General features: G+C 49.5%; 11 protein-coding genes, 6 long non-coding RNA genes, 8 other non-coding genes and 3 pseudogenes across 48 annotated transcripts; 14 read left to right on the forward strand and 14 right to left on the reverse strand.

The window, feature by feature from the left end:
- The first annotated feature begins 47,549 nt into the window (after positions 1 to 47,549).
- VSTM2B (V-set and transmembrane domain containing 2B) lies at positions 47,550 to 76,378 on the forward strand. 2 transcript variants are annotated; one of them, XM_006076457.3, is made up of 5 exons: positions 48,134 to 48,266; positions 48,806 to 48,990; positions 49,944 to 49,973; positions 50,874 to 51,315; positions 75,872 to 76,378. In XM_006076457.3, exons 1-5 carry the CDS (start codon positions 48,185 to 48,187, stop codon positions 75,958 to 75,960), a joined length of 828 nt encoding a protein of 275 aa, XP_006076519.2. In that variant the 5' UTR covers positions 48,134 to 48,184; the 3' UTR covers positions 75,961 to 76,378. The 2 variants fall into 2 exon arrangements, with proteins under 2 accessions (XP_044788277.1, XP_006076519.2); XM_044932342.1 differs by lacking the exon at positions 49,944 to 49,973 and having other exon boundaries at positions 47,550 to 48,266.
- Positions 66,898 to 160,512, reverse strand: LOC102405260. Of its 3 annotated transcripts, none has more exons than XM_044932343.2 (7): positions 160,295 to 160,509; positions 134,426 to 134,648; positions 133,433 to 133,539; positions 131,202 to 131,345; positions 75,424 to 75,576; positions 68,948 to 69,238; positions 66,898 to 68,061 (listed from the first exon to the last, which is right to left on the reverse strand). In XM_044932343.2, the coding sequence occupies exons 2-7, from the start codon at positions 134,454 to 134,456 to the stop codon at positions 68,005 to 68,007; spliced, it is 783 nt and encodes a 260-aa protein (XP_044788278.1). In that variant the 5' UTR covers positions 134,457 to 134,648; positions 160,295 to 160,509; the 3' UTR covers positions 66,898 to 68,004. The 3 variants fall into 3 exon arrangements, 2 of the variants coding, with proteins under 2 accessions (XP_044788278.1, XP_025124147.1); XR_006546471.1 differs by lacking the exon at positions 66,898 to 68,061 and adding an exon at positions 74,426 to 74,580 and having other exon boundaries at positions 69,109 to 69,238; positions 160,295 to 160,512; XM_025268362.3 differs by lacking the exon at positions 75,424 to 75,576 and having other exon boundaries at positions 160,295 to 160,505.
- LOC112580506 lies at positions 107,384 to 107,490 on the reverse strand. Its single transcript, XR_003104901.1, has one exon. It is a non-coding gene; the product is annotated as a U6 spliceosomal RNA (small nuclear RNA).
- Positions 139,867 to 140,697, forward strand: LOC123330383 (annotated as a pseudogene).
- Positions 160,513 to 166,463: 5,951 nt separating the features above from the next.
- Positions 166,464 to 242,984, forward strand: VAC14 (VAC14 component of PIKFYVE complex). Of its 2 annotated transcripts, XM_025268363.3 has the most exons (20): positions 166,464 to 166,845; positions 173,114 to 173,264; positions 173,563 to 173,730; positions 174,581 to 174,643; positions 175,114 to 175,221; positions 175,677 to 175,786; positions 176,040 to 176,146; positions 177,064 to 177,198; positions 177,557 to 177,709; positions 181,617 to 181,680; positions 188,416 to 188,560; positions 188,744 to 188,809; positions 201,038 to 201,194; positions 209,045 to 209,177; positions 233,390 to 233,564; positions 234,960 to 235,078; positions 236,269 to 236,348; positions 238,128 to 238,278; positions 238,378 to 238,466; positions 242,370 to 242,513. In XM_025268363.3, the coding sequence occupies exons 1-20, from the start codon at positions 166,742 to 166,744 to the stop codon at positions 242,378 to 242,380; spliced, it is 2,289 nt and encodes a 762-aa protein (XP_025124148.3). In that variant the 5' UTR covers positions 166,464 to 166,741; the 3' UTR covers positions 242,381 to 242,513. The 2 variants fall into 2 exon arrangements, with proteins under 2 accessions (XP_025124148.3, XP_006042036.4); XM_006041974.4 differs by lacking the exon at positions 238,378 to 238,466 and having other exon boundaries at positions 166,465 to 166,845; positions 242,370 to 242,984.
- TRNAG-GCC lies at positions 171,081 to 171,151 on the reverse strand. The gene has a single exon. It is a non-coding gene; the product is annotated as a tRNA-Gly (tRNA).
- TRNAG-GCC lies at positions 171,736 to 171,806 on the reverse strand. The gene has a single exon. It is a non-coding gene; the product is annotated as a tRNA-Gly (tRNA).
- On the forward strand, positions 178,700 to 178,770 carry TRNAG-GCC. Its single transcript has one exon. It is a non-coding gene; the product is annotated as a tRNA-Gly (tRNA).
- Positions 228,067 to 234,832, reverse strand: LOC112580182. Its single transcript, XR_003104430.3, has 3 exons — positions 234,116 to 234,832; positions 229,650 to 229,728; positions 228,067 to 228,724 (listed from the first exon to the last, which is right to left on the reverse strand). It is a non-coding gene; the product is annotated as an uncharacterized LOC112580182 (long non-coding RNA).
- Positions 242,985 to 244,034: 1,050 nt separating the features above from the next.
- Positions 244,035 to 265,479, forward strand: MTSS2 (MTSS I-BAR domain containing 2). 4 transcript variants are annotated; one of them, XM_025268364.3, is made up of 15 exons: positions 244,035 to 244,226; positions 248,608 to 248,669; positions 248,747 to 248,820; positions 249,570 to 249,654; positions 249,738 to 249,829; positions 249,911 to 249,985; positions 250,277 to 250,285; positions 251,212 to 251,369; positions 251,549 to 251,656; positions 252,556 to 252,653; positions 254,035 to 254,254; positions 261,383 to 261,457; positions 261,712 to 261,888; positions 262,061 to 262,226; positions 262,314 to 265,479. In XM_025268364.3, exons 1-15 carry the CDS (start codon positions 244,158 to 244,160, stop codon positions 263,066 to 263,068), a joined length of 2,223 nt encoding a protein of 740 aa, XP_025124149.1. In that variant the 5' UTR covers positions 244,035 to 244,157; the 3' UTR covers positions 263,069 to 265,479. The 4 variants fall into 4 exon arrangements, with proteins under 4 accessions (XP_025124149.1, XP_025124151.1, XP_025124150.1 ...); XM_025268366.3 differs by having other exon boundaries at positions 244,036 to 244,226; positions 254,131 to 254,254; XM_025268365.3 differs by lacking the exon at positions 250,277 to 250,285 and having other exon boundaries at positions 244,036 to 244,226.
- Positions 265,480 to 265,961: 482 nt separating this feature from the next.
- IL34 (interleukin 34) lies at positions 265,962 to 325,693 on the reverse strand. 6 transcript variants are annotated; one of them, XM_044932159.2, is made up of 9 exons: positions 325,504 to 325,689; positions 313,243 to 313,425; positions 277,080 to 277,276; positions 276,593 to 276,995; positions 271,083 to 271,216; positions 270,260 to 270,337; positions 269,836 to 269,997; positions 266,833 to 266,965; positions 265,962 to 266,603 (listed from the first exon to the last, which is right to left on the reverse strand). In XM_044932159.2, exons 4-9 carry the CDS (start codon positions 276,618 to 276,620, stop codon positions 266,434 to 266,436), a joined length of 705 nt encoding a protein of 234 aa, XP_044788094.1. In that variant the 5' UTR covers positions 276,621 to 276,995; positions 277,080 to 277,276; positions 313,243 to 313,425; positions 325,504 to 325,689; the 3' UTR covers positions 265,962 to 266,433. The 6 variants fall into 6 exon arrangements, with proteins under 6 accessions (XP_044788094.1, XP_006042040.1, XP_006042042.1 ...); XM_006041978.4 differs by lacking the exon at positions 277,080 to 277,276; XM_006041980.4 differs by lacking the exons at positions 277,080 to 277,276; positions 313,243 to 313,425 and having other exon boundaries at positions 269,836 to 269,994; positions 325,504 to 325,693.
- On the reverse strand, positions 286,977 to 291,032 carry LOC102411857 (annotated as a pseudogene).
- On the forward strand, positions 289,830 to 290,825 carry LOC102412182 (annotated as a pseudogene).
- On the reverse strand, positions 311,556 to 311,659 carry LOC112580528. The gene has a single exon (XR_003104922.1). It is a non-coding gene; the product is annotated as a U6 spliceosomal RNA (small nuclear RNA).
- Positions 314,516 to 315,787, forward strand: LOC123330450. The gene is made up of 2 exons (XR_006546413.1): positions 314,516 to 314,757; positions 315,574 to 315,787. It is a non-coding gene; the product is annotated as an uncharacterized LOC123330450 (long non-coding RNA).
- Positions 325,694 to 333,962: 8,269 nt separating the features above from the next.
- Positions 333,963 to 372,886, reverse strand: SF3B3 (splicing factor 3b subunit 3). Its single transcript, XM_025268369.3, has 26 exons — positions 372,736 to 372,886; positions 369,509 to 369,646; positions 368,035 to 368,361; positions 366,947 to 367,119; positions 366,224 to 366,365; positions 364,057 to 364,169; positions 362,492 to 362,629; positions 361,557 to 361,660; positions 358,771 to 358,936; positions 358,167 to 358,262; positions 355,837 to 355,909; positions 349,903 to 350,054; positions 349,448 to 349,603; positions 348,551 to 348,706; positions 347,875 to 348,018; positions 345,618 to 345,740; positions 344,736 to 344,890; positions 339,940 to 340,114; positions 339,100 to 339,305; positions 338,845 to 339,001; positions 337,691 to 337,816; positions 337,068 to 337,280; positions 336,405 to 336,503; positions 335,621 to 335,764; positions 334,938 to 335,042; positions 333,963 to 334,557 (listed from the first exon to the last, which is right to left on the reverse strand). Exons 2-26 carry the CDS (start codon positions 369,576 to 369,578, stop codon positions 334,417 to 334,419), a joined length of 3,654 nt encoding a protein of 1,217 aa, XP_025124154.1. The 5' UTR covers positions 369,579 to 369,646; positions 372,736 to 372,886; the 3' UTR covers positions 333,963 to 334,416.
- LOC112580493 lies at positions 362,876 to 362,966 on the reverse strand. Its single transcript, XR_003104891.3, has one exon. It is a non-coding gene; the product is annotated as a small nucleolar RNA SNORD111 (small nucleolar RNA).
- On the reverse strand, positions 367,669 to 367,748 carry LOC112580494. Its single transcript, XR_003104892.1, has one exon. It is a non-coding gene; the product is annotated as a small nucleolar RNA SNORD111 (small nucleolar RNA).
- Positions 372,887 to 373,089: 203 nt separating the features above from the next.
- Positions 373,090 to 398,144, forward strand: COG4 (component of oligomeric golgi complex 4). 3 transcript variants are annotated; one of them, XM_044932163.2, is made up of 20 exons: positions 373,164 to 373,288; positions 375,600 to 375,696; positions 375,805 to 375,887; positions 376,967 to 377,081; positions 378,586 to 378,760; positions 379,878 to 380,071; positions 381,674 to 381,779; positions 382,283 to 382,440; positions 383,732 to 383,790; positions 385,573 to 385,706; positions 387,509 to 387,627; positions 388,154 to 388,320; positions 389,062 to 389,227; positions 393,381 to 393,443; positions 395,208 to 395,324; positions 395,898 to 395,990; positions 396,731 to 396,814; positions 397,014 to 397,115; positions 397,351 to 397,479; positions 397,673 to 398,144. In XM_044932163.2, the coding sequence occupies exons 3-20, from the start codon at positions 375,865 to 375,867 to the stop codon at positions 397,805 to 397,807; spliced, it is 2,139 nt and encodes a 712-aa protein (XP_044788098.1). In that variant the 5' UTR covers positions 373,164 to 373,288; positions 375,600 to 375,696; positions 375,805 to 375,864; the 3' UTR covers positions 397,808 to 398,144. The 3 variants fall into 3 exon arrangements, with proteins under 3 accessions (XP_025124158.1, XP_025124159.1, XP_044788098.1); XM_025268373.3 differs by lacking the exon at positions 375,600 to 375,696 and having other exon boundaries at positions 373,090 to 373,288; XM_025268374.3 differs by lacking the exons at positions 375,600 to 375,696; positions 375,805 to 375,887 and having other exon boundaries at positions 373,149 to 373,288.
- A 252-nt stretch (positions 398,145 to 398,396) lies between these two features.
- FCSK (fucose kinase) lies at positions 398,397 to 416,459 on the reverse strand. Of its 4 annotated transcripts, none has more exons than XM_025268370.3 (24): positions 416,326 to 416,458; positions 411,473 to 411,577; positions 410,965 to 411,116; positions 410,216 to 410,266; positions 409,111 to 409,236; positions 408,720 to 408,792; positions 408,170 to 408,267; positions 407,751 to 407,831; positions 407,104 to 407,223; positions 406,757 to 406,928; positions 406,246 to 406,358; positions 405,516 to 405,617; positions 405,259 to 405,429; positions 404,725 to 404,789; positions 403,992 to 404,362; positions 403,213 to 403,423; positions 402,920 to 403,086; positions 402,604 to 402,825; positions 402,174 to 402,317; positions 401,900 to 402,019; positions 400,191 to 400,378; positions 400,015 to 400,114; positions 399,309 to 399,532; positions 398,397 to 399,136 (listed from the first exon to the last, which is right to left on the reverse strand). In XM_025268370.3, exons 2-24 carry the CDS (start codon positions 411,552 to 411,554, stop codon positions 399,050 to 399,052), a joined length of 3,240 nt encoding a protein of 1,079 aa, XP_025124155.3. In that variant the 5' UTR covers positions 411,555 to 411,577; positions 416,326 to 416,458; the 3' UTR covers positions 398,397 to 399,049. The 4 variants fall into 4 exon arrangements, with proteins under 4 accessions (XP_025124155.3, XP_044788095.2, XP_044788096.2 ...); XM_044932160.2 differs by lacking the exon at positions 416,326 to 416,458 and adding an exon at positions 413,963 to 414,015; XM_044932161.2 differs by lacking the exon at positions 409,111 to 409,236 and having other exon boundaries at positions 416,326 to 416,459.
- A 152-nt stretch (positions 416,460 to 416,611) lies between these two features.
- On the forward strand, positions 416,612 to 422,937 carry LOC123330451. Its single transcript, XR_006640246.1, has 2 exons — positions 416,612 to 416,899; positions 420,191 to 422,937. It is a non-coding gene; the product is annotated as an uncharacterized LOC123330451 (long non-coding RNA).
- A 10,569-nt stretch (positions 422,938 to 433,506) lies between these two features.
- Positions 433,507 to 480,957, forward strand: ST3GAL2 (ST3 beta-galactoside alpha-2,3-sialyltransferase 2). Of its 3 annotated transcripts, XM_025268378.3 has the most exons (8): positions 433,507 to 433,667; positions 465,746 to 466,005; positions 466,182 to 467,081; positions 469,641 to 469,834; positions 475,536 to 475,715; positions 477,264 to 477,309; positions 477,577 to 477,696; positions 478,540 to 480,957. In XM_025268378.3, exons 3-8 carry the CDS (start codon positions 466,743 to 466,745, stop codon positions 478,711 to 478,713), a joined length of 1,053 nt encoding a protein of 350 aa, XP_025124163.1. In that variant the 5' UTR covers positions 433,507 to 433,667; positions 465,746 to 466,005; positions 466,182 to 466,742; the 3' UTR covers positions 478,714 to 480,957. The 3 variants fall into 3 exon arrangements, with proteins under 3 accessions (XP_025124163.1, XP_025124161.1, XP_025124162.1); XM_025268376.3 differs by having other exon boundaries at positions 465,746 to 467,081; XM_025268377.3 differs by lacking the exon at positions 433,507 to 433,667 and adding an exon at positions 454,375 to 457,260 and having other exon boundaries at positions 465,746 to 467,081.
- Positions 453,558 to 453,630, forward strand: TRNAG-UCC. Its single transcript has one exon. It is a non-coding gene; the product is annotated as a tRNA-Gly (tRNA).
- LOC123330466 lies at positions 471,265 to 473,823 on the forward strand. Its single transcript, XR_006546440.2, has 2 exons — positions 471,265 to 473,184; positions 473,300 to 473,823. It is a non-coding gene; the product is annotated as an uncharacterized LOC123330466 (long non-coding RNA).
- Positions 480,958 to 486,118: 5,161 nt separating the features above from the next.
- On the forward strand, positions 486,119 to 490,388 carry LOC123330467. The gene is made up of 2 exons (XR_006546441.2): positions 486,119 to 488,197; positions 490,046 to 490,388. It is a non-coding gene; the product is annotated as an uncharacterized LOC123330467 (long non-coding RNA).
- Positions 490,389 to 490,400: 12 nt separating this feature from the next.
- Positions 490,401 to 508,674, reverse strand: DDX19A (DEAD-box helicase 19A). 3 transcript variants are annotated; one of them, XM_006061113.4, is made up of 12 exons: positions 508,497 to 508,674; positions 505,239 to 505,287; positions 502,327 to 502,377; positions 501,250 to 501,385; positions 498,963 to 499,055; positions 497,860 to 497,962; positions 497,366 to 497,480; positions 494,249 to 494,426; positions 493,655 to 493,892; positions 492,315 to 492,477; positions 491,681 to 491,872; positions 490,401 to 491,381 (listed from the first exon to the last, which is right to left on the reverse strand). In XM_006061113.4, exons 1-12 carry the CDS (start codon positions 508,551 to 508,553, stop codon positions 491,320 to 491,322), a joined length of 1,437 nt encoding a protein of 478 aa, XP_006061175.2. In that variant the 5' UTR covers positions 508,554 to 508,674; the 3' UTR covers positions 490,401 to 491,319. The 3 variants fall into 3 exon arrangements, with proteins under 3 accessions (XP_006061175.2, XP_006061177.2, XP_025124167.1); XM_006061115.4 differs by lacking the exons at positions 502,327 to 502,377; positions 505,239 to 505,287; positions 508,497 to 508,674 and adding an exon at positions 500,896 to 500,956; XM_025268382.3 differs by lacking the exons at positions 498,963 to 499,055; positions 501,250 to 501,385; positions 502,327 to 502,377; positions 505,239 to 505,287; positions 508,497 to 508,674 and adding an exon at positions 498,270 to 498,288.
- A 47-nt stretch (positions 508,675 to 508,721) lies between these two features.
- On the forward strand, positions 508,722 to 520,738 carry LOC123330468. Its single transcript, XR_006546442.2, has 2 exons — positions 508,722 to 508,798; positions 518,985 to 520,738. It is a non-coding gene; the product is annotated as an uncharacterized LOC123330468 (long non-coding RNA).
- Positions 515,155 to 536,697, reverse strand: LOC102413264 (ATP-dependent RNA helicase DDX19B). 3 transcript variants are annotated; one of them, XM_025268379.3, is made up of 12 exons: positions 536,611 to 536,697; positions 526,987 to 527,035; positions 526,070 to 526,123; positions 524,726 to 524,861; positions 524,357 to 524,449; positions 522,143 to 522,245; positions 521,465 to 521,579; positions 519,705 to 519,882; positions 519,113 to 519,350; positions 518,406 to 518,568; positions 517,772 to 517,963; positions 515,155 to 517,472 (listed from the first exon to the last, which is right to left on the reverse strand). In XM_025268379.3, exons 1-12 carry the CDS (start codon positions 536,680 to 536,682, stop codon positions 517,411 to 517,413), a joined length of 1,455 nt encoding a protein of 484 aa, XP_025124164.2. In that variant the 5' UTR covers positions 536,683 to 536,697; the 3' UTR covers positions 515,155 to 517,410. The 3 variants fall into 3 exon arrangements, with proteins under 3 accessions (XP_025124164.2, XP_025124165.2, XP_025124166.2); XM_025268380.3 differs by lacking the exon at positions 536,611 to 536,697 and adding an exon at positions 533,828 to 534,008; XM_025268381.3 differs by lacking the exons at positions 526,070 to 526,123; positions 526,987 to 527,035; positions 536,611 to 536,697 and adding an exon at positions 533,828 to 533,967.
- Positions 536,698 to 538,873: the final 2,176 nt, after the last annotated feature.

Consider the following 538,873-nt stretch of genomic DNA (forward strand, 5'->3'; position numbering starts at 1 on the left):
ATCAATGGAACAGAATTGAGTGCCCATAAACCATCTAGTCAAAGCTATGGTTTTTCCAGTAGTCACATATGGATGTGAGAGTTGGACTATAAAGAAAGCTGAGAGCTGAAGAATTGATGCTTTTGATCTGTGTGGTTGGGGAAGACTCTTGAGAGTCCCTTGGACTGCAAGGAGATCCAACCAGTCCATCCTAAAGGAGATCAGTCCTGAATATTCTTTGGGAGGACTGATGTTGAAGCTGAAACTCTAATACTTTGGCTATCTGATGCAAAGAACCAACTAATTGGAAAAGACCCCGATGCTGGGAGGGATTGGGGGCAGGAGGAGAAGGGCAGAGGATGAGATGGTTGGATGGCATCACCAACGCAATGAACATGAGTTTGAGCAAGCTCCAGGAGTTGGTGATGGACAGGGAGGCCTGGCGTGCTGCAGTCCATGGGGTCGCAAAGAGTCGGACACAACTGAGTGACTGAACTGAACTGAAATTCATGTTTAATATGGTCACCTAATATATGACAAGGAGACAAGAATATACAGTGGGAGAAAGAGCCTCTTCAATAAACAGTGTTGGGAAAACTGGACAGATGCATGCCAAAAAAACTCCACTGGACTACTTTCCCATACCACATGCAAAAGTAAACTCAAAATAGATTAAAGACTTAAATTTCCTAGAAGAAAACACAGGCAGTCTTAGCAATATGTTTTTAGATCTGCCTACTCAGGCAACAGAAACAAAAACAAAAATAGACAAATGGGACCACATCAAACTGAAAAGCTTTTGCACAGAGAAGGAAACTACCAACAAAGTGTATTTGCAAATGATGTATCTAAGGAGTTAATGCCTAAAATATGCAAAAAAACTCATACAACTCAACATTAAAAAAAAACACCTGGTCAGAGGACCTAAATAGACATTTTTCCAAAGAAGATATAGATAGTCAACAGATAATGAACAAATGTTCAATATCACTAATCATCAGGCAATGCAAATTAAACCACAATGAGACATCATCTCACACCTGTCAGATGGCTATCATCAAAAAGCTAACAATTAACAAGGATGGCAAGGATGTGGAGAAAAGGGACCACTCATGCGCTGTTTGTGAGCCTGTAAACTGGCGCAACCAGTATGGAAAACAGTATGGAGTTTACTTAAAAAACAAAAAATAGAACAACCACATAATTCAGCCATTTCACTACTGGATATTTACTCATAAAAAGAACACAAATTCAAAAAGATATATGCACGCTAATTTTTACTGAAGAATTATTAACAATATCCAAGATACGGAAGCATTTTAAGTGACCATTAATGATGAATGCATAAAGAAGAGATAGCAGAATAATATATACAATGGAATGCTACTCAGAATTTAAAAACTAAAATCTTTCCATTTGCAACAATATGGAAGGATCAATGGCACCCCACTCCATTACTCATGCCTGGAAAATCCCATGGACGGAGGAGCCTGGCGGGCTGCAGTCCATGGGGTCGCTAAGAGTCGGACACGACTGAGCGACTTCACTTTCACTTTTCACTTTCAGGCATTGGAGAAGGAAATGGCAACCCACTCCAGTGTTCTTGCCTGGAGAATCCCGGGGACGGGGGAGCCTGGTGGGCTGCCGTCTATGGGGTTGCACAGAGAAGGACACAACTGAAGTGACTTAGCAGCAGCAGCAGAGAGTATTAGGCCAAGTGAAGTCAGACAGGAAAAAAAAATGCCATATGATCTCACTTATATGTGGAATATAAAAAACAAAACAAATAAGCAATAAAACAAAACAGATACACACTCATAGATACAGAGAACAAATGGGTGGTTGCCAGAGAGGAGAAGTCAAGAGACAAAATCAGTGCAGGGGAATAAGTGGTGCAAACCTTCAGTTATAAAATAAATGAGCCATGAGGATGTCATACGCAGCATAAGAAATATAGTCAATATCGTAATAACTTTCTATGGGGACAGATAGTTACTAGGCTTTTTGTGAAGATGTCAAGTCACTATATAGTATACCTGAAACTAACATAATACTGTATGTCAAGCATATTTCAATTTTTTAAAAATCTGTCACTATATCTATGTTACTGTTGATAAGTATTCATAGATAAGTGTCTGGAATTATGTTTGCCTAAGGACTAGGACTTAGATTCTTTACTTTCTTCATGGTACATTCCTATCTTAAGTCTTTATATATTTATATTTATATAGGTCTAAATATATATCTATATTTGCTTCATTTTTATAAAAGTTAAGATTATTTCCCAGGTGCAAATATGCCAAAATGTTAAGTGATTAACTTACGGTGGTAAAAATACTGATGATTGTTTTATTTTGCATTTTGGAATTTTAGGCAATTCAAAATTCAAAATGTGCTTAAGAAAAAATAAGGATAATCACTTTAAAAATACAAATAAAATCTAATATATATATATATATAATTTCCAAATCAACAGAGGAAAATAATGAAAGCTTTAGTAACCAAATGTAAATCAGAAAAGGGATTTAGAGAAGCAAAGAAAACATAACAAATTAGATAGCAAAAATATGTCCCAATATATCATATCAATATTCATCATAAATATAAAGAGATTTAAATTACCAATTATAAGCCAGAGTCTAACAGATTTTAGGGGAAGGCAATGGCAACCCACTCCTGTTCTCTTGCCTGGAAAATCCCATGGACGGAGGAGCCTGGTAAGCTGCAGTCCGTGGGGTCGCAAAGAGTTGGACACGACTGAGCGACTTCACTTTCACTTTCACGCATTGGAGAAGGAAATGGCAACCCACTCCAGTGCTCTCGCCTGGAGAATCCCAGGGATGGGGGAGTCTGGTGGGCTGCCGTCTATGGGGTAGCACAGAGTCGGACACGACTGAAGCGACTTAGCAGCAACAGATTTTAATCCTCTTAATCTAGTGATACGGCTCTTACTACAAGAGACACACTAATATAAACAACTCAGAAAAGCCACAAATGTAGAAATGGAACAAAAACAAAACAAGAATACTAATTTTTGAGGCAGATAAAATGTAACAAAACAAAAAACATTCGTAGAAATAAAAAATACTATGTAATTATATAAAAGGATATAACAGGCATAAATTGTATGTGCCTGACAGCAACATAACCTCAAAGTACATAAAGCAAAACTGATAGCATAACAAAAAGAAACCGAGAAATCCACCATTAGAGCAGAACATTCTCACTCACTGTATTGGAACCTGATTCTGCAGAGAAAAATAACTTAGGATATAGAAAAATTTTACAATGCTGTAAAAGCATGATCTAATAGATGTATCTTTATATATACATATGCAGTCAACAAAAGAAAATATACTTTTCCAGAAAATGAGGAATATTTATAAGTAGTCAACCTTATTGTAGAACAAAACAGAAGTCTCGATCAATTTCAGAGATTCAAATATCAACAATACAGAACCCAATGAAATTGAATTAGAAATTGACAATTAAGACCTTTAAGACAAAAATATCAAAAACTTTAAAATGTTATTCCTAAATTAACTCATGTGTTAGTGAAAATCTCAAAACAATTAAGATACTTAGGGATAAATGAAACAAAATTCTACGTCCATAAGTTGTGAGATAAATTAAGTACAATTCTTGATAAACTCATTAACACAAAAAATAAGAGGAGATGAAAACAACTTGAGAAGAGGAATAAACTCAAAAAAAGTAAAAGGAAGAAGATTACTCTATTAAGAAAGTATCCCAGAAGAATCCAGTAAGGAAGTGGGGAAGCATGGTAAGGAAGTAGAAGAGTTGTTCTGTCTTGGAGCAAAAGAGTTGAGACTTCGCACTCCTGTACAAGCCGGCCCCGGCTAAAAGCAGCCTGAGGCTGGAAGGGATGCAAACTTCAGGCGTGTCTAGCTCTCTGTACCAGCAGGTGGCTCCAGAGCCCAACGGCAGTCCTTCGAAGGTTTCAGGTGAAACCAGTACCAGAGCACACAGAAGCTTGCAGGTGGGCATGCTCGGGTGGCAAATAGGAAATAAAGGCATTTTTAGGGGCACCAATGAAGCCTTCTACCAAATTTTATTGCTTAGGAGAAAAACAACACCAGTACTAAAAGAGACGCTCAGTACAACAAAAACCAGTTATTTTAAAAGAACGATAGATAGATGTCTAGAAAAACATATGAAAAATAACAAAATTACACTTTTTAAAAGGCAGTATTTGGACAGTCAAGATTAAATAAGCCCAGGATAGCCTATCTCTTTCACCAATTACAACCGAAATTCTGGACTAAATGCAACAACCTAAGAACTTTGAAAAATTAAAAATTTTAGAGCCACAGTAAAAAATGAGCCAATACATTGATCTAAATGAAATATACTCCCCAAAATCCAAATAATCCAGAAATAGGCAGGATACTAAGAAGAGACAAACAAAAAGTAGAGAAAATACACAGAAAACAAACAATAAAATGCTAAACCTAAATCCAAACATATCAATAATCATATTAAATGTAAATTATCTGAATATACCAAGTAAAAAGGTAGAGATCATCAGTTTGGATTTAAAGGAGGAAATGCCCAACTATACACTATGTGAACACTTAAGGGAGAAACAATAACAACTCTGCCCAATGTATTTCAGGACAAAGAAAAGGAGTTTTGTGAGGCCCACAATACCTTGACTCCAAAACTGACAAAGACATTACATGACTAACTGATAAATAAGCAAACTACAGACCAATATCTCTCATGAACATAGATATAAAAATTATCATGAAATATTAGCAAATCAATTGCAATAATATTTTGAAACAATAATACATCAGGATCATGTGAGGCTTTATCCTAGGAACTCAAAGTTAGTTCAACTTTGCAATCAATGTAAATAAATCACCATATTAACAGAGAAAAGAAGCAAAAGCATGAGATCATCTTAATAGATGCAGAAGAAGCAGCTGACAAAATTCAACCTATAATTTTTTAATAACTTTTAAAAATTGATTGAATCTCACCAAACTAGAAATTTAAGGGAGCTTCCTTAACCTGATGAAGGACATCTACAAAAAACCTACAGGTAACATCAAATTTAATGATGAAAGATGGAATGATTTCCCCCTGAGATAAGAAATAAGGCAAGAATACCTATCTTTGTCGATTTTAATCCATCAGTTAGGAAGATCCCCTGGAGAAGGAAATGGCAAACCCACTCCAGTATTCTTGCCTGGGAAATCCCATGAACAGAGGAACCTGGTGGGCTGCAGTCCATGGGCCGCAGGGTTGGACACAACTGAGCGTAGCACTTCTTATCACTGAAACTAGAAGTCCCAACTAGTGCAGTAAAGCCAAAAAAGAAAATAAAATGCATAAGTATTACAAAGAAATAAATATCCCTTTATCCACAGGCAGCATGAGGCCTATGCCGAAAACCCCAAGGAATCTATAAAAATAACTCTTACAACTAATAAATGAGTTTAGCAAGATTCCAGAAGAAAGATCAATATAAAAAATCAATTTTATTTCTATATACTAGCAATGAACATTAGAAATTCAAATTTTCTAAACAGTACCATTCACCATGTATTTAGACAACTTACTGAAAAAATGAAATTAATAAATTTAATAAAGAAAAATATAGAATAAAGAAAAAAATAGAGTTAATAAAACATGTGTCAGGCCTCTATGGTGAAAACTGTAAAACACTGCTAAAAGAAAAGAAATGAAGACCTAAATAAATGGAGTAATAAATCTGTGTTCCATGATTGGTGCCTCAGTGTTGAAATGATCTACAGACTCAATGTAGTCCCAATCAAAATCCCAACAGAAATTTTGGGGATTGACATTGACAAACATTGACAAACTCTAAAATTTATTTGGAAAGGCAAAGGAAATAGCCAAAAATTTTTGAAAAATAGCAGAAAAGTCAGAGGACTTCCATTACCTTATTTTATTTATTTATTTTTTTTTGCAGGATTATATGAATATATTTTCTTTCTTTTTTTTAATTTAATTTTATATTTTAACTTTGCAATACTGTATTGGTTTTGCCATATATCAACATGAATCCGCCACAGGTATACACATGTTCCCCATCCTGAACCCTCCTCCCTCCTCCCTCCCCATACCATCCCTCTGGGTCATCCCAGTGCACCAGCCCCAAGCATCCAGTATCGTGCACTGAACCTGGACTGGCGACTCGTTTCATATATGATATTATACATGTTTCAATGCCATCCTCCCAAATCATCCCACCCTCTCCCTCTCCCACAGAGTCCAAAAGACTGTTCTGTACATTCTATACATTACCTTATTTTAATAGAATTGACTCTTGAACAATATGGGGGTCAGGGGTGTCAACCATACCTGCCATTGAAAATACACATGTAATTTGATACCACACTGTTCCACAGTTTCTCAGTCATGGTTTCAACCAACTATAGATTATGCAGTACTGTAGTACATCTTTAGCGAAAAAATCTACATATAGGTGAACCCATGCAGTTCAAACCTGTGTTGTTCAAGGGCCAACTGTACTTGTCATAAAGCTACAGCAACCAAGACAATATGATGGTGTAAAGCTAGTGTGACAGTACACAAATTAACACACAAATTATGGAACAGAGAAGAGTCCAGAAATAGACCCAGACAAACACAGTCAACTGATTTTTTTATAAAAGTGCAATTCCAGGTTTGGGTATTTAACCAAGAATAATGAAACTTACGGGTTTCCCTTGTGACTCAGGGGTAACGAATCCACCTGCCAATGCAGGAGACACAGGTTCAATCCCTGGGTCAGGAAGATCCCCTGGAGAAAGGAACAGCAACCCACTCTGGTATTCTTGCCTGGGAAATCCCACAGAGGAGTTCATGGAGTCTCGAAAGAGTTGGACTTGACTTAGCAACTAAACAACACTGAAACTTAGGCACACATGGAATTCTGCACCTAAGTGCTCATAGTGCCTGTGTTCATACTCACCACAACCCTGGAAGCAACAAAACAACTTGGAAATGTGTAAACGAACTGTGGCATAGGAAGAAAATGGAGTATTGTTCAACAATACAAAGAAAAAAGCTATAGAGACATATAATAACGTGGATAAATTTCAGATACATTATAGTCAGTTAAAAAAAGTCAAACTCAAAAAGCTACATATCGTGTGATACAGGCATTTTAGAAAAGGCAACGCTGTAAGGATGGCTGCCAGAGGTTGCAGGTATGGAAAGTAATTGACTACAAAGCGACGGTATGAAGAAATTCTGGAAGGTGATAGAACTGCTCTGTATCTTGATTTTGAGGATGGTTACATCTGTCGAAACTTACACATCACAAAGGTTGCATTTCTCTGTAGGTAAATTGAAAATAAATAACAATTTTGAAAACAATATTGGGAATGAAGGAGAGAGAAAATTAGAAATGAAGTAAAGATGTTTTTCGATCACAAGAAAACAATATAAACAACTTTATGATAGTAAATTTGAAAATATAATAACAGAGACAACTGGTGAAAACAATTACTAATATTTATTCAAAATGGAAAACCTGAATGAACAAAAAACCATTACCTAAGTTGAATGTATTTCCAGGCAAAAATCTTCTTACTAAATGGACAGCAAGCTCAAATATTTTATAGGCAAATCTTCCCTAGATTCTAAACATACCACTCCATCTTATTAAAAACAAAAACCTATTTCAATGAACAGAACAACTAAAACTATCCAATTGATGCTATAGGACTACATTAACTTCAATACCAAAACCACATAAATATAAGGCAAGACCAATTTTATCTATGAATAGAGTTTTTTAAATTTAAGTTAAATATAGAGATCAAATCCATCATTATATAATGATCAAATATAATGTAAGATTTTCTAACATCAGGAAATTTGCCAGTGAAAGTCACCATAATATTCAAGACTAGAGGGGAGGAATAAGTATTTAATCATCTTTAAAGAAATAGAGAAAAAAGTATTTGCTGAAATGAAACATGACTTTATAATTTACAAAAATATTAGCACACCAAGTTAATTTCCTTAACAAGTAAAATTCAACCACCAAAATTTTTTGGTAAATATCATACCTCTTAATAAAACTTAAGAATTATTTATATTGAAGATAGTAAGAGGATAAGAATGACTATTTTGATTGCTGCTATTCAATATTTTTGTGGCAGTCCCACTCAATGAAAGAATAAAAGATAAATAAATCAGTGGAATAAAGATTGGAAAGTAATAGATAACTATGATTATTATTAGAAAATAAAAATTTCTACATAGAAATTTCTTCATAATACACACACATAGTAGGAATTCTGGACTCAAGAAAAGCTAAAAGGGACTTCCCCTGGTGGTCCAGTGGCTAAGAATCTGCCTTGCAACGCAGGGGATGTGGGTTCAATCCCTGGCTGAGGAACTAAGATCCTGCACACGACAGAGCAACTAAGCCCGCTCGCCAAACTAGAGAGTCCGTGAAAGGGAGAGCGAGTTGCTCAGTCGTGTCGGACTCTTTGCGACCCCATGGACTGTAGTCCATGGGATTCTCCAGGCCAGAATACTGGAGTGGGTAACCTTGCCCTTCTCCAGGAGATCTTCCCAACCCAGGGATCAAACACAAGTCTCCTGCATTGCAGGCGGATTTTTCACCAGCTGAGCCACCAGGGAAGTCCATGAGCCACAACAAAAGACCCTGTGGGCCTCAACTAAGACCTGATGTAGCCAAATCAATAAATAAGTACATACCTACATTTTAAAAAAGGAAAAGCATGCAAAAAATGATAGTTCTAGAATCTAGCAAATAACTCATTAGGGAATGTCATTTGTAAAAGTATCATTCATGGTAGCTGCAAAATCTAGCTAAAAATATTATGCAGCTGTTTAACATACTTATGTAAAATAAGTATGTTATCAGAGAAGTATGTAAAATAAGTATGCTATCGGAGAGGGCAATGGCACCCCACTCCAGTACTCTTGCCTGAGAAATCCCATGGATGGAGGAGCCTGGTAGGCTACAGTCCATTGGGTCGTGAAGAGTCAGACACGACTGAGCAACTTCACTTTCACTTTTCACTTTCCTACATTGGAGAAGGAAATGGCAACCCACTCCAGTATGTTTGCCTGGAGAATCCCAGGGACGGGAGCCTGGTGGGCCGCCGTCTATGGGGTCGCACAGAGTCGGACACGACTGACGTGACTTAGCAGCAGCATGTAAAATATTACAAAGAATATATAAATACCAAAATAATGAAAATAAATTTATGTATAATTCATGGATGAGAAGATTCATTATCACAAAGATGTCAAGTTTTCCCATATTAAACTATAAAATCAAAGCTATTTCAATTAAAAGCCAAATGCTTTTTTTATGGAACTTGGCAATCTAATACAAAAATTTAAACTGAAAGGTTAAAGAAAAGGAACGGTGACATAATTTTTAAAAGAAACTGTAAAGAGAGAGAATGTGCCAGGCAACAGATTTGTTAAAAAGGTAACCTCATTGAAACAATGTGATATTATTCAGAAAGAGACAAGTAGGCCAGTGGAACAGAAGAGAAAGACCTGAAACAGACCAAAGCTAATATAGAAACTTGATTTTTAGCAGAAGTGGAATTTACAAACTAGTGGGGAAAGGTGAACGGTTCAACAAATGGTGCTGAGGCAATGGCGTATCTATCAATATATATATACAAACATATGTGAGTCTGTATGTATATCTATATGATACACAGAAAGACACAGAGATTTTGATATATACCTCTGTGTATATATAAGAATATTTATATGGATATTCTGCATATATTTATATATACATATTTAGAAAATGCAATCCAGGAATTGTAAAATTATAAAGGTAAAAATATAAAAAGGTTTAGAGATCGATATCTTAAATACTATACCAAGAGCATATACCATCAAAAGAAAAGGATGATAAATGTGATTACTTTAAAACTTTAGATGGTGTCTGTGTGTCAAAGACACCACTAACAAATTTTTTAAATAAGTCATAATGTAAGAGTATATATTCCAACATATTCGTATCAAGAATATACAAAATACCCCCCAACATGCAAAACGCTAGGCTGGATGAATCACAAGCTGGAATCAAGATTGCTGGGATAAATATCAACAACCTCAGATATGCAGATGACACCTCTCTAACGGCAGAAAACAAAGAGGAACTAAAAAGCCTCTCGATCAGGGTGAAAAGGAGAGTGAAAAACTGGCTTAAAACTCAACATTCAAAAAATGAAGACCATGGCATCTGGTCCCATCCCTTCATGGCAAATAGAGAAAAAGAGGAAACAGTGGCAGATTATTTTTTTGGTCTCCAAAATCACTGCAGACAGTGACTGCAGCCACAAAATTAAAAGACACTTGCCCCTTGGAAAAAAAGCTATGACAAACCTAGACAGCGTATTCAAAAGTAGAAATATCACTTTGCCTACAAAGTCAAAGCTATGATTTTTCCAGTAGTCATGCACAGATGTGAGAGTTGGACCCATGAAGAAGGCCGAGCACCGAAGAATTGGTGCTTTCGAATTGTAATGTTGGAGAAGACTCTTGAGAGTCCCTTGGACAGCAAGGAAATCAAGCCAGTCAATTCTAAGAAATCACCCCTGAACATTCATTGAAAGGACTGTTGCTGAAACTGAAGCTCCAATACTTTGGCCACCTGATGTGAAGAGCTGACTCAGTGGAAAAGACCCTGATGCTGGGAAAGATTGAAGGCAGGAGGAGAAGGGGACGACAGAGGATGAGATGGCTGGATGGCATCACTGACACAGTGGACATGGGTTCGAGCAAGCTCCGGGAGATACAGAAGGACAGGGAGGCCTGGCGTGCTGCAGTTCATGCAGTCGAAGTCAGACATACTTAGCAACTAAACAGCCACAACAACTCCCACAACACAATTAGAAGCAAACAGTTTAATAGTCAGATTCATAAGAGATGAAACCCTAATGTCCCATACACATACAAAACGCAGCTTAATTTCACTCATATTCAAAAATAATTAACATTGAAACAATGAGATGCAATTATTCCACATCAGAGCATATCACCAGATTAGCTGAAACTTTAGAATCTGGCAATTCAAGAGGTGCTTGAGGTTGAGAGGAAATAGAAACATTCATTAACTAATATAACCACTTTTAGAAAAAATAGGCAAAAATCGAATGAATTTCAAAGTTCACATACCCAGTGGCTCAGGAACCCCACTTCTGGGCCTGTACTGCAGAGAAAGTGATCATGTGCCCTCAAGAATATGTGCTCACGAATGCTTCTGGCTGCAATATGAAGTCCATCGATAGGAGAATGGACAAATCATTGTGGTGAAGTCATGCAGGAGGATGCAACCGCAGCATTAAAATAAATAAGTGAACTATACATATATACTTTAACAGGGATAAACCTAAAAAACAATGTTGAGTAAGAACAAAACGAAGTATCAGGTATGTGTCATGTGACCCTGCTTCTGTTAAATGCGGATCACACACAACAATCCTTCATGGATACATACACAGGAGGAAAAAGTATAAAACCTGATAAGGAAGCATACACCCCACTTCCGAGTAGCACACGGGAGATGTATAAAAAGGGTCTCCAACTCTATCTGTAACCATTTTCCTTAAGAAAGGAAAGAGGGAAGGAGGAGAGGGAGGTGGATGATGAAAACCATGGTATTTCTCTAGTTTCCCATGTGACTTGTTTCTTTCTGTTTCTGTTCTTTTGTGAAAAAAATTAAAAAAAAAAAAAGAGATGAGGGAGAGAGGAAGGAAAATACTGGAAATTCACCAAAATGTTTACAGTAACTATCTCTTTAGACCATCGTGGGGGGTTTTAATTTTTTTCTTTACACTTTTTCATATTTTCTAAATTATCCCCAGGAAGCATGTATGACTTTTATAATCTGAACAAAACAATACATGATCTTTTAAAAGAACCTTGCTAAGCTGTCGTGATTTAAAAACCTGGATTGTGGAAGAGACACTGGTATTTTGGACATCCAGGCCGGCTCCCATAGTGCCTTGTCCAAGACAGGTTTCTGGGGGAACTGATAAGGGAACAAATGAATTAAATTCCACTATCAGTACCACCCTCTGGGCCCCAGGGGGTGAGGGTTCCAGAAGTCTCGATCCCTCTGCCAGCTTCCCGGGGGGCCAGGGGCTGCAAGAAGAGATAAAAGCCAGCTTTGTTGTTCTCTCTGAAAATCATTCTTGAAAATTGAGGTCGCCATCCCCACAGCAAGCTTATCACAGGACAAGTCCCCTTGACGACCTTGAAAACGTGGCTGTGGCCCCCTGGCTCCCAGCACATGGGCACGATTCTGTGGTCCTGTGTGCCCTGTGTGGGCACCATGCTCAGCAATTTTGTCTTCCCCCGGTGGCTTTCACATTTATTTCTCAGAATAACTCTGGGAAGTCTTGTCTCCATTTCACAGTAGAAAAATTGGGACTCAGAGAAGTTAATTAACTTGAACAGGGCCACCCAGCTAATAAATGGGGCAGAGTCAATATTCCAGGAGGCCACATAGAACTCTAACGTAGAATATCAGGCACCGGTAACAAGCAAAGAGAAGAAATGATTCTTGATTCAGGACAGAACATTCCCACACCCAGAGAGCAGCCCCAAGTGTAGCCGCTGGGTGTTAGGCCCTGGGCGCTCCCATCACCAGCTCTCCGGTTCTAAGACAAGGTGGGAGGGGCGGGCGTCTGTGTGAGTAAGAGCCCACCCACTGCTCTCGCCACCTAGGGTTAACTGCCGGGCGCTGAATGTTAATATATGAGACCTTGGAAAGGGCCAAATGAGAGGGAATGAGAAAAATCCCAGCGTGTTCTCCCATCCGTCTTTCTGATTGCTCTTAACTGTATTTTCTAAAGAGGACCTGTTGTAGCCAAGCTCCAAACTACTTTCATTTTTTTACCACGATCAGGAAAAACACACGGTACTTAGAGGCCTGCAGGGGCCCTTGTGAGATCCAGGCAGAAGACAACCCGTGAGGCAGCTGCTCCTCAAAATGGGCAGTGGCTCTGGGAAGCCACCCACCGAGCTCCCGGGAGGGCAGGAGGGGTTTGAAGCCTCTGGCCCCTCCTGACTCCCTCCCCAGGACCCGCGGGCCCGCCAACCCCAGGACTCAGCCTAGCATCCAAACCGGGTAACTTGATCTCTCCCCAGGGGGCAAGCGGCCTCTGTGTACCACCAGGCTGTCCTGCGGCTGAGATGTGCCCTGAAGCAGGTTTCACCCATCACGCGGGAGATTCTCTCAAAGCAGCAGGAGCACTCACTCACCCAAATGGGCCTGGGAGCCTCTGGGGGCAGCACACAGGCCTGAGGTTGCTCAGATGCTCTGGGCTCCGACGTCCTCAGAGAATCTGCTTTACCCCTAGGCCTGAGGCATCATCTTGACCCAAATCCAGGCTGCTACCCCCTCCCCTCCCCACACAGTCCCATGGGGATCGGGCAGGAACAAACTGGGGGATTCCAAGTGGGGGTCCCCAGGGTAAGGGGGCAGCAGCCCGGACAGCACCTGCTCCTCTAAAAGGATGACCCCACTCAGGGTGCAAGTGGAGTAGAAGCAACACCCCAGACCGTAGTGGTGGAATTCAGGCACTAACATCGGGCTAAGGAGAGAGACCATTGGAGTTTTAACACATGAGAATGAATGCCCCATAAACCAGAACTTCCAATATTTCAAGAAAAACTGGAACTCTCAATTTTTATATGATAGTATTCACATTTGTAAGAGTGGCAAGTAATTTTCAAAGCTCCACATCTCGCTGGACCAGTTAAACAGGTGTATTACAGGTTGGATTTGGCCTTTGGACTACCATCAGGTTTGTGGGCTGCAAGGGGCAGGTCCGAGTAACGTACAGCCATCACCCCAACAATGATGGCAGAAGGCAACTCTCACTTATTATGCGTCAGCTTGTGCTGGCCCGTCCCTAGGTAGGGCCACTGGAGTTTTGGTGCCTTGCACCCAGCCCATCACAGCTGTGAGTGGTGCTGGGGTGGGCAGGTCCACACGTGCAGACACCCGGCCCGCCCAGCCCTCTTGCCAGAAGGCTGTCTTCTAGAGGATGGAAGGAGGAAGCCTTCCAGTATGAAAGCTGAGTCAAGGCTAGGGGGCCAACCGTCCAGAAGTGGGGTCCCCTGGAGACAAACCCCAGCCAAAGGCTGGGTACAGGAGTCAGTGGATCAATGCCTCAACCTGTCGCCTTTGGAGTGACAATTCTGAGGGCATCCTGCATGCTAACTTGCAAGGTCCCCAGCAGGAGTGGACCCCACTGCCCGCAGCAGCAGGCAGCTGAGCAGCACACGGCTCACTCCCCTCTCCTCCCCCTTCATCTCACCCTCTCCCCACGCCCTCATCCCAAATACCCAAAGTCTTCAGTCAGTGTCTGCTTTCAGAGGAATTCAAATTAAAGCAGACGACTTGCAGATAAGGACACTGAAGCTCAGAGAAGTTAATAACTTGCCCAGGGCCACTCAGCTGAGAAAGGACAGAAGTGAGACTGAATAAGGATGGGCTGGCTCTCAAGTCCTGCCCTTAACCACTGCCCACTCCCTCCTTAGGGAAAGCCAGCCAGTCCCTTTGACCTCTATCTCTCTGTGTCCGTGGACAGCTCTCTCCTTGTGAATCTGAACCCTTGGTACACCCAGGGAAAAGTGCCAAGAATGCAGCACACCCACCAGGAAGCAAAAGGGTCTACCCTGGAACTGGGCAGAACGGGTCCACTGCATACCCCAGAGGGTCCAGTTAGAGTCCAGTGGGAGATCCCACCCCTGTGGGCTGATACCCTGGGGCCTTAGCTGCCTGCTACCTCTTAGGAAGGACCCACAGCACCCTTGCTGGTCAAGGGACCGGCAAGACCCATTTGAGCCTGAAGTATCAGAGCTGAAAGAGGCCTGGAGGGCTTAGAAGCCCCTTTACTCTCCAGATGGGAAAGCTAAAGCCCAGACAGGGGCCCCCTCTCCCCAAGACCACTGCTCCAGGTCCCTGATGAACAGAAGGCTTGCAGAGAAGAATTAGTTCTGAAGCTTTGACTCAGCACACACATGCCTTCTCCACTCCGGGAAGGGCAGGCCTCCCACAGGTCACTGGGGCGGGAGCTAGGGGGCGTGGGGTGTTCAAAGCTGGAACCCCGGGGCCTGAACCCTGGATTTGCCCGCAGCAGCCCCGGGGCCAAGCCATACCCTGAGACCTGACAGGGAACACCCAAGAAAGGCCTAAGCCCAAGCTCTGAGGACTCGGGCCACCTGGGGGCAGGGAAGGGCTGGGGGCTGCAGAGCCCAGGGCCGCCCCCCAGGGCAGGGCCCCCCAGCACCAGGGCGGGGTCTGCTTTCCCGCACCCCCGGTCAGGTCCTGGGAGAGGACAGAGACCCCGGCTCTGCACCCCGATGAGGAGTGGACCTGGCCCCACGTTCAGCCCAACGGAGCAGAAGTCCTGTCGGCCTGTCAGCCACCTTGGGGCCGGGAGTGACCCTCGGGCCCGGCGTGACCTGCGCAGCCATTTCCCGTTACAGACGCTCCTCCGGCCTCCCCTCCGCACCCAGCCCTGCAGCCGCCCCAGCCGGGGGCCCCAGCCTCTGCGCACCTTACTGGGCCCCTCCCCAACCCGGAGACTTTCAACCCCTCCTCAAGAACCCCCACCTCCTCTCAGGGCCAAGCCCTGGAGACCGCCCGTCCTGCCGAGGGTGGGCGCAGACCTGAGGCGGGAGGGGAGAGTCTCCCTCACAGAGGCCCCCCGAGAGGGACCAGCATCTCTCATTCTCTGCTTCAGGGCCTGGGGCTCTGCTAGCAATGCCCCCCAGGCCCCAGCCTGCACGATGACCTGCTATCTTCACCTCAGCAGGGAAAAGACTGAGCAGTCCAGAAGGGAGCAGGCAGAGGAGAAAACCATCACCTCACAGGAATGACTCACCTCCATCCCGGTGAGGCCCCCTGAGCGGCCAGTGCAGCTGTGTTTTCCCAGGGTTCCTGGTGAAAAACCTGGTGTCCGCCAGGGCCACCCCATAGAGCGGGACCTGGAACCCGGGCTCCTGACCCTAGACGCTCCATCCCTCCCTCCTGTGTGCCCTGCCATCATTTGATTATCCGTTCCACAAGTGCTTGCAGAGCACCCAGGCCAGAGGCCATCCGGGGCTAGCTGGTTCCAGCTGGGGCTCTGGACCACTTGCTTTTTGGGGTCTCAGTGCCCAGAAAAGTAGGTATGGCGCCTCTGGTCTGGCTCTCTCTCATCGGACAGGTCTCCCCACATGGCTCCAGCTCAGAACCAGCCCAGAACGTTCCCTCGTCCGCCTCCGGTTTGCAGAGACAAAGCCAAGGAGATCGTCAGCTCCTCCCTGTGCACATGCGAGACGCTGATTTATTTCCCAAGTGGGGAGCATCGTGGAGGTGCTGCAGGGACTCTCAGGAGGGAACGATTTCACGTCAGGGTGTTTCATTGGCTGGGCTGCAGTGCACAGATTTACTGTTCCAGGAAGAACGGGAACAAGGACTGTGATAAACTATGGGCCAGAGGTGACTGGAAGAGGTGGAGAGAGCTGGGCATCCGGAGAGATTTGTGGAAATCTCTAGAAAATAGAACAAAAGCGCCCTAGTTTAAAATATACTAAATAATTCCCACCAGCCTATTCGCTTCCCATCAACTCGCAGAAACACTCGTCCACGTCCTCCCAGAATCCAGAGAAAGACGAGCCCAGAGAGCCGGCCCTCCCGGTGGCCCCTCGGCACGGTGTTCCCGGCTGCTCCACGGCCTGGGGAAGCAACACTGATGATTATTTCACCAGAGAGCCTTTCTGTGCACCTCACACATGCCTCCCAAACACTAGTATTTATTTCCCACACGGATGCTCTGAAGAAGGCACCCTCTATCACCCTCATTCCCAGGTGAGGACACTGAGGTTGTGAGAAGTTAAGGAATTGAATGAGGTCACAGAACCAGGTTCATCTGACTGCAAACTGATCCTCTGAAGTGCCGGGCCAGGCTCCACCAGCAGTGACCCAAGCGGCCCAAGATGAGGGCCTTCCCCTGTGAGATTACTTGGGAGTCTCCCTGGCTCAGGATGGATGCCCGAGCGAGGGGTGCAGACCGCCCACAGGCCCCTCCTCCGCCCTCAGAGCCCCTCAGGGTCATGCCTACGCCTTGACAGAGTGCATGCTGCTGCGGCGGCGGCTGCTGCTAAGTCGCTTCAGTCGTGTCCAACTCTGTGCAACCCCATAGACGGCAGCCCACCAGGCTCCTCTGCCCACAGGATTCTCCAGGCAAGAACACTGGAGTGGGAGAGTGTATGCCAAGCCACCACTGCATCTAATCCTGAGGAAGGAAGAGGGTCTGTCCATCCCCATTTTTCAGATGACACGGGGGAGACCTAGGGCCTCCCAGCAGAGGGGACACCATGCCAGGCCTCTGGGTGCAGGCAGTGGAGCGGAGGTGTGGCGGAACCCGCTGAGGCCTGGCCTGCTGGGAAGCGGGTAGGCGCCCAGCACACAGGCAGAGGCGGGGCTGCCCAGGGGGAGCCTGGCAGGCGGGGGCCCCAAGCGCCCCCAGCCTCTCCTCTGGCCTCAACACCCCACACCGTAGCCTGACCAGCAACCTTCCTGGGGCCCATCAACCAACTCTGATCAACCTGGTGCTGCCAGCTCCAGCCTAGATGCCCCAGAGGAGGTGGGGCAGTGGGGAGACCTCTTCTGGACCCAGCATCCATGGAGCAATTCTCCCATGCCCGCCTTGTGACCTGGGTACTCAGAGAGGGCAATGGGGCTTGGAGAAGCAGGGTGAACAGCCCGAGCCCATGGGCCTGGGCCCTGGGAACCTGGGCTCCTGTCCCTCCTGGACTGCCAGCCAGTGGCATCCCTGTCCACTGCCACATCCTCCCCATCAGGGTGGGTGCTGCCAGATAGGAGGTCCTGCCTGGCTCCCATCTGCATGGTCGGGTTCCCAGGCACACCCCGGAAAACCTGGCCCAACCAGGCTGAGCAGGACCCTCTCAATCAGAGGCCAATGAAAAGCACCCTGTCTGGCGGAATTTGAGAAATCTCCCCAGAAAAGCCCCTACAAGCACTTACACATGCCTGAAACACACCATCTATGCATCATTTCTTTGCGTTATTCATAAGCCACCGAGCCCCCTCAAGCCGGAGGCTTCCGGCAGTTCTCTCATCCACAAGATGGAAGAGGCAGCCCCCAGAGAGGGGTGAGGGCACCACTGGGTGAGGGGAGAAGGAAGACTGCCTCCCCTCGCCCTCCTCCCTGATCCTCCTGCAGCCCTGCCAGGTCTGTGCTCATATTTTCACTCCACAAACGGCCACAATGGAGAGGCAGCTGGAGCCAGGACGCAAATCTGGGTCGTCTAACTCCTGAACTCTTCTCCCACAAAGAACTGCAAGACAGAAAGGATGAACAATACAGTAAAACTGGAAATGAGTAATAAACGTTTAATTCCTAAAACCTAATCCTCTGGAGCTTTTAAATTTTTTTTAAATTTAAGCTCTGGGATTAAATAATTTCTGCACGCTACTTGGAAAAGGACAACAAAGAGCTTGTTCACATCACCATGCTCCAAGCGATGGGATCCATGCAAAAGTAGACTCAGAGGAAAATCAATAACCTTGGCTAGTTTCATTACTAAACAAGAATAAAAGTAAATGAACTGAGCGTTCAATTCTATACACTGCAAAAAAAAAAAAAAAAAAGATAAAATGTAGCATAAGAAAGTCAAAGAAAGCAAGAAGCTTCAATAAGCAGGCTTCTGTCCTAATCTGAGAAGAGGAACATCCAGATTCCTGCTTCCTGTAAATGTGGACTATTTGCATAAAATACAACAATACGGGTGCTCAAGAGTATCTTGTAGACAACTTTGCTGATAGAACCTGTTGAAATACACATTGTCGGATACTTCCTTCGACTGAAATAGTAAATGCACGCTGCCCCTCAACGCGAGGAGCAGAGCAGACCTGGGAGTGGAGGGCACCGCCCCGCCCCCGGAGCAGCCCGGGTGCAGCCCTGTCTCTCGCTCACTCTCGGTTCCCCACACCTTAACTCCAGCTATCAGACTCACAGGTAAAACACCCTGCATGGACATTTCTGTAACAGAGTAATTGAAAGGAGAATTGGTGATGATGAAAACATTAAGGTGAAGTCGTGCTAGCAATTAATAATGACTAATTATTAAAGTTTTTATTTAAAAAAAATGTCTATGGGAAGAAAAGGCTATACTGAAAGCAGAAATTCTGAATCAGGATCTATAGGCAGTCCAAGAGAAATTTCAGAGAACACAGCTCGCTGCATGCAAGAGTTTGAGGAAGGATCTCACCAAGTTAATGCCGCCTCCCCCAAGGACAGCCCCCACGCCCAGCCCTAGCCATGTCGCCAGGAAAGCAAAGCAAGCTAGTGTCCCTTCACATGATTGAAGTCTCCTCTTGGGCTTCCAAGTTTGTGATACCGACTCTTCTTCCTGCAGCTTATAAACTGCCAAGGAGAGAGGCCAGAAATTGGGGTTCATAGGACCCTCCAGAAAGTCTACATTATGTTTAAGCCTAAAGTAAGTACACTGCTAGGCTGCTGCTCCTAGGTCGCTTCAGTCGTGTCCGACTCTGTGCAACCCCAGAGACAGCAGCCCACCAGGCTCCCCCATCCCTGGGATTCTCCAGGCAAGAACACTGGAGTGGGTTGCCATTTCCTTCTCCAATGCATGAAAGTGAAAAGTGAAAGTGAAGTCGCTCAGTCGCGTCCAACTCTCAGCGACCCCATGGACTGCAGCCTACCAGGCTTCTCTATCCATGGATTTTCCAGGCAAGAGTACTGGAGTGGGTTGCCATTGCCTTCTTCAAAAGTAAGTACACATCAGAGATTTAATTCTATAAAACTTTACCACAACTGGAAAGATTCCACACATGGCATAAGCAGGGCCAAAAACAGCTAGGAGGTGACGAGGAAGAAGGGAGGAGGAGGAGGCAGGTAAGGGACAGAGGGAGGAGGGAGAGAAGGAGGGGAACAACTTAGCTCATTACAGACAAAGGGCCGCCAGCGTTTACCTTGGACACCTCTGCCAATTAAATCTCAGGATCACTCAGCGTTCCCCTCTAGACCTTCCCGGGTCATTCTCATCTCATGAGATCTGGCCTGGGTCCATAGCAATGATTGTCTCTGTATTTGATTATAATTAATAACTATTAATATTAAAATATGAACAGCTATTTTATTTTTAACAGCTTTATTGAGGCGTAATTTACGTACCATGAAATTCATAGAGACTACTTGTAAAGAATGCATAATGTGTAATTAGCTGAGCAAAGCTATTGTGCATAACAGAACTCTATGAAGGTGTTCAGGGACCTGCAGTTCACACACACGTGGAATGGGGCCCTCCCTGAGGAGCAGCTTCTGTACACCAGACACTTTGGTGACTTCCTGAGAAAGAGCGAGGGCGTGTGGATTCCAGGAGGCAGATGCGTGTGTCCAGGAATTCCAGACATTCTAGCAGGCTGAAGAGCCCCATTTAACTGCTCAAATTATTACAGTGAAAGCTGTTGAAAGGGATTGTGGGCTATAATTAGAATAATACCCTGCAGGATTACATTCACAAATGTAATCGCACAATCATTTAGAGGTAAATGGCACCATGAGAGGGCAGAGTTTCACTGGCGTGCAGGGAGAGGAGGTGCAAGCGCCTCTCATGAGGCAGCCCCTTTCTGATGCCAACTGAGCCAAGAGGCAGTGCAAGGCGAATCTGAAGATCTTTCGCTCCCCAACCAGCTTGTTTTGGGCCTCAGGCCACCACAGACTCCTCAGCGATGGTGCTTCCAAAAGCAAGTTCATGCACTGGATGCTCAGTGAGGCCAGGCAAACCAAAACGATGGAGTTTGGAGCAGAGACAGGTTTGCAGGGTCGAGCGAGAACAGGTGGCTCATGCTCAAAAAAATCCTGAACCACTTGAAGGGTGTTAGCAGAGCATTTTTAAAGGCCCAGTGAAAGGGAGGTGTTCTAGAATACGAGATCCAGTCACGCACTATTCTCTGATTGGCTGATGGTGAGGTAATAGGGTGGGTAACATGATCAATCCCTAGCCACCCATAGGCCTGGAGGCTATGTGCCATGATCACAAGCAGTTAATTTCTTCCATTTGACGGTGGTTTTTAGCATCTGAAAAACTCAGGAACTTATACATGAGATACTATTATCTGGGTACTTCAGAGAAGAGCTACGACAGAAAATATGAGGAAGGGGTCTGACTCAGGAAGAACCCACAGGCTCCTGCTCATTTACAATGAGTTTAAATACAACCCAGGCTGGACTTTTCAACCAGTTTCCATTAAACATGCCTTGAAAGAGACAATGGGTTTAGGATTCATCAGCTGCTTCTCATTTGGCTCACAAAAACCCCATCTGTGGCATAGACGCGGTTGCAAGCACAGTGCACCTGGCCCATTGAAAAGGTGTATAGAATCTGCTGTCTCATTCTCCTGAAGCCTGGGGAATGTGGAGCCCTTCGGAGATTCTCAAACATCATCTAGCTGAAGATTCTGAATTGTTCCTATTTCATAACCGAAACCAACAGGGCGACCACACACCTGGGCTTCCAGAGAAGTCTTGACCTCATTGCGCTTCATTCTATCTGCCATGCTTTATTCATATCCATTTAGTGTGCTGTGATTTCCGTAACTCTGTAAGGTACTCCACACGTTTAAATGCACAACTAAGAAAAGTATCTTTTTTGGTCCAAGTGTCCTAAATTTTGTCCCAGAAAAAAAAAAATGTAGCTATATAAGTAGACCGAAACTTTGAAAGCCATGACAATAAATCGCATTAATTTGGACCCATTAATCTGGAGTACGTGCTAATCCCGTAGGCCTAGGAGAAAGCTTAGCTTTGAAGAAAGAGTTTGCTTTCTAAGCGAAGAAGGATGCAAACAAGCCACAGGAAGCATAGCCTACTTAGAAGCAGATGTTGTTCTTAAAGAAACAGATGCACATTAAGCTGTGCCTGCTTGTGAGTCCTAATCTCCCAGCTCACTCTTCACTGTAGACATTAACCAACTCTCCTGCTGCAGAGTTTAAAATTCCAGGTCCCTCACCCATTCCAGCAAGCAACTGCTTCCAATACAGTTAAGCAAAGAATGCGGCCCTGGAGATCCAGTGAGGTCCAGAGAGGAGAAGAAACCAGCCCAAGGTCACACATCCAGCAGTTCCACAGCTGTTAGTGCCTTAAGCTCTGCCTCACGAAGATCGGGGTTCTAATCTCAACCAGTCTCTTATTGGGTCCCTTATTGGTCTCTGTGTGCTAATGTATGGAATACAGATGAAGGCTGGAGCCTCCCCACACTCTGAGATCCAGGTAAGACTGGTCCAAACTGCAGCTCCAGACTCTGGAAAGTGCCCTCCCCGAGATCTCTGCAAATCCTCCACCACTTGCACAGCTTCTTTTCCTACTGTATCCAACTCTGTCAACTTTAATAATATAATAGATATTTTACCACCAAAAGCAAATTTATTTGGGAATAGCTAGAAGAATTACAATTTGGGATATGCAAACTATTGTAAACCATGAGCAAATCCAGAAACAAAGAAAGGGAGCTGGCTTTTATAGGGAAAAGAAGGGAGTTGGGAGGGGCTGTAGTCACCAGAGTCCCCTGAAGGAAGCTGGAGGCTTCTCACTGGTCAGGCTGCTGCAGGCTCAGATCGGCAGGACAGTCAGGGTGGAGAGAAGTTTCCTTCTTCCTGCTGGATAGTAAGGTGGCTTGCTCCTTCCTGTCAGGATGTAGGTGCCTGTCTCTTCCTGTTTGGCCATGCCTGGCTGGGAAGGAGAGCTCCCCTACAAGACTTCTTCACTCCAATTTTAGCTGAGGTTTCTTTCATTCATTCTGCAGCTCCAATGGAAAGCCCGGCCCATCTTCAACGCGCTCGCACACACTTGCGAATGTGCTAGACTTTGCTGAAGGGCGTTCTCTTGGGTTAGGTTCCCTAGTAGCACTGGGTGGGCAGCCTTCTGCACTCCCCTTGTCACTCGGTCAACTGCTGAGGGGAGCAGGGAGGTGGACTCACCTTGGGGCAATTCCCCAGAGAGGGGGCAGCAGCTAACACTCACAGCAGAGGGCGGGGTGTGAAGCAGCAAGCAGCCCAGGAACTCTGCAACCATATCTGGCAGGGCACAGCCAGCGTCCACGACACGGAGCGGGTATTAATAGAAAGGTGCTCTGAGGCTTCTGTCACAACAACACAGCCCCATGCTCAGCATCGGGCACCTGGTCCTTACAGCGACCCGGGATCACACCTCGGGGTGCCCCTCATCCACACAGCTCCTCTTCACACATTCTTGCTTCTTCACTCCCGTTTTCTGCCCATCTTACTGCTGTTTCCCCTCCCTCTCTGGAACAAACAAACAAAGAAGCTTCATTTTCGTCTTTAGAACGGCCTAATCATTCTTTGCCTGAGCTGCTGCCAACGCCCTCTGTATATGGGGACCACCAGTTTCAGCACTAAACACCCCACATCCCAGAAACCCCTCTGTCCTGGGAAAACTGGAAATTGCTCTTTCAGCGGCTGTGACTTTTCAAGGCTCCCTCCCAAACGAGCAGTAAGTCCGGTATTTGCTAACATGGCTAATCATCCTCTTTTGCATCAGGAATGTGTGGTGACTCACATCAAATGCTGCTTCAGCCTCTATTAAGAGACTCACGTGATTTAACCTGCCAGTGGAGTAATTAGATTAGTATATTTTCCAATGTTGAATGGTCCCTTGTTGCTGGAATAAGCTGTAGTTGAACACACTGTATGTTTTTATGATCTCATGCTCGATTTGATGATATCCTAATATTTTGTAGGTAACTTGTCTTTAAATGAGGTTCACCTACGGTTTTCTTTTGCTGCCTGTGTCTGATGCTGGTGGCTGGAACAGACTCGCCCTGCAAGCTGAGCTTGGGAACATTTCCACTTTTCTCACACCCATTCCCTTCCTGTTCATCCTGAGCACATGAGTGAAAAATAAAAGAGAGATATTCAAGTACATAATATAATAAATTTTCCTAAAGATGATGAACTTAATTTTTGCATCCAAAAGACATAACATGTTCAGCAAAAACTGTGTTAAAAGTGATACAATCGAGAAACAAGAAAACAATGTTTGTGTGTTCACAGAGGGGGGGAAAAGGGCATTTTCAGAAGGAAAGAGGTTCATGAAATCACACTGGGCTCAGACTTTTCCTCGGCAATTTTCAATTCAGTGGGTAAGAGAGAATGTTCACAAACTGAACTGAAAATGTGAACCTAAAAAGCTATGATCATTCAATTTGCTATTTCAACAAAACAGCAACTAACATTATGAAAGAATGAAGGAGGAATTCATAGGGCCTGGACTCCATCTTAGGCCTGTTCATGCTGATCTTGCTCGGCCACCTTTCCAATGGACTCTGAACTCTGTGTTTAGTGCCTATGAAAACAACAACAGAAGGATAAGACCCCTCCAGATACGGGAACCTTGAAGATCGTATCTAGGTTACTCATCACCTAAGAGAAAACATACACTAATCACCCCTTCCTCCAGACAGGCCATAAATTTTTCTGTATCTTTCAGAGTGTAACCTCGGGTTTATTGATTATTGGCTAATTGTTTGACTGTTTGAGCACGTAGCACGTGAATGATGGGGTTATTGGGATTGTATTTTCCTTGGTTTATGTAAGTCTCAAGGATTTTGTAGTAGTGGGTTCAGACACGTACACACGGGGTATAAAAGATTTTCACAGATGCTGGTCGGGGTCCTTGGCTAAGAGGGGACTCTGCCTTGGGCCCGCCGTGTAATAAACTGCACTCCACTATCTGCACTGTCCTGAGTGAGTTTGTTTCCCGGAACGTGTGGCTACAACAAGAACACTAAGGAACTCAGCATATATAGTACCCAGGAACATTTCTTTAAAAATCTAATTTACAGCTGTATCCAGGCAAAATATATCTAAAGAAAAAGGAAACTGGAGAAATCATTATATTAGAGGAAAAATATAGAAGGGTGGAGGGGATAACGTAGGAATCCAGAGCAAAGCTGAGGAAAGCAGTTTTAAAGGCAAACTGTGTATGTCTCAAGTTGTCCTTTAAATATAAATATCAAGAGAGGCATTTTTTTAGCATGGAGAACTCAGGCAACATAGTACCCATGACTCTTGGAGAAAAAAATCCATTTCACAATAAAATAGAGCATCAAAATGAAAAAAAAAAGGAAAAATCATTGAATAAATGACAAGCACTGACTATAATAAAACATAGAAAACAAGAAACCCTGTAGAAGAGAATGTTAAAGTTGCAAACTTGGACAAAGTAAAAGAATAACTTTGTGGATAGAAATTGGCAGAGAATCTTCAGAAGAGAATAAACCTGCTAACTCCCTCATCCTTTAGAATCCAAAGCCAGCTCAGTTGTCTAGAACTGAGATATCCTTAAAAGAAAATGACTCCCAGCTCATATTGTTTTCGTAACTTTCTTTTTTTAATCTGAGGTACTCTTTTAAGAATGATGGATTATGAGGTGAAAAAATATTGTTTCCATCTCACTTCAGGTTTTTCATTGTTCCTATTAAATTCAACCAAAATTTGACAATTTTATTTTTACATAGCATGTTGAAATAATCTTTTCATCAAACTCTCTCTATGAATCTATACATGTTCCTAGAGAGAGATCTAGAACGACCACCACCTAATTTTAACAATTATACTTCTCTCTTTTGCTTGGTTGTTTGTGATCATGCATCTTTATGAAATCAATAAAGGGAAGAAATCTAGAGAGAAAGGAGGGAGGAAGGAGAGAAGGGGGATGGCAGGAAGGGTTCAGGAACAGAAACGTGACTGAGCTGGTTGACGGCACTCGCTCCACAAGCACAGACAGAACCCCGGGGAAAGGGGGATGGGTCTCCTTCTGTGTGAGCAACTAACCGGTCAGACGACAGCAGATAAAGGGGGCACCCACATGGGGGAGCCGGGAAGGGGATTGAGCTCAGAGAGGAAGACAGAGAGACACATAAAAACAGAACAGTTGAGCCCCTGGATCAAGCCATGCCTGAGACCTAAGCTTTCTGGTTACTGAGCCAATAAGTTGCCCTCTTTGCCTAATCCAGGCATGTAATGATTTTCTACTATATACAACTGCAAGCATTCTAAGAAAGCAGCCTCCAAAAGCCCTCCGGTTGAGATTTGGGAATCCGATTATCCTACAAAAGCTTCCCTGCGAAGCTCCTGACAGTACTTCTGATTACATGTCAGTTGCCCATCCTGTTCCCAAGGCTAATTGTCAAGTAAGACAGTAGCAAGTGGCAGAGGCCACTGAGCTGACACCGTGGATCAGGATGCTGCCTGCTCCCGCGTGACCAAGACACGGCTCACCACCTCACCCAGGCTCTGCCACGGCAGGCCTTCCTCTGCTTCAGAAGAGCTTCAACACAGGACTTCAGCTGTCCCACCCACACCCAGGAAGGACGTTCTAGGGTAGGAAGCAGGAAGAATTTAGGCCAAGCATCAGTTGAAAGGTGACTCTGACACAGATCCAGGCTGACTTCCCCAAGAAAGATGGCCCTGTGGGAGTGTTGTGTGCCGTCAGTCACAAAGGGCGCTCTCGGTGAGAACAACAAGTTAGGTGAGGCTCCCCATGGCCCAGAAAATGGAGCGGGGCTGCAGGCGCGAGGTGCCAGACTGAGCTTGCTCCTGTGGTCTGCTGAGCCCGCGCTGCGACTCCTGACTCTGCGCCTGCTTTCCTTGACTTGTCATGGGGGCCTGCTCTGCTCACTCACTCAGTCACATCCGATTCTTTGCAGCCCCCCATGGACTAGAGGCTCCTCTGTCCATGGGATTCTCCAGGCAAGAATACTGGAGTGGGTTGCCATTTCCTCCTCCAGGAGATCTTCCCAAACAAGGAATCGAACCCATGTCTCTTACATCTCCTGCATTGGCAGGCAGATTCTTTACCACTGAGAGGTGAGGGAAGCCCCCGTCATAGGGGCCTACCTGGTTATGTGGCACATCCCTGAACACCTTCAGCCCAGACCCTGGCCTGGCCAGTGTTCAGAACTGAATGAGCAAATGAATGAATGAATGAAGCAGGTTCTGGGTACCTGGCACTATTCTTGTCTCTGGAGGTCCCAGAAGCTTAAGGCAGGTGGGGTCCCTGCTCCATGGCACGTACATTCTTTCAGATCACACATCTGAACAAGAGAAAGAGGAGGCCATCTGGACAGGGGCCTGGCGTGGGGGACACCAGACTGCCTTGGGCAATCTCTGCCAGTTAGAATTGCCCAATCTTCTAACTAGTGTTAAATGTCTCCTGTCTCAGCCAATTTCTTCAAGTGTCTGCACCACGCCTGGCATTTGCAGGTTTCCCTGAGCAGCAGAGCTGACGCAAGACAACACCACAAAAAGAGCTGGGGACAGGAGCCCAGGGGAAAGTAGCCCTCTTCTCTCCTGCGCTCCTACAGTGACAAATCAATCTGGTCTCCAACTGTTTGTTTCTGCAATGAGCCTTCCCACAGAGTCCTCATGTAGAAATGAGGGTCACCATCCATTTTACTGGAATCTAGAACACATTACTATGGACAGACTTGGGCGTGATACTTCAGGGGGGTTAGGATGGGGGGAGGTATCTATGCAAAGAAGCACCCCCTTCCCCAGCAACCTGCTGTGAGGCTGAGTCCAGAAGAGCAGGTCCTGAGGGACTCCTTCTGCAGGGTCGTGGGATACCCCCTCATTCTCTGTTTGCATAAGAGGGCCACTCAGGTGCTCAAGATCAAATAAGCTTGAGGAATTTCTGTGTCCATCCAGAGAAAGTGAGATAGCTGGCCGACCCTCCCCTTTAAAAAGTGAGTTGTTCATCGCAGTCATCTGAGATGTGGTGGGGGAAGGGATCCATCTCCCCAACTCACCAATGGGGAAACGGGGAAGTGCCTTCCCCAAGGTCATAGAGAGCCTCCCCTGGGGACTCCTGGCCCAGTGCTCCTCCCTGTGCTGCAACGTGGAACATGGTCATCTTTTCCTCTTCTATTGAAGTCACTAAAACAACTCAGCAATCAAAAATATCAGATGCAAGAAGAGGCAAGATGATTACATGCAAAAAAGAGCAAAATTTGGTGATTGTCCAAAATTCTCTAGTTATTTGAAAAATAGTCCCTTCTGTAAAACCTCCCCATGCCTAACATGTTACTAAACATTTTTTAAAGTCACAGATCAAATCGTTTCTGATATCTTCAGGAGCTTCATGTCAAGGCTGATGTTAATATTTCCTGAGAGATAGGCACAGTGGAACAAATGCAAAATCAATGCCATCTGTCTGCAGGAAACTACTCGAGATTCCAGACATCAGAGAAGCCTGATGCAAGCAGATTCAGGAGCAATGGCCCCATAGAGGCAGGGAAAGATGGAAAGGGAAAAGATCCATTTCTGGTCATGAGAAATCCACCCTTTATGGTTAAAAACAGAATTACTGAGATTAGGCCATTTCTGAATGATTCTTTCTTCTTTAAAATCCTCAGCCCAAACACAAGTTTATAACACAATCAATACACTTTGCAGCAGAGTGGCATGTGGTCAGACAGCAGGAGAGATTTCCTCAGTAAAGAGATGCGGAGTTCAGAAATAAGTCAACCGGTGAGGCTAATAAACGTGAATGCCCATTAGCCCAGGGAGGGGGAACTGCACACAATGGCCTCTCAGGGCACTTATAGTCCACGTCTTCTTAGAAGCTTGGCCCAGCAGGTATAAAATCAGAAGCCAGCTCTGGGACATTGGACAGAGGAGTTAGAAAGGGTCTGAGGTCTCACAGACTCACCAGAGAGCCACCTGGGCTTGGGGAGTGGGCCAGGGGGCTCCAGAAATCTAGGCTGCACAACGCACTGAGACCCCTGGGTCAGCCATCCACAGGCTCCCTGAGCACATAGCACTCCTGGGGTGGTCCTTCCAGGCAAGCGACTGTGACTCCCTGTGGATGTGACCACTCTGACTCTGGAGCCCCTGAAAACACCAAAGCCTCTTGAACGACCTCCCTTCCAACCTGGCATTGTGGCTACTCAGGTACATCTTGTCTCTCTGGTGACCCCACACCCCAGGCCTTCATGGGGACATAACATGTGATGACGGCAAGATGTGTGCGAACAGAAGAGCAAGGGGAGGATGGGAAGTCAAGGGGGTTCTGGCTCATGGGTGTCCTCGTCATGGCCATGGACTGTCTAGCAGCCATGCCCCGTGCAGCTCCAAGGCCCCAGCATCCCTGCGTGTCAGTGACATTTGCTGACCGGGCACACAGAGCATCCTCACACCTACTGACCCCTCCTCCCTCTGCCCAGATCGGGGTCTCCTCTCCCAGACAGGGCTGAGTGGGTGCCGTGGAAGGTCAGCCAACAGCTCCCCATGACATCGTTTCCTCCGACCACACGTCCTTCTGCGGCTGGAGGGGCCACACCTCGTCTCTTGGGCCCTTTTCCCACATGACTTCCCTGAGGACCACCTCGATCCTTGATCGGATTGACGCTCTCCAGCAGAGAGCTTTGGTGATAAAGGATATTCCCTGAATGGCTGAACTGGAGTGATATGCCAAGGGACAGGCTGCGCTGCTGCTGCGGCCATCAGGGCTCCGTCAGGAGGGGCCTCAGAGGCCGCACAAGTGTCTCGCTGGGGGTTAACAGGACCCAGCATGACGAATGACAGGATCCCAGCCCAAGCCAGATGCAGCAGAGCGAGGCTGTGGGCCCCACGGCAAACCCCGGGAGGGGTGGGGGTCTGGGGGGTCTCGGCGATGACCTGGGTCCTCAAGACCCTGCTCCAGCTGTCAGTCTGGCTCTTCCCAGGTGAGCTCATTCCGTCAGAGGTGCAGCTCCACGCAGCTGGCCACGGCAGCCACAACCTCAGGGCCCCCAAACCCCCAGCTTTCACCGGGATGAGGAGGGGGTGGGGCTCTTCCCTTGGCTCCAGATTGAAAACTCCCCCTGACTTGCTCTCTTGGAGCTGCACAATGGAGTGGCGGGAGAGGTTCCCCCAAAGAGGAAGGTGCCATCCAAGCCAGTGAAGGACGCCCACAGGGACCAGATTCCAGGGCACCCCAAGGAACCACCCTGGCAAGAGCGGGCCCTGCAGAGCAGTCAGACAACCCCTGCGATCCGACTCAGCTTCATCCTGGTCTGCGGGGTGACTGGCAGCAGTGGAGAAGGGCTAGCGGGGCTCCCCTCCCCAGATGTGGCCTGAACGAGGCCCTCAAAGCTTCGGGATCTGTGAAACACAAACAGCTCGCTGAGCTGAGCGTGTGTATTTGCCAGCAAGGGCCAGCTTGACGAAACATCACAGACTGGGGGGCAACAGACGTTTACTTTTTCACAACTTTGAAGGCCAGATATCCACGATCAAGCTGCAAGCAAAGTAGGTTTCATGCTGAGGCCTCTCCTGGCTTGCAGCAGCCGCCTTCTGTATGTGTGCTCAGACGGCCTTATCCCATGCTGAGGGTGAGGAGAGAGATCGCTTTTCCTCTCCTTAAAGGGACCCACCAGCCCTGTAGAATTCAGACTCCACCCTTGTGACCTCCTTTAACACATTACCCCCGAAAGACCCTATCTCCAGATACAGTATTGGGCACTGGGAACTAGAGCCTCAACATATGGGTTTGGGGGACCCAGCTGGGTCCACAGCAGCACGGTGATGCCACAGGCAGCGTGATGAGTGGGGAGAGTGGAAGACGCCCACAGGCAATGCGTCCTTTACGCCCTTCGAGTCCAGGCACTGCCCCACCCTGGCAGTGGGCGGAGGGCAGGCACACCTCCGGGCACACAGGCACACGGGTTGTCCTTCACCCTCTCCAACACTCTGCCAGGAAGCAGTGCAGAGCCAGGATTTACGCCCCAGTAACCCATGGGGTCGCGAAGAGTCAGACACGACTGAGCAACTTCACTTTCACTTTTCACTTTCATGCATTGGAGAAGGAAACGGCAACCCACTCCAGTGTTCTTGCCTGGAGAATCCCAGGGACAAGGGAGCCTGGTGGGCTGCCATCTATGGGGTCACACAGAGTCGGACACAACTGAAGTTACTTAGCAGCAATCCTGCTGGGGACTGGCAACATGGGACGAGGCAGTGAGCAGGCTGCTGTGGGTAGCCCGCTAGGAGACTGTAGATCGTCTCAGAGCTGTCCTACCCAGAGGGTGTCCATCCATCAACACCCACTCGTCACCGCTGAAGCTGCCCCTGGGGCATCAGCTCCCATGTATCTCCAGGCGCGTGCTCGAGGCTCGAGGGACAAGCAGGCCAAGTTCCCACAGCAAGAAGCTGCTGGTGAGCAGGGCAACTGAGAGTGACAAGGGCATACGGACTGGTCACTACACTCCCTAAGCAGATACCTCTATGGGGAGAGGGCAGGCACCCCACAGGGCTTAGTCTCTATGGACAAGCCCAGACCTCCTTCAAAAATGACCAAAGGCCCCACGGCGAGCTGGGCACCTCTCAGGGACTCCCATCTGCCCACTGTGACTGCGGGAAGTCACGGACCCAAGTTGGCTGTCAGAAGTGACTCTTCCCCTCCTGGGTCTGTGCACATAGCCTGACTGGAACTGAATCTACCAAGATAAATCAAGTCAGATAATTCTCTTGTCTGTATCATAATTACTTTCTCCAGAGGAACACATTATAGCAAAATGTTGGGCTTTTTTGTTTTTAAAGAAAAGCCATTTTCCTCACTAGTTTTATTCCGAATGACCTAAGTGGTGCTGGTTTTTAAATTGCAAGAGAGAAAACACACACACAAAGGAGGTGACTTCATTTTCAACAGTCATGATTGTGAATGATGCTATTAATGGCTTCCACAATGGTTCATATTCATTTACCTAAAAGCCAAACTCCAAACTTCTGTATTGAAGAATAAAAAAAAAAAAAAATGACCTGGGCCATTTAGTGACTGCCTTGTGCATTCCACTAACCCTTCTCTGGAAAGTCATTCTGTACCCATTTTTCAGAATTATAAGGTGTACTGGGGCTCTTTAGCGGGACATGGAATAGTTTGGGGGAATAGTTTAAATTTAGACCCTCTGGCTCATGGCGTGAATGGAGCATAAAGAGGGGCTTGGCTATTCCCTGCAAATGACCATCCACCGACAAGAATATGAAATGCTCCAACACAAAATAATCAAATGGACAGCAAGCAGCGACCAGCATGCTGTGGGAGCCTTTAAAAATAAGGCTCATTGTTCCCCAACTGTCTATTAATAGCTTGAAAAGACATCTGCTCCTAATTTAGTCTTCTCAAATCAAGAAATCTTCCCTTCACTTCCCTCCAGGGCCCGGATGAAATCAATCAAGCAACAAAATTTATCAAGCACCAGGCACATTCTGGCCCAGAGCTCAGAACCAAGCCTGCAACCTAACCCAAGCCACCGAAAAGCCAGGTCTGCAGGGAACATGCACCCTTTCTCCAGCCTGACATCCTTCACCCTGCACGCTCAAGCCGTGCAGAGACCACCAAGGGAGACCCCAGTGTTGGTGAGCCCCAGCCCCGTCAGTACCCAAGAGCCGTCCGCTCCATCACCAGGGCTCAGCTGTCACGCGATCCTGACTCCAAGCAAAGCTGGATTCCATCAGTAACAGACAGCTCTCTGCTTCTCAGGGCAACTCTTCTCATTCCTGAATATCTATGACTATTGAACACACCTAAAACCTTTCCCCACCCCGTGGGTATAATTCTGCTCTCAGGGGCCACAAATAGCAGGTACAGCAGGTCAGTTCATCTTCCTATGATAGTCCTTCAGCTACTTAAGTGATGTCTGCCTGGTACCTGAGTAGCAGGGGGTTGTTATGGACCCAGTGCCCAGACAGGACAACTGGGTCACAAGGCCACAGGGTGGTTCTGCTTCATTTCTGGGCAGCGCCCCGAGTGCTCATGTGTCCCCCTTGCACACCCACTCCAGTTCTAGACTCGCAGCTCACCTCCCCTGCACGCCATGCTCACGTCTACCCAGGAATGCTGCCAGCCCTTCTCTTCACACAGCGTGATTCCTCCAGTTCCCACACAGCTCATTCCCATCTTTCAGGTCCCAGGTCCATAAGCAGCCTTCTCCAAGCTCCCTGCTAAAATGCACCCCACATCGTGCCCAGATACACCCTTCTCTTTTAATTCCCTACATAGCAGTGAACACTAGCTTCTCTATTTTTCTTCCTTTTTATTCACATGTTTATTATCTATCTCCCCCTCTAAACTGTAAGACCATGGAAAAGCACAGGGTAAGAACTCAATAAACGGTTGTCATTTGAATAAAGAAAACAGCTTTCTAGGCAGAAGCAGCAGCAGCTGGAGCCAAGGCGCCCAGAGAAGCCGTAGAGTCTACTGATCCTGTGCACGAGCTTCAGAAGAGGAAAGACTCACTTTAGCGAGCTGGGTAGCCTTGGGCAAGTCACTTGGTCATCCTGAGCCTCAGCTTCTGCATCTGCAAAATGAGGACAAGAACACAGACCTCCCAATGCCACGAGTGAGGCAGTGTTTGGGGAGCATCTGGGTTCAGAACAGACCCTCTGCCTGTGGGACTATGGTGCACGCTGGGGGCCGGGTGCCCAAGGAGCCATGCCCCCTGCAGGGGGACAAGGCAGGGCTGGTGGGCAGACAGGCAGCACAGTGCAGGAGCTGCCAGCCCAAGGGGCTGAGGGCAGAAGAGCCAGACATCAGGGCCACCACTGAAGTCCCGACAGGGAGCCAGCCCCGACTCGTCAGCTGTTCCCACCCTTCTCCTCCCACCCCTCGGAAGAGCCCGCTGAGGGCATCAGGCTCAGAGAAGGTGGCTAGAGGGATCGAGTCCCCTAGCCGTCGCATCTCTGCTCACAGCCCCTGGTCGCGCAGTGGCCCGTGAGAAAGGAGCCAGGCCCAGCGTCAGCACCCCTTTCAGAAAGCTGATGGGCATCCTCCTTGGCCAGCGTCGGCTCCCACAGGCAGGCCTGCGGGGAAAGCAGAGGCCCTGGAGAAAAGGGCTCCCCGCGGGCTCCACCTCCAAGCTCCCAGCCCGAAGCCCCCTGCAGGGCCTGGGCCGGAGCCAGGGCGCTTCCGCGAGCCGCCAGCCCCCCGGGACACAGCCAGGATTGTCCAGCCCGCTGCAGGAGTCGGCCACAGCTGAGGGGACAAGGCCCAGCTGTTCCTGCAGACAAGTGGGCAGCTCTCTTCCCACATGACAAGGGAACCTGTGTCCCCGGGGGAGGAGACAAGCAGAGGGAAGGGGCCGGGGCAGAACCAGGTGGGGCCGAAACACCCCTCCCTGGAGTCCCCCATGCCCAGAGTGGAGCCAGGGAGGGGAGGGCAGCACGGCCTGAGAAACCCCCCAGCCTGCCACAAAAGGGGGACAGACGGCCTGCCAGCAGGGCCGAAAGACGGGGCTGTGAGCGTACACACACGTGAAGGCTTCTAGAGACGGGCTCATTTGTGCTGCGCCTCATTCAAGACAGCAAGCAGCTTCTATTTAATGAGTAGGTTTTAATCAAGGATAAAGACCTGGACAGACCCTGCCAGGACTCTTCCAGCAGGAACTGACAGAACACTGTGCACCAACTGGAGTGTAAAATGAGGGCAACAGCCATGGAATAGAGGAGACAGGGGTGCACCTCGTTCCAGGTGTGGCCGCACCAGAGACTCCAGCGACGCCACAGGATCAGCTGTGTGTCAGCTCTGGCTCCCCCCAAGGGAGGTGCCTCTGGCCATCTTCACAGCCTGCCATTCTGGAGACCCAGGAGCGCTGCCTTCCTGGTGACCCTGACCGGACATCCCCCCATGACACAGACATGTCATTCAGCCAGGGTCCTGTGTGTCCCCGGACCTGTTCCCAGGCTCAGGAGGCAGAGCTCTGATTGGCAAGGCCTGAGTCACATTTCTACTTCTGAAGCTGGGGAAAGAGGTCAGCTCCACTCAGCCAGTAAGGATGGGGTGTACAGGAAGGGAAAGCTGCAGACCTTTCCCTTCAAACATCAGCCATCGGCTATAAATGTGAACAGCACGCCGTATCACCCTCCCCACATGGAGGGTGGGGGTACAACCTGCAAGAATCAAGAGAATGAGGCTAACATGCAGAGGAAAAGCTCAGAGAAAACAGACCAGAGTTCTAACAAATTCATTTGAGTCCCTGGATCAAGCTCTGCCTGAAAGTCACACCAGATACATGAGCAAATAGATTTCTTGTTTGTTTGTGTTAAGTAGTGTGAATTGTTTTTCCGTCACTTGCACCCAAAATGAAAGCACATGTAAATGCCTTAATGTCTCTCCCACCTAGACGGTGAGCTCCAAGAGATCAGAAACCATATCTTTTCTATCTCTGTATACCTACCACCTAGCACAGGGTTTGACATGGAGTAGGTACTTATTGAATGAATGAGCAAATGTTACTAATGATGATGAAATTTCTCACTGTCCTCCGCAACCTCTCAGAATTTGTGGAACATGTTCATCGGCCTCCGTGCACGGGAACATACAGCACCTTCCGCTGTCCCCACAGCATCTGTCAGACTCTGGTGGGGGAGCTGGCCTGGGCCCATTCTACAGGAAGAAAGCGGGCTGAGGATTCCACCCAGCCTTCCTCAGGCACGGTCATTTGTCGGGTGCTGATTCAGCCGTCTTGGAGAAGCCCGCTCACGTCTCTAGAGAGCCACCTTTTGGACAGGTGGTGTCTGGGCCTCCTCAGAGGGTATCCCCTCTCCAGGGTCTCCCTGCAGAGCCACTGAGCATGTGGGACTCCTGCGAAGCAAGGCAGGCAAAGCCTCGGACATATTTAAGAGCGAGTTGGAAGTCGTTAGCTCCCATTTTAACAAGCCCAATTTTATAAATAAGAGTGAATTTTCCCAGGCTATTATTTCTAATTATGCATTTACATCAATTCACATTATGCAGTTGATGAAATGTTAATACCAAAGGCAATTTTCTGCTGACGGGCGGCATGGAGAAGAGCTTTCTTCACATTACGAGTCAATATTTTTGGAAATAATTACCGAGTTACTCACCAAAGTTTGCACTGACTAACACAGTTGCTGCATCTACATAGCCCCCAACTGGAGAGACTAAGAGGGAAATCCCCTGACAGGGACCGGGGGGAAGAGACCAAGGACTCGGCGAGCTGAGCCAGGGACCCGGAGCAGCTCCAAGGGCTGCCCGCTGCTGGTGACCAGGCTTCCCTTAGCTCCACTTGGAGAAGGAAACGGCAGCCCACTCCAGGACCTTTGCCTAGAAAATTCCATAGATGGAGGAGCCTGGTAGGCCACAGTCCACGGGATCGCAAAGAATTGGACACACTCCACTGATTCACTGATTCAGCTCCACCACGTACCAGGCTAAACGGCTCCAGGATGCAAACTTTTCATCTGCATCATGGGAATGATCGTAGCAACTCTCCCACAGGGTGTTAATGCATCTATGCTTTCATTCATTATTTGTCCAGGAGGAATCTATTGTAGATCTACTGGTATTGGTACTCAATAAATGGTAAGGATGCTTATGAGGAGAAGAAAGAAACACTCTGGACTTCCTAACAGAGCAGGCTGGAGGTGCCTCTCACCCTAAGTGACAATACAGGACTGGGGGAGCCCTGCAAGAAAGCCAGAGGACCAACATTCAGGACCCGGCAACTTCACACAGCTTCCTGCATAACAGAGGCAAGCGCTGGGTTCCAGGGCTCCAGGGGGCCTCGGCATGGCACAGGGGCAGCGGGCTAGCTACTGAGACAGAGACAACCACCAGGACCACCCCAGACCAAGCTTGCGGAGGGAACGCACAAGCCTCAGGCGGACATCCTCCAAGTCCTCTGTGGCATCTATACGGAAGCCCGTGCAGACAAAGGACCACTTCCATCTGAGCTAGAGAAGCAGGCCTGGGACTAAGTTGTGAGGAGTCCAACTCAGCAGCGTGAGAAAGATGACCAACGACAAGGAGACTGGGGGGGTGTGGCCAGGGTAGTGGGGGGAAGCTGAGAGAGGGCATCGCAAAAGCCAAGGGAGCAAGCGCTTCCGGGAGAGGAGCACGCCCAGCTCTGCTGACGTGTCCAGGTAAGGACTAGACAGCGCTCCCGAGGCTGGGGAAGTCGGGCGCACCGAGGTATCACTGCAGGAGTGGTGGTGGTGAAGGAACGGGGTGGAGCCGTGCTGAGAAGAGCCGCAACAGGGACACCGTGGACCGCCCCAAGGCCACCGCTTCCCAACCTCAGCACCTCCCCCGGTGATCTCTGGGCGAGAGACCCGGGAACCAAAAAGAGAAGAAGAGAGCCAGTTTCAAGGATAACATTCTCACCTCAGCTTAAAATAGACAGAAAACGCAGACGAGTCTGAAAAATCCAGCAGAGCCGTACCTCACGGAGACCTGCAGCCTCACCAGTGTCCCCGCCGCAGGTCCAGGGTGCAGCCCAGTCCTGGGTCGGCGTCTGCACAGTTGCAGAGAGCCCACCCCAGAGTGTCCTGCCTCTGGGGCCACTGGGGCTGGTGACGCCGCAAACTGGGCCTGGAGCCAGCATTAGCCGGCAGACCCTGCAGCGTGTGTTTCTGTAGTGAAATCAACATTTAAAAATTAGATTTCTCATAAAATCCTGGGTTTCCAGCTTCATCTGAGACTGAAACACCAGACCTCTCAGGGTCTGCACCGAGCTGTGCCCCCTGGGCGGGGTGTGACGGAGCTGCTCTGTCCCCTGCCCCACAGCACCTCAGAGACCAGCCCCACCCCTGTGCACGTAGGCCCAGCCCACAGGCCTGCAAGTCCACGAGAGACCTGAGACGCAGCACATGGGGAGAGGGCGCGCCGCAGAGAGAGAGCTGGGGCTCAGCACACGGGGAGAGGGTACACCTGTGCTGTGTGGGCAGGGGGCGTCTTCCAGCCGCTCCAAGCCGGTCCAAAGTCCCCTCCACTCCCCACCCCAGAGCAGCCAGGCAGAAGACAGACGGGACAGCCCAGAGGAAGGGGGAGACGGTGATGCTGGCTCAGACCCACAGTCCCAGGAGAGTGCAAGGCCGCTAAAGAGAGGGCGAGGGAAGAACCAGGGGACTGGAGAGGAGCAGGAGGAGAGAAGTTGGGGGCGGGGGTCCTGTTCACCAACCCCCGCCCACAGCGTGCCTTCCTGCCTGTGTGTGCACACACGCTCCATGTGCATACGTTCCGTGCACACACCATTTACACACACCTACGCTGTCTGCTCACACCAGCTGCCACTCATCCAAACACCGCCTGTGCGCATGCACACAGAGGTCACACTGTCTATGCACAAGCACCCCACACACAACATAAGCACACTCAGCACACGTCCACCACCCATGTCCTAAGGGTGCAGCCTGGGACTCCAGTCCCTGGAGGCAGGGCCCAAGCGAGACTTGCGAGCTGAGGGGCTTCAGGACAGGAGAGGATGTGCACAAGTGATAGGGCCGGCCCCCCGAAGGTGGGCGTGGGCGGCTTCCCCCCAGTCTGCAGGCCCGGGACTGCAGGCAGGTGTGGGGAGAGCCACAGCCCCGTCACCGCCCGGTTACCCCAGGTGCGTCCTGCCACTCTCTCTTACTATGGGGCACCCGCAGCTGTCACCGTTCACAGCAGCACCAGCCGCTCAAACTGGCCACCCTGGTCTCCGTCCCACCTCAGCTGGGCGAGCTCTGGAAGCCACAGCTGCTGCAGGAGCCCTCCACCTCAGAAAAGGCCCACCACGGCCAAAGCCGCGCTCCTGCGGAGCCAGACCTCCCCATCCCTACAAGGCGCCTGCACACTTGCCCAGAAGCCCCAGGCTGGGCTATGCACACAGTAAGCCCCCACTCAAGGCTTGCCAAGCCACCTCTCTTTAAGCACTATGGGACAAGATTAAACCCTGACAAAAGATCTCGTCCCCGCGCTCCACCCCAGAATGAGCAGGACTGGGGAGGACGAGGCCAAGGTGAGGGCCACAGGCCTGAGAGGCTCAGCATCTGGGATCTCCCCAACTCAGGCCTCTTCCCAGAGAATCTCATTTTCTCCGGTTTTTCCTTTTTTGGGAAAAAAAAAAAAAAAAATGACATTTTGAAACATTATTGTGAAAAATTAATATAGGCCTGAAGCATCAAAGACATTTTGCAAACAAAACTAAGGCATCCGTGCATGGCCACTGCCTGAGCTGAAAACCCCCGGGGGCCTTGGCCAGCCGTCGGTCCCCATGGGGAGAAGCAGCCGCACCCACCCGAAACTGCTCTCCTGGGAAAAGCATGGCCTGATTCCAGGGCCCTGGGACAGGAGAGTAATCACATGCATGCAAGGGCATGGCAGCCACTGGCTTCCAAGGCAGGGTGACCTTTTGTCAACTTCGGACAGGAACACAAATCTCCCTACCATCACGCTGGATCGGCCTTGATTGGATCAAAATCCCATCGGAAAACAGGGGGGAGGAAAGGCAATAAAACCTCCAGAATTGATATTAAACCACTGACATTTCACAAACCGAGCAGCACTGGCAGCTGCCAGTCTAACAGCAGGAGCAACTCTGAAGGGGCAAGTCAGGCATGAAGGTCACGGCAGCGCGGAGCCTCTCCCAGGCCCAGGCGTCAGCACCGAGGGGGCCGGGGCCCGGACAGTGGGGTAGAGCAAGCCCCTGGCTGGCAGGGCTGCCCCTCTGAGGCCTGCTCACGTGCCTGCCCAGTGCGCCTGAGCAGGGGACACCAGGGGACCTCAGAGCCTCCCGGACCAGACGCTCTGAGGCTCTGAAGCCAAAGGTGACACTGCACTCAGAACTTGTGCCTGGGCCCTACTGGGCCCATCGCAGGCTCACGTGGGGGTGGGCCCATCCGGTGTTAAACTGGGACCCATCGCAGGCTCACGTGGGGGTGGGCCCATCCGGTGTTAAACTGGGACCCATCGCAGGCTCACGTGGGGGTGGGCCCATCCGGTGTTAGACTGGACCCATCGCAGGCTCACGTGGGGGTGGGCCCATCTGGTGTTAGACTGGGACCCATCGCAGGCTCACGTGGGGGTGGGCCCATCCGGTGTTACACTGGGCCCATCGCAGGCTCACGTGGGGGTGGGCCCATCCGGTGTTAAACTGGGACCCATCGCAGGCTCACGTGGGGGTGGGCCCATCCGGTGTTACACTGGGCCCATCGCAGGCTCACGTGGGGGTGGGCCCATGCGGTGTTACACTGGGCCCATCGCAGGCTCACGTGGGGGTGGGCCCATCCGGTGTTAGACTGGGACCCATCGCAGGCTCACGTGGGGGTGGGCCCATCCGGCGTTAGACTGGACCCATCGCAGGCTCACGTGGGGGTGGGCCCCATGCGGTGTTAAACTGGACCCATCGCAGGCTCACGTGGGGGTGGCCCCATCCGGTGTTAAACTGGAGCCATTGCAGGCTCACGTGGGGGTGGCCCCATGCGGTGTTAGACTGGGAGAGACAAGAGGTCCTTTGAAAACAGCCTGGGACTAAAACTCTCCGGGAGCCTCCTGTGGACCACAGCACCCCCACTGTCCCCAAGGCCCCCATACAGATGCTCTGGGCAGAAAGATGTGGAAGGATGCCACAACCTTAGGGGCCTAGAAACAGAGCCCAGCTGGCACTTCCTGAGCAGCTCCTGAAACCCAGAGCCGCAGAGAACGTGGGACCATAATCATCATGAATCCCCAACCGTGACAGTTCAGAAAGCTACACAGTCCAGGAGGTGGGGACCCCAGTGCGCTCTAACCGGGGGGCTGAGGCTTGGTTTAGCACGCCAGAGAAACAGCCACAGCTCCTGGCTTTGGCCGCGCCATCGCTGCCTCCACTGCGCCCTGGGCTCTGCACTCTATGCCCACCTGAACTCACGCGATGCTGACTCTTCAGAAGGCTGGCTGGTCAAAGACACTGGAAGGGCACCAGAGATGCCTCTGGTCCCCAACAGTGTCTCCAGGGGAACCATCACACAGCACCTGCCAAGGGGGAGACTCCCATGGGTCTGGAGCAAGCACTGGAGCCACAGCCCTGACTCTCCAGCCAGCCCCTGGTCATTATTAGCCAGCTCCATGTTTTCTAATCACCATCCTCACCATTGAGGTGAAGAGCACTCATGGGGAAATAACAGAATTTTATCTCAAGCAGATTGATCCACTCAGATCCATCTGCCCGAGCCTCACAATTCTCCATAAAGTCAAAGAAATTTTTGGTTAAGTATACAGTCTGTCCTCTACTAAATTAAACTAATAAGATCCAGTGGGAAATAAAACCCCAAGTGTATTGAGAATATTAAAAAACACACAACTCTCCGTGGATCTATAAGATTTACTCTGGCAAATAATTGTGAACATAACACACACAGAGACTATAATGAAATCATTAGGGAACATAACACCACTTATCACTTCCCCCTGATAACACCATGCTTCCCGAGTGCCCAGGCTCAAGGAGAGCCAGTCCACACCCTGAGAGTTCCCATCCCACATTGGCACGTTACCAAAGTCAGCTAGGCACGCACTTTAAAATATGAACTGCTGCTGTTACTGCTACGCCCAGGTGCTGAGTGATCTGCTGTAAACACTTCGTCTTAGAATCAATCCTCCCATTCACCCTTTGCAGTCAGCAAAGCTAGTATACCCTTTTTACAGATGGGAAAGCTGAGTTCCAAGAGGTCAAGGCAAGACCAGGACCTGAACCAAAGCGCTCCTGACTCCATAGCCCTGGATGCCACCTGGCTCTGCTTTGCTTAGTTTTGCATTTGACTTGCTTTCCCATCGAGCAAAGGGTAGCCCAGGCCACTGGGCAGGATCTTGCTCTCATCTGCTCATCAGAGATGGTGTCGAGAGGCCCCCTCACCTGCCCACCAACTCTGGCCCAGGACCATATGCACCGATCTCAGTGGAAGGTGGAACAGAGATAGCAGAGAGGGCCGGAATGAGAACCCACATTGCAGCTGGGGAACCTGAGGCTCACGGTCCCTCCCAACCAAGCCCAGAGGTCCAGGGGTCCCAGCAGGTCAAGGACCCAGGAAGACAGGATGAGGCCCTTAGCTGGGGACTCAGGCGCCACGAGGTTCATCTGAAACCCGCACACTTTTGGGCCAGACGTGGTGCTGTTTGTCAGAGCCAGCCACCAAGTGCAGAGGGACAGGAGAGGCCAGGGACAGGCGAGCTCTCATCAAAAAGCCTCTCCTTGGAGCCGCGTCCAAACAAGGAGCCACCGGCGGCCTTGCACTTGCTCCCAGGCTCCAGACCCGTCTCTGAGAACTCGCTTCCCTGCCCCACCCCATCCCGTGCTGCCTTCAGGTTCGGGCCTCCTCCGTGTCCCCTCAAGCCCGGATCCTTAGCCCGTTCTCCCCTCACCTCTCCCTGCTGACTCTGTCACTCTGGACTCCCCTCTGTCCCCGGATGCAGGCCTCCCGCACCGCAAGCGTTTCTTCGCGGGGCTGGGCCCCCAGAACCTGGCCCCGCCCCTGTCAAATTCCCACTCCGCGCTCAGCTGCCTTCAGGAACCTTTCGAGGTGGGGTCCACCTCTCTGCCGGGGCTGGGCTCACTCTGGTCTGGATCTGCACCCCATGGGCTCTGAGCCCCACTCTTCTGGGCATGGAAACCCTTACTGTGGCTCCAAGGCCCCCTTGTGCCCCCGCCTGCCGCCCCCCAGGCCACTTGAGCCCCTCACTCGCAACCCCTGCCCTCTACTCTCCAGACCCCTGACCTTGACCTTGGCCTTGGCCCAGGCTGTGCCTTTGGCCCCCAGCACCCTCCCCCTCCAGACCTCTGCCTGGCTGATGCTTCATGTCTTCCCCACCACAAGGACCACCACGATGTGTGTCTGTGTGTGTGGGGTGGGGGGGGTGCATGGTACACATCGCTGACTGAGCTGATCAGGCTTAGCTTGTGTTTCCTCTTTGCGGGTGCGTCTCTGCTCCCTTCTGGGCTGAACTGCAGCTTCTCTGTAGGCAGGTGCTGTGAGCACCCCAGCGTGGTGCCCCCAGATACGCGCCGGTGAGATGCATGATGAGGTCCTCAAGACATGCTGGCTGAATGAATGTTTGAGGTGACACAGGCTCTGTCTGGAGTCTCTCTCTTTAGTCCATCTCTCCAAGCAGTCCCCAGCCTCAGGAGTCCCGTCTCTGACGAGCAGACTACTGGCCCCAGGCTCCAGGGACCCAGCATGGGGACACTGATCCAACACGGATAGACCAGACCCACGGGCCTCACAGCTTGGGGTCTCCTACTGCTGCGGGCCCAGTGCAGGCGGGCTGCAAGCCAGGCCCACTCTGCGGCGTGCACACGAGCAAGGGCCGGCTTAGCTCCCCAGGAGGCCTGTGATAGCAGAGGGCCTTCCCTTGCATCTGTGCCATTCAGGGGCTGAAGCCCCAGGGTCTTCCTCCCGGGATGCAATGCAGAGGAGGGCAACAGGAGCCGCCACCCCCATATCTCAGGCACTTGATTCCCCCATCACCCGGGACAGAGACCCCTGGGTGCAGGGAGGGCCCACCTCTGCTGCCCACACTGCCCTCCATCCGACGCAGCTGGCCGGAGCTGTGCCCTCAGGGGACATCCCCTGGGGCTGGACTTCTGGGTTATCCCCGGACACTAGTGGCAAGTCAATGACTAAACCAGCCAAAAATGAAAGTCCCCATAAATCTGATCTTTTCCTTTAAGCTGTTGGGTACACAGAGTGTGGCCAGGATTATTGATAGAAAAGTTTATGGATGGGCTGCATCTTAAAATGAAAACACATTACCCAAAATCAATGTTGCTGGATGTGGTTGGGGGAGGACAGGAAAGGTCAGTGGAGACAAGAATACCGAAACCAAAACTCCAAGAGGACATGAACATTAAAGCAAATTTTGAAAGTGAGTTCCAGGAAAAACATTTACGTAGGGCTATAATTTAAGGGTGCTTTCATGAGAGGCTGGCAGTCTTTCTAAATAGCACTTTTGAAGCATCTTTGAGAGTCCGGTGAGTTCATCCACAAAATGGTATTGACAAGTGCTGCATACCCCAACTTGCAGCCCAATCAAAACAGCACGTGCTGGCAGTGGGCATGAGTTAGAGATCTGCCGATGGGCACAAGCAGGCCCCCAGGCAGAGCCGAACCAGCGGGTCAGGCGGGTTGAGCGCCTATTGGTCACATTACAGGAACGCTCATCTCCAGATCCCTGTACACAGTGATCCTACAGGCATTTCAGAGCCTGTGGACACAGAGAGGAGGGAAGAAACCTGGAAGCCAAAAGGGCGGCTGTCACTGCCTACTGATGAGCACTAGGGACCAGCCATGCAATAGTCCTGAAACGCTCGGACAGGTCCATCTGTGGGAAAGCAGTTTCATCTCACGTGGCCAACGCTGTCCCTAAACAGGGCATCTTTGTGGAAGCCCAGGGAACACCGGCAGCTGGCAGGGCTGAGGAGCTCTGGTCCCCAGAGAGCAGTTTTCCTTTGGGGAAGCAACATACATGCTTTGTCACAGATGCCTTCTTTAGAGCTTCCAACAGAGACCGTGGCCCACCACGACTCAGTGAGAAGGGACTGGCTTCCCTGCAGGGGGCGGCCCGGCCAGGCTTCGGCCAGGACGGTGGGGGCTGCTGCCTGGCAAAGGCTAGATAGAAGAGACTGAAGGCCACAACCTGCCCACCAGGGAAGCCCCAGGAACGGAGCAACTGCGCCCTCTGGGACACTCCTGACAGGGCTCCTGGTTCCTACAGCCACAGAGCCCTAGGCATGGGTCAAACCCAGCCTGGAGGTAAAGACACAGAGAAGAAAGATGCAGCTGCGGCCTCAGTCTAGGAGACAGGAGGGAAGAGCAGACCCGCTCAGCACAGAGCTGCAAAGCAGCCTCGTCAGGCGCCACCAGTCAAGGGCGGAAGAGCCTTGCTGTCTACACCAATTCCAGGTAGGGGACCACAGTCTCATCTGGGGTGGGGCTGTTTGAGCTAAAATTAGGACCTCAGAGGAAGACAGACCTGGTTTAAGCCTTACTTGCCTGTGTGACTGTGGGCTAGTTCCTCAAACTCTCTGAGCTCCAGTACCACACTTCTAAGATGGGTAAAATCAGTCTACCACACAGGAGTAGGTACCCACCATTATAGGGGTTAAATGAGCCCTTCATTCACTCCACAAATATTTATTGAGCACCAACTATATGTCGGACCCTGTTCTAGGTGCTGGAGATACATCAATGAGTGTAGACTCTACAGATCTCTGTGCCATTATAAATAAGGATATTGGATCATGTGTTGGAAGGAAGTTGGCGCTAAAGAAAGGAGAAAAAGAAGCGCAAAGTCAGGGACTGGGAGTGCTGGAGGTAGGGATGGAGGAGTGCAGATTGCATATTAGAACTGTGACCCTAGTGGGCTTCACTGAGATGTGACTGCTTAACAAAAATCAGAAGAACCAGGTAACCGAGGAGGGAGTATTCCAGCCAGACAAAACACACGGGGCAAAGGCCCTGGGTTGGGGGCACACCCTGTGGGTGGGGGCACACCCTGGGGTGGCATTGTAGGAAGGAGGTCAGTGTGGCCAGAGGATTCTGACCAAGAAAAAGACAGGAAGCAGGAAATGAGGACCAGGGAGGTGGAGGTGGGAGGCAGATGGTTTGACCCTGCCAGTCATTGCAAGGTCACTGATGTTTGTCCTGAATGAAAAGGGAGCCGTTGCAGGGCTTTGAGCAGAGGAAGAGTAATCTGATTTCTGTTTGAGAAGGACTGCTCGGTTGTCATGTTGACAACTAATGCATGAAGAGTGCCTGGTACATGAAGAGTATGTAAAAATGTATAGCTATTATTATTAATAGTAACACTAATTTATGCTGTGGGAAAGAAATACCTTACCCCCACAAGGTGGTACAGGTAAGATTCACCAACCTTAAAGGTAAGCGAGGCATAACTTCCTCTAGCTGCAGGAATCCTCCCCGTGTGCATCCCTGATCACTGGCCCTCCGCCTCGATATGGTATCAGGACAGGAGACTGCTGCACCTCCGGGCAGGCCACTGCACAGTAGGCTAGCTCCTGCCATCATCACCCCGCTTGGAATCAGCCCCCAAATGAATTTGGTTTCCTAGAATCCCACCAGCGTCCTGAGCCTGTGCAATATAGTGCAAGTCTGCCCCCTCCCTTCAGAAGCTGAGGACAGCAATGGGCCTGGTAGGGTTTTATATTCAGTGATCCAAGGGTGGTTTCCAAAGGAAGGTGGAATTTTTAAGGGAAAGCTCCCAGGGAGTGGGGGCTTGAAAGGACAGAAAGCAGCTGACAGATGCCTCTCTGGGTCCCCTGGAGAGAAACTGTAGGAAGAAGAGGAAGGCCTTGAGACATCCCTCCCTTCCTGGCCAGAGACCTTGGCCAACAAGGGCCCAACAGATGAGCAACAGTGTCCTAGGACACAGGAATAACTCCTGGGCCACAGATGAGATGCTGAAACTCAGGCCTAGGAGGGGGTAGATGGACCTGCCCAGGGTCCCCAGCTGGCAAAGACCTAGCTTAGAAAGGGCTTGCAGCTTCCTGGACCAAAGTCAGCTGCTGGGAAGTGTTTGCCCAGTCGTATTCCGTCTCCTTGGTTCTTGGGGAACCCTCTGGTGGAGACTCCAGAGAGGCTGGGGAATAGGGACAGCAGTCACGTGAATCCACAGGGCTCCTCTCATCTCGACCTCAGGTCAAAGCTAAGAGGTTAGGGATCGGGGGGTGGAGACAGAGACGCTGAAGTCCGCTGCCTGGTTTCCCTTGATGAAGGCAAGAGATGCCGAGCGCAGGCGTGGGACTCGCCCCTACAACTGTGTCCCTCCCAACCAAAAGCGCGCCCCACGTTTCCCCTCGGGGGCCAGACTGCTCTCCCGCAGAGGGCTGAGGACGGAGGAGGCTCTGGGCGAAAGCTTTGAGAGGTCCAGGGTTTCGGGGGATGCGAAGCCAGGGATGGGCTCCGAAACCGCCCTTTGCCTCCTTGCTCTTGGGGATCCCCCCGGGCACCGGGTAAAGCGAGGGCTGCGACCCATGAAGAACAAGGGGGGACGCAAGGGCCACGATCGAGGCGCAGAAACCCCACCCGGCTCTGAGCCCTCCTGGGCCTGGAGTCGTGCCGGGCGCTCCGCAGCCACCCCGCCCCACCCCGCCTCCGCCGTCACTCACTGCCGCCGCTCCGGCTTGCTCTCGCGCTCTCGGCGCCTCGGGCACCTGCTCGCCCCGCGCCGAGCGCTCACTTCTCACTCGCACGCTGCAGACTCCGGCGTGGCCGCCCGCACCGGCCCCGGCCCCGGCCCCGCGCGGCGCTCCACCCTGCTCCCGGGCCCGAGGCGCCCACCCTCCAGCGCCCCAGCCTGCCATAGCCTGGGCCGGGGACAAAGAGCGGGGCAGCTTTTTGTCCAAACCGGGGTAAGAAGTTGAGGGCGGGGGTCTACGGAGAAGGCCTCGGACCCCGCGGGGCACAAGGATGCTAAGCGGCCGTCTCGGGCGACGGAGATGGAAAAGAAACAAGGGAGAGTTGGGGTGGGAAGACCCCCAGCCCAAGCGGGGGCGGGGCGGGGCTGCGCTCCAGCCAGAGACTGGCGGTCCCTCCAGGCGACCGGGCGGGGCGGGGGGAGCGCTCCGGAGCGGGGGAGGCGCCGGCTGTGGCAGAGAAAAGAAGGGGAGAGAAGGGAGGGAGGGGGCGGGAGGGCGCGGGTGATGCGGCGCTGGAGGCGGCCCGGCGCCCAGCCGCTGACCGCCCCCTCCCCTTCCCTTCCCCCTCCTCTCCCGCCCCTCCGGCTCCGGGGCCGCCACGCCGGACCCGCTCTCCCGGCGCTGCGCTGGGTCGGACGCCAGGTCTGCGCGCCGCGGCTGAGCGCCCACTCGCCCTGCGGAAAGAGCCGAGCAGGGACCGGCGGAGGCGGCAGCGGGAGAGCGGAGTGGCCGCCAGAGGAGGCGGCGGTCTGGAGCCGCAGCAGCAGGAGACCGGCAGGCAGAAGCTCGGGGATCCGAGGCGCGCGCTCTCCTGGCCAGGGATGGGTCCCGGCGCGGCCCGGCCCCCGACCGGCCCGCCGGGCAGAGACTGAATTGCGGGTCCCCAGAGTCCGGCGGACGACCGGACAAAAGGAAGCACGGACTGACTGACTGCCAGGAGCCTCCCGGCGGGACCTCGCTTTCCGCGCACCCGGAGCAGCGCCCCCCGCCGGAGCCGCGCCTGGCGAGCCGGCTAGGGAGCTGGACTGATTGGCGGCCGCCGGCGGCCGGGGGAGGGGGCGCCGCGCGGGGCCATGGCAGGCTCGAAGGCGTCCTAGCCCGAGTCCGACCGGATCCGAGCCCGCGCCGCCGCCACAGTCGCCTCTCCGAGCCCGGGTCCCCGTCGCCGCCGCGCCCCCTGCGGGAGATGGAACAGAGGAACCGGCTCGGCGCTCCCGGATACCTGCCGCCGCTGGTGCTGCGCGCCCTGCTGCTCTTCGTGGCCGAGGGTGAGAGCGGGAACTTTGCTGCCGCTGGGGTCTCAGGGGTCCTCGCCGGGGCCGCCAAAGCCAGCCTGTCCCGGCCGCCGCGGAGAAAGAGGCGGAGGAAGCGAAGGGGAAGGCTTCACGGTCTCCAGCGATCCTGATGTGCAGCCACTGCCCGGTGCGGTCGGGAGTGGAGAGCGGCGAAGGGTCGCGGCATCAGTGGCGCCCGCGCCCAGGTCCTTCGGAGCTGGACCCGGGCTCCAGCTGCGGCCAGGAGGCTCGTGGGGCGCCGGGAGTTGGCGCGCCCCAGCCTGGCGCTGGCAGCGAGGCCGGGCGCGGGGAAGAAGCGTGAGCCGCTCCCCGCCGCTCCGCCCGGACTGGAGGGAAGCGGCCTGCAACGGCAGCCGGTCTCTGCAGCGGCCCGGCAGCTGCTCGATCGGACTTGGCCAGTGCCTGGGGCCGCGCGAGCAGCTTGGGGGTGGGAAGCGCACGGCCCAGCGAGCCGGGGTGGCCCCGGGCCTCCGCCCCACAGCTGGTCACGCCTCTCTCTCCCCCGCCCCCAGCGACATTCACCGAAGTCCCCAAAGATGTGACCGTACGTGAGGGAGACGACATCGAAATGCCCTGCGCCTTCCGGGCCAGTGGAGCCACCTCGTACTCGCTGGAGATTCAGTGGTGGTACCTCAAGGAGCCTCCCCGAGAGCTGCTGCACGAGCTGGCGCTCAGCGTGCCCGGCGCCCGGAGCAAGGTAACTGGCCGCCCGCGGGGCGCCTGGGGTGACCGGGGTGAGGCAGGCAGGGCGCCACCCCGTGGTGCAACCCATCTCCTCCCGTCCCCGTCCTCACAGCACCTTCAACAACAGCAGTTGTTACCCCCTAGGCGTTCGCATTGCCTTCACGGAAACCTCCCCTGAACTCCACGCCTAGCCCTAGGAAGCTACCCCTCATCCAGTTTGCCCGCTCTTGCCAGCTATGGGTCCAGAGGGTAATAGGTGCCGGGTGTTGAAAGAAGACCACTTGCTGGGGCCGGGCTTTCCCTGTCCTCTGCCACCCTGAGGTCCCCAGGGCACACGGCCAAGCAGCTAAGCTCCTCCGGGCTGGGTTCCAGAGGCTGGCGGAGCACGCTGTACAGGTTACCTCCAGCCGCTGCAGGGTCAGAGGGACTTCCCCCTCTGCCCATCTGCCTCTTAAACAGTCTCTAGCTCTGTCTCTCTCTCTTTCACGCACACACACACACACCCACCTCCCCTCGCGCCGCGCGCGCACACACACACCGCACACCCACACCGCCTACCTTCGCTCTACCCAGAGTCCCACCCTTTGCTCACATCTCCCATCGGGTCCTGTCCATGCAGCTTTCCAAGGGGTTTAGGGAAACACCATAGGGAATGGGGATGCTCCTCCGGAGGGAAATAGGTCTTCCTTCCCACCCGGGAGGCGATCCAGCCTCCCTTCCTTGGCTGGCAGGGGTGCTCCGGCAGCCCCTCCTTGGCCCGGCGCCATACTAGCTCCAAGCCCTGCTTCCTTCCGGATAAAACTCCTGAAAATCTCGATGTTCTTCCTGCCCTCCGCCGTGGCTACATCCCGAGCGGTTTCCAGTCTCAGCCTGCCTGCGGAGGATCCTCTTGCAGGAGGTGCGTCTGAGTTCCCTGAGCCTGAAGGCCAACAGCCTAATGTCTCTCTCTCCCTCTTTGCATTTTAGGTAACAAATAAGGATGCGACTAAAATCAGCGTAAGTGTGGAGCCCAGCGCGGGCCGCGGGAGACCCCTTCCGGCCGCTTTGCGCCCCGCAGCCTCCTCCCTCTTAGAAAGGCTCCTTGGCGGTGCGGTATAGGGCCCAGCTCACAGCCTGGCATTGTCGGCTGCTTGGCCTGTCCGTGCGCCATCTGTCGCCGGTCGTGGATCAGGTTCTCTTTTGCGTAAACCAAGGGTCCCAGGCCTGAATCTCCTTCCTCATCTGTACGCTTGCCTGTAAAGCTCTCCTGCAGGCTCCTTGCCCTAGCTCCTTGCAAGCTCAGGGCTGTGGGCCCCACTCCCACCCCGCACGCAGCCCACGCCCTGGCGGCGCCCTCTGAGGCAGCCCTCCGCTCCGCCTGGGTTGCGGGTCCCGGTGCCAGGCGCTGTGGGCTGGCTTGGAGTTGCGGTGGAGGGGAGGAGTCTTGCCAGGGTTGGGGAGGACATGCGCCAAGCCTTCCCGGCTGGAGATGGAGGGATCACGGCCTGGGGATGACCAGGGCCTCCTGTGCTTGGTTCGGAGGTGAGGGTTCCCTGGGAGCTTGGTGAGGGCCACAAAGCGGTTGCTCCCCGGCGTCTCCAGCAGCTCGCAGGGAGCTGAGCTTTGTCCGCCGCTCCATGCTGCCGCCGAGAGGCAAGTTCCTAGGTAGCAGGGACCCAGTGGGTGTGGCAGCAGCCTCTGCTTCCTCTGCCTCCCAGCGAGGGCAGAACGCTCGCTGAGAAGGGCTGGAGCTGGGAGCAGGTATCTGTGCACTATGAGGGCAGAGCGACTCTCCCTCGGACACCACCTCGGCCCTCCAGACTGGAATGAAGGAGCATTAGTGGCAGCGGATGTGAAGGCCCAGAGGGCGAGGCGCCGGCCTGCCCGCGCCCTGACCGAAGCCCCACTCTCTTGCAGACCGTGCGCGTGCAGGGCAACGACATCTCGCACCGGCTGCGGCTGTCGGCTGTGCGGCGGCAGGACGAGGGCGTGTACGAGTGCCGCGTGTCGGACTACAGCGACGACGACACGCAGGAGCACACGGCCCAGGCGCTGCTGCGCGTGCTCGCGCGCTTCTCCCCGCCCGACGTGCAGGCCGCGGAGGCCGTGTCCCACATTCAGAGCGGCGGCCCGCGCCGCCACGGCCCCGCCAGCGCCGCCCGGGCCGACGGCGCCCAGGAGCCCGGCCGCAGCGACAAGAGCCCGCCTCCCGCGGGCCCTCCCGCCGCCCCCGCCCCAGGCGTCCCCGAGGCCGCCGCCGCCTCCGCGGCGCACAGAGCCGCGACCACCGTGGCGGCCGCCGCCTCGTCCGCGCCGCCGCCGCCTCGCGAAGCGGCCCTTCTGCGCCAGAGGCACTCAGGTAAGGGCCCCGCGGGAGGCTCTCGCCGGACGGGCCGCCCCCGCTGCGGTTGGTCGCGGGCGCCGTCCGTGGGTCATCTGGCGGGAGCGTTCCCGAAACCCCGCCTCTGCTCTCTTCCCGCCGCTTTCCCGTCCTTACTGTTGGCTGCTGGGGGTGTTCACCACCCACCTTTATGACGGTGGGCGCCGCCCAGGGTACGCGAGGCTGGAGGCGGGGAGCTCGCTCTGGAGTTTGGGGAACCGGACCTCGGGGGCTGCACCCCAACAGCGTCGGGCCTGCTTGTCTCCTGAACACCCAGGGTGGGCAGTAGCACCCAGTCTAGAGTGAGAGAAGGCAGTTACAGTTCGGGTCTTGTAAGTGTGGGTGCCACCTTGACTGGACTGAACAGACACACTTTGTTGGAGCCCTCGTGGGTGGGCCTGGCTGCATGCTCTCTGCCCTCCTTGGCAAGCTCCAGGCGGTCCTAGACACCAGTTTGGCTATAATCGCCACTCCAGGCTCCTTTAGGCCCTCATGGGGGACCGGGTGAGGATGGAGCCCTGCCATTATTACGAGGGCACCCGGAGGTTCAGGGGTGCTCTCCCAGGGAGCTGAGAGGATCAGGGGAGGGGGAAGGGGCAAGGAGAGAAGGGGAGAAGGGAGTCAGAGAGCAGAGGGCTAGGATGAGGGACTGACTGCAGGCTGGGAGCAGGAGGGCCGGCTTAGCAGTGGTGGGCTTTTACCCAGGGCAGGAGGGCCTACTGCACAGGGTGTCCCTCCTCCAAGGCACCCCTCACTCCCAGCACCTGCTCAAAGGTGGGACCTCAGAGATAGCTCAGCTCCAGGGCTCACTCCCTGTGGCTGCCTTTAAGCTTGTCACTCCCTCTCAGTCTTGTGGAGGCACAGACTCATAGAGAGCATCTCTATCAGCCTTGCAGCACTGAGAGTGCTGGGCTCCAGGACAGTCATATAAACCACCATAGGGTGGGGGAGCTGAAGCACACCGCCCTACTCTCATGGTTCTTTTTTTTTTGTTTTGAAAGCCCCGTCCCACTCTTTGCGACCCCATGGACTATACAGTCCATGGAATTCTCAGGCCAGAATACTGGAGTGGGTAGCCTTTCCCTTCTCCAGGGGATCTTCCCAACCCAGGGATCGAACCCAGGTCTCCCGCCTTGCAGGCAAGTTCTTTACCAGCTGAGCCACCAGGGAAGCCCTCTCAAGGTTCTTAAAGTGCAGACGCCCCGCCACCAGCATCCGCACTTTGTAAGGATGCAGACTCCTGGGCTCCCCACTGAATCCAAGGACACCAGCATCCTAGCCTCCCTCCCTGGCCGACCGTCTTAAGCCTTCAAACAGTTCAGACCCTGCCAGTTTGCCTTCCACATTAGTTCAGTTGTTTCTCACTAAGTCACTCTCCCTGTGGAAGCTTCTCCATGGGACTCAGGCTCTTGGCTATATCTGGAGGCTTCATCCCTCTCAGGTCCCACACAGGTACCCACAAGAGCTTCCCCCAGGCTAGGAGGGAAGGCGAGTCAGTTGGGAATTTGTGAAAGTCCTCTCCCCAAACTCGTCCACCTGTCTTGGAGCTTACCCCATTTCGGTTTAAGATAACATGAGTTGCTGTGCAGAACTCCAAAATGCCAGAGGCTTAACACAATTCGAATGTACCATTTCTGGTTTCCATCGCTGGGAGGAGGGGCTGAGGAGGAATCGCTCTGTTCCGTGCAGTCATTCAGAGATTCAGGCTGACAGAAACTCGACCATCTTTAAGAGGTGGCTTCCACGCTCACTCGTCAACATACAGCCCGCAAACAAGGGAAGAGAGAATGGAAGCAGCCTTTCTCAACCCAGTTCCCTGAGCACACCAAGCCCCGGGGCTCTAAGGCTCACAAAGCATGTGATGAATCTTTCGTATGCATTTAGAATGGGTCTTGATATCTGTCATTTTTGGAAGACTGAGAAGATAGCCACTCAGGTAATTCTGGTAGAGTTCAGTTCTCTCAGAGAAAAGCTGATGTGGAGAATGGCAATGGAAGTTTGTAAAGGCCATGCCTAGAAGTGGTCAATATTACTACCACCCTCATCCATCAGCCAGAACTCAGTCTGATTGTTCAACAGATGCAAGCAGGGTAGAAAATGTAGTCCTTGGCTTGACAGCTGTTCTCCAGTCTCATCTCTTCAGGGTGGAAGAGGAGCTTAAATCATGGGGACAAAGCCATCTCTGCCTAGCACACTGGAAAAGGGTTACTAGGGATACTGGAAAAGGGTTAACGGCCTAGATACTGCTGCTTGGTGAAGAAAACACCCTCTGCCCCATCCTTTGGGCTCTAGCAAGTAAACGTGTGTCTTGGGCTGGAACATTCCTCTGGGATGTCCCATAGACTATAAGCAGAGCAGAGGATGTGGCATGCCAGGAGCCCAGATATGAGTTGTGTTTCCTTCTTTTACTGGCTGTGTGATTTTAGGCATGTGACGTACCCTCTCTGAAAGTATTTCTTTTAGAAATACTTCAGTAATCCCTGACCTCAGAGGGAACTCAGCATGGAAACTGCTCTATAAAGTTCACTATTATCACCAAGGCCATTATATTCTCTGAGCGAAGAGGAGAGGATGAGGGAGATGAAGCGAGTGGCTGGTGGTTGGGGGCCAGGCTGAGGAAGGTCTTGAATGCTGAGTGGAGCAACAGGAGCTATTAAAGTTTTCGGTAAAGGAAGCCCTGTGTGATGAAAGGTCATTCCTGCTGGATCTCCCTCCCCCCTGGGCAGAGCTTGACCCCTCGAGCCTCATCACGACTGACCTGACTCTGCCTGGTACAGCTGTCAGAGCTCCAGTCTCTGGGCCTGACCGCAGGGAAGCTCCAGATGACGCATCGCTCCAGCAGGGACCCAGCCACGGAAGTTGGCATGGACAGTGCCTTCTTTCTGGAAGTCCTTAGGTCAGCCCCATTCTGATGGCACTTGCCAGCCCAGGCGGGGGCTCCTCTGCCCTCCCTGGGGTGAGAAGCCGTACTCCTTTCCCCCAGAAAGCAGGGCCAGCAGGGCTCACGGGGCGGCACGACCGGGATGGCGTGTGCTGGCCCTAGGGCCTCTGTCGGCCCAGAGCCACTGCTGGCCCCTGCACAGGTCAGCAACCGCGCAGACACACCGCAGAAAGAGCCCCGGGTTCCTCTCCAGCTGTGTGCAGCCCAGGAAGCTGGGCCCTCAGCTGGAGGGCCAAAGGCTTGTGTCCTCCGTTCTCTAGACGAAGCTCCAGGGAGAATCACTGTGCTGCGGGCCCCTCTGTGGCCCACTCTTAGTGTAAAGAAGTGGATCAGAGGACTTCTAATCCACACACGTACCCGACAGCTTGATGCCAAGGGGGCACGCCTACTGTCTTCAGTGTCCCAGCCTGCCTCACCTGCTGCGCCTGGGGGCTGTGGGCGGGATGAAGGCTGCAGCTGGGTTCTGAGTCACGGGCACTACTAGCCTTTCTGCAGGGCTGTGTTGTCGAGCAGCTCTCGGTTCTGCCGAGCCTCTCTGGGATGCAGCAGGCAGCCGATCACTCAGAGCCAGCGGCAGTGTGAGTCAGAGAGGGAGCTCACGGTGATGATCGCGGACTTGCTCCCCGCCCCCACCACGCTCCTCACCCAACTCTCGGTTCTTGGCAGCTTAGAGGGGGAAGGACGAGAAAGGATTGTGGCCACTTGGTTACCAGGCAGGCGTGTCTGCAGAGCGTAACAGAGAGGGTGCTGGTGGAGCAGATGGCACATTCAAGCAGATTCTTGGAGGAGAGGCAATGAGAGTATTTTTTAAAGGTGTGAACAAGGTTAGGACAGCCAAGGATGAGAACTGGCCCCCGGCTCATAGCAGTGGGAATCATTAGCACCTTTGGCCTGGAAGGGCAAAGGGAGGGGGCAACTAGCAGAATCCAGAGAGGTCAGGTGGACAGACAGACCGGAAGAGCTGAGGCCTTGGGAGAGGGACATGCTAACCCCCAGTGGCCTGGCAAGACCCCCCTCTCCTGCTGACCTCTAGTCCCCTGTCAGGGTCTCCCAGTGACCAAACTCTCCTGGGAGCTGAGAACAAGGGCACCCAGGCTTACAGGCCAGCTTCTCGGGGCTCAGAGCAGAGTGGGGAAAGGTGAAGGGTGGATCTGGAGTGACAGAGGCAACAAGCTGGCTCTCAAGGGAAGAAGATGCATTCTGCCCCAGCCCAACACCAGGACAAACCCAGAGCTGAGTTCCTAATTAAAGAGGTCCTCTAATCTCTGAGCTGAATGGATACACTGGCTATTTCAGATTGGCAACCTCAGAGATGGTCCCAGCCCAGCTCCCCAGTCACCTAAGCAGTTGCTCCTGGGAGAAAATCAGAAGCCCAGACAACACTGTGTCACTGTTTTTAAAGCAAGCCTCTTTGCTAACGCCAGGAAAGGGGTGAGGGGACTTACTCAAAGCTTTGTTTTCAGCTTTCTCACAGCCAGGCCAGAAAAGCCTTCCTGTGCCCTATACATGCCCAACATAGCCAAATACATATTTGGCACTAAAAGTTTATGTTCAAAAACTCATTCATTTCACGTCTCATTTGTCAGGAGACATTTTGATATTTGTGCCTAAAAATAACATGGGCTGGATTAGCACAACAGAGCCAGCATAGGAGATTGGGGTGCTTCATAGCCTTGTTCATAAATCTGACTCCTAATTAATTTGAAAACTGACCTATTTTTCATGGACACTTTGCTGCTGGTTGCCATTTCTAGAAGAAAAAAAGAGAGAAAACAAAACAGTATCTTCCAGACAAATCCTTCAACTGGAAGGTTGCCACAGTGAAGCCAAGTGTGGCCTCAACAGAATACAGTTTGCAACTGACTGGCTTGTATATTGGCAAGAGGTTCCCCTTTGCAGGGACCTGGGGATCAGCTCTGTGGTGTGTGAACCTCTAATTAGCCTCCAGGCTCCAGTTCAGAGAAGAGCCACCCTGGCCCCTACAGAGAGCCAGCTGGATGTGGGAAATTGATGCCTGGTACCCACCCAGAGAACTGAGTCTCAATATTTCAATTAATAATGAGAGAAAGACACAAGCAAGGTCATAGGTGTGATGGCTTTAGAGAGATTGTTACTGCTGGGAGCCATCCAGGGGAGCATCCTTGGCAGTCACCATGGCAACTGTAAACCATTACAGAAGAGGGCTGTGGACAAGGTGAAGGGAGCTCCTCTCAGCCTGGGCCCCTGGTGGACAACAAAGCCAGCAGAAATGCCAGTGTGACCAGAGAGAATCTCCGTGCAGTAGGGGGGTTGGCCGGCAAAGGCAGGCAGCAGTCACCCGGTCTCCCCTTCTCCCCAGACCCACAAGGACCTGACAACCATCACCTTAACTAAAGAGCCCGCTCTTCCCTCAAGCTCTGATGTGACACAAGGGTCGTAACTGAAGAGAAAGTAAATCTGGCAGAGGTTTTCCCAGAGAGAAGGTGAAACTCTGAGCATCCTGAAAGAGAACATGAAGGGACTTCACAAAGTAAATGGCTGAGCCTCACCGCTGGCAGGAGGCAGCCGCATCCTGCAAACGCATGTGGGTGTCCACATCACGGCCTCCCGTCCCTCACTGGCCAGTCCCATGGTTGCCTCGAGCAGGAACCAGCGAGGACAGCCAGACTTGGCTCAGGGCACCAAGGGCACCCCCCGGACTCCGGGACAAAGCTGTCTGCGTCAGCGGGAGTCCCGGGGAGCACAGCCCCGGCCCAGATGAGGCTGACAGAGGCCTGCTCTAGGCAGTGCGAGACCTCAGGCTGGAAGGAGGCGCCTGGGCTTCATCCCCCTCTTAGATCAGTCCTGGGGAAGTTCCTGGGGGGCCTCTCTTTCCCTCCCAACTCCGTGACCCATGGATTGAGAAAGTCACACCAGGTGGAAGGGCCTTTTTTATCTATCATCCAGCCATGAGTCAGCTCACAACACAACCATTCTCTCAGCACCTGGGAGACCCCAAACTAAGGAGGAAAAACCATACTGCAGATCGTCATAATGATAAAGAATACTTGCCTTTCACTGAGTACTAGTTGTGTGTCACGCTAGCATCTCACCGGTGTCCCCCGTTTCTACATGACCCCTTCTGCCCCACTCCATCAAACAGCCCCTGCCCCAGAGCCCAGATTCCTTCCTTCCCTAGCCAGGGTGGCAGCCCCACGGGAAGAGTGGAAAGCCAGGCTTTCTAAATGTCACCGGGAGCCAAACCCACCAAGGAGCTTCTCATTAAATACGCCAGGCGCACACTTTAAAAGCTCTGAATATTAAGGATCCCCCAAGCATCCATGGGAATAAATGAGGTCAAGTGCTTTTGTAATACGATATTGATTACTGCTGCCCCATGTGGACAGAGGCAAGGGCTTGGCTGTGGTCTAAACCTCTAAGCTTTACGGGTGCTGACTTGGTTTTAAGATACCTTTGCAGCACAGGAGAAAAAAAGAAAGTATCATCTTTTCTATTCCCCCATGCTTTGCAGGCATCTCTTAGAAACTCCAAAGCAGTGAGAAGCTTCCCTTTGTCTTACATAAGGGCTTCAGGAAAGTTTAAGATTACAAGCAAACAGGCCCAGCATTTGCAACTGCCGATCCCCACCTTTTTCTTATGAAGGATGACAAACCTCCTTCCCTGGGATGAGGCTTCTAGGGGAAACAGTCCGCTTGTTGGTGGCTTTGGTGTTCTCAGGAAAGTGAAGTGAAGTCGCTCAGTTGGGTCCAACTCTGCAACCCCATGGGCTGTAGCCTCCTGGGCTTCTCCATCCAAGGGATTTTCCAGGCAAGAGTACCAGAGTGGGCTGCCATTTCCTTCTCCAGGGTTCTCAGGGAAAGTGCTCTAAGTGCAGGATGGATTACCTAGTCCAGTCTTCTCTGGGCTAAGGCTTAGCTGCTGGTGAGCAGAGAGCCGTGGAAGGGGCTGCCGGGTGCCCAGCAGCAGCGGGCCCTCGCTCAGGTCTTCTCGAGCCACACGTCCACCAGCGGGCCCTCGAGAGGCAGGCCTTTTGAGTCTCGTCCCTGTGTCAGCATCCTGGGTGAGGCCATTTCTGGAAAGTACTGGTGGTCCCATTCCGTCATTACCTCTCCCCGGGCTGAAATGTCAGCACCACATTGGGCTGGCTTCTGGTCTTTGTGGTTCAAGGAGAGTGTTTTGGGGGCCCCACCATTCACTGGCTCACCCACGCCCATGCGTTCTGCTCCCTCCAGCTCAGAAGTGACCACCCCACCAGAGGGCTCCTCAGGCGTGAAGGCCAGCTGTGCACAGGGCACCTCTGGAGTGTGCCCAGCTGGACACCCAGTGCTGATAAGGGAGGAGGCCATGGTCAGCCAGGCTTCCCCGCGGCTCAGCTGGTAAAGAATCCACCTGCAGTGCAGATCCCGGTTCGATCCCTGCATCAGGAAGATCCCCTGAAGAAGGGATAGGCTACCCTTCCAGTATTCTTGGGCCTCCCTGGTGGCTCAGCTGGTAAAGAATCTGCCCACAGTGCAGGAGACCAGGGTTCGATCCCTGGGTTGGGAAGATCCCCTGGAGGAGAGCATGGCAACCCACTCCAGTTTCCTTGCCTGGAGAATCCCAGGGACAGAGGAGCCTGGCGGGCTGCAGTTCATGGTGTCGCAAAGAGTTGGACACGACTGAGTGACTAAGCATGCACACACGCTTGGTCAGTCAGGGCCTAGGCAAGCTCTCTTAAAAGAGCTGCCCACTATGGTGGAAAAGACAAAACAAACCTGAGAAAGGCTGACAACAGCTCAGGAGAACGTGTTACCACTTTTCCAACTACTTAATTCTTCCTCTGACATTTCAAACATTCCTTACTATCGGCTAAGCTGGTTCATGGGCAAGCCAGTGTTTGAATGCCAACCAGTCTTCCTATTTCTGGGCCTCACAGAGCTCCAGCCACCCAGAAGTCACAATCCATGCCTCATTCTCTCGCCCTTCATAAGGACTATGCTTCTCATTTTCCACGAGTCCAAGTGCTTGGATTCCAATCCTGACCCATCACTTCCCACCCCCCACAGGCAAGTTCTCATATCTGTTATCATCTGGGTGACACCAGGGCCCACGCAGGACCAGAGGAGATAATCCTCAGAAAGAGTGGAGCTTCGCACAGGCCGGGCACCTAGAAAACACCCATTGATGTTGGCTCTATCAGCATTGTTCATGGGAATGGCATTGACTGTCCCGGGTCATTTCTTGAACGTTTCTGGGGGCTGGACAGGGCACTCCGATCTGAGACTTTGCTCTGAGACATGTTTCCCTCTGTGCAGTGAGTGCATCATGGGGCTAAAGGTGAGGAGACAGCTGATGGCACTTCAAACAGAAAATGCCCTCAGACTGCAAATGGCTCAGCGAGGTACTATTTTCGTCCTTTCTCCTTGCCATTTGGAGGGGGAGGAAAGGAAGTAGGGATAATGCCATGTCCTCATTCTTTCCTGGCTGCAGCTATTTTGCATGAGTCAGGAGCAAGGTGAACAAGGACAGGTTCAGTATGGTTCCTCGCATCCCACCTGCTCACATCTGGGGACCTGGCCCCGAGTGATGGTCAGGCAGCTGAACAGTCTCCAGGGCCGACCTGGACTGGAGAGGGGGTGCCAGTGCCCTCCTCACTGAGACTCTCACCACACGAGATAGAGCCGCCTGTGCAGGGATGGGCGTGTTGGGTGATGGGTCAGGCCTCTGCTGCAGGTTTGGGCCTACACTGTCTCCCATGCACTCTGGCACTCTGGCTTTTGTGTTGGTACCTGCTTGGATGCATTCTCTGATGACTGCTTGGCACCCAGGGACCCATGGGGAGAGGGTGGGATGAAGAGCGGGCTATATGCAGAACCAGGAGGCCAGGACCCCTTCAGGCCCACATGAGCCTCCCTCCCACCAAGCACTACAGGCTTTCCCTGAAGGAGGTCTGCCCACCTTTACCGGATGAATACAGACAAAGATCCAGAGCCCCACCCTCTCTGCCCCCTGGCCCCTGCCCATCGGCTCTCCTTGAAGAAATCTTGGTTTTCTCTAAGCCAGGAAAGCCCAGCTGCAATGTCAGATCCTTACAGCAACTCATTACAGTTGATTCTCACACGAATGCCGCTTAGCGCAAAGGAAGGATCTTTAATAAACCCCCAGGGAGACGGAGCTGACATGGTTCCATGGCTTATTCTGAGCTGGAACTGTGGTGGGGGCTCCTAGCTAACCGTATCTGGTCTGATTGAGGGTGGCCACTGCCCCGGGCATCTGGTAGACCCAGCCCCTGCTTTAGGGAGAAGCTGATGGCCCAACAGTGGTGGCCAGAGAAGCAGGTGCTCTGAGAATGACTCAGGGCTCATAAAGGGTACGACCAGGGTGGGCTGGTAGTGGGGGATCACTCCACAGAGGGAAGGACGGTTCTCTGACCCTGCATCTCAAGGGGTCTTATCCATCCTGAGCACCCAGGAGGGCCCTGCTGCTGTTTGGGCCCCCACGTTTCCCTCCTGTCCTGGGACTGACGCCCTGGGCAGGCAGGCAGAGTTCGTTCTCATGTCTTTGTCCCCAGCACCCCACACTCACATTCCCTGGGCCTGGCACTGATTTGCTCATTCATTCATTTACTTGTACGTTCAGAAAACATCCATTGAGCATCTTATGTGCAAGATCTGTGCTAGGCACTGAGACCACATGTGAACAAGATCAACAGGATCCTAGGAATCTGAAGAGAGGGACATGGCATGACTATCGATCAGTCACACAGCAAGGAGGACTCTGCAGCCATTGCTGGCATTCTAAATGAAGGACCCATGGGCTATGGCCCAGTCAGGAAAGGGCCCCTGACGGAACAACAGTTAAGCCATAAGCTGGGTGATAATTAAGAGTGGGCTTGAGAACGAGAGCGACTAGGGCCTTCCAAGAAGAGGGGCAGCATGTGCAAAGATCCTCTGGCAAGAGGGAGCAGGCGGGTACTAAGGCCTGACAGAGAGTTACTGTGTCTAGGGCACAGAGAGCAAGAAGAGGCACAGGGGAATTAAGTGAAGAGGAGTTCAGGTCATATCCCAGGGAGGCTTTGGCTCTTGGCCATGAATGGGAACAAGTGGCTGGCAGGGCGTGATGCTTTCTGAAATAACATCCTGGCTGCAGCTGTGGAGGCTGGAGAGGTAGGAGCAGAGTGGATATGGGGAGACCACTTCAGAGCCAGTAATCCAGCCAAGAGGTGACAGGGCCAGGACTAAAGGTTTGCATGGATGAGGGACAGGACGGATGGAGAGATGAACTGGAAAACAAGTGTCTGATGAATGAGTGAGGGAAAGATGTGTGACTGGATGACAGAGGTTGGGGGGGGAGGGGTGAAAGGAAGGATGAAGGGACATGTGGCTGGCTGGAAGGAATGTGTGGGAAAAGGCTAAAACTGAGCGGCTGGATGGGAGAGGGGGACAGAAAGAAGGGTGAGTAGATACTTATCCTTGGATGAGTATCTTGTTTCATTGTGTGGATGAAACACGAATGCAAGATGGGCCCAGCAGGAAGAGTGGGGCTGGAGGAGGAGACATGCCTGGGGTCAGGATTCTCCACACCTGACCTCTGCATACCCAGGCCACATCCTCCAGGAAGGGGAGGCTGAAGGGAGAAAGGTCCCAGGTGGTGGTGTGGACCAGAGTTTCATGCCAGGTCATGCCTCTGCCTGCCGGCCCTGGGCCACAGAGAGAACAGGCAGAGCAAGGGGACACAGCCAATTCCCAGCCTGCCCCAGCTCCCTTAACCCCTCAGCCTGCAGAAGGCACCTCTGTCCCTTGCTGTGAGGGGCAGGAGCGGACACTGGGCATTCTGGAGGATGCAGCCTGGCAAAGACTTGATGATGACTGTCCATGTAAAAGTTAAATATATTTTTTCAAGCATTTAAAAAGTCAGATCTCCAGGTAGGCAGATGAGTAGCTGCATTTGCATTAAAAACTAATGTAACAAAAATACACAAGGCAATAATTCATAATGCATTCTATTCTACAGAGTCATCTTTTAATGCGTGACATATCCTGGGCAGCTCCTCTGTGCTAATTTTATTTAATGAGCACATGTTATAGAATTTTCAGAGCACTGTCCCTGGGCAATTAAAATGTGTGAACCTTTTCAGTCCAATTGTGTTCCTGAAGAAAAGTCCTCAGTGTGAAAAAGAAATGTCCAGGTGTTGCCAAGGTGGACTCTAGAGAAAGGTGCTGCTGTTGTGTTCCGCTGTGCTGGCCTTGGGGACCTACAGCCCTTCTCCCCTGGCCCTGGGCCTCCAGGCTGTCACTCCTGCTTTTTCTTGGCCATGCCCAGCTCTCAGGCCTGGACCCACACTGTGAGAAGCCCTCCTTGAGCAGGCACTGATTGAGTGCCCACTGTTTGCCTGACCTGGTTAATCTGAGCACACTCTGCACCGAGAGACATAAAGGCTATGCAGGGGACCAGTGGGAGCTAAAGGAGGCTGAAATGCCTCAAAAAGAAGCAGGGACCACCCCCTTGAAGCACTGACAGGTCTCCCCTTCCTCATCTGTGTACTGGGCACGCCAGCATTCTGGCATCTACAAGTCTGTGAGTTTTAGGTCTGGAAGGGGCCATAAAGAGTCTCTAATGAGTGGTTCCCAAACTTTGTTCCTTGGAGCCCCGGGCTTCCCAGCCCTGTCTCCAGCCACAAACAAAGCAGTTTTGCTTCTAATCTTTTTTTCTTTTTGGGGAGGTGGGGGTTGTTGGGGGTGTGGGAAGAGGAGTGACTTTTTTTTTTGGCCACAATGCTGGGCATGTGGAATCCTAGTTCTCCAGCCAGGGATCAAACCCATGTGCTCTGCATTCGAAGCGCAGGGTCTTAACCACTGGACCATCAGCGAAATTCTCCCTCTAATGGTTTTAAATATTGAGGTTCCACGCAGCAATTAGCTTGAAAAAGGAGGTCTACTGCTTTAAAAGATTTTAAAACTGACTTAGCCCATATATATATATATGGTCCGTCAGACAGAATGTGGTCCACTGGAGAAGGAAATGGCAAACCACTTCAATATTCTTTCCTTGAGAACCCCATGAACAGTCAAAAGGCAAAATGATAGGATACTGAAAGAGGAACTCCCCAGGTCGGTAGGTGCCCAATATGCTACTGGAGATCAGTGGAGAAATAACTCCAGAAAGAATGAAGGGATGGAGCCAAAGCAAAAACAATACCCAGTTTGTGGATATGACTGGTGATAAAGCAAGGTCCGATGCTGTAAAGAGCAATACTGCATAGGAAGCTGGAATGTTAGGTCCATGAATCAAGGCAAATTGGAAGTGGTCAAACAGGAGATGGCAAGAGTGAACGTCAACATTCTAGGAATCAGCGAACTAAAATGGACTGGAATGGGTGAATTTAACTCAGATGACCATTATGTCTACTACTGTGGGCAGGAATCCCTCAGAAGAAATGGAGTAGCCATCATGGTCAACAAAAGAGTCCAAAATGCAGTACTTGGATGCAATCTCAAAAACGGCAGAATGATCTCTGTTCGTTTCCAAGGCAAACCATTCAATATCACAGTAATCCAAGTCTATGCCCCAACCAGTAATGCTGAAGAAGCTGAAGTTGAACGGTTCTGTGAAGACCTACAAGACCTTTTAGAACTAACACCCAAAAAAGATGTCCTTTTCATTATAGGGGACTGGAAGGCAAAAGTAGGAAGTCAAGAAACACCTGGAGTAACAGGCAAATTTGGCCTTGGAATACGGAATGAAGCAGGGCAAAGGCTAATAGAGTTTTGCCAAGAGAACGCACTGGTCATAGCAAACACCATCTTCCAACAACACAAGAGAAGACTCTACACATGGACATCACCAGATGGTCAATACCGAAATCAGATTGATTATATTCTTTGCAGCCAAAGATGGAGAAGCTCTATACAGTCAGCAAAAACAAGACCAGGAGCTGACTGTGGCTCAGATCATGAACTCCTTATTGCCAAATTTAGACTTAAATTGAAGAAAGTAGGGAAAACCGCTAGACCATTCAGGTATGACCTAAATCATATGCCTTATGATTATACAGAGGAAGTGAGAAATAGATTTAAGGGCCTAGATCTGATAGATAGAGTGCCTGATGAACTACGGACTGAGGTTCGTGACATTGTACAGAAGACAGGAATCAAGACCACCCCCGTGGAAAAGAAATGCAAAAGGGCAAAATGGCTGTCTGGGGAGGCCTTACAAATAGCTGTGAAAAGAAGAGAAGCGAAAAGCAAAGGAGCAAAGGAAAGATATAAGCATCTGAATGCAGAGTTCCAAAGAATAGCAAGAAGAGATAAGAAAGCCTTCCTCAGCGATCAATGCAAAGAAATAGAGGAAAACAACAGAATGGGAAAGACTAGAGATCTCTTCAAGAAAATTAGAGATACCAAGCGAACATTTCATGCAAAGATGGGCTTGATAAAGGACAGAAATGGGATGGACCTAACAGAAGCAAAAGATATTAAGAAGAGGTGGCAAGAATACACAGAAGAACTGTACAAAAAAGATCTTCACAACCAAGATAATCACGATGGTGTGATCACTGACCTAGAGCCAGACATCCTGGAATGTGAAGTCAAGTGGGCCTTAGGAAGTATCACTGCAAACAAAGCTAGTGGAGGTGATGGAATTCCAGTTGAGCTATTTCAAATCCTAAAGATGATGCTGTCAAAGTGCTGCACTCAATATGCCAGCAAATTTGGAAGACTCAGCAGTGGCCACAGGACTGGAAAAGGTCAGTTTTCATTCCAATCCCAAAGAAAGGCAATGCCAAAGAATGCTCAAACTACCGCACAATTGCACTCATCTCACACACTAGTAAAATAATGCTCAAAATTCTCCAAGCCAGGCTTCAGCAATACGTGAACCATGAACTTCCAGATGTTCAAGCTGGTTTTAGAAAAGGCAGAGGAACCAGAGATCAAATTGCCAACATCTGCTGGATCATCGAAAAAGCAAGAGAGTTCCAGAAAAGCATCTATTTCTGCTTTATTGTCTATGCCAAAGCCTTTGTGTGGATCACAATAAACTGTGGAAAATTCTGAAAGAGATGGGAATACCAGACCACCTGACCTGCCTCTTGAGAAATCTGTATGCAGGTCAGGAAGCAACAGTTAGAACTGGACATGGAACAACAGACTGGTTCCAAATAGGAAAAGGAGTTCGTCAAGGCTATATATTGTCACCCTGCTTATTTAACTTATATGCAGAGTGCATCATGAGAAGTGCATCATCCCCAATCTTTCAGCTGGGCTGGAAGAAGCACAAGCTGGAATCAAGATTGCCAGGAGAAATATCAATAACCTCAGATATGCAGATGACACCACCCTTATGGCAGAAAGTGAAGAGGAACTAAAAAGCCTCTTGATGAAGGTGAAAGAGGTGAGTTAAAAAGTTGGCTTAAAGCTCAACATTCAGAAAACGAAGATCATGGCATCTGGTCCCATCACTTCATGGGAAATAGATGGGGAAACAGTGGAAACAGTGTCAGACTTTATTTTTCTGGGCTCCAAAATCACTGCAGATGGTGATTGGAGCCATGAAATTAAAAGACGCTTGCTCCTTGGAAGGAAAGTTATGACCAACCTACATAGCATATTCAAAAACAGAGACATTACTTTGCCAACAAAGGTCCGTCTAGTCAAGGCTGTGGTTTTTCCAGTGGTCGTGTATGGATATGAGAGATGGACTGTGAAGAAAGCTGAGTGCTGAAGAAGTGATGCTTTTGAACTGTGGTGTTGGAGAAGACTCTTGAGAGTCTCCTTGGACTGCAAGGAGATCCAACCAGTCCATTCTGAAGGAGATCAGCCCTGGGATTTCTTTGGAAGGACTGATGCTAAAGCTGAAACTCCAGTACTTTGGTCACCTCATGCGAAGAGTTGACTCATTGGAAAAGACTCTGATGCTGGGAGGGATTGGGGGCAGGAGGAGAAGGGGACGACAGAGGATGAGATGGCTGGATGGCATCACTGACTCGATGGACATGAGTTTGAGTGAACTTCCGGAGTTGGTGATGGACAGGGAGGCCTGGTGTGCTGCAGTTCATGGGGTCGCAAAGAGATGGACACGACTGAGCAACTGAACTGAACTGAACTGATAGATATATATATATATATATATATAGTTATTTAGTCACTAAGTGGTGTCTAGCTCTTGCAACCCCATGGACTGGGGCCCACCAGGCTCCTCTGTCCATGGGATCTCCCAGGCAAGAATACCAGAGTGCGTTGCTATTTCCTTCTCCATTTCTCCAGGGGATCTTCCCGGCCCAGTGATCAAACCCATGTCTCCTGCATCTGCTGCATAAGCAGGTGGATACTTTACCACTGAGCCACCAGGGAAGCTCATATACTCATATATGTGTGTGTGTGTATAAATTATACAAAATACTGTTGTCGTTCAGTCACTAAGTCATGTCCACCTCTTTGTGACCCTATGGACTGCAGCACACCAGGTTTCCCTGTCCTCCACTATGTCCTGGAGTTTGCTCAAGTTCATGTCTGTTGAGTCAGTGATGCTATATGTCTCATCCAAAATATGCAAATTATACAAATACACACACACACACACATATACATATACATATACATATATATATAATTTTTCCCTAGGGGAAAAATTTGAAGTGGTTTACAAAGCTGCACGTGGCATAACAGAGTGAAAATTATTTAATGACAAAACTGGGATAAAGGGAAAATGAAGGTGAAGTTAATTTGGAAAAAGATAGACAAAGAGCTGTGTGCACACAGTCTTGGGCAGGTGAAAAAGGTCAGGTAGCGTATGTAGTTGAAGACACAGCTTGTGTTTAAGTTGACAGACAGGAAGCAGCTGGCCAATGCCTTGTGCATCACGCCTGCTTAGACCACTGCGGGTCTCTAAGAACAACTTCCACTCATTCATTGAACAAACACTTTGTAAGCACTGCAGGTTTGGGCAGGGTGCGAAACGACTGTGGGTTTACCCACTGTCAGAGGAGACAGCAATCAAAACATAAGCCACCGTGGCCACTCAAACACAGTGCAGCTAAACATGACTTGCTCTGGAGCCCATGGGGCAACAGGCGCCTCCAGCCAGGCCAAGGAGGATGTGGTGTCTGAGGGACCCCGTGGAGGGAGGGGCAAGTGGTGGGTGAGAGGACATGGGGTGAGCCGTGTGGACGGATGCTGGACCAAGGGAGGTGCGGAGGGGTGTTGAGGAGGGGCCCAGGGAGGAATTAGCCAGCCTGCATGAAGCCACTGGGGGCTGGGGCTGGGGTGGGGGAAGGTGAGTACTTTGCATGTGCACAGAGCACTCTGGCCTCTGCTAGATGGTTGCCTGGCTGTTGGGTTAGTGGACGTGGACAGGCCCGTCAGGAACACTGCGCTGCCCACGTGGGCGCTGATGTGGCGAGAGGCAGGGTTCAAGGACTAGGGCAGGGCTGGGCCTGGGGCAGAGGGTCCGGGGTAAGAAGCAGGCAGATGGAAAGCTGTCTTGGAGGTCATGCTGTGGGCGTCTCTGGGCTGATCCACGGAGGGTGGGCGGGCTCCAGCAGAAGGGAACAGGAAGGTCTGTCTAATAGCAGGAGAGGGAGGGCCCCGTGGCCTCTGTGTGGCAGCCGGTCTGCCTGGAGCCTGGGGCACTGGAGGCAGCGTGGACGCAGGTGAGACAGAACTTGCCCCCAGGGTGGGGTCAGGAAGGCTGAATTCAAAAGTACTGGGCAGTGAACTATAGATAACACCGCTACTGCCTCGCAGCTGTTCACACTTGGGCGCGTTACTTCACCTCTCCATGGCCCACCTGTGTAAGAGCACCGCCGTTCCACATCCCAGAGTCTCCTGAGAGGATTAAAGGAGAGAATTCTCTTGGCACCACGAACAAAGAACCACAGGCCTATTCGCACCCCGCAGCCTCAAAGTTTAAAGAATTTGAATGGGCGAGTAGGAAATCCTCCCCTGAAGATGAGGCCCGGTACTGAGGAGCTGGGAAGCTCCACCCAGCCTGGGAAGCACCCTGATCCTGTGGTCAGGGCTGCCCTTGGCCCTGCAGACAGCAGCCACCCGACCAGAGGGAAAGGCCTGTTTACTGTTTTCATTAAGTGGCACCATTAACGGGTCCTTTGGGGCAAGATTTCATTTCAAAAGAATTAAGGAGCTGGAAAGGAGCTAGCAACAAAGTTGGCCACATTAAAAACCCATTATAAATGTTAAAATACAAAAAAAAAAAAAAGAAAAAACTCATTCCCACGCACTCTCCTTTGGAAGCAGCCTGGGGCTGGGATCAAGCTGAGGTGCCAATGCAGGGGAGCTCCTGACCTTCGACCCTGAGAGTTGGTGTGTGCGGTGGTTAGGTGTGTGGACAGAAGCCAGATGGTCTGTGTTCATGGCCCAGAGTTGCCAATTATTTTAGAGTGGTCTTGGTAGGGCTGCTAGATTTTAGCAACTTAAAATATAGGACACCAGGTTAAATTTGAATTTCAGATAAACAATCAATAGCATTTTAGTGTAAGTATGTCCCATGCAGTATTAGAGATTAACATATATTATACTTTATCTGTTATTTATCTGAAATTCAAATTTAACTGGGCATCCTGTATTTTATCTGGCAACTCTAGGCTTTGGGCAAATTACTTTACCTCTCTGGAGCTGTTTCACCATCAGTAAAATAGGGATAAAATAGTAACCCCTACAGTTAAGAGGATGCAGTTTAAAATAATGTACTTACTGTGGTCCCTGGTCCCAGCGAGGCTCTGTCTTCTTGGGCTCTGGATGTAGATGGGGCCACTTGCTGGGGGAGGAGGGGAGGTGGCCAGGCCCAACCTTCTGGCACATGGGGTCCCACCATGGCTGGAGAGGCAGGATTCATAAGGAAGCTGTTTACGGGGCTGGGGGACAAGGGGACACAGGCAAGGGCCACGAGAACATTCATGTGTGCAAAGCCCTCTGTGCCTGGGTGCTCAGAGAGGGCTTCCTGGAGGAGGCAGCACTTGTTCCAGGCCTGAGGTTCAGGTCCGACCTAGACAAAGGAATAGAAGTCAGTGGTTCTGTAGGGTGAGCCTGGAGTCCACTCGAGGTGCTGGCAGAGAACCGTGGATCGGAGTACAGGGCTGATAGCAAAAAAGCACTGGGGCTGAGGTTGCTGGGGAGAGTACGGAGCAGCCCAGCTGTGGCACTGACGTGGTGGCGCTTTCTCCTGAAGGCAGAGGGAACCCATCAAAGTTTTTGCCCCTCAAGAAGGGTGAACCAGATGCGTTAGAAGGAGGGAGGCAGGCACAGGGTGGCAGTGGAGGCAGGAAGGCGCTTTAAGAGGTCACTGCCGCACTGGGGTCCAGGGGGACAGGGGACAGGACGCCGAGAGGCATGGCTAAAACAGGCAGGGACACGCGTGTCTGTCCCCACCCTGTGGGCTTCCCTGGGGGCGCAGCTGGTGAAGAACCCGCCCGCAGTGCAGGAGACCCGGGTTCAACCCCTGGGTCAGGAAGATCCCCTGGAGGAGGGAAAGGCTACCCACTCCAGTATTCTGGCCTGGAGAACTCCATGGGCTGTATGGTCCGTGGGGTCGCAAAGAGTCGGACACGACTGAGCACCTTTCACTTCAGTACCCCATTGAGCCCGGAGCACTCCCAGCCCAGACACAGGGGCTGCCCTGCGGACGTCACCTCCCGTGGACATGGACCCCCAGCAGGAGGACAGCTTGTGCTCACACCCAGGAGCCAGCTGCCCAAGGCTGGGGCAGGGCCAGCACAGGGCCAAGGCAGCCACAGCCCGCCCTCCTCTTGCACCTCTTCAGCCCACACTTTCAGTTTCCTTTAAAGACCAAGGCCATTGGTTGCTCCTAGTTTTGCCCTAGTTACCGGCACACGTTAATTTTATGGCAGAAATTAATTCTATCCAGTCCTGTTAGTGCTCGATTATTCCTTGCTGATTCCCTTTGAATAAATATCTGTGAAGAGGGTTTAATTAAAACATCAACAAGGGGAGCAGCTCCTTGAAAGGTGGTATCTTCCCACCCAGCTGCGGCTGGGCTGCCGGGCCTAACCAGCACAGCATTCAGGGGAGGCCAGAGAGCCAGGGTAGTATGGGTGCAGGGGGCCATCAGGAAGCCAGGCATGGCAGGGCAAGGGGAGCCAGCCCCGCATGGTCACCCCAGGGTGTAGGAATGAAGGTGAGCTGACAGCCAGGCCTCCTGGATCCCGTACCAGAGCTTGCCCAGAGGTTGCAAACTCAGACCCCTACAGAGGGCCAAGCATGGGGGTGCAGATGAGCGAAGCAGGTTGAGGAGAGGGCTGACTCCAGGGCATCAAGGAGGAAACAGGCAGCCGCTAGGGCCCGGCCTGGGCTGAGCAGAGCAGTGAGCAGGAGATCCCTGCTGAGAAGACAGTGGCCAGTCATGCAGCTAGGTGGCTGGCAGGCCCAGGGCTGCTGGGTCGTGGGCCTTTCCAGTTCACATACCAATTTGTGCTTTTACGTAAAAGTCTCCCACATTTTACCTGTTGGATTATAATTTACAATTTTTAGAGCTCTGCATGCACCACGCCAGACCCTTTTGCATTCCAGACTGAATCCTCAAGTGGAAACTCAGTGCTTCTCCATTGCCCCAGGCTCTGTGACTGTGCGTGTGTCCCCCACAGATAACGGCACGGTGCCTGACCGTGGCCAAGATGACCAAGTGTTCTATTCCACAAGCCCCTGCAAATCTCCTTGTACCCTGCCCCAGGAAGCTCCTAGAGGAGGCCTTCCTCTTTGTCTGGGCTCGGCCACCACCACACTCACGGTCAGGGCCAGTGATGGGAATGAGGGTAAGAGCCAGTCTGCTCCCAGCTGCCCCAGACAGACAGGCCTCCGTCTCCACGGTAAGTGGATGTCCAAGTGCAGCCCACAAAGTCCAGCCGTGCCCAGACTCTTGCTGCTTGGGGGCTGGCCCCTTCTCTTATTCTCACATAGCAGCAAAGGGGAAAAGGAATAGAAGCGAACAGCCACACTGAAGGAAACTCATCCAGGGCACTCCACTTGGTTTTCTAACATTTTCAGCCAAAAAGCCCCTATTCAAACACATGTTATGACAGCAGAAAATGCCGAATGGATGTACGTGGGCTTGCTCTGCTTGACACAGAGGAGGGCCCTGTCCTCCGGACCTCGTCACAGTCCTGATGTTAGGATACCCACGCTCACTGGTGGAGTGGATTTGTCCATGAGGCTGGACTAGTTCTCTTCTGCCTGTGCTCAGCATGGGAATATTCTAATGCAGCACTTGAGGGGGCAAAGGCCAGGCACTGAGGGGTCACCCACAGGGTGAACCTCCAACTTTGCTTAGGTCCCAAGAGCCAGAATCAACCTGTTAGCCATTTTTGTGTGTAGAACCAGAGCACAAATGTATCTGAGTTTTACTGACTCAAACCTGAAATAAATTTTTAGTTTTTAAGCTACAGACAAAACAAAACAAAATACAGCCTCTGAGCAGCACTGGCCTCTGAGGGCACCTTTGCAAACTTCTGACCCAAGCCAGCCCCTCTGCGGCAGCCCCCAGGCCAGGAGAAGAGACTGCAGTGGGGAGGGAAGAGGCTGCAGACACCAAACGATCCCAGACGTGTGGGCGGGGCGGGTGGCGGAGGGCATGGTTGTCCTGGGCTCACAGGTCAGCTGGGGAGCAGCCTACCAGTCCTGATGCCTGCAGAGGGGGGTGGTCCCCCCAGTGCCCCCGTGCCTGTAGGAGTCCAGGCCAGAGTAGGGGTGTCCTCTGCATCCCGCTCCCAGGAACCGACTGTCAGGAACCTCCAGTGGGGGCAAAGTGAGGATCCCAGAGGGTGAGTGGAGCCCAGCCTCCTTCACTGCCATCATGAGGAGATAAACGGCCCCAGAGATTCCCTGTTGTTTTCTGATGTGGGCTTTGGAATTCTGCCATTGCTGGGTAAATAGAAAAGCAGGATTTTCCAGTGGAAGCTGCTCGAACTGGCACCTTCACTGTGCCCATGGGTCCGGGTGCACCCACAGTGTTCTTTGGGAAGTGGCTCTGGTGTGAGTCTTACCCCACTCGCCACCCAAATGATAAAAGTTAATATTCACAGAGCAGCTTTGATTTCTGTAAGAATGATTACCAAAACAGTGCTATCTGTTTAATACAAAGAGTGAATCAGCTGCTATTCCATCAGATGCTTCCCTCACCTCTCAAGCAGCCTAATTTTCCGGCTTAACCACAACATCAACTTCTGCGTGCTGCAGAGCCCTTCCTGGCCCTCCTTAGGAAAGGAGGAAATAGACTGTTAGCAACCAGTCATCGCAGCAGCCTGCATGTCCTTGGGAACATCGACCTCTCCACGGCGCATGGTACAGGAGGCCAGGATAGGAGGTCCTGCCTCGGCTGAGCCAGAGGCACTCTCCTGGTCCTTGCTCTGGAGGGTCGGGTGAGCCCTGGACAGCGCAGACAGTCCTGCCTCGCTCCAGGAAACGGTGAGGACGTGCACTAGGGCAGCAGATGCTGGAGCAGGGGCGGGTCTATCTGTTTATTCCATCTTGGAAAATGTTTCTCTCAGGAGGACAGCCCTCAAAATTGGTTCTTCTCCAACACTTTTCAGAAAAGTAATTATGTTGTCCTTTTCATTCACATTTTATTCACATGGCTCTTACTCTGTTTGAGGCACTGTTTTTTTACATGATTGTATCTATCAGTGAGCTTCTGACGCTAAATCATGGTGGCTTGGATGTTTTAGGTCATGGTTCTGTGGGTCAGTGGGTATTTCTCCTGCTGGTGTCTGTCAGCTTCTTCATGCACCTGTGGTCATCTGCCCTTTCATTTGGAGCCAGCTGGTCTAGAGGGACCTCAGCTGAGACATCTCGTGGCTCTTAACCTGCAGCAGGCCAGCCCAGTCTTCTCTCATGGCAGTGGGTTCCAAAAGCCACAGAGAAAGGCAAGCCCCGGTGCACTTTTCAAGCTGTTGCTTGCTTCACGCTTGATAATGTTCATTGGCCAAAGCAAGTCCTGTGGCCAGCCTCGTCAGTGTGCGAGGGCACCGTCACAGAAGGTGCGGGAGGAGGGGCATTTGTAGCCGTTTCTGCGACCTACCACTGTCATCTTGCTTAGTCTGGACCCAGCCTGGGGAGCCGTGCCCTGCACATACTCATTGCATGGCGCCATGCATGTGCAATCCACATTTTACAGAGTGTGCCCCAGGACCCAGAGAGGTGAAGGATGTTGCACGGGTCCCACAGCAACCTGGCCAGAAGCTGTCCTGGTTCCAGCCCACTACCCCATCCCACCTCCTCGGGTCCCATCCATGGCAATGCGGGGTCAGGGAGACGAAGACATGCCACCCAGGAGCCAAACCCAGCTCCCCCGACGCAGACATCCTCAAGCAGAGACACGGACGACCCTTGTGCCTGCCTTCCCTGGGCACTGGCCTCCGGGAGCGCCTGCTCTGCAGCCCCTGTTGCCCCCGCCTGGCCCTGTCCCGCTCCACAGCTCCTGTTGCTCCCCGCCTGGCCCTGGCCCGCTCCGCAGCCCCTGTTGCCCCCGCCTGGCCCTGGCCTCCTCTGCAGCCCTTGTTGCCTGCCATTAGCCCAGCACAGGAGCAGGGTGGTTGTTTCAGTTCAGGGTTGTTTCAAAGTCTGCAATTTTACAACTTTTAAACATGAGAAGACTGCAATAGTGGAAAAGACAAAGTCGACAGTATTCAGAGGCAAATTAACATTTCTTCCCCAGAGTTCTGCAGTGTTCACCCCGCCTGGCTTGCCATTTGCCGTGCCTCCTGGCCCAGCCTGCCTTGAGGATCTGGATGTGTCCTTCTGCACACTCACATCTGCTTTTAAGTGCCTCGCGCACTTGTTTCTGTCTTGCCTGCACGGGCCTGAGTGTCAGGGTTTGCAGGAGCAGATAGATCTGCACCAGGAGATGGGGAGGCCAGTGGGGCTGGGCTGGCCACGTGAGCCCTGTGGGCCAAGGAGCCAGTACCCTGCTGGTCACCCCTATTTCCACACCTCCAAGCCTTGGTGAGTCCACCCAGGCATCTGGGCTTCCATCAGCTTGTCTGTTACCACATCCACCCTTGTCCTTCCCAGAGACACACGGCCATGAGGAGCAGCAAAGGAAGACCCAAGCCTTTGGAGTGACCGCACCGTGGTCCTCCCTATGACAGGGGGCAAGAGGGTTTGTCAACTTGGGTGAAGCTGCAGAGGAGGGCCGGGAGTGGTGACGACGTGAAAACAGTACCGCAAGGGAAGGTCGCCCGTTAGGGCCCTCCTGTCCTTGTGCTTCTCGGCGGGGGCTCAGGGCTGGGTTCAGAAATGCTGACCTTGGATAGGACGGGCACAGCAGATGGCCTCTGCCCTCTTTTCTTTCAGATCTTCCAACACAGCCCTCGTTTCCTAAAACGAACAGATGGAATCCTGGCATCTCAAGCCAGAATGGCCCTGGATCATTTGTCCAAGCCCCTCCTCGTACAGAGGGGAGAGTGGGGCCCAGGTCACAAGAATGAGGGAAACACCTTGGACAAGAAAGACAAAAGGCTCTTCCCCCTGGAGTGGGGAAGAAGTCAGGGGCTGAAGACCGGGCTTGTCAGGGAAGCCACAAACCCGGCCAGGCTGGCGGTAGCTCCTGCAAGCAGCCGGGTGGAGGGGCCATGGCCTCTGTGCATGTCCACGGGCCGGGAAGGGCCTCCTGCACCTCCCCTCAGGGTACAGGGCTCCAGCCCAGCTGGCTAGGCGGGGAGAAGGGAGGAGAGGTTTCCATAAGGTGCAGATAGGCAGGGTGTGGCTAGAAACCGCTCCATGGACGCAGCCCGATTCTTTGCAAGTTGGTAGTGACGTCCACATGGTTTGGGCAGGACCAGGGGCATCCATGGTGCCTCTACATTGGCTCCTCTTAATATAACCTGGAGGGAGCATCCCACCCCCTGGTGAGAAGCCTGGGGTTCGTGGGTGGGCTTTTGCCAAGTTGCACAGGAGGCCTCCCAGACAGATGAAGAGCTGATGACTGACAGATGGGGAGCCGGGCAGGCAGCCCGGGTGAGGAGGTTGAAGACAGTATGTCACCGTCCCAGTAGTGGGCCAGAGCTCACATGGAAGACACAGATGGGGGTGACCTCCCATCAGGATAGTGCCAGGGTCACTCCTGGGGGGCCCTAGCCCTCTGACCACCAAACAGTGATTGCTGAGTGCCCCACTTTGACCCCAGGGGCTGGACTGACGGTTTGTGGAAAGAAGACTCACACATTCAGGATGCCTCAGGCAGGGTGTCTGTGAATGCAGAACTGTGCGGTTCAGGCAGCAGCTGGAGGGGATGGAGTTGTGTGCGATCAGGGAGTCTCTCTGGAGGAGCGGGCAGCTGGGCCTTAAGCACCAAGGGCACTTTGCACTGTAGTCCTGGGGGCAGGAGTGGAGAGGGAGCACAGTCTTCTTATTCAACTAAAATAATGCCTGGACTCAGGATGTGCTGTCTAGCACACACCCTTCAGGCAGGGGCGCCCCATGTCTGGACCACGAATGGGCTCCTGTGCAGTTGGTAAAGAGGAAGCCACCGCAGAGCAGCCGTGTCTGGCTGGGTACCAGCTGGGCACTCAGAGCAACAGCCCTCCAGGGGGGGGTCTCATCCGCCCCCCACCCCCTCACCCCACCTGCTCCCAGGAGATAACCCTGCCCATTCTCTCATCCCCTGCAGGCACCGGCCCAAACTACGCCACAGACCCGCTCCTGTCCCTGTTCCTGTTGGCCCTACATGAGTTCCTGCACCTGCTGGTGGGGCCCTGACAGACTCACCGGCCTGTGCTCCTAAGCGGCCTGCACGGCTGCCCAGTCCCTGGGTGAGGACCGCATCACCAGATGGACACAGACAGACTCAGAGACGCATGACCAAGTCCATGTGGAAAGCAAATAAACCATATTTTTGGGGGAAGTTACACAAATGTAGACAACCTAAAATAATGCACCTAGTTTCCAAATAAGATGGAGTTTGGACCGTGCAGTATGCATGGATGGGATCAATGATTTCTCTATTTTAATGTATTTTTCTTTTCAAACTTTTCTTCCAAGTCTTCATTTTGCACGAACTGTTGAGCAGTTATCTTTAGGATACTATGTAAAAATGTCAGGTCAAAGCCTTTTTGACAAAGCAAAATATTTTTAGTAGATTATTGTGTTTAGGAAATTTTTTAATTTACTTTTTTCTTTGGGGGGTTTTCTTTTTATTAAATTATTTCTTTTGAGACACTTTGATTAAAAAAGATACATCTTATCATAATTAAAATTCACTGTCAATAATATTTATTTTTAAATAAAGATTGGAAACAAGGTCAGACACTCGTTTATAAACTGTACTGTATATTGCTGAATAGCAGTTGAATAAAAAACAACTTTGAAATAACCTTTCTACAGACATGTATGAATTTAAGCCGTGGTGCCCCGAGCAGCCCAAATGCCGAGTGCTGTGCCCTCCTGGTCTCTGCTGCCAGCTGCACTGGGGGCTGGCTGCAGCCCAGGGCTCCTGGCCAAGGCCACACTGGGCAGAACAGAGCGCCTGCCCAGCCTCCGCCAGGGACAGGGAACCTTGAGGACTGCACCCCCAGTCCTGGTCCTCAAGGAAAGGAATTATTGGAAAGAGCTGTGATATAAATCAAGAGCCATTCTTTCCCTTCCGGCTTAACTACCTGTCAATGCATTTGCCCAGTTAGAGATTATGCGTCCAGACGTGATTACTGTGGCTGGAGTCACTGCTAGTTTGAGGAGAGAATTTGGGGAGAGAGTGGGGCATTCCACACTCTTTGCTCATGCATCTAGAGATTGTGTTGAGCCTCTGAAACGTGTGTGTTCAGGGCAGGTTGAACGTGAACGTCGCTCAGTCATGTCCGACTCTTTGCGACCCCATGGACTATACAGTCGTGGAATTCTCCAGGACAGAATCCTGGAGTGGGTAGCCTTTCCCTTCTGCAGGGGATCTTCCCAACCCAGGGATCAGACCCAGGTCTCCCATATTGCAGGTCGATTCTTTACCAGCTGAGCCACAAGGGAAGGAGGTTACACGTCTCAAAGAAATAGACAAGCCCTGGGGGGTGTTATTCTTCATTCCATGACAAGATCGCACTAAGTTGCCAGATCCCATGGATTCGTTTAAAATCTAGCCAGTTTTTAAACAAATGTGCTTGTCACTGGTGTTGCTCACCAGACATTATTACTTCTTCACAGGCTGGCACCCTGTGCCAGTTGGGACCGTGTCACCTGCTCTGGCCACTGAGTTGAGAACAGAGGGGTGTATATGATTTCCAGTCCCAGACACTGGATCACTAATGCAAGAAGCATTCCTTTCCCCCTAGGACAACCGGCAACTTTCAAGATAATAAAACACTCTGCCAGCCTAGGTCCCGACTTTCTACGATGGGCAGAGCCCCCTCTGCAGGCCGGCTTTGGAAATGCAGCATGATGAGGGATTGGCCTTTACCATTTCAGGCCACTGAGCTTTGGAGTTGTTAGTTATTGCAGCATAATCCAGCCTATCCCTACAAATTCAGCAAGGTACTGCCATATTTATTTGAGAGGAAAGAGAACGTAAAAGTTTTTTGGACAGTCCCACATGTGCAGAGAGGCCCAGTGTGGAGCTGACAGACTGGGATACCTGTGAGAAGATGACCTTGAGCCAGCTGTTTTTAGTGGCTGCATAAAGCTGTTTCACATTTCATTTATGTTGACCAGCACCAATCGAGTTGTAAGTTTAATCATTTTGTCTGGTGGACAGTGATTCTGTCCAGAAGGATCATCGCTGTTTATAGTTAACTCAATACTGCACTGGGCTGTCATGTTAAATACAGGCGTCTGTGCTTGAAAAGAAAAAGGGACTTCCTGGATGCTGGGCTGAATGGAAACAATGTGTCAGTGACGGGCTAATGTTGTGCCAGATCACTCCAGGGGCAGGAGCCAGGGAGCCATCTTCCATCGCCAAAACCAGACCCCTCTGCACACGTGCAGTCAGCCAGGTCCCTGCCCGGAAGCGACTGGCCCTGCGTGTGGGGTGCGTGTGGGGAAGAGGAGGCAGGTGTGTTTGGCGAACTGTTCCCATGGGCTGCCCCTTTTCAACACTGAAGCAGCGCCTTGCACCCAGAGGAACAAGCCCTCAAGTCTCTCCCTGGAGATCACGGTCTCCTGGGAAGGAAGTCATGGATGAACCTTAGCAATTTCCCTGAAGTGGGAGCTCCACTGCCTCCCCACCAAGAGAGGACAATGGAAGAATGGAGGAATCAGGGTCCTTAGGTGGCAGCAGCAAATCCTTCTGACCCTGGGACCCCCAAGGACCAGCCTCCCTGCTGGTCAGTGCTCTGAACTCACAGGAGAAAGGGAAGTCAGCCCCTGCAGACCCACTGAGCAGGCTGATGGGATCTGGGTACATGCTCTCTGGCGTCCTTTATGCCACCCTCCTAGACAAGGACCAAGAATGAGTCGTTTGCGTTGAATATTATGGGATGCATACAAACCGGGAGGGCTAAGCACCCACCAAAAAGAGAAAACATGGGACTGGACTCAACCCAAAGCACCTTTTCGTTTGGTTTTGGTCCCAGCCCCGGGCAGACAGGGGTCCAAGGACAAGACAACTTATTTCAATTTGGGAAGAACACACTGTGGGTGATTCAGGAGCTCTGGCCCCAGCCTGTGACAACCACCCGCTCTGCTTGGAGGGACTGGGGAAGGGACGGTCAACATGGCGACCAGCACCAAAATGAGGGCACGGAGGCAGAGGGGAAGAGGAGGGAGATGATGGCGGGCAACCTGCACCTTAGCCAGAGGTGGAGCGAGATGGGGAGAGTGCAGGACAGGGGGAGCCAGGTATGTGGGGAGCCGCCCCTGCACCCCAGCTGTGATAAGGGGCTGGCACCTCACGCTGCTGGTCCACCTGGGCCCTCAGGCAGCACCTCGGGGCACAGTGTGGGGGAAGGACAGGAACCCCCGCGTCTGACGGGAGGGGATGTGACCAGGGCCAGTGCACTCCCAGTTTTGTTTCCACCTCCACCGCACAGTCTCAGTTACCGCTCTGAGTCAGAAGGAGCGCTCTGTCTGATTGATTCTAGACCGGCCTCGGTGGTATACCAGATGAGCCATCTGTGCGCTGCGCTTACAGCCAAGGGGCTTCTCCCACACCCGTTTTTACCCAGTTTTGCCTTGCTTTCCCATAGAGGCCCCTCTCTCCATCAGACATCCGCAGCCATCCTGTCAGGGTTCAAAGGGCACAACCCCTTCATCCCCCGGATAACGAGTGGCAGGCGGCCCGGTGCCTCTGCCCCTGTGTGCGTGTCTGCTTAGCAGTCTGCCCTCTAACTCTCCTCCCAGGTGGGGGCGGGAAAGGACGCAGAGGGACTGGGCGCCAATTCAACCGACCTGCACAGTGACGCTGCTGGCCCGAAGAGCCCCTGCCCTCCTCAGCCCGGAGGTGACCTTACCTCCTCCTTGGGACCCCAGGAACCCTACGATGCATGGAGAACCCATGTCCTTTAGGAAGGACTCGCCCTATTTTGTGGCTGCAGACACCACATGAGCTAAAGTCTGGAAACAACACTGGCAGTGACCCCTTTAAATGACAAAGACCCATGGAGCACTAAAAATACATTTCAAGTCAAAAACACGACTTCACATCAAGCCTCATCTACCAGCAACTAAGAAAAATATAGCAAAAATCAGATTTGCTCCCTGCATCTGATTTTTTTAAGGGGGAAGTGATAAGTAATAATTTTTACTATATGATAAGTGATTCAGTAAGTGATAAGTGATAATAATAAGTGATAAGTAATACTCTTAGAAAATATAGACATATTTTAGATTTTGAAATCAGGGAGGACTTCTTAAATAAGACACCAAAAGTGGTCACTATAAAAGAAAAGATGGATGATTTTGACTGCATTATAATTAAGATCATTTATCAAAAGACACCATAAAGAAAGTGGAAAGAATCCATAAAATACAACTAACAAAGGATTAGAATCAAGTATGTATAAACAACTCCTGGAAATCAGTAGGAAAACCACAAATAATACAATGGCAAATTAGACAAGAGACATGAACCACCGTATCACGGAAGAGAAAATATGTCCAGAAAATGCATAAAAGGTATTCAGCCTCAAAGCGATAAGAGTACTATAAATCAAAGGCACAACGATTATACCCACTCAAGTGCGTGTGTGCAAGCTCAGCTGCGTCAGTCGTGTCCAAGTCTTAGCGACCCCACAGACTGTAGCCCACCAGGCTCCTCTGTCCATGGGATTTCCCAGGCAAGACTACTGGAGTGGATGGTCATTTCTTTCTCCAGGGTATCTTCCCGACCCAGAGAGGAACACTCATCTCCTGCGCTGCAGGTGGATTCCTGTACCACTGAGCCACCTAACTGCAGGAGGGTGGACTGGTCTAATGTCACTGGAAAACACTTGGCACTAATTCTTAAAATCGAACATTCACATACATGCCTTTTGACCCAGGAGTTCCACTTCATATCCCCAGGGACAATATAAATACAAGTACACGGCAACACCATTCATGTAACCTGGAAACAGGCAAGTCCCCATAGTCAAGACAACGGCTGAATCTGCTGTGGAACATGCTGCTGGCGCATTACACACGAGACAAAGTGAATGAACTACATCTCAGCATCTGTTAGTTGAAAAAAGTAAGCCCCCCAGAAGTACATATAGTATTGCTATAATACTCTTTTCATAAAGTTAAAATCCAACTAAAACCAATAGATGGATGGATGGATGGATGGATGGACTCTTAAAAACACACAAGATGAGATAAAATTCACTAAGAAGGAAAGTAAGGGAGTGATGAATATGGATTCCTTGACGGAGGGAGGCAGGAAACGGGGGTAGGGGAGAGAGGCACCCACAGGTGGATGTAGGTAATTACCACAACCAGTTTTTGAATTGAGTGGTGAAGTTGGTATTATTTTGAATGAATGAATGAATGAAGCCATACACAAATCAATGATAAGAGCCTATCATAAATAAGGACAATGATTAATCAATTCTGTGCAGATGAAATTAAAAACAAAAGAAGCAAAAAACTGTAAAATATCAGGGATTTATATTAAAACCAAAAGCAAAATAACTTTCTCTTTCCACAGCCCCAAGACAATGCATGTCTCAATTCAGTCTCCCACCCAGAGGTTGCAAACTGGCAGTCTGTGGGCCACACAAGGATGTTTGTTTGGCCTGAACAAGGATTTTTATTATTACTTCACAACATTGGGAACTCTCGTGTAAAACTCAAATTTCTGTCTTCCCCTGAAAAAAAATGTAGTATGTGGCCCTCATTCCCCAAGAGGCCCACATTCCCACGCAGTGAATGTAGGTGCCAAGCAGTTGCTGTCCCCTACAAAAGAACAGTCTCCCCACTTCCCTACAAGCTCTACCACTCCCTGTCGCCTCACCCAGCTTGCAGCGTGCAGATACACAGTCTCCGAGCGCCTGCAGGCACATGAGCGTGCACCCGGGAGGTCCTGGGTCTCCAACCCTCCTCTCCCCTCAGCAGCCTCTGACAGCTGTGGTCCCTTACAGGGCCAGAAAGCAGCCATCCAGAATGCTCCTCAGAGACACTGGAGCAAGACGAGATTCGGGGTTCACCAGAAACCCATTCCCAAAGCAAGTAATTTATGTTTTCAAATAACATGTATCCAGTTTTTTATATAAGTACACATCAAAGAAGTTAAATTGGATTGCAGATACCCTGAGTTTCTTTTTCCATGCAAATGCTATTTTTTTCTGTGCCTTTTTTTTTTTTTAGTAAATTATAGTATACAAAATTTTCCATTTTTGTTTGAAAGGTCTGCTGTGTGTCTACAACAAAATCTACCAACATACTTCACATAGCTGACTAATACGCTTTGCAGCAGCAAACAGATTCCTGCCCCTTAAACACCAAAAGGCTTGGTATTATTATTCCAGCTCCCTCCACTGACCCAGCCCCAAGCACTTCCATGGTAAAAATATGATCCCACCATCACCACTTCCCATACCTTCTCCAAACTGGCCCTAAGGAATTGGTTTTTTAAACTAAGGCAGATCACAGTCACTTTTCAGAATGTTAATTCCCATAAAACGGAATGTCAGTTTTACATGGACAGCTCTCCTTTATCAAAAAAAACTGATTCCATTTGACTGATTAATTGTCCATAGAACTGTCAAGGCTTCCAGACTAGAGGTGATGGCTGGGGAGGAGGCAGCCACACAGTGTTGTGATGTGTGGGGCACTCCTGGACTGGGGAAGCCAGGAGATTACAAATGTACAAATTATTAATTCAAATCAATACAGCAAGGGGTTCAGGCTGAGAGACATTCAATTACATTGTTCAAAGAGAAGATGCTCATCTTCAGCTAGTCCGCTCCATGCTGCAAATAATAGAACATTTTTAATTTCTGCGGCAGGGATGTTAATCTTTTGCCATGTAATCCAGTCCTTGGGGCACGCCATAAATATGTGGCACTGAGTGTGTGAGGCTCCCTGCGGAGGGCACTCAATCAAGTCAGCCCTGGCTTCCCTGCCTGTCTCTTTATGTTAATCTCTCAACACTCGGTTAGGAAATATAAGCAAATGGATGATGGATGGATGGATGGATATGGAGGCAGAGGTAAAGACAGAAATTTTCAAAAACTGTCAGACACCCAGACCCCCAACCATAAACAGTTTATGACTTCCAAATTTGGCCTGACCCAGTAGCACAAATAAATCCCAGAAGAATGATTCACATCCCCAAAAGAATCACTTTAGAATTCCTTTAAGTAGCAGGCTCCTACAGTACGTTTAACAGAGGATTTGAATTCCAGCTTCATTATACAGACAGTGAAGCAGACATGCAGAAATAAAGTTTAGAAGGTTATACACCAAGGTGTTAAAAGCTTATGTCTCCAGTGGTGGCTGGGATGGTGTTTACGTCTGGCTGTGAGGTTCAATTTTTCTGTGATGAACACTTACTAAAACATTTTTAATTAAAGAAAAGACAATTTCCCTCACACAAACACACATATACAAAGGAAGATTCAATTATAAAGGTGGACTTCCCAGTGGGGCTTCCCTGCTGGCTCAGTGGTAAAGGCATCACCTGCCAATGCAGGAGACTTGAGTCCAATCCCTGGGTTGGGAAGATCCCCTGGAGAAGGAAATGGCAACCCATTCCCATATTCTTGCCTGGGAAATCCCATGGACAGAGGAGCCTGGTGGGCTATAGTCTGTGGGGTCACAAAGAGTAGGACATGACTAAGCGACTAGCGCTTTCACTTTTCAGAGCTTTTTCATGAACAGCTATCACAGAAGTAGAGGCCTTATTACATCTCTTTTCAAGGTGTGCTGAGATACGGAAACAAGAACCAGTGAGTCTCGGGCTGTCTGAGCAAAAGGCAGCCCTGTGGGAGTCTCGGAGCCCACTCGGGGACATGGAGCCAGCTCTCAACGGACTGCGGCAGGCAGCGTGCACAGAGTTGAGTCAGCCACAGCGAGGGGCCCGCTCTGAGTGGCGCCTGGGAGACAGAGCTGCACTGCATGAATCAGAGGGCACCTGCCACAACAGAGACAGGTGTGGGGGAGGTCAACCACGTCACAAATCAAAATAACAGGGAAAACTCCAGTCCAACAAGACTGAAGAAACTTCAGCTCTTCTGCTCTCAGCCTTGCCAGAGCGGGCCACGGAGACTCGCCTGGGACAACAGAAACACGAGGCACGTGGAGATTCCACATATGAATAGGCAGACCCAAGTCCAAAGGATGCATCTGTTGACTGTGTAGAAAACTAAAATCATCAAATAAATGAAAAATCTGCCATTTCCCTCCTAAATTTCATGAGACAGGGACTAAGAAAATAATTTATCAGGCAGGAAATATTTCATCAATTGGTTTTTATTTATTAAAGAGCTGCATGGTGTTAGGCATGCTACCGTGCGCATTTTCTGCAAAATAGAAATCACAGAAGTCCATAAAACCAGGGAGAAAGTTCAGAGGTTTCTGTCCTTGTTTATTACTATAAATAAGTTCTCAATTTCCCCATTTATACTGTTGGTAAAGATTAAAAGGGAAGTTCCACTGAAAGATTATTTGTAAATGCCACTTGAAGTGATAACTTCAGCCATGCCAATTTGGGGCATCTACTACATTCCGTTCAGTTAGAACTGGACATGGAACAATGGACTCATTCAAAATTGGGAAAGGACTATGACAAGGCTATATATTGTCACCCTGCTTATTTAACTTATATGCAGAGTACATCATGTGAAATGCTGGGCTGGATGAAGCACAAGTTGGAATCAAGATTTCTGGGAGAAACATCAACAACCTCAGATATGCAGATGATGTCACTCTAAAGGCAGAAAGTGAAGAACTAAAGAGTCTCTGGATGAGGGTGAAAGAGAAGAGTGAAAAAGCTGGCTTAAAACTCAACATTCAAAAAACCAAGATCATGGCATCTGGTCCCATCACTTCATGGCAAATAGATAAGGGAAAAGTGGAAACAGTGACAGATTTTATTTTCTTGGGCTCCAAAATCACTGGGGATGGTGACTGAAGCCATGAAATTAAAAGATGCTTGCTCCTTGGAAGAAAAACTATGATAAACCTGCATAGCATATTTCAAAGCAGAGACATCACTTTGCCAACAAAGGTCTATACAGTTAAAGCTATACAGTTAAAGTCATGTATGGATGTGAGAGTTGGACCATAAAGAAGACTGAGCACCGAAGATTGGCGCTTTTGAACCGTGGTGTTAGAGAAGACTCTTGAGAGCAAGGAGACAGCAAGGAGACAAACTGTCCTTTGGACAGCAAGGAGATGAAACCAGTCAACCCCAAAGGAAATCAACCTTCAATATTCATTGGAAGGACTGATGCTGTGATGCAGAAGCTCCAATACTTTGGCCACCTGATGTGAAGAGCCGACTCAATGGAAAAGGCCCTGATGCTGGGAAGAATTGAGGGCAGGAGGAGAAGGGGGTGACAGGATGAGATGGTTGGATGGCATAATCCCAACTTGATGGACATGAGCTTGAGCAAACTCCAGAAAATGGTGACGGACAGGGAAGCCTGGCATGCTGCAGTCCATGGGGTCGCAGAGTCGGACACAAGTTCCTGCTTCTGAGTTATTTAGGCACAGGAGTTGTGAGGGGTGGAGGTGTGACTGTTGGTGTGTCCTGACCGTGGAGGTACTTTCTGGGCCACACAGAACTTTCTCTCAGCCCTCTCTGACTTCATAGTGCTACGGTGGATGCTTCCAGACAAAGACTGAGGGCCCTCCTCAAGGTGTAGCCTGTGTTCTCTGCTTTTCTACCAGGGGTTTCCTCTAAGCTGTGGAGCCTGTTCCATCAAGAGCAGACACAGCAGAAGCACACTGAGGATGGGCGGTGCCTTGGAGGATCCCATGGGCGAATGCCCCTGCTTCACGGTCCTCAGGCAGATCATTCTGGAAGGCATTCTGCTTGCTTCGCAGTGTACGGGCAAGCGACTCACTGTCAAACACATTTACTTCTGTCTTCTGTCTACCAACTGGCTTCCTTTACTCAGGGCCCTGCAGCTGGTGAACGGCGATCCATCCCAAGTAGACCTGTTATACATCAGTTGCCCAAGGAGAAGGTGTACGCCTGCTCTGGCACGCGCGCACGTGCACGGGCACACGCGCACACACACACACACACACACACACGAGTCCTATTCCAAACCAAGAGAAGGGCTCTGATTGGCCAGTCTCAGGTCAGATAACCAGCCTTAACCCTAACAAACACAACATGGAGCTGGGGTCAAGGCATCCAACAGGGCTGCAAGCCCCACTCCATCCTGCTGACGAGGGAACAGGGTGTCCCTGTGATCTGGTCAGATACTACAGTGAATCCATTATACATGGGCCATGAGCCACTGGAGACTCCTCCTAAAATGCAGGTTGGGGTACAGGTGGTCTGGTGTGAGTGTACAGTCCGTACTTTTCATAGCCAAGGAGGACACACTCATCCCTCTTCAGTCTCACTGAGGAAGTGCCCACCCTCCCCACCCCCAACAACAGAAACCTCTTTGCTAAGCAGCAAAGACAGAAAGGAAGATGATTCTTGCTGTTGAGATATGATAGGAGTGAGCTATCAATGACATTTTGAGGGGCCTTTTTTTTACACAGGGACATTTAACTCAGCCTACAAACCAAACCATTAAACTTACAGCCAAGTAATTACTTTTACCAAGTACTGATCAAAGCAGATCAACTCAGACCCTGACCCCAGCCTAGAGCTTACACCATCATGTCAAGGATCACCGATTAATTAAAGGCAGCGCTTTTACATTTTGGCGACACAGCACTTGCGGTGCGGCCGCGTCAGCTGCCTCGGTGGTCCTCCCCCCAGTCCCTGGGGTGGCCCCAGCCCCTCGTCTCCACCCACGCCAGCCCCACCCTGCCCTGTCTGTGGCCTCAGCGACGGCCAGTCCCAGGCGCTCCCACGCCAACTGCTCTTCTCAGCTGTGTTCACCCGCCCCTCACAGCTCTTCCCCTCTTAACAGCCAGTTGGGAGATGGCCAGACCACCATGGGCTGTGGAGGGTGCCCATTTAGGGCAGCAACACAACCTCAGTGGAGAGGCCATCACCTGACTGTGATGGAGCCTGTCCGTGAGGCCCCAGGGGCTGGGGAGGCCCACCCGGCGCCGGGCTCCACGGTGGGGCTGCACAAAGCGTGCGGCCTCGACGCTTACTACTCAGCATCTCAGTGTCTCTGTACCCGACCTTTTCATCCAAACACTACATACCTCTCTTCTAGGAAAAGCCACCAATGGCAAGTTTCCCAACACATGCAAAACACCCAGCATTAGGACCCAGAACAAGCCTGAAGTCTTTACAGACTTGAATCTCCTGTAGGCCTGACACCAGAGGCAGTTTTCTTCTTAGTAACCATACCCAGGAGTCACCTAGACTTCCATTAAGGAAGCGATTTCTGAGAAGGGAACCCTGTACTCCCCCAGAAAAACCCTCTTGGTCAGGACTGGTTCAATCCCAAGTGACAGAAAAACAACTCTGGGAGAGTACTCATGTGATGAGAAGCGCAGACAAGACCACTACCAGGCCCTCTTCTCCTCCAGCTCCCCGTGCTCTCTCCTTAGGGCTCACAGGTGTCGAGCTAGGCCCCTCTCCAGCCTGTACCCCACTAGTTTAGCAACCTGCGGAAAAAGACCACCTCTCTCCTTAAAACTTCAGGAAAAGACCTGGGGTTGCCTCTCACTGGTCTGGGTTGGGTTATGCACCAAACCGAGAGCCAAGCACAGTAGCCAGGGAGATGTGGCACTTTCACTGGCCAACATGAGTTACAAGCCTCTTACTGGAGCTCAGGCTGAGGGCGGGAGAAGAACGCTCCTGAAAGCAAAGCTGAGGGACTGCTCCAGAAGGCAAGTACACTACAACTTGGCTACAGCAACTAGATCTCTGGGGACAATGCGTACATTCTTATAATCACAATTATTATACACAGTGTTATATAAGCCGCTATCCAACATGCCCAAGGAGTAGCCTGTCATGGATAATCCTATACTACTACTACTAACTACTACTAACTACTACTACTACTAACTACTACTAACTACTACTACTACTAACTACTACGACGACGACGACAACGACGTCACTTCAGTCATGTCCGACTCTGTGCAACCCCACGGATGGCAGCCCAGCTCCGCCATCCCTGGGATTCTCCAGGCAAGAACACTGGAGTGGGTTGCCATTTCCTTCTCCAATGCATGAAAGTGAAGTCGCTCAGTCGTGTCTGACTCTTCACAACCCCATGGACTGCAGCCTACAAGGCTAGCTAAATGGTGGGCCCACACAGACATCATCCCCATATTACTGAACGTCTTAGTTTGAGTCACCCCAGATGCAGCTACTGGGATGAAGATGTTTGGAAGATCATGAAATATCTCTAGTGGACAGGGAAAGTGAACCAGGAAAGGCAGGTAGCCAATAAAGGGTATGGATCAGGCTAGTTACCATGATGGGGATGTGGAACTCTGCAAGACAGTGAATCACACCTGAGAGTTATCCCACCAAGGAATGAGGGAGCTGTGGTTTTTAGACAGGAAGTCCTGTTACTCTTGAGAACTCACCTGGAACTGCTGATTCCCTGGCTTTCCCGGCTTATGGTGCGTGGATGAGCGCATGCTCAGTCACTCAGTCACGTCTGACTGTTTCCAACCCAATGGACTATAGCCCATCCAGCTCCTCTGTTCTTGGAATTCTCCAGGCAAGAATACTAGAGTGGGTTGCCATTTCCTTCTGCAGGGGAATCTTCCTAACCCAGGGATCAAACCTGCGTCTTCTGCATTGGCAGGCAGATTCTTTACCACTGAGCCATGTGGGAATCCCTTGGCTTATGGTGTCCAGTGACAAAGGAGTCCTCTAAGAAAGAGATGCAGGTGCTGTCTGTTGGAAGCAGGGCTCACAAGCACAAAAGTGAGACAGGTAACAGAATATGGGCAGGGAACCAACAACGTCCACAATTTCCAAAGGCTGACTAGACATTGTCATGGAGGTCTTAAAGTCACCTGAGAATGCTTAAATTCCTCCAAGTCTATAATAGGAATATCACTTACCACTGTATCAGGCCCTTTAGAAGAACATAGTTAGTAGAGATTTTTCATAGATAGAATGTTGAGTAAAGTCACTTTATGAGGTTTAAAAGTTAGAAATTCTCAAAGAATGGTACTTTTTTCCTCTTTAATATTATTCAAAGAATTTCAAAACATTTTATAAATAACATGGTCTCTAAGCCACCCTGAGAAGGGAAATTGAATTGATTGAGGTTTTTATTTTTTTAATCAATTTCTTTTTTAAAAAAGATCCAAATTGGTTGCATAACTTTCTGGAGACAATGCAACTGATTGATTTTTGCACTTTTAGCCCAATTGTTCTGACTTTTGAATGAGATGCCACCCTATCAGATACAGGATTTAGCCTCTTGAAGACAACCATGGCCAGTCCCCAGAGCTGGGCCCCAAGGGTCTTCATCCCAAACAGATAAAACTTGGAGTTTAAAGAAGGTACACTTTGCTCCCAGAAAGTCCAAGCCAAGAGTTTCACCATGATGCATAAGAATCCTCCCAGCTGCAGGTCATTAACCCTCATGCACAGGGCACTTTACCATTTAAAAAGCATGTGACCTGTGAGATGGGAAGGACATGAATTGTGAGTTTCACTCCAGAGACTCATCCAGACAAGGGAGTTATCAGGGTTGGTAGAAGTAAAAACCAAATTCAACTTTGAAAGTGAATGTGAAAATCGTTCAGTCCATTCTGACTCTTTGTGACCTCATGGACTATACAGTCCTTGGAATTCTCTAGGCCACAATACTGGAGTAGATAGCCTTTCCCTTCTCCAGGGGATCTTCCCAACCCAGGGATCGAACCCAGGTCTCCTGCATTTCAGGCGGCTTCCTTACCAACTGAGCTAACAGGAAAGCCCAAATTCAACTCTAAATCCACCCAATCTTGGCATGAAATTCTTGCCAACTATATCACAGGGTCCCAGATGTTTAGTTTCCCAAGCATTAGTAAAATTACTAGATTGAATTATCTAAAGTTGCCATTCTTATTGATCAAATGATGAAATAACAGCAAATTTGCCATTTTTATAGTTCAGAACAGTCAAATATTAGCAATTTCACATGATTCAACTAAATACAAAACAATTTGGGTAACTTAACCATATTTAACTTATATGTAGAGTACATCATGAGAAACGCTGGGCTGGAAGAAGCACAAGCTGGAATCAAGATTGCCGGGAGAAATATCAATAACCTTAGATATGCAGATGACACCACCCTTATAGCAGAAAGTGAAGAGGAACTAAAAAGCCTCTTGATGAAGGTGAAAGAGGAGAGTGAAAAAGTTGGCTTAAAACTCAACACTCAGAAAATGAAGATCATGGCATCTGGTCCCATCACTTCATGGGAAATAGATGGGGAAACAGTGGAAACAGTGTTAGACTTTATTTTTCTGGGCTCCAAAATCACTGCAGATGGTGACTGCAGCCATGAAATTAAAAGACGCTTACTCCTTGGAAGGAAAGTTATGACCAACTTAAATAACATATTGAAAAGCAGAGACATTACTTTGCCAACAAAGGTCCGTCTAGTCAAGGTTATGGTTTTTCCAGTGGTCATGTATGGATGTGAGAGTTGGACTGTGAAGAAAGCTGAGCGCCGAAGAAGTGATGCTTTTGAACTGTGGTGTTGGAGAAGACTCTTGAGAGTCTCCTTGGACTGCAAGGAGATCCAACCAGTCCATTCTGAAGGAGATCAGCCCTGGGATTTCTTTGGAGGGAATGATGCTAAAGCTGAAACTCCAGTACTTTGGCCACCTCATGCGAAGAGTTGACTCATTGGAAAAGACTGTGATGCTGGGAGGGATTGGGGGCAGGAGGAGAAGGGGAGGACAGAGGATGAGATGGCTGGATGGCATCAACCGACTCAATGGATGTGAGTCTGAGTGAACTCCGGGAGTTGGTGATGGACAGGGAGGCCTGGCGTGCTGCGATTCATGGGGTCGCAAAGATACGACTGAGCAACTGAACTGAACTGAACTGAACTTTAGTAAGCAATAATATCGGGGAAAAAATTTAATTTTAAATAGGGAAGACTATCATAACCAATAATATAGGCAGGTTACTGTCTCACAATACAGGACATGATGCTTATGAAGCACTTGCTGTGCTGCCTGTCCTGTGCTCATCAGACCAGCTTGGGGAGCCAGGGAGCCATGTCACTCTGGAGTCTCCAGAGCTGACTTTCTCCATCTTGACAAAGAAATGCCAAGGAGTCCCATCGTGGGGCCACTGCCATGGAAACCTTGTGCCGCAGGGATGACACTCTGCTTTGACGGCCCCTCCTCCATCACACTGACTCAGCACCCCCTCACTGGCCCCAGGAGAGGCAAGAAGGTGGCAAGTACAAGGGAACTGCCATCGGGTCCCCAGGCACTGCGTAGCAACACACTGAAGGGACTGCAGAAGTGGTGAGAGGCATGCTCTGCCTGAACAAGCAGCCCTACTGCACAGTGGGGACAAGCAAAGCGGTACCACAAGGGAGCGACCGCGACACATCCCACAGCAGAGAGCTGCGGGCTGAACAGAAGCGATGACGCATAAAACCCACAACTGTTTTGAGACAAATTCCTTTTTATGTAAAAAGAAAAAAAAAAAAAGAAGAGAAAGAGAAATATGTCTGTTTATTCTTTCCAAGCACTGAGCTCAACATTTAGATGAAGCATCTTTATGAACGGGCCCCACAGATCATCATCTCTGCTGCATTAGTTCTAATTGCATTATTGCTTAATTGCAAAGCAACAGAGTGTGTAATTCGGGAGCTGCAATGCCTGGGGACGTGGGCATGATTTAACTGTTCGTGCAAAGCCCAGCCTTGGGGAAACTGTCCTGAGGACAGCAGCGAGAGGCCAGAATCTCTCTCCCGCTGTCTTATTGCACAGTTCAGCTCCCTCCATCAGGGAGGTGACAGAGAACAAAGATCCCTTGGGTCATGCCTCATGCTACCCTTGCAGCAGAACCTCATGAAGGGATGCAAAGTTTAGGAACAGAGTGTCCAATGAATACCTGCTGCTGGGCTGTGTGAGCATAGAGATGCACAGATGAATGTGGCTTAATTCCTGTCTGCAAGAGAGCCAGTCCAGGGAGCGAAGACAGACATGTCAACAGAGCCATTGGAGACAAGCTGAGGAGGTTTCTTCACAAAGAGAAGCCTTGACTTAAGTGTCCAAAAGAAAAAGCTGGATAAGTAAGGTGCTGTGAGATTGACTAAGTGCTCACTAGTTCTTGCTTCTCTTGGGTGCAATTGATCTGTTAAAAATATGCTGCTGAAGATGCTAGCAACAGGGTTGGGGGAAGCAGGGCTGAGAAGGGGAGAAGGCAAACAGAATGTGACTGATGCAGTTGCAGGTGAAAGTCCCAAGCCTGATCCATGGGAAGTATAAATTACATCTTGGAGTCTGACCTGCCTCAAGGCAAACATACTGGTCTTTTCTTCTCCCACAGCAGTCAGTCATGTACATAATATTCTCTACATTCACGGGAAGAGGCTCTGGTACCCAAGAGCAGCCCACAGAAGGTTGCAGGTTCTGTCTGTAAGCAGAAAGCAGACAGATATTCAGAGATAGATGCATGTAGTTGATGAAAATGACCCTCGAGGATTAAGGTGCCAACACTGGTTCTATAACATGAAGTGACTCAACTTTGACAATGAGATGTGGATGGAAGGAGATTTGCCAAATCCAGCCTGGTCATAAAACCCCGGGCACAATTAGCCATTTCTCTGCTCCCTGTCCAGTTTGTGCAAGTCCTCCAAATTTGTTCTTTTAAAAATTATTCTAACTATTTTAGGACTTTTGTAATCCCACACAAATTTTAAAGCTAGCATGTCAGTTTCTTCAAAAAAAGTTTCTGGAATCTTGATTGAAGTTTTGACTATGCTGAATCTATAGGACCAAGTTGGAGAGAATTAACATCTTAACAAGGGCTTCCCTGGTGGTCCAGTACTTAAGAATCTGTTTGCCAAGGCAGGGGACATGGGTTTGATCACTGCTCCAGGCAGATTCCCACATGCAACTAACGGGCCACAACTAGTGGGCCAGCCCTCTAGAGCCCTTGAGCCACAACTCCTGAGCCCACACGTGGCGACTCCTGAAGCCCGTGTGCCGAGAGCCCACGCTCTGCAGACAGAAGCCACTGCAACGAGCAGCCCCCACTCACTGCGACTGGAGAGAGCCTGCAGGCAGCAACAAAGACCCAGCACAGCCAAAAATAAATAAGTGGATACGTCTTTTTTTTTTTTTAACTTTACAATATTGTATTGGTTTTGCCATATATCAACATGAATCCGCCACAGGTATACACGTGTTCCCCATCCTGAACCCTCCTCCCTCCTCCCTCCCCATACCATCCCTCTGGGTCATCCCAGTGCACCAGCCCCAAGCATCCAGTATCGTGCATCAAACCTGGACTGGAGACTCGTTTCATATATGATATTATACATATTTCAATGCCATTCTCCCAAATCATCCCACCCTCTCCCTCTACCACAGAGTCCAAAAGACTGTTCTATACATCAGTGTCTCTTTTGCTGTCTTGTATACAAGGTTATCGTTACCATCTTTCTAAATTCCATATATATGCGTTGGTATACTGTATTGGTGTTTTTCTTTCTGGCTTACTTCACTCTGTATAATAGGCTCCAGTTTCATCCACCTCATTAAAACTGATTCAAATGTATTCTTTTTAATGGCTGAGTAATACTCCATTGTGTATATGTACCACAGCTTTCTTATCCACTCATCTGCTGATGGACATCTAGGTTGCTTCCATGTCCTGGCTATTATAAACAGTGCTGCGATGAACATTGGGTACACGTGTCTCTTTCAATTCTGGTTTCCTCTGTGTGTATGCCCAGCAGTGGGATTGCTGGGTCATAAGGCAGTTCTCGGAGAAGGCACTGGCGACCCACTGCAGTGCTCTTGCCTGGAAACTCCCATGGACGGAGGAGCCTGGTAGGCTGCGGTCCATGGGGTCGCCAAGAGTCAGACACGACTGAGCGACTTCACTTGCACTTTTCACTTTCATGCACTGGAGAAGGAAATGGCAACCCACTCCAGTGTTCTCGCCTGGAGAATCCCAGGGACAGGGGAGCCTGGTGGACTGCCATCTGTGGGGTCGCACAGAGTCAAACACGACTGACGTGACTTAGCAGCAGCAAGGCAGTTCTATTTCCAGTTTTTTAAGGAATCTCCACACTGTTCTCCATAGTGGCTGTACTCGTTTGCATTCCCACCAACAGTGTAAGAGGGTTCCCTTTTCTCCACACCCTCTCCAGCATTTATTGCTTGTAGACTTTTGGATCGCAGCCATTCTGACTGGTGTGAAATGGTACCTCATTGTGGTTTTGATCTGCATTTCTCTGATACTGAGTGATGTTGAGCGTCTTTTCATGTTTTTGTTAGCCATCTGTATGTCTTCTTTGGAGAAATGTCTATTTAGTTCTTTGGCCCATTTTTGATTGGGTCATTTATTTTTCTGGAATTGAGCTGTAGGATCTTTTAAAAAAATCTTAACAATACTGAGTCTTCTGATCCACAAACATGATATTTCTCTCTTCATTTATGTGGGTCTCTTAATTTCTCTAAGCAGTGTTTTGTAGGTTTCGGTTTACAGGATTTGTGTTTTTCCCCCAAACTTATCTCTAGATGTTTCAAAATTTTAATGTTAATGCAAATTATACTATTTTGTTTTAATTATGATTATTGCTAATATATAGAAATACATGTACTTGTTAGAAGTGGACAGAAATGAGTAGAAGTGGGTAGAAATAATAACAGACATCCTAGTCTTGTTAATGATCTTACAGGGAAAGCACTTTGTCTTTCATCATGAAGTATGATGTTAGCAGAAGGATTTTTATAGAAACCCGTTATCAGGTTGAGAAAATGACGTCTATGCCTGAAGGTTTTTTTTTTTTATCATGTTTGGATGTTTCATTTTATCAAATTATTTTTTACCTCTATGGAGATGATCATGTGACTTTCATTTTTAGTCTGTTAAAGGTCAGTCACATTGATCTATTTTCAAATGTTAAATTGTTTGGCATTCCTTAGATAAGCTCCACTTGGTCATGATGTATTCTTTATATTTTGCTAAATATAAAGGATCCAATTTGCTAAAATTTTGTTAAGAATTTTTGAATCTATGTTCATGAGAAATCATAACTTGCAGTCCCCTTTACTTGTATCATCTTTTTCTGGGTTTGAAATTAAAGAATAGAACGAATTGGGAAGTGGCCCCTCATCTTAATTTTCTACAAGAGTTTGAATAGAATTGATATTATTTCTTCCTTAAATGATTGGTATTAATAGAATACCCTACTAAAGCCATCAGGGCCTGAGGCTTATTTTGTGGGGAGGTTTTTAACTGTAAACTTAGTTTCTTTGATAGATACAAGGCCCTTCAGGTTATCTACTTTTTTTCTTGAGTAAGCTTTGGTAATTTGTACCTTTCAAGAAATGTGTCCATTCCACCTGTGTTGTGGGATACAGTCTTTTTCCACTCTGGCCACTGGGGACACAGGCCTGTATAAATTCCAAGACTGTTCTGCCTGCTTCTTCTGAGGGTTCTTCCAGCAGCCTCAAGCACCTTCCTCACATTGACACACTGCTCAAGACTTGACTAGAATCTGCAGACTTCCAGGGCCCTCTACCATGCTCCCTCCATCTCTTCTCTGGTATTCTTCTGCCTGTAAATTTTAGCTACTTTACCTCCCTGAATCTTCCACTCAGTCTTTCAATTCAGGGAAACCACTGGGCTCTGTGTGGGCCCCTCTCCCTGGAAACCTGCTCCAGGTAGGAAGCTCAGGTGTTCCGACCTCGCCTCATTGGTCTTCCTTCTCTCCTAGATCACTGCCCTGTGCTGCTTTTCATTCAATGGCTAACGGCAGTTACTACATGTATTTTGTCTGCTTTGTTTTTTTTTAAGTTGTTTGTGATAAATCCAGTCCTTTTTCTCTGTCATGGGCAGAGGCAGAAGTCCATTTTGGCCACTTTGAAATTGAGGTTTCCTGTAGAATACCCAACTGCAGATATCTATCCAACAGTTGTGAGTAACAGGAGAGATTGGGACCAAAAATAAATATTCAGGAGCAAGTGCACAGAGCTAGTAACTAAAACCAAGAGTGCCACGGGAGACAGTCTATAGTGGAGGAAGAACAGTATCTTACAGGCAAAACCCACAGAGACAGGAACAAAAAGGAGACCATGAAGCAGAGAAGTGGAAGCAGGAGAGAAGCAGAAGAAACTCATCAGAGATGAGGCCGTGGCACTCAGGGCTTGGAGAGTTCCCCATAACTGAGGGGCTCCCAGGACCCAGTGCCCCAGAGACCCATACAGAGCCACATGCACAGAGCCACGTGTGCCTTGACTATATGCTGTGCTGTGATTTTGTGTACGCTGGTTCCACCAGTTCCGATATGGCAAAGGGGTTCCCTTTATCAGAGAAGACTGAGACGGGCGTGAGCGAATGAGATGGGAGGAAGTGGTATAGCTGACAAGGGAAAGAGATTAGTAGCTAGAGGATGGCACAACCAAGGCTGGGGAGAGGCCTTGGTCATGCCATCTGTGCGTAGGAGAAAAAGGGAATCAACAGGTAGAGCCGGAGTGATGGAAGAAAAGATAATTGGTGGATGAAGATCCTAGCAGATGGGAAGGAGAGAGGGGGGAAGAACAGGTACCAAAGCAATGAAGGCTGAAGACTAGAGAGAACACAAATCTGCCAAGGACCACTCCCTATTTACCAAGAGAGACTGTGAGACACAGACAGAGCACATGCTGGACTATGACAGCCTGACTACAAACCTCAGGCTTGTTTTCACTGGCCTAAGCCTGCAATTCTGAGGCCTCTCCCCATGGCTGGTGGCAGCAAGTCCCATAAACGCATGGCGGCAGTAGGCCCAGTTTAGGGCTCCCTTGGACCACTCAAATGGTGTGACATACACAAGACACTAAAGAAATCCATCCTCCACAGCACCTGTACCTGAAGCATCAGGTTCCACGTAGGAGAAGTGGACTCACCTGATCTTTAAAAAGTAGAAGTGTATCACATTGACCAAATATGGCAATCCAAACTGGTTCAAGCCAAGACAGAATACAGAGGGCTGGATCTGGCCACAGCTGGCTCCAGAGCACGGAAGGAACAAGGCCTGGCCACTTCCTGCTGTCTCTCGGGTCTGCCTGACGCACAGGTGGCCGCATGTGATCGTGAGCTGATGGCAGCAGGTCCATCTGCTCAACAAAAGTGCCAGAGCTGAGCCCCTGGTTTGACTGGCCTGGCCTGGATCGTACGTTCACTGGGACCAATGACCAGGGCCAGAGGGCCTGGCTGGGTGAGCCCAGGGTGGACTACCTTCACTGGACGCACGTGGGCTAAGAGCAGAGAGCAGGTAAGTGACCCCTAGGAGGGAGCACAGGCTAGGAGACGTTAAACAACTAGTGTCTCCTACAGTTAGAAATCTGACGCCACTCCAAGGTGTCAGCTTGGGGGGCACTGCTCCAGGGATGGAAAGCACAGACACAAGAAGCCATGGCCTACACCTGCATCTGTGATGGAACGCAGTCCTCGCAGGATATGTGTGAGAAGCCACAACACTGGACAACGACAATGTCAGTTTGGAAACACTGTTTTGCAGAGTGTACATCATGGATGCTCAGAAAACAGCTTCTCCTCGACCTTCGAGCCCACTGCCCCTTTTATTCCCCTTCCAAAGAATCCATAATTTCATCTTGAGAATTCAATTGGAACTAATTCCTTTATTAAATAAGCTTCATTTGGGAGCTGAATGCCACAGACCTCAGGAGAAAATGCATCTTGCTTTTGCAGAGATCAACAGGGTTCAGCAGTGCCCAAGCTCCTCCTTCAGAGAGGTGAACCTCAGCTTAGAGCAAGGGCCGAGGAGGCTTCCACACTGAAGGTGACACGGAGAAGAGGTAGTAATCACATGGGAGCCAGTCCAGGAGCAAACGGCGCACATGGCCACCTGCTGCTTCCCTGCGCCCTGCCAGGAGAGCGCTGCGAAACAGAGGCATCCAGGTTCCCAAGCGGGCACCAGCAACACCTCCAAGGCAGACTCCGAGCTCCCCCCGCAGGTGGGGACCTGAGGAACCTGAGGATGAGGTTCCAAAAGTAGTCCCTGCAGAAGCTGAGTCTGATCAGACACAAAAGTAGACGGGGCGGTGGGGAGGGTGGCGTGGTGTGTGCGTGTTCAGTCCTGTCTGACTCTCTGCAACCCCATGAACTGTAGCCCACCAGGCTCCTCTGTCCATTGAATTTTTCAGGCAAAAACACTGGAGTGGGTTGCCATTTCCTTCTCCAGGGATCTTCCTTGACCCAGGGATCCAAACCAGGTCTCCTGAGTCTCTTGCATTGGCAGATGGATTCTTTACCACTAGCATCACCTGGGAATCCCCAGACAGGGATGAACCAAACACTTTAAAATGGTTCAAATGGTAAAATGTATGCTATGCATTCTTTTTGTTCGGTTGCTAACTCACGTCCAACTCTTTGCGACACCATGGACTGCAGCATGCCAGGCTTCCCTGTCCTTCACTAACTTCCTGAGTTTGCTCAAACTCATGTCCATTGAGTCAGTGATGCTATACAACCATCTCATCCTCTGTCACCCCTTTCTTCTCTTGTCCTTAATCTTTACCAGCATCAGGGTCTTTTTCAATGAATTGGCTCTTCCCATCAGGTGGCCAAAGTACTGGAGCTTCAGCTTCAGCATCACTCCTTCCAATGAATATTCAGGGTTGATTTCCTTTAGGATTGACTGGTTGGATCTCCTTGCAGTCCAAGGGACTCTCAAGAGTCTTCTCCAACAACACAGTTTGAAAGCATAAATTCTTTGGCGTTCAGCCTTCTTTATGGTCCAACTCTCACATCCATACATGACTACTGGAAAAACAATGCTGCTGCTGCTGCTGCTAAGTCGCTTCAGTCGTGTCCGACTCTGTGCGACCCCATAGACAACAGCCCACCGGGGTCCCCCGTCCCTGGGATTCTCCAGGCAAGAACACTGGAGTGGGTTGCCATTTCCTTCTCCAATGCACGAAAATGAAAAGTGAAAGTGAAGTTGTGTCCGACTCTTCGCGACCCCATGGACTGCAGCCTACCAGGCTCCTCCGTCCATGGGATTTTCCAGGCAAGAGTACTGAAGTGGGGTGCCACTGCCTGCTTTGACTATATGGACCTTTGTCAGGAAAGTGATGTTTCTGCTTTTTAATACACTGTCTAGATTTGTCATAGTTTTTCTTCCAAGGAGTTAGTGTCTTATAATTTTGTGGCTGCAGTCACCGTCTGCAGTGATTTTGGAGCCCAAGAAAATGAAACCTGACATTGTTTCTACTTTTTCCCCATCTATTTGCCATGAAGTGATGGGACTGGAATGCCATAATCTTCTCTTTTTGAATGCTGAGTTTTTTGTTTTTTGTTTTTGTTTTTGTTTTTTTTTGATGGTTTAGTATGGTTTATTAAGCTGTGCCTTAGTACAGACGCTGGGGCTTGCCCATGGTGCTCTTAATGTACAAGGCCCTGACGTTCTGCCAATTTTTCTTGAGTTTTAAGCTGCCTTTTTCACTCTCCTTTTTCATCAAGAGGCTCTTTAGTTCCTCTTCAGTTTCTGCCATTAAAGTGGTGTCATCTGCATATCTAAGGTTACTGACGTTTCTCCCAGCAATTTTGATTCCAGCTTGTGAGTCATCCAGCCCAGCATTTTGTATGATGTACTCTGCATATAAGTAAGCAGGGTGACAATACACAGCCTTGACGTACTCCTTTTTCAATTTTGAACCTGTCCACTGTTCCATGTCCTATTCTAACTGTTGCTTCTTGTACTGCACACAGGTTTCTCAGAAGCCGATAAGGTGGTCTGGTATTCTCATCTCTTTAAGAATATTCCACAGTTTGTTGTGATCCACACAGTCAAAGGCTTTAGTGCAGTCCAAGCAGCAGAAGTCGACGTTTTTTGGAATTCCCTTGCTTTTTCTATGATTCAGCATTTCTCTGGTTCCTCTGCCTTTCCTAAATCCAGCTTAAAAACATTTGGAAGTTCTCAGTTCATGTACTGCTGAAACCTAGCTTGAAGGATTTTGAGCATAATCTTACTAACATTTGAAATGAGTGCAATTGTATGGTAATTTGAACTTTCTTTGGGGTTGGAATGAAGACTCAGCAGGCCTACAGCCACTGCTGAGTTTTCCAAATTTGCTGGCATATTGACTGCAGCACTTTAACAGCATCATCTTTTAGGATCTGAAATAGCTTAGCTGGAATTCCATCTCCTCCACTAGCTAAGGCCCACTTGATTTCACACTCCAGGATTTCTGGCTCTACATGAGAGGCCACACCACTGTGGTTATCTGGGTCATTAAGAGCTTTTCTGTACAGTTCTTCTGTGTATTCTTGCCACCTCTTCTTAATCTCTTCTGCTGCTAGGATCTACTGCTAGGTCCTGGCCGTTTTTGCCCTTTATTGTGCCTATATTTGCATGAAATGCTCCTTTGGTATCTCCAATTTTCTTAAAGAAATATGTTATGCATATTTTATCATTAAAATTAAAAGAAATAAAAGAGAAAAAGCAGACAGGGAAATTGAGGGCTCTGCTCTCCAGTCCCAGTCCCTCTGCTAGCAGTCCTTCTGCTGGCCCTGTGGTAGCCAGCCTCCCAAACTGTTGCCAGGGATCTGTTTCCTGGTGTTGAGTAGTACTGGCTTGTGCGATCAGAACATTGCAGAAATGATGTCTTTGGAGGGCAGGTCATAAAGGATACTTCAGCCTCCGACTTGCAGCTCTCTTGGATCACTCACTCTGGGAGAAGTCAGCTGCCATCTTGTGAAAAGACACAAACAGCAAGTAGAAAGGCACACTTGGCAAGGAACCAGGACCCCCACCCACACCCACGAGAGCAGATCCTCCAACCCAAGCCAAGCCTTCAGATGACCAAAGCCCTGGCTGACATCTGGACTCAAAGATGAAAACCATGAGCTAGAACTCCTCAGTTAAGCCACCGCCAAATTACTGAACCATAGAAACTAAGATCATTAACGTTCTTTTAAGCCACTAATCTTAGGTACTTTGTTATCCAGTATTAAGTAATATAACTCCAGTTGCAGGCACACAAGTCTTGTCTCCTAGCTACCCATGTCACGTTTGTAGGGCTTGCTCTCCCTCAGTGCCACGACCCCAACCTGCTAGATGAATGCTTCCAGAGGGTGTGGACCCAGGGTGTCATTAATGCCCTCTGCCCCTCTATGTCCCCAATTTCCCTGCGTGCTGTAAATGCCCAATAAACAGGTACTAGATTAACTTAAATTTCTGTCTCTCTGTAGGGGAGAACCTCATGAGCACAGTGTGTCCCTCTCCTAGCAATCCCTTTCCATAACTCAAAATGAGAAATGAATCCACAAGTCAATGCAATGAACTTCAAGCAACTATGTCCAGCAGGCAACCTCCATACCCCAAGAAGTACCCCCAGTGCAGCACAGATCAGCAGCATGTGTCTACCCAACTATCCCTGCTGAGTCACAGGCTTCAAATGGTCCATCAACAAGGACGTAACCCACCACCGCCTGCCACTCCGCCGAGGGGTCAACACAAGCCCTGGGGAAAGACGTTAGCAGTTCCTCACGGGCCTCCCACATTTCTGCACACCTGGTGAGTGGAGTCACTGCCGGCCTTTGCTCTGGACTTTTTTTCAAGGATGTTCATATAGTGAACAGCCTTGGAAGACAGAGACAGACTTCCTCTCTGACTGCTTATTGTAAAATTCAGGCACCCTGATGGCTCCTCTCCTGTAACACAACCCCCTACAGGTGTCCCCTGGCCCTGTGCACCGAATCTATACAAGAAAATGCTCATTCTCTGGCCACGCGACTGTTATGAGAAGAAAGTCCTTCCACTGAGCCAGGATGCTTGCGTCTCCTGCCAGCATCAATAATGCTGCAGCAGGCTCACCAGTTAACTCGCAGTTCAGTTCAGTTCAGTCGCTCAGTCGTCTCTGACTCTCTGTAACCCCATGAATCACAGCACGCCAGGCCTCCCTGTCCATCACCAACTCCTGGAGTTCACCCAAACTCAGGTCCATCGAGCCAGTGATGCCATCCAGCCATCTCATCCTCTGTCGTCCCCTTCTCCTCCTGTCCCCAATCCCTCACAGCATCAGAGACTTTTCCAATGAGTCAACTCTTCACATGAGGTGGCCAAAGTATTAGAGTTTCAGCTTTAGCATCATTCCTTCCAAAGAACACCCAGGACTGATCTCCTTTAGAATGGACTGGTTGGATCTCCTTGCAGTCCAAGGGACTCTCAAGAGTCTTCTCCAACACCACAGTTCAAAAGCATCAATTCTTCGGTGCTCAGCTTTCTTCACAGACCAACTCTCACATCCATACATGACCACAGGAAAAACCATAGCCTTGACTAGATGGACCTTTATCAGCAAAGTAATGTCTCTGCTTTTCAATATGCTATCTAGGTTGATCATAACTTTCCTTCCAAGGAGTAAGCATCTTTTAATTTCATGGCTGCAGTCACCACCTGCAGTGATTTTGGAGCCCAAAAAAATAAAGTCTGACACTGTTTCCCCATCTATTTCCCATGAAGTGATGGGACCAGATGCCATGATCTTAGTTTTCTGAATGTTGAGCTTTAAGCCAACTTTTTTCACTCTCCTCTTTCACTTGCATCAAGAGGCTTTTTAGTTCCTCTTCACTTTCTGCCATAAGGATGGTGTCATCTGCATATCTGAGGTTATTGATATTTCTCCCAGCAATCTTGATTCCAGCTTGTGCTTCTTCCAGCCCAGCGTTTCTCATGATGTACTCTGCATATAAGTTAAATAAGCAAGGTAACAATATACAGCCTTGACATACTCCTTTTCCTATTTGGAACCAGTCTGTTGTTCCATGTCCAGTTCTAACTGTTGCTTCCTGACCTGCATATAGGTTTCTCAAGAGGCAGGTCAGGTGGTCTGGTATTCCCATCTCTTTCAGAATTTTCCACAGTTTATTGTGATCCACACAGTCAGAGGCTTTTTCATAGTCAATAAAGCAGAAATAGATGTTTTTCTGGAACTCTCTTCCTTTTCCCATGATCCAGCAGATGTTGGCAATTTGATCTCTGGTTCCTCTGCCTTTTCTAAAACCAGCTTGAACATCTGGAAGTTCACAGTTCACGTATTGCTGAAGCCTGGCTTGGAGAATTTTGAGCACTTAACTCGCAAGCAGAGTACAATCTCAGACTTGTTACAATTCCTGATAAGAGACCTGGAATTCTAGGTTTTGCTCTGCTGGTTCTTGAGCAGAAAATTACATATGTCTTCAGCCATAAAAGAGTGTCGCTAAGAGCACAGGAAGGTGTTTTGATAAAGGGTCATTGATTGATTAGGTTGTTGCTTTTTTTTTTCAAGATATACAGAAATCTCAAGAAAAAAGTTGAATTCCTTGGATCTTTTTTCTTAGCAGGATTTAGTAAGAGTCTAGAGGGCAGAGTGGGGAGGAAACCTGGTATGCCCAAGCAGAACTAGAGAAAAGTGCTCGTGACTGTGAGCCCACGGAAGTCCCCAGGACACCCACCTAGAGGGGTTAACCAAACCTGCCCCACCTCCAATGAAAAGAGCCTACTGACCAAACCACCATGTTCCTCTGCAGACACGGTAGTCTGAACCTCCTTGGGCTGCCATACAGGATACCTTAGACTGGGGGGCTTAACAGAAATCTTCTCACAGCTCTGGGGCTGGGAGTCTGGTGAGGACTCTCCTCCTGGTGTGGAGAGAGCAGCCTTGTGTGTCGTCACGTGGTGGCAAGAGAGGACGCCAGCTCTCTGCGGTCTTTCCTCGTAAGGGCACTAACCCCAGGGATTAGGGCTCTGACATAGGAATTGGGGCAAGCGGCTGGGAATTCAGTCCACAGCAGGCAACCTGAGGTCCTGGCCCCCAAGAGGTGCCAGGACACACTCACAATACTGATTCAATCTACAGCACTTATGGACCCCTCAAGCCCAGGGAACCTTGAACACCACCTGTCGCTGGGTGGGGAACAGCAACTCTATGTGCAGTAGGTGACTGGTGATTTATTTATAAAATAAATTAATAAAATTTATAAAATCTCAAGGGAGCAGGAACCTTCCTCATCCCTTCTCTCAACACCTCAGTGTATACTGATGGTCAGATTAGTCAAATCATCTGAAGACATTCCCTTTTGCTTTCATCTAAACCCAATTTCCTGACTTTTTGGTCTCGCTAAAAAAAAAAAAAAAAACACTCATTATTCTAACAATAATTTCTGCTTAAAACCCCTCTAAATAGTTTTAAAGTCAGATAAGCAGTTGCAAGGAGGACATGTGAAGACGCCCAACGCCCAAGAGTCATGACAGTGCGCCATTATAACTCAACATCCGGCAAAAGCAGGAAAGAGGCGAATGTCACGGGAAAGGAGTCTACTCAGTTAAGTGTCTGAGAAACCTCAATAAAAACCAGGGCCTAAAAAAGCTACAAGAGCAAAGGCCAGGCTGGACTAGACTCTTCCGTCAACTGGGCTGCTGTCTACGGTGCCCCTCGGTCACAGGGCAGCTCAGTCACTCCACAGCAGGGGCTCTGACCCGAGATTCCCAGATCCCAGAGCCAGGGCCTCCTCACGCACCTCCCAGCCAGCCATCCACAAATGCTGGACCTCCCCCCACACCATAACAAGCATTTCTTACCATGGTGAAAGTAACCCGGCCCACCTCCAAGACCAAAACACACACAAAGAACAACATTAAAAAGGGGAATACATCGACACTCAAACTAAAACCCTAGAAGCCTTGACACAGTTATCTTTCAAAGGAAAATTTTCTCACAATAGTGACAAAATCCAGGTTGAGAAAAGAAATGTGTGCTGGACGGGAAGACAGAAGAGGCTGGACACCATTCAAGGGTACAGCTGTCTGGGTTCCACTCGGTGCCACGCTGAACAGGTTTACCCCTTCCAATCAGCACCTGCTGCAGGTACTGATATATAGAAAAGTAACACCCTTGATCTTTAACCAAGAATATGGTCAACGAGGCATATTTTTTCTGATCAATGTTCCTGATCAATTACATAATAAAAGAGGGGAAAGAGAAAGGGGAAAGAGGAATTCACTCTTGGCATCAGAATGAATTTATGTGCCTCTCTCTCATGCAGCACTTACAAACCTCAGGACTGTTCCTGCTCAGGATTCTGCCTTAATAACAGATGACCTTAAAAGCCCAGTGAGAAATGTGTGGTCTGTGTTTCAAGGAAATCATGTGTGTCTCCAGGAGGGAGAAGAAGCCAGCACCTCCTGGAGCAAAGGCTCAGGGCAAACAGAACTCACGCCTGACGCTGCTGGGTAAGGCTGAGCGGCCCTCTGTACAGGCAGGCACTGCCGGCCCACAGCTGCCCTAACCAGAGCCTCCGATGAGGGGAGCCCGGGGAATCATAACGGAGAAAAACAACTCCTCCCCAGTTACTTTCAACTGATGGAAGTCAAGCTCTCAGGACTCGCCACGTCAGATGATATCGCAGGTCCAGATATTCACTGTGAAAACAACTTGGGAAATCAACCAAGTGTGGGGTCAGTGCCAAGTTTCCCCACTTTTTAACTCCTCTCTTTGCCCTCACCTCCCACCGCATCCTGACTCCTCAGTCAAGGCTCAGGGGCCCAGAGGAGCTCACCTTGTCACATGGCAGGGTTAGCCTCAATAGGGATGTTTGCATTTCAAAATAAAACTCTGGAGGAAGCAAAGCTTTGCCTAAACAATGCATCTCCATTGTTGGAATTCCAGGCATCCTGGTTCCCTAGGGGTGCAGAGCTTGCTTGTTATCACACTACTGGGGATGGAAGGGTGGTATTTTACGGTCCCTGGAATCACACTGCTTCAGAAGCCATGTCTTCTGCCTAAGAATGAGACGGCCCCTCTCTGTGCCTCTCAACTGCTTTCAGAGTCACTCGTGCTTCCTTTCACAAACGCTCTCTGCTCCGCTGCGTCCCAGCGCTGTGGACGCACAGACCCTGACACGCCTGTCGGCCTCACCTCCCGAGCTGTCCAGTGAGGAGGAGGAGGGAACACTGCAGTCATGCGGTTCCTAACCCAGATGTATTGAACAGAAAAAATAAAGCTTAATTGGTAGTAATTTTGCTAAGCAACTTCAGTTCCCTTTGTCTCAATTTCTACCTCTATTAATACAGAGAAAGACACTTTTCACATGAAATTCATGAGCTCATGTCTATATGTCACTGACCAACATCATATACCCTCCACAGGTATGACTATCTCTTTCCATGGTAATAAGATCACTGGCAGAAAATCATTTCACAGTAAAAGGAAGGTGGGACACCTGCCAAAACAAACCCGAGAGGAGTCTCCTCCCTCTAAGCAGCTCCGTCTGTTTCAGGCCAGTCTGCCACAAACCCTGCCAGCAGAACCGCTCCTCACTGCCTCTGCTTCCGCCTCGTCAATGCGCCGTCCCTTTCTGAGTATCATCGACAAACGCACCACGTTGCAGCCTCGTAACTTCTCTCTCCTTTTAACCTCTGTGTAAACCACTTGACAGTAACAATCCATTCTGGCAGAGAAGGTCTTGATCAAAATCGTTTGTTTACAGAGAATTAATCCCAGCTCCTGGATGTCAGTGTTGCGATTCTTTGAAGAGGCCAGTAAGCTTGAGTTTTAACAGCCTTAGAGGAAAACAACCCAAGACTCAGAGAAGAAACTGCAAGCCACAGATTCAGTCCTTGCTTTAGGCTGCCATCTAGTGACAGAAAGGGATATCTGCTGCTAACCGTGGGTAGTTTTCACTTCCAACATTCTAAGTTGACGGAGAGGGGGAGAAAACCTCTAAATAATAAATGCCAATATAACCTGTCATAGTTCAAATGGCCAAATTAATATTCAAGCTATTCTTCTTCAGGCATCAGGGTATATCATTATTTAAGAAAACAGATTTCATAGCAGACTCAACCTTTGTCAAAAATCTGGTGGCTTCCCTGGAGGCTCAGATGGTAAAGAATCCGCCTGCAATGCGGCGGATTGAACCTGGGTTCAATCCCCGGGTTGCACAGATCCCCTGGAGAAGGGAAAGGCTACCCACTCTAGTATTCTGGCCTGGAGAATTCAGATACGACTGAGTGACTAAGCACACGTATGCACACACGCATGCACACACACAAACACACACACACACACACACACACACACACACACACACGAGAATTCCATGGACTATACAGTCCATGGGGTCAAAAAGAGTTGGACACGACTGAGTGACTAAGCACACGCGCGCGCACACACACATCCAGTATCTGTACTTATGGGGTTCCCCAGGTGGCTCAGTGATTTAAAAAATAAAAAGAATCCTCCTGCCAACACAGGAGACATAGGCTCAATGCTTGGGTTGGGAAGATCCCCTGGAGAAGAAAATGGCAACCACCCCAGTATTCTTGCCTCAGAAATCCCATGGACAGAGAAGCCTGGTGGGCTACAGTCCATGAGATCGCAAATACTTGAACACAACTTAGCATTCATCACAGAGACACAGGTACAAGATATTTGCTATAACATTTTATTTATTTATTATTTATTTATTTATTTATTTATTTATTTTTAAAATATGGAACGCTTCACAAATTTGCGTGTCATCCTTGCGCAGGGGCCATGCTAATCTTCTCTGTATCGTTCCAATTTTAGTATATGTGCTGCCGAAGCGAGCACTGCTATAACATTTTAAAAGAAGATTGCAAAAACCTAGTTTTCATCAGTAGAATCAAATAAAGTAAAACTGATCCAAATAACAAGCTGCAGATCTCTTTTACCACTGGTGCAGAACATAACAGCTTTTTTCTCATGTATTTTGGCATAAGAAAAACCTTATTTCTTTCACCTTTCGGGTTCCACAGCATTTTCAACAACCTTTAGTTATAACACATCAAAGGAAAATTTTTATGTAAAATGAAGTCATGATTCTTGAGTTCAGAGACTGCTTCCTGGTTTTGTTATTGTTCAGTCGCTCAGTCGTGTCCGACTCTTTTGGAACCCATGGACTGCAGCATGTCAGGCTTCCCTGTCCTTCACTATCTCCCAGAGATAGTTTCCTGATATAAACTGGCTCAAAGCAGCTAATAATTAGATCTTTGACTATCAACCATTAATTACCTTTTTATTTTTTCTCTGATTTTCTCATTTGTGTACATCATTGTTGTTGTTGATCAGTTGCTCAGTCATGTCTGACTCTTTGCAACCACATGGACTGTAGCCTACCAGGTTCCTCTGTCCCTGGGATTTCCCAGGCAAGAACACTGGAGTGGGTTGTCATTTCCTCCTCCAGAGGATTTTCCTGACCCAGGGATTGAACCTGTGTCTCTTACATCTCCTGCACTGACACGCAGGTTCTTTACCTCCAGCGCCACCTGGGATGCAAAAGTGAGTCTAAACAAACTTCCAGACAGAGATGAGACCTCCCTTGGTAAAAAAAAAACACCCGAAGAAAATTTTACCCCCAGGGCAAGGGGAGCTGAATAGACCTGCTACCACCACAGAACTTGATGGAGGAAGCAAAGCCAGCTGGTCTCTGAGAGCTGTCCCAGGGCTGAGGCTGTGATTGCACGTAACTGATCTGCCTGTTCCCAGCGGCAGTGAACTTGAGGGGCAGGAGGATCTGTCCCGTACCCAGGAAAGGAATTCAAGGAAAGGACCTTGAATATTCACTGGGAGGACTGAGGCTGAAGCTGAAGCTCCAATACTTTGACCACCTGATGATAATAGCCAATTCACTGGAAAAGACCTTGATGTTGGGAACGATTGAGGACAGGAGGAGATGGGGGTGGCAAAGGATGAGATGGTTAGATGGCATCATCGACTCAATGGACATGAATCTGAGCAAACTCCGGGAGATGGTGAAGGACAGGGAAGCCTGGAGTGCTGCAGTCCATGGGGTTGCAAAGAGTCAGACATGACTGAGTCAATGAACAATAACAAACTGATTTCTCTGGCCATATCTTACAGTTCCATGGCAAAGTGTTTGGCTTGGAATCTGTGCTAGCTTGAGCACTTTCTTTGGCTGGGTCTTATCCTTTGGCTGGCTACTTTCCTAAGAGCAGGACGGAAGACACTTGGGTAGAATCACAAAGTCACAGGACAGGACAAGACTCACATCCTGTTTATCACTCATCTTCTGATGGCTTCCAGGTCTGAAGACCAGCTCTCTTAGTTTATCGAAACCATCAGGCTTCCTGAAAACTGCCCCCAACCCTACCCACTAACTCAGTTTCGCCTGGTGTTGATCTTCTCACAGAGAGCTAGCTCCACGATGGAGCTTTTCAAAGATACCAAACATCATGTTTCAGACGTGCTGTGCCTTATAAGAGGTCGTCAACAGGTTGACCAGGTCTTCCTTGGCTGTCCTTAGATCAAAAGTTGGGATCTCTGGCAGTCCGAGCTCCACATGTTTTTGTCCAAAGTGGATCTTCCATCTAATAAATTCCTTTTTATTCACAGCAGGTGGTCTGATTCTGCCATCTTGCTTGTCCAGCAGGATCAGACTTAGAAAGAGTCTCCAGGACCAAGGAATTGTGGAATCTATAAAATAAAGATGGAATCGGAGCACTGCAGCATTATTTACAAAAGCCAGGACATGGAAGCAACCTAGATGTCCATTGACAGATGAATGGGTAAATAAACTGTGGTACATATATATGATGGAATATCACTCAGCCATGAAAAAGGAATACATGAGTCAGTTCTGGTGACATGGATGAACCTAGAGCCTGTTATACAGAGCAAAGTAAGTCAGAAAGAAAAACAAATACCATGTATTAACACGTATATATGGGACCTAGAAAAAATGGTACTGCTGGACCTATTTGCAGGGCAGGAAGAGAGACACAGACACAGAGAACAAACCTATGGACAGGGCGGGAGAAGAAGAGGGCGGGACGAATCGAGAGAGTAGCAGGAAACATATACAGTACTATAAGTAAAACAGATGGCTGGTGGGAAGTTGCTGTCTAACACAGGGGGCTCAACCCAGTGCCCTGTGATGACCTAAAGGGGTGGGATGAGCAGGGCGGGTGGCAGGGAGGTTCAGGAGGGAGGAGACATGTGTATGCCTATGGCTGATTCATGTTGATGTACGGCAGAAACCAACACAACATTGTAAAGCAATTATCCTCCAATTTTAAAAAAATTCAATTGATTTTTAAAAAGGCAAAAAGAAGGTAATAAAATCAAGGCAAAAAAAAAAAAAAAGATGGAATCAGAGAACCCAACTATACAGCAGCATCAATTCATTTGAAGTTGACATAGTAGAAAAAGAGAAGCCGCTGCAGTGAGAAGCCCGAGCACCCCAACTAAAGAGCCTCCGCTCACTGCAACTAGAGAAAGCCCGCCCAGCAACGAAGACCCAGCACAGCCAAAAATAAATAAAGTTACAAAAAATTAAAAGCATTTAACATATTTAAACACCAACTGAGCATTTCCTCTTTTAAGAACCTATGAAGAAGAACCACTAGGTGTCAAGCTTCCGGTGCTCTTTACTGTCCTATATGATGGTGTATAGTCCGAAACTGATGACGAAACTGACAAAGCATGAGTAAATGCTTCAACCACATCCAGGTTGTGTAGTATAAACCCAACTAACGCCATGCTTTCAAAGAACACTTAAAGAGACAGAGCTCACACTATTACGTTCAGGGAAATCTGAGTCGTGTAAAAGTACTTATAAGGTCTCTCTAGTTTTTAACAAACACACCCATGGAAGGAAGTGCGTCTCTTCAACACTGGCTGTGTTTGTGTAGCACAGCTGTTTCCTTCTTTTTAAACCTTGCTTCTCAGTGTTTTTTCAATAAACATAAGATTATGCAATGATAAAAGTTAAGCCTTACAGAAAAAGGAGCCCTCTTACACTGTTGGTGGGAATGTAAGGGGTGACGCCACTGTCGAAAACAGAATGTAAGGGTCTCAAAAATCTAAGAACAGAACTACCATGTGACCCAGCAATCTCACTCCTGCACACAGATCTGAAAACTAAAACAGAAACACTAATTCCGAAGGACACGTGCCCCCCATGTTCACAGCAGCACTATTTACAGTAGCCAGGACACAAAAACAACCTAAGTGTCCAGCAGCAGAGGAATGGGTAAAGATATGGCACATGTATACAATGGAATACTACCCAACCATAAAAAGAATGAAATTTTGCCATTTGCTGCAATACAGGTGGGCTCAGAGGGCATTATGCTAAGTGAATAAGTCAGACAGAGGAAGACACCACTTACATGTGAACCAAAAAAGACAACGAACGCTAATGAATGTAACAAAAAAGCAGCAGACTCACAGATATAGAGAACAAACTAGTGGTTACCGGGGAGAGAGTTGGGAGGGACACAATAGGGGTGGGGAAGTGGGAGGCACACACCAATGGATGAAGCCCAGGCCAGGAGTCCCCAACCTCTGGGACCTAATGCCTGACAGTCTGAGGTGGAGCTGATGTAATAATAAAAATAAAAATAAAGTGCACAGTCAATGTGCTTGAATCATCCCTAAACCATCCTCCACCCCCATCCATGGAACAAAATCAGTCCCTGGTGCCAAAGGGGTTGAGAACCCCTAGAATAGGCTACAAGGGGACTTCCCTGGGGTCCAGTAGCTAAGACTCCGAGTTCCCAATGCTGGAGGGCCAGTTTCGACCCCCAGTCAGGGAACTAGATCCCACATACCACACACACACACACACACACACACACACACACAAATCTCAAGTGCCACATCTAAAAGAGCCTTCACAGCCAAATAAACAAATAAAAAAATATTTGTTTTAAAAATAAGTTATAAGAATGTATTGGGCTTCCCTGGTGGCTCAGTGGTAAAGAATCTACCTGCCAATGCAGGAGATGTAGGTTCAATCCCTGGGTCAGGAAGATCCCCTGGAGGAGGAAATGGCAACCCACTCCAATATTCTTGCCTGGAGAATCCCATGGACAGACGTATGCCGGGGTCCAGCTCCGGTGGATCCAGGGAATTCGAAGCGGGGACGGTGTCGGCGAGGATCAGGAAACAATTGCTTAATTAAACGTTAATTAAAGATATAAAGAGTGGTTAAATAGGGATAGCTCAGTGAGGAAATTCAGTGGAGAAAAGAGGCTGAATAATTCAGCCAGAAGGTGAGAGAAAGAACAACATGGGGAGACCAAGTTTCGGTGAACAAGGCCTGCACTTTATTTTCCAAAGTAGTTTTTATACCTTAAGTTATGCATAGAGGATAATGGGGGAAGAGGTAGAGTCATGCTGTAAGCCAGGCTTTCTTCCTGCAAACTTATCATATGCAAAAGTTTAGGTGATTTGCATCATCTTCTGGCCCGGAGGCCTGTTAACATTTTAAGACCCTTTCTTCAGAAAACTTATTTTTCTCTAAAGGTGATTAGTCAGGCGCCACCCTCCAAAAGCATTAGATAAAGTTGCATTCCTATAGGGCAAAGGTGTGGTGGGCTATAACAAGAAAAAGAATTAACTCAAGGGTCCAAGGTTACAAACATTAAAGCTACTACTTACACCAATTAATCAATACACTGCCAGGGACACAGCAGGTAAGGGATATGGAGACTTAGCAGCAAACATTGGCCCAACAAGTGAAAAACCCTTCACCAATATAATTTCTAATGAATCTTTTAACTGCTCAAAGGAATCTGTATTTAGACAGTCTAGAACATCTCATGCCTCTCACAGTTGGGAGGCTCTGAGCAATCACATGTGGCCGGAAAAACCTATTCAAGCAGGCTAGAGGAGTTTGGAGGTTGAAACACTATCACACCCAGGAACTTTATTAACTGGACCTGTAAGTTAACTCTTTTTTTCAGAGAGAGGTAGTGGGGGACAGCCCCCCGTAAAGTCAGAGGTGTAGGTGAGAGCACAAAGCAGAAAGTAGGCAGACTCTGGTTTTGGGGGTAGATGCTCGAGAATTTCCAGGGGGACTCCTGAGGTTCGATCCCGCCTTGGCGTATGCCCAGCCTCCCTCCTCATGACTTTGCCAGGGGGAGAGCTCCTGCTCCCGGCAGACGTAGCCTGTCAGGCTACAGTCCATGGGGTCACAAAGAGCTGGACAAGATTTAGTGACTAAACAACAAAAAACAATGTATTGTACAATGCTGGGAATATAGCCATATTTGATATTAATAATCACCATAAATGGAGCATAACCTTTAAAAATCACATAAAAAATAAAACTTTTTAAAAAGTCAAGCTTCACCAAAGCCATCACTCCCACTAAGTCTGTTCCACATCGTCTCCCTCTGAGCCTCCTCCCTGGGACTCTGACTCATTGTAAGAGCTGAGATGGAGTCCGGCAGGCCCCAGAGATTTCACACGGAGAAAACACTGTGGTATCCTGACTCCACAAGCCATGTGGCTGTCGACCACACATGGGACACTCTGAGCACCTCTGATCAGACCTTCTGGAGTATCTGTGCCTTCCTCTTTCATTTGGGAGGCCCTGGATATCCATAGGAGCAGGATTTTGGTTTCCTTTTTTTTTCTAAAGTGTAAGCAAAATTTGCTGTTTGAAATTGGCTCCTGAAGGTTGGCCTCATTTGAATTCTGTTTCTGTTACCTCCTGCATGTCACTTCTCCAGCGAAGGGGTCATTTTGCAGGGCTTCCCTAGTAGTTCAGCTGGTAAAGAATCTGCCTGCAGTGCGGGAGATCTGGGTTTGATCCCTGGGTTGGGAAGATCCCCTGGAGAAGGGAAAGGCTACCCCCTCCAGTATTCTGGCCTGGAGAATTCCATGGGCTATATCCTCCAAGGGGTTGCATACTCCATGGGGTTGCAAAGAGTCGGAAAGAGAATACGAAGTACCCATAGGTCCTGCATTTAAGAGTTGTTACTGCCCCCAATGGGCACAAAGCACAGCATTTCTTCCTGCCCTGCTCTGCATATTGGGGAAACCTGAGCCTTCCCAAAGGAGAAAAGGAAAGATATAAACATCTGAAAGCAAAGTTCCAAAGAATAGCAAGAAGAGATAAGAAAGCCTTTTTCAGCAATCAATGCAAAGAAATAGAGGAAAACAACAGACTGGGAAAGACTAGAGATCTCTTCAAGAAAATCAGAGATACCAAAGGAACATTTCATGCAAAGATGAGCTCGATAAAGGACAGAAATGGTATGGACCTAGCAGAAGCAGAAGATATTAAGAAGAGATGGCAAGAATACACAAAAGAACTGTACAAAAAAGATCTTCACGACCAAGATAATCACAATGGTGTGATCACTGACCTAGAGCCAGACATCCTGGAATGTGAAGTCAAGTGGGCCTCAGAAAGCATCACTACGAACAAAGCTAGTGGAGGTGATGGAATTCCAGTTGAGCTATTCCAAATCCTGAAAGATGATGCTGTCAAAGTGCTGCACTCAATATGCCAGCACATTTGGAAAACTCAGCAGTGGCCACAGGACTGGAAAAGGGCAGTTTTCATTCCAATCCCAAAGAAAGGCAATGCCAAAGAATGCTCAAACTACCGCACAATTGCACTCATCTCACACACTAGTAAAGTAACGCTCAAAATTCTCCAAGCCAGGCTTCATTAATATGTGAACCGTGAACTTCCAGATGTTCAAGCTGGTTTTAGAAAACGCAGAGGAACCAGAGATCAAATTGCCAACATCCGCTGGATCATGGAAAAAGCAAGAGAGTTCCAGAAAAGCATCTATTTCTGCTTTATTGACTATGCCAAAGCCTTTGACTGTGTGGATCACAATAAACTGTGGAAAATTCTGAAAGAGATGTAAATACCAGAACACCTGATCTGCCTCTTGAGAAATCTGTATGCAGGTCAGGAAGCAACAGTTAGAACTGGACATGGAACAACAGACTGGTTCCAAATAGGAAAAGGAGTTCATCAAGGCTGCATATTGTCACCCTGTTTATTTAACTTATATGCAGAGTACATCATGAGAAACGCTGGGCTGGAAGAAACACAAGCTGGAATCAAGATTGCCGGGAGAAATATCAATAACCTCAGATATGCAGGTGACACCACCCTTATGGCAGAAAGTAAAGAGGAACTAAAGAGCCTCTTGATGAAAGTGAAAGTGGAGAGTGAAAAAGTTAGCTTAAAGCTCAACATTCAGAAAACGAAGATCATGGCATCTGGTCCCACCACTTCATGGGAAATAGATGGGGAAACAGTGGAAACAGTGTCAGACTTTATTTTTTAGGGCTCCAAAATCACTACAGATGGTGACTGCTGCCATGAAATTAAAACATGCTTACTCCTTTGAAGGAAAGTTATGACCAACCTTGATAGCATATTCAAAAGCAGAGACATTACTTTGCCAACAAAGGTTCATCTAGTCAAGGCTATGGTTTTTCCTATGGTCATGTATGGATGTGAGAGTTGGTCTGTGAAGAAGGCTGAGCGCCAAAGAACTGATGCTTTTGAACTGTGGTGTTGGAGAAGACTCTTGAGAGTCCCTTGGACTGCAAGGAGATTCAACCAGTCCATTCTGAAGGAGATCAGCCCTGGGATTTCTTTGGAAGGAATGATGCTGAAGCTGAAACTCCAGTACTTTGGCCACCTCATGCGAAGAGTTGACTCATTGGAAAAGACTCTGATGCTGGGAGGGATTGGGGCCAGGAGAAGGGGACGGCAGAGGATGAGATGGCTGGATGGCATCACTGACTTGATGGACGTGAGTCTGAGTGAACTCCGGGAGTTGGTGATGGACAGGGAGGCCTGGCGTGCTGTGATTCATGGGGTCGCAAAGAGTCGGACATGACTGAGCAACTGATCTGATCTGATGTGAGCCTTCCCAAGGGCTTCCCTGATAGCTCAGCTGGTAAAGAATCCACCTGCAATGCAGGAGACCCTGTTCCAGTGATTGAAAAGTGTGGTAGAAAGTGCAGAACAGACACACAGGGCCTGAGTGTCATTCCTTCTGCCCCTTACCCTTAACCATGCCAATCCCTGCCAAAGTGTTATGCCAAGGTAGCTGTCATAGGCAGGTGAAATTTCTCTAAGAGAGGCTTGGAAGTAAGAACCCCCTGACCAAAAGAGGTGGAGAGAGTGTGAGTTTTCAAATCTCTTTCAACTCAGAGAGTCTACCATTCTCTAGGTGCAAGAGGCTTGCTTTAGGTGAAGGAGGACCGTTTGAATTTTAAGGTGGCGGTCCCAAGTATGGGGTGCAGGTGGTCAGGATATTACTGCAGCTCACAGGATGGCACCACCTTTCCAGCTCCCTCATAGAGACCACAGTTTGACCGGGAAGTCAGGCCCACTAAACCCAGGCATGAGACAGCAGCACAGGGGCTGGAGGCCTGGGGAGAATGCAGTAGACATTGGTTTTGGGGGTTTTCTCCTGCAGTGATTTTTATTTTCTGTTGGAGTATAGTTGGGTTACACAGTTGTTTGTTTTGGTGCAAGGTCATTCAGTCATACATACACGTGTGCCTGTTCCTTATCTGTTTGTATTCCCGTAGAGCTTATGAGAGGGTGTGGAGTCCGTGTCCTTATTCTACGGAGCAAGTTCCTGTTCACCTTTTGTCTATTTGTGAATTTACCTATCTAGAATTTTATATGGTAATATATGCTAATACCAGCCTCCTCAGTTACCTACCTCCTCTTCCACTCCCCTGCGTTCTTTCCCTTTGATAAAGTCTAAGTTTTCTAGGCTTCTGAATCTGCCTGGTCTACTGATTTTTTCCACCTATGCTCAGATTTCCCCCATAAGTGACAGCACACTCTTTCAGCCTTTGTCTGGCATCCTGACTTAGAGTGAGCATCGCCGGTCCCCTCTACGGTGCTGCAGTGGCCCCCCTTCGTTCTCCTGTGTGTGTCAGTCGCAGCCCATGAATGTGTGCAGAACATCTCCAGCCTCCACCCGTCCATGGCTTGAGTTTGGTTGCTTGCGTGCCCCGGCTGTTGTAAACAGCAGCACGTGCTGGATGCATGTGCGTCCTGGAGGGACGCTTTTCCTAGGGTCTAGGCCCCGGAGGTGGACTGCAGCATCCAGGCTGCTTTTTGTGTCTAAAGGAGCCTGCGTGCGCTTGCTGTAGTGGCTGTTGTCAGCTGCATTCCCCCTGCAGCCTAGGAGGGCTCCCTGTTCTCCCGGCCTTCTGTAGTACTTATTGTCTGTACACTCTCTGCTACCTGCTGCCATTGAGAGCTCCCTGTAGTTCTGGTGTGCCTTCCTTTTTGACTTGGGTGGCCCAGGATTTGCACAGGAGCAGGATTCTGGTTTCCTTTTTGTTTCAGTGTAAGAAAAGTTTACTGTTTGCATTGGCTCCTGAACTCCAGCCTTCTTTGAATCCTTCTGTTGCCTCCTGAGTGTCATCTCTCCAGGGAGAGGACCATTCAGAGCCCCGCAAGTCTGGTGAACGTGAGGTGCCCACACTCAGGTTTGGAGTTGTTGTTGCCTGAGAGGGCCACAAGGCGGCAGCACGTCTTCCTGCCCCACACCAGAGCCAGCCTAGCAGACTGTGCTCCTGGGCTGGAAAGCGCGGCGCCAGTGCCGGACGGTCCCACGGGGCCAGTGTCATCCCCTCCGCCCCTCACCCCTCACCTCCCCAGGCCTATCCCGACCCCTGCCAAGGTCATGCTGAGGCCGCTGTCCTAGGCAGCTGGAGCTTCTCTAAGGACTGAGGCTTGATGTAAGAACCCCACGACCAGGAGAGGAGGAAACAGGTCATCTTTTAAAGCTCTTCCAATCCAGGCTGTCCATTTTTTAGGCGTAAGAGGCTTGGAATGTGACTACTGTGGTCCCATCTAGAGAGGCCCAGGCAGTGTGGACTCAGTGGGGTATTGGAGAACGGGAAAAACCTGCAGGCCAAAGTCCACACTGACTGCTTTACAGCCAACAGGCATCCAGCTGGTGGGAGCTATGATGTTTGAAGAGGGGAAACTGTAGCATGCTAGTTACACCTCATGCCAGACAAACCTGGGTCTGATTTTTTCAGCTACCATCCATAAGTTGTATGACCTTGGGTGTTTCATAACCTCTCTGAGCCTCAGTTCCCCCATCTGTAAAATGGCTATTATACCACCTAGTTCCATGGCTTATTTTAAGGTTTAAATGAGATAATGCATGTAAACTGTCCATCACATTACCTAGCATGTAGGAAGTACTCAGGAGATAATTAACACTTCCTGCCTTAATGGTAGAAAAGTAACCTTAGATTTTCAACATCTCAAGTACGTATCACATCTGTACACACCGTGTGTGGTGGAAGAATGCTTCGGAGAGGGGAAAACGCAGAGAGAAAGTGCAGAAAGAAAGTTCTGTTGGGGCCAGAGTTCTGCATGAGGGAAGCGCCCTCCATAATTGGATGAGCACACTTGGCAGCTGATGAGGTTTAAGAAGGTGGGTGGAAGCAGCTGGTGTACAGTGGAGAGGGTCTGGGCGTTGTATGTGCCAAGTTTCACATCCTCTGTGACATCAAGAAAGGGCCTTGGTTTCCCTGAGCTTCTGTCTCAAATCTAAAGGATGAGATGATGACTGTGGAAGGAGGTTGTTCAGGAATACCTGCCCTCAAAGGAATAGTGGTCAGCTCCGCAGTCTGTGTGTGTCCCTGACAGCCCCCGAGCGCGTCCAGTGAGGGGCTATAGCTGTGTTGCATGGGGCGTGGCTCTTGAGAGTGGTCATGACCCAGTTCGAGGAAGCACTGTTAGTTTTTGAGGCATGGGACCTGAGCGTAGAACGGCACACGGAGGTCGCAGCGGCCACTCAGAACGCAACCCAGTGCTACCACGTCATCTATGGCAAGAGAAAGAGCCACCACCCAGACATCATTGGATCATTTTTTCAAGAGGGTAGACAGAATTGAATCCAACAAGGGAGCAGAGCCTGTGCCGTCATCAGCGCGCGTGCGTGAGCTTGCGGCTTGCCCTCAACCTCCCATCGCCGAGGGCCCTTCAGCTCTGCCGTCTCCACCTCCTCTCTCTCCTCCTCCAGTCAGTTACTCTTCGTACACATTCACTCTATGCCAGCCCTTGTATGCCAGCTATTACACTCTGTTTTTCAAAGTTCTGTACTGCAAGATTTTAAATGCTTTATTTTCTGTTTGTTTTCTATGTATTCGGTTCAATTCAGTTGCTCAGTTGTGTCTGACTCTTTGCGACCCCATGAACCAAAGCACGCCAGGCCTGCCTGTCCATCACCAACTCCCGGAGTCCACCCAAACCCATGTCCATCAAGTCGGTGATGCCATCCAGCCATCTCATCCTCTGTCATCCCCTTCTCCTCCTGCCTTTAATCTTTCCCAGCATCAGGGTCTTTTCCAATGAGTCAACTCTTCACATCAGGTGGCCAAAGTACTGGAGTTTCAGCTTTAGCATCAGTCCTTCCAATGAACACCCAGGACTGATTTCCTTTAGAATGGACTGGTTGGATCTCCTTGCAGTCCAAGGGACTCTCAAGAGTCTTATCCAGCACCACAGTTCAAAAGCATCAATTCTTTGGCACTCAGATTTCTTCATAGTCCAACTCTCACATCCATACATGACCACTGGGAAAACCATAGCCTTGACTAGACGGACCTTTGTTGACAAAGTAATGTCTCTGCTTTTTAATATGCTGTCCAGGTTGATATAAATCATGGCAATAGCTTTTTTGATCCATCTCTCAGAGTAATGGGAAAAAAAAAAAATAGGGAGGAGGGTTCAGGATGGGGAACACAGGTATACCTGTGGTGGATTCATTTCGATATTTGGCAAAACTAATAAAATATTGTAAAGTTTAAAAATAAAATAAAATTGAAAATAAAAAATAAAAAAAAATAAACAAATGTAACCCAACTAAACTCAAAAGCTTTTGCACATCAAAGGAAACAATAAACAAAATGAAAAGAAAACCCACAGATTGAGAGAAAATATTTGCAAATGATGTGACCAACAAGGGATTAGTCTCCAAAATTCACAAAGAGTTCATGTGGCTTAATATTATTAACACAAAGAACCCAATAAAAAAATGGGCCAAAGACTTAAACAGACATTTCTCCAAGACATACAAATGGCCAAGAGGCACATGAAAAGATGCTCAACATCACTAGTAGAGAAATGCAAATGAGATATTAATTCACACCAGTCATAACAGTTATCACCAAAAAATCCATAAAAAGGACTTCCCTGGTGCTGCAGTGATTAAGAATTTGCCTGCCAATGCAAGGCCCACAGGTTTGATCCGTGGTCCAGGAGGATCCAACAGGCATTGGCAACTAAGCCCGTGTACCACAATTACTGAAGCCCACGCGTCCCTGAGCCCAAGAGCTGCAGCTACTGAGGCTGGCACGCTGACAGCACATGCACTGAAGAAAAAAAAGCTACAGCTTTTTTTTGCTGGGAAGCCACACACCGCATGAAGAGTAGACCCCACTCACGGCAACCAGAGAGAGTCCACATGCAGCAGTGAAAATCCAGCATAGCCAAAGATAAAATTTAAAAATATTTAAATATATATATTTTTTAAATCCACAAACAATAAAGGCTGCAGAGAGTGTGGAGAAATGGGAACTCTCCTACACTTGTTAGTGGGAATGTAAATTAGTGCAGCCACTATGGAAAACAGTATGGAGGCTCCTTAAGAAACTGAAAACAGATACTGTACATTCCTGCAAACCCACTGCTGGGCATGTACCCAGAGAAAAACATGGTTCAAAAGGATACATGCACTGCAGTATTCATTGAAGCGCTGTTTACAAAAGCCAAGACATGCATGCAACCTAAGTGTTCAGCGAGAGAAGACAGGATAAAGATGATGTGTACATAAATACAATGGAATATTGCTCAGCCACTAAAAAGAATGAAATAATGCCATTTGCAGCAACATGGAATGCCCTAGAGATTGGCATACTGAATGAAGTAAGTCAGACAAAAAAAGAAATACTGTATTTCTCACATGTGGAATCTAAAAAAAAAAAGATAGAAATAAGCTTATTTGGAAAACAGACTCACAGATTCAGAGAAGGAACTTATGGTTGGGGGAGAGGGATAGGGAGTCTGGGAAGGCTTGTACACACTGTTTATTTAAAATGGGTAACTAACAAGGACCTACTGTATAGCACGGGGATCTCTGCTCAATATTATGTAACAACCTAAGTAGGAAAACAATTTGAAAACGAACAGATACATATATTACTGAACTACTCTGCTGTATAACTGAATCACTTCACTGTATACCTGAAACCAACACAACAATATAAACCTTCCAGTAATATCGATACAAAGAAGGACTTGTCTGGTGGTCCTCTGGTTAAAAACATGCCTGCCAATGCAGGGCAAACGAACTCGATCCCTGATTCAGGAAAATCCCACGTGCCACTGGGCAGCGAAGCCCTGTCAACAGCCTGTGCTCCACAACAAGAGATGCCACTGCAGCGAGAAGCCCCCACGCCACAACGAAGAGACGCCCCCACACCATGACTAGAGACAGCCTGTGCACAGCAACCACAGCACAGCCAAGACTAAATAAACACAATTTTTAAAAAGAGAGATTCCACTGTCCTTTAAAAAAAACCACAAAGGAAAATACAAAAAGTGGGTCCAGCGAGGAACATACTACATACTGAAAGAGGAAACATCATACACATGATAAAAATATATAAAATTTTGTCAGAACAGAGACCACACAGTCATATCGATAAACGTACACTGACAACTTTCCTATTTCTTAAAAGACACACTTTCAAATTAACTTACAGAGCAAAACTCAACTCTATAACATAATAAGTAAACTTACCTAAAAGTGATTCAAAAACTAAAAATATAAGGAACAAATGTATTTAAGGAAAATGGAAACAATAAGAAAGCAAGTGTTGTAATTCTGGTATCAGACATGATGGAACTGAGATCAAAAGCAGTACATACTAAAAAACATTTCATGATAAAAAGACGAATTCAAGATAAATGTATATTAGGAATATCTATGTACCACAGCAAGTACTATGATAAAGCAGAATTAAAGGAGACATAAAGGTTCAAAAATAAAACAAACAGAAGACATCAACATACCCAACATACCAGTGTGCAAAAAACACAAAAGGACATGGAATATAGAAACTAAACAAACCATATCAGTATCTTTAAACTCCCACAACAAATAATTTCCTTTTTAAGTACACATGAAAAATTCACAAAAATTGATCACATGATCGACTCAATGGACATGAATTTGAGCAAACGCCAGGAGATGGTGAGGGACAGGGAAGCCTGGTGTACTGCGGTCCATGGGGTCCCAAAGACTCAAACACAACTTAGAGACTGAACAACAAAAAAATTAAGCCTCAAAAAATGTTTCAATATGTTCCATAAAGTAGAAACAATATAAGCAATATTCTTTGGTCACACAATTAAGAGTAGAAATTAAAAACAAAATAAAAAGGTTCTTTCACTTGGTAATTTCAAAGCTTTCTAACAAAGTCTTTGGTAAAAGGGGAAATACAAACTAACACAATAAATTAAATAGTCAAAACTAAAGACAATACCACTCTTGTCTGGAAAATCCCATGGACGGACGAGCCTGGTGGGTTGCAGTCCATGGGGTCGCGAAGAGTCGGACACGACTGAGCGACTTCACTTTTACTTTTCACTTTCATGCATTGGAGAAGGAAATGGCAACCCACTCCAGTGTTCTTGCCTGGAGAATCCCAGGGACAGGAGAGCCTGGTGGACTGCTTTCTATGGGGTCGCACACAGTCGGACACGACTGAAGCAACTTAGCAGCAGCAGCAGCAACATAAATTGGTTCAACCACTTTAGAATAGTATTTGGCCATTTATACGAAGCTAAACACATTCCTCCTTATGACCCAGCAATTCTTCTGACAGACACATACACAGATAAACACACATATACATATATGCAAAAAGCATGAGTATATATGTCTATAAGATGACGTGTAGGGGCTTTCCTGGCAGCTCAGTGTAAAGAATCTGCCTGCCAATGCAGGGGACACTGGTTTGATCCCTGGTCTGGGAAGACTACACGTGCCATGGAGCAACTAAGCCCGTGCTTCACAACTACTAAGCCACCACTCTAGTGCCGTGAGCCACAACTACTGAAGCCCGTGTGCCCCAGAGCACGTGCTCTGTGAAAAAAGAAACCCCTGCAATAAGAAGGCCACACACTGCAACCAGAGGGTAGCCCCTGCTCACTGCAACCGAGAAAGCTGGCACACAGCAACAAAGACCCAGCACAGCCAAAAACAAAAAAATAATTTTAAAAAGACATGCACTAGAACATCCACAGCTGCTTCAAAATTAATAGCCAAACACTGGAAACAACCTCAAAGCATAGGAACAAAAGAAAAGCTAAAATACAGTATGAATTTATACACTGAAATATTGTAAAGCAATGACAAAAAAGATGGGTGTACACAACAAAGTGACATCACACAGTATTTTCAGTAAAATAAGCTAGCCACAAAGTAGCACATACTTTTAAATACAGTTCAAATTCAAGCAAAACTGGTGTTTTAAGTAAGCAACCCCATAAACTGCAGCACGCCAGGCCTCCGTGTCCATCACCAACTCCTGGAGTCCACCCAAACCCATGTCCATTGAGTCAGTGATGCCATCCAACCATCTCATCCTCTGTCATCTCCTTCTCCTCATGACCTCAATCTTTCCCAGCATCAGGGTCTTTTCCAATGAGTCAGCTCTTCACATGAGGTGGCCAAAGTACTGGAGCTTCAGCTTCAACATCAGTCCTTCCAATGAACACCCAGGGCTAAGCTCGTTTAGGATGGACTGGTTGGATCTCCTTGCAGTCCAAGGGACTCTCAAGAGTCCTCTCCAACACCACAGTTCAAAAGCATCAATTCTTCGGAGCTCAGCTTTCTTCACAGACCAACTCTCACATCCATACATGACTACTGGAAAAACCACAGCCTTGACTAGATGGACCTTTATCAGCAAAGTAATGTCTCTGCTTTTTAATATGCTGTCTAGGTTTGTCATAACTTTCCTTCCAAGGAGTAAGCATCTTTTAATTTCATGGCTGCAGTCACCATCTGCAGTGCTTTTGGAGCTCAGAAAAATGAAGTCAGCCACTGTTTCCACTGTTTTCCCATCTATTTGCCATGAAATGATGGGACCGGGTGCCATGATCTTTGTTTTCTGAATGTTGAGCTTAAAGCCAACTTTTTCACTCTCCTCTTTCACCTTCATCAAGAGGCTTTTAGTTCCTCTTCACTTTCTGCCATAAGGGTGGTGTCATCTGCATATCTGAGGTTATTGATATTTCTCCCGGCAATCGTGATCCCAGCTTATGCCTCCTCCAGCCCAGCATTTCTCATGATGTACTCTGCATATGGAATTGGTTATGAACAGGGAGGCCTGGCATGCTGCAGTTCATGGGGTCACAAAGAGTTGGACATGACTGAGCGACTGAACTGAACTGAAGTCAGAAAAAAGACATCCAAACTGGAAAGTAAATAAAACTATCTCTACTCACAGGTGATGTGATCTTTTATGTAGAAAACTCTAAACAGTCCACAAAAATATTTTTAGAACTAATAAATGAATTTAACAAAGTAGCAGGATACAAAGTCAACACTCAAAAGTCAGCTGCATTTCTATACACTACCAATGAGAAAAGGAAATAATGACAACAATTTACAACAGCATCAAAAAACAAAATACTTAGGAATTAACCAAGGAGATGAAAGACTTCTACAATAAAAGCAATACAGAGCAAAAAATTTTACTGTACACTTAAGATTAGTGCACCTGATACACATTATTGCATGTTCAACAACCAAAACGATAAGAAGAACAGTCATGAACTGACAACTCATTAAAAAAAAAAAAAGAAATCCAGATGGTCAGAAAAACATATGTTCAGCTTCATTAGATATCAAGGAAATGCCAATTAAATCACTACTACAAGCCCCACAAGATTAGGTAATACACTATCTGGTTGACTGATCAGTAAATCAGACTGACTAATATACAATCTGTTGGGAATACAAATTGGTGCAACCATTTTGAAAAAATGTGATGTAGCTTTGTGTGGGCATGCTCAGTCATGTCCGACTTTTTGCAACTCAATGGACTGTAGCCAGGACAAAGGCTAACAGAGTTTTGCCAAGAGAATGCACTGGTCATAGCAAACACCCTCTTCCAAAAACACAAGAGAAGACTCGACACATTGACATCACCAGATGGTCAATACTGAAAACACATTAATTATATTCTTTGCAGCCAAAGATGGAAAAACTCCATACAGTCAGCAAAACAAGACAGGGAGCTGACTGGCTCAGATCATGAACTCCTTACTGCAAAATTCAGACTTAAATTGAAGAAAGTAGGGAAAACCACTAGACCATCCAGGTATGACCTAAATGAAATCCCTTACGATTATACAGTGGAAGTGAGAAATAGATTCAAGGGATTAGATTTGATAGACAGAGTGCCTGAAGAACTATGGACAGAGGTCTGTGACATTATACAGGACGCAGTGATCAAGAACATCCCAAGAAAAACAAACACAAAAAGGCAAAATGGTTGTCTGAGGAGGCCTTACAAATTGCTGAAAAAAGAAGAGAAGTGAAAGGCAAAGGAGAAAAGGAAAGATATACCCATCTGAACACAGAGTTCCAAAGAATAGCAAGGAGAGATAAGAAAGCCTTCCTCAGTGATCAATGCAAAGAAATAGAAGAAAACAAGAGAATGGGAAAGACTAGAGTTCTCTTCAAGAAAATTAGAGATACCAAGGGAATATTTCATGCAAAGATGGGCTCAATAAAGGATAGAAACAGTATGGACCTAACAGAAGCAGAAGATGTTAAGAAGAGGTGGCAAGAATACACAGAAGAACTGAACAAAAAAGATCTTCAAGACCCAGATAACCATGATGGTGTGATCCCTCACCTAGAGCCAGATATCCTGGAGTCCCAAGTCATGTGGGCCTTAGGAAGTATCACTACGAACAAAGCTAGTGGAGGTGATGGAATTCCAGTTGAGCTATTCCAAATCCTAAAAGATGATGTTGTTACAGTGCTGCACTCAATATGCCAGCAAATTTGGAAAATAGCAGTGGCCACAGGACTGAAAAGGTCAGTTTTCATTCCAATCCCAAAGAAAGGCAATGCCAGAGAATGCTCAAACTACCACACAGTTGCACTCATCTCACATGCTAGCAAAGTAATGCTCAAAATTCTCCAAGCCAGGCTTCAACAATACATGAACTAAGAACTTCCAGATGTTCAAACTGGATTTAGAAAAGGCAGAAGAACCAGAGATCACATTGCCAACATCCGTTGGATCATTGAAAAAGCAAAAGAGTTCCAGAAAAACATCTATTTCTGCTTTATTGACTATACCAAAGCCTTTGACTGTGTGGATTACAACAAACTGTGGAAAATTCTTCAAGAGATGGGAATACCAGACCACCTTACCTGCCTCCTGAGAAATCTGTATGCAAGTCAGGAAGCAACAGTTAGAACTGGACATGGAACAACAGACTGGCTCCAAATTGGGACAGGAATATGTCAAGGCTGTATATTGTCACCCTGCTTATTTAACTTTTATGTAGAGTACACCATGTGAAATGCGGGGCTGGATGAAGCACAAGCTAGAATCAAGATTGCTGGGAGATATATCAATAACCTCAGATATGCAGAAGATACCACCCTTACAGCAGAAACGAAAGAGGAACTAAAGAGCCTCTTGATGCAAAGTGAAAGAGGAGTGTGAAAAAGTTGGCTTAAAACTCAATATTCAAAAAACTAAGATCATGGCATCCAGTCCCATCACTTCATGGCAAATAGATGGGGAAAGAATGGAAACAGTGACAGACTTTATTTTCTTGGGCTCCAAAATCACTGCAGATGGTGACTGTAGCCTTGAAATTAAAAGACACTTTTTGCTCCCTGGAAGAAAAGTTATGACAAACCTAGACAGCATATTAAAAAGCAGAGACATTACTTTGCTTACAAAGGGCTGTCTAGTCAAAGCTATGGTTTTTTCAGTGGTCGTGTATGGATGTGAGAGTTGGACTATAGAGAAAGCTGAGCGCCAAAGAATTGATGCTTTTCAACTGTGGTGTTGGAGAAGACTCTTGAGAGTCCCTTGGACTGCAAGGAGACCAAACCAGTCAATCCTAAAGGAAATCAGTCCTGAATATTCATTGGAAGGACTGATGCTGAAGCTGAAACTCCAATACTTTGACCACCTGATGCAAAGAACTGACTCCTTGGAAAAGACCCTGATGCTGGGAAAGACTGAAGGCAGGAGAAGGGGACGATGGAAGATAATATAGTTGGATGGCATCACCAACACGATGGACATGAGTTTGAGCAAGCTCCAGGAGTAGGTGGTAGACAGGGACGCCTGGAGTGCTGCAGTCCACGGAGTCGTAAAGAGTCGGACACGACTGAGTGACTGAACTGAACTGAACTGGACTGTAGCCTGCCAGGCTCCTGTCCATGGAATTTTCCAGGCAAGAATACTGGAGTGGGTTGGCGTTTCCTACTCTAGAGGATCTTCCAGACCTAAGGATTGAACCCGTGTCTCTCATGCCTCCTGCCTTGGCAGGCAAATTCTTTACCACTGCACCACCTAATAAACTAAAATATGTAGTTCTCTCAAAGAACAGTTTGGCTTCTTGTAATCAGGTCCTGAGTCTAACAGCCACACCCACAGTTCTTTTCTAAACATTCTTAGGTTTGCTATGGCTTTTTTCCTTACCTTTGACTTCCATCTCTCTTCCTAATTACGGTAATATTAAGTCAATCATGGATCAGAGGCAGAAACTTTTTCATAAAACATTCTGTTTAATTAAAAGAAATTGAATAGATACCATACCAAAAGTCAAACTTCACTCTGAGACATCTGATAAACTCTGAGGTTTCATGAATTGGTTGTGAAGGTCATGTTTTTTACTTGATCCTTTCTAAAAGATTGAGTTTTAACCGGGCTTTACCTCTCAAAGCCTTTACAAATTTTATTTGCTGGAAGTTAGGATTAAAAACAATTACACCTCCCAACACTATTGTCCCTTTAAATTTCCTTTCATGCCTCTTCTTTGAAAAATGACAGTCCTGTCTGAGCTCTTCTTTCTTCTTACGCCTTCTAAATGAAGCCACCAGCAACCAACACACACAATATTGAAATTCTGTTTTCCTGCCACTTGTCCTAGAGCTACAAATTTACTAAGTACTTGATCTGCATCAAACATACATGATTTTTTTTAAAAGTATGTCTCATATAGTAGTTTATGCTTTGAAAAAGTTGATCGGTCTACATTTTATTAAGTCCCACTTACTAAAATATTGGCTAGTAGTATAACAAGAATAACATCAGATGAAAGAAAACTATTCATTTCAATACACCTCCTATTTCCCAATCCAGATACTATAAGCTTAGGAAATTTAACTACAACTATGAAATATTTTAGACCTCACAATATATCCTCAAACAAAAGCAAATCATCTTACTTTTAGATCTCAAATATAACTCAATCAGATACAGCATGGCAAAACAAATCTAGAATTTTAAATGACTAGCTACACTATAGTTTTGTGTAAAATTCAGAGATAGTAGAAAGCCTTCTCAATATTTTCAGTGAGGGAACTTAGAAAACTCCCATCCCATTGAATGAAACACCACGAAACCAACTGCATGAAATTTTTCATTTGCCCTGCATGTATAATTAAACTCAATAAAATATAAAAATATAAAGAAATCTTTCCAGAGCAATAGCAGCTCACCCTCAAACAACTTGACCTACACATGATTTGTCTGGCAAAGTCAACCTATCATTCACAAATCAATCCTCCATTCTTCTCTCCCCATAATACTCCATATATACCAACAACTAGAGAGGAAAAAATTGAGTAATAAAGAATCAGAAGTTCCTACTACACATTCAGGAAATTCAAATGAAAAGCTGATAGTAGGCTTAAATATGACACTATTTATAAAATATTCAGGTGGAAAAATAAATAAGAACATATCTTTTCTATCAAGAGACATTCCAGATGACAAAAGGTTTCAGGTGGAAGAGGATATTAGACTATCATTTAAATAGTAATTCCTCATTTCATTTTCAAGGACATAAACGATAACATGTTATATGGTGATGACATTTAACCACATATTGCTTAGAGTAAAATCTGGCTCATCTAGATCCAGCACCTATAAAATATAAACTGATATGATATGCATATAGCATATTACCTTCCCTGGTCATTTAACTGAGCTCTTGTTGTCCTGTTTTACAGGAAAGAAATTTATTCCAGGTCTCACAGCACTAACTTACAAAGTTTATGTTACTGTTCACAAAAGAACAGTGAACATCACTGAATATGTCAGAGTAAAGAGCTCTGAAAAGCTTCCCTCCATAAAAGCAATGAGAACACTAGCCAAAAAAAAAAAAGTCAAAATCAACTTTTTTTCCTCAAAATGCTAGAAATTAACCAAAGACTTGCAGCAATCTTGGAAATGATTATTCGAGAAAAAAAGCCTCATCTCAGTAAGAACAATGAGTTTTGTGACCTTTTAATTTGCTCCATGCCCATCTGCCTGGACTTCCCAGGTGGCTCAGAGGTAAAGAATCCGCCTGCCAGTGCCTGGTGAACCCAATGCCGTCCATGGGTTCGCAAAAAAGTCAAACACGAGTTAGTGTCTAAACAAGAACAAATGTCCATCTGCCCATCACCCGATCCACAGGAGTCCTGAAAAACAATGGCCACAATCAAGTGTAGCAGTTCTGGGAGTTCCCAGAAAAAAGGTCATTATTGGACACAAAAGATTTCACATAAAAGGCAGTCATTATGTGAACTTACTCAGAGCTCACTAGTACAAAAAGTATTTTCCTCCAAAACTATCTATCAAAACCACAGGCAGTTGAACATAACCCTTAAAACTCAACGAAACGAAACCCAATAACAGACAGGCAAAATATCTGAACAGGTGTTTCACCAAAGAAGATATACAGATGGCAAAAAGCATATGAAAAGATGTTCAACATCTTAATGCATTAGGGAATCACAATTAGAAGTCAGTACACACCTGTAAGAATGCCAGAAATCCAAAACACTGATCATGACAAATGCAGGTGTGGACATGGAACAACAGGAACTTTCATTCATTGCTGGCAGAAATGCAAAAAGGTACAGCAACTTTGGAAGATATTTTGGCCATTTTATCTCTTTTTACAAAACTAAAATACACTTACTATAAAACCCAGCAATTGTGCTCCTTGGTATTGAATATTTACCCAAAAGAACTGAAAACACATCCAAACAAAAACCTCCAATGCATGCTTACAGCAGCTTGATTCATAAGTGCCAAAACTTAGAAGCAAGCAAGATACCCTTCAGCAGGTGGAAAGATGAATTATGGGACATGAAATACTATTGTACGGTACAATGAGATACTATTCAAGGCTAAAAGGAAATGAGCTGTCAGCTATGAAAAGGGACATTGAAACCTTAAGTGCATATTACTAAGTGAAAGAAACCAATATGAAAAGGCTACATACTAAATGCTTTCAACCATATGATATTCTGCAGGGGCAAAACTATGCAGACAATAAACAGATCAGAAGTTGTAGAGGTTGGGGGTGGGGTGGGAGGGATGAATTTGCAGAGCACAGAGGATTTGGGGCAGTGAAACTCTTTTCTATGGTACTAAAATGGTGAAGGCATGTCACTATCCTTGTCAAAACCCATGAAATGTAAAACACCAAGTGTGAACACAAACTGTAAACTACGGATTCTGGGTGATAAAGATGTATTAGTGCAGGGTCATCAATCATAACAAACGCACTCTGGGTGCAGGATGCTGACTGCGGCTGCGGCTGCGCACACGTGGGCACACGGGGCACATGGGAACTGTGCGTGTTCCACTCAGGTAATGTTACCAAACAGTTAAGGAAGAAACAGCACTAACTCTTCACAGGCTTTTTTTTTTTTTTTAAATAAAGAGAAAGAAACATTTTCCGCTTCACTGTATGACACCAACACCACCAAAATCATACAAAGCCACTACAGGGGGAAAGAAAATTAGACGTTAACATTCTTATCAGAACATTAGGACATCTGATTAGGATATCAGCAGCATAAAAATAATTATTGTAATAATAACACATCACGATGAAGAAGTTTATTCCAGCTATGCAAAGTAGGTTCCACAGGTAAAAATCAATGTAATTCTCCACCCACCAGACGGGCAACCCACAAACTGGAGCACAATGATATCACAATCCTCCCAGTGCGGTGAGGGTGCTGAGCCCCATATCAGGCTCCCCAGCCTGGAGTCCCGCAAAGGGACTAGGAATCCCCAGGGAACCTGACTTTGAAGGGCAGCAGGACTTGACTGCAGGACTTTCACAGGATTGGGGGAAAGAGTCTCCACTCCTAGAGGGCGCACACCAAATCCTGTGTGTACCAGGACCCAGGGGAAAGGAGCAGGGACCCCACAAGAGACTGAAGCAGACCTACCTGCCAGTGCTGGAGGGTCTCCTGCGCAGGCGTGAGTTGGCAGTCGCTCACTGTGGGGATGGGGGCACCAGCAGCAACAGTCCCGGGAGCTGCCCCTTGGCTCGAACCCTCCTTGTGGTCATGAGACAGGACACTATAAAACTCCTAGAGGAGAACATAGGAAGAGCTCTGATGTGAATTGCAGCAATGCCTTTTTCAATCCCTCTCCCAGAATAATGGAAATAAAAACAAAAATAGACAAATATAACCTAACTAAACTCAAAAGCTTTTGCACAGCAAAGAAAACAATAAACAAAACAAAAAAGACAACCCTCAGATTGGGAGAAAATATTTGCAAATGATGTGACTGACAAGGCGTTAGTCTCTAAAATCTATAAACAGTTCATGAAGCTTAACATCATCAAAACAAACAACCCTATCAAAAAATGGGCAGAACATTGGGGTACATGTGTCTTTTTCAGTTTTGGTTTCCTCAGGGTATATACCTAGTAGTGGGATTCCTGGGTCATATGGTAGTTTTATTCCTAGTGTTTTAAGGAATCTCCATACTGTCTTCCATAGTGACTGCGTCAATTTACATTCCCAGCAACAAAGCAAGAGGGTTCTCTTTAGTCCACACCCTCTCCAGCATTTGTTTGTAGATATTTTTGCTGACGGCCATTCTGACCAGCGTAAGGTGATATGTTGAACATCTTTTCATGTGTTTATTAGCCACCTGCATGTCTTCTTTGGAAAAGTGTCTGTTTAGGTCTTTCGCCCACATTTTGATGGTTGTTTTGTTTTTCTGGTATTGAGTTGAATGAGCTGCTTGCATACTTTAGAAATTAATCCTTTGTCAGTTGTTTCATTTGCTATGTACCCAATGTTCATTGCAGCACTATTTACAATAGTTAGGACATGGAAGCAGCCTAGATGTCCATCTACAGATGAATGGATAAAGAAGCTGTGGTACATATATACAGTGGAATATTACTCAGTCATAAAATGGAACGCGTGTGAGTCAGTTCTACTGAGGTAGATGAACACAGAGCCTATCACATGGAGTGAAGTAAGTCAGAAAGAGAAAAATATTGTATATTAATGCATATATATGGAATCTAGAAAGACAATACTGATGAACCCATTTGTGGGGCAGCAGTGGAGATGCAGACATAGAAAACAAATTGATGGTGCGGGAGGGAAGAGAGGGTGGGATGTATGGAGAGAGCAACATGCAAACATGCACTGCCCTGTGTAAAACAGACAGCCAACGGGAATTTGTTGTATGACTCAGAGAACTCAAACTGGAGCTCTGTGGCAACCTAGAGGGGTGGGATGGGAAGGGAGGTAGGAGGGAGGTTCAAAAGGGAGGGGATGTGTGTACACCGATGGCTGATTCATGTTGATGTTTGGCAGAAACCAATACAGGATCGTAAAGCAACTATCCTTCAAGTAAAAATAAATAATTTTTTTTAATTGGCAGAAGACCTAAACAGACATTTCTCCAAAGACGACATACAGATGGCCAAAGGCACATGAAAAGATGTCCAATACCACTAATTATTTGAGAAATGCAACTCAAAACTGCAATGAGGTATCACCTCACACCAGTCAAAATGGCCATCATTTAAAAAAAAAAAAATCCACAAACAATAAATGCTGGAGAGGGTGTGGAAAGAAGGGAATCCTCCTGCACTGTCAGTAGGAATGTAAACTGGTACAACCACTATGGATAACAGTATGGAGATGCCTTAAAAACTAAAAATAGAGCTACCATATCACCCTGCAGCCCCACTCCTGGGCATATATCCAGAGAAAAACATGACCCAAAAGGATAAATGCACCCCAGTGTTCACTGCAGCACTGTTTACAATAGCCAAGACATGGAAGCAACCTGAATGTCCACTGACAGAGGAAAGGACAAAGATGTAGGATACAATGGAACATTACTCAGCCATTAAAGAGAATGAATTAGGGCCATCTGCAGCAACATGGATGGGCCTAGAGATTGTCATACTGAGTGAAGTATGTCAGACAGAGAAGGAGAAGTATCATATGACATCCCTTACGTGTGGAATCTAAAAAGTGAAAACAAATGAACGTATTTACAAAACAGACTCACAGACTTAGAGAACGACCTTATGGCTGCAGGGGTGGGGGACGGGGGAAGGATGGGGGGAAGCGATAGTTAGGGAGTTTGGGATGGACATGTACACAGCTATATTTAAAACGGATAACCAACAAGGACCTACTGTATAGCAGATGGAACTCTGCTCAATGTTATGTGGCAGCCTGGAAGGGAGGGGAATCAGGGAGAACAGATACTTGTACATGTATGGCTGAGTCCCTCTCCATTCACCTGAAACAATCACAACACTGTTAACTGGCTATACTCCAATACAAAATTTCAAAATTTTAATTAAAAAAATGAGCGTAATTCTCCATATTAGTGGGATAAAGTAGAAACTCATAGGATTATTTCAACTGATATAATTTAACACCTGTTACTGATGAAAACTCTGAGCAAAATAGGGACTAAAAGAGAATTTCCTCAACTTGAAGGACAATTATGAAAAGCTGTAGATTTCATAATACTTAATGGAGACAGACTAAACATTTTATCCCCAAGATCAGGAATAAGGCCAAAATGTACTTTTACTTCTATTAAAAATCATACTGGCTGATGCAAAAAAAGATGATAGGTAGATAGGCAAAGGTATATATATTAGAAAGAAAGAAGTAAAATATCACTGATAAATTTTTGCAAATGTAAACAGTCAATTTTAGCAATTTAGTCAGAATTTTAAGTTAATATATAAAAATCACTGACATTCCTAAATACTAGTAACCAGCAAAAATTAAAAGAAAAACAAAATTTGCAGTATTATCAAGAAATATGAACTACTCTGGGACAAATTTAACAAAATTTGTGCGATATTTATACAAGGAAAACTACAAAAACACGACTGAATTTAAAGACAATGCAAAAGGAAAGAAAAGAGATATCACATGATTGAAAAAAGTTGTATTTCTTATGAGATAATTGTCAGCTTATTGGTCTAACAGATTCAATGTGATCCCAAAAAGGTTTTCAGCAAACTTCTTGTAGAAACTGACAAGTTGATTAAAAATTTATATAGGAAAGGCCCAAAAATCACAACGATGTCTTAGAGGAATATAAAAAGCTGGAAGAGTGATACTACTAGGTACTAAGTATTACATACAGACTTAAAGAATTATTATACCTAATTTCAAAGCAGTGTATGGTAACAGCATAATGGATAGACATATAAATCAGCATAAGAGTGCCAAAATAGAACAAAAAGCCAGTTGGGACCGGGGTCCGGTGCGGAGAGCCCTTCGTCCTGGGACACGGGGCGCGGCCGGAAAGGCGGCCGCCCCCTCACCCGTCACGCACTGCACGTTCGTGGGGCGCCTGGTGCTAAACCATTCGTAGAGGACCTGCTTCTGAAAAAAAAAGAAAAAAGAAAAAAAAGCCAATCTGCTTTTAAGACCATCCATTGATTGGAGGGGGTTGGGGGGGGGGGGGGCGCTGAGTACTGTTTTTTTCAACTCAGAATTACCCACCACCAGTACTTTTGAAACGGAGAAGGCGATGGCACCCCACTCCAGTATTCTTGGCTGGAAAATCCCATGGATGGAGGAGCCTGGTGGGCTCCTGGTGGACTGCAGTCCATGGGGTCTCGAAGAGTCGGACACGACTGAACAACTTCACTTTCACTTTTCACTTTCATGCATTGGAGAAGGAAATGGCAACCCACTCCAGTGTTCTTGCCTGGAGAATCCCAGGGACGGGGAAGCCTGGTGGGCTGCCATCTGTGGGGTCACGCAGAGTCGGACACGACTGAAGTGCCTTAGCAGCAGCAGCAGCAGTAATTTTTAAAAACAGTTCTACCTGTACTTTTTGGTGAGATCTTATCTCTTAATTTATTACAATAAATGTCCCCTCATATTACTGAGCATATCTATAATGTTGCTTTAAAATTCTTGTGTTCTAATTCAACTTCTCAATCATGTTGAAGTCAGATTCCATTGACTGCCTTTTCTCTTGGACAAAGATAACATTTTCTTGTTTCTTTGTATATTTCGATTATTTTTTTTTTTTACTATATTTTGGACATTATGATTCTGTGGTTTTCTGATGAATACTGATATTTTTATTGCAACAGGCAGTTAACTTGACTGAGGTAAAAACACCAAAGTGCTTTTCCTGTGTGGGCAACCGCTGAAATCTCTGTTCAGACCTTTTCGATTTATCTGGACTGCTTGAAAACTGTCTCATGCAAGCCCAGTTCACGAGTCAAGTGACGATGTGGTGAGTTTATAAACAAAATGTAGAGCTCCCCTGTGAGTCTGTCATTTCCCTACTAACTTTCCAGCTGCTGTGTGGCATGTGTGCCAAGTGGCTTCAGTCATGTCTGACTCTTTGCGACCACATGGACTGTAACCTGCCGGGCTCCTCTGTCCATGCGAATCTCCAGGCAAGAACACTGGAGTGGGTTGCCATACCCTCCTCCAGGGGATCTTCCCGACCCAGGGATCAAACTCGTGTCCCTTATGTCTCTCGCACTGGCAGGCAGGTTCTTTACCACTAGAGCCACCTGGGAAACCCTCCAGCTGCTGAGGTTACCCCAAATTCTGCCCTCTGGCTGTTCAATCTGAAAGTCTGTCAATATCCTTTTCAAGTTTTGTCTTGGCCTGCACACTGGGGTAAAAAATGTGATAAACATAGGACATTCACGCAGCGCCATTCTCCTTTTCCAAACAGATACCCATCCAGTTTCTGCCTGCTTTTGCTTGTTCCCCTTGTATTCAAGCAGTTAAACTTTCATCTTTTTGACAGATTGTAATTGTTACCACAGAAGGATTGTTCAAAAGGTGGTACTCCTTCCTTAGGAAAGGTAAAAATGGTCCTAGAAGAACTGGATATCTATAGGGTAAAAAATGAATCTTAACCCTCCACTCACACAAGAACAAACACAAAATAGATCAGAGATTTAAATGTAAAAACTGAAGCTGTATATTCCAGAAAGAAAATCTCTGTGACTCTGAGGTAGACAAGGAATGCTTAGATAGGATGCATGAGTCAAAATAAAAATGAACAAACTGAACACCAATGTTAATCTTATGACTCATGCATTTTGTGTTCAATCTAAACAATCTTTCTCTACCTCAGTCACAGAGATTTTCTTTCTGGAATATACAGTTTCAGCTTTTTCAGCTTTTACATTTAGATCTCTAATATACTTTATGTTCATTTTTGTGTGAAAGGAAAATTAAGATTCACTTTTTTTCCATATGGATATCCAATTAAAAGACACTTGCTCCTCAGAAGGAAAGCTATGACAAACCCAGACAGCGTACTAAAAAGCAGAGACATCACTTTGCCAACAAAGGTCCATATCGTCAAAGCTATGGTTTTTCTTGTAGTCAAGTATGGATGTGAGAGTTAGACCATAAAGAAGGCTGAGCACTGAAGAATTGATGCTTTCAAACTGTGGTGCTGGAGAAGACTCAGGAGAGTCCCTGGACTGCAAGGAGATCAAACCAGTCAACCCTGAAAGAAATAAACCCTGAATATTCATTAGAAGGACTGATGCTGAAGCTCCAATACTTTGGCCATGTGATTCGAAAAGCCAACTCATTGGAAAAGACTGAAAGCCAAAGAAGAGGGCAGCAGAGGATGAGATGGTTGGATAGCACTACAGACTCAATGGACATGAATCCGAGCAAACTCTGGAAAACAGTAAAGCACAGCTATGCTTGGTGTGCTGCAGTCCATGAGGTCGCAAAGAGTGAGACGTGACTTAGAAAATGAACAACAAACTGAACATCGTCAAAACTAAAAACTTCTCTAGAAAAGACATCGTTAAAAAATGAAAGTGCAGGGACCTTTCCTGGTTGGTCCAGTGGCTAAGACTCTGCGTTCCCAAGGCAGGGGGCCTGGGTTCAGTCCCTGGTCAGGGAACTAGATCGCACATGTCACAACCAAGACACGGCATGCCGCAACAAAGACCAAGGACCCTGCATGCCACAACTAAGACCCAGTGCACTCAAATAAATTAAAAAAAAAGAAAGTGCAAGTCTCAGACCAGAAGATATTCTGAACGAATGTTATTAACCAAGTACTTCTATATAGAATATAAGGAAACTTCAAATTCTCAATAAAAAGAAGACAAGCCAGTTTTTAAATTGGCAAAAGATTTAGGTAGACACATCATGAAAGAGATCCGAGTACCTAATGAACACATGAAAATGTGGTCAGTGTCACTGGATATCAGTAAAGTACAAATTAAAACCACAAAGGGATACAAACACCCACCAGAATAGCTAAAAGTTAAATGATTAACATTTCCAAGTGTTGGCAAGGATATGGAGAATTGCAACTCTTATACATTCCTGAAGGGAACCTAAAATCATACAAATACTCTGGAAAACAGTTTGACAGTTTCTTATAAAATTGAACAATTACTGTGTGATCCTGTAATTCCACTTCCAAGGTACTTAACCTAAAGATTACACACAGACATTCAAAGCAGCTTTATTCATAATGGCTTCAAACTAGAAACAACCCAAATTTCAATCAAAATATGAATGGATAAGCAAATTATATACATATAAATACATACAGATAAATAATACCATAATATTGATATACACTAAAATAGGAGTTAATGTCAAAAACATAAGAGAGAAACAAACTAGATACAAAACAGTACATTCTGTATAACTTCATTTATTTATATGACATTAGAGAAAGTCAAACATGGACATGGTTCTATGCTAGTTTAAAACTCAATCCAATTGTTGGATTGTGGCCAATTTCCTGTGCCTATTTCTTCTGGGTTACCTTGGTGGATTTCTGTTCTTTAGGGCTCTGATTGGATACCCCCTAGGAAATTTGTTTTAGATGAGTGTTCAATCCTGTTCTTTCTATCCATAATAATTCTAGATGGGATCCTCTCACCTGGCCAATTAAAAATACCTGCTCTGAGGCCGGCCATAGATTTAAGTTTTCTCTTAGGGTCATTTAAACTCAATCGGAGTGATGAGCTAAGTCTCAGTAAGAAATTAACTTCTCATCTATTAAAAGGAAAACTCCTACAATTATGGGGAGGATCTACATGGTTAACACCAGGCTATGGTCATTTAAGTTTAAAGACTCCTCCATGTTGGGAACGGTTAAATCATACTAAAAATGATCAACCTGGTAATTGAGACAAGGCTGGGTGCTTTATGAACTATGCCGGCTATTACCCTTAGAGAGAGTGATTGGTATGGAACTCAGTGGATTTGTGGCACTAATTTATGGCCTTGATATCTACAGGGATGATACGAAGGTGTTGCCTGGGATTCTCATAATTTAAGGTCATACATGTTAACAAATTACAGATAACCCCAACCAATCTACCATTGGTATGATCCCAATGGGTCAAAGATCTGTATTCTACTGGTATGACCATTTAGCAACTTGTGTGTGTGTGTGTGTGTGTGTTTGTGCATGCGCGCGCGCCTTCAATGGGGTTGGAGGATGTAATTGACTTTGACAACTTTCATAAGCTTTAAATGATAGTAACTGGGCTATTAGCCTATTGAATTCTGAGATCTGAATGATGAGAAAGGGAGTGCTACACAACTGCAAGACCCTTGACACCTTACAGCACCTCAGGGAGGTATCTGTGCTATAATTCAAACTGAATGCTGTATTTTTGTACCTGATAAATCCTTTAATGTAACACATTTGAACCACATAAAAAATCTGCTCTAAGTGACCCATTCCCTAGTCTTGACAATCTTTAAAGAAAAACTGGTGTGGGAGGCTCATGGCTAAAATATTTACTTTTAATTCCACTAATGTTATTAACTATACCATTTGTATTCTGCTTGTTCACAAGATTATTATTTCTTGTATTACCAAGTATATGACTGAGCTTTCAATGGAAATGATGACTAGACTTGAAGCAGTTGATCAAAAGTATAGTTCAATATATGATCAATGATTGTAATAGTGTAACTCTAGAAGGCAATGGCACCCCACTCCAGTACTCTTGCCTGGAAAATCCCATGGACGGAGGAGCCTGGTAGGCTGCAGTCCATGGGGTCTCGAAGAGTCGGACACGACTGAACAACTTCACTTTCACTTTTCACTTTCATGCATTGAAGAAGGAAATGGCAACCCACTCCAGTGTTCTTGCCTGGAGAATCCCAAGGATGGGCAAGCCTGGTGGGCTGCCGTCTATGGGGTCACACAGAGTCGGACACGACTGAAGTGACTTAGCAGCAGCAGCAGCAGCACAGCAAGTCAAAACAAATCTATAAAGTAAAAGCACATTAGTGGTTGCCAAGGATTAGCAGAGAGGAGATAGAAAATGACTCTAAACAGGACAAGGGAACTTATTGGGGTAAAAGGCAAGAATGGGGAAGAAGCTGTATCTGAGAAGATATTGATCAAGAATTTTACAAAACTGATGGGATATATCAAGCTATGATTCAACCCTACAAAAGGATAAACAGTATGCATTAAAAAAATATATAAGCCTAAGCATATCATTTTAAAACTACTTAAAATAAAAAAATGGATAATCTTAACAGCAATCAAAGAGGTAAGTTCCTTTTTAAGTCTGATACCTAACTTCCAAGGAAAAATTGTAGAGATCAGAAGGTAATGGAGGGCACGGTGTTACGACTGCAGCAGTATGGCTCCGGCGGCGTGGGTTGCGTTGTTTGGGACGCTGCCATTGTCCTTTCTAAATACCTGGAAACGCCCGGATTTTCCGGCGATGGGGCCCACGCGCTGAGCCGGCGGTCGGTGCTAGAGCTGGGCTCAGGCACCGGGGCTGTGGGGCTCATGGCCGCTACCCTCGGGGCAGATGTTATAGTCACCGATCTTGAGGAATTGCAAGACTTGCTGAAGATGAATATTAATATGAACAAGCATCTTGTCACTGGTTCTGTTCAAGCCAGGGGGGGAAGAATTAGAAGACTTCCCTTCTCCGCCAGACTATATACTGATGGCTGACTGCATATACTACGAAGAGTCTTTGGAGCCACTGTCGAAAACCCTAAAAGATCTCAGTGGGTCTGAGACTTGTATTATATGTTGTTATGAACAGCGAACAATGGGAAAAAATCCAGAAATCGAGAAAAAATATTTTGAGAATTAATGACCCACAGGAAGCTGCAGAAGTAGTACTTAGAATCCCATTTGTGTTTCACCCATCTTCCTCCTGTGGTCACCCAAATGCTTCTTATGGCTCCTTCAACTAGACTTTGACTTTGAAAAAATTCCTTTGGAAAAACATGATGAAGAATATCGAAGTGAAGATATTCACATTTTATACATCAGAAAGAAAAAATCGAAATTCCCATCATGAAATCTTTAGTCATCTTACCCAAGCCTCTAACAACGTGGGTAAGCTAATAACATGAATGAAGCATGTGAATACAGCATGGGAAGATTGTGTTCACAGATTTTTTCAGCATGTCTTTAGGGATCCAATCTATAGACAACCACCACCGGCTGCCTGCAATATGAAAAATGACTTGACTGACTGCCTACCTGCCAATGGGCCTGAAATCCAACTTAGTTTACTTTTAGCTCCACATCAAGTTCTGCTTAAAAGAAACATTGTGTCAGTCACTCCTCCAATAAAAATAGGTACTGAGGTTAGCCTAAAGTCTGCCAAAAATAATGAAGTAGCATGGTTGGCTTGGCGTGTTTTCAGGAAAATAGAGGTAAGTTGACCCAGTTTCTAAAGAGAGGTATCAGTTACTCTTTAATAATGTTTAAATTCAAATCAGTAAATTTTAATTTGTCATCAAGATAAGTTTAAGAGAGGGTTTTAACATTTATACAATGGGTTTTATTGTAAGTATCTTCCACTTCATTGTTTTTTCAGACAACTTTAATATTTGTGTTCTTTTACTTGGGGGAAAAAAAACCAAAAAGACTGTTTTGTGACCAAAGTTCTGTGCTTTTCCTTCACCGTACTGATTATAGTATAATTTACCCTGTGAATTACATAATAAATTATACTGTGGTTGGTTAATAAAGAAGAAAGAAGAAGTCAGAGTGCAAGGGAGGGAAAGATCCCGGTAAAAATTTTTTATTTGAGGATGGAGTGAGAATAAAAGGCCCAGCCTCAGGCTCGTGCATTTATGTGGCTTGTGTACTCTTCTTCCTGTGTAGCTTCCAGGAAAATGTGGCTAAATTCACTGGTGATCACTTATTTATATGAAACAGAAAGCTATTTAAATAACTACAAGTGTACTTCTGTATACATTTACCAAATGCTTTTTTTTCTGTGTGGTCTCTATTTTATGTTATGATAATCATCTGTTTGCAGACTGATCTGTCAGGACTTCCCAGTCACACTGGTTCCAAAGCGTAATAGTAACCAGATGGAATGCTGGTACTTAACAGGCATTGGTGCTAGGTGGCACATTTTATGTGTTAAAATAAACATTGTTTTTGAGATCCTGAAAAAAAAAAAAAAAGAAGGTAATGGAATTACATCCTCAAAGGAATGGGAACATTGAACTAACCATCCATAACTGACAAAACTACCCTTCATCAATGAAGATGAAATAGACTTTTTCAAATATATGAAAAATTGTGAGAATCTGCCCTCAACAAATTCATATTCAAATAAATACTGAAGGGCATTCTTCAGGCAGAAGGACAATGATTCCACCAACAGAAACTAGGAGACCCAGGAAGGAATGAAAAGTCACCCAAAAAAGGTAGATCTACAATAATGATAAATCTTATAGGATTTTAAATACCTAAAAAACTAAAATACAAACAGCAAAATATGAAAACATGAGATAAAATGTAAGTTAATAATAGATTTGATAAATCAAGGGTATAGAGCAGAGGGAAATTAAATTATTTAAAAAATCAATCTAAGACAGAGCAAGAAAGGAAAAAATGAGAAATAATATGATGGTAAGTATCAAGTCAATATATTTTTACAGGCTAATATATTAGTAATTATATTAAATAAAGAAGGGTCAACTGCAGGGGTCTGATTTCTAACCATTTGACTCTTAAGGACTCCAAGACCCCATTATCTTGAGGCTGTATGACTCTAACACTCAGCCTCTTGATTACTGAGAACTGTATCTCCTTACTCTCAGCATAGGATATATATTATCAATATAGGAGATACACATTGATCAGCCTACAGGCTTACTGCTCTTTTTTTTTCTCCAGCACCTAAATTGCTTCTGGACCCTGGGGACTTTTATATGCTTGTGGGAGAGGGCATATTATCAGTGAAGGTTATCTTTTCGTCCACTGTGCAAAAACAAGAAACATTACCTACCCACTGTTTTTAATTCATGTCCCACCAAGTGAGCCTAGTTTTCATTTTCATTTTATAGCATTTTCCTGCTAACTGCAGTAGGGAACTAGGTCGTGCCCAGGGAAAGTAATGAAGGTGCAGAATGTATGAGGACAGCAGTGACAAGTTATCATACAGACCCAGAGGTTTAAAACAACAGAAATTTATCCTCTTAATTCTGGACACTAGAAGTCTGAAATCAAGGTAGGAACATGGCCCTTGCTCCCTCTGAAGAGTTGAGAGAAGGCTCCCTCTTTCCCTCTTCTTAGTTTCTAGTGGTTGCCCACAATCCTTTGTGTTCTTTGGTTGCAGCTGCATAATTCCAATCCCTGCTTCCAGAATCTTGCCTCAGTGTGTATGTGCTCCCAGTGTCTCTGTATTCAAACCTCCTTCTTTCTCTTATAAAGACACCAGACACTGGGTTAGGACCCACCCTAATCCAGTATGATCCCATCTTACCTTGGATAAAATCTGCAGAAACCTTCAGCTCAGTTCAGTTGCTCAGTTGTATCCAGCTCTTTGCGACCCCATGGACTGCAGCACACCAGGCTTCCTAGGCAAGCTCCCAGAGCTTGCTCAAACTCATGTCCATTGGGCCAGTGATGCCATCCAACCATCTCATCCTCTGTCATCCCCTTCTCCTTCTGCCTTCAATCTTTCCCAGCATCGGGGTTTTTTCCAAGGAGTCAGTTCTTCGCATCAGGTGGCCAAAGTATTGGAGTTTCAGCTTCAGCATCAGTCCTGCCAATGAATATTCAGGACTGATTTTGGATGGACTGGTTGGATCTCCTTGCAGTCCAAGGGACTCTCAAGAGTCTTCTCCAGCACCGCAGTTCAAAAGCATCAATTCTTCGGCACTCAGCTTTCTTTACAGAAACCTTATTTCCAAATTAAAATCACATTCACAAATAACAAGGTTCAGACTTAAAAATATTTTGGGGTAAGAGACGGGGGTACACAATTCATCCCACAGCAGAGACTCTCTCTAAATTTAAGAAGCTGTACAAAGTTCTAATAATTCCTATCCATGTTCTTCAGGTCTGAGTTTCTGGAATTCCCTTGGGCCTCCTGTTAGCTTTGTTTATCTCTGTGGATAGTGCTTTTTAAATGACCCTAGCCCTCTGAACTTACAAAACCTATAAAGCCCTCTCTAGGGTTTCCCTGATAGCTCAGTTGGTAGAGTCTGCCTGCAACGCAGGAGACTGGGGTTCGATTCCCGGGTTGGGAAGATCCTTTGGAGAAGGAAATGGCAACCCATTCCAGTAAGCTTGCCTAGAGAATCCCATGGACAGAAGAGCCTGGCAGGGTACAGTCCATGGGGTCACAAGAGTTGGACACAACTTAGTGACTAACCCACCCAGCCTTCTGAACTTACAACTCCTATAAAGCCCTCTCTACAAAAATTTCTCTTTCCAGGTGACAAGCTTGATGGTGGAGTTAGAATCAATTCCTATCCTCCTGACAACAGGGATCAAATCTTTATTATCCAATATAAAGCAGAATAGAGTATGCTATTCAATAAATTAAATTCAGCTGTGTAGTGTTTCTCATGGGACCTCATCATTACCTTTTAACTGAGCTTTGCCATGTAAGAAAGATCTCCTTATGATTTTCCCTCACACTCCACATCCTTGCTTTCCTCCCTCTGAGACTATTTGATAGTTTTAAAAATCTCCTAGAAGGCACTTATTTAACTTCTGAGAGTAGAACCACAGCAGTAGATATAATGGTCATCTGAGTTAAATTCACCCATTCCAGTCCATTTTAGTTTGCTGATTCCTAGAATGTAGATGTTCACTCTTGCCATCCCGTTTGATCACTTCCAATTTGCCTTGATTCATGGACTTAACATTCCAGGTTCCTATGCAATATTGCTCTTTAAAGCATCAGACCTTGCTGCTATCACCAGTCACACCAGTCACATCCACAATTGGGTGTTGTTTTCGCTTTGGCTTCATCCCTTTATTCTTTATGGAGTTATTTCTCCACTGATCTCCAGTAGCATATTGGGCACCTACTGACCTGGGGAGTTCATCTTTCTGTGTCCTATCTTTTTGCCTTTTCATACTTTTCATGGGGTTCTCCGGGCAAAAATACTGAAGTGGTTTGCCATTCCCTTCTCCAGTGGACCACATTCTGTCAGACCTCTCCATCATGACCCGTCCGTCTTGGGTGGCCCTACACAGCATGGCTTAGTTTCACTGAGTTAGAAAAGGCTGTGGTCCGAGTGATCAGATTGGTTAGTTTTCTGTGACTGTGGTTTCAGTCTGTCTGCCCTCTGATGCCCTCTCTCAGCACCTACCATCTTACTGGGGTTTCTCTTAGCTTGGACGTGGGGTATCTCTTCACGGCTTCTTCAGCAAAGCGCAGCTGCCACTCCTTACCTTAGACGTGGGGTATCTCCTCTCAGCCGCTCGCCACTCCAGCACTGTGCAGCCACTGCTCACCGCTCATACTGTCCAAAATGACAGAATGATCTCTGTTCGTTTCCAAGGCAAACCATTCAATATCAACGGTAATCCAAGACTATGCCCCGACCAGGAACGCTGAAGAAGCTGAAGTTGAATGGTTCTATGAAGACCTACAAGACCCTCTAGAACTAACACCCAAAAAAGATGTCCTTTTCATCATAGGGGACTGGAATGCAAAAGTAGGAAGTCAAGAAACACCCGGAGTAACAGGCAAATTTGGCCCTGGAGTACAGAATAAAGCAGAGCAAAGGCTGATAGAGTTTTGCCAAGAGAATGCACTGTTCATAGCAGACACCTTCTTTCAACAACACAAGAGAAGACTCTACACATGGACATCACCAGATGGCCAACACCAAAATCAGATTGATTATATTCTTTGCAGCCAAAGATGGAGAAGCTCTATACAGTCAGCAAAAACAAGACCAGGAGCTGACTGTGGCTCAGACCATGAACTCCTTATTGCAAAATTCAGACTTAAATGAAGAAAGTAGGGAAAACCACTAGACCATCCAGGTATGACCAAATCAAATCCCTTACAATTATACAGTGGAAGTGAGAAATAGATTTAAGAGATTAGATCTGATAGACAGAGTGCCTGAATAACTATGGACAGAGGTTCGTGACATTATACAGGAGGCAGGGATCAAGACCATCCCCAAGAAAAAGAAATGCAAAAAAGCAAAATGGCTGTATGAGGAGGCCTTACAAATAGCTGTGAAAAGAAGAGAAGTGAAAAGAAAAGGAGAAAAGGAAAGATATACCCATTTGAATGCAGAATTCCAAAGAATAGCAAGGAGAGATAAGAAAGCCTCCCTCGGTGATCAGTGGAAAAAAATAGAGAAAAACTATAGAATGGGAAAGACTAGATACCTCTTCAAGAAAATTAGAGATACCAAGGGAACATTTCATGCAAAGATGGGCTCGATAAAGGACAGAAATGGTATGGACCTAACAGAAGCAGAAGATATTAAGAAGAGATGGCAAGAATACACAGAAGAACTGTACAAAAGAGATCTTCACAACTCAGATAATCACGATGGTGTGATCACTCACCTAGAGCCAGACATCCTGGAATGTGAAGTTAAGTGGGCCTTAGGAAGCATCACTACAAACAAAGCTAGTGGAGGTGATGGAATTCCACTTGAGCTATTTCAAATCCTGGAAGATGATGCTGTCAAAGTGCTGCACTCAATATGCCAGCAAATTTGGAAAACTCAACAGTGGCCACCAGACTGGAAAAGGTCAGTTTTCATTCCAATCCCAAAGAAAGGCAATGCCAAAGAATGTTCAAACCACCACACAATTGCACTCATCTCACATGCTAGAGAAGTAATGCTCAAAATTCTCCAAACCAGGCTTCAACAGTACGTGAACTAAGAACTTCCAGATGTTCAAGCTGGTTTTAGAAAAGGCAGAGGAACCAGAGATCAAATTGCCAACATCCTTTGGATCACTGAAAAAGCAAAAGAGTTCCAGAAAAACATCTATTTCTGCTTTACTGACTATACCAAAGCCTTTGACTGTGTGGATCACAACAAACTGGAAAATTCTTCAAGAGATGGGAATACCAGACTACCTTACCTGCCTCTTGGGAAATCTGTATGCAGGTCAGGAAACAACAGTTAGAACTGGACATGAAACAACAGACTGGTTCCAAATAGGAAAAGGAGTACATCAAGGCTGTATATTGTCACCCTGCTTATTTAACTTATATGCAGAGTACATCATGAGAAACACTAGGCTGGAGAAGCACAAGCTGGAATCAAGATTGCCGGGAGAAATATCAATAACCTCAGATATGCAGATGACACCACCCTTATGGCAGAAAGTGAAGAAGAACTAAAGAGCCTCTTGATGAAAGTGAAAAAGGAGAGTGATTCAGAAAACTGAGATCATGATATCCAGTTTCATCACTTCATGACAAATAGTTGGGGAAAAACAGTGGAAACAGTGGCTGATTTTATTTTGGGGGGCTCCAAAATCACTGCAGATGCTGACTGCAGCCATGAAATTAAAAGATGCTTACTCCTTGGAAGGAAAGTTATGACCCACCTAGACAGCATATTAAAAAGCACAGACATTACTTTGCCAACAAAGGTCCGTCTAGTCAAGGCTATGGTTTTTCCAGTAGTCATGTATGGATGTGAGTTGGACTATAAAGAAAGCTGAGCACCAAAGAATTGATGCTTTTGAATTGTGGTGTTGGAGAAGACTCTTGAGAGTCCCTTGGACTGCAAGGAGATCCAACCAGTCCATCCTAAAGGAGATCAGTCTTGAGTGCTCATTGGAAGGACTGATGCTGAAGCTGAAACTCCAATACTTTGGCCACCTGATTAGAAGAGCTGACTCTTTTGAAAAGACCTGATGCTGGGAAAGATTGAAGGCAGGAGGATAAAGGGATGACAGAGGATGAGATGGTGGGATGGCATCACCTACCCAATGGACATGAGTTTGGGTAAACTCTGGGAGTTAGTGATGGACAGGGAGGCCTAGCATGCTGCAATCCATGGGGTCACAAAGATTCAGACATGACTGAGCAACTGAACTGAACTGAAACAAATAGAATTTACTCTCATTTTAAAAAGCTTTTAAAATAATTTTATTTATTTATTATGGATTTCACTGCTGTGTGGACTTTTCTCTAGTTGCAGAGCATGGGGGCTTCTCATTGCAGTGACTTCTCCTGTTGCAGAGCAAGGGCTCTAGGGCACGTGGGCTCAGTAGTTTTGGTTCCTGTCTCTAGAGCGCTGGCTCAGCAGTGGTGGCACATGGGCTTAGCTGTTCTGAGGAATATGGGATCTTCCCGGACCAGGGATCAAACCTGTATCTCCTGCACTGACAGGTGGATTCTTTACCACTTAGCTACCAGTGAAGCCCTACTCTCATTTTTTTAATTTAATTGAAATCTTACAAATAAAGTGCCAGGCCTGGATTGATGCATTGGTGTTTTCTATCAAATATTCAACAAAAAATTAAAAAATAAAAACAATCCTATACAAAATATTTCAAGAAACAGAAGAATAAACACATCTCAGATCATTTAAAGACAGCAATGTCCTAATTCTAAAACCAGACAATCACAAGTAAGCAAAACTAAGACGATTCTCCCTTACATGTGTGTGTTATGTCACTTCAGTTGTGTCCAACTCTTTGCAACCCTATGTACTGTAGCTTGCCAGGTTCCTCTGTCCATGGGACTCCTCCAGGCAAGAATATTGGAGCGGGTTGCCATGCCCTCCCCTAGGGGATCTTTCTTTTTTCTCTCTCTCTTTATGACTAATTTCTTCCTGGTTCTTTCTTTATTTTTTTAATATAAATTTATTTAATTGGAGGTTAATTACTTTACAATATTGTATTGGTTTTGCCATACATCAACATGAATCCACCACGGGTATACACGTGTTCCCCATCCTGAACCCCTCTCCCACCTCCCTCCCCATACCATCCCTCTGGGTCGTCCCAGTGCACCAGCCCCAAGCATCCAGTATCGTGCATCGAACCTGGACTGGCGATTAGTTTCATATATGATAGTATACATGTTTCAATGCCAATCTCCCAAATCATCCCACCCTCTCCCTCTCCCACAGAGTCCAAAAGACTGTTCTATACATTTGTGTCTCTTTTGCTGTCTCGTTTACAGGGTTATCGTTACCATCTTTCTAAATTCCATATATAGGGGAGGAGCCAAGATGGCAGAGGAGTAGGACAGGGAGAACACTTTCTCCCCCACAAATTCATCAAAAGAGCATTTAAACATCAAGTAAATTCCACAAAACAACTTCTGAATGCCGGCAGAGGACATCAGGCACCCAGAAAAGCAACCCAACTCTTCGAAAGGAGGTAGGAAAAAATATAAAAGACAAAAAAAGAGACAAAAGAGGGAGGGAAACTCGCAGATTGTGAGCCCTACAGTAACTCCCCCAGCAGAGAAGCAGCGCAGACGTCTGCACACGCCATTAGCAAGCGGGGGCTGGGCAGGGAGGCGCAGCGCGGGCTGCATCACTTAGAGTAAGAATCTGGCCTGAATATCCTGAGCGCTATCTGAGCGAAATAATCTGGGCTAGCAAACCAGACTCTGGGATATCTACCACGCGAAAAGCCAGCCCTAACCTAAGACACCGCCAGGCCCGCGCTCAGAACAAAGGACTGAACAGAGATAGCCGGCTGCAGACCTTCCCCCTCCGTCGACAGGCAGCCAGAGCCGGAAGGGGGCAATCGCAGCCCCAGAGAGACATTATCTATAAAACTGTAAGCAGGCTTCTTTGCTAACTAAAACTTCTTGGGGGTCTGGACGGTCAACATCTGCCTGAGAAGGTGTGCTGGTTTTACACCCAGATAACCGAGTGGCGGGGAGGCGATAAGTCCCAGCATTGGCGCTCGCCAAACACCTCATCACCTGAGCTGCTCGGACCTGGGAAGAGCACAAAACGCAGGCCCAACCGAGTCTGCGCCTCTGAGGACTACCCGAGTGCCTGAACCTGAGCGGCTTGGACCTGGGAGGTGCATGCAGCCCAGGGCCAGCCTCGGATTGTTCCCGGCAGAACAACCTAGAACCCGAGCAGTGTGGGCAGGGAGGCTACACGCGCCGTGAGCAGGGGCAGACCCAGTGTGGCTGAGGCACTGCGAGCGCACGCCAGTGTTATTTGTTTGCAGCATCCCTCCCTCCTTCCCCACAGCGCAACTGAACAAGTGAGCCTAAAAAAAAAAAGTGTCCTCCACCGTCCCCTTTGTGTCAGGGCGGAAACCAGACACTGAAGAGACCAGCAAACAGAAGAAGCTATAACAGAGGGAAACGCCTTGGAAGCTACAGGCAATAGATTAAAACCCTGTGGTTACTACTGACTACATAAGAAGGGGCCTATAGATCTTGAGAAATATAAGTCGGACCAAGGAACTAGCCAAAAATGAACTGAACCCACAATACTCACAACAAAACCAGAGACAGTCCTAGATATATTTTTACTATTTTTACGATCATTCTTTCTTTTTTTTAATTCAAAAAAAAATTTTTTAAGTCCTCTATTGTTCCTTTAATTTTCACTTTTATAACCTATTACTTTGCAAAAAAAAAAGAAAAAAAAGACCCTATTTTTTCTTCAGCAAACTTCATATATATATATTTTATAATTTTTGACCTTTTTTTTTTTTCTTTTTTTTCTTTTCTTTAACATTGTATTTTTGAAATTCCAAACTCTACTCTAAATTCTTAATTTTAGCTTTTTGGTATATGTTATCAATTTTTGTACCTATAGTTTTTTTTTATAATTTCTGTGACTTTTTTTTTTCTCTGTTTCTTTCTCTTCTTCTTTTATATAACATTGTATATCTGAAATTCCAAACTCTACTCTAGATTTTTAATTTATGCTTTTTGGTATTTGATATCAATTTTGTACCTGTATTTTCTTTATAATTTTTGCGACATTGTTTGTTTTTGTTTGTTTGTTTTCTCTCTTTATTTTTCTTCTTCTTTTTTTTAAACATTGTATTTTTGAAATTCCAAACTCTACTCTAGATTTTTAATTTTTGCTTTTTGGTATTAGTTATCAATTTTGTACCTGTATTTTCTTTATAATTTTCGTGACCTTGTTTGTTTTTCTTTGTTCGCTTTTTCTCTCTTTCTTTTCCTTCTTCTTTTCTTTAACATCGTATTTTTTAAATTCCAAACTCTACTCTAGATTTTTAATTTTTGCTTTTATGTATTTGTTACCAATTTTGTACCTTTAAGAACCCAATCTTCAGGACCCATTTTTCACTAGGGAGCGAGATTACTGGCTTGACTGCTCTCTCCCCCTTTGGACTCTCCTTTTTCTCCACCAGGTCCCCTGTGTCTCCTCCCTAACCCCTCTCTACTTTACCCAACTCTGTGAATTTCTGTGTGTTCCAGATGGTGGAGAACACTTAGGGAACTGATTACTGGCTGGATCTGTCTCCCTCCTTTTCAATCCCCCCTTTTATCCTTCTGGCCACCTCTGTCTCCTTCCTCCTCCTTCTCGTCTCTGTATAACTCCGTGAACATCTCTGAGCGGTCCAGTTGTGGAGTGCACATAAGGAAGTGAATACTGGCTAGCCCACTCTCTCCACTATTGATTCCACCTCATCTCATTTGGGTCACCTCTAACTCCCTCCTCCCTCTTCTCTTCTCCATGTAATGCTGTGAACCTCTCTGAGTGACCCTCACAGTAGAGAAACTTGTCATCTTTAACGTAGATGTTTTATCAATGGTGCTGTATAGAAGGAGAAGTTTTGAAACTACTGTAAAAATAAGACCGATAACTGGAAGCAGGAGGCTTAAGTCCAAACCCTGACTCCAGGGAACTCCTGACTCCAAGGAACATTAATTGACAGGAGCTCATCAAATGCCTCCATACCGACACTGAAACCAAGCACCACACAAGGGCCAACAAGTTCCAGGGCAAGACATACCAAGCAAATTCTCCAGCAACAAAGGAACACAGCCCTGAGCTTCAAGATACAGGCTGCTCAAAGTCACCCCAAAACCATAGACATCTCATAACTCATTACTGGACATTTCATTGCACTCCAGAGAGAAGAAATACAGCTCCACCCACCAGAACACCAACACAAGCTTCCCTAACCAAGAAACCTTGACAAGCCACCTGTATAAACCCACACACAGTGAGGAAACGCCACAATAAAGAGAACTCCACAAACTGCCAGAATACAGAAAGGACACCCCCAACTCAGCAATTTAAACAAGATGAAGAGACAGAGGAATACCCAGCAGATAAAGGAACAGGATAAATGCCCACCAAACCAAACAAAAGAGGAAGAGATAGGGAATCTACCTGATAAAGAATTCCAAATAATGATAGTGAAATTGATCCAAAATCTTGAAATTTAAATGGAATCACAGATAAATAGCCTGGAGACAAGGATTGAGAAGATGCAAGAAAGGTTTGACAAGAACCTAGAAGAAATAAAAAAGAGTCAATATATAATGAATAATACAATTAGTGAAATTAAAAACACTCTGGAGGCAACAAATAGTAGAATAACAGAGGCAGAAGATAGGATTAGTGAATTAGAAGATAGAATGGTAGAAATAAATGAATCAGAGAGGATAAAAGAAAAACGAATTAAAAGAAATGAGGACAATCTCAGAGACCTCCAGGACAATATTAAACGCTACAATATTCGAATCATAGGGGTCCCAGAAGAAGACAAACAGAAAGACCATGAGAAAATACTTGAGTAGATAATAGTTGAAAACTTCCCTAAAATGGGGAAGGAAATAATCACCCAAGTCCAAGAAACCCAGAGAGTCCCAAACAGGATAAACCCAAGGTGAAACACCCCAAGACACATATTAATCAAATTAACAAAGATCAAACACAAAGAACAAATATTAAAAGCAGCAAAGGAAAAACAACAAATAACACACAAGGGAATACCCATAAGGATAACAGCTGATCTTTCAATAGAAACTCTTCAAGCAAGGAGGGAATGGCAAGACATACTTAAAATGATGAAAGAAAATAACCTACAGCACAGATTATTGTACCCAGCAAGGATCTCATTCAAGTATGAAGGAGAAATCAAAAGCTTTTCAGACAAGCAAAAGCTGAGAGAATTCTGCACCACCAAACCAGCTCTCCAACAAATACTAAAGGATATTCTGTACACAGGAAACACAAAAACGGTGCATAAAATCGAACCCAAAACAATAAAGTAAACGGCAACGGTATCATACTTATCAGTAATTACCTTAAACGTAAATGGGTTGAATGCCCCAACCAAAAGACAAACACTGACTGAATGGATACAAAAACAAGACCCCTACATATGTTGTCTACAAGAGACCCACCTCAAAACAAGGGACACATACAGACTGAAAGTGAAGGGCTGGAAAAAGATTTTCCATGCAAATAGGGACCAAAAGAAAGCAGGAGTAGCAATACTCATATCAGATAAAATAGACTTTAAAACAAAGGCTGTGAAAAGAGACAAAGAAGGTCACTACATAATGATCAAAGGATCAATCCAAGAAGAAGATACAAAAATTATAAATATATATGCACCCAACACGGGAGCACCACAGTATGTAAGACGAATGCTAACAAGTATGAAAGGAGAAATTAACAATAACACAATAATAGTGGGAGACTTTAATACCCCACTCACACCTATGGATAGATCAACTAAACAGAAAACTAACAAGGAAACACAAACTTTAAACGATACAATAGACCAGTTAGACCTAATTGATATCTATAGGACATTTCATCCCAAAACAATGAATTTCACCTTTTTCTCAAGCGCACATGGAACCTTCTCCAGGATAGATCACATCCTGGGCCATAAAGCTAGCCTTGGTAAATTCAAAAAAATAGAAATCATTCCAAGCATCTTTTCTGACCACAATGCAGTAAGATTAGATCTCAATTACAAGAGAAAAACTATTAAAAATTCCAACATATGGAGGCTGAACAACACGCTGCTGAATAACCAACAAATTACAGAAGAAATCAAAATTTGCATAGAAACGAATGAAAATGAAAACCCAACAACCCAAAACCTGTGGGACACGGTAAAAGCAGTCCTAAGGGGAAAGTTCATAGCAATACAGGTACACCTCAAGAAACAAGAAAAAAGTCAAATAAATAACCTAACTCTACACCTAAAGCAACTAGAAAAGGAAGAAATGAAGAACCCCAGGGTTAGTAGAAGGAAAGAAATCTTAAAAATTAGAGCAGAAATAAATGCAAAAGAAACAAAAGAGATCATAGCAAAAATCAACAAAACCAAAAGCTGGTTCTTTGAAAGGATAAATAAAATTGACAAACCATTAGCCAGACTCATCAAGAAACAAAGGGAGAAAAATCAAATCAACAAAATTAGAAAGAAAATGGAGAGATCACAACAGACAACACAGAAATATAAAGGATCATAAGAGACTACTATCAACAATTATATGCCAATAAAATGGACAATGTGGAAGAAATGGACAAATCCTTAGAAAAGTACAACTTTCCAAAACTGGACCAGGAAGAAATAGAAAATCTTAACAGACCCATCACAAGCACAGAAATTGAAACTGTAATCAAAAATCTTCCAGCAAACAAAAGCCCAGGTCCAGACGGCTTCACAGCTGAATTCTACCAAAAATTTAGAGAAGAGCTAACACCTATCCTCAAACTCTTCCAGAAAATTGCAGAGGATGGTAAACTTCCAAACTCATTCTATGAGGCCACCATCACCCTAATACCAAAACCTGACAAAGATCCCACAAAAAAAGAAAACTACAGGCCAATATCACTGATGAACATAGATGCAAAAATCCTTAACAAAATTCTAGCAATCAGAATCCAACAACACATTAAAAAGATCATACACCATGACCAAGTGGGCTTTATCCCAGGGATGCAAGGAGTCTTCAATATCCGCAAATCAATCAATGTAATACACCACATTAACAAATTGAAAAATAAAAACCATATGATTATCTCAATAGATGCAGAGAAAGCCTTTGACAAAATTCAACATCCATTTATGATAAAAACTCTCCAGAAAGCAGGAATAGAAGGAACATACCTCAACATATTAAAAGCTATATATGACAAACCCACAGCAAACATTATCCTCAATGGTGAAAAATTGAAAGCATTTCCTCTAAAGTCAGGGACAAGGGTGCCCACTTTCACCATTACTATTCAACATAGTTTTGGAAGTTTTGGCCACAGCAATCAGAGCAGAAAAAGAAATAAAAGGAATCCAAATTGGAAAAGAAGAAGTAAAACTCTCACTATTTGCAGATGACATGATCCTCTACATAGAAAACCCTAAAGACTCCACCAGAAAATTACTAGAACTAATCAATGACTATAGTAAAGTTGCAGGATATAAAATCAACACACAGAAATCCCTTGCATTCCTATACACTAATAATGAGAAAACAGAAAGAGAAATTAAGGAAACAATTCCATTCACCATTGCAACGGAAAGAATAAAATACTTAGGAATATATCTACCTAAAGAAACCAAAGGCCTATATATAGAAAACTATAAAACACTGGTGAAAGAAATCAAAGAGGACACTAATAGGTGGAGAAATATACCATGTTCATGGATTGGAAGAATCAATATAGTGAAAATGAGTATACTACCCAAAGCAATTTATAGATTCAATGCGATCCCTATCAAGCTACCAACAGTATTCTTCACAGAGCTAGAACAAATAATTTCACAATTCGTATGGAAATACAAAAAACCTCGAATAGCCAAAGCGATCTTGAGAAAGAAGAATGGAACTGGAGGAATCAACCTACCTGACTTCAGGCTCTACTACAAAGCCACAGTCATCAAGACAGTATGGTACTGGCACAAAGACAGAAATATAGATCAATGGAACAAAATAGAAAGCCCAGAGATAAATCCACGCACATATGGACACCTTATCTTTGACAAAGGAGGCAAGAATATACAATGGATTAAAGACAATCTCTTTAACAAGTGGTGCTGGGAAATCTGGTCAACCACTTGTAAAAGAATGAAACTAGAACACTTTCTAACACCATACACAAAAACAAACTCAAAATGGATTAAAGATCTCAACGTAAGACCAGAAACTATAAAACTCCTAGAGGAGAACATAGGCAAAACACTCTCTGACATACATCACAGCAGGATCCTCTATGACCCACCTCCCAGAACATTGGAAATAAAAGCAAAAATAAACAAATGGGACCTAATTAACCTTAAAAGCTTCTGCACATCAAAGGAAACTATTAGCAAGGTGAAAAGACAGCCTTCAGAATGGGAGAAAATAATAGCAAATGAAGCAACTGACAAACAACTAAACTCAAAAATATACAAGCGACTCCTACAGCTCAACTCCAGAAAAATAAAGGACCCAATCAAAAAATGGGCCAAAGAACTAAATAGACATTTCTCCAAAGAAGACATACAGATGGCTAACAAACACATGAAAAGATGCTCAACATCACTCATTATCAGAGAAATGCAAATCAAAACCACTATGAGGTACCATTTCACACCAGTCAGAATGGCTGCGATCCAAAAGTCTACAAGCAATAAATGCTGGAGAGGGTGTGGAGAAAAGGGAACCCTCTTACACTGTTGGTGGGAATGCAAACGAGTACAGCCACTATGGAGAACAGTGTGGAGATTCCTTAAAAAACTGGAAATAGAAATGCCTTATGATCCAGCAATCCCACTGCTGGGCATACACACTGAGGAAACCAGAAGGGAAAGAGACATGTGTACCCCAATGTTCATCGCAGCACTGTTTATAATAGCCAGGACATGGAAGCAACCTAGATGTCCATCAGCAGATGAGTGGATAAGAAAGCTGTGGTGCATATACACAATGGAGTATTACTCAGCCATTAAAAAGAATACATTCGAATCAGTTCTAAGGAGGTGGATGAAACTGGAGCCTATTATACAGAGTGACGTAAGCCAGAAAGAAAAACACCAATACAGTATACTAATGCATATATATGGAATTTAGAAAGATGGTAACAATAACCCTGTGTACGAGACAGCAAAAGAGACACTGATGTATAGAACAATCTTATGGACTCTGTGGGAGAGGGAGAGGGTGGGATGATTTGGGAGAATGGCATTGAAACATGTAAAATATCATGTATGAAACAAGTTGCCAGTCCAGGTTCGATGCACGATACTGGATGCTTGGGGCTAGTGCACTGGGATGACCCAGAGGGATGGTATGGGGAGGGAGGAGGGAGGAGGGTTCAGGATGGGGAACACATGCATACCTGTGGCGGATTCATTTTGATATTTGCCAAAACTAATACAATTATGTAAAGTTTAAAAATAAAATAAAATTTAAATTGCATATATATGCATTAGTATACTGTATTGGTGTCTTTTTTTCTGGCTTACTTCACTCTGTAGAATAGGCTCCAGTTTCATCCACCTCATTAGAACTGATTCAAATGTATTCTTTTTAATGGCTGAATAATATTCCATTGTGTATATGTACTACCGCTTTCTTATCCATTCATCTGCTGATGGACATCTAGGTTGCTTCCATGTCCTAGCTATTATAAACAGTGCTGCGATGAACATTGGGGTACACATGTCTCTTTCAATTCTGGTTTCCTCAGTGTGTATGCTCAGCAGTGGGAGTGCTGGGTCATAAGGCAGTTCTATTTCCAGTTTTTTAAGGAATCTCCACACTGTTCTCCATAGTAGCTGTACTAGTTTGCATTCCCACCAACTTTACTAACAGCCATTTATCACATCATGCACAGAACAAAGTTTTAGGTGAAATAAAGTTCTAATGTGAACATTGTAACAACAGTGTAAGAGGGTTCTCCAGGGGATCTTTCTGACCCAGGGATCAAAACCACATCTCTTCTGACTCCTGCATTGACTTGCAAGTTCTTTACCACTAGTGCCACCGGGGAAGCCCATCTCCCTGATGTTTCTCTAAAGGAAACAATCTTAAGGTCACATTAAAAAACATGAAAACAATCAGGATACACTCCATTCATGAATGAAAAGACTGAATATAGCAAAGATGACAACTCTTCCAAATTAATATGTTATATTCAAAGCAATTCCTATTGAAACCTCAAAAAAATTTATTATGGGATTTAATAAACTAATCACAAAAATTAGTATGAAGGATCTAAGGGCCAAGAATAAATAAGGTAAAGAACAACTTGGTACAGGGAGTAAGGGAAGCAATTAACCCACAGGATATTGTCTTATTTTAAAGCTAAAGTAATTAAAACACTGTATTATATATGCAAAGCTAGACAAAACAGAATAGAAAAGCTCAAAAACAAACATGTATATATCAAAGCTATGTGGGAATATGACATTATCCAATCAGTGAGGAAAGGATGTCCTATTTCAGGGGTTGGCAAACTTTTTCTGTTAATGGCCACACGGTAATATATTAAGCCTTGAAGCCCATATAGTCTCTGTCACAACTACTGAACTCTGATGTCGTAGCATAAGAGAAGACAGACAATAAATTTAAAAAATGGATGTGCCTGTGTTCCAACACAATTTTATTTACAAATACAGATAGTGAGAAGACTTCCCCAGTGGTCTCGTGGTTAAGAATCCACCTTTCAATGCAGGGAACACGGGTTTGATCTTTGGTTGGGGAATTAAAATCCCAAATGCCTCAGGGGCAACTCGGGACCAAAACTAGAGAAGCCCACTGGCCACAACAAAAGATCCCGCACACCACAACTAAGCCGTGAAGGAGCCAAATGAATAAATAAAATTTTTTAAAAACAACAAACAGATGGTGAGCCAGATTTGGCTCACGGGCCATGGTTTTCCAAATAGCAACAGAACAATGACAAAACTTTACTAACAGCCATTTATCACATCATGCACAGAACAAAGTTTTAGGTGAACTAAAGTTCTAATGTGAAAAAAGAATACTACATAAATTATATTCAGGGCACATTATTTTTCACAATGAAAGTTATTTTAATATAAAACATCTAAAAAATAAGGCATATAAATTGTTTAACTCAGTATTGATCAAGAATCCTCCTACTTTGTATGTTAACTCAAAAAGACAAGATACAAAATCTTATCATTTTACTTCTTATACACATGTGTGCCCATACCCTCATGTGAATGACCTTCCTATAACTTTAGAAAGCATTTCAGTGTCTTCTCTTAAATTCTTAATCCAGTGCTCATTTTAAAGCTGTGCTACTAATTTATCTGAGTAGGATCCTATGCGGAGAAGGCACTGGCACCCCACTCCAGTACTCTCGCCTGGAGAATCCCATGGATGGAGGAGCCTGGTGGGCTGCAGTCCATGGGGTCTCGAAGAGCCGGACACGACTGAGCAACTTCACTTTCACTTTTCACTTTCCTGCATTGGAGAAGGAAATGGCAACCCACTCCAGTGTTCTTGCCTGGAGAAGCCCAGGGACGGGGGAGCCTGGTGGGCTGCCGTCTATGAGGTCACACAGAGTCGGACACGACTGAAGTGACTTAGCAGTAGCAGCAGCAGGATCCTATGAGGCCTTCTCAGCACAGATTCCCCCGTGCCCATGTCCTCCAACTGCCTCTTATTTATAGCAAAGCTTTAGCCTCCAAGGACTTCCCTGAATTCCACAGAACAAAATTTAATCAGAGTTGAGAAAATACAGAAATAAAAGAAAACAATCGAGCAAGAGAAAATAATAATAGTTCAGCCATAAAACAAAGTCAAAAACCTTCCGTTTCTCCTTAAGGGTTATAGATAATATTCTGAACCATATCTTTTGAGCCACTCTGCAGACACTAAAACCCACACTAGGTGTATGAAGTTAACTGCATGCTGACCCAGAGCAGCTGGAACCAGAAGATCAAGGATACTGACTCCCAATTACCTCACCACCAACCAACTAGAAAAACGTCCATGTGCTGATCATATGCCCACCAACCCTCCCTAACAAGGGAGTCTGAGCCTTTTGAGCATCAGCTACCTTGACTGCTTGTTTGGCGCCTTCAACAAATGCTACATTTTCCTTCACCACAACCTGGTGTCAGGAGACGAGCTTTGCTGCGCACGGGGAAGGAATCCAAGTTTGGATTGGTTAACACTAATGTAACTGCTTCAGCCTCCCCATTCCCTCTTCCTTCAGAACAGTCTGATCACAGTCAAGACACACAAGGTTAACGAAGAGAAGTCTTTTCTATCAATGGTTGTTTCAATGTTTTGGATCGAGCCTCCACGTTTGACAGCCCTATTGGCTTTGTTCCGTTTCAAGGTCTGAACAGTATACCTAATGCCAATATGACATGTATGTGTCAACAGGGTACGACCAAGAACAAAACAGTCATGTATTCGATATGAATCTATCCTCATCAAGAGTCAGCAACTGGGACAAGAGCTTACATTTCTGTAGAGCTTTATATCGCGCTTCAGGTCGCTGAGGAGTCTTTCCCACCCTGTCGAAGGTAGAAAGTTTCTGGCAGCGATGGTGATGGAGAGCGGGATATAATTAGGAAAACGGTCGGGAGTGAGGGGGATGTCAAATACGCTGAGGAGGGAGGGAAGCTGAGAGGCACCGTTAGTGAAAGAAAAGGAAGGGGAGCCTCAGGAGAAGTCACCCACCGGGGCCGACAGAAGCGGGGCGCGCGCGTCGTCTCTGAGACGCGGGGAAAACCTAGACGCCGCGAGGAGGCCAACTGAGAGCGCCCGCCTCAGCGAGGGAAGCTTCCCGGCTGAAGCCCCCATCTCAGGGCGACTGCTTGGCGTCCTTCATCTCGGCCGCCCTTTTCGTCAGTTCCCCTCAAGGTCACTCACCACCCAGGCTGCCGGCGCCAGCAAGCCGCCCGGCTCCACTCCGCACCTCACACACGCTCAGCTGCACACACTCAAGCACGAGCTCCAGGGCCTTGCGGGCCAGAGTCTCCCAGAGTGCCGGACAGACGGGCCAATCGAAGCGGTGGGCGGGGCGATGGGCGGGGCGGGACCAAACCGCGAGGTTGCGACGACGTCGCGGAGGCTGGTGGGCTGCGGTGACTTACCGCCGGAAGGCGCGGCTCCAACGGAAAAGCGGTCTTGTTAGGTGGTCACGGTGGTTTGGGGCTGACTGTCTCCTCAGGGGTAACCGCGGGCCTGTACCACGCCACCAGCCTACGATTCCTTTGCCCTTTTCTTTCACCAAACGATTTTCCTGTCCAGTTATAAAGTACAAGCTGCTTTCCAATGTAAGCGTGTATTACCATCACCCCCTTGTTGTATAAAGGCTAACGGAAACTTGAGTCCATTGTATCACCCAAGGAACAGATACTAAAAGAAGAAAAATATGAAAATTTTTATTTCTAAACCTTCAATTTCTTACGTCTGAATTTTTTCTATATTGTACACATTTTGTTACTGTTTAAATATTGGATGCAATTTGAGTTATCATTAAATTCCATCTGGCTGGTTAACAAAAAAAGACCTGAATTTTTTAATTTTCTGTAACAGTCTCAAAGATTCTCTAACTTCAGTTCTTAATCTCCCGTAAATCTGAAGACAGATGATAAGATGGGCAGGTGCTTTGAATCCAAACCTACAGGAATCAAACTAATTTAGCTGAGGCTCCTTCTTTCTTTGGAGAGGGAAATGGCAACCCACTCCAGTACTATTGCCTGGAAAATCCCGTGGACGGAAGAGCCTGGTAGGCTACAGTCCATGGGGTCGCAAAGAGTCGGACACGACTGAGCGACTTCTTCTTAGAGCATCATTTGAATCTAAAATAATTAAAACCAGATGCTAAACATGGTTCAGTGTGTGCCTCATTCAGAATTGATGATGGTCTCACATAAGTTTCATTAATGAAAGAAAGTAAACATTGTTGAAATGATGGAGGAGAAACAAGGCTTTCTATAGATGAGTAGTTCTTAGACAAAACAAACAGCAAACCTTACAGCTTTGAAACACATCTTGTAACAAACCACAAAAATCATTGTTAAATTGTTGCTACCAAAATCTAAAAGAAAACTTTGGCAGAAATTACCAGCTTATCAGAAGAATTTCTTCCTCTACACATAAGGTAGAGAAGCATTTATGAAAGCATAGATCTACATGGGTTTCTGGAAAATACTTAAGTGCAAGAATACTAGAGTGGGTTGCCATGCCCTTCTCCAAGGGATCTTCCCGACCCAGGGATTGAACCCAGGTTTCCTGCATTGCAGGCAGATTCTTTACCATCTGAGCCACCTGGAAAGCCCAGGTATATAGGTGTTTAGATACCTGGCAACGCTTTTCTTAAATTCCATCCTCAAAACACATGCTAATGAACCAGCCATCTCCAGAGTCAAATGAGGAGAGATTCCCTTCCAAATTCCCTTAGCGTGTTGACAAAATTCATTTCCTTGCAGCCACTTGAAGTCCCATTTTCTTGGCAACTGACAATAGGGAACCACTTTTAGGAACTGGAGACCACTCTTCAACCTCAAGAAAAACAGTTCAGCTATAAAGCAGAGTCCTAGTTCCTCCTCAAGGGATGGACATAACAATTTGAAAGTCTTCGAGTTCTGAAGAACTAAGGCCCACACCTAGGAGGAGGATGGAATGATAATGTTGACCCTCATGACTTTAATCAACTAAAAGCTTGGACGTTGTTGATCATGGCCTGAGTTCTGTGCTGAATTCTCCACTGCTCAAACCCCTTCATGAAAATCCATGTACCTTTAGGTTAAAACTTTCCCCAACTTGCTTTTGAGGGAGAGAGAGACACTGCTCTGGCAGAGATCACATGTGTTACTCGTCACAGAAACAATAAATGCTTCCTTCTCCCCATCTTTGGCTTGGTTGTGCCTTTTGGCTCAACACCCCTCAAAAGCTGAATCTACTTTTTGGATAACAACAGACAGACTGCTTGGTTTTTAATTGTAATTTATTTATGTGTTTTAAAAATATATATATCACTATCCAAACCCACCATTATGTGCATAAACAAGGCTTAAGTAGGAATTTTAAAACTCGAGAGAAAATATTTTTTAAATACTAGTACAAGTGACGGCGCAGGAACGGCCGAGAGGAGATACCCAGCGTCCGAGGTCAGGGGCGGCGACAAGAGGAGTTACCCCGTGTCCGAGGTCAGGGAGGAGCTACCCCACGCCCCCACGCCCGAGGTCAGGGGCAGCGGCCGGGAGGAGCAACCCCATGGCCGAGGCCAGGGGCGGTGGCCGGGAGGACCAACCCCACGTCCAGGGAGCGGTGGCTGTGCGGGCGCAGGAGGGCCTAGAGGAGCTATCCCACGTTGAAGGTCAGGAAGAGCGGCGATGAGGAGATACCCCTCATCCAAGGTAAGGAGCAATGGCTGCGCTTTGCTGGAGCAGCCGTGAAGAGATACCCCACGCCCAAGGTAAGAGAAACCCAAGTAAGACTGAAACCATACTCACAGAAAACTAGTCAATCTAATCACACTAGGACCACAGCCCTGTCTAACTCAATGAAACTAAGCCGTGCCCGTGGGGCAACACAAGACAGGCAGGTCATGGTGGAGAGATCTGACAGAATGTGGTCCACTGGAGAAGGGAATGGCAAACCACTTCAGTATTCTTGCCTTGAGAACCCCATGAACAGTACAAAAAAGCAAAATGATAGGATACTGAAAGAGAAACTCCCCAGGTCAGTAGGTGCCCAACATGCTACTGGAGATCAGTGGAGAAATAACTCCAGAAAGAATGAAGGGATGGAGCTAAAGCGAAAAGAATACCCAGCTGTGGATGTGACTGGTGATAGAAGCAAGGTCCAATGCTGTAAAGAGCAATATTGCATAGGAACCTGTGTGAATCAAGGCAAATTGGAAGTGGTCAAACAAGAGATGGCAAGAGTGAATGTCGACATTCTAGGAATCAGCGAACTGAAATGGACTGCAATGGGTGAATTTAACTCAGATGACCATTATGTCTACTACTGAGGGCAGGAATCCCTCAGAAGAAATGGAGTAGCCATCATGGTCAACAAAAGAGTCCAAAATGCAGTACTTGGATGCAATCTCAAAAACAACAGGATGATCTCTGTTCGTTTCCAAGGCAAACCATTCAATATCACAGTAATCCAAGTCTATGCCCCAACCAGTAACACTGAAGAAGCTGAAGTTGAATGGTTCTATGAAGACCTACAAGACCTTTTAGAACTAACACCCAAAAAAGATGTCCTTTTCATCACAGGGGACTGGAATGCAAAAGTAGGAAGTCAAGAAACACCTGGAGTAACAGGCAAATTTGGCCTTGGAATACAGAATGAAGCAGGGCAAAGACTAATAGAGTTTTGCCAAGAAAATGCACTGGTCATAACAAACACCCTCTTCCAACAACACAAGAGAAGACTCTACACCTGGACATCACCAGATGGTCAACACCGAAATCAGATTGATTATATTCTTTGCAGCCAAAGATGGAGAAGCTCTATACAGTCAGCAAAAACAAGACCAGGAGCTGACTGTGGCTCAGACCATGAACTCCTTATTGCCAAATTCAGGCTTAAATTGAAGAAAGTAGGGAAAACCACTAAACCATTCAGGTATGACCTAAATCAAATCCCTTATGATTATACAGTGGAAGTGAGAAATAGATTTAAGGGCCTAGATCTGATAGATAGAGTCCCTGATGAACTATGGAATCAGGTTTGTGACATTGTACAGGAGACAGGGATCAAGACCATCCCCATGGAAAAGAAATGCAAAAGGGCAAAATGGCTGTCTGGGGAGGCCTTACAAATAGCTGTGAAAAGAAGAGAAGTGAAAAGCAAAGGAGAAAAGGAAAGATATAAACATCTGAATGCAGAGTTCCAAAGAATAGCAAGAAGAGATAAGAAAGCCTTCTTCAGCGATCAATGCAAAGAAATAGAGGAAAACAACAGAATGGGAAAGACTAGAGATCTCTTCAAGAAAATCAGAGATACCAAGGGAGCATTTCATGCAAAGATGGGCTTGATAAAGGACAGAAATGGTATGGACCTAGCAGAAGCAGAAGATATTAAGAAGAGATGGCAAGAATACACAGAAGAACTGTACAAAAAAGAGCTTCACAACCCAGATAATCACGATGGTGTGATCACTGACCTAGAGCCAGACATCCTGGAATGTGAAGTCAAGTGGGCCTTAGAAAGCATCCCTACGAATAAAGCTAGTGGAGGTGATAGAATTCCAGTTGAGCTATTCCAAATCCTGGAAGATGATGCTGTGAAAGTGCTGCACTCAGTATGCCAGCACATTTGGAAAACTCAGCAGTGGCCACAGGACTGGAAAAAGGTCAGTTTTCATTCCAATCCCAAAGAAAGGCAATGCCAAAGAATGCTCAAACTACCGCACAATTGCACTCATCTCACACGCTAGTAAAGTAATGCTCAAAATTCTCCAAGCCAGGCTTCATTAATATGTGAACCATGAACTTCCAGATGTTCAAGCTGGTTTTAGAAAAGGCACAGGAACCAGAGATCAAATTGCCAACATCCGTTGGATCAGGGAAAAAGCAAGAGAGTTCCAGAAAAACATCTATTTCTGCTTTATTGTCTATGCCAAAGCCTTTGACTGTGTGGATCACAATAAACTGTGGAAAATTCTGAAAGAGATGGGAATACCAGACCACCTGATCTGCCTCTTGAGAAATTTGTATGCAGGTTGGGAAGCAACAGTTAGAACTAGACATGGAACAACAGACTGGTTCCAAATAGGAAAAGGAGTACGTCAAGGCTGTATATTGTCACCCTGTTTATTTAACTTATATGCAGAGTACATCATGAGAAACGCTGGACTGGAAGAAACACAAGCTGGAATCAAGATTGCCAGGAGAAATATCAATAACCTCAGATATGCAGATGACACCACCCTTATGGCAGAAAGTGAAGAGGAACTGAAAAGCCTCTTGATGAGGGTGAACGTGGAGAGTGAGAAGGTTGGCTTAAAGCTCAACATTCAGAAAACGAAGACCATGGCATCCGGTCCCATCACTTCATGGGAAATAGATGGGGAAACAGTAGAAACAGTGTCAGACTTTATTTTTCTGGGCTCCAAAATCAGTGCAGATGGTGACTGCAGCCATGAAATTAAAAGACGCTTACTCCTTGGAAGGAAAGTTATGACCAACCTAGATAGCATATTCAAAAGCAGAGACATTACTTTGCCAACAAAGGTTCGTCTAGTCAAGGCTATGGTTTTCCCTGTAGTCATGTATGGATGTGAGAGTTGGACTGTGAAGAAGGCTGAGAGCCAAAGAATTGATGCTTTTGAACTGTGGTGTTGGAGAAGACTCTTGAGAGTCCCTTGGACTGCAGGGAGATCCAACCAGTCCATTCTGAAGGAGACCAGCCCTGGGATTTCTTTGGAAGGAATGATGCTGAAGCTGAAACTCCAGTACTTTGGCCACCTCATGCGAAGAGTTGACTCATTGGGAAAGACTCTGATGCTGGGAGGAATTGGGGGCAAGAGGAGAAGGGGAGGACAGAGGATGAGATGGCTGGATGGCATCACGGACTCGTTGGACGTGAGTCTGAGTGAACTCCGGGAGTTGGTGATGGACAGGGAGGCCTGGCATGCTGCAATTCATGGGGTCGCAAAGAGTCGGACACGACTGAGCGACTGATCTGATCTGACAAGTGACTAGGATATAGCGAAAATCAAGAGGGCGTTACTCTAATTTGTAACATTGGCATATAAGAAATTGACTAATGACTAAAGTAGTGAATGAACTAGGAGATTCAGTAGGTGTGGAATAAATTATGCCAAGCGATTCAAGAGCCCCTTCGTTTTCAGGAACGTCTGCAGAAGCCCACCAGGTGCCAAGCCTATTATGTGCAGGCAGTGGAGTACATGGTACACGTGCCGCTCTAAGCAGGCTTCAAACACGGGCCATACTGTGGGGGGCTGCAGGCCAGAGTGGGAGCGGGGAGTGCAGCCTTGCGGGGGCGTGGCCGACCCACCGGGGGTGTGGCCGGCGAGGGGCGGGCCCAGTGGCGGAAGGCGGAAGCTGCCTGAGGTCACCTGACGCGGGAAACATGGCCGCCGCCCCTGGCGCTCAGCAGGCACTGCTCCCGTGAGCTGCTGGTTGGCCCGGGGCAGGGGGACGGAGACGAGGTTCACGCCGGGGCTCCGAGGCGGCGCGCGGCCCCGCGAGACTCGGGCTGGGGCGGCGTGGCCCATGAGCCGGCGCCGGAGGCAGCGCGGAGCCGCAGACGCCCCTGGCCCCGGCGCGGCCCCGGCTGCCGCGGGCTGAGGAGCCGCGGGGCTTCGGGAGGCGAGCCTGCGCTGCTACCATGAACCCGGAGAAGGATTTCGCGCCGCTCACGCCCAACATCGTGCGCGCCCTCAACGACAAGCTTTACGAAAAGCGGAAGGTGGCTGCCCTGGAGATCGAGAAGTAAGAGCTGCGGGCCCGGGCCCGGGGAGTGGGGCCGGGGCTCCGTCCTGGCTGTTACGGGGTCCGCTCCTCCGGGAGCCGGGGCTCCGTCCTGGCTGTTGCGCTGTCCGCTCCTCCGGGCAGCTGCTCAGGCTTTTGCAGCCGGTGTTGCTGCCCCAAGCTTTAGGCCCTCAGTGCCGTGCTTAGCAGCAGGAGATGGGCAGTACTGTGTGATCTGGGCCATGTTATTTAACCTGGTATCTCAAAGGGGCTGTGGTGAGAGTGAAGCGATATTGTGTATGTACGGTGCTTAGCCCAGTGCCTGGCGCATGATGCGTCCTCAGTGTGGTTTCTGCCAAGACGAGCAAATCCGAGAGTGATCTCCGATGGGAAGGAGGTGGGAAGCGTGAGAATTTACTATGGATGTTGACCTGCCTCATTTCTTACCCACTTTCTGAGAAGTGAAAAGACGATAAGTTGACCAAATGAAGAAGTCAGGTCCAAAATCTCAAGGCTCAGAGGGCTGATTGTTTTATCTCTGTCATATCACCCTTCTCCAAAAGTGGAAGTAGGAATGATTTTTTGTTTCTGCAGTCTTAATTACATGTGGAGTAGCGCTCTCTTGTCAGTGGGGCATATGTCCCCAGACTCGCAGTGGACGCCTGAAACCCCTTGGATGGCACCAAACTCTATATATGCTATATTTTCTCCTATACATACAGATGTATGATAAAGTTTAATTTATGATTTATAATTCGGCACAGTAAGAGAATATCCTGTCAGCGTCACTACTGTTGCACTTTAGGGCTATTATTAAGTAAAATAAGGGTTATTTGAACGTAAGCACTACCATACCAGAGAGTCAATCTGATAACTCAGACAGTTACTAAGTGGGTGCGTATCATATACAGCATGAATATACAGGAGGAAGGGGTGATTCATGTCCTGGTGGGACATCACGAGATTTCATCTCAGCACTCAGAACAGCATATAGTTTAAAGCTTATGGATTGTTTATTTTTGGATTTTCCATTTGATATTTTCTGAACTGCTGTTGACCGTTGGTATCTGAAACTGTGGATATGGCATTCCACTGTATGTGTAACCATGACCTGACATTTTGCTTAGTTATTTTTATTACAAAGCAAGGCGTTTAACTGGGAACATTGAGATTTTTCTGCTGTTATTTTACACGTGTATTTTTTTTTTCCAGCCAAATCTTTGTGACAAAGTCAGGTGGGTAGGTAATTTCAGAAGAGTGGAAAGAGGCAGGCTGTGAAACAGAAAGAATGCCAGTTTAAGCATCAGGAAATAGAGGGTTTAGTTCTCCCCTGTCCAGTAAGGTAGCCACTGGCCATGGGTGACTGTTTACATTTAAATTATTGAAGATAAAATAAAAAATTTTAATATAGTTCCTCAGTCATTCTGCCTGTATCTCACGTAGCCACATGCGGCTGTCGGCTGCCATAATGGACAGCACAGATTTTCGAACAATTCCATCACTGCAGAAAGCTTTGTAAGGGCCTAGTATAGTCGGTTGTGTGATGCTCATTCTGTGACCGCTGGCAAATTCCTTAACTCAGGGTTTCTTAACCTCAGTGCTTTTGATATTTTTGAACAGGTAAGTCTTGGCTGTGGTGGACTGTCTTGTAGATGATAGGGTTTTTAGCAGCATCTCTGATCTTTACCCCCTAGACATCAGTAGCTTTCCATCACTAGTACAACCAAAAATGCCTCCAGACAGTTGCCAAATGTTCCCTGGGGATGCAGAATCACCCCAGTTGAGAACCACTGCCTTAACTGCTTTGGTTTCAGTTTCCTCCTCCACTAAAGGGTTTGGATTTTGCCAAGATGACCCTTCCGTTCAGCTCTAAGATTCAGCATGTCCAGAACCACGCTTCTCTCATCAAGCACCCCTTTCTTGAGTGCCGTCTCTCCCCACCGCTGCTTGTTGTTGCCCTAGCTCTTGCCATTGCCAGCAAATTGTACTGATGAGTATTGCTCTGATGAGTAGGAGACTCAGAACTGATGTACAGACTTGGCTCCATGTCTGTGGTTTTATTGGCTGAAGGTACAGTGACACCGGTTTTGTCTATCACCCGCTCTACCTCTCAGAAATGTTTGCTATTTTCATAGCTTGAGTCATTGGTTGAGTCCTTGAATAGAGGTGTTCATCTCAGCCTTGTTGTTGCTTCCAGCACATCCTGTGTAAGTGCTGTCACTCTGTAGGCTGTGCTGGAAGGATTTTGTCTTTAATGGGGTTTGTTTAGTGTTTGACATTGCCTTTGGCTTGTGGAGCTGGGAATGTGAAACATGTGAGAAAGAATTCATGACATTGGATGATGCGGTGGTGAGCACAGAATGCAGCGTCCAGAGGACGAGTGGTCCTTCCTGAGATGGTCAGCAGAAGCAGGGGTGGATTGGAGCTGGCGTTTGAGGCCTGGCTAGGCTGTCAAACGAGACAGGAGCTTGTCTGTGGGGTGGCCTGGACAGGAAGTGTCCGTGGAGTAGACTAGCAGACGCAGTAGGAAGCTGGGTCTGGCTGCAGGGAGGTTGCGCGTGTAGCCCAGCTACAGATTGGAGAGGTAGCCGGCCCTGTGTTGACCCCCTATGTGTCAGGTAGAGAGTGTGGGCCTGATTCGTGGGACAGGTCTTCCTGCTGTGGCCCTGGGCTGACCCCAGGGGCCCAGCCCAGTGCTCTACAGGCGGATGGATGCTGCTAAGTCGCTTCAGTTGTGTCCGACTCTCTGTGACCCCATAGACGGCAGCCCACCAGGCTCCCCCATCCCTGGGATTCTCTAGACAAGAATACTGGAGTGGGTTGCCATTTCCTTTTCCAGTGCACGAAAGTGAAAAGTCAAAGTGAAGTCGCTCAGTCATGTCTGAATCTTCGCGACCCCATGGACTGCAGCCTACCAGGCTCCTCCGTCCATGGGATTTTCCAGCCAAGAGTACTGGAGTGGGGTGCCATTGCCTTCTCCATCTTCTCAGGGTTTGCCTTCCAGAAGAAACCATTTTTGTCTTGTTTTCCTGGCTGTGGACACTATTTTCCCCTCAAGTGCAGGGGTGCAGACAGCAGAGCCTTGAAACTTGAAGGGGCCATTGTGTCTGTAGTGACCTGAGGTGCGTGAGCTACGTCCTGGTGGGATTCAGGGTGAGGGGCCTTCCAGCTGGTGTGGAGCAAACAGTGGGGTCAGGGGGTGTTGTCTGTCTGCTCCCGCTTCCGGAGGCCCCATTGCCCTTGCCAGCCTGCCCCGACATCGGCGCCTGTTCCTCATGCTCTCCCAGCGCCCCGTCTCTGCAGCCTTTCCAGTCTTCAGCACTCCCTCAGTGCAGGTCAGACCCCACCGCCCGCCGCTGCTGACCGTCCCTACCGTTTGTGGCTGCTCACAGAGCAAAGGCCACCTCCTCTGCCAAGCCCGTGAGCGGGCGCAGCCTCTCCCCCACCTCTGTCCTTTCAAGCTGCCAAACCGAGTGCCCCTGTCCTTCCTGTGAGCCTTCACTCATGAGCTTCCCTCTGTCTGAGCTTCCTCCTCGCACGAACATCTACTCATCCCTCAGAACCCATCTCAAAAGCTGCCCCTCGTGAAACCACATCAGATCCCCTCCGCACCAGAGATGCTTCACGCTCTTTCTCTCCTGGCCCGTCCTCACCAGATTTCTTTCCTCTTTTGCGTGAAAGTCCTCATGGCCTCTCGTTTCCCACCCACCGGATTCTAGCAGAAGCCCCTCAGGCAGGGAATGCGCCATCTGCTGGCTCTCCAGTGGGCTGGGGGACCCTTTCCAGTGGCTCAGGGACCATTTGTGACCTGAAACAAGGAGATGGGCCAGGAGGTGGTTCCAGGAGGGGCTGTGCTGCCGGCCGGGCTGAGTCTTCTGTGGCTGCCCTGCCAGAGCCTCATGGAGGACGTTACTCCATGTCCCAGGGCTGCGCTTGCGTGGGCTGAGCAGAAGCTTGGCCTGGTTCCCCGGGAGCCTCAGAGGCAGAGGCCACAGGCAGCCCGTCTGGGCGGGAGTGGGAGGACAGCTGCTTGCAGTGGCTTTGGTGACTCCTACCTCCTGGACTCCTCAGGAATGAGAAGACAACGAGCTAGATCTTTGTGGAATGTAGGAGACAGGTGTGGAAAATCAAGCTAGAAAAAGTCATTCTCAGGTTTTCAGAGTGTGTCACCAATGCTGTGAGTGGTGTGAAATCTCAAATCCAGTCTCTTGGGGTTTTTTTTTTTTTTAATGATTTTTTTAAAAAATGTTTGCTGCTGCATTGGCCGGGAATCGAACCCGGGCCTCCCGCGTGGCAGGCGAGAATTCTACCACTGAACCACCAATGCTCCAGCTGTCAGCAGCTGTGTGAGCATCTCCCTTTAACCCCAGGACCAGCCTCCTTGTCCACATGCTGATTTCCAGAATCCGAGGCCACACTCTGAGGCTGCCACATCAGCACCGCTGCAGAAACAGAAGCTTAGGCTCCAGAGCAGGAGGGGGTGTGTGTGTCTTTGATTTGCCTTCATCCATCAGGGCAGAAACCAGCTCATATCCTTCCTTCTCAGTAACAAGAAGCCCAATGAGACTCTGGGGGCTTCCTTTCTGAGTGTGGTCCCCACTCCCCAGTCCACATGGCGTGTAGAACTGTTTCACAGCTCACAGGCTTCATCACAGCTTCCTGCTGGAGACTGGCCGGGGCTGGGGGTGCACAGGAGTCCCCTGATGGCTGCAGGGCACGCGGGCCTTGGCCCCGCAGCCAGGAAGTGGCGCATGTGTGGAGAATCCAGCTGCTGGTCATGCTCACCGGACAGGGAGGTGCGCCTGGTTTCAGAGCAGCCTTGGCTGCAGCAGGCCGGGTGTGGTTGAGGAGCTGGCTCCTGTAGCAGGATCTCTGAGGGAGTCTGCCTGGAAGAGGCCAAAAAAGCAGCCCTGCATTGGCCGGGAATCGAACCCGGGCCTCCCGCGTGGCAGGCGAGAATTCTACCACTGAACCACCAATGCTCCACTGCTCTCTGGTTCACCTGCAGGGCCTTTCTCAAGGGACTGTTGTCTGTGGACACTCAGAGAGCTCTGACATCACTGAGACTTGTCTGGCTGGAGTCCTGTTTGGGAATCCAGCAGGTTTATTGCACTGCTTAGGAAGTATGGACACCTATGGAACTGCCTTCCTCCCGAGGCCCTTGGTTCGTCCACAGCCCTCAGGCCCCAGGGACGGGGAGGGTGGGGGCTTGGTGGAATCACACGCTATAACGGGCAAAGCAGGAGGCCCCCCACGGGCCATTCATGCAGCCTTTTCCTGGCACCCCATCTCTGCTAGTCCCTCTCACCTGATGAGGGAACAGTCTCCTCCCCTCCCATCCATCTCATGGCGTCTTAAAACACAAGCGTCTCTACCCTCCTTGTTCTCTCCCCTACTACAGGGGATCCTAATGCTTTTCTGTTTAGCTTAAAACTATCCCTCCCTGCTCCTTCCCACTGCCTCCGCCATGTTTAAGCCCCCTATTTTGGACTAAAGTGCTGGGGTGCTCTCCTTCTGTCAAATCAGCCCCCTCCCATGCGGTGCAGCCTCTCCAGGTCCAAACAGAGGCCTGCAGACGCCACCCCATCACTGTAAACCTTTCACCAGCTCCTGTCCTTTGATCTGTCTTCAGCCGCTCCTCCCACATGCTGGGCTCCTCACCCTCCTCTAAGTGCACCGTGTGTTTTCAGGGCCCCTGCCATTAGCCAGGCTCTTCCCTGTGCCTAAGGTGCCCAGCCTTCCTTTCTTCACCTGGAAAATGCCAGCTCCTGACTCTAAGGTCCGACTCATTTGGCACCGCCCTGGCCGCCCAGGGAGACTTACCTGCAGCATCTGGCTTCTGTGGTGACGCTTGTGTGCTGTGGCTACACCTACTTGTTGTGTGTGGATCCTGCCTGTTGGACGTGGGCCCGGTTCAGCCCCGTCCCTGAAAATAATGACAGAGAACCGCCTGAGTGCCTGAATGGAGGGCTGAGCAATAGGTTGAATGAAGGCGGTGGATCACTGCAGGTTTTGGTCCCCAGCACAACATTCTCTGCCTTCTCAGAATTGGGGTTGGTCACTGTTCTTTGTTCCATCCTCAATAAGGGGAAATGGAGACCAGAAAAGGGGAAGGGAAAGCCAGCCTCCCCCAGTCAGCAGCAGAACTAGGGCAGGACCCGTGACTCCGATTGCTCTTTCTGAGCAGGTCCTCTGCACCCCTCATCCCAGTGCCAGGCCCTGGGGCCAGCAGCAGGAGCAGGAGCAGCCTGATCCCATTGGCCTAAGACCCTCTCTTCTCTCTCTCCAGGCTGGTCCGAGAGTTCGTGGCCCAGAACAACACGGTGCAGATCAAGCATGTGATCCAGACCTTGTCTCAGGAGTTTGCCCTGTCTCAGCACCCCCACAGCCGGAAAGGTGGGCTCATCGGCCTGGCCGCCTGCTCCATCGCACTGGGCAAGGTACGCCTTTCTCCTGGAGGGACGCACACACCAGCCGTGGCCTTGACTCTGCCCCTGAACCCAACAGGGGTTTGCAGACCCATGTTTTCCATTGCCATTCTCTGCACACCCCAGGCCAGTAAGGCTGGCTCTGCAGCCTGCTCCCTGGTTCCTGGGCGTGGCCCCTAACCCGAGAGGCCGACTTGCAAAGAGCCTTTGAGCCCAGCCCGAAGGTCTGAGCATCTCCGAGGGAGCCGGGGGCTGGGATCCCGAGATCCGACTCTTTCTGAGTAGCACTTGTGCTCCCGCCCCATCACAGGACTCGGGGCTCTACCTGAAGGAGCTGATCGAGCCGGTGCTCACCTGCTTCAACGACGCCGACAGCAGGCTGCGCTACTACGCCTGTGAGGCCCTCTATAACATCGTCAAGGTGGCCCGAGGCGCCGTGCTGCCCCACTTCAACGTGCTCTTCGATGGGCTGAGCAAGGTGAGCCCTCCGCGCTCCGGCTGCTCTGAGCTCGCCCCCCGCCTCCCGGGCCTGACCCTCAGGGCCTTGAGTGCCGGCTGCCTCTCCCCAGAGGCAGGGGAGCAGATAAGCACGTGCTGCCAGGGATGCTCCTTGTATGTTGAATCTGATGATACATTTTTAAAATGAGCTTGTATTTATGTTTGCTCCCCCCCACATCTCTATTAATTTGATTTTACTGCATTTTACAAAAGCATCAGTCCACCACAAGTTGGGGGGAAAACAGTCATTTGAGAGCACTGACCTCCCTGGTAGAAGGCGAAGGTGGCGATTCTGTACTGCTCGTTGCACAGCTGTGTGCGACTCTCCTGCGACCCCATGGACTACAGCCTGCCAGCCTCCTCTGTCCGTCGTGCAGACTGATTTCCCCTGTGAGGCGAGCGTAGCCTGGAAACTCTGGAAAAAGCTCCGCTTAGAATGGCTCTGGGGTCCCTCTTAGCTCCTCAGTGCCTCTCAGCATCACCGAGTTTCCCTCCATGAAGTCATTTCTAGAGAATCAGCCTCGAAACTGCTCCGGCCCCTCCTCCAGGAGTGGGGAGAGGAGCCGGCGTTGTTAGGCTGGAACGCCCTGGGGAACGCCAGCGGGAAGCAGCCACGCGGCCGGCGGCAGCAGGCCCTGCAGGCTCCTAAGCAGAGCAGGGCCCCCGAGCGCGTCTCTGCGCCTGCCCCAGTTCTGCGCTGCCTCCCTGCCTCCCCTACCTTCCTTCCATCTGTGAACAGGCTCCCCCAAGGCCTTGCTATAGGGTTCCAGTGAATTCTTTGCCTTAATAAATTGACTATGATCCTTTTTCCACCTCTGTGTCTCCCATAGTTGGCTGCTGACCCAGACCCCAATGTGAAAAGCGGATCTGAGCTCCTAGACCGCCTCTTAAAGGTATTAGTGCTTGGTCCCCACTTCTAGCATTTCTTTCTTCCATCTGTCTGTGGAGCTTTGAAACTCTATCATTGGGATGTTCTTCCTAATTAAAAAAAATATTTACATACAGTAGGTGAGATAATATACAGTTCTGAGTATATAGAGTTACGTCAGCAGCAGGATCAAAATACAGAGCCGTCATCGCCCCTAGTGTTCCCACGAGCTGGCCCACCCTGCCCCCCGTGTGGGGCAGTGCATGCTCAGCTCACTGGGCATTCAGTCCAGACCGCAGAGATGTAGGAAGGGCTTTGCCTTTTCATTGCATCATTTCCCCTTGATTCCCACTTTCAGTCCATCCTTGCTTGTCCCTCGGCCTGCCTGACACAGGCCCTGTCCTCCTCCTCTGTGGCCACCTGACCCCTGAAGTCAGGCACTCGGCCAGGTCAGGCTCCTCAGCCCCCAGCAGCTCATACGCCTTTGACCCCCAGGACATCGTGACGGAGAGCAACAAGTTTGACCTGGTGGGCTTCATCCCCTTGTTGCGGGAGAGGATTTACTCCAACAACCAGTACGCCCGGCAGTTCATCATCTCCTGGGTAAGATCTGGCCCTGATGCTGTTTTTGGCTGCCTGTGAGCCTGCCCTCTGGCCCACCTGGACGTGTCCCAAGGCTGTGGAGGTGCCTCGCTGTTGCCCCTCCAGGAGCCACGATGGCACATGATCCCAAAACACGTTTCCTCAGCTCTGCCCCCAGAGCCCGTCACGTTTGCCTCTGAAGCAGATGGGGCTCCTTCCTCGTCTCCGGAAACACCCAGATTTCTCTTTGAAGTCAACCTCTCCTGCTAGTTGCCTGCCTTTCCCATGGGTTCCCTTCTCCTTAGGACATCTGAGCTGCCTGGGGGTGAGAGTGCTGCTTCCCTGCACGCTGAACAAAAGCAACTGCAGCCGGCACGCCCTCCCCTGAGGGACACCCCAGGGCGCCTCCTCCCCAGGGTCCGAGGAGGCAGGTGCTCGGGCCGTGACCTTCTCTAACAGTCTCCTTCCTGGGTCAGATCCTAGTGCTGGAGTCCGTGCCCGACATTAACCTCCTGGACTACCTGCCAGAGATCCTGGATGGGCTCTTCCAAATCCTGGGCGACAATGGCAAAGAGATCCGGAAAATGTGAGTGAGGAGGGGAGCACGGAGCTGCATACATGTCCCCCACACACACCCACAGGCTCCAGAAGGACGTGAGATTTACTCTCCTCTTGGCGTGTGAGCTTCCCGCTTTGGGACGCCAAGAGCGCCTCCTCCCCCAGCCTCTGAAGTCGTCCCTCTGACCCAGATGCCCGTGCCAAGCAGAGCAGAAACAGCATTGGGGAGGCTCCCCGGCCCGGGTGGCAGGGGTATTTCACTTCTCCTTCATTCACTGCAGGTGTGAGGTGGTCCTTGGGGAGTTCCTGAAGGAAACGAAGAAGAACCCCTCGAGTGTTAAGTTTGCTGAGATGGCCAACATCCTGGTGATCCACTGCCAGACCACAGGTGAGCACGTGGCAGCCCTGCAGACCCCCTCCTCCTCAGAAGCCCCCTCTCCCCGTCCTGGACAGAGTCCTGGTGGGAGTGGGCGGCAGTGTGACGGCAGGTCCCGGGCCCGGGGCCTTGCAGAAGAGATTCTGGTTCTGTCAGCATGGAGGCCTTTTCACTTGGGGGCCCTAGATGGGGGAAGATCTGGAGGCCTTGCTGGCAGGCTTGGCATCAGCACCGTGAATTGAAACGCTTGGAGGCTGGGGTCACGTAACTGTTTCTATTGAGTATCAAACCACCACCAAATATAACTCCTTCCCGTCGCAGTCCCTTGTGACTGACCTCAGGCTTCAGGTCAGCTGGGCAGCCCTGCTCCCCTGTGCCAGGCCAGGGCTAGCGGGGAGTCCCGTGCCGCCAGTCCTCTGGAGGGTGGGCTGAGGCCGATGGCCCGTCGTGTGACTTGTGTCTGGCTGTCTAGCCGTCACCTGTGGCCAGCGGTGACAGTCATTGCAAGCATCTCATCACCCGGTGGGCTAGCCTGGGTGCGTTCATGTGAATTCAGTGGATTCCAAGAGACAGGAGAGATGTCAGTGAGGCCGAGGCTTGAACCATCCTTTCTCCCACCTTCTGTTGGCCAATGTCGCAAGGCCAGCTCCAGACCGGGAGCTGGGGAATAAACTCCCGCTCCTGATGAGAGGAGCTGCACCCCACTGTGGGGAGTGGACACAGGAGGGCAGAGAGCCATGGCTGCTCTCATGGGCGGCCATAGGACTATCATCCGTGTCCCCCTGGTGCCCACGGGAGGAAAGGGCGAGAGCATGGGAGTCCCAGGGGGCTGGGAGCTGTGCCAGGCCTCAGCCCCGCTGCAGGGCTCCAGCACCTGTGGGCATGTCGGGAGGCACCGCCGCACTCACCCCGGAACCCCGTCCCCACAGACGACCTGATCCAGCTGACGGCCATGTGCTGGCTGCGGGAGTTCATCCAGCTGGCCGGCCGCGTGATGCTGCCCTACTCCTCAGGGATCCTGACCGCCGTCCTGCCTTGCCTGGCCTACGACGACCGCAAGAGGAGTATCCTTCAGCCCGGAGAGCAGAAACAAGGGCAGCCCTGAGGGGCGCGAGGTCACCCTGGGTGGGGAGGGGGCCCAGGACCCGCCATGCCTGCAGACAGCCCTGGAGCAGGAGGTGGAGCAGAGCGTGCCCTGGGAGAGCCCAGGTGGCCCGGGACGGGGCTGGCACCGCGTGCCCGGACCTCAGCCGCGTCCTCAGAGATCTAAGCAGCTCGCCCAGGCCCAGGCTGCCGAGTCTCTGCTCCCCTCTGAGGTGGGGGGTCCCCCAGGAAGGGAGGCGACAGGGCAGCCCCTCGGGGCAGCAGAGCGGGCTGTCAGTCCAGCCTGGCTGCAGCCGCTCCTTACATCGGTGCACTCAGACATCAAGGAAGTGGCTAATGTCTGCAACCAGAGCCTGATGAAGCTGGTCACCCCCGAGGATGACGAGCCCGATGAGCCCAGGCCAGTGGTGCAAAAGCAGGCAGGCCCCAGCCCCGAGGACTGCGCAGCAAAGCAGGAGGGGGCAGCCAGCGGTGAGTGGGCTCTGCCTCCCGCCCCCACCTCCCAGTGAGGGCCCCCGGGGCCCAGAGGTTGGAGAACTTGACATGGGGTCTCCCTCAGCCAGCCAGGGCTGTTTCCGAGTCTCAGCCCCTATCTCTGGGAACAGCCCGGCAGGTGGGAACTGCTGCCTTCCTCCAGCAGGTGGGCACAGGGTAGAGGAGTCCTACCACCAGCATCCAGCAGCTCCCAGGGGCAGGAGGTGTTTGAACCCAGCAGCTGGCCTCCAGAACCGTAGCTCTGAGCCTTTTCTGCCCCAGAGAGCATTCATTCTTTCCTTAGCCTTGTTCTGAGCTCAGCTGCAGCCCAGGTAGAGAGGTGTGGAGCCTGGCAGGAGGGCCATTGAGTCTGCAGGCTCAGCTGAGTCTCAGGGGTGGACATCCAGTGACTCAGGAACCGCCTGCCTTTCCTCTGCCACTCATTCTCAGGGATGGGGGTTCAGACCAACCCAGCTGTGGTTTATTCGGTCCTTGGAAATTCTGCTTCTCTCCTTTAATGTTAATGTCTTGTTTATCCTTCACATGAAGAAAACCGCTTTTATGCCTATTGGAGTCTAGAGTTGGACTCTCTAAATGTAGAACTCTGAGACTTTTTTCCATCTCTCCAACTCTGTCCTCACCGAGAGGTCCCTGATCAGCTCTGGGATGATGTTCTCCTTTGCAAAATCAGCCAAAGACTAAACTGATGCAGAACCTACTGAAATCTTTAAGGCTAACAGACTGAGGTCTGGAACTTGCCCCCCAGGAGCCAAAAGAGTCCCCAAAGCATTTTGTCCCTTTGGTTTCTCTTGAACCTCAGAGCAGAATGGCAGGCACGCGTGTCCTGTGGGCGTCCTTAGGGGACTGGCCTTCTAGAACGGAGCAGCACTGAGTGCTGGACCATCGCAGGTGTCAGGTTACAGCCGTGCCCACGTCACCGCGAGCCAGCGCAGCAGAACAGCTGGGGAAGAGGAGTGCTCAGCTGGAGCATTGGTGGTTCAGTGGTAGAATTCTCGCCTGCCACGCGGGAGGCCCGGGTTCGATTCCCGGCCAATGCAGCTCCCTTAACCTTTTCGACAGCTTTCCTAAGTCTTCGTCAAACAGCTCCCTGCTCAGGAGAATCTTGGTCCTAAATCAGGACACATTCAGGCAGCTTGGCTCCAGATTTTACTGCCTCGTAAACAGCACTTCAGCAGACGCAGAGCTCACTTTATAGTAGTTCCCAGAAATGGCACTGACGAATTCTGGGGCTCCACAGCCACTCCAGACCCACTCAGCTGGTCACCAACCACCGCTTTCCCAGCGTGCCAGCAGAAGGTGCCAGCAATCCCAAAGAGTCAGCACTTCTTTCCTCAGTCCCCAGCTTCAACCAGCGCTGACGCTAACGCTCACTGCCCATCTCTTCCAACCCAGCGAAGGCAGCAGCTTCCTGCCTGGTCTCTCTCACTTGGTGCCCATCCCCACCCAGCCTGCGCCCCACAGCACATCCTGGGCGAGCCCCCCAGTGAGGCCTGGCAGCCAGGTCCTCTGCACGCGAGTCCGCGCACACTCACAGACACGCACACCCTCGCTCTCACATGCACGTGCTTCTCCTTCGCCCCTCCCCACAGGGCTCCGGTCAGGGTGGCTCTTGTTCAGTTGGCTGCCCCCAGCCCCCTCTGCTTGCCCTGGCTCCCTCCCCCGACCCTTCTGCCTGAGGAATCCACAGCGCAGGGTCCTTTCTCTGATCCTGAGCTCCCAGGCACTTGGTGCATCCTCCCTGTCCCCCCATGACGTTTCCTGATTGTCTCGGGCATCACAGTCTACACTCTGCGGTCAGACCTGCCTGCCTGTGCGTCCTGCCCTGCTGACTTCATCTCTTGCCCTTGGACAAGCCACTTGGCCTTTCTGTGCTTCAGATTTCTTATTCATTGACTGGAGCAACAGTGATAGTAGGGAACCTATGGTGTGGCTATGAGTTTCGGAGATTTTTTGCATGTAGAGCTCTTAGTGCGTGGCGTGGGTCACACATTCCCAGTAACAGGTGCTTCCGTGTCAAGTTGTTTAAGGTCTGTTTATAATGAGACCCACCACTTAGCAAGAGTGGTGCCCTGACAGGGCAGGACTTTGGCTCCCTTGCCTTTTAGCATTAGCTTTTCCCAGGTGGTAATGGGCCTCTGATGGGTCCTAAATGAGGGACTGTAGTGGTTTAGGGATGAAAGTTCAAGCAGTGAGTGAGGAGCACAGCTATAAATACAATTTCCAGTGGAGGACCGGTGACCTCTGTGGGTGAGCATGAAATGGAGTCCACACATTTGCAAAGCTTTGATGGGATTGGGTGTTATCAGCACTGCCAATCTAAGTGACTCAGATCCAGGACCTGCCTGCAGAGAGCTCAGGGTTGGATCCTTAGATGAGTGATCACAGGACATTGAGCGTGGTCACAGGACTTGGGGCACCCAGCCAGGCTTCGTGGAGGGTATTTGAACTAAATCTCTTCTTTCTCATTCCCTTCAACTCTCCTTTACCACCCTCATTTTTCCCTCTGATCACAAGAGAAATGCACATTCCCTAGAGAGATTTTGGAACAACCAGACGCTCCTACTGGGAGAAGGTGAAGAGTAAACACCTTAAATACGTTCATTGTTTGGTAGATATCAGTACGTTTGGCAGCATGTACCAGAACACTTAAAAATTTATCCTCAGGAAACAGAGACATGGGTCAGGTTTTCCGTCTTAACCCCTGAACACACATTGGCTTCTTTATTGTTCTCACAAGATTCCGGGGAGGCCCTGGCCTCAGCACATTACACAGGTGAGGCAGTGGGGTGAAAGCAGGTGACCTACCCAGAAGTCACACAGTGAGGAAGCAGGGGAGTCAAACTGAGACCCCGGCCCAGGGGCTCCTGAGTCTGGAGATTGAAACAAAAGGGCAACTGAAGATGCTCAGCTTCACTGGGAACCCCAGAATCACAAAGTAAAACAGTCTCATTTTTACTCATCAATTTGGCAAATACTGTAAAGATCACTAGTATCCCACGGCTTCCAAGGTGGAGGGTGGGCTGAACAACTGCTGGCGTGTATGTGACCCTTCCTAAAGGCCAGCCTGGCGAGGTCTGGTCAAGCCGCCGGGGTCTGACCCTCCTGCTCAGCAGCCCCCTCTAACGGGGTCCTGGGGAAGTGCCCACACTTGTGCAAAAGGAAGCAGAGGCGAGGTCTCAGAGTGAAAATAGGAAACAACGGAAATTCATCTGCAGCCAGTTTTTAACATTGTATCGGTTCATCCATAAACGCCTTCCCAGCAGGCGGGAGGGAGGGAGGCCCCCAGCGCTGGAAGCCCCAGAGCTGGAAGCCCCAGAGCTGTTCCTGGCGGGCCCACCCAGACTGCCCCAGGTGTCGGCCTCACCTTCCCCCAGGCCTGTTCAGGTAATTGGACTTTTTCCTGAAGCAGCTGCACCATTTCCCATTTCTACCAGCAGTGTATAAGCTTCCAGTTTCTCCACCTCCTCACCATCACTTGCTATCAATATGCCTTTTATTTAATGGGTGTGAAATGGCATCTCATTGCAGTTTTGATTTACGTCTCCCTGGTGGCTTGTGATGTTGAGTGTTCAAGAAGTCACTTTTAACATCTGTTGCCCTTTAGCCAGCAGCCCCTTCTGAGATTTCCCAGATGCGTTTAGCACTGATAGACCCTGCTTGTGAGGTCACTGTGCCTGAGAACCTACAAGCACGCATACCATCCAGAAGCTTCAGGGAACCGCTAGGCATTGGGTCTTCAGGGCCCCAAAGCCACATTCCTCTCCAAGAGCCAGAATCAAGGTGTGGGAGACTAGAGGCTGTGTGTCCTTCTGAACAGGGGCCTAGCTCTTCTAAAGGCCCCAGTGACCTTTATTGTGATGCCTCATCCTCTCTCTCTCCCCAGGAGGGCCTGATGGTTCTTGCGACTCTAGCTTCAGTAGTGGCATCGGTGTCTTCACTCCAGCCAGGTAAGTGGTTTGTTACGGCCAGAGCTGTTTGTGGAGAGCTAGCAACCTACATCTTTTCTGGGCACGGGAGACCGCAGCAAACCCTGAGGCTGACTGTGCTCAGGGCCAGCACTTGCGGGACACAGACTGTCTGATGAGGGAGTCCAGAGGACACCAAAGAGCCCACCCCACCTGGTTCTGGGGGACATATGGCGTCTTGGGAGGACTGGAGGCTGTGAGAGATCAGTAAATACAAGGTGTAAGAGTGTAGCTCTAGGTGACTCAAGGTGAAGAATCCGCCTGCCAGTGCAGGACACCCAGCTTCAAGCCCTGGGTCAGGAAGATCCCCTGGGAAAGGACATGGCAACCCACTCCAGTATTCGTGCCTGGGAAATCCCATGGACAGAGGAGACTGGCAGGATACAGTCCATGGGGTCACAAAGAGTCAGATAGGACTTAAGAGACTAGACAACAAGAAGAGTGTAGGTCATGCATGGTGACCACAGGGGGACCTTGCAGGCGCTTTTGCCCAGCCCTGTTTGCTTGTCCAGGATAATGTGTGGCCGATGTAGCTCTCTGAGGAAGCCCATTCAAGGAGCTCAGAGCACACCTTGTGATTGACTGAGCTGGAGCGTGCACAGGCGGAGGTGCGCGAGCTGTCCTCCCAGGCTGGCTGCAGTGGCGCTGCCATCCACGCGGGGGCAGTGCAGGCCAGGCAGGGAGATGGCCGCCCTGGGCAGCCGCTCTGCGCTCTGCAGGCGGATGACGATCCCCGGGCAGCCGCTCCGCGCTCTGCACGCTCTGTGCTCTGTAGGCCAATGATGGTCCGGGGAGGGAGTGTTACCGCCCTGTCCCAGCCTGAGCCCCTGGACTGGCCCTCGGCCCCACTTTGTCTGGCACAGCTGGCTACGGGGCTGGAGTGGATGGAGGTCCTCCTGTAGGGGGTTCTTCCCTCTGAATCCAACCCTGAGCGTGGGCCCTGGGGGCACAGGTCACTCACAAGAGAAAAGGTATACTCATCCCCAGGAGACTCTTCTCCGCAGACCCTGAGGCTCTTCTCTCCGTTCACATCGTTTTCTCACTGACTCTTTCTCAGGACCTTGGGGGTGTTTTCAGAGTACTGACTGTAAATATGGACTCTTCCTAGGATCTCTCCCACATTGTTGGAGCAAGCCAACCAGCACCATTCATTTATTTGTTTTTAGTTTGTTGTCAGACATCCAGAGCCTGTGTTCAACCCTGCAGTTTCCAAGAAAAAGACGTGGTCCCCGACTTTGAGGTTTTCCAGTGTGGGGGCGGAGACGTAAGCAGGACGTTATGGGAAAGGGCGGTGACCGTTGTGCGGGGGCTCCGAGGGCATTGGGGCAGCGCTGGTGCCCTGCTGAGGCCCGCTGGAGCACCAGCTGCCAACCTCGAGCGCTCGGGGAGGCCTTCCTGGGCCCGGCCACGCCCCGCACTCCGTCGCGTTGGCGGGCTCTGCCGATGTTTACGTTTAGACCCACAAGCTCAGCAGCGGTGCTGTCTCCACATCAGGGCTGAGGAGGGATGGGAGGTCGGGGCTGCTGCAGAGACTGGGTTTAGGAGGGCCTGAGGTGGGCGCAGACCAGTCAGGGTCACTGCCACGTCCGTTTAGACAAGGTGGAGGCTCAAACTGAAGAGGCGGCAGGATATGGAGAAAGTTGATAGGCTGGAGATGTTTTGAAGGTAGAATTGGCCAACGGATGGAATGGAGTTGGGGGTGGGGAATGAGGAGAGGGGACTTCTAGATTCGGGGTTGAGCCAGCTCAGGGCATCCTGGTTTCGTTTCCCAAGCTGAGCAGGAGGAGGAACGGGTGTGAGTGGGCCCGTCGAGAGCAGAGTTCAGGGCAGCTCTGGGCATCCTGCTGGAGCGGGTCAGGAGGTTGGTGTGGATGTGGGATGCTGGAACTCAGGGGAGAGGTCTCGATGGAGATGCAGGCAGGCTTGCCCGCCCTGTGGAGGATCTGCTCTGGGAATCGGAGGGCCCTGGCAGGGAGAGCCGTGTGGTCTCAAGGCCCCTCCGGCAGTATGAGAGAGGACAGATGCAGGTGGGGGGCAAAGCTGGCGGCAGGAAGGCCTGGCGCAGCCTCATCACTAATCTATCTAGGCCATGGGGAGGGGGCGGTCCAGGAGGACCAGAGATCGGCCATGACTGACAGCCCTGTGCAGGGGGCACGGCTCCCCCTCCTCACTGGGGAGACGGCAGTTCCTTTGCCCAGAGGAGGCCCTGATTCCTGCGCTGTGGCTGGGATCCCCTGCCTGGAACCAAGCCTTGCTTTATACCCGTCGTTCAGCAGCAAATGCTGAACCAGCCTTTCAAATTAAAAAGCCAACGGAGAACACGCTATCTGGTGCTTTGTTTCCCTCAGACGGAGGTTTCCTTGTGGCAGCTGCCAATCTGAGTCACTGGCTATGCCAGAGAGGGGGGCGGCCCCAGAGCTGGGAACCTGATCCCAGCCCCTCCCGCTGGAGGCAGCAGCCGAGGACGGAGGCTGGGGTGCCTGCTGTGCCGGTTGGTGCTGCCGGAAGCTGGCCTTTCGCAGGGTCCCCGGGCAGCGTAACTCGGGCTGCAGGGCTCTGACGCACGCTCACCCCGGGCACTGCCTGCACAGGCAGGCCGCTCCCACCGCATCCAGGCCCACTGAAGGTAGTGGCCCGGGGGGGACCCCTCCCGTGACAGAGGAGCATCCCCGCCTGGCGGACATGGTCAGCGAGGTGACAGTCTGGTGAAAGCTCTGGGCTCTGTCCCTGTACACGAGACTAGATGTGGTTTTAGAGGACCAGTGTCATCGGGGGCATTCAGTATAGGTCTCCTGGTATAGCTGGCTGCTGCAGGCAAGCAGAAAGATCTAGAAATCAATGCTTCCCAACTTTTAGTACCTGCTGAAAGATGTGATAAAGATCTTTTATTAAAAAAAAAAAAAAGAACAGCTCTGAATTCAGAAACAGTTCCTTTTTTAGACTTACTTTTGTTCTAATTTGATTAGAGCTGTAACATAGGAGTGCCATAAAGGGTTAGATGTTACAGAAATAAAGTGCTGCTTCCCACGGAGAAGCGCTGGGCTTTATCAGGATGTGTTAGTAATATCAGAACCCTTATTCCTGAAGTCAGTATTTTAATAGTCACAGTAGCACCACGCATTTGGAAGTCATAGTACATGTACACGTATGATCTTCGTTATGAGATGCCTTAAGAGAAAGTATATGGTGAGAATAGGGTTTTGCAGACACCATGAAATAACTCACAAGCCCCCAGGAGTAACTAGACTCTCTAGAACTGGTACAGAAATGTGTTCTAAGCTGTGAGTGAGCTCTGTTCCGTTCTCTGGGTAGGGTGAGCCAGGGTGGAGGGTGCACACCTCTGGCTCCAGACCAGCAAGCAGCTCAGGAGCTGAGCACCGGGTGCAGCGTGCCACGCTAGGAAGAGCTCAGGTTCCAGAGCCCCAGCTTCGCACGGAGCGCACGCCAAGCCCAGACAGTGCAGCCGGCCCCTCCAGTGGGGTAGCTGAAAGCAGTCCCTCAGAGGCAGGATCGTCCACTCTCCCTGTCCCCGGCACCCTGGGCTGTTCAGCCTCCTGTGCCCTTCGCCTCCAGCCAGCCAAGGGACGTGGGAGCCCGGGAGAGCACCCCCGGCTGAGGGAGGGACGCACCAGGCCTCCTGGCCTCGGGCAGGTCCTGTAGTGTCCCATCTGTGCACCAAAGGAACTGCTTCATGTGACCGGGGGCCTATTGGCTGGTTGAAGCCAACGCCCACCTCACTGTCCATCTGGGGTGCCCCGTGTCTGGGGAGGGCCGCTGTGGGCACCCAGGGTGCTGCCCGCTCTCACGCCGGCTCCGTGACACCCTTCCTTCTGTGTCTGGCCCCAGGGCAGCGCCAGTCACAGGCTGGCCCTCAGTGTCTGTGCTCAGTAAGACACGCTTAGCTGGCCCGCAGCACCTCGGGATTGTTGTCAGTTAAGAAGCCCGGCTGCCCGAGGAACTGTCTGGCCTAGCTTCCTGGGGCCACTGGGATTTGGCCCACCGCGCCCCCGGAGATGAGCAGCAGCTTCCTCGGTGTCCCCTTCCCTGGGAAACAGTGGTGCCGGAGTGCTTGAGTGCAGCGCGTTGGGAAGCAGAGCCGTGCGGTGGGCAGGGCCACCCTGGACCCAGACGCCGCGTGCAAACTGCCGGCTCCACACTTCCCAGGCACGTGGTATGCCCGGGTTACTTAGTGCCTCCGTGCTCTGATTGCCTCGTCTCCAGACTGGGAGTCACACGGCTGTAGGCACAGGGCCCTGGGGGGACATAAGCAGGGCTGTGCGGGCACACAGCTCAGCACGGAGTCCAGCACAGGGTGCTTACCCAGAACCTGAGCACTCGTTTCCAGCGCCAGCACTGTCCTCCCTGCTCAGTGTTAGAGCCTGACCCCCAAGGTCCGTACACCCTACGGGGCCTGGCCTGCAGGTGGAGCTGGGAGCTGGGTTCAGCACTGCCTCCCACCCCCTGTGCCAGGTCCCAAGGACCCTCCAGGCCTCCCCTCGAGGGCTGTTCCAGCCAGGAAGCGGCAGTGACCTGCCGGGCTTACGGCCCTCGTGGCAGCTCCTGCTGTGGAGAGGGATTCCCAGGGGCCCTCGGCTCACAGGGTCAGGAAGGGGCTTCCGGTTATTCCCCACTGCTTTCCGAGCTCATTTCGTTAAGACCTTGGGCTCCAGGAAGGTGTCTGTAGTGTCTCCAGCTGTGGGATCCTGCCCACGCAAGGAGAGCTTACAGAGTGTGCCAGGAGGAGCCCAGGAGGAGGCTACTGCGATGGGGCAAAGCAGGACCGGAAGATCGGACAGGGAGGGGGATGTCAGTTAATTGTCAGAGAAGAAGACGAAATGCATGGGCAGCCCTGGACGGCCACTGCTGAGCCGTGCTGTCCACACTGGGCGCCTCTGCCCCTTGTGACCGCTGCGCACACCGCGGCCAGTCTGAGCCAAGGACGCTGAGGGCAGGAGACACGTGGGTTAAAAGACTCAGGACACTGCGAAGAGTGTGACACAGTCTGTTACTAACCTCTGTGTTGACTTTTATATTGATCACGTGTTGAAATGACATTTGGGGCATATTGCATGAGTGGATGCTCAGCCGCTCAGTTGCGTCCGACTCTTTGCAACCCCATAGACTGTAGCCCTCCAGGCTCCTCTGTCCATGGGATTTCCCAGGCAGGAATACTGGAATGGTTTGCCATTTTCTCCCCCGGAAGATCTTCCCGACCCAGGGATTGAACCTGCGTCTGCTGCACCTCCTGCATTGGCAGGCAGATGCTTTACCACTGCACCACCTGCGAAGCCCTTGGGGTATATTGGGTTACTTAAAATATATTGTTAAATTTAATTTCACCTGTTTCTTTATACTTTTTAATATAAAACCAAAAAACATAAAATTCCATACGTGACTTGCATTATATTTCTAATAGACAGTGAGAAAGAGAGAGAGGTGAAGAGCAGCAGGTTCCCGGGTGGCTGAGACTGTCTGGGAGCCCGCCTTTGCCACCCTGGACTTGTCTGTGCGTGAATTTCCCCATCTGTCCAGGCTGCTGAAGAACCCAGATGCTTGGCTGTCCTCGGAAGACCCCAGCACTTGCGGCCACATGGCTCTTGGGGAGCCTCAGCAGCAGCCCCTCCCCAAAGCTTGGTCTGCTGGGCGGCATCCCTCACATACCCAGCCCCCCGGCCACCAGAGGCTAGAAGTGCCCGCTCGTGCCCCCAAAACGAGCTCCATGGGGAATCATCAAACCATGTTAAATAGCACTTCCATTTAGCACTTAACAGAGCTCAGAACCCTGCCCTTTAGGAGTTCACATCAAACGAGCTTCAGAGAGGCTGCAGGCAGATTGGGAAAGCACAGGCATTGAGTTCCTGACGCAAATGAATAATTGAGCAATCTGGAAATACCACGGAAGACCGTTTTGTACAGGCAGGCGATGGTGTCCTGCGTCAGAGGGGAAGGGAGCCCCTCCCGACACCCTAAGGCCCCCTGTCCTCACCAGCCCCATCCCGGAGAGCCCCGGCCTCTGTCTGGGGGCCCCACTTGGGTCTGTTCTGGCGGCACCCAGCCTTCCTGGGGCTGCTTGACAGGACTTTTCTCTGCCTGGAGACCAGCAAGGCTTCAGGCCAGGGGAGCAGGGAGCCTGTACCCCATCCTAGAGCACAGGCATTCTGAGCAAGCTCCAATCTACAGGCTGAGCCTGTCACCTCCTTCCTGCCTCAGATGAGAAAATTAACAACTTCAGAGGTGGCTCTGAGGGCCCCTCACCCAGGCCGGCCACTGTGCCGAGGGCCCTGTGTGTGACCAGGTGAAGCGCCATGGGTCCTCGTTGGAGAAGTGGGCTTCGGGTGCCTGGGGCAGGGCCTGTGTTACTTAGGAGTGTCCCTGGGGCCTTTCCCTGGACTCTTTGGACAGGGAGGTTTTGTTTCATCGACAGGCTCTGGACGTAATGCGCTGAGGGTGCTGAACTGCCTTTCAGCCGTGAGGTCCACTGGTCCTGAGCTTCTTGACATCAGAGGTGTCCGCCCTTCTGCACCTTCTCTGGCGCAGCCCGCTGGTAGAAAGGGGGCCGCGGGTGGCTGCCCAGCGGACTGGCCCTCCTGCCGCTGCGAGGGTGTCTGCGCTCCCGCCTGGCAGAGCAGCACCCCGGCGCCCCATGTGGGGGGTGCAGGGCCAGGGCGCGGCTGGGGAGTGGGCCTCAGCCCCACTCCCTCCTGGTCTCGCCCGCAGCACGGAGAGGGCCCCGGTTACCCTCCACCTGGACGGGATCGTGCAGGTGCTGAACTGCCACCTCAGCGACACGGCCATCGGCATGATGACCAGGATCGCCGTCCTCAAGTGGCTCTACCACCTGTACATCAAGACCCCCCGCAAGGTGAGCCCTCGGGCTGGGGCAGCGCTCCGGGGTGGTCTGCATGGCCTGCCCACGCCTGGCAGGGTCCTGGTCGTTCCCGTTCTGGGGAAGCCCTGAGCGGCAGGAGCGTGGCACGGTCCTGGGGTGGGAGGCCCCTGCCGTGGGCCCGGGTGGCGCGGGCACTCACACAGCCCCTCTCCACAGATGTCGCGGCACACGGACAGCCTGTTCCCTGTGCTCCTGCAGACGCTGTCGGACGAGTCTGACGAGGTAGGTCCCCGCCTTCCTCCGGGCCCTGGCCGCCAGCCTCCCCTGCTGAGGGCACGGTGTAGCTCAGAGGGGCTATTTTGCTGCTGTTCTCTTAAGCCAGCACCCCTAAAGTGGCCCTGTTGCTCCTGTGTGGTGAGGAGCGGCTGTCAGGGAGAAAGCTGTGTCTCCTGTCCTCTGGAGAGTAAAGGCTCTTGCTCTGCAGGCCCTTCTGATGAGCGCCGGGTCTCGGTGGTGAGGAAGCCAGTCCGACAGGGAGCCCCTGGTCCCCAGGAGGCCGTGGGGAGGGGCGACAGGAAACCCTGCGTCTCAGTTTCCTTTCTCCATCCAGTGGGGTAGTGACAGCGGAGGGGTGTGAGAAATGTCTCCAAACACGCCAAGTGCTGTGCCGGGCAGCGGCCGAGCCCTCGGAGCATCATTTGTGATTCCTTTCAGCTGGACTTCTTCCTGGCCTCCAGTTTGAACTTGGACCCTGAGTCTTCGCTTTTGTTGGGGGTCACCGCAAGCTAAAGGGAGAGGCTGGCTCCCTCTCAGGCAGCGCCCCAAGTGTGGAGACCCCAGAGTCGGGTGGGCAAGGGCTGCACCCTGAGCCTCCCCGCACCATGCCAGCGGTGTCCTGCTCAGGGACCTTCTTGGTCAGACGCCCCGCCTCCTGGCCGAGGGGCGGGGCTTGCAGCCGGGCATCGCCTTCTGCCTGGGGGGCATCCCTGCCCTCCGCCCATGCCCGCTCTGGGCTTCGTGCTGGATGCTGGTGGCCCAGGCCCTGACCCGCCCCTCGCCTGCCCTCCTCTGGGCCCCGTGAGGCAGCAGGCGCTCGCATCTGCAGACCTCCCAGCGCCGAGCAGGAGGGAACGGGCTGGGGAAGAAGGGAGCGGGACCCGGCCCATTGCTTCCCGTGCAGGAGGTGCCTCGGTCTCTCCTGAGCTGGCCCCTGGCTTGTGTGGAGTCCTGGGCAGCCAGCCTGCAGCCTGACTTTGCTCCCTGACCCTGGGCCACAGAGAGATTCAGACAGGCAAGTGTCTGCCTCCAGGTCCCATCAGGTCCTCCGCATTTCCTGAAGACTCAGAGCAGATGGTCTGGGCCTCTGCTCAGGTCCCCTCCCACCTGTCCACCACACACACACACACACACACACACACACAAACCCCGCCTCCCCCCCGCCCCACTGCAATGCAAGGCCCACACGCCCACACACACACACCCCCTGCCTCCCCCCGTGCCACTGCAATGCAAGGCCCAGGTGGCCATGGCCCGGTTCTGCGTGAATTAGAACTGACTCACTGCACACTCACGGCCCTCATTTCAGTACAGAAAGGGAGAGAAGAACTTTGCTGATTGGTTCCTTCCCCAGGACGTTAGTGGAAGCAGCTGAGTTTTCAGTCCTTTAAATTGAGTTGTTTAATCCCATCCAGCCTTCTTCACCCGCGGTTGGTTTTTGTGTGCGTGTGCATTTAAAGGGAGCCGGAGGAGATACAGTCCATTAAACAGCTCTGTTCAGGTTCCGGCTGTGGAGACTTGATTTGCTGAGATGCCAGATGTTGTCGGGTTTTGGGGTGCATTTTGTGGGCCTCCGGCGGGGAGGAGGCTGCCGCTGCTCTTGGGGACAGTTGCCGGGGGCGGGGCGGGCAGGCAGCGCTGCGGTTAGCAGCAGTTCAGCGTCTGCGCCTCCCTTCACCCTCCCGGGGAGGGACTTGGGAACCCATATTGCTGCTGAGTCGTGATCCTGCCACGTCCTGGTTCTTCTCCAGAATCCTGTCCCTAAGTAGCCCCTGCTGAATCCGATGACCTTGTGGGCGTCCTGGGTACTTGGCAGTGGAAATGCGGCCATGAACAAGACAAAGTCCCTCTTCTCCTGGTGCGAGCTTCCGTTCCAGGGCATCCAGAAAGTGCCCTCTGCAAGGTTTCCCCAGTTATTTTCAGGCACGGCCCTCATCTCAGATTGGAGCTCCGGAGGTGCGAGACCCTGAAAACCCATTGAGTCAGATCGGCCCGCAGCCAGAGTGGAGTGGGGGGAGGCCCCTCGCTAATAGAACGTAACCATGGCCTACCCCACGTAGGGCCGTACACTCAGCCTAGGTGCCTCAACACCTGGGTTAGCCCTTTAATAACCGCCAGCTTGTCTGAAGTCATCCCAGTGTCAGGGAATGTCCTTAGACACCTTCCCTGTAGTGTCCAGAGAACCCTCAACAGTTCTTCTGCGGGAGAATAATGTTATTATTTCCATTTGGCAATTCAGGAAATAAGGCTGGGGAGGTGAAGTAGCTGGCACCCGACTAGGGAATGGTGGGGCCAAAACCAAGTCTGTCTGTCCCCAGAGCGCTCAGTCGCTGAGCCTCCGTGCCTGTGTTTTACCATGTGTGGCCCCCAAGCTTGTGCTTAGTCATTGTATCATCATCCCCATCATCTGGCCTTTTTCTCTTGTTCCGCATGTTCTCGAGAAGACTGTCTAGTCTGGTGTGGAGAGGGCTGTGGGGCTTTGGAAAAAGCTCTCCCTCAGCACCCTGACCCGTCGTCCACTTTTCCATTGATTTACAGCTCTGTTTATCCGGGACATCCCATCTATGGTCTATGTCGCACATGTTTTCCTCTCCCAGTGTGAAGATGATAAACCCGCATACCCGTCAGGTTTGCGGTATGGGGAGAGGCACTGGCCCCGGGGGACAGAGTGTACCAGGTGTCCATGATGCAAGAGCTAGGCGCAGGGAGAGGCCGAGCCTCAGAGCCCCAGCTCTGCCGCCACATTCCCCAGCCCCCGGGCATGTGGCCTCATGGGTGTCTCACGGGCCCTTGTTTCTCTGCCCGCCTCCCCTGCCCCTTCCAGGGACAGCTCAGCAGTCCACACCCCTCTGGGATCCTCGGTTGTCTTTGCTTCTCCTAATTCAGGATAAGTGGCTGCTCCCTCAGTACCGCCTGCTCCTCGCAGCCTTGATCTGAAAATCCCTTTTGTCAGAATTTTGCAGGTGTCTAATATTCTTGGCACTGGAGTAGAAATTCTCTCATCAGCTAGCGATCCAATGATTTGTTTTTAAGTGAAAATGCGACCCTGATCCCACAGTCTGGAAGGCGAGGCACATCCGCAGAGCTTCCTGCAGGACCCGCGGGAGGCGGGGCCGCTCTTTCCCTGCCCGAAGGTGCCAGCATCGGCCACCTCCCGAGCCCGCAGCTGCCCGGGCGGGTTCTGCCCATGAGCCCCTGGACGACAGACAGGTCCTCTCCACGTTTCCCATGGCGTGGCCAGCCCGGAGGGGCCTTGGTGGTTCCCATCCCCACCCCTGCCTCAAGCACAGCTGCCTCCCCACTGCATTTCAGATCCTCTGCGGGTCACAGCAGGTACGCGTCATCACACACATGCCCAGAGCGAACCCCGGCGTCAGCTGTGGGCTTCAGAGGAGATGTGTCTCGGTGCAGGCACACTGATTGTAACAGGCGCACTGCCGTGGTGAGGAAGACCTGTGAGGGGGAGGCTGTGTGCCTGCAGGGCCGGGAGTTGCGTGCGAAACCTCTGTTACCTTCTGCTCAGTATTGCTGCAAACCTAAAACTGCTCTAAAAATTGAAAATCTATTTTAAACAGAAATATGTAGGATAAAAAAAAAAGTCTAAAGTTTCAGAAGAGGTCTGGAAGGATGGTCAGGTGCCCCTCCTCCCCAGGGACCTGGGCCAGGAGCCTGACTGCTCCGACCTGCATGGAGGTCAGGAGGCAGGGTGTCTCCATGTGCCCCGCCGACTGCTGTTTCAGGAGGCCGAGGAAGGCTCCCCGTCTGAGCCTGACCCTTCCTAACAACCTGTCCATCACCCTCAGATTCTTTAGGGGCAAATTGTGCCCCCAGGAGGGAAGGCCTGCTGCTGGAAATGGGCCGTCCCTCCATGTCCGCCCCAGAAACAAGGGCTTCCCCTTGTTGCCTACATCTGAGAGCAGCTTAGAGAAGCGGGGGTAGCCTGACACCCCTCGTGCTGGCTTCCTTTGGAAACCTTGGGGGTGCTATGTGCTGAACCCCGTGTCTGGGAGAAGGAGAGGCGGAAACCAGTTTATGGAGTCATGGCCCTGGTCAGAGTACATCGTACCCTTTGTCTTCAGGAATCTGCCTGGTGGTCCAGGAGTAGTTTCATTATCCTCCGTTTGACATGAGAGGAAGCTCAGGCATGAGGGGGATAACTTGCCAGAAGCCAGCCTTGGAAGCTGGGTCTGTCAGATCCCAGATCATCTAAACCCCACACGAGGTCTGCCGTCACTCACCTCAGTGAGAGTGCTGCAGGGAGGGGTACTGCTCTATCCAGGCTGGATGCACTTGGCTCTGACCTGCCCCCCCGGGCTGCCCCAGGTCTGCTGAGCCTCCCGGGCCCCACCCCAAAGCAGTGAGCCGTGCCAGGGATGGCTGAGGGTGGTGTGGCAGCTGCCCAGTGGAGAGCAGGACAACCTCTGCCCCATGCTGCCCCCACTGTATGGTAAGGCTGAGGCACCTCCCCACCTCTGCTCTCCTCCCCGGAACATGCTCAGGCTCTGTTCAGTTCTGTAGCTCAGTGGTGTCCGACTCTTTGCGACCTCATGGACTGCAGCATGCTACGCTTCCCTGTCCATCACCAACTCCGGGAGCTTACTCAAACTCGTATCTGTTGAGTCAGTGATGCCATCCAACCATCTCATCTGTCATCCCCTTCTCCTCCCGCCTTCAGTCTTTCCCAGCATCAGAGTCTTTTCAAATGAGTCAGCTCTTCACATCAGGTGGCCAAAGTATTGGAGTTTCAGCTTCAACATCAGTCCTTCTGGTGAACACCCAGAACTGACCTCCTTTAGGATGGACTGGTTGGATCTCCTTGCAGTCCAAGGGACTCTCAAGAGTCTTCTTCAACACCACAGTTCAAAAGCATCAATTCTTCAGCACTCAGCTTTCTTTAAGGTCCAACTCTCACATCCATACATGACTACTGGAAAAACCATAGCCTTGGCTAGACGGACCTTTGTCGGCAAAGTAATGTCTCTGCTTTTTAATATGTTATCTGGGTTGGTCATAGCTTTTCTTCCAAGGAGTAAGCGTCTTTTAATTTCATGGCTGCAATCACCATCTGCAGTGATTTTGCTACTGCTTCAGTTGTGTCCGACTCTGTGCGACCCCATAGATGGCAGCCCACCAGGCTCCGCCATCCCTGGGATTCTCCAGGCAAGAACACTGGATGGGTTGCCATTTCGTTCTCCAATGCATGAAAGTGAAAAGTGAAAGTGAAGTCACTCAGTTGTGCTCGACCCTCAGCAACCCCATGGACTGCAGCCTTCCAGGCTCCTCCATCCATGGGATTTTCCAGTGATTTTGGAGCCCAAGAAAATAAAGTCTGTCACTGTTTCCATTGTTTCCCCATCTATTTGCCATGAAGTGATGAGACCGGATGCCATGATCTTAGTTTTCTGAATGTTGAGTTTTAAGCCAACTTTTTCACTCTCCTCTTTCACTTTGATCAAGAGGCTCTTTAGTTCCTCTTTGCTTTTTGCTATAAGGGTAGTGTCATCTGCATATATGAGGTTATTGATATTTCTTCCTGCAGTCTTGATTCCAGCTTATGCTTCATTCAGCCCGGCATTTCTCATGATGTACTGTGCATATAAGTTAAATAGGCAGGGTGACAATATACAGCCTTGACGTACTCTTTTCCCAGTTTGGAACCAGTTACATGTCACCTCCGTTTTCCTCCCTAAAACGCGGTCAGGCTGGATCGTGTTAAGTCCCTTCCAGCCCTGACTCTGTGTGGTCCTGACTCCACTGCCCAGAATACTAATGCGGCCTGCTCAAAAGTGGACAGTCTTCCGTAAGAATGGGGCTTGTTTTTCCTTCTCATATCCTTGCCTCAGTTTTTATTTTGCTCCATTTTCATTCCATCCACTCTCCAAAACAAACAAAAACAACCCCGCCACCCCGCGCTTCAATTCTGAATGTTTCTGTATGGTCAGATCACACGGTCAGGTCGGGTGCCAGCCCGGAGCACCAAAGGGCGAGACAGTGGCGGCCAAGAGCTTGGTTCCGACTGCGGAGGGCCCGCCCCACGTGGAGGGGTGAGCCGGGCTGCCGCTCGATGGCCAGGTGAGGACGTGCGGGCCCTCCCGCCACAGGCTTCAGGGCTGGTCCTCTGCTCTCTCAGGTGGACCCCACAGCTTCCTGCAGGGCTTGGGAGAGAAAATGAGGGGCAGGGACAGATGAGCAGGGAGAGGACCTGTGGCCAGCAAGGAGAGACCAGGCCTGCAGCCACATGGCCCAGCAGAGGCCCCAGCCATCAGCACCGGGGAGCCCTTGGCAGCGGACTGCTACCGTGCACGGACGGGGCCCTGCGGTCTCAGGCCCAGCATTGCGCTGGGAGGCACCTCCTTGGGGTGAGGAGGGGCCCTCAGTACCCCCCGTTGGCTCCTATCACCTGCTCTAGGAAGACAGGTTTGTGCTGGGAGGGTTTTCAGTCTTTATCTCTGTCTGAATTCCCTCCACTCTTGGGAAGGTGAGGACCCAGAGCTGCACCATAACTGGAGCTCAGGGCAGAAGGCTCCCCAGAGGGGTGGCTTATTTCCCAAAGCAGGAAAAGTAGGGCCCAGAGAGGAGTCACAAAGGGGAGGGGGTAGGAACCACCTTCCCCTGGACAGGGCTGGGGCTCCCGGGAGGAGCCGGCCACCTTCCCCAGCGCGTCTCTCCCTGACTCAAGTGATCAGGCGTCTCACCTAGAAAGGCCACGTCCAGCAGCCCTACAGAGTGCCCCAAGGGAGCCACACATGCCAGGGCCGCCGTCAATCCCCCGGAGCTCTTCAACACCCAGCTGCCTGGGCTGCAGCCTGGACCTCCGTAAACTGCTCTCTCCGGTGGGGCCTTATGGCCTGGGTTCCCCACAGGCCCCCAGTGACTGATGCTCGTCTCTGACTGAGAACCTTGGTGTGGACCCACCCCAGTTCCTGTCGGGAGCCTGGGGGCCAGGCCCCTGTCTATCAGTTCCAGCGCCCTCTCTCTCTGCCATCGCCAAGGGCCCTTTTTTTCACACGCACACCCCACCCCGCCTCACTTGGGACATCAGCAGCAGCCAAGATCTCTCCCAGGACGTGTGTCCGTTTTTCCTCCTTCGGAGATAGCCAAAGCAGAGTTGGTTGCGTTTCCCTCACGTTTTCCTGTTGGCAGTTTGCGAGACCCACCACCGGGGCAGGGAGCTGCTAAAGATGCTGCGGACAGGAGTGCGCTGGGTGCTCGCTCGGCTCCCAGCCCACAGCGGGCCTCACCGTCTCCACAGCAGCCCTTCAGGCGTGCGCTCTGCTGTGTCCACCCCTCACCAAGCAGAAACCGGCTCAGAGAAGTGAGGTAGCTAGGTTGGGATCTCGGCCTGACGCCCGTGAATCCCTGAAGGGCAGCACAGCGCCCGCCCCTCTGCCCCTCCGGGCCGGCCGGGTCCCCGTCTGTGTCACTGCAGCACCCGGCGCCCCCAGACGCGTCTCGTGATGCGTGCATAAGCAGGAGGCGGGCAGGTGGCAGCAGAGCGCGCTGGGGCCCGTTCTGCCCGCTTCCTTGCTCGTGGGGGCCTGGGCCTGCCCACTTCGACAGAGCTGAGTAGGACTCACACGGGGCTGGGGTTGAGCAGAGACCCGGTGGCGGGCGGGAGGCCACGCTGCTGTCCTGGTCGTCGCGGGCCCAGCCCTGGAGACAGCGGCCCTTCGGCCCATCGCCTGGTGACCGAGCTGTAACGGTGCCCGCGCTGCCCCAGGCTGCCCCGTGCAGAGGCCCCTCCAGTCCCTGCCCGCTCACAGGGAGAGTTCACCTCCTGCAGGGGCACCTGCCAGTCAGAGCTGCGAGTGAGAGAGGGCTTCGACAGGAAGCCCTCGGGTGGGAGGCAAGGGGGGCCTGTCTCCAAGCCGGCTCACCCCAGGAAGTTGGGGGCCTGTCTCACCCCGGGAAGTTGGGGAGCCTGTCTCCACGCCGTCTCACCCTGGGAAGTTGGGGGGCCTGTCTCCACGCCAGCTCACCCGGGCTGGCCTCGTCCCCCTCTGCCCTCCGGGGCGGCGGCTGGTCGGTTCCAGCTGCCAGAACCCGCACTTGCTGTCACCGAGGAACTTAATAAGCATCAGGTGCTGGCCTTTGGCAGTATGGCACGGAACTGGCGCCTTGGAAGGACTTCTGAGTCCACTTGAACAGAAGAAAAAGAAAAGAAAACCGCTCCTGATTCCTAAGGGCGTGCGTTCCAAGTCAGGCAACAAACCAAGACAGAATTCTTGTTCCTTTTATTCAAGTTGTTTTTTGCTTTACCGAGGCGTACAAGGGCTTAATCAGGGTAGTTTCCTCAGTGGGAAAATAGGTCTAAGGCTGAGCAGTGCCCTTGCTCCAGCCCCCAGATCTGGGAGTCTTTTTGGCAGAGCTGCTCCGGTGGTGTAGAAGGCAAGGCTGCGGGCCGCCTCCCCGGGGTGCTGGGCCTGGCCTGCGCCCGCCCCCTTAGTGGGAAGCTGTTCTGGGAACACTGCCCGCTCAGGCCGGGCCGGGGCTGATCTCTGCTTTCTCCAGCCTGGGTCTGCTGTGTCAAGGGCCGGTGGGTACCAGCTGCCGCCCCCCCAGAGCAGCACAGGGGCTCGGGCACACAGGAGCTGTGCCGGGGCCCGCGGACATCCTCCCCCCGACTCCCGGCTCCCTGGGCGCCCCTCCTGGGCTGGCGGCCCGGCCTCCTGGACTGGGTTCTCCAGATGAGTCCACCAGGCATTGGGGCACGAGAGGCCTGATCCCCTGGGCTGCAGCCCTTGTGAAGGAAGGGGACAGGCTCCTGTGCGGAAGGAGGCAGGAGGCCACAAGGCTTCCCGTGCAGGCCCGGCCTTGGGCATCCAGCCTTTGTTTGCGCTCAGCTCCGCTCCCCAAGAATAAGGGGTAATCCAACCTTCCCGGGATCTCAGCTATGGCCCTGCAGCCTCCCTGTTCTGGGCAGAGGCATCAGCTAGGCCTGGGCGGTGCCCGCAGACCTCGGCCTTGGGCTTCCAGCCTGCGTCCCCTTCCCCGCCAGCCCCGACGCAGCCCTCGGAAACTCATGCGGCTTCTTGCTGGCCAGGACTGCAGAGGGCCCATCCCAGGGAGTTCCTTCCCTGCTTGTGGGACTGGAAGGTTGAGCCTGTTGACATCTGGGGCCTGGTCAGCTGATCAGGGGCCTAGCCAGACTCTGGACTGTTCCTCAGAGACATGTGGGTAGAGAAATGGAAGGTTTTTCCAGCCATCCCTTGGCAGAAGCTCTCCAGAACCATCCATCTTCCGTTTCCTGCCCAGCTCTGCAGCCGCCGGGTGCCTCGCCTGGGACTCCGTGTCCAGAGGTCTGGGTGGGAAGAGAGGACAGGCCTGCAGGCTTAGCCTTGCCAAGCTCTGGGTCTCCCCTGGTCCCGAGGTGATGAAGGGGCAGGCAGGAGCATTTCCAGGAGACAGAAGGGCACCTCCCGCAGCAAGGGGTTTTCCAGGGCTGGTCTGTGGACACGCTGCGGGGACAGAGTGCCTGGATGCACCAGTCAATGGGGGGTGGAAACAGCTGCTGTCCAGGAGACTGTCCTTGGCCCACTGGAGGGCAGGGGCTGACAGCCTGTTGCGGCCCATCCAGACAGTGACTCCCCTCCCATGCTGAACGTGCCCTTTGCTGCTGTCCAGTCGCCTCCTAGAAGGAAGGCCTTCCTCACTTTGCTCCCCAAGCCATGGAGGGTGTGACACCCCATGCCCCTCACCCCAGCCGCCTTCCTCCTGGAACTGCTTTGTCAGATGCTTTCTTCCCCAGTTACCGCTGACCTTTTCTCTCCATCAGTGGCCAGCTCGCTCAGGGACCAGCTGATGTGCCTTCCCCCCCGCCCCCCAGCCCGTTGCCGTGGTAACCGCAGGCCCTCCTGCTCCTGCAGAATATTGCTCTCTTGTAACCTTTTTCCCTCCCTCTCCTTCCCCCCTTCTTTCTCTCACACAAAAAGAAAGCACAAGTGTTTTATATTCATTCTGCAAAAAGCTGTGTAGCGCATACTAATTGGCGTGGCTTCCTCCCGCTTTCTGTGAGCCTTTCCCATCCTCGGGGCCAGGACCGCAGGCCAGCGCCGGCATGAGCCCAGCCGGCCTGCACGCTGCCAGGGGGACTGGCTCTGCGTGTCCTGAGGCTGCGTGGGGCATTTCTCCCCTTGTGTCCAGGCCCTGAGTGTGACCGAGGCCGCTGAGACCACCATGTCCTTGCCGAGGGCCGTGAGGTCTTCAGGGACGAGGAGCGCTGACAGCCTTGCCGGCACAGAGACCAGAGCCAGGTCCAGTGGAGGGCAGCTCCTTGTGGTCCCCGCTGCTGTCCCAGGCTCCCCATTGACACACCGCCCCCCGGGGCCGCCCCCCGCTCCCCACACAGAGGCAGAGTCCTGGCCTGGGCCTGCCTCAGGATGGTGGTTACCCATACCCTTGTTCAGCGTGGACTGTGGTTTTCCCGGTCCACTGGGGGAGAGTCAGTGGCTGAACTTGATGGGCTGGACTGAGAACCCCGAAGTGGCTCCCCACCAACTTCCCACTCTCCTCGCCATTCCTTGCCCTCCGTCTTGGCAGCCCCTCTCCAGTCCTTGGCTCTGGAGGCTGAAGGAGACAGTGTTGCTGTTCTCCAGCTCCCACTTAGGGGGCTTCCACAGTGTGCGTGTACACAAGGACATGGTTTTGCTCCAAGCTGACCTGTCTGTTGTCTTCAGCCCCCAGGGGACCAGAGACAAATCTTTTGATATGTAGGCATGAGAGGGGTGGCCAGGATTGCTAAAGGAACCTGTAGACAACATTTCCGACTGTAATAGTACAAAAGAAGTGTGTGGTTTGCATTAATTTGTGGGTTGACGTTAAACTTTATATAAAACGAGAGAATGCGGAATATGAAGCACAGCTCTGCTGGCCGTGCGGCCCTGCGGGGGGAGGATGCGTGCGGAGACGAGTGACGCAGATGCTCCTGGTGCAGAGGTGAGGCTGGAGGCCTGGATGTGTGCCGCTGTCCCTGCCCTGTCCCTGTGCAGGGCCGCCAGCAGGCTTGGCCCCAAGATCCCTGCGTAGAAGTCGTGCAGGAAGCAACTCCTGAGATCGGCACAGTGCCCTGGCGAGGGCGAGTCCCCAGGGCACACAGGAGGAGCCTGAGCCCCCCAGCCCACCACAAAGCCGCGCTCAGACCGCCCCTGAGTCCGGGCGACGGTCCTTGATGACCTGCCCTGCCTCGTGTCCGCCCCCACCGCACACCCCACTCCGGGGCTGGGCTGCGGCTTGGGTTCCAGGAATGTGCCTTTGGGTCTGGTCCCGCGTCCGTGAAAAGCTTCTGCTGGTTAAGAGAATGCTCTGCGTGCCTCCCTGTACCCCCGGTTCCCTGGCAGACCTGGGCTCAGCACTTCCGAGGCCCGGCAGCCCCCCTCAGACCATGCTGCTGGCCTCAGGAGCATAGGCACTGCGGTCGCAGAGCTTGTGGGCTGCCTGTCTCCCCTGGGTCACTCTCATGGGGACAACGCCCAGGGCCCTGTGGCCTTGCCTCTCCTCCCACCAGTGCGGGCCCGGCCCCCAGCAGGCACCGCTCAGCAGAAGCTGGGGGGTGTGGGTATGGTGAGTTCACTGTTCCAGAGTCAGGCGACTGATGTCAGGGTCGAGAGTGAAGCCAGGACTGTGAGCACTGAGCTCCGCTCATGGACGAGAGCTAGTTCTGAAGTGGAGCCTCAGGCTCCTTGAGGAGGCGCCTATAGGCGAGACCAAGGACAGGCAAGGGCTCCCCTCCGGCTCAGAGCCGGAACAGCTGCCTTCTCTGGCCTCCCCCTCCTTCACGGGGCCACTCAGGGTATGGACGTCTCACGGGCCAGGCCTCTCAGGTGTGCTGGCTCCCCAAGTGTATTTCCCAATAGGGAAATAACCCACTGGAACTGGTGTGGGTCATTGTGGCCCTGGTAGGGTCAGCATCTGGCTGAGTGCTGGTTGACATCGAGGCCTGGCCAGCCCGGGGCCCCCAGTGCACAGGCTGGGCCCTGGGCCTGAGACCCTCGTCTCCTGGGGACCAGAGAGCAGTGAGCATTGGAAGAGTTGACCCCGCCTTCTCTCCCCCACTTCCTGCCGTCTGCCGTCTGCCTCTGTTCTCCTGAGTCCATATCCTTTGCAGCAGTCTGTGAGCACTCAGAGCCATAATCTGGGCGTCCCTCAGCAGCCTGGTGCCCCTGAAGGCAGCTCTCTGTCCACAGTCACGGCACAGTGTGGGGGTCCTTGTCCATCATTCTCTTCTTCTCTCCCCAGGTTATCCTAAAGGATCTGGAGGTGCTGGCAGAAATTGCTTCTTCCCCTGCAGGCCAGACGGATGACCCAGGCCCCCTCGATGGCCCTGACCTCCGGGTCAGCCACTCAGAGCTCCAGGCGCCCACCCCCGGCAGAGCCGGCCTGCTGAACACACCTGGTGAGTCTTCCCTTCCTGGATGGTTGTGGCCTCGGGGACCCTGGGCACGGCGCTGCTCAGTCTTGTCTGGGACTGGCTGCACATGGGCCACCCTCCTAAGCCCAGGAGCTCCCGGGGGTGAGGGCCAGCGATGTGCCGCTCTGCAGGCGGCAGGCAGCCTGACCCTCCCGCCTCCCACTGCAGCAGCCCCCACCCTCGCAGGAGACCCTCACAGCCCTTTCCCTCATCTCCCTGCCACTCTCGGCCCTTTGAGCCACTGGCTAAATGTGAAACCATCCAAGTCAGCGATGGTCTCTTCCCCTGGGGCGCCGTCACTGGTCAGAAGTCAGGGAGCGCAGAGCTTGGGTCTCATGGGTGGAAGACATCGTCGAGAAGCTGAAAGTAACAGGGCGGGCAGCCCAGGCCGGAGAGTGGGTAACTCAGACAGGGTGTTCCCGGGCAGTCCTCGCACGTGAAGCTGGCCGTGGCACCCCTGGAGCCCCCACCTCAGGGTCCCTCCAGCCCAGGTGGCTCTTCTCCTGGGGCCAGCGTGACTCCGGGTCCTCCCTCGCAGGCAGATGCCACTGCCTTCCAGCGACACAATCCTGGAAAATGCCCAGGGAGGCAGCTTGAAAGGAGCGTACCTAGCGAATCTTAGGTGTTTGCCTGAGGTGTCTCTGTCCCCTGAGCGGCTCTTGACATCCAGATACGAGGTCTTAGACCTCCTCTGATGGAAAAGCCAAGAGTCAGATACATCTGGGGCCTTTTCAGTGGTGGCTTCCCCGCCACAGCCCCACCACACCGTCCCCAAAGGTGTCCCAGTACTTGGCCCTGAGGGCACCTGCTCAGTGGAAGTGGGCGCCAGGGCTGCCAGCCAATCCCAGAAGGCCTGTGCGTCAAAAAGTGAATGAAAATCACTCAGTCGTGTCCCACTCTTTGTGACCCCATGGACTGACTATACAGTCCATGGAATTCTCCAGGCTAGAATACTGGAGTGGGTAGCCTTTCCCATCTCCAGGGGATCTTCCCAACCCAGGGATCGAACCCGGGTCTCCCTCATTGCAGACAGATTCTTTACCAGCTGAGCCACCAGGGAAGACATCTCCCTAGTGACACCTGAAGTCAAGCCCCAGCCAAGGGGTGTCCCATAGGGCCCAGGCTGCCACCAGTGCACGCTCCGCCTGCAGCTGCTCTCGTTTCCAGCTGCTTCTGACTGAAGGCAGGAAGGAGTCAGGGGCTCTTGCAGCAGCCCAGCGTCCTTCCCTGGTTCCGCAGGATGCAGCGGTTTCCGGGTCCACGCATCGCTTCCTCTGGACATCCTGACTGTGGATGCAAGTGCTCCCCTCTGTTCTCCATGCTAGGTCCCCATATCAGCACTTGGGCGCCAACCTGCAGTCTCTGGACAGGTGGCAGGGCTGCTAGAGGCTGGGTGGGGGGCTCACTGAGAGGCAGCGGGGCCAGCAGCTGAGAGGAGGTTTCCTGAGGGTGGGGGTGGCCCCCAGAACTCCCTGCCCAGGAAACTGAGACCGCACGTCCTCGGGGAGAGGGTGTGGTGACAGCCCCGGGCAGGGGGCACGCACCCTCTCCTCCCGGGCTGTCTGATCTGCCCCTCCTAGGGACAGAGAAGGGCACGGAGACGTAGATGACTGAAGCGCTTCCTGGCTGGTAGAGGCATGGGCCGAAAAGCAGCTGTGCACAGCCCGCCCTGGAGGGGCAGGGTGGGGGCCCCAGGCTGCAGGGCCCGGCCTGGGGAACTCCGTGAGCATGCCCTCCACTGCTTGGAGCGGGAGCTGGAGGGGCTTGGGTGGCAAAGAGCTCTGCGCCCCAGCTTCTGTTCCTGTCAAGACGCCTGGGCCGCCGGGGAGGCCGAGGTGATGAAGACTTGCCCCAGCTCCCAAGGCTGTCAGACTGGCTCACATCAGCCAGGGCCTCGCCCTGAATTCATAGAAAACAGCTAAGTGTGCCAGACGAGAAGAAATTCCATCCTGGAAAGAGCACCACGGAAGTGCCCGCAGCCAATGAGACTCCCCACTGCGGGGGTTTCACGGCACCGTGCGTGCCCTGTCAGCGGGTGGCATCCACCCAGCGTGCGGTCCATGGCTGGCAGCAGGCCTGTCAGGCAGGCCGTGGTTCTCATAGGTCAAGCTCACGGCAGTAACCAGAAGTAGGGCTATGCCCTGTTGCCGTCCGCCTCGGCCACCTTGGGGAGGGCAGGAGGTGGGCGCTGAGTATGCTGGCGTAGGACACAGGTCAGAGGGCACCCGCAGACGCGCACACATTCCGTCCTTTCTCCCACGGCATCTCTGCACGTGGGGGGTTCTTCTGTCTGCTTCCGGCTGGTCACACACAGGCTGCAAGGTGGACCGTCTTCCGGTTTGGACCTGCCTTCCCCTGGCCCACCAGGGCACGGCTCTGAGAACTTGCAGGTGCAGGGCTGCATCTCTGTAAGACAGATCACCCGCCCTGCCACCCCTACCAAGGGAATTCGGGAAACTAAGGCGGCAGGGAGCCTAGCAAAGATGAGACCAGTGGCACCAAGCCTGCACGTCAGGCCATAAACTCAGACCGTGCAGACCAAGTGTGTCGGTGGGCCGTCACCTGCCTGGACAGCTGCCGTGCTGGCCTCGGTGTCAGCACAGCGGTGCCCGGGGCTGCAGGCCGCGTTGCCCACCGGGGCCGGTGCTCTTGCCTGGCCTGGCAGGGACAGCCCTGCCCGCGGTGCAGAGCGGTGTGGGCGGAGGCGGTGGTCTCCCTTCTGCCCAACCCTCTTCACTCCTGGCCCCAGCAGAGCCTTGGGCTGGGGAGGGGGCCGCTGCTAGGGCATCCAGGAGGACCGCGAGCTGCCCGGGTGGGTGGCCCTGAGGGAAGCTGGTGGAGGGCTCCGTCTCCCTAAGTTGGGCTTCCGTGAAATGACATGAAAGCGCACTTGGGTCCCCCTGTGACTTGGCAGTGTTTGTGCCTCCTCTGCTTGCTCCACACGGCTGGAGCCCTGCCAGACTCCTAGGAGAAGGCCTGCAGGGAGGAGGGCTCCGGGTCGAGGCCCTGCTGCGGGAGGGGAGGAAGCTGGGCCCCACACAGCCGTGTGGTGACCTGCGACCAAGTCCCCTGGGATGGATGTTTGCCCCCAAACCCAGCCTTCCTGACCTTCCTTTCCGGCCTGTTCTTGGGATGAAACTGCTCAAGTCATTGCGCAAGGCTGTCTGCTCCCAGCTCCAAACACGTAGGCGAAGATGAGTGTTCTGATTCAGTTTCATTGCTTATGGCCCAGCCTGGTATGACCAAATGCAGAGATAAACTCTAAAGGAAACCCAGAAAGCCATCCCTGGCAGCTCCCGAAGACAGCGGTGACTCTGATGTGCTGAGCTCTTGTTTGGGTCTGGGCTGTGTTTTTGGCACTTTCTCCATGTCAGTTCACTGGACCCTCCCCGTGGGTCAGCCTGTCTTTTGAGGAGAGTGCTGGCCCAGGAGCCTACTTCCTTCACCTTCCTGCGGCCCCCCTCCCCCCACCAACCGGGGGTGGTCCCAGGCCCTGCTGCACCCCTTCTCTTCTCTCTTGCTCTGAAGCAGGCAGCTGGACAGCCTCCTGCAGTTGGGGGACTGCCCAGGGCAGAGGGCTCGCTGGCCTTTGCACAGAGACCAAAGCGACTGCATGTTAGATCAGTTCGCACTGCAGAGGGGGCTGGGCCCTCTGACATGGGGGCTCCCCACCCCCTGAGACCCCCGTCCCAGCCCCTTTCCTCTGAGCGCAGGCTCTCGATCCGCACCAGCCTCCCCATCCCAGCCCTGCCCTCAGGGCACGTCCATTGCGGGCTGGGCCGTGGGCTCCTGGAGCCTGTGAGGCTCCTGCCAAGACCAGCCCAGAGGTGTTGCCCTGCAGGCCCCCACCCCCAGGCGGCAGCTGGACCTTCCCTGGGCATCCGTGGGCCCTTCCCCGCCTCCCCCAGGCGGGGCAGTGACGCTCTCGCATCTGGTTTTGTCGAACTGTAGCGCATGGTGTATTGAGGCCAGAGCTATTTTTATCCTGACATGTGAGGCGCGCGCACGTCACAGCCACAGAGCTCGATCCAAAACATCCCAGGGAGGCTGTTTGTCGGCGTTCTGCAGAGTCTCCTGTCGCCACATCAGGTTTCACTTAGGAACATCTGCAGTGCCGGCTCGCTGGCTGCCCGCCCCCGGCCAGACCCTGCACACCCGGTGCTCCTGGCGGCATCTGCCTGCCCTGGGCCAGCGGTGCTCACGTGAGCCTCCTGCCCGAGCCCGCGTCTCTGCAACAGAGGCCAGGCCAGAGGTCCTCAGCCGGAGGCAGAAGGAGTCCTGCTCTCCTCGCCCCGAAGGGTGCCTCCTCCTGACACCAGGCTGCTCCCAGCCCTCCCCTCACCTCCGACCAGCACCCGCCATCCCTCCTGGTACAGGCCTCCCAGCCTGTCCTCCCTGCAGACCCTCGAGCATGTGTTGGGGGGCGGGCCCTGATCGCCCCGTCCTCGGGGCCGCAGCCCCTCGCCCTGGCCTGTCCACCCAGCAGACCCTCAAGCGCATGTGGGGGGGGCGGGCCCTGACCGCCCCGTCCTGGGGGCTGTAGCCCCTCGCCCCGGGCTCTTCTCAGCTGGTGAGAAAAGAGGCCAATCCAGTTGCGCGTGCAGACAAGCCAGAGGCGGGCGCCCCACGGGGAGGAGCAGGCTGCGGTCAGGCAGAGATGAGTTCAGCTGAGAGAGGCCTGGCACTCCCCGTGGGAGGACTCCTGGAGACTTCCTTCTCTCTCCACCCCTCTTCCCCTCCCAGGCCTGCAGCACTGCCCAGAACCCTGTCTCCAGTTCCACCTCCAGCCGGCTGGTCAGTCAGAGCAGTGGCTGGTGGGCCAGGGAGAAAGGAGGCTGGGGGGGAGCGAGGTGGCCCCCACCCCATCCTTGGTGGTCAGGAGAGGCGGCCGCCCTTGCCCAGCCAGTCCAGCCCATGTTGCCCTCCCCGGGGCTCCCCAAAGCTCCCTGCCGGCTCTTGCAGGGCCTTCTCTCCTGGGGCAGTGGCCTTGACTGGAGTCTGCTCTGGCATGTGGAGCCGGAAGGGCCACGGGCCTCGGGCAGCTCCACGGTCTCTCCCGGCAGCCTCGGAAGGCACCCAGTGCCCACTTAGGTTGCACCCAGCCTCCTGCTCTTTGAAGTAAGTGGGAAGCTTCCACGGTAACCACTGCGCTGTGAGAACAGGACCCTCTCAACGCGGCGTCTCCCACATGTGACTCTGCCCCACCCCTCCCTCCTAAGGGCCTCCTCAGCTCCAGGGTCCACCATGTGGGCCTGGAACTCCAGAGTTGACTGTGGTCCCCAGAGGCGGCCGTGGCTCAGGAGATGGGACCCATTCGCCTCAGGCAGTGCTCCTGGTTAGGGCAGGTTTGCTGGTGGTAGCACCCCCTCTTGTTTGAGTACAGACTATGTAGGAAGCCCCAGGCTTGGTACATTACATCCTCTGTCTCATTTATTGTGGGCTCTCATTGCCCCCATCTTACAGATGAGAAAACTGAGGCTTAGAGGGGTTAAGAGATCTGTCCAAAGTTGCACAACTAGTCGGGGGTTGAGTGAAGATCTGATCTCAGGTGTGGTGGACTCCCAAGCCAATCTCTAAACACCATGTTTGGGACTTCCCTCGTGGTCTGGTGGTTAAGAATCTACCATCCAATATAGGGGACAGAGGTCGGGGATTGAAGATCCCACATGCCACACGGTGCAGCCAAGAAACACCCACTGCCTCTGTAAGAACCGAGCCACCCAGGACCTCGCCCCAGCGCTTGCTCAAGTCACCCAGTCCCCAGGAGCTGGAGACTGTGGCCCCGGGTGGGGAGGATTTCTTCATGGTCAGTCGCTGTTTTGATCCCTTTGTCCTTTGGAATACTGTGGAATCTAAGCCTGCTAATGGATGGGACAGGGACGCACCTCCAGAAGGTGGGAGGGGACAGGGACATAAGGACCCGTGGTCACCCAGCACCCAGAAGGCTGCAAGGAGCTGGACCCCAAGCCACAAGTACTTCCACGGGTGGGGGTAGCCTATGCCCTCCAGCCAGGCCTCCATGGGGGCAGCAGAATTCATGTCCTCAAGTGTGGGGGCAGGGACACGGGGCTCCTCACAACTGTATCCACAGCCATCTCTTCAGAGTCAGCCCCAGCTGGGCCTGGAGTAACTCGATCTGTAAGAATGTGACACTCGATTCTGCAAACAGCCCCTCGGGGGCAGAGAGCAGACTATTTGCCATTCCAGAGACACTCAGGACGGCCCTGGGCCAGGCTCTTCTGGAAAGGGACCCAGAACAACACACTGCAGACAAGAAGTGCCGTGAGGCCTGTCCTTGAACTGGCTTCTCACGAAGGGCTCGCCCCAGGCACGATTCACAGGAGCTGTCCAGGAGGTTCCAGAGAGAGGACAGTAGTTTGAAGGTGTGGCTCCTGGTGAGGCATCCTCACAGACGAGTTCACAGCCAGGGGAAAAAAAAATCAGGAAACACCTTTTCCAGTTCCCAGCCACTTCCCTGTAAGGACCTTGCGAGGATTTAAGGAAGTCTGAGTTCAGCAAAATGATAGACCTCCTGGGAGAAGGTTTCACTGCTGCCTCCTGGCCCCTGCACCTGCTGAAGTCGGCCTGCCAGGGCTCCTCTGTAAGGCTTGCTTACGCTCTGGGCGACGGTTCCACACACTCGTGCTTTGGGTTGACGCTTCTGGGAGCTGATATCCCCTCGCACAGCCAAACTTGATTCCCAGAGACCCCACTCCCTGCCTGTTTCACTGAACGGCACCCTTTAAAAGGGTGACCTTGATAGTATATGAGTTGCATCACGATTAAATTGTTACCAGAAACAATCAGATGCCCTATTCGTGCGTCAGGCAGGTGGACTTGAGGAGTCCTGCCCTCACCACCACTGCTCTTGTGCTGAGGTCAGCACGCGCTAGAAAGCAAGGACGGGGCGACCCCAGGCGTGTGTGAACGCACAGGGTCGGTCGGCCACAGCACAGCGGCCCCACCCTAGTCCCCTCTGCGCTGGATGCCTTCCACAGGGCCGGGGGCGGGGGGTGGGGCAGGGGGTGCTGTTTCTGGCCTTCCGTGTATTTTCAGCTGGGATGCGTAAGGGAGTGGAGGAGGAAATGGCAACCCACTCCAGTACTCTTGCCTGGAGAATCCCATGGACAGAGGAGCCCGGCGGGCTACTGTCCGTGGGGTCACACAGAGTCGGACACGACTGAGCACCCGAGCACATAAGGGGGAGGCCTGGAGTGTGCTTCTGGTTGTAAAGCCACCTCGAGGTCTTCAGGGTGCTCCTCTGATAGAGCATCTTTGCCTGAAGATGAAGAATGTCTGATTTCAGAACATTGGGTGCAGATGAAAACGCCTGGTCACGTTTTGCCAGCGTGTGCCGTCTCTTATTTCTCCTTGAGCAGCAGTGGGAAAGGAGTGTGGCCTCTGCCTCTGGGGGTCTGTCGGCTTTATCAACCACTGGGGCTGTGCCTGCCTTCCCTCTTCTCTATGACTTGCCATCTGTTCTTAACCCACCAAAGCCCAGGCGTATTTTATTTATTGGGATGAGTTAAAAATGTGTTCTGTTTTTTCAGAAGCACCTGGCACCTAGCGCCTAGTCTCAAGTAGGAAGTCTTCACTAAGTGATGGAGTGTCCACTGGAGGGGTGGCCAGGGGAATGGGTGCGTTTATAGCGAGCAGGGTTGTATCAGCTTGAGCACATGTGTTTGGTCCTTGCTTTTTTGCTGCCAGCGTGGCCCTTGATGGATGGTGTTCCCTCATCTGGTTGCACAGGGACTCTCCCCACCTTTTTGGCATCGATAACTGTTTCCTTTCTGTGGACATGCAGAATAAACCCTGTTCTGTCCCTTCCTCTGTAGGTACCAAAGGCTTGGAGTGTTCTCCTTCCACCCCGACCATGAACTCCTACTTTTACAAGTTCATGATCAACCTTCTCAAGAGGTTCAGCAGTGAGCGGAAGCTCCTGGAGGTCAGAGGCGCCTTCATCATCAGGTCAGTTCTGGGAGCGTCCCTTCTCCCACAGCCTCGAGTTTCATCCTCACGTCGTGCAAGGGGTCGAGGCAGCCATGGGCTCTCTGCTCGTCCAGTGTGTGATGGTTGCAGAAAGAGGGAGAAGCCGGGAGAGGAGGCTGAGAAGAGGGGCCTGAGAGGCAGAAAGAAGCCGAGGAGAGAGGGGGACGCAGGAAGCCTTGAGGGGCAGGAGGCAGGGAGGAGCCTGCTGAGTGCTGCTGGGAGTGGGCGGGGAGTGGCAAGCAAGGAAACGGGGGAGCCCCAGGGGGAGAGTGGCCACCCTGGGGGTGGTCAAAGGATTGATTCTCAGGAGGAAACGGAAGGGCAAAGAACAGGACGGCACAGTCCCTGCCTGTTGGGAAGGACCACGCAGGGCTTCCTGGTGGTGGTGGGTGTCGCCACCCCCTGCTTTCCTGAGCTTGAGGAGGGCAGGGCTTGTCCGCTTTAGCACGCTGGCATCTGGGGCTGGTTAACTCTTAGTGGCGGGGGTGTTCTGCGCCCTCTGGGGTATTGAGCAGCACCCCCCGTCCTGACCCCCTAGGGGCTAGGAGCACCATCACCGCCCCTGTCGGGACAGTCAGAAGTGTCCCCAGACAGCGCCAAGGGCCCCTGGGGGACAGAGTGATCCCAGGTGACAGTCACGGTTACAGAGGGCAGAAGTGGATTCTGAACCTCACTGGCCAAAAGCAGAAGGTTTCCGTGTTTGTTTTTTCTCATCGAGTTGGGGACTGAAAGGAGCCCCCCCACCAGGAAAATGACAGACACTCCCCACATGACTGACAGCTAGCTTCATGTGGCATTCCAAATTGCAGAGGTGTTGGCTCTTTTGATGAGTCCTCCTTGCCTGGAAGACTTTCAGGAAACCAGTGGAGAGAGGGGCCTTTGAAAAAGGAGTTTATAGCTAGTTTCCTCTCTCGAGAGCCCCACCGCAGTGGGTTTTTCCAGCCTCCATCAGCCTGGCAGGCCCCAGTGGGGCCTGGGGAGAGGGTGCTGGGGGTCGCCGACCTCCCCAGACAGCACGGAGTGGGAGCGCGTGGGCGTGTGCAGGGGCGTTCCCTGTCCCATCAGCGCCGAGGGTTTGCAGAGCTGGTGGTCCTGCGTCCCCGTGGTCCTGTGCAGAGCCTTCAGGGTGGCGAGGCTTCGCTTACTCTGGGGGGTCTCCCAGGCGTCCCGGGCTGCTGGGAATCCTCGTTGCTGCAGGAGGGGAATGAGAGGAGGTCACGTGCCCACCTGGCTCGGTTGGAGCTGGGCTGCAGACCCCTGCACTCCTCTGACTTTGTAGCTGGCCCTCTGTCCCGTCTGTGAGAGAGGGTTGAGCCGGGTCCCTGAGGGGTCTCCCCACCCTGCACGCCAGGACCTCCCAGCACCTAGCTCCCCAGAGGGTCCTCGCCCCTCGGCCTTCTGGGGCCGAGTCCATCCAGCACAGCAGTTACTTGCTGCTCTGGGGCTCACGTCCCTCGAGGACCACACTGGGGCCTCCGTGGACACGGCGCCTGCCCCCAGGGCACAGCTCACTCCCAGCCCGCTTAGCCAGCATGCTCTCCCAGCCCCAGGTGGAGAGCTCTGCGGCAGGACGGAAGGCCCTGTCACTGGGCCGCTCACATATGTTATCCCTCCTGCCATCCCGCCCGCCCCCCGAAATAGCAGCAGTCCTTGTCATGTCCAGTCACAGCTTCCTCGGGGCCAGGCTAGCCCTGGGAGGCTGACCAGTGTGCCCTGCCCCCCACGTGGAGGAGGCCTGAAGCCATGTACCCTCTTCCTCATGGCCAGACGGGGTTGAGGTCCTTCAGCAGAGCTTCGCTGGGGCCCGCTCCTGGGAGGGTCAGCCTGCCCACCTGTCTTCCAACTCATTTCCTTACTTTCTGCTGGCGGCTTTAAAGAAGTGCACGCTAGTGATGCACGCAGACGGCTGAGGTGAAGCCACAGGTCTGATAAGAGACAGTGGATATTTCTTAACCTGCTCTTTGTCGTGTTCAGCCAACTATAAGTTGCTGCCCTCAACCCCCAACATTGAGCAAAGAAAGGAAAGAAACTCTTTTTGCAGATAAGTGGCCATTGTTCCTGCAGTGGTGCGTTTAGCTCAGGGTCCAGGGACGGCTACTGGAAGGACAGAGGCGTCCGGAGTTCTTGAGGACAGACATTTGGCTGTGGGTCTTGGCCTTGAGGAAGAGGCAAGACCCTCCACAGGCTGGGGAGCAGTTCCCCACCCGCCTGGCCTTCCTAGGCTGCCCCTCCGTGGGGGTCGGGAACGGAGCCCCTGCAGGGGTCGGACATCTGCTCCGTGTCCATGTGGCCTTGTTATCGGGTGGGCGTAACTGTGTAGAGGTATGTTGGGTTTGGGGAGGCCAGGGATTCCAAAACCTGATCTCAACGGGGCTTGCTGTGCCCCGCCCCAGGCCCTTCTTCAGGCTGCAGGGACTCAGGGTGGGCAGATGCTGAGCACAGGTGGTGTGAGCGCCAGCCCTGCCCACACCAGCCCCCGCCCCAGGGCTCCACGGTGGTCAGGCAGATGCCACAGGCACTTGGGAGCCAGTTGAAGAGGGGGCTTCTCAAGTCAAACGACCTTGGGTTCGAATCCCAGTTCCTCCAGTTTTTAGCTTGTGGACCGTCTCCAAGCCCAGTTTGCTCTGACTGTAAGACGCGGTTGTTGCGCCTGCCCTGTCGATCTGCAGAGCAAGGTGCAGCAGATGCTGTGCGTTTGGTGCCCACAGACAGCTAGGGGGCGCCGCTGTTGGCCTCAGGACGCGGCCTCGGCCTCCTCCCCCACCCCATGGTCTGTGGGGAGGGGAGACTGGGCCCGGCAGAGGGTGAGAACCAACCTTCTGTGCCGAGCGCTGGCTCCCAGGGCGCCACCAGCGGCCCTGCCCGGCCCCGAGTGGGTGTGTGTGTACATTTCCTCTGGCCCGTCCCACCCCCCCAGCCAGTGCAGACGGAACAAGCACAGGGCTTGTTTTCCCACGAACCGTCCCACTATATTCCAGAGAAGAGGAGAGGAGGGAGAAAACGCAGCCTCTTTGATAAACTGCAACATGAACTCCAGCACAGCCCAACAGCTGTGATCCTGACAAGGCTTGCTTCTGTGCGGAGCCTGCGCGGCTGAGCACGCTCACCCCCGGCCAGCTCAGCCCTCCGGCGGCCTGGGCCTAATCAGCTGTGCCTCCCCCACCCCCCTTCCTCCCTGCTGCCTTGCAAAGAGGGCTAGCCGGAGAAAGCTTTCTTTTCAGCCAGTGACTGTGCTGTGAACTCAGGGCTGCAGCCCCAGCCAGCTCCGTCCATGGTGGCTGAGGTCCCAAGCCCCGTCCCGGGAGAAAGGGAAGCCCCCAAGATGAGGCATTGGGAAGGGGCCCAAGTCTGGCGGGGGGAGCTGTCACGAGGCTTTCTTCCATGAGACCCGGACCCCGAGAAGCCCCACTGGGTACAGCTTCTGGTTCATTCTGGCCCTCCTTCGACACAGACATGCCTGGCAGCTCATCCAGTGCAGCCGAGGCCCAGTGTCCCTAATACATCCCCTGCTAATCCTGTTCCCCCTTACCGCCGCCCCCGGGCTCTGCAGAAGAGCCCCGTGTTGGGGGCGGGTGGAGTGGGAAACTGGCCACTGAGGTGGGTGGTGGGGCCGGAGCCCGGGCTAGGAAGCCACTGGAAACTGGACTGGTTTTTAATTGTGGGGCGGGAGGGGGCGCGGTGGTGCAAGAGGAGCTCTGTTTTCACGCCGTAATTGGGAAATTCCGCTGTGCTGTCCTCGTGCACTCCTCCCTGGGGACAGGCGGCCCTGTGGCCCGGGCAGCCCACAGCATGGGCCCGCCCTCCCGACCCGGCCCCCGCTCGCCGTCTGCATCCCCCGGACCTTTGGAGCTCACTCAGCATCGGTGGCACCCCGTTTCCCTGTCCCTTTCTGCATGCCACCTTACCTGCCGGGGTCATTGGTTGGCCCCCAGAGCCCATTGTGCTGGTGAGAATGAAAGATAAATCGCGGGACCTGGCCAGACCCTGTTCACAGAGCGGTGCAGAAAGCAGCTTTTCCCGCGGCCCCCAGCCTGCAGGGAAGCTGCTGGGAGGCCCAGCTCAGCTCTCCCTCGCGCCCCTTTAACGGCATTTGCTCACAGTAAAAACAAACTGCTGTGACAGACATGCGCGCCCCTGAGTTTGTCTGCAGAAGCAGGTCCCAAGTCACCTCCCTGGGCTGCAGGAGGATTGGGGTCTTCCGTCAGTTGTCCGTGTTGATGGGTCCTCTGCCGAGGGGAAGGGGACGGGACACTGAGCAGGGCTGGGGGCTTTCTCCAGGGGATCGCTCCATCCCTCTCAGGAGCAGCTCCTCTCTCTGTCAGTGTTCAGTCAGCCTGCCCAGCTGCCTGTGGGAACCTTCTGGAGCCTTCCCCCATCACTCCTCTCCAGGGGCCAGGGTGCGTCTGTGAGATGAGACGCAGGACAGCACAGGGAGTGTGTGGCAGAAGCTGCTTTGCACAGCCAGCTCCTGACTTTCATCTCCTAAGCGGAACGACGCTGAGGGCTTGTGAATGCAGGGTGGCCCAAGCCGACATGCCAGAGATTGCCTGCAAGAAAGCCCTGCCCGCAAAGGTGAAAAGACGTCCCTGGAAGGGGCAAAAATGCAGAGAGCCCAGCCCAGTCCATTTCCACTGCTCTCTCGTCCTTGGCAAAATGCCAGCATCCAGCACCTCGCAGAACCATCTGCAACCCAGGGCCTCCCCTAGGCAGTCCGCATGCTGTCCTCCATGTAGAACCCACTCTCGTGCACATTGGAGTTCCCTGCAAGAAGTGACGTCTTTTCTTCTGGAGTATGAAAACCACATGCGATGGGCCTTGCTGGGTCAGGCTGGGATTAATTAGGTGCAGGCAGGAGTGTAGGGGAGGAGAGGACATGCTGGCCAGAGACAGCCCTGTGCAGTGTGCTCTGGGAGTCTGGGGAGTTCTAGAGGGAAGTGGCCCCACATTCCGAGGGTCCTCCTGGATCCTTGAGGGGGCCGCTGATGGAAGCAGGGGATCGAAGGAGGCTTTGAACAGGGCTGCTGGGAGGTTAGAGGTAATGGGTGGACTTAGCAGAGGGAGGCCATGTGATCCATGGAGCCAGCGGTTTGCCCCACATCCAGGAGCGCCTGTGGAGGGGAAGGACTCCGGAGCCACCTCGAGCCCACCGCATGGGATGCCTTAAAAGGCCTCCAGAGACTCATCATATGGGTGGCGGCACCTGCTGGGCCGTCCCAGCCTCCAGTTAAAAGTGCTTGCTTTGTAGTCCACACACCTGAGAAGTGTCGGCTCCCTGCACTGTAGCCAAAGGCTGGGAACTAGACAGTGAATTTCCCTCTGAAGCTTGAGAGGTTGTGGAACCTGTAGTTGTCTCTGGATCTGTTTATACCTTACCTCAGGACGCCAGGAAACTAGCAAAGCTTTGACCTTGGGAAGCCAGACAGCTCGGTTAATTAGGAAGTAGCTGCCGGGGATCACAGTGGAGCAACTGAACAGAATATCAGCAGGTTTGGAATTGGCCCCCAGAGGTCACTTTCATCCTCCGCCTCCCTGGAGGAGGGCTGCACCTGCGCCAGGAGAGACGAGTGGGAGTCCTCGGGCTAAGTGTGCTCTGAAGCTCCGGGAACAGCAACTGCAGAGGCCAGTGTCCAGTGGTGCGCTGTGCCCGGCTCTTGGGAATCTCTGCCTCTGCGCCTTTTCACCTTGGCTTTCCTAGAGTAGGCTGCTCTGGGAGGCGCCTGTGTGGTCCTCCCTTCTCCCCACAAGCATATTCTTCTAGCAGGTGGCCACAGAGATCACATACACACACTCATACTCATCTTCAGTAAAACACGCTGAAGGGTTTCCATCACGTGCTGTTTGGAAAAGGTGTCAGACCAGCTGCCCCTTCCACGTGGAAGGAGAGCTCCCGTCTCTGAGCAGATGCGTCGGAAGGGCCCTGGCCTGGGGGAGTCTTGGCGCCAAATGCAGGCTCAGACGGCAGGCACCCGGCCACGTGACAGAGCACAGCACGCGGGGAGGGGGCTTTGTAAGCCCGGCTGCACGCTCATGGGGTCCGGGGCGGACAGTGGGAGTCTCCTTACAAGCGGGCAGCTTGGCTCCCAGGAGAGCATGGGCACTGGGCCTTTGCCTTCACCCTCGAGTCTCCCTGCAGCCCAGGAGCCCCTGTGCCTGCCCCTCACCCTTGTCTCAGGGCACCTCCAGGGGCGCTGTGCACCCACCGTGGAGCCCAGAGCCCAGAGCCTTAGCTGTCTTCTGGGTGCTGGAGGCTGTGCGGGAAAACCGCCCAGCGTCCAGCCTGGACTTGCTTTTCCTCAGCCTGGCTGGAAGGGGCCTCTCCAGGCATCGCTGACCCACAGGGAACACTTCTGTGGCCACCCCCTCACCACCCTCTCCCGGCTCTCAGCCTCTGCCTGTCCCCACTCGGAGGGGGACCGAGGATGAGACTGCAAGTCCCTCCCCGTCTCCCTCAGGCCCCGGGCCTCCAGACTCCTGCCCGCCCGCCACGCTGGCCTGTTTCCGGTCTGTATTTAGATGACATCATCTCACAGGAACTGCCTGGCTCTCGGACAGGGACTGACTGTCTTGGTCTAAATCTCCGTTTTGATTCTTGCTCAGAAGAACAAGTCTCAACCCCTCTCTCCTCCCAGCTCGTTTGTTTTTCCTCTGGTTTATCACAGTTGCTCACATCACCTACATTGGCCTCTCTCTCTCTCTTTGAAGCTGAGCTGAGACAGATTTCAAGTGCAGTCCTGAGGCATCTCGTTTTTCTCCAGCCCTCTGTCAAGCATCTGTCTCCAGCCATGCCTGTGACTCTCCCTTCCGACACTGCTTTCCTGGGTGTGAGGTTTGTCCCTCTCCACTGGCCGCATGCCCATCGGGGCTGCAGTCGCGGTCCAACGCCCCAGCTCCTGCTCTCGCCCGTGACCACCTTTCCTGAATGTGGGGCCGTCTGAGCCTCCTCGTTTCATTCCGCCAGAGAGCTGCCACTCTAGCCAGATAACGGAGCTCCCGTCTGCACCCGCAGCCTTGTCATCGGCAGACTCGGAGCCTCCTGTGTCCCCAGTTCTGCCTTGTTTTCTCTGCCATTTTGCTGTCTCTCTGGCAAAGCCCTCTTTTCTTCACCACGTGACGATGACACGTTTGGCTTCTGTGCCACACGTCCGTCTCCTCCTGGTCAGGCCACCGTGGCGGCCTCTCCTCCCTCTGTGGCTCAATTTCCACAATGCCTTTTTTTTTTAATGTAAATTTTTCATTAAATAACACCATACCATATAAAGGTACGTGAATCGTAAGTGTCCTACAGCTTGGCTAGTTTTTGCCGGGTCCCTGTATCCAGGTAACGAGTGATGAAATCAAGCAGAGCGTTTCTAGCACCCAGAGGTCCCTCTCGCGTCTCCTCCCTACTCTTCCTCCCCCAAGTAGGCACTGACCTGACTTCTAACTGTACATTCGTGTACCTGATTTTTTTGTTTTTGTTTTTGGAGGGTTTTTTGTTGTTGTTAACCTGATTTTTTGAGCTATATATAAACAGAATCATACAATCTGTGCTCTTTTATAAGCTTTTTGTTGGCCCACCGCGTGTTTGTGAGAGGCACTGTGTCCACATAGCAGCAGTTCACACGTCTGTCTCGTCCCCCCTGTGTGAGAGCAGAGGCTCACTTGCCCGTCCTGCTGCCATGGGCAGCTGGGCATCTGGGCTGTCTTCTTTGGCACTGCTGTGGAGAATGCTGCCTTGGGCATCCCTTCCCATGTCTTCTGGTAGGCACATGTGCACGTTTCTCTTAGACAATGCCTGGGGTTTGCCGGAGCAGGGCCATACACGTGTTTAGCTCTGACAGATAGCTGTCCTAGCTGCACCGGTCTCCGCTTGTATCCAGGATATGTGAGAGCTTTTGTTGCTCACATCCTCACCAACACTTGTATCATCATTTTGCTTTTAGCCGTGCTGATAGGCTTGTGGTGGTATCACCTGATGGGCTTTCGTTTGTTTGGCTTTTGGCCATACTGCTTGGCTTGCAGCATCTTAGTTCCCCCACCAGGGGTTGAATCCAGTGGTCCCTTCACTGGAAGCGCAGAGTCCTAACCCGTGGACCACCAGGGAATTCCCCTCACCTTGTGCTTTTAATTTTCATTTCCCTGAAGACCAATGAAGCTAAAGAACTTCTCATCACTTTTTTGCCTTCTGGATATCCTCTTTTGCAATGAGCCTGTTTAAATCATTTCCCTGTTGGGTTTCTGGTGAGTTTCTTATTGATTTGTGGAAATTCTTTATACGTTCTGAATTCAAGTCTCTCTCCAGCGTGTGTACTGTAATTATCTCCTGCTTTGCGGTTTGCCTTATCGCCCCCTTAAAAGTGTCTCTGATGAACAGAAGTTCTTTATTTCTAATGTAGTTCAGGTGACACGTTTTGCTTCTCAGCACTTTTTACGGTTTGTGGTGCTTTTCTCAGGGGATTAGGAGCTCGTGAGAACCAACCCTGGAGCTGCCCGTGTCTGGTAAGCATTCCCAGCGCGCTGGACTCCGGGTACAATCCGCCTAAAGCCCAGAGGCATTAGAGCTGCGCGCTGGACAGGGTCTCGGAGGCCACCTTCTTTCCGTCCCCCCGTCAGCTGGACCCCAGGGCTTCCGGGTAGAGCCACTTAGACGTAACTACAGTCGGCGGCACTCTTGGGGTCACAGCACCAGTACGACAAGGGGCCTTGCCTGGCCCTTAGAGTCCGGCCGAGGCGCGGGCTGCAAGGCCCGGGAACGTGGCATCTCCCTGTGATGCCATCTCTCCTCTCAGCCTCTCTGCGTTGGTCTCACTTGTTGGCAGGGAGGTGGCCCCTGTGTCTCACTCCATCTGCTGGCTGTGCCCTGCAGGGTCATGGGCCCCTGGGTGGGGCGGAGCAGAGCGGAACGCTGTCCAGAGGAAAGGGCCTGCCGCTGCTCAGCTGAGCATCATTCTCCTATGTGAAAGTGGAGATAGTGGCCACCATGGTCTCCTGCCAGTTCCTGGGAGGTTACGTGTCCCCACAAGACGGTGCTCCGGGGAGTGTCTTGTACCTGGTGATTGTGCGGGAGGTCCTGGTGGTGACAGTGAGGGTCCTTGCGATGAAGCTCCCTTCCTCTCTGCATGTCCATCAGGGAGCCGGGGCTGGGGGCCTGGCACTCCCGCTCCCCCGTTCCCAGCCCCTGGCTCCTCCAGTGCCATCCGCGGCTGCTCCCTTGGGCTTGGCTCCTGGAAAGCAGGCGCTCTGTGGCTGACTGTCGCTGTCTCTTGTTTTCTAGAGAAGCGTAGGCAAGAAAGCTGCAGAGCAGACTAAGACTAAGACTTGTCCCCCAGTGGCCTCCCCTCCTCTGTCCCCACCCCCACGCCTTGCCCGTCGGGACTCGGTTGCAGTCGGGACACAGACTGGCAAGCCCGAAGCAGGCGTCCCCTGGCCCTCCTCAGGCCTAGGCCTCTCCTCCCCATCAGCCCCATGCCGGGCTGGGGTCTCAGGACCCGGGCCTGTGCCCCACTCCCATGGGGAAGAGGGGCTGCTGCTTGTGGAAAATTGGTTCTGGAACCAGAACCCCAGGCTGTGGACAGGAGACCCAGCCGGCGTCCGCTCTGTGGTCAGCCTCAGTGCTTCCTGGAAAGGTGTATGAAGCAGGCGACACCGAGGGCCCTCCAGGGCGGCGGTGGAAGAAGGGACCCCCTCCCCTCTGCCTGCAGCCTAATTGCGCAGCCGTGGGGGTGGGGAGCCGTCTGTGTCCCTTTGACCTTCCTGGAGACCACCATGGGGGGCAGGTGGGCGGGGGCGGGTCGCGCCTCCAGCTGGTCTGGCCCCTTTTCTGTGGCCGCATTCGCAGCGCTGCAGGGCCAGAGGCTGGCCTGTCTGCCGTGTGCTGCTGTGTCCCTGACTCAGACCCAGCCCTGCCCCCAGCAAGGCTGCTCATGCTGCTCCCCACCTGGGCCCCAGCGTGCTGGCCCCAGGCCACGACTCAGGGGACGAGGGGCACCTCAGTTTGGTCTTGGGGCTCAGTTTGGCGCCCAGGAGGGGCCTTGAGGGCCAACCAAGGCCTCTCACACAGGAGGGGACTCGGGCTCTGCCCTGCGCCACGCCCGGGCTAGGCCGCTACAGACCTAGCCCCCGTGGTCCACGGGGGGCACCCTCGGGTCGTGGTGGGCAGGAGCGTTGTGGGACGGGCAGGGAGGAGCACAGGCTCACCCAGGTGGCGGCAGGGTCACAGGTGCACGCCTTCTTCCGGGGCTGGTCCTGGGGCGACCTCAGCGTACCAGCCCCCGAGCCAGCCCTGGGAACACGCTCCTGCCTTCACCCAGGTGGCAGTCCAGTGACACAGCAGACAAGTGACTAAGAAATATGAACCCCGGTGCCGTGGCTCCTGCTCTGGAGGAAACGGCAGGCTCGATGGGGCCCACAGGTCTGGGCCTGCGGGGAGGTGGTGCCCGGCAACTCCAGCAGAGCCAAGAAGCTGCGACCTGGATCTTATGTTTTCTCGGAGCATAAAACTGCCCTAGCTGTCCCTGTGCTCAGGCTCAGCTGAAGCTGCGGCAAGAGCTAGCTTTTAGGGCTGCCTGAGAGGTGGCTTGGAGCCAGTGCATTTGCGACCTTGCTGAAAGCGCTTACTGAGGAAAATCGGGGCAGGATTTGGGAGCTGGCTTTTTGTTGTTGTTGTTTCTCCTTTTGAAAATTAAAAAAAAAAAGCCAGCGCTTTGGCCCTCCTCACCCCGTGCTTCCCCCCTGAACTGCCCCCCGTGCCCGAGTCCGCCGGCCCCAGGCGCTCAGCCCTTCCGCTCTCCACACCTCCCCTACCCCACTCCCTCTCCATCCCCCAGCGCTTCAGGAATGAAAATACCAAGTGGGTAAAATTAAGGAGCCGGGTAGAGCCCTGGAAATGAGGCCACAGCTGTCAGGCCAGGCAAGAGTCGTCATCTCTGAATGGACTGCCGGGAGCAAGCGCTCGCATCCCCCCCGCCCCCCGTGAGCGTGGATCAGAGTCCTCAGCTCCCCGCCCCGCTCCGGAGGGGCTGCTGCTGCTGTGCCAGCCTCCACTCATCACCGAGCAGGCCTCAGAGACGGGGTCCCAGTGCCCTCCCGGGGGGCCCCAAACTTGAGCAGCAGTGATGCTCTGTGGGAGCACATGGTGGGGGGGGTGCCCAGCATGGAGGGAGGGGTCCAGGGAAGTTTCTGGAAAGAGAGGCGGCGTCCCTGAGCCATGGAAAATAAGGCACTCGATGGCGGGGAGGTGGTAGGAGAAGGTGCTGTGTAGGAAAAGTGTGCTCAGAAGCCCAGGGCCAGAGCGTGGGCCCCCGTGGGGCCCCGGGCAGGCTCAGAAGGCCCTCTGCACCTGCTGTGGGTGTGCGCAAGTGCTGAGAGACACCCCGACATATGGCCACGCTGGGGTGGGTGGCACCGAGCCGGGGGACTGCCTGAGTTCCCAGAGCCCCACTCCCCACGCTTCCGTGAACGGCAGGGAAGTGGGGCCCAGGGCTCGCGGTGATGGGGACGCTCACTGTCCATCTCCAGCTGCACCGTTGGCACCCTCAGACACCAGAGGGTGGTTAAGGAGCGGCTCAGGAAGCTTGCTTGACAAGGGACATGGCCGTTACACCGTTCTGGAAGGTTCAGTGGTCCTGGGGCCGGCAGTGTGAGCAAATAACCTGAACTGAGTCTCAGACCTTCTTGATACCCAGACGTCCCTGCCGTGACGCGTGCGGCTCTGTCAGGCAGCTAGTCCCAGGTGTCTGTGAGCTCAGCCAGCTTGCCTTATCTGTCCCCAGAGAGGAGTCAGCCTCTCCCTGCCTCCTACGGGAGCTGATCCCCTTCCTGACAGACTGGCCTGCCTCCTTCGAGCCCACTCCCGAGGGGCCTCCCGCCCCTCTCTGCCAGTAGCCCCTGGCCTGAGCAGTTGGCAGGTTCCTGGGATTACCTCACTTCCTTCCTACCCTTCAAGCCTGAGCCACCACCCTAATCCAGTTCCTTCTGCTTCTCCTGGCACCCCCAAGTAGCATGGTAATTGCTTTCTCAGGTCTTCAGCTGTGCACCCCGCCTGTGAGTATTTCCCAGTCCCCTGACCCTCTGCAGGAAGACCCTGCGGGGAGCAGGAGGGAGAAAGGACTGTGCCCCCATCCCCTCCCCTGCGGTCCTCTGCCCTGTCTCCTGCCAGCGGCGCCTGCGGTAGCAGCAGCAGTGCCACGTCCTGCCCCAGCCCCGTCACGCGGTCCGAGGGCACACTCCCCCCAGGATGGGGTGCCTGGCCTGCTGGCATAGGGCAGCTGCCCGATGATACCCATCCCCAGCCCAGATCCCGAGACGGGGATCTGTGATTCCAGAGGTCTGGGAAGGTCACAGCTTCTGTTTCATTTTTGTGGTGTTGGGAGAAACATTCAGGCATCCCTTTACATGCTTAGTCTTTCTGAGCCAGCGGGGGGGCTCCTAGGAGAGGAAAGACAGCCATCAAAGATGCGCCTACAGGCCAGGCATAGTGGCTGCAGAGTGGGGCGCCTGGCTCGGGGAGGAGAGGCCAGAGAGGGAAGCAGGATGGATGGGCCTGGACAGGCGTGAGTGCCCTGGGCCCCGGCCCCTGCTGGCCATCTCCTCAGCCCCCCCGCCTTCCGCAGCCCTGACCTGGCTCTGGCCTCCCCCTCAGAAGGGGCATCTAGAAAGGTGGTCCCCAGACCTTCCATTCTTGAAATCGGAAGGTGCTTACACGAGGCACACGTGACTTAAATAGCCGCACAGGAGGGAGGCTCCCATGCAAGGCTGCAGTCTCAGATCTCCCCTGACCTGGCTGCATCTCACCCACCAGCCCCAGGCCCTGGGGTGGAGGCGGCTTTCCAGCGTTGGTGGGAGGCCGGGCCTTCGTCTCCGTTGATAAGACTTTGCTCTTCTGCTCAGACTCTATTTCAGGAGAAGCCACCCCGTAGTAGGCACTCCTGCCTCAGAGTGGAGCCAGGCGTCTTCTCATGCGAGGAGTATTATGCTAATCACTCCTTGCAAACAGGCAGACTATGTAGGAGGTTTGCCTGGTTTTATATGAAACCTACGCCTTTGAAGCAAAGAGCCACCGTGGCTAAAAATACCATTTCCCGGCTGTTGATCCTCTCATCTGTGCTGTGCTTGTTTCCATTGTTAAATCTCACTGCTCCGCCTCCAAGATCTCCACGAGGGGGTCCACGACGATCCCCAAACATGTAGGTTTCTAAGTGATTTCTGTATTGTTTTAAAAGACATTTTAACTCATGTAAGATAAAAATGGAAATAACGCAGAAGAATGTAGTGTGAAATGTGAGAGACCCTCCCCACTCCTTCCTTCCCCACAAGTAGCCTCTGCTTTCTGTTTCATGTACCTCCTCCCAAAACTTGTCTTTGCGTTTACAAACGTGTGATTCTGTTTGGCTGTGGTGAAAGTTGTGGTTTTCTGGCAGAGGGTTCCAGACTCAGAGTCGTTCTGCAGCTTGCCCTGTGTTCCCTGACACATCAGCCGTCATTTGACAAGCGAATCCATCCAGATCCCGAACTCTTCAGGACACTGCCCTCTCTTCTTCAGGCCGCAGCGGGCCGGCTCAGGGTCACCTCTCCCTGATCAAGGCTGCCATTTCGGGGTTGAACTCCATCGCCCGTTTCTCTGTGCAGCTTCCAGACCGTGGTCTGTGGGCAGTGTTGTGATGAGGCAGACCCCTTGGCTGACACACTGCGGGGGAAGGCATGGGGCTGTCTCTTCTGTACCCGAGACCTGGGACTCCTCAGGCACCTGCAGGACACCGTCCTGTCTGGAGCCCTTTCTCATTCTCATGTGCTTAATCCCATAAAGATCTCCTAGGCTGGAAAGGGACATTCGGATGAAAAGCCTATTTCATGCATCTTAAATTTCCCTGAAAATGACTGATCACAAAAGAAATTTTTGCAGCCTCCTGACAGCGGGTGGAGGGGGGAAGAGAAACCCCCTTTGCATTTGGCCACAGAGAACTGAAGCAGTCCCCTCCACACTCTCTTTGTCCCATCCCTTCGGCTGTGACCCTGCCATCCTCCCAGCCCTTTCACTCTGATCTCTTCCCATTGTCCAAGAGACTCAAGCGCCAAGGCTGCTCTGATATTTGCTCTTTGTTACCAGCAGTGGGTATTAGCGTTTCACTTCCCAGTCTGTTCTGACGTTTATCTCAGTGCCCTTTAAGTGGGCACTTGTGAAGAGCTACAGAAAATGATCTCAGATCGTAAAATTCCGTAAAACTCCCAGACGAAAGATTGGAAGGCCAGAAAGGCACTAAAGGTTCCAGCTCCTTGGAGAAGCTTCTCTCCTGCGGAAGCCAGATGTGGCCAGGAAGGCGGGAGAGGTGCATGCGGGGAAGAGGAGCGCTGTGCTTCCCTCCGGGGCCTCTGAGGCTGGGACCCAGGGGAGCGCTGTGCCTCCCCCGACCCCAATCCCCAGGGCTGCCAGGCGGGGACCCAGGGGAGCACTGTGCTTCCCCCACACCCATCCCCGGGGCTGCCAGGCTGGGACTGAGGGCAGGCCGCGCTGTCCAGGCCAGAGGGCTTAGCTCCCTTGCACCCTTCCAATGGAGCAAGTCAGGGCTGTGCACATAGGACCTGGGACCCTAAGGCGGGGACAAGGCAGAAACTCAGGGGAAGCTAGGACGCAGGCCCTGGATGGGTGGGGAGCAGTCGGAGAAGGAGAGCAGCCAAAGCTCTGAGCCAGGCCCAGGCTCTGCAGCCCTTTGCCGGGGCCGTGAAACAACTACCCACGGAGAGCAGCATCGCCGGGCTGGCAGCAGTTCAGGGCGACGGTTCTCAGTCCTCACCGGGAAGCCTGTTAGGGATGCACATCACCTACTCCTGGAGTCCCGGACGGTCTTTGGGTGACTCCAGTGTGCAGCCGGGTTCAGGGCTCTCTCAGTAAGGGGCTGTTTCTGACATGGAGGGCCTCCTGGTTCTGGAGGGTCACTGTGTGACCTTCTGGCTGGGCCAGGACACTGAGACAGGAGGTACATATGGCGCCCACGGGCCGGACACTGAGGCTGCCACCAGGGAAGATGGGAACCCTTCAAGGCACATCCTTAGAGGATCACCATGGGAATGTGAGATACAAGTGGATCACTGTGGTTGCCTGGGACCCACACCACGAGGGCAGCCCGTTCGGGTGAAGAATTTAAGGAGGGGGACATTCTGGCCTGGGTGGGGTGACCGTGTGGGCACCGGGCTGCTGGGCCCAAGTCTGGTGGCGGCGTTGAGAGGGGCAGCGTAGGGGGACACTCAGGCCTCTGTGTCCCGGCCCAGGGTGACTAAGGGGGAAAGGAGGCGCTTGCTGTCTGTAGGTGCTTGTGGTCGCCTCACCAAGCAACAGGGAGTGATCCTCAGCCTGGAGCGAAGGACTAGTTTGGGAAGAACGGGATGGAGTAGAGGAAAGTGTGAACAGAGCAGCTTGCTAACAGGAAGGCTGGTGGGGCAGGGGGCGCCCAAAGCCATTCCCTGGGGACAATGGAGCGGGCCTTCGGGCCCCCAACTCCCAGCACTTCTGTACCTGCTGCCTCACTGCTCAGAAGGTCGCCCCCACCGTTTGAGGGGAAAAGTGTCAGCGATTCAGCAACGCCTTCCCTTACCTATTCCCTCCACCTCAAGGGGCCCTGATGATTAAGGGCACGTGTCATGAGGTCTATGTGCCTTAGGCATTCTGGTCACAGGGAGCTGGAGCCCTCAGGTGGAAAGAGGGCCTAGCCCAGGAGGAGAGGTCTGTCCTGCAGGTGACACCCAGTTGACTGTCCGGCGGAAGGAAACGTGAACTCTGGGTCAGGGATTCGACTGCACCGTGGCCCCGGCAGTGCAGCTTGGACCAGCCCTGGGTTTCGGTTTCTTGGAGCGCTTGGTCTCTGAGGGCCTCCGTGAGCCTGTCTAGACACTGGCAGGGCGTGGATGGCAGCCAGGTCTGGGCCAGGAAGCAGTATGCCAGGCTGGATGGGCGCTGACCTTGAGGCGCCTGCAGCCTCTTCCAGGCGGGACCCTCCTCAGTGGGAGGCTCCATGTGTCCAGAGGGAGCCCCCTGACAAGGGCAGGAGCTTGCAGGGCTTCAGAGGGGAGGACCATCCTGTGCAATTCTCTTGACAGTCCACCCGTGGGACCCCCAGGCCTGCAGGACTCAGGGTTGTTTCCCCAGCAACTCCGCCTGGACTCAGAGCATGGGAGTTGTCGGACTGAGACCCCTGCTCCTCCCGGACCTCAGGCAGCAGCTGGTCTGGGCCCTGCTGGTGGGGTCACCCCCATGAGTTCCTTCCTCATCCCCGCTGGGGTCCTTAGCTCTGCCTCCTGCCCCACCCCTTGGAGACGGGCCACCACCCCAGCAGAGCAGACTCAGTGTGGGCGCAGGTCACCGCGGGCCGGGAATGGTCGTGTGGCTGCTAGGTGCCCACCACCTGCAGAGGCAGCTCAAGGGTGGGGTGCAGTGGGAGGAGCTGGTTTGCTGGTAAACTGCCACAGAAAGGTTCTGGAGAAAACCAGGCTCCAGTCCATCAGAAGGCCTAGTGATACCTGTAGCCAAGGTGCCCTCCATCTTCCCACAAAACCATCCCGTCTTCCAGAAAAAGCCCATCAGAGCCCCTGGGTGAGCCAGGTGAATGGCGAAGCAGCAGCAAAGCACTCAGGCACCAGGGGGGGCCAACCAGATAGGACCTCAGCAAGACTCTGGCCCTCACCCTCGTTTTCCGCAGATGAGGACGGCTAAAGCCACTCCTGGCCCATGTGAAAGGGGCTTTAGGTACCTGACAGGCCTAATATGGAGGAAGCACTCACAGACGTCTGTCCTGTGGGGCCAACGCTGAGGAAGCCGTGACTCAGCTTGAAGGGAATCCCTGTGATGGGAGAGGCAGAGCCCAGGCCCCTCTCAAGGGCTGGCTGCAGTTGATTGTCATGGAGACCACAGGATTTCCCACGTCGGCCCTTCCCTTTCTTTTCTTTTCCCGGGAGGGCTCAAAATATGAAATGTCCTGAAGCCATGGGCTTCATCTCCCAGGGTTTGAGGCTTGGAGCCTGGAGAGAGAGCCCCCAGAGGCTTCCTCGTCCTTCTGTGGTGTCCCCAGAGCCTCCGGCAGGGGGTCACACACCTGCCACCTGACGTGCCTCCAGCCATGTTCAGGGCAAGCTCCCTGTGGGACCGAGGTGCAGCCTCCTTTCTAGGACACAAACTCGGACGTTGTCTGTAAGTCAGCCCTACGTGGTTCACAGCCCGCCTGACTCCCTGGGTGCCCAAGCACGCAGTTCCCAGTGCCAGCTGAATGCCACACCAAAGTGACCCAGGCCATCCTGCCCTCCTGTCAGTTAACTTCTGGCCCGCAAGTACCCATCTCCCCATGGCCCCCAGCGGCCCTGCCCGATGGGGCTTCTTCCCTCAGGAAGCTGAGGTCAAGAAAGGAGACGTCTTCAGGGAGTGGCAGGGGCCCGGCGCCCTGGGGGTGCAGGCAGATAGTGGGACAGGCCGGGCGGGCAGGGGAGGGGCCGGCACAGGCCTGTCGGGGGGGCCAGAGGCGCTTAGAGCACATGGGGGCCTGGCTTGAGCAGGCTGCCGCGGCACATGAGAAACAGGCCAGTGGGTCTTGTGGCACTGGCTGCCCTCCTGGGGATGGGCAGGAAGGAGGGAATGGGGGTCACCTCTCCCGGGCTTCCCTCATAGCTCAGTTGGTAAAAAATCTACGTGCAATGCAGGAGACCTGGGTTCGATTCCTGGGTTGGGAAGATCCCCTGGAGAAGGAAATGGCAACCCACCCCAATATTCTTGCCTGGAGAATCCCATGGACAGAGGAGCCTGGCAGGCTGCAGTCCATGGGTGTGCAAGAGTTGGACACGACTGAGTGACAGACAGACTTCTCCCGGCTCTGCCCCTCCCTCTCTGGTCCCTGGAGCAAACTCCGAGCCTCCAGAGAGGCCCTGGGCGCTTCCAGGAGACCACTTGGTTTTCTCAGCCCCTCCCGCCCTAAGGAGGCCTTCTCAGAAGGTCCCTGGATGAGCCCCGTTCAGGCGTCTGCCCCCAGAGCCTGCCACACCCTCTGGAACAGGGTCAAACAAGCTGCGTGGGCCAAAGCCCCTTCCTTCCCATCCCTCTGCCTCTCCCCATCTGCCTCTGTCTTCACCTCTACTGCACCGACTCCCAGCAAGACCCAGAAAAACAAGTCCTCATACCCTCTCCTCCCACCACACACCCCCCCCAAAAAAACTTCTCAGTGTATCAGACACATTGGCTGCATTAGACATGATGAATTTTTAAGGCATGAGTTGGCAGGGTTACCATGGCTGCCTCTGCCCTGAGGGGCACACTGCTGAGGATTGATTGAAATAAATAAAACAGATTTACAACTTTCATACTTGGGAAGCAAAGAGCTGGAAGGGAAGAGAAGCCGGGGGCTGTAAGGGAGGAGGCAGGGAGCTCTCTAAACTTCAGAAGGGAGCCCATGGCCTCCTCCCCCATCTGAATGTCTCAGTGACCTGAGAGCCACTTTCTCTTTAAATTCCTAAAGGATCCCAGCTGTTGGGACAAGGGGCAGGGACCAGGCGGGAGGGCCCTTTCCTGTGGGAATGACTCTGGGCCCCGAGTTCCCTGTGCTCGACATTAGGCCGCGCTTCAGAGTTAACGGCTGTGGGGCTCCTGGCAAAAGCCTGTTTCGTTGGCCTTGGGGCCGAGGGGCCATGGACACGGCCTAGGGCCAAAAGGGAGAGGAAGTGAGGACCCAGCCCTCCATGCAGGGTGCTAGCAGCTGGGGATGGAGATCAGAGGGGGACCCAGGCTAGAGGCAGAAGGCGGGCGCTCTGGGGAGACAGTCTGCCCGAAGCCCACTGGCCAGCCCTGAGTGCTCCTCCAAGGCGGGCTCCACATGCAGCCTCGCAGGGAGCCTGACTCAGGACGCCTGCCCGCTCACCTCCCGCAGCCCAACGCGCCCCCCGCCCGCCACAGGCCACACCACCCCCTGAAGAGCCGAGCTCACAGGGGCGGTCCCCCAGCCCAGTCCCTCACAGGGTGCCGGGTGGGCTGGATGGCCGGCTGGAGACGGAGGCGTGATGGACCCGGCGGGCAGCACTGGTGGAGGACGCAGAGGATGACTCCGTGAGCATTCAGGGCAGCCTCAGAGACAGCGGACAGACCTGCCCGCATCGGACACCATTGGTTGGGCCCAGCCAGACAGGAGGCACCGAACGAAGTCACTGGCATCACCTGTCCCCCGTGTGGCACTAACACAGCACGATTCCTCGAGGTCTGGAGGGGCCTGGGAAGGACTGGTCCCCTGACTCCTCGGGAGGTAGGGGCCCTAGGGAGCGGTGGCACACCCGCTGGGCCCAGGGCCTGGCAGCTGAGGCTCGTTTTGAGTTCTCTCTTCGTCTTGGGGCAGTGAGCAGGGAGGCGAGCGAGGGTTGAAGCAGGAACAGACTGTATTAGTGGTGACTGGGGAAGGCTGGGGGAGTGGGAGGCAGCCCCCGCGATTATGCCCATCTCAGCAGCAGCGTCCCCTTCTGCTCAAGTGGGGTGAGTCCAGAGTCTCCCCTCCAGGCCAGCTCTTTGGTGCCATGTGCTGGTGGCCATCCTGTCAGTGGGGGTAGCTAGTAACTCGGGACAGTCAAGAGTGGGAAAGCCCTCCAGCCTCCATTTCCCCTTAAACTTCTCTTGAATCCATCTGATGCCAGTTCTACGTCCCCCTACCAGTAACCGGGCTGACTCGCCAGTGGGATGAGTTGTGCCCACCAGCTGGTCCCAAAGCTGGCACTGTCAGCCTGGGTGGGGGATACTCCTGGGCCCTACAGGCTGCTTGCTCACCCAGCACCCTCTCTTCATGGATCAAACATACTGTCTGCTTCAGCTTTTCTACAAAAAGCCAGGCCTGAGCAAGGAGTAGGGAGGGGAGGGCCGGGCAGCCGCCCCCAGCGCCCCTTGAGAAAGGATGAGCTCACTTCACTTCCCAGCCAGCTCTGGGCAATAGGCTTGGTGTCAGAACCGGCAGGGCTGGGTGCCGGGGGCGTCGACATGCCCTGACTTGGCGACAGGCGCCACGGAGACCAGAAGGGAGCCCGGGGACCTGGGAAGGCTTGGCTAACAGCATGGGTGGGGAAGTGTGACTTCGCTGGTCCTGTTTTTGGAGGGCACAGGGGAGTGGGGTCATGGGAAGAAGTCTCCCGTCTTCTCCCAAAGCCGCATGGCTGACTTCAGATTTCCCAGCAGGAAAAGCAGCAGGATGCTTCCCTCAGGAAAAGTGCCCATGCTTGGGCCCCTGCCCCACAAGAGCTACTCTGGTCCCCTGCCCCTCCACATGGGCCTGGCCCCCAGCTTCCCCACCGTCCATGCCCCCCTCCTCTGTGCCAGCCCATGCCTGCCCCCAGCCCCCTCTATCCCAAAAGGACTGGGCCCCCTCCTTCAGCACCCCCACTACCAAGATGGCCTCCCCCAGGCACCCTGCCCCATGCACCCCCCCAGGCCTGCAGGATGAGCCCCGGAAGAGCAGGGCCTCTTCTCACGTTCTCTGCACACGGCCCGGCAGGGAAGGGTCTTGGTCCCCACACCAGGACTTGGCCTTGCCCAGCTTGGTCCCGGTCCCTGGAAAAGAAGCGGCGCATGGGATCTTCCCACACCAGGACAGAGCGAGGACCCGTGGCCTCGGGGCACGACCTGCCCTCTCCAGCCCCTGCCAGGCCAGTTGAGGTCTTCCTCCTGCCCACTCTGGCCCATGGTCACCTGAAGCAGGGGCTGTAGGTGGGCGCCAGGCTGGACCTAGGGCAGCACCTCCCACCATGGCTGGGGCCATTCAGGGGCAGAGTCTGGCAGGTGCTTGGCCGGTGTTTGTGCTTGGGGGACAGTGAGAAGGCTCACACCAGCCCGGCAAGCGTGGTGTGGCCCTGGCGGGCAAGCTCTGGTCCTGAGCCTTCCCAGCCCGGCGTCCGGCTTGGCCTTTTGAGGCCGCCCCTCTGTCTGTGCTTTAGGGAAAGTGGCGGTCCCTCTTGTGTCCAGGGGTTTCAGAGCCGACGGAAGGTAGGGTGCTCCCCTGAGAGCTCCTGTGAGTGACACAGGGTCCCCCGCGGGAACTTGGACCTGGAAGCACAGGACAGCGGTCCGTGCCGCAGTGGGCAGCTGGAGGAGAGGGGGCAGTGCGCACGCTGCAGGCCACCCCAGGGCAAGTGCGGGCCGCCCTGGGGCAAGTGCAGGCGGACCCCTGCTCTCCTCGGGCCTAAGGGGGCCTCCAGGTTGTGGCCTCCCAGACCCCACCCAGGCTCCCTCCCACCCCACCTCTCTGCCTTGTCCCCAAGTATTTTCCAAGCTATTTTCTCATCATGAATAGCACGTTAATGTGGGTATTAAAAAATACGGGCAAATGTTTAATGCTTACAAGCTGTGTTCCATTATTGATGCTCTGCTTGAGGGCCCGGCAGGCAGCACAAGCAGGTGGGGGCTCCATGGAGAAGTGATGACGCAGCAGCCCTGTGAGGCCGCCATCTGCCAGGCCCGCTGAGGGACGGCCGGGCCCGCTCACTACGGGCTCCTAGGAGGCAGAGTGGGGAAGGGAGCTTGGTCCCTGGGTCTGAAGCCGCCCCTCCTCCCCTGCAGGTGTGGCCAGGCCCCTCTGCGTGCATGGGGTGCTGGCTCAGCAGATCCCACGGGGGGAGCCTGGGGCCAGGTCAGGGAGGCTGGGCCGCCTGTGTGGGTCACACCACAAACTCAGGTTTTGTGCAAAATGGCCCCTTATTTTCGGTCATGCTGGGTCTTCATTGCTGCATGCAGGTCTTCTCTAGTTGCAGAGAACGGGGCTACTCTCTAGTTGCAGTGCGCAGGCTTCTCATAGCGATGGCTTCTCTTATTGTGGAGCAGACTCTTGGTGCACGGACTTCAGAAGTTGCCACCCAGGGGCACTTGTGTCTTGAGGGCGCTAGAGCGTGCTGGCTTTGGTAGTTGTGGCGCACGGGCCTAGCTGTCTGCGGCATGTGGAATCTTCCCGGACTGGGGATTGAACCTGTGTCCCCTGCATCGGCAGGCAGATTCTTATTCACTGCAGCACCAGGGAGGTCCATAATTTAGCACTTTTTAAGAAGCACCCCAGTAGTGGCACGGAGGGTGAAAAAAGAAGCAGGGAGTCTGATTAGAAGGTGGCTTGGAATTGAGCAGGCAAGAGAGGGCTGAGCGGTGGCCCTGGGCAGGATGGCTGAGACGGGCCAGGAGGTAGGCGTGCGCTGAAGGCAGAGCCCTGGTGAGAGGGCCCCTGAGGGTCACAGAGGACTCAGTGGTTTGGGCTGCAGCAGCTGCATGGGCAGTGATGTCCCCTGAAGGCTGGGGGCCTGAGTCGAGGGGGAAACTAAGAGGTGTGCTGTGGCCCCGCCAAGCCTGAAGGGCCTATTGGTCAAGCAGGCAGGGCAGCCACCAGGCGAGCAGTGCCCATCCAGAGGCCACCAGGGCTTGAGAGGTGTGTGTGGGAGCTGCTCATCTAGAAATAGCTTTGAAGACATCCGCGGGGCCAGACACGGCCACCAAGGGTGCCAGCCAGAAAGGGAGCCGAAGGCGACTGAAAGCCCCAAGGAGGAGGGCGTGGTGGTGACGTGGACGTACTCAGCACTCTGCTGTCCTGACCTTCTGAGGCCTCCTTGCGCTCGCAGCTTCTTAGGGATGCCAGGAGGCCGTGGTCCCTGCCTCCACTCCTCGCCACCCCCTCACTGGTCTCTCTGCACCTGCCCTGGCCATCCTCTGGCTGCCACAGGCCCCCCTGGGCCCGTGGTCCCTGGGGAGCGCTGCCTGGCAGCAGCCTCAGCTGTCGGCCCCCGTCATGGAGACGGCGGCAGCTGCGGACGACGGTCACTTGTGACCATTTGTCAGAAAGCACTCCTTCCTCCCGGCCTGCCCTCCTATCCTGCTTCTCTCCCATGGCCCTGGAGAGGGGCGCATCTCGGGCTGGGAGGGCCCCGAGGGGACAGAAGCGCTGTCAGTGCTCTGCCAAAGGGCCACCCGTGGTACCAACGCGGGACCCAACCAGGGGTCCCGTCCGCCACGCACCACGCGTCACACAGGCTGTCAGGAGTCTGGGTAGCTGCCCTCCGAATCGCCCCAACAGTGCAGGTAGACGTCACCCCCAATTAGAAGGTGGAGAAATTGTCCACAGACACACTGGGTCACACAGCTGGTCAGGAATCAGGAGCCCTAGGCTCGGAGCCATGGCCCATCCTCCACCCGCTCCACCTGCCCCCACGATGGCGGAGCCCTCCCCATCCCACCCTCTGGCCCGTCCCCCCAACAGCTTTGTTTCCATTTCTTTGGTGGTTTCTGGCCCCAGCCTGCTGGTTCCAGCTGGGCCTAGGCTGGAGACAGCCTGCCTGCTCTTTACACTTCGTGGTTTGGCCTCTCTGTTACCAAATGCTCTGGGATTTTTCTGGAGCCAGGGGCGGAGAAGAATCTTCTCCAGTCTGGGCCCAGGGCGTGGCTGGTATTCGGAAGGAAGCAGGAAGCCAGACCCTGATAATGCTGAGTTTAGTGTATGTTCAGTGGCCAGAAGCAGAGATGTTAGAGGCTCATTGGCTCCAAGTGGGGCACATTTTGTTCAGCACCTTTGAGGCCTCAGACCCCTGTTCACACAAGCCTGAGGCCTGAGAAAAGACCAGGAGTCAGGCAGACAGACACTGACCCTGGATGAGAGACAGGAAAGGGGGCACCATGCTGGCACCGGCCCCCAACAGGCAGGGCTCAGGGGCCACACCCCACCCTTCTTACCAGCCTTTGCCAACTCCTGGGTTTGCTCTTCTCACTTCCAGAAGCCGTGAGATTCCTCGACTCCCGACAGAAAGGCCTGCTTGTCCCCACAAGGCCAGGCTTCTGTGGGCAGCTGGCAAACCAGGGAGGTCAATAGGCTTCCCCGAGCCCTGTCCTTGAGACCTGGTGTCACTGTTGACATCACCTTGGTCCAGAGACCCGGGGGAAACTGCTTTCTTCCTCTGTTCTCTGGGTTCCCAGTTTTCCCTTTTATAAAATGGAGACTCCTTCCCAGAAAGCCCGCGCCTTATCCCCCAAGCTGTCTTTCTTGGGATTTCACATTCTGGCCTGGGGTGGCGGGATAAACACAGCCTGTGGGACTCTGGAGTGCCCGGGAGCCATGGACCCAGCTCTACTGTGAGTGGCCCCCTTGGCCCCCCAGAGGCCCAGGAGCCGGGGGTCCTGCCACAGGTCCAGAAGGCTCTGCCTCCTGCTGCACATGGAGAGCATCTTCCCCCTCGCCCCCCCCCAGGCAGCTCTGCCTCCTGCTGCACGCGGAGAGCATCTTCCACTCGATGGCGGACATCTTGCTCCGGGAGGAGGACCTCACGTTCGCCTCAACCATGGTCCACACCCTCAACACCATCCTGCTGACCTCCACTGAGCTCTTCCAGCTGCGAAACCAGCTCAAGGACCTAAAGACCCCGGTACTCCTCACCCGCAAGCTCCAGCCAGCGTCGTTCGTGTGTGCACGGGGCACGGCCGTGCCAGCCTGCCCCTCGGTCCCCAGAGATTGGCGGGGAGGAGACAAGGATGTGACCCGAGGCTTCCCGGTCCACTGTCAAATATGGGTCCCTTTGGGTGGGCTGTATGTGAGTGCTAGCCACGGGCATGAGTTTCCTTGGAGCAGCCCGCCACGAAGGGCTCTGCCCACAGAAGACTGGGGACCCTGCTCTGGGGTCCATGTGCCCTCCCTGACACCCCACCCCACACAGAGCGGCTCGGTTCTGAGCCCCCATTGCAGGCCTGGTTGAATCGTGCTTACTGGGCTGTGCCAGCTGGTCAGGGTCGGGCCTGTGGATACAACCCCACCACGGTCGGGTGTCACCGCTCCCCTGACCCTCCTCCTTAGCCTGGGCCCCCCTCTCCCTCAGAGGGACATGTCTGTGTCAGCCAGGGTGTCAACGGTGCTGTCTGGCCCAGGAGTTTTGAGTGAGGACCCACCAGGGCCGGTCAGAGAGAGCAGGGAGGCGCTCACCATTCTGCCAAACCGTTCTGGGGGATGTGGGTCAAAGGCCTCATTCAGACTGAGCTGTGGAGGGTCCCTGGGTTGGCTGTCATACAGGACAGGCTGGCCTGGCGGCTCCGGGGCTTCCATCTGGGCTGTGCTCATCATCCTCCCAGCTCAGACCCTGCACTGGCCCGTCTCTGGGGTCTCCAGGACGTCCAGGCCTGTGCCTGGGAGCATTGGGGCCTGGCCTCTGGGAATGAGCCAGGCCACACCCCTGCCTCCCTCCTGTAGGATGTTCCTCAGGGCAGGGGCGCTCCCTAGGGTGGGCTCAGCTCCAGGCGTGGTTTCAAGTGCAAGGTGAGCTGCAGAGGAAGGAAGAGGTGGCTTTGAGGATGACAGGAAGGCGCTGCCCAGGAGAGGAGGCAAGGCCCTGAGCAGGCTTCCTCCCCGCCCGCACCCAGCGCCCTCGCGGACCCCTAGGCCCTGCCGTGGAGGGCTGGGAGGGTGACTGCTGTTACCTGCCGAGTTGGGAGCGCCAGCGCCCAGGCTAGGCTCGCTGCCGGCGGGCCTCGCAGCCACAGCACGTGGCTCTGCGCGAGTAATGACAGGGTCTGAGGAGGAGCTGTCAGCGTTTCCTTTGTGACGGCTCCTTCCGGCTGGGCTGCCAAACAGCCCCGAGGCCGGCCGGCCCCTAGTGCCCCACGAGGCGCCCGTTGGGGGAAGGGGCGGCACAGCTGGGGCCCCCCGCGGCGGGGGGCGGGGGCGGGGCCCGGTGGGGGAGGGGCACGGCTCGCGGGCGTGGCCCGCGGCGGGGGGCGGGGGCGGGGCCCGGGTGGGCTCTGTTGACAGCGCACACCCCCTCATCCCGCAGGAGAGCCGGAACCTGTTCTGCTGCCTGTACCGCTCCTGGTGCCACAACCCCGTCACCACGGTGTCCCTCTGCTTCCTCACCCAGAACTACCGGCACGCCTACGACCTCATCCAGAAGTTGTATCCTTCGCTCACCATCCTGCCACCCAGCCTCCGGCGATGGAGGCCGGTCCCAGCGGACTCCCCTCCAAGGCTCCCCTCCGGGCCTGTGGCTTTAAGGCCCGTGAGGCCCAGTGAGGGACGCAGCTGAGGAACCAGGGTCATCTCGCGAACCGGAGGTCGGGAAGGGTGCGTGCTTACGTGAGGGTCCCCCGGGAGAGAGGCAGGGTGTCCTCAGCCCAGTGCTGGCGCGGGGACGGGGCGGTTGAATGGCAGGAGGAGTTGAGCCCAGGGGCCTTCAGGGGCCGCTGAGCCTCGCAGAGGACGTGCCCGGGAGAAGCGGAGCAGCAGTGGGGCCTCGGGACGAGGGAGGGCCCCAGCGCCCGTCGGGGCCTGTCTCAGAGGAAGGCATCCACGGTCAGGTTTTGTTTGGAACACTGTGAAGCAAACCAGCTTTCTCTGCGTGGTGTCTGACCTGGATCAGACAGCTACGTAGGAGGCAGAATGGGCCTTCTCCTCTGAGGGCGGAGAGCTGGGCTAAGGAAAGAGGGGCCCTGCGGCACCTCCACTAAGGGTCCGCCGCGGCCTTGCCTGGCTCCCTGAGGCGCCCACGCGCCATCACACCTCCGTCTGCCCTCAGTCACTCAGGCGGGAACGGGGCCCTGCCTGCCCCAGCCCCCCGTGGGCTGCAGGCCCGAGATAAGAGCCCTCAGGGCCTGGTGGGCGCAGAGGAGAGGAGCAGAGGAAGCACGGGGCTGCCCTCTGGCTCGGTCTAGAGGGGCAGAAAGGCAGAGGGAACAGGCCGCTGAGGCTGTGCTTTGTGTCCCAATACTGCTCAGGCGGAAACATGGCCTGAGCCTGGGAGCCAGGGCCTGAGGCAGGGGCTGCATGTTCGGTGCAGCCAGGCCAGCCCTGGGCCAGTGCCTCTGCGCCCCCAGCCCAGCCCCCTAGAGAGCAGGCTGTCCCCAATGCCCCCAGCCCAGCTCCTCAAAAGAGCGGGCTGCCCCGGGGCCCCCGGCGCCCCCAGCCCAGCTCCTCAGAGAGCAGGCTGCCCCAAATGCCCCTAGCCCAGCTCCTCAGAGAGTGGGCTGCCCCCAACGCCCCCAGCCCAGCTCCTCAGAGAGCAGGCTGCCCCCAGCACCCCCACCCTAGCCCCTCAGGTAGGCAGGCTGCCCTGGCCAGCAATGAGGCTTCCTTGACCGCCCTCCCAGCGGGGACCTGGAAGTCACCGTGGATTTTCTCACAGAGGTGGACAAGCTGGTGCAGTTGATCGAGTGCCCCATCTTCACATGTGAGCGTGCGCCGTCCTGCTGGGAGGCTGCGGAGCCAGACTCGGAGAGCGGCTCTCTGCCCCTGGGGAGGGAAGTGGGGCAGGCGGGCACCCAGGGGCGCTTCTGGAACATCAGGAATGTGAGAATGGGAGGACAGGGCTCAGGCGGCGGGCTGGAACAGGGCATCAGAACCTGCCTATGCGCTGGCAAAACCCACCTGGGGTAAGCGGGGCGGCCATCGGGGGTGCTTTCCCAGGCACCTAGGAGCCAGCCCCTCGTCCCTGCAGAGCAGAGCTGGAATCCGCCAGGAGCTGACGGCAGGCCCTGAGTGTAACACCTGGGCTAAGTGTGCGGGGTGGCGGCTGGCCGAGCCAAGCGCAGCTCTTGGCGCCTTAACCTCATCCAGTGCCTGCTCCCCAAAGCGGGCGGCTCGGAACGCAGCCCTTGTGCTTACGGTGTGGAAGTGAAGCCGGGCGGCAGCCCTGCTGACAGCCAGCTTCCTCCTGAGCCCAGCACCCAAGCCCCTTGCTTGGGCAGCACCCCTGGCCTACCCAGGCCAAGCCCTGGAGCCCAAAGGCGACTCAGGGGCCGCGGGCTGCCCCCCCATCCAAAGAGAAGGCAGCTTCTCCACACAGCCACCGTCATGGTGACAGGCCCACGAGCAGGAGGGAGACCCTGTTCCCAGCGGAGGGTGTCAGAGCGTACCCCAGACGGTCCTTGGACTGACATTTCACTTTCTCAGAGGTCTCCTGGAGCAGCCTGGCTTGTGCTCCCCTGACGGCAGGTCCAGCCCAACCCTAGAGAAGCCGCAAACATCTCTCCAGGCCCAGGGCTTTCATGCGAGGACCACAGCAGAGTGGTCCACAGCTGGCCCTGCCTAGCCCTGTTCACACCCTCGGTGGCCTCGAGCCCTGTGGTGACTAGCTTGGCCCCCAGCCCAGCTCACCCAGGGCCAGAGCAGGGACGGGGTTTGGAACCGGCGCCGCTGGGCCCGGGGTGAGGGGAGGGGCTGCTGCTTGAGACCCCTGCCTCCTGCCGCAGCCCGCCCCAAGGCCCGCGTGGAGCTCCTGGGTGACATGGCCTCTTCAGGGCTGTGTGGCTTGTCCTCCACCATAGATTCTCGAGATGGGGCCTTAGACACAAGAAAGAAACAAGTGATTCCCTGGAAGGGCTCAGGAGAGCCGCGTGGTCCCGTCTAGTTGGGACCATGCTGGGCAGGGCCCAGGTGCATCCCTCCCGTCTGGCACAGTGTGAGCAGGGCTGGTATCTGAGGCCGATGTCCAAAAGTGTCCACCAGACGCTCCTGGCTCGGTGTGTTCAGTCACACAGCGAAGAACCTGCCCTCCCTTAAAGCTGCCCTGGCCCAGCCTCTCTCTGGCTCACCCTGTTTACAGTGCTCTGTGCCCATGTGTGGAGCGGGCCCAGGGATCTGTCATGCTCCAGCTGGGGCCTCTCAGTGCCAGGGAGCAGTGGGTGTGTGCAAGGCCCGGCGGCTGGCTGGGGTCACCAGGCTGAGGTAACTGTCAGGAAGGTTGGACGGCAGGGGAGGCTGATCTCGTGTGATCACGGGGACGGCTCAGACGCCGCTGGAGGGGGCAGGCTGCGAGGAGCCCAGCCACCCCGCTGGCCCTCCTGGCCAGGCTGCGCTGCCATCAGAGCCGTCCTGACCCCCACCTCCGGCCTCAGCCTTGACCTCCGCCCTCCCTGACCCCGGCCCTCTGCCCTCCCTGACCCCCGCCTCTGCCCTCCCCGACCCCTGCCCTCCGCCTTCCTTGACCCCTGCCTCTGCCCTCCCGCAGACCTGCGCCTGCAGCTGCTGGACGTGAAGAGCAACCCGTACCTGATCAAGGCCCTGTACGGCCTGCTCATGCTGCTGCCGCAGAGCAGTGCTTTCCAGCTGCTGTCACACCGGCTGCAGTGCGTGCCCAACCCTGAGCTGCTGCAGACCGAGTGAGTGCCCAGCTCGGGGACACGGCCTGGCGCGTTGGGGCATGAAAGGGGTGACCTGGGCCCTCCCTGAGCTCCCCCTCACACCTCCTGTCACTGCAGACACTGTTCGCCTCACGGCCTCTTGCCTGTAGGCCTCCCGTTTCCACATCAGAGCCCTGGCTGGGAGACCTGGCCCTGTTCACAAGGTGGTAGGTAGTTGGGTTGAGTTTATTAAAAGTTTGAGCGGGTGCTGGAGTGACCCAAACAGAAAGTGCAGGGTGAGGAATTTGTGTCCTGTTTTGGAGACTGTGTCGCCTGGGGCATGTGGTGGAAGGGCCGCAGGGGGTCCCTCCCAGGCACAGACAGCCCTCCCCCCACGTGCAGCAGAGAGACAGCCCTGGGCCACGGCGTGTCCCGGGTCGCCACGGACCCTCCCCATCGCCAAGTGGGGTGGGAGACAAGGGCGCACCGTGGCCACCCTGCTCTCGACCCATCCACAGGCAGCACAGGTCCCAGGCTGGCTGCCTGGAGAGGCCCTGCATGCCAGCCTCTGGGGGCATCCAGACCCCCACCCTGAACCCACTGCTGGCCCGGCCCCCGGAGCCTGTTGGGTCATGTCTATATTTGGTAACCCTTGGAGGCTTTGCCTCATCCACAGGCATTTGGCATCCGAGATGGAAAATTTCACTTGTCAGGTCGCCATGGAAACAAGCAGAGCCACTGAGAAGATTTACGCTGAATGGAGCGCACCCAGCTTGCACCAGATGCCCTGTGCGTCTAGAATTCCCTCCCAGGCTGTGCAAGCCCCTCAGCAGGCTGGGCGCCTCGCGCCCACAAGAGGACTCAGGCCTTTGCCCTTGTGGTGGACACAGGCAGCCTTGAGATGCCCCTGTGCCCTCTGTCCTGCAGGGCCTGGGGCACCACCCCTCCCTCACCTGACCTGATCTGTCCAGGGGCTGGACATGTGGTCCCCAATGGGCTTTCTGCCTGCCCCAGGCCATTCGGGGGGGTGGAGCCCCCAGGCCAAGGCCCAGCTCCTGTGCACCATGCCCCCCTCCCCGGACAGCAGCAGGGAGGGCTGGGTGCTGCCCCAGCTGCTCATGACGCTGCTGGGTGATCCTCAGGAAGGGGCACTCAGCGCTCAGGGTGCCCTGGGGGGCAGGGACAGCCACAGGGTTAGGTGTGGGTTTTATTCCCTCAGCTGGAGTGCCTCTGGCTGCTGGGACTCAGAAAGGCCCAGGACCTGTACTATGCTTTGTTGGCCTGGCCTCTGCTGGCCACCAGTACCTGATGGGTGTTAGGGTCGCCCTGGCAGCCACTTAGGAGGGAAGGTGAGAAGGAGGCAGGAAAGGCTGCTTGCCTGTGACCTCTGGGCCAGGCCGCAGCCCCTGTGCTGCTAAAGGCCGGTGCCTCCTAAGAGCTCTGTCCGCTACATCTCCTCGCATAGGGAGCATTCTATGAAAAGGAAGGAAGGCTCAGATCAGTTGGAGCCCTCCCCAAGCCAGGGTAAGGCAGGTCTGCAGGTGAAAGCTGGGAAAAGGAGGCTCGCCCCTGGTCTCCCGTGGTTAGCGTCAGCACGTCTGGGGCCTCTGGCTGATAGGTGGCTCGCAGGCCTGGACTAGGGTCTGGTCCACGCTCTGCTGAGGGTTTGCTATGTGGCCTCAGGCCAGCCCCATGGTTTCTAAGGGCTCTCGATGTCTTCCATCAGTAAGTGAGCACTGGACTAAATGGATCCATGAGGGTCTGCCCAGCCCTCACGGCACTGGGTTCCCAGGCTCTCCTTGCAGGGACCCAAGAAGAGCTGCCCTGGAAGAAGGCAGGGAAGAGCGGATGAGGAGGGGGCCCTCAGGGCCAGCTGTGGGTGGGCGGCCGCTTGCCGGCTTAGGCTTAGAGACAGCTCCACCCTGGAGAGGCAGCCCTGCACAGGGCGGTGGCGGGAAGACAGCGGCAGGCTGCCCAGCAGGCCCATGAGCAGGAACCAGCTGGAGGAGCCTCTGCTCCTTGCCCCCCCCGCACCCCACCGAGGGCTCAGGGACCCTGGCCACCGGTTCAGGCTTCTGGGCCATTGTTTCCTCTGTGAGGTAAGAGGGACCCTCTGAAGTAGAAGCTGGTGACACTTAGCAGCCAGGAGCCGGGTGACAGGTGCGTGGTAGTGGAGGAGAGGGCTGGCCTTGGGTTCTGGAATCCCAGCCCTGTGCTGCTGGCCAGGTGTCCCCCAGCCACTCATGGCCTGAGGGTCGTAAACATACAGGGAACACGAAGGGCTGAGCAGCGGCCACACCCTGGACTGGCAGCGGGCGACTGGGGGCGGGGGCGAGCCTCATTCCCAGCCTCCATGTCGGAGGAGCCCCCCCACCCTGAAACACAGCCCTCCCTGCCCCCAAGACCCTGGGCGGGGAAGGGCCTGCCCACAGGGGGCTGAGTCACGTGAGGGGCAGGACTTGCTGCCTTCGGGCGCGGGAGCAAGGGGACGCCCAGCCCCCCACCCTCGCCCGCCCGGCCACATCTGTGCACAGCACCCGGGATTTACCGCCGTCACTGGCATCTCCCTGGCAACCCCTAATCTCAGCCCCTCTGTGTCTAATGCAAAGAGTGCTGGGGGGAGGAACACGCAGACCGTGGGTGCCGGCCTCAGACGACGCACTTCACCATCATCTCTGGCCTGCATGTCTCCCCTTCTTCCGTCTACGTGGATGGCGTGGCATCTGGCCACCCCCTGGGGCCAGGGCTCCAGGGTGTCCCTCAGCCTCCTCAGAAGGGGGAGCTGCTCCCTTGTGGCAGTGACACTAGGCCCCAGGAGTACTACGCCGGGGATGTCCCTTCCGCTTTCCCAGGGGAGCCCGGAATGCTGCCCGCGGTCTGGCCCCCAAGAGTGAACCCAGCCCAGCTCCTTGTGAGTTGCTGAACCAGTGTTGCCCGAGGCCCAGGTGAGGTGAATTAATAGTTCACCCCAGCAGAGAGTCCTGCAAAGACTTTATTTTTCTCCCTCATTTTGGTCTCGCTGGAGGCAGATCCATGTGGTCCAGAAAGGATCTGCTTCTGGACTCTGAAGCCTGGAGGCCCTGGTGAAGGGCTCTCTTGACGACTGTGGGCTGATCAGCTAGGCAGAGAATCTTTGGGCCACTGGGCCCAGGAAAGAAGCGGCCATAGCCACACTCCAAGGTGTTTACAGGTCGTGTACCTTTGTCAGGAAGGGAACAGGCTGAGCAGGGGTACGGGGCTGCTCCAGATGGTATCCCAACCATGGGAAGAGTTCCTGCTGCCCCTGGTCCTGGTGTTTTTTGAGAGGTGTCTTCCAGGCTCTGACCACTGGTGGGCTGTGCCCCACCAGGAGCCAGGTTCATCGGTGAGGGTTCCATTTGCATGAAGCACTGTTGTGATTCCCCCAAGCGGAGTGAGCTGCTGGGCCTCAAAGGGACATGGTTGTAGCCTCAGTGGCCACCCATTGGGCACCTAGGCTGGGATTGGACACCAGGGCAAGTTCCTCCTGTCGTGTCTCGTATTGCAGCTGTGCGGTGCACAACCTGTGCTACGGCGCAGAGCAGCTAGGAGGGTGCTAACAAGAGGAGTTCTGAGAGGCGTCAGCTGCCCAGTAGCAAAACCAGCTTTCCTTCCCCAGGGACACAGAGTGACTGCGGACCTCTGAGCCCCAGAGCTCAAAAACAGAGGTCCTGCCAAGTGGAGGGCCGGTAGACCTCGGCCATCCCTGTGGTCCCTGGCCTCAGCCCTGCCCCTCCTCCCCCTTCTCCCTGGACCCTGTTCCAAGCCCCAGCTGGCTTCCTGGCTGGCTGCTGGCCCTGGCTTTCACCCCAAAGGGAGCCACTCATAAACAGGAAATGCTTCCCGGTGTGATGCCTGCTCTGGGCACCGTTGCCAGCCCACAGGCTGAGGGCCTTATCCAAGCGGCAGTGTTGACTGGTCCCACTCGCTGTGGGGGAGGGGGTGCTCCGGAGCGCTCCCCTCTATGGGGCCAACAGTTAGGGGTTTCCCGGGCCTGAGGTGAACACATGTCCCGAGGTCGCGCTCCACCAGCCTGTGGCTGGTGCTTCCCCCTCCAGCATCCCCACGTGCACTCAGGCCCTGACGCTGAGCCCTTCTGCTCCCTTCCACAGAGACGGTCTGAAGGCGGCACCCAAGTCGCAGAAAGCAGACTCGCCAAGCATCGACTACGCGGAGCTGCTGCAGCACTTCGAGCGGGTCCAGAAGAAGCACCTGGAAGTGAGGCACCAGCGGAGCGGGCGTGGGGATCACCTGGACCGGAGGGTGGTCCTCTGACAGCCTGGCGTGGAGACGGGTCCACGGAGTGGTGCCATGGCATACTGGGGGTCTTCAGGCTTCCTCCCCGCAGAGCCCAAGGGTCTGCCTCGAGGGCAAGGCTGGGCCTGGCCACCAGCGCGGGGCAGGGTAGTGGGCTGGAGGCGCTGACCGCCGCACTGCTCTCACAGCCCAGCCCCGGGCCCCCAGCATAGTCAGCTGCACCGGGGATCAGACAGAGCTGGCTTCCCACCAGGGTGGGGCCGCAAGCTCAGACATCCCCATTTTCTGGAATCGGGTTCTTTCTAACGCCCTCTTGTAAAGAGCTTGACGCCCCAAGCCCACCAGAGCTCTGACCTCGTGCAGATGTGTGTACATACATGTAAACCATCTGTGTGCACATAGGGACCAGCACAGAGATCCATACGAAGGACGCACCCCTCCCCAATAAAGAAGTGACAGAAAACCCTCCACCCACGCCTGGCCTGCTCCTTCCCACGGTGCCCGCCCCACCGATGCTCAGCAGCCCTGGGACCCTGCTGCTGGTCCTAGAGACCTGTTCTCATGCCCCCAGGCTTTGGGGAGCCTCAGATAGGCCCACTGATCTCCCAGTGGCTCTTGTGGGTCCCTGGAGTAGCAGAGAAAGGCCTTGGGTGGGCTTTTCCCCAGAGCCCCAGCATAGGCCTGGGAGGGTGGGTTTCCCTGTCTGGAGTCTCCAGGACAGGAAGACAGGCTGAACTCACCATGGCCCACGTGCACACACGCATCCTCCTATGTATGTACCCAGGCATCAGAGAGGGGATAAGATCACACATCACACATCTGCCTCTGCTCTGCTGGTCCCGCTCGGCCCCAAACCCTGAGGACCGGACCCCACCATCCCCAGAGGTCCGGCCTGGGGCACCCCATGCAGGTGGCATCAGCACGGGCCCTGCTTGGAAAAGGAGCCAGAGAACTGGAGGAGGGTCCAAACTCCTGTGCCTGGGATAAAATGTCCCAAGGCGGGCGGCCTCCGGAACACCGTACGCCCCTGCTACGTGTGGGTGGGTCCATCACACGGGATGCGCCCCAGGATCTCAGCTTGCTCCCCTCTTCTGAAAACGCGGGGAGACACAGACACCCCCAGACCAAAGGCTGGAGGGTGGTGGTGAGCCCCTTTACGGGGCGGCACCAAACGGCCGGCCCCACCCCCGCGGGGAAGCCAGGCAGCACCGCCCCCGCGGCGGCGCCTGCGCCCGTCAGGCCTGTTCTGACTGCCCGTCTGGCCGCGCCCGGGCTCGGATTTCAAAGCCCGGGCTCCGGGCGGTGAATGGGCCGGCGCCCGCCCGGCCTCCCTGCAGACCCCTCCCCGCGGCCCGCCCCCCCGCGCCCACGTGACGCCCCGGCCTCCGCGCTCGGGTTACGGCCGCCGCGCCAGTCCCCGCGCCGAGGCTGCGCCGCCCGCCGCCCGCGCCGCGCCCCCAGCGCCTCCCGCCAGCCCCGCCGCGACATGGCCCGCGCCGCCCCGCGGCGGCCCGCGACCCCCGAGCGCGGCGCGGCCGGCCGCTGAGCGCGGCCCGGAGGCGGCAGGCCCGGCCCGGCCTCGGAGCGACAGCCGCCGCGGTGCGGGTCCCAGCTCCCTGCCTGCGCCGCCGCCCGGCCCGAGCATGGAGACGGCGGAGAAGGAGTGCGGCGCCCTGGGCGGGCTCTTCCAGGCCATCGTCAACGACATGAAGGTAACGGGCGCGGATGCGGCGCGGGTGCGTGTCCCCTTTGGGGACGCGTGGCGGCGGGTAGCCGCGTCCCGCCGTGTCGGTGAGGCCCCGCGTCTGTGTGCCCTTGTCTGAGCGCGTCTGGCCTGCGTCTGCCGTGCGCCCTGGTCTCCGGGCGCCCGTCGTGGTGGGTGTGGGCACTCATGTGTCTGGGTGTCCGTGCGATACCCAGGTCCATGCCCCTGGTCGCCCAGGTCGCAGCGCCCCCTTGGGGTCCCGACCTGAGTCTGCGCACACGCGGGCTTCCCGCGCCCCATACCCCCAAACCATGAATGGGGGTTTGACTCCGGGGGCGACTCAGGGCCCTTTAAAGGGTCCTGGGTCTCTCCGGCCTCCACCCTCTACCACCCCCGGGGCCCCCTTCCCCGACTCCGACGGCCCCGGAGCCCAGACAATGCTGTCACCGCCAAAGAAGCGAAAAATAATAAAGCAGGGAACCGTTAACTCCTTCCCTGCCAGCCTTGCCTCTGCGCCCGCTGCCCGCGCCCCAAAGCAGCTCCAGGACTCCACGGTCTGTGTGAGGAGTGGCCCCGGCCCCAAGGCCTCTGACCTGCCTTTGGGGTAGGAGGGCGAAGGTGGGCCTGAGGGAGCAGCCCCCAGGGAGGCTGCCGGCTGCTCCAGGCTCTCAGCTCCAGCCCCTCTCCCGGATGGCCCAAGGTCAGGCTTCAGCGGGCCACCAACTCCTGGCCCACTCTGGCTCACCAGGTGGGGAAACCGAGGCTGGGAATGGCTCAAGGTCACTAAGGAGACTGTTGGACCAGCCCATGACCTCACCCGTCACTGTTGATCCGGGGAGTGAGGGGATCCTCGCCCCTAAAGAGGCTGGGGCTTGGCGGGGTGGCCCAGCTGACTGGGCAGAGAGGAGGGCCGGCCGCAATGACAGGCCGGGGGCAGGCAGGCCGTGCCTCTCCCCTTCTGCTCTGGGGCAGTGTGGCCAGGCTAGGGGGAACATGGAACTCCTCAGAGCCCCCTGCCTGTCTCACCCTCCCTGGTACACAGCCTGGCATCCTACAGTGACATCGCAGACCCCGGGGAGGGACACCACAGCGCCCAGGCAGGCCTTCGGGGGCCGCCAGATCCTTGTGCCCCCCACCCCCAGGAGGCCCGGGGCCACCCTCCCCAGAACTGCAGGGTTGGCAGCGTGCATAGGTGCCCCTCGGTGCCCCACACAGGGTGCTCCCCTGAGACCCCGTCCCCCCAGCTCCACCTCCAAGCCCTTCTGCTGGCCCCCGAGTGCTGGCTTCCCGCTGCCTTCAGCAGCCCTTCCTGCCCCATGAGCATCGCAGCCTTGGCACCAGGTTCCCATTCCAGACCACCCTCCCCCAACCACTCCCGGGGCTGGTGGAGCGGCTCCTTCCCGCACCTTGTCCCGCTGGCATCCTCACCACACACACTGCCTCCGCAGCCGCTTTCCGCTTTCGCTCAGAGAAGCGGGCAGGACCGCCTTCCCCCGTCTCCAGGCAATTTGCAAGGAACTTGGGGATGAGACGAAGGAGATGGGCCCAGATTGTAGCAAGCGGCTCAGGATTTTCTGACGTGGGGAGGCAAACTGGGAGAGGTTTCACCTGGCGTAATGCCGAGCCCCACCAGTCCCCAGCCTGTGACACAGGCTTGTGTCTGGGCCAGGGACAGGGCAGGGACGCGGACCGCCTGGAGGCCAGTCATCTAGAATTGGGGGACAGCTTCCGGCTGTTTCGCTCAGTGGCTTGAGCCACAGAAGCAGCAGGGTTTCCACAGAGGAAGGTGGCCAGGGTGAGGAGACCGAACTTGCCTGCGAGGCCCCATGACAGCCCACCCAGGGCTGCAGGTCCAGAGCCTGGCATGGGGGTGGCCGAGGAGGGGAGGGGGGCTGCCCCTGGGGCCTGGAGGGGCACCGACTCAGGGCGGGGGGCCCCGGGAGCGTTCCCTGCCTGCCCTGCCTCATTTAAGCGGCCCAGATACCCCCCGAAGCTCAGAGACGATCAGGAACTTGTCCGGGAATGACAGGGCTGGGAGGGGGTCCGGGGCTCAGCCTGCACCTTCCAGAAATGGGGTCACAATCTGCCTGCCCCCGAGAGTGGGGAGTGTCACGCAGACCCAGAGACCGCCTGTTCGCTCTGTCCGCAGCGTTAGCTGAGCGCTCTCTGTGTGCCAGGTCCTGACCTAGTGCTTCCCAGGCATCTCCACACCAGCCTGCTCCTGCCCTCATCTCACAGGGGAACAAGCAGGCTCAGAGAGGAGCCTCCCACAGAGCCCCTCTCCCGGGGTGCAGCCTGGGCCACTCACCTGTACAGCCCAGGGCCCGCCCACCTGAGCACCCCCTGTGACGAGCGTGTGACTGCCCCCCCAGAGCCGCCCGCTGCTCTCCCAGTTCTGCAGTCCCCGCCCCTCCCCACCCTGGGTACCCAGATACTCACCTTCCAGACCCTGAAGTAGAGGGGGTGTCCCTGCCATGCAGTGACCAGTCAGACTTGGGATCAGAGCCTGAACCCCACACTCGGTAGCCATGGACAAGCGGGTTAATGTCTCTGAGCCTCAGTTTCCTCATCTGTAGAATGGGGGTGGTGGCAGCGGTATTCGCCTCACAGGGTTGCTGTAAGGACTCAGTGTGACCCCACAGTGAGAGCGCTCAGCCAGGCGCCTGGCCCACCACACTCTTGACCCCCAATCGCAGTCCCCGTCACTATCAAGACCACGAGTCCAGAGGCTTCAAGCCTGCCTGACAGCTGGGTGCAACCTGCCTGAGGGCACAGGCCCGGGCGGAGACATGCTCCTGGGCGCTGGCCCCTCAAGCTCGCCTCTGGGGTCGTCATGACTTACCAGTGGGCCCTTACAGGCCAGGAGCTCCTGTCCACCTGCTGAGGAGGGGCTGGGCCTGGCCCCCCAACCCCCACCCTGTCCCCTCTGCCCAAGGAGGACCGAGACTGGGAGGGCCAGGGATGGAGTGAGCCTCGGGGCGGAGGCTATGAGGGTGTGACTTCAGTACACAGACCTGTCTCACCCACAGCAGGGTACAGATCTGTCTCCCCCACTTCCCCCAGCCCCTAGCTTTCAGATAGAGGCTGCTGAGGGGCTGAAACGCCAGGGGCCAGGACCGCTGCCTCTGCACCCCTGCCCCCATGGCGTTATCTCCTCAAGGTCTCAGCACGGCCTAGGGCTGGGGTGCAGAGCGGGGTGGTGCCAAGTCCTCAGGAGTGCCAGGGGAGACCCAGGCTCCTTCACCCCAGGCCGTGCCGCGCAGACAGCCCACCCACCGCTTTTGCCTTCCTGCTCCAGCGTGTGAACTTCACAAATATTTGCTTTCCCTGGGCACTGGCTGGGCTGGGCTGGGAGGGGAGGGTGCTTCTGAGGATCCCAGAAGCTGCCCTGTGCTTTCCACTGCAGCAGACTGGCCTCCCTGGGGTTCCAGCCTGGCAGAGCCTCTCTCTGAGGCCTTGGGAACTGGGGTCTCCGCCTTCCCCCTTCCCACTGGAAAAGCCCTGGCTCCCAGCACCCCATCCCACATGGAAGGGAAGGTCAGAAGAACCTTGGGGCTTCGCTGACCTGGGGCTCTTTTTCAAGGATCAAGGCTTCCTTCCACAGGGCCATTGGGCCGGGACCCAACAGCCATGGGAGGCCCATTAGCCAGAAAAGCCCGCTGATCACATTGGACAACTTGATCGCCAGGAGCCCGGCCTCACTACTGGGAAACCCCCTGCCAGCTCAGAGCTTTGGGCCAGGCTGGGATAAAGGCCACACTGTGTCCCCAGGAGGGGCGGGGAGCCGGGGGTGGAGAAAGGTGGCTCTGTTGGCTGCACAAGGCCCCATTCAGCCTGGGCCTGACTGTCCCGGGCAGGCTGGCCAGGCCCCGCAGCAGCCGCGGTCCCCCTGGGCCTGGGAGCCCCGGCCGCTGGTCTGTGATGGGCAGATCGGCTGGCAGCAGCTTCCGGGTCACGAGGCCCTCATTCAGACCCAGTGTCTCAAGCTCCACCACGGCTCACTGTGCCTCTTCCCCCAGGCCATGTGGACCATCCAGGGCTGTGTCCGGGGGACACAGTGCCCCTAGTGTGGCCAACCCGGTCCCCCCTAGGCCCTCCTACCTGCAAGGAGACGCGGCCTGCAGCTCCCAGTCTCCATCCCCCTTGAGGATGTGGGCTACCACTGCTCACAGTGGCCGGGGTTCCGACTGTTAGGGAGCGCGGGGCGGGCAGAGGGGCCAGGCCTTCTTCATGCCCGTGTCTGCCCCCAGAGGAACCCCGGAAGCCCCCTCTCCACAGGGGTGAGGCTGCTCTCTTAGACACAGCCTGGGGTCTAGACCAGGCATGAGGGTCCCCGGCCCGGGGGGAGCCCTCATGGCGGCTCACTGCCTCTCCCATCCCCTCCGCAGAGCTCCTACCCCATCTGGGAGGACTTCAACTCCAAGGCCACGAAACTGCATTCCCAGCTGAGGTGAGGGTGCCCCAGCTGGGGAGGAGATGGGGCGCAAAGCCACCCCCCGACTGACCGCCCCCCGCCCATCTCCCCAGGACCACCGTGCTGGCTGCTGTGGCCTTCCTGGACGCCTTCCAGAAAGTGGCCGACATGGCCACCAACACCCGAGGTGGGGAGGGCACGCGGCCCAGCTTGGACTTGCACTCCAAACAGCTGAGTGGGTGTGAGCCGGAGAGGACCCGGGGCCAGAGACGGGACCTTGGGTCCTGCTGGCTCATGGAGCAGGCTTTCTGGAGAGAGGGAGCCTCTCAGGGCAGGAACGGGTGACAGACGACAGGGATGTTGGGGGCGGGGGGGAGAGTGCGAGGGGGCTCTGTCTCGCTGCCAGGTAGCTGGGTTGACCTCTCAGCCACGGTGTTCACACTCCGTAGGTGAGTCTGTGGCTTCTCTCCCCATCTGCCCTTCTGGGGGCACGGGGCAGGGGAAGGTTCCCTTGCTGGCCTTGGCTCTGCGGCCTTCCGGTCCGAGCAGTGGGACCTGGAGCTCCTGCCTCCTTGGCTGGTGAGACCAAGGCGACGGGCACCCTCACGCCTGCATCTGGGCGCATCTGGAGGGGGTTCTGGGAGGGAGGGGTTCTGTTGGCTCCTTGAACCATCTTTGGTGTGGGCCTCTCCCCTCTGGGGTTACGAGGACAGATCCTGACCTGACCCCTCGGAGAGGGGCCGGCGGGGTCGCAGGAGGGATCAGCGGGATGGGGATGCCGGGAGGGGCACGGCGGCGGCGGCAGCGGGTCCGCAGGACAGGGACTTCAGGGCCGGCGGGCTGCGAGCTCGGCTCTTGGGCCAGACGCGCCCCCGCGTGGCCCGGGCCGGGCCTGCAGGAGCCCGGCGGCCCCGCCCACGTGGCGCTTGCCCCCAGGGGCCACGCGGGACATCGGCTCGGCGCTCACGCGCATGTGCATGCGCCACCGCAGCATCGAGACCAAGCTGCGGCAGTTCACCAAGTGAGTGCGTCCGCGCTGGGGGCGGGGGTCGAGGGAAGATCCCAGGGCGGCCCTGACCTGCCCTCCGTTGCCGTTGCCCTCAGCGCACTGCTGGAGAGCCTCATCAACCCGCTGCAGGAGCGCATCGAGGACTGGAAGAAGTCGGCCAACCAGCTGGACAAGGATCACGCAAAAGGTGGGTCCCGCCTGGCCGCGCCCTCCAGCTCCCCACTGGCGGAAACCCTGTCATAGCGCCGCTCTCTCTCCCTCTGCACAGAGTACAAACGAGCGCGGCACGAGATCAAGAAGAAGTCTTCGGACACGCTGAAGCTGCAGAAGAAAGCACGCAAAGGTGAGCCCCGAGCGGCTGCAGAAGCGCAGCCCCGCGGGCCCCTGCACAGCCCCGCGCTGTGTCCCCGACGGCCGTGGGGTCGCCCAGGGCAGCGTCCGACCTGAGGCACCCCGTGCTGGACACAGGGCCCCCAACCTCTGGGGTGGGCAGAGGGGGTGCCTGCCACCTGACTGGCCCCCTCCTCGGGAGGCTGCAGGAGGCCCCGCCCCCAGGAGCGGCTCTGTCCATCCGGCTGTCTTTCACACGGTCTCTCTCTCTGTCTCTCCTCTCCTCTCCCCACCCCTCCTGTAGAGCTACTTGGTAAGTCAGATGCCCGTCCCCTGAGCTGCTCTCCCTCCCTGTCGTCCCTGTCGCATTTGTCTGTCTCGCCCAGCTCAGGGCCATTGGAGGAGCCTCTTCAGGCCGAGGAGGAGAGAGGAAGGTGGTCGGTCCGCAAGGGAGGGGCTGGGGCACAGTCCTCCGGTCCGGGGCTGAGGCCGGGCCGTGCTGGGTCGGTTTGCCAGGCCAGGAGGGCGGGTGGGCAGGGTGGGGGGCCAGGCCTCGGCTGCCCCAGCCCCGCAGTCCCCGGGCCCTTCCCTCCTGCTCCGCCCCGCCCCCCACGCCCTTCTCGCTGTCTCCTCTCCATTCTCTTCTCGCTCTCTGTGGTTCTTTCGCTGCATCTTTGTGTCACTCCTGCTGTTCTTGTGCATTATTCCTGAGCCAAGTGGGGACCCCCATGAGACACCCCCTTTCCCATGCCCTGGGCCCAGCCCCAGCGCTCCTGGACCCCGCCTCCGTCGTGGCCTGGCCTGCAGCCCTGCCCCATGTTCTACTCTGTTCAGCTTCCACGCCCCCTCCCTGAGCCCGGGAGGGGAGGCTCCTCACCCCACAGGCAGTGAGGGTGTCCCTGGGGGCAGAAGCTTCTGCTCTCCCGGAGGCTTCCTTCCGCCTGACTCCACTGAGCACAGCTGCTCCGGGTGGCCCCAGGGCTGCCCAGGGTTCTGCTCTCCCCAGAACTGGGTGGCTTTGCAGCTTTGGTGTCTTTCCTGTGTGCCTGTCTGTCCTCTCTGCCTGCGCTGGGGACCAGCCTTTCCACGAGCCCTGGCATCCCAGCTGCCCTCCCCGGTCCCCAGGCCCCCCTGGAAGTGCCCAGCCTCACGGCCAGGGATCCCACCTCAGGGCCTGAGCCTTGGATGCAGCAAGCCAGGCCCGCGTCCCCAGCGCGGCCTCTCCTCCCCACCCCCTAGGGAAAGGAGACCTGCAGCCCCAGCTGGACAGCGCCCTGCAGGATGTGAACGACATGTACCTGCTGCTGGAGGAGACTGAGAAGCAGGCGGTGCGCCGGGCCCTGATTGAGGAGCGCGGCCGCTTCTGTACCTTCATCACGTTCCTGCAGCCCGTGGTGGTGGGTCCCGTGGGGACACAGAGGCCTTCTTAGCATCTCCACGACTGGGCCAGTTGAGGGGCCCTCACGAATCCCGAGAGGTCCAGAGGACCATGGCCCAAGCCACGTGGGCTGGGGGAAGGGCAGGGGAGGGTGTGCCGGGCAGGGAGGCCCCGGAGGCTGACTCACTGCCCCGTCAGAACGGCGAGCTGACCATGCTGGGGGAGATCACCCACCTGCAGGGCATCATCGACGACCTGGTGGTGCTGACCGCGGAGCCGCACAAGCTGCCCCCCGCCAGCGAGCAGGTGCGGCCAGCCCCGGGGACCGCTGGCCTTGGTTGGGGACAACGGAGGAGGCAATGGGAAAACGTTGGGGGGATCAGCTGGGCACAGAAGTCCACCCCCGTGAGTTCTAGGGGCACCTGCCCACACGAGCAGGGTGTGTGCCCGGGACCCAGCGGGGCCTCACACAGAGCAGACGGCTGGACGTCCCGGATTCACAGGGCCAGGCTCCGAGCAAGCCAGTCCTGATGGTGCCTCCAGCCTCCATGCCCACACCCGCCAGCCCCGTGCACACACATGCAGCTGCCCCCGTAGCCACCCTGCCCACCTCTCAGCACCACGCTCCCACCGCACCAGGGGCAGTCCTCGCTGACAGCACCGTGGTGCTCCTCTCACTCGGCCTTACTGTGCACCCAGCCCTATGCCGAGCCCTTCCCACGGGTCACCTAGTTCAGTCACCTCCACAACCCTCTAAGACAGGAAGGATCAGCTGCATTTCCCAGGAGAAAACTGAGGCTCAGAGAGAAGCAGCGGCTTGCCTGAGGGCAGAGCAGAGCCAGGGTTGGACCCCATGGTCTTGCACGGCCACTCTGGTCTGACTCCTCTGCCAGCCCCAAGGAGTCCTCGGGAGCACCAGGTTCCTCTGTGTCCTGGCTGGGCCAGCATCCCTGAGAAGCAGAGAGGGCACAACCTCCCCAACATTCCCGGACTTTCTAGCAGCCCCACCTCTTGTCCCTGAGTGAGGAGCTGGCATTAGGAAAAGGCTGGAACACAGAGGGCTTCCATATCCCCAAGATCTCCTCTGGGGCCTGGTTCTCAATTGGGAAGACCCTGCCAGTCCTCTGGAGGGAGACTCAGGAAAGTGATGAGGCTTTCTGCGGGGCTGGGCTGCCCCCAGTGACCCCATCCATGTCCCTGTCCAGGTGATCACAGACCTGAAGGGCTCAGACTACAGCTGGTCATACCAGACCCCACCCTCATCGCCTAGCAGCTCCAGCTCCCGGAAGTCCAGCATGTGCAGGTCAGTGGGGGACTGGGCAGGGGGCAGGGAAAAGGAATGGGGGAAGCCCCGCCCAGAAGTGGATCAGGAATTGCTTTTGGCCCCAGAATTCATGCAACTGCTGCATCATCAAGGAATCCAGGGAAAATACACTCACACTGCACGACCGCTGCTAGCGCAGGCGTAGGGACAGGCTGCGGGGCGGCAGCAGCAGCAGAGGGCGCGCCGGCTGCCCGTTCAATGCTTTCTGCATTTTCCTCATTGAATCCTAACACCACTCTATCCGGTATGATGTTGTCTCTGTTCCATGGAGGGGGAAGCTGAGGTACAGAATCCAGCATTAACCTCTCAGCTCAGCCAAGCCCAGCACAGTCTGGGCAGCAGGAAGAATCTGAGGTGGGGAAGGCCATGGAGGTTTTCAGGAGCGTATGCAGAGGCTCTAAGCTTACCTATGGGCACTGCAGCCTGGCTGGTTCCTGAGAGCTGCGCCTGGGCAGCTGCCACAGGGCCAACCCTCAGCCCAAGCTGGCCCTGGGGGCCGTGAAGGGCCAGGGCGGGGCCGGGGTCCTGCCTGACCAGCAGGCAGGCTCGGGGTCAGGGGCGCTTCCTGGGAGGGGTCTGGATTCAAGGCTTCCTGAGGGGGGTGCTTTGAGCACAGAGCAGGTTACTGGTGGGGAGACCCCTCTGTACCAGGCACTCTTTCTCTAGAACCAGCTTGGCTGGGCACTCAGGCCATGGGCAGTGACCCAGGCAGAGTTATTGCTGCTCCTGCAGGGAGAGAATGGTCCACAGCAGCTGGAGGCTCTTCAGACCCCGGGTGGGTGACCGACGCAGGAGGGAGGTTGATCCCAGGGGTCACCCGTGCCAAGGGTAGGGGCCAGGGGCCTCCCGGGTCACGCTCAGGAGGATAGTGACCTTCACTGCCAGGAGCGTTGCCCAGCCTGGACACGGATGCAGAGAGGATGAGCTACAGAAGTGAAGCGGGGGAGGGTGATGGTGAGTTTAGGACCCGTGCTGACCAGCACCCCACGCTAGACATTCAGTCAGGATCTGATGGCAAATACCAGATTTGGAGAAGACGATCAGGATCAGACTCGTGTCTAGTTGTAGCCTAACTGACTCCGTTCCTCCTCATCAGGCTGTTTCCGCTTCATAATGGCGGTTCGGGAGGCAGATAGGCTGCCTTGGCTCGGGGTGCCTGGCGGAGGCTCCTGGGGCAGTGGGGGCCCGCCCCCCAGCCCGCAGTCGGGGACCCCGCTGCTCTGGCCCGTGGCCTCAGGGCCTGGTCTGACCCTGTCTTTCCTCCCCCACCCCTCCTCTCTGCCCACCCTCGTGTGTCCCCCTGCCTCCCAAACGCGCCCTGTGTCTCCCTGTCCGGCCGCCGTGCCCCCTCCCTCCCCAGTGCCCCCAGCAGCGGGAGCAGCGCCAAGGGTGGTGGAGCCCCCTGGCCCGGGGGCGCCCAAACGTGCTCACCCGGCCCCGCCTGTCGCTACCGCAGCCTGGCGCAGCCCGCCCCCGCCGCCCGCCTCTCCAGCGTCTCCTCCCACGACTCCGGCTTCGTCTCCCAGGAAGCCACCTACTCCAAGCCCCCCTCGCCCATGCCTTCAGACATCACCAGTCAGGTGAGGGGCGTCTGCTGAGCTCATGCCAGCCCCAGGCCATCCACACTGTGGGGCGGGGCCCCTACAGGTGCTGAGCGTGGCCTGAAGGCCCCCAGGACCACCGCGTCCCCGGACCAGCCTGAGCTCACTGCCCCAGGGCAGGGGAGGGGAAGGTCTGGAGGAGCCTGCCAGCTCCGGACCCCGTGACCCCCGTGCCGGGGCTGAGAGCGGCCTGCAGGCCCCCAGGACCACCGCGTCCAGGACCAGCCTGAGCCCACTGCCCCAGGGCAGGGCGGGGGAAGGTCTCGAGGAGCCTGCCAGCTCCAGACCCTGGGACCCCCCATGCCAGGGCTGGCTGTGATGGGGTGGGTGCCCCACGGAGGCGTCCGTAGGAGCCCCAGGATCTGCAGGCATCTTCCCCCACTCTCACCCTGAACGTGAGAACCCCTTCAGAGGCAGGCTCAGACCCTCAGAGGCAGGCTCAGATCCTCAGGCTCTGTGAAAGGGACCGGAGGAGCTAGAGCAGAAGACAGGGAGGTCAGGCCGCGTACCCAGGTGCCCACCGTGGCCCGGCCCTCTGAGCCCAGCATTCTGTAGTCTGCCCTCTTGCCCAGGATGTGCCCACAGCATGCCCAGACTGCCCTCCTCAGCAGGCTCATTCCTGTCGGCACACAGACACATGCTCCGGTACCGTCCGTCTAAAAGGCCTCCCTTCCTCCACAGTCTCCTCCAGCTGCCTCTTCTCTCCTTCACAGCAACACTGCTCAGGACACTTGTCCACACTGACCGCCTCCATCTCATTCCCTACTCAGTCCTGTCTGCGTCAGCTTTCCTTAACAGAAAAGCTAGAATAATTCATTCTCCTGTGTCCTTTATCCATGTGTGCGTACGCTTTTGAGACTGTTAGGTCCATACAGCTTTAAAATGTTAACTCGCAGTGAACTGAGTCTCCCCACGTGGTGTAGCTGACCCTCTGTTGCATGTACATTTTCTAGCGTAGAGTGAGTCTGTTTTGTTTGATTTTACTGCAGCTACTTCAGCTCAACATTTACGTTATCATTTCCTATCTCTTAGTTTTTAAACTCACTATGTCCTTATGTTTTAGATGAGTCTCTCGTAAACAGCATATGCCTAGGTTTTCTTTTCTTATCCAGGCTGACAATCTCTCTCTTAACTGACATTTTTAAGTCCTTTCACAGTTATCGATATTACCGGCATACTTAGACTTCTTTTTTATTTCTGTTCATTCTGCTTTATCTGTGCTTCTTTTGTTTCTTCTCTTGCTTTTTGTTTGTTTTTTCTTCCCCCATTATTTCCTTCTACTGGATTTTAAGTTATACTTCTTTCCTTTCTTATACAGGTTACCTTGAAATTTTACCATGCATCCTTAGCAAAGTCCTAACCCAGGCTCCTGAATCATTCAAGGACCTTAACATATATTTTAACTTTGGTCACCTACCCCCTCCCCTTATAAGCTATTTTATGCTATTCTCTCCTTTTTTTTTATCATCCCTACAATTGACATTTTTCTTCTTAATGTCATCATTATCTTATACGTAAGTATCTGTTAGATTTACCCATATGTGTTTATACTTTTTTTGTTCTCCTTTTAAGGTCATTTTGCTTCTTTCTGCAGTAAAATACATCCTTTAAAGTTCTTTTAGAATGGGTCTGTAGCAGTAAACTCAGGTTTTGTTCTTCTGTAAACATGCTTCATTTTTTTTCCTCTTCCTTGAAAGCTAGTTTTGCCAGGGATGCAGCGCTGGGTGCCAGTTGCTTTGTCTCCACACTCCGAGGAGAATGTGTTCTCCGAGGGTATTTCCCCGTGTTCTGGCTTCTGTTGCCGGCTGAGAGTTCTGCTGTCCGTCGCTGCCGTGCCTTTGTGAGTGACCTGACTTCTCTCTCTGGTCACTTGAGTTTTTCTGCAGCATGTCTGGTGGTGGATTTGTGCTCATTTAATCTCCCTTGGTGTGTTTGTGTTCCTCTGTCTGCGCATTCAGGTTTTTCACCCGTTCCAGGAGTTTGCGAGCATTCTGTTCTTATTCTCACTCCCACTCTGCTCGCTCCTGTCTGGTCTCCGTGTCTCTCTCCTCTCACGTCTCTCATCTCCTTGTTTCCCTGGATCATCTCTTCAGGTCTATCTTCCAATTACCTTTTCTCTATTTTACAGCAATTTAACCTATCCATTAAGGTTTATTTTTATTATCGTGAAATAACTCTAGCCTTATAGACAATCTCTAAAAAGAGCAGAGTTCCCACCCGGCCTCTGCACTGTCTCCCCTGATGTTAGCAACCCATGTAACTATCAGCAGTTTTAAAACCAGGAAATTAGCACTGCACAACACTGTTAACTCGCTGACAGACTCTTTTTCACATGTTGCCGGCTTTCTCACTGGCATCCTTTTCCCGGTCCAGGAGTCCAGGTTCTGACACAGGACCCTGCGCTGTGTTTTATCACTGTGTCTCCTTAGGCTTCTCCGGTCTGCGATGGCTCCTTGGTCCCTCCTCCATGGCTTTTGAATACTGGCCATGTGTTCTGTAGAATGTCACTTGTTTTGGGTGTGTCTCATGCCTTCCCGTAGTCAGAAGCACAGGAGGAGCACAGCAGTTGATTTATTGCTGTTCCACTGCCTCGTCAGCCTGCAGTGTCCGACATTCTTTTCATGTTAGCCGTTCTGGTGGGTGTTATGGTAATAGTGCCCAGTGTTTTGAATTTGCATTCCCCTAATGACTAATGAGATTGTATGTTTTTTCATACGTTTAAAGGCCATATCTTCTTTTTATGAAGGAAATGTTCAGATCTTTTGTTTCTTTTTCTCTACTAGGTTGTATGTCTTTTTCTTGTTGATTTGTAGAACTTCTTATACACTGTGGCTACAAGTCTTTTCATCTGATAATCTTGAGTCTGTGGGTTGCTGTTTTACTCCCTTCAGTTCAGTTCAGTTCAGTCGCTCAGTCGTGTCCGACTCTTCGAGACCCCATGAATCTCAGCACGCCAGGCCTCCCTGTCCATCACCAACTCCCGGAGTTCACCCAGACTCACGTCCAACGAGTCCGTGATGCCATCCAGCCATTTCATCCTCTGTCGTCCCCTTCTCCTCCTGCCCCCAATCCCTCCCAGCATCAGAGTCTTTTCCAGTGAGTCAACTCTTCGCATGAGGTGGCCAAAGTACTGGAGTTTCAGCTTTAGCATCATTCCTTCTAAAGAAATCCCAGGGCTGATCTCCTTCAGAAGGGACTGGATGGATCTCCTTGCAGTCCAAGGGACTCTCAAGAGTCTTCTCCAACACCACAGTTCAAAAGCATCAATTCTTCGGCGCTCAGCCTTCTTCACAGTCCAACTCTCACATCCATACATGACCACAGGAAAAACCATAGCCTTGACTAGACGGACCTTTGTTGGCAAAGTAATGTCTCTGCTTTTGAATATGCTATCTAGGTTGGTCATAACTTTCCTTCCAAGGAGTAAGCGTCTTTTAATTTCATGGCTGCAGTCACCATCTGCAGTGATTTTGGAGCCCAAAAAATAAAGTCTGACACTGTTTCCACTGTTTCCCCATCTATTTCCCATGAAGTGATGGGACTGGATGCCATGATCTTCGTTTTCTGAATGTTGAGCTTTAAGCCAACTTTTTCACTCTCCACTTTCACTTTCATCAAGAGGCTTTTTAGTTCCTCTTCACTTTCTGCCATAAGAGTGGTGTCATCTGCATATCTGAGGTTATTGAGATTTCTCCCGGCAATCTTGATTCCAGCTTGTGCTTCTTCCAGTCCAGCGTTTCTCATGATGTACTCTGCATATAAGTTAAATAAGCAGGGTGATAATATACAGCCTTGATGAACTCCTTTTCCTATTTGGAACCAGTCTGTTGTTCCATGTCCAGTTCTAACTGCTGCTTCCTGACCTGCATATAGGTTTCTCAAGAGGCAGGTCAGGTGGTCTGGTATTCCCATCTCTTTCAGAATTTTCCACAGTTTATTGTGAACCACACAGTCAAAGGCTTTGGCATAGTCAATAAAGCAGAAGTAGGTGTTTTTCTGGAACTCTCTTGCTTTTTCGATGATCCAGCAGATGTTGGCAATTTGATCTCTGGTTCCTCTGCCTTTTCTAAAACCAGCTTGCACATCAGGAAGTTCACAGTTCACATATTGCTGAAGCCTGGCTTGGAGAATTTTGAGCATTACTTTACTAGCATGTGAGATGAGTGCAATTGTGCAGTCGTTTGAGCATTCTTTGGCATTGCCTTTCTTTGGGATTGGAATGAAAACTGACCTTTTCCAGTCCTGTGGCCACTGCTGAGTTTTCCAAATTTGCTGGCATATTGAGTGCAGCACTTTCACAGCATCATCTTTCAGGATTTGAAATAGCTCAACTGGAATTCCATCACCTCCACTAGCTTTGTTCATAGTGATGCTTTCTAAGGCCCACTTGACTTCACATTCCAGGATGTCTGGCTCTAGATCAGTGATCACAGCATCATGATTATCTGGGTCGTGAAGCTCTTTTTTGTACAGTTCTTCTGTGTATTCTTGCCATCTCTTCTTAATATCTTCTGCTTCTGTTAGGTCCATGCCATTTCTGTCCTTTATCGAGCCCATCTTTGCATGAAATGTAAAATTCTGAAGTTCTTAATGTATGTCTAATTTATCCATTTTTTCCAATTGTTAGTGCTTTTTCTGTCCTGTTAGCAGTATTTTTGTGTACTCCAGGGTCACAAAGATGTTTTCTTCCAAAAGCTTTTTTTTTTTTTTGGCTCTGCTGCTCAGCTTGTGGGATCGTAGTTCCCCAACCAGCAGAGATTGAAGGTGGGCCTTCAGCATGGAAGTGTGGAGTCCCAACCACTGGACCACCAGGGAATTCCCTGCAAAGCCTTTTTCTTTTACCTTTTTTCACTCAGATCTGCAGGTCATCTGGAATTGACTGTGTGTGTGGTGTGTTAGTATGAGAGATGGACAGGGAAGCCTGGCGGGCTGCAGTCCATGGGGTCACAAAGAGTTGGATACGACTGAGCGACTGAACTGTAGGAGTCATTTTTTTCCATATGGATATCTAATGAACAGTTTATTGCAAAGACCATCTTTTTCCTCTACTGCACTGTAGTGTGTTACCTTCGTCATAAAACAGGTGTCTGAATGTGTAGCTGTTTCTGGAGTTTGTATTCTGTTCCACTGGTTGATCTGTCTGTTCTTGTACCAGTAGGACACCGTCTTAATTATAGTAACTTTATACAGAATCCTGACACCTGGTAATAAAAGTCCTCTAGGTATGTTACTCTTCAATATTACCTGTTTTGGGCCCTTTGCATTTCCTTATAAATTGTAATATTAGCTTGTTATTTTCCACTTTAAAAGAAGCAATCCCTGGGATTCTGCCTGGGATTACATATGTCTCTCCATTTTATTATGGTTTTACCTTCTTTCAATAATATTTTGCAATTTTCATGTGAGAATCTTGCACATCTACCACTGGCTTTTTCCCCCCTGGGTATTTGATATTTGTTGATGCTATTTTAAATTATTTTGGCTTTTTCAGAGTCTCTTACTTGTTTTTCAGCTGCTGATATTTAGAAATTTTTTTTTTTTGTATGTTGATCTTGTATCCAATAACCTCATTAAAAACACTTGTTAGTTCTGATAATCATAGAATGAATATTCTGCATACACAATCAGGCCTTTTACAGTTTCTTTTTTTCCAGTCCTTTTGCTTTTTACTCCTTTTTACTTCTTTTTCATGCTCTATTGCACTGCTAGGACTTCCAGTACTTAATAGAAATGGTGATGGTGAGCATCTTTATCTTTCTCCAGCCTCAGAAAGAAAAGAATTGATATTTTTGTAGATAACGCTATCAGATGAACAAAGTTCCTTTCTATCACTAGTGTGTTTTCCACGAATGGGTGTTGAATTTTTCCATTGAGTTTTCCAAACATTTTTTTCTTTTTTTGTTTTAGCGATTATATTGGTAAAACTCTCAATGTATTTATTATTTTCTTTGAATCCTTACTTACAGAGTTTAGTTTTCTTTTGGTCATCTTGGCTCATCATAAACTAAAAAAGTCTGGGAGTTGAAATCAGGATGCTTTAGAGACTGTGCCCTGGTGGGCACAGGACATGCAGAGCTGCACCTAACCAGTCCCCTTCCAGGTTTAATTCCGGGCGGCAGTCGGGCGGGCTCTCCACCTGGCGCTTACCCAGTCTCTCAACCGCAGTGCTGAGGCTGCCTTTGCCCTGGGGACCTTCATGGTCCTGCTTTGCCCTTGCTTCCTTTTTCTTCAGCCTTTCTCTTATTTTCAGTTGGGGGCCTCCCAGGGTACCTGGTCCCTGCCACTGTCCAGAGCAGGAGCCTCCAGGCATCCTCGGTCCTGTCTTCAGTTCTGGGGGTCTCCATGGACACCCCTCTGGCCCATCTGCCGGACCCCCAGCAGCCCCCATACCACTGGCCCTCCCTCCTTGGCGCACAGGGCTCTTCCCCGGTTTCTGTGACAGGCACCTGTTCGCGGTCTTCCTCCCACACTGCTGGCAGGTCCTGTCACTCTTTACTGGGCCGTCCTCTCCTTCCCAGGCACTGAGGGCAGCCTGGCATCCCTGAACCCCTTCTCTAACCACCCTCATCCTGACTGCCTGCGTCACCTGGTTCTGTCTCACGCTGCTGGATCTGTGGCTCCAAACCTGACTTCTCCCTAAACTCCAGATTGTTAAATACAGTTGCCGGCACTGCACCTGGGCTTAGACACCTAACAGGCAGCCCCACCTAACACTCGCAGGATGGAACCCTGGACTCCGTTCCCCCCAGGCCTGCCCTTCTGAGAGAACGGTGACAAATCCCCCCGCAGCTCAAGCCAGCACCCCACTGCCGACCTTAGCATCGCTCTTTCCCTGCTCGCCACATGCAGGCCAGCAGTAGTCTTGTTAATTCTTAGAGAAATGTGGTTCTTGGGCTGCGGTGGGGTGGATCTGCGGTGGGGGTGGTGGGGTGCGCTCTGGGTGCTGCTTTCTGCGCAGGCGCTCGCGGCGCAGGGCGTGGTGTGGGCGGGGAGGCCGGGGAGGACTGAGTCAGGGCCCCCCACGTGCTGGCGCCGTGACCGGATGTGTTCTCTCCCCACCTTCCTGCCGCCCTGCCCCGTCTCCTGCCCGCTCGCCTCCGCATGCAGAAGTCCTCCAGCTCCGCGTCCTCTGAGGCCTCGGAGACCTGCCAGTCCGTTAGCGAGTGCAGCTCCCCGACCTCGGTCAGTAACCCCCACCTGCCCAGGCACTCAGGGAGGGTCCAGGTTCGACCAGAGGGGTATGCGTACGCACCCGCTCCGCACAAAAGAAACCTCCTGGGCACCCACTGCAGCCGTTCCCCAAACGCTCACCTCCTCCCTTCTGATGGATAAGGAGCCCAGGAGGGGCTGGGGAGTCACAGTGTCCTCTGTGCTCTGCCCTCGGCCATGAGGAGCAGGGCGCAGGGGCCTCCTGACCCGCCCGCCTTGCCTTACAGGACTGGGCCAAGGCCGGCCCCCACGAGCAGCCCGCAGGCACCGCACTGCAGCGGAGGAAGGACCGTGTGGAGCTCCTGCGAGACCCGGAGCCGGGCCCGGCTGGCGGGGGCGCCCCGGGCCCCAGTGGAGAGGAGGCCCCACGACCCCGCATGTCCCCCGCCACCATCGCAGCCAAGGTGAGGGCCGCTCCCGGGATGGCCCGGCTGGGCCCCGCTGTCTCCCAGGCCAGCTCTAAGGCCCGGCAGGTGGTCACGGGGCCAGCCCGGAACACCTTGGGGGACTGCCTTCCTGGCCGGGCAGAGCGAGAAGCGGGAGTGAGGCTTCAGCTTGCGGTCTTCCTGCCCTCAGCACGGGGAGGAGGTGTCCCCTGCGGCCAGCGACCTGGCCATGGTGCTGACCCGCGGCCTGAGCCTAGAGCACCAGAAGAGCAGCCGGGACTCCCTGCAGTACTCGAGCGGCTACAGCACGCAGACCACCACGCCCTCGTGCTCCGAGGACACCATCCCCTCCCAAGGTAGGCCCCGGGGGCTTGGGCCGGGGCCGCGCCTTCTCGGCCCCGAGGCTCTGGGCCCACTGCGTCCCATGCCCCACCCCACCCTAGGCTCTGACTACGACTGCTACTCCGTGAACGGGGACGCAGACGGCGAGGGGCCCCCCGAATTCGACAAGTCGTCCACCATCCCTCGCAACAGCAACATCGCCCAGAACTACCGCCGCCTGATCCAGACCAAGCGTCCGGCCTCCACCGCGGGGCTGCCCACCGCCTCAGGGGCGCCCCCCGGCGTGGCCACCATCCGCCGCACCCCGTCCACCAAGCCCACCGTGCGCCGCGCCCTCTCCAGCGCCGGGCCCATCCCCATCCGGCCGCCCATCGTGCCGGTGAAGACGCCCACAGTGCCTGACTCCCCCGGCTACGTGGGGCCCACGCGGGCGGGCAGCGAGGAATGCGTCTTCTACACCGACGAGGCCGCCGCGGCCCTGGCGCCGGACCTGGCCAAGGCCTCCCCAAAGAGGCTCAGCCTGCCCAACACGGCCTGGGGCAGCCCATCCCCAGAGGCGGCCGGCTACGCGGGGCTGGCGGCCCAGGACGACGAGGAGCAGCAGCAGCAGCTGGCCGCCAACCGGCACAGCCTGGTGGAGAAGCTCGGGGAACTGGTGGCGGGCGCCCACGCGCTGGCCGAGGGCCAGTTCCCCTTCCCCTCCGCCTTGTCGGCCGCCCCCGCGGAGGGGACGCCCGCCCCACCCCCCGCCGCCCCCGGCGAGCCCCCGGCTGAAGACATGCTGGTGGCCATCCGTCGCGGGGTGCGGCTCCGCAGGACCGTCACCAACGACAGGTCGGCGCCCCGCATCTTGTGATGGCGCCTCCCGCCCCCCTCCCTGGCCCGGCAAGGCAGGGGGCCGGGCCGGTGGGCCGCGGAGGCTCAGAGCAGAGGCACAGTCAGGAGTGAGCAGAGCCAGGCTAGCTTTTTTTCTTTTTTTTAAGTCACACGATTCAAAGCCACTTTACTGGGAGGAGAAACCCAGCTTGGATTTCATGGTTTAAACAGGAAGTGACTTCTTAGACCGTGCCAGGACGGAGCCTGCGGGCCTTGAACTGGATTTGAAGCCTGTTTCAACCTTTTCTTGCCTATTCTGCCCCTCCTCTCCCTCCTGCCAGGCCCTGCCCTTTCCACACAAGGGCGAGCCACAGAGCTGTGCCCCGTGCCCCCAGCAGAGGGGCCTACCCACCTGGCAGGGCCCGCAGTGCACAGCTCAGGCAGCCCGGCCCAGCGCCTCCCCGTCTCCCTGGGGACGGTGGCCCCCCCACCCCTGGCCAAGGCACCCCCCCCCACATCCCTCTCCGTCACCCCCTGTCACCCCCCTCATCTCTGCCTCTCCCAGGCTCTCCTCCATCAGGGAGGCGGGGGGGCCATGGAGGGGCGAGGGCTACAGTGTCTGGGTTAATCAGAGGCTCCACAGAGCGGCTGGCCGTTTGGGGGGCCAGTGAAGTTAGGAGCCAGCCCACCCACTGGGGACGGGGGCCTGGGGCCCAAGTCCAGTCTCTTGGGGAGGACGTGCAGGGTGCCTGCCCAGCAGAGGGTGGGGACCCTGAGACAGCTTGCCTGCCTGCAGATGCGACTGGGGCGGGGCAACAGGGAAGGCATGCGGAGGCCAGGCTGTCGGCCTACCGGCCTCCCAGGAGCTGCTCAGATCCCATCGTCATCCGGGCACGTGGGGACTTTAACTTTAGTGACAGTTTCAGCTACCTTTGGGTCAGGGACTGAAACTGGAGAGGGTGGGGGGTGGGTTCTTTTATGAATATATAATAAAGTGAGCTGACCGGACAAGGACTGCGTGTGGGGACAGGGTAGACGGTACAGGGTGTGTCCAAGAGTGCCTGAGGGACAGAGGGCCCCGCGGTGGCCTGATGGCCCGTGGGAGGAAGAGGAGGGTCTGCACGGCTCCTGGGGGCCAGGGGCCGGGGTCGGTGTTCTCTGCAGCATCCAGAGCAAAGCCACAATGCGCTGGGAAGGGGCCGGGGGCTGGGCCTCCCACCCATTTGCTGCAGGCCAAGGAGGGGAGGGCTGCTGGGGGAGATTGGCCCTGACTGTTGTCAGAGGCAATGCCATCCCAGGGTGGTCCCGGGTGGCAGGACTGAGGTGGAGGGAGTGCACCCCTCCACCCACACAGCACGTTGCGCCAACTCTAAGCAGGTAAAAGCACGTGTGCCAAGGGCAAGCGGAGGGCTTCCTGTGACCCGCAGGCCCGCCGACAGCAGCCATGCTAGCAGGGTCACAGGGCAGGGGCTCCTGGGGTCAGGAGAGCTGGCTCTTCCTGGTCTGGATGGACCCAGGGCTCCTGGTAGTTCTTGTGCCGGAAACGGGTCTAGGCACAGCCGCCAGGAGGGTGTGGGGAACCAGGGATTCCTCTGAGGGGCTCCCCAGAGGTGGGTGAAGGACGGTACCTGTAAGTCGCTAGGTCGGAGAAAGGAGCCTCACTGAGCTGAGCTCACCACACCTGGAGGAGGGCCAGGGGAGCAGATGGCCTGCACTCGGAGGCTTGGGGGCAGAGTGTACACTGCCCCCCGCCCCGCCAGGGTTTGCCCAGGTGGGCTGGTGTAAAACGCAGGTTATCTGATGTGAGCAGGGTAAGGGGCAGTGGGGGGGGGTGGGGTACCCGGGTCCCCATGAGGAAGAGCTTGCCCTGAGGAGGGGTGTGGCCTCGGGGACCCGGGGGGAGGGGGTGGGCATGGCACAGGCACCCCTCACCTAGACTTCAGGGGCCCCCCTCCAGACTACCCCCAGGGCTGTACATAGCTCCTCCACCCCCTTGACCGCCTCATCCCTCTAGTGATCGCCAAGTAGGCCCGCCCCTTCAGGATCCGAGCCAACCATCCCATGTCACAAACTTTGGTTTGGGGAACTTCTTTACGTTTGTTTCATTTTTTTCTTTTTGTACAGAGAAATATTCTATTCGAAGCGTCTTTTGACTGAAGTAACTTTTCTGGTGCTGTTGTTAACTTGTTCCTTTTTTTAATTTATTTCCCCTCCTTAGGCCTCCCCTTCTGGTTCCCACTCACTTTGTCTCCCCTCTACCACCCGCCCCCAGCCCCCATGCCATCTAAACCATTTTGTTTCTCTTCTTTCTGTCTGTTTTGGATAAATTATCCTTTCCTTCCCCCCCACCCACCTCCTGCAGCCCACCTTCCCTTGATTTAAATAGTCACTGCTACAAGTAACAAATGCACTGTGAAGATCCCAGTATTAATAAAGTTGTACTGTAATTAACGCCACTGTCTCCTGGCTTCCTCCAGCGCCTGCAGCCAGCACCCGCACCCCCTGCACCCCGCCCCCACCGTCCCAGACCCGGCCGAGGGGCAGGGGGCTCCGTGCGGGCGGGGCTGGAGTGGCCAGGGCTCGTGCCAGGACCCATGTGTTTGAATGCCTGTTACGTCCCTGCTGGGGGTGGTCTTGGAGCTGCCAGCTGGAGGGGGAGAAGGCAGTGTCCAGGACACGCTGTGGGAGATGAGCCCAACACCGTTGCTCCGTCAGGCTTGCTGAGGCTTCATGGGCTGGGGCGGGACTAGAAGGAACTCAGTCCCTCAAATATCCCCCATTCCGGGACCCTGGCGAAGGCCCTGACCATTCCAACTCAATCCTCAGCCCCAGGCCCCTGCGCCAGACCAGCCCGCCCCCCGTTCCTGCCTCCTGCACTTGGCAGGAGGGGAAAGCAGCCTTCTCCAGGTTCACCCTCAAAGATGCAAGCAAACCAAAACAAAGCGGGTGTTTAATAGAAAAAATAAACTATGGCAAGACGTGGCATTTGGCTACCATGCCCTTGTCCCAGCTTTGCTGCCCCCTCCCCGGCCTTGGTTTGTTGGGCTCCCCCCAAGCCCACCTGGTACAGCTCCCACCGCCTGACTCAGGAGAAGGTCGGCACAGCCTTCAGAGAAGGGGTCAGCCCAGGCAGTGCCAGGAGCAGCCAGAGGCTCTGCCTTCAGGACCTTCAGGTGCCCCAGCCCTCGCCACTCCAGGCGAGACCACAGGAGGGGGTGCTGCGCCCTTCTCAGGCTCTGTGTCCCTCAAAGGAAAACTGCCGGGGCCTCCTCTCCAGGAGGCGCTCCCCACTGCCACCTGAAGTCTCAGGCCCAGTCCGTCTCTTGCAGGGGCTCCTCCAGCTGCCCCCCAGGTCACCCTAGGCTCCTCCGGGAAGGAAGCCTTCACCCTGTGCCCTCAGCAGCTTCACTGAGTTGGGGGGCCAGCCGAGGGTCCCAGGACGCGGGGCAGGGAGGTGGAGGGTGGCTGGGGCAGAGGGTACAGCTGGGCGGCCTCACACTGTGCCGAGGCTGGGCTGCGAGGCTGAGGCTGAGGTGCCTCACAGTCCTGCCAGTTTAGCACAGAGCTTTCTTTACCTGCGGGGACACACACAGACACACAAATGAGGCTGCAGGACTGGTCAGCAGCCCCTCACCCCAACCGAGCCGCACTGCTCTCCGTGTACCCAAGTCCATCTCCGCTTCCAGAAATGGCCTGTGGCCCTGGGGAGCAGAGGACGTGCTGAGGAGGGCCCCAGCTCTACCCAGTGACCTGGCTCAGACAGCGGTACCCCAGCCCCAGCCCCAGCCCCTCAGAGCTCCTCACAGCAAGGGCAGTAGAGCAGCTGCATGACCCGGAAGCAGTTGTCCAGCAGCGCTTTGGGCCGCACCAGCTTCAGGCTTCCCGGTGCACTCAGGAGGTTCAACACTGCTTCCACCTGGGGGCTGACCTCCACGCCCTGGAAGAGAGGAAACCTTTAGGACCACAGATGCCACCCTCAGCCCATGCAGAGATCCCAGGAGAGCTGGCGGGGGTGAGGGCGGGGTGGGCAAACTCATCCTGCCTGGAAAGAGGTGACCAGAACACCCGAGAGTAACTTCTCTCCTTCCTGTGGGCGCCATTTTTCCTGGGAGGGGCTCCCTCAATGCCCGTCACTCGAGCACAACACACAGAGACTTCTCTTTTTCCTCCTGGGGGCGGCCAGACTGGGAGGAGGTGGGGGCATCCTCGCTGCTCCAGCGCAGGCCTGCCCGCCCCTGCATGAGGAGTCCCCGTCCCAGGGACACTCCCCTTCAGGTGCAGAGACCCACACCCACTCCAGGAAGAGGAAGCAGGACCCGCAGGAGGGTCGGTCTTATCGTGAGGCCAAGGCAGGCCAACAGGGCTGGGTCTCCAGCTCCAAGCAGGTGGGCTCCTCTGAACCGCACTTGCTCTAAGGGGCCGGGTGTGGGGGGCACGGGCACCGTGCTCAGGATGGAGCAGGGCCTGGAGCCGCAGGAGCAGACACGGAGCAGGGGGGCTGTGGGGCCTGAGCTGGGCAAGGCCCTTCCTCAGAGTGATGTGTGCTGGGTGGAGTTGTGTGCTCCTCTGCCCCACGTCCCCCTAAAAAAGCTGTGAAAAGGTGAAAAGTGTTGGTCGCTCAGTCTTGTCCAACTCTTTGCAACACCTTGAATTGTAGCCGCCAGTACCCTCTGTCCATGGGGCTCTCCAGGCAAGAATCCTGGAGTGGGTTGCCATACCCTTCTCCAGGGGATCTTCCCAACCCAGGGGTCGAAGCCGGGTCTCCCGTTTTAAAGGCAGATTCTTTACCACTGAGCCACAAGGGAAGCTGAACCAAGTCCTTATCCCTGGAGCCTGTGAATGTGAGGAAACAGGGTCTTTGCAGGTGTAAAGTCAGGGACCTCCAGATGAGATCCATTTGGGTTTAGGGTGGGCCCTAAATCCGATGACTGGGAGACAGGAGAAAGGACATGGGACACAGAGGGAAAGGCCGTGTGAAGACAGGCAGAGGCTGCAGTGACGTGCCACAAGCCCAGAACCAGAACCACCAGCTCCAGAAGCTGGAAGAGCTGGGAAGGAGCGTCCTTGGGAGCCTTTGGGGGAGCATGGCCCTGATGCCCCCGTGACCTCAGACTTCTGCTCTCCAGAACCATGACAATAATTTTTGTTGTTTTAAGCCACTGTGTGTGCTAAATTGCCTCAGTGGCGTCCGACCCTGTGCGACCCCATGGACTGTAGCCCTCAAGTATCTCTGTCCATGGGACTCTCCAGGCAAGAACACTGGAGTGGGTTTCAATGCCCTCCTCTAGGGGATCTTCCTGACTCAGGGATCAAACCCACGTCTCTTATGTCTCCTGCATTGATAGTCAGGTTCTTTACCAGAAGTGCCACCTGGGAAGCCCCAAGCGACTGGCAGAGGGGAGGCGCAGGCTCGGATTTAAGTGGTCAGTTAGTAGTGATCTGTGACGGCAGTCCCAGAAAGCTAACATACAAAGGCTTAGAGAGAGCAGTGAGGGTGAGAGGAGAGCCAAGGGGCTCACCCTGGGAGGACCCACTGCCCCAGAGACGCGGGTCACCTGTTAGGGGCCCTCGGCCACCACCACTGAGAAAGGAGACATTAAAGCTGGCTCACTGTGAACAGCCCAGGTGGGCAGGGCCTCAGCCTACCCATGTCTCCTTCCCAGCCCCCAGAGCAGCTCCCTGGAGCTCCAGGAGCCAGAGACACTCCCGAGGAAAACTGAGAATGAAGCACAGTCCATTCCCCAGGTCAGCCCCCACCTACCCTGCCCACAGGCACAAGAGAGCCACCAAGGACACGGCCTAACCCTCTGGCCTCTGCCGGAAAACAGAGCCTCCACAAAGTTCCAGGCAGCTGCAAAAGCAGGCGCTGGCCCCGCGCCCTGGGGTCAGCAGGAGCTCACAGTCGGCGCCCTGTCAGCTGTTCCTGCTGGGCAGCAGCTGGGGGCCTGGCAAGTGTTTACCGGGGTCCTAAGGAGGGCAAGTGGGGGTGTGGGGAGGGGATCCCACGGCACACACACAGCCTGCACAAACACAGTGATCTTGTCACCTTACTCCTCAGGCTTTTTGGAAGACATATACCCCAGGCCTCAGACCAACACTGCTGAACAGGCAGCAATCATGGACCTCTGTTATTATCATTCTTAATTAGTCTGTTTATATTAGGGTTCAGTCTTTCTGCTGTACATTAGTGGGCTCTGACAAGTGGAATTACAGCATCACGCAGAAGATTTCCATCACCCTAAGCCCCTGTGCTCCACCCACTTATCCTCCTGCCTTTCCCTTGTTCCTTAGATGCGAAAACAGTGAGGGGGGTCAATGACTCACCCAGGTTTGCAGAGCCTAAGAGGGTCTCAGTTGCATCACTTGCCCCCCAAAGCCCAGTCCATCACCCTGACCCCCACTTCTCCCGCACCCTCCAGGACAAGCCAGGACTTTCCACGTGTTTACCTCCTCCTTTGATCGCTTCTGGCCATGCACACACACAGGCACACACACACACACACACACACACACCCTGCCTGCCGCACCCCCACAGCGCTCACCTGCAGGCACACACACACACACACACATACACACACACACCGGCCCTGCCCGCCCACACCCCTGCAGCGCTCACCTGCAGGCACACACACACGCACGCACGCGCCAGCCCGCACCCCCGCAGCGCTCACCCACAGGCGCGCACACGCACACACACACACACTCACACGCACCCGCCCAGCCCCGCCTGTCCGCACCCCCACAGTGCTCACCCGCAGGCACACACACGCACACTCACACCCCCGCCCGCACCCCCGCAGTGCTCACCCCCAGGCCCTGCTTGACGTCCAGCAGTAGTGTGTGCACCTCCTCCAGGTACTTCCAGGATGGGTGGCCGTCGAGCAGCACCTCCTGCACCCACTCAGTAGCACTGAGACTCACCAGGACCCACAGATACCGCAGCTCCTGCTGGCTCACCCGGGCCCGCTGCTGCAGGAACAGAGAAACTACTGAAGCCCGGGAAAGGGGCCTCTGGGCCCTTACCCCTGCCCCCAGATCCAACATCCTCCCAGATTTGACCTGCACAGGGGGGAGACCACGGCAGCCCCCAGGGGTGGGGGGCAAGCTTGGGCCTGAGCCAAGGGTGGGCTTGCCTGAGGGGCCAGGAAAGCCTCCTGGTGCTTCCCAGGCAGGGCGCCCAGGGTGTCCCGGGAGGCAGGGGGCTCCCCACTCCAGAGGAGGGGATTCTCACCAGCCTGGTGACGTTGGCTGTTCGGAGCACCCCCTCATAAGGCACACTGACCCTGTAGTTGATGGGGAAATAGTGTTTCTAGGAAGATATAAGAACAAAGGATGAGGTCAGAGTCAGAAACGGCTCAGATTCCCCCAGCCTCCCAGAGGAATCTGATGCAGGGGAAGAACCCAGGACTGGCCCTTAAGGCAGAGGTCATAGCAGTACTCCTCCACAGAAAATATGTGCTTGGCCCCCGGCTGGGACAAAGACAGCTCTTTCCTCCGGGACACAGGAAAGGATAGGTCCTGACCAGGCCTAGTCTCAGGCCAAGATGTAGGATGAGAGGCTTACTACTCTGGGAAAACCATCTCCTTTGGGGGGTGAGGAAGATAACTTTAAAAGATTGCTCTGAAACTTATCATAGTGATGGTTTCATAACTTTGAGAATGCACTAAAAACCACTGAATGTACACTTAAGTACATAAATCGTGTGGTATGTGAATTATGTGTCAATATGTCTTCAAAGCTGTTAAAAAAAAGACCTATAGAGCCACATGCCACATGATTCACCCTAATAAAAGAATCAAACATTATAATTTCCAGGTCCTTATCACCCTTGTTAATAATACGTGTCTGGGATTCCCCCGAGGTTTCCTGCAATCCCTTCTCCCCTGGAGAGGGCCACGTGGAGGTGGGATCAAGGGTCAGATGAGAGGCGGGGAGGGTCTGCGGATGGCTGGCAGGAGCAGGGACAGGCAGTGCAGCCCGGGCCCAGGGTGTGTGCGAGGGGCCGGGGGCCAGGCGGGCTCGGGCAGAGGACACGGCGAGGGCCCGTGCGTACCATGTACTGAAGGCGGTTCCGGTACTGCAGCTTGTCCCGCAGGAAGCCAGTGATGGCGCACTCGTCGCTCCGGGTCAAGGGCCACGGCTCCAAGCCCTCATTTCCCAAGGCCATGCCGAGGAGGATCCCAAGATCTGCGGGCCGCACCCAGCAAGAACACGTGAGCACCTGCTGCTTCACACTGCTCCTGAGGGTGTGCCGTGAGCACGCGCCTCCCTTCACGCAGCTGTGTGCAGAGCGAGCCCGCGCGTCCCTTCACGCAGCTGTGTGCAGAGCGAGCATGCGCCTCCCTTTACGAGGGGACATGTCTTCACAGGCCAGGGTGGGGGAGCTGGGCCCCCAGGAGGCCGTCCTAGCACTGGGAAGCCTTTTTCTGGGGCGGGGGCTCCAGGGCAACTCAGACAAGCACATGCGGTCCAGCGCAGCCAGTCCCACCTCGGCCTGGCAGAGCCCCCAGATCTACGCCCTGGGGTTGGTCACCAGCCTCCTGCCTACTCCTGCTCTGGGGGCAGGCACCCTCCTTTCCAGGGCAATCTCTGCCGTTTGTCTGGAGCCAAGGAGTTTTCCAAGCCTTTTGCTGCATTTTCCACGTAGAGACTCTGGAACTGTGGATTCTAGTCAGAACTCTTCCAGTGACTCCAGGGCGACCCGCGCCACTGTCTTCCCTGCTCTGTCTGACTCTGACATGCCTCTCAGGTGTTGGTACCGGCAGGTGTGTAGCGGCCCTTCTGGTGTGGTCCTTCTAGGATGCTGTCTGAGCCTCACTCAGGCTGTTTCTCTTTCCATACAAACAATCCGAACATTACCCGCCTTCACCACTGTGGGTCACTGTGACTTTAAAAACTGTGATTTCTGCATAACTGAACAGACTTAGAAAACGTATCTGAGAGAATTTGCAACAAATAAGAACAAGAGTTCAATGGATCAGAGCAGAAAGAACAAAATATGGATATGCAAGGGACATATCTGAAAATGAACCTCATTAATAAATTCACACTAAAACAATCAGATCCATGTTTCACCTACCAAATAGAAACTGAGTTTTTTTGTTGTTGTTGCTGTTGCTTTATTTTAATAGAACAAAATTATTAAAGTGCTGGTGAAGTAGTGAGGCAAATGCTCTCATCTTGTAAAGCACTTTGGCAGTTCTTGTTATTGATGGACTTTAAAATGTTCACATTTCAACCCACTAAACTTTAAAACTGTCCATACCTTTTGACCCATTAAACTCATCTCTAGGAATGAATGTGATAGGATGTGATCTAGGAATGATGTGATAGGAAATAAATGTGAAGGAAAACAAAAGAGAGCCACAAAGACTTCCACCGCAGTATTATTTTATAATAGCGAACATCTATAAGCGCCCTGGATGTTCATTAATAATGAATGCAGTCAATAAAAATCACATTGTTAAAGAATACTTATGATATGCTTTCATGACAAGAAAAATACTTTTGATATGCTTAAGTGAAGTGAAGTGAAGTCGCTCAGTCGTGTCTGATTCTTTGTGACCCCATGGACTATAGCCCACCAGGCTCCTCCACCCATGGGATTCTCCAGGCAAGAATAGTGGAGTGGGTTGTCATTTCCTTCTCCAGGGGATCTTCCCAACCCAGGGATTGAATCCAGGTCTCCTGCATTGCAGGCAGACGCTTTAACCTCTGCTGCTGCTGCTGCTAAGTCGCTTCAGTCTTGTCCGACTCTGTGCGACCCCATAGACGGCAGCCCACCAGGCTCCCCCATCCCTGGGATTCTCCAGGCAAGAACACTGGAGTGGGTTGCCATTTCCTTCTCCAGTGCATGAAAGTGAAAAGTGAAAGTGAAGTCGTTCAGTCGTCTCCGACTCTTAGCGACCCCATGGACTGCAGCCCACCAGGCTCCTCCATCCATGGGATTTTCCAGGCAAGAGTACTGGAGTGGGCTGCCATTGTCTTCTCGGCTTTAACCTCTGAGTGAAGTTTAAAAAAGCATGATGCAATACATTGAGTATAAAGCATTACTTGAATTCGTTAACTATATATGTGTGTGTGTGTGCGTACATAGAAAAATGCAACAGAAAGAAATGCACCAAACCTCTATGGGATATTGTTATGTTCTTCTTTATATGTTGTAGGGTCTATTCTACAATTACTATCTATTATTGTTATAGTCAAAAGCAGTGCTTTTTCCTTTTCTTTCTTTCTTTCCCCCCAAATTAGCCAGGCAGGCTGAGTCACCTCTTGGTTGTAAGCAGGAATTACTGACCGGACTTTCCCCACTCACCTTCCTGGCACTTGGGAACACTTCTGTTCCTACACACTCCTGGGCCTGAGCTGCGGGCCTCACTGTCCGCCCCAGCCCCCTACCCCCCCCAACCCCCCACCTCCGCCTGCTCAATGCTGTGTCCCTGCCAGTCCAGGAACTCAGGTCTGCTCAAGCCTGTGCCCCTTATGGGCTGCAGCCCACCAGCCCTTCCCGTCGTAGAAGTCTGACCCCACGTTTTCCACAGACTTGCAAATTTGTAATCCATCTGGCACTTTCTGTCTCTCTCTCCCTTTCCATGTTCTTGTACCAATATTTAGACCAAGGAACAGACAAACCAGTGTTTCCGCTTGCTCCCTACCTTGTCTCTACATCATTTGCCCCCTCAGCTGGGCGCTCCTGCCTGTCAAGATCACTCCTGCCTTGGGGTTTTGGCCCACACACTGCCCCTGCCCTGGGCGTCCTCTCCCACTGTAAGCCCAAGACTCCTTCCCTCCCCAGGGTCTCCCCCGCCTGAACCAGCCTCTGTCTCTAGCACCATCTGTCCAATTCACTCACTGTCTTGAGCAGACAAGGCAGCTCCCAGTGTGTGGATGCTCAGTGCTCTGAACCCCAGCAAGGTCATGTTACTCAGCACTTTAGGAAACTGGGAGCAGGCATCTGGGTCTCCTGCCGCTGCTGCTGCTGCTAAGTCACTTCAGTCGTGTCCGACTCTGTGTGACCCCAGAGACGGCAGCCCAGTAGGCTCCCCTGTCCCCGGGATTCTCCAGGCAAGAACACTGGAGTGGGTTGCCATTTCCTTCTCCAATGCATGAAAGTGAAAAGTGAAAGTGAAGTCGCTCAGTCGTGTCCGACTCTTCGCAACCCCATGGACTGCAGCCTACCAGGCTCCTCCGTCCATGGGATTTTCCAGGCAAGAGTACTGGAGTGGGGTGCCATTGCCTTCTCCTGCAGAAGCTGGTAAAGGCCCAGAGTGCCAGGCCCCACCCACAGTATCTGATTCAGCAGGTAGGCGGTGGGGTGGGGGGCAGAGAATCGACATTTCTAACAGATTCCGAAATCAAGCTGATGCTGCTGGTCTGGCAACTGTGCTTGACAGAAAGTGACAGGACACAGATTGGTGTCCTCGGGGCCACACTCTGGTTCACAGAGATGCCACATAAAAATCCAAATTTCTGTCTTTTCTTTCGTGTGTCTGTCCACACTGAATTTTCTTTCCAATGTGGCTGGCACCCCCTGGCTGCCCACTCCACCCCCAAGTGGCACACCCCTGCCCTCATCCGAGTCCCAGTCTGGAGCCTTCAGGGCCTGGCAATGAGGCATGCAGCAGGGACTTGCAGAGCCCCCATGCTTCCCAGACTGGCAGCTGTGGGTGCCCCCGGAAACCCTGCCCAGATGACCTGTCTTCTTCCAGACTTAGACTTCCTCCAACCCTGCAGCCCAACTACCATTTCCAATGTTAAGCTCCTTTCCTGCTGCCTCAGCTCTGAAAAACAGGGCAGCACACAGGTGAGCAGGCAGGGACAGCAGAGCCGCAGCCTCACTGCCTATCTGCCTTCCAAGAGCAGGGTCTCGGCAACTGTTGTTAAGAATCTCCAGGTGAACTCATCCTGAATTTAGGGTAGGCCCTAATACCCATGACTGTGTCTTTTTAGGACGAGGAAAGGACACAGAGACGTGTAGGGCAAGACCCTTCGCGTGGCCTCACAGAGCAGGGCAGCCTGGGGCAATGCAGGCACAAGCCAAGGAACACCAGGAGCCGCCAGAGGCTGCAAGAGGCAGCAAGGACCCTCCAGCAGAGCCTTCGGAGGGAGCAGAGCTCTGACAGCTTGATTTCAGACCTCTGACCTCCCAAACTGTGACAGAGTGCATTTCTGCTGTTTAGCCAAGTTTGCGGCAATTCTTTGGGGCAGCTGCTCCTTCTCCAGCACCCAGTCCCTCCTGAGCTCCTGATCCGCAGCCCCCCACCACAGCCAGGCCGCCACCCCTGCGCTCCGCCTCATGCACTGTGCCTATCTGCCAGGACTCTTCATTTTCACCTCCATCTTCAGAAGGGACCCTCATCACCTCCTGCCCGGAAGGCTGGAATAGAGACTCTCCCCAAAGCAGAGGGACTCCCAATCCCAGCCCCCACCCCAGACCATGCATCTTCCAGGGCTCCCTGCTATCTCATCAGTCAGTCGCCCTTCACCCTGGCTTCCACGGCCTCAGCCACCCGAGCCCAAACCGATGTCCAGCCTGGCCTCTCACTCCCCCTGCTGAGGTTTGCTCACGCTGTTCCCCCTCCCTGGAAGGAGCACTGTCCTCACCTCCCCAGATCTATGGATGCAGACCCACCCACCTCTGAGACCATTCCAAGTGGCACCTCACTCTGCTGTTTCTCCTGTTCCCCCTGCCCCTCACGACTTGGAAAATTCCAGAACACCAAGTCTGGGCCCTCCCACCCATTCTGAACATCCTGACCCTTTGCAGTGCCCTCCGCAAGGGCCGGGGAGGACCCAGCTCCTCAGCGCATCCCTCGGAGGATCAGACCCCAGACCTCATATAAACAGCGCAGGGTTCCCAGCACCTAACTCCATGCCAGGTATTAGAGACGCACGAGATAGCCCAGGTCCTTGTCACCATGGCAGTGCCTCTCCAGTGGGCATGTGGGTGGCACCAGAAAAAATATGTTGAATTTGAGTCAATTAAATTGAATCCTGGAGTCTGAAGGGAGCTTGGTCTGGCCTCCCACCAGCAGGCTCGAGAGGCTTCTAGATTCTTTTTCTTTTCTGTCCTTATTTCAACTATTTTTCTTTTTCCCAACAACACTGTTCTCTTCCTGCCTTTTGATGTAGCTCTTTACGGAGGGAGAGGCAGAGGGAACAGCCTGCACTCCTCTCATGTGTCTCGGGGGCCAAACAGTTTCATAAGCCCCCACCCAGGACTGGCCACCCCGAGGGAAGCCAGAAATCTCTCCACCGTACTTCCCAGCACCAGTGAGCCTGGGCAGGTGAGACCCTGCCTCCCACCCCCAGTGCCTGCCTTGTCCCCATGACCCACTGACTGTGCACACTCACTCCAAGGCTCACAGTCACCATGCCTGTCTGAGCTGGAGACAGGGCAGACAGCGTGGGAGTCCCTGAGGGTGCCTGCCATTAAGCTGGGAAGCATCTCAACTTCTCCCCAGGAAGAATGCCCTGGTTGCCGTGGTTACAGCAGAGCCCGGCTGTGGGCCAAGGCCTCCCCGGGCAGTCCCCACGGACCCCCCAGCCCTGCTGGGTACTCACAGCGCAGCCAGGCGAGTCCCTGGGGCATGGTGGTGCGCTGGGTCTTGCAGAGCACTGACGCGCGTCCCCAGAGGTATGTCTGCTCACAGAGGCCAGAGGAGGGCCTGCATGGCCCCGGTCAGCAGAGGGAGCCGGGAGTGAGGAAGGGCTGGCCTCGGGGGAGTGGCCGGGCGGGGCGGCAGGTGCCCCTGGCAGGGCTCCCCCTTATCTGCCTGACAGTGCAGGCGGCAGCCAGCGGGCGGCGGCCGTGGGCCCCATGGCAGCAAGACCTGGCCTGAGACGGCTGCCTTGGAGTCTTTCTTCAGAGCGGGAGGACAGAGTCCCCTGCAGGCCTCGGAATCTGTGGCTGGCTTGTGCTTTCTCTGATTTCTCCGTCTGCAGCTGCTCAGTGTGAAACCTGGCTCTGGAAAGAGAAAGGAGGAGAAAAACCGATTATGTAAGCGTGGTGCTGCCACTCAGCCCCCGGCCACAGGCACGCAGAGCCTACCGTGCAGGCAGCAGCCACGGCCGGCTGGGCCCACAGGAAGGCCAGAGGCGCACCACTCGGACGCAGGACCACAGGGCATCCACAGGGCAGCCTCAGTCCAGGGGCGAGTTCAAAGGATACAGGCGGACAGCCCGGGGCCAAAACCAAAGCAGGACCAAGGAATGAATGGGCTGTGTGGGTTAAACCCGGGGAGCTTCCTGAGGGGAGATCATAGATAAACTAGATGAATGACTTGGACTGCAGGGAGATTTTTTTTTTTTTAAAGCAGATCATTCACCACTCTACTCACTTTCAGGCTTAGTTCCATTCTCACCTTCCAAATCTGCCTCCCCAAGTATGGAGTACCCAGTTAAATTTGAATTTCAGATAAATGATACAAATTTTTTTTTAGTATAATTATGTCATGAATGGGGCTTCTCTGTTAGCTCAACTGGTAAAGAATCCACCTGCAATGCAGGAGACCCTGGTTTGATTACTGGGTTGGGAAGATCCCCAGGAGGAGGGCATGGCAACCCACTCCAGTATTCTTGCCTGGAGAAGCCCCATGGACAGAGGGGCCTGGCGGGCTACAGTCCATCAGGTGGCAAAGAGTCAGACACAGCTGAAAGACTAAAGCACAGCACATCACATATGAATACTTTTTTTAGTATAAGTATATCCCATATATTGCACGGGATATACTTATGCTACAAAAATATTCACTGTTTATCTGAAATTCCAAATTAACTGGGAATCCTGTATCTTCATTTGCTAAATTTGGCAACCCTATTATAAAAATGCTGAGACTTTTTCTGAGTGTTCACTATCTGGTAGGCCCACAGCTAAGGCCTTTATAATCATTAAATCCTCACAACAACCTTTTGGGGCCATAAAACTTCATTTTATCAATGAGGAACTCAAACCCAGAAAGGTTAAGACACTTGTCCAAGGCCACACAGCTTGTAAGAAGAGCAACAGGAATTCAACTACAGCTGGCTAATGAGTTACAGCTGGGCATGGGGCTCGGGGCTTTCATACAGTCGCCATCATTTATCCCTCATCCGGCTCTGTGAGGCATGGGTTGTTGTACCCATTTTGCAGATGAGGAAACTGAGGCTCTAAGACGCTGAGTTGGCAAGTGACAGAGCCGGCTCTGAAATTCAGCCTCTGATTCAGTTCTGTTCCATTGTCTTGCTCTCTCCCTCTGGAATGGCCACAGGTGGTTGGCATGAGGGGAGAGTAGGTATGATCTGGGAGTCTTCTCCATTGTGACATCCACGGCTCCTCCACAGAATGATGGATGGGCCGACTCTTACCCGTGGTTTCCCAGGAGGCAGGCAGGGCCTCATGAGGGAACACAGGCGTCCACCCCTTGTGTGAGAGCGCCCCTGAACTTCCTCCTCCTGCGACCCACATTGGTAACCTTTCTGCTGCTACAGTATTACCACAAACACTGACCTGGCTGAAACTTTTTGTGGTCATTGTGTTTGCTTTATTTAGGTTTAATGAGGTAATAACTACCCATAGCAAAATTCACCTTTTCCTAGCATACAATTCTATGGATTTTGACAAATGCACAGAGCCACATAGCCACTACAATAATCAAGATGTAAAACACCTCCATCCACCCAGAACGTTCCCTCCTGCCAGCCTGCAGTCAACCAGTCCTCCCGCCCTGGCCCCAGGGTGGGAATGAACCACCCCTGCTCATTCGGCCAGCAGTTTTGTTTCCAGAACACCTTATAAATACAATCATAGAGCGCGGTCTTCTGTCCTTTCCCTTAGCAGACTGCCTTCTGGGGTTTAGCCAGGATGCTGCCTGTGTTGGTCATTTGTTCCTTTTCCTTGCTGAGTAGTACTCCACTATGTAGACTCTATTCACCAGTTGAAAGGCAGCTGGCTTGTTTCCAGTTTTTGACGTGGACAGGTTTTGGTACAGATGGAACTTCCATTTCTGCAGGCCCGCGCTGTAACCTGGCGGTCCGGCAGCCCTTCAGATACCTCAGCCCTGAGTCCTGTGCACTGGGGCCTGGACAGCGCTTCCTGCTCCTGTCCTGCTCCCACCACCGGAACATCTGCGGATCCAGACCTCCTACATGCACACCAAAATCTGCCTCTGCACCCCATCCAACGCCCCAAAACTCTCCCGGCCAGCTCCTCACTAAGTATCTCTCAGAAAGACTTCTTCCATGCACCCTGGGCCATCAGGCTGGGATGGAGAAGCTGAGAAAGTGAGAGAAGGGGTCATGGTCTCCTTCAGGCCACACCACAGAGCCCTGACCCTGGGTGCCACCCACGGAAATGGGAGAGACATGTGGAAGCCAAGGAAGGTGCAAAGCGGGGGCTGCCTGATGACACAGAAGCCGGACCCTTCTCTGGGAGGGGGAGGGCGGCGCGGAGGAAATCACCTAAGAGAGTAGCCTTGCTGAACCCTGGGAAAGTTCAGGGGTGTCTGTCTGTCCGTCTGCCTCTCTCTGGTGAGGAAGCAGGCAGGGGGAGTTGAGAATCGCCTCTGCCTCCCCAGACCCACTCTACCCAGGGGCTTAAAACAGTCCTATGGAACCTGGTGCAGAGAGAACTTGGACAAGAAAGCAAAAGCTGGAGTATTATTTTACATAGTTCAATAACAAATAACATTTTCAAATTGGAGAAGGAAATGGCAACCCACTCCAGTGTCCTTGCCTGGAGAATCCCAGGGACGGGGGAGCCTGATGGGCTGCCGTCTATGGGGTCGCACAGAGTCGGACACAACTGAAGCGACTTAGCAGTAGCAGCATTTTCAAAGTCACAGTAGCAAGTCAAAAGTGAATGCTAATTTAACAGAACCATGACTTATGGATCGTGGAAGGACAAAGGGCTGGGGGAGGGTGCGTATGTGTGGGGAGGGGAGGGAGGCAGTGACAGGCAGCCACACGTTCACTGAGGGGGAAGTCAACAGATAGTGCCTCAGACAGAGGAGCAAGATGAGCATGTGAAAGTGAAAGGCGCTCAGTCATGTCCGACTCTTACAGTCCGTGGAATTCTCCAGGCCAGAATCCTGGAGTGGGTAGTCTGTCCTTTCTCCATATGTGTAACTGAATCACTTTGCTGTGTACCTGAGAGTAATACAACATTGTAAATCAACTGTACTTCAATTTAAAAGCAGAACAAGATATGAATGGGGGTGCGTGTGAAAAATTAGGGCCACTTTTGCAGCAAGTCTATTACACCAACACAGAGCATCCTTCTTCCCAAAGAGGCCAGGCCTGACCTAAGACCCAGGGCATGGAGCACTGGACCACCTGCCACATCTCTGTAGGCAGGGCAGGGCCACAAGTGCCTCAGAGACATGCCATGCAACCCCCTCATCTAGATATGAAGAAACAGGGCTGGTGCAGGGAGCTGTCCCAAGACTAATACCCAGCCCCACCTCCTCCTGTGAATCAAGCCACTTTGCCCTTTGAGAATGTGGGGAGGGACATTACAGCAACTAGCAGTCCTGAGCAGTGAGTCACACATGCTCAATTTAAGGAGGAAGAAGAAAAACATGACTGAGTTTAGGCCACAGGGGGGAAAAAAAAAAGATAAACAAAAGCAGAAATAGGAATGATTTTCTTCTGTTAGCCCAGGGTTTATATTTCTGAATAATATTTCATCCACCACCTCTGTTCTATCCATAGAGTAAGGGTTCTAGAACCAGGGCGCATGAATTACACAGGATCCACTCTTGGCCACATCTGAGTAGTCAGTGCCATCCAGAGATGTGGGCTGAGTCAGACCCTGCCTGGCCCCTTGTCTCCCATTCCCCGTTCAGTAACTACAAGTCCCATCTGCAAGGGAGGCTCTATTTCTACCTGCTTTGGTCTGGGCTGGGCCAGGTGACTTGCTCTGATCAGTGGGATGTGCCTGGGCTTCAGGCTTGTCCTCTCTTGCTGCTCGGAGGGGTTCACATCATGTAAACAATTACAGGTTAGCTTCCTACAGGGGGCCCCAGGCATCTGAATGAGACCATCCTAAACTAGTCCATCTGGCCCCCGTCAAGTCAGCCCAGAATAGTAGCCACCCCACAGAATCGTGAGAAATAGTCAATGTTTGTTTATTTTCAACCACTAAGCTTGGGGGTAGTTTGTTACACAACAAAAGACAATTGATAAAGTCTGGAAGTGCATCATCTCTGCAAATGTTCTGTAAAAACCCCATCAAGTCGAATCCAAAGCGTCTTCTGGGAGTGGTTCCCGTGGTTCCTCTCCTCTGAATGAACCCAGAAGGCTGTGCTTTCACTGCCCTAGGGCCCAGCTCAGAATCTTCTATTGGAAGATGAATCTCTGGAATTCTGTACTAATCAATACTTTTGTCCCTGTGCTATATTTGATGTAGTTTTTGAAACAGTATTACAGCTTTGTTAAACAAACCAAACAAGGTAGAATAGAATAGTATAATGGACCCTCATACAGCCATTGTGAAAGTCGCTCAGTCATGTCTGACTCTTTGAGACTCCATGGACTGTAGCCTGCCAGGCTCCTCTGTCCATGGAATTCTCCAGGCCAGAATACTGGAGTGGGTAGCCGTTCCCTTCTCCAGGGGATCTTCCCAACTCAGGAATCAAACTCAGGCCTCCCGCATTGCAGGAGGCTTCTTTACCAACTGAGCCACCAGGGAAGCCCCATATAGCCATTATTCAGCTTCTAAAATTATCAATACTCTGTCATTCCCATTTTACCCATCCTCTAAATTTTGCCCTAGAGTATTTTAAAACAAATCCCAGACATGCCATTTTACCAGTATGTTAAGATTTAAAAAAATTACTGTTATTGCACATTTCCAAACCAATAATCTCTTATACTGGGCTTCCCAGGTGATGCTACTGATAAAGAACCTGGCTGCCAGTGCTGGAAACATGAGAGACACAGGTTTGATCCCTGAGTCAGGAAGATCCCCTGGAGGAGGGCATGCAACCAACTCCAATATTCTTGCCTGCAGAATCCCATGGACAGAGGAGCCTGATGGGCTACAGTCCATCAGGTGACAAAGAGTCAGACACAACTGAAGCTACTTATCATGCATGCACAATCCCTTACCATCTAACACAGAATCCATGTTCAAGTAAATGCACACGTATAAACCCCACAGTTAATTTACTACAAAGGTGTAAAGAACATACAATAGAGAAAGGATAGTCTCTTCAATAAATGGAGCTGAGGGGACTACCCTGGTGATCCAGTGGTCAGGAATCTGTCCTGCAATGCAGGAGACTCAAGTTTGATCCCTGGTCGGGGAACTAAGCTCCCACATGCGGCAACTAAGCCTGAGTGCCACAATGAAAGATCCCACATGCCGCAACTAAGACCCAACGCAGCCAAATAAATAAATTTTTTTAAAAGAAATAAATAAATGGAGCTGGGAAAACTGGACAGCCACATGCAAAAAAAAAAAAAAAAGAGAGAGAGAGAGAGAAACTACACTACTATTTCACAGCATTCACAAAAGTCAGCCCAAAATGGATTAAAGATTTGAATGTAAGACCTGAAACCATAAAACTCCTAGAATAAACTATAAGTAGTATATATATATTTTTTAATCTATTTATTTATTTGGTGCATCGGATCTCAGTTGTGGCACATGGGCTCTCACTGCAGCAGGCTGGATCTTTTGTTACAGCGGGCTCAGTAGGTGCAGTGAGCAGACTTAGCTGCCCCACGGCAGGCGGGATCTTAGCTCCCTGACCAGGGTTGAACCTGAGTCTCCTACACTGGAACTCAGATTCTTAACCACTGTACCACCAGGTAAGTCCTGTCAGTATACCCTTTGAAAACAGTCTTAACAATATCTTCTAGATATGTCTCCCCAGGCAAGGGAAATAAAAGCAAAAAATAAACAAATGGCACTGTGCCAAACTAAAAAGCTTCCACACAGCAAATGAAACCACCAACAAAATAAAAAGACAACTTGCCTAATAGGAGAAGATATTTGTAAATTGCATATCCACTAAGGGGTTAATATTTATTACACAGAATGCATATGACTGAACAACAGTTAAACAACCTGATTAAAAACTAGGCAGAGGATGGGACCTCCCTGGCTGCTCAGTCATTAGGGCTCTGTACTCCCATTGCATGGGGAGTAGGGTTGTCCCCTAGTAGGATGGGACCTCCCTGGCTGCTCAGCCATTAGGGCTCTGTACTCCCATTGCATGGGGAGTAGGGTTGTTCCCTAGTAGGATGGGACCTCCCTGGCTGCTCAGTCATTAGGGTTGTGTACTCCCATTGCATAGGGAGTGGGGTTATCTCCTAGTAGGGGGCCAAAACTCTGCATGCTGCCCAGTGCAGCCAGAATTAAAAAAAAAAATAGGCAGAGGAGCCGAATAGACATTTTTTCAAGGAAGACATACAGATGGCCAACAGACACATGAAAAGATATCAAAACCACAGTAAGATACCATCTCACACCTGTCAGAACTGCTATCATCAAGTAGGCAAGAAATAACAAGCCTTGGGGAGGTTGTGGAAAAAAACCCTCATATACTGTTAATGGAATTGTAAAGTAGTGCAGCCAGTATGGGAAACAGTAGAGACGTTTCTCAAAATACTAAGAACAGAACTACCACATGACCTAACTATTTCACTTCTGGGTATTTATCCAAAGAATATGAAAACATTACTTTGAAAAGATACATACACCCCTATGTCCATCACACCATTATTTTAAATAGCCAAGATACAGAAATAACCTAAGTGACTATCCATGGATGAATGGATAAAGAAAATGTGGTGTGTGTGTGTATATATATATATATATATATATATAATGGAATACTACTCAGCCATTAAATCTTGGGGAATTCCCTGGTAGTCCAGTCGTTGGGATTCTGTGCTTCCAATGCAGGGGACATGGGTTCAATCTCTGGTCAGGGAACTAAGATTCTGCAAGCCTGAAAACACAGCCAAAAAATTAAAAAAATAAAATCTTGTCATCGTGACAACATAAATGCACCTTCAGGGCATCATGCTAAATGAAATAAGTCAAAGAAATATACTATATGATTTTGCTCACGTTGAATTTAAAAAACAAGTGGAGAAACAAAAACAAACAAAACCAAACATGTAGATACAGAAAACAGAGTAGTGGTTACCAGAGGGGAGAGGGCGAGAAGGGCAAAATGAGTGACCTATGGTGTAACTATATGGCTGGTAACTGGTGATGGAGTGAAACTCAATTTTTGGTGGTGAGCAGGCTGCGGTGTCTATAGAAGTAGAAATATAATGTTGCACACATGAAACATATACTCATATGTCAATGTTACTGCAATAAAAAGATCAATTTAAAAAAAGAATCCATATTCAATTTTCCTTAGCTATTTAAAAAATGTCTTTTTAAAAGTTGCTTTATAACACTGAAACATGTATATTGCCATATGTAAAATAGAAAGCCAGCGAGACTTTGCTGTATGACACAGGGAGCTCAAATCCGATGCTCTGTGACCACCTAGACGGGTGGGATATAGGTACACCTACGCCTGATTCATGCTGATATATGGCAGAAACTAACACAATGTTGTAAAGCAATTATCCTACAATTCAAAATTAAAACCTTTAAAAGGTTTCTTTGTTCATGTGAATGTATGGCAAAACCCACCACAATATTGTAAAGTAATTAGCCTCCAATTAGAATACATTTTTTTAAAAGTTGCTTTGTTTGAATCAAGAGCCCGGTATTTTGGCCCACTGACTGATGTGTCTCTACGTCTTTTTCCTTTCTTTTTTTTAAAAAAATATTAAGATATATCTCCTTGCAGTCTGCAAGGAGTCCAACCAGTCACTCCTAAAGGAAATCAGTTCTGAATATTCATTGGAAGGACTGATGCTGAAGCTGAAGCTCCAATACTTTGACCACCTGGTGAGAAGAACTGATTCAGTGGAAAAGACCCTAATGCTGGGAAAGATTGAAGGCAAGAGGAGAAGGGGACGACAGGATGAGATGGTTGGGTGGCATCACGGACTCACTGGACACGAATTTGAGTAAGCTCCTGGAGTTGGTGGATTTGCATATTCTGGACATTTCATGCAAATAAAATCTTATGTGATCCTCTGTGACCAGCTTCCTTCACTTAGCATATTTTCAGGGTTCATTAATCTTGTAAACTGAATGTTTGTGTCCCTCTCCCCCGCAAATTCCTATGTTGATGCTCTAACCCCCATTGTGATGGTATTTGGAAATGCATCTTAGTGAGGTAATCAGGGTTGGATGAGATCATGAAGGTGGGGCCCTCATGATAGGATTAGTGCCCTGAAAAGAAACCAGAGAGCTTGCTCTCTCTCTCTCTCCATGAACCCATAAAGAGGCAGTCATGAGCACACATCCAGAAGGTGGCTGTCTGCAACCCAAAGGGAGAGTCCTCACCAGAAACCAACCATGCCGGTACCCTAATCTTGGACTTCAACCCCCAGAACTGTGAGAAAATAAATTTCTGTTATTTAAGCCACCCAGTCTATGGTATTTTATTATGGCAGCCTGAGTAGGCTAAGACAGTACTTTAAATCATTTTTTTTAAATAAGGGTAAAACATTTTATTCTCTTAAATTTTTAATAAATTTAAATAGTAAAACAAAAATTCACATGCAGTCTCCCTGTTTACTCTCTGCCTCCCTCCTCAGATGGTAAAGCATCTGCCTACAATGCAGGAGACCTGGGTTTGATCCCTGGGTCAGGAATATCCCTTGGAGAAGGAAATGGCAATCCACTCCACTACTCTTGCCTGGGAAATCCCATGGACAGAGGAGCCTGGTAGGCTACAGTCCATGGGGTCGCAAAGAGTCAGACCCGACTCTTTGAAAGGGAGCAACTTCACTTTTCCCTCCCCTACCTGCAGTGCTTAGTCTGGCTCCCTTTCTGTCACCCTTCTCACACAGGCACAGGGTATCCAACTAAGAAAACAAACTATGCTAAGTACATGGAGACATGATGAAGGAAGGAGGTGACCTATGTCCACATTCCAGGTAAAACTGGGAAAGCCTGCATTTTCTGGGTCCCAAACAGTTTCATTAGTCAAACTGAAAAAAAAAAAAAATCCCTGGACCAGAAGTTTCAAAGCTCCCAGGACCACCAAAGAATGCCTTGAATTCCCAAACTCCGAATTTATACCCCCCACCCTCTTTAGGTAACCATATTTGTTTTCTATGTTTGTGAGTCTGTTTCTACTTCATAAATAAGTTCATTCATATCATATTTTAGATTCCACATATATGTGATATCATATGGTATTTGTCTTTCTCTTTCTGATTTACTTCATTTAGTATGATAATCTTTAGGTCCATCCAGTTGCTGAAGATAGTATTATTTCATTTTTATGGCTGAGTAGTATTCCATTATAGATCATTTTATATATCATTCCATTGTATACATATATATATATATATAAAACTAAAGTTCACAAGCAATCTCCCTGTTCACTCTATGTCTTCCTCCCCTACCTGCAGTCTTTAGTCTATATGTGATATATCTTCTTTCCCCATTCATCCGTCAATGGACATTCAGGTTGCTTTCATGCTTTGGCTATTGTAAACAGTGCTGCTATGAACACTGGGGGGTGCATGTATCTTTTTGAATTAGAGTTTTCTCTGGGTATGTGCCCAGGAGTGGGATTGCTGGATCATATGATAGTTCTATTTTTAGTTCTTTTTTTCCTTCTTAAAAATTCTATTTATTTATTTATGGCTGTGCTGGGTCTTCATTGCTGCAAGCAGGCTTTCTCTAGTTGTGGCGAGTGGGGGCTACTCTCCAGCTGCAGTGCACGGAGGCTTCTCCTGTGGTGGAACATGGGTTCTAGGCTCATGGGCTCAGTAGTTGTAGCTCACAGACTCCAGCTCAGACTCATAGTTGTGGTGCACGGGGATCTTCCCAGGCCAGGGGTAGAACCTGTGTCCCCTGAATTGGCAGGTGGATTCTTAACCAGTGCACCACCAACCAAGTCCCCATTTTCAGTTTTTTGAGGAATCTCTACACTGTTTTTCTAGCGGGTACACCAATTTACATTCTCACCAACTGTGTAGGAGGGTTCCCTTTTTTCTACACTCTTTTCAACATCTGTTATTCATAGACTTTTTAATGATGACTATTCTGACAGGTGTCAAGTGATACCTCATTGCAGTTTTGATCTACATTTCTCTAATAATTAGTGATGTTAAGCATCTTTACATATGTCTATTGTCCATCTGTATATCTTATTTGGAGAAATGTCTATGTAGGTCTTTTGCCCATTTTTTGATTGGGTTTTTTGGTTGTTGTTTTTTTTAGCTGTATGAACTATTTGTATGTTTTTGGACATTTGTTGCTTTGAACATGTTATGTTTATAACATGTTATGTTATGTTTTTATATTTTTGGATCTATCCCCAGAGTTTCTCTGCACAGTTCATGTGCTAGTTTGTAGTTTCCTTCTTTAAATGTTGTATTCCCATCCTTTTTCATGTGTGCTCTTTGGCATTTCTACAGACAATGCAGGTCTCCTCATGGTCAGGAGCCATCCTGAGAGGCTGTACAAAAAACCAAACCACCTCAATACAACCTTCATAATAAAGGCAAAGACCTCATACATACAGAGCAGCTGCAAAGGTGGGATCCATTTGCAAAATGTTACTGGTCACATACTGGGCTTCTGGATAACCACTCAGACTGCTAAATATTCTTTGATGATTCTGAAGCAGTGGCAGGCAGGGGCAAATTCTAGGGCACAGTCCATACAGGAAACAAACTTCCAAAAATCCCGATTCTCAAAATCTGTTCCTGCTGTTTTCTCATATTCTGTGACTGCATTAGCAATCCTGAACTTCTATTGTGCCTGAGCATATTCATAGTCAAGTTCTAGTGCTCGCCAGAAACCGCAAGGTGCCACCAAGGCATTCCCTAGAGATAGGTGGTATTTGCCCTCTCATAGAAGTCCCTGGGCGGAACTGTCATACAACCTCACTCACTGCTGTTCATCTCCAAGAGCTTTCTGGAACCCTTTGATCATCATCTAGATGACTGCCCAACTCCCATATCAGCTAGCCTTTTTAAGGAAACATATCTATGTATAATAGCTATAAGCATCACTGTAATCTTTCTTGACATGGTATGCACCTCCTTGCTCCTTGAAAGACTCTGCTTCCCTCTTAGTTTCTTTGTGGTTGAACAGTTCTGGCTCATTCACTGCTCTTCCCACATCGCACTCAGTAGTGGTCACCATCTTACCACCAGGACCAGTAACTTCATTCCTTTTTGTTGTCATATAATATTCCAAAATGTATTGATAAACCACATCTTCTTTATCCATTCATCAGTTGATGGATATTTCGGTTGTTTTCTTTTTTTTTTTTTTACTTCTATGAGTTATACTGCTATGAATACTTGTGTACAAGTTTTTGTGTTGGTGTATGTTTTCAGTTCTCCTGGGTATATTTGTAGGAATGTAGTTGTTGGGTCATATGGCTACTCATGGTTAACTTTTTGAGGAAATGTCAGTCAGCTTTCCAAAACAGCTCTACCATTTTATATTCCCACCAGCAATGTATAAGGGTTTTGATTTCTCTGTATCCTCACAAACACTTGTTAATATCACTTTCCTGACAATGTCCCCTGAGGCACAAACCTTTTTAAATTTGAGGAAGCCCAATTTACCTTTTTTTTTTTTGGTTGCTTGTGCCTTTGGTGTCATATCTAAGAAACAAGTGTCTATCTAACCCAAGGGCACAAAGATATACATGGTTTATTCTAAGACTTTTATAGTTTTAGCTCTTGCATTTAGGTCTTTGATCCATTTGGAATTGGTTTTCGTATATGGTGTGAGGCAAGAGCCCAACTTCACTCTTTTGCCTATTGCTATCCAGCAGTCCCAGCACTAGTTTTTAGAAGATGATTCTTTCCTCACTGAATAGTCTCAGCACCCTTCCTATATTTCAGTTGACCACAAATACATGGGTAGATATGGATTTATTTCTGGACTCTCAATTCTATTCCACTGATCTATTATGTATATCTTTTTTTTTTTTTTTTTTGGTCATGCCACACAGCTTGTGGTATCTTAGTTCTCTGACCTAGGACTGAACCTGACTCTGGCAGTGAAAGAGTCAAGTCCTAACCCTTGGAGAGCCAGAGAACCCCCTATATTTATATCTTTATGCCAAAAACCACTCTGTCTTGATTTCTGTAGCTTTATGGTATGTTCTGAACACTTTTAAGACATTTTAATCTATAGTAACTTATTTTTCTCTTTCTGTTTTTATTGAAGAAACTGAGTCACTTGTCCTGTAGACTTCCCACATTCTGGATTTGGATAATTGCACCCCTGTAATGTCATTTAACATATTTGTCTCTGTAATTATAATATTTAGATCAGGATGCTTCACTGGGCTCAGGCACAATTTTCATAGGAGGTGTCGCATTATATCAGGAGACACAGAAGTTCTGTTTGTCCCACTTTAAAGAGCGAATGTTTTGTTGTTTCTCCATGATCCATCCATTATAAAGTTTTCCATCAACATTTTACCTTTCATCACATACTCAGGATGACGGCCTTGATCCACTGTTTTCTTAGGTGGTGACTTTCTATCTTCTCTTCTATATATATTACTGTGATTCTTTTATGAAGTAGAACATTCTTTCCTCATCTATTTTCTTAAGATTTGGTCTGGGTAGAAAACCCAGGATAAAAGCTTGACTCTTGACCCGGTGGCACCGAGCCACGCGTGGCGCTCGCCATTATGCAGAGTTCTCTGTGATGCGGGACCCACCGCTATTGCCACCAGGAGGCTCTCGTCAGATGATGAAGCTGTTCACTGGGAACCTGCCCTGGGAGGCCACAGGGCAGGAGGCCCGCTCGCTCGTTGAGCAGTGTTGGAAGGTGCTGGAATGTGAGCGCGTTAAGACCTGTGGCCTTGTGCATGCAGAGGACAAGAGGGCTGAGGGTGCCATGCAGCACCAGCAGCACTGCCTGCATGCGGGGAGCATCAAAGTGAGGTCAGCAAGCGTAAGAGCAAGGCCTCAGCCAAGTTTGAGGAGTACGGTCCAGTCATCAAATACGATGACATTGTGAAAGATTATGCCTTTGTACACATGGAGTGGGCAGAGGATGCAGTGGAGGCTGACAGGGGAAACTATCAAGTTTCCAGGCAAAAGAATGCATGTGCAGGTGTCCACCAGCTGCTCTGGACTGCCCCTGGGATGGGAGACGGGAGCGGCTGCTGTCAGTGTGAGAAAGAGGGGCACTGGTCAAAAGAGTGCCCAGCAGATCGTACGGGTCGTGTGGTGGACTTACCAAGCAGTTATAATGAACAGTATGGAGCGGTGCACACACCTTACACCACAGGCTACATTTATTACAGTGATGCTATCCTACAGAGCGCTCGACTACTGTAAGCGTTCCCGAGCTCACTTTCACGAGGCAGTACTGGCAGCAGCAGCGTCTGCACACGACTACGCAGAGCAGACCATGTCCCATGCCCCTCAAGTCCAGAACACAGCTGTGGCCCGCCGCCTCAGCTCCACTTCTGCTGATCCCGACGGACAAACAGCTGTTGCCAAACTCAGGCGCTGCTGCTGCCACTGCCAGCACTCCCTCCTGTGATGGAGGGGACGGAGCCCCTGCATCCTGCAGCAGGGCTGTGCGCCCCACAGGTGGAGAGGGCTACGGTTACGGGCTAGAGAGCGAGCTGTCGCAGGCTGCAGCATGCGGTTCTGTGACACGGCCCAGTACGAACGGGAGCAGTATGCGCACTGAGCTGGGTACTCAGCCTTTGAAAGACGGGAGGTAGGATAACTGCAGACTGCAGATCCTCACACTGTGGTCCCACATAGGAGAACTTGCTCCACATGGTCCCCCTTGCTGACATGGTTCCACTGCTTCATGTCTCAGTAAACAGAAGAGTTTGTGACCAACCATGTTTTCTTTTTTAAAAAAGCTTTTTTTGTTGTTTATTTCGGCTTCCCTGGGTCTTCGTTGCCGTGTGGGTTTTCTCTAGTTGTGGCGGGCAGGGGCTCCGCTTCGTTGTGGTGTGCGGGCTTCTCATTGCAGCGGCTTCTCTTGTTGTGGAGCATGGGCTCTGGAGTGCAGACTTCAACAGTAGTGGCTTGTGGGCTCCAGAGCACAGGCCCAGGAGCTGTGGTTCAGGGGCTTAGCTGCTCTGCGGTGGCATGTGGAATCTTCCCAGACCAGAAGGAACCTGGGTCCCCTGCATTGGCAGGCGGATTCTTAACCACTGGACCACCAGGGAAGTCTCTTTGTTTTCTCTTTAATTCTTCTAAGTTGACTTTTTTCTTTCCTCCTGATAGCAGTCTCTGTAGCCTTTATATTCTGACCCTTATATTCTCAGCCTTTGAACAGCCCTAGGTAAGGATTTTGCTGGCATCCCCTTTCTCCCATACAGTAGAATCCCTCTTATCTTGCTTTCCTCAGCTGTTGAAGCCTTCTCCCTGTCTACCTGCAACATCTCCTTTCCCTTTAAAATGACATGTAGAGGCAAGCAACCTTTTACTCTTCTATGTTAGCTCTGGACTCGAACACTGAAGCTTATCCTCTGAAATTGCTAGGACAATTGGGGTTTTGGTTGTTGCTGTTGTTCTTTTTATGTGACCTGTGATTGTGGCATAACATTAGCTGAAATTCAGCCTTGCCTTACTCCACTTTCTTAAAAAAATATTTTGACAAATAAATATTTATAACACTTTTAAAAAAGCATGATTCTTTGTCTTTACTTACCAGCTTTCAGAATGAGTTGTTGCCTAACATCTTCCAAAGGTAATTAATGATGATTTTTCAGTTATCACCTTGAGTTCATTAATTTTTAAATTTTTGTATTTCAATCCATTAAAGTCAGGTTCAGTCAGTCAGTTCAGTCACTCAGTTGTGTCCAATTCTTTGTAACCCCATGGACTGCAGCAGGCCAGGCTTCCCTGTCTATCACCAACTCCCGGAGCTTACTCAAACTCACGTCCATCAAGTCGGTGATGCCATCATTTCAAAGTAAAAACTAAATGATAAAAGTCATATTCAGAAAGTTCTTTCTCCCCTCTTATTTCTCCCTCCCTGATAAAACAATTTCATTAGTTTTTGGTTTATCCTTACATTGGTTACATTTTTAAAAAACAAGCATATTTTTCATATTTCCTCTCTTTGCCTACAAAGGTGGCATTTTACCCATATTCCTTTGCACCCTGCATTTTTTTTAATGTATGTATTTTTAATTGAAGGATAATTGCCTTTCAATATTGTGTTGGTTTCTGCCATACCTCAACATGAAGCAGCCATAGGTATTCATATGTCCCCTCTCACATCTTGCTTTTTTAAAACTATTTTAAAATAAAATATAGAAGTAACAGAAAAAAATGTATAGTTTAATGAATTATTATGATAATCAAATCTTATATCTACCATGAAATCAAGGAATAGAACCTAGTAGGCCACTCCAGAAGGCTCTCCATGAGTCCCATCTCAATTACCAAAAAGTAACCACCATCCTGACTACTACAGAAACATTTGTCAGGTTTCTTTCTGGTTTTATCAACCAAGCGTGCTTCCCTAGACAGTAAAGGTTTTAGCTTTGCCCATTTTTAAAATTCATATATCTTTGAATCCTCTTTTAACCCACAGGATTTCTCCTCCATTCCATTCTTCCCTTTACAATTCATCTGCTAAAGGAGCCAGGATAGAAACTTCCCTGGTGTAAGACTGGGTAAGACACCAAGCTGCTACTGCAGGGGACCTGGGTTCAATTCCTGGTCAGGGAATTCGATCCCACATGCAGCAACGAAGACCTGGCACAGCCAAATAAATTTTTTAAAATTAAAAAAAAAAAAAAAAAAAGAACCCAGGATACATGTCCAAGAGCGCCCCCAGTCTAGCTTTGCTGGTTGTGCATTCATGGTGCAATCCAACACATCCCTCCATCCTGTGCTTTTGCACATTGCGGACTGGATCAGACAAAGTTTAAATCCTTTGTCACAACTACAGGTGGTGCCAGGTCCACTCTTCTCTGATGTTGGTAGCCACTGATGCTTAATGTCTAGACTCATTAATTCATCAAGGGTTGCTAAGTGTGATATTCTCACTCACACTGCCATCTGATCAAGCCTTTTCCCATGAGGGAAGCAGAGTCAGTAGCAGCTTGGCAGCTCTGCTAAGATGTCTGAAATGAAATATGATATGTCACAATATGACATATTGTGCTTTCTTCCCACATCTGATCTCTATTAAATCAGAAAGTCTCCAGCCTTGTGTGGTTTGTTTTCAAATACCGGCTTCTCAGAAAAGGATTGGCTGGCAACCAGACATGCACGGCCTTTACCCTTGTGATCCAAAGCACCTGAATGATTTTATCAACTGAGACTCACTCCTGGGTCCACAGATCAAATGCTTGGAGCAGGCGGTACACTTCTGATAGGTGCTGCATGTATATGATCCGTGTCAGCACATCTGGGAAGCTTGGCACTACACCAGATCCCTAGGGCATCTCCCAAGCTGGAGTATTGTCTTAGGTGAAGCAAAACACGAAAACCTGCCTGCCGACAGAAGCTCTGAAACAGGAAGATGCATGACTCAGCGTTTCCTTAGAAGCAGGTATCTAGCACAGCACTATTTGGGTCATATCTACATATTTGAGGTATGTTTCTCTATATTCATTCAACTTTTTACTTAAATTGATTTGTAAAGAAAACTCCACAACACTTAACACTGAGAGAAAAACAGTTCTCACTCGCCAAAATGAGAAGCTAACATCAAGGAAAGTAAAAGAACATAAGTTCAAGTGAGAAAGCATTGCCTGCTGAGCTAGGGAAGTGCTCTCTTTTTTGGAAAGGAAGTATCAGCAAGGATTTCTGTTTGTTTGTTTTTGGCCGTGAGGCTTGTGAGATCTCAGTTTCCCAACCCAGGTATTGAACCTGGGCTCTAAGCAGTGAAAGCAGAGTCTTAAGTCCACTGGTCCAGTCCACTAGACCTCCAGGGAGATCCCTGGCAAGGGTTGTAGAGGTGTTCGAAATACAATAGCACCAGAATGAGTCTTTTTCCCAGAGCAGTCGTTCTCAACCTGGAGGTGACATTTGGCAACGTCTAGAGATAACTCTGGTTGTCACAGGTGGGAGTGGGGGCGCTATTGGCACCTAGTAATGGGTGGAGGCCAGGCTGCTGTAAACATTCTACCATGCGCAAGGCAGCCGCCCTACAACAAAGAATTTTTCAGCCCCCATACGTCAATAGTTCTGAGACTGAGAAATCTTGTCCTAGAGAAGAAGAGTTGAAAAAGAACTGAAAAGAAATGTCCTCACTCTGAAATTCAATGTTGTTTAATGTAGGATACAAGTACCCTGTTACACCATCCAACATTAACTAATGGCACCAACCCACACTTAGAGAAAGCTATCTAAATGACGCAACGCCTTGGAACCACAGCACTGCTGCTAAAAGAACGCTGCTGTCAGAAAACGGAGGCAAGTCCGCAGACCCAGCCGCTGGGTCGCGCCCCACTGCGTGCTGCTCTTACAGCCAACATTCACCAAGAACCTAGTATATGCCGGCGCTGTGCTGGGAGCTGGCAAGGAGGATTCCAGTAAGACGGATGCAGGCCAGTGGGGAAGGCAAACAGGTACACAAAAGAGTAGAGAACAGTATCACTGAAGAGTGTGTTCAGCTAAAGGGAAGATGAAAAACCACCAACTGGTGGTGGGGGGTGCGGTGAGGTACTTACTATAATAATTATTATTCACTATTACAAAAGGCAGCAAAGATGTATCTTGGAAAACTAAAGCTTTTTCTTTTGTTCTTGAATTATTCCCTTCATTGCTAGAGAAGGCGATGATTTCAGTTCTTAACCCTCCCAAGGAGCTCCCTCTGGTTAGAAGCAGAGCTAATTCAAAAGCAATGCATGGCTTCTGGCTTCTGGTAGGGGTATATGCTTCTGACACTAACTGTAGAATGGATTAAGATTTGTAAATATACTCTAAAGTAATTTTAAAGAAAAAAAAAAGCACACGTGGAATATCCACTGCATTGCTGTTTACACTTCAAGAAAGAAAACTGGAAACAATCTAAATGCCAAACAACAGGAAAGCACTTAGCATAATCTGAGAACTAACTGCTGTTTATTGAGTCCTGACCATGTGCCAATGAGTTTACATCCTGTGTAGCAAAATGATTATACCTTTCTCTCCTTGTAGCAACTTCGAGAATTAATCTTCCCATTCCCTGAGAAAAGCCAGACTCAGAGAAGGCAGGAAAAGTGAGTCTTTTCAACCAATGCTGTAGAAACTACCGGAAATTCTTATTTTAAATATATATATATATTTACTTATTTGGCTGTGTCAGGTCTTCATTGCAGCATACAAACTCTTGGTTGTGGCATATGGGATCTAGTTTCCTGTCCAGGGATCGAACTTAGGGCCCCAGCATTGGGAACACAGAGTCTTAGTCACTGGACCACCAAGGAAGTCCCGGAAATCCTTATTTGTTTTAAAAAAATAAGCATAACCCTAAAAAAGAAAATTAAGCATAGCCTTTACCTCACACTATGCATACAATAACTTGAAATGGATCATAGATGTAATTGTAAAACTTAAAACTAAATAAATTCTAGGAGAAAATATTTGTGACTTTGAATTGGGCAAAATTTTCTTATATTTGACTCAAAAGCACAAACCATTAAAAAACATGGTGCTGTGGGTGAGGATAACAGGAATAAGTTAGCACAATGCTGCTATCAGAGTATCTGTTTCCATAGTTATCATCTACTATGGCAAGTGATATGGAGCTCCCATTTGTGGTAGTGATATAATGCTTCCCTTTTAAATAAATGTGTCTAGGCTTCCAAAATGTGAATGACCCTAAGGAAAAAAATGTGCAGCTAAGATACTGACTCTGAAGCTAGAATCTTGTGTTCAAATTCTGGCTCCATCTTACCTTGGGCAACATGGGCGCCATCTTACCTTGGGCAACATGGGCGTTCTTGTCTTCCTTCAGACTCCTCATCTGTAGAATGGCCTTGAGACAAAACTCTGACCTCAAAGGGTTATGGGAGTATTTACCAAGTTTCCATATATAGAAAACTTAGAACATGGGATGGTATCCAGGAGCTCAGTACTTACTATAATAATTATTATTCACTATTACAAAAGGCAGCAAAGATGTGTCTTGGAAAACTAAAGCTTTTTCTTTTGTTCTTGAATTATTCCCTTTATTGCTATTGCTTTAGCACCATCAATAGAGATCTGTGAGGAAAATACTTGATTGTGAAAGAAAGAAAGAAAGAAATCCAGTGTGGAACTAGTCACATGGGACCCCTGAACATTCTGAACAGCTCCTGAAAGCTGCTGATGTCCTTCTGAAGGACTCCAACCTCTGACCTTCAAACTCTGACCTCCGATGAGCAAAGAGACTCAAGGGTGAAAGAACAGAGTGTGGAGGGCTCATACTTCTGCTATTCTCGGAAAAAAGTGACCGTTGACAAAGGGACTCCAGCAGACCTTAGTGCCCAAAAGCTTCCTTGGAGCAACACGACAAAAAAGAAAACGAAAGGAGTGAAGCGGATCATTAGCTGGAGGGCCTTGAGCTCTACAGCTCATGGATAGAAACTTGTGCAGAGGTCTACTCTCTCTATGCACCAAAGAAAATACTGCCAAGAAAGTAACCAAGATCATGAGAATATGGAGCAACTGGAGCTCTGACACACTACCCTTGAGGGCCTACAGTCATTCTGGAAGACTGGCAATTCTAATAAAATGAGCTATATACCTGCTGTATGAAGCAGCAATTCTACTCCTAGTATCAACCTAGAAAAATCAAAAGCTATGTGCTCAAAAACAACAACAAAAAGAATATGCATTGCTACTATATTGGTATCATGAATTATACGCAGTCCCAAAAGTTGAAACAATTCAAATGTTCGTCAACAGAACGGATATACACATCTGGTATATCACACAGCGGAAGACTGCTCAGCAAGAAAAAGGAACAAAATACTGATCCATGCGACAACATGGATGGCTCTCAAAAACACTGCCAGTAAAAGACGACAGACACCAAAGAGCACACGCTACATGATTCCATTTATTTGAATGCAAGAATAATCTACAATTACAGAGTCAGGACAGAAAGGGGCATGAGCAAATTCATAGTGATGAAAATATCCTGGTTCTTGACTGGGGTGGTGGTCACCTGGGTATACACAATTGTCAAAAGCCATCTGCACTGGGAGGAAAAGTGTCCCCCAAAAATTCATGTCCATCAGAATCTTAGAATGTGACCTTATTTGGAAATAGGGTCTTTGCAGCTGTAATTAAATTAGAGTGAGTCCATACCAGGTTACAGAAGGCCCTCGTCCAAGGACTGATGTCCTTATAAGAAGAGGAAACAGAGACACACAAGGCGAATACAACGTGGTGACTGAGACAGAGATCAGAAAAATAGGTCCACAAGCCACGGTGGCTGCGAGCAACCACCAGGAGCCAGGAAGAGGCAGTGAAAGGTCAAGGAACACCTTGATTCTGGGTTTCCAGCTTCCAGACCCATGAGAGAAAACTCTTAAAGCCACCAAATTTGTGGTACTTTGTTACAGTAGCCCTAGGAAACTAACAGACCATCAAACAATGTTTAAAGTCTGTGCCTTTTAAGTAATTTTACTATAGCTTTAAAAATTGCAAATAACTCATTGGAAACAGCAAGTTGGTGATGAGGGTTCCAACCTAGCTTCTGTTTCACCATATTAGACAGAATACCTGAAGGAGAGCGAGACCCTGCTGCTCAGAATCCACATTTAATGAGAGAAGCCAGGCACTGCCCAAGGGGTCCCTCCCTCCCAGTGGCTCTTCCTTTTACAATCAACCACTATCTGCATCTGTTTCCTCTGCCCACAGCAAAATGCCTCTTTCACTCTCTCAAACACAAATATTTGGGTACTATAGGCAGTACTACCCAGGAGAGCCACCGTGCAGATGCCCCATTCAAAAATGAACCAACCCGCTTCTTAGGGAGTGCCAAGCCTCAGAATTAAAGGCTGCAGAAAAGCCTGGTTAGGGGCCAAGCGCCTTAACCCAACTTTTCAGTAACTCACAAATTTATTATCTAGAATGCCAACCTTTAAGAATCTTTGATTGCTTTGCTTTCTGTAGCCCAGACTTAGAAAATGGGACTTTTTATTTCATTATTTTGCTTCATCTTAGAAGACCCTGACCCTGAGAACTTTTCACTTGTCTAAGGACACCAGCAGATATCTGCATGAGGATTGGGGTCAGCAAAGGTCAGGTAGATCACTGAATGTAAAGACCACCTGGTCCAATCCCCACTGGATGCTCTAATACCCATTCCGGCTTCCCCATATTTATGGCCGCAGAATTTGCCAGGCATGGGCTCACTGATTCCACACAACAAGGCTAGAGATAGAATCACTATTATCTTTATTTTTTGTTTGCAGAAACTGAGGACCAGAGGGGTGATGTAACTTGTCTGAGGTCACACAGTAGTACACAGAGGAAGGATCTGGGCCCAGACGAACTGGCCTGGAAATCTTTAGCCACCGGGCCACACTGCCAAGTGGATGCCTCTTCTTTGGATTGGGCACTGCATTCCCCAGCGACTGAGAACCCAAAGGTTTGTTATAGATCCAGAGCTCCTTCAGCTTTTTTCCCCTTCTTGAGAACCATTAGAGCAGTGAGTCCCAAGGTCCATTGGGACATCCTCTAAAGCACTATATAAACAGAACTGAGTGGAACAGGATTAAGGTTGTTTAATTTTGTTTTGGGGGGTTTGGAATGTTTTGTTTTATTTTGAGATGAAAGCTAACTAAATAACTACAGAGCTAAACTGAAAAATACTAAGATTAGAATCAGGCATTTTTTCCCAACTTGATGAAAAACCAGTTGCTTTTTTTTTTTACTTTTTTCTTTTGGTGGCATTATGCAGCTTGCACAACCCTAGTTCCCCGACCAGGACCAAACCCCTGCACAGGGCAGTGAAAGCACCAGGCCACTAGGGGATTCCCCAAAGCCCAGTTCCTATTGTCCATTATGCCAGGAAGGAATCTGGAGCTGGGTCTCCTAAAAGAGAATCAAACAAAGGGTTCCTTACTTTGCAGGTGGATTCTTTACTATCTGAGCCACCAGGGAAGTCCTTAGAAAAGGACACTTCAGCCCACATGTACCACATGTCCTGACGCTGTACATGTCCAGAGATCCTCTCCAGAGGAGTCCACAGTAGCTGTTGACTCAAAGAAGATTCTCCAGTAGGCTGGCACGCACATTAAAAGACCAAAAGGAGGGAATTCCCTGGAAGTCCAGTGGTTAGGACTCAACACTTCCACTGCTGTGGTCCAGGGCGATCCTGACCAAGGGTTGGGTCTGGGCCATGGCTGTCAAAGTTCAGAATCCTAACTACTAACCCACCAAGGAGCTCTCAGAAACTTAACATAACGATAGACCCCAGGAAATCCATAAATGTTGAATAAGCATTTAACAAAAACACATTATCCTGATTAAAAATCCTTAAGTAGGATTCAGTGGATAATTCCTTAATATGATAAAATATATAAACCTCAGTTATAAGCCAGCATTCTACTTAACTAGAAAACAACAGACACATTCCAACTAAAGAGAGAAATAATACATCTGTGTGCACTATCACTGTGCAGGAGGTCCTCACCACTGCAACTAGACACGCTAAAGAAACGAGAGAGAAAATAATTGGATGAGGGGATACAATGGATGGCATGGTGACTCTAATTAACAATACTGTACTGTTTATGTGAAAGTTGCTAAAAGAATAAATCTTTAAAAGTTCTTGTTATAGAAAAAATTATAGCTACTTGTTGTGATGCTAACTAACTTATTGTGGTAATCACTTCATTGATATACATATATCAGATCATTATGTTTGTATCCTAAAATGAATACAATGTTATATGTCAATTATATCTCAATAAAAAACTAAAAAAGAACTGGATGGGAGGAGATAAAATTATTTCTATTTATAGATGAAATAATTATAAGCCTAAAATGGCTACAAGAATCAACTAAGAAACTACTACAAACAACAGCCAGTTAGAAAAGACTCCACAAAAAATAAGTATCTATGAATAAACCTATCAAAAAAGGTGCAAGATACATAAAAAAAAAACTGTAAACAATACTAAAGGACACAGGAGATTTAAACAAATGGAAAGCTACACCATGTACCTGGATAAGAACATTCAACATCATCAATATGTCCATTCTCTAAAGTTAATGTATACATTTAAAACAATCCCAATATATTTTATGAAACAAAATATTTAAATGGCCAACAAACTCATATTTTAAAGTGCTTAACATGACTGAGCAACTGAGCACACACACAGTCTCATTGCTACTTTAGGAAATTAAATCCACACTAAATTACCACCAAAGTAAGTAAAATCCAAACGACCAACAAAATCAAGTGTTGCAGGAACTCGAAATAACTGGAATTCTCAGACACTACTGGAAGGAGGGTAAATGGTTACATATCTATTTGGAAAACTGTTTGGCAGTATTTTCTGAAGTTGAAACACGTGCATATCCCATGCACAAGTTCTCCTAAGCAAATACCCAACAGAATTGTATATATATACAGACACATACATGCATAGACACCAAAAGCAGTATGTTACAATATTCAAGGCAACTTTATTCATGATAGCCAAAAACTGGGAAACAACTTAAATGTCCATCATCAGGAGAAGAGATTTTAAAAAACTCACAAATTGAGCAAAAGAAGCCAAATACAAAAGAATCCATTTACATAAAGTTTTTTTTTTTTTAATCAAAACCAGAAGAATGACATAAGAAATGAGAATGATAACTACCTTTTGTAAGAGGGTGAGGCAGTAACTGCCTGGAGGCCAGCGTGGGGCTTCTCCGTGCCGGTACTGCTCCAGCATGGTTCGCTTTTCTGTGTGATAGTTCATCAAGCCGCATACTTACAATCAGTCCCCTTTTCTGTATGTGTGTTATACTTCAGTTTTTATTAAAGCAAATCCAGTAAAAACACCAACACTTGGGAATGTAATTATATAACAGATTTTAAAGTTCAAATAGAAAAATGAATAAGAACAGCCTGAAAGAGATCTAAAAATAAGGGGAGCAGCCCTTCAATATACTAAAAGATATTTTTAAATATTATAAACCATGGCAAGCAAAATAGTGTGAACATGAGCGAACATGAATAGTCAAAGAAACCAATGAAAAAGAGAAGCAAGTTCTGAAATAGACTTACATATATATGAGAAAATAAGCTTATGATAAACAGTTTATGATTAAAATAGCTTCTCAATTCAGCAGAAAAGAGATAGCCATCTGGAAAAAAAAGTTGATTTATACCTCACAGCATACATCAAAATAAATTCCAAATGGATCAAAATTTGAATGTAAAATCATAGAAGAAAATAAAGAACATGCTATCTTGAAGTGGGGAAGACCTTTGTACCTATGATTCAACACCGAGAAACCATAAAAGAAATGACTGATAAATCTGACTGCAAAAAATGAAAATATGTGTAAACAGAACCAACAAACCATCAATAAAAGAGAAACAGTAAATTGGATACAACTTTTATCAAAGGCAAAAGGCCATCCTTCCCTAATAAATAATCAGTTCCTAGAAACAAAAAGGCAACAAACCAATTTTTAAAACAAGCAAAGAGTATTAACAATCACAGAAAAAGAAATAGAAATGGCCTGTAAACATATTCTAGGTTAATGAAGACTCAAATGAGTCACTGCTTTTCACCTATCGGATTGGTAAAAATCCAGCGATGTGACAACTTAACAAGCTGGTGAAGATGTGAGAAAACAGTAGCTTCTCATCCAAAGCTGGTCGAGGTGCAAACTGGCACCAGCTTAAGGAGGGCAAGTTGGCAGTATCTCTTGGAACTACAAATACAGACACCTAGCAACCTCATTTCTGGGAATTTATTCTGCATATAGAATAAGCACCGGCAAAATGCCACATATACAGCAGTGTCTGTGATAGCAGAGTGGAAACTGTTATCACACAACAGAGCTGCATAATATATTCAGTGAAACAAGCACGGCTCAGAACAGTGCCGTGTATTCTATTTTGTAAATTGTGTTGGCAGAGGTGACAGAGCATTATACAGACATAGATACGGACGCTATTTCACAGCTAATATATGCTATATATAACACACATATATATCTATGTACGTTTGTATTTGCATAAAGAAATACTGTATTAGAATAATATACACACAAGCATCCAAGAGCAGCAGCTCAGAACCTCTTCAAGATGGTGTATCCTTAAGAGAAGATGCTTGTTAACCAATTTGATGGACTTTTTGTCAGGATGATAAAGTGAACTGGGAAAATGCATATACTGCAAGTCCAGAGATTTGGGGGGTCATGAGGGTAGCCTTATATCAGGAGATTCCAAAGCTTTGTAAAGGATCAGCATTAATTAGGTTATATCCAATAAACTAAAAACCATTCTCTAGGGGAGGAGGGTACTGGGTGGCTATGGAACAAGAGTGACAGAAAAACTTTGACTATAGTCCTTTATTACGAAAAAGGCAATGGCAAGCCACTACAGTACTCTTGCCTAGAAAATCCCATGGACGGAGGAGTGACTTCACGTTCACTTTTCACTTTCACTCATTGGAGAAGGAAATGGGAACCCACTCCAGTGTTCTTGCCTGGAGAATCCCAGGGACGGGGGAGCCTGGTGGGCTGCTGTCTATGGGGTTGCACAGAGTCGGACACGACTGAAGCGACTTAGCAGCAGCAGCAGCAGTCCTTTATTCAGTTTAGTTGCTCAGTCATGTCCGACTCTTTGCAACCCCATGAATCACAGCACGCTAGGCTCCCTGTCCACCACCAACGCCCGGAGTTCACCCAGACTCACGTCCATCGAGTCAGTGATGCCATCCAGCCATCTCATCCTCTGTCGTCCCCTTCTCCTCTTGCCCCCAATCCCTCCCAGCATCAGAGTCTTTTCCAATGAGTCAACTCTTCACATGAGGTGGCCAAAGTACTGGCATTTCAGCTTTAGCATCATTCCTTCCAAAGAAATCCCAGGGCTGATCTCCTTCAGAATGGACTGGTTGGATCTCCTTGCAGTCCAAGGGACTCTCAAGAGTCTTCTCCAACACCACAGTTCAAAAGCATCAATTCTTCGGCGCTCAGCCTTCTTCACAGTCCAACTCTCACATCCATACATGACCACAGGAAAAACCATAGCCTTGACTAGACGGACCTTTGTTGGCAAAGTAATGTCTCTGCTTTTGAATATGCCATCTAGGTTGGTCATAACTTTCCTTCCAAGGAGTAAGCGTCTTTTAATTTATTAAAAGTCATATGATGTTTAAACCATGTGAACGTATTACTATTCAAAACAAGAAACAAGAAAAGAAGAGCTGCAGTTCACGAGCTCCAAAAACTTGATCAAGACCCACAAAATCTTTTCCAGCTCATGTTCCAAGAGCGTCTATCTGGTGGCAGGGTTGGGGGCTGTGGGAGGGAGGGGATATATGTATTATATATAGCTGATTCACTTTGTTGTACAGCAGAAACTAACACAACATTGTAAACAACTATACTCCAATAAGAAAACAGCCTCTGTCATTTATCAACAGGTAATGTTTAATATTCACAAGGAGTTTTATTACCGTGTTAATAGCTAACTCACATCGCCAGAAACATCTTGTGTCAATAATACTATCGAAAAACATTGTGAGATAGAAAGATCTTGGGCAACTCACTTAACCTCCCTTAAACTTCAGTTTTCTCTTTGGCAAAGCAAAGCTAAAGACACCCCAGAAATGCCATGGAGTACGGGTATGTGAGTGTTTCCAGAACCACAAAATGGCACCAAACAAGCCCTGTATGTACAACAGCTAAGGAGAGGGGCATGGAGGCCCACTCCAGGGTTCTCGCCTGGAGAATCCCGTGGACAGAGGAGTCTGGTGACTGCAGTCCATGGGGTCGCAGAGAGTCACACGACTGAAGCAACTTAGCACACACACATACAACAGCCAAACCTCTGCTAGAATCAATGTGACCTGAGAAAGGGCACTTATCAAAGGTCAGTGTGCCTAACAATCACCTGGAGAGGCTGTTAAAACAGAGGCTCCTGGGCCCCACCCTGAGCTGTTGTTCAGTAGGTCTGGGGCCCATGAACTAGCATTTCTAACAAGCTCTGGTGATGCTGATACGCTAGTTTAAGGACCACATTTGAGTGGTCTGTTCCAGAGCAGGGCTCTTCAAACTGAGATGTGTATACAAATGACCTGGGAATCTTCTTAAAATACAGATTTATAAGATCTAGGGTGAGACCCAGAACTCAGCATTTCTTTTTTTTCTTTTCTGGCCATACCATGTGGCTTGCAGGATCGTGGTTTCCCAACCAGAAATTCTCCCAGACTAGTGAAAGCACGGAGTCTTAACCACTGAACAACCAGAAAATTCCCAGAACTCTACATTTCTTTTTTTTTTTTTTTTTGGTGGGGTAGCGGGGCATGCCATGAAGCTTACGGGATCTCACTTTCCCATCCAGGGGTTTGAATCCAGGCCCTTGCTAGTGAAAGTGCAGAGTCCTAACCGCTGGACTGGCAGGGAATTCCCAGGACTCTGCATTTCTAACAAGCTCCCAGGTGTTGTAAATGCTCCTGGTCAGCAGACTACACTTTGAGGACCAAGACTGTGGACTATCCAGCTCTACTTGTTTAGACAAGGAAACTGTATGGGAAAAAGTAAATGACTTACCCAAGGCCACTTGGACAGAAAAGTGAAACCCTGCCAGGGGGGCTGCCATTCCTTAGGATGGCAGCCTTACCTGCCATCCCCAGACCTATATCATAAGCCTGCCTCAGCCAGCAATGGACACCAGCCCTTTAGATAACGGTATGGAAATTTACTACATCATACACAGCCCTCTACGCTTCTGAGAAACCAATCACTTGCCAGGGAGCTTAGCTCAAATCACCAGTCTGTTCTTTTCCAAAATGCACTTTTGGCCAAATTATTTCTTTAGCTGAGTCACCTTCCCCTCCATCGACTCAAACCTTTGAGAGGCCTTGCAATTGAAACTTGAAGAAGCCACAGAGTGCTTCTCAACATGTGTGGTCTGACTGTGGGGAGAAGAGGGTGAGGAGAAGTAGATATGGGGTGGGGAAGCTGATCCTTGGAAAAGCTGAGGAATTTCCTGATATATGGCTCCCTTATGACCTCAAATGGAGAAGGAAATGGCAATCCACTCCACTGTTCTTGCCTGAAGAATTCCACGGACAGAGAAGCCTGGTGGGCTACAGTCCATGGGGTCACAAAGAGTCAGACACAAGTGAGTGACTAACACACACACACACACATATGACCTCAAATGAACTTCCCTGGTAAAGTGCCTACAATGCGGGAGACACGGGTTCAATCCCTGGGTCGGGAAGATCTCCTAGAGAAGGAAATGGCAACCCATTTCCAGTATTCTTGCCTGGAAAATCCCATGGACAGAGGAGCCTAGTAGGCTACAGTCCATGGGGTTGCAAAGAGTCGGACACTTTCACTTTCACTTATGACCTCAAACCAACAGAATTATGCTAAAAAGAAAAGTTATGACCAACCTAGACAGCATATTAAAAACCAGAGACATTATTTTGCTAACAAAAATCCGTCTAGTCAAAGCTATGGTTTTTCCAGTAGTCATGTATGGATGTTAGAGTTGGACTATTAAAGAAAGCTGAGCACCGAAGAATTGACGCTTTTGAACTGTGGTGTTGGAGAAGACTCTTGAGAGTCCCTCAGATTGCAAGGAGATCCAATGAGTCCATCCTAAAGGAATTCAGTCCTGAATATTCATTGGAAGGAATGATACTGAATCTGAAGCTCCAATACTTTGGCCACCTGATGTGAAGAGCTGACTCATTTGAAAAGACCCTGATGCTGGGAAAGACTGAATGCAGGAGGAGAAGGGGACGACAGAGGATGAGACGGTTAGATGACATCACCGACTCAATGGACATGAGTTTGAGTATACTCCAGGAGCTGGTGATGGGCAGGGAAGCCTGGCATGCTGCAGTCCATGGGGTCACAAAGAGTCCGACATGACTGAAAGACTGAGCTGACTAAACTCACTCTATCACCCTGACAAAAAGTTCACTGAATTACAGATTTATTACAAGCATCTTCTTTTCAAAATGCATTGTCTCTGAGCTGCCAATCTTTCATACTTCAGGGTGAATTACTCTAACATAGGAGGAAGCAGGTGGAATTCTGGACATAAAGTCTCCGGAGCAATTAAGGCAGAGAGCACAGCTACTGGTAAACCACAGCTGCGACCTTGGCTCTGCACCACATTCACCAGCAGGCCCCACCCCCACCCCGATGCCTTCCTGGGTCTGGCTCTGCCAATCACCTATTGTGTGATTGAGTAAGTCACACAGTTCTAAAGACTTTCAGAGCTGGAAGGTTCTAATCCCAGAAGCTCAATTTCAAGTCCAAAAAACACATGGTCCCTGGTGGCTTAAGTTTGGTTTCCCCAGAAGGAGAACCTGAGACGGGGGTTCAGTTCTACATGAATTTTTGAGGCCAAGCTTTCTAGAGAAACCTTTAGGTGAAGGAGCAAGGGGAGAGGATAGGGACGGGCATGTCTTGAAGGTCTAAAGCATTTTAAAATAACATCAGAGTCCTCCCAGCCTAGGGCGAGAAGGCTGGGCTTTCATACCGTTTGCCAGGGGATATGACCCCATCATGTAACTCTGGCAAGGTGGCTTAGAGAACATCATGAGGTCTACTGTCCATGGCAGTTCAGGAGTAGAAATAACAGTGGCTAAAGGCAACCTGATGGGCGCCAATACTTCCAGTTCTGAGAGACTCTCAAATATCTTTCCAAACAAGAGGCCCTCTAAATCACAAAAGACAGAATATAAGAAAAGAATACAAGCATTTTTTTTCATTTTCAGAAGAATCCCAGAATCTGTACTTAGAGTAAGTCCTCACAGCTCCCTCCCCCGCCCCACACTGCAAGGTGACCCCTCCCCTAGCTCCACCCACCATCCACGCACTGTCTGCCAGTTACTGGTCAGACTGACTCCTCCTTAAGGACTTTGCCTATTCCCTCTGCCTAGAATGCCCCACCCCAGAATTTTGCCCAGCTGACTCCTTTATTCAACTGAAACATCACAGGTACACCAAGTGCACAGCACTGTACACTTCTCTGACCAGCCCAGGTCGTTCCCCGTCACACTCTCTGTGGCACTTCTGCAGGGCACTGGTCTCTGCCACCATTTTAACTGTGTTCACATGGGTGTTATCTTGTAATCATAAGAATGAGCATTGTTCTGACCTCATCACTGTGTCCCCAGAGCCTAATGCACCCAGAAGATGGTAACATCTGATGAACAACATCTGTGTGAGTAGGGCATTTGGGTCAGATGCTGAAATGCCAATAGAGAAGAACTAGGTCAGCTAAACACTCAGCCTAAGAAGCTGGAGGAAAAACCCAGCCCAAGGCCAAGATGGGGAAGGAGAGAATCCACCAAGGGTTTCCTTGGCTACTCGATTCCTTTCTCCTCTCCCAGTTCCCTCAACGTGGGACCAGAGTTAGCACCAGCCCTGGGGAGATCCTTCCCCTTTTAGATGGGCACAAACCTCCCAAACGACCAAGGGAATCCGGATTCCAATTCTAGCTCTGAGTCTCCCCCTTCCTGCTGGTACTTGGGTGGGGCACAAGGATCATGCCAGTCTGGCAGGGGTACTGAGAGTGCCACTCCATGGCACAGCATCACTCAAGTGCACAGCACTGCACACTTAAACCAGGCCAGGGTACCCTCCTGCCCCTGGCTGCCTCTGTGGCTCCTCCAGCTCCAGGACAGGCTCCATTGCAGCCACCCCGGCTCTGGGTGCCTGAGACGCCTGCACGTTACCCAGCTTTTCCCACGTGCCAGGAACTGCGCCAGGTGCTCACTCATCCGTTTGCCTGATGACACTGAATTGTCATCAGTGCCCACATCTCGTAAAAATGTTATCTCCATTTTCTAAGTGAGGAGATTAAGGCTGAGAGAGTCAGCCACCGGCGGCAGCTGGTGAGTAAGGGGCATTGGCTTGGAACATCGTCCATTGGCCACTTTTATCTGACTTATTTAAGTGGTCTGTCACCATGGGCTCACTGAAGAGAGCAGCCCTGGGAGGAAGCACCATTACCTTCATTTCACGGAGACGGGAAGTGCCAAGGAGCTCGCGGCCTGCTAGGTCGTTTCCACGACACTCGGGAATGCAGACTGGCCTCCTGGGTCTGGTCCCTGCGCTCCGGCTGCCCAGCCGTCACCGGCTCCGTTTTACAGAGGCCGAGAGTTCCCGGAGAGGCAAGTGCGGTGCAGGAGATCCGGCAAAGAGGCTGCGAGCGGGACCGCCCAAGCCGCACGCACACGCCTCACGCGCACACCCCGTGGGGAGCTGCCGATGGCTGACTGGGGCGCTGGCGCTCCTGGGGCGGCTCCCCTGCGGTGGCAGGTGCAGGCAGCTATGTCTGACGTTCGGGTTCTCCCCGCCCTTGCCCTTTGCACCCTCCCTCCCTCTCCCCATGCCTGGGCACAGAACCTGGTCTCCTTGAGGGACAAGGCCCCTGATTCTCCAGAGGCACCAATTCCCACATCCTACTCTAATCTCACAGGCAGTACCAGGAATGAAGGGTTGGTTTCACATTTGAAAATCAAGCGTTGTGAATTCCGCCCCCACCACCATTAGCAAACTAAAAAGAAAAACCAATGATTACTTTAGCAGATGCCATAGATTTTGTCCCTCTGACAAAATCCAGCATTCCACTCCCGAGGAATCTCTCAGCAAACTATGAAGAGAAGGGAATTTTCTCAAGTTGCAAAAGGGCGTCTATGAGAAACTTATATGATGAACACTGAATGCTCTGTCCCTAAAACTGAGAACAAGATGAGCTAATAAAAGAGCTCAGCAAGGTTGCAGGACCCAAGTGAAGTGAAGTGAAACTTGCTCAGTCATGTCTGACTCTTTGTGACCCCATGGATATTCAGTCCATGGAATTCTCCAGGCCAGAATACTGGAGTGGGTGGCTGTTCCCTCCTGCAGGGGATCTTCCCAACCCAGGGATCGAACCCAGGTCTCCGGCATTGCAGGAGGATTCTTTACCAGCTGAGCCACCAGGGAAGCCTGCAGGACACAATCTACATACAAAAATCCACTGAATTTCTATTTACGTGCGCCAAAAGCTAGAAACAATCTCAATGTTCATCAGCAGGTGAACGGATAAACGATTATGGTAGATCACACAATGGAATACTACTCAGCTATGAGAAGAATGAACTACTGAGGCACCCAACAGCGTGAATGACTGAATCTCAAAACAATTATGCTGAAAGAAACCAAACCACCCAGAAGAAAGAGGATGAACTGTGTCATTCCATGTACTTAAAACTCAAGAAAATCCAAACTAATCCACAGGGACGGAAAGCAGACAGTAGTTTACTGGGGAGAAAGGAATTTAAAAGGGCACAAGGAAATTTAGGCAGTGGCTGGTATAGGCATTATTTGGCTTACTGCGTGCATGATCAAGAAGTAGGGAAAACCATTAAGCTATTCAGTGAAAGTGTTAGTTGTTCTGACTCTTTGTGAGCCCACGGACTGTAGCCTGCCAGGCTCCTTTGTCCATGTAATTCTCCAGCCAAGAATACTAGAGAGGGTTGCCATTCCCTTCACCAGGAAATCTTTTTGACCAGGGATGCATCATGGTCTCCTGGATTGCAGATGAGTTCTCTACCATCTGAGCCACCAGGGAAGAACTGGGCCATTCAGGTATGACCTAAATCAAATCCCTTACGTCATGGAGGTGACAAACAGATTCAAAGGATTAGACCTGGTACACAGAGCACCTGAAGAACCACGACGGAGGTTTGTAACACTGTACAGGGGGCAGTGACCAAAACCATCTCAAAGAAAAAGAAATGCAAGAAGGCAAAAGGGCTGTCTGAGGAGGCTTTACAAACAGCTGAGGAAAGAAGAGAAGTGAGGGAGAAAGGGAAAGATACACCCAAATGAATGCAGAATTCCAGAGAATAACAAGGAGAGAGAAGAAGGCCGTCTTAAATGAAGAGTGCAAAGAAATAGAGGAAAACAATAGAACACAAAGGACTAGAGATCTCTTTAAGAAAACTGGAGATATCAGGGAACATTTCATGCAAGGATAGGCAAGATAAAGGACAGAAACACTAAGGACCTAACAGAAGCAGAACAGATTAAGAAGAGGTGGCAAGAATACACAGAAGAGCTCCACAAAAGTAGTCTTAATGACCTGGATAGCCAGGATGGTGTGGTCACTCACTTAGAGACAGACATCCTGGAGTGTGAAGTCAAGTGGGGCTTAGGAAGCATCACTACGAACAAAGCTAGTGGAGGTGATGGAATTCCAGCTGAGCTATTTCAAATCCTAAAAGATGATGCTGTTAAAGTGCTGCACTCAACACGCCAGCAAATTTGGAAAACTCAGCAGTGGCCACAGGACTGGAAAACATCAGTTTTCATACCAATCCAAAAGGGCAATGCCAAAAAATGTTCAAAGTTACCATACAATTGTGTTCATTTCACAAGCTAGTAAGGTTATGCTCAAAATCCTTCAAGCTAGGGCTTCAGCAGTACATGAACAAAGAATTTCCAGATGTACAAGCTGGGTTTGGAAAAGGCAGAGGAACCAGAGATCAAATTGCCAACATTCACTGGATCACAGAGAAAGTAAGGGGATTCCAGAAAAACATCTACTTCTGCTTCATTGACTATGCTAAAGCCTTTGACTGTGTGGACCACAACAAAATGGAAAATTCTGAAAGAGATGAGAATATACCAGACCACCCTACCTGTCTCCTGAGAAACCTGTATTCAGGTCAAGAAGCAACAGTTAGACCCGGACATGGAACAACTGACTGTTCAAAATTAGGAAAGGAGTACGTCAAGGCTATATATTGTCACCCTACTTTTTTAACTTATATGCAGAGTAGATCATGCAAAATGCCAGGCTAGATGAATCATAAGCTGGAATCAAGAATGCCAGGAAAAACATCAACAACCTCAGATATGCAGATGATACCACTCTAATGGCAGAAAGTGATGAGGAACTAAAGAGCCTCTTGATGAGAGTGAGAGAAGAGAGTGAAAAAGCTGGCTGAAAACTCAGCATTCAAAAAACTAAGATCATGGCATCCAGTCCCATCAATTCAGGGCAAATTAAATGGAAAAAAGTGGAAACAGTGACAGATTTTATTTTCTTGCACTCCAAAATCACTGTGGACAGTGACTGCAGCCATGAAATTAAAGGACGCTTGCTGCTTGGAAGGAAAGCTATGTCTAGGTTTGACAAACCTAGACAGTGTATTAAAAAGCATAGATATCACTTTGTTGACAAAGGTCTGTAAGAGTCAAAGCTATGGTTTTTTCCAGTAGTCATGTACAGATGTTGAGAGTTGGACCAAAAAGAAGGCTGAGCACTAAAGAATTGATGCTTTTGAATTGTGGTGCTGAAGAAGACTTTTTTTTTCATATGGATCACTTCATGAATTTGCATATCATCCTTGCACAGGGGCCATGCTAATCTCTGCACTGTTCCAATTTTAGTATATGTGCTGCTGAAGTAAGCAAGAAGACTCTTGAGAGTCCCCAGGACTGCAAGGAGATCAAACCAGTCAGTCCTAAAGGAAATTAACCCTGTATATTCATTGGAAGGACTGATGCTGAATCTCAAGCTCCAACACTTTTGCTACCTGATGCAAAAAGCCAACTCATTGGAAAAGATCCTAATGCTGGGAAAGACTGAAGGCAAAAGGGGAAGTGGGAGGCAGAGAATGAGATGATTAGATACCATCACTGACTCAATGAACATGAATCTGAGCAAACTCCAGGAGACAGTGAAGGACAGGGGGGCCTGGCATGCTGTAGTCCATGGGTTTGAAAAGAGTGGGACACAACTTAGTGACCAAACAACAACAAATGCATAATCAAAATTTAGCAAGTTGTGCACTTTTGTGCAGTTTATTGCATGTCAATTTTACCACAATAAACTCATTCTTTAAAAATTTCATATATATTGAGGGATGTAGAACAGGCAAAATCTAGAGCTAGAAAGTATAATAGAGGTTACCAGGGGATGGAGAGAGGGATAAAGGAAGAGTTGTTTAATGTGTACAGAGTTTCTGTTTGAGATAATGAAAAAGTTCTATAAATAGTGATAATGGTTATGCAACATTGTAAATGTGCTTAATATCAATGAGCCACACACTTAAAAATGTTTAAAATGGTAGTTTTTAAGGATGGCCTGGCAGTCCAGTAGTTAAGACTTTGACTTCCAATTCGGGATTGAGAGGGGGGAATACTAAAATCCTACAGGCCAGAAACCAGAACATAAACAACAGAGGCAATACTATGACAAATTCAATAAAGACTTTAAAAATCATCCACATAAAAAAAAAAAAACCTCTTTTTAAAAATGGTACATTTTATGGTGTGTGTGTGTGTGTGTATTAGTCGCTCGGTCATATCTGACTCTTTATGACCCCATGGATTGTACAGCCCACCAGGCTCCTCTGTCCATGATTTCTCCAGATAAGAATACTGGAGTGGGTAGCCATTCCCTTCTCTAGGGGATCTTTCCCGACTCAGGGGTCAAACCTGGGTCTCCTGCCTTGCAGGTAGATTCTTTACCATCTGAGCCACCAAGGAAGCCCTATGTTATGTATATTTTACCACAATTTAAAAAAGCAAAAACTAAAAAAATATTGCAGATGTGCATTTTCGGAGAAAGAGGAGGGTTGTCTGCTTTTCTCAGCCTAAGGCAGAGAAAAGACAACTGTCTCCTCTCACAGGACAAGACTCTCATGATCCTTTCTTTGCTCCATGGAGCCAGGATCACCAAGGGGTCAGGCTCTCATCCCTGGAGTCCACCCCTCCCCTCACATGATGATTGACTGGCCTCAATGCCTTTGCACTTGCTGTTCCCTGAGCATAAAGCCCTTCCCCCATCCCCTGCCAGCCTAATTCTCTCTCCTCCCATCTCCCCTTCCCCTCACCCACACCCTCCCAGACACTTTCATGTGCTGCCCTGGACCCACAGAAGATCCAGTTTGCTCCAGCTGCTCCCTTTCCAAGGGAGCTGTCTCTCTGTATGCCTTCCATCCCCACCCCATAACACGCGCACCCCACCCCTGCAGTGCCCCTCTTCCTTTGACCTGATCACAGGGTCCTGAGCCAGGTGGGAGGTCACTGTTTCTGTTCTAGTTGGGAGGTCCTCAAAGTCTCAAACTTCTTCTAACTCTGTCTCCTGACTTTTCAATTCTGGTTAGGCACAGCATAGCCGATCAACTGCCAGGAGAGGCTGAGCCAGTCCCTTCTTTACCAATTCAGGAATGTCCCTAGTGGAGAACAATGAAGAAAACAGAAATCTGGGTGAACAGAGCAGCTTTGTTTTTCATTTTTTGGCTCATCACAGAGGATGGACTGTGGGGACTCGGGCAGGCTGAGCATGGTGCCAGGGAGCCTGGCTTTGGCTTCTTACTAATTTGGGACCTAGAGAGCAAATCAGTTCCTTTCTATAAGGCCTCACTTCACCCATCTGAAAAATGGAGTTTGAGAAACTCCTGTTTGAACTGAGTCGGGAAGGAGTGGTGGAAGGGAAATGGGGGTGTTTGCAGAGGTCCCCGCTATGGGGAGTGTATTGGTCACACAAGGCACAACTTCCCGCAAAGGTTTGGCCTCACACTTGTTGAGTTTGGGTTCAAGCCCTGCTCTAATAAGACCATTGGCAGGAACACAGGCCCTGGCACACAGGCTCTGTTCTGGCTCATCATCAAACTTGCTTTGTTACACCTTCCAAGGGCAATGGGGCCTGTGTTTCATAAAAGCTATCATAGCTGTAATTAAACAACTATGCATTAGTGGTTTTGAATCTCCCACCCCTCTGGAACATAAGCCCCACTGAATTCCTAGCTCAGTGCCTACCATGAGGAGAATTCAATCACCGTGTTAATTAATGCAGAGAGACCCACAAGGGAGGCCTCGTCTGTCTGTAACAGGCATCAGTATCGCAGCTAAGGTAGAATCAGAGGCAGTCCCCTGTTCCCAAGCCACTTGGAACCAAGAGGTCGGGGGCCAGAAGGAATCAGTCACCAACCTCCCCCGACCCGGCCCTCATCACACACATCAGTCTGACCCAGGACCCTCCCTGATTTCACCACGACCCCTACTCTTGCCCACGCCCCCTGAAACTTAGAGGGGTCACAGTTAAATTCTGCTCTACATGTGTTCCTGATCCAAGCCTCTCCCAGGTGCCGGGGACTGGCACACGAAGACAAAAAGCTGCAAGCCCAGCTGACAGGGAGGCCAGATCACGGAGCAGGTGGCCGAGGAGGAAGGAGGGGCGGAGGACGCAGGCTGGGAGGGGGCGGGGCTTCAAAACCCGCCTAACAGGCGAGAAACTGCTCAAGGAAAGGGCGGTTCTTCAAGATCTTCCAGAAACGTCTGTGGGCCCGGACGCGGGGCCCGCAGCTGCCAGGCGGGTCCCTCTCTCCACGGCACAGTGGTGGGCACCCTCGGGCTCCACCCCACCCCCACTCCCCTCCCCCGACTTTCCCTCAGCGCGCCTCAAACCCCGGCCGGCCTCGAGCCTGGGCAGAGGTGAGGCCGGAGCCCGCTGGAACCTTCAGAGCGAGCGTGGCCTTGGTGTTAGACTTCCAGCTTCCAGAACCGTAAGCGACAAAACGTCGGGGGCGTGTGACGTGTCCGACTTGACGTCAGGTGCCCAGCTTTATGGCGGGTGCTCTGTCTTTCCGCCGTGTGCCCTGGGTTTACGTCACGTGTCCGGCTTCACGTCACGTGTCCTGGCTTTCTGTCAGGTGCAGAGTCTTTCCGTCACGTTCCCTGGGTTCACATCACGTGTCCGGCTTCACGTCACGTGCCCTGGTTTTCCCAGGTGCCAAGGCTTTCCGTCAGGTGCCCTGCCTTTCCGTACATTCCCTCACTTTCTTCAGGTGCCCTGCCTTTCGGTCACGTTCCCTGGGTTCACATCACGTGTCTGGCTTCACGTCACGTGCCCTGGCTTTCTCCGGTGCCAAGGCTTTCCGTCAGGTGCCCTGCCTTTCTGTCACGTTCCCAGCTTTATGTCATGTGCCCTGGCTTTCCGTCACGTTCCCGGCTGTATGTCATGTGCCTTGCTTTTACAGCAGTGTCTGGCTTTGCGTTAGTTGCCGACACCTGTCTTTCCACATCTTTTCCATGCTCACACCAATACATGAGGGTGTATACACACATAGAACTGACGTTTGCTTATTTGTGTAAATAAAGTAAGATCACCAGATCCATATAACTTGCTTTCTTCTCCATTGGCACAGAGGGCATATCTGCAAGTCCGCAATCTAATTTTTTATCCCATGGAGGCAAGCACTCACAATCAGATATCCTCTTTCATAAACAGGGTCAGAGCAGACAGAGTAAAGGCTGGGTATTGTAGATATTTTCAATTGCACCAAAATCTTTTTATTTTCCTTCTCTTTCTTCATCTGCAGCCTACACAAGCAACCCTGATGGGAAGCCTTCACTACCTTCTTCATGCTCCTGTGTGTTTATACAGAACTTCACAGGCAAATACAAGTGTGGGGTTTGGGGTCAAGTTTGGCTTTATTTGGAGTCACTTTGCCAAAAGGGGATCATATTAACACCCATCTCCATTTCTTACTTTTCTCACTCAAGAATAAAATCCTTAAGGGAAATCCCTCCAAATCTTTTTTTGCAGTTTTTTTTTTATTGTGGTAAAATATACATAACATAAAATTTAGCATACAGTTCAAGAGTGCTAAATATTTTCATGTTATTGTACAATCTCCAGGACTCTTCATGTTGCAAAAGGGAAACTCTATATCCATTCAGCAACTCCCTTTCCTCCCGCCTCCTCCGCACTGGCCACATCCTGCCCACCAGCATTCTACTTTCTTTCTCTATGAATTTTCCAGCTGGGAGTAGTTTTTATGATCACTTCCTGGCCTAGAGACTCTAGGATCACATGAGTAGTGTAAATATAATCCCAAATCCAAAAGAGGGCAGATGTGATTATACATTTCTAACAGGAGGCCTTCCTCGTCTCCAACCAGACCCAGTCCAGGTTAGAAAAGCTTCCTCCTCTGCCTTAGTGGCTGAATTTTTTCTGGCCTTACTTCACTTAAAAGAGGCTTAAACCCTTGAGAGTCTCAGCTGTATGTGGGGTTCTCATTTCTACCTCCCTGCTTCATGTAGGCTCAAAACTTTGGCCCTAGTCTCTGTGGCTATTTCAGTCTACTTCCCTGGGTTATCCAGACCAGTGAAGGGCCCTCAGGGAAGGCAAAGCAGCCTTGCTCCCTCCCAGCTTCCTTTACTGTCTTGTCCAGGGGCCATCCATGCAGCTCAGCTATGCATAAAAAAAGTGCTGATTGTTTTGTATCCTGAATTTCTGGATCTTTTTGTAGTTTCCCTGAAAAACTATCAAATCTTACATCTCATTGAAAAAGAGCCTCACTTACACTTCTTTTTCCTTATGTTGGTTTTAGCTATAACCTTACACGGCCTTTTTCTTTATTTCTCTAATGAAACTAGAGCTCTGGTGATCAGCAGGCAACAGCCAGGTGCTCAGAGGAAACTAACAGAAAGAGGGAAAAGAGTCAGAGCTCCCAGTCAGCGCTGGGGATGGCCAGGGAGACGGTGCTCCCTCTGCTTCAGGGGTGTTTGGGGCCCGTAAAATCTGGATTGATAATGTCGGCAGTGTCCGTGAGAAGCTACCTCAGGGGCTGAAAGGGCTACCTCAGCTTGAATAAAAAGACTAAAAGGACAGTGATGATAAGCAGCAACACAATAAGAGCTAATGTGAATCATTTAATGTCATTTAATCTCCTTTCCACCACTACACATGCACATCAATACCAGAGTTAGAAATTCTCATCCTTTTTTTTTTTTTTTTTGGCTGTGCTTTGCGACTTGCAGGATCTTAGCTCCCTGACCAGGGACTGAACCTGCACCCTCAGCAGTGAGAGTGCAGAGTCCTAACCACTGGACCTCTAGGGAATTCTCTCACCCTCACTTTAAAGATGAGGAAACCAAAGCTCAGAAAGTTTTACAAGCTACCAAAACTCACACAGCTAACAAATGGGACAGCAAGTATTAAATTTGAATATGTCTTACCCCAGAGCCCTTGCTGATAATGCCACATTAGAGGGCAGTCTGAAGGCAAAAGAAGACCACTCTCTCCCACCCAGCAGCTTTATGCAGCTAGAATGTGACTGTGAAGCTAAGGGAGGCCCAGCATATGAGATGAAGCCCCAAAGAATCTGAAGCTGGAGGGGTAACCTGCTGCTGCTAAGTCGCTTCAGTCATGTCCGACTCTGTGCGACCCCAATGGATGGCAGCCCACCAGGCTCCCCCGCCCCTGGGATTCTCCAGGCAATAACACTGGAGTGGCTTGCCATTTCCTTCTCCAATGCATGAAAGTGAAAATTGAAAGTGAAGTCGCTCAGTTGTGTCCGACTCTTAGCGACCCCATGGACTACAGCCCACCAGGCTCCTCTATCCATGGGATTTTCCAGGCAAGAGTACTGGAGTGGGGTGCCATTGCCTTCTCCTGAGCACCCTGCAACTTCAGAGAGGGACCCAGAGGTTGCCTCTGGGAATCAGCCTCTGAAGTAGCATACGCACAGACGATAGGAATATGAAAAGAAGGAATAGCTGAATCAACTCAGAGTTATTGGAAAAGCTTCTGGGCTCAGTCGGGTGCCCTCCCGTCCTTTTCTAGTATCCCCCGCTTCTCCCAGCGTCTGTCATCTCCCCCAGCATCCTCTCTTCACCCAGTTTCCCTTCACCTTTCCTAGACTCCCCACATTTCTCCCAGAAGCTTATCAGCAGGTCCATTCCAGAAACACATTCTCACATCAACCAGTAACACCTCATCTCCTTAAGTCTAATGCACAACTGGTTATAAAAGGCACAAAAATTATATGTGACACTGCGAAAGAGGAAAAAAAACCTGTCAGTTAAATTGTGATTTGCCGTTGATCCTGATTTCAGAGGAGATGTTAAAATGCAGGGAGTGGGAGAAAGGTGTGTTTTAGAATCAGTGGAATATGGTAACACTAAGAGCCTTGTTGAGCATCTTGCTATCTTACCTGAGAGTTACAGACCATTTCCATATGCAGTGTCTTGTTGTTAATGGCTAGTAAGCAGGCACTATATGCCCAGAACCACCATAGGCTCTTGGGTATTCAGTTCTTTGCTCTTATGGAAATCACAGGCTAGTTGGTGATCTTGGGAGGCAGGCCCAGAGAACATGTACAGAATGATTCAAGGCTAGTCTGTATGGTGTGGACAGTACATGTAATAAGTGCTTGAAAAAGGATGGATCAAATTCAGCCAAAGTGGTCCAAGTAGGCTTCATGGCGGGGAGAAGGAGACTCAAGCCAGAAGATGAAGATGGAAAACGGGGACAAGAGACGTTACGGAGGAGAGAGAAGTGGGGATAAAGGGAGCATGGAATGGAGATGAGGCTACAGGGCAAGTGCTCGGGACAGCAGAGAAGGTCCTTTGTCCAGAGCTGAGGAGCAGCATCAGGGTGTCACGGGAGTGCACGCTGGACAGGCAGGACAACGCCAGACTACAGAAGGCCCTCAGTGCCACGCACCTCTCCGTGTGCCAGGCATCACGGAGCCAGCACAGGTTGTGAGCAGGGGAGTAACCTGGTGAACACACTCAGGGAACACTGTTGTGCAAGATGAGCTGGAGGCAGAAGCCAGGACAGCAACCGTTCCTCTAAGCCCCATGATGAAGGAAGGTGACCTCTGAGAGGTCTGTAATGGAGGATCACATGCCTGAAAGGGCCTGGGGAACAGTTCTTGCAGGAGGTCTAAGCCATGCCTTGAGGGAAAGGACTCCCAGACTCTTTACAGAATTGTTCCTACAGGGCCTGGGCCAACTGGGCATTTGCCTGCTCTATTCCCAGGAGGTACAGCTATATGAAGAACCATCCCCTACTCAGTAAAACTGGTACCACTTATTAGATGCAAGGGCTGAAGAACACATTGCCTATATTTGTACAGATTGTCAATCACCACATAAGTGGGTCTTACCTGGTGGTCCAGTGGCTCTGTGATCCCAATGCAGGGGGCCAGGGTTCGATCCCTGGCCAGGGAACTAGATCCCATGTACAACAACTAAGAGTTTGCATGCCGCAACTAAGAGCCAGCACAGCCAAATAAATATTTTTTTTTTAAAAATCACCATATAGGGAATTCCCTGGTGGTTCATAGGTTGGGAATCCGCCTGGCAATGCAGAAGACATGGGTCCGACCCCTGGTACAGGAAGATCCCACGTGCCACAGAGCAACCAAGCCTGTTCACTGCAACCACTGAGCCCATGTGCCCAGCAAACCTGCGAGCCTCAGCTAAGAGTAGTCCCTGCTTGCCACAATCAGAGAAAGCCCACGCACAGCAATGAAGACCCGGCAGAGCCAAAAATAAATAAACCTGTAAATGTGTAACACCGGAGTGAACCCTAATGGAGACTATGAATTTTAGTAATGTATTCAGTCAGTTCAGTTCAGTTCAGTCACTCAGTCGTGTCTGACTCTTTGCGATCCCATGAATCACAGCATGCCAGGCCTCCCTGTCCATCACCAACTCCTGGAGTTCACTCAAACTCACGTCCATCGAGTCGGTGATGCCATCCAGCCATCTCATCGTCTGTTGTCCCCTTCTCCTCCTGCCCCCAATCCCTCCAATCCTTCCCAGTATAATAATAATGTATTAATGATAATTCATCAACTGTACCAAACATCACATTAATAACCCATATTAGTAATGTGCGGCACTGTGTATCTGTGGTGGTGTGGCTATATGGAGCTCTCTACACTTTCGCCTCAACTGTTCTGTAAATTAAAACCGTCCTTAAAAAAAAACACCAATTATTACTGAAAACTGAAAAAGTATACAGTGAAAATGATTCATCCAATGTTATGGATTTTGCCAGCAGAGAGCAGATAGTTTAAGTCCCAGATTCTAAACCAGCCTCAGCTTCCTCCTCTGGGGTTAACGGTCACGCTTCATAGGCTCACAGGTTCCAGAACACCATCGCTGATTATGTTGCCTATGTGACTTCCGTGGACAGGGAGAAGAGGAGTCTTCTCTGGGCTGGGAGGCAGACCAGGGCAAGCAAGACCCGGAGGCACCTTCTCATCCAAGAAAGGTTTCCCAGCTGCGGGAGGACATTGGAAAGTACCTGGCCCCAGCCCAGCCTCTTCTGGGCCAGCTGGTCTGCTGGCCTCTGTGCCTAACTCGCTTCACTGGGGCCCGGGACAGAGCCTCCAAGGAGGCCAGCAGGAGGGCTCCACAGCCTGACACCAGTGCAGGGCGGGGCCTGCAGAGCAAGGAGGACCAGAAGGGTCACCACCCTGCCCTGGTGTACCCCCTCCTCTGTGAGGCCCTGGGAAGCCCCAGATCACCTTCTTCATCCGTGAAACAGCACTGCCCGGGCCCGCTCCCAGGGTGGCAGCGAGGGGCCAGGAGGCAGTGGGGGACCAGGAGGCAGTGGGGGAGAAATCTTAAGGGTACGTTATGCAGCCAAACAGCAAGTGGCACTGTTTCTACTGCTGTCAGATCAGCTACCAGTGTGAAGCCTCCAAGACCCCGAGGGGAGAGAGAAAGACTCCTGATTTCTAAACACATGAATTCACCTCTCCAAGCCTCAGTCACCTCATCTGTAATATGGGAGAATCCCAGGATCTGTATGGATTGGGTGAAATAGTGACCAACTGGCATGGAGATGCCTTTATCTTTATTTAAAAAAATTTTTTTTGGTCATGTGTAAAATCTTAGTTCCCCAACCAGGGATCGAAGACTGGTTGGGGAACCAGTCTGCAGCAGGAGCACGGAGACTTACCCACTGAGCCCCAGGGAAGTCCAGAGATGTCTTTACATGGTAGCTGCCTGCACCTTCATAAGGTGTCAAGGCCAGCCCCACGAACTGGGTCATTCTGTAAGGCCACCACCCCGGCCAGGGCTCCCTCTATAACTCTGAGGACACAGGAGGCCATGGTACTGCCACTGTTAGGGATGGCATCTATTGACTTGTGGGTGCTAAGCCTGGGAACTTGGACAAATTGAATCATGCAGACTAGGTCTTGGCACCCAAACAGCTGCGTTGGAAAAAACACAGTTGCAAAAGAAGACAGAATGAACTCACTCAACAGCTATGGAAAAGACTTGGAACCTTGAAGAGAATTGTCAAGCCGGGTCCTGTTTACCAGAAGGCGAAGGGGGATGTTGAGTGACCAGGAGCCTGGCTCTTAATTCAGGCCAGTGTTGTCTGCCTAGGGTTAACCTTGAACCCTGGAGCCAAGCAGGTGGGGCCTGGCTCCATAGAAAAACCAGATGGAGGGAGTGGGGCAGCTGCTAGATCCCTGCCTTGTGAGAGTGTCAACACCCAGGGAGACTGCCACCGGGGCAGGGGAGCAGGGAGCAGCCAGCTTGCAGAGGCAGAGGGCTAGCGCCAGGCTGCTTGTGTTCTAACTCCAGCTCTGTGGCCTACTGGCTGACCTTGGGCGGGAGACTTAAGCCTGGGAACTGGCAGCGGGGCCTCAGCTCCCGGCTGTAAAATGGAGACGATAGTAGCACCCACCATCTGGGCTTGTGAGGATCTCAGATGAAGCCGGTTCAGCATTTAACACGGTCTCCACCCAGAACGGCAGCAGCTGCCATTACTGTTATTTAGGGGAAGGCTGGCAGCATGCCTTCCCCCTGCCTGTCCCCTTCCTCTGACTTGGGTCGCATCTTTACACAGGCTTGGACTGGATCACATCACAGAGGCACAGAGCCTAGGAAACCCTCTGCCCTACCCTTGCCTCATGCAAGAGTCTCATCTACAACTTGCCCAAACTCTCCTTACATGCCTCTACTAACGGGGAGCTCAGCACTCCATAAGACAGCCCATTCCACATTCAAACAGCTCTGATCACAAGTTCTTCAGGTGGATCTAAAATCTCCTCCCTTTCAAACTGTCCCTTAGTGGGAGTGACTTTTTTTTTTTTGCCAGGGACTTTCCAGTGTCTGGAACCTACTCATCCCACAAATGCCAGGAGCCCTCTGGGCAGGGCCTCAGTCATTCCTTAAGGAAGTCTCCCCTGAACCTCATCCTGAACATCTCATGCAGAACAGCACAGCCACTCCCCACAGGGACACACGAATCTTCTCCAGTGCTGGGTTTGTGAGGCAAAAAGTCTTGGATGTGTCCAGAACCTGACATTAATAATAATTCAGTTCACTTGCTTCATTCAATTCTTAATCCCTATGAGGCATATACTACTTATCCCCCCACACCAAGTTTTAAACAGTAGTGCTATACACATAACAGCAAATCTTAACCATTTCTAACTGTCCATGTCAGTGGTATTAAGTACATTTACTTTGTTGTGCAACCATTACCACCGTCTGTCTCTAGAAGTATTTCATCTTCCAAAACTGAAACTCTAAACCCACTGAACGATAACTTCCCCATTCCTTCCTTCCCCCAGCTCCTGGCAACTGCTATTCTACTTACTGCTTCTACACATTTGACTCCTTTTAGTTGCCTCCCATAAGTGCGATCATACAGAATCTGTCTTTCTTTGTCTAGCTTATTTTGCTTAATATCCTCAAGGTTCACCCATGTCATAGCATGCTCCAAATTCCCTTCCTTGAGGGGAAGATTGAGGAGGCCTGTGGGTGATAAAGCTTGGATGTGGTGAGAGAATCCTGAGCCAGAACGTGGGCATTCTCATGCTACAAGAGACCAGAGGCACCCAGCAAGCTTGACGAGCAGGGCCTGACCTTTCTGAGCAGCTGGCCACAGTAGCAAGTCCACATCTCTTTGGCCTTTTAGACTCATCGCCCTGACCTCAGCCTTGCTCACTGTAGCTACATCCCCACTCATCTACCTCTTCACCCACAAGATGGCCCCAAACGGGAAGTCCTAGCTAGTTCTCCAGGCGTGGCTATTGAGCCTTCCTGGCTGAGATGCACAGACAGAACTCTTGGCAGCTGCTGGGAAGCTCCAGAGTACATTCCCAGGATGACTGCAACCCTGTTCCGGGGTACACTACTCCCCAGTTGTGGGACACGGCTGTCAGACAAAAGTGTGCAGAGTAGTCAGAGCCCAGAAGCTCCAGGATTCTCACAGACTTAGAGGCCGCCGTTCTCAGACTGCCGTGGAGCCTCTCTGGGTCACAGAGTCAGACTGTCCACTTCAGACAGGATGCCTCTTCCTCCCAAGACCAAGGCTGGGTCCCGGACAGCTACCATGGACAGACAGTGTTACAGGGGTGGGGAGTGTGGCCTCCAGAGACACTTTGCAGACGCCCAGAAGAAAGGAGCTGGAAGAAACCTGAGTGCCTTAAATCTCACTGGAGGCTGGAGAGAAGACCCTGGCTCTGAGGATGGCAGAGCTGGACCAGAGCCCCAGAGCCCTGGGGCCCAACTCGCAAGCCAGGCTCCCCCACACCAGCTTATCTTGTCCTCCTTGCCCCCCATCTCTGCCTCACAGATTATTCTTCCCTTTCAAGCGGGGTATCTTGCAGGGCCCAGGCAGCCACTGTTTCCTCTGTCCCTTGGGATGGGCTGTACACCTGTACCAAGAGCAGGGAGCCTGTGTTATACATCTCTCCCGAGCGTCCAGCACCATGAATGATGAGTGTTTGTTGACTGACAATGAACGTGAGTCTTCTGCCTATCTTTTATGGCTAATTCTGGTACTTTCCCAAAGGCTCTGGAACATGGTCTTGACCTTCCACAGTAATGGGCCACTAAGTGCCAGCCGCTCGGGCTCTATAATTTCATGTAATTCTCTAGCGCAGGTATTAACATTCCCATTTTACAGATGGGGAAACTGACACTCAGAGGAGTCCATTGACCAGGAATTGGTATGGCCGGGATTAGAACCCAGCCTGGGTGCATTTCTCCGTGCCTCGATGTGGCCTCCCAGGGATCTACCAGGGTAGAGGACAAAGGTGGGTCCACAGGCTTTGGAGGAACCCTCCACTCTGTCAAGTGATCCCTGAGACCTGACCTCTGAGGAGGGTGGCTAAGAGATGGGACTGGTGGCATTCAGATCTGATAGCTGGTGGCCGAGAGTCTGGGTGACCTTCAGAAAGAGGCTGATTTGAACTGCTGGTTCCCCAGTGCCCAGTTCACCAGCCTTAGCACGGATTGGGGCAAAGTTAAACAAACAAATAACATCTCTAACAGGAGGCTAAATTAGAAGGGGGGAAGAGGTCAAAAAATGCCCCTGAGGTGACTGTCTCAATTCTGCCTCGCGTCTGAAACGGCCCAGAGGAAGCCCCAGGTTTGAAAGAGCCTTCCAGGGTGCTTATTATGCACCAACACTGTTTTACAAATACTCTCTCTGCCTTTCCTGTACCGCTAAGGAGTTTTAAAGTCTGTATTCTACATGTGAACTAACTGAAGTCATTAGGTGAGGGTTCAAGGTCAGGCAGCTATTCATACAAGCCCAGGCTCTCCTGCCTTCAAAGGCCAAGTCTTAACCACTGTACTAAACTGCCTCCAGCCCACTTCCTGAAAAATTTAGAGAAAACAAGTTCCCCACCCACTCCCTCATGCCATCACGGTCCTGAAAATCTTATGAATGAGCTGACCCCACGTGTAACATGAGCTGAGCTACAAAAATGTTCTTGCCCTTTATCCCAAGTATTTATTCTGGATGGAGAATAAAATCCAAAAGAGAGATTAACAGAAAAAAAAAATCTAAAAGAAGTTATTTCCACAGAGTTGTCCATAAAAGCCGAATTATTAATCACGAAACACCTGGAAGCGATCTAAACCTCACAACTAAGGGACAAAGGATGCATATCCTGGAGGACACCACATGGAATTAAAAACCAGTTAGTTGGTTTCCATGCAAAGTGCAAAAGCAGAACACTTCATTTTAATTTCAGAATACTGTTGCAACAAAACCATCTGAAGGAAGAAGCCTAACTTATGCCATTTTATTTTTTCCTTTCCTTTAGAGAATTTTAAGTCAATTTCTGATAAGGTAATTCATGTCCATAACTCACGCACACAGTAATACATTAAGATCTAAAAACCAAAGCAATATCCGGTGGAAGAGCCCTCAGTAACCCATGACAACCATTTAAGAATGTGGGTTTGTTGATTTACAAAACTCAGAAGGGAATGCGTAGAGAAGTAACTTGCTTTATAGCTCTTTGGACTGCTTTTCTCCTGCAAAGCTGATGAAAGCAAAGGTTTAAAGAAGAATGCAGAGCAGAGAATTCACACCATTTTTCTAAGACGTAATTCAGAGCTTCTTGCTGGGACTGTTTTTCAAGTCTAGCTCAAATCCCTCTTGCTGTGATCTGTGAAGGAAGCAGCTAAGTTGGGTTTTGAACAAGTCAGGCAAAGAAAACTACATGAGAGAAAATCAACCACTTTCTTACCTGTTCTAGTACCAAGATACAGTCTTCTAGGGCTTCACTGGCAGCTTTAAAGGGCTTCAGGGCTTGGAACAGGTACCAAGGGCAGAGGGCAGTGGGTGCCAGGTGGGAAAGGCTGTGGCTTCCCCCAGTGCACAGTCCAGGCTTCCCGACTGATGGGAAGGGCGGGGAAAGCAGGCCACTGCAACTGATTCAGAAACTGGAGCCAGCAAGGGCGGGGCAGGGCCACGTGGCCCCAGCCTGCCTCGGAGAGTGGAGTAGGAGGGGGCCACAAGCCCAGAGGATCAGCCAGGAACTCTTCTGACCAAGTGCGCCAGGCAAGTTAACGGTGGAAGTCCCCAGACCAAGTCTTGGCTCCTAGGCAGGATGGGCTGTTTTAGGGGGCTATGCCAACTCCTCTCCCTCGCACATTTATTCCAACAAGAACCCTTCCACAAAACTTAACCGTAGTGATGTAGTACTGTCTGGACTGCACATGTACACAGGGGAACAAACATCAGAGGAAGAAAAGGCCTTTGATAAATATCATCAGTGTTGAGGACCAATCAATACCCAGCCTACAGATGGAGACATGAGCCCAGAGAGAGGAAGTATCTAAACCAAGATCACACAGCCAGAGGGCTTCCTTCTTTCCATGTCTCCAGGCCTGTCCTGGTGTAATGCGTGGTGTGGCACAGTGTCTGTGGGAGTTCCTGGTGACACAACAGATGCTCAAGCCCATCTCCAAGGACAAGGAGCACTCTCACTTTGCCTGGGTCAGAATGAGAGCTGAGAACAGTTCTGCCAGCAGTTCTGTGGCCACCGAAGGGGGAGCTCCATCTCTACCTAGTTTTCAGAGCAAGGTCTTACGTACTTAGACCATATTCGGAGTGCTTAGGGGTGGGCCAATTCCCCAAGGGAGCCTTGCAGGATCTTAGTTCCCCGGCCAGGATTGAACCCAGGCCATGACAGTGAAAGCGCCAAGTCCTAGCCACTGAACTGCCCGGAATTTCCCTCAAGGAATCCTTCAGCTTCTCTACCAGTGGACAAGTAAAGAGCAAGGGATCAGGGAAGGGCTGTGTTCAAAGCATCAAACTATCCAAGATAGTTTGCAGGTTTCCCTGATACAAGCACAGGATCCTTCACTAAGAGGTCCTTTATTTAACATTTAGGATTCCACAGCACCTGGTTTGGGAAATGCTGGCCTAGATATGAGCATGTCTTATTCTGAATGTTAATGCTTGGCACAAGTACTTGTTCAAAAAATTTCTCAAGAAATGGTTTCTCAATTGGACTGACAAAACCGGATTTCTGGTTTGGCCCTGGACTTGCAGTAAGACAATAATGCCTACATTTGGAATGTACTGGGTTGGCCAAGAAGCTCGTTAGGATCCTTCCATGTTACAGAAAAACCGGAACCAACTTTTTGGCCAACCCAAAACTATGGCTAACTCCCTGCTCCCATCTGCAAGCCAGTGACGGCGCCGGCCACACCCTCAGCAAGGTCTTGCTGTATTTGTGCCCAGCTGAGTGGAGCAGTTGAGTAGCCCATGGGAGGACAGATGGGGTGGAAGTGATGGGGTACAGCACAGGATGGGGCCCTGCAGAAGTCTGAACAAAACTCCTCTGTGCCCTCTCTGGGACCTCGTGGCTTAGAGGGATATCCCTTTCTTTCAAGGCATCACATATACGACTGCAGTTCAAGATAGGGGTGGCTCCAGGTCTCCCAAGGCTTTTGGACCCAAGTTCAGTGGCCAAACCTCCTCAGATCCCCAGAAGCTCAGTGGAAAGTACTTTACTGTTACTATGATAACCCCTAGAGGTTGGTCTTTTACAGAAAGGAAGCTGAGGCCCAGCTTAGAGACTGGTGAAGCCAGGTCATGTGACTTCGCATCCAGCGTTCTGCAATGGACTTCACTCCCACTTTACACGTGGCAGATGGGATCTGGTTTCAGACTGACTTATGTGAAGTCCCTCTCCGGCTGCAGCGTCAGCTCCTTAAAGGCGAGAGACTCCTCAGTGGGCCGTGTTTACAGCACTGCATGCACCCACCCCCAGGGACTCACAGTGAATGCTGACACTTCTCTTCACCATCACGTCACACTAGCTCACACACATTTCACTCATGACCCCAAATTATTAACTTTGAAAACTGTCTTGAAATGACCTAATCAAAAGCAGGTCTCATTCCCAGAGATTTTGCTTTATAGAAAAGGGTAAATTCTGCTGGGTGGGCCTGTGGGATAAAATTTTGAGGACCAGACTCTAAAAGACAGAGGTGGGGAACTGAGGTGACTTTGACTCAGGGATCACAGCCAAACCTGACTGGGTACTGACTGAACTGCTGCATTTAGAGGGTGAGGTGGTACGGACTCTTTAGCTTTGTCCTCTAGGGGAAACTTGGTGTTCTGATTTCTTTTGCTTCATTTTTAACAAGAAGCCATGTTCCCTCAGTCACCTGGAGGCCACCTAGTGATTTCCAGGTCTGATTATTACCAGATTGCGAAACAGACAGATGCCCAGTCATCCCTAGCAGACTAATTTGGGGCAGAACAGATGTTGCCACTGCAACAGGTTCCCTGAGCTAAAATCTTTGGCTGTCTCTGATTTCCCCCAGAAGTCCCAATGCTGTGACTGTTTTATCTGAGGAAACTAGTGACATGGGCCTTAGGCTTGCTGGCAGATTCACCTCACCACCAGACTCAGAGGGACAGAAACTACTCTGTTATAAGGACTCCTGGGTGCAGTAGAGCAGACATTCGAGGAGCTGGCACACCGTAGGTGCTCAGGCAACGCTGGTGGAATAAATGAATGTAGCACCATCTTCTAGTGGATTAGGCATGTCTCTTGATGTTGACTTCTAAAGCCTCTATAGAAACAGCTCTTGGTTATGTTGATGCAGAGTGGTGAAGGGGATTTTCCTGAGTGCTGTGGAGTCCACATCCACTGACTTCAGTTCAGACTTCATACAAGGTCCATAGTGGGTTATCAGATCCCCAAATATAAATCAGCCACTGACAGCAGAGGTGTTGAGTCCTACCTACATATACCAGTCATCTGTATCCCTACATTGTTTTTTTGAACATTTCACTTCAGCACCAGAGCTCTGTATATGGCCCTTAAAGATATTTTAAGGGTGCAATAAACTTAAAAATATTCACATAAAATATTAACATGCAAATGAGCAAGTGGATGATTCACACAAACCCATGCCATTTCTACTTTGAATAGAAACAGAATTTAGGAATTAAAGCTGAAAGCCAGGTTGATTCATCTGCAGAACTCTCCAAACGTTTCTGGCTTCCCACCAACAACCTCAAAAGGGGCTGCAGTCGTGAGAGCAGCATGAGTTCTGGAGATGAGAGCTTTCCCTATGAGTAAGTGAACCTCAAGAGCCTTTTCCAGTCCCAGCAGCTGTCTTGCTAGCAATACATTAAAAAAAAAAAACAGATAAAAGCTGACATTCCACCCACAGTCCAACTTGAACCCCCTCCCCCCAAGGAATGCTATTCCTAGCAAAAGATCTTCCAAATGAAACAACATCTGTGGAACCTCTACTCGTGAGGTCAGGGAAACGCTGAGGCAGTTAAAACTTTTTGAGTCCTTTTTTCAGACCCAAGTTGCAGAGACTTAAAGGCAGCAGAAAAAGAGCAATCCTAATAAGCAAGGGCAAATGCCTTGGTGGGGTGACACTCCTGTTCCGTTGCAGCCTCTAATGTGTGTTCTGCACAGCAGCAGAGTTCTCCACTTAACGGGTTACACAACTAAACCAAAGGAGTTGATGTGGTCCCCTTAACACAGATGGAGTTTGCAATGTAGCCTCATCCAATCACTACATTTTACTAAAAACTTTCTCTAGGTCCTACAGCAGAAACTCTGAACTAGACAAGACTGGTCTCAACATATTCAAGCCTAATTCCTTGTGTCTGGGATCCTAAACTTCCATTTGTCAGAGTCCCTGTTTTGCAGAGAACGAGCAAACTCACGGTCATGCAGAGGGAGCTCAATGGTGACAATTCCTGGATACGACACCTAAAAACTCAAGCAACAAAATAAAAAAATGAGCACGTGGGACTCAATTAGACTACCATACAGCAAACGGAGAAGGCAATGGCGCCCACTCCAGTGCTCTTGCCTGGAGAATCCCGTGGGTGGAGGAGCCTGGAGGGCTAGCCCATGGGTCGCTGAGGGTCGGACACGACTGAGTGACTTCACTTTCATGCATTGGAGAAGGCAATGGCACCCACTCCAGTGCTCTTGCCTGGAAAATCCCATGGATGGAGGAGCCTGGAAGGCTAGTCCATGGGTTGCTGAGGGTCAGACACGACTGAGCGACTTCACTTTCATGCATTGGAGAAGGCAATGGCAACCCACTCCAGTGTTCTTGCCTGGAGAATCCCAGGGACGGGGGGAGCCTGGTGGGCTGCCGTCTATGGGGTCGCACAGAGTCGGACACGACTGAAGTGACTTAGCATAGCATACAGCAAAAGAAACAAAGTCAAAGACATCCTATGGAATGGGGGAAATTATTTGCAAGCCAGGTGTCTGATAAAGGGCTAACATCCAAAAACATAAAGAACTCAGAGAACTCAACAGCAAAAACAAAAAAATCCAATTAAAAAATAGGCAAAGGACCTGAACAGGCTTTTTTCTTTGAAAGATACATGAATGGCCAACAGGTACGTGAAAAGATGCTCAACAAAACTAGTCATTAGAAAAATGCAAATCAAACCACAATATGCTAAATCAGTTCTCACCTGTTAGAACCAGCATGAGGAAAACAAGTGATAAATGGTGCTGAGGATGTGAGGAAAAGGGGGCCCTCGCGCACTGCTGGTGGGACTGTAAACTGGTACAGCCACTGGCACAGTACAGACAACTCTCAAAAACTTGAAAATGTGAAAAAAAAAAAAAAAAAAGAAAATGTGGTGTGTGTATATGTATAGTAAAATATTATTCAGTCATAAAGAAGGAAATCCTGCCATTCGCAGGATTGGATAAATCTTGAGGGCATTGCTGCTGCTGCTAAGTCGCTGCAGCCTTGTCCGACTCTGTGCGACCCCATAGACGGCAGCCCACCAGGCTCCCCCGTCCCTGGGATTCTCCAGGCAAGAACACTGGAGTGGGTTGCCATTTCCTTCTCCAATGCACGAAAATGAAAAGTGAAAATGAAGTCGTGTCCAACTCCTAGCGACCCCATGGACTGCAGCCTACCAGGCTCCTCCGTCCATGGGATTTTCTAGTCAAGAGTACTGGAGTGGGGTGCCATATGCTCAAGTGAAATAACCTAGAAACAAGACGACAAATTACCCTGTAACTTCACTTAGATACAGAATCTATAAAACCAAATAACTTATAGAAAAAGACCAGATTTGTAAGGGAAGGAGCGGAAGGGAGAACAGGGGGACAGGACACTATAACAAAGAGGTCAAAAGATAGAACTTCCAGTTAAAAGAGAAAAAAGTACTAGGAATATAGTGTACAACATGATGACTAAACACTGCTATGTGATATAGTTGGTAACAATAAATCCTAAGAATTCTCTTCAGAAATCTTCTCATTTTGTCTTTTCAAGAGATGATGAATTAGACTATATATATCAAACCATTATGATGTACACCTTAAACAAACACAATGATGTATGTGAATTAGATCAAAACTGGAGAAAAGAAAATCTTTCCAGCTGTGAGAATTCATGAAGAATCAAGCCCAGAGAACGTCCCTCAATTATGGCGCTGAAATGCTGTCTGAGCATCCTCCAAAGCTCTTGATCTTATTCAGCACCCATCTGACAAGGGTGACAGAGACAGCGATCGTGAGGCAGTGTGAGGGGAAGAGAACATCACTGTGATTTGTCAGGGGTGGGAAGGGAAGGGGATCCACACTCTCGTTAGCTCCTGGAGGAAAATGGAGGACTTAACCATGCTTATCTAGGCCCACATAGTGAGAGCTCACATGTGGATCAGGAAGAACCTATAATGTGCTGGGCGGACTGCTGGGTGTTTGAGGTCTATGCCCGCATTTTACTGACATCAAACTGTTTATCTCCCCGTTATGCATGAGAAGTCAATGGCCTGACCAAAATCATGAATCTAATCAGAGGCAGAGACCTGACGGAACTCAGGCCTGTGAGTGGCCTAAGGGATGATTTTCATGATTAGGAAATTTGGGGGGAAAAATAAACATAGTTTGTACTCCCAAGATACCGAGTCACTGATGTGCTGCTTAGCGCTGTAATTCAGAGGAACTAAGACGTGACTACGTTCTTCGGGACTCCCGAGCAGCATATACTGCATCTCTCCCTTCTTTCTACGGCGGGGGAGCCAAGCCTCCAAATTGTCAAACGGGTTGCCCAAGCTCACTTGGCAGTTATTCGACCTAACCAGAGCGAACTTGTTGCCTGATTACTTCACACGTGTAGGCTTCTCTCCCCTACGAAAATGTCAAGTCCAGCTGAACGAGCCCTGATTTCTCACATGCTTAGCACAACGCTCAGAATATTAGCTCATAATCTGTTGTCATGTTAACATTTCCCAGTACACACCCATTATTTCTCTGACGATTCCACTGAGTGTGTACCATCTTCCCAGGAACACAGGAGAGCCTTGTAACATACTGGAAGCACAGGATGATCCAATGTGAAATTCACCCTCGCCTGGCCTTCAAGGCAGCTCTCGGGTGGGGCACTAATCACATGACCATATACATTCCCAGTTGGATAAGATCTAAAATTAAGATTCAGTTATCATATGCTATAAAATCAGAAGGGCTTCAAATGGCCTAATCCCAAATTTCCCTCCCCACTCTGTTTTCATGAATGAGGTTCCCTTGCTAAATAATCCTCCATGTCGAAGGACCAGGCACAGTTCCTGCCCACCTCTGGCTAGCAGTCTGTGGGTTTATTCCAACAAGCCAATCACAACTTCCCAAAGGAACTAGGAATTGCCCTTTCCTGATATTCCAAAGCCTCCCAAAGCCCCCCATTGTTTACTGGGTTCCTGAGTGCAATCCCTGTTGTCTTGCATAGCCTGCAGTATCCCTAAGTATACGTGGTTTCTCCCTGCCCTGGGCTGGACCAATAAACTGCTGTCTACATGGTCAGAACAACAAAAGGGTGGCAATTCCTGATTCTATCGTTTTCCTTTCCTTGGAACACTGTTCAGTGTTACGTGCCAGCCTGGATGGGAGGGGAGTTTGGAGGAGAATGGATACGTAAATATGTATGGTTAAGTCCCTTGGCTATTCACCTGAAACTATCATTGTTAACTGGCTATACCAATACAAAATAAGGAGTTTAAAGTTTGGGAAAAATTTTTTTTTCCTTTCTTACATAACTGCTTACTATTGTAGGAAGAAAAGGAGAGAGGCTGGGAACAAGGAGCTATCGCTCAAACATCTATGCCGTTTCCCATACTACTGCACATCAATGCCACACAGTCTGACAAGAGACATGGAATGAGTGCGGGCCACGGGGAAATGAGCCCTGGAATCAGGCTATGCAGATGTAATTCCAAAGTGCGGTCTACTAAGCATACCCATGAGCTAAGTGAAAAAGAAAAAGTGTCCGTTAGGGATTCAATGCCTGGCAAAATGAGGTCTCTACTGACCAGTCTCGTATCAAGCTATGACTGAAGATACACAGTTCCAGGGTTGGCATCAGGAACACTCTGCACTGTGGAATGCCAGCTGTTGGAGGTCAAAGGTTCTATGGAACCACACTCACTCCTGACTCTAATCCGCGCCTGCCAGAAGATCTGTCCCACTGAAGTACTGAGCACACACAGAGAATCGTGTTACTCTATGAAGCACTCGGAAAGAATGTGACTTGGGCCTCAGTGAAGTTAAGGGACTGCCTGGAATGTTAAGGCTTCCCATACAGCTCGACAGTGGCAAGGCTTGACAGCGGAATTCTTAAGTGTGAGCTGGAACATTTGAGTCTGGGTCACTTCCAGCCACAACTCCGCGTCCTGAGGGCCTTTCGGAGCTATGTTGAAGACAGCCCCCCTCCAGCCCATTACCCATGTGCCTTTCTTTTAAAAGTGACTACATGTACTGACTTTATTCCCAAGGGCAGGTTCTTCTGTACTTACTGATCTTTCCCAGTAGACAGATGACAAATGATTATTTCAAGAACTGTGGAAGTAAAAGGAGCATCTTCTAAGAGATGAGGCAGCTGGAATTCAGACCAACTCCTTCACTCTATGGCCTCAAAGTAGAAGGGAGGCAAAATGGAAGAAGACACCAGACCCCTTCCTAACTATCCAATGGGAAGAGGTATGGACGACAACATGATTATCATTGATTCCATGCTTCATCTGCATCGCAGCGAAGACTAGAGAAGTCCAAACGCCGGCACAGAGCAGGGAGTGAGAGGCCACAGGGCAGCAGAAGTCCAAGTTGGTCGGAAGCAGGATACTGTTTTCCAACTCAGGCTCCATCTTCCACCTAAATTCTCACCCCAGAACAGACACACGGACGCCAGCCACCTCAAAAGCTAGGTTTGTATTCCTGGTTAGGTTCCAAAGTGGCAGAACTCCGGAGCTGTACTATAACCAACCTGGTCCCCACCTCAGTTAAGCCCCACAAAGACAACATCATACAAAACTGTATTTACAGGTAAACCAGTTAAAAATTAAAGGTGTGTACAAAAGTAGGCAGGATAGCCAAAAATATCAATGCAAGAAAGCTTTGGGAAAAGGGACACTGTATTCCACACCAGAACCTGGGGGCAGTGGATTATGTACCAGGCAAGGAGAAGTGTAGCAAATCTCAGTGCCAATTTTAGCGGAAACCTGTCACTCCAGGAAAAGAGTGGATGGGAAGAGCTAAGAGCTTTAACATTACAAAGTATTAATTATCACCACCCTTCTGTCACAGAGATTCACAGTCACGTGGTGAGGGAAATAAAGTCTCTGATAAACCCCACAGGAAAAGAGCTCAGAAGGCATAGCGAGTCCGTATGTCCTCAAGCTTCTTGGACACCTCAGGTGGGGTTCGGTCCAGTTCTTCAGACACATTCTTTTGTTTGTTGGGCTCCATGGAGTTGAACTGTTCACAGAGATCTCCATCAATCACATTCTAAGACAAGGAAAGACAAGAGAGGAAGAAAAAGGTGAGATGCCCAAAGAAAATGGCACATGCCAAAAGCAGCAACTGCCAGGAAAGGTTTTTTTCCCCCTCAGATATCTGAACTCCAGTTACAGAGCCAGGAACACTATTCAAAATTGACTGAGCAAAACTGGGTGAGAGCTCTTCTCTGGCTATGCTCTGTCCTAAGGGAAGAGGTCTCTGACTATCACTAACTATTCCTCCCCCATTACTGCCTCCATAAATCCATCCTCTCAATGCTCCTTCATTAAAGACTCTGCTGATTTTTAAGGGTGGGAGGCCCAAAGACAAGACTGGTTAAATGGGCTGAGAATCCCCCTTTGCAACCAGAGTTTCCAAGAAAGACCTACCTTAACAGGGAAATAGTAGGAACGAAAGCTGAGGTGGTCTCGCCCACAGAGAGGGGGGTGCTCGGACCGGAGGTGCATTTCTACATGCTGGAAGAAGTCATGGTCCTGGCGGAAAAAAACAAAGAATCGATCACTAAAGAAAAAAGATTTCAACTACTAGTCTACGGTTTCCAAAAGCACAGTGAACAAACAGGCCATTGATTTTTATCACCCAAGCAGATGTGAAATAACTGTTCCTCATGACCACAGATGAAAACCCCTTTGTATTTGCAGAATATAAGAGAAAACACCATATGCAGAGTGGTTTGTGAAGTCAGATTCCTAATCCCATCTTCCTTGGCTACAACCACATACACCAAATTTAGCCAATCCCAGAGTTGACCCTAGGAAGCATTAAGTACCCAGTCCACACCACCCCATCTGGTGTGGCTCTGGGGCTTCAAGCCCTGACTACCCTATAGTCATATCAGAAAACTAACCAAACCCTGGCATGGTATAAATTATGGCTTTCCCCAAGGGAAAAAAGTCAAGATTCCTTTCTCCCAGATACTCCTGTTACCTTACAAAAATTCCACAACACTCCTAGTTGCATATGGACACAAACTGGACTGCCCTCTTAGGCCAATTTAACACTAAGGAACAACCCGAGGAATGAAAAGCCAGAGGACTGTGGAAGATGTTACCTCATGGGATGTGAATGGGACAAGGATGCCAATGCCTCCTGACAAGGTGGTGTAGACAAGCGACTCTGAGCCTCCAGGGATCAGTGTGGTCTTCTGTAAGGAGAGCACTGTCTCGCCCACGTGATAGTTCATTATCACTTCTGCCTGCGAGTCAAAACCAGACTAGTCACGATGTGTGCCCTCAGGAGACTGTTCTAGATTCCCAAGAGCAAACGGCACTTCCAAAGGGCAGATTTCACCACCTTGATAATTTCATAAATTATTAAAATTTAAACGTACTTTGGATTGTTCTTAGCATAGAATTTAATACCTTCACAAACATGCTGAAGGTAGATATTTTCTGATTTATAGCTGAAAAACATTTTTGTTAAATATCAAGTTTGCAAAAAAGGAAGAAACAAGGAAAGTTTAAAAAACTGCAATCTGTAGGCTTGCCTTCTAAAGTAAAATGGATCTATTTTTAAAGTTCAGAGCTACAAAAGAGGAAAGCCCAGGACATACTGCAGAGAAAAGCTGGTTAGTATCCTGAGTGAACCTGTGCAACCACCCTTTCCAAGGAACCCACTATGCACCGAAGAAATTTACAATGCTAAAATGTCTCAGAAAAATTTGTTCTATCATAAAAATGGGGAAGTAACTTGCTTATCTTGTGTCAAAGCCACCCTGCACACATAGTCGTGTGCACTGTGGATGAAACACTAAAGAGATGTGTCCTTGGTGAAGGTCCTGACGAACGGACCGCGCAGGCTGATGCCCCTCCTTGGGGCCGCTTCTGCAAGCCTACCTTCTGAGAGGCCCCGTTGAGCAAGCCCCGGTCCCACAGGGCTTTGTTTCCAGTGGGATCCTCGTCCACTTCATCATTGGTGTTGGGTGGGAGCCGCACCTAAAATGAAGAGACACAAATCACAGAGCTGGGTTCTGCATGTACTGACCCTGGTCACCAAGCAGCACGTCTGCCCCAGGTCCCTGCAAGCAAACCTTGGGGCGCCGCATCTGGCAGACCTGAGCCAGCACCTGTTCTGGTGGCCAATGAGGGAGAAACTCCAGAGCTATTCAAGAAAATCCAGACTGGGCTTTAAAAGATAAGCCAAGGGTGAGGAGAGAAGCTCAAGAGGGAGAAGACAATATGTATAATTATGGCAATTCGTTTGTACGGCAGAAACCCACACAACACTGTAAAGCAATCTTCTTCCAATTAAAAAATTAAATACAAAGATAACCCCAACTTCTGGCAAAGAGTGAGAGTATCAGTCCTCAGCTCAAACTAAATCTATCATTATTAAGTCATCTGGCATGGGGAAGAAGGCGGTGAACAGCAGGATGGGGGCAGAGGAAGCTAAAAGAATTGTATACCCATTTTTACTTTCCAAGTTAGAGATTACAGTATTACCACAAATTGGGCCATTTTTTTCATACATCCCTGTAACCCAAGTAAACATCAACTTACCACACAAATGTTGCCAAACTTGTCTGCCCCAGCCACAGTATCGTAGTCGAGGAGACTAGCTGTGGTCACCCATCGGGGGTAGGTATCATCAGCAAAGATGATGAGCTGGTTCTCATTACGCTTGTAGCGAACCCAGATGAAACTTTCTTGGACATCAGATACAATTACCCTGTGTCCAATTGTCTGGATCCCAGAGATGTAGTTGGCGATATGCTGGGAAAAACAAGGACAGCAAGGTATAACCGTGGGGTGCAGAATCAATAGGAAAAGTCCAGGTTACCCTGACTGCAACATACATAGGGAACAGCACGCACCAAAGAATAGCCGTCAGCAAGAAATTCATAGAAGGTGGGAGAAAGAGCTAACTGGTTTTAACGTGGTGGAAAAATATGCTTAATTGTCAGTTAAACTCCTTACAGACGCAAGCAGGACAGAAATCTGGCTCTTGAAGTAAAGAAGTCAAGAAACCTACCTACGCTTCCCCTTCTCAAGAGCCTAACCGTTAGCCCAGGAAGACAGAAGACGGTCCGGATAAAGACACGGTTCCAGCAGCTGCTGTCCACCACCCCGCCTGGGCCTCCTTCCTCAAAAGCTGGATCTGAACCCTCCACCAGCGCAGTTACCTTGTTCTCACACTTGCGGAGTAACTTCTTCTTTCCGAGGTCATAGACTCGCAGAAGTTTTCCCACACCAATCAACACTCTCCCTTGGAAAGGGGCAATAGCAGCAGGGACCTCTTCCACCGGAGTCTGTGGGAGGAAGCACAGGTGATGCAGCTGTTTTCAACAGACACAGCCACACTTCCCCATCCCCAAATGACTTTTAGAGGCATCTGTGAGGAAGACAGACAATGAGCGATCATCTTCTGCTCATCAGAGAAAATAAACCCACACATATAACCAACAGTCCCTATGAAACCAGGTGTTTGGGTAAACAGATCAGAAACACTCCATTTCGGCAAGTGGATCAATGAATGCCACAGGTGAGAAGAAGTCCCGGTACCTGATGAACACTGCCCCAGAGCCGATGCTAACTGAGGTGGCACCATTAACTGAAAGTGAAGCCTTAGTATCAGAGAAGTGACTGGGGCGTGTGGAGGGAGGGGAAAGCAGTGCTAGAGACAAGTCACATCTTGGCTGTAAAGGAGACACAGTGACTTTAGCACAAAGAAGGCTCTGTGAAATAGTTATTTCCTACAGTAACATGCCCCTTGTGGGAGGCCAAGAGAAATCACATTCATGTGCTGCCAGTGTAGAAGACAGATGGAAAACAAAGCACATAACATGACCTTAATTCTGTACAACTGCTGGATTTTGGTCACAAATGGCCACCTACTTAGTAAGACATGAAAATACAGGGCTCATTCATTATGCATCTGTTCCCCTTAGAGGGTGTTAGCACACAGGCCCCAGTGGGACCAGCAGGCAGTGGAGCTTCACTGGAGATTTTCCACGTGCCACTAAGAGATGGGTCAGAAAGACCTGATCCACGACTGATACAAAGCTGGTTAGGTCTAAAGGACTTATGGGCTTCTCAGGTAGCTCAGTGGTAAACAGTCTGCCTGCCAATGTGGAAACGCGGGTTCAATCTTTTGGTCGGAAAGATCCCCTGGAAAAGGAAATGACTACCTACTCCAGGATTCTTGCCTGGAAAAACCCATAGACAGAGGAGCCTGGTAGGCTACAGTCCGTGGGGTCGCAGGAGTTGGTCACAACTTAGAGACTAAACAACAAGAAGTAGGACTTAAGATCCAGGAAAGCCACTGTCTGGTTCCTACCTTGTGCAAAAACTCCAGTTTTTCCCCATTGTTCACGAGCTTGTAGGTATAGACAAAGCCCCCAGCGACAGATCGGGGGTTCAGTATCAGGTCTTTAGCCACACCCACCAGCACATGCCAGTCATCACCAGTGTTGGAGAACCGGCACACAGCCACGCTGCATTTTCAAAGAAAGAATCAGGAGTCAGGCATTAGGCACAGCCCAGAGAATTCCCATTCCAGTCTTTAAAACTCTGCATGGTCAGGGCCCCTTACCTAAAAGCGGCTTCATTCTGTTCCAGCTGGACAAGATCCAATGTGTTCCCCTGAATAGGATTCATCACTCGGATCACAGAGGCCCACTGCCCATTGCCGGCCTTAGGAGCCCCAAAAATGGACTCAGGGAGGTTTTCATTGAGGAATGCTGCTGCCATCTCTGCGGCCAGCTCTCGCTCATCCTCCCCTGCTGCTTCTACCATTTCCTAAATCCAAAGAACCAAGGAAGAGTTGGTGTGTTCAGAGGTGGGTGCTGGGTGAGAAGTGGACACGTAGACAAACAAGAACACCTTCAGGGGGTGTTCACAATATACAAAGCAGCAAAGCCGGTCCACCAAAATCATTATCCCCCAAAATGAAGATCAAAGGGAGAGGTGTACAAACAAGGGGACATCAGCTGTGGCGAACACTTGAGAAACATGAAGACTGACTGCTTCCTCTCTTCTGGGCCAGATACAGTTTTACATAGAGGGGACTATTTGTTTTTTGCTGGGAAATTATTTCTGGAAGGAGATGGTGGTGTGAGGAATACAAAAGTTGTCTTCTTTGGGCCCAAATCCAGGAAAGATATAACACAAGCTATTTTGGAAGTTCCAGGACAGAAGAACTGTTCCAGAGAAGTAGCTCAATACTGAATAAATCCAGGTTAACATTTTTGTCCTAAGTCATAAAAAAGCCCCTAAAACACAAAGAACTGTGGCAAAGGGCTCTGTTTGAAGGGCCTGAAAAGACTCTGGATCTTTAAATACAACAAAGGCATTAGACATCAATTACACAGAGGCTTAAACACGATTTCACAAGACTGCCTTTTTACTGAACCCTGAAGATCAACTGCATTACCTCTGCCATCTGCTGCTTCCTCTGAGCTTTAGTGGCCTCAGTGTAGGCATTGTGGTCAGTCTCGATGATGATAAGGTTGTTACTTTCAGGGTGGATGACGAATTTCCTGGGTGTGTACTGCAGTGGAAAGGCTACTTGATTGAAGACAGCACCCAGCTTCTCCAACGCCAAAATCCTATGGCAAAAGGCAAGGAGTTAATAGGTCACCCACTCACGGCCGAGAAACTGGTGTTGAAAGGGTCAGTAAGCAGTCACAGCTCTAATATCAGCACTGGGGAACATGAAACAATACCTTTCTCATCTAGAAGATTATGCACAAGAGCCAGGAGATCTGAGAAGGGCCTTTACTTCAGCAACAGCCATCACTGCTCACAGTGATTCCAGTTACCCCCAGTAAAATTTCCATTAGAACCCTCAAAGATTTGTTTTATGCCTCCAATGATAAAGCGATAGTAAAAAATTAAAATCTCTTCTTGCACTGCAGTTACCCAAACATATGTATGTGGTATTTGTGTGACAGTGTTCCATAGAATAAAGTGAATGTCATCCTGAACGAAAATCACCTTGGCTTTAGGAAACCTACACAATGCAGAAAGACATGGCAACTATGAGATCTACAACCTTTGTCAAGTGGAAAGAAATGTTTATAAGTCAAATTATGTGCAAAACAAGCAGAACCCAGATGCTCTTAAACATACAGACACTTCAAAGTGCAGAAAGAAAAAACAACTAATTAAGAATCATTTTAAAAGAGTACATTATAAAAACCAGAACATTTTCTAAAAGACTACAATTAACACATTCCAGAGCTTATCTGGTGGGTCAGTGGTAAAGAACCTACCTACCAATGCAAGAGACATGGGTTTGAACCCTGTGGTCAGGAAGATTCCCTGGAGAAGAAAATGACAACCCACTCTAGTATTCTTGCCTGGGAAATCCCATGGACAGAGGAGTCTGGCAGGCTATAGTCCATGGGGTCACAAAAGAGTTGGACACGACTTAGCAACTAAACAACATTCCACTCCCATAAATACCCAAAATACTATGAGAGGGTAATGAGCAAGGTTCATTTCTTTGAAGACATAAATCAAATACTTTACCAAATTCAGACTTAAATTGAAGACAGTGGGGGAAACCACTAGACCATTCAGCTATGACCTAAATAAAATCCCTTATGATTATACAGTGGAAGTGAGAAATAGATTTAAGGGACTAGATCTGATAGACAGAGTGCCTGAAGAACTATGGATGGAGGTTCATGACATTGTACAGGAGGCAGGGATCAAGACCATCCCCAAGAAAAAGAAATGCAAAAAAGCAAAATGGCTGTCTGAGGAGGCCTTACAAATAGCTGTGAAAAGAAGAGAAGCGAAAAGCAAAGGAGAAAAGGAAAGATATACCCATTTGAATGCAGAGTTCCAAAGAATAGCAAGGAGAGATAAGAAAGCCTTCCTCAGTGATCAGTGCAAAGAAATAGAGGAAAACAATAGAATGGGAAAGACTAGAGATCTCTTCAAGAAAATTAGAGATACCAAGGGAACATTTCATGCAAAGATGGGCTCGATAAAGGACAGAAATGGTATGGACCTAACAGAAGCAGAAGATATTAAGAAGAGGTGGCAAGAATACACAGAAGAACTATAGAAAAAACATCTTCATGACCCAGATAATCACGATGGTGTGATCACTCACCTAGAGTCAGACATCCTGGAATGTGAAGTCAAGTGGGCCTTAGGAAGCATCACTACAAACAAAGCTAGTGGAGGTGATGGAATTCCAGTTGAGCTATTTCAAATCCTCAAAGATGATGCTGTGAAAGTGCTACACTCACTACGTCAGCAAATTTGGAAAACTCAGCAGTGGCCACACGACTGGAAAAGGTCAGTTTTCATCCCAATCCCAAAGAAAGGCAATGCCAAAGAATGCTCAAGCTACCGCACAATTGCACTCATCTCACACGCTAGTAAAGTAATGCTCAAAATTCTCCAAGCCAGGCTTCAGCAATACGTGAACTGTGAATTTCCAGGTGTTCAAGCTGGTTTTAGAAAAGGCAGAGGAACCAGAGATCAAATTGCCAACATCCGTTGGATCATGGAAAAAGCAATAGAATTCCAGAAAAACATCTATTTTTGCTTTATTGACTATGCCAAAGCCTTTGACTGTGTGGATCACAATAAACGGTGGGAAATTCTTCAATAGATGGGAATACCAGACCACCTGACCTGCTTCTTGAGAAATCTGTATGCAGGTCAGGAAGCAACAGTTAGAACTGGACATGGGAACAGACTGGTTCCAAATAGGAAAAGGAGTACGTCAAGGCTGTATATTGTCACCCTGCTTATTTGACTTATATGCAGAGTACATTGTGAGAAACTCTGGGCTGGAAGAAGCACAAGCTGGAATCAAGATTGCATGGAGAAATCTCAATAACCTCAGATATGCAGACGACACCACCCTTATGGCAGAAAGTTAAGAGGAACTAAAAAGCCTCTTGATGAAAGTGAAAGTAGAGAGTGAAAAAGTTGGCTTAAAGCTCAACATTCAGAAAACGAAGATCATGGCATCCGGTCCCATCACTTCATGGCAAATAGATGGGGAAACAGTGGAAACAGTGGCTGACTTTATTTTTGGGGGCTCCAAAATCACTGCAGATGGTGACTGCAGCCATGAAATTAAAAGATGCTCACTCCTTGGAAGGAAAATTATGACCAACCTGCTGCTGCTGCTAAGTCGCTTCAGTCGTGTCCAACTCTGTGCGACCCCATAGACGGCACCCCACCAGGCTCCCCCGTCCCTGGGATTCTCCAGGCAAGAGCACTGGAGTGGGTTGCCATTTCCTTCTCCAATGCATGAAAGTGAACAGTGAAAGTGAAGTCGCTCAGTCAGCATATTAAAAAGCAGAGACATTACTTTGCCAACAAAGGTCCATCTAGTCAAGGCTATGGTTTTTCCAGTGGTCATGTATGGATGTGAGAATTGGACTATAAAGAAAGCTGAGCACCAAAAAACTGATGCTTTTGAATTGTGGTGTTGGAGAAGACTCTTGAGAGTCCCTTGGACTGCAAGGAGATCCATCCAGTCCATCCTAAAGGAGATCAGTCCTGGGTGTTCATTGGAAGGACTGATGCTGAAGCTGAAACTTCAATACTTTGGCCACCTGATGCAAAGAGCTGACTCATTTGAAAAGACTCTGATGTTGGGAAAGATTGAAGGCAGGAGGAGAAGGGGATGACAGAGGATAAGATGGTTGGATGGCATCACCGACTCAATGGATATGAGTCTGGGTAACCTTTGGGAGTTGGTGATGGACAGGGAGGCCTGACGTGCTGTGGTTCATGGGGTTGCAAAGAGTTGGATACGACTGAGCGACTAAACTGAACAACTTACCAACGTGTGTGGGTTAAAAAAAAAAAAAAAAAAAATCAACTGCTAAACAGTAAAGACTGTCATTCTGCAAGAAAAAAAAGAAAATATCTGCAAATCATGTTATCTCATAAGACAACTGTATACAGAATATAAAAGAACTCTTATAATTCCATAATAAAAAGACCAATATATATAATAATAACCCAATATACCTCACTGATGAAAATATAAAATGGTGTAGCCACTTGGGAAAGCAGCGTAGCAGTTCCTCAAAAAGTTAAAACAGTTACTAGCAATTCCATTCTTGCAGGTATACACCCAAGAAAAAAGAAAACACACACACAAATAGACCCTTGTATAGGAGTGTTCACAGCAGCATTACTCATAATAGTCAACAGTGGAAGTGAGTGGTTCTGACAGTAAGTACGACAACCAGTGGTGTTTAAACTGTGTTCCCGAGAATTCTGCTTACATGTTTCACATACAAGACACACAGCACACAGCAGCCTTCCCTGATTTTGTTCTGGGGGGAAATGCTCTGCTGCTTTAAAAAGAAAAGTGTGAAAATCTGTGGCACTGTCAAAACTGATAGGAACCCAGGAGATCGCACATGTCAATAAAACAACTAAGGAACCCATGCATATAGCTAAGGCTTAACAGGCAGAAATGTGTGTGAGAAGCATTCCAAGAACAAGTGCAGAGATAACAAACTAGGAAGAACATATGGAAGTGTGCAGAGAGAACAATTCTGCTGAAAAAAAAGGTACCCAAAGATGCTGAAGCTTAAAAACAGAGAGAACGGTGATGATAAAGTTCCTGAAAGCTTCTGCAAACAAATCTGGGAGTTCACCTGACTAAGTAATAAGTGATTCATATACCAAGAGGCCAGAGTTCCATTGTAAACACCAATAGTTGTAACTAGAACATGTGAATGACACTGGTAAACCACATTAAAGGTTTAAAAAAGAAAACAAAACCAACCACCAAAATTTGACCAAGTCAAAACTGACTAGGTTATCTTCCATTTTGCAATATAGACAGTGCTCACTCCAATGTGATCAGTATAAATAATCTGTCAACCAGCAAAAAGTCTAAATTAATTTTGAGCTTAATATATAAGATATAACACTGCAAATGCAAGACACAGTGAGAAAAGACAATCAGTGATTCAACAACGCCTGCTATAACACTGATTCAACAGCATGGGCCTGGAAAACAAGGATCTTACATCTCAGAGACTGAACTACATTGCCAAATATGAAAACATGGTCCCAGTCTTAACAGAAGCTGAAACTCCCACACACTGAAACGTGGCTACCAGGTACTCAAATCCTGAGCCCATGAAGGTCTCAATTACCACACGCCAGCTCCAGGACAGAGTTGGCTCTCCGCCAGCCTCTAACAGGGCTTCAGCGGAGGGACTCTCTCACCTCAGGGTGTTGGTGGAGATGGCCACAATGCCTTCAGGGCACTGTTCAGAGGCGAAGCCAGAGGCAAACTCCAGGGTCTCATAAGACAGGGGCGTGAGATGGAAACGAGACTGGTAAGAATAGCTCAACCATGAGCGGCTTGACATGGCCAGCACCTGAGGAAAGAAAAACATCCCCAATGAGCTGGGGGAAAGCCCAAACAAACACGGTATACTAACACAATTACCCTGTCCCCAGATTTCAGCGTGTGAAATATCCCAAGGAATTTTAGAAACCTAAAAGGCTACCTTAAGAAAAAGAGGTCTAGAGAAGAGTTAGTACAGCTTAGTATTTGCTACAAGTGCTGGCTACTAGCCAGATGACACAGCAATCATTCAATCTCCGAGCCCCGGGCTCCACGCGTGTGAAGTGAGAATACTAACACAAAGCTGGAGAGCTGCAAGGATTCAACTGCAGTAACAAGAACCAGCAGGTCCCTCAGCAACACTGATGTTCTTAACTACAAAGAACACAATGTTTGCTGGCCTCTTTCACATTACACAGTAAGTCACAATACCTATACCAGTTTACTCCTAGGTAGTGGTATCCTACATGGGAGGTTTCCAGCTAACTCTCAGTTCACTCCATTTGCTCAGCCTCAGGGCTGAAGGGATCAATATTCTAACTCACCTACAACCTAATCATGGCAGTGCCATGGAACCTCAGTTAAGAAGCTCTAGGTTAAAGGACTCAAGATTTCCTGCATGAAGGAACCCAATCAAGATAAAGCTAATGTCCAACTAACTACAACACTGGTGAATTACTGACAGCAAGATTCAGGCCACAGGGCTCAGGTGATGACACTAACATCCAGAAACACTCTCTGCCCCTTTCGTTACTTACTGCCTCCTGGCCTTGCATCCGGACACGAAAGAGCTTCACAGGACGGGACCCCAGGTACCTAGTGCGGGTGTCAGACAGGTCCCCAGTGACAGGGTCCAGGACAGTTCTCAGCAGCACACCGTTCTAATAAAAATGAGAGAGGTGGTTAAGGCCTACCCATAATGGAAGCTTCTTTAGCTACCCTATCTCAGTTGGAAGAAAATGACTAGGTGGTTTAAATATATAGTCATCAGCCAACCATTCATTCATTTTCCTAAACCACTCACTCAAATAGTTACTGAGCATTTACTAAGTGAAAAGCAGTTTCCTTTCACCGTATATCCTTAAAATTTTTTACCCTTTATGTTAGACCCTTTACAATGTTAAGATACATGTACAGTTTAACATACCCATGCCTATTGTGGTCTCTAAATACCACTTCCCTTAATAAAAATTAAGAATCCTGAGAGAAATGCCTTATTCCAATCTGAAGCAAGAATGTTCCAGATGTGTGTGGCGCACTTTCTTATGCCAGGAGGAAGCCCCCAAAGATAGTGGGCACCTGTTAATTGGACAAAGGAGGCAACTTCAGAAGGAAAATTCCCACTTTTCTAAATTGTGGCAACTTAGCATCTAAAAGAACTGTGATAGTTTGATGTAAATATAAAAATCTGCAAATGTTATCTAAAATTAAAATAAAAACAAACATCTCATCAGTCTTCACTGGAGATTGCTATGGCACCAACCTCTTACTCTAAAAATAGTGAACAAAGGGGGAAAAGTGAAGTATTTATCCAAGAACTCGGGTTTGAAGGCCGTGATGCAGTCCCCACGGCGGTGGTAGTAAACTGGATGCACCATCCAGAATCAGAAACACGCACTCTGCCCTGGGGACCAGGAAGAATTGCGCTGTGATTTTCCGGGAGGCCAGCACATGAGTAGGATGGCAAGTAGGAAGGTCCCCAAGAAAAATGATCTGGTTTCTTTTTAACAAGTTGAGCCAGTTATTAAAAGAAACGTGAGGACTTCTCTGGTGGTCCAGTGGCTGAGACTGTGCTCCCGACACAGGGGGCCCAGTTTCAATCCCTGGTCAGGGAACAAGATCCCACATGCTTCAACTAAGACCTGACCCAGTCAAATAAATAATGAAATAAAATAATGTGAGAAGATTAAGCAGATAAAAACTGACAGTTTTATGCAGATTCTGAGTAGAACCAAAAGTAAACACATTTTTCAGAACAGAAAAAAAAAGGGAGAAAATGAGGGTATCAGATGATATTAAGGAACTTAAATTCTGTTAAGCATAATATTAAAGCTTCAAAATACACACACACACTCCTCTGTTATAGCTACATTCTCAAGTCCTTACAGATGACACTATATTGGATCTGCCTTAAACGAGAAGAAAAGGGAAAGGCAAAATGGTAACTGGTGATGTGTACATGGAGGTTCATTTCATTAGTCTAACTCCTGGGCATGTTTGAGAATTTCTAAATTAGGAAGTAAAATTAAAAAGCAAACAGTCTCCTGGGCTAGGCAAAAAAAAAAAAAAAAAAGATATGGTCAAAACCCCTGACACTCTCTGATTCTTGGGTTCGTGCCTTTCATGCCATGAAGAGCCCAGGTGCTTTGACAACAGGGAACATCGAGGAGCCCTTTATTGCTAATGGAGCCCATCATGAACTGTGAGGCCCTCTGTATCCTTGGATTCTGAATCCACAATTCAACCAACCACAGATCAAAAATATTTCAGGGGGAAAAAAAGCAGAAAATTCCCAAAAACTAAACCTGAATTGGCCACACATGTACAGCAACTATTTATATAGCATTTACCTTATATTAGGTAATTAAGTAATCTAGAGATGATTTAATTAAAGGTTACGAAAAAAAAAAAAAATACACACATTATGCCATTTTACATAAGGGACTTGAGTATCCTCTGATTTTGGTATCCAAGGGAGATTCTGGAACCAACCCCAAGGACACTGAGGGGCAACTGGATTATAGTCTCACAAACTGCAAACTGTGAAAACCAGAGGCAATATAGTTCTGCCCCAAAACAGTCACTGCTAAGCAATTTTACCAGACTCTATAAAATACTTTTTTCCAGGCTTGATTTCTTCTAAATTAGAGCTAAAACAAGTGGAACAGAGAGCAAAACTGATCCTTTTTCATAAGGTGGGTAACTAAAACACAGGCACAGAAAACACCTGCATTAAACAAAGCATCATGAAGAAAAGACGCTCTGACCCCAGGAGTGAGTTTCTGGATCTCTTACCTGGAGTCCAATATTCAGGTACAGGAAGCCAATAGAGCCTCTCTCCCCCAGCTCATCCTGCTTCTCAGTCCCACCCATTTCCACAATACACAAGGACTCAGGCTGGGCCGGGAGAGCCTGCATGCTCAAAGGCTGCAAACAGTCCTAAAGAGGAAGGAGAAAATAAAATACGGCAAGTGACCAACTTTGGAAAAAAACCTACCCAGAAAAATCTAATTCTTAGAAGTGAAGAAAAGCTCTTTTTTGTGGACATAGAAAACCTGAAGAATGAGTTCTCAACAGGTATGGGATCACTAGAGAACTAAACCTTAAAACAAGCTCTGGAGAGGCTTGGGCTTTCTCTTTTTTGTAGAAGTGGATAAGGGTAAAACTAAATAAGCAAAGGGTACCTCTTTAAAGTCATCTAAGGCTCTTTTCTGTAAACATAGTCTTGGATTTTGTTTTTGTTTGTTTAAACTAAAAAAGAGAATCAGGACTTAAGCCAAAGAAACACTCAGCAGTCTTGGACGAGTCATTTTAAAGCAGAAGACCCCTGCGGTGTGCTGCTACAGTGCTCAGAAGCGGCAGACGTGCCGATTCAGGGCCCAGCCCAGCTGCTCTCAGACAGGGGCATCAAGAATGGGCCAGGTGCTCAGGTTCCAACTGGAAGATCCTTGAAATTGAGGGTGACACTCACTGAGGGGTCCAAGGAGATGATCCTGACAGTGTTGTCCACCAGCCCCACAGCCAGAAAGCGAGACCGCTGCTCTCCAGGGGGCACATTGGCCAGACTCATGCACACCACATCTGCTGACATCTCCTTCCGCTCCGTGTACTCGTTCAGCTGTCCTGACTACAGGATTGAAGACAGAGAGAGATCACAGACCACGCCACCCACCCCCAACTCTTGAGCCCGAAGAAGAAAGGGGGCTTGCTAAATAAGTTCTTTTTTGCTTCCTCTCACTCTTCTTACTATAACCGATGACCAAAAATTTCTCTACTTGAGGTTCCAAGACTGAACTCTACAGGCTAATGGCAAGCAAAATTACTGACAAGATAATCAAGAGACCTTTGACGAGTATGATGCACCACAAATTTCTTAAGCCAACCTAGCTTCAGGAAATGAAAATATATCACTGTTTATCTGTTCATAAAAAGACTCATGGGTGAAACAGAATTCAAATGTGGCAGTTAGAGACAAAACATTTCAATCATAGGTACAGTTACATTATACAAGTTGGTCACATCCAGAGATTTCTTGAGAGTATAATTAAATATACCTATCCTTCCATATATAAAAGTAAAACAAAAATTTCTGAAACTGAATCAGATTACAGAAATTAAACACACAGCAAATATCTGCTAGAAAATAGTGTGAAGGTCAGAAAAAGCATTTCATTGCTGAGACGGCATTTCATAACTCCACTTTAAGAATTAAAGACATGAAGATGTATCCCCTCCAACTCCCAGTAAAGGCCTTTCCCTCCTCATTTCTCTTTCTTGTGAATATGTAATCTAGACACCTGGACTGCAGCTCCCATCTTCACCTCTGAACCCTACACTAAGTCCCACAGTGAACGGTAAAATAACATACGGGATCCATTTCAAAATAGACCAGCTCTCCTCCTGTTAGGGCGATCACCACTTGTCGCTGGTTGACCGCACATTTCACAATTGTTTTCTTCCCAGGAGTCTTCCACTCATTGACTCGCTTGTCTGCTCGGATGTGCCGAATCCCATCAGGGTACACCTAGAGGCAGTAAAAGAAAAAACCCCAACTTTAGCCATTTAGTGATCAGTGATCACAAGCATGACCCTCACACCATCGGATCTGTCAGCTCTAAAGGGACTGCATTTGAAGCACCAGTTGAGTCAATGTGAGTTTAGGAGTCCCAGGCAAAGTTAACTTCAAAAAAGTTCATGTTTCGCAGCATTAATTTCAAAGAAGTTCAAAGCTCATTAATGTGAAGCCAGCAACCAACACCACAATGAACTCAGAGAAAGGACAAAGTACGGGAAGCAGGTAAGTGGCTCTCTGAGAATCCTCACCTGCACCAAGGCATCATCTCCTAGCAAGGAGCAGGACAAGGTAGGGGTGGTGCCCAGAAACCCCGAGTCTGTCACTTCTTCTACAGTCTCTCCGATGGACAACACCAGTGTGGCATTCACGAAGGACACAATGATGTAGGCATCAAACTCATCTGAAAAGCAGAAAGAAGAAAGAAGTTGGTTAGCTAAGAATTCATTAGCTACAAAGCCAGATGAGACACACTAAGCGCTCTCTTCAGAAGCCTTCCAAGGCATTTCTTCCATGTGGAGTCATCACACTCATGTGGCAAACAGCGTAGGGTGATCCGAAAGATAATTAATGGTCATAACGGCCTACAGATATACTTTGCTTCCTTAAATGGCTGAACAGTTAATAGGGTACACATGCCCACATCTAATACCTTGCAAACTAATATTTTCCTGAGAACTTTGCTAGAAAAATGCAAAAGGACCAAGTAAGAGGAAATTTTGAATACTACAATATTTTTGCATTCACAATTTCTTTGTATTCAATTCAATATGTATTGAAGGTAGAGCTTCTTTCAGATGCCAGTCACAATCCATTAAATACTTCCTATAACCAAAAAAGGTCTCCCTTTTTTTCTGAAAGAATCTTACACAGGAACATAAGACCTAACGAATAAAACAGTGACTATTTTAGCCTCCATGAGACTGAATCATTCTCAGATACGGAGTTATAAACTGAGAATCCTAAGATGCCCCAATAGGAATGATGTAAGAACACTGGATAACCAGGAAGAGGGGTGGTGGTGGGGGGAGGTAGCTTATATCATCAGCCCTTGACCTCTCTAGCTTTTCATATTTAAAATCCTAATGGTTCAGTGTTCACAAGCAACCAATTAGAATCTGCTTTCCATTTAATAAAATGTATTTGGATAAATAAACACCAATCAGTTTTGAAAAGAGGTCAGAGGCATATAAGCAACCCCAAAAGTTTCTCATGTACATCCCACAGTTAAAAGCTATTTCCTACACATTCCACCCTACAACATAAAACAATTTCCGTGTGTGTCTCCCATATCTAGAACAGTGTTTGGCATAAAGCTTGATAAATGCTGAATAAATGTACGTTCATTTTTTTGAAAGATGAATTGAGATTTTCCTACATTTTCTCTTCAATTTTCTGTTCAATTTCCCTCTTCCTGCCCCCTTCACACAGAAAACAGGCAAGTGAGGGACAGAATGCCAAGTAGGCAAGGTAGTAGACTGGGGTGGCTAACTCACTCTCAGCAGCAGTGAAAACTTGCTGGAGCCCTTGTCAGAGCCCAACACCATATGCCTGGTCCATCCCACTCACATCAAGGACACAGTTTGGATTCTGATTGCTCCAAAGGTGGTTCTGCTTAACTAAGATTACTCAGTAAGTTCAGCAGAATAGTGTTCTTTACAAAAGAGGCCATATGCAAATGAATTGCATATGAATTGCAAATGAATTGGCCAAAAAAATTCATTCAGGTTTTTCAGTAATATCTTACAGAAAAATCTGAACAAACTTTTGACCAACCTAGTATTACTGGTGTGACCTATAGTAGCATTCTGAATTAGCAGGATGTAAAATCAATCTCTACTATGCATATAAGTTAAATAAGCAGGGTGACAATATACGGCCTTGACATACTCCTTTTCCTATTTGGAACCAGTCTGTTGTTCCATGTCCAGTTCTAACTGTTGCTTCCTGACCTGCATATAGGTTTCTCAGGAGGCAGGTCAGGTGGTCTGGTATTTCCATCTCTTTCAGAATTTTCCACAGTTTATTGTGATCCACACGGTCAAAGGCTTTGGCATAGTCAATAAAGCAGAAATAGATGTTTTTCTGGAACTCTCTTGCTTTTTCGATGATCCAGCAGATGTTGGCAATTTGATCTCTGGTTCCTCTGCCTTTTCTAAAAACAGCTTGAACATCTGGAAGTTCACGGTTCCAGAATTGATGTTTTTGAACCGTGGTGTTGGAGAAGACTCTTGAGAGTCCCTTGGACTGCAAGGAGATCCAACCAGTCCATCCTAAAGGAGATCAGTCCTGGGTATTCATTGGAAGGACTGATGCTGAAGCTGAAACTCCAATACTTTGGCCACCTGGTGCGAAGAGCTGACTCATTTGAAAAGACCCTGATGCTGGGAGGGATTAGGGGCAGGAGGAGCAGGGGACGACAGAGGATGAGATGGCTGGATGGCATCACCGACTCAACGGACATGAGTTTGAGTGATCTCTGGGAGTTGGTGATGGACAGGGAGGCCTGGCGTGCTGCAAATTCATGGGGTCGCAAAGAGTCAGACACGACTGAGTGAGTGAACTGAACTGAACTGAAAATCAATCTAGTAGATGGCAATCAGCATTTTAAAATATAAACATATAGAAATAAATATAATTTATAATTTGTTAAGGGTTGAGTACTGTCCTGCAAAATGTTTGCTTCAATTAATAACACGTGTGCACTGAATGAGTGGCTGAAAGGCAAGAATCAAAGATCTTTCCCAATGGGTATAATCTTAATGGCTACACCAGGAATCCAGAGGAATGGTTCAATTTCCAAATCACATGAAGTAACACTGGACAAGCAGGTAACTGGTTTTAGATTATTTCACATGCCTGCGACACCTTATAAAATTGCTCTGTAAAACTGTACTGTTCATCATCTTAAAATACTGAGCACAGACATGGCCATCCCTGAAGTGGATGTCTTAACAGCTTACAATAAAACCACCATCAGTCTCTAAGCAACACCAAACTTGAAAGCTTTACTCCAGCTCCATTTTTAAACTGGAAATCTCTGGTGTGAAAGTTAACAGGAACTGCTTAATTTTAACATTATATAAATAGTGTCCTTTCCCACGTTCTCAACACTGAAACCTTCTATCTCAAAAGCTATGCCAGAGCAAATTAAAGCCAAACAATAAAGGGCTAAAACTGGGCAGGATTTCAGCTTCTTCCTTCAGTCAAGGGAGGAGGGTCTCCAGAAAAGAAACCACACATTTTTAACCTACATGCAGAGACTGAGGGGAGTGACGAAAAGCAGCAGCCTGCGTCCTTATCCTCCCCCCTCTGACTCAAGGCCCCAGACTGCTCAGGTATAAAAACAAAGAGATGCTCGGTGGTCTGGGTCTTATGTTTGCTGGGCAGTTCAACAAGCAGCAGAGCAATGACTGCTATCTGAAAGCTGCAAAAATCCACTTCCCTATGAACATTAAGCACACTGAGACGTCTATCCTTTCCATCCTACGACCAGGAGAACCAGAAGTAGATAGCAGCTCTTGGGTCCTAGGCAGGTTTTAGGTTAAAAGTTGGACTTGAGAACAAAATAAAGATTCAGTCAAGGCAAACGCCAATGAACTATAAAGGCTATGTTGCCTTCTTTCAGAGGTTTCAAGTTTCGTATAAAGCACTATTAGTTCCTTTCTCACTGAAGAATCTATTTCAGTATTAGACTGCATCTCTGTCTCAGGTTAAATGAGACTTCTGTCTCAGCACTGCGGAAGCAGCCCACAGAAGAGGGGATGTGCCCTTTTTTCTCTTGTCCTAGTGTCTCAGGCTCAACAAAGCCCACTCCAAGAGAAGACTGAGTGACCACCGAGATGACCGAGGCCTTCAACATCTCATTCTCACTCCATATTCAGACTACTCAGTATTTGTCTTGCCTCAGCACAGGCCTCACTAGACTCAAAAGAAAAAAGTGGGGGCTTGCTCCAGGGCCCAGTCTTTCAGTTACACATGGAACATATAAAAACATCAAGGGAGAGTATGAAGTTAAGATTTTCTAGCTATAGGCCCTTTTGGCTTAATGGGAAGCAAATTAATCCTATGTTCTACATTCTGTGGGAGAAAGTGACTCCTGCCTCAGACTGTTCAGCACACTGGCAGATGGGTGTGCACTACCACAGTGCACATGGACAGCAAACTGCAAAGTTACCCCCTGAGAGATGCTAGGAGGGCAGCCTCAGTATTTTGTGCAACTCCCTCTCCCTGGGTAAACTCTAAGACCCCACGGTAGACCCTAGCGATAGGTACACACCTGTGGTGATCAGCACCTTCACCAGCCACCTGTGGAAGAGAAAAAAAGGCTTGGTATTGGTAGTGTGCATCACCAAGTACCAGCCAAGGTTAGTAGTTGCCTGGAAGACTACATGCCATGTCCACATGTGTGGACATGTGGAATAGTAATGTAGGAAATCTGGAAAGAGAATGAACCGAGAACTTGACCTCTTTTATGGGTGAAAACCCAAATTATAGTTCCTAAAGAGTAAAATTTATCAGGATTTAATAATTTCCTAGATTTTGGTATTTAGAGGAGAAAACATTTTAGCTACAAGTTCCTCCATGCAATATACCACTTATCACTAACTTATCAAACATCACCCCCAAAGCCTTTCCTGATTCTCAAACACATGCCTCTTCCCTCTCCTCTAACCCAGCCTGGCAACACACACATGCCTTTCACTGTATCAGAACACACAATAGTTTTGTATACTTATTTTTTAGATGGCACATGCTCTGAGAATAGAATCCTATCTTAATTACAAGGCAGCAGGATGAGAATACTGAACTTGTTCTAGGAAACCAAAATGACCCAGACTCAAGTCAAATGAACACTGGGCTGAGATTCGAGAGACAAAGCTTTCAGTCTCTCTTACCTATGTGCTCTATCTTGAGACAGTCAACAACTGTGATTTTCAGCCTTTTTCAAAAAAATGAGGAGTAACTTTCCTGCAAATCTACATCGATTTTACAATAAAGTTTAATAAGTTAAAACAAAAAACAGACCAAAAAAAGGAGCACACTAGGTTTTATCATAAAGGCTCTTTCTAATTCAAACAGTCTAGGCAATTTTCAAGAGCCTTCGTATCAACCAGCCCCCAAGCCAAAGGTAAATATCAACTCTGACCAGTTTATGACCACTTTATGAAGACAATACCAAAACTGGGGAAATCTTTTAAAACCAATCATCCAATAAATACCTTCTCAGCTAAAATGAACCTACTGATTTCCTATTAACTTTTTTCTTTCTACTCAGATAGGATTCCAATGCCCACATGAAGATAAAATTCACTGTGTATTCTATTAATAGAAAGAGGTTTCCCTCCTACACATTTCCCAGCTCCCTTAAAGTTGTTCCATACAACCAAAACATCTAAAAAGCAGGAAAATTTCCAGCTGTTTTCTTGAAAAAGCTTTGTATTCTGGCCAGTTTCACATTCCTGAGGGAACAAGAGGAAAATGAGGTCTAGGAATAGAAATGACCTACAACCCCAAAGAATCAAAGGGAAAATGAGAACTGAGTTTTATTTCTGAGGGACTGAAACTCCGTTGTCACAAGACTTTTCTGCTATTGTATTAATATGCATTTTCACATAACTTTCAAAGTTTTAGGATGAGGTGACCATTTTTATTCAGGAGCTCAGACTTCCTCTTTCTTCCATCCCTCCTTTTCCACTCACCCTAAAATTCTGCTTCAATCAACCTCCACTTCCCTTAAACACAACTACTACACCTATTGAACAGAACAGTAACAAACCTCTTAATATCCAGAATACCTTCAATTTCACTGTGATTTCAACACAACAGGAGAAAACATCACAGAAGAAGCAAAAACTTTTCCTTACATCATACCTCTAACACATATGGAAAGAGTACCTTAATGATGAATATAGTCAAAGAACCGACATATGACAGACAGCTCTATGATACTGAAGTGTGTATGTACTGAGTGTGAACAGCCACCCTGTATGCCTCTTACCCATGTGTACAAAATGTAGTATGTCAAAGCATTGTGATTGGGAGCCTCAAAAACATGGTGTTGAGTCAAAAAAAAGTCTCTAGTATATGAAATGACACACAAGTATTATGAATGCAGCCTCTTCAGCTTCTACTGTCAGTGGCACCTGGACCCTCATTCAGACGTCTGGGAAAGGGCTGCTTACCTTCAATGTGCCGACGCACTGTCCAGACAGCGTTGGGGTTACCGGGAAGCTCGGAGACAGCCATTTCTGATACCTGACAGGAAAGGAGACAAACCACAGACCCACTGAGCGTGAAACCCAGCTCCTTGCTTACAATCACACTGGATAATACAGTCCCTATAATACAGCAGCGCTCTCCGTGTACACTGGATTAAAACACTGGAACCAGCTAGTCAAACAGAACATTAAGAACCAAAAGGCCAGAGGTACTGTCAAAACTGACTTCAGCAAGCAGTGATGGAACATCTAGGATAGCTGCTGCAGCCAGGCCAAATTGCTTCCTTTTAAGTATAACATGCCTGCATCCTCCACAACAAGCAAGCATGTGGGAATGAAACAGTCCATCTCAATTAGCATCCATTCCTTTCCTTTGCTCCCTTAAGGCGAAATTCCACATCTCTTCACCAAACAACTCAAATGCCACATCCTTTAGAAAAAAATCTTCCCTTATTTTCTGAGCTGGCAGTCATCTCTCCCTCCTGTAAGTTTTCAGAGGAATCACAATCATCACCGCTTAGGACACTTATCTGAAAGTAATCTGAGGAACTGTTTTGTCCCTTCTACTTGATTTTTATGCCCCTTAATGTCAGAGTCAAGACTTCTCTGAATGTCGTATAGACTTTCAAATGAGAATAAATAAAATATGTAAGATAAACTCAAAATGATCTAGAGGAGAAAACAAGGTGTGGACTAAACATTAACTGTCTATAATATCCTTGCAATTCTTCTGTAAATCTAAGACCACCTAAGATAAAAATTTTATTAAATATTTTTAAATGATCTAGAAATAAAAAGCAAGGCAGCCTATCATAATGTGCAATTTAACAGTGGAACTACATTTTACAGAAAGAACTCAAGAATATATATGAAAGGCATTTTATTTTATCCTTTTGTTTGTTTATCTATGTAATGGTAGCAGGAATACCTGATCATGGTACAGGACAATCTCAGGAAACTTCACAATCAATAAAACCCTAATGTCAAGTACGCTACACTATCTGACAGTGACTCTGCTCAACTGAGACCATAATCTAGCTGAACAAGATTCAACAGATACACAGGAACAAAAGCAATGTCCAGCAATTTAAAAAATATTTTTGCATAACAGATTTTTAAAAATAGAAAAAATTAGGAGGCCGCAGAGGACTCAAAAGCAATGATTCTTCATCAGGTTCTTTATCTCCCAACACCGTACACAAAGTTTTGTTAATGCATGTATGCATTTTTTGTGTGTGAGTGCTTACTTTCACCAGATGACCGCTGTGATCCAATGAGCAGCAAGTAACTTATCAAGAACTATTGGTCTAAATTAGGTTCAAGTCATTGAAATTTTGGTGACTTGATGAATATTCAGGCAGTCAAAACTTTTTAAATCCCCTGAGATAGCGCTATTAATAGCTAACGTTTATTGAACAGTTACTATAAGCCAGAACTTGACCAAGTGCTTCATTTGCATTCTCATTTAATTCATACAGCAATCCTTAAGGCAGATGCTAGTAAGCCCATTTTACAGAAGAGGAAACAAAAGCTTAGTAACAGCTATTAAGCAAAGCCAAAATTCAAAACAAAGGTCACCTTGCCTGTGTTCCAATAAAAATTTACAAAAAACAGGCAGTGGGCCTCTAAGAGCCTGGAGTTTGCCAACCCCAACTGCTAAAAGTAACTGCCATAGGAAGATTTATTTTATTCCTAACAAAATCAAGTCCAGGGCTTGCTAAAATGCATCAACACAAGAACCATGATGAGAAAAGGATATGGGATTTGAGAAGATAATTTTGAGTGTCCATTTCACCTAAAATGTCCAACAATAAAGGATTCATTAAATAAATTCTGATACACCCACTGTGGAGGTATACTGCAAAAACATTAAAAATTGTACGACTTAAAAGCACACAGTAATAAGAAATAAACTTGGTAAGATATATATATATATATATACTGTATTTAACATAGTTAAAAACTTAAGTATCTAAAAACTATGCAGAAAAATCAAGACTAAAATGAGATGCAGTAAAATGTGCCATGCAGACTTCTCAACCTACACATTGTGGCGAGTGAACCTGGAATTAATCAGTATTTTTCCCCTTTGCCAAATTTTTAAAGTGCCTATTGTGTTAACATGTTAAAGACTAGGAAATTTAAACTGTAAACTTTATGGAAACAGGTAAAGAGGAAAACATTTTTGTTTCATATAAACATTGAATACATCTTTGATATCAGAATAAAGCCTTAGGCTGCTTTGCTAGCACTTCCCTCCAACCCTGCATATGATCTAGAAATTCCCATCTTACCTCAAGTCCATGCCTTAAGACTCTCAGAGATGACCGCGGTCCCCTACCACAGGCCACATATAGCTGGGGAGTGTCTTCGTTGGCCAGATCAGCTATCTGCACAAAGAAAAGGGGGGGAAATGTCTACTTGTGCTACTTTCCCACACACAAACTTGATTATTCTCAGGGGGACAAGCCACTTTTTTAGTTTATTAGGCTTAAACATTACTACAGGCCCTGGGCACATGGAGTGAAAAAAAGACCCAATGTCCCAAAAAGCAAGCAGTTTGAAGCAGCAAGTTTTACAACCAAAAAAAGCTTTTATCAGTTCTTTGTTTTGGTGACACAGCACATGGGATCTTAGTTCCCTGAACAGGGATGGAACTTGTGCCCCCTGCAGTAGAAATGTAGAGTCTTAACCACTTTAAGCCCAAGGATTTATGTAAAGTTTTTAACCCCCCAACTGCCTTCAGCTGCTTCACCCTCATACCCTGGCGAGTCCACAGACATGCTGCTGAACCTCTTTAGACTATGAGGTTAATCTGGATTAAAACTTTAAACTCATTCATACTCAAAAACAGTTGGTTAGCACTGCTCATTATGGAGTGACTGGAAAGACCTGCACCTGGCAAAACAAAATGGGAGAGAGGCTGTCCAATTCATCAACCAACACAAGGTTTTTCAGTGGTCTTGGCTGAAAGAAGAATGTGTCTCCTTCTTCTAGAGGCATGGCAGATGAAAACTCAGGTTCTTCATCATCATCTCCAAGATGTGCGATTTGATATAAGTAACTAGGGAGAAGCAAAGATTTCATGTAAAATATTTTCTGTCTGATGTACATTATAAATATAATTAACACTTCCACATGTTATACATGAACCAAATGAGATTAACTGTGATAACCATTTCATGATGTATGTAAGTCAAATCATTATGCTGCACACCTTAAACTTATACAGTGCTGTATTTCAATTTTATCTCTGTAAAACTGGAAGAAAAAAAAGCTAATAAGCATTTAAAAAGTACTTTTTCTGAAGATGTCTGCCATCAACATAATGCTCATAAATCACTTTAATATTGAGTTGGCATCTACAGTTTGAGATCTCTGCTTATTGACTAGGGTTTTCTGCATCTTTAAGAACAGGGTACATACCCAATATTTGCATGCCAGCATCCAATACTGCATTACTCTCAACAGCCAAAAGGTGGAAAGAACCCAGGTGTCCATTAACAGGTAAATAATACGTGGTACATACATATAGTGGGTTATTATTCATAGATAAGAATATAGAGCTGACACATGAACTCTGAAACTATGCTACATGAAATGAGCCAGGCAGAAGGGTGAACGTGTGAGTGCACTCAGGTCCCCAGTGCTGAGGGCCATGAGGAGAGACTCCTTAATGGGCATACGGGTTCAGTCTGGAGTGATAAAAGAAAGTTTGGAAAAATAGTAGCAACGGTTATACAACACTGCAAATGTAATTAATGCCACCAAATTGAACATGTTAAAATGACGAATTTTGTTATACATATTTTACTACAAAAAGAGATAATGGGTGCTAAAAAATAGGAATGTTTAAGACCTATTTATTGATAAAGAAAAATATTTATTATTATTCACTACTATATAAAAATACATAACTTACAAAACACTATACATTATCATTTTTATACAAAGATTTAAATATATAACACAGGAAGGCTACACACACACAAAAATGGTATCTTTGGGCAGAATTACAAGAGACATTTTTGCTTACATGCACTTTCCTAACTTTTCTAAAATGGAAATTCCTTGTTAAGAAAACTAAAAAATTAGAAATGGGTGAAAATATAACAATAGGCTAGGTTGTAAAAAGTGAGACAAAACAGGTATAAACTGGGAAAAGGAATAATAAAAAGACAGTTGGAATAAGCTCCATGAGGATGAGTTAAGGACATAAAGAAAGGGAGAACAACTGAAGAAACGGCAAAACTGGAATAGAATCACAGAATTTTAGACGACATTTTCATTTTCATCACACAGAAATAGCATTAGATAAGTCTTCTGCACGTGCTGGCAAAACCTGAACTAGAAAGCAAGACCATGGCATCTCATTTCATAAGCAATCTGGAGTCTTCAATACTGGTTTTAAATTCAAGGCCAGAGTAGAGTTCAGACTTATTTAACTCATTTGTCTATGCTGCTGCTGCTGCTAAGTCGCTTCAGTCATGTCCGACTCTGTGCGACCCCATAGACGGCAGCCCACCAGGCTCCCCCGTCCCTGGGATTCTCCAGGCAAGAATACTGGAGTGGGTTGCCATTTCCTTCTCCAATGCACGAAAGTGAAGTCGCTCAGTCGTGTCCGACTCTTAGCGACCCCATGGACTGCAGCCTACCACGCAGGCTCCTCTGTCCATGGGATTTTCCAGGCAAGAGTACTGGAATGCGGTGCCATCACCTTCTCCCATTTGTCTATGAAAAGCCATCAAAGACTGTACCATAGGGATGAGGAAATCATTTCATCAGGGTTGTGTCTTGTTTGCTTAAAGAGATGACCCTCTATAAAGGTTGAGTTTTACAAGACAATGAACTACAATAAGGAACTAGAGAACTAATTCAGAGTAGTACCACAAAAATCGAGACTTTACACTCAAGTTGCTGGAATTGGCCCATAAGACATTAACAGAAATAGTAAGGACGGCAAAACCAAGACAAGGAAACTACCTAAATGTCCATCGTCAGACGAATGCATAAAGATGTGGTATATATACACAACAGACTACTACTCAGCCATAAAAAAGAACAAAATAAGCCATTTGCAGCAACATGGATGCAACTAGAGATGATCATACTAAGTGAAGTCAAAAGGAGAAAGACAAATGCCATATGGTAGCATTTATGTGGAATCTGAAAATATGACACAAATGAACCTATCTATGAAACAGAAAGGATAAACAACAAAGGTCCTAGCACAGAGAACAAAATTCAACATCCTAAAATAAACCATAATGGAAAAGAACATTAAAAAAAAAAAGAATGTTTAAAAAAAAAAGAAATAGTAAGGCTGGAAAGACTGGTGATATGGCTGGGAAGCTGCTGTAGGTACTAATGAGTTTCAACTTCAGACTTGTACAAGTGACATGTCTATGGAACATCTATTTAATACTAAGTAGTTCAGCAGGAATGCCCAACAAAAAGTTCAGGAGATCACTTCTAAAGCTCCTTTTTGCAGCTATCCACAGGTATTGATTTAAGCCACTAAAATAGAGAAAGTCATCAAGAGAAAGAACATAAAAGAGGGCAAAACTTTTGTTCTGAAGGACGTAAAACATTCTCAGGAAAAGCTACAAGGCCTTGAAACTACCTCTCTTTCACCAACTTTTATAGTAACCAGGGTGAAATGGGATAATAAAAGGACTACTCACTGGTTTCCAAATTCTGATGCTACAAAAAGGAAGCCTGTTTTAAGCACACACATGGCAGCAGCAACAGGCACAGTATCAAAATACTTGAGCCGGATCTCAGTAACCTGGAATGGAAAGAGAAAGATTCTAGCGTGCAGGCAAATTAAGCCACAACATGGAAGACAGTGCAGTATAATAAGACAATGTCATAAAACAAAGTGGCAAAAAAAAAATCCTGTCCTTCACATCCACACCAGGAGTCAGAAAACTACAGCCCGCAGGCTAGCCATGCAGTTCACATACTCCCAGTGGCTGCTTCTATGCCCCAACGGTGGAGCTAAGTAGTGGAAACAGGGACCACACGGCCCACAAAAGCTGAAAATGTTCACTACCTGGCCTTAAAAAGAAAAAATAAAAACACAAAGAACTTGCCAACTCTTGAACTAAACCAGCATCTAAGAAATTGCCCAGTGCTCAATGCTCCTCCATGGGATAAAAGTGACAGGTCTCGCATATTGCCAGTTTTCAGGTGACAGAGAGCCTTCTCTTGTCATTCACTAGAAGCGGCATTACCCATTCTCACATTATATGTAACCAGACCAAAAATCTGTTAACCAGGGGGAGAAAATTTACATTCATATTCCAATTCCAAACTTTAAAAGCTTTAACACCTTAAGCAACTACTTTTTAAGGCATTCGGCTCCTGTTTTTTAAACTTGCAACTATCCTTTCTATCTCAGAGTAGTTGAAATGAACAAATGGCTTATAACACCACTCTGTAAACCTTAGACAACCATCAGTTTTCTTTTTCTTTTTTTCTCCCTTCCCCCATCAGTTTTCAAAATAAGGTTATTTAACTAAAATTAGGATGAAATTGTAGCAAGTTTTATCAAATTAGACTAATAACAGCTAACATACTTTTTCATTTTTTCCTCCCTCCTCCATGCTCTACTTACCATATCTTCGTCTGTCTCCAAAGTGATCTTAAAGATATCTCCCTGCTCAGTTTGAGCCAAAAAGAAAAACATTGATTTGGTCTTATGGGTGGCAGAGCAGACAAAAATCATTCCTCTTTCAGGGTCATCCAGGTCATTCTAGCAAAGTCAAATACACAATCAACATCTTAGAAATTAGGATTTCTTTTCTGGAATTCAGCACCTTACCAATAAGAATCAAACAGGCCACCAAACGCCTAGAGGCACCTGGAGTCTCTCCATGCAAGCTGTGACCCAGAGCAGCTTGCCAGCCACAGGATTATGTAACACAATAAACAGAAATTCTTGTCTACTATAAATACATAATAAAGCTTAGGTTAAAAAAAAAGCCACAATTCCACTCTACAGCCTGATCAGATTAATAAGGCAAAAACTATCTCCAGAGAAAAATGTCAGAGAAGAGACATGAAATTTAAAGAATCATCATTTCAGGCTGTGAATAAGACTTACCCGTTCACAGTACTACCCAAACCACCAACATCATCCCTCTTCTGTCTTTATCAACTTGCCCGAATCCCAAAAGGCATCCCCCTCAGCTGGTTTGTTTCTTTTTAATTTCCAACATTTTGTATTTCTCTCAAAGGCAAAACATGTTTTATATTTCTTTGTAGTCCCAAAGTCAAGTACAGCACCTGGCAATCAGGTGCTTAATAAATTTCTGATCAACTAAACTTAATTACTTAACACCACTCCAAAAATTTAACTTGCTAATCTTACCAAATTTTCTAAAATTGATGGAGTCTTACTCAAATACCATGTACTAGATAAACTATGTCTTAAAAAGATTTAACCCCAGGACCTATAAATTAGTATTAAAAAGATAAATAATTTGGGGTGAAAAGAGTTTGAGGAAGCAGAAATCAATGACGATTACCCATGTGCTGCTGATAACTGAGGCTGGGTACACAGAACTTCATTATAATCATCCCTCAACATCTGCACGGGACTAGTTTGAGGAGCCCCCAGATACCAAAATTCACGGATACCCAAATCTCTTAACTAAAACAGGGTAGTACAAGGAACTGTCACAAAGTGTCATGATCCCTACAACTTATCTTCGAATGGTCTTGCCTAAAAAACACAAATACAAAAGAAAGAAAAGGCCAATGTAGCAAAGCAGTACTAATAAGTGAATCTAAGTGAAAAGTGTACAGGATTCACTGTTTGCTCCTTTTAGATTTTTTCTATGCTGGAACAGGGTGGGGTAGGGGAGAATGAAAGGCAATTTATCTCCAATGAATACACCTGGATTCTTCAAACTAGAAACTTCAGGAATTTCAAATGGATACTGTTCATAGGCTCTTCAAGAATGAAACTGTATCTGCTTTTTTAAAAACTGAAGCACAACTGACTTACAGAATCAGGCTAGTTTCAGGTGCACAACCCAGAGCTGTGCTGGTTTTCAATTTTCTTTCTCAGATTTTGTTGTGCTAAAATACTTACTGACTTTATTAAAAACACTTAACAAAAATTAGGTTCATTTCACAACATAAATATATTTTCTCTTATGGTAAACAAAGACCTACCCGTCTCCTGGGAATTGGACAGCGGATATCCGGTTGGTCACCAAAGTTCTTATAGGTAATGTAGTTTTCAGAGCAAATCAGCACTCCACTTGGACCATCTGATCCCCCTGGAACTGTCAAAAGAGAAAACAAAAACCAGCAATGATTTGACACAACTATGAATTTAACCTTCAATTCCTTCTCTCCTTCAGCACAACTTAAAGGTGCCTGAAGGTGCTAAACATTCAATGTGTTTCTTTTCCCTGAGAGTTACACTAGACAAGGATGGAGCACCGTTTGGGTGATCTCAGCCTGTCCAGATATCTAATAAGGCATCTGAAAGTTTAGCTCCAAGCCCAGAACTCAGTTCTCAGCTTTGGACCTATAATCCAACTGCCTACTGGACACTCTTACATGGATATTCCACAGCAGGTTAAAAATGAATGCATTCATAAACCACTGCCAAGTTCCTTACCAAACCATCTCCTGGGTTCTCAACCTTAGAGAACACTGCCATCAACCAATTGACCAAACCAGCTAAAAGGATGCCATCCTTCAATTCTCTCCTCTCCCACATTGGTTCTACCTCTTCAGCAGTCCTCATGCGGCAAATCTCTTTTGGTTTAATGGAAATGCTTCCTGATCTTACTACCTTCCATTCCATTACCAAAATGTAATCAAGTGATCTTTCTAAAACATTCACCTTTAATAGATCATTATTCTGCTTCCTCCACCCCAGCTCTTTACCTCCAATGATCCAACCACAATGGGCTTTCAGTTTTCAATGAATCATGTTTTTTTCCTGCATTTGGGCTTTTGTGTATTCTGGTTCCTCTGCTCACAACAGAAACTCCTCCTCCACCCTCACTGTACCTAACTCCTAACTATTCCTTAGTCCTCAGCTGAGAGCACTTCTGAAAGCTTTCTCTAATGCACTGCCTTCCTTTTCCTGGTTAGGAACCCCTCCTCCACACTGTCATGGCATGTGGCACACTCTGGTAAATTTTGTGTTACTAGTATGTATTCACCATTATACTCAATCTTGTATAAAAGGAGACACCACAACAAATTTTTCACCATGCAGTCTCAGCAGATTGACTTTGCACACAGTGATCATAGAGGTTCAGTAAACATTTGTTTAATGAATGCAACCCTTGTAAATGAGAAGTATCATAATACAGTATAACAAGTAATTAATATAACCTATTTTTAAAAATGCTTCTGCTTAATATATAGTCTCTTCCTAAGATTTAACAAAGACAAGTGCTATTTTATATTTTTCTTCTCTAAAATCCTACCCAACAACAGACATACTTCATTTTAGACATCAAATGCAAATGACTCAAAACAGAAAGGACTGGATCACCATCTTAGATGAGCCTGATACAATTTAGATACCACAAATATAGCTGTCCTTTAGTCTTTTAATATAATGAATTAAACTAATATTGATTCTTCATGGTGAACCTCTTTGAGCTCCTACAAAAATCTTACTTTGCTATGATGCACAGAAAACACTGTTGAATCTGATTTGCTAAAATTTAAGATTTTTGCATCTACCATCAAAGGATAACTAGGCTGTAAATGTTTCTTATTACTGTCCTTCCCCAGTTTTGGTATGAAGGTATATTAAGCTCTTAAAGTGGTACAATGGTTTTTATTCTTTTTCTGATCTCTCAAGAAATTTAAGGTCCCTAAAAATTCTGAACCTTAAATCTTCTGAGGAAAAGAAACTTTTGATTATTGCCCCATTTTTAAACAAATGTTGGTCTACTCAGGTTCTTAATTTCATCTTCTATCAAGTTTGGTGACAGTTTTCAAAAATATTTCTATTTCATCTAGGCTTTCAAACTGAAGGACAGTTTTATCTTGTTTCATCCATAACATCTGTCTTTTCATAGAGCCAGATTTTGATTTTTGTAATGAGAGTGAAAGATTGACCACAGTCAAAAGCAGAGCAACCAACAAAAATCAAGACTCCAAGCTGACTGCTCTTTTTTTCTCTCCCCCATTAGAGGGTACGAGTTAACCACCACATGAATCTCTAACCTCCCCAAAACATAGACAAGGCACTCAGGTTTACTATGAATAGATTATAGTTTCCAAATCCTATTAAGTAAACACTCCTAAGTTTGGGCATAAAATGGACCAAGCAAAATGGTACAAAGCACATCGAAGAAAAAAGTACCTGTAATTAGGAAGTTTCCATGTTCCTCCAAAGGCTCACTGTATTTTCGGACTACGTGATTTAAACCAAGGTCTAATTCATAGAAAGTAAGCGTCTGCTGGGTATTAGCTGCTGCTTCCCCAGTTGGATCATTGTCTGCTTCCTAGGTAACAGTGGCACAAAGACTAATCAGTACCATAAAATCAAGCTTTCAAAGATGGAAAGTAGAAGAGTGGATATATGTATATGTATAATTGATTCACTTTGCTGTACGCCTGACAGTAATACAACACTGTAAATCAACTATACTCCAGTAAAAATTATTTAAATAAATGAACAAACAAAGTTGAAAAGGGCATCAAGATTCTTCCATTTCACAAACCAGGAAACAGAGGTCCACAGATGCCAAATGCTTTGCCAAAATTGACACTAAAAAATGGCAGAATGGGAGCAAGAACCCAAGTTTTCTACTTCTGGAACCAGAAAACACTGCCTTCCTCTCAAGGGAAAGAATGGTATGTCCCATCTTTCACTATCTCCCAATGAAAAAATATCCAAAACACCACCTCACCTCTTTTTTTCAGGGCGTTTCCCCAACAAATCCCTGTTTACACAGGGGGACTGTTCAAACCAGAGCAAAGGCGCTAACATGTGGTCAGGTAAATGCTGAGATGCTCCCAAGTGTTTCAGAAAGGAATTTGGAGTATAACAGTAATAAAAAAATTGTGACCAAGTAAGATATACCTCATAATCCATTTCCAGACAAGCAAACATTGGATTTTCAAATCCCACATCTACTCCAACTACGTGATACACTAAAGTGTTTGCTTTGTGAGCCTCCAGTGGAGATGAGATGGTAAGTCGGGCTGCAGCATCTCTGTTCAAGATATACACCAATTTCTGTTTCTCAATGGCACCTGTGGATGGAGACAAAACATAAAAAAACTCCCGATAATGAAAAGACAAGCTACAAAACAGCTAGATTTACATCACAATTATTTTCTAAATGATCAGATCAGATCAGTCACTCAGTCGTGTCCAACCCTTTAAACTCTACAAGTGCATTAAGATTTTGCTAACACTAAAATAGAAAGGAGCAAAATTTTACCCTTCTTGTTCTAATAGAGATTTTTTTTTTTTTTTATTTAGCAGTGCTGAGTCTTAGTTACAATATTCAAGATCTTCGCTGCAGTAAGAGGGCCCTCTTTAGTTGTGGCATGTGAACTCTTAGTTGTGACATGTGGGATCTATTTCCCTGACCAGGGAATGAACCCAAGTCTGCACTGGGAGCTCGGAGTCTTAGCCACTGGACTACCAGGGACGTCCCCATAATAGGGATCTTAACATCCCACTAACTTTCCAAAAATTTTTATGACAAACTAAACAAAAATTCATAAAATTGCCAGCTTTGTTCTCTGAATTAGATCTAATAATTTTGTGACTGTTCACAGAAGGTTGCCCTCTGGAAGCCTGATCAGATATGCAGAGTTTTCTTCAAGAGATTTATCAGAGAAGAGACATGAATGTAAATCATCATTTCAGGCTGATGAAAGCAACCATACTCTTTGCCTAATAATGTGAAAACTTTCAGCATAGTCTTTTTGGTACAGTCAAAGAAACCAAAAAAGACCCATTTCCAACTAGATAAGAAGTAGAAAAGGCGTGTTACAATTTTCCCCATTGTTTTAAAAGAGAAAGCAACTTTAAACACCCAAAATGATACAAATTTTACTCAGGTGAGTGATTTCTTGGTATGCTACCAAGATCACAGCACTGCTATTCTGAACTGAGCTTCTTTAAGAATCAAAAAGCCAACAGAGTAAGTCACGCACTAATCATAACAGCTCGCCCTTTGGGATCCACAGCTAAGAACTGGCCGGGAACAATGCGGCGGCATCCACTCTTGCCAAAGGTTTCTTGGTGAATCTTCTCAAACATATTCTTAGATGGCTGGTATTCCAGGATAACAATCCGACCTGAGTCACTGCCAACCACAATGTAGTCTTTTGTGCCACCCGTCAACCTAAAGGCCATGAGCGACCGGATGACACCAAATACTTCCACAGTTAGTAGAGTGTGCACTTTGCCAGTGTTGGGATCAGGGCGAAGCAGCTCCAAGATCTTTCCTCGGGAAACAACAATTTCCTGTTGTTTGGTTCCTGAAAAACACACAAAATAAAGATCATGAACAATAAGAACTAATCCAAAAAGTAACCTTCATCGATCAAAATGCTACGACACATAAATACAACTAAATGAGTTAGAGGCTTAGTATTTTAATTTATTCTACTGTAAAAGGTCCTTTTCCTAGAATTTAAAACATTTAACAAAAGTGGTATCAAAGAAAAGCTTTTCATAAATGATCATGCAAGCTTTTTTAAAAACTTCTTTTAATTTTTCTAAGATTTGCCATCAATAAGCATAATTGGGAGTTGTCTACAAATGATATTAACATATAACATTTAGCTTTGTAAAATTAAAAATTTCCAAAGGCTCTTTCTAATCCATTTTTAAGGCTACGTTTCTAAGAAATCATATTAACTTTTTGTGCAGTTAGATGTAGTGTCCCAAAGAACTTTCAAAATTGCTATCTAATATATGCTGTTTATTTCTAAAACCTCACTTGCTTTCAAAATTGCAATCAACACCTCCAGATGCATAAACAGCCAACTTGAACCCATCTCTCCCTGCTACTCATCTCCACCCTAATGAGCTGTCATCACCTTCAAATGTTGAGAATAACCAATTTCCTCCTTTCTCACACTCTCTGATCTCAAGTAACCTGCTATGAATGTTACTGTCATTTTCTCTGCCACCCAGGATGCAAACTCATATTCTTCTATCTATCCTCACTGCCCCAGCACAGGTCTTCACTATCTAATGCCTAAATGGCCTCCCATTCTACCTGATATACCACGTCTACCTATCCCAATCCATTACCATTTGCTCAATGCCCAATCACTTATCAAGACACCTTACTTTCTACAAGTTCTTTGCAAAGGAGATAAGATCAATTACTTTAGAAACTGTAAAGCATTACATAAGTTACAATGTTCTTTAACAATTAAATTTTTTTTCATAATTTGTTTTTTACAAAAAGGTTTGATGTTGAAAAACCAATCTGAAGCATAAAACTATTAATATTTAAAATGTGAGGAATTCCCTGGAAGTCCAGTGGTTAGGACTCCTCACATCCACTGCAGGGGGCACAGGTTCAATTCCTGGTCAGGGAAATAAGATTCAGCAACCCAAGAGGTGTAGTCAAAAAAAAAAAAAAAAAAACCACAAAACTTTAGAGGAACTTACCAGAGAAGTTGCCATGAATGGCAAAGCTGATGCCAGTGGCTCGCTGCAAGGTCAAGTTGTACAGGAACATGGCAGCAGTAACGGTGAGCCACCCACAACTCCACAATTCAGACCTTGGTTATACCAAGTCAAAGCAAGCTAAGAGCACATAAAAGCAGAAAAATATCAGCTGTGAAATTGTTAACAGATATTTCTGTATGGGAAAGTCTAGTGAAGACAGCAGAACCAGTAGAGTAAGGCTTACTGAGTAACAACATAATAATTAAGAGTGCTTTCTACATGCAGGCACTATGCTACTATACACTTTGCTTCTAACCTCACAAGAAATATACAAAGTTCATGATATTACACTAATTTTACAAGTAAGAAAATTAGGCTAAGAAAATAAATTGCTTGAGGTCACATGTAGTTAAAAACATTAGGGAGCTGTACTCTGTACCATTAATGCAACAATGTTTATTTAACTTTACTGTCATGGAAACAAACTAGGTCTACATTTACTTCTATTTGAATAACTTCTACTTTCACATGGTTCAGAATTCAAAAGCACAGGAAAAAGCTCACTCCACCCATTCCCTAGCTATTCAGTTTTCCTTCTTGGAGGAATCAATTTCACCAAGTTATATCATGTCTTTCCAGATATTTTCTGTATGCACAAGAAGAAACATATTAATACTGTATACTATGTCTTCATTTTAAACTAAAGATCATTGTACACTCACATTATAGCGCAACTGATTTTGTTTTTAATAATTTTACCTATCTTGGACAGAGCGACAAACAAGACTTTCTCGGTTTTTTTTTACAGCTATGTATTAATACAAGGATAAGTATTCCATCGAATGGGTATATAAGAATTCACTTAGCTAAAACCCTACTGATGAACATTGTGTTCTTCCCAACCTCTTGCTAATATGAATACTGCTGCAAAGAAAAATCTTCATATATAAGCCATTCATATGTGCATGACTGTATTTCTAAGATTAATTCCTAGAAGTGCAATTGCTGGACTGAGGGACTTACACATTTGCAATTTTGATACATATTGACAAACTGCCTTTCAAAGAAACTCTGACAATTTACATCCCCAGCAACCTGAGTTCCTAATTTTCTACAACCAGACTTTTGCTAATCTAATAGATCAAAGTACTTCACCTACATCTCTTATAGAGCTCTGTATTTACAATACTAGAAACTTAAATCTATTGTTTAGTGGCTAAGTCGTGTCCCACTCTTCGGGACCCGGTGGACTGCAGCACACCAGGCCTCCCTGTCCTTCCCTATCTTCTGGAGTTTGCTCAAACTCATGTCCTTTGAGTCGGTAATGCCAATTTTTACATTTAAACCTACTGACCACCAAAAAACTAAAAACTGAACTGTCACTTCAGGAGGAAGCCTCTCCAAAGGAGTACACAATCACAGAAAAGGATTCTCATCAGATAGAACTCAAAACCGCAAACTGATGTACCTCTACCATAAAAGAATCACCAAAAACTACATCTATACACACCTGCTGCTAGAAAATAAACTGACCTATTTTTCCTCACTCAGAGACAAAAGCAAGGGATCTAGAGAAATTCAAAGTGATCGCTGTGTAATTAACACATGAGTTTGGGAAAAAAAACAACAACATATGAGTTTGGTTTTGTTAAATGAGAAAAGAGAATTATGAATAAACATCCTCACAAATAATAACCATTTCTGGGCTGGGCAAGAGCAAGGGCTCTTGTCTCTCTGGGCTACCAAAGAGAGGAAAAGACAGACACTCCAGTCTAGAAACAGGTCCTGAGAAACACACATTTTCCTACTTGAAACCAAGGAACATCTTTATTGTCCGAGGATGGTAGGGAAAAAAGGAAAAGGCCTGAGGTGGAATAACAGAGTTGAAAAATGACCTACAAAGAGAAAAAAAACTATAGACACAAAGACTAGATACACACACTCAGAAGGGCTTAGACACTGAGAAAGTTCCAAGGGAAGTTGTGCTCAGCTAAAGGTCTGGGTGGAAAATAGAGAACATGTTGCAATTGCTATCAAAAAGTAGTAAATGTATTACCATATGTAAAATAGATAGCCAATGGGGAATTTGCTGTGTGGCTCAGGAAACTCAAACAGGGGCTCTGTATCAACCTAAAGGTGTGGGATGCAGAGGGAGGTTTAAAAGGAGAGGACATATGTACACCTATGGCTGATTCATGTTGAGGTTTGACAGAAAACAGCAAAATTCTCTTGAGCAATCATCCTTCAATAAAAAGTTTAAAAAAAAAAAGGAAACGTGATTCTCAGATACAACTTCTCTTGCATCTTACCATGGTTCAAATAATTTCAAAATTCCAGTTATCAACAACAGAATTCATAATGAAACCCCTATCATGTTGTCAATATGATTCATGTGGTAGGATTGACTGACTTAATTTAAAATATGAAATTTTTTCGAAAACAAGTAGAGGAAACCAGGGGCCATTTCTGAAACCTGGAAAAGCTCCCCCCAGGCTACCTTTCATTCTTCATAGCTCACTGAGGAACTCGGCCTGTTTTCTAGTTGCTTTACAACTGATGCCATCCATGACTATCTTTAGGAATCACGTTCCCCAACGATTGTTATCTTGGGTAATGGAGGAAGTTCAGCCAAAATAATATACCAGGAGCCACTAACGGCCCAACCTTGGTATATTTTTATTTCCCATACTAAACTGATATCCGGGAATGCTGTCTGTAAACACGAGGAGATGAGCCTGTGATTGCTCCCTCCACCCCTTTTCCATGTGCCAAAACATCACTGCATGAGATCACGGAAGGAAACAAGCTGCCCAAGTGCCAAAGCATAAACACGACACAGTCTTGATTTCAAAGGCTGTTTCCATTATTTACACTTTTAATGCCCAAGACCTTTCCATTCCGCCGACCTTTCCATTTCTGTGTGTCGTATTTACTTTCGCAAGGGGGAGACGTCCCTCCTGCCATTCTCACCTTTTCCAGTGCCTAAAAGGTACGGTCTCTAGAAAGCTCATTTTGAGCCAGGCCTAGTTCCCACACTGCGAACGCAAGCGGGAGGCGATTCCCTAAAGCCGAGCCGAGCATTCCCCCTCCGCCACCTCCTCGTCCTTTGCCCTTACCTCTCGGGCCTAAGCTGCCTCGGAAACCCCTACCAAAGGCTCGGCCCAGCTCCCTACCTAGCAGCTCTCCCTCTCCCCGGATTCAAGGAGGTCAGGAAGCTGCTTCCTTACCTTGTAGCAGGGAGGATGGCGTAGATATCCAACAGATCCTCAGTTTCCTTGAAGGCCTAAGCTACAGACAACGCCGAGTCGCCGGCGTCCGCCATTACCTCCGAAGATAGGGACCTTCCGGTTGGCGCGCGACGGATAAAGGTCCCCGCGGGCGCCTGAAGAATGTATATATAATTTTTTTAACTGCTTCTGTCTTGCTTCCACATCGCATTGTAAATATTCTTTATGGCCGTTATTTTTTCCAGAATATGGAATGAATTGACTTTCTAAAGTAGACAGTTAAAAAAGAAAAAATCTACAAATTCATTAGGCACTTCCGTGGACAGCCCCAAAGACGTGTTGCGCCAACGAGGACGGGGCCTCGCGGGGCCGGAAGCGAGGAATTGGGACGAAGATGGCAGACTTCGATTCCCCTCAGAAGCTGTCAGGCGTGCCTCGGCCGCCTGACGGGATGGGAGGAGGCAGTTGCTCAGAAATCTCCACCGAGCTCATTCGCTCCCTGACCGAGCTGCAGGAGCTGGAGGCTGTGTACGAACGGCTCTGCGGCGAGGAGGTGGGGGAGCTGAGCTGCTTTTTCTGGAAGGACGCAGAGGCAGTGGGCCTAGGAGCCGTGGGAAATTTGGGCTGTGGGACGTTCTATTCTTGCCAAGGAACCAAAAAAGCACCTACGCGAGATGCAGGCGTGTTGTTGAGTGTAGGTGGGGCGACCTGTGGAGAAGGCAATGGCAACCCACTCCAGTACTCTTGCCTGGAAAATCCCATGGACGGAGGAGCCTGGTAGGCTGCAGTCCATGGGGTCGCTAAGAGTCGGAGCCACTGAGCGACTTCACTTTCACTTTTCACTTTAATGCATTGGAGGAGGAAATGGCAACCCACTCCAGTATTCTTGCCTGGAGAATCCCAGGGATGGGGGAGCCTGGGCTGCCGTCTATGGGGTCGCAGAATCGGACGCGACTGAAGCGACTTAATAGCAGCAGCAGCAGTAGCGACCTGACGTCTCTGTTTACTCGTTTGCACGCCCCCAAGCATGCTTTCCTGTTACCTAGGCGATCTGCCCCCACTCATCCATTGATTTCCCTGGCCCTTAATCGCCAGATTTCTCCGCCAGAGTAAAGTTAGACTTGAGGAGTGTAAGCCGACTTGCTTGCTTTTCAAAATAGGAAGAAAGGCTCTCTTGCAACGACTTAACAGTTTAAAAATTTTGAAATGCTTTTACCTCGTTATCTCATTTAGGCGGGAAATCATTGTAAATAAACTCGAAGCGTTTTAAGACTTCCTTCTGTTGGGAATGATTTAAGAGTGTAATTTTAGTGTTTCAGGTTAATTCAGGGCTTTATAGAAATTTAAGATTTTAAGATTCAGACACAACTGTCTGATCTTGGACAAGTCGCTTCATCCCTTGTGCTTAGCTCTTGTTGTTTAGTCGCTAAATCGTGTCAGACTCTTTTGCAGCCCTGCGGACTGTAGCCTGCCAGGCTCCTCTATCCATGGGATTTCCCAGGCAAGAATACTGGAATGGGTTACTGTTTTCTCCAGATTATCTTCCCTATCCAGTGATCGAACCCCTATCTCCTGCATTGGCAGGAGGATTATTTTTGGCTGTATTAGGTCTTAAGTTGCTGCCTGGGCTTTCTCTAGTTGTGGAGACAGGAGTTTCTCATTGTGGTAGCTTCTCTTGTTGCAGAGCACAACTCTAGGGCTGGAGGGTTTGAGTAGTTGCCGGGCGGTGGGCTCTGTAGTTGAGGCTCCCAGGCCCTAGAGCACAGGCTCAGTGATTGTGGTGCATGGGCTTAGTTGCTCTGTTTCCTGTGATATCTTCCTGGACAGGGGATCTGACCCCTATCTTCTGCATTTGCAGGCAGATTCTTTACCACTGAGCCACCAGGGAAGCTGTACTTAGCCCTGCCTGATGCCAAATGAGGAGTGTGAGCTTTATGCTTTCTAACATTCCTTGCAGCCTTCTTTACTTTTCTGTGTGACTTGATGTGAATACATTTTTGACTGCCAGCCGGCTTCCTTGCCAGTCAGCAGAAAGATCTAAGCTGTGATCTAATAGTTTAGTAGCTGTTCCCTAAACCAAACTTTTGTGAAGGTTGAGCACAGAAGGCAGCTTCGGCCTGGAGCAGGGATGGTCATTGGTATCTTTGAGAATTTTCAAATATTGACTTACAACAGCTCCAGCAGTTTTTAGTATGTTTTTCAGCAAGATGTGCTTTGTAAAGTTCAGTACTAAGCTTGCATTCATTGAGTTAATCAATACTTTGGGGGGAAAGATTAAGTCAGTCTTACAGACAGAATAATATTGGTTTTGTGTCTGTATTTATGTATGTTATTGTTGGGCTTACCTAACATCTGTAAGGGGTATATAGTACTATCCCTATTTTGCAGATGAAGAAACCCAAGCATAAGAATATTACATTAGTTAAAGTAACTCAAAAATTGACTTGGGTGAGAGAGAATTCTATTTATTGCTTCTGGGTACTGATTATACACTTCTTCCCTTCGCTCAGTCATGTCCGACTCTTTGCGACCCCATGGACAGTAGCCTACCAGGCTCTGCCGTCCATGGGATTTTCCAGGCAAGAATACTGGAGTGGGCTGCCATTTCCTTCTCCAGGAGATCTTCCCAACCCAGGAATCGAACCCGGGTCTCCTGCATTGCAGACAGACGCTTTTCCGTCTGAGCCACCAGGGAAGCCCCTGGTGGGGCTTATACACTAGAAGAGACTATTTATAACTGCCAGTTTAGAAGTTTCCTTTCTTTATTTGAGCCTTTATATTTTAAATGCCTCCCTGTGTTAGGCACTATGCTAATGAAATTGAATAAAAGTTTATTTCGTCTCTTTGTTGTGTTCACCTCCTAGCTGGAATGAGATATGCCTAGGCTATCGGTTATTATGTAATGTGATAACAGCAACAGTGAAGTATTATTTGTTAAAGCCCTAGGGAGCTTAATGACAGGTAAGAAGACATTTGAAATGGGATTTACTCTTCAGCTAAGTAGTTAGATTAGATAACTCTTAAGGTTCCTTCTGACCATGCTAATGACAGGATGTGTCTTTGTTTCAGAAAGTGGTGGAGAGAGAGTTGGATGCTCTTTTGGAGCAGCAAAATACCATTGAAAGTAAAATGGTCACCCTCCACCGGATGGGGTGAGTCTTCAGTTCAGCAAGAGCTATTTTAAATTTCATCGGGGTCCACTGGATAAGTTATTATTTTTCCTAACTTTGTGTTATACAGTGACAGTTGAGTTTAAATTGGAAAGGAGAATTACCTCCAGGTAAAGTGAATACCCACTGGTGTGGTTAGGTTGTTCTCAAAGTGTCCTTGGGCCAGCAAGTATCAACATTGTCTGGAAACTTGTTAGAAATGCAGATTCTGAGGCCTCACCCCAGACCTACTATACCAGAAGCTCTGGGGGTAGGGCTCTAGAATCTCTAGCTTAACCTGCATGTCAAGTGATTCTGATGTATGGCTCAAGTTTGAGAGCCCCCGTTTTGTGTATTCTGTATATTCGCTAGTCATAAAAATTATCTTGATTTCATCATCCTCTTAGAGTGTTGGTTAGTGCATTTTATGCTCATTTAGCAATGGGGAGATTCTGCACTCTAGTTCTTTGGCAGTACTTATTTAGGGCTGTCTTTTGTATTTATTTAAATTAAGTTATTATTCAATATAAGCCTGCTGCTTCTGCTGCTGCTGCTAAGTCACTTCAGTCGTGTCCGACTCTGTGTGACCCCATGGACTGTAGCCTACCAGGATCCTCCATCCATGGGATTTTCCAGGCAAGAGTACTGGAGTGGGGTGCCATTGCCTTCTCCTAAGTTTTCAGTAAAACGCGCTTGAGAAAAAGCTATGAATAGAGTGAATGGAGCAAAGAGTTGTGGGGAGATACAAAAGAAGTATGACTTCCCAGGTGGCTCAGTGGGTAAAGAATCCGCCTGCAATGCAGGAGTCATGGGTTTGATCTCTGGGTCGGGAAGATCCCCTGGAGGAGGGCATGGCAATCCATTCTAGTATTCTTGCCTTGAGAATCCCATGGACAGAGGAGCCTGGCAGGCTTACAGTCCATAGGATCTCAAAGAGTTGGACATGACTGAAGTGACTAAGCAAGCATGCTCAAGCAAAAGAAGTATTAATAGAAGACATAGTCTCCATCTGCAAAAAAGTTTTTTCATTTCTTTTACCATCTACTCCTATGGATATGTATACTGACAATGTGTGTCTCCAGTCCAAATCTACAGTTGATTGAAGGAGATGCAAAGCAGCTGGCTGGAATGATCACCTTTACCTGCAACCTAGCTGAGAATGTGTCAAGCAAAGTCCGTCAGCTTGACCTGGCCAAGGTAATCCCATTGAGCTTTTGATATTTGAGTTAGTAGAGGGCAGTAGAGAAGCCACCACGTTAGAAATTAGAGCAGGACCATCCAATAGAAACGTAATGCAAGATACCAAAACAAGATAAAGATATCACAGAAAAATGCCAGACCAATAGCTGTTATGAATATAGACATACAGATCCTCAACAACAGTAGTAAATCATATCCAGCAATGTATTAAAAAAGACTATACTATGAGCAAGTAAAATTTATCCCAGTCATGCAAGGCTGCTTTAGACTATCAATTAATGTAATATACCAAATCGATAGAATAAAGGACAAAAACCACATGATCATCTCATAGACTCAAGACATTTGACAAAACTAAACACCTGTTTTGATGAAAACACTCAACAAACTTGGAAGAGAAGGAACTCCCTCGACCTGATAAAGGGCATCTTTATGATGTTAAAGATGGGCTAACATCATACTTACTGGGGAAAAACTAGTTGCTTCCCACAAAAGATCAGGAACAAAACAAGGATGTTAGCTCTTGCTCCTGCTTTTCAACATTGTACTAGAGGTTCTAGCCAGAGAAGTTAGGCAAGAAAGTGAAATAAAAGTCATTTAGGTGGGAAAAGAAAAAGTCTAATATGAACCACTGTTTTTTAAAAAGCTTCCCAGTGACTGTTTTTTAAAAAGCAGAACAGGTGAAAATAATTTTCACAATTTAGAAACATTTGTTTAACCCATTATTTCAGAAATTACTATTAAATGGTATTAATGGGACATTTTTACCTTATTTATTTTTGTGCTAAGTTTGAAATCCAGTGTGTATTTTACGCATATACACCTTAATTTGGATTAGTCACATTTGAAGTGCTCAGTAGTCACAGGTGGAGAGTGGCTACTGTATTGAACAACACAGGATCTGGGTTGTGAGTTTTGGTTTGTTTGTTTGTTTTTTGGCTGTGTGGCTTGTGGGATCTTAGTTCACTAACCAGGGACTGAACCTCATCCTCAGCAGTGAACGTGTGGAGTCCTAAGGATTGGCTGGCCAGGGAATTCCTCATTCTTGCTTATTTACACCAAAATACTTTCCATATATTTTGCATACATTATTTTATTTATTTTTAATTGAAGAATAATTGCTTTGGATTGGTTTCTACCAGACCTCAACATGCATACATTATTAATTGGATTGCAATGTCATGTTCCCAAAATGTCAAATACACTGTGATTATGTTATAAATTTAACAATATAAGCCAAATATAAATATGGATTATCTCCACTACTGCCTTATTAAAGTACATGACTGGTCACATAAATAAAATTGTCTGATGCTTGTCAGTAGTATTGACCATCAACCCACAAGTTTTGTGAGTGGTAGTGGTAATGTTTTTTAGTTTACCAGTGAAGGCTGTAAAGGATCTCCGGTTACTTGGCTTCAGCCCCTGAAACTCCCTACCTTCTGGAGAGATGCTTTTGAAAGAATAGGATGTTGTTTCTAAGCAACAAATCTTTTTGCAGAATCGCCTCTATCAAGCCATTCAGAGAGCTGATGACATCTTGGACCTGAAGTTCTGCATGGATGGAGTTCAGACTGCTTTGAGAAATGAAGATTACGAGCAGGCTGCAGCCCACATTCATCGCTACTTGTGCCTGGACAAGTCAGTCATCGAGCTCAGCCGACAGGGCAAAGAAGGTTGGCATCCCAAACTGCTGCTTCCTAGTTTGGTTACAAGCATCTGTAATCTGAACTCGGCAGTCTCAATCAGGAAAAGGAAAATCAGGAAATTTTCTTGTCTGGTACTAGACACAGTATAGGTCCTAGACCATCCCAGGGCAAAGGTTGTTATTCCTACCTTATGGAAAAGAAAACAATCCAGATCCACTGTTCCTCTGACCAGTGGGTTCTTTACACTGGACAATATTGCCTGTTTATACAATTAAAATTAAATTTTTAGCTTTCTGTTCTGGACTGTCCATGACCCTCCACCCACTCTTGTCTTTCTAGCCTTTTTTCATGCTGTTCGCTCATACATCCATTCATTGTACACGTTTGTTGAGCTCCTCTTTAAACCAGGGTATATACTGCTTGCTGCTGCTGCTGCTAAGTCGCTTCAATCGTGTCCAACTCTGTGCGACCCCATAGACGGCAGCCCACCAGGCTCCCCCATCCCTGGGATTTTCCAGGCAAGAATACTGGAGTGGGTTGCCATTTCCTTCTCCAATGCATGAAAGTGAAAAGTAAAAGTGAAGTCGCTCAGTTGTGTCCGACTCTGTGCGACCCCATAGACGGCAGCCCACCAGGCTCCTCCGTCCATAGGATTTTCCAGGCAAGAGTACTGGAGTGGGGTGCCATTGCCTTCTCCGATACTGCTTGCAGTTCTCTGCAAATACTCTTCATCTTTCTGTGTCCAGTGCTTTGCTGTTTTCATTCCCCTTGCCTAGAATGTATGTACCCCATACTGAGAAATCAAAATCTTGCCCATCTTTGAGAAACAAAGTATCATCTCTGGGAAGCCTTTTCTGATTACTTCAACCAGAAATGTGACTTGTGGGCACCTTTCTCATGACACTTGTCATACACTGGATTTTATTACAGTCATTTGTGCACAGACCTCATTTCTTGAAGATGATGGTGACTCCTGTGGCAGTGGAGGTGCAGCTGACTCAGCTCTTCACCATCTGTATTGCTAGTTCAGCGTCTTGCACACACTTAGTGCTCAATACCTGTTTTTGGAATGCACAGACAAAGTGGCCTAAACCTAACACAGTACCGTTCTCTACATTAGTTCTCATGTTCTTCCATTGTGCAGGCAGCATGATTGATGCCAACCTGAAACTGCTGCAGGAAGCTGAGCAGCGTCTCAAAGCCATTGTCACAGAGAAGTTTGCCGTTGCCACAAAGGAAGGGGATCTGCCCCAGGTGGAGCGCTTCTTCAAGATCTTCCCGCTGCTGGGTTTGCATGAGGAGGGATTAAGCAAGTTCTCAGAATATCTTTGCAAGCAGGTATGGCTCCTGATTGCTTGGCAGGACAATGGTACAGTTCTCAGCCTGCAAACTGGGGCACTGGATGGATCCATTTTCTGTGGATACTTTTTACCTCTGGATTTGAATCCCCTTTTCTTCTGCATCCTGGCAGGACTGGATACATGCATTCATTCAGCACTTACTCTTACCAGTCTACTTTGTACCAGGCATGGCCTGGACATCTACTGATGTATTCCAACAGACCAAGTGAAAGCATAAGAAAATTAAAATGCAATTTCTCTGACAAGTTGAATCACCTTTTCCAAGCTGTCAACCAGGGACTGGCTTCTTGTAAGAGCATTCAGAGATGTTGGTTAGTGGTTTTTAGACTCGTAACCAGCCTTGAGGGCTCCCCTGATGGCTCAGTGGTAAAGAATCCGCCTGCCAATGCAGGAGTCGCAGGTTTAATTCCTAGGTCAGGAAGATGCCCTGGAAAAGGAAATGGCAACTCACTCCAGTATTCTTGCCTGAAAAATCATGGACAGAGGAACTTGGTGGGCTACAGTCCATACGGTCACTAAAGAGCTGGACACAACTTAGCGACCGAACAACACCAACCAGGCTTGAGTCTCAAAATAAGACTTGGAGGGGAAAAAAGCCCCAGGCTTGCAGCTCAAAAATTGAGATGAAGCAGGTTAAAACTGAAAAAGAAACGCTTCAGTTTAGTCTCCGCTCACCTTCCCCTGGAGCCTCAGATTGGGGAGAAGCAAACAGTAGACGTGTGAGCACAGAGTTGTTATTTTTTTAAGTGTGTGTCACAGTGCATCCTGTCCCCATCCGCCAGTTCTGTGTAGTGGAATATTATTTTGCCATTCAGGAAAATGCAACAGTTCCATATGTGCAGACACAGTTTACTCCCTAACATGTGACTGACTAAGTTAAACAACAGCGTGCCATCATTCATGTTGAAATTGGAGAGAGCGGCTGTAAAGATTGTATGTTACATAAACATGGGGTATGTGGGGGACAGTTAGCAGTGGCCACCTCTCAGGAGGAAACTTAGGAGACCAAGAAACACAGATAAGAGAAAGAATTACTTTTCATCCAACACTCCTTTGTTCCTTTTGAATGTTTAAGAGTGTTTTACCCATTCTAAAAATTAACAAGAAATGAAATGTAACTGCTTTATGGTACTTTTCTATCAATACGTTTTTTTATCAGTATTTTGTTATCTGAAACCTGGAAAGGGCTTCTACTATTAATCCCTTAAAATTCCCTTAGAAGTACCCAGATTCTGTCCCCTACTCAACAGAGCACCATTAATAATAACTCTTGAGTTATTCTTTGAAACAATTATTGTAACTTGGGACTCTCTCCCCAGTTTAACAGCTGTAGATATTATCAAGGAAAAGGAAAACATCATTAATCCCTCTGAATGGAAGAAGAGTTAACTACCATGTTAGGTTCTTTGTCTTGCCTGAGGTTTGGACAGCCCACAGCCCCCAAGGGACACTCCTCTGTGCCATATAGGCTTTCTAGCATCAAGGGAAACATGGGGGGAAAAGCCACTGGGAGGTCTTTTAGGAAAACTGAGGCTAACTTTTGGTCTAAGAAATATATGTGGATTTTCTACTTTTTCAGGTGGCCAGTAAAGCTGAGGAGAACCTCCTGTTGGTTTTAGGCACAGACATGAGTGATCGAAGAGCTGCAGTCATCTTTGCAGATACACTGACTCTTCTGTTTGAAGGCAAGCCTCTTTCTCCACTGAAGACACTTCCAGCACCTGTATCCTAGCTTTTCTTTTCTCCTTACCAGCCTGATGCCTTTACTTTAATCCTGTGGTTTGCTATATACTGGCTTATTGGAGAATTAACATCCCATTTCAGTATCTGATTCTCAAAGATTAGAGTCTCTCAGATGTTTTATTCTCCCTAGTCCTTGAGAATAAAACTCCAAGAGTGGATTTAACTAAAAAACGACAGGGGAGAGAGTGATGCTCATTTCCAAAGATGCTCCTGTAGAAACTGTCAGTATAATTTATCAAACGCCTGCTGTTTACCAAGCACTATGCATAGGTAACAGATTTGCTTAGCAATTCCTGACACCAATAAGAACCATTTATGTTCATTTTGGGAAGTAAAACAGCCAGAAAGGGTTGAGTTAGACCCCAGGTCAGTCGTGGATAGAAGAAAGGAGTGTATCTGTGGGAAGAACATTTGGAATCCAGCCCTCTCCCTTTCTCCCTTCCAGGAATTGCCCGAATTGTGGAGACCCATCAGCCAATAGTGGAAACATACTATGGGCCAGGCAGACTTTATACCCTGATAAAATACCTGCAGGTGGAATGTGACAGACAGGTAGAGAAGGTGGTCGACAAGTTCATCAAGCAGAGGGACTATCGACAGCAGGTGAGCAGGGGTAGCTTACAGGGGGTTTGGAAGCAGCATTAGCCAACAACACTGAATAGAATAAATCAGGGGCAGGGAGGCTAAGGGGGTGGGGAGTGCAAAAAAGATACAAGTAGGAGAAAAATGCCAAATGCAGACTGGCCTGCATCTTGCCACTCCCCAGCTTACTTTGGACGCAAGGTGTTGTCAAGGTGATGATGGCCTCAGTACAAGGCTGAGAAGGAAATAGAAAGGGCTTCCTAAAAGGAACACAACAGAAACATTAAACCACTTGTCAATCACAGAATGTCAAGCATTGCCATCTGGTGACTGAGAATTTTATTTCCTAAGGTCTTATTCAATGTTAAATAATTTTGTCTCAGATTTCTCCTTTATTCCTTAAGGGCTAAAGGTAACATTTGCTTTTTCAGAACTTTAGGTTTCTCCATTTCTTTGAGCAGATAAAATAAGAATCAGTTCAGTTCAGTCACTCAGTTGTGTCCGACTCTTTGCGACCCCATGGACTGCAGCACACCAGGCTTCCCTGTCCATCATCAACTCCCAGAGTTTACTCAGACTTCATGTCCATCAAGTCAGTGATGCCATCCAACCATCTCATCCTCTGTCATCCCCTTTTCCTCCTGCCTTCAATCTTTCCCAGGATCAGGGTCTTTTCCAATGAGTCAGTTCTTCATATCAGGAGGCCAAAAGTATTGGAGCTTCAGCTTCAGCATCAGTCCTTCCAATGAACATTCAGGACTGATTTCCTTTAGAATGGACTGGTTTGATCTCCTTGCAGTCCAAGGGATCTCAAGAGTCTTCTCCAACACCACAGTTCGAAAGCATCAATTCTTTGGCTCTCAGCTTTCTTATAGTCCAACTCTCACATCTATACATGACCACTGGAAAAACCATAGCTTTAACTAGACAGACCTTTGTTGACAAAGTAAGGGCTGAAGGTAACATATGTTTCTTCAGAACTTTGTTTCTCCATTCCTTTAAGCAGATAAAATAAGAATAGAACTTAGAAATAGGAATAACTTCATATAGTTTAATTTCTAGAACTCTAGGAGACTAGACATTAGTTCATTGGAATACCACTAGCATCACTTTTAAGTACAATAATAGAGGTGAACATTAGCATATAAATCAAAAGTAAATCTTTGGCACCTCACGTTGAGAGCCTCCTTTTAGCTTGCCTGTTAAACAAACTAAATCTAAACATTCTTATACCAGAAGTCTGGAGGGACCAGCAGGAAGCAGATAGAAGGAGGGAGGGGAAGAGTATTCTCATTTCTGTGGTATATTGCAGTTTCGGCATGTCCAGAGCAACTTGATGAGAAATTCTACATCAGAAAAAATAGAGCCAAGGTAATAATCCTCTTTTCTTCACCCCATGGAAGTTTGAATCGGTAATCAAGTATCATTCAGAGGCTGCTCTCTTAGTGTGGTTTACATTTTAAAAATACTTTGTCTTTGACTCTTTTTTTAGAATGGAATATAGCGTACAAACAAAAGCATATGTATAACATGTTTGTGTTTTGTCAAGAACACTAGATCATTACCAGTGCTGCAGTCTGGGTCTAGAGTTGGTGCAGTTAATCATTACAGTGTACTGAGCATGGAGTACAGGGAGGCATGAATAAAGGGATATAACCTAGGCTGATGCAGTGCAAGGGAAGGAAGCCTGAGGACGTGATCTCACATCTGAGACTTTAAGAGTAAATAGAAGGGGATAATGGATAAGTGTATACGTATGGCTGAGTCCCTTCACTGTTCACCCGAAACTATCACAACATTGTTAATTGGCTATACCCTTACAAAAAAGAAATAAAAAGTTTTCTTTTATTTTTTTAATGAGTTAAGTAGAGGAACCCCCCTGGTGATCCAGTGGTTAAGACTCTGTGCTCCCAGTGCAGGGGCATGAGTTCAGTCTCTGAGATTCCACATGCTGTGTGGCACAGCCAAAAAGATAAAAGAATAAATAGGAAGAAGAGGTGAAATGTGTTCCAGGTAGAGGAGAGGGAAAATGTGCAAAGACTCCGTCTATTGAAAACCCAAAGAAGGCCAGTACAGCTGAAGTGCAGGGAGTTGGAGAGAGTCTGCCATGAGGTGAGTCCAGCGAGGTTGTCGGTCAGGCCGTTTGGTGTTTGTATCCCAAGAGCTGTGGAAAACTCATGATTACGATATGACCGGATTTACGTCCTGAAAAGGTCTCTTGGATGTCAGTGTGGAAAATGAGTTAATTTTGTCTAAAATGTGAGGGAGGGGATCAACTTCATTCCTAACAAGTGGCTATTTGTTATCCCAGTAGTTTGTTGAAAAGACTATATTCTTTCTTCATTGAATTGTCTTAGCATTCTTGTTGCAAATCAGTTGACCATAAATGTCAAGATATCTGGACTCTTATTAATCTATATGTCTGTTCTTATGTCAGTAAAACCACACTGCCTTGTTTGCTGTTAGCTTTGTGATAAGTTTTAAAATTGGAAAGTGTGAGTCCACCAACACTTTTTTTCCAAGATTGATTTGGCTTTTTATCTAGATAGGTGATGGGTGTGGGACATAGTTTAAGGATGTACCCTAAAAACTTCCACCAGAGCTACATGAGGGGTTAGGGAAGCATGATTTGTTTTACATGAAAAATAGATCATTTTTACTCGAGCCACTAACAAAAATACGGGCTTCCCTTGTGGCTCAATGGTAAAGAATCTGTCTGCCAATGCAGGAGACACAGGTTCAATTCTTAGGTCGGGAAGATCCCCTGGGGAAGGAAACAGCAACCCAGTCCAGTATTCTTGCCTGGAGAATCCCATGAACAGAGGAGCCTGACAGGCTACAGTCCATGGGGTTGCAAAGAGTCGGACATGATTGAGCATATTACACTAAAAATAAAAATACATCTCCCAATCTCTTATGTAACTCTGGCAGAATTTTTAGGGGGTGAATAATTCAGGTGAAACATGTAAATGGGACATGTGGTTGACCACCGTGTCTGATCACAACTAGGCCAGCAGAGCCAGAAGGACCACTTGGCAGAGCTGACCCTCCTGGGCCTGGGGGAGGGGGACTTTGTACTCTTATTTGCCCTGTAGCTCTTATATCTGAAGGAATCCAGTGTCCTGCTTATGCTTTCTGCTCCACGTGTCTTAGGGAACTGGACCCCATCCTGACTGAGGTCACCCTGATGAATGCCCGCAGTGAGCTGTACCTGCGCTTCCTCAGGAAAAGGATCAGCTCAGATTTTGAGGTGGGGGACTCCATGGCCTCAGAAGAAGTCAAACAAGGTAAAAGGTGTTGCCTATGTTCCCTGGGATGGGTTGGGGGATAGTTGGCTCTGTTTTGTACTAGTTACGTCACAGATTCTTTTAATGAGGAAATAATTGGGGCTTATTAGTCTCTGGGGGAGATCTGTGGACAAATTGACTCTCAGGTGGAAATCTGGACTTTCCAGATTTTAGAATTAGACTGGGTCTTTCAGGCCATCTAATCACTGTACAGCTGAAAATGGCTAAATGCAAGAATGGTTCAGTGAGTCTCCTGCTCTCTTCCCCACGCCCTGTGTCCTCACCAGCTCAGATTTCAGGACTGGTGTTTAAGTAGGCAATATGTGCACATTGTAGATAGATAGGTTGATAGAACAAAAAAATATACATAATTTCATGAGGGAACTTTAAAGAGTAATAAGAATATTCTAAAACTGGATTGTGGCTATTGTTACAAAATATAAAGTTACTGAAAAAAATTGAATTCAACCATATACAATGGTTGAATTTTATGGTATGTGAATTACACCTCATGTAGTATTGAAGTATAATATTGAGAAAACCTTTCACTCCCTTCCTCAGTCTCCCCGTTCCCTCAGTCACAATTTTTGAAGGAATAAATATGTTGACTAAAAAGGTGTGCCACTGTCCTATTTTACTGACACACTTACTCCAGGTTTTTAAGAAGACTGTTTAATCCCTGCTGGTTGAGTATATGCAGAATTCTCTTAACTGGAGACCTGAAACTCACCCAGCATCTGTGGCAATCTGCATGGCTTGTACCAATAATGCATAGCAAGGGAATTATTTATATGACCTGGTGGTTTGGTTTTTTTATTTGTTTTGGGCATTGCTACAAGATTTGTGGGATCATGTTTCCCCGTCAGAGATCAAACCCATGCCTCCTGCAGTGGGAGCACAGAATCCTGACCACTGGACCACCAGTAAAGTCCCTGAATTGGTGTTTAAAGGAGGATTTGAGCTCATTTGGAGTTTGGTACTTATTGCTGTTAATAATGACCATGTATGTTCAGAGTTGTGCTGTTTAATACAGTAGCCACAAGCCACAGGTAACTATTTAAATTATAAGGGCTTCCCTGGTGGCTCAGGATGATAAAGACTCTGCCTGCAATGCAAGAGTTGCAGGTTCAATCTCTCAGTCAGGAAGATCTCCTGGAGAAGGAAAGGGCTAGCGACTCCAGTATTCTTGCCTGGAGAATTCCATGGAAGGAAGAGCCTGGCGGGCTACATACAGTCCATAGAGTCACAAAGAGTCAGACAGGACTGAACAACTAATACTTTCACCTGTCACAAAATTAAATAAAATTAAAAATTCAGTTCCTCAATCATATTAAGCACATTCCAAGTACTTAATAGTGGCGACTACATTAGGCAGCAGATACAGAACATTTCTATCATCATAGAAAATTTTGTTGGTCAACACTTTTTATAGAATAAAAAATCTAAAAACTGCAATCTCCAATTACTGTGATTTCCAGTTATCTCTAATAATGCCAAAATGTTTGGAAATAACACAGTTGTCTAAAAATAGTAATTTAAAAAAATATGGACTATACATAAGATATCACACAGCCGTTAAAGATCAGTAAGCTACAGAGAAGAAAAACTAAACTACACAGAAACAGTGAAATATTTATGATGTAATTTGTAAGCAGGATAACAGAATTGTATCGGTACTGTGATTGTAACCATGTAAATTATGTACAGATTTGGAACAGAGACTAGAAAGGGACCTAAAAAAAAAAAAGATCTATTTCCTTTGGGGAAGAAGAGTGAGTATTCCTTTCTTGGCTGTCTCCTAGAGCACCAGAAGTGCTTGGACAAACTCCTCAATAACTGCCTACTGAGCTGCACCATGCAGGAGCTCATTGGTCTATATATCACCATGGAGGAGTACTTCATGAGGGAGACTGTCAACAAGGTAGGACAGAGGAAACCCCCCTTGGAGACGGGGCATCCTGTCCAGGAAGCCAGGCTGACAGCCATGGCCGAGGCATGTCGTATTTCTCGGTCCTGCTTTGAGAATACCCTGGCATGCTGACTAAGTGTACTGCTTTGAATGGTCAGAGGGCATCTTTGGGGTGATCGGGCTCTTCATGGACCCAGCTGGGACTTCTTCCCCAAGGGTCATAGAAGAGCACCTCAGCTCCTCGGGAACCTCTCTGTCCCCCGCCTCCATAGCAGTGTGTGAGTGAGGGGCCGTGGAGAAGATGGGCCTCCCCTGGTGTCTTGTATCCCGCATACCAGATATTCTCAAGGCAGACGCCCTAACTACTTAGTTTCCTAACCCTGGTGATCAGTAGGGAAGTTAACTGTTTTAGCAAGGAGGAGCCACTCCAAGCTGTGACCAGAACAAGCTATTTTAGGAAAAGCACAGACAAAGTACAGAACCATCTAGAACCGTGACAGAACTGGGGCCCTTACTGGGCAATCTGCCTTTGGGGTAGGCTGTGGCCCTGGACACCTACGAGAAGGGCCAGTTGACATCCAGCATGGTGGATGACGTCTTCTACATTGTTAAGAAGTGCATCGGGCGGGCCCTGTCTAGCTCTAGCATCGACTGCCTCTGCGCCATGATCAACCTCGCCACCACAGAGCTGGAGTCTGACTTCAGGTACAGCCACCACCCTTTCCACTCTCTGGGAGGCGGAAAGGTCCTCCTGTTGGATTCCTGGGGCCCATTTTGCTTCTTCCTTTTTTTCCCTTATGATTCAAGTTCAGCTCTATATAGGCTATAAGCTCCTATCCATAGCACCACATCCTTAACTCCAGGCAGTTGTACAGCACCCAGATACCTTATAGGCCAAATCTGTATTCCCTGGACTGGATTCTTTCTGGCCCTCAGACTGAGGAAAGGGAACTGTTAACAGTGATACTTACCTCTGCTACAAGGCAGGCACTGTGCTGATTTCCTGCTCCCGTTCAGTCCTAACAGTGACCCTATGAGGTGGGAGCCACTGGCTGTCTTCTGTAGATGAGGAACCCGGGGCCCAGGGAGATCACACATCTCATAAGTGGTAGAACACGGAGTGGAGCCTGACCTTCACAAGCTGAGGTCTCCACTCTCACACGGCGCTGCCTTCACCGAGCTGTGCTTCCTCCTGAGCATGTTGGAGCTCAGCGCCGCTCAGTGACAGCCGCCCAGGGAGTCAGGAGCCGGCCAGTCTTCTTTGTGTGTGCTCGCCACAGCAGTGCCTTTGAGAGGGTGCGGCCTCTCATGCCCTGACTGCTCAGGGCCTCCTGTTCCCTGGGAAGAGCAGGTCACGCTGCTGGCTCGGGGTGGTGAGCCGGCTGGTGCACCCATCCTGGAGGACAGGTTGCATGCTGCCAGTCCCCGTGTGCCCTTCTGCCCCAGGGACGTCCTGTGTCACAAGCTGCGGATGGGCTTCCCAGCCACTACCCTGCAGGACATCCAGCGCGGAGTGACCAGTGCCGTGAGCATCATGCACAGCAGCCTCCAGCAGGGCAAGTTCGACACCAAAGGCATCGAGAGCACCGACGAGGCCAAGCTGTCCTTTCTGGTAGGCGGCCCCACACGTGGGAGCTGGGCTGAGCCACGGTTAACCAGCCATCAACTGGAGACTTCTCCAGTGTCTGCAGAGATGGAAAATTCCTCCTTTAAGGAAGGCTTGTTCTAGAGGTTCTGAAACCATTTTAACCCAGGGACCTCTTTCAGAGCAGCCTGAGCCAGGACATGTTCCTGCCAAGAAGGCTGGGTGCCTCAGAGCTCCCCAGTGCCCATTCCCGGGAGCACCCCCAGCTGTTGAGGGCTCCACTGAGTACCAGGCTTGGATGACATCTGTGCCAGCCCCCAGACTGCTTCTCTGAGGACAGCCCGCAGTGGGGGAGGGGGCTGACCCACTAGGCCTACCAGACTGCTTTCTGGCACACTTAGGCGTTCAGCCTCCTCAGGAAGGTGAGCTTCTTCAAGCGCTGCTACCCAGCATGACAGCTGTGTGACAGCTGGGGAGGAAGTACGGGGGGATGAAAGGGTTCATACCAGGCAACAACCAACTTGTGATGAGCCCAAAAGAATGCAGATGAGTCCTGGGCCTGTGGTCAGGCATTTCTGGCACCTGCTGTCTTGGCATGCGTGGGTACGGTGCTATCAGAGGCTGTTCTGCCCTCCCTGCATTGGCCAGACTCTTCTCGGCTCCTGGGGTTCAGAGACCTGAAGGAAACATCCGACAGTGGACCTCTCAGTCGACAGCGGTCCACAGATGGAGTCCTGAACACCACCCTGCAGGGGATGCAAAAGTGTATATGTGTTTTTTTCTGGAAGCAAGGTTCTTAAGCTTTTATTATTCTTAAAGGGAACTATGACACCAAAAAAGTTGAGATGTTGCTTTCAGAGACAGAAGCCTAAACATGCTAATTTTTACCTTGTCCCTGTGCAAGGGAAAACCACAGTAACCAGTCCTCAGACAGATCCAATGAAGTCTATTCAGGCAGTTCTACTTTCTCCTTGTCATTGAAAATATTTTCCCTGAGCACGGGTCCTGTCGATTTAGGATGTCATGGTTGTTGCCAAAAAAAACAGGATTCTGTCCAAGAAATTATTGCTTCTGTACCTTTAGAGAACTTTGCCAGCATTTCTGGCAACCAGCTTCATATAATCATGAACTGACTTTAGTTTTTCATTTTTATTTGCATTCTATTTCATTCTTCACAGAACTTACTTTCATTCTTTCATTTCTCTGCTCAGAAACGACTCCCTACTACCTACCACATCAAAAGTAGACACCTTTGCCTGGGCATTTTGCTGAAGGCCTCCTGATTCTGACACATCTGTCCCTCTAGTCCTGTTTTCCATCCCTTGGCTCCACAAGTCCCCAGTAGGCTGGCTGCTGTGTGTTCACACATTTGCTGCTCCCATTCAGACAGCTCCATTGTTTGAGGCCCAGAAGATAAGGCCGACAAGAAAAGGTGATACTAAATGCCTGGTGACAGTTTTCTAGTTTTCCTGACGCCGAGTACTTAAAATGTCATCACTCCCACCACAGGGCCTATTTCTTATGTCACCTTGATTTATTTGGCTGTCAATATGAATTCCCCGACGGTGCTGATATATCAGTCACTGTGAGCTGGGATAAGCCCAGTGAATCCGTGCTTACAAGGACTGTCAGGACAAGGAAACTTTGAAATCAATACCATTTGAACCCAAATCCATTTTCCCCTCATGACCGATTTTTGTTATGCCCTCAAATGCCCTGGAAACATTTAGGTTACGGCTTCCATCCTTGAGCTGTTGTGCCAGTGCAGTGCTTCTCCGGAGGCCGGTGACGCTTGTGGCCTTGTGTCGCGCCTGTGGTGTTGGTGGCCCGGCGTTGTGACACGCAGAAGGGGCGCCTCGAGTGTCACCCTCCACCGTGCAAGCAGCCTCAGCAGCACCGTCAGCAGCATGACCTTCCAGCACTGGCTGCAGGGTGCTGACAAGGGCAATGTTCTTGTGAAAGACAAAAGGGACATCCTAATCTCAGCCCCTGGGGTTCTGAGCCTCTTTCACCCAGAAATCCTGAAGTTTCTGACTCACCTCTTGAAACCTCAGCTGCTCTCCCCTCACCTCGGCCTTCCTGGTCACGGCACTGGCACACCCGTTCAAGGGCAGCATGATTATCTCAAACTCTAATTTCTCCCGCACAGTGGCTTCCAGATCAGTATTCCCAAACCACAGCTGTGCTCATATAGTGTTCACCCAATTTACATATTCCTCAGCCCCACCCCGGTGTCAGGACCGCATAGCACCCGCGCCCCAGGCTGACGTCACCCGTCTCTGCAGCCCCACCTCCTGTCATTTCCCTGCACGTCTACCCCGACTCTCCTGGTCTCCAGATATGTTTTGGGATTTTCTGCCACTCTGCATTTGCCTTTATTATCCTTTCTCCAGAAAATAGTCATTCATTCATTCAACAAATATTTATTGAGAAACGTCTATATATCAGGCACTGTTGTAGGTTTTTGAGCTGCACTGCCCAGTATGCTGTGGCTATTTAACTTGAAGCTAAAAATCCAGTTGCAGAGTTGCACCAGCCACATTTCAAGTGCTCAGTAGCCACACATGATTATTGCTACTGTACTGGACAATTCAGATTTAGAACATTGCCATCATCAAGAAAGTTCTCTTGGACAAACTAGATCCCTGCCTTCGTGGAGCTGTCATTCTAGTGGGAAAGGCAAACAAGAAACAAATAAGACAATATCAGATAATCCTAAGTACCATTACGATAATATCAAACAGGGCAGTGGACTAGCGGAAGCTGGTGGAGGTGGAGAAATGCACTCGCCTTTCTCTCCAGAATTATCTCCTAGCCTCCTAAGTCCCTCTCAGGTACCAGCTCTGCCATGGAGCTTCCTGTTGTGCCTTAGACCAAGATATGGTTTCTTTCCTCTAAATGACCATCGCAGTTTCTACCTTAATTATCATTTTTGTCACACACTGCTTTTTATGATTGGTGTTTATGCATCAGGCTCATACAGAGTTGAATTACAAAGGAAGGAGCCCTTGACCTGGAGTGGGGAGACCTAAATTCCAACCCTGGCTCTAGCGTTGTGGCCTGTCATTCACTGAATCACTATCCTCCTCTGCTTTATGTTTCCTTGTGGCACTTATCACTCCCTGACATTTATTATCAACTTCGCTTCAGGAATGTATACTCTACAAGGGGCTGAAGTTTTTCTGTTAACCATTTTATTCCCAGTACCTTCTAAGTGCCTGGCACATAGTGGGCACTTTAAATATTTTCTGAATCAAGAGTTGACTGACCTTGTTGAGTCATTTCACCCGCTTAGGTGTCTTGTTTCCACCTGCGAGCTGGCTTGATAATACAGTTGACTGTATTATCAACATGGGTTTGAACTGCACAGATCCACTTATACATGGATTTTTTTCAATGGTAAATACTACAGCTCTATGATTCACGGTTGAATCTATGGATGCAGATGCACAGATGCAGGTGGGCTTCCCAGGTGGCGCTAGTGGTAAAGAACCTGCCCACCAATGCAGGAGGCATAAGAGACGCAGGTTCAGTCCCTGGTTTGGGAAGATCCTCTGGAAAAAGAAATGGCAAGCCACTCCAGTATTCTTGTCTGGAGAATCCCATGGACAGAGGAGCCTGGTGGGCTACAGTCCGTAGGGTCTAAAAGAGTCAGACACGACTGAAGTGACTTAGCACGCACGCACAGATGTAGACATGGAGGGCCAGCTATAAGTTATATGCTGACTTTTTACTGTGCCCCTATCCCCAGTGTTGTTCAAGGGTCAGCTGTACTTGTTTTGCAGAAGGTATTTGGCCGAGCCGCAGACCTAATGGTTGAGAAAATACTTGATAGGTAACAGGCTCTCAGGAAGCATTTCTTAAATCAGTGACAGCCTTTGCATCACTGACCTTGGCTTGGAGGTTTGGAGCCCCAGGACTTCTCCCAGACTTGTATGCCTACACACAGAACAAAAAGACCTGAAAGCCTGGATCCCTACCTCTGAGGTCAGACAGCTTCTCTGCCTCTTTGTGTCAGGCCCTGGAGATAGGGCGAGCCTAGTTCACCATGCTGTCTGGCTGAGACCTGAGCCCCCTGCCTGGTGACAGTGCTGAAGGTGGTCCTTAGCTGCCTTGAGCCTCAGGAATGGGTACCAACAGCAGTGAGCAGGAAGTGACATTCTTCTGTCCTGTCTCCCAGGTGACGCTGAACAACGTGGAAGTCTGCAGCGAAAACATCTCCACTTTGAAAAAGACGCTGGAGGTAAAGGGGACCCTGGCTGTCGTCTCTCTGCAGCCTTCCCATGCCTCCTGTCGAGAGTGACCCTGTGCGCTTCTCCTGCTGGGGCCGTGGCATTCCTGGCATTGAGCCAGCTCTTCCTCAGAGCACTTGAGGAGATTCATGAGTGATTGAGATGGTAGCAGCGCATCTCTGAACTACAGAAGATTATGGCCTATGAGCTGGGAGATCAGAATTCAGGCTAGCTCTTTCAGCACACACTTGGCCTGTGACCTTGGGCAAATCCCTGAGTGTCACTTCTCTCATCAATGAAATGAAATACAGATCTCCATGGGGCCCTGCTCTTGGTTTGTTGGGTAGCCTGGTTAAAAAAAAAAAAAAGAAAAAAGAAAAACAGGATTGAAAGCACTTAATAAAAATAATAAAGTCTCCCATAAATTTTGAGATAAAAATGATTCTGAGGGGAATTCACTGGCAGTCCAGTGGTTAGGACTCTGCACTTTCACTGTGAGGGCGTGGGTTCAGTCTCTGATTAGGGAACTAAGATCCCACAAGCTGAGTGGCACAGCCAAAAAAAATACAATATAGGGTTCACCTAACCCTGTAGAGAACCAGTTGTTGTCATCGTTTTTTAAAGGAAGGCCATATAACAGTGGAAGTTACTTGCGCTTGGAAGTGAGATACCCCTGAGTTCACATCTCCATTTGAGCACTGGCCAGCTGTGGGGCCTGAGGCAAGTTCTCTAACCTCTCTGAGCCTCAGTTTTCTCTCTTGTAAACAGGAAGGATGGTCTCTGCCCCGCAGGTTTGTTGTGAGAATTAAACAAGAATATAAAGCGCCTGGTACATGAGCAGCATGCAGTGGTGGTTAATGATTGTATTAGTAGTTACACACAACAGCATGCAGCATTTACTTTGTTAAATACCAGAAAACAAGGAGCCCAGCTCCCCTCCACTCCTGAACGCTGCCTCTGGGAGAGGAGAGGAGCCAGGGTCCTGCCTCCCCGCAGGCACCGGTACCTGTGAAGGCGCTTTGCTGCAAAAGCACGGGGCTCTGCGCTGAGGCTGGTGCTGAGCGCTGGCCTTAGGGCTGAGCTGCCTGAGGCGGCCAGGAGCAGACACGAGGAGAGGGCCTCTGCGCTGGTGGGCTTCCTGAGGGAGGCTCGGGAGGCTGCTGTAAACTGGACCAGCTTAGAAATTCACCCCAAAAAGGTCTTAAAATGGAATAAAATAAGAGCGATAGTCACAAAGGACCAGTACCATAGAGTCTCTCACATCATAAGTATTCAACAAGGTGGTTGTCTGTTGTGTTTACGTCATGGCACGTTAAATTGTGCTCCTGACTTTTCTTTAACATTAATTAGCCTGCTGGATTTTGGTCCCTTAGCAGCTCTTCCTCACTGCTGGCTCCTGCTGGAGCCAAAACAGCACAAACTCTGAGGAGGCTACAGGAAACGCAGGCAGCTCCTGGCAACCTGGAGCAGCGTCCCTGTGCGTTCTCTGCTACTCAGCCTCAGTGTGGAGTTCATGAATAGGTGCTCTGGAGCTGTAATCCCTGGCTTCGTGACAGTGCTGTGTGACTTTAGGCCAATTACTAACTTCTCTGTGCGTTAGTTTCCTCATCTATACAATGGAAATAATAATAGTGCTTACTTCATAAGAAAAGTACTTTATTAAAAGTAAAATGCTTGAAACTGGACCTGGCACACAGTAAGCACTTAAATCTTAGCTGTGGTCGTGATGATATTCCCTGGGCTCAGAAGCCTGATGGCTGGGTGTTCTCTCCTAGAGTGACTGCACCAAGCTGTTCAGCCAGGGCATTGGAGGGGAGCAGGCCCAGGCCAAGTTTGACAGCTGCCTTTCTGACTTGGCTGCCGTGTCCGGCAAATTCCGAGACCTCTTGCAGGTAAGCCCCAGTCCTGGGCTTGTGTCTTGCTCTGAGACTCTCATTACTGGCTCATCATGGGTTCCACACATATAAGGAAATGGGCGTGGTGGGGAGGAGGCGTGAGGGAGCAGAGTGCCCGCCACTGAACTTGTGCAAGTCCCTTGAAGACTCAAGGTTTTTAGCAGTGCTGCTGCCATGTTGACAAGCTGGCAGCATGGTCCTCTAGAATCTCCACTCGGCCTCCACAGTGCCCGGAGCCCTCAGGAAGGTGCTCAGAAGAAATGGAACCACATAGGTACGCAGACCTGCGTGGCCTTAGCTGAAGGCACTGCCTGGTACCAGGCGCTCAGAAATCAGACCAACCTCATGGCCGCATCTCTGGCCTGGACCTGATTCAGGATAGATCTCGAAAGGAACAGGTTGTTCCTGACCTCCTGGATCAGTGTTATCTCTGCTAGATTTCACAGAGGGCCTGCAGAAAAGGCTCCAAGCTGAGGATGCCCTGGCAGACAAAGGGTGGACGGAGCGGAGAAAGGGAAGGGATGGGGCACGTGCCTCCCGTGTCTGACGCGTCTCTGCCTTGTCCTGCAGGAAGGGCTCACAGAGCTGAGCAGCACAGCCATCAAGCCGCAGGTGCAGCCTTGGATCAACACCTTCCTCTCTGTCTCCCACAATATCGAGGAGGTCAGCCTGACCACAGGCAGCCGTCAAGCCCAGGCTTGCCCCGCATTCCCCGGCCCCCGGCAGTGGAGCTGTCTTACAGATTGTACCTTACGTATTTCTCAGGCTCATTTCCCTCACCCTCGAAGGCTAGCTTCCTCCCAGTAACAGGTTGTTCTTGCAGTCAGAGGGCTTCAAAAGACATCTAAAAGGAGTTTGCCTTGATGTATTCTCTTTCATTGAGGCTCTTTTTGCCCCACATCTTAGGACCTTTTTTTTCTAGCTTTATCTTTTCATGGCTTCCCAGCTGATGCAGTTGGTAAAGAACCTGCATGCCAATGCAGGAGACACATATTCGATCCCTGAGTGAGGAAGATCCCCTGGAAGAGGAAATGGCAACCCACTCCAGTATTCTTGCCTGAGAAATCCCATGGACAGAGAAGCCTGGCGAGCTATAGTCCAGGGGGTCACAAAACAGTCAAACACAACTGAGCGTGTATACACAATCTTTTCATTCCTATAGAACACGAGATACAAGAGGGAGTAAACTGCCAGGAGGTTTACCACGTGGTTTGGGCCACTGCTTCAGTTGCTGGTCAGAAGTATGATGCAGAAACAGCAGTTTCTGCCAGCCTGGTTTTAAGCTGGCTTTAGGCTGGATGAGTCATAAGCTACAGAAGTGTTTCCCTACAGGAGTGGAAGTCGGGTGGGGGAGAATGGTCCTTGGAGAAGTCCCTGCTGACCCACCTTGCTTCCTGACGTAGGAGGAATTCAGTGACTATGAGGCCAACGATCCTTGGGTTCAACAGTTCATCCTTAATCTGGAGCAGCAAATGGCAGAGTTCAAGGTGAGCAAGGGCTCTCAGGACCAGTCTGTAGAATTAGCCACCTCTGCCCAAATCAGCAGCCCTGAGGCTTCTCATCGCACTACTGCTGGGAGCCCTGGATACCCTTCCAAGCCCCAGGCTGTGGAAGCACTCCCGACGGCTTGTATGGAGGCAGAGGGGCAAGGTGGGACCCCCACTGACGTCCAGTCTCTGTGTGCAGGCCGGCCTGTCCCCAGTCATCTACGACAGCCTGACCAGCCTCATGACCAGCCTTGTCGCAGTTGAGTTGGAGAAAGTGGTGCTGAAGTCCACCTTCAACCGGGTAACGTGAAGAGAGTGCAGGCCTCTGCCCTACTGTTTTCCCTAAGGAGGACCAGGCTGTCCCCTCCTGGCTACCCCAGGCCCTGTGCATCTAGGCTCAGTGCTGCCCTGAGGCGGCAGAGCCAACTGAGGCACCATCCGAGTCCCCGCTGGCCTTGCAGCCAAGCACTGAGCAAAGCTGGGGGCCGGTGCTGCTGGGCTGGAGGGCCAGGCCTTGAACTCATGTTCCCATGCAGCTGGGCGGTCTGCAGTTTGACAAGGAGCTGAGGTCACTCATTGCCTACCTCACCACGGTGACCACCTGGACCATCCGAGACAAGTTTGCCCGGCTCTCCCAGATGGCCACGATCCTCAATCTGGAGCGGGTATGTGGGGCTCCCCTGGCCTTGCCAGAGAAAGATGACTCAGGAGAGGCAGAGACGAAATGTGGGTCTCCAGTGGCAGCCCAGCCCTGCAGGCCGCCTCTTTCCTGAGCGCCCCTGCACTGCCTCTGGTGGAGTTCCCCGGCCTTCCCTCGGGCTGGCCCCTCCTTGCTGACTCTCTCTGCTCTTCCCACAGGTGACCGAGATCCTAGATTACTGGGGCGCCAACTCGGGCCCGCTGACGTGGCGCCTCACGCCTGCTGAAGTGCGCCAGGTGCTGGCCCTGCGCATAGACTTCCGCAGCGAGGACATCAAGAGGTTGCGCCTGTAGCTGCCGCACGAGCCCAGCCGGTTCCCCTGCTGGCAGCGGGGAAACAAGGCCTCGATTCTGGCCGTTCTCTGTTCTCAGACCTGTGGGGGTGCTTTATGGAACAGTGTCTCCCCAGTAGAGAGAGGTAGGTCCGCCTTGGCTCCTAACTAGGTGGGAACACCAGGGCGGGCCAGCCTTCCACACAGAGGGCCATCCCCTCGTCCTTGGACGTGGCAGCACATGAGCTGCCTCCCTGCCGGTCCCGAAGGACTTGGCTTGATCTGGGGACCTGAGGTTTACTCCAAGGAGAGGCTGTGATGTTTATGATCGCCCTGAATAAACAGGCTCCTTGAAGAGAGGCCAGTGTGCTGTTTCCAGGAAGGGCTGGATGCCACAGGGCAAGACAGGTCCACGAGCTGCACTGAAATGTGAAGGCAGAAGTCTGACTCCTCAGCCTCCTCTGGTGCCCAGAGCGGCACATGACAACAGGGGCCTCACCCAGTCCCAGACCCTCATCCCCTCTTGGCCCTTGGCACCAGAAGCCGGATCATCCCGGGGGCAGGTTCCCACACTCCCAGCGGGAACAGAAAGGATCTTCGTGAGGACAGCCTGGAATGCAGAGTGCATTTATTCAGGAAGACTGAGAACCCACAGGTACGTGGTAGAGCTGCAGCGCTGCTGGTTAAGGCCTCAGCCAGCAGCAGCTTGCTGCAGGACTCCACTGGCTGTCTGCCACAGACATGTTCCCACTCCTCCATTGAGTCAGCCTGGGAGGGAGTGTTGAACAGCAAGTCTACCCAGGCAAAAGCTGCACCTCTAAGGAAGGCCACAGGAAATGCCCCCAAAGGCCTCTTCAAGGTCGGCCTTACCAAGGGACCCCAGCGGTCTGCCAAGGCTGGTTGTCATTCCCTTCTTTCAGGCCCTGGTGGAGAGTGAGAAGGCCAAGGCCCAAGCAGGGCCATTGGATTTGTAAAGGCCATAGGAGACGCTTAGCTTGGGACTTGCCTAGGTCCAGATGGAGCACAGGCTAAGCCTAGGCCGCTGTCAACCAGGAGGTCTCAGTCCTGTTCCCAAGCACCGTCTGTGCTACACCAGGTTTTAGAAAGGGCCGGGCCAGAGCTTGGGTCGCTTTCCTTTGGAAGCATATTCACAGAGAAGTGGGTGGAGAGAAGACTGAACGCTCCCCTGAGGAAGGACAGCAGGGGCTGCTGTAGCTGCAGGCTTTCTCCTCTTGCAGAGGGACAAGCCTCAAGAGAAGGGGCCTCAGGTAGAGGTCTCAGTCCCCAGCAGCTGCAGGCTCAGGCCCTGAGTGTCCACTTCTACCAGGTGGATGCTGTAGTTCCCGAGGCCCTAGGAGCAAAGGATGGGAGGTGTTAGTGGGCTCTGCGTGGGTTTCAGGCTCTCAGGAGGCTGGACTGGAGCTGCAGGGCCAAGGGGGCTTACAGCTGTAGCCCTGGTTAACTGGTGGGCCACAGGGAGGGCTCCTGTCCCCGCCAGTTAGCATACTCCAACCACCCGGTACCTCTGTCTTGGCCAGCACGGCCTCCAGAGCCTCCTTCTGCCGCGGCTCCTTGGTCAGTAGACAGAGAAAGCCTCCGCCCCCTGCCCCTGCCAGGCTCTGGCCGTGCACGTGGGGGGCCAGGACATCCATCAAAAGCCGCACGAGCAGGGGCTCACAGCCTGGAGCCATGAGCTTCTTCTGCTCCCAGTATGATGTCAGGCACTGGCCCAGCAGAGGCAGACTCCCTGGGGTGGGGGCAGAAAGGGGGTCATCTGTAGGCTGGATGGGGCGCCCAGAGGCACTGCTTAACCGGCGTCCTGGTTCAAAACCTGGGTCCAGTACTGGCTGCAAACAGGAGCTGTAAAACCCCCTCAAGGAGTTGTTTGAGCACAGAGCAGCTGACGTGGTACCCAGCACAGTGATCATTTAACTGTGTGGCCCTGATCAGCTCTGACTCCCTGGAACCCCAGCTGTGAAGCCAAGCCTCTTCCCCCATCTGCTTCCCAGTAGGTGGGCTGGAGGCCTTCCCCAGGATACAAGTGCTGTCCTGAGACACGACTCGCACTTAAGTGTCGGACTCTGCAGAGGACAGACTGTAGGCCTCTGTCCCCAGGGGCCTCGTACCGAGGGCGGTGCCAAGCCCTGTAGAGCCCCCTGGCCTCAAGGCCCACGAGCGGCAACAGGCACTCACTCTGGGCTTCTGAACTCCAGTGGGCAAGCGCCTCACCTTGGCGGAAGGCTTCTGCACACTCCTCGGTCTGCTGCACCAGGCGGCGGGCGTTCTGCACAACGGCGGGCAGCCGGGCATACCAGCTCCTCAGCACATCCTGCAGGGAGCACAGGAACTGTGAGGCCAAGCCTTGCTGAGCAGTCCACCTCCTCCCTCCTGGGGCCAGGGCTCACCTGGAGCAGATTCCGAGCCAGGCGGGTCTTCCCAGTGTACACCAGCAGCAGGTGGTCATTGAGCTTCTGGACAAAGCCCTCAGGCACAGCGACCTCCTCCACTTCCACCTTCAGTGGCAGCTGAGCCTGGGAGCGCCCCACCTTGATGCCGGGCATAAGGCCACCCACCTGGTCCTGCCAGCCACCTCCTACGAGAGCCCCAGCCCCATCACCGCTGGGGCCTCCCTGGCCAAGCTTCCCTCTCCCAGTCCAGGCTCCTAGCCTTGCGGCCCTGGCTGGGACCAGGCTGGGAAGACAGCTTCCCTCACCAACGCTGAGTCAGCCGAGCTGTACAGCTTCCGCCCCAGCCCTGGGTGCAAGACAAGCCCAGGGGAAGGGGCTTCATTCCAGAGCCCAAGCTTAGAACCTAACCCAAAGCCTGAGGTTTGCTGCAGACCTAATGTGTTCTTGGAACTGGGGTAAACCACATCAAAGGATTAAGACCTTACCCTAACCTTTTCCCCAGGGCAGGATGACACAGGACTCTCCCTACAGCCTAACAGTTCCTGCACCCCGGCTTGCCTGATAAAGGGTGTTGATGGTAGAAATAAGCTTTGCGGCATATCTTATCAAACTTTATATAAAATAGCTTGTTCACATTCTGCTTCAGTAATGAAAGGTATGGATCTCTTTTCTTCTGGCAGCTATATAAAAATGTCAAAACCACAGGTCTTTGATATCTGGAGAAGGGCCTGCAAGGGTTTCGAGTATGAAACGCAAATGGCAGGAGGCATCTGGAACGCTTCGGCCAAAACGTGGTTAGTGTCAAGGCCTGGAACACTGAGAACTCCTTAATGGCACTCGTCCTCTCCAGGGCACCTGACATAGCTTGTAATTATACGTTCATTTGAGTGGTTATTGATTAATGTTCATCTCCAACAGCCCATATGACTTCTGATGGCAAGGACCCTGGTTTTGTTCATTCTGTCCCCAGGGCCCAATACAGAGTGGGTATCTGATAAACAGTTGTCATTTGACCAAATGAAGGATATGAATGGTACACTCCGAGAAAACTCAAAGGCTTCTCCATAGGGCCTTTGTGGTATGCCCACCTATTACAGGATGTGAGTCAATACAGTGAGAGGAGGAGTTGGGCTACACGGCCGCCAGGGAAGAGACCATCGTCAGGCATCTGTGTGTCTCTGTGGCAGCTTCCTTCCCAGGGCTGTGCTGGAGGGGAGGCTCGGCATCCCGAGGTGAGAGCACCCTGGAGCCAGACAGGCCTCGCTGCTCTCTACTGTGTGGACACTAAGGGGCCGCCACGGTGAGAAGCCTGGTGCTAGACATTCTGTATGACCATGGCCCTGCGCTGGGCGCCCCCTCAGGTGGTGGGGGCCCCAGCCAGGGGAGGGACAAGGTGCTGAAAAGCAGGCTGAGAGGCCTGTCCCCTACTCCAAACCCAGTCCCGCCCTGAGGTACAGCCCTTAGGAACACAGACTGAAGGAATACCTAACAGGAAAGGTGTTGCACGGACTCTTTAAGAGTATCCGTTTCTACATCAAGTCCTTTGAGGTAGAAATAGCTCATCTTGAAAGCACCAGAGAGAGTGTCAGAGGGATAAGAAGGCAACTCTTAATCACTGTGCAGCCCGGCGCAGCTGTGGGCGCTCTGCAGGTCCAGAGGAGCCCAGTTTCTGATGACCCCAGTCCTGCCCCGGGGCAGCCCCCTACCTGTGGTGAGCACCTGCTCCAGGTGCAGGACTGCGTGGATCAGGGCCTCCGCGCCCACCACGCGGCCTGCGGCCCGCTGCACCGCGGCCAGGGCGGCCCCCGCCAGGATGCTGCTGGTGCCTGCAGGGCAGGGGAGAGGGCCGGCATGAAGCCGCTCCGCCAGCCCGTCCTGCCCCACCCACTCCCGGTCCACGAGGCAGGGCCCGGCGAGGGGGCCAGAGCGAGGCTGAAGGGGTGACGGGGCCGGTGTGCAGCAGGGGGTGGACCCACTTACCAAGGCCAGACCCGTGGGGCAGCTCAGACCAGGTGTGCAGCTCGAAGCCGCCCCCGAAGGCACGTAGCAGCTGCTCCCTCAGCGAGAGCTCGGAGGAGACACTGACGATGCCCGCGCAGACGAAGGCTGCCTTCAGCAGCGCCCCTGCGTAGGGAGCAGCCCCCAGCTGGGCATTTGGTCTCCAGGGCGGAAACAGACCCCAACCCGTCTCAGCGCGGCCAGGGGCTCAGCCCAGCAGCAGTGCACACCCCCTCCCCAGTCACGACAGGCCCTGCGGGCTCTGGGCAACAGCCCGCGGGCCGCTCTCCCTCCTGCACCCGTGTGGGCTGTGGGGGTGACGGCAGGGCGCCCCTCAGGCCCGGCCGCTGTGGCCTGCAGGCTCTGAGGCTCCGCCCCCACGCCCCGCCGCGCACGTCGCAGGCGCGCTGACCTGGGGCCTGGGGCTGGCAGTAACCCCGCATGTCGTCCAGGTTGCAACACACAATCTTCACGGCCATCTGGTCCTGCCGGGACCCCACCGCCAGCCGCAGCTCGGGCTCCGGGATGCGGCGAGCCCTGGCCCCAATGGGCCGGCGGCCGTCCACTCGCACAGCCAGGCCCAGCACGGCCCCACCGAGCTCGTAGGCCAGGGGCGGCGTGTCACTCCAGCCCCCTGTGGCAACAGAAAGAGACCCAACTGGTCTCGGGGGGCTGCCAGCTCAGCTCTGGGGTGCCGACCCCCACCCCACGCTCCTCCACGGGCTCACCAGAGAAGTCCACCCGCGCCGGGCACTCCGCCACCACCCACTGCCCGGGCGCCGGCAGCTCCACCGGCATGGAGCAGACGAAGCGCTGGGCGGACATCACAGCCCGGCGTATCAGCAGCTGTCCGGCCCCCTCGTAGTGGCGAGCAGCCCGCACCAGCAAGGCTGGCCTGCAGGAGGGAAGGGGGGGCCTGGGTCCCGACTGTCCCGGGGCCCTGGGGCCACCCCGCCCCTCTGGGCTCCCACCTCCAAGGCCGGCAGGGGCTCCTCCAGGGGCTCCGGCGCTCTCAGCCTACCTGCTCAGCCACCTGGCCCGCTCCCGGGTGAGCCCCTCCACGCCCCGCGCCAGGTCTCCACGCTCCAGGAAGGAGAAGGGCGACACCCACTCGGGGTTGGCTGCCGGCCCACTGCGCAAGCCACCTCGGCCCTCCGCCATGCAGCCCAGGACGTCTGCCACACAGGCCAGGGCGCGGGCGGCCACACCAGGGTCTTCCGCACCAGCTGCCACTGACGGACCAGGAGGCGGGCAGCTGCTGAGGAGCCCGTCCCCAAGGCCCTCTCCCCTCAAACACCCCAGACCCCTCACACCTCTGCTCTGTGGCCCCACCTGTATCCTGGCCTGAGAGTGCCCCCCAGTTCTCTGCCTGGCAAAGTTCTCATCCTGGCGAGTCCCAGCCCAGGACGCCCTTAGTGAGTAAGAGCTCAGCCTCGAGAGGCAAACCACCTGAGTTCATCCTCAGTCCCCCTGGGTGGCTGAGTAAACACCGTAAACAGGGAACAAGGCGCTGCCTGAGCCCCTTGCTGGAGCGCTTCACCCCATCCGGCCCCCAGCACAGAATGCACGCTCTGCCGATGCTCATGGGACCCAGAGGCTCAGCCCCAGGCCCCCAGCTCTCCCCAAACCCTTCAATGACTCGGATGGAGCTTCCTAGCACCCAGACGGTTAACTCCACTTGTGTCTGCCCCCTGCTTGAGAGTCTCATGTCTCCCTAATGCCCGAGGTTGACGACCCAGAGGGCAGATAGGGCAGGTGATGCGGGGTCTGGCTTCCCAGCTGGGTGCCCAGCACACTCACCCTGGTCCAGCGTGGCCAGCAGGGGCCCAGGACAGCCCTCGTGGACGGCAGCCCAGGTCAGCGGGCGCAGGCTGAGGTCCTGCCGGGCCTCCAGCACGTGCCGCGCCTTGTGCAGGGCCTGGCGGAAGAACAGGTCCCGGCGGGCGGCCAGCGTGGCGCCCCGGTCCAGGCACGGCTGCAGCTGCTCCCAGGACAGACGCCAGCAAGCCCGCCAAGCCCGCAGGGCCTGGCCCCCGTCCTCCTGGGGATCCAGCATCCACAGCAGATCCCTGGGCCCCGGGGCCCTCGAGGGGTGGAGCACGGGGAAGAGACGGGCACTGAGGAGGCAGCGCTCAGCAGGGGGCATGTCCGGGTCCCACAGGTCCCAGTCCCTGAGGTGGGGAGAAGCCGCATCAGCAGGAAGAGAGCACGGTCCCCCAGCCCCGACCACCTGTCAGCGGGGGTCTGGCTCCTTCCTGGGGACAGGACCAAGCCCTCCAGAGACGGCACAAGCGAGCAATTCAGGGCGGGAGGCCCAGCTGCCCTGCCTCCTTTCCCAGGCCGCTGAACAAAATCCCAGAGCCTGGGCACGGTCAAGAATTTGGAACAGCCCAGGGGGAAGATGCTAGGGCAGATGAGGCTGCTCAAAACTACCCCAGGCCCCAGGGATTGAGGGAGGTGGGCCCTGAGCCTCCAGGCAACTGCCACCCCGGCTGCCAAGGTCCACAGAGCCCCATGGGGCCATCCACCCTACCGGATGCCCGTCTTCTGGAAGAATTTACTCCAAGACATGTTGAGATATGTTCCTGTCCCCTGTCTCTGGGAGAAGAGAAGGAAGCAGTCAGGGCTGATGGGGCCACAGGAAGGGGTTAGGGAAAATAAGGCCAGGGGACTGGGGTCGCAGGGAGAGAGATGGGCGCACACGGGCAAGCAGGTCCCGAACCAGCGACAAGCCCTGGCACCTCCAGGTGCCTGCCCGGGGGCCTGGGACCCGGAGCAAAATGCTGGCCCCTGGCCTGACCCACCGCAACTGGCTCTGCAGCCAAGGCGGGTTGCTTCCTTCTCTGAACCTCAGTCTCGGCCTGAAAAATGGGAGTAGGAGTCCCCAGCCAGCCAGGAGCAGGGAGGGAAAGGCCTGCTGAGGCCCTACCAGCCACATCCTCCTCACAGCCTGTATCCCCCAGGTGAGCGCTCGCAGAGCCCCGCAGCGGAGTGGGCGCTGCGCTGAGGACACTGGGGCTGCCCAAGGCCTAAAAATGGGGGTGAGGGGAGGTTGCTGAGCACCTACCTCCCAGCTGTCCAGGCGGCCCACGAGGGTGAAGGCCCGGCTGGGTGCACCGTGCAGCTGCACATGGTGTCCCCGCAGGACGAGGTCACGCAGCTCCACGCCGTGCAGCGCCTGGGACTGGGCCACGTCCAGGCCACTCACGAAGCAGCCAGTGCCGATGTGAATGGGGCCCTGGCGGGGAGAGGATGGGGTCTGCGTGCTCAGCGGAGCCCAGGCGCGCCCCAGAGCGGGTTTCCGCACCGCACGCCCGGCCTCACCTGTAGGTGGCAGTGCTGCAGGACACTCCCGGGGCCCAGCCGCACGGGGCCCTCCAGCAGGCAGCTGACCACAGCGCTCCCGGCCCCCAGCAGCGGCCGCTCCTGCAGACCCGGGAGAAAGCTGTGAGGCCCCGGCAGGGGCGGCCCCAATCCTCCTCCACAGCCCGGCCCCAGCCAGAACTCCTGCCGCTCCCCACGCCTGTCTGCCAGCCAGATCCCTCTCTGCACCTCCCTGGCCCCAACCTTAGGCCAACTCCCACCCCATCTTGGTTCCTGCTGTTCCGCCAGGGGCATGCTCCCCTCCAGAGCAAACCTGAACCCAGAAATGGGGGTCCCACCAGATGACAGCCCTCCAGAAAACTCCCACCTGTCCAGCCAGTCCAACCCCGGCCACCCTGAGTGCTGCCTCTGCACTCTACCTGCCCCTCACCATGAATTTGCCTGACTCCCTGAGCAGACTCTTCAGAAAGGGTTAGGGGGCACTCTTCTCTAGCTTCTCAATCAGTCAGACTGGGATGTAGAATCCTGACTTGGCTACTACTGGCTCTGTGGCCTTAAGCAAGTTACTTAACCTCCCTGAGCCTCCAGTGACTCCTGTGTGAAATGAGGTAATAACACCTACGCTCATAGTCTGTCCCAAGCATGCTGTTCCCGCCCCTCCCTGCAGCCCCCATGGCCACCAAGCACCCTGTAGGCACCTCTGCGGGCCTCACCTCCAGGCAGGTCTTACCTCCACCTGGGAGTGTATGACCTGGGCCCCCAGAGCCCCTGGGGATGTGAGACTGTGCAGGAACTCACTGGCTGAGTTGGTCATATAGCTGTAGCTGCCATCAGGGACATAGGCTGTAGGGACACAAGTACTGGCCTCAACGCCCTGCCTCCTGCGGCTCTGACACCAGGCTGGGCCACCAGAAAACACAGCCTCATCAGGGCCTGGGAGGGCAGACGTGAAAACGAGCCCACTGTGCTGATGGGGAAGCTGAGATCCAGAGAGGCTCGGCAACCTGCCCAAAGTCACCCAGCTACAAAGCAGCAAGACCAGGACGGGAGCCCAGGAATGAGACAAAGAAAGAAGGGAAGCGGTATGTCAGCCCAGGGGACTCGGGACTGGGAGAAGGTAGCTGTCCCGCGCAGGTGCTCATGAGGCCAGCCTGGCCTAGGGGTCCAGAGGCCCAGGAGCCTCCCCTGGGGTCCCCATTCCCAAGGCTTCCCTACCCAGAGCGCGGAAAGGCAGGACCCACCCACTGTGAGCAGCTGACCGCGGAGCTGCCTCCATAGCTCAGCCCGGGCGCCGTGCAGATAGCCCGCGACGTCCGCGTCACCTTGCCCCATCTCCGGGGGCCGCCCCACCAGGAAGTCCTCCATTTGCACGTTCCGGGCCATGCAGAGCAGGATGTCAAAAAACAGAGACAGCTGGGACAGGGGTGGGCGCTGCTGTCAGTGGGCTCTCCGGCTGAGTGGGGCCCGCTCCCCCCCAGAGACGCAGACACACAGAGGGGAACAGACTGGCTGGAGGCCCCACAGCCAGACCAGTAGCGTCAGGGCCTCTCGCCCAGGCCAAGGCCTCCCGGTCCCCAGACCCGGGCACCTGGCCAGGCCGGGCTCCAGAGTCCAAGCCCATGTAGGTGCAGGCGTCCAGAGGCGGGCTCACGTGGGTGGCCAGGAGGCACTCAGCAGTTTCCACAGAGAAGAAGACAACCCCGGACACCTGCAGGGACCCCCACAAAGGTCAGGGAGGAGACCCCGGGGCCAGGCGTGTGCCTGAGCTGGGGAGGGCAGGGGCAGACGGGCCCCCCAGGCCACACTGGACAGGGTCTTCATCTTCTGGGCCACTGTAGCGCCGGGACTCCAGGCTGACTGGAGGCAGCTCCCCACCAAGGGCCCCTCAACAGGCACCTTCTGGGGACCCCTCAATTTTCAGGGCTCCTCCGTCTTCCCTATGGCCTAGTCCCAGACTCTTACGCACCTCTTACATCTCTGTCCTTCCTTCTAGAAAGATCCCTCGAGCCTGCTTCTGGCCCTTCTCATTCAGGACAAGACTGAATGCCAAGGCTAACCCTGTCCTTAGGTTCTGGCGCCACCTGCTCCCCTGAATACCTGTTCCAGATCTGCCTCAGATTCTGGTTCTAGCCTTCCTGGAAGGAGGGGGGCTCTGCCCTGGGCAGGAAGGCAACCCCTCCCTCTCCCATCCCATAAAGTCTCCAAGCCCCCCACCCTGGGGGCTGGCAGCCGTACCAGCGGCACCCGCCCATCAGGCCTGGCGCATCGTTGTATCTCTGCCTCAGTGCCCTGGTAGTAAATGTCCAGAACGAAGCCCTAGGTGGGAGGAGGAGACAGAGTTAGGAAAGGAGGCAAAGAGACCGAGAGGGAGGGCGCTCTCCAGATGCAAACCTCTGATGCAGTCTGAGAGGGCTGGGACACTCCCCAGACACCAGTGCCCAAGACCTCCCCCAGCCCCACGGCAGACGTCTCCATGGCTTTGAATGTCTCCACGGCCCAAAGTGCAAGCACAGAGCCTGGCACAGGATCGGGAGCAACTCGCATTTGGCAAAAGACTAAGTGAGCACAGGAGCTGTTGCCATGGGGAAAACCTCAAACCCAGGCCAGCCAGGAGTCAGGACCAGGCTGCACAGACCGCGGGCCCAGGGCCCTACCTCGGAGTCGGTCAGGTAGACACCATGGCTCCGGGCGTAGGCCATGCTCCCCGGAAGGGCTATCCCTCTGGCTCCCCGGAAGCCATCCCAGCTGATGCCTGCGGGTGGGGGAGTCAGGAGGCTCTCTAGGGACCCCAACCCAAGGCAAGGGCAGTGGCGGGGTGGTGGGGGGGCCCTGCCAGGAGGCATGTACTCAGGGCAGGCCTGTGCAGGCACCTCTAGAGAAAGGACGTTTCCATGGTTTCCAGCATGGGCATTCCTCTGGGAGAATGACAGCACCTTACCCCCCACCGCCAAGCTTGTCCCCAGAGCCCTTGGGGGCCAAAGGGACAGACTGGGTGTCTCCGTCCCACGGACAGGAGAGGGAGGTGCGGCGGGGGAGGCCTGCCTCCTGCTCTAGGCTCCATCCCGAAAACCTCAGAGCATCCCTTCCGCAGGGGCAGCGGCAGGGGCAGCGGGCCAGGCCGAGATGGTGGGTGGGGGAGGGAGGAGAGGCAGAGAGGGCACAGCGGCACCTAGGGAAGGCAGCCGCAAACCTCCAAAAGCTCACCTGGGTCCAGAGGCACCGAGAGCAGCATGTCCGTGCTGCAGACCCACACGCCCGGCGGGGAGCCCGGGCCCAGCTGGGGAGAGAGACAGCTGGCTGGGCCCAGCCCTGCCCACGGGCACGGCTTCCGCCTGTTCCGGGGGACCAGGCTGCTGAGGGGACGGGGTCCCCTGACCTGCGGTGCCCATGCCCACCCTCCCACCTACTTCTGGGGCCACGCCTCCCCCAGGGCGGCACACTACTCTCCTGAAGCGCCCACTAAAAGCCAGCACCCAAAGCCATTATTGGTAACTAAATGCGGGCTCCCAAAGCCATTGTTCTGGCGTCCCCTGTCTCAGCCAGCAAAGACCATGGCTGGGGCACAGCGGGCACCAGGACAAGGGCCCGGTCTCACCCGATGGCTCATGATGTCCAGCAGGCAGTCCAGGTTGCAGACCACGGCCTCCACAGGGGCCTGGGGGTTCTCCACAGGGAGGCAGGTGAAGGCCCGGCCACAGTCATCGAAGGGGAAGTCTCGGCCCTGGGGGAGCGGGGACAGGCAGAGGAGCCTGGGGCAGAGGGCCGGAGTGGAAAGCCACCAGGCTCTGGACTTTGACAAGGGTTTTTCTCATATAACTTTTCCATGTAATTTTTGAAATGACTATGGTAAAACATTAGACAATGCAGATACACAAAAGGAAAAAGAACCCCTCAGGGATAATAACCATTGCCCTCATTTTTGAGGTATATCCTTTCATATACCTCATATGCAGACTATGTTTTTACAAAAATTTAAAAGGTGGAGAAAATAGAACTTCACACACACACATAGGAGTGTAAGTCAAACTTACTTTGACTTACTTTGAGAAATAAGATTGGGAACCACATCAATATCAATATCCTGGCTGTGACTATACTATAGTTTTGGAAAATATGACCATTGCAGGGATCTAGGCAAGATTTGTTTGTTTGTTTGTTTTTGATCGAGGCAAGGTTTACAGAGGTTTCTCTCTGGACTATTTCTTATATGTGCATCTATAATGATCTCAACCAAATTTTCAATTAAAAAAGCCGAGATCATTCTATTCAAACTTGTGTGACTTGCCTTTTTCACTAAATAATGAAAATACATTCACTGACGCTCACAGTGAGCCAGGCCCCGCCCCAATTTAAACATTTAATGGGCCATCTCAACACTTCCACATGGAGGAGGAAGTGCTAACCGAGGCCTAGAAATGATCACGTGACCACTGCCCCAGGTCACAGAGTCAGTCAATGCACAGGTGAGTGCAGAGAGTTAAATGGACCTTCTAATCACTGTCTAATATTCCTCCAGGAGGATATGCTGTTTTTATTTACCCAGTTCCCCATTTTGACACCTGGATCAATTCTGATCCTGACGCTTCTGAATGTGCACGATGGACACCTTGCACACAAAGGAAGACGCCCTCTAAAGTCCCGTCCAGCCCCAAGAATCAACAGCTCCATCCTGCGTGGGCCCTGCCGGGCGTTCTACTAACCATGTGCAGGATGAGGATCCAGGCTGAGTGCAGAACATCTGACGTGACCACCTATCAGAAGCGGGAGAGCCTTGTTGACAGAGGTCTGGATAGATGGCAGCCAAGGATGGCAGCCTCCCCTCCAGGGAGAAACCCCAGCACCAGTCCACACAAGTAGCAAAGCAATAACAGGTAAGGCCAATGGCCAGAGGCGGGCACAAGGCAGCCCTGGCCACTCTGGGATGAGGGGACAAAGCGGCCCGGCGGTGGGGCCACCCCCTGCCCCACTTGTAGGGAAGCTTGCAGACGACAGTGTGGGGCTGGCTGGCAGCCACACAGTGGTCCCCCGGCTCGCTGGCACCACTCCCAGTGCCAGGCTGCATCCACAGCTGCAGCTACCCTCCCTCCCTGTGCCAGGGCGCCACGCCAGCAGGGTGACCGACTGAAGTGACTGGGTGTGTGCGGGACGTGGGCTGGTGCCCTACCCTCGGGGGCTGCTGCATCCCAGCTCCAGCAAACCACTGCCATGTGGGAAGGAGAGCCCAGGGTGGCAAGATGGATTTTTCAAGAGTTCTGACACTGGCTCTGAACTACTACCAAAGGCTGGCCCTGTGTTTGGCCCTCACCTGGGTGAGTCTGCCCAATCTACAGACGCAAACACGATGCTGACCCTGAATGGGGCAGGGCAGTGGGGCCCGAGGAGCGGGGACCAGGGAAAGCTCTGCTTGAAGCCCCCGCCGTGCCGAGGAGGGGACGTCAGGACCACTCACGGTGAAGCCTGCACGGGCGCTCAGGTGCTCAGCAGCCACCAGCAGGGCATTGAGGGTGGCTCCTCCACTGCCCACGTGAACCTCAGGGTCCTCCACAACCAGCAGCAGCGTTCCGGCAGGGATCTGCTCTCGCTTCTGCCGTATTTCCAGCTCTGCAGTCAGAACATGGCTGGGACCTGCCCCCCAGCACCCCACCCCCCAGTCCCGAGCACCTAGAGCAAACCTCCCAACCGCCATTATTTTCTCTTCTTTGACTTAGCCCCTTTTCATCTAGTAGCTCATTAGATCTTTTCCCAACTCAGTGAGGTAAGGACAGTTACTCCCACTTCACAGATGAGAAAACCAAGTCTCAGTGAACTGACATGTGTCTGAGGTCACATGGCAAGGAAGCAGCAGAATCTGGGTTTGAACCTGGGACTGCCTGGCTCCCGGGGCTCCAGGGATATGTGGCAAGGATCAGGGAGTGGGTTCTACACCAGGGGCAGCATGCAGAGGGAGGGTCAACTACCTCTCTGGAAGACCTCAACGCTGTCCTTGTACTGACACGTCAGGATGATGACCGTCCAATCAACCCCCTTCGGCTGCTCCATTCTGGCCAAAGTTGAACGGTTTTCTGGGCAGAGATACAGAGATATGTGAATGTGTTTAAATTATCATATCCTAAAATTGATTTTTCTGGTTGTAAATAGTTTTATGAGTTTTAACACACATACAGATTCTTGTGGTCACTACCACCATCTGCATCTCAAAGAACTACTCCTCAACCCTTTACAGTCACACCCTCCTCCATGCGGCACCTCTGACAACCAGCCATCCGTTCTCCAGAACTATAGCTGGAATGCACTCTTTTGAGATTGTCTTCTTTCACTCAACACAGCGCCTCTGAGATCCATCTGAGTTGGCTAAGCATAGCCGTAGCTCTTTCTCCTTTTTTGCCAAGCAGTGCTCCATCGCCTGGACATTCCACAGTCTGTTTCTCCACCCACCCACTAAAGGAAGGATATCTGGGCTGCTTCCAGGTTTTGGTAATCATGAATAGAACTGCTGTTAACATTCACGTGTAGATTTAACGTGAACATAAGACATCTCTCCAGGTGGACACCGAGGTGTGGGATTACTGGATCACGTGATCAGTGTATCTTTGACTTTATCAGTTTGGGTACATGAGATTTCCTCAGGAGAGGAAGAAAGGAGAGGGGGTGGCGTTGACAGCGGCCCCCTGCTTAAAGCACGGGGCCACCCTTTCTGTATCGCAGGCCCCTCATCACCCAATCGCTGGCTGTGAGCTGAGGCTGGGGAGGGAGGCTCTATGTCCAGGCTCCTGAGGGTGCGGGCAATTCCCTGCAAAGAGGGAAGCTCTGGGAGGGGTGCACCAGTCTGTTCAAGGGCAGTGTGCCCACAGCACCCACTACAGGGCCCTCGGAGGGGACGTCCCCTCTCAAAGACTCCAAGCCAGACGGGGCTGCAACCCCACCTGTCAGTCACCTTCCTCCAGAGCACTCTGAGCAGTGGGGGAAAGGTGAGGCCAAAGCCACAGCTTCACCCACTCCTATCCCCGCAACACTCCTGTCCTGCCACGTAAGAAAACGGTCTGACTGCCAAGGCTCGGCCTCCCCAAGACCTCCATAGCGGGTCCTTAGAAGTGTGCTGCCAGCGGTGGTCCCACGCAGCAGCCCCCAAAGCTCAGCATGGGGAGGGCCAGTGGGGAGAGCTGTGTGATCCCCCAGAGGTGCCCTGAGCACACCTCCGTCCGCAGTCCACCCGCATTCCAGTCGGAGCCAACAGGAACCTGAACCTCAGTCCATTTCTTCCTGTGTCAGACTCTGCTGCCACAAGCCGTGGTTCAGGCTGACAGATACTGCCACTTAGCAACACCCACACTCCCACAAGCTTCCAGGGAAAGCCTCTGCCACTAACAGAAACTGCTTGGCTCCCCACTCAGCTCAGGAGGGGAATCCAGAGGGAACTCCGAGCAGGAGATCTTGGCCAGGGATCTGAGGTCAGAGGCATTCCCTAGGTTACCCATCAGGCCTTCCCAGTGAAGGGTGTGGCTGGGGATTCCAGGCTGGCCACCAACTCCCTGTGTGACCTCTGGCACCCCCTAACTGGCTCTGGCCTCCGGTGGTAGGAAGCATAATGGCAGATGCCCCCCATCTCGTTCACATGGAGGCCCGGCAACCCATCAACCAACGACTGGAAGAAGACAGACCCGCTCAGACAAGATGGGGATCACCTGGGAGGCCTCCTTAGTGCCAGAACTCCCCATTCAACCCAACAGAAGCTGTCTCAGAATCACACTGCAGTCTGAGAGCTTCTGGGCATACCCCCTGTCTTCCTTCCAGTGTTCTGTCTCAGGAAGTGGACCTGGAATGCAGACAGACAGCTCTCCCAGCTTCCTCCAGGTCCCTCCCCTTCCTTCCTCCCCCAATAAATCTCTTGCAAGTTTAATCTCATCCTGTTGTCTGCTTTTCTGAGGACCTGAACCAATATGGCAAGTACATCATTTTCCTATCAGCACCATCAAAGGAAAAATTACTCTAAGAACCTCTAAATATCTGGGAAGTACTCGCTTGATCCTTAAAGACGAAGAAACTGAGACACAGAGAGATTGACTTGCCCAAACTCACACAGCTAGCAAGCGGTAAAGCCAAATCTGAACCCAGACACCTTTTTCCCAAAGTCCATTCTCTTTACCACTACACCAAACCTGCTTTGTAGGGCTGAAAATAGAACAAAAGTACCAAATATATGTAAAGTGCCCAATACAAGGTGACAATGAATCAAGGATGACTGCCGGGGTCCAGCCCCGGCTGATCCAGGGTATTCGAAGGAGAGACGGCATAGGCGACCTATTTATTTATAAATATTTATCAAAGATATAAAGAGTAATAGAATGAGGATAGCTCAGTAGGAAAATTCAGTGGAGAAAAGAGGCTGAGTAGCTTGGTTTACGCGGGAGACCAATAAAACTTCAAGACAAGAAGTTTGCACCACTTACGTAGGCCGCAGGCATCCTTCCGTTCTCCCGACGGAGAGGAGACACTGAGGCCTCCCCGGTCGGATCTTAGAAGCCCAGGCATAATTAGCATAATTAGCAAGCGTGGCGGGTTCTGCGCTCCAGATGGAGACTCAGCCAGAATTTGAGAAAGAGAGCAACATGGGGAGACCAAGTTTCGGTGAACAAGGCCCGCACTTTATTTTCCAAAGTAGTTTTTATACCTTAAGTTATGCATAGAGGATAATGGGGGAAGGGGTGGAGTCATGCAAGGACAGCAGTTCCTAGTCCTAATCGAAGCCAGGCTTTCAAACTTATCGTATGCAAAAGTTCAGGTGAATTACATCATCTTCTGGCCAGGAGGCCTGTTAACATTTTAAGAAACTTATTTTTCTCTAAAGGTGATTATTCTAAAGTCAGGCACCAGCCTCCAAAAAAGCACTGGACAAAGCTGCATTCCTATAGGGCAAAGGTGAGGTGGGCTCAATCAAGAAAAGAATTAACTCAAGGGTCCAAGGTTACAAACATTGAGGCCACTACTTACATTTCTATACACCCATTATATCAATCAATACACTGCCAAGGACACAGTAGGTAAGGAGTATGGAGACTTAGCAGCGAACATTGGCCCATTAAGTGAAAAACCCTTCACCAATACAATTTCTAATCAATCTTTTAACTACTCAAAGGAATCTGTGTTTAGACCGTTTAGAACATCTCCTGCCTCTCACAGTTGGGAAGCTCTGAACAATCACATGTGGCCGGAAAAACCTATTCAGGCAGGCTAGAGGATATCCAAAGGAGTTTGTAGGTTAAACACTGTCACACCCAGGAATTATTAACTGGAGCTGTAAGCTAACTCTTTTTTTCAGAGAGAGGTAGTGGGGGACAGACCCCCGTAAAGTCAGAGGTGTAGGTGAAAGCACAAAGCAGAAAGTAGGCAGACTCTGGTTTTGGGGGTAGATGCTCGAGAATTTCCAGGGGGACTCCTGAGGCTCGATCCCACCTTTGCGTATGCCGAGCCTCCTTCCTCATGACCTTTGTCATGGGCAGAGTTCCTCACGCTGGCTCCTGGCAGTGATAGAATTCCAGCTGAGCTATTCCAGATCCTGAAAGATGATGCTGTGGAAAGTGCTGCACTCAATATGCAATATGCACTCAATATGCCGGGTTCCCGGCAGATGACATTAAAGATGGCAGCTGTTAAGCGTCAGCTCACCCACTCACTCCGACCCACAGTTAAGACACTGATTTTTCATCCTTACAACACCACTGCCAGGGAAGCATTCTGTCCAATTCACAAATGTTAGTTGATACTGCAGTCATGACTGGGGCCTGAGTCGCTCAGATTCTTATTTAGGTAATGGGGATAATGAAGGTCATATAGAGCGTGTACAGACAGGTCAGGTGTGTCCAGCTCCAAGATTCATGTCCTTATGCACCCTGCAGAAACAAGACCTCTCTCCTGGAGTCTTCGTCCTCTGTCATACTTCACATTTGTACGGAGATCTTAGATAGCAAGGCCTCTCTATTCCAACATTCTACACACTTCCAATAGAACTTCACCTACTGAGGTCAAGTTGAAAAGGTGTTTAATGCCCTCAGCCACACGCTGCCCAAAATTAGGATAGGGAAGGGGAGTCAGGGACAGAATAAAATAAGGCCTCTTCATATTTGCTTCTTGAAGAGAAGTAGGGCAGTGATTTTGCATTTTAAAGGAGAAAAAGTAGTTTCACAGAGGGATCTGATTTGCCTTCTGGGGAAAAAGGAAGGTGATTGGAAGTAGAGCTGCTAAGTCGCTTCAGTCGTGTCCGACTCTGTGCGACCCCAGAGATGACAGCCCACCAGGCTCCCCCATCCCTGGGATTCTCCAGGCAAGAACACTGGAGTGGGTTGCCATTTCCTTCTCCAAGGCACAGAAGTGAAAAGTGAAAGTGAAGTCGCTCAGTCGTGTCCGACTCTTAGCGACCCCATGGACTGCAGCCTTCCAGGCTCCTCCATCCATGGGATTTTCCAGGCAAGAGTACTGGAGTGGGGTGCCATTGCCTTCTCCATGGAAGTAGAGATTACATTGCAAATCACACAAAGGAAATATAGTTGAGATAAGCGGATAATGACGAGACCCGACGGGGTAAAATGAGGCAGGAAAAGTGACCTCAAAGGGAAAGTCACCAGCCCAGCACCCAGCGGCCCAGCCGCCTGGAGTCCCTGTCCTGGGTGTCCCCAAGTCTCAGAGCTCCCGTAAGAAGACCTGGGCCAATGGGATGAGGAGCCTGCAGCCACCCCACAGCAAGCGGGCGCTCGGGGGCGCCGCCAGAGTTCGGAGAGACTCTTCCCTGTAAGGAAACGGGCAGCCAGTGGCCCACCTCAGTCCTGAGGGCGCAAGAGGTGGGCAGCGGTCGGCGAAACGGCTGGGGGAATCCGCACGGCGCCGGGTCCGCGCACACCCACATACGTGCCTGCGCCCGGCGCACCGCGCCGCCAGCTCTCCAAGGCGGGGCGGCGCATGCCTCGCTGCGCGTCCTGGGAAGTGTAGTTTCAGCGTTCTCCCCGCCCGGGGTGGTCCCTCCCTGATTCCCAGCTCCGAGCGACCTCGCGGGTCTTCAGACATGGTCCGAGCAACTCCTTCCTAAAGGGCAGTGAGCCATCTCTTCGAGAAGGGGTGTGGAGAGGAGACGGTAGCTCCGCGGGGCAGCAAAACTACAACTCCCAGAGGAGCCAGGGCGTCTCCAAGACAGAACGCGTTTCCTGAGGCTCGAGTTCTAGGCTTGGGATGTGTCCATTTGTTTAACCCCGGGGCCGGGGAGTCCTGAGGGTGCGGCGGAGCGGGCCGCACCTCTGCTCCGCAGAGGCAGAAATCAAACTCGGAGAAACAACCCACAGGCGTTGTCCCAGCGTAAGCGACCACCGTCCGATTGGCAATTGACCAGGCTTGCACGGGTTCGTCACGTGGGTCCTTCGGGTAGAAACGTCACAACTCTAGTGAAAAGAAGATGTGTGGCTCTTTCGGAAAAGTTATGAATGGCAGCATTGTTTGTAATCCCGGAAAAGTGGAAACGCGCGGATGCTCAGGTTACTGGAAAAATAAATTAGGCACATCCATACAATGGAATACTATGCAACAGAGATAATGGGCTAGGTCGACATATGCAATAGGGAAAAATGTTCAGGACATTTTGTTAAAGAATATTATGTATGGGAAGCTACTCATGTCAGAAATAATGTCTGTGGACATAATGGTACATATGGACAGGAACAGGACTGGAAGGAGAGCGCCAGAAGGAGGATACTGCCAGGAATGGGCATGGGCAGGGAGACCTTGAACTTCATTTGCACTACTTGAATTTTTCTTAGGAGAATGTACTTTACAAAACTGCTGTCGTTAATAGGGAGCCTGGGAGGCCCAAGCAGTGGGTTTCAGAAAAAATGTGACATTCTGCTCACTTTTTGTAACCTTGGCCAGTCACGTGGCAATTTTGTGTCGTGTACTCTTTATCTGTGATATGGGGTAATAATTGTATCAAATGTCTGAGATTATTATGAGGATAAGATAAATTCTTGACTTCATAGTAGATGCTCCAAAATTACTAACCCTTGTTATGACTATTGCTGTTATTCCCACGTGGCCCCCTTACAGCTGGATCAGTGGTTTATTCCCTGTTGTATCCTCAGTCAAGGGAACATGCCTGGGACATCATCCGTGGTTAAAACAATGTGTTAAATGGTGGAATGAATAAAGAGCAATCCCCTGCTCAGCTCCCACTTCCCCACTTCCTCCCCCAAACCTCTCTCCATCCCCCTTTCTCCCCCTGCAGTCACCCCCTCTCTTCACTTGGCCCAGGTCTCCTCCTCCTTCCTTCACCTCAGCGCCCTGCTCCTTCTCCTGTGAACCCAGGAGGCCTCCAGGAAAGCTGTTCCTAGCACTGCAGACCCTGCTCTGCAGTGGAGGAGAAGGAAGGGGTGCCTGCAGCTGCAGCCCTGGGGGTGGCTCAAGGAAAACAGGGAGTTCCAAGGAGTTCAGAGGCCAAGGGCTTCCCCCTACATCCTAGGGCGGGCAGGCTCGCTGGGTCGGGCTCCAAGGCCACTAGTAAAGATATTCACAGAGGTTTTTTTAATGAGCTCAAGTCCTCAGTGCAGCTTGTCAGCAGCAGACACAAAAACGTGTAGCTCTCTACCCCCATGATCTGGGGTAGACAGAGCCATTAAAAAAAAAAAATTCTGATGTTATAATATAGGATAGATTCTAGGGTTTGAAATCAGACAAATCCTCCCCAGTTCTCATCACTTTCTGACCGTGTGAGCAAACCACTCAAATTCTTTGAGCTTCAGTTTCTTCCTCTGTAAGAATACAATAGTATTTGCCTAACGGTCTGGCACAGTCCCTGGCACAGAGTAGGCACCCAGAAGTGAAGTGAAGTGAAAGTCGCTCAGTTGTGTCTGACTCTTTGCGACCCTGGGGACTATACAGTCCATGGCATTCTTTAGGCCAGAATACTGGAGTGGGTAGCCTTTCCCTTCTCCAGGGGATCTTCCTGACCCAGTAATCAAACTGGGTTGTCCTGCATTGTAAGCAGATAGTTTACCAACTGAGCTATGAGGGTAGTCCAAGTAGGCATCCCACTTCCTTATTAAACATGTTGCTAGAGTGTGAGGGTGCAAGACTGGAAGCCTTCTTGGAGGAGTTGCAATCTGCAGGACTTCTGCATGAGATGAGTGGCTGCTGCTGGTGGCAGGAAATCCCTCTGGGAGTCAGGGCTACCCAGGGATATCTTAGGCTGAGTTCCCTAGATGCAGAACCAGACAAAGGGATTCTTGTGGGAGTGATTTTTTAGGGTAGTAAGGGAGATAGAATAAGGCAGAGGAAGAAGCCAAGCAAAGATGGTTAAGTCGGACACGACTGAAGCAACTTAGCAGCAGCAGCAGCAGCAGCCTCCGCTGGGCTGGAAGAAGCACAAGCTGGAATCAAGATTGCCTGGAGAAATCTCAATAACCTCAGATATGCAGATGACACCACCTTTATGGCAGAAAGTGAAGAGGAACTCAAAAGCCTCTTGATGAAAGTGAAAGTGGAGAGTGAAAAAGTTGGCTTAAAGCTCAACATTCAGAAAACTAAGATCATGGCATCTGGTCCCATCACTTCATGGGAAATAGATGGGGAAACAGTGGAAACAGTGTCAGACTTTATTTTTCTGGGCTCCAAAATCACTGCAGATGGTGACTGCAGCCATGAAATGAAAAGACGCTTACTCCTTGGAAGAAAAGTTATGACCAACCTAGATAGCATATTGAAAAGCAGAGACATTACTTTGCCAACAAAGGGCCGTCTAGTCAAGGCTATGGTTTTTCCAGTGGTCATGTATGGATGTGAGAGTTGGACTGTGAAGAAAGATGAGCACCGAAGAATTGATGCTTTTGAACTGTGGTGTTGGAGAAGACTCTTGAGAGTCCCTTGGGCTGCAAGGAGATCCAACCAGTCCATTCTGAAGGAGATCAGCCCTGGGTGTTCTTTGGAAGGAATGATGCTAAAGCTGAAACTCCAGTACTTTGGCCACCTCATGCGAAGAGTTGACTCATTAGAAAAGATTCTGATGCTGGGAGGGATTGGAGGCAGGAGGAGAAGGGGATGACAGAGGATGAGATGGCTGGATGGCATCATTGACTCGATGGACGTGGGTCTGGGTGAACTCTGGGAGTTGGTGATGGACAGGGAGGCCTGGCGTGCTGAGATTCATGGGGTTGCAAAGAGTTGGACACGACTGAGCGACTGAACTGACTGACTGAGCCTCAGTCTCATCCTCTGGAGATCTCAGGAGCATAAAATGCACCACAGGGCTTATTTTAGAAACAAGGGATCTGGACTTTGTACCCCACATCAGTCGTTTGGGCTATGGGTGGGCCAGGGGGAGGTAGGGAAAAGAGGAGCAAAATTTCCTGGGCATCTCCAGGCAAAGCAGTTCACAGGGACTGATAACAATTCTCCGGAGAAGGAGTCAGCTATGAGATGCTTCAGCCAGCACTCATGACAGCTGGAGAATGGGTGGTTCATCCCTGTGAAAGCGTATAACCAAGAGCATTTACTGCAGGGGAACTGCTGAAGAGATGGGAGCTAGATGATGAAAATGAGGAGAGGATAATAAACTCTCCTACCAGCCTTTCAAGGAGAAATTGAAACAGCTGATTATTTTTTCTTCTTTTTTTCCTTGCCATTCCATGTGACTTACGGGACCTTAGTTCCCTGACCAGGAACGGAACCTGTGCCGCTGCAGTGGAAACGTGGCGTCCTAACCACTGGACTGACAGGGAAGTCTCTGGTATGGTTTTAAATAATCGAAATCCAGACCTGATAGGATAACAAAATAGGTAACCCTTTCTGGAGAGCTATTAAGTGTACTTTATCATTAAGTGGCCATCTTCCCCAAAGCCTGACTTGCCTTTTCCAAATATCTTATGCAGCATTTTCCAAAGAGTGCTGCTATAGGATGTGTATATATCTATATACATGCTATAGGATGTACATATATACATATATATGTATATATATTCTATAGGATGTGATTATATATTAATAGTAGGATATAGTAGGATGGCAACCCACTCCAGGATTCTTGCCTGGGAAGTCCCATGGACAGAGGAACCTGGTGGACTATAATCCATGGAGTCACCAAGAGTCAGACACGATTTAGCAACTAAACAACAACACAGGATGTTAACAAGTGTTGCTTCAGAAGAGCTACAGATCCACTAAATAAAGGTAAACGGGTTTATTTTATCCCCACAACTTTAAAATAAACAGAGTGAGTAAGCAAAATGTGTATATATGTGTGTGTGTGTGTGTGTGTGTGTGTATATATGTATATATATATGCATACAATGAAATACTACTCAACCATAAAATAATGAGATATTAATGCATACTGCAACACGGATGAATTGAAAATATGGAAAATGAAAGAACTCAGGCAAAAACTACTAAATATTTTATGATTCCATTTATATGAAGTGTTCAAAATAGTTAAATCCATAGAGACAGAAAGCAAGCTCAGTTGCCAGGGGTTGGGGGTGGGAAGAATGGGGAGTGATCGCTTAATGGGTACAGGGTTTTCTTGTGAGGTGAAGAAAAGGTTTTGGAACTAGAGGTACTGGTTTCTAGACATTGTGAATGCACTAAATACGCTGAATTGTATGCTTTATCATAGTTAATTTTATGTTCTGTGAATTTCACCTCAATTTAAACAAAACAGCACTGAGGGACTTCCGTGGAAGTCCAGTGGTTAAGACTCTGCATTTTCAGTGCAGGGGTCATGGGTTTGATCCCTGCTTGGGGAACTAAGATCCTACATGCCGCACAGCCAGAAAATGTTAAAACAATCAAACAAACAATGACACGTTTAGTGTGCTTGTTGCTAATGGGGTGTCATTGCTCCCAGGTCTTCTCAGTGGACAGGTACAGAGCTAGGGAAAAACAATTCCTATATGCATGGGGAACCTCTAGGCTAAGCTATAAAGCATTTCACAAACATGTTAAGGAATCCTTTTTTCAGGCCATGCCTGTGGCTGTGGGAATCTTAGTTCCCCGACCAGGGACTGAGCCTTGGCAGTGAAAGCTTAGAGTCTCAATCCCTGGGACTGTTTATATATAGTTTCTCTGAGCTGAGCCTTAGTTTATATGCCAGATCAATGGTCTCCATGGATATAATTGACAGTACACTTTTTAAAAAGTTAATACTTTTAAGGTCTGTCAGAGTGCTTCACAAGGTCTCAAGCTCCAAGAAGACAGGGTTCAGTTCTTCAATTTCAGTCATTTTCACAATGCCTGCCAATGTGCTTTGTACATAATGTGTAGCAGACATTCTGTGGATGACTTTGGATAAACCACATTATCTTGTTGAGCTGTCTGCCGATCTAGTTCTGCCAGAGGCCAAGAAATAGTTAATCTGATCAGTATTTCTGGAAGGTCTGTTTGGACCTACAAAAGCCCCTCCTCTACTCTCCAAAAGTCTGTTATCTAGTGAAGTAATGATAACAAAAGGGCTTCGCCTGGTGACTTAGTGGTAAAGAATCCTCTTGCAATGCAGGAGACATGGGTTCATTCCCTGGGTCAGGAAGATCCCCTTGGAGGAGGGCATAGCAAACCACTGCAGTATTCTTGCCAGGGAAGTCCAATGGACAAAGGAGCCTGGCGGGCTACAGTTTATAGGGTTGCAAAGAGTTGGAGATAACTGAAGTGCGTAAGCAGGAGCGATAACAATTGACACCATCAATTGAAGCTTCCCCAGTTCCATTCATTTAATCTTTAATCTGGATCAACAACATTTAGATCATCTTTAATCTTTTTTCTTACAATGCTTTAACAAATATCCATCTCTATATGTAATTAAGAACATGTGCAGATAGGATACCTCCTTAGAAATTACTAGGTCAAATAGTGTGTGCGTGTGTAATTTGAAGACATTACCAAGTTGCTCTTCGCAGAGGCCATATGGATTTCCAACCACATTGGCAGTGTACGACAATCCTTGTTCCCCGTACTCTTTCCAAGATAGCTATCAAGGTTTTTGATCTTTGCCAATCTGATAGGTGAAAAATGATATCTCGGTGTGGTTGTAATTTGCATTTCTTTTATTATTACAAGTGAAACTCAGAAAATAAGTGTCAGAATGTGGAAGAACTGGAATCCTTGTATACTGCTGGTGGGAATATAAAATGGTACAGCTACTATGGAAAACATTATGATGGTTGCTCAAAAAATTAAAGGCGGAATTATCATATGATCCAGGAATTTCACTTTTGGTATACATCCAAAGGCACTGAAACCAGGAACCCAAAGAGATATTTGTAAACCCGTGTTCAGAGCATCTTTGTTCACAATAGCCAAAAGATGGAAACAACCCAAGTGTCCATCAACAGATGAATGGATAAAATGTGGTACATATCAGTGTATACAATAGAATATTATTCAGCCTACAAAAAGAAGGAAATCCTGACGCATGCCATAACATGGATGAACACTGAGGACATTATGCTAAGTGAAATAAGCCAGGCACAAAAGGACAAATATTGTCTTCATACTTTCATGCCTTGACAGTCAAATTCATAGAGACAGAAAGTAGACTGGTGATTGTCAGGGACTGGGAGGAGAGGAAACCGTGGGGAGTAATAGCTTAATGGATACCTAGATTTAGTTTGGGAAAACCAAAAAATTCTGAAGATAAATGGTAGTGTTTACCATATGACAACTTGAATGTACTTAATGCCACTGAACTGTACACTTAAAAATGGTCAAGATGGTAAATTTTATGTTATGTATATTTTACTACAGTTTTTTAAGGATTTTTTTAATGTGGATCATTTTAAAACTCTTTATTGAATTTGTTACAGTATTGCTCCTGTTTTATTTTTTGGCTTTTTGGCTGTGGGCATGTGGGATCCTAGCTTCCCAAGCAGGGATCGAACGTGCACCCGCTGCACTGGAAGGTGAAGCCGTGACCACTGGACCACCAGGAAGTCCCTACCCTAATTTTTTTTAAAAAGGGTGGAGCTACTCATGTTTTCACGTCACAGCCATTTGCTTCCTTCTCTGTGAACTGTTTGTGTTCTTTTCACATGTCCCATTGTTCCTTGGTAATTTTACTGATTTACAGAGCACTTTGTATTAGCCTTTTCTACCTGATATAAATTGCAAAATTGTCTTCCACTTGTCTATTGACTTGGTTTTTGTTGTGGTTTTGGTTTTCAGCTAGGTATGCTGTACACATCTGCTGCTGCTGCTAAGTCGCTTCAGTCGTGTCCGACTCTGTGCGACACCATACACGGCAGCCCAACAGGCTCCACAGTCCCTGGGATTCTCCAGGCAAGAACACTGGAGTGGGTTGCCATTTCCTTCTCCAATGCATGAAAGTGAAAAGTGAAAGAGAAGTTGCTCAGTCGTGTCCGACTCTTAGCGACCCCATGGACTGCAGCCTACCAGGCTCCTCCGTCCATGGGATTTTCCAGGCAAGAGTACTGGAGTGGGGTGCCATGGCCTTCTCTGGTACACATCTGACTGAACTTTAAAAAAACATTTTATAAATTAGAAGTTTGGGATTAACATTGTGTGTGTGTGTGTGTGTGTGTGCGCGCGCGCGCGCATGTGTGCACTCATTGTGTCTGACTCTCTGTGACCGTACACTGTAGCCCGCCAGGCTCCTCTCTCTATGGAATTTTCCAGGCAAGAATACTGGAGTGGGTTGCCATTTCCTCCTCAATATATACACACTACTATACATAAAATAGGTAAACAGCAAAGACCTGCTATATAACACAGGGAATTATACTCAATATCGTGTAATAACCTCTAATGGAAAAGAATCTGAAAAAAGCCCCCACATGACAGTGTACAGGAGACAGGGATCAAGACCATCCCCAAGGAAGAGAAATGCAAAAAGGCAAAATGGCTGTCTGAGGAGGCCTTACAAATAGCTGTGAAAAGAAGGGAAGCAAAAAGCAAAGGAGAAAAGGAAAGATATACCCATTTGAATGCAGAGTTCCAAAGAATAGCAAGGAGAGATAAGAAAGCCTTCCTCAGAGATCAATGCAAAGAAATAGAGGAAAACAACAGAATGGGAAAGACTAGAGATCTCTTCAAGGAAATTAGAGATACCAAGGGAACAAACATTTCATGTAAAGATGGTCACAATAAAGGACAGAAATGGTATGGACCTAACAGAAGCAGAAGATATTAAGAAGACACACGGCAAGAATACACAGATCAGTTCAGTTCAGTTGCTCAGTTGTGTCCGACTCTTTGCCACCCCATGAATCACAGCACGCCAGGCCTCCCTGTCCATCACCAACTCCCAGAGTTCACCCAAACTCGTGTCCATCCAGTCGGTGAGATGCCATCCAGCCATCTCATCGTCTGCTGTCCCCTTCTCCTCCTGCCCCCAATCCCTCCCAGCATCAGAGTCTTTTCCAATGAGTCAACTCTTCCATGAGGTGGCTAAAGTACTGGAGTTTCAGCTTTAGCATCAGTCCTTCCAAAGAAATCCCAGGATTGATCTCCTTTAGAATGGACTGGTTGGATCTCCTTGCAGTCCAAGGGACTCTCAAGAGTCTTCTCCAACACCACAGTTCAAAAGCATCAATTCTTCAGTGCTCAGCTTTCTTCACAGTCCAACTCTCACATCCATACATGACCACAGGAAAAACCATAGCCTTGACTAGACAGACCTTTGTTGACAAAGTATTGTCTCTGCTTTTTAATAGGCTATCTAGGTTGGTCATAATTTTCCTTCCAAAGAGTAAGCGTCTTTTCATTTCATGGCTGCAATCACTATCTGCAGTGATTTTGGAGCCCAAAAAAATCAAGTCTGACACTGTTTCCCCATCTATTTCCCATAAAGTGATGGGACCAGATGCCATGATCTTAGTTTTCTGGATGTTGAGCTTTAAGCCAACTTTTTCACTCTCCTCTTTCACTTTCATCAAGAGGCTTTTTAGTTCCTCTTCACTTTCTGCCATAAAGGTGATGTCATCTGCATATCTGAGGTTATTGATATTTCTGCTGGCAATCTTGATTCCAGCAAGTGCTTTTTCCAGCCCAGCGTTTCTCATGATGTACTCTGCATAGAAGTTAAATAACCAGAGTGACAATATACAATACACAGAAGAAGTATACAAAAAAGATCTTCATGACCCAGATAATCATGATGGTGTGATCACTCACCTAGAACCGGAATGTGAAGTCAAGTGGGCCTTAGGAAGCATCACTATGAACAAAGCTAGTGGAGGTGATGGAATTCCAGTTGAAGTAATTCAAATCCTAAAAGAGGATGCTGTGAAAGTGCTGCACTCAATATGCCAGCAAATTTGGAAAACTCAGCAGTGGCCACAGGACTGGGAAAGTCAGTCTTCATTCCAATCCCAAAGAAAGACAATGCCAAGGAATGCTCAAACCACCACACAATTGCACTCATCTCACACTTTAGTAAAGTAATGCTCAAAATTCTCCAGGCCAGGCTTCAACAGTACATGAACTGTGAACTTCCAGATGTTCAAACTGAAAAGGGAGAGGAACCAGAGATCAAATTGCCAACATCTGTTGGATCATCGAAAAAGCAAGAGAGTTCCAGAAAAACAGCTATTTCTGCTTTATTGACTATGCCAAAGCCTTTGTGTGGATCACATGAAACTGGAAAATTCTGAAAGAGATGGGAATACCAGACCACCTGACCTGCCTCTTGAGAAATCTGTATGCAGGTCAGGAAGCAACAGTTAGAACTGGACATGGAACAACAGACTGGTTCCAAATAGACAAAGGAGTACTCAAGGCTGTATTTTGTCATCCTGCTTATTTAACTTATATGCAGAGTACATCATGAGAAACGCTGGGCTGGAGGAAGCACAAGCTGGAATCAAGATTGCCAGGAAAAATATCAAAACCTCAGATATGCAGATGACACCGCACTTATGGCAGAAAGCAAAGAACTAAAGAGCCTCTTGGTGAAAGTGAAAGAGGACAGTGAAAAAGTGGGCTTAAAGCTCAACATTCAGAAAACTAAGATCATGGCATCCAGTCCCATCACTTCATGGCAAATAGATGGGGAAACAGTGGAAACAGTGGCTGACTTTATTTTTGGGGCTGCATAATCACTGTGGATGGTGACTGCAGCCATGAAATTAAAGACACTTTCTCCTTGGAAGAAAAGTTATGACCAACCTAGAGGGCATATTCAAAAGCAGAGACATGACTTTGCTGACAGAGGTCCATCTAGTGAAAGCTATGGTTTTTCCAGTGGTCATGTATGGATGTGAGAGCTGGACTATAAAGAAAGCTGCACACGGAAGAAATGATGCTCTTGAACTGTGGTGTTGGAGAAGACTCTTGAGAGTCCCTTGGACTGCAAGGAGATTCAACTAGTCCATCCTACAGGAGATCAGTCCTGACTGTTCATTGAAAGGACTGATGCTGAAGTTGAATCTCCAATACTTTGGCCACCTAATGTGAAGAACTGACTCATTGGAAAAGACCCTGATGCTGGGAAAGATTGAAGGCAGGAGGAGAAGGGGATGACAGAGGATGCGATGGTTGGATGGCATCACTGACTCAATGGACATAAGTTTGAGTAAACTCCAGCTTGGTGATGGACAGGGAGGCCTGGCATGCTGCAGTCCATGGGGTCGAAAAGAGTTGGACACGACTCAGCTACTGATCTGAACTGAAGGGGAGAGGTGGTAGAGAATCTGCCTGTCATTGCAGGAGACACAAGAGATGCAGGTTCAATCCCTGGGTTGGAAAGATCCCCTGGAGAAGGAAATGGCGACCCACTCCAGTATTCTTGCCTGGAAAATTCCATGGACAGGGGAGCCTGGTGGGCTACAGTCCATGGGGTTGCAAAGAGTTGGACATGACTGAGCAGAGCACACACACATGTGTGCATAACTGAATCACTTTGCTGTTCACTTGAAACTAACACATTGTAAATCAACTATACTTCAGCAAAAAAAACCCCAAAACATTTTATTATGTGAAACTTTAAATACTGTGCATGAAAAAGTAGAAAAAAAATGTTAAAATGAACTTGTCCAAGTGACCATCTGCTCTCCCAGGTTCAATAATTACCGCTTTAGCCTGCCTTGTGTCTATACCTTTACCCCAACCCCGAATTATTTTGAAGCAAACCTCAGACATCATTCCATAAATAAGATTTCAGTATATATCACTAAATGAAATCTCTTAAGCATACACACACACACAACTAACTATAATACCATTAATACACTTAAAACAAATAATAATTATTCAATATCCAATGGTTTGTGTTCAAACTTCCCCTCTTCTCATGCAATTTTTTTCAGTTTGTTGGAATTATGAGTCAAAGTCCACACATTGCAATTGGTTAATATAGCTTGTTTTAATTTACAGATTCTCCTCTGTCTTAAAATTTTTTTCAATGTATTCATTGAAGAAATTGTGTCATTTGTCCTATAGAGTTTCTCACTGAATTTTTTAGATTGCATCCCCATAGTTCCAAATAAAACATTCCTCTCAAATACCTGTACTTTCTGTACATTGGTAGTTGTCAGATTTGGGGTGATTTATTTTTTCACCACTACTTTCTGAATATTTTACTTCCATCAGGGGTCCATTATCTGTCTTCATTTTTCATATTGGTAGCCATTGGTGATTTTTTTTTTACTAGATCCAGAGCTAAGTTAATATTTGAGCAGATGGTTCTCCAACTGTCCCTATACCATTTATAGAATAATTCATCTTTCCTCTCCCTTATTTGAAATGTATCTTTACCATATGTCAATTTCTGTGAGTATCTGAGTTTATTTGTAGACTTGCAGGTCTATGTATTGATCTATTACACTATTCTAAAGGTATGTTTACAATATGTTTAATATCTGAGAGGACATTCACTACTTCATATTATTAGTCTTTCAAAAATTTCCTGACTCATGATTAAATAAAATTCATGTTTCTTTGCCCATTTGGGCCTCCTCTCTCTCCTTTAGAGTGTATTGTGTACTTGCATAAACCAGACCTCCTTAGGAGATAACCTTCCTTAATCTTGTAAGTGGTCATGATGACACCCCAGTTGCTTAGTATGTGAACATCTGGGGTCTGTCAATATGTCATTTGATGAATAACCTTTTGTCTCAAGAACTTATATAATTGTGCTTTGATTTCTGATGGGCAGAACAGTCCTCAGGTTGGCTCAAATAGATTTTTCCATTTCTTTCTTAGATTTGACAATTGATTGATTTTTTTTTATTGTTGGCACTAATCTTGCTTATTATTTTTTCAAATGAATTTTTAAGAAAGATTTATTTATTGGCTGTGGTGGGTCTTTATTGCAGTGCCCGGGCTTCTCATTGCAGTGGCTTTTCTTGTGGCGGAACACGGCTCTCGGCATGCGGGCTTCGGTAGCTGTGGCTTGCAGGCTGCAGAGTGCTGGCTTAACAGTTGTAGAGCTTGTGCTTAGTTCAGCAACATGTGGGATCTTCCCTGACTAGGGATCTAATCAATGTCCCCTGCATTGCAAGGCAGATTCTTACCCACTGGACTATCAGGGAAGCCCTCCAAATGAATTTTTAAAATAAAGTGACCTGCTCCTCTTCCTCCCTCTCCAAAAAAACCCAAAATAAATGCTGCTGGTATTTGTACTGTGATCGCATTAAATGTCCAGATTGACTTGATTTCCTTTTGACAGTCTTTCTATCCAACATCATTTTTTTTTCCATTTACTCTTTATAACAGCTCTACAAGAAGGGTCTCTTATTATGGCCATTCTGTTATTATTATCGCCATTTTACAGATCACAGAACTGTGTAGTTTGCTGGGGGTCACACAGACCATTAGGTGTGGGAGCTGACCTTTCTGGGTCAACCAGAAAGCAGGGGAGGGAGGGAGCCACCTCCTCTTTGCATCTTGCTACTTAGTTGCAGTTTGCCTCCAAAGCCCTATGGCTCCTGTCTCCTTCACTTCCTGGTCCACTGCTTCCCTTGCTGTGGATGGTCAACAGCAAAGGTAGGCTTTTAAGTCAATGACACAAATTCAAGTGCGACATGAGGGGTGACGTTCGCAGGTGGCTGTGCAGCTGAGGCAGCTGGGGAGAACCTTGAGGAGGAAGGAAAACTCAAGGTAGACTTCAAACAGTCAGGCAGAATTTGGATGGGTGGAGAGGATAGGAAATCACAACTAGCAAGAGGAAATGGGTAAAAACCAATTTGACATCTAACTGGGAGATAGTTGGGTGATGATGGGAGCTCCTGTGGGAGTTGTGGGATAGAGAGGTTCCCTGCGCTGCCCATGAAATGACATCTTCCGGGTACTCTGCTAACAGACATTTGGGTGATGGGTGTCAACACAAAAAGACTCATTCCCTTCTGCCTGGGAGGGAAAGCCGCAGTTGCACGTGACTCAGGTGCAGAGGCAAAGTCCTTACAGGAAGGGCCGGCAGCTGGGCTTAGGGGCAGAGCGTGGAATTGTATGTGGATTACCTAACCCCCTGTAGTCTGTGACAGGCTTCCCAGGTGGCGCAGCGGTGAAGAATCTGCCTGCCAATGCAGGAGATGCAAGAGATGCAGGCTCGATCCCTGGGTTGGGAAGATCCCCTGCAACAGGAAATGGCAACCCAGTCCAGTATTCTTGCCTGGAGAATCTCATGAACAGAGTAGTCTGGCGGGCTATGTACGGTCCATGGGGTTGCAAAGAGTCAGACGTGACGGAGCACGCACGCACTATAGTCTGTGACAGGGACGCAAATCAAAAAACTAAAAAACAGAAAAGCATTCAAGCATTCACCAGAGAGGTCAACATTAGTCAGGGTCCAATGCCTCTGGTGTCCTCTGGGCTACGTGCCCAAGGACCTAGCAATAACTCACCCTTTGGCCTTTGGTGGATGGGAGGGAGGCTGGAGCCTGGGGCCCCAGGGCTCACCGCTCATATCCATTTTGTCAGAGATAAACAAAAACATCTTAATAGTTAACAAACAAAAAATCTTTATAATTGACCGAAAAATAGACAAAGCAGGCACTAGTTAAAGTGGTAAGGACAGATTTTAACCAATATATTATTGATAAACACTGCACCTTGGATTTACACAGAGGTGACTGGGCACATTAAAGGGAGAATGAAGAAGTATGGAGGCAGGTGAGCAAGAAGTGAAAAAGTACAAAGGGTTGGTCAGTGTAAATGCTGATTAGGTCAGCTGTATCTGTTAGCTGGCAAGTATTGAAGTTAGGATTCTACTCTCCCACAGAGGCCCTATTCTTTCCAGTAATTATATTTCAAAGGAATGGCTTTCAGGTCCTTGAGAAAGACACATAATACATATACATTTACTGCACACCTTAAAGGGAAAGGAAGAAGTCACAACTGTAAGCCTTTTTAGTAAACGCTCTAAGAAGGGGTGGGGGGGTATTTACAACTGGTATTGGCTAGAATAAACAGTGAATGTTTGAGCTTTATCAGACAGGCACTTAGGGTGGGTAGAGCCATCCCAGGGATGCGGCCTTGAGATGTTAGAAACTATGTTACTGTGTTAAGTCTTTTAATGTGGGGGGAGGTTGTGTGTGTTAGTCGCTTAGTCCTCAGTCGTGTCCAACTCTTTGTGACCCCATGGACTGTAGCCTGCAAGGCTCCTCTGTCCATGGATTTCTCCAGGCAAGGAGACTGGAGTGGGTAGCCATTCCCTTCTCCAGGGGATCTTCCCAACTCAGGGATCGAACCCTGGTCTCCTGCACTGCAGGCAGAGGCTTTACTGTCTGAACCACCAGGGAGAAGGGTGGATAAAGTCATCTGTGTTGAGAGTACAGTTTTTTGGTTTTGGGTGGGGGGTGGTTTTGTGGCTGTGCTGTGTGGCATGTGGGATGTGATCTTAGTTCCCTGACTAGGGACTGAACTGCAGTGGACCAGTGGAGTCCTAATCAAGTGTATAGTTTTTATAGGCCAAGCTTGAGACATATTGGAGAAGAGGGCCTACAGGAGCCTGGTTAGAGTTTGGTGGAGCAGAGAACTTGATCATCTCACAGCTGAAAGGGTCTGAGATTGTGCCGGAGAGTGAAGGTCACCAAGTTTCCTCTTGGACTTCTATAGCTCCCAGAACATCAGGATAGCAAGTGGTTAAGGGTCTACCCAGGTAGGTGTGGTGTGAGAGTCACTTTCAGATACCTGACAAGTCAAGAATCCACCTTCTCACCTCTCAATCCCCTAGCCTGTTATAGGTCATAGAACACCTGGAAGCAGAGGATTCTACAGAGCTGACCCTATCCTAGAGGTTTGAGATCTCAACCCCTGGCTTGCATCCATAGTTTGGGGAGTAGTACCAGGTATACCCTACAACTCCCCTTTGGAACAGAAAACCTTACCAGCTTTGAAGAGAATGCTAAAGGCTAAGGACTGGGACATCTTTCAGGCTCATGTGCAAAGTGAAAGTCATTCAGTCACGTCTGACTCTTTGTGACCCCATGGGCTAGACAGTCCATGAAATTCTCCAGGCCAGAATACTGGAGTGGGTAGCCTTTCCCTTCTCCAGGGGATCTTCCCAACCCAGGGATCAAATCCACATTGCTGGTGGATTCTTCACCAGCTGAGCCACATGGAAGTCCAAGAATACTGGAGTGGGTAGTCCTTTTCCAGATCTTCCCCACCCAGGAATCAAACCAGGGTCTCATGCATTGCAGGTAGATTCTTTACCAATTGAACTCTCAGAGAAGCCCTCAGGTTCATGTAGTATTTTCCTTTTACTGCATCAACTGATTGATTTATTTAAATTAAAAAGAACGTTTTTGAGGAGCCTGGTAGGCTGCAGTCCATGGGGTCGCTTGGGCGACTTCACTTTCACGCACTAGAGAAAGAAATGGCAACCCACTCCAGTGTTCTTGCCCGGAGAATCCCAGGGACGGGGCAGCCTGATGGGCTGCCGTCTATGGGGTCGCACAGAGTCGGACACGACTGAAGCGACTTAGCAGCAGCAGCCTGAAACCCCACTTTCTATGGCCTGGCTCCTCTGAGGTTCATATTATCCCACAGCAGGATCCTCCCACGGGAGGGGTATGGGTCAGCTGTGTTTAAACAAACTCTCCAGGAGAGTCTGATAGACGCTTGTTAAAGAATCAGCGACTTACAGGCCTCCCTCTGCCAGAGGCGATAAAGCTTGGAGGGCAACCGGGAGTTTCATTAACAATTTGAGGTGGATCTGGAAACTGGGGAAAGCACGTGCTAAGAGAAGACATAGAAAAATATTTAAAATGGTTAACACTTTGCTTTTTGTGTGTACTTTGCCCTAAACAGTAGGGAGCTAAGGGCGTCAGCTAGAAAGAGAGTGGGTCGGACTGGAATTATCAATAGTAGGTCCCCAGAGGGGTGAGCGCTCCAGGAAACCGAGACACTCGGTCTCCTTTTTCCAGGTAGGGAAAACCCCACGCCCACGTGGGGTGATTTTTCTCCCTCCTGGGCGCAGCGGCCTCACCGCAGCTCCGGCTTGCGGAGCCCGGGCAGGAAGCCAAGCTAGCCTCAGGTCAAGGCTCTTTCCGCGCGAATGGTAACCGTCCCCAGCGTGAGGCTCTCGGGCCAGAGGCTTCGCCTGCAGCCCTGCGCGGCTGCAGCGGACCACAGCCGTGTGAGAGGCATCCTCCGCTGCTGGGTGCCCCCCTCGAAGTCCAGGTGTTCAGCCCCGGCACAGCGCGTCGCAGACCCCACGCCCCGTCTCCGCCTTCGGTACCCCGGCCTCAAGCGAGTGGAAACCTCCCATCCCCCTCCCCTCCCGCGCTGTAGACGCCCCGAGTCCCCACGGGACTACAAAGCCCACAAGCGCGCGGGCTGGCGCGCTGTCTTCTGGGAGTAGTAGTTCCGCGCGCCGGGCTCTCCTGGCGGCGCAGCGCGCGCTGGACTCCATTTCCCAGGATGACTAGGCGAGCGGGGGAGGGGGCGGGGCAGGGCCGGAGGATGTGAGTGGGGAGGGGGCCCTCGCCCCCTGCCCCCACCCTTCCTTTCCAGTCAGGCTGGGTTGGGGGAGGGGCCGGGCTGAGGCGGCGGCGGCGGCGGCAGCGGCGGCTGCTCGCTCTGGGCGGGTTAGGGCGGGACTGGCCCGCTGCGGGCGGACTGGGGAGCCGCTCAGCTAACGGGTCCGGACGCCGACGAAGGCGGCGGCTTTCTCTGCACCGGCGGCGGCGGCGGGAGCGGCGAGCATGGCCCGCGCGGCGCCCGGAGCTGACTGAGGTGCGCGGGCGGGCGGGCGGGATATAAGGCGCCCCGGGCCCCTCGCTGCCACGAACCCCCTCCGCGCGGGCAGCTGGCTCGACCAGCGGCCCAGACCCTCCCGGTCCACCCCGGCAACTTCCCCTGGGTCGGGGCGCTGGGCTCCCCCGTGGGGGCGGTGGTCCTCTTGCCCTGGCCTCCCTCCCGGTTGCCCGCCTTCTGCTCCTGCACCTCCAGCCGTTCCCACGCGCGGCTCTTCCACCCCATGGTGGAAGTCCCCAGCCCCCCAGCCCAGCCCCGAGAAGCGCTCCGTGCCCCAGTCCCGACTTCAGTCCACTGCCTAGTTCGCACCCCCAGCCCCGCGCGCGCTCCTGGCCTGTGCACTCCTTGGAGACCCTTGCCCCGCTTCTCCTGGCCACAGGCTGTGTTTGCACCATCAGCAAGCTCTCTCCTCTTTCCCCTACCTGGCACTGCCCCCAAGCCATCCACAGTGGCCCAGTTCTCTCTGATGAGACCTAACAGCCTGACCTCGTTCCCACTTCAGAGAAACCGAGGCTTGGCACAAACCAGGAACTTAGCCAAGTCCATGCCCCAGCCCTCTGGGGCTAGTCTGAGCCCTTGCCTTGGCATGAAGGAGTCATTTCTTCCCTCCAGTCATTCCTCTGTGACTGGACCAAACTTCCCAGTTGCCTGCTGCAGCTCTCTGCTGAGCTCACTTTAGTCTCCCTTTTGGCGTTTTCCCACTTCTGTTTCCCCCTCCTCCTTCCTGTATTTAATTTCTGGCCTCCTTTGCCTGTAGAGTCCCCCACCCATCACTCCTTTACTCAAGTTAGCCTTTTGATTTCTATTTCTTGCCAACTGCATCCATCTCCCATCTTGCCTTTTGCTTTCAGCTACAGTAAAACACTGAAGAACAGAGTCTAAGGTGGTGTTGGGGGAAAGGGGAGAGGTGCTGGTGGTGGGAAGGGAGTGGCAGCCTCTTTCAGCTAAAGCTGCCGAGGGGGCTCAGGGCACTCTGGAGTCCCTCAGTAAGTCAGTCCTAGCCAGTGATGCACACTCCCATCTTGTCTTTGGGACAGTTGTCTGGAAGCTGGTTGGTCATTTCTTCCTCTCATTATGCGTGGTGGACTCCACCATCCCTCCGAGATGGAGGGAACCTCCTACATTGGTGGAGATGGCGGCATAAGAGAAGTCTGGGAGACCACACCCCTAACCCTTATCTTGCTTCTGCTGCTAACTTTGGAGATGTTTGGCGGCAAAGGGAATGATGCTGCTAGGTGCCCCCTGAGCTCTTTGTGGAGGAAGACGTAGTGACTGTAGGTGGTGATCTCAAGTTTAGTCGTGGTGTTCAGGGTTTGAAGGAAAGAGGGAGCCAGGGCTCAGAGAGGTGGTGGAGACTTGCCTGTATCTGGTTGTTTTTTTTTTTTTGGTTTAGTTTTGTTTTCTTATCTTCCTTTGGCAGATTTGCCTATGAGTCGATCCCTTCCTAGCCCAGTTTTCAGCTTCTCAGTGGGAAGTTGGGGGAGGGAGGGAAATCTGTGAGCCATCACGAAGGCAGGCTCTGGGAGTTCCGTTGGGGTCCTGAATGAGCAATCTTGATCTGAACCAGATGGTTCCCTGCTTCAGCACCCCCTCTCTCATCCCTCCCCCTTGGCTGTGAATAGGACGTCTTTAACCCTGTAACTTGAGAATGGAGGCCAGGGGGCCAACTGTCTGTGTGCGTGTTTATGTCTGCATCTGCGCTCACCATGTGAGCTTGCCAGGGGCCTGTGGGAGTGACCTTACGCGGGAGTGCAGTGCCGGGATGTGCTGTGGCATGCTCACAGCCCTCTAGGAACTTTCCCAGCCCAGAGCCCACATGGGGTCAACTTCTCAGCTGCTAAGAACCACTGGGTGTGGCCTCATGGTCCATTTCCCCACAAGCCAAACCTCTGGACCTGAAAGATGCCTCGGGCGAGGATCACTCTTCTTTTGAAAACTACCTGCAGTTATGTGGAGTCTCAAAGAGCAGCCTGGGGTGGGGTGGGTTTCCTAGAATTGGAGTTCCTGCTTCTGAACTTGGAAAGAGAGGAGCTGGTGAGGGGAGGAGGAGCTGATTCCTTTGCTTCATTCTGTACCCCATCCTGTCTTGTGTATTGTGTACTTGATTTTGACCTCTTCCCCGCCCCTCCGCCCCCGTTAGACTGTGAAAGTCCTTCAGATGTGCCCTTGTTTCTGAAATATCACCCCGCGGCTCGGTCCTTGGCACAGAGTAGGTGTTCAGTAATCCCCCTGAAGAGCTGTGTAAGGCGCATTTTGCTGGGCCCCACTCCCAGACATTTCTGATTCAGGCAGTCTGGGTGTGGCCTGAGATTTTATTTCTATCCGGCTTCCTGACCATAGCACTTGAGAACCACTGGTTTGGGGCCATGAGAGTTGCCTGGGCGATTAATCCAGGCCCACGTAAAGTCTTCAGAGAGGCTGCCCCCCACCTGGCTTCCCCACCCAGGACTGTTCTGGCAGCTTCCCCGGGCTGGTCTTTTCCTGCCATTCCCATGCTTTCCAGTGTTGGCTAGATTAATGGTCAGGGTGACTTGAGGGCCTGAGCTCCCAGTCCCCCTGTAACCACATAGCAGACACTGTGCTGTGGCCATTTGAAGGAAGGACCCCTCCAACCACAAAGCAGGACGTTTAGGCACCAGGGCTTTGGGGAAGGTCATGGGGAAGCAGACTCTGAACCAGGCACTCATCTGCCCTGTCCCTGAGACTGAGCAGGTTGGGTGCTGGCCATGGCTGCACACTGGACAGGATGCCTGGGACTCTGAAACTGAGACAAATAGGAGGAACCCCTTACATTGTGCTTTAACTTTGCCACGCGTTTTTTCACGTACTGTTTTTCAGGAGGTTTATAAGGCAGAGGTAGACCCAGGTGGGGTTACTAAGAAACAGAGATACTCTGTGGGTCACACAACAGGCCCAGGGCTCATGATTTCAACCCGCCGAAAGAGCATCTGCTAACCCAGGAGCTGTGAATAGCTGGAGTGACGGCTGCTGTTCCCTGAGTGGTTACTTCTAGCCAGGCACCTGGCTGGATGTTCTTGCATGTAGGCGCGTCACATTCTCACAGCAGCGTTGCAGGGTTAGCACAGACGAAGAACTGAGGCTTACAGAACTTATGAGACTTGCCCATAAACTCAGCTGGTAAGTGGAGCATATGGAAGCCAGATAGGGTCTTTCTGACCCCGTGCTTTTTGTCCCTCACTGCCTGTCTTGCCCAGGAAACCTGTAATTGGCCTTTGAGTTGTCTGCCCACAAAGCCTGGTGAATTTATTGAGTCTGGAATTCTGCCAGCTGTTGTGGAGGAGAGGATGACCAAGTCTCTGTCCACCGGGAGGAGGGTAAGACAGGTACTCCGATGTCCACGGTGGGAGGCAGAAGGGGCAGCCGGGGGCTTGTGGGTTTAGAGGAGGAGAGGTCATCCCCAAAGAGGGCTCAGAAGGGGACTCTGGGTTGGGCCCTGAAAGGGAAGGCAGAGTTCCAGCAGTGCCTGCAGGCTGGGGAACGTACTGGCCAGCAGGGGAAGGAGGGACCATAACGGCGCTTTCAGGGCATTTTCCCTTTTGGTTGGAGCATAGGAGAGGTATTTTAAAAAGAAGTTTGGTTACAAGCAACACCTTGCTGACTTTGGTAGGAAAGGACTTCATTGGAAGGCTATGGGAACTCCTAGAATCTGAGGAATGACTTGAGACCCGAGTCCCCTGCAGGGTCTTTTTTTAAAAGCAATTATTCGTCTTTTTTTTTTCTTCTAAATAGGTCTTTAAGAAATTATTTATTTATGTTTGGTTGTGCTGGATCTCCATTGCTGCGCAAGGCTTTCTCTAGTTGCAGAGAGCGGGGCTGCTCTCCAGTTGCGGTGCGCAGGCTTCCCTCTCTGCAGTGGCTTCTCTTGTTGTGGAGAACAGGCTCTAGGGCATGTGGGCTTCAGTAGTCGTGGTGCATGGGCTTGGTTGCTCCGTGGCAGGTGGAATCTTCCCAGACCAGAGATCAAACCCGTGTACCCTGCCTTGGCAGGCAGATTCTTAACCACTGGACCACCAGGGAAGTCCCCCTCCAGGGTCTTGGAGTAGGTATGTCAGGAGCCAAAGGCCAGCCTCTTCAGGGTACCACTGGGGCAGGATAACTGTTCCAGCTGTACTGTGGGATTTTGTCACCATAGGTTGGGAGTCGTATCCCAGGGAGGAGATGTCTGGTTGGCCCAGACTGGGCCATGCCTCCTCCCTTGGCCGGGGAAGGGCTGGTGACACAGTAGGCAGTCCCCCCAAACCGTATCCAAAAATTGGAGTCCCCAGAAGAAGAGGCAGTAGAGATTGCAAGAGATCAATCCCAGCACAGTGTTCAGTGAGGACTTAACTCGGCAGACGGCAGACAGAGGGCTTGGTTCTGACAAGTTTCTGAGCAGGCAGAGGGCAGGCTGGTAGCAGGGTATGGCTGGGTCATAAGGAGACAAGGAAAGAAGGGAGGGAGGAAATGGAAAACTAGTTAGGGTCCAGGTGAGAAGTAATGAAGACTGGAACTTGGCAGTAAAAATGCAAAGAAGGAACTGATTCTAGAGAACTATGAAAGTAGGTATCTTCTGGAACAGACAGTAAGTTGACTGGGGTAGACACTTCCTTGCCTGGGTGATGAAGTCAGGTCCTTTAGCTGAAGTGGAGCAGTCAGGAGGAGGAGGAGTTTGCAGGAGATGAAGCGTCCTTGCTTTGGAGGAGCTGTGTGCAGGACACCCGGAAGCCTGGTTAGCTTGTTACTCTGGACTCCACGCTGCCTGCCTGAGGTTTGGGGCCTCAGCCCTGGGCGGGTGGGGCCCCACAGCCTCAGGGGCCCAGTTCATTTTGAAAGCAACTGGGGCTTTGTGGTCCATGCTCAGCATGCCTGCGTCTCTTCTTGTCTCTCCATTTCTGCCGAGGGTGGCCTTCGCCTTCCTCCCCCTTCCCTGCTCTCAGTTTCCGTGCCCCAACTTTCCCCCACCGTGTCGTCCCAGTATCTGAGCCCTTACCAACTAAAGGAGTTGGCCCAGCTCTCTGGGGACCTGGGTTTTAGATTTTCCCCTCTTTTCTTTAGCAACAAGTTCTCACTATTAGGGCAGATATCTGCAAATGACATTTTGCACGGAGAGAAGGCGAACTTTGCCTGCTAGCTGAGGAGAACAGGCATTTCCTCCAGTTATGCTGGGCTTACCAGGGATGCCTGTATGTGTCCCTAAGCAGCCATTCTGGGGCACCTCTTGGTGCTTATTTATAAATCATGATTGTAATTACAGCGTATTGTCAGTCACACTTCTACGTTGCCATTGCAGACCTCTCCTAAGGCTCCAGGGCATAGGCTGGGCTTTGGGCCACCCCAACTTTCTAGCTGAGAACTGGAGAGGTTTCCTGCTTCAGTAACGGGAGAAGGACTTCCCCGGTGGTTCAGTGGTTAAGATTCCATGCTTCCACTGCAGGGGGCTCGGGTTCGATCCGTGGTTGAGGAACTAAGATCCCACATGCCACTCAGCCAAAAAATTAAATAAATATATAAGAAGAAAGTGAGGAAGGGAGCAGCGTTCTCTGTGAGGTGGGGCAGGAGGAGTGATGCTGAAGGGCACTTAACCCTGCAGGTTTTCAGAGAGGATCATCTTCCTGGGGTGAAGAAGACTGTCCCCCTCAGTTATAGCTGTCAGCATTCAAATGAGTGTGCTTTTTAAAAAGATTAATTTATTTTTTATTGAATTATATAATTATAATTATATAATTACTTTACAGAATTTTGCTGTTTTCTGTCAAACCTCAACATGAATCAGCCATAGTGGATGTAATATTTTTGCCATGCATGATATGAACACAGTGCCTGCTACCCGTGTACAATAAGGTGAACTAGGAACAAGAGAAATCTAGAGACAAATGTAATTTTTCCTTATTTTGCTGTCAGTACTAAATTTGTATTGTGAAATAATCATATTAAAACAACAGTTCTGCTATCAGATGTTGAAAAACATCCTCAAAGGGCTTCTTCCTTAAGGAGGATGTGACTGCAAAGAGGGAAAGGGGTTGACTGACATCCCCCCTGGCTGCTGAGGTGGGGGAGCGGGTAGCACAGGCGTCTCCTGCCTGGAGGGGCGTCTCTCCTGGTTTGATCATGCTTGCCCGTTCGCATGCTTTTTCCTTGTCTCCCCTTCTCTTCCTCCCTAGGCTCAGGGTGGGGAACAGGCGGGGGACACAGAAAGCAGCTCTGCCTGTGCACAGCTGAGGCGCGAGGCCCATCCTGCTCCCGAGAGGGGGCTTGGGGGGCAGAGGAGACCCTGAGGGGTCGGCGCATGACCCAGGGACCGCAGAGAGCAGTCCTCGCCCTTGCTCTCTGAGCCCTCCAGCTGTGGAGTCCCGGAGCAGAGGGCCGGCAGTGCTCCCCGCGCCGCCGGGCAGGTCTGCAGCCTTCTGAGGGAGAAAATCAGCAACGAATGCAAATCGCTAATTGGTCTAGAGGGGACTGCTCTGATGAAGAAAAAATCAACAAGTTTTCCGTGTGGTTTAAAGGAATTTGGAGGGGGTGGCGTGAGTAGTGAAAGGGGAAGTTAAGAGGTGGATGGTAGGAAGAGGAACAAGAGGGGACTTGAGGGCTGGCCTGGGGCTTCCCCCTCCCTGCCCGTGTCACCCCGCAGTCCCACCCTGCTCCGCCACTCCTTCTCCCTCCTCCTTCCTCCTTTTTTATTGACATATAACTGACATATAACATTATATTAGCTTCAGGTGTACAACATAATGATTCCACACTTGTATACTCTGTGAAATGTCTACAAATTAGTTAACGATCTGTTACCACGCATAGTTACTACCTCCTTCCTTCTTTGTGGGGAGGATCCCTTTGGGTTTGCAAGGGACTCTCCCTGACCTTTGAGTAGAGTTCCCCCCAACCTCAAGTTCAGTTGAAAACAAAATACTTGTCGTTTGATGCTGGTGGAACCAGAGTCGGGAGGAAATGAAAGTCTCTGTGGCCCCTGTGCTGTGTCCTCTGCCCGAGCAAGTGAGCAGGCAGCAGCCAGAGGGACCGGGGCTGTGCCGCAAGGCAGGGGAGGGGCGGGAGCCTGGTCCTGTCTCTCTTGGGTTTTCTTGGGAGCCGTCTGAGGCCATGGCAGCTGCAAGGGGCTTTCCAGCAGTTGACCTTCTCTCTGTTCTGTCCTGTCCCAGAGGGCTTGGTATCTTCCCCGGGCCACACCTGTGTAGCTTCTGGCCGGTTCCTGGGTCCTCTGGCATGGCTCAGGAGGCCCCAAGTGTCACAGGCAGGGGGAGACAGGAGAGCTTGAAAGGGGTTAGGAGAGTCATGGGGACCCCTGTTGCGGGCTTCCCAGGTGGCTCAGCGGTGAAGAATCTGCCTGCCAATGCAGAAGTTGTCAGTTTGATTTCTGAATCAGGAAGATTCCCTGGGGAAGGAAATGGCAACCCAGTCCGGTGTTCTTGGGTGGGAAATCTCATGGACAGAGGAGCCTGGTGGGCTGTAGTCCATGGAGTCACAGAGTCGGACTAGGCTTAGAGACTAAACAGCAGCAGGAAGAGTTCAGGCTCTTCCAGTGTAGGGGAGCCAGCGTTGGTACTTCCTTAGGAAGATGCTGTGAAATGGGTGCTGAGTGACCCAGGGCAAGTTGCTGCCCCTCTCTGGGCCTCAGAGTCCCCTCATCTGTAAATACAGAATTTAAAGATCTGTTCACGGATTTGCTGTCAAATCGTCCAGTAGGCCGAACAGAGGAACGCCATACCCTGAGAGGGGAGATAGTGCTGGGGCCCCAGGACACCACCACGGGTCCAGGAGTTGCTGAGAATTGGTCCAACCTTTCTGCTGACCAGTTGGACGTATTGCACAGCAGCCAGCCTGCTCTGGCCTCTCTCTGGAGAACTTGGGCTCCTGCAGCTGAGGGAGCTGCCCCCTGCCTCCTGTTGTCCTCATCCCCCTTCCCGAGCATCGCTCTGCCTCTGTCCTGGGTTCAGGCAGAGAAAAACCCCTCCGGTCTCTCATCATATCCATCTCTTCCTATACTGGCCACTGGTTAGGCTTTGGAGTGACTGTGTATAGGCTTCCTGTTTCTGCTCCCAATCCCCTCACCTCCTTCCACCTTGGGCTCTGCTTTAGTGAGAATTTCCCCCTAAAGCCAGCTTGGGGGGTTAGATCACAGGCTGAAGACGGGAGGTGCTGGGTCAGTAGCGCAGACTCTGGGTGGGCCTACTGAGGGTTGAGAACTCGCCTGGAAAGGGGGGTGGAGCAGAGGTTTTTAGGAGAGCAGAGGATGGCGGTGAAGCCAAGCCACACACAGTGTGACGCGAAGGCCTGACCCGAAAGGCCAGGGGATCATGGGCCGGGGGAGGCCAGGGTGGGCCGAGCGTAAAGTTTCATTGCCCAGGAAGGAGGGGCAGGATGGGGGTGCTGGCCGACAGGCAGACCCCCGAGACTGCCCTGGCAGGAAGGGAGGCCCCGGCTCTCCAGGCTGGGCTGGTCACACTGCGTTGTGCGCAAGTGTGGGCAGGGTTGTTAATGACTGTTTGTTCTCCACAGGCTGAGGCTGCCAAGGGTCAGTCCGATAAGAGGGAAGAGATAGACTCCTCGAGGTTTATCCTCCCGCCAGCTGCCTCCTTTCCGCTGGCCTCAGATACTAACAGGCTATTGTGGCCCTGCTCTCTCCCCTTCCTGACACATACCGCCCCTGGCTGCAGCCCAGCTGGGCTTCCCCTGCCTGGCCTCCAGCTCCTGTTCCCATCTGGGGTCAGATGAAGCCTGTGCTGGGGGAGGGGTCAGTCCTAGAAGGCTGAGCCAGTTCGGAGTCAGCCTTGGGGTGGGAGAACCCGGGGGGCGGCCAGGGCTCTGGAGTGAGCAGCCGCTCCTAGACCTGCCTGGTTCATGTTGGCCTGAGGGTTACCCCTGGCTCCACCAGCCAGGCCGTGGGGTCTTGAGGGAGCCCCACGTTTACCCCAGAGCTTTGGAAGGTCTGGTTCTTTCTCTGAGAGGAATAGAAATGGGGATCTGAAGGAACTTGCATTTGGGAAGATGATTTGGCCTGTCTGTGGAGAATGAATTGGTGGGAGGGAGGTCTCTTGAGTAGATCTGGCGCTTTAGTAGCTCAGGGGCTACTGTAGGTAGAAGATGGCAGTTCTTGGTTAGAAAAAGAGTGGCAGATGTGGAGGAAAGTAGAAAAGGGAGAGATTTAGCTGGGAAACCTCAGATGGACTTTGTAATAGGTTTGCTGAAGGAGGTTAAAGGAAGGAAGGGGCATAAATGACTCCCAGGTTTCAGGGTTGGATGGATGATGTCCCTTTGCTGACACTGGGAATACAGAGGGAAGTTCAGGTTTTGAGGGCTTAGAGTGTGGGTGAGTTTGGCATTGTGAGTAGGGTGAGTTTGAGGTACTGTTGGGTACGTGTAAGGTATCTCATCAGAGGGGTGGCTGCTAGAAGTGAGTGGGATAGATGGGTAGAATTCAGGGTAGTGTCTGGCAGCATTTAGAAAAGTCAGACATGACTCTTAATAGGTTGAGAAACAGATTTGGAAAGGGTTTCTTCCCCCAAATCCATTGCCAGACAAGGAATGGAGCCTAGGGTCCCGACTCCCCATTGCAATCCATGTCCAGGGTGGTCTTCTCTTGCCCTGACCACTTCAGCCGGTTCAGGGCCCAGAGGGCAGCACCCTCCGCTCCAGAGTCTTGCTCGTGGTTGGGGGACTTTGGCTGTGAGCAGTCCTGACCCCAGGCCACCCAGAAAGACTACATACATCAATGGCTCTCCCACCGTCTGTGCATCTGGGCAGTGTCCCTGGCTGGAGAAGGGTGTGAGTCCTGGCCAGGGAGTTCCCAGGGTCACCACTGGGAAGCCCAGGATCGCTCTGTGCCTGAGGGCCTCCGAGCTGGACGGACTTAGCGAGGGCAGGGTTTCAGGGCCAGGTTCAGGGCAGCCCTTTTGCACTATGTGGCAAGTGATATTGTAGTGGTTTTTAAAAATTCTTTTAAATGAAATGGAAAATAGTTGTACACGTGTGCAAGATTGTATCAGTTGGACTTCGTCAATCACAGCAGCTGAAAGCCAGCTCTAAAGGTGCTTTGATGAAAGGGAGCTGGTTGACTCATACCTGAGGGAACGGCTAGCCACATGCAGGGAAGGGAAGAGCTCAAACAACAGCCGCCTCAGCCTGCCCTTCTCTGTCATGACACCTTGCTCGCCCCCCACGTGGCAGAAGGTGCCTGCCAGCAGCGTAGGCCTCCGCCTTCTCTGCATCCCATCCAGTACTGCCGCGGGACTCCTGGGTTCACTTGGAATTGGGGCCCTCACCCAGCCCTGGATCAAGAACTACGCTGTGCTTAGTCCCTGAGTCGTGTCCGACTCTTTGTGACCCCATGGATTGTAGCCTGCCAGGCCCATCTGTCCATGGGATTCTCCAGGCAAGAATACTGGAGGGTTGCCATGCCCTCCTCCAGGGGATCTTCCCAACCCAGGGATCAAACCCAGGTCTCCCGCACTGCAGGCAGATTCTTTACCATCTGAGCCACCAGGGAAGCTGGCTGGCTGCATTTGGTGCTCTGATTGGGCACAGAGATGGAAGTTTGGGGAGAGATGATTCTCCGAAGGAAGATGGGGTTGTCGTCCATTCTAAGGGCATCGTGTATTGAGGGGATAAGCAGAGCTAAGTGTGTGTGTCAGAATCACACCGTAGGCAAACTTACAAGGATTTGTTGCCATTTATTCACTCACCTTGTTAAAAGCTGAATGCTGGAGTGTAGAATGGGACTTCAGAATCACAGTCACTCCCATTTATAGATCGGGAAGTGGGAGTTGAGACATTTGCCTAAGATCCTCAAACCACTAGGTAGAGGCACTGAGTCCAGGAACCCAGGCCATCTATCTGACTTGGAGATGGAGGCTTTTTCCAATAGGAATGGCATCTTCACGGGAGGAGCTCCCCACCGCAACCCCCGTGCCCTGGCTGCCCATCCATGGAAGTCCTGCATCCCCTGGACTGCAAGAGCAGACACAGGCGGCTCATGGCAAGTGGTTCCTTCCTCGTGGTGGCCCAGGGACATCTGCTTGGTGGATGGTGTTACGCGGGCCTCTGTCTGGGCTGCGGGGGTCGTTCACTCTGCGTGTTCAGCCAGCTCCCTTGGCCCGACTAGGCCTGCCCGTGCCCTGGAGAGGCCCCCATCCTCTCCCGCCTGCCCTGTCATCTTGGCTTCTGAAGTGCCCACCCTCCTGTGTGTTTCCTGCTGAGACCCTGGTGAGGACGTAGCTCCAGGGCCGCTGCGCTTCCTGGCGTGAGTGGGGTACTTCCTGCTGGACAGGGTCGTGCCCCACCCTGTCTTCCCCCTTAGAAGACGATGCTCAGGACAGCAGTGCCGGTTTCAGGTACAGAGACAATTTTGGCCTCAGTTTGCCTGTCACTTCCAATTTGTGGGGGTATGGAGGTTTGACTCAGCCTAGCTGAGCCAAGAGTGGTGTGTTGTGGAAAGAGCTCTGTGGGGATTCCCTGGCGCTCCAGTGGTTAGGACACCACAGTTTTCGCTGCTGAGGGCCCAAATGCAATCCCTGAGGGGGAACTGAGATCCTGCAAGCCGTGTGCTATGGCCAAAAACAAAGCAAACAAAAGCCCACAGGGTGAGACCACCACAAACCCAGCAGAATGGCTAGTCTCCTGAGCTGTCTGCTGACCCAGCCTGGCCAGCGCGCTGTATCTGCTCCACCTGCCTAGCTCCCGCAGGTGCTCTGGCCCACCTGTTTGCCTGGGGTCCTGTTCTCAGAGATCGGCCAGCCTGGGCCAGGCCTCCTGCTCCACAGTGTCTGCGCTCATCCCTGCCTCCTCCTCTCTGTGATGCTGAAACCCAGCGGTACCTCAGGTAGGTAGTGCCTTGCAGCTTACAGTCATCACTCACTGCATCTTGACGGTGGCTGTGAGGTAAGCAGGGCAGCAGGCGTCATCATGCCCATTTTACAGATGGAGGACCTGAGTACCAGAAAGGTGTGATTTGCCCAGACTCGCCAACTTTCAGATAGAGCCAGTCCTGGAACTAAAGTCCAGAGTCCACTGGACTAAACTCACAAACGTGTTGAAGTGGGGCTGCCTCCTCTCACCAGGCGAGGGGCTTGGGAGGAGGCCCTGGGCCCGCCCTCTTCACAGCCCCAGTCACCCCTACAACCCAAGCTCCAGACAGGCACCATCGTGTTGGCCAGCCCCTGGTAACCCCAGGGCAGGTAATTAAGCCAGTCAAGAGGTATCCCTCCCTTGGGACTCTCATGGTCTCCCTATGCCTCCTCTCCATGTTCCCCAGAGTTGACACCAGTAATGTCATGATGTCCATGATTACTGGACATCCTGACCAGCAACATCAGGATGTCATGACAGTTATTATCTTAGCAGGGAGTGTATAACTCAGGCCAAGTCCGGGAGGGTCAGCCACTCTCTGCAGATGGGACTAGGGAGGGCTCCTTGCTCCCCAGCCTGGCTCCGCTCACCCCAGGGCAAGGGGCCGAGGCAGGGCGAGGGGAAGGCTGCCTTTGCGGTCCTCACGGCAGCTGACATTGCCCCTTGGCTGAAGTGGTAAAGCAGATTACCTGCCTAGCAACCTTGGGGCTCTTTCCCTGCAGGGGTCCTGCCTGGGTCACTCACAGCGTATTATCAGCTCCGCGGTGATAAGGACGGTGGCTTAGTTGGAGCCAGGGAGGAACGGAAGCAGGTGTGCGCTGGTCTCGACAGTTTACCAGCCACCTGCTCTCTGCCCCCTGGAGCTGACTGTTAGTGAGCCCGGGGTTAGTGTGGGCATAGGGCAGGACTGCGTCCGAGGGGGTTGGCACTGGGAGCGCCTCTGTGGCACTGGGCAGGGTGCAAGCTCAGGGCCTCTGACTGGATCGCACAGCTCTCCCTTCTGCTGGAAAGGTGACTCCGGAGGATGCAGGCTGAGCGAGGGGCCCACCCCTGGGCTTCTCTGCACCTCCAGTCCCGGGGGAGAGAGACGACATCGCTCCCTTTAATCTCCTGGTCCAGGCGTGGATGCAGACACCTCCTTTGGGTTTTCATTAACATAGCTGTCACAGGCTGACCTTTCCAGAAGACATTAATAAATATAAAAGGAGAATAAAAGAAAGCTAAAGATAAGGTGTATGAAGAATAAAAACAGTCTGGCTCACAAGCGACAGGTTCCTGGTTTGTTTCCTGGTTTTTCGGGGTACTCTCCCCACTGGAGATATGCTCCCCTAGCATGGAGTGCACCGCTGCATGCCTTTCTTCCAGTCTCTGGTCTCCTAGCGCTGACCTGTCTCCCTAAGGAGCCCTGGTGCTTGTCCTGCCTTGAGTCCTCCCCAGACCAGGTGGGTCATCTCTTCTCGTTGTTATTCAGTTGCTAAGTTGTGTCTGACTCTTTGCAACCCCAGAGACTAGAGCATGCCAGTCTCCCCTGTCCTTCACTGTCTCCCAGAGTTTGCTCAAAATCCTGTTCATTGAGTCGGTGATGCTGCCTAACCATTTCATCCTCTACCTTCTCCTTTTGCCTTCAGTCTTTGCCAGCACCAGAGTCTTCCAGTGAGTCAGCTCTTCGCATCAGGTGGCCAAAGCATTGGAGCTTCGGCTTCAGCATCAGTCCTTTCCAGTGAATATTCAGGGTTGATTTCCTTTAGGGTTGACTGTGAGGGAATGTGGCTCCTTCCCAAGGTCCCCCAGGGAACTGGCACCGACAGGGCTGTACCTGTAACAGTGCCGCCTCGTTTACCCTAAGTAAGCCTTGTAACAGGAAGGCATTCTCTTGACACAGTGCTCAGGCCCCAGCTTAGCCCATGAGCCGCTGCAGAGGGCTGGTGGCCCCTCCAGCATCTGGTCTTGGCAGGAGTTACACACGTCTCACCACCTGGCTCCTTCTTCCCACTGGGCAACAAGAATATTAACTGATAAGTTGGCCTGGTTGATGAAAGTTTCCAGGTGAGTTGGGCAAAAGATTGTTCTGGTTTAAAAAACAACAACAGAGAACACTTTGAAGTCATCTGATAAAGGAGATAAGCGCCTGACCACAGATCGGCATTTCTGGCCCGCCTCCTGCCTGGAATGTGAGTGGTGCCCAGACGGGCCTCTGCACCCCACACTGCAGCCCACCAGCATGCAAGATGGTCCCATTTCATGCCCGGTGTTGAGATGAAGCCACAAAAAAATCAGAAGAAACCACCACCTGATAAGGAAATGTGGGGGCAGGATGGATAGAATACAGGAGGTTGTCTACAGCCCACTGACCCTCCCCTGCCGAGGCTGGAGCCGTTTAAAGAAATTTGCAGCCGACAAAGTAGGCCTCTGTCCTGCAGCCCTGGCCGTCCCTTTCATGATGTTGCCTGGTTCCAGCGGCTTGGCAGACTTTCCACATGGGTGGCTTGGCTGGGCTGTGAGGATTGAAAGGTCCCAACCAAGGTATCCCGAGGGTATCCTGACCAAGGGGAGGAGGTTGGCACAGTCCTGGGGCTGAGGACACAGCCCTGTTCTCACTCACACCTTCCAAGTATGATGCTGGCCTGAGTGGAGAGTGCGTTCCTTAACTCCCCCCTGGGCTGAGGGCCTGGAGAACCCCGGAACTGGGGCTGCTGTTTTCCTGGAAGCATTGCTTCTGGACCATCACATCCCAGGAGCTCTGTGAGCATTCCTGGGGGCTGGAGCTGGTCCCACGGATCAGAGCTGTGGGCCAGGTCTGTCCCAGCGTGGCCCCAGGAGGAGCTGGCATCTGCCCTCTGGTTGCTGAGGGGCTGCAGTCCTGAATTGTGCATGTGCCGTGACGACACAGACCCCAGTCCTGCGGCCTGCCTTGCCCACAAAGCATCAGTCACCCTGCCTCCTGGGCTCCTCTCCTGCAGGGTCACGGTGCTGGTCCTTTAGGTTAGGACCTCTTTTCCAGCATTCTCTCCTCCCTCCGCTATCCCACAAAAGATACAGGGGTATACACTAGAGTTTTAAGTTGAATCCTTCAACTCTGAGCATGGGCAAAGGCCAGGCTGGAATTGGGAGTCATGGAGATGGTGGCCTGGAAGCTTTTAGAAGCACAGCTTCTCCCTTCGCTGGGTGTGCACTGGCAGGACTTGTGTAGACCCTAGCTCAGGCCTTCTCCATCAGTGTCTTCAGGTGGCCAGCCTCCCCAGGCTTCCGGTGCCGGGCGGAGAGCCCCGTCTGGAGCCCCATGCCTGGTGCAGGCTGGGGAGGGGGCAGACCAGGGTGGTCGGGGAAACAGAAGCACCAGTCCTGTCCTTTCCCCGATGGTAAGGGCGGCAGTGATCAGATGCGGGATTCCTGGGGTGCCATCTCAGAGGGCTGGTTGGAAATTAGGGAGAAGACGTTTGCCCTTTGCGCCCAGCCCCTGGAGCTTCCTTCTCAGTCTGCACACCCTTGGCAGGAGTGCTCCAGGAAGCTTTCCAGGTGTAGTGGGCCAGGCGTTCCCTGGCTGGTCCCCTGCCTTGTGGGTGCACACATTGGGGAGATGGAGGTTGGTTACCTGGAGAAACTATCTACTCCTCTTCCTGTTCACTCAGTTCTGGCAGGGGCAATGGAATGCCGTGAGCCTCTCTTCTAAACCCTCTATCAAACCTACACCTGCCTGCCCACCCCAGGGCAGAGGGTGTGTGTGCGTTTGGGGGAACCAGCGTTGAGAAGGATTGGATTAATCCATCTTCCTGAGAAGAGCAGAGTGCTGTCTTTCATGAGCATGAGCTGGATGAGAAACATTGTTCTCCCCAGGGTCTGGGAGCTGAGGATCTGACTCACCCCTTCCTTCTGGAAGCCCTCGGCTCTGCCCGCCACGCCTGTTCTAGCTGTGGGCATTGCTCTAGTTATGCCCCCAAGTCCTCTGGGGTAGGCTGCCCCCAGCTCCATCCTCTAGTGGTGAGGCCAGTAGCTGGTCTCTAGGGTTGGCTGCCCTTGGTGTACCCTTGGAAGGGCAGCTCTCCTAGGGGGAGCCTGGCCGGCAAAAGCAGGGAGCCCTGGGTGGACATGGACCAGAGGGGCTGGTGGAGCCTCCTCAGAACGGGATTCCCATTGCTCTGTTCCTTGAAGGAGCAGGAGCTGCGAGGCCAGAGAAGGAGCTTTGCTACAGGGTCAGTGATGTGGCCGCCTAGGAAGGGGAGGGCTGGGCTGTCTGTGCCGCCTGCTGCTCCCGAGTGTAGGAGTTGCTTGTTGAACGAATATATCCTCTGCTTTGCTCTTGAGATCTGAAACGTCCCCTGGACACCCAGACAAGGTGCAGAAGGTAAAGGAGGGCCCGACAGCTTCTCTGCGGCTCTTCATTACATCTCTGGTATGACTGAGGGCTGAATCGTAAACTGTGATGAATAGCTGAGCCACCTGGTGCTTTGAACCTTATCTTTAAAGGCAATCAGAACAGACTCGAAGCACCCTTGTCCCCTAGCCCTGGTAGGTGGTGCGGTCACGTTTAATTGCCCTTGGGAGGCAGAGTTGGGCAATAAGGTCTAGACTGCAGGTCCTCCAGACTCCTCTGACTTGCCCCAGGCCACCGTTTATCCATTTACTCATCCCACTCCCTCTGCCTCCTGAAGTCCTCAAAGATCTCTTTCCCAGTCTCTTACCTTCAGGGTCTCCTGCCTGTGTCCTGCCTCTTTCTCTCTTTTTCTTTGGTGGGGGAGACTGCCACACAGCATTCAGGATCTTCCTCAACCAGGGATGAAACCCATGCCTCCCGCGTTGGCAGCGCTGTCTTGACACTGAACTGTTGGGGAAGTCCACCTCCTGCTTCTCTTAATGTCAGAGGCTTTCAGCTCTGTGAAGAAACCCTCTTATTAACTTTGTCTTTTTTAGAATCTTGCTGCCAATGTGTGTCTAGAGAGTCACAGAGGTGGCCAAGTAAGGGATGGACCTTGGTGAGCTGTTTAGAACCAGCTTAGGGACTTCCCTGGCGGTCTAGTGGTTAAGACCCCAAGCTTCCAATGCAGTGGGTACGGATTTGATCCCTGGTTGGGGAAACTAAGATCCCACATTCCACACAGCATGGCTGGAAAAAAAAAGGGACCAGCTCAGGGCAGGCTTGTGTTCTGAATGTGTGATGAAGTCAGGCACCAGGTGACAGGCTCCATGACCCACAGGCTCTGCTGCAGAATGGACACAGCATTCCTTACTGCACGGCCTGGGGGTGAAGGTCCATGGGGCAGACTGGCTCTGAGACCTCAGGCCTCTGCTGCCCACCCCGCCCCCCCGGAAGCTGCCACTGTGGGGGTCGGAGGTTGGGCAGGCAGTGCCTTTGCTTGGGCACAGAAGGGAGTTCTGGAGCAAGACCTTGGCCATCCGGCCTGGGAGGTGGGGGCTGGGGTGGGGCTGAGGGCTCTGAGGAACCCGCGATGCCTCTCCAGGGTCACGCTGAGCCTGGGGCTGACCGAACCGTGCCCCCCCCCCCCCCCACCTGCCCAGCCTGGGAGCACAGGCACTGAGCCAGAAGTTTTCTGGCTCTCCTTACAGAAACTCTGCAAGATACGCGGTATCTCCATGTTACAGAAAAGGGCACGCATCAGAAAGGTTAAATGGTTCATAGCCGACAGGTGGCCAAACCAGAATCTGAAGCCAAGCTTTTTAGGTGCCTCCCCCCCCGCCCCCCCCATTTTGGAAGGCTTGACTGGGAAGGACCCTGAGGTGGGGTGGGCAGTCGTGAGATCTGACAAGTCCCAGCTCGAGAGAACTTAGCCAGCAGCCTGTGGTGCTTGGGGGCGGACCAGAGAGGCGCGTCCTAGCCGCTGTCTCTGCTGATGGAAACTGAGGAGTGGGCTGCCTCGACCATTCCTACCACCCAGGCAGCCCCCTTAGCTTTTATACACTCACTTTCTCCTTGCCTCTGACTTGTGAAATCTGGTTTGTACCTGAGGTCTCATGTTTCCTGGTGATCTGCAAGAAGTCACAGAAAGCTTGAATGTCACAGCTGAAAGAGTGGGGGCTGATTATCATTTCCCTTTGCACGTTTACACAATGATTTATGAAAGTGGTTTCAAAGCATTTTTCATTACCCTTTCTGCTTCTTACAACCCTGGGGTTGTATAGAGAGACAATATTCAGTTGAACAAATTTAAAATTTTTTTTATTTTATATTGGAGTCTAGTTGATTTACAATGTTGTGTTAGTTTCAGGTGTAGGGCAAAGTGTTTTTGTTATACATATATCCCTTCTTTTTCAAAAACTCTTATCTTGTATAGGTTATCATAGAATATTGAGTAGAGATCCCTGTGCTACGTGGTAATCCTTGTTGATTCTCTGTTTTATGCATAGTAGTGTGTATATATTAATCCTAAACTTTGAAATTATCTCTCCCCTCTATGGACAAGTATTTTTTGATGCCTGCCATTCAAAGGCCAATGCTAGATAATGAATTAAATAACATGTCCGTGTCTTTTTAGGTTTTGTGTAGGATCTTAATAAATGTGGGCTAGATTTGGCCTATGGTCCAAATTAGCTCATAACCCTAGAGGAATGGGCATGATGAGAAATGAGGCTTGGGAGGGTGGCCTGGTTTAGGGAGTCTCTGGATGCTCTGTGAGCCTGACCTTGGCCGTGTGAATGAGAGTGCTGTGTCTCCATCTCACATGCTTTTGAATGCAGAAAGGTGATGTGTTTACGTCTGAAATGCCACACGGCTAAAGAGGCGATTGAGAATGTAGGTCTGGAGTCTAGGGTAGGAGGGCAGGCTCCTATTTGGAAGGGGCGCATAGAGAGGCAAAGAGGAAAAGAGCTGAGGGCGGAACCTTCAGAGTCCATTAGCTGCTGGAAAAAACAAGCAGTGGAAGGGTCTGAGTGAAGAAGGTAGGTCACAGTGGCTTGGAAGTCAAAGTGAAGGTAGCAGGAAACAAACAGGAAATAATCACAGAGGAAGGAGAGGGGGTCATGGGAGAGCCTTCCTCTGATTGTTCAAGAACCTTGACCTGGAAAGAAAAAGTGTCTAGCTGCCTGATGATAGCCCAGACTAGAATTTGGCTCCTGAATTCACTGCTGTCCTGATGTAATTGAGACTAAAGGCTGGGCCTGCTGCAGGGGGCTGGGGTCTTGAAGGGAGTCAGATGGGCCTTTCATCAAGAGTATCCATGTGGCCAGTATGCCAGTTTCCCTGGCGGGGTAAAAGACTGGGAGATGCTGAAGTGGTGTGGAAGAGGGGCTGAAGGCATGGGACTGCGTGTCTGCCCACTCCTTCAGCCAGCCCACGGTGGACTGGGGAGAAAACGGGGTGGGGATGGGAGAGCAGTTTTAACTGGAGCTTTCGATCAGCTTACCCCAGGCTGTCTCAGTCAACTTCCCTCAGTGTCCTGGCTGGAGTTCTGTGAATCCCATTAGAGATGGCTTGATATGCCTTCTTGGGAGACTGGTAACGGCAGGGAGTCCTAGTTCCTTGGTACGAATAATTTAATCCAGCTCATCCAGTCAAGATGGCACTGTAAATGTGTACTCTAAACACATAGCAGTGATACATAAAAAAGACAAAATGCTGAAAACATAGCCATGAACTACTCCCCCTCCCTCCCCACATAAAATGATAAACATCCCTGTAATGAGAAGTGGACCAAGAACACACAGGGGAAAGCAGGGCAGAAGCTGCAGCCCTGCTGGTCTGAGTCTGGATGTAGGCAGAAGCGACTGGAAATCTGGGGTAACAGCTCTGACGTGCTCAACACAAAGCATGGAATCAGAGCTGGGCACACTGCTGGAACCCGGGGGCTGGGAAACGGGTGGTGTCACCCGTTCCCTGGGGCTATGGCTTATCACGAAGATGCTTACCTAGGCACACCCCAGTGTCAGCCTGGATCTAAGCTGAGCTAGTGCTGCAAGATGTAATTCTAGACCAGGAGACCCAAAGGACGTGGGGAGGCAAAGGTGAAAACCCCTAGATGGTGGAGGGATGAACTTGTATACTCAGAAACGTGAGGAGGGAATTCCCTGGTGGTCCAGTGGTTAGGAGTCTACACTTCCACTGTAGGAGGCACAGGTTCAATCCCTGTTCAGGGAATTAAGATCCTGCATGCTGTGCAGCCAAAATAATAAATAAAAATTTTAAAACATCACAAAGATGGTGGCCATGTTTGGGTCAGCCTCTAAAACAAACGTGAGGAAAACTAATATGAAAAAAGAACAGAAACAAAGAAAATTTTACCCTAGAAATGAAAATAACAGAGTAATCAGAAAATAACTTTATAAAGATCGTCAAAGAGATTAGGGCAACAGAAACGCATTAAAGAAAAGAAAGGGGAGTCATAAAACAATAGGTGAATATGAAAATTTTTAAAAATTCTAGCATTGAAAAATAGTGTAATTAGAACTTGAGATGGTGGATAACTATAGCCTGGACACATAGAAATCATGAATTGGACACTCATGCTGAGGAATTAATTTAGAATGCAGGATAGACATGGAGAAGAGAGTGACAGGCTTTAGTACAAGTCTAGTAGGAATTCCAGATACGAATCAAGGAAATGGCAGAAAAACATTTGAAGTGATAATGACTGAGAATTCCAAAATTGAAGTAACAGCATGAATACCAAACAGAATGCTGCTGCTGCTAAGTTGCTTCAGTCGTGTCCGACTCTGTGCAACCGCATAGACGGCAGCCCACCAGGCTCCCCTGTCCACGAGACTCTCCAGGCAAGAACACTGGAGTGGGTTGCCACTTCTTTCTCCAAGGCATGCATGCATGCTAAGTCGCTCCAGTCATGTCTGACTGTGCGACCGCATAGATAGCAGCCTACCAGGCTCCCCTGTCCACAGGACTCTCCAGGCAAGAACACTGGAGTGGGTTGCCATTTCCTTCTCCAACCAAACAGAATAAATACCTACATGTAATACAGTGAAACTGCAGATAAGAATAAAGGGAGTAGAGTAACTTATTACCCTCTCCCCCAAAAAAGAATAAAAGGAAAATATGAGAATTCACTGGCGGTCCTGTGGTTAGGATCCACACTCCCACTGTAGGCGACACGGGTTCAATTCCTGGTTGGGCAACTTAAGATCCTGCAAGCTGCGTGGTGCAGCCAAAAAAAAAGAAACAAAGGGAAAATATTGAAAGCTACCAGGTGAGGGGACTACCAGAGAAATAAAAGAAATCAGAGAAATGACAATTAGACAGACAGACAACATTTCATCAACATTAAATGCAAGAGGTGATAGAAGACTGTCTTAAGGAAGCTATAATTCTATATTCAGCTCTCATTCAAGAGTGAGGTGAAATAAAGATATTTCTGGACCTGCTAAGACAGTTTTTAAGAATTTATTTTTTAATTGAAGGATAATTGCTTTACAGAATTTTGTCATTTTCTATCAAACTTCAACATGAACCAGCCATAGGTGTACATATATCCCCTCCCTTTTGAACCTCCCTCCCATCTCCCTCCCCAGCTAAGACAGTTTTATCAGCTGTAGATCGTGACTAAAAGAACTACCAAAGGTATACTTTAGTAAGAAGAAAACTCGGAGAAGATTGCTAGCACCAACTTTGAGTGCAGAAATTGACATAGTATGTTGATACATTTAACTATGGAATATATATTTAGATAATTCAGTCACCCACAGTGACTTAAACTCCAGAAAATATTTACTAAGCTTATGATGAGAAGTGTGGAGTTAGGGAGTTCCAGGGTTGGGGCAGTCATCTAATACTGATATGAAAAACCCTGGGTCATCCCATTGTTCTGCTCTGCCACCTTAAGGGTGTAAGATCTTTCTCCTCATGGCTGAGAGAGGGCTGCTACAGCTCCGGATAGCATATCATCACCCTATAACTTCCCAAGCAGGGGGATGCTAAGAAAAAGGAAGCTTTCTAATGTGCCTCTTTTTTGGGAAGAAGAATCTTTCCAAGAAGGCCCCAGCAGATACCTCCTTATGTCTCATTGGCCAGAGCTGGTTCACCCCGACACCAGTTCCTGGTAAAAGGGAACAGGCTTACTGTGGTTGCCTGTCCAGGCTTGCCTCGTCTTCTGGGACTGGGTTCTTTGCCGCCTGAGCCAAATCGGGACTCTGTTGGCAGGAAAGAAGGGGGAGTGGCTGCTGGTAGGCAACCAACAGTGTCGGCCACAGATGGCAAAACACACAAACAGCGATTCTGTGTCTAGTTTGTTTTTTTAATTTTAAAGAAGGAAAACTAAAATTGTTGACCACATTAGCAAGGAAGAGTAAGGTAGAGTAAGAAAGGGAATACCATTCTTAAATCACATCAGGTTTCTGCCTTGTTAAATAGAACAGTACTACTGAAAACCTTAGACCTCGTTAGGAAAGTATATTATGCCAGCAATTTAAGGTAGCCACTAAAAGAGGAAAGAAGAGGGATATAATTTCCAACCCAGGAGGAAAAGAAGTGGTGGGAGTAGGGATAATGTGTCAATCCAACAAGGCAGGAAAAGGAAAAAGAACTAAAGGAAAACTAGTAAAGAGAAAGAGTAACACGAGCCCAGATGCATCAGGGTAAAGGGTTATACTCGTGTGTTAAACAACCACCAGATAAAACGCAAATAACGAGTGGTCTGAAGCCTGGAGAGAGTGGTCAGTGGGCACGGGCTGAACAGGAACCACCCTGGCCTTTGTCATACAAGTGGTTCTGTTCTTTAAATAACTTGTTTTTTCCTTGTGCTATATTCTGGCCTCTCCTCAATTGTTTCTGTCTGGGTTTGCCTTGCTATTGAGATAGTATTGTTTTTCCAGACTGCTTCCTGCCTACTGTATATACGTATAACAAAACCCTGGATTCTGTCCTGCCGCAGGACACCAACACCCCACACAGGGACTCATTTAAGGGCAGGTGTGGTGCAGCGCCGAGACCCTGCACGCCCGTCCCCCTGCCCTGCTGCTTGCCCGTGCCCCAGGGCTCAGCATCCCTCCCTTGGAGCCTGTTTCTTGGGGTGCACCTTCGATCCTCTTGCAATGAAGACTGATGGTTTATTTCTCCCGGGCTTATTGGAAATTTAGCCAGGCTGGAAGAGCTGTATTAGCTCTTGCTTTCTGGTTTCCTGGCTGCCAACTCTGGACAGCATCAGCAGTCCTGGAGCTGAGATCTCATAGACTGGACATCCAGTCAGAGTGAGGTGTCCTGCAGTAAGATGGGCTCCTGAAGCAGACGCTGCCGGAGGGGTTTTAACTGGGGAGCAAGGGGGCCTGAGTCACTAGGGTAACTGAGGGGTCTGTGCCAGAGGCTGGTGCCAGTGTGTGGCAATGGATGAGTTCAGGCAGCCAGGCATGCAGAGGTCAAGCCAGCAGTTCTCAGATCAAGGACATGGGCCCCAGTTCAGTGTGAAGGGGGGCTGTCGGGTCCCTCCCTCCGCATCTTGACTGATTCCCACCCCCACCCCCCAGGCATCTGCTGTTGCCACACCCAGGAGGCAGGCAGTTTGCTGGGTTGCTCGGTGGCCAGGTTCTGGGACACAGGGAGCAGTTTTATTATTGTACCCCAGTAAGTGGGAAAAGCCTCTCCGTAAGGAAGGCAGTGAGAGCCTGTGGAGGGAGCCCTGGCCTTGGAGCCATCAGCCCTGGGATGGCATTATAGCTCCGTCCCTCACCGCCTGGCTGACCTCGTTCGGCTGTCTTGGGACTTCTGTGAATACCGAATGAGAGGCTGTGCCTGTGAATGCTCAGAAACGCGGAAAGCATCACACATGTGAGTACTAATCTGTGGCTTGATGCCTTTCTGTTGAGGCTCTGGGACACATCCTTAGGCCGCGTGTCTGGGTGGAAACAGCGAGCTTTATCAGAGTCTCGGGCTGGGATTTTCTTTCCTTCTCTCCAACCCTTCCAGCTTCAAGCAGCCACCCTCTCCCCAGCCTCTGCTCCTTATTTTGACGTTTCTTTTCTCTGCCTGCCAAGAAGATTGTGTTCAGCTGCGCTGGTCTGAGGCTGTGCTATCCTGTGCTTCATTAGGTTAATTTGATGGCTTGTCTCCTGGGAACGGACCAGAGACTGGCTCTAAAACCACACTCGCCTCCAAAACCCAGTTCCCACTGTTCTCCTTTGGGGCTGGCTTTGCTGCTCAGTCCCATATGCCTGCTTTTCCTTTCTTCCACCTGCAAGCTGGCTAGGGCCTCCTTTGGCTTCCCTTGGTTCTTTGTATTGGTGTAGTTGTTCAGGCTTGCATCCCCTGCTGGGTAGAAGGCTCTAGGGGAGACCAACAGCTCCTCAAGCCTGCCCTCGACCTTCTGGATTCTGGTCACCAGTTCTTCTGTTCAGCCTCAGCATCTTGAGTTCAGCAAGCCTTTCAGAGGGCATTTATCATTAAACGGTATCACCAGATTTGCTAGCTTGCGACCACAGCCTTCTTGGATGACCGTAGCATTGCCTTGCCTCCCACCAAATCCCCGTTTCTCTCCTCTCTCAGAGGATTGCTTCTCATCTATCCCTGTAAATCTCCAACTGCAACTCTAAAGGTGCATCATTCCCCGTGCCTGAGCCCGGGCCCCGCTTCACCTCCTGCTAGCCTAGTAAGCCCTGTCCATGTGGGACTGGCTCCCCCACCTGATGCCCTGTTCCTGCTGCTCAGGACTTTGCTTTTCCATTAACCTCTTTTTCCTGCAGCATTAGCTTCTCCCCCTACTGAACCATCCCCACCAGCATACAAGTATTCTATATCTCGCATTCCACTTTACCCCATGCCCAGTTTTTGGTAACACCTTTATTGAGATGTAACTCATATAAAGTTCACCCATTTCAAGTGTACAAGTGAGTTGATTTTAGTCTAGTCACATGGTTGTGCAATTTTAGGCCACAAACCATTTTAGAACATTTCATCATCCCGTTCCGCAGTCACTCTGCACCTCCTCTAACCCCCAACCCTAGGCAATCACTAATCACCTTTATTCTGGACATTTCCCGTAAAGGAATCACATCATAGATGGGCTTTTGTGTTGGGCTTTTTTCACTTAGCACCATGTTTTCAAGGTTCTTGCATGTAGCCTGTATCAGTGCTTTGTTTGTATGGCTAAGATTCCATTGTATGGATATTGGACATTTTGTTTATTCATCAGTTGATGGAACCTTGAGTTCTTTCTATAATCATTTGTGTATGTGTTTTTATGTGGATATATATTTTCATTTCTCTTGGATTATAGACCTAAGATTAGAATTGCTGAGTCATATGGTAACTCTGCATTTAACCTTTTGACTGCCAGACTGTTTTCCAAACGGGCGGCACCATTTCACATTCTTGCCAGCAATGTATGAAAGTTACAGTTTCTCCATATCTTCACTAACACTTGTTATTATCTGCCTTTTTTGATTATAGCCACCTAGTGGGTGGTATCTGGTGGGATTTTTTTAAACCATTTTACTTAAAAAAATTTTTTTTTTAATTTTTACTTATTTATTGGCTGTGCTGGGTCTTTGTTGTTGCAAGGGCTGTTCTCTAATTGCAAAGAGCAGGGTCTGCTCTCTAGTTGCAGTGCACAGGCTCCTCTTATTGCAGAGCACGGGCTCTAGGTTCCGGGTTTCAGTAATTGTGGCACATGGGCTCAGTAGTCACAGCTCCTGGGCCCCAGAGCACAGGCTTAGTAGTTCTGGTACGTGGGTTTAGCTGCTCCATGGCATGTGGAATCTTCCTGGCCCAGGGATGGAACCCATGTCTCCTGCAATGGCAGGTGGACTCTTCACTGCTGAGCCACCAGGGAGGCCCTGATTGTGGTTTTGAGATGTATTTCCCTGATAGCTAATGATGCTGCATCTTTTCCCCTGCATGTTGGCCGTTTCTCACCTGGTCAGGTGTTCACCCCCTCCATACTCTGGATCAGCCATTGTGAAGGTCACTGCCAACAGCCTTCTCTCATCTGTGTCAGGCCTTCCCTCGATAATGTCTTCTGGTCCTATAGTTTTAAAAATGAACTATGCTCTGATGACTCTCGCTGTATCACTTCAGCTCTGACCTCATCCATGAGCTTCAGACATCTGCGTCCTGCTGCCTGTTGCTATTTCCACACGGATATTTAAAGGGCATCTCAGATTTAACCTGTCGTAAACAGAACTCTCGGAGAAGGCGATGGCACCCCACTCAGTACTATTGCCTGGAAAATCCCATGGACGGAGGAGCCTGGTGGGCTGCAGTCCATGGGGTCACGAAGAGTCGGACACGACTGAGCGACTTCACTTTCACTTTTCACTTTCATGCATTGGAGAAGGAAATGGCAACCCACTCCAGCATTCTTGCCTGGGAGAATCCCAGGGACAGCGGAGCCTGGTGGGCTGCTGTCTATGGGGTCGCACAGAGTCAGACGCGACTGAAGTGACTTAGCAGCAGCAGCAAACAGAACTCTTGTTGGTTTTTTTTCCTTTTCTCTCACCCAAATCCATTTCTTTCCTGACTTTCTGTATGAATGAATGGCACCCCCACCACCCTCCATCTATCCCATCAGTTAAATCCTTCAGAATACATCCAGCCACTCACCACCTCCATTGCCTTGGATATTGGAGTAGCTCCTCTCTGGTCCCCTGCTAGTCTTATGCAGCAACCAGAGTAGTCCCTTAGCAAAAAATGTTTTAACCTACAAAAAAAAAAAAAAAAAAAATTAGCTTTTATAATGAAATGCATCACACATTCAGAATAGTATGTATCATATAAATTCCTTAAAGAATAAAAATTTAAAATACTCTGTTCGTCCTACCTGGATTAAAGAATAATACATTTCCTAGTACTTCTAAAGTCCCGATAGGCCCTTCTTCTTCTTCTTTTTTCTTTTAGGCCCTTCTTATCTTACCTGTCTTCTTCCTCTCCAGGGAAACTCCCTGAATTTTACAGTGTTTCCCTGATTTTATCTGCTGTTTTATCATCTTTGTATAGAGGCTTAAACAACTTACTGCTTAGTGTTACATACTTCTGAACTTTTCACGAATTCACACTATAAGTATCCCTGACTTATTCATTTTGCTCAGCATAATAGTCTTTTGGTCATATTCTTCCCTGTTTATTTCTGAAACTGGAGTTCATTCATGTTTACCATATGACATGAATGGACCACAATTTATCCATCCTATTCTGATGGGCATTTGGGTTGTTGGCAGTGTCCAGCTATTAGCCAGTGCTGCCTTAAGCATTCATGTATGTCTCTTGGTACATATGTTCATGTGTATCTGGTTGTAGAAATACCAGAGTTTACTACACACCCACAAGGATAACTAAAATTTAAAAGACAGAAGATACTCAGGCCATGAAACAAATGATACTCTCATTCATTACTGGTGGAATCGTATGCTACAGCCACTCTGGAAAACTATTTGATCATTTCTGGTAAGGTTAAACATGCTGGTGTATGTACCCTATGACCCTGTAATTCCACTCCCAGGTGTTTACCCCAGAGAAGTGAGAGTATGTGTCCACAAAAGGACTTGTGCAGAAAGGTCAGGGCAGTTTTACTCATAGCAACCAAAAATTGAAAACAACTCACTGTCCAAACATGGATAAGAATAAACTACTGATACATACAACATGGATGAATCTCTAAAACACTGTGTTGAGCAAAAGAAGCCAGCCAGGCAGGAGTGTTTATATGAAGTTCAAGAATCAAGTAAACCTAGTGTATGATGGCAGGACTCAGCAGAAGGGTAGAGCAGCGAATGATGACCAGGAAGGGGCACAGGAGAGCTCCCTGGGCGGGGAGGGGATGGGTGTGTGTGGAAATGCTCTGTATCTTATTCTGGGCGCTTACACACACGCACACATGGGTCAACAGGCATCAAGCTCTACATTGAAAGGCGTCTGCATCTTATTGTTTGTGAATTAAACCTCACTGGAAGAGACAGACTGTCCCAAGTAGGGGCAGGATTTTAGGGGAAAACAAAACAGTTGTCAGGGTTCACCTTAAGCTTTATTTATTTATTTCTTGATGTGGACCATTTTTAAAGTCTTTATTGAATTTGTGACAATATTTTGTCTGTTTTATGTTTTGGTTTTTTTGACCTCGAAGCATATGGGATCTCAGCTCCCCAACCAGGGATCCCTACACCCCCTGCATTGGAAGGCAGAGTCTTAACTACTGGACCACCAGGGAAGTCCATGAGCTTAAGCTTTTAAATCAGCTTCACAGGACAAGCAGGCTGGACTCATCAGTTTTATAATTCATTGATTCCAAATATCCAGTCTTTGGGTGAGAAACTTCATTTCCACCCAAACCAGAGGAAGACTACAGTTGCTCAGAATGTCTTCTCACACGGGACATCACAAAATAAATTAGCCCAGGACAAATGGGGGAACTTTCTAATCTCTCATCGTGTTCCCATGCCATATTTTCTGTGAGAAAGATGTTTTTAAATTTTTCTTCAAAAAAAAAAAAAAATACTATTCACGACCATGTTTTTTAAGTAATGCCAGATTAGCCTTCCAAGCATTGTACCAATTTATTTTCTCACCAGTGGTGACTGAGTGTTCCTGATACGCTGCATCCTCTCTCAACTCTTGGTACTGTTGGTTTTAAAAAATTTGCTCCGAGGGCCCATTTAAAAATATAAATCAGGTCATGACACATCCCTTGCTTAAAGCTGCCCATTAGATTCATAATAAATCCTAATCCTTTCAAAGCCCATTGTAACTGGGCCCCTCGTACTTTCCTCTCCAAGACTCTCCCCCATTTCACTGGCCTTCTTGCCGTGTTCGTGTATTTAATATTTATTTATTTGGCTGCGCCGGGTCTTGGGCTTCCCTGGTGGCTCATATGGTAAAGAATCCACCTGCAATGTGGGAGACCTAGATTTGATCCAGATTGGTAAGATCCCCTGGAGGACGGCATGGCAGGCCACTCCAGTATTCTTGCATGGAGAATCCCATGGACAGATGGGCCTGGCGGGCTGCAGTCCATGGGGTGGCAAAGAGTCAGATGCGACTGAACACCAGGTCTGAGTTGTGGCATGGCACATGGGATCTTCAGTCTTGTTGCTGCATGTGGGATCTTAGTTCTCTGAGCAGGGATTGAATCCAGGCCTCCTGCATTGGGCGCGTGGAGTCAGCCACTGGGCCATCAGGGAAGCCCCTCTTGCTGTGTTTTTAATGGCCAGGCTGTTTCTTCTTTTGTTCTCTGCTCCCTCTCATGGCACCTGTAATTTCTGTCATGGCATTTGTCACCCCCGTGCCTTTGTATTTCGACTGGAAGCTCCATGAGGACAGGACGCATATGGACTGTCCCACACTAGCCCCTGAGCCCTCCCTGGCTCCTTCAATATCTGTTGAATGAATAAACAAGCCAGCACCATCCAGGCAGCCCTGGAAGACTGGCCTCTTTCCTTCTGGGGGCCCCAGAGGCAGGGGCTGGTGCCCAAGTGTGTCCCCTTCCCCTGACTTTTTGACACTGGGGTTGGCATGGGCTTAACGTGAAATACCAGAGCAGCTGTGAAAGGGGAGAAATCAGAAATAGGCAGTGGCAACCGGAGATCACGGGGGTGCATAAAAGGGCTTAATCAGGCAACTTCTGGACTTGGAGTGCGTGTCGATGAACTCCAAGTTTCTTGCTGCTTTAGCAACAGTCCCACCCTCTGCCCCCAGTTGCCCTCAGCACATGCTCCCCACACAGCCCAGCCTTGGGATTCGCAGAGCAAGGGCTCTTGCTGGTGACTTGGCTTCTCTGCCCTTCCTAAACACAGTAACGAAACTGGGGCTTTTCCTCTCCCTGACAAGCAGCCGGTTACCTCAGATGCCTGCTTTGTTAGGACTCCACGGAGTCACTGTGGCCCCAGCCTGTTTCCTTCTGAGCCTCCTGTGCAGGCTTCAGCTGGAGGCTACCTGCAGCGGCCACAGTGGGCCAAGGTCTCCCAGCCTGACCCCTCACCCCATCCCTCGCTCAGTCTGGAAAGTCACCACCTCCCAGGCTGGTTGCCTCGTGGCCGGCTCTCACTCACAGGGTGCTGGGAGCGGGACCCTGCAAACCCAAGTTCTTTTCCGTAGATGTTGGGTGTGAGCACACGGAGGCCCTGAGGAGACAACAGGAGACTTCTGTTAATACTGACGGACTGCACACCCAGCCGCTGTGCCTGCAGAGGGCTCAGGAGACCCTCGGGCAGGAGCGCGCTGGACCAGTGTGACTGGGCCTGGGGCTTAGAGCTGGGGGCCCCACTAAGGCCTGTGGGCGAAGCTTCACCCTGGACCCCGGGAAGCCAGCTTCTGTGTCTCCTTGTCTCTTACCCCTGAGCCTCTGGGCCATTGAAAGAACTCGTGGGCTTCTTTCTACACCCTGGCCAGTCTCAGGCTTTGGAACCATGTAGAACTGAACTTAAATCTCAGTTCCGCTCAGGAGACTGTAACCTTAGTCAAGTTCCTTCACGTGTGCAAGCATTGTTTCCCCATCTAGAATAATGTCTCGTTGTTGGAACATGCTAGTTCCGCTCCCTGATGGCTTTGTGGTTTGGCGTGGCCCCAGAAATTTGAGCTGCCATGAATGGAGGGGGTGGCAGAGGTTCTTGAATGTGGAGCCCGAGAGGCCTTCTGTGCAGCAAAGGACCTGGGAGGGCTGGCCGGGGTGGAGCTTCCAGTGAACAGCTGTGCCCGGGGCCAGGTCGGAACCAGGGCGGGCAGGATTTGGAGAGGAGCTGGTGGAGACAGGCCGGCCACGGGGATTAAGTGCTCCCCATGGCATGGAGTCAGGCCTGGGGCTCCACTCCCAGCCTCGTCCTCACTCTCGCCCTGGCTCCCGGGCACATGGCGTGGATTCAGGCTCCTTTCCTTCGGGTGGATCCACACACCACCCTGCTGCCTTTTCTCACTGCGCTTGCCAGGGGCCTCAGGCTGTCAATACCCCCAGGGGCCCTGGCATTTATTCCATAACCTGCAGATGAAGGCAGCTGTCCAGAGGGCTGAGCAGTGACCCCAGCGTCCTGTCACGGTTAGCTTCTCTTTCTGACACCAGAGCTGGAAGGAGTGTTAACGATTCACCCGGCTAACCCAGGGCCGCCTCATCTGTACCTCACACTGGGGAGAGAGGAGGGCCAATCCCAGGGCCCAGGCTGGCTATAGCCCTCACTGTGGGAGGTGCTCTATCTCTTCTTAGGGGTCCAGAGCACCCATGCTGGGGGGGTCATATCCGCAGTCCCCTGTGATCTTTCCTCTGGGCCATTATTCTCCTAAGTTTCACCTGAAATTAACCTCCTATAGCTAGAATTAGTTCAGTTCAATCACTCAGTCATGTCCGACTCTGTGACCCCATGAATTACAGCACGCCAGGCCTCCCTGTCCATCACCAACTCCCGGAGTTCACCCAAACTCATGTCCATCGAGTGGTGATGCCATCCAGCCATCTCATCCTCTGTCGTCCCCTTCTCCTCCTGCCTCTGATCCCTCCCAGCATCAGAGTCTTTTCCAGTGTGTCAACTCTTCGCATGAGGTGGCCAAAATATTGGAGTTTCAGCTTTAGCATCATTCCTTCCAAAGAACACCCAGGACTGATCTCCTTTAGAATGGACTGGTTGGATCTCCTTGCAGTCCAAGGGACTCTCAAGAGTCTTCTCCAACACCACAGTTCAAAAGCATCAATTCTTCGGTGCTCAGCTTTCTTCACAGTCCAACTTTCACATCCATACATGACCACTGGAAAAACCATAGCCTTGACTAGATGGACCTTTGTTGGCAAAGTAATGTCTCTGCTTTTGAATATGCTGTCTAGAATCAGAGCTTCTTAAACCTGGCTTTTGCAGGTACTCATTTTGTGGCTCTAGGGAGATCACTTTCCATCCTTGTTGAAGTGTTGAAGTGTCAAATTGTTAGTTGCTGAGTCGTGTCTGACTTTTTACGATACTATGGACTGTAGCCTGCCCGGCTCTTCCGTCCATTGGATTCTCCAGGCAAAAATAGGGGAGTGGGTTGCCATTTCCTTCTCCAGGGGCTCTTCCCAACCCAGGGATCAAACTCCGCTCTCCTGCATCGCAGGCAGAGTCTTTACTGCCTGAGCCACCTCTGGCTCGTAGTGAGCATGGCCAGCAGCTCTAGTCCTGTGATGCCAGAGTTAAGGAGCAGAGTGCGGTGCTGTCTGCACTGGGAGGGAGGAGCCCTCCTTTGTCCGCCCTTTGGTAAAGGAGGCATCTCCTTCTGCCCGCTCTGTCCCCTCTGGGCCTCGGGGGTGGGGCTGGGGGAGAGCATATGTGCGTGTGGGATCTGTCTGCACTTTATTTTTCCTCTCTGATTTCAGAGTCACGCTGCGGCAGCCTGGTGCCTGACAAGTGAGGGGAACCTGCCAGGGGATTACTGCTCGCTCAGGGCAGGACTGAGGCCTCGGGAGCAGGGATGGGCAGGGCAGCCTCCAAGCCTGGGCCAGCAGCACCAAGACGGAGGCCCCGGCCTGGAGCTCGACACGTGCCTGCTCCATTGCCCCAGGTGGCACTCACAGCAACACTCTTCTGAGAAGCGGGTGATCGCAGGCCCCAAAGGACCACACAGCAGGAGCTGGAGGTCAGCCACCCCTACACAACTAGGACCCTCAGGAGAAGGGACGGGCGCCTCGGGGGAAGTAGGAAGGCGGAACCGAGTGGCAGGAGGACCTTGTCCCTGAAGAGTTTACCGGCACCCACAGAGCTTCCTGAGTCTCTTCTCTCCAGATCGGGCTCAGTTCCCTTTTCTCCCGGCAGAGGCATTGGGCCCAGAGAGGGGAAGACTTCATGACGTTCCGGCTGCTGGAAGCCCAAGTGCTCTCTGCCGTGACTGGGGTTCAAGGGCTTCCCCGCTGCGGGGGACGAGGGGCCGCCTCGGCATCTGCTCATGAACCACAAGGACCCCGAATGCTCCAGACTGGATCATTTCAAGCCGCCAAAGAGGGGGACCCCCAGAGCTGGCAGCCAGCAACCCCAAGGAACTAGAAGGCTGGGATGGACTGACCTCCCCTTTGCAGGGGCTCCGGGAGCAGCAGAGCCTCTGTGGCCCAGCTAGTGGCAGACGGAGCTGATGAAGCCGTGAGCGGGGCTGGCGGCCGGGACAGGAGCTGCTGCTGCCGCCGGACTCTCCTGGCACCGAGGGCGCATGCGCAGGTCCCTGCCTCGGTCCCTGCTCAGCACCCGCCCGCATGTCCTTTGCACGTGGCGCCAAAGCACGCGGGCTGCCCTGTAGCTGGCCTGTCCGCGGGCTGGAGAAGCAGTGGCCGTGGTGAGGCCCGCCTGCCGCCGGCCTGAGGGCCCAGCTCCCGGGCGCGCACCATGAAGTGCTCGCTGCGGGTGTGGTTCCTCTCTATGGCCTTCCTGCTGGTGTTCGTCATGTCGCTGCTCTTCACCTACTCCCACCATAGCACGGCCACCCTGCCCTACCTGGACTCGGGCGCCCTGGACGGGGCTCCCCGGGTGAAGCTGGTGCCGGGCTATGCTGGCCTGCAGCGCCTCAGCAAGGAGGGGCTGGCCGGCAAGAGCTGCGCCTGTCGCCGCTGCATGGGTGACACCGGTGCCTCCGAGTGGTTCGACAGCCACTTCAACAGCAACATCTCCCCCGTCTGGACTCGGGAGAACATGGACCTGCCCCCCGACGTCCAGAGGTGGTGGATGGTGAGAAAGCCGTGGCCTTTGCTGCCCCCTTTCTGGAGTCTGTCCTCTCCATTTAGGAGACCCCCTGAGACCCCCCCCTCTGGGATTTGGGCGGTCTGTCTCCTGGCACCCTTTGCACCCTTCACTGGACCGGAGCCAGCCACCAGGGGCACAGAGTGTGAAGGGTAGAGTGAGCTTTGGCCAGCAAGGGGAGAGAACTCCCATTTCCTAGTGCCTGTAGAGGCCAAACAGAGACCAGAAATGCCTGCTGGGTCAAGGAGGTAAAATAAACAGGAGAGGCAGGTCCCCGGGGAGAAGATACTGAGAAGTGAGGCCCATGGCAACAGGAAGGCCTGCCCTTCAGAAAGCAGGTGGCAGTTCAGCTCCAGTGCTTGTTGCCATGCTGGCCGCTTCCTCATTTGTAAATGTTTGCCCCAAATAATTTGAAACACCATTCCATTCAGTTGGTTCTCTTCACTTGCTAGAAAAGGTTTTCTTCTGGGTTATGATAAGAACAAGAAGGCAATGGCACCCCACTCCAGTACTCTTGCCTGGAAAATCCCATGGACGGAGGAACCTGGTAGACTGCAGTCCATGGGGTCGCTAAGAGTCAGACACGACTGAGCAACTTTACTTTCACTTTTCACTTTCATGCATTGGAGAAGGAAATGACAACCCACTCCAGTATTCTTGCCTGGAGATTCCCAGAGACGGGGGAGCCTGGTGGGCTGCCGTCTATGGGGTCACACAGAGTCGGACACGACTGAAGCGACTTAGCAGCAGTAGCAGCAGCAGGATAAGAAAGCGTCATCGGATCCTTTGGGGGCTGAGGGGAAGGGAGGAGAGGAAGCCACTCTCTGGACCCTGTCACCTCTTTGCTGCTTTGGCTCCCTCCCCTCCTCCCCAGACTCTGGCGCATGTCTCCGCAGGCTCCACCAGGGCCATCTGGTCGCCACACATGTCAGCAGTGGCTCCGTGTCCGTCCTTAACCCAGGGCCCCGCAGGCTGCCGGTGCTCCCTGCTGAGTGACTGGGGAGCCACTGCATGCTCCCTGGTCTCCCCAGCTGCCAAATGGGGAGGGTGATAATTCTCTCTCTTTCTCATATTCAGGGAACTGTGAGAATGAGCTCATGCGATCAGGCCTATCAGAGCAACTGACAGATGCTGCTCCTGGCGCAGACTGTCAGAGCCCCCGAGGAGGGGGAGACTACAGGGCAGGATCTACCAAGAGCCACACAGGCCCTTGCCATGACAACTTGGAGCCCTTGAAGGGTCCTGCCTGTTCCTCATAGTCACATCCTTCATTTTATGGGGAAATCCAGGTTCAGAGAGTACACAGGGCTTGCCCAAGGGCATAGGTGTCAGAGGCGGCCATGAAGGGCCAGAACAGTCCTCTGGGCAGCGATGGAGTGAGAGGCTGGCCAGGCCCCCTGCCCACAGGGATGAAACTCAGAGCTGTCTAAGCCCTAGAAGCCACTTCTCTGCTGCTCCCCACAGTCACCCCTTTTGCTGTGAACTTAGAAATTCTTATTTCAGAGCTAAGCTTCCTCTCCACACTGAGTCCCTGTTCTTGTACTCGGGGGCCCCTCCTATGCTCAGGGAAGCAGGCCCACCATCCCCTTCCTGCTTTCTCTTCCCCTGAGCAGCTCCTACACAGCTGCACACCTGCAGTGTTATGGCTCAGACCACAGAGCATGTTAAAGCCCTTAGAGATGGTGGCCTGGGGGTTGAGTCCAGCTCAGTGTTCTAAAACTGTTTGCCTTAATTGCCATCTCTTAGGAATCAGATTATTTCACATGAGATCTGTATTTTCAGCTCTTCTTGAAAAATTAGAAAATCTGGTCCCTCTCACAGTCCCACAAGGCAACAGTTGGCTGAAGTCACCCCTTTTTGATGGCGGCTCCTGTTTGCTATAGGCCCCACCTGCCTCTTCACTGCTGTGTGTTACCTGTCTGGCACTGTGGCGTTTAAGTGCTGCCCTGGCCTCATTTTACAGTCTTCAAAATCACTGGTGGCAAGAGGGGCAGGGGACCAGTTTCTTTCCAGCTCTTCTGACTCTGGAGGAATATCTGTGCCCTCTTGCCTTTTCCCGAGGGCTGAGGGCTCCAGGTCTCCCCAGATCTCGCCTGGAGCTTCGGGCTGAGTCCCAGGGGCGCCCCCTGCAGGCTGACTGGGAATGAGTCCCTGAAGCTCCCCTGAGACTGTCCTCATTAACTGCATTCAGAATGACTCCAGAGCAGCTGCCCCAAGAGGACCGCAGAGCAGGGGCCTCTACTTTGTGGCACAGGCCTGCAAACCCCTGAAGAACAGGCTGAATAGCACCTTGGCCCCTGAGTCCGACCAATATTGCAGAGCTGCTCCTGAGAACAAGGCACTGGTCTGGACACTGCTGTGTTGTTGAGGGACAGGAGGGTCCTCACTGTTCTGGGAGGATTCCCGCCCCACGATAGTAGGAGACTTGTGCACCTTGGACCCTGGAGGCTGAGAGCAGCGAGGGGGAGCAGGCGGGAGTTGCCTCCTGCTCACTCCACCCCCCCCACTTCCCTGCTCCCCCCTTTCTTTTTTCTCCCTCCTCTACAGATGCTGCAGCCGCAGTTCAAGTCACACAACACCAACGAGGTGCTGGAGAAGCTGTTCCAGATAGTGCCAGGCGAGAACCCCTACCGGTTCCGGGACCCCCGCCAGTGCCGGCGCTGCGCCGTGGTGGGCAACTCGGGCAACCTGCGGGGCTCTGGCTACGGGCCAGACGTGGATGGGCACAACTTCATCATGAGGTGAGTCCCAGGGACCCCAAGGCTGGATACGGGACAAGCCTCCAGGAGGGGGCACTGGCCTCCTTGGCCTTGCCCAGCTGTAGGAGGAATTGCCAGCTGCTGGGGGGTCCTGGAGGACCCTGATTCCCAGAATCTTCCATGACAAGCTCAAGTTTCTTTCTTTTTTTTTTTTTTTCAAGTTTCTTGCTTTGGTTTCTGAGGTGAATTACTTGTTCAGTCTGTCAGTCATATTCGATTCTTTGCAACCCCATGGACTGCAGCACGCCAGGCTTCCCCCTCCTTCAGCATCTCCCGGAGCTTGTTCAAATTCCGGTCCATTGAGTTGGTGATGCCATCCAACCATCTTGTCCTCTGTGGATGAAGAGACACAATTCCCATTCTAAACTTTGCTTGAGGCCTGTACTCAGCTTCCAACTCTGAATACCTCTGGAGAGAGCTAAAGTCAGACTCCTGGCTCAGGTCTTGTGAAAACTGCCACCAGAGGCCCTTTCACCCATCTGGTCCCCTTAGCTGTTGGGCCAGGAGTGTGGGCCCCAAACAACTGTGGGTGATCCCTCTGGCAGACTGACAGAAGAGGGGTGTCCTGGGCAGAAAAAGGAGCTGTTGGTGCCTGCTCTGGGCCCTCATCCCTGACCCTTTACCTTTTTGCATTTAGACTGTGCAAGGGCTCATTCCCTCCACAGACATCTGTGCTCAGCCTTGAGGAGAAGAGAAAGGTTGGGAGGGCACACATTCCAGACAAAGACACAGAGCAGGGAGCCTGGGCAGGGGAGCAGGGACTAGAGGCGGACTTGTGACCCTGATATAGGCTGCTGTGCCGCCCCTCAACTTCTGTATTCTCCACCTTCTCCCCAGACATGGGGGCAGGAAATGCCACGTGAGGGATCCTGCCCTCTCAGTCCTGGGTGGAGGGAGAGCCCTGAGAATAAAAATACTGAAAATGCCAGTTTTCATTAAGCATCTCTTAGGATGAGCATTGAGAAAGACCAGGTTTCACAGGAGGCGGAAGGAAGGGCTTTGTCTTAGAAACTGTTGCTGTCTCCATAGCAACAACAAGGCAGCAATATGTCTCTGAGGCTTTCCACAGTCCTTGCAAAACCTTTCTAGTGTTAAGAGTGTTGGGGGTGGGGGAGAGAGGGGGATGCTAGGAGTCGGGGAGAGAGGGGGAGACAGGGATGCCAAGAGTGCTGGGGGTGGAAGAGATGGGGGATGGTAAGAGTGGGGGAGGCGGGATGCTAAGAGTGGAGGGGAGAGAGGGGGGATGCTAAGAGTCTAGGGGAGAGAGGGGGGTTGCTAAGAGAGCGGGGAGAGAGGGGGGGGCTTGCTAAGAGTGGGGGAGAGAGGGGGCGATGCTAAGAGATGGGGGAGAGTGGGGGATGCCAAGAGTTGGGGGAGAGAGTGGGGTGGTGGATGCTAAGAGTTGGGGGAGAGGGGGGATGCTAAGAGTTGAGGGAGAGAGGGTGGGGGGGTGGATGCTAAGAGTGGACGGGAGAGGGGATGCTAATCCAAATCCAGGCCCCCAGAGCCACCTGAGATCCTCCCCATCTTCCGGCTGCTGGCACCCAGAAAGCAAGAGAGGCAGGCTGGGAGCTGGAGGGGACCTCGCTCCCTGAGACAGTGGCTGAGATGGGGGACAGGTGGCTGGCCAGCACCTCAGAGCAGCCATGGGACCCTTGGGAAGCCCGGGAAGGGCTCTCATGCCTGTAGGTGCTGCCTGCAGGGCCTCTCCACCTCCTGCAGGGCTTCACCATGCACCTCGGGATGGTTGGGAAGCTCCAGGGAATGGAGCACAGCGGGCAGAAACAGTTGGCTACTGCCACAGACCTGGGCGGTACCTGGTCCTGGTCAGGCAGAGAGAGACTCACAGACGTTCCCTCACAGGAACCAGGCTAGGAGACGGGTGTTGTGGACTGACACCAGGATTTCTTTGTGGATGTCACGATGTCAAGTCGCTCAGTCGTGTCCCACTCTTTGCGACCCCATGGACTGCAGCCTACCAGGCTCCTCCGTCCGTGGGATTTTCCAGGCAAGAGTACTGGAGTGGGGTGCCATTTCTTTCTCCAGGGTTCTTAACATATATTCCATATCAATGACCAAAAAACCCTCAATAGTGGCAGGTGTAAAGATACTCTTATTAAAATCAAGTGGAAAAGAAGGATATTTTCTGCAACATTATTTAACATAATACTCAGAGTTAGGAAGGAAGTAAAGCAAGGAATGAACAGCAAAAATGGCGATTGTGCACAGGATTAAAAAAATTTTACTTACAGATAATATGAATAACCCAACAAGCTTGTAGACTTAATAACACAGTTGAGTAAAATGGTTAAATATTATGATAGATATGTAAGTATCAGTAACTTTTACTTATATGAAATTGCAGATAAAGATTTGAGTTTTTCTGTAGGTGAGTATTTGTCAACCAAGCTTTAAAAAATATATGGATGCCTGGCCCCCACACCAGACTAGTTAAATGCCCATCTCTTTGTGGAAGGAGTAGCTTTCAGCCGATTTGTGGACGCAGCCAGATGGCCATGGAGGGTGACTGCTTATAGGCACGTCTTGGTTTGGAACCAGTGGGGAGGCCTCCCTCCCTGGAAACAGGATGGATGAAAGCCCCACCGGGAGGGCTGAGCTGAGTTACAGTGAGCTGATGGCTCTGCCCAGCCCCCAGCCCCCACGCCCTCCCCTCGGTGCCTCCTCCCCTCTGACTCCAGAGCCCCCCTGACTAGATGGAGCTGAGCTGGTCCCCCTCAGCTGGCCAGCAGATGGATCCGCAGCTCCTCGAACAGCCACGTGCAGATGGTCGGCTCACTGTGAATACGTGAAAGAGTGAAAGGACTGAGCGCCCACACGCTGAAGCCAAAGCATGCCCATATGCGCATCCTGCTCCGGGTGCTCTAGTGGCAGGAGACAGAGAGAACTCTAGAAGCTTCTCCCTGGAGTCACGGAAATCCAGCTCATCCTCTGCATCCCGCCCTGGTCCCTTTCCAGGGCCTGGCTTCTCCAGAATGAGTCAGCTGTCTCCAGAAGCATGCCACTTCCTTCCCTTTCCTTGGAGGCTCTGAAACATCTTTTTAGATCCCTTATTCCATTCATCTCCAGACTTTTGGAAGCGGCTGCCTACCCAGCAAATGGAGGTCACCCGAGGGAGGTGGAGACTCCAGGAGGGCTGACTCGAGGCTGGGAGGCAGTGACCCTGGACGACAGGTCTAAGGAGGGGTGTCGTGACAGCTCTGGCTGCCGAGGCGTGGAAAAGGCAGATGGGCAGTCTTCAGGGCCGATCTGGGGCAGCTACAACCCTTTGATCTGCAGGGCCAGCTTGGCCTCTCCATCTTCAATGAGAGGAGGTGTGTTTCTTGGGTCCTCACAAGTGTGAACCTTGACTCCAGCTCCTGCCCAGCCCAGACCCCAGCCAGCTTAAGTGCCAGCAGCCCACGTCTGCTCCCCATTTGCATACCCCAGGCAGCTGAGAAACGCCATCCCCATCAAGGCGTCCTCTGCAACTGCTCTGCTCCTGCTCATCCTCACAGACCCCGGGGCTACCGTGGCAGAGCCGGATCCAGACTGGCTGTGCTGACAAGAGGACCAGTGGTGTGTGTGGAGCTGCAGCCCACAGTGGATGAGAAGAAGGCTTCTCAGCTCCTCTAGGAGACGGGCTCTCTCAACCCTAAAGGCCAAGACATCAGAGGGGCAGTTAACCTAAAGAACTGGGTTGGGGGGAGGGGGACAGGATCTTAATCCTTGTTCTGGGGCCAGAGCACAGTTGGTCCCGCAGGAGAGAATCTAGGCTTCTCCTTGAAGCAGACAGGGACTAAAGTGGCTAAGAATAAGGACTCACTTTCTAGTTCCCAATCAGGCCACTCTCAGTTTCCCAAACGTAAGTTTCTCCAGTCCCTCAAGGGAAGAGAACCAGAGAGGCAGATGGTACAGCAAGTGATTGGTAGAGGGGACGTCTTGGACACGCCCTCACCACACTGTACCATCCATAGAGGTGTCAGGGGAGCCCCTGTGACACAGGGCCTAGGACCTAGGGGGTGCTGGCCCCTTTATGGACAGGGAATGTTTGAACTGGCCAAAAAGCTGGGAGAGTAAGTGGAGACTTTGCTGCCTCTCTCCCAGATCCCTGTGTCCCCAGTGGAGGCCCAGGTTATAGCCACCCCCTTGGGTGGTGTGATTCTGTAGTGTGATCCACACAAGACCTTGTTCTCACAGCAGAAAAGACCAACAGGTTTGTGTTTAAAGCTGGATCACTTGTTTTTAAGATGCTCACAACAAAAGAAGCTTTGATTTTATTGATCCTGTTTTGCACCGCTTGAAAGGAATTGGAAGCCGTCTTGGTGTGTCACACTGCGGTGGGCAGGGGAAGGCTGGGTGGGAGAGACTATGCTGGGGTTCCAGGTTCTTCTAAGATGGCAAAGGAGAGACAGCCCTGCACTGCGCGTGTGCCCGGGACAGCTGAGGTGGGCACTGCCAGAGCCCCGGGTTTCCCCCTTGGGCTTGGAGTGGAAGGGCAGACAGGAACGTAAAGTGCGGTGACGGGGCGCTGGTGCTGGCAGAGCTGCCTGGGGCTGAGGGGAGCTCCAGCTTCTTACCTTGCTTTACTGTCTTCTAGAAAAGAGGACAGAACAGCCTAGTGAGCTGTAAGCTGTGAAAGTCTGTCTTTTTATTTTAAAAAATTGTAAAAATGATATGTGCTCATTATTGGGGGAAAAAACAGAAGTGTACACATTAAAAAGTGGATTATCCCTTTCTCCAAGAGTAAGCATTGCTAAAATTTTAATACTCCTCCGTTTTTTTCTATTCATATACAGAAGTCAGCTTTTCCCCTCCCTCATCCCTTCTTTCCCTCACTTCCTTTTTCCCTTCTCTCTCCCTTTCCATCCTTCCCTTTTTTCTCTCTTTTACAAAAAATGGAATCAGACTATTGAATTTTCAGTTTTCCTTTTTTCTTTCCTTTAGCCAGACTTTATTGTTAGAATATTTGAAATCATTATTCTATACACAAATTTTAATTTCTTACAAAGCTCTATATTCCATATCACTAGGTCACTTCACTCTCCATTTTATGCCACATTTCCATCAAGAACTATTTCCCCAAATCACAATCTGCCTGATTGTGTATTGTTGTTCCGTTGCTAAGTTGTATCCAACTCTTTGCAATGCTGTGAACTGCAGCCTGCCAAGCTCCTCTATCCATGAGATTTCCCAAGCAAGAATACTGGAGTGGGTTGCCATTTCCTTCTCCATCAGTTATCCTTTTTTGCACTGTGATTTTCTCTGACTGCACAGGTACTCAAAAGGTATGTGTTGAAAGAAGTGAGATTCCTCGTACCACTTTTTTTTTTAACTGAATAGCTCTTGAAAACTTCTTACCAGCACGTGAAAAATCTGATTCATTCATTCTGATGACTACATGCTGTTCTGTTACATGAATGTGCCAAAATGTATTGATATTAACTGGTTCTCTATTTAATGGGTTCTTCTTTTTACTATTATAAATAATACTGCAGTGAATATCCTTGCACACATTTTTGCACACTTACGCAACCATTTTTATAGGATAGATTTCTGGAAATGGAACTGCTGGGTAAGTGCACACCTGTTTACAGGTGTGACGGCCAGCACCAAACTGTCTTCTAGAATTGTTGTACCAGTTTACGTGTCGGTGTCTTCTCTCACCACCCTCCTGTCCCCGCAGGATGAATCAGGCACCGACCGTGGGCTTTGAGCAGGATGTCGGCAGCCGAACCACGCACCATTTCATGTACCCCGAGAGTGCCAAGAACCTGCCCGCCAACGTCAGCTTTGTGCTGGTGCCCTTCAAGGCCCTGGACCTCCTGTGGATCGCCAGCGCCCTGTCCACCGGGCAGATCCGATTGTGAGCCCCTGCCGCTGCAAGTGGGGCACGGGGGCCGCCCCGCCTTGGGAGGAACTGTCTGGGCCCAGGTCTTAGAATGCCTCTCACTGACTGTTTTGGCCGAGAGGCTGGCGAGGAGAGAAGCAGCAGTAGGGGTGGCGCCAAACGGTGGCTAGCTGGGGCCACAGCTTGTCCGGGCCACTCCCTGCACGGTGGCAGCCAGCCCACTGGTGTTCGAGAGGCGAAGGACACCTTTCCAGCCCCCTCTGCAGGAGGTGGCTCCTGTCTGTTAGCTCTGCTTTAACAGCTTTATTGAGATATGAGTCACATGCCATACAGTTCACACATTTAAAGTGCAGTTCAGTGGCTTTTAGTACACGCACAGGGTTTAGGGTTATGTAACCATCACAAGTAATTTTAGAACACATGCATATTCCAAAGATGAAGATAATCTAAAGGCACCCCTGTACCCCTTACTCATCACCCCCACTCCCTCCACCCCTAGCCCTAGGCAACCACTAATCTACTCTGTCTCACCGTGGTTTTTGTGTGTGCACATGTGTGTGTAAAAATGTGTATGTGTAACATAAAATACTATTTTAACCACACAGTTCATGAACATTAAGTGCATTCACATTGCTGTACAAATCTCACCACAGCCCATCTCCAGAACTTTATCATCATCTCAGATGAACACTCTGCCATCAAATGGCAACTCCCCATTCCCTCCTCCCTCCAGCCCCTGATAACCACTGTTCTGTCTCTATGATTTGACTGTTCTAGGTACTTCATACACGTGGAATCATACAGTGTTTGTCCTTTGCCTCTGGCTTATTTCAGTAGCATCGTGTTTTCAGGGCTCATCTGTCTTATAGCCTGTGTCAGGGTTTTATCCCCTTTAAAGGGTGCATAGTATTCTGGTGTATGGATATATCATATTTACCTATTCATCTGTCCATTGGACAACTGGATTACTTCCACCTATGCCTATTTTCACCGCGTATTTTTTTAAACACAGAAGTTGCAGTTTTCTGAGTTTAGCTTATGTTTGGGAGTCCAAAGGGCTAAAATAAGTGCTGTAGAGTTTAAGTTCCATGGATACTCAGAAATGGGAGCATAGGTTACAGGCACCACGGCTAATAGGGAAGGAGTCCGAAATGTGAGCATAGGTTACAGGCACCACGGCTAATAGGGAAGGAGGGATTTGTGCCTAATGTGAGGACAGTAGCGTCAGGGCTGCTGTGGGCAGAGGTTAAGAGCACGGACATGCTGGGTGTGAGAAGATGGGCTAACCCAAGTGGAGACTTCACAGCAGAGTCATGGGAAGAAAAGTTGGGGCTAGGTTATGAAACACCCCGGTGCTTGTCTAAACCATCCTTATTTTATCTTGGAGAACATAGGGACCCATTGAAGGTTTCTGGACAAGGAGCTGCAGTGATATGCAGTGGGAGAGCAGTCTGGAAGCAGGGCAGCCTGTCATGAGGCCATCATCACTTGGGCCTCAGCGGGAGGAAAGGCATCCCTGGGTGCATGGAGCCAGCTCAGTGTTATTTTTCTTTCTGCTTGCAGCACCTATGCCCCAGTGAAGTCCTTCCTTCGAGTGGACAAAGAGAAGGTAAGCTTCCTCCTCCCCACCTCAATGGAAGTAGTGCAGACCTGAGTCATGCTGTCCCTGGTCCTGTGGTTCAGGTATCCCCCAGTACCCTTCCAGAACCCTCAAGAGTCCCCATCCGCTGGTATACCTGACTCCCCTCCCCCCGCCCCCCCACACAGGCTGCAGGAACTACTGGCTACTGGCACATGTAGAGGAACTGGTCAGAGCTTGGCCTGAGATTTCAGGCCCCAGAAGCCCTCATGTGCTCATTACATTTTCTCCTCCTAGGTCCAGATCTACAACCCAGCCTTCTTCAAGTACATCCATGACAGGTGGACAGAGCATCATGGGCGGTACCCTTCCACTGGGATGCTGGTACTCTTCTTTGCCCTGCATGTGTGTGATGAGGTGGGTAGCCTGTTCTGGGGATAAAATAGTAGGACCCAAGGGACAGAGGGAACCAGGCTTTGTCAAGGCTTAGCAGTGCATCAAGAGGAATGTGTTTTTGTAGGAAGGAACTAAGTGGCTTCCATTCCCATTTCTAGGCTGCAGGGTATAGGTCTGCATTTCGCAAACTTACTGTGTTCATGATTTTACCATATCTGATATCAGTTCATTGAAAGGTTAAATTTATTTAAAAAGGAAATTGAATACCATAATTGATATTACTTGCCATAAAGAAAGAATAACCATAAATGAAGTGGAACAGTGTTGGAGTTGTTTGAGCATAATGGGATCTCCCACAGCTGTGGGCCCCAGGCCTACTCTGTTAAAAATGGAGATTAGTCATTCAAGGAGCCCATCTCTGGGCTCTGTCTGCTGCTCTGCCATGGATAGCAGTGCTCATGCCCAGCACACCCTTTTGCCAGTAAACTATTCCGTGTATGATATTGCGTACCTGACCAGCTTTCAATAAAACACACCATTAAGGGGGAAAAAAATGTTAGCAAGGGTTGGTGAGTTTCCACAGGCTGGCTCCATACTCAGGCGTTCTTGATGTCATCAGAAGGTAGCTGGAAGGAGAACCGGAAGGGAACAGCCCTCTCCCTCTGGAACAGTGTCCTCAGCGTCAGGGTTGGATGTCCCGGGTCTTCCAGGCGCGTGAAGCGCGCCGGGAGCGGATGAGCCGCCTCCTGCTCGGGTAGGGGCGCCGCGGCCCCTTTCTCGTCCCCTCCTACAACCCAAGGCTCTGCCGCGGCCTCTGCTCCCGGGTCCCCGACGTGGAGTGACCCGCGCCGCCCTCCCCCGCAGGTGAACGTGTACGGATTCGGGGCCGACAGCCGGGGCAACTGGCACCACTACTGGGAGAATAACCGGTACGCGGGCGAATTCCGGAAGACGGGCGTGCACGACGCCGACTTCGAGGCGCACATCATCGACATGCTGGCTAAGGCCAGCAAGATCGAGGTCTACAGAGGGAACTGAGCCCGGACGCGCTGCGACTCTTCTGCCCGGCCGCGCGGCTCCCGCCGGGACTTGGGGTCAGCCCGGGGGCGGTGACCTAAGCGTGGCGCGGCGCCCTCCGGGGCGTCAGCGGGCGTTCGGAGCGCCGCCGCCACGGCCTGGACCAATCACTTTGCAGCCCAGCGAGCGCCGGCGTCCTCGGCCAGCGAGGAGACTTCCCCGGCCGAGCACCAATCAGCGCCGCCGGCGGGCGGGGCCTCCAGCCAATCATGCAACTCAAGGAGGACTTCCGGCGCCGGGACCCCTCTCAGCCAATCGATGGCCTTCGGGGGCGGGCCGGCGGCCGATTAATTTCCCACTCCCCTATGCTTTTGGGTAGGATTTTATTTCACGCTTTCTAAGGAGTAAGAGTTCCTTCCGGCTTCGAGAAGTATGCTCTCCGCAGGTTCGGCGGGAGGCGTCTCAGTCACTTTCCGGCCTAACCTCGCTGGGGGCGCCGAGAAGGAAACGGTGGGGAAGGCGAGGGACAGCGGTGGCTCGCTCCCTCCTTCCCGGGAGTGCTCCGTGACCGCGGGGCGGGCGGGAGGGCGATCGGGCAGCCTTTCGGGTGGGCGGGGAGCGGGGCGGTCAGGTGGTTTGCAGGGAGCGCTGTTTTCCCCAGGGGGAAAGTTAGAGCCCTCCCGGACCGCCTAGAGAACTAGATCCACATTTCTTTGATCGGTCAGGCGTAGATAGGTGAGTGCAAACCCACCAAAGAAATGCGGTGAGAATCTGGAGGGCACGTGGGTCCTCTCCTGCCTCCTCCCCTCCCGCCCTTGGCCCCCTTGTGGAATGGCCTTTCTGACCGTGGCATTTAGTGTCTCACCAGAAAACTAGGATTGTGTGCACCCCTTCCTAGGCGAGCGAAGTTCGCCTAGGGCTCAACTCTGAAACACAGTTGTAAGAAATAGGACAGGAGACTGGAAACCCCGTCACATCAGATGTCAGGTGCTTCTCACTCCGTATGCCCTTGGCCCCTATTGTTTGCTCACAACCTCTTCAGTGTCTCTCCCGAGGCCCTGGGTCTCCTCACCAGGCCACTTGTTGCTCTGGGGGGATTGCCCTGTGGTTAGGACAGTGCAGCTCCCCGCCCTTCCCGCTTTGGGTGCCTCTAGGGAGAGGGAGCAGCATGTAGGACAGAAGGCTGGAGATGAGACCAGCTGTCTGGTTCTTCACCTGTCACCCCCCAAAGGAGGAGGAAACCTCTTGCTCCGGGTTGGAATTTGCTTCAGGCTTATGATTTAGCTAACCTGAAATTATTATGGGTGGCTGACCAACAAAGATGCTTTTCAGATACTGAGCTGGCCATGCAAATAGCTGGGGAGGAGTGGACTTGCCCCATGCATGCCTCCTCCCCTGCCCACATATCCCCTTCCCTGTGCTCACCTTGCACCTTTTCCCTCTGACCCTCTTTTCATTTCCAGCTCTAGAAGGGCTGCAAAGCTAACAACCAGAGGTTACAGCTGGAAGCTACTTGCATGACTGAACCCAGCTTAAGTTCCTAGAGGAAGCTGCTGAAGGTATTCCTCACGCTTGAAGGTTGGGGGAGTGTAGGAGGGGAAAAGGGCTTCTGTGAAGCTTCCAAACCACTAAAAGGAGTCCCCCTTCCCAACAGTGACTTAAAAAACAGTAAACAAACAAACGTAAAAACCACCCTCTCTTAGTGAGTTGATACCACTCGGCAGCCTCCTGGTCGTTGGTATAGTTCCTGCAGCTGGCTGAGGGAACAGGAGCCAGCAGAGAAGTATGTTAGAGGCTTAGTGGGGGGCAGTGGGCCCCGCTAAAAGTTAATATATTGAGAACTTAGCTTGAGTCTGTCCCTTCCCAATTCCAAAAGTAGGAGGAGTGAAGAATGGGGGTGGGTTAGTGAGGCCTTTAGTGGAACACCTCTTTCACCACCTCGGCCCCATCATTTTAGAAAGTCAAGACCAGTTATTCTTGCCAGTCTCATCTCAGTGCTTCCTAAAGAGGCTCTTGAGTGTTTAAGAGATGAAAAAAATGCAATTATGCCAAACAGTATTGAGCAGAATAATTTATTTCTTTTGTTGTTGTTCCTTTTTCTTCTTTTGTTTGGGTTTTGTTTTGTTTAGAACATTAATAAATCCCCATTCTGGAAGAGGTAGGTCCCAGCACCCAGCCCAGATCTTCTTTTCTACAATAGTTATTTAAGCAAATGTTTTTTATTTTCTTCCCTTTCTCTTTATGAATTAAAAATAAGAAACTGTATATTCACTTGTTCGTTTTGAAATGTTTTTGATGGTGGGAAGAAGGTCAATGGGAAGCTGTGACCAAGTAATGGTGAAGACTTTTGGGGGCATTGCTGGAAGTGGGGAAGGGACGACTCCCAGGCACCCATCCCTTATACATGAAGCCTCCCAGCCACCAGCTGTGCCCTCTGGGAGGGTGGCCTTCACCACCGTCCGCTGTGTGGGCCCAGTACAGCATGCAGACCCCACAGTCACCTGGATGGGGCTTTCCCTGCTCTGTTTCTGGGTTCTGTGCAACTTCCCATGATGCCATAGGTGTGGGTTGGCAGGGAATTGGCAAAATGGTTGGAGCTGGTGCCACAGGCGTCCGAGGTAGCTGTGCTGTTTCCTTAGGCTGTCTGGATCTACTTGACCGTAACTCCCATCATGCGCTGGAATGTCCCTGAACGTATAGCTCTGCCGTCTGGTGGATGAGATAGCTCACACTAGCTGTCTTCAGAATCTGTGCTCAGCTTGGCGTCCTGCTGTCCAGTTTCTGCCAGTGCCCAAGAGTGAGCTGAGTGACTTTTCAAATGGAAGATACTTTTTGTTGGAGGAGGGCATCACTTTTTGGAAGTGGTGGAGGGTTTGTTCTAAAACTGTAGGTCTCTGGGCTGTAGTTCTCCTTTTTGGGGTTGCCAGAGCCTCCATATGACAGTTCTCTGCCGCAGACACTCCCCAGTAGCACGTACCTGAGTCATAAGGCCCGGTGTCCAGATGACAGGCACATAGCCAGGACTGCCAAGAACTGTTTCTTGTCTGGGCCCCACTCAGAGCCGCTGTCTTATGGGTCACTGTCCTTAGTGGGAGCAGCACTCCAGATATTGTACATGTTACCTCCAGGATTGAGCCTCACAAATTATGTCTTTTTATTTTTTAATGTTGGCCACGGATTCCATTGCTTTGATTCAGCAAAGATACCATATCAGGAATCACAAGTTAGCACTATTGCAATAACCTACTGTCATTCTCCATGATTCAGATGGCGAGTGAATGGGATGAGGAAGAAGTCACCCATCCTTCCATAACTCAAGTTCGATGGCAGCACCAGTCTCTGCAAACCCTGCTGGAATGTGGTATTGAGTCTGACTTACCATGTTGGAGATAGTTCCAGGGACATCTATTAGGCCCTACCCCCATGCGTCTCGTTGCCAGTACAGTGATTTTGCCAGGTAGTAAATATCTCTCTTTCCTTTTCGAACTAAGGAAATTACCTTAAGATGAATCTAGTCTCATTGGACCCACCATTAAATGGACTTGAACCAGAGCTCCATCTGTCATTGACCATAATAAGCTCCAACTCTCATAATAAAGTGGACTGCTTTGGCATTCTGGTCTCAAAGCTAGCGTATGGTGACTCCTGGAAGTCTGGGTATTTCCCTTCTCCCAGTGCACTGTCACTCCAGAAGTAGGTTCTCCTGGAAAAGCAACAGCTACACAAACAACCCTAAGATCTGCTTGAAAAGAGCTCCAGGTGTGTGGCCTGATTAGGTCTGGGAACTGAGTAAAAAGCTAAAAATTCCCCTCACTGCGACTCAGGTTTTTTCCCAGTACTCTTAGAATTTTCTCTCCTGTGCACATCAAGCAATACTTTAGTAGGCTCCCCAGCATCTGTTTCATTTCTGGGGACCTTAATGGTCAATTAACTATTGTTCCAAATCGTTAGAGGTGAGAACTCTAGTTGCCAAACTGGATTATTGTGGTAAATGTGCTTCCGTGTCTCAGGTCAGGAGGCATGGCTTTCTAGGCTTTGTTAGGCTGGGATCCCATTATTCACTGACCCTCAAATGACAGCCACCAGAGTTCTTTAAAGATGGTGCCCCAATCACTAATCAGTTCAGTTCAGTCGCTCAGTCGTGTCCGACTCTGCGATCACATGAATTGCAGCACGCCAGGCCTCCCTGTCTATCACCAACTCCCGGAGTTCACCCAAACCCATGTCCATCAAGTCGGTGATGCCATCCAGCCATCTCATCCTCTGTCGTCCCCTTCTCCTCCTGCCCCCAATCCCTCCCGGCATCAGAGTCTTTTCCAATGAGTCAACTCTTCGCATGAGGTCGCCAAAGTATTGGAGTTTCAGCTTTAGCATCAGTCCTTCTAGTGAACACCCAGGACTGATCTCCTTTAGAATGGACTGGATGGATCTCCTTGCAGTCCAAGGGACTCTCAAGAGTCTTCTCCAACACCACAGTTCAAAAGCATCAATTCTTTGGCGCTCAGCTTTCCTCACAGTCCAACTTTCACATCCATACACGACCACTGGAAAAACCATAGCCTTGATTAAACGGACCTTTGTTGGCAAAGTAATGTCTCTGCTTTTCAATATGTTATCTAGGTTGTTCATAACTTTCCTTCCAAGGAGTAAGTGTCTTTTAATTTCATGGTTGCAATCACTATCTGCAGTGATTTTGGAGCCCCAAAAAATAAAGTCTGACACTGTTTCCACTGTTTCCCCATCTATTTCCCATGAAGTGATGGGACCAGATGCCATGATCTTCGTTTTCTGAATGTTGAGCTTTAAGCCAACTTTTCCACTCTCCACTTTCACTTTCATCAAGAGGCTTTTGAGTTCCTCTTCACTTTCTGCCATAAAGGTGGTGTCATCTGCATATCTGAGGTTATTGATATTTCTGCTGGCAATCTTGATTCCAGCTTGTGCTTCTTCCAGTCCAGCGTTTCTCATGATGTACTCTGCATATAAGTTAAATAAGCAAGGTGACAATATACAGCCTAGACGTACTCCTTTTCCTATTTGGAACCAGTCTGTTGTTCCATGTCCAGTTCTAACTGTTGCTTCCTGACCTGCATATAGGTTTCTCAAGAGGCAGGTCAGGTGGTCTGGTATTCCCATCTCTTTCAGAATTTTCCACAGTTTATTGTGATCCACACAGTCAAAGGCTTTGGCATAGTCAATAAAGCAGAAATAGATGTTTTTCTGGAACTCTCTTTTTTTTTCGGTGATCCAGCAGATGTTGGCAATTTGATCTCTGGTTTCTCTGCCTTTTCTAAAACCAGCTTGAACATCAGGAAGTTCACGATTCACATATTGCTGAAGCCTGGCTTGGAGAATTTTGAGCATTACTCTGCTAGCGTGTGAGATGAGTGCAATTGTGCGGTAGTTTGAGCATTCTTTGGCATTGCCTTTCTTTGGGATTGGAATGAAAACTGACCTTTGCAGTCCTGTGGCCACTGCTGAGTTTTCCAAATTTGCTGATACATTTTTAAAAAATTTTATTAAGGTATAGTTGATTTATAGTGTTGTGCTGTTAACTATAGCTCCCATGCTGTACGTTATATCCCTAGAGCTTATTTATCCTAAACTGGAAGTTTGTACCTTTTGACTGCCTTTACCCATTCCCCCTCCTATTTGGCAAGCACCAGTCTGCTCTCTGTTTCTATGAGAGCAGTGTTAGATTCTGCATGAAAGTAAGATCACATGATATTTGTCTTTCTCCATCTAACTTATTTCACTAGCATAACGCCCTGTTGTCACAAAAGACAGGATTTCCTTTTTTTTTTTAATGGCTGAATAATAGTCTGTTATATATATATCCACATTTTCTTTACCCATTCCTCTGTCAATGGACATTTAGGTTGTTTCCATGTCTTTGCTATTGTAGATAATGCTGCAGTGAATATGGGAGTGCAGATGTCTCTTTGAGAGGGTAATATTCCCTTGGATGCGTACCCAGAAGTGAAATTGTTGAATAATATGGTAGTTCTGTTCCCAAGAGTGAAGCTAGATCCTATCTCACATCCCTCACGGAAATTAACTCCAAATGGATTCGACTTAAATGTAAAACATGAAACCAAAATATATAAAGAACATATAACACAATAGCCCAAAAAAAAAAAAATCTGATTAAAAAAATGGGCATATGTGAAGAGACATTTCTCCAAAGAAGACATACAGATGGCCAACAGGTCCATGAAAAGATGAGCAACATCCTTAATCCTCAGGGAATTGCAAATCAAAGCCATAATGAGATATCACCACACTACTTTTAGAACGACTTGTCAAAGAGACAAGGGATAACAATCACTGGTGAGGATGTGGAACAAAGGGAACCCTTGTGCACTGTTGGTGAGAATGTAAATTAGTGCAGCCACTATGGGAAACAGTATAGAGGTTCCTTAGTGACTTAAGATGAACACTCACGTAGTCACCCTCAGGTTGTGCAAGCAACCCGGAGGCCTTTCTGCTCCATCTTCCTTACCAACCCCCATCCTTCCCCTAAAGGTGACCACTACCCTGATACTTACTTGCCTCCTGAGAAATCTGTATGCAGGTCAAGAAGCAACAGTTAGAATTGGACATGGAACAACAGACTGGTTCCAAATCGGGAAAGGAGTATGTCAAGGCTGTATATTGTCACCTTGCTTATTTAACTTATATGCAGAGTACATCATGTGAAATGCCAGGCTGGATGAAGCACAGCTGGAATCAAGATTGCTGAGAGAAATATCAGTAACCTCAGATATGCAGATGACACCACCCTTATTGCAGAAAGTGAAGAAGAACTAAAGATCCTCTTGATGAAAGTGAAAGAGGAGATTGAAAAAGTTGGCTTAAAACTCAACATTCAGAAAACTAAGATCATGGCATCCGGTCCCGTCACTTCATGGGAAATAGATGGGGAAACAATGGAAACAGTGAGAGACTTTATTTTGGGGGGCTCCAAAATCACTGTGGATGGTGACTGCTGCCATGAAATTAAAAGACGCTTGCCCCTTGGAAGAAAAGCTATGACCAACCTAGATAGCTTATTAAAAAGCAGACATTATTTTGCTGACAAAGGTCTGTCTAGTTAAAGCTATGGTTTTTCTAGTAGTCATGTATGGATGTGAGAGTTGGACTGTGAGGAAAGCTGAGCGCCGAAGGATTGATGCTTTTGAACTGTGGTGTTGGAGAAGACTCTTGAGAGTCACTTGGACTGCAAGGAGATCCAACCAGTCCTTCCTAAAGGAAATCAGTCCTGAGTATTCATCAAAAGGACTGTGGCTGAAGCTGAAGCTCCAATACTATGAATATCTGATGTGAAAAACTGATTTCTTAGGAAAGGCCCTGTTGCTGGGAAAGATTGAAGGTGGAAGGAGAAGGGAACAACAGAGGATGAGATGGTTGGATGGCATCACTGACTCAATGGCCATGAGTTTGCGCAAGCTCTGGGAGTTGGTGATGGACGGAGAAGCCTGGCATGCTGCAGTCCATGGGGTTGCAAAGAGTGAGACACAGCTGAGCAACTGAACTGATGGACTGACCCTGATACTCAGTTCTCTTTCATTAGTCCGATTGCCTAGACCCAGGTCCGTATGGAAATTCAGTTTATAAGAGATGACCTCTCAAGTCACTTGGGAAAAGATGGATGTTGCGATAAATGTTATTGAAATAACTAGATAACCATCTGGAAAAAGATAAAATTAGATCCATAGCCTAAACTACCAAAATACCAAAAGAGAGATAAATGTAAAAAATAAAACAATAAAAGTAGTTGTTCATTGATGTAGTCAAACAGAATACATCGGCTTTGTAGCTGATTTTTGGACTGGGATTTTTTTTTCACGGTCTATATAGTTCCCCGTATTGCTAAAAATTGGGAGTTTTTTCATTCCTTTTTGTGAGTTCCAAACATTTTGTTAAATTTCGTCTTCTGATGTAACAGCTTCCATTTTATTTGTCCATATGAGTTTATACCTTTTTCCTCCCCTATAATTTCAGTAAGCTCATGGAAAGGAAAGTTAGCTAAGTGTGATATTTAATTGCATACTTAGCAGATACCCTTTTCTTCCTCAGTTTTCCTGTCTCCACAGAGCTGATTTTTTTCTCATTTTTTTTAAACGGCTCTCTGTCACGATGGAGGCTTTTTAAATAATTGGGACTTGTTCTCTCTTCTAAAATAATGGATTAAGAAGCTGCTTGGGAATTTTGTGTACCTGGATGGAACATACCTGCTCTCTGGGTTGACATTAGGGTGCCTGGACAGGGAACCAGCTTTTCCAAGGCAGGGAGGGATGGTAAGGATAAGCTAGGCTGTGCTGCAATGACAAACACCTTTCCAACTGGCACTGGCTTAAAACAACAAAGTTTATTTCTCACAAGCTGTGTTTCCATCAGGGGCTGTGTTCCTCAGACCACTCAGGACCCAGGCAGACAGTGGCACCATCTGGGGGTGGGTCTGTTGTTTCAGGGGCAGAAAAAAAGAATCTGGTGAGCCACAGGCTGTCTTTGAATGCTTCTGTCAAGAAGTTCACATTTCCTTGATGCCAGAGAAGTCCCACGGCCATGCCTCAATCCATTAAGAATGTGTACTCTAAAGAGAGGCGCCATATTTGGGTGAGCAGTAATGCTGTCTGGATACAGAGGGCTCCTTGGAGAGAAACACTTGGAGTAGTTATGGCCTGGCCAGGGGTAGGTGGATACACACTTGGCTGGCACTCTGCTGGATGCCAGGGGAGAAGGCAGGACATGATTAAGTATTTTATTTATCTATCACAGGAACGAACAGCTGGGGACTGCCATTCGGCAGGCAAGGAACTCCTTCCTGTGACATGCTTGGCACAGTAGGAAAACATCATTCCTGGCTTGCAGAGGGGAAGGGTGAAACCCTAAAACATTTTTAAAAATCAAATTTTTCCTTCCTGAGCGTGAGTTAGGAATCAATGGTCCTTCTCACTACCCTTCCAGAAAAATCACAGCTTCTGCAGTGAGTCTATGTCTGTGTGATAACTAACGCAAAAATGCAAAAAGACGCCCCTTCCCCTTACACTCAGTGAACTGTGTGTATCAGGGCCAGCCCGTTCCCCAAGAATATAGAAACAATACCTTTCATCCAACAGCTGGTTTTTGTTTTTGAGAAGACTACAGGCTCTTGCCGGTAATATGGCTTCTCTCTAGGGAGAAGGCTTAAAGTAAAAAGAACATACAGTGAGTGTCTACATTCCGAGGGATCTGCGTTCAGTCCTTCTTTTGCCTTTTCTTTCTATACACTTACAACTATTCTAAAAAAAAATCAAGTCTATTTTTAAAAAATAGTTTTTTTCAATGGAAGGAGTTGGGGGAAAGTGTCAAGAGTTAACTAATCAGGAACATCCAGGAATAGTCTTACTGTGTACATCTATTGAAATTTGGCTGTGTTCTTATTTCAGGACAGGGTCCAAGTCCTCCTCCCTGCCTCCAGGGCCTGCATCTTGATGGAAGTCTGCATCCAGCGGGCAGGCAGGTGAAGCTCCTGTCCAGCACCATCCGAGCAGTGATGCTGCCTTGGGTTCCGATCTCGTGTGCAGTGTTGCCTGGGTCCTCGGCTCCATGGCACCTGCTGGCCGGCAGCTGCTCTGCCCCAGATGGGAGCACAGCAAGCTCTGGCTTCAGCCCTGCTTAGCACACTGCATTTCTCCCGGTTGCTGATCCACAGAAGTATTCACCTCGTTTTTGGGGGTCAGGCAGTATGTTCTCTGGCTCTGCCTTTTCTGTATCGCTGCTGTGTTTCTGGGTCCACGTGGATGTCACCTAACCGGAACGCTGGCTCCGCACCAGGCCTCTTCTCCCTCCTCATTTCCCTCTGAGCACCCGCACACCTTCTCCTCGTCACCCTACCCTGCCTTGTCTGCAGCCTTTCTGGACCCTTGCTGCCCTTCTCACCCAACTTCTCTTATCAGAGCCCTTCCCACACCCGTGGCTCTCGTGCGCCCCTCATAACCTGCGGTCACTGTCTGCCTGCTTCACTCCCAGGACTCTCTCACGTCCAGTCCCATTTGGACCCTGTCGCTCAGTCTCAACTCTGACCCATGCACACACAGCTCTGCCATCCACTCACCCATAGGTAATAGTAATCGCTCACAGAAAATCAGGCAGGCAAATCATCTTAAGACGTACAAAAACATAAGTAAGTAATTTATAATACTGAAATGAGGAAAGGTTTTCTGGCCACGACACCAAATCCAGATTTCTTAAAAATGAATGTTAAGACTACCAACAGAGAAGGCAATGGCAAGCCACTCCCGTACTCTTGCCTAGAAAATCCCATGGATGGAGGAGCCTGGTGGGCTGCAGTCCATGGGGTCGCTAAGAGTCGGACGCGGCTGAGCGACTTCACTTTCACTTTTCACTTTCACACAATGAAGAGGGCAATGGCAACCCACTCCAGTGTTCTTGCCTGGAGAATCCAGGGGACGGCAGAGCCTGGTGGGCTGCCGTCTATGGGGTCGCACAGAGTTGGACACGACTGAAGCGACTTAGCAGCAGCAGCAGCAGCAGCAAGACTACCAAAGTTAAACTTTTGTGTAATATTAAGAAAAAATGATTTTGTAAAGACAAACTAGGAAAAGATCTACCACTCAAGACAGTCTAACTTCCCTAAGGTAGAAAGGTGGCTATAACTCACAGAGGTCAAACAAGCCGGTAACAAAATGGTGAGACAGGAATGGGCAGCACCCCCAAAAGAGGTGCTGGTATCAGTTCAGTTCAGTCGCTCAGTCGTGTCCGACTCTTTGTGACCCCATGAACCGCAGCATGCCAGGCTTCCCTGTCCATCACCAACTCCCGGACTCCACCCAAACCCATGTCCATCGAGTCGGTAATACCATCCAACCATCTCATCCTCTGTCGTCCCCTTATCCTGCCTTCAATCTTTCCCAGCATCAGGGTCTTTTCAAATGAGTCAGCTCTTCACATCAGGTGGCCAAAGTATTGGAGTTTCAGCTTCAACATCAGTCCTTCTAATGAACACCCAGGACTGATGTCCTTTAGGATGGACTGGTTGGATCTCCTTGCAGTCCAGGGGACTCTCAAGAGTCTTCTCCAATACCACAGTTCAAAAGCATCAGGTGCTGGTATAAATACCAATAAACCCAAATATCGTTAAAATTTTAAAAGAAGCAATTATGTAATCTATTTTTGCTGCTCAGACTTGAAATTTTAAAAATTAATATGGAGGGGGGTTGGCAAGCAGGTAGTAGGTACTTTTGTTATCAATGAAATGACATATTGATAAAAACTTTTCAGCAGGCTACATTAGCAATGTGTTAACATGTTAAGCATCTCCACTTTGACCAAACAACTCTACTTCCAGGAACACATCCTGAGTAGGTCTCAGTGGCGCAGAGAGGAGCGGGACCAGCATTTGCCGTGGGCAACAACCCAGTGCTTGTCACTAGGAGCCAGGACGCAAATGCGGGGGCAGCTACATCCTGGAAAGGTGCCGAAGGAGAGTGAGGCACAGCCATGTCACATGTCCGAGACACATGGGTGAGTGAGCAGGCAGGCCGCACAATGTGAGCAGAATGCTCACGTTTTGTAAAAGAGAAGTAGGTTGACATAGTGAAACAGAAGGTGATATGCTGAATATTCACCAAGCTGCTAGCAGTGGTGAACTGAGAGAGGTGGGGACCAGGACACGTGCACTTTATAAATTACACACACACACACCTTTTTAATGAGCATATATTAGTCTAATAAGCAGAAAAATACAAGTAAAAACAACAAATCATGGTTAGTAAAGCGTTCCATTATTATTTTTAAAATTTTTAACATAGTGGATGATGGGTATAGCTCTGATTAGTCCGTCCTTATTCATACAGACAGTGATGAATCCGAGTAAGCAGCAGGTCCACTGTTACGGATGAATAGCATCATAAGAGCTTTCACTTGGTCGTAACTTCCTCTCCAAACTCTGCTGCTCACGTCCAGGCATAGTGTGACGTCCGCGGTAAGAGCTCACCCGGCCAGGTGTGTGTGTCAGAAACCATGTCGGCGGCTGGGACGCCAGGCTCCTGAGCAGACAGAGCCACTGCAGGAAGCGGAGGCAGCCCTGGGTCACCCAGCTGTGCCAGGCCAGTGCCTCTGAAGACAGTTCACTGACTTCGTGTTCCCCCCAAACCTGAGGTGTACAAAGGGAGCCAAGACGCTCACCCCGGGAGAGGGTGGAATTCCTCTACAGAGAACAGAGGGAAAGCAATCAGCAGGGACACCAGTGGATCCACGGAGGGCCCAGGCTGCGCCTCTGTTGTTGCTTCAGGGCCTGGAGGCAGTCTGAACACCCCTGGCCAGAAAACAGGCAGTGGCTCCTGCAGCCAGCGGTTACCAATAGTGACCACATTATTATAAAGATGGGAGAAACCGTGGCTTCAAAAAGGGATGGGAAGAAAAGGACTCAATTTTCCAAAATTCAGATTTTTTTCTTCTACCTTCCTGAATAATTTGGGTAATTTCTGTCAAGTCCAAACGTAATTTCAGATGAGGTAGGCAGTTTGTCTACTCGTGCCGTCATCCTCACGGGATGGTCAGGCTGCGCCGTGGAAGCACTCGTGTCCCGGGCGGGGCCGGCACAGCGACTGCAGGAGCTGCTCAGTTGGCTATTTTCTCAATCTCGTCCAAGTCATCCGTGTCCAGTCTTTCTATTTTCTTATCTGAGGGAAGAGAGGCGGGTTCAGAGAGAGCCCCGCACAGATCACAGGGGACGCAGGCAGGGGAGGGGCAGCAGGCGGGGAGGACCCGGGGCTCCCTGGGACGTGCCCGCCCCCGCCACAGGCCTCCCTGAGCCCCGGAGGCGCCCGGGACTGGGCGGGCACACGGCCCTGAGCGCTCCGGGTGCGGGGAGAACCTCCTGTCTTGGGGAAGGGCGTCTCGGGGCCATGGCGACACCCGCTCCCGGCTCCCCGCCCGGCCCTGTGACCTGGCCCCGGCAGGGGGCTCTCCCGAGACTCACTGAAATGCTCCTGGATTCTGTTCAGGATGTTCATGCTGTGCTTGCTGTCCACCATGTTCACGGCCAGGCCCCGCTTGCCAAAGCGGCCGGTGCGCCCGATCCGGTGCAGGTAGGTCTCGTTGTCCGGGTTCCCATCCTTGTCCACGGGGAGGTCAAAGTTGATGACGACAGACACCTGTTCCACATCGATACCTGCGTGAGGGAAGAGTTGGACGGGAGTGAGGACGGAGACAGAAATCGCCGCCGCCCAGTCAGGCCCACCCTCACCAAGCTCAGGCGGAAGGCAGGGTCTGCGACAGGCCAGCTCTGGTGTTGGGACACGGACAGGTGGCAGAACCCAGAGGGAGAAGACGGGACCGTCCCGGTGCTGGCCAAATTCCGGCATCAGTCGCGCAGCCTCTGCTGGATCCGAGGATCTGGAGAAGCAGCTGATGCGGCACTGGGGCCACAAGAGCAGGCGCCGTCCTTGGCCACCAGCCAGGGCTCCCGGCTTCTGTGGACGTTCTCCTCCACTGAGGGAGCCCCACAGGCTGGCCCACAAAACAGCATCTCCCTCAAACCATCGCAGCCTCCCACACAGGAAGATCTCTCTGCTGCCCCGAGCCTGGCGGGCCAGGACCCAGTCTCTGCTTACCACGGGCACACACATTGGTGGTGACCAGAACCTTCTCTTTGCCCTCTCGGAAGCGCTCAATCACTGCAGCCCTCTGCTCCACCACCATTTCACCGCTCAGCAGAGCCACCTGGTGGCCCTCTTTTGAGAGCTCCGCAGCCAGCCAGCTAGCTGTTTTGCGGGTCTGGAAGCAAGAAAATAAGTTTGAGGAATGAAGGTACCTTAAGAGAATATTTTTGATCTGGAAGACCACTGAACCTTAGCAGTTAAGAGTTAAATGTCCTAAAATTGTTAACATGATGTGGTATAAAGGAAGTCACCTGGGTGATAAGTCTTAGAAAATATTTAACCTTGATATAACCACAGGGGGAAAAACTCAGAGACATCTAAAGACTAATTACTAGCTTGGCTGGACTCTTCAAGATGTCCATGTCATGAAAGGTGGAAAAACTGTTCTCTAATAAGGGAGTCTCAAGAGACACAACACTAAATGCAACAATCTCTACTGGCTCTTAGGCTTAACAGCAGCAACCAAAAGCCAAAAAGGCCATTTCAGTATACATGGGGAAGGTGGCATATGGATGGACTTCAGAGGGGCGGCATCATGAAAGGTGTGAGAGTGGTGCTGTGCTCGTGCAGGACCACGTCTCATTCTTAGGAAGCGTTTAGGTGGGATATCTACAACTGATATCTACAACTGACTTTAAAGTCAGCAGAAAGAAAAAGTACAGACAGCCCTACACAAAAGCTTATGGGCAGAGCAAATGTGGCTAAATGCTGACACCAGGGAAAGGGCATAACAGTCCTCATTTCATATTGTTTTCATCTTTTCTGTGGGCTTCAAAGTTTCAGTCTGAGTTTGGGAGAAGGATGCCACTCTTGACAATTTTTGAAAAAAATTTACAAGTATTCCAATAATAGAGTAAAAGCTGTCTTATTCTTATATCCCATAACAGCATTTTGACGCTTTCTTTGGTGATCTTACACATTCCTGAAAAATTACACTAGCCACTATAAATGGGGTCTATCCTTCCAATTTCTAAGTGTTTTCAGTTTGAGACTGGAAAACTACTTATTTTAATTTTCTAGCCAGTCACCCTGTTTAGTTTCTTATTTTCCCTACAAATATCAGTTTTATTCAGTTGGGCTTTCTAATGTTATCACCTACACATGGCATTTAAGTTCAGGAGACGCTATGCTTAGACTACAGATAAACCTCGGAATACTATGAAGAAACTGTTCCTTCCATCTTCACAAACCATTTTTCTTCTAGTCCCAGGGAAGGAACCTGGTCCCCTACGTGGAGTTCCTCCCCCGCCCCCCTACCCTGCAGGCAGCCTGCTGCTGCTGCTGCTACTCACATGGCAGAAGATCATGGCTTGAGCAATGGTGATGGCCCCGTAGATATTACACAAGGCCTGGAACTTCTCGTCTCTGCTGTTGCACAGGACGTAATACTGCTTGATGGTGTCCAGTGTCTCCTCCTCACGCTTCAGTTTGATGATGTTTGGGTCGGGCACCACTTTCTGAGCAAATTTCCAGACAGAGTCTTCAAAGGTGGCAGAGAAAAGCAGCATCTGGCAGTTCCTGGGCAGCATCCTGCAAGGGGAGGCCCAGGTGTCCAGCATGACCCTGACCCGGGCTTTCCCTGGAAGGACCAGGGCACAGCCTCCCCAGGCCTGATGACCTGCGTCCCCAGGAAGGGACAGCGGGGAGCAGCTGTGGGGAAGAAGGGGGAGCAGACGTGGGGCAGGGACGGGTGACCGAGAGTCCCTGAGTCTCCCTCCTTAACCTGGGTGGGGGGCGTGCTCAGCGCTGACATGGAAATGGCCCATCAAACAAATGCCCCTGAGAGCTGCGAAGAGCCTGGCAGGGGCAAGAAGGGGAGTGTGAGGGAACAGGAGCAGGAACTGCAGGTCGGGAGCCGAGAAGTCCCTCCTGGCTCGAGGCCCTACCTCTGGATGCGGATGCTCTGATCTTGGTGGCCCTGAGTGGCTATCATCACGTCAGCCTCGTCCAGAACAAACACCTTGATCTTCTTAGGGTCGATGAACTTGAGCTTGGAACACCAGTCCAGAACGGTCCCCGGGGTGCCAATGACAATGTGCTCACTGATTTTCTGACCTCTTTCCACTGTGGAGACAAGATGTGTTCTGTGGGCATTTTTATCTAAAACTTTGGGTTCTTCTGCTATAAAACGGCCATGATGACGCCTGTCTCACCGCACTGTGGTTGGGAACAAATCGTACAGTGAATCTTCCATGCATGTTAGTTTCCTTTACCTACTTCCTCCTATAATTTCCCGTCATCCAGCTCTTTCTCTTTAGCATTACTCTTATTCTTTTTATATCATCCCTTTACTCATGCTTCACTGATTTCCTTATAAATTGGTAGTTTTGAGTCCTAGGATTCTGGCCCAGTGATTTTTTTGCCTTGTTGCTAAGTCACTTCAGTCGTGTCTGACTCTGTGCAACCCCACAGATGGCAGCCCACCAGGCTCCCCCATCCCTGGGATTCTCCAGGCAAGTACACTGGAGTGGGTTGCCATTTCCTTCTCCATTGTAATTGTGTAGATGGTTTTCCTAAATACAAATTCTATTAGAAAAAAAAATCACAACAGCACATTACTCTCCAACTACAGCTGGTAGGAGCTGAAACTGCTTTATTCATCTATCAAAATTACTACTGCATGGGACTTCCCTGGTGGTCCAGTGGTTAAGACCCCATGCTTCCACCACAGGGGGCAGAGGTTCAAGACCCTGGTTGGGGAAGTAAGAACCTGCATGCCATGTGTCAACTGTCGCCCGCTGCACCCCCTTCCTCCCCAAAAGAAATTTAGAACACTAAAAAAAAATTGACTAATGCCTGTAGCCTTTGATCAGAACTTGCACTATTAGGAATCAATCCTGTATGCATATGTGCGTGGGCCTGTGCTTAGTCACTCAGTCGTGTCTGACTCTTGCAACCCCATGGATTGTAGCCCACCGGGCTCCTCTGTCCATGGGATTCTCCAGGCAAGAATACTGGGGTGGGTTGCCATTTCCTTCTCCATGGGTGCTCTAGGAAGGAGAACCAAATGGTTGAAGGGTTTGGGAGGAAGAAAAGTTTCTACCATATACCCTTTTTAATTTTGAAACACGTGAATGTTTTTAACTTAAATTTTAAAAACAAAATTTAAAATTTGAGAAGGGGACTCTGGTTAGGAATACATCAGCTCCACTGTGAGAGTTTCAGTGAGCTCGGCACACTGTGACTGCACACTGTGATCGTCTCCACTGAGCTTTAAAATGGGGCACTAAGTAGTTATTAATATATTTAATATATAATTAATACAGAGCAATACATTAATCCCTCACACACAGTGAGGTCCCGTTATTATAAAACGATCTAGAGGAGACCCACGCTGTCACAAGGTCCTGGTACACCACGCTTAGTTGCGCCGGTCAGTTTGAGACATCAAACACACAGAGATACCAATAAGTTCTGGTTAAAGTGCTGTTGCTGCACGCTGAAACATGATGCTTTTCTCCAGGAAAAGGCCTTGTGTGATCATTTGTATGTGAACTGTACTAACCATTTTTGTTCGTTGATTGACAAACTATAGAAAATTAAGTCGGGAATCTGATACACACTTTCTTAGAAATGAACAAGGAGAGCCTGACTTTTCAGTGAAAAAAATCGACTGTTATTTGCTGTCATGGTAACACTTAAAGTGTAAGAGAAAATTAGAATTTTGGAAAACTTGTAGTGTTGCTGTAAACTTGAGAGTTTCTCTGTATGTAAACTCCTCTGAGTTGTTTGGTGGTGATATTAATGTATTTTAAATGCTATTTAAAATTCTGTATAATGAAATATGTCAACATTCTCAGCGAAACTCGGTAAGACATTTGGTATTTCCCAAATGACCAAGGTGTAATGTTAGAAAATTATTATTGCACAAAAGATGCATTCAAAGTGCAAGGGAGACCAAGGGATTTTAATGTAACAGTATGAAGAGGTCATTAATATGATTTCAAATATCACATGGCAATTATCTTTTACATAATTACCACTTGGGTTTTGGTATGGCATCCTAAAAACAGTAACTGAAATTATAAGAAAGGCTAGATTTTCTTCATATTCTTCCAAAATAAGTACTTAGGGCCCTCAACAATGTTTAAGAGTGTAAGAGTCGAAAGGTTTAAGAATCGGTGCTCGAGGCGATTATAAATGGCTAAATTGAAGGGACGTCCCTCTTCTCTTTGTCTAGGTAATGCCCACTGCTTCCTGAAGTGAGTGTGCCTGTGTATACTCCCCACTGGAGCACGTGAGCTTCCCAGTTCTACATCTTGGCCAACACTTGGTTTGTCAGATTCCCTCATTTCTACCCTTTGAGAGGCATATAGTGGTTTCAACCGATGTCTCCCTGATGACTAATGAAGCTGTTCGTCTTCCCCATTGACCAGCCATCTGAATTCCTTCTTTAGTGAGGGGTCTGTTCACCTGGGCCTCTTTTGTCCATTTTCCTATTAGAATGACTATTTTTTTCTAGTTGATTTGTAGTTTTATATATTCTGATAACTTCCCCATTACCAATTTTCTACCTGTCCTCCTATTTTAACCACATTCTCTACATTCTGCGGAAAAAAGAATTGGTGGAAGGATTCCTGATTTGGTAAGAACTGTACATGCTCTTAGATCACTGTTACTAAAGCTGTTTACTGAGGAAAGGGATCGGATCCAACCTACCATCCTCCCTGCTTACTCTCTTGGAGGCAGCTTTCAGAACTCTGGATGCTGAATTCAAACCTTGCCTCCTCAGGGAAACACTCCACACTTTAAGAACCCATGACTCAGGCAGGGATTTTTTTTTAACAACTTAAAATCTTATTTTAAGAGTGTAAAGAATTATTAAGAAATGGACAAGTAAATAAATAAATACATAAATAAATAAAATAAATTTGCTGAAATCCATGCTGGGCTCCAAGGTCAGACTGAACCAGAAAGTTGAATATCATCACCTCATCTTCAAAATTCAAACACCCCACCCGCTGCCTGAGCTCACGACCTGGGTCTTGCCCTTTTATACTCACATTTATTGCCTCGAACAGCATAAGCAAGCTTTAGTTCTGGATGAAATTTGCCCATTTGTTCAATCACTTTTCCTGTTTGAAGCGCCAGCTCATACGTCGGGGAGAGGCACAGACACTAACGGGCAGATCACAGGAGATGAGTTTAGAAAAGCCTTGTGGTAGCAGACAGCAGGTTCTAGAGCAACAGGAACCCTGGTATCAGTACCACCTGAACAGTGTGGGGAGCCCCATCCTCTTCAACCAGGCCTGCGTGTCAGCTGTAGGCGGAAGCCTTCAGCAGGGAGGCCTGGCTTGGCAGATGCTGTCAGAAGCCACGTTTAAGGCTGCTGCTTTGAATCAACTCTACCCATGCAAGGGCCTGTTGTGCCATTGGGCTTTGCCTGAGCAACAGTCTGAGGCATCAGAAGCATTCAGATTCCACCAGGGATGCCCTTGTCAATCACCATCCCCCACCAGATGGCGCTGCCCTTCCAGAGCCCCCAAGACCCCCTCACCTGCGGGTACCTCTCTGCTGGCTCCACCCGGCTGAGCATGGCCAGGACAAAGGCAGCCGTTTTACCAGTACCCGACTGCGACTGGGCAATCAGGTTCTGCGGGCTGGACCCAGGAGGAACAGAGATGAGGATAACATTGGTTAGAAACAATCAAGTGTCCAAGTGCTCTTTCTGGGCAGTAGGAAAAGGCTTTTCCCCTCATTCAGGTTTTCTGCCTTGAGCACAATGATAATTTTTTTATATGTTGTTAAAAAACTGCTTAAATATTAAGGGAAATGACGATTATTTTAGATGGGTGCACACTAAAAAATATTCATTCTAGACTCTAGTGCAGCTAGAGTTCCCTAGTTTTATACCCCAAGAGGCCAATGGGAATTCAGACCGCAGAGTAAGATCTGGGCAAATCTTACTGCATGATGTGTCTTCAGGACTCGGCTCCTTCTGTGTGCTCCCTTTTCTCACCTTTATGGAAAATGTGAGATACTAAGTCAGATGCTTCGGAGGAAACTTTCATATTTCACTTCATGTAATTCAGTGTCATGGGAACAGGTGGCATTTTCATCATTAAAAAAGAAAAATAATATAGTTGAATGAAAAAAGCTGCTATGTAAAGTATGATACCATTTATCTAAGGTTTAAAAATATGCCAACTACTCTTTAGATCCTTAGGGAAACATACGTATGTAGTAAAAGGAGAAATGATGCCCCACTTCCGTGACGCTCTTGGGTCGGGGAGGGGGCTGTGAGTGGAGAGGGTCACACGGGGACTACATCTGTCAACTAGGTTAATGATGCTTTATTTCTCAGCAGGATGCGTTAAAGAAATGTTACTGGCATGTTTCCTGATACTTTTTTGAAGGCCTCAAAATTTTCAAAATTATTTTAAAAAGTGTTTAAAATGGCACTGACTTTATCAGTTTTTATTAAGTGGAAAAGGCAGAAACTGTGTTGAATTGCACCTGACTCTCTCACCACCGTCCTAGCTGTTTCCCTGAAGAAGCTTGTTGCTCCCAATGGCTCATCTTATGCTCAGGAACACTACACTCTTGGTGGGAGATGTGAAACCCCATCCTGGAGACGTGTACCAGGGTCTGTATACTTACGGCTCAGCAAGCATCATGGGTAATGCATTCTCTTGTATCTTGGATGGCCGATTGAAGCCCATGGCATAGACTCCCTGGAGAAGCTGTGGTTTCCTAGGAGGCCGGGGAGAGAGAGGATGGTTCCTAGTTCCTGCAACTGTTTTAAAGACCTAAGATTTTATTTTTCCCTATATCTAGCAAAGGGTGATATTTTCTATCTCCGTCAGACATATTTTCTTGTGTCTTAAAAAATACTAACTAAAAACAAAACCAACATCTTTCCCTACTAAATCTTGATATGAAACTATTATGCAATTTATAAAATCCAGGGTAGTTTCCTTTCTTAAGAGAAATTCATCTTTCAGTAGACCCACAAATTTGATTGGCCTGGATACTGTAGGAATGGTTCCTATTAATTCATAGTATAAAATGAATTATGCAAGATATCTAAAAGCAAACACTGCTTACTTACTAAATCGCTAAGATACAGAAGTCCCTTTAGGGAATGAGACTTCGGTTCTCATTTCTCAGTGCGGGCACTCCACTGAACCACAGGCATGCTGTGTTCCATGGGCCTTCCAAAAAAAGCCAGCTGCACAAGGACTCAGGACAACTGAGGGGTAAGGAAATCAATTCAGCCAGTTTCTAGTAGATAGGTAAAGGAAGTTCAGCTATCGTACTGAACTTTACAACTGCTCAGATTTACTATGTCTAGTCAAAATCAAGACTAGAAAACTTCTTATATAAGTAGCTACACAACAAATATCAATTAAAGCTGTTCTTATAGCACATTTGTAATAAGCTCTCTGCTACTTCTAAACTGACAGGATGTTTAACAAAAATCACACCAGATTATTATTAAAGAAACATCAAACCAAGGCAAGAATGTTCTCTAAGCCTTCCTTAGAGTTCAACTGGCTCTCTAAAAGGTAGTTCTTCTGGCCTCTGGTGGTTCTCAGACACAAAGAACTTTGAAAATTAACGTACTTTCATTTGGAAGAAAAGGCTGTGAGGCTTGACAGGTTCTGATTTAGTTGCCAAGGAAACAAAGTCACTACTGAAAGAGGACTCAAGTGATCCAGGAACTTTCAGTGGCTCATTATTTTCCTTTTATTTTGCATATCTTTTCAGTACAAAATAGACCAAGTATATAGGTGGCCTAGGTTTTATTCTTTGTTTCGTTTGGCTACTAACAATTAAATCAGAAAGAACTTGCCTTTTCAGAGGCCAATTCATCACTGGTTGACCTGAGAGCTCCAGTCCTTTAAATGAAAGACCACTGATACTAGGAAAGACATCAAGCTGCTCTGACAGAATTTATGAAGAGAAGCAGAGATGACAAATTTACTGAAAAAAGCCCTTGACAGAGAAAATACACATAGAAAAGTATAATTTCCTGGGGGAAAAAAAAGGGCACACTTTAAAAACCTTATTCTTAGCTATTGCTTCGTTAACACCTTGATTTGGTTTCTAGTTAGTTCTTTGACTCTAAGTTTACATGTGGGCAATGAACAAGACAAAGAATCCATTCATATCACCACTTTCTTATTCACCAGCTATTCTGTCTATGATCTGGGTGCTGGCAAGCAGCAGGAACAGTAGCTACATCTTGTATTACTCATAACACCCAGCAGTGTCATGTACATAAACCAATGACCCATAAATGCCTCTTTACTAACTTACTGAAGGGAACGGAAAACTTGGCATGATGTTATGCAATTCTCTGTGTTTCGAGGAAGGACATGTTAGAAGTCATTCTCAGCACAGTGCCATAAATGTACACACTTAAGGCTGGATCCTGGGTTCCCGATTTTTGGAAAAAATTCTGTAACAATGAAGGCTGATTTTCACTATAGTTACGAGGAATCCTGCACAGCCTTTTTGGACAGATTTTAGAAAAGTAGATAAACTTTTCTTAACACTGTAAACCCTATAGTCTAACAAAAGGGCTTACCTAATAAGAAATGTTCCTGACATCCAGAAATCACCTGTCAGCCAATATTTTATTGAAAGTTCTAAGAGCATAAAAGAAAAAAGACTTTCAGCTATGATGAATAAATCTGTGGCATTTTAAATTCTCTAAGGAGGAAAACTGGGTTGCCAAGAGACAAGGGTGGAGGGAGACCATCACTTTTCCATACTTTTAAACTTTTGAATCATGTGAATTATTAACTAGTCAAAGAAAGTAAATATATATTAAGATCTTTTTAAAAAAGAGAAAGGAAAATTCCCACAAGGTCTCTGAGATACTAAATCTTAAAAAAGAAGAACTAGCAAGGATCCATCGTTCAAAGGAACAGATACTCACAGCCGAAGCTCCTCGAAGGACTTGACTGAATAGAGCGGGGAGTTGGGGTCCCGCTGCAGGACTTCCACTTGGTTGGTGTTATCGACAAGGTTGCTTCTGATCAGCTTGTTGAGTAAGGACTGGGCGGCTCTGTCCTCTGTAGGAAAAAGCCAACAGATCTTCCTCATACTCATCAGGCAAACCCCTTGTCTGCACCCACCCCTGGATAGCCCAGCAAGGTGGGAGAAAAACACCACCACACCAACAAGTCTCACTTTAACTCCTGATCCCTAGACGCAAGTGGGCTGAGTTCCTGAGTCGCTGGGCAAGCCTTTGTTTCTATACACCACCCGTTCACTCGTCTGCTTTCTTCAGTTTCTGACCTCTCCACTTTCTCACTGCCCTGAGAAGTAAACCTAATCAGAAGCACCTCCACACGCTGTGCTGACAACCCACACACCCACCTGTGTTTGTGGGCGTCCTCTCTCTACCTTCGCTGCTATTACCTGTGGACGGACACTTATGCTCCTGACCCCGTCCTGTCCTGTGGACAAGGACATTTCTCCCAGTGGTGACCTTTCTCTCCTGCATTCTGTTTCTCCCTCTACTACATCATTCCTCCCAGCATGTGTACACGTTTTACCATCTCTCATCATAAATCTTCCTCCTTTATCCTACATGCCCATCCACTTACTGCCCCAATTCTCTGCTCCTTTATGGAGCATTCCCTCACAGGGCTGTCTATACTTAGGTCTCCACTTCCTATTCTCCCCAGAGTGCACACTTAGAGGTTTTTTCATTTAATCTCCCCACTTGACTTCAACAGCCCCTTGTCAAACTCATCAATGACTTCTACGTGCTAAATCAACTGAGTAGCCAATTTTTAGTTCTGTTAACTTATTACCTATACATGACTCCCTACCTTTGAAACACTTCCTTCTTCTGGTCTCTGGGACACCACCCTCTATTGGTTCTATCTCACTGACTGTTCTCAATCTCCTTGGCTGAATCCCCTTCATTTCCTCAATCTTATAACTCACAGTGCGTCTGGCTCCAGAGAGGCAAGTCCTAGGTGACAGGGTTTCAAAGATTAGTTACCTTTCTCTTCTTCATCTGTTTTCTCTGGAGTGGCATTGGTTTTGATAACACCTACACAAGAAAGCAGTTATCGTAATCAGAAAGGCAAATATCAAATCCATTCAAAAGGTAGGACAATATAAATATCAGACCTTATTTAAGTGATCAAAATGTAAATAGTTGGGTTTCTTTATGTTTAATGGATTTTTATTCTAAGTTTAGTGCATAAGAAAATTCAAATTTCTAGAAATGTTGGTTGACTTCAGAGAGATGTCACCTCTGACTTCCTTAACCTAATTTAAAATATACCATTAAGTTAGTACACACAATGAGATGTAAGAAAGAAAATAAAGGCATTAGAAGTTAAAAAGAAGTAAAATCACTTTTTGTAGAATATGTGATTGTAAACTTGCATGACTAAGAGTATTAACTTAAAAATGACTACAAAATAAATAAATGGAAAACAGTAGCTTTTATAAATACAGATATTACTGAAGAGATGCTATTTATAATAGCAACTAAAAGATAAAATACTCCATCTGGAAATAAAGCTAGCAGAAAATATATGAAGAAAAATTTTACTAAAACTCATAAACTGATGCAAAGAGATAAAGCTCAAAAGCCTATAAATAAATTAAAATGTAACTCTAAGATATTCAATTAACCCAAAAGAAAGCAGGAAGAGGCAGAGAAACAAAATATGAGGGGACAAACAGAAAATAAATAGTAGAATTGCTAACCTAAACCTAACCGCATCAATAATTACCTTAAATGTAAATGGATAAAATACTCCCATTAAATGACAGTGAGAAAAAAAAAAAAGACAGTGATTATTAGAATGGATTAAAAAAAAGCAAGATCCAACTGTTAGCTGTTTTACAAGAGGCACACTTTATTTTTTGTTTTTAATTGAGGTACAGTTGATTTTACAATATTGTATTAGTTCAGGTATGCAACATGATTCAAAATTTTTATAGATTATACTCCTACAAGAGGCACTTAAATATAAAGACACAGTTCTAATGAGGTAGATTAAACTGGAGCCTATTATATATAAAGAGTGAAGTAAGCCAGAAAGAAAAACACCAATACAGTATACTAATGCACATATATGGAATTTAGAAAGATGGTAATGATAATCCTGTATGCGAGACAGCAAAAGAGACACAGATGTATAGAACAGTCTTTTGGACTCAGTGGGAGAGGGCAAGGGTGGGATGATTTGGGAGAATGGCATTGAAACATGTATATTATCATATGTGAAACGAATCACCAGTCCAGGTTCGATGCATGATACAGGGTGCTCCAGGCTCATGCTCTGGGATGACCCAGAGGGATGGGATGGGGTGGGAGGTGGGAGGGGGGTTCAGGATGGTGAACACATGTACATCCATGGCGGATTCATGTCAGGGTATGGTAAAACCAATACAATATTGTAAAGTAAATAAATAAATGAAACTGAGATTAAAAAAAATAATAATAAATTCTTAAAAAAAAAAAAACACAAATAAGTTGAAAGTCAGGGGATGGAAAGAGATGCAACCTGTAAGCATATGAAGGTTGGATTAGCTCAGGTAATGCAGATTTCAAGAACAAAATCATCACCAAAGATAAAGGAGGATAGTTTTTTTTTTTTAATTAAAAAAAAAATTTTATTTATTTATGTATTTATTTATTTGGGGGGACTGTGCTGGGGCTTTGCCGCTGTGCTGGCTTTTCTCCAGTATCAGCAAGCCAGGGCTACTCTCTAAGTGTGGCGCATGGGCTTCTCTCTGCAGTGGCTTGTCCTGTGCGGAGCACAGCTTCTGGGGCACGTGGGCTTCCGCAGCTGCAGCATGCGGGCTCAGCAGTTTCGGCTCCTGGGCTCTAGAGTCCCAGGCTAGTAGTTATGGTGCACGGGCTTAGCTGCTCCACGCCATGTGGACTCTTCCCAGATCAGGGATCAAACCTGGGTCTCCTGCATTGGCAGGTGGATTCTTTATCACTGAGCCACCTGGGAAGCCCAAATAGGGATATTTCTAAAAAAAGGATCCATTCATCAGGGACACATAAATGTGAATGTACCTGGCGACAGATCTGTAAAACACAGGAGGCCAAAACTGACAAAATTAAAGGGAGAAATAGACTATTCCAATTACAGTTGGAAATTTTAATACCTCTCTTTCAACAACTGAAAGAACTAGACCAAAAAGCAAACAAACAAAAAACAGTCAAGACACAGAAGATCTGAGCAACACTATCAACAAAGACTCAGCACAGCTAGCTAGGTAAATTTTTTTTTTAATCTGGAAAACTAATCTATCCTTATCACTCATGAAACTGTTATGTAGGTAGAATAGGAAACAGGAGTCCAGAATGGCGGTGGCTAAGAGACAAGAAAGGGAAAAGCCGAGAAAACAGAACAAAGGAAGGTCCGAGGCCCTGAGTGAGGACCTAAGGTAGGACAAACAGCACTCCTGGCTGGCCCAATTTACATAGGGCAGACCCGGGGGGAGGGAAAGACATATAAAAAGAGGAGCCAAAGGGCCAGGGGTCTCCCCGCCTCTCCCGCCGCGTGCTCGCGTTCCCCCACTCTTCTCTTCGCGTCTTTGGGTCCGCATACCCTCACGCCTCGAGGATGGATTTTCCTGCTATTTTCTAAATAAAATAAAGCTGTAACACGGAGCTGTAACAATGATCTAAGAGCTATAACACGGTCTGTCCAAGACCCGAGAGCTATGACACGCCGAGGGCTCTAACGTCCATCGCTTCAAATTTTTGTCCAGACTAGACAGAACCGAGGAGAATACACTCGCCTGACAACACTGAATTTACTGGCTCTCAAAGCTGGTGCTGACATCTGCCAAAGGTGCTAAGTGAAAGCTGCTTTCCACATTGCAGCTAAGAGTACAAAGCGGAAGCACACATGTAGATTGTAGTTACTTGTGACTCACCATTGGTATCTGGTTTGACTTTTTCTTCCTTAATCTGCAAATTACTCATCTGAATGGGAATGAAAAGAAACACTTAAGAGCAGAGACACCTGATAACAGAATACCATGAGTTACAACTGACTGTTAAACATCGGGTTTGAACTTCAAGGGCTCACTTATTCAAGGTTAAACGCTACAGTACTACTCAACCCATGGCTGGTTGAATGTGGGGCCATATATATGCAGGTGCAATGTTATTTGGGGATTTTCAACTGCAGCGTGGGTTGGGGGCTCATAACCCCCAAATTGTTCATTGGTCAATTACATTTATCAGGCTAATGCACTTAAGTCTAAATGGTAAAATAAAAGGGGTCTGACCCAACCATTGGGAAGCAGTGTTTTAAAACGTTTATTTACACCAGCCACTCAAGAAACAGAATGGATAAAACCAGATACAAGTATGTTTAGGTCTATATTTGTATTATTCATAGGGTTGTAGGTTAAAAAAGATTTGAAACCAATTCTCAGTAACTGTCTTTAGGGAATACCTGATGCTGAAAATTAGTTTTAAACTCTAGAGTACAAACCATAACCTTTACAATACTTTTTCATTTATTTGTGGTAACTGTCAGTTTTACACCCCTGTTCTGATTCTGCCTGAACTCCAGTGCCAAATCCTTCATGGGTACTGTATACACAGCACTTAACACAGCAGGTCTGACTGCTAGCCTTCAGAAAGCCAGCTTGGAAAGCTGAACCCTGGCAGGCTTCTGGGAGCCTGGATGATGAGAAGGTTCCCACCATTCCCAAAACTGCTGAAGGGTTCACTAACTATGTTTCTAAAAACATATGAGGTTTATGATAACAGCTGCTTTCCTTCCAGGAGTCTGGAATTTTGGTACCTGTGAGGCAAAGAATGACCATGTGGCAGGACCCCAATAAAAACCATGAGCATAGTCTCTAAGGAGCTTCTTTGACAACACTTCCTGTGTGTCGTTACTAACTGTGGCTAGAGGAATTAAGCAGGAATAAAATGGAGCTTCTGACTCCTCTAGGAGAGGATTGTTGCAAGCTTGAGACTGGTTTCCTCTGGACTTTTCAACATGGCCTTTTCCTTTTGCTAATTTTGCTTTTCATTGCAATAAATCACAGCTGTGAGTACAGTTACATGCAGAGTCCTGTGAGTCCTCTGAGGAAACCACTGAACTTGGACACCTCTTGGTGACTTGCAACACAGGTACTTACCAAGTTGTATCCTTAATTCAAATTCAGAACTGGCAAACCTGTACTCATCACACTACACATCAAATCTGCTGTTCCTCCCACTCCCCTAAACCTGTTATTCAGTTCAGTTCAGTCGCTCAGTTGTGTCCGACTCTTTGCGACCCCATGAATCGCAGCACGCCAGGACTCCCTGTCCATCATCAACTCCCGGAGTTCACTCAGACTCATGTCCATCGAGTCAGTGATGCCATCCAGCCATCTCATCCTCTGTCATCCCCTTCTCCTCCTGCCCCCAATCCCTCCCAGCATCAGAGTCTTTTCCAATGAGTCAACTCTTCGCATGAGGTGGCCAAAGTACTGGAGTTTCAGCTTTAGCATCATTCCTTCCAAAGAAATCCCAGCACTTTATTAATACCACCTTGTGGGATCCAGGTTGAAAACTGTAATCTATGCTTTATCTCTCTTCTCTTTTTTCCTAAATCTTTTGTTGTTGTTGTTTAGTTGCTAAGTTATGTTCAACTCTAGTGTGACCCCCATGGACTGTAGCCTGCCAGGCTCCTCTGTCCATGGGATTTCCAACAAGAATACTGGAGTGGGTTGCCATTTCCTTCTCCAGAAGATCTTCCCAACCCAGGGATCAAACCCCCATCTCCTGCATTGGCAGGCCGATTCTTTACCAGTAAGCTACCATGGAAGCCATCTAAATCTTTATACCTCCACAATTATCTCTTAAGTCCATCCCTTCACCTACACTTTCACCATTCAATGCAGGCCCTCTATCTCTGGACTATTAGAGTAATTTCCACACTGATCTTTTCTTTAGACACCACTCCTAATATAGTCTGTTCTCTGTAGTCCAATAATTCTTGCTAGTCCTCAGATCTAATCTTGTCAGTATCCTTAAAATTGCCCAAACCTTTCAAATAAAGCCTCTCCTCTGTAAGTTCTTTGTTAAGGTCTAAAACACACTCTCTATTTTCAACACTGCTCCTACTACAACCCAATAACCTTATGCTGCAGCAAAAATTATTCTGATTCCTATTCTCTGTACAAGTCCAGCACTTTGTTACATTCTGTTCTAAAATGCTGTTCGCCTTCATCTTAGTTACTGTAATATCCAGCACAAATATAAACTTCTTCACAAGGAATTTCCCTGACTTTCTTACTCATAAACATCGTCTTCCCACTCAGAATTCACTTCTAACGTGACTCTTACCATTTTCACAACAATTCCCACCAGTTAGCCTTCTTAACTTGACCATAAAGCTTCTTCCTATACGTCCCTGGATTTAGTTCATTTCAACTACCTGCTGAGAAACTGACAATCTTTCCAAAGCAATAAATGGTGACTGGAAAAGAGTTGTAATTTAGGCATTAAAAGGTTACATAAGACTTCAGACTACAAAAAGAAACACAAAGAAAGAACCCCTATATTCTTAAAATCAATAATCCATTACCACCAAATCAACATACGTTAAAGAGGTAAGAACAGAGAGTCACAGTTTACACTATGATTACCTTCCCGTTAAATGGATCTTCATTAATTAAAGAACCAATGATGAAATTAAGTATCACTTTAAACACCTATGAAACAATTTGTAGTGCCTCCCGCAACGTTTGCAACATATTGAAACACTAAATATAAACCTGAATCCGTTATTCTGCGGAGTGATACAAACTGCCAACAATGTTAAGCAGGCATCTAAAAACTGGTAAAATAAGAGTAACATAGAATCACTCAGAAAACAGATGAAAAAGAGAATCAGCACTGTTCCTTTCCTTAAAATCCCCACTGAGCAGGAGGTGCAATGTAGGAAAGACAGTACCCAGAGCAAGTACAGGTTAAAGCCTTTAACTGGCTCGGACCAAAGGAAAAGTCTCCATACTGGCCTCTTTCGCCTTAGCCGCAAATCAGGGCTAAGAGACTCCCCGCAGCAAACCTTCGGGGTGTGCAGGCCCCGGGTCTGCCCAACCCAGACAGCTCCGCGGACCACAAGCAGTGTCAGCTTGGGCCCTCCTACTACGCTCGCCCCGCCTGGAGCTGAAGCCACTGACCGACTTGACAGCCGCTTCCTGCTCGTCCACTGCAAGGGCCCACGAGTCGGTGGCCATGGTCCTGGCGAGGAAGGCCGACTCGGGAAACCCACACACAGCAGCTAGCGCAGCAACACCAACCCCGGCCCAGCTGCAGGCGCCAGATCCACACTCACGCGGGCCGGAAGCGGCGATTCGCGAAGATGACGTCAGTTCCCTTACGTCACCACTCCGCGCCGCGCGGGGCTTTGCCCCGCCCCTCCTGCGCCAGCTCGCCCTTTCGCTGACTGCCTCAGGAGTGGCCTCGTCGTGCCTTAAAATCCGTAAGTTCTGTGGAGTGAAACTCCACGCCCTCACTTTTCTGCCTCACGTCACATTGCAGAAACCTCAGTCTATTTTTAAGTTTGTCACATCCTGTAGTGTGTGAGTCTCTGAGCTGTAAGGCTTTGCACAAAGGAAAGTCCCAGAAGAAAACTGTGTGGTGCCCGTTTCTGCTGTTACGAACGAGGTAACATGCAAGACAGCAAAACCCGGCGCGACACCGAAAGCCCTTCAGCCCCCGTAATTCCACCACAAAGCAAGCGAACAAAAAACACGCAAACAGCGTTTGCTTTTTCTTCTGGGTCCTTCTAGTTTCTGTCCATAAACACAGGTGTTTTATATGGTCCTAAACAAAGTACATGTACAGTTTTAAATTTGACTTTTTATACGGCTAAGAATTTTTAAACGTCACAACTACCCACTTAATGTTGTTATAGTCTGTCAATCTCATATGAGGTAAATTACCTAAGTCCCCTTTCTCCTCCTCCTTTGGGATATACGTTGTTTTGCATGTTTTATTATTAGTTGATAACACTTCAAGGAGCATTTCTATACCATCAAAAATTTGTTTGCTTCTAATTTACTTTTTGTCTCTCCCCATTAAAATATTAACTCTTCAGACAAAAGCAAAGATTTTATCTCTTAATCTCAGCTGATTAATGAGCCTAGAAAAGTGTATGACACATGGTAGATTCTCATTAGTTTTTAATGTATGACTGAATAGACTAACAAAGATTTTAGTTCAAAATATATTACTCTGGAGCACATTTCTAATGATTGCAACATTTATGTCAAAATGTGCCGAACGATCTGACCGGTTTATAAGGGAATAAATACTAAGCACAAGAAATCTTTAGTTTTTAAGGAAAAGCAAATCAAAGTCATAGTGAGATACAACTGCACACTGGCTACAATGACTAAAATTAAAGATTGACCCACTATGTGTTGGTAAAGTTGTGGAGTGTTAAAGAAAAAAAATGTTCAGTGACGCTTGTTAATGATGATAAGGCAAACTTTATTCAGGACCATTGCCATAAGCATAAGGATGACTGCAATGGAATTTTCAGCAGAGGAGAAATATTGGGCTCAATTCCAAATATAGCATGGGCAAGTGGAAATTTATAGTCAAGGAGCAGGGGGGTGGATCGAAAATTACTAAAATGAAACATCAGGGGTAAGGAGAATTTTTGTTAAGCCAATTTAATGGGATTCTTGCTGAAGACAGGCCAGCGTGATCAGACATCACCTGGGAGATGGTGGAGAATGAAGAACCTGACCAGAGATTGAGGGTGATGAGATATCAAGGGTGGGTGGTTCTCTCTAAAACTGAATCTTACAAAGAAGTGCACAGATGGGCCTAGGAGAAGGTTCAGGAGCCTAACTAAATGTTGGTCAAGCAAGGAAACTGTCAGGAGCAACTGGAGCTCTCACAAGCCTCTCAAGAGAATATAAAATGGTGCAGTGGTTTTACATAACTGTTCTGCAGTTTCTCAAGAAGTTAAATCTATGCTTACTCTGTGATCCAGAAGTTCTAGTTACTATCCAAGAGAAATGAAACATAAAGACTTGCACACAGATATTCATTGGCGATTTACTCATAATAATCCCAAGCTGGAAACACCTCAAATGTTCATCACAGGATGATGGATAAATAAATTTCAGTATATTTATTAAATAGAATACATCTCAGCAATAAAACAGAACAGACTGATACACATGATGAAACAGAAGAATCTTACAGACATTATGTTGAAAGAAAGATGCCAGACACAAGATGCATAAATGTATAATCCATTTATATGAGATTCAGTGTAAGCAGCTCTTTGCAGGAAGCCCGCCACAGCAGGAAGCCTCTTCTCTTGTCACTTTAGTACAGCTATACTTTAACTTTTAAACCAGGCATCCCCAGGCTCTACTCATCTCCAGGCCAAGCACACCTTTGAAATCTTCTAATCAAATAATACCTTGCCTAACTTGGTTCTTTCTATAGATCAAAGAAGTAGAAGTGAGGAATAAGTAAGTTAACTGGTGACTAGATATCTTCCCTAGCTTCCCCTTCAGTAATCTCCCAAATTGTGTGATCAGTGTGTGAACAGGATTACAGCTAGAAGAAGAAAAGAAGTTGAGACTTCCCTGGTGGGCCAGTGGTTAAAACCACTCTTCCAATGTGAAAGAGCAGTTTCCGTGGCCAGGGATCTAGATCCCACGTACCACAACTAAGACCCGGCACAGCCAGAGGAATAAATTTTAAAAAAATAAAAGAAATGCAAAAGAATTTTTACCTGATAAGAGTAGCTGGAACCACAAGATTCTTGTATTTTTTAAAAAAGTTGAGGAGCCTGCACACAGTGGGGAATGGCAACAGCTCTGACCCCCCATGTCTCAGTGATTAACTGGTATTACTTCCCTTTAAAAGTTTCATTGCCAAGCTGAATCTTCGGAGATAATTTTTTGGGGACACTGAATCCACTATCTCCCCAGATTGCTGGCATTCTGATTAAAGGCACCTTTTCTATCTACCATTTGTGAGTACTGATTTTGTCAGCAGCTGCACCCCCATTAGATAACAAGGAAATTTTTTTTTTTAAATAATGTTTTTATCTTAATTGGTGGTTAAACATATGTATATAATTGTCAAAACTCCGTAGAATCATACACCTAATATTTGTGCATTACAGTCTGTGTATACGTCAATTAAAAATAAAACAGTGTAATGAGAAAATAAAATATAAGAAATACAGGTAGTAGTAAATTTACTTTAAAAAGTGGAGGGCTAAGAATGTTTTCTCGGTTCTTAATCACTCATCAAAACAAGTGGTTAAGGGCATGCACACATTATGTGCATATTGTCTTCCCAAGTGGCTGGTCTAATACCCAGCATCCTCACCATTAGTGGAGTTACTGCTTAGAGGCTACATTGTTTATTAGGAGAAAGCACCATGGTCTGACTCTGTGTCAGGCACGACAGGATGGCGGCTCTGTTCTTGGATTACTGCTCCTCCTCCCTTGTGATGCCTGTATGTACTGGTGGGGAAGGGGAAGTGGAACGCTGTAAGATTCAGAAAATAGGAATAGTGGCAGGAGCCAGACCAAGTTTGTATTTTTCCTACAAAGGTCTGATGACTAATTTATAAATATCAAATGGTTTTTTTTACATTGTATGAAAAAGTGGGGATAATTTTTTTAAAGAAAATATGTAAAATATATTCCACTATTAACACACATTAACAGCAGCAACATTCCTGCTGACAGCTAGAAGTTCAGCGATGACTGATTTTACCCACCTCCCACCCTTACTCAACTTCATCTCAAGGGAACACAGGTGCTAAACAAGTAGTCCCAAACATGTGCATATTTGTATATGATGCAGTGCAGTCTAGTGGTTAAGAATGTGGGCCTTGGGGCCAGACTGCCCAGGTCTTGCTACTTCTGACCTGTGTGTTACAGGGCATGTGACTTAACCTCTGTGCCTGTGTCCTGATCTGTAGAATAGGAATCCTAATATATCTGTTGTCAGGAGTAAATAATCTATGTAGAATTTTTTTTAGTAAAGTCTTTACTGAATTTGTTACCATATTGCTCCTGCTTTGTTTTTTTTTTTTTTTTTGTGGCATGTTGGATCTTAGCTCCCCTGCCAGAGATCAACTGTGCACCTCCTGCCCTGGAGGGGGAAGTGTTAACCACTGGACTGCCAAAGACGTCCCTGTATAGACATTTAAAAAAAAATTATTTGACAGGTTTCAGTTTCAGCACTCAGGATCTTCAGTCTTCATTGCAGCATGTGAAGTCTTTCAGTTGCAGTACGCAGGATCTTTGGTTGCAGCATGCGAACCCTTTAATTGTGGCGTTTGGGATCTAGTTCCCCGACCAGGGACCAAACCTGGGCCCCTTGCATTGGGAGAGTGGAGTCCTAGCCACTGGACCAGCAGGGAAGGCCTCTATGAAGACCTTTATTATTTAATGAGTTACTTTAACTGCTCTGGGTCGTCATTGCTTTGTGCGGGCTTTCTGTAGTTGTGCCCCAGCGAGGCTACTCTAGTCGCGGTGCGTGGGCTTCTCATTGCAGTGGCTTGTCTTGTGGTGAAGCACAGGCCCTAGGGCATGCAGGCTTCAGGACTTGTGGTGCATCTGCTTAGTTGCTCTGCACCATGTGGGATCTTCCCAGAGCAGGGATCGAACCTGTGTTCCCTGCATTGCCAGGCAGATTCTTAACCACTGGACCACGAGGCAAGTCCTTATGTAGAATGTTGCCTGACAGTAATGTCAGTAAGGGAAGTACAGACACCAGTACAGGGCACCCTAGAGATCAGGACAGGGCACTGAGGCACACTGAAGAAGCGGTTTTTACTATTGAAAGAGGAGGAGTAGCAGGAGTGAGACCGAAGGAGGGAAGAACTGGGAGAAGAGTTCCAAGCAGAGGAGTAACTAGAGCAGTTGGTGCACCTGGTCACTTGGCAGAGGGGAGAGGTTCTCCGTCCAGGCTCCTCTCCCCACACTGGGTGCCCAGCTCTCCTGTGCTCTGTCAAGGGTGAGGGGCTTTCAGCACTGTTGAACAGGAGGTTGGCCGCAGGTGGCGCCCTGGGGTGGCGTGAAGAAATTATCCTCTGATCTTCCACTCTGCTCCCTGAGTGCCTGCAGCCTGAGTTACTGGCTCTTTCCACATGCCCATCTTAGCTAGAATCCTGGAGGTGAAACATTCTTAGCCTCATCCATAAGTGCCGCCAGTTCTGTGAATTTTTGTTCTTGCTTCAAAGTGGGCTGGCTAGGGGAGGAAATAATGGCCTCAAAATGAGAAATTAGAGAAGGAAATGCACAGGATCACTGACTTCACCAAGGCGTATCCCAGCACAAAAGGCAATTTCGGTGAGGATGGAATTGGCGTCGAGTACAGGGGGAAGTAAAGCAAGTGAGGAATACCTAGTACATAAAGTATTAGGGGTATATATACACACACACACACAAAACATGTTACCCAGTTTGCACTTAAGGAAAATGGAAAGTAAGGGTTGGAGGACTTAAGGAGGAGAGTAGGATAATCAGACTCAAATGTTACAAACATTACCCTGGCTGCTGTGTGACAAATGAACTGGAGGAAAATCCAAGTAGAAGCAGGAACACTGTTAGGGACCAGTGTAGACCCAGATGTCAATGGTGATCTAGACCAGGGTCTAAGCTAACTTAAGACTATTCGGCATTTCTCCAACTGCAGAATTCCAACAATATGGGAAGCCTATGGATGAGGATGTAACAGTTGTAAAGACTCACAAAATGTGTAGTAGTACTTCCAGGAGAGTTCCATTTAAATAGTCCCCCCTCTCTGACCCTCCTTCCTCTGGAAAAAGCTGGCTATAGGGCTACATAAGAGATCTGCCACCCAAGCACCTCTGCCTATAAGATATGGATAAAGCAAAGACTGAGTGTCTCATCTGAGCAGCTGACATCCCAGACAGCCACCACTCTCAGGCTTCATATAATATTCTTTTTCTCCACCTACTCCTATTCTCCACTGTACAATTAAGGCTAAGGAAAAGCCCCTTGCTGTGCTGAATAATAGTGGCAGAACAGCCCTTCTGGGTATTGGAGCCTCCTAGCATCAGCCCTTCAGGTCCCCTCTCCACTGTGTCATTTTTAGAAGATGCTGCAACCTGAGTCAGTCAACAGAATAAGGAACATTTATTCTCAAGCGGAAAAGCAAAGTCAGATAAAGTACAGGGGGTTCCTGAGTACCTTTTATCTGTGTCCAGGATCAAGAGAAACTTGAAGAGTCCCTGAAATCTACAATAGCTTGAGGATTTTGGAGAAGAAGACGGGCCAGTCCCTCCTGGCGAAGGTGACAGGCCTGACTTCATGAGTCATTCGTTTGTGACTCAACCCTGATGTCATCTGTTCTTTCCAAACCTTCCCTTTGGGTTTCTCCCCAAAATTATTTCTGCCTAGTGTGCCTAAATTTTAAGAGCCACAAATTTCTTTTTGGAATAACAACAGTAAGTAGGTATTGCTGGCATCGGCCTTCTTTCTGATTAGCCAGCAGCCTCCGGTTTACCAGCAAGAAAAACATCAAGGTAAGGAGCCGTCTGGCAACTGAGTAGGGCTCTTGGCCTGTGGAGACATCCCAGCTGCTCACGTTGGGGCAGTGTCAACTCGGAAATGGGATAGTTCTATCAAGTGGTGACTAGTCTATGGAATAATACATAAATCTTCACCAGTACCAGCAATGAAAACATGCTGCTGCTTTTTGTACTCAGAAATGATGTCTTAGTAACATGAATGCATCAAATTAAGTTCCATTAAGCATCAATAAAGAATACATTAACAATTCATTAGTTCTTATGCATATAGTCAATGAACACTCTAAAAAATCAGTAAAATCATACTATTGTTTATGGATAATGAACATATCCAGAATTTTACACTGGGCCAGAATCTTTTTCAAGCAAGTTTCTCTGTTCTAGGGCACAGTTTATCATTCCATAAATAGGAACTTACTAAAAACAGCGAAAGACACTCTGGGGACTGAAGCTCATTAAGGGCTCAATACATTTTTACATCATTGGTGTCTCAAAATGGCACAAGGTCATAGACAGCTGTGACCCATTACCCCCCTGAAGCCAGGCACTGGCAGGAATGAGTATGGATGGCAGTGACACTGGGGGGACCTTCTAGAGCCATCCATAAAGTGAGTATTACCTTTTAAAAAGACACATACTCTTTTGGGAGTTTTTCCCCAGGAAAACACATTTAAACTCAAAATACTGCACAAACTCCATGGAACCCATCCGGTGAGTTCTTAGGGGTCCAAGCCCCCAGATAAGGAACTGTTGACTTAGATTTCTCTCAGATACCCATGTACTCCTACTGCTGGAGAGTCTGAAGCACATCCCTTCCCATTTCCTGCTCAGATTTGGGGCTACTCAGTAGATAGGTCATCTGTGTTGCGAGAAGGTGGGGTGTACTCAGGCTGCAGCCTCAGGAGGAGTCTGTACTCCTTTAATTATTGCCTTTAAGTTATTTCAGGGTTGGTCTGCAGGACTTTGTGTAAAATTTCTTCTCTTACAAGACTCCCAAGGTGGTTCAAAGTTGGCCAGAAGCACAAAGACTCAACACAGTCAAGTGCCTATAGGGGAACATGGCAAGACTGGTAGTCCGTGGTTCTCTGCAGTGTCTTTAAAGTCAGATTAGAGGACACCTGGGGGCTGGCATTGGCCCCTTCCCTTCCCAGGAGACAAATCTGGCTTTGAAACACAGAAATGCCTATAAGACAGGCCTGGGATTCAAATAGTTCTCATTACGGAAAATCCCTCTCGCAGGCCTGATTCTAGACAAAGTGGGCCCTTCTGTCAAAGAGCTGGAGGGGACTCCTCTTGGCCAGGGTTTCATATGCTCTTGCACTTCAGTTTCATGTCATCTCTGCTCCGTCACTCTGGGTACCAACAGCTTTGGTTGGGTATGAGGAGGTGTCCATTCCTATTCTTTACTCTTGACTTATGCATGAGATGCCAAGTGAGGATGGAGCAGAGGCCTTAAGAAAGAGAAATGGCTGAGTCCACTGTGTCTCTCAGTTGCTCCTGTTTGTGTGCTGAGCACCATGGATGCAGACACTTGGAATTCCTTTATAATCAAGATGGCAAATTTTCTGAAACCATTCCCCAGCTCTGATTTAAACAAACAAACTTGCTTTCTGCAATCTAGAGGCAAAGCAAGCATTTGTGACTGTTGCTGGTCACTTTTGGACCTGCCTTAAGCCTGGCCATTAGCAACTTGAAACACAATGGTCACTGTTTCTCCAAACCAGATTACCTATTATTTGCTTAGAGCTGCTAAGAGGTCAAGGTGATATTAGGGATGTAAAAAAGATGCTGAAAGGTCAGGCTGTGTGGCAAGCTAGGACTACCACTAATTCTTCACAATGGCTTCTCCAAAGGACTGTTCAAGCACAGGCAAGGGATCCGCCAGTTATCAGATGTGCATTCTACACAGATCGTAGCTGCTGAGAATAGGCCATGGTCTGCAACAGACTTGTATACACCGAAGATGCCAGGTTGGCATTTTGGGTCATGCTTAGCAAATCCCTTCCTGCTGTAGCCATCAGACAGTAGGGGCTTAAAACACTCAAATGAGCTGTCCCAACCCAAATTCAGAGCAGCAACTCACACGTCTCTTCTGCTGCCTCACACCACACGCCAAATATGGTAACTGGCTTACAACCTAACCTACTTGGTCTCTCTGCTCTTCACCTCAACTCTGTCACTTCTATAAGGGCTGGAGTCTGGCCTCAACACTTCTAAGCAGACAACAGGCTGGGCTGCCACTGAGACTCAGCAAACGACCAGCCACAACATCTGGATTATGGTTATGATGGGGAAAACACTGGCCAAAAAACAATTTCCAAAAGGTAAATTTCTGTGTATTCACGCCTAATCTTCAAAAGTTGCATAAACAATTTTTTTTTTCTACCTTCCCCCATCATTTGCACAATTTTTGTCAAGTCCAAACGTAATTTCAGATGAGGTAGGCAGTTTGTCTACTCGTGCCGTCATCCTCACGGGATGGTCAGGCTGCGCCGTGGAAGCACTCGTGTCCCGGGCGGGGCCGGCACAGCGACTGCAGGAGCTGCTCAGTTGGCTATTTTCTCAATCTCGTCCAAGTCATCCGTGTCCAGTCTTTCTATTTTCTTATCTGAGGGAAGAGAGGCGGGTTCAGAGAGAGCCCCGCACAGATCACAGGGGACGCAGGCAGGGGAGGGGCAGCAGGCGGGGAGGACCCGGGGCTCCCTGGGACGTGCCCGCCCCCGCCACAGGCCTCCCTGAGCCCCGGAGGCGCCCGGGACTGGGCGGGCACACGGCCCTGAGCGCTCCGGGTGCGGGGAGAACCTCCTGTCTTGGGGAAGGGCGTCTCGGGGCCATGGCGACACCCGCTCCCGGCTCCCCGCCCGGCCCTGTGACCTGGCCCCGGCAGGGGGCTCTCCCGAGACTCACTGAAATGCTCCTGGATTCTGTTCAGGATGTTCATGCTGTGCTTGCTGTCCACCATGTTCACGGCCAGGCCCCGCTTGCCAAAGCGGCCGGTGCGCCCGATCCGGTGCAGGTAGGTCTCGTTGTCCGGGTTCCCATCCTTGTCCACGGGGAGGTCAAAGTTGATGACGACAGACACCTGTTCCACATCGATACCTGCGTGAGGGAAGAGTTGGACGGGAGTGAGGACGGAGACAGAAATCGCCGCCGCCCAGTCAGGCCCACCCTCACCAAGCTCAGGCGGAAGGCAGGGTCTGCGACAGGCCAGCTCTGGTGTTGGGACACGGACAGGTGGCAGAACCCAGAGGGAGAAGACGGGACCGTCCCGGTGCTGGCCAAATTCCGGCATCAGTCGCGCAGCCTCTGCTGGATCCGAGGATCTGGAGAAGCAGCTGATGCGGCACTGGGGCCACAAGAGCAGGCGCCGTCCTTGGCCACCAGCCAGGGCTCCCGGCTTCTGTGGACGTTCTCCTCCACTGAGGGAGCCCCACAGGCTGGCCCACAAAACAGCATCTCCCTCAAACCATCGCAGCCTCCCACACAGGAAGATCTCTCTGCTGCCCCGAGCCTGGCGGGCCAGGACCCAGTCTCTGCTTACCGCGGGCACACACGTTGGTGGTGACCAGAACCTTCTCTTTGCCCTCTCGGAAGCGCTCAATCACTGCAGCCCTCTGCTCCACCACCATTTCACCGCTCAGCAGAGCCACCTGGTGGCCCTCTTTTGAGAGCTCCGCAGCCAGCCAGCTAGCTGTTTTGCGGGTCTGGAGTGAAAAGAATTGTTTTAAATGAAGATCCCTGTTAAAAAAAAAAAAAAAAAAAAAGGAAGACACCTGCAGAAAAGTGGCGTTTTTGCTATTAACATACATGAATGCTCTACTGAGTTCAGTCAGCAAGATGGGCTTAAAGTTTCTGAATATTTTTTAACCATATGATTGTAGGGGGATAAAATATATCAGTGATCTTAGTGTTATTGTGGTTTGAGCCAAAGGTCTTCATTCTGAAATAGTCTACATTCTTAATACTTTAAAATTATTTCATTGGAAGGTATTTGGAATTTTTTCCCCCCAAGTAATCTCTAAGAAGTAGGGACAAGAGAAGGTTAGGTCTTCAGTCTTCCCCTTACAACTCATTACAACCTGAGAGACTAGGTCCTGGGACTGATTTATTTCCTTTCCAGCCACAGGCAGTTAACATAGTCCCCCGCAATAAGTGAAGCTGACTGACTGGGAGGAGCGGGGCCACATCCTCCAGGGGGTCCCCCACCCCCACAGGACACCGCCTCCTCCTGCTGCTGCTGCTACTCACATGGCAGAAGATCATGGCTTGAGCAATGGTGATGGCCCCGTAGATATTACACAAGGCCTGGAACTTCTCGTCTCTGCTGTTGCACAGGACGTAATACTGCTTGATGGTGTCCAGTGTCTCCTCCTCACGCTTCAGTTTGATGATGTTTGGGTCGGGCACCACTTTCTGAGCAAATTTCCAGACAGAGTCTTCAAAGGTGGCAGAGAAAAGCAGCATCTGGCAGTTCCTGGGCAGCATCCTGCAAGGGGAGGCCCAGGTGTCCAGCATGACCCTGACCCGGGCTTTCCCTGGAAGGACCAGGGCACAGCCTCCCCAGGCCTGATGACCTGCGTCCCCAGGAAGGGGCAGTGGGGAGCAGCTGTGGGGAGGAAAGGGGAGCAGACGTGGGGCAGGGACGGGTGACCGAGAGTGTCTCCCTCCTTAACCCGGGCAGGGGGCGTGCTCAGCGCTGACATGGAAATAAATGGCCCATCAAACAAATGCCCCTGAGAGCTGCGAAGAGCCTGGCAGGGGCAAGAAGGGGAGTGTGAGGGAACAGGAGCAGGAACTGCAGGTCGGGAGCCGAGAAGTCCCTCCTGGCTCGAGGCCCTACCTCTGGATGCGGATGCTCTGATCTTGGTGGCCCTGAGTGGCTATCATCACGTCAGCCTCGTCCAGAACAAACACCTTGATCTTCTTAGGGTCGATGAACTTGAGCTTGGAGCACCAGTCCAGAACGGTCCCCGGGGTGCCAATGACAATGTGCTCACTGATTTTCTGACCTCTTTCCACTGTGGAGACAAGATGTGTTTTGTTTCATGGGTATTTCCATGGCAAAGCCAGGTTCACTCTCCAAGCAATTTTAAAGCTATGATGTATTTTAAAGCAATTGTTTTGATGTTTGCATTAATATTTTAAGGCAAGGTCAGGATAGCACTATAGTATTTGATGGACATACACACAAAAAACAGACAGTAATGCTGATAAGATTTGGTAAAGGCATGAACCATGAGATGAAAACCTCTTCAGTAGTATTCTTTTACATTCTCTATAATCGTCAACCTCTTTCAAGGATTTCATACATGTATTTCTTCTCTGTCAACATTATTCTGCCTGGCCTGGATTTGCATTTTCCCACAAGTAGACTTTTTCAAAGTTAGTTTGTTGTGAAACAAGCAAAAGTAGAGTGGATAAAGAAAATAATAAAAATATCTCCCAGAGTTAATTGCCATGATCATTCTAGAACATTTTTACTCTAATAGTGACATTTTAAAAATTAGGCTATTAAACAAATCCAGAATTTGTAACATTTTATAAGCAACTGGTCTGCTCAAAATGTCAAATGTAACATATGGGGGGGGGTGGGGGTGAGGATGTGAAGGGAGTGTTCTAGACTGCTAGAAACTAAAGAGATACAACAACCAAATGTAATGCATATACACTGACTCAGTCTTGGTTCAACAAAAAAACCATAAACACTTCTGGAACAATTAGGGGGGAAATTAAAATGGAAAAGATGCTAGTTATCAGAGAATCTGTAATTTTGTTGGTTGTGATATGGGTATTGTCGGTATGGTGAAGAATGTTCTTACTATGAAATGCATACTAAATTACTTTGAAATAAAGAGTCACGATGTTTACAATTTTCTTTCGTTTTAAAAATATTTGGCTACCCTGGTCTTAGTTGTGGCACACAGGATCTTTTTAGTTGTGGCATGTGGGACCTTTTTTTTTTTTCAGCTGTGGCGTGTGGGATCTTCAGTTGTGGCATGCAGACTTAGTTGCAGTTTGTGGGATCTAGTTCCCTGACCAGGGATTGAACCTAGGCCTCTTGTTTTGGGAGCTCAGAGTCTTAGCCACTGGATCACCAGGGACTGCTACTGCTACTGCTAAGTTGCCTCAGTCGTGTCCGACTCTGTGCGACCCCATAGACGGCAGCCCACTAGGCTCCTCTATCCCTGGGATTCTCCAGGCAAGAACACTGGAGTGGGTTGCCATTTCCTTCTCCAATGCATGAAAGTGAAAAGTGAAAGTGAAGTCGCTCAGTCGTGCCTGACTCTTAGCGACCCCATGGACTGGAGCCTACCAGGCTCCTCTGTCCATGGGATTGTCCAGGCAAGAGTACTGGAGTGGGGTACCATTGCCTTCTCTGATCACCAGGGAAGTCCCCTACAATTTACCTTCAAATGATTCACCATCCCCCTCAAGATACACATAATACACATAAAGCAAATATGGCAAAATGTTAACTTTTCAGATCCAGGTGGAAGGCACATGTGTTTATTATAAATTTCAACTACTGCATATGTTTTTGGATTTTTCAAAATAAAAAGTTATTACCTTAATTAACTAGGATCACATATTCATACTCACACTTATTGCCACGAACAGCATAAGCTAGCTTCAGTTCAGGGTAAAATTTGCCCATCTGCTCAATCACTTTTCCCGTTTGAAGGGCAAGCTCATATGTTGGGGAGAGGCACAGACACTGGTAGGGAAAGAGTGCAGAGAGAGAATTCAAGACACTCACTGTTATGCAATGGGGAATTACTATTAGGACTTAATGATTCCTCCAGCTGAGGCTGAAGGGAAGAATATACAGAGTGTACACCATTTGACTGTTTAAGCTGCAAAGTCGGAAGTACAATTCTCAGGGGTCAGAACTCTGGCTGCGTAGACACTTGAGAACAGCTTTTTGGCCACTGGAGTACCAAAAACCACATGTGAGCAGGGATCTGAAATTCCAGCTGGAGATAACCTTCCTTTTCTCTCACTCAGAAGGTTCTCAGAACTTCCTAATGGATGATAGAGATTAAGGAGCTTTTTCCTACAGCTGAAGGAGCATAGCCTGTAAGCACTATCCTAGGACTGGCATGTCTTTGGAAAGGAAAAAGGATTTTTTATGTTATTGGAAGATCAACCATGTTATTTGTGCTCAACTTAAGGGGTTCTAGTTGATATAAAAAGTAATACATAGCTCATCTTTTAATTCATCAAATGGCATTTCCCTTCTAGTTATGAGTAGAAAACTCAGCTTCGCCGAGCCCTTACCTGGGGGTGTCTGTTGGCTGGTTCTACTTGGCTGAGCATGGCCAACACAAAGGCAGCTGTTTTACCAGTACCAGACTGTGACTGGGCAATTAAGTTCTGTGGGCTGCACAAGAACACAAACTGTTCAGGAGTTGAAATCTCATGTATTCTTTCAGTGAATAAAAATGAAGAATAAAGCTTAATTAAATAATGACTATCTCAGCTGGCTTGACAGGAGGCGGCCTTGGCTTCTGTAGTAGAGTACATATACTTGCTTCACAGATAGAAGATTTTATGGTGGAATTTGAAGCACTTCTTATCTTTTATCTACTCTTGACGTAGCAGTGAATGATTCTTCTTTTCTGCTCAAAAACCTCCCCCATTCACTCCAGATTGCATTCAGAGTAAAAGTTAAAATTCTTATAATGCCCTACAAGGTCCCACCTGATGAGGCTCCCCGCTAGCTCTCGGTTCTCATCTGCTGCCAGCTCCCTCACTCTGCTCCACCACCACAGCTGCCCCAGAGCTGCTCAGAACATAGCAGCCGCGCTCTCATCCTCGGGCTTCTGCAGCAGCGAGACACTGCCTGGGACGGCTGTCCCTGTGGCAGCATGCCAACTCTCTTCTCATTCAAGTCTCTGCTCAGATATCACCTATTTAATGAGATTCCACCCTAACTACGTGATTTAAAGTTGCAACTTACTTTGAAATGCCTTAAAAAACAAGAGGTACTGGTGGGCCGATACATGATAAAGCATAGGGAACTGGCAATATATAGGTGTTCACTATAAGCCTTTCAACTTTGTTGTATGTCTGAAAACTTCCATAATAAAACATTGGGGGTAAAACTGCAATCTTGGTCTTCCCAATCCCCTCCTATCATGCTCTGTTTATTTTTCTCCTTAGCACTTACCACCTTTTTAAAAGAGAGCTTTATTGAGATGTAATTCATGTACCATGCTGTTCATCCATTTAAAGTATATAAGTCAGTCTTTTTGGTATATGACTTTAATGATTTTTTAAAAATTGTGGTAAAATATATAACATAAAATTTGCCATTTTAAAGTATACAATTCAGTGGCATTAATTATATTTACAATCTATCACCTTTAAACATACTGTATATTTATTTTTAATAAAAATAAATCTATACTCCAAACTAGAATGTAAGCTCCTTGTGGGCAAGAATTTTCATCTGCTGGGTTCACTAATGTATCTAAGTTCCTAGTACAGTATGTGTCACAAACCAAGTCTTCAATAAATAAGTTAATGAAGGACAAGTATTAGAAAATCCTCAGAGCTCTTCTAACATTGACAGTCTAACAGTGAGCATCTATGAAAGCATCAAGATTCATAAATACAAGTGGCAATTAGAAACAGTATAATAAATATTCCATTTATTCATTTTAAGTATGCTCAAAATGTTATTTAAACAAAAAGACATTAACCATCTTGAAAAAATATCACTATTGTGACACAGGACATAAAAAACTTTTAGAGAATACAGACCTACAATATCTGTTTTCAGACAAATAGGGAAAGGGGTTTTCAGGATTTAGGATTTTATGCAATTTTATATAATCATATGTCATGTAGGGGTCAATTTTTATAAAAAGCTCCTTATGTTCTAGAACCCTGTTCTCAAAGTGTGGTCTGACTCCAGCAGCACCAACAACACTGGGAAGCGTCTTAGAAATGGTGAGCCTCAGTCCCCACCTCAGACTCACTGAGACCAGAATCTGCATTTCAATAAAGTCCCATGAGTTTCACATGCCTCTGAAAATGTGAGCAGCACTGCCCAGAAAACAGTGTTAGCAATGGTACTGTTCTGATCGCCTCAATCCCTGTTTAGTTTCTGTCATCTACATTTGACACATGTATTTTACTTACCCATATAATGAAATCATGGTGTATATAAATGGTATAAATGTACATGTATTTACCAACATAGAAGTATTATCATATAATTATCATATCAAAAAAAGTATTTAACCATTTTATATGGTTCCTTTAAGCAAAAAGTATACAAATCCATGTTTACATAGTAAAACATCTAGAAGTCTACTCCAAATATTAATAGTGTGGAGAGGAGGGAGATAAGAAATTTTTTCTTTTCTTATTTTTTACTGTTTTTAACTTTTCTAAAATGAACATGTATATATATATATATTTTTTTTAATAATGAAAGTAAAAAAAAAAGTCACAAATGGGATAGAGGTGCATCAGGACACATACGGCTCAGCAAGCATTAAAGGCAATGCATTCTCTTGTATCTTGGATGGACGGTTGAAGCCCATGGCATAGACTCCTTGGAGAAGCTGTGGTTTCCTAGAAAAACAGTTTAAAATGAAAATCACAGTCTCTGGTTGAAGAAAGAAGCCAAGTATCTAGCTAACAATACTAAAACTATGAATAGGGCACGATGTATGCGTGTAGCTAAAGCTTTTACAAATTACCAGGAAATTTTACTTACTAACCCAAAACAGCTAAATTCTTTTATTAAACTTGTATTAGCTAAAAATGTTCTGTAGTGATGAAAAAATACATGTTAACAGGCCTAAAATTTCTAGTTAAACACAAAGGGGAGAGTCAGAAAGTACTCACAGCCGAAGCTCCTCGAAGGACTTGACTGAGTAGAGTGGGGAGTTGGGGTCCCGCTGCAGGACCTCCACTTGGTTGGTGTTATCGACAAGGTTGCTTCTGATCAGCTTGTTGAGTAAGGACTGGGCGGCTCTGTCCTCTGTAGGAAAAAAGCATCAAGATTTTTAGAAGTCCATGAAATCCAGCATGATCTCTGAATTCAGCTGCCATTAGTATTTTAAGCAATAACATGTATTTGTACTGGGACTCCTAATTCAAGGTAGAGTTTAGTTCTGATTTATAAGCATAATTAAAATAGTTTATTAAAAGCAAAGTTTATGACACTCATATCATCTGTTGGGGCCTCATATTCTTCTCCAGAACTCTATTCCTAACAACTATCCTTTCTTGAAGTTACTGATTCCTCCTCTCAAAACCCAAACATTTACTCTCCAATATGTAACCAATATAAATTTTAAAATCATGAGTTTAAAAACCCCATCACAATAATGGGGGAAAAAAAGCAAATTGACAAAGTCTGTATCTTGATATTGGATAAGCTGTTTGCATCTTGTTATTTATGTTAAATTGTCAAAATATCATCAAATATAATTTTATTAGAAAATGGAGATGCAAGTTAAAATTTCTTTTATAAAGACCTGTACAAGGTAATCATTCTGGGAATATTTCCTGCTGCTGTTAAAGTTTATCATCTGTTCAAAGTAAAATTTCTCTATAATGTAAAGAATTAGAATCCCTTTAGAAAAAAAGAAAGAAAGTGAGTCGCTCAGTCGTGTCCGACTCTTTGTGACCTCATGGACCGTAGCCTACCAGGTTCCTCCATCCATGGGATTCTCCAGGCAAGAATACTGGAATAGGTTGCCATTTCCTTCTCCAGATCTTCCCAACCCAGGCACTGAACCCTGGGCTCCCGCTATAATGCAGCAGACGCTTTCCTGTCTGAGCCACCAGGGAAGTCCACTGGCAGGTGGGTATAAACCTCCTAGAACCCCCTTACCAATGACTATATTGAATTCTTACTAGCACTGTGGTGGTGGTGTAGTCACTAAGTCGTGTCTGACTTTGTGTCCCCAGGGACTGTAGCACGCCAGGCTCCTCTGTCCATGGGATTCTTCAGGCAAGAATACTGGAGTGGGTTGCCATTTCCTTCTCCTGGGGATCTTCCCGACCCAAGAATAGAACCTGGATCCCCTGCATTGCAGATTTACTGACTGAGTTAGGAGAGAACACTAGCACTGTGACTTCCATTAAACTCTAGCCAAGTCACGGTGCAAAAATGAAACCTCCTAACACTCCATTCTCTTAGACTGTAGAACTCCACGTATACATAACTCTAGGCTAGGTTACCTTTCTCTTCTTCATCAGCCTTCTCTGCATTAGCATTGGTCTTGACAACAGCACCTTTATCAGACACAAAGCGGCCGTCATTCAAAATCACATCCCATACCCAAGAGCTGAGACAGTTCAAATTCTATGAGACACTAGAAATGTAAAGGCCTGGGGAGCAAAAAAATAAATGAGGAAACCAAGCCACAGATAAAAACATTTTATTGTTACTATATACACAAAGGTATGAAAACTGATGCTTACTTTCAGTTCTTTCCTAGTCCAAGTCCTCTAACTGTACCTCAAAAACTATTAATCCCTCACAGCATCAATATTTCTCAAATGTTATAGAACGATGATTACATGACTTTGATGCTCAACAGGGGAATACCTATGCAGATCATAGTTCATCAATATACACACCACAGTGCCATTAGAAGTCTATGTGTATAAACTGTTGATTAATAGAAACATATATTCAGTGTTGTAGTTATATAAAGATATACAGAAAAAGATCTGAGTAAGGTAAATGTTACAATTTCTCCCTTACAACTTTAAATACATGAACAAAAATTCAATGGACATCTTAGATTTTGTAGATATGGTTTTACAATAATTACAACAGGTTAGCCCTCAGGTTGCTCATACTTTGTCTATCTCATCTCAAATTCAGGAATATTTTAAAAAACAAATAATCATTGGCAGTATATTTTCATGGTTAGTGATATATTTAATAATTTATAAGCCAATTAGGTATCCTCATATTTATATGAAGCATAACAAAACAATCCAGTTTGTTGATTCCCAAATCAAATAACTCCCAGTATCTGCCTGCCTCCTGTCTGGTACGTATATAATTTTTTTTTCCCAGTTGTTATATTAAAACAAATACTAAAGGAAATCATTTTTTGTTTTCAAAATAGCATTTAGTCACTCACCATTGGCATCTGATTTGATTTTCTCTTCCTTAAGATGCAAGTTGCTCAACTAAATGGAGAATATGGGGGGAGAAGTGTCAGGAAAATCACTTAAAAGATTTTGCGTCAATAGTGCCTCCCTCAGTGAAGCTGGGAAGAAATCGACCACTCTCGTGACCTATTATTCATTAGGGTATATTCATTAGGCCGTTCTGCTGGGCTCCTTTTGTTTACTAAACGTTAGAGAATAAACAAAATATCCCACAAGTACAGCAGTACTGAGCCGAAGCTCCTGCATTTTGGTCACCTGATGCAAAGAGCCACTGGAAAAGACCCTGGTGCTGGCAAAGATCGAGGGCAAGAGGAAAAGCGGGTGACAGAGGATGAGATGGGTGGATAGCATCACCGATACAATGGACATGAATTTCAGCAAACTCTGGGAGACAGTGAAGGACAGGGAAGCTTGGTGTGCTACAGTCCATGGGGTTTCAGAGTTGGACATGAGTTAGCAACAGCAGTAGAAAAAAATGGTTACACAACAGCTCAAAATCCACACTTCCTAACTGCAATCCCTAGAAATAATTATAGTTTGTGAGTTTGCTTAATGCACTGATTACACACCTTCTCACAGTCTCTCAATAGAATACCATGTGAGTTGTCACTCTCATTTTTCAAACGAGAAAATTTAAAGAGATACTGGAAAATGCAGTCATTCTTCAAACAGAGAACGCTGAGGTGGGAGGTCTGTGATGAAAAGCATCTGTGGGCGCAGATCAGTTAGGCTACAGGCTGGTTCAGGCCCCAGGGCCACAGCAGGCCGAGGTGCAGCCTCTCGTTCAGGCTGCCTTGTGCTGGATGTCTGGTATTTAAGTTGGGAACAGCCTACAGCACCATGGCACACTGTGCAATCAAGGTACAGAACAGGATCAAGTGGAACAGAAAGGAAGGGAACAGAGGAAAGACATTTTAAAGAAAGATTTAGTAGGACTTTGACCAAACACAGTTAGGGATATCCTAGAAGGACTTATCTCCCCTATTATTATAAAAATTTGTCAATTACACCTCAATAAAGCCAAAAGAAAAAAAAAGGAAAGACTAGAACAGAACATAAAGTCAGGGGATATTTCTGTTTTTAGTTTACCTTTGGATTAAGGACAGAGTAGGTGCTCTAGTCAAAATATTAAAACTAGGGCTTAAGACATCATGGAGAGAAGGGAAAAAGAATGAAAATCACCGTTATCAAATGGCTGCTTCTTAAAGCACCGCCTGCACAGGTTTTCTATGTCTTGAGGTTCATTTCTGTTTTTTAAGTGGAGAGAGGAATGAAAAAGCTTCTAATGAGTGGTTAGCTGGGAATGGAGGAACTTCACTTCTATTGATGGAAACTGTAAAGGGAGTTTCTGGTGTCTGTCTACTTTGGTGTTGGGGTGGAGGGAAGAGGAAGAAGGGGGGAAGACTTTTAAATGAGTAAAAAATGGAGCTAGAGGAATATTTAAAATACAAGGGCTTCCTTTGTGGCTCGGTGGTAAGGAATCTGCCTGCCACTGCAGGAGACATTGGTTCAATCCCTGGGTCAGGAAGATCCCCCAGAGGAGGAAATGGCAACCCACTCCAGTGTTCTTGCCTGAAAAAATCCCATGGACAAAGGAGCCTGGCGGGCTACAGTGCTGGGGTTGCAGAGAGCTGGACGTGACTTAGCGCCTGAACAACCACAGCCTGCGCTGTACGCGGCACAGGCACCTGCATCACGCCACTCCTGTGCAGGTACTCAGTGGCAGCTCCACAAAACAGAAGCAACAGCTGTCTTTACTCCTTTGTTCAGTTTTAGAATATTGGGATCTATTATAATTCACCTGTGCATGATGAAGTAAATGTACAAAACTTATCCAGGTTCAGCTAATCTCTACAACATGAACTAGTAATTTAAAAGATTCCTGCAAAGAAACTGAATTATAGAAAACTACAACCACAATAATAGCTACTACTTACACAGCACTTATTTCAGGCATGTCCGAAAATTAATGAGGTGGGTACTCTGTTTATCCCCATTTAACAGATGTGGGAACTGAAGCACAGCAAGTTCAGTAATTTGCCAGAAGTCATGCAACTCCTAAGTGAGGGTCTCAGAATACAAATCCAAGTCTGTCTGGTTACAAAGTCTTAGGTCTTAACTTCTACACAATAGAGCCTCTCATAGGTAATACTAATCTCAAAAAACAAATAATAAAGATGATACAATGATGCGGTCACTTTGGAAAACAGTATAGCAGTTCTTCAAAACTTAAACACAGAGTTACTATATAATCCAGCAATACCACTTTTAGATAGATACCCAAGTGAATTGAAAATGTATGTTCATACAAAAACTTGTACATGATGATTGTACCAACATTATTCATAATAGCTAAAAAGTAGAAATAATTCAAATGCCCATCAGTGGACACCAATGAATAGATAAATAAAATGTGGCATATCTATATATCATCATTTGGCAACAAAAATTAATGAAGTATTGATATATGCCGCAACATAGATGAACCCTGAAAATGTGCTCAGTGAAAGAAGCCAGCCACAGAAGAGCACGTATTTATTCCATTTATATGCAACATCCTGAATAGGCAGACCTAAAGAGACAGAAAACAGATAGTGGCTACAAAGGGCTGGGCCGAGGAGAAATAGGGGGTCTGGGATGATGAAAATGTTCTAAAATTGACTGTGGTAATGTTGATCCAATCTTCCTACTACATAAAAAAATCAACTCAAAATGGATCATAGTCATAAATGTGACATTTAAAGCCATAAATCTTCTAGAAGAAAATACAGGTGAAAAACTTCGTGGACTTGGGTAAGGTATACTTCTTAGAACACAGAAAGAACTAATCATGAAAAAATTGACAAATTAGAATTAGCCAAAATTGAAAGTGTCTGTTCTTCAAAAAGTACTGTTAAGAAAATTTAAATGTTAAGTTTCAGTCAGGGAGAATATTTATGCAAATGACATATTTGATAAAGGACTTGTATCCAGAATACATGAAGAATTCTCCCAACTCAATAATAAGAAAACAATCATTTTTTTAAAATCATCAATCAGTTTTTTTTTAATTGGCAAAAGATTTGAAAAGCCACTTCAAGAAGTTATAGAGGCAGCAAAGCACATAAAAAGATGCTCAACATCATTAGTCATTCAATTCAGTTCAGTCGCTCAGTCGTGTCTGACTCTTTGGGACCCCATGGACTGCAGCACACCAGGCTTCCCGGTCCATCATCAACTCCCAGAGTTTACTCAAACTCATGTCCATTGAGTCAGTGATGCCATCCAACCATCTCATCCTCTGTCGTCCCCTTCTCCCGCCTTCAATCTTTCCCAACATCAGGGTCTTTTCAAATGAGTCAGCTCTTCACATCACGTGTCCAAAGTATTGGAGTTTCAGCTTCAACATCATTCCTTTCAATGGATATTCAGGACTGATTTCCTTTAGGATGGACTGGTTGGATCTCCTTGTAGTCATTAAGGAAACGTAAGTTAAAACCTCGTAAGATATCACTATACACCTATTAGAATGGAGGGAAAAACTGGCCATGCTGTCCTGCTGAGAATGTGAAGCAACTAGAGCTCTCACATGTTGCTGGTGGTAATACAAAATGCTACAGCCCTTTGGAAAACAGTTTGGTATATAACTTACAAAGTTAAACATACACTTAACATATAACCCAACAAATCACACTACTAGATATCTACAGAAGAGAACGTGAGTTTGAGTGAACTCCGGGAGTTGGTGATGGACACGGAGGCCTGGTGTGCTGCGATTCATGGGGTTGTAAAGAGTCGGACACGACTGAGTGACTGAACTGAATTGAACTGAACCGAAGAGAAATGCAGACATAAGTCCATACCGAAATCTGTATATCCTAATGTATATAACAGCTTTATTCGTAAATACCCTCAAACTAGAAAATACCCAAATGTTCATCAACAGAAGGTTAAGCAAGCTGTGGTACACCCATACATGGAATACTACCCAGCAATACAAAAAGAACAAACTACTGAAAGCCAGATTTTTCAAAAGGTTTGCATACTGTATAATACCATTTATACTACATTTTGGAAAAGGTATAAGTAAAATGACAGAAAACAGATCAGCAGTTGCCAGAGAAGGGTAGAGACAAGAAAGTGAATGCAAGAAAAGTTTGGGGGAACTTTTTAGGGTGGTGGAAACGCTCTCTATCTTGATTGTGGTGGTGGTGACAGGACTGTATGCCTCTGTCAAAACTCACAGAACTGTAGCACAAGGGGAATTTTACTTTAAACTATATCACAATAAACTTGACTTTAAAAATTTTTTAAATTAATGAGATTCAACATTCATCTAATAAGAGTCTGAAATGAGGGAATGAAAATAAAAACAAAGGAGAAGAAATCAACAATGAAAAATTTTAAGAAAACTTCCCATAACACAAGGGCAGAGTTTTCAGAATGAAGTTCCCACCCCATGCCTAATAAAAAGAATGAAAATAAACTCATATCAAGACACATTATCATGAATTTTCTGATGACTGGAGACAAACAGGAGATTCTTCAAGCTTATAAAGGGAAAAGGGGGTCACATCAGTAATCAGGATGGTCTCAGACATCTCAACAACAAATACAGAAATCCAGAAGGCAGTAGAACAATGTCTTTAAAATTTGGCAGGTGGGGCTCCTCTAGTGGCTCAGTGGTAAAGAATCTGTCTGCCAGTGCAGGAGACATAAGTTGAATCCCTGATCTGGGAAGATCCCACATGTCATGGAGCGACTGAGCCCGGGGAGCACAACTACTGAGCCTGTGCTCTAGAACCCGAGCCCGGGAGCTGCGACTCCTGAACCCGCAAACCGCAGTTACTTAAGCCCACACACCCTAGAGCCCATGCTGTGCGGTAAGAGAAACCGTGGTGATGAGAAGCCCACACATCACAACTAGAGAAAAGCCTAAGCAGCAACAAAGACCCAGCACAGACATAAATTAAAAAAAAAAAATTTTTTTTTAATTGTCAGGAAAATAATTTCCAACCTACAATTAATGCTACACCTAGCAATACTATTATTCAAGTGATAGGGCAAAAAAAACTAATTTCAGAAAGGCAGTATCTTAAAAAATTGACTTCCTATACACCTTCAGAAAGATGATATATGACTCCACCAAATCAAGAAAGAAGTAGAGGGGGATGAAGAAATGAAAGGATCCAGTACAAGAGAAGAGGGGCAAGTCCCCTGAATGAGGGCAAAGAGAAATTTGCCCTGTTCCCCTCCAGCCCCTAAAACAAACTGGGGCAATTAGTACAGTTCAAAACAGGCTACAAGACCTTGGAGAAATGAAACTGAAAGAATACTTGGTGTGTGGGGACATCTTGAGATAAACTTAGACGATTAGCAAAGAGCCTGGGGTTGAACTGGTGATAAGCACAAAACAAAAACATAAATTCCAAGGAAAAAGTTCTAGAGGAAAAATATTTGAGTTATTAATATAAACACAGGAAACTGATCTAACTAAAATCACAGTGGAAGATGAGGAATAGGAAGGTGTGATTCTGTGGTGGGAAAAGGAGGATGGACCAAAGTGTCAAAATCAATAAGCACCTAAAACAGAAAACTGAACAAGTAGCAAGGCAAGCATGTAATTCAGGGAACAAGGAGGTCAATATCGTAGATGAATGTCAAGAGAAACAGCAGTTTTCTTTGGGGAGGAAAAAATTGACTCCTTAGGTGCATATGAAACTTAATCACTTATAAAAAAAAATACTAAGTCTTTGTTCTCCAGAAATTCACAGACAACCTAGATAGCATATTAAAAAGCAGAGATATTGCTTTGCCAACAAAGGTCCGTCTAGTCAAGGCTATGGTTTTTCCTGTGGTCACGTATGGATGTGAGAGTTGGACTGTGAAGAAAGATGAGCGCCGAAGAATTGATGCTTTTGAAGTGTGGTGTTGGAGAAGACTCTTGAGAGTCCCTTGGACTGCAAGGAGATCCAACCAGTCCATTCGGAAGGAGATCAGCCCTGGGATTTCTTTGGAAGGAATGATGCTAAAGCTGAAACTCCAGTACTTTGGCCACCTCATGCGAAGGGTTGACTCATTAGAAAAGACTCTGATGCTGGGAGGGATTGGGGGCAAGAGGAGAAGGGGATGACAGAGGATGAGATGGCTGGATGGCATCACCAACTCTATGGACGTGAGTTTGAGTGAACTCCAGGAATTGGTGATGGGCAGGGAGGCCTGGCATGCTGCAATTCATGGGGTCGCAAAGAGTCGGACACGACTGAGCGACAGAACTGAACTAAGGTACCAAAAAAGCGGGTTCAAAGCACTATCATAATGCGAGTGTTTAGGCGGGAAAAATTAATTCTACACAGTAGCGTTTAACATATATCTTGCTTACTGTGTGTGAGGCCCACAACAAAGTTAAGCTGATCACGAGAGGATTTACTGACTGCCGGGCCCACTGAGTGGATCATTCATCATCAATGAGCAAGCTGAGGAAGCACACAAACATGAGTAAGCTATGGTTCCTGGACACAAGCAGCTCAGAATGGGGAAGTGGAAAATGACACCTAAATAGGTGATTACTACAGTTCAAGGCGTTAAGTGCAATCCTGACTCCAGAAAGACAGGCGGGCGGCTGGCTCTTTGCCGAAGGGAGCGCTCACCTGTGCTTACGTAACCCGGGGGAGGCTGGCGGGTGGGGAAACAAAGCCAGCTCAGGGTCCAGGCTCCATCCCCACAAGCACCCCATCCCGGTTCAGACCAACCCAGGGAGTGACTTTTTCCAGGATCTGATCCCCGGCCAAAACTGGCCCCCTGACCCTTTCACGGCTGAAACCAACTCACCGACTCGGCAGCCGCTTCCTGCTCGTCCACAGCCAGGGCCCACGAGTCGGTGGCCATGGTCACGGGCACAGGCTGGGACTCAAGGGCTAGCGAACGAGGCAGCTCGTGCGGCGCGATCAGCAATCCGGGGCCACTCCAACCCCGGGGAGGGGGAAGTCACTCGCTCCGGAGCTAGGGACCGGAAGCGGCGCGCCCCAGTGACGTCAGAGTCCGCGCCGGCCCGCCGAACCCTCGCCCTCTTTGGGCTGCCGTTTTTGTCAGCCTTCAAACCTCCACCTCTTCATTGCTCTTAAGTTTCTTATCCAACGTCCAGAACCGTAGACTAAGGTAGTATCTTAAAGTGCCTAGGCTCCTGTCAACTGGCTCTCCAACCGAAGAGCAAAACCACATTTTCCCCCAGCACAGTGATATAGAAGATGCTCATATACATTGAATGTACCAGTACACAAAACCATTACGGATAGTGAGCAAAATGATTTTGAAACAAGCAAATTTTTTTTTTCCTTCCCTTTTCGGGTTGGTAAATTTTTAATGTCCAGGTGTTAGCTAACGTATTGGGAATCAGCCGTCTCAAACACCGTTTGCTTAAAATTTTGTCCCACAGACTTATGTGGCAACAGCACTTACAGGAATCTAACCAAAATCACTGCAGATGGTGACTGCAGCCATGAAATTAAAAGACGCTTACTCCTTGAAAGGAAAGTTATGACCAACTTAGATAGCATATTGAAAGGCAGAGACATTACTTTGCCAACAAAGGTCCCTCTAGTCAAGGCTGTGGTTTTTCCAGTGGTCATGTATGGATGTGAGAGTTGGACTGTGAAGAAAGATGAGCGCCGAAGAATTGATGCTTTTGAAGTGTGGTGTTGGAGAAGACTCTTGAGAGTCCCTTGGACTGCAAGGAGATCCAACCAGTCCATTCTGAAGATCAGCCCTGGGTGTTTTTTGGAAGGAATGATGCTAAAGCTGAAACTCCAGTACTTTGGCCACCTCATGCGAAGAGTTGACTCATTGGAAAAGACTCTGATGCTGGGAGGGATTGGGGGCAGGAGGAGAAGGGGATGACAGAGGATGAGATGGCTGGATGGCATCACCGACTCGATGGACGTGAGTCTGAGTGAACTCCGGGAGTTGGTGATGGACAGGGAAGCCTGGTGTGCTGCGATTCGTGGGGTCGCAGAGTCGGACACGACCGAGTGACTGAACTGAACTGAACTGAACTGAACCTTGAAAAATACTCAACGAGGGTGCTGGGGAAATGTGTTCCAGGTAAAATATCAGAGACAAAGAGCAAGTAGGTTTGTGGAACGAAAACAGTTTCTGGAATGATAACAAGAATTAGCGATGAAGTTGGTAGGAGGCTGATGAAAAAGGAGCCGCGTGGAGCAGCTTAATGAGCAAATGAATTCATTCGAGGGAACACCCCATTCTGGTGTGACTTTTAGAGTTAGCTTTGTCTGGGCTAGAATCCCAGCTCTCTCACATAAGCATTCTATGATTGGGAGCATTTTTGAAAAGGAATAAAGATGTATATATTGGGCTTTAAGAAGAGGTAAAATAAGAAAAAAGGATAAAATAAGGATTAAGTGTGACAGTTTAACTGGGATCAAACATTTCCTTGTTACTTCACTAGAAAGAAGCTGGGCAATTTCTCTGAAACCTGAGAAATGAATCCCTACTTCTCCCACTTTGCCACTCATGCACCACAACAAATTAATTTCAAATAATAGTGGGCTCTATGTGGAATTTTACTTGTAAAGTGTAAGTAAAAATGTTTCGAAAAGGGTAAATCAGTTCCTGCTGTCCTCTTCGTGCCAGGATTCTTTTTCTCCAACACTTTTTACAGAGTTAATTTGGAGAAGATTCTTTTGGACCCTGCAGATGAGGATGTGCAGGAAGAAAAAAGTAAATATGCATATGGCAGGCCATGATCTACATCTCATTATGTGAGAAGCAACCTTGGGACTCTTTTGCCAAATTATATTGATCACAGGAGTAAAAGTGGTTAAAGAACCTTTAAGTTTAATGAGTTTAAAGGTAAATCATCAAAGGTGCAGGGCTGTATACAATAGAATTCACTTGTGCAAACAAAACAAACACAAATATGCTTGTACATACTATAGAAAATGTATAATACACACACAAAAGTGGTATCAGTGGTTGCTTCTACTGAGAGGCTCTAAAGTCTGGGTTGGGAGGAAACTGCGTACAGTTCATCCTCTGAAAGTTATTTTTCATGTGTGTGTTTTCCTTTTAAAATTGTATTTCAGACAAACAGGAAAGGGAATTCTGTAACAGACAACAGTTAAGATTCAAATGAATCCCCTGCATTGCCATCCCAAGAGACAATGTCCTGGATTTTAGTGCTTATCTTCCCCATAAATGCTTTCAGTGTGTATAGATTTTTCTTAAAAACAAACTTAACAAGCCTCAGGAATCTAGACTTTTCTATGTCCACTTTCAACACCTGCACAGTGTGAGACTCCTGCTAAGAAGGCAACTAGTTTCCAAAGTAGGGGATGGAGCGAGGACTCCAGGGATTTTAAATTCAATCGCCTGCATCCTGCCTCCTCTGAAATTATGGTAAACACCCATATCACAGTTCGAGGATTCAACATCACAAGGTTAAGAGCGTTCTACCCAGTGCCTGGTCTGTGGCGAACGTTTGATTAAATACCGGCTGTTATTATTATTCCTGTTCCCCGCCCCCGTGGGGGGGTCGGGAGAAGGAGACACCTAAATATGGGGAAGAGGCTCTCACACCTACGCTCAGAGATACTCACATCGCGCACAGGCAGAGCGAACCGAAAGCGCCCTAAGGCGCGGCCGCGTACCCGGCCAGCAGCCCCGGCCATCGCCGCTCAGCATGGCGGTTACCTCTGCCAACTGCCGCTCACAGCCAGAGCCTCATTGGCTGATGCATGGAAGCCTGTCCCACCAGCCAATCAGAGGAGGGGGCAGCAAGCGTTGCGACTGCGCGCCTGTGTGCCTAAGGTTCCTGGACTGTTACTAGCAGGTAATAAAGTAACTCTTTGAAAGGGGGTTGTGAGATTCAGTGTCTGCTACTGCTGAGTCATTTCAGTAGTGTCCGACTCTGTGGGACCCCATAAACGGCAGCCCACCAGGCTCCGCCGTCCCTGGGATTCTCCGGGCAAGAACACTGGAGTGGGTTGCCATTTCCTTCTCCAGTGCATGAAAGTGAAAAGGGAAAGTGAAGTCGCTCAGTCGTGTCCGAGTCTTAGCGAGTGACCCCAGGGACTGCAGCCTACCAGGCTCCTCCATCCATGGGCTTCTCCAGGCAAGAGTGCTGGAGTGGGGTGCCACTGCCTTCTCCATGCTAAATGCTTAATAGATGTTAGGTGTGAAGATGGTTATTAATACTTTACTGTCAAGTTAAGTGACTTTTTACTAGCTTTTGAGCTTGAGCTTATATCTGTGTTTGTTGTTAAGTTGCTAAGTCAACTGACTGGCTCTACTGCACCCCCTTGGACTGCTGCCCACCAGGCTCCTCTGTCCATGGGATTTCCCAAGCAAAAATTCTGGAGTGGGTTGCCATTTCCTTCTCCAGGGGATCTTCCTGACCCAGGGATTGAACATGGGTCTCCTGCATTACAGGCAGATTCTTTACCACTGAACCATCTAGGAAGCCCCAGTAGTATTCTCTTTTATACAAAAATGTTACAGGAAGGGGGACTTCTAGGGCTGGAAAGGGGGATCTTGTCTAACACTCAGAAATGAATTGTCCGAGGAGACCCACGTGCTTACGAAGTAAGAGACTTTACTGGGAATGGGTGCCCGGGTGGGGAGCAGGGGATGCAAACCCAGAACTGCTCTGCCAAGTCTCAGGTTTTATGGTGATGGGATTAATTTCCAGTTTGTTTTTGGCCACTAATTCTGTCTTAGAGTCCTTTCTGGATGTGCAGGCATTATTCAGCCAAGATGGATGCCAGCAAGAAGGATTCTGGGAGGTGGTAGGACACGTGGTGTCTCCTTTTGACCTTTTCTGAATTCTTCCGGTTGGTGGGGGCTTGTTAGTTTCCTGGTCCTTACCAGGACCTCCTGTCATGAAATACTCACTCAAATGGTTACTACAGTGCCTGGCCAGGGTGGGTGGCTTCAGTCAATGTTTCCCCTGACAAAAAGGATAAAATTTTTCTGTAATATTGAGACCAAACAGGAATCTGTGGGGCCATCCTGGGCACACAAGCCTTTGTAGGAACTAGTCTTCATTTAGCCTCCTTGACCCTCCCTGAATTCCAAAGGGTGGATTCAAACATTTGCTAATCAGGGAAGGGAGGGACTGTGGAAACAAGATAAAAGCAGTCTAGAAACAATAGTGCAGTTTTGGGGTAAGGTCCTGGTTCCTCTTCAAGGACTATGCATACAGTATCTTTGAGTTCTCTGGCAGGAACTAAATCCCTCCCCTGCCCACCCATCCCCCCAACTTCAGGCTGGGCATAAGATTCTTGGAGCACCACCCTGTTACCTCCCCACCAACCAATCAGAAGGTAGTCACACACCCTGCAGCCCTCACCCCAAATTTTGTCATAAAAAACTCCCCCAGACCATCAGGGAGTTTGGGGTTTTTGAGCACCATCTACCTGTTCTCCTTGCTTGTCCCTGCAGTAAACCCTTCCCTGCTCTAAATTCCCACGTTTTGAGTTGTTTGGCCTCACTGTGCATTGGGCATGCAAACTTGTGTTCTCCTAACGTATCTGTACGGATGACCAGCACAATTTTATACTCTTGTATTTAGATATACAAGATGATGTAGGTTAATACTGGAGATGACGCTGGGAAAGACTGAAGGCAGGAGAAGGGGATGACAGAGGATGATGAGATGGTTGGAAGGCATCAATGATTCGATAGACAAGAGTTTGAGCAAGCTCCAGGAGTTGGTGAGGGACAGGGAAGCCTGGCATGCTGCAGTCCATGGGGTCGCAAAGAGTTGGACATGACTGAGTGACTGAACTGACTGAGACTCAGGGTGAGAGGGTGAGAGAGAGAGAGAGAGACACTGATCACACCCTTGTGGAAGTTTGAATT

The sequence above is a fragment of the Bubalus bubalis genome, chromosome 18 (genome assembly GCF_019923935.1).
Source record: "Bubalus bubalis isolate 160015118507 breed Murrah chromosome 18, NDDB_SH_1, whole genome shotgun sequence".
Taxonomy (NCBI): Eukaryota; Metazoa; Chordata; class Mammalia; order Artiodactyla; family Bovidae; genus Bubalus; species Bubalus bubalis.

Coding starts and splice junctions, on each gene's coding strand:
- DDX19A (XM_006061113.4), bottom strand. CDS start 508,553: ATGGCCACCGACTCGTGGGCCCTTGCAGTGGACGAGCAGGAAGCGGCT. Junction 499,056..501,249: donor TCCTTCGAGGAGCTTCGGCT/GTGAGTATCTGT, acceptor CCGGCCTCCTAG/GAAACCACAGCTTCTCCAGG. Junction 493,893..494,248: donor CAGAGCATCCGCATCCAGAG/GTAGGGCCTCGA, acceptor CTCCCCTTGCAG/GATGCTGCCCAGGAACTGCC.
- SF3B3 (XM_025268369.3), bottom strand. CDS start 369,578: ATGTTCCTGTACAACTTGACCTTGCAGCGAGCCACTGGCATCAGCTTT. Junction 358,263..358,770: donor CTCCCATTTTGTTTTGCCAG/GTGCAGGTCTTT, acceptor TTCTTTGTGCAG/ATAGCTGATCTGGCCAACGA. Junction 337,817..338,844: donor AACTGGAGTTTTTGCACAAG/GTAGGAACCAGA, acceptor TTCCTCCCACAG/ACTCCGGTGGAAGAGGTCCC.
- MTSS2 (XM_025268364.3), top strand. CDS start 244,158: ATGGAGACGGCGGAGAAGGAGTGCGGCGCCCTGGGCGGGCTCTTCCAG. Junction 249,830..249,910: donor GGACAAGGATCACGCAAAAG/GTGGGTCCCGCC, acceptor CCCTCTGCACAG/AGTACAAACGAGCGCGGCAC. Junction 254,255..261,382: donor CTTCAGACATCACCAGTCAG/GTGAGGGGCGTC, acceptor CTCCGCATGCAG/AAGTCCTCCAGCTCCGCGTC.
- VSTM2B (XM_006076457.3), top strand. CDS start 48,185: ATGGAACAGAGGAACCGGCTCGGCGCTCCCGGATACCTGCCGCCGCTG. Junction 48,991..49,943: donor TGCCCGGCGCCCGGAGCAAG/GTAACTGGCCGC, acceptor TTTGCATTTTAG/GTAACAAATAAGGATGCGAC. Junction 51,316..75,871: donor TCTGCGCCAGAGGCACTCAG/GTAAGGGCCCCG, acceptor CATCCCCTGCAG/GCACCGGCCCAAACTACGCC.
- LOC102413264 (XM_025268379.3), bottom strand. CDS start 536,682: ATGGCCGGGGCTGCTGGCCGGGTACGCGGCCGCGCCTTAGGGCGCTTT. Junction 524,862..526,069: donor GGCTGATGAAGAAGAGAAAG/GTAACCTAGCCT, acceptor TTTTTCCTACAG/AGGACAGAGCCGCCCAGTCC. Junction 517,964..518,405: donor CACCAACGTGTGTGCCCGCG/GTAAGCAGAGAC, acceptor TCCCTCACGCAG/GTATCGATGTGGAACAGGTG.
- ST3GAL2 (XM_025268376.3), top strand. CDS start 466,743: ATGAAGTGCTCGCTGCGGGTGTGGTTCCTCTCTATGGCCTTCCTGCTG. Junction 477,310..477,576: donor TTCGAGTGGACAAAGAGAAG/GTAAGCTTCCTC, acceptor TTCTCCTCCTAG/GTCCAGATCTACAACCCAGC. Junction 477,697..478,539: donor CCCTGCATGTGTGTGATGAG/GTGGGTAGCCTG, acceptor CCTCCCCCGCAG/GTGAACGTGTACGGATTCGG.
- COG4 (XM_025268373.3), top strand. CDS start 373,130: ATGGCAGACTTCGATTCCCCTCAGAAGCTGTCAGGCGTGCCTCGGCCG. Junction 377,082..378,585: donor GTCAGCTTGACCTGGCCAAG/GTAATCCCATTG, acceptor ATCTTTTTGCAG/AATCGCCTCTATCAAGCCAT. Junction 396,815..397,013: donor AGCAAATGGCAGAGTTCAAG/GTGAGCAAGGGC, acceptor CTCTGTGTGCAG/GCCGGCCTGTCCCCAGTCAT.
- VAC14 (XM_006041974.4), top strand. CDS start 166,742: ATGAACCCGGAGAAGGATTTCGCGCCGCTCACGCCCAACATCGTGCGC. Junction 177,199..177,556: donor CTACGACGACCGCAAGAGGA/GTATCCTTCAGC, acceptor CGGTGCACTCAG/ACATCAAGGAAGTGGCTAAT. Junction 235,079..236,268: donor TACGACCTCATCCAGAAGTT/GTATCCTTCGCT, acceptor CCGCCCTCCCAG/CGGGGACCTGGAAGTCACCG.
- IL34 (XM_006041976.4), bottom strand. CDS start 276,620: ATGCCCCAGGGACTCGCCTGGCTGCGCT. Junction 271,217..276,592: donor GGGACTCGCCTGGCTGCGCT/GTGAGTACCCAG, acceptor TGCGGCCCGCAG/ATCTTGGGATCCTCCTCGGC. Junction 266,604..266,832: donor GCTGCTCTACTGCCCTTGCT/GTGAGGAGCTCT, acceptor GTGTCCCCGCAG/GTAAAGAAAGCTCTGTGCTA.
- FCSK (XM_025268370.3), bottom strand. CDS start 411,554: ATGGAGCAGCCGAAGGGGGTTGATTGGACGGTCATCATCCTGACGTGT. Junction 402,020..402,173: donor GCCCCACGGGTCTGGCCTTG/GTAAGTGGGTCC, acceptor CCTGCCCTGCAG/GCACCAGCAGCATCCTGGCG. Junction 400,115..400,190: donor TGGCTCGGAATCTGCTCCAG/GTGAGCCCTGGC, acceptor TGCTCCCTGCAG/GATGTGCTGAGGAGCTGGTA.
- LOC102405260 (XM_044932343.2), bottom strand. CDS start 134,456: ATGCTGTTACCATACACTGCTTTGAAATTAG. Junction 131,346..133,432: donor AGAGTTCCATCTGCTATACA/GTAGGTCCTTGT, acceptor GTTCTCCTCTAG/GAGTTTTATAGTGTCCTGTC. Junction 68,062..68,947: donor CGCTGGGACCAGGGACCACA/GTAAGTACATTA, acceptor TAATCCTCTCAG/GAGACTCTGGGATGTGGAAC.